A 476,137-nucleotide genomic window follows, 5' to 3' on the forward strand; every position below is an offset into this window, starting at 1 on the left:
TCTCTTTCGCATGAACCAATAAAAAGAATATTTGTTAAATTTTACTATCGTCATAAAAAACGTGATAAAAAGCAATTTTTTGTTTTCAAACGGAAACCATTTTGTAATAAAAGATTTATTCAGTTGTCCGAGGTTCATACCATAGTGGCAAGTTAAATGATTCAGAATCTGTTCGATGGCCATTGCTTTTTTTTGAAACCCCTCTCTCCACCTGCTTGTAACTTTTCTAATTTTTCTAATTTTTTTTCCGTATAGTTCTTGTTGTATTGTTGAAAGATAAAAAAAAACAAATAACAAAACAGATAATCGCTAAAACATTCTTCTAAAATTCATGCCTCTACACTAGAATATCCCTATCAATTCATAATTTTTGCTCGAAATTAGAGGCTTCATTTGGTTTAACTAAAATGATCCAAAAATCAAATATGCACCGTAAAGTAAGCAATTTTATCTAACTAATGCCACCCTTTATAATCGAAATAATTGAAGAATAATGTTTCTCTTCGTAATCTATAAGATTTCAGAATAATTTGTATGGCACTGCTTGTGGCCTGTAATATTGCAACGTACTTTTGTTATATCGTATTTTCATACAAGTTTAAATCATAGAATCTGATAAGATATCTATATTTATGCTTAGAAATATTCACACAAATATCTAAATTTCGAATCGAGTCAAAAGTTACGTCCAGCACTGTAATAATGGGTTCCGTTCCACGGAACTCGCATAAATGCGTCACTCAGTAGGCTGTAAACATTTCATATGACACCAACACTAAACTCGTCCGTTTGTAAACAAATCGAATCTCTACTGCAGCAGTTCATATCCCGGGTGTAAACGAAAACATTCAACACACGGTCCGTTCGCACGCACACTCGTACGGAATCTCACGGACTCAAGCTGTCAAAACGGCGAGCGATCATCTGATGTTTCTTCTTCGCTGTTTTCGCTGCTCTATTTTCGAGACGAACCCAAAATCCATTCTAATCTGTCAATTTTTTTCTGTTGTTTCAGAAAGAATCACGGCGAGCTGTTGGTGAGACATTCGGAAATCGAAGTTGTGCTATTCTGGTGTGCCTGTGTACCACCCGCCCGGCCAATGCCTAGCGGGAAGAGTTGCAACTCAGTGGAAAATCATAAAATCGGTGCATCGCTTTGTCGAGAGAATTGATTTTCCATCGACTCCCTCCCGTTGCCGCAGACGGCTGTTCGAAGATAAAGAATATGGATTTGCAGTTCCCTCATTTGAACTAGCAGAATTTTTATTGTTGCATTGTTATCACTTTCAGAATATTGGGTCATTGGTGACGAGAAGTGGGTAGTTAACGAGCTACTGTGTGAAGGGTGGATACGAAGGACTAAAATAGTTGCAAAAAATGGCATCCCTTAAGGATTGGGATATTATCAAGCTAACAACGCTGATCACGAACGTGGACACAAAGCTATCCGCGAGCACGAAAACGGATTGTGATTTTCAGATTCTGTGCCTGGTGCGGCAAAATGATCAGATCCTTTTTCGGTACATCGACGGTAGCGGAGAGGTGCATCTCATGCTCATATGCTGGTTCGCCGACAATCGGAAGTGCGTGCAGGATATTTGCTTCGACAGCAGCGGGAGTTGGTTGTTGGTATTTTGTAAGTATGAGCGCTGAAAACGGGCTAGATTCAATGTCGATTTTATTAGTTAGTCTGTTCATTTATTTAAACAAAAAAGTCACAGGAGGGTTGTGTCCGAGACACGACCGCATAGTTGACGTAGGATTCCGTTAGGCTATCTGTTAATTTTGGATATGTTTGAAGAATTACATCGTTAAATTCTTTGATAATGATTTGGTGGCCCTGAAAATGGCCGTTTTGTTTGGTTGTTGGGTATTGTTTGTTCGCTCCACCCGTGTTTACCGAGTGATGATAACAGAAAGATGGTAAACAGTCGTTGGATGGTGCGTATCAGATAAAAATTACCGAAGTGGAACGAGATATGATTGAAACCACCCTCTGTGATCCTAGACGAGATACCTCCTATGTTATGTATGGATGATATAAAGAAAAAAAACTCATCAATGTTGATAAAAAAAAGATAATAACCAATACCGGACACAACTATCAATTTTCTCGTCAGTTAAAAAACTAGCAATTTTTTTTTATCCCATTTATTTATTTAAGGCTCATTAGCATTTTAGCTGTAACAGAGCCGAATTTTAATAGTGTACATGTCACATGGTTATCATATCTATAATTAGCACATTACACAGTTGCCATTCGCCAGTATTCCTTCTATTCCATTACATATGGTACATTCACACAGTAGCCATTTAGGCGTAAGGGTATTCTTTCTGTTCTTCCATTATCCAGTTGGACCACCGGACAGCGGAGACAGTTGTTTGATCATTGTTGAGTTATTTATAGCACAGTAGCCCGATGTGTCTGGCAGAGCAGAGCAGTTGTATGAATCGATCTTATTTCGACCGTGGATCGATCTCCATCGCTGATGATTGTTGCGTGGACGTAGCTATTCTGTAACAACACAAAGATGGTCAATGAGGGTCCTGAGTTTTGAACTCACGATCGATCGCTTACTAAGCGAACGCGCAACCAATGTGGCTACGGAGACCCCTTAGCAATTTTTCTAGTCAGTCATTCAGTCAGTCAACTTTAATATTAAAAAAAACATATTTGAAATGGGAAAGGTAGTTTTCTTTTATAACTTTTACTTTCTGAGTGTTTATTCAACCCAATGCGAATTTTAGCTGGACTAGCAGCATTTAATACTATATGTAGAGCATATGGAAAATCACTTTTTCTAATATTTCTTCACTTTTCCAATTTTTCTCGCCGTATAAACTTTCCCTGGGTGAAAATAAACACAACAAAACAGACAGCTTAAACCAAACGACCCGTTCTCGAGCGGGAGCACTTCTTCTTACGGCGTTAACGTTCTCTGTGGAACTTTTGCCGTCTCAACGTATGCATTAACTAGCGTCATTTATTAATACTTAGTTGAGATTTCTTAAGCCAAACAACACGACTTGAATGTATTCCGATGGCAAGCTCTAGAATACGGGTGACCACAGTTCAAGTCGAAGAAAATTTCTTTGACGAAAAATCCTCCGGCCAGAACGGGAATCGAACCCGAACACCCGGCATGATAATGTGAGACGCTAATCAGTCGGCCACGGGTGCACCCTCGAGCGGGAACACACATTGAGTTTTATTTATGAAAATTGAAATAAATCGTTTCATATATCGAGTCATTTTTAACACAACTGCTAGCATATACAATTTTACACTTGTGCTAAATATTGCACTATACACGATCGGTCATTGATATGAAATTTTACGAAACAAACAACATTAAAGTTCCAAATTTAAGTTCTATTTGCTAGAATTAATCGTATCACTCACCTTACTTGCAATATAAAAATGCCCCCGACTTACATATATTTGCAATGCCGATTTCCCCTGGGCACCTTGTTTTTGATGTCTCTGTTAGGGAGCACATCTCGGTACGAACAAAAAATCCCCCTACTTTCATGTATTCGCAATGTCGGTTTCTCCCGTGCAGCTTGGTTTTGATGTCTCTCTAAGGGACCCGTCGCATGTGTCGTCAATTTCGACCAATCAGAAGTAGGTATTTCCGTTAGGATAGGGGTTGAGTTTTTTCAATTGTTCGATAGTTTGTTTCATGACATATATTATTTTCTTCAGTATAAAAAATTGTTATGGAGTGCCGGAATCGATTGACGCAAAAATTTCACCAATCCATCATGAAATGACTGAGCAATAAGCGTTTGAAATTGGACAATTTTCACGATGTGCTCGATTTACGATTTTCAATTTGTATTTGTACGGTAATATGTTCCCGAAAGACGTAATCCTACGTCAAAATAACAGCAGGGTAAGTGGGGGTGATTTTGAACCTTCTAAGCAAATGAAAAAGGTTACATAGTACACTGAACTAAACTCTGTTCTCTCAATCAATAATGTTTAATCATTATATCGAGGTTCAACCTCTCAAATATATGACAAAATAAAAGAGATGATTGATGGACATCAAAATTTTATGTGTGGTTAGTGTTCAACATTATCAAGGCTGAGATTCTGGCTCGATTCGATTCTGGCCTGAGAGTATTTAGAGCTTTTTAATTCATTTCATTCCTAATCAGACTATCATGGTATGCGCTTCCGAACCTTATGCTGAATGAGCTAACGGGACAAACTGCATTTTTCTTCTTATTAGAATTAACAATTGTTACAATGAGCCACTCCCGCGAAGGAGACCGACCGTCTTGTTCTTCCTTCCTTGTCCGGTAAGGAAACACCCACATCCACTGAGGGCGTTTCTTCTCGCAACGCCGATTAGTTCCGCAACTTTTACCTCCCTCTCGAGAAGACCCGCGACATCGTTGGTCCGCGATCCGAATGAAACCACAAGGTGAGAACCTCGGCTGGTTCCAAGAAAACCATTTACACCGAGAAGTTCATCCCAGGATCAAATTCAATATATTCAACTAGCTGACCCGGCAAACTTCGAAAAAAATATTTTTCGTTATCACATTCACGTTTTTTTTACTAAGCGCACGTTCATGGGTCCAATCGCAGAACTGTTCGTCGATTGATTTTCTATTCTGCCCTTTAAAATTAAAAAAATACCTTTTACTATAAAATTCCTAGTACTTCTACCAAAACTCGTCATTATAATATCAGATTATTTTCAGACACAATTCTCGTTCAAAATTTTCTCAACCACTTGCAAATAACATGTTTATCCGTTACATGGAAAAAATGTTTGATACAGAAAATATGATAGAATAAAGACAGTCCTAAATCGGACAATGCCTTTCTCGAGTTTTGCCTTTTATCAACACATTCGGTGATCCATTTTTATTTATATAGATAGAAGAAGATATAGGAGTGCGTTTTCTCACACTATCAGCGCCTCTCCGTTAGAGAGAGTGAAGGTGCGTCTATCTACCATAGGAACGTTTCGTGCCCCCTAGGACCTTCACATGCCGAATTCGGCTCCATTTGCCTGATTAGTTTTCGAGTTATGCAGAAATTTGCATTTCAGTTTTATGGCAGCTCCCCCTTAGAGAGGGGGGTGGAGTGTCTAACCACCGTAAAAACATTTATTGCACCCTAAAACCTCCTCATGCAAATTTGGTTTCATATTCTTGATTAATTCTCGAGTAATACAGTAATTTGTGTTTCATTTGTATGGCAGCCCTCCCTTAGAGAGGAGGGTGGGGTGTCTAACCACCATAGAAACATTTATCGCACCCTTAAACCTCCATATGCCTAATTTGGTTTTATTTCCTTGATTTATTTCCGAGTAATGCAGAAATTTGTGTTTCATTTGTATGGCAGCCACCCAAGAACGGTTGTTCTCCGTTGAAGATTAGAATATCTGGATGTAAAACATTACTGGTTTCTACAATCTGGCGACGAGGTGAAAGTGTAATTATTCAATGTTTTTTTTTGCTTCCAATTATTAAATGGATTCAGATTTTCCGTGTGATTAATCAACGGTTGAAATTGAATGGAGTTTCTACATTGAGTAGCGGTATGGAGATTATACCTTTCGGAAGCGGTCGAACTTCGTGTCCAATAAATGGAGTTCTTCTACCAGTGATGGAGTTTCTACCATTTGATAGCGATTTCGAATCCATACTATGGAGTTTCTACCTATATGGTAGCGATGGGATCTCGGATCCTGTAAAAGGAGATTCTACTTTGATGGTAGCGATGGTTTTCTGAATTCCTGATGTTTCTACTTGCTGGTAGCGAAATTTAATTTTTTATGATTAATTTAAAATTAGAAAATGTTGTTAGGTTAGGTATTCCCATGGCATATTGAAGAAGGATCAAACTCTTTCACAAATTGAGGCTTTAGGAGTTATGAATGAAAGTGGCGAGGAACAAGTTAAAAGTCTATCTAGCTCTCAACTTAATGATAAGAGAGAGTATTATGTTGAAGAGCGGATTGGAGGATTGCAGGCTCCAAAATTAGATGAGGCAGTTCACCGGACTGTGAAAAGTTCGATGATCCGCAGCCATCAAAATCGACATTATAGTGTAGCGTGTTTCATTTGCGGAAGACACGGTCATTTTTCGAATTATCCGCATTGTCCGGCGCGTAATCAAGAATGCAGAATCTGTAAAATGCGAGGTCATTTTGAGACTGTGTGTCGTATAGGAAAGAAACGTATTCTTCTTGTTCAGAAAGATTAAGCCATTGAAGAAAGTACGGCTTGTTGAATCCGCTGAAACGAAATCTGATAGGGAAGTTAAAAATGTTGAATCTGATAAGACGCATTATGCTTTTTTACTCCGGAAACAAGTCTAATTTGATTTCATGCTGCATTGGTGGCGTGAACCTGGACATATTAGTGGATTCCGAAGCCAATCCCAATTTGATTACACCGGAGGCTTGGAACCTGCTGAAGGCTGTTGGTATTCGCCAACGAAAGGTTATGATCGAAAATTAAAAGCTTGTGGAAGCGAAAATTTGTTGTTACACGGAAAAAATAGAGCAGACTGTATTTTGAAGTATATGAAAAAAGAGAGGAGAATATAAGCGTAATGTTGCACATTTGAAGAAAATTGGAGGCGGAGATGAAGATAAGGACGAAAAATTGGATGAAGTAGAGGATGAAGAAATAGATAATAATCCAAACAAAAGAATGTGTAGAGAACCTCATTACTTCAAAGATTATGAGCTACATTTAATTATTTTCAATAAAAACAAGGAGGGATTGTAGTGAAATGTATATAATAGCAGGCCATGCAATCTTAGAAACAGATAAATAAACGAAAACGGTATTCTTTCTTGGACTCTAACGGAGAACGGTTGTTCTCCGTTGAAGATTAGAATATCTGGATGCAAAACATTACTGGTTTCTACAGGTTGAAATGTTGCAACAGAAGAGGAGTCCCAACCCTGGACTTAAGACGTATTACTGAAAAAAATGTCGGTTCTTCGGCTACATGCCAGCCAGTTAATGCATCGAAGTTCCTTCCTAAACCTCTAACTTACTTAAAACCATTAAGTGGCTCTATAAACGTCTAACCAGAATATATGGGGAAAAAAACCTAAACACAGAACATGTTGGTAAAAATGAAAGATTTTGAATGCTTATAACTCGTACATTCCTTAATAGATCGAAGGAATGTTATTTTATAACTAATGTTATTTTTGATGAGATAAACAATTGAATAATTGTGAAATGTGGAGCGTTATCTAAAAACCCTGTCACGTTTCCCCGCTTCCCCCAACACAGACTCCTAAACCATGAAGCTTGGGGAAATCAGAATGAAAATACACGTATGTCGGTGGCTTTATAAAAACTGCGCGTAGAAATCGTCTTTGTCGTCACAGTCACAAAATGAAAAAATGAACTTATCCTGACAACAAATACCTACTTTGACTTTATACACTCTTATCGTAATTCGGTAGTATTTCGATATAACGCACATTTAAATTTCAATATTGCACATTGTATCGAATTGTACGTTATATCGAAGCTTGAAGAAGAACTCAGAAATATAGCTTTGATTATGTTGTTGATGTTATTGCTGTTTGAATATGGTTAGTAATGATGATGAAATTCAACTAGAAGTTGAAGTATACCTTCCTCATAATTCTTTTCTTCTTACAGTTGATTGACGGTAAATAGATGAATAATTTAAAAAATCATAAAAAAAACATATTGACACCAAAATCAGTTTCATTTATCAAATCCAAGAAAAGTAAAACAACTTTCTCAAAGAGTTTTTCACATCAAGCAAACCAATTCATAGAAATAATGAACGGAAACATAAGCACCTGATGATGTTATAAAACCACTTCTTAAGTGTTCTACATGCAATGTTTTCCAGGATGATATTTCGCAAAGCAAACTGCGCGTTTAAAGTCCAACATTGCTCTTCAACGTCCCTAACCAGAACATTCTCATAGAGGTTTTCATCTTGAGGATCTTCAGGATCTTCTTCATCTTCAGTTCCAAGTGACAGAGTGAATATCAGCTGATGGATTGTGCACTTTCTCAACGATTTCGTTCTCTTTTAAGATCTTAAACTCTACGTCTTCTACATCATTTATAACCAGTTAGTTAATTCCATTCCATTTGTCGAACCCAGGAACTTATTGATTCTAATATCAATACGCATTAGTATTCTATTCTAATATCAATACGCATACGATTACTCGCGGTTGGCTCGAGGTTAGTATTACAAGTGTTTTCGTAATTGTGATGTTGCTGTCTTCAATGATCTGTACCTGTGCCCGACACGGGATACTTCCTATTGGGATGCAGCTGACCATTAATCAGCAACGCCCCCCTAGTCTGTACTCCATATAGCGTGGGGTACAGACTAGGGGGACGTTGCTGATTAATGGTCAGCTGCATCCCAATAGGAAGTATCCCGTGTCGGGCACAGGTACAGATCATTGAAGACAGCAACATCACAATTACGAAAACACTTGTAATACTAACCTCGAGCCAACCGCGAGTAATCGGTTACATATTACTAACATAGTTATAAGGCAAACATTGTCGAAATATTGAACTCCCGGCCCCGTCAGGTTGACGCCATATGAGCCTTAATAAAAATATATATTTTGGATAAAAAAAAAAAATACGCATTAGTACATTCACTAAAGCAATCCATTTACCACGATGAGCCTCGCGTCAGTCCATGAGGACTGACAATGAATTTTTCGTTTGATTGGCGTTGGTATCATTGGTATCATTGAAAAATGATTTTAATAAATGTTCTCTATCGTTACATCGGACCTATCGATCGGACTTTTGTGAACCGTAAGTAATTCAAAGCAGGCCCCAAATCTTCGAAGACAAAAAAGGAAAATCGACTCTCATCTAAGTAGCTTCGGTTCAACTAGAATACAGTAAATTCAGAAAATCGATCCATTCTCTTTCGATTTTCGATTTTTTGGATCGATCTTTTGTACTCGAGAAAATGGTTTTTTTTTTGCTTTCGATTTCTTCGATCTCCGGAATTTTTTTTTTAGATTTGTTTTTCAGTATACATTGATTTCAATCTCACCAAAAATTAAAACATGAAGACATGTGGGTTTATACAAAACGTAGCGATAATGTTTTCCAAAGTAACTCCTAAACATATGGTTTTACCATAATGATGTATTTGGAAAAATTGTTGAAAATTATAAGCAAGTTCATAAAATTTCATGAACATGGCGGTATAACACGACAAACATATTTAAAGAGCCTATTTACTATAAAAAAGACAATAATTTAGAAATATTTTTTTTATCTCTAGAATGGCTGCATTTAGAAGGAGATTGATGAGCAGCTTTTTTGTTTTAAATCACATCAGAATTCATAATTTGTGGCTAAAAATGATTGTTGACATACAAAAATTCGATGTTCCACAAAGTTCGTCAAAAATAGTTTTACCATATTGTACTCATTTTTAAAATTTTCTACATGACTTATATTTTATATGAAAAAAATAAAAAAAAAGTACTTCCTAATTAAAGCTTTTTTTTGTGAATAAAAAAAATACGAATTTTGTCTGAGCGTATATTTTTTCCACGTTTCGACATCAATACTCTATAACGCTTTCTAAGACACTATTTCGGTAGGACTCATAGTTTTTGATATATAAATTATCAAAGATTTCTCTTACTAAAATCGATACGCCCTTTTCAAAAATTGCACTTGAGCGGGATTGCCAATATAAATTTTCACAAATCAGGAAGAATGAAAATAAAAATCAGGAAGAAATCAGGATAGCTCATATTGGGTTGTCCGGAAAGTTCGTGCTGATTTTTGAGAAAACAAAAGCATTGCTTTTATAGGATTTTTTATATTTTTTTTATTTAATTTTATATGCATAGTTTTGTGCCACCATATTTCGCAGCTTGAAAATCCTATCCTCCCGGAACACGTTTGCTTTGTATTTTCATACTATCCATAGAGTCAAAGATCTTGTCCTTGAGAGAATGTTGTACTTTAGCGTCTCGATTTGGTTATCCTCAGTACCGGAATAAACATTCTGAATAATTCAATTTTTTTTTCAATAAATAATACACTTTTAATGACAAATACATTTTAACTAGAAAAGATGCTTACATATTCTTATCTAATCTATAAATTCATCAATAAATTATATTTGGAATTATTTGCCGCGAACATAACTCAAAGTGGCTAATATTCCTTTAACTGTATCCGTTCCCAGAATATTTCCAGCATTTGTTCTATTACTTTTATTACTTGGCTTATATTTGAGAAAATATCCACCTGCAACTGATCCTTTTTAGGCATTTTCACAACTATGCGTTATTAGTACATACAAACCTGTTTTTGTGCCGTCCTTTTCTGTGTGATTCCTCGTTTGTGCGACTCTTTTTATGCGATTTTATTATGACATCGGGTCTTGAATCACACGAACTAATAGCACAAATAATAAAATCGCATCTAAACAGTCACTCAAATGTGAAATCGCACAAAAAGCAACCGCACAAAAACAGGTTTGCCTGTATTTTGATTTGTGACATAACTACATCAATAAGAACAACTCAGATGACGATTGGATCGCAATTCTTGAAATGGTAACGCAGCAGATAAGCTGCGAAAATCGATTCGACAAGATCGATCTTTTTATGAAGATCGCCCAATCCTACTTGTACTGGGTACAGAATCTTACTATAACGTCCATATAAAGTGAAACGAAAACTTGACTTATGATGCAAAAAAGTAGTTACACCATTAATGGACGGTTTATTGTTTAACCCGTTTAACCAACTCAATCCAACGAACTTTGACAGTTATCAGGTATGCTATAAAGATCCACGGATTAGTATTAGTAACAGTTCGGCTGAAAAGTTCATAAGGTTGACGTCTAGATGGCGCCTCTTGTAAAAACCCACTTGACTATCACAAAACACCATCTTTCAATGGATACGTGTCAAAATTTGACAGCAATCGGTCGATTGGTCCGTGAGTTACAGCACTGAGAGTAACTTTTGTTATTGTGAAAGGCTCGAAGGCAATTATGTTGAATAATAAAATTGAATTTTGCAAAAAAAATGTTTTACTGTGTTACCTTATAAACTTTTCAGGCGAACTGTTAAATAGCGTGCGGTTTGGGAGGAATTCTAAACAAAATTTTAGTTCACTTTGTCTCCGAGTAAAATTTTGTGAAAAAAACATACTGAAAAACGGGTTAGTATCAACAAATTCATAAATTTGCGTGTGTTTCTGAACACAACACTGCACGCTATTTTATATGCGTGAGTGATGTCAAACCACGTTGAACTCAACCATCGATACATACATACGTGTTACATGAACAAGATTTTTGGGGTGAGTCACTTCATTATGCATTGAAGTCCATTTGACGAGGAACAATCAAATGAGATATCCGAGACGTAGAGTGAGATAGCAACTAAAAGCCCGAATGACTGTTGAGTCATGTTGACGGAGAAACTGCTGGAAGAAGCTAAAACTCATTTCCAGTTGAATACGAAGGCGAATTTCTCCACAGTCCGCTGAGTACCCTCAGTTGAATATGACTTTTTCGAGCCCTGATTATAAGTGCTTCATAGAGAGTTTCTCCCACGAACCAATCCATCTCGTATTGATAAAATAATGTTTTTTTCTGTCACCGTTCCCAGGTTACGACAACACGCTCCACATCGTCCCCGCCCTCTCGATCTGCGACAAGACCAAACAGGTTGATGCTACCTTCAACCAGGATGAGATCACATCCTTCATCGTGCCCTTTATCGGCCCGCACGAGTGTCCTAATCCCCAAACTTGCCCAAACAACTCGCACAACCTTTCGTCGGTGGCTTCGCACCGTTCATCGATCGCATCAGAAATAAGCACCAAGTCTAGCCTCAGCTCTGAACTGGCCAGTCCTGGGTCAACCCAGCAATCATCGGGGATGAAGCGATCGGAGTCGGTGTACACGACCCACAAGATCGACGAAATATTTTCATTGAATAGCATCTACAGTCAGCTGTACGGAGGAGATGAGCAACAGGCACCGGCGGCGGTCGCTACTACGCCGATAGCGATGAAGACGATTGAGAACTTTTTCGCGGAAGGAGCTGGAGCCCTTGGGGCGAAGGATGAGAAGAGTGGGACGAAATGCTCAACCCCACAGGAATGCTGTAGCAGAACGATCAGCTCCAGCATCGAATCTACGATATCGGTTTCGTGTCCTTATCCAACGTGCTGCAGCTGGTGGAGGACCCTTACCGACGAACCACGGGCTATTTTAGGATACTCAGATGGATCGATTTGTGTTGTAGGTAAGAAATATCGTTTTAGTGAACTAGTCGAAATAAATCTATTATATCTATCCCATACATCAGCTTTGACGCCGAACTGTCCCTTTCTGGGGAACACCAACTGCGAACGAGGTTCCATCGACAAGCTGGTGATTTGCCAGGATAATAATAAGGAAACAATCAGTCTGATGATTAACACATCAACCAAAGAGCAGTGGAAGTTGCTGCTGGAGCAAAAATCCATCAAGTACACCTTTCCAGGGGATATCTCACCGACTTCTAGTCAAGATTTGAAAGCGGAAATGATGAAGACGCTGGGAGAGTTTAGCGAAAAACCTGACTCAGGAACTATGGATGACTGGCAGATAGTCCTCGCGCTGCCCAAAGATTTGGGCGGTGCCGAGGGTTCCAGTGATCAAGCCCAGGGTGATAAAACTTCTAGCCCAAGCGGATCAGATACTCAATCGAGTGATGAGTTTGAAAAAGTGGAAGGAGAAGGGTTCAATGACGAAGGAGAAAAAGAAGGAAAAGACCTACCAAGTGGGATACCCAAATTGTTTCCGGCTGCCAAAGCGAGGCTGCTCTCATTGAGGGATTTAGGAGCTAAGAAGATTGGTACTTTAAAGTTAAAGCTTTCCGATAGTAGAATTAAGGCCAAGGAGAAAGAGAGAATCAAAGAACAAGCGGGTAACCTGGCCGTGGTGGAGCTACCCGGTATGTATCCGGAGATTTTGACCACCCCTGCTGGTCCGTATTTCGTTGTGCAATACTTGGATGGACAATACTTGCTAAGTGCCCTCCACACGTACTCCGACACCCTATCTGTTCATAGCATGGATATCAGTTTGATCCCTCTACACATCTACAAAGTACCAGAACAATGCAAAACTACCATTCTCACGAAGAACGTCATTTATGTTGTGCATCAAGTGAATTTGGAATCGGAAAAAACAACGGATAGCACAAACTCATCGTCTAATGCCAACGAAGAGGCAACTGGCAGCAGTCAGGCAAGACGAAGCACTGAAAGTAGCATAGAGAATCTTCCGAGCAGCCAAAATCAGACACAAACGGACGATGGGGATGATTCGACGGAAACCACAAACACCAATTTGGTGAATGCTGTTTCCGTTGTGAGCTGTCAAATGGCTTCGATCAAGATGAGTGACGATTATGAATTCAACGAGCATGCAATGCTGGCACTGTTTCAGTTCCCGAACGAGAAAATACTCGACATTCATCGAGTTAGTTCTCTGGGTGAGAACAACGGTGACAAGGAACCAGAACCAGAATCAAAACCCAAGCAAGAGGATCCGAACGACACGCGCTCACCATTTATCAAGTCAACCGTGTCCAATTACCTGAAAATGCAAAGGAGCCTTCGCATGGACAAAAAGTTGGAAACCAACGAGGGTCAGGTTATGATAAATGAATTTCCTAAGGTTGAATTCGACAAAGCTGTGATTGTCACCGACAAAAATCTGTACGCTGTCGAACTGTGCGATACAGCGCGGAATTTATTTCTGAAGCTGGCGCAGAAATCGATTTGGGCTGCTTGCGAGGACTTTTGTACCACCTTTGGACTTCCGTTGGCAACATGTATCGAGTACGCCGGTGACCAACTGCTAAAGAAACGAAAAATCACAGAGGCTCTGATGACTTACAATGTGGCAAGGTTATCTCCAATGAAAACTGCACTCAAGTTCGCAATGGTCAACGAAAACGGGGCGCTAATGAAGCTGTGCTCGATGGCTTTACGCAATTCGCATATCATCAATAGTCAGTTTGTTATGCATGATGTTATGAAAATTCTGGTCGATGAGGCCCACTTAGGAAACGTTATTTACGATTCTCTGATGAATGTAAGTCGAGTAATTAATATTGATTATGAATAGATGATTATGTTTATGTTTTTTTCTCTTCGTTCTCAACCAGCTTAACGCTAAAATATCACTCAAACCTATCAACGCGGGAGCTCAATGCAGTGATTACTCTTACGATAACGATGACGTCTCGTGGGATGTTCAGATTTCGACAACGGCGCAATTCCATCTATCGAACCTAATGCTACTCACTTTGTGCGAACGCTGTGTTCAGGACAAAAACTATATCCCACTGTGGAACTTTATCGTAACTAATAGCAAATATCATACCAGTCTGGCGTGTATAGTCCTCGCCCAGGGCAAACTTTACTCCTCAGCCGTACTTCTAGCGATGACTCGAGGAACCTGTTTAGATGTATTCAGTTGTTTGGTCGGTATCTGGGAACAGTTGGCCGAAAGCAATCCGGAGATAAACGCCTACGCGTACAATCTATCCAACGAGTTGTTCATGGAAAGTTTGATTTATCTCCAGGGTTGTACCATGGATTATTTCGAGATGATTCGCAAATGTATCGCAAAGTTTGATATCAACGTTTTGGAACGTCTGATCCGACAGCTGAATCCGTTCCACCCGATCTATCGGCCGCTGATGCACAAGTTATCCAATCACGACAGTGCCTCCCGAGAGCTGGACAAGAACCTTCTGATGTTCTGCAAGGCATTGATAGAGACTTTCCTAGTCGTTTCAATCCGAGCGCAGATGCTGAAGATGCACAGTGGGAATTTCCTGAGTGCGCTCACGCTGGTTCGTGTCCATTATGACGAGAAACTGGTGGAAATTCGACTGAGGCAATACTCCCCAATCTCCGCCGGTTTCTCACATGCTGGGTGTGTACGGGACAAGGTTGCATATCTTTGGGGCTCTAATGGGGTCAATTGTGCACTGAGTAGAACCTCGCTACAAGGTGATCCGCTAAATCCGAACGGGAGTCCGCCGAATGCAGCGTTTATGACGCAACTGGACCTGGAGGTACTGGCCGTACAGTGTGGAAGACTGCATACACTGCTTTTAACAAATAACGGGGTGAGTATATTAATTTATTTGAGGCAGTATTCTAGTCTAGTAATTTGCAAAATATATTTTTTTTCCTTCATATTTCTATAGTTTAGACATTCAAGAATATACCCTAGAAAGGTCTCATCGAAAATCCTATTATTTACCGAGTTAGAGCCTTTTAGTGATGCGGTATCTAACCTGGTATGGCCATAACAATGAACTTCAAACGCGTTTTTCTTGAAACTAACTTTTTCAAACTGGCGTGCACGATATCTCAATTTCTACTGAACCGATTCATGATTCATATGGATACAATCTGCATGCATCTTACTATCGCATGGACCTCTAAAATATGATATTTTAGTTTAGTTTTACTATTTTAAAAAAATGGGAAATATTAGAAAAATCGTTTTAAACCACATTTTGTTTTTCAAACGGCCGCCATTTTGTCAAGAAAGATGTTTTTGACTTGTCCGAGGTTCATGCGATAGCGGCATCTTTACTAATTCAGAATCTGTTTGATTTTTTTGTTTCAGATATCCAGAAGGGCTGGTTTCGTGTACGCCATGGCACAACTTTTTTTTTGAACGCTCTCACTTCATCAGCTTGTAACAATTCTAGTTATGAATATTTTTTCTCCGTTCAATTTTTGTTCTATTGTTATTGTATTGTTTCATAGGGGCCACAAACACGTGCTAGTCATGGTATCGTGTTCAAGACACGACCACATTGTTAACGAAGAATAACCGACGAGAAACATACATTATAGACATCCATGAACAGAATTGCCAATGTTCCACTTTTCCCTGGCATGCCTGATATAGATGGGCAAATCAGCTCATCATGGTGAGCGGCTCAGAGCCGTTCAGCTCATACAAGTAAGCTGCTCATTTGAAACAGCTCTTCAGCTCAATTGATTTTTGCAGTTGTCCACACAATTGCATAACTACCATGGGACATTTTATAGTGTGCATTCTCTTAATAGACGGAAAGCAGAAAAATAAACGAGTTTAATTTGTAATTGTACACAAGTTAAAACTAATATGAATTCTAATAATATAATATACAACAAATATTGAATGCTGAAATCCAACATAGAAGATGCTTAGGATATGCTGAAATTAAAAAACAGAAGAGCCAGCAGTAGCCAAATAAAATGCCTTCAGAGTAATTGGCCGAGACATCGTTTTTTGATAAAACTACCGAGATATTATTTTTGCATCCAAGGATATAAAAATAAATCTACTAACAGGCGCAACGAGAAATAATTCTTCGGGATGACAAAGGTAACAATGTTTATTATCTTGTTTGGCCTTGTAAGAAAAATTTAATGAAGTAACGAACGATTGAATATATTCAAAATAAAAACCTTTTTCCTATCTGGCATCTCTGCTAAAGCTAAAGCACGAAGAGGGACACACGGAAACAAACTGACGTCATATCATAAAGCGCGGGAGACGAAAAATTCTTTCGCGTCTCACAATTCACACTCTCTGCGCTCCACAGCTATGCAGCTCTTCAACTCAACAGCTCAGCAGCTCATCAGCTCTGCTGCTCATCAGCTATGCTGCTCATCAGCTCAGCTGCTCATCAGCTAAGCTGCTCATCAGCTCAACAGTTCAGCAGCTCATCAGCTCAACAGCTCAGCAGCTCATCAGCTCTCCAGCTCGGTAATGAGCTGACGAGCTGCGTTGTTCTCATTGTGAGCCGATCCGAATCCGCTCACTATGATGAAGCGATTCGAATGAACATACCAAATTACCAAATTCAATTCGATTCTAGTTTGAATTTTCTCGAACCGACTTACTCGTTTCGAAATGCGGAATGCCACCCTGATTTGTCTGCTTTATTTTCTCTGTCTGATGAGTTATTTTTCTTCACTCAAGCGCATACGGCTGGTACGAAGACGCGCTATTGTTTTGACATGGGACTATGTCTTTGATTTTCTTATAGGGGGGTAACTCTACGAAAAATGTAATGATTTATTAAGAGTTTTCAAACGCATATTACTTAAAATCGTTATAGCGACATATGTTGTGTTGTATACCATTAGACAGGAAATTTATCCAGCAATTTTTTGCTTGAAACACGAACAGAAAATATAGTGAAAAAGTTAAACAATTTGACGATAAAAATGGATATGTTTATTCGATTGCACTAACCACTCGCTTTCCTCCCTGACTCAACGAGCAATATTTTTGCCTACATTCGGGCGTTAGTTCACGATGTTAATCGATGCGTATTATGAATTATTCTCTATTGTATGTTGTATTGTATGTTGTCCAATCAATTCGTGCTCAATTCACGTTTTATCGTGTAGGTCTTGCTACTAACAATTTATGTGATGTTGGTCCAGGATATCATGATATCGAACATGTTGTTTGGTAATGTAAAAAATCCAATCAAAGAATTTAACTGGCTGTAGAATTTAGAGGTTCGAAAGAGTATACTCACCAATATCAGATTATGAAAGCTTGGGCAGTCGCGACTTAATATTATATTCCCCATATATGACTTCTTTTGAAGAAAATGCTATTTTTATCCATAATACATTTCTGTAGTCATTCGTGATGACAGAGGAATAGTGTCGACGTGCGATGGCGACTTCCAATTAGGGGCCATAATTTGGGTCCCAAACTCGTTAGTGTAATCCCTATCAGATTAGAAGACACGAAACCAGTTTTCAAATGTTAAAATTTTAATGAAAATGTTTACATCATGTTATTTAATTACAGTAAAACCTGTTTTTGTGCGGTTTTTTTTGTGCGATTTTTTTTGTGCGGTTTTCTGTTTTTATGCGTTTTTTTTTGTGCGATTTTTTTGTGCGGTATATGAGAAGAAGCATATTTGATGAAGTTATCGCCCATTTAGTTTTTTCGATGGTTTATATGCATTTCAGTGCGAAGAAGGCATATTTGCATCTCAATTATCCACTTCTGAAATGATTCCCCTCCTCCCATCAAATGCTCTAAGTTTTTCTAAGTTTTTGCATGACATGATATTTAACAGCATCACGTTTCGGCATGCAACTAAAAGCACAAAACAGCCACGCGCAACCGAAGAGGCAAAGTGTCCCATCGCAAAGCAGGGAAACAAAAGGAAATTGAACGGTGAACGGCGTGGATTTGAGTAATTTTCTTGGGGGAAACTTTTTTTATGGGACCGCATCTACCGCACAAAAAAAGTTTTTTTCAAAATGAGTACCGAACACGGTTTTTTAAAGCTACTGGTGAAGTTTTGCACGATTATTTTTATGCGGTCCCTATCCCCCGCACAAAAAAAAAGGTTTGCCTGTACTTGAAACACTTATTTCACCATTTGTCTATACATTTCCAACATTGGTACTGAAGCTTTTCTTTATAATATTAAGCTGTCTTCAAAAACAATTTCTCTTTTTTTACGAAACGGTAGCGCAGCGGTAATATCACCGAAGAAGAAACCGATGGCCTAAAGCAGCGTTAGATAAGTTTTCTCTCTTTTCTTTTTATTTCTCACATTCTTATACGGTTTGCGGTAGCATTTTGGGGGGTTCTTAAGTATTGATGTGTGTGCATGGATTTGAAATTCTCTGTTATTCAGGGATGTCCGGGTGATATCGAGATGGCTTGGATTGATCGCAAGTGTGAAGTGTGTGTGCGCCCGAGTGTAAGTCCGGTGTCGTTATTGACTATTTAAAGCTCGATTCACCGAAACTTGCCCAATTATAATGATTTGCTACTCTTAAGCGTCATTCATCTCATCTAACCCGTATCTTATAAGGGAAGTTCATACAGGAAACGGTTTTTTGTGGCTTCCATTTGATGTATCAATTACAGATTTAGAACAATGAAAAAACTCAATTCAAATGCAATCACTACGCACAATCAAAGTCCTATGTCAAGTTCCTGTCCGTGCTCCTAGGCCCAGACCCATCAACTTTTTATGCGTAGCTTAGAACGAGCGAAGAGAAAAGGGGGCGCTAGAATTTAATGTGTGTGCATAAAATGAGGCGGGCATCACACAAGTAAGGAGTGTAGTGTTCATTTTGGGTTCACTTGTTACTGAGTTTGGTGTGTTTCGTACCAAGAGAGAATACGTGTTTGTTATGAGCGCGTTGATGGAAATTGAACTCGAACGCAGCGCAGCGTATGTTTTTTGAAGACTGGAACATATCTTTTACATGAAATGGCAAAGAGCAGCGCAATATATAATAAGCTCCTATGTCAAGATCCTGTCCGTGCTCCTAGGCCCAGACCCATCAACTTTTTATGCGTAGCTTAGAACGAGCGAAGAGAAAAGGGGGCGCTAGAACTTAATGTGTGTGCATAAAATGAGGCGGGCATCACACAAGAAGGAGTGTCGTGTTCATTTTGGGTTCACTTGTTACTGAGTTTGGTGTGTTTCGTACCAAGAGAGAATACGTGTTTGTTATGAGCGCGTTGATGGAAATTGAACTCGAACGCAGCGCAGCGTATGTTTTTTTGAAGACTGGAACATATCTTTTACATGAAATGGCAAAGAGCAGCGCAATAAATCCGTGAAAATGTTCATAAATAATACCAGTACGAATTGACATAAAGAACAGAGTCATAAATTTCAGCATGAAGGGTACAGGCTTGCTTTGTTGACTGCTTTTCTCATATGGTTGTCGTGATAATCAGTCAATGTGAGATTTCTTTCAATTTCTTTATAAAACAATTTGAATTCGGTTTTCACGGATATACTTAATAAGAGTATTTCTAACACAATTGTTGGAAAATAAGTGTTATTGGTTCAATAACAAGCCCAAACGAAGGGTGGCCCATTTCGATGCGCCTGGTCATATCTATCCTATCCGCGAAAAAAAGGTAGTGTGTCTGATCGAGTGATCGCTCCGTAGATCTAAAACAGCTATACGCACGACGGAGCTAAATGCTTTTAATTTCACAGCATTCAATGTATGATTACATTTGCCATATTGCCTAATGCATGTGTTATTTTCGGACCTTTATATAGAATTTGCAAATTTCTCTACAGGTTTACTCGATGGGGGCCAACAGTTTGGGACAGCTCGGCATTGGCAGCCACGTATTGAACGCCCTCCAGCCAATGCTGGTCCAGGCTTTGGATGGAAAAAATATCACGCATATTTGCGCCGGACAGTATCACAATGCCGTTGTGGCTAATGGATTTTTATATACCTGGGGGTAGGTCTTACGTCAAATCAAAATTCAAAAATTATTGTTTGTTTTTTCAGGTGGGGTATTTTCGGACAGTTGGGGCACGGTTCGGTAGCGGATTGCCCCAAGCCAAAAGTAGTGGAGTTTTTCAAGAAAAAGGTTTGTCGTCAGTACGATATTCAAGTAATTATGTAGTTCATTGCTTTTTGTGAATCCGACAGAATATACAGCAGATTGCCCTTGGCCATGCACATACTCTAGTACTCTGCAAGCAGGACAACAATACCAAAAATGTTCTGTACGTTTTCGGTTCTAATCACTACGGACAGCTCGGGTTGGGCCAAGAAGATCGGTTCAATGTGACGATCGATACCAGAAATGGAAAATCATTCGTACTTTCGCTGATACCACGCCGGTTAGACTTTTGCGAAGAAATCTCGCTGATCGACACAAAACTTTTCGTTAATGTAAGGAGGCTTCATTCTGATGCATAGCTTTGCTTGCAAATTATTTTATCTTCTCCCTTTAGTTGGTTCTTACCGCCAGCAACAAACTTTACACTTGGGGCGCATCACCGCAGTCCTTACGTCTGGCCACTCAAGCTCGTAAACGTGCAAAGTCTTCACATAAAAGTCGTTCCTCGCAACACACGGGACCAGCACCTGGTACCACATCCAATACCAAAACAAATGAACCACCGTCGTCAGCTGTTTTATCACCCACTAGTCAAGGTGACCAATCGGCTGCCGCAGAAAATGTTGAAACTGAGCAGAAACCAGAGCAACCAAGGAGCAGAACAGAAGAGGAGTTGAAGTCGCCAACTGTGCCGATTCCGGATATTAAGATTGAGGACACTAGTGAAGAATCGAGGACTTCGGAGCTGGAAGGAGATAGTCAAACGCAATCAACAATTGGTGAAGAAGTCGCGGAACATTTGGTTCCCAGCCTGGTCGATACAACGCTTGTGCGGGATGATATTGTGAAGGTAGTTTCAATTATATATTGGACAGATTTCGCGCCAACTCGATCAGATGTCGGCATGACTCTCTCAGAACTTTGTGAAACTTTCTGGGCGTGAAGACCTTACCTGAGTAAGCAACTTGACATACTTAGTTTTCCGAAAGTTTAACTAGACTAGCATTTTTTTTTCCTGTTGGGTACATTTTCCAGTACGACCAGTTATTTGATCTATTGTGGCGAGACTAGCATTTGGAAAGGGCTAAGGGGCTAAAGGGTTTTTCTAACAAAAACTTTCTCAATATTGAATTGAAATTAAGTTCATTTCTTTTTTCAGTACAGAAAGCCAACCCAAAACAAAAAAATTAAGAATAATAACAAGAATGTTGAATGAGTGCTTTAGAGGTCCTTATTTCAAATCAAATGTGATAAAACTTATGACATAATTTTACATTAAATTTATTTTTATTCACCTGATCTTAGAACATGTACATTAGGGTGTCAATGAAAATGGTCATCTCCAATTTCAAATAGTTACCCAATAAAAAATGTTCACCACATCGAAAAAACAAATATCAGCTCAATCGGACTTAAGGGAGAGTGGCGCAATGCGGTCAAAGCTTGAATTTTTTTTAAAATCGAAAAATCACCCAAGGGGAGAGTAAAAAAAAAATTTGGTATGCCCTATGTCTTAAAATTGCATGAAACGATCTAGTGTCATCTCGATTTTTTTTTTTGTCAAAAATCGACACTCTGGGACTTAGTTTTTTTCGGAATACGAGACGAAACGTATGGTATCTCTATTTTTCATTCTGAACTTGTTGCGAAATGTGATTTGCACAATAATATACCCTATGCATAATATTAGCACATTCGAACTTCATTTATTAGTGTCACAGACATTAAAATTTGAGTTTTTTTGAAAAACGAAATATCACCGAAAATCGGGGTTGGCACCAACTCATGAAGTTCGAATGAATGAATATTTTACATAGGGTATATTATTGTGAAAATCAACATTTCGCAACAAGAAAAATCGAGATAAATGTTTTTATTGGTACCCAAAACCATACGTTTCGCCTCGTATTCCGAAAAAAACCAAGTCCCAAAGTGTCGAATTTTGACCAAAAAAATCGAGATGCCACTAGATTTCGACGTTTCATGCAATTTTAAGACATTTGACATCAATTTTTTTTTGAAACTTTCTTTTTTTTATTTTCTTTACTCCCCCCTTGGGTGATTTTTCGATTTCCAATAAATTCAAACTTTGACCGCTTTGCGCCATCTAGAAAATCCAAGATAGCGACCGCTACAAAATGGCGTATTACATATTTTTTCAAAGCCCCATCAATATGGGTATCAAATGAAGGACTTGACTGGTAGAACACAATTATTCATGAGGAGTGCAAAACCCAAATATATCACTGTACCAGACGGTAAATTCCTATTACGACAACATTTGCACCGCACGACATTTGCACGACAAGTTTTGATTTTTTCGTATTTGAATCTAAACGTTTGAGTGTTTGCTGAGTACTGAGATTTTATTTTATCCTTTGATTTTTTTTCTGTAATTTTGTACATGAAAAGTTGATCATTCTGGGATCTGTGCTCCATGATATTCGAATAATGGACATCCTTGGTGTAGTCCTACGTCTCTTCGGTTATGTCCCCGACATTACCCAACCGCCTTTTTTCAGTGTAGCATTTCAAAAAATATTTTTTTTCTGAATAATCAATTATTTTCCTCATACTCTTCCATAGATCACTTTTTTATAGGACTTACCATTTTTGAGTAAAAAAATTATAAAAAAATTACCAAAAATATTCAGCCCTTTCCATATGCTCTTTTATCTCATCTATTTATTTATTAGGCTCATTAGCTTTTAAGTTGTAATAGAGCTGGGTTTTAATCGTGTACATGCACATATGTTTATGTTTCTATAAATTGTACAGTACACAGTAGTAGTACCCATTTAGGCGTAAGGATATTCTTTCTGTTCTTCCGTTGTTCAGCAGACCGGACAGCGGAGTCAGTTGATATTGATCATTGTTGGGTTATTAATAGAACAGCAGCCCGATGTTTCTTGCAAAGCAGAACAGTTGTATGGATGAATCGATCTTTGTTCCACCGTGGATCGACATCCATCGCTGATGATGGTTGCGTGGACGGAGGCTACGAAGAACCCCTTTTTCCATATGTCTAGATAAATTTTCGGAAACCTAAATATGCCAAGTTGCTTAATTAGGTAAGGTCTTCACTTCCAGAAAGTATCATTAGGTTCTGAGAGGGTCATGCCAATCCCATAGACGAGTTGGCGCGAAATCCGTCATATTGTTCTGTACACAGTTGCAATCTTTTTTTTTTTCGAAACCTAGATTTCAAGTGGTTTGTACCATTACGCCCTAGTCACCGACAAATCACACATCTACACCTGGGGTAAAAATATCGAACGACAACTCGGGCGCGAAGGTGGTCGCAATGAGGTACTTATTCCCACCAAGTTGGACACCGTAACAGGCGTAGAATATGTCGAGTGTGGAGCCGACTTCACGCTAATTATGACCGACGATGGAAGTGTAAAGTCATGGGGTAACAATAATATGGGCCAATGTGCAAAAGAAATCAACCAGGAACGAAGTGGAGTCCCTGGAAAGCTGGTGAGATTGCCGATCTCGAACAGATTGGTTCGGATTCCGGACAGCTCTCAGTTTATCGAGTTGCCGCACGAAATAAAACTACCATACAGCGATGGAAGCTATGCGGCGGGTTGGCAGTGTATGCGTCTGATAAAGTCGATGCCAAAGTTCAGGCGGAATTTTGTTGTCAAGAGCACACTGGAGAAGGTAATTAGTAACAATATCTCGACAATTAGTTCCAGCTTGAACGATGTCAGCAACACGACCGAGATGGACGACTTTGTCGGGGAGCTACGGTCCGCTTTTGACTGCAGAATACAACATCAGAACGCGAGCACCATGTCCTCGTTGCAATCCGTGTCGTACGCCACCTCTCCGACATCGCTGGCGGTTGATGAGGATGAGGATGATGTTGGGATGGATGAAATGGACGACACAAGTTCCGACTCTTCGCGTCTGTTTAACGACCGTCATCTGTTGAGCAACGAATTCATTCACTATTGCATGTATATCTTCCACGGTTTGTACAGCCAGGAAAATTTGCTTACACTGACGAAGCGGTGCAACGAGTACCACATCCGAATGATGATGCTCAACTACGATTACGTGGAGGCTTTCCATCTTATTCTTGAGCTTCTGTCCGGATCATTATCTTCGTCCGCTTCTTCAGCCACGGTTGCGAAGACAACAATGAATTTAGTTAAAATTTTCGAGTATTTCACCAAGGACTCCAACATTATCCCAATGGACACGGCCAACTTTAAATACTTCATCTACGAACTGTTCATGTTCTTCATCAAGCATAACATCAGTCTCGACGTGCTGGAGGACTATTTCCTGCGCAATCTCGAGTACTACCTAACCCAGCTGGCATTCGTGTTGTACTTCAGCAACACCAACAACATACTAGCCGGCCAGCGATCCAACGTGGATACCGAAACGCTGGATCTGGAACGTAAATTGCTGGATAAGTTCAACAATAATGGAACCAATCTTCTTGCCTCGGATTCGTTTGGCACCGCCAGTTCGCCACAATCGGCAGCGAGGGTGACCCGCAAGCTGGAGAACACCGAAGTCATCAGCAAGTCCCTATCGACCAAATTCTGTGTGGTTCTGTGCCAGAAACTGATCGAGTACTTCGATCGGTACAAATGACTACAGCTGTACGACGAGGAACGTTCACGTTAGTGGTGCCCACTTCTGTACACCTATACCAGGCAAAGGGGCGATTTTTTTATTTACACGAGTGAGTTGATGATTTTTAAGTTGTATAACAATTTTACTCGGTACTTACGGCAATCGGAATTGTGCATGAAACTCTACTCAAGATTTTGTTAAGAACGACTTAGAGATAAAAATAGCTTATTTATTTTGTTTTTTTTTTAATTTTATGTATCCTGTGTGTCGGTAGCAACAAACGTGGCGATAATTTTTAACGCTAAATTAAAATGATATACACTATTTATACCAGCCTCAGTAAAGTTTCTTGAATGAAATTTAAAGACTGAAAATTTATCAGTACCACTCGAGAAAATCAACAAAACACATCATTGGTTTACAAAACGTTATTGTGATGTCCATTATCGGAACTGACTGGCAACACTGTATAACATCAGATTTGAACATTTTTCCCTTCACTTTTTATATCCTTCCTCCTTCCGGTTGAATTGGTCTCAAACGATCGGGATTATATGCGAGCTGATATCTCGATTGAAAAGTTGACACTACTGTATCTGCGGAATCGCCACGAATTCAATTGCCTTGGAAATCAGATTGTTGGTAATTGCAATTAGACACTTGGTCCTGGTTAGTGAAAACTCTACCGATGAGAAAATTATCTTTGTGCACTGCCCATCGACTTTTTCACTGTTTCGCATTCTAAACAATGTAATACGTTAGCTCAACATGCAAACAAAAATTTTTTGTTCGAAAACATTTGAGCAATTTTGAAAAAACATTTCCGAAAAATCACATAACAGACGTAGTTCCATACAATTGTCAGTATTATGTGCTATAAGCTAAGTCTACATTTGAATCACATTCTTTGTAGAGTCCAAACATGTTTTTTGGATTGATAGTTTTTTTTTAATAAAATCGATCTTGTTCTCCCTTTGCCACTTAACGGTATTCCGGCTGTATTGGCAGCTTGCCAAGTCAGATCAGAACTTCACTGGACCTTTGTATGATCGAATGTATGACAAAATCCTGCTCTGAAGACACTCCTCCCTGTAAACTGTTCCATTCGTAGTTGCTCAGGTGACGAAAACCTTTGTCTCCTCTCCACAACTTCAGATCCCTGATACCTTCCCCTTCAGATCAGCGTAAGCAAACACCCCGAAACACTCCTTTTACGGTTGGCAAGATAAAATTTGTTACCGGCTATTCGCCAGGAATCCATTTTTACGTATGTTTCATCGTCCATCTAAATGCATCCTTTGTACTTGGTCAACACTTGCTCGTACAGCTTCCTTGCACGGGTTTTGGCAACCAAGTTTTGTTTCAGCGTCCTATTAGGGTGTTTACTGGCATGAAACGACGGCAAACCTTCTCGCACACCAATTCGCCGAACTGTACTGTGGCTCGCCGTGAACTTTTTCGCCAAATCCCGCAAGGAGAGCCCAGGATTGTTGTGGAATGCTCTATGCCTGATTGGTTTCGCATAATCCAACGGTTACGTTTGAGTACGGTATTTACAGTCGATTTTAGAAATTTCAGGAATATTTGCGATCTTTCCTCCTGACCATGGTGGGCTCTCAACGTTAGTGTGCAAAAATTTTTCCCGTCTTTCGCGTTCCATCGTCGATCACTCAATCTTCAATCCTGATGAAATTTTCACTACTGAATAAACAAACTATCCGGATCAAAATGGTGTCAATAGTTTCTCGATGTGGCAACTAGGGACACTGCAGTGAATAAAAATAAACGACCGAACCCTAACTGAAACACATTTTACGTGCAAATAAATTTAATACGAACCAACAGCTGTAATCCACCGCATATTTTTAGCGAATTTATCACCACGAATATAAAATTACTGAAGAGATCTCCTCGAGTGGTGGGGACAAAAACTCTCCCGAGAAGCTACTCAAAATCGATCTTCACGCACGTTCGTCGTCCATAAGTAAACCTTAGTTGGGGGTATTTGAAATGGGGTATTTTCAAATGCGTGTATGTTGTTAACAATTCTTCAAAACGAAACACGTATACAGTATTTGTTCGGTAATTGGGAGAGAAAGGAAGTTCAGCTATCAACATTCGCTTGCTTACTGAACCGACATGTAACATCAAATGAAGTGAAAAATTTCTGCATAACTCGAAAACTAATCAAGCAAATGGAACCAAATTTGGCATGTGAAGGTTTTAGGGGAGCACGAAACTTTTCTATGGTGAACAGACACTGCTCCCCACCATAACTCGAGAACTAAATCGAGTAATTGATCTTTGTTCGAAAATGAAGTGGATTTTAATGTGATAAAACGCACTTCTATATATTCTTCTATCTATATAAATAAAAATGGATAGCCGAATGTGCTGATAAGAGCAAAACTCGAGAAATAAATTATCCGATTTAGGGCTGTATTTATTCTATTAGAATTTCTGTATCAAATATTTATTCCATGTAACGGAGATGTTATATGCAAGTGGCTGAAAAATCTTGAACGAGAATTTGTCCGAAAATAATCTAATATTATAATGACGAGTTTTGGTAGAAGTACTAGAAATTTTATAGTAAAAGGTGATTTAAAAGGTAGGTTAGAAGATCATGAACGTGCGCTTAGTAAGAAAACGTGAATTTTATAACGAAAAATAAATTTTGGGCGGGACGAAGTTTGCCGGGTCAGCTTCAAATAAAATCGAGGGGAATTTCAGTGAATTGTTTGATTCGCGTTGATCGTGAAATTGTATGAACAAAAGGTTTCCACAGGAAGTTTTGCATTGAGTGCGACAACAGGTATGATATAAAATTTGGGGAAATTATTTTTCCGTAATTCAATCAATTTTTATGTCATGCGCAAATAGTGTCAGTTTTTCAACATCCCAAACTACATTCCAATAGCTTCAGCCCAGTTAACATGCGCCGAGTTAAAAAGCAGTATAGTTGAAGCAGGTCCAGTTATCGAACGATTAACGTACATTATATTTCACGAAGAAAACTGAATCAAATAGTTCACCATAATTCCGAAGAAATTCTTTCACTTTACTGTTGATACCGCACTTCAGTCGCAATCGTGGCCAGCCGGTTCCACCAATTCTTCATGTGACCGATGTCGCTGGCGATTTTCATGCCATATCGACTACCTATTGGTAGCACCATATCAGATTGCAGTAAATCTTTGTGGGTGTAAAAACATTGCCAACTTCTAGGCCCTTCTCAAAAAGTCGTCTAGATTTCTTTCAAGATTTCAAGTATGTAAAGTTGTTGCAATGATCAATGTTTTGACACCCACAAAGTGGCACTGCAATCTGAATTGATGATAGCGATGATGATGGACAAAATGTGATAGATTAGCATCACTTCAAAACTCTCTCCGTCGGTATCTTCCCGGTGGGTTTGTTTTACCTAATTGGTTCTAGATGCCACGGAATGAGAAAACAGTCACAGGATGGTTATGTCTATGCTTCATCAATAAAGAACATATTGAACTATCAAATCTGTAAGGTCGTGTACATCAGTGATCAGATAATGTGAAAGTCATAACCAAAACAAAAAAGCAAGACTCTACCACTCACTGACAAATTTCGGAAAGGTTTATAGAATTACTGGGGAACTCACTTGCGCGGATAATCCGCACCGCGGATCAACCGCTCGCGGATAATCGAGGTTCTACTGTATTGAAGCTTGATGTAATGATTAAACTGTGGAACGAAGTGGATCGGAATACAAAACCACGAAAGAAAAACACAAGCTTAATAGTTTAACTTTTATTAGCGACCGTTTCACTGGAGAATTAATCTTCGAATGATAATGAAAGAACACACGTTCTTACACATTTCTCGTTGCTCGTTCCGATTTTACGAATGAAATACAGCTCTGATTGTCTTCGTGGATTACTGTTGCCTTTTTCTGCTCTTCACCCATATCCTTTAACAAAGCCCTCAACCATATCAACTCCTGACAAGATGGCTACGTACTCTGTTTCCATAGAGGAGAGTGTTATAGAAGATTGCTTTCGGCTTATCCAGGAAATAGCTGCTCCTCCGAATAAGAACGTAAATCCTGAAGTTGGTTTCCTGCTCACCACATCTCCTACCCAATCAGCATCCGCAAAACCAACCAGTTCTCCTCAACTCTCCTGTCAACTTCCAAGATCTGGTACCAAGCAGGTAGCATAACACTCTTTTCGCAGCCGTCCAATCAGCTTGTGTAGGATTACTAACTCTTCTACCTAAAATCGATGTGCTCACTGATATATCAGGCCGTGCATGTACTGATATGTAGAGTAACGCTCCGACTAAACTTCGGTACATCGATTGATCTTCTAATTTGTTCTCACATTCTAACTTCAAATACCCTTCGTCCATCGGGGTTTTCGCATATTTTGCATCTGACATTCCGAATCGAGCCGCCAACTTCTCTACGTATCCACACAAGCTCAAGCTGTATTTGCCTTTTGCACGGTGTATTTCCATACCAAGAAAGTACTGCAGTTCTCCCAGATTCGTAATATCTAAATGCTTTTTCAATTACTTAAATATTCGCGTAGTAATTGTTTCATCAACACATCCTAGAACCATGTCATCGACATACACTAGTAAGTATGCCAACCTACCGCTGAATGACTTCGTATATAGACATGCGTCAGCCGAACTTTGATGAAAACCCATTCGTATCAGTATTTCGTGTAGTCGTCGATTCCAACATCTAGCACTCTGTTTTAGGCCATAAATACTGCGCTTCAAACGACAAACTAGATTTTCCTTCCCTGTCTCTACGTACCCAGGGGTTGTCGCATATACAGTTCCTCCTGAAGCTCGCCATGTAGATATGCCGTTTTCACGTCAAGATGTATCAGGGTTATGTTATTTCGGCTCGCAATAGCAAGTAGTGCTCGAAATGTGATCTGGCTTGTTACAGGCGCAAACACTTCCTCGTAGTCCACCCATATTACTGCGTAAAACCCTGCACAACTAGACGAGCTTTGTACTTGATTACCTCTCCCGACGCATCGTACTTCAACTTATAAACCCATTTGCTGCCGATAGCTTTTCTTCCAGCGGATAAATGTGTCAACTCCCATGTCCCATTCACATCATGGCTTGACATCTCCTCCTGCATAGCGATCTCCCAATCGGCTGCCTTGTTTGATTTTCTTGCCTCTTGTACGCTTCGTGATTACTCCGTCACCCAGCAAACTGTATTGACTTCATCATCAAAACGAATCAGCAGTTTACCCTTATTGTTCCTCGCCGATCTTCGCAATTCAGGAGAAAAACCATCTAGTAGCGATTCACTTGACTCAACCCCAAAAAACTCATTTTCTGAAACACTGTCATAGCTTGTTTCCGCCACCTGGCTGCATCGTTTCATCCAGCTCTTCCTCTTCTACTTGCTCAGTTACAGGATCTCCAACCGGATCCACTTCTGATTGTTTATTAGACCCTAGAGATTCTTCTATAACCGTTGTCTTTGGTTTATTTACCTCCCGCACCGACTCCTTTGAATCCATCTCCATTTCGAGAAATTTTGCATCTCGACTAATCAATATTTTATCGGTGGATGTATTCAAAAAACGATAAGCCTTCCTGTTCTCTGCGTAGCCCACGAACTTTAATTTTATAGCGTTACTATCCAGCTTACTACGTTTTTCATCCGGAACACGTACCCAGTCGTCCGTTCCAAATACTCGCATATGATTATATTTGGGTTGCTTACCAAACCACAACTCGTACGGTGTACGATCCAGCTTCCAAGCTTAATAGTTTAACTTTTATTAGCGACCGTTTCACTTGAGAATTAATCTTCGAACACGTTTTTACAAATTTTGTTCGTAACGGTTGGCAATACTTCAGCTCCGCTGTAAGATGTTGCTGCGCAGTCATGAATAACGAGGTGCGCACTGATAATTATAACATAAACATGATTGATTGAGAGATAGAGGCGAATGAACTGCAAAGTTTAAAGCCTCTTAAAAACAAAGAAAGAAAGAAAGAATGATTGAGAGAAAACAAGTGTAGCTCAGTGTACACCATGTGACTTTTTTCATTTAGGCCGTATTGGTTCGGAAATATTAGGCGATTTGCCCCCACTTACCTTGCGTCTGCACGTCTCAAAAGCAGAGCGGTGTATGCCCATTCACATTGAACACTAATTTGATACGGAGTTAATTTTTATTCATAATTTCTATTTGAAAGATGTTCATTCTGCCTGAATATGAACCGAAGTTCAATGACGTGTCGTTTATTTCGTTTTCACCGTGCAGTGTATACGGGAATAAGGCCCCTTGATACAATTTAGACGCCTCAAGACAAGAATTGAATCCAGTTATTGTCAGTGAGTTAATACACCCAGGTTTTTTTTTACGCGGGGGATACCTACCTCGTAAAAAAAACCGCGTTAATTGAAAAAGCCCCGTAGAAAAAACCGCGTTAATTCGAAAATCCCGCGTCACCTAATGATAGATATCAAATGGGACTATCTTTACGTAGAACGGAAGTAAAAAGTTGAGTGTTGCTCGCTTCCGAAAACCCGTAGTTTTTTCCTGCAATTTCGTTGGTTACGGGTAGCTATAGTTCGGCTTTCCTCACGAATAAGGTCATCTGCTGTTGCTAGAAGATCCCCTAGTAATATGTACACTTCTCCGCCGATGTACGTGCAATTGGACCGTCCAGAGCTAAGAAGACAGGGTAAGACATTCACGAATCGCTGCCCGTAAAAACCCGGTCCCGTAGTACCGCCCGGCGAGCTCTCCGTTACCCAACACCTAAAATCCACGTAAGAATCGTGATAAGGTGCAGCACTAAGCGCTAAACTCCGTTACTAGCACTAATTACCGTAATTTGCTCTGAGGGAACATGAGAGAAAAATGTGAGCTGAGGGGGAAAATCCGCGTAAAAAAAACCTCGTAAAAAACCGCGTAAATAAACCTGGGTGTACTCGATCGTTTGAGACCTTCTGGAAACCAAAAAAAACCGTTACCTAAACCGTTGGGAAAACAAATGACAACTAGCAGATTGGGAACAACATATTTTTTGCAGAACAACAAAAACTGATTGCAGGCACAATTTAATAATCTAAACACAAAAATAAAAATATTTTTGGGTCGAAAGTCCCATAACTTTGGTCGAATTATATGATCAATCGCTCGCATATGATAAACATAATCATAAAATACCCGAATAGGATCGTCGTTGCGTTATTTCGATATTGTAGATATATTTCATGTACACATATTACCCAAACTTATCAATATCCTGCTGGTAAAAAAAATCGGGAACTTTTTTCATGATAATCTGTCCTGCATAGAATAATTTTAACCTATAAAGTAAATTTGTTTGCTCTCGCGTGCCATTAACATCAACATCACACATTTTAACCGAGACGGTTATTCTCCAGTAGCTTCATTTCACTCACTTCGTAAACTCCTAAATTAAACTACATTTTTTCGTGCGAAAGCAATGTGGACAGGAGCAACAGATTCATAATCTGATTATTTAAAAAAAACACACACACACGTGTTTGAAGTGCAATGATGAAGTGATGGAAAAACATAAATGTGATTGCGATCAGCAATATAGGAAAAGCAAAGACAAGATCTGCGTTAATAAATTATTCTCGCTATCCAAAGTTAATACTATGAAAAAAAGGAAGAAAAACAATATTTTTGGAATGCATCGTTGTGTCGTTGGAATGTTAACATGAATATTTATAACGAAATAATAAGAATGAATCATTCGATTTCACATCCATTGCAGTTCAAATTTCAAAAATTGGTTTGATTCGTGTCAATATGACATGGCCTTTGATTTATTTCCTCCTACGTCTTTTTACAGTTCGCTACTTTTTAATAAATTTAATGTACTTTCGGGCATTGAAACTATCATCTACTTCATCCTCAATCTGTATCACTCGTTTAGGTTTTCTCTTCTCCAGCCGCGCCTTTCTCTCAGCTTCGCTTAGAAGACTCAAATCCAAAGGGAGCTAAAACCCAAAATTGTCATTTTCATAAACTAAACTATTTCACCTATTGAGTTGATCAAATTATACCTTAATAATTCGGCGCGGTTCGTGGTAGTTGATATTGATAGTTGACCCATTTGGTAAAACAACTAGCGTAGGATATCTTCTTGCGTACACACTGCGATGTATCTTTACAATGGATGCTGTATTCGATGAAATAAACCTCTGGCTCATGGGTGCGTTTCGACATACTAGTGATAACAATGCTATTCTATCGAACATTTTGATTAATGGTTTAATAATCTGTGATTTGGGCTAAGAAAAATAGATTCAAAACATTCGAATCGGTCGATTGAATAACAATATGTTGACAGTTATCTCCCTACCGGAAAGTAACAATGTTCGGGTATAACAGTTTGGCGTGCACAGGGTGTTCGAATTAGAATTTTAGGAATTAGAATAAGTTTTCAAACTACGAAAGAATATTCCAGGAAGGTCATACCGAAAGTTCACAATGAAAATTGGATGTATGTTGTGCACAATGCTTAGGGAAGGCAGTAAAAACGTGAACGTAAATTATCGGCCGATGGAAACTCTGCAGTCAGCAGAGACTCTTTGTGTATGAGCGCAATTAAAAGTCTGCAGTCTGCGGGGACTTCAAGGCCATTGTAAAAAAGGCAGTAAAAACGTGAACGTAAATTATCGGCCGATGGAAACTCTGCAGTCAGCAGAGACTCTTTGTGTATGAGCGCAATTAAAAGTCTGCAGTCTGCGGGGACTTCAAGGCCATTGTTCTACGAATATTATCTGCAACGACCACCTAGTTTTCATCAAATGGACAACTGTAACCCATCGATCTCGTGTAATGGATTCAGCACACAAATTGAAGCAAAATGAGGACAAAACTTTCGACATTGTGAGAACAAATTACATTCCAAAGTGATATCCTAATAATATTATATGTAAACTTTGTTTGCTTGGGGAGAGTCTGTGTTAATTAAGGGGTATTTTTAGCTTATTATAGATAATTCAGTTTTTACGAATTCGTGCATGGCTGTCGAATTGAAAGTAGCTTCAATGTACAACGTATTGCGAACCGAATACAAAGTAGAAATGATTCGTTCATTTAGTTTCCGTTGTGCGAAAGATGCTGAATAGTATAATTGTGAATCATTTGTTTGGGAACGATGTTTTTGGGAGCGTTGGAGTTATAAAACAATTCGAATATTCGATAAGTTATTTAAATTGACAGCCCATATTGTAGTCCTACGTCTCATCGGTTATATTCCCGACATTAGCTACCCGTCTTTCTACCAACCATGAAGTCTGCCACAAATTGCGAAATTGTGAAGTTCATTTGGCGGTGAAAAATTAAACCAACACGGACGGTCGTAGAGCAGATAATGACGGAAGGGCCCGACTTCGCATTGCCCCAGTCGATTTTATGTTTGAGCCCCGTAGAGTGAGCTGCCACACTGGATTCGTTAAGTTAGATTGTTCACGGCGTTCTTGTGTTCCCTCAAACGTACTTTAAACTTTCGACGGATTTAGTCAATTTACACCGCCGGGCAGAATTTACACGGAATATCGTAAATACCGGATAATTCATCCGGCGGGATCTTGTGCTTGAGAGAACACAGCACGTCTTTTAATGTGGACGCTTTTGTAGGCTGTTTGGAAACCGTGTTGTTTCAGGATCCCTTGAATCGCATTGGTAACTTTCGGATAAAACGGAAGGCTGATCCTCTGAATATGCTCTTTTTGTGTTTTTTTAAATATGTGTGCTTTTTGGTGGTATTTTTTCCGTTCAAGGAAGCTGCCTCGTGAATTTTCTTTCTTTCTCCTTCAAATTCTTGTGTTTCCATTGGAATATTCGAGAGACAATGTGCCATTGAGTGAAAAGCAGTTTGCTTTTGTGCTCCAAAATGGTTAGAGTCAGATGTTATGTACCGGTCCGTGGATGTCGGTTTTCGATATATGCCATATTTTGCTCCATGTGTTCATGAAGCGAATGAAGGATTACATTTTAGGGAGTAATAAGCGCATTTTTTCATAAAAATTATGAACTATGATTAAACTTTCGTATAGAATGAATATCCCTTAATAGTGTACAGGTTCATTGAAATAATTTCAATACTAATCGAGGAAAGGAAGAGTAAGTACTATGATTTCAAATAAGCAAAGAACATCAATCAATTAATTTAATTCAAAATAACAAAACTTGAAACTGTCGAAACGAAATTGAATTAAATCTTACACACGAAGCTCGCGACACCTTTTGGGAATGTTTCAATGAAGTGGCAAACGAAAATGGTAGTCGGCTGTAAAAAAAAAATGTATGGGGTTGTATCTAGGACACGACCGCATATTTTCGACGTAGAACGACGCGATTATATTATGTAATCCGCTTGTTTACAACTCCGATTACTATTTGAGAGTGCATCGAAATTTTTGTAATAGATTATGTTCTTCGTTACAAATAAATTTTATGAACGTCCTTTTACGTTTGATATGATGCCTAGGACCACCAAAATATTTGAACGGAAAAATTGTCTTTGTAATTGTATTTTACGTTTCCCTCTGAAATTATTACACATATCATGCTTACGCAGTTCTCGAACCACGAAAGTTCATTCACCTCTAGTATCTGAAATGGCGATTTCCCCAGGCTTCTCAGTTTAAAAGTACGTTTTAAGAAAACATATTTCGGTCTGCACAACAACAAGCGAGTACAAAAGTTCTCAACACCAAAAAGTACCCCCGACTTGCATGTATTTGCAAAGCGGATTCCCCCAGGCACATTGATTTTGAAGTCTGTGTTAGGGAAACACAGCTCGGCGGGTACAAAAATACCCTCGACTTGCATGTATATTTACAAAGCTAATTTCCACAGGTACATCGATTCTGAAGTCTGTGTTGGGGAAACCTTAATTCAGGTCAACCAAAACTTGGCAGTTAGGGCGTTTAGATAACGCTTGACATTTTACAGTTATTCAATTGTTCATCTAATGAAAAATAACATTTTATTAATTGTGATAGACGAGTAGAAATATTTCCTATCAATTGATGCAAACATCTTTCCGTTCTGTTAAGAAATGTTCAAGTTATAAGCATTCGAAATACGAGTAGGGTTAGCACACAAATCGGCAGAACAAATGTATGGGAAAAAAGGAAGTTCTTCCAGTTTTCATGAAATTAAACCGTGTAGAGATTAGCGAATTGTAATGTTTAGCATACCAAACAAATCTTAGAGAATTTCCGATTCGATTGGTATGCAAATCATGAGAATTCGTTCACAGTGAAAATAGTTATTAACGTTAACTTTATTTCATAAAAACGTGACCTATTTTCTGTTTTGGCACCCTTCCTGAAAGACGTAGCTCTACGTCAAAAATCCATTACTAACGAATTCGACTATTACGCGAAAACATTTCGAATCGATCGCAATCACGTTTCTCATGTTTGGTGATCATTAAACTCTGAGCAGTATCTTCTGTTGACAAGGTTTACTAGAGTTTATCATTCAACTCCTCGTAGTAGTGTTTACAGTGAAAGACTGTTCTCTAAAATTGGTCCGGTAAACGAAGCAAAGCGTAATTGGTCGGTCCGAGAGCTTTGTTTTGCGATTTGGGATTGGAATACTGCAGCAGGATCGCCCGAAGCAATTATTTTTAATTTTAGGTTATGATTTCTGTGCTTATGATTTTTATTGCTGACTACAAAAAGACGGTATATCATATATTCATCTAGATGAAATCGTACTGGCAACTCTGCATAGGATCCTCTTAACTGTTATAATTCATTTGGAGTAAACCAGCGATGCCAGGTTTGAAGACATGTCTTCATTTTGAAAACATTTGACTTACTGTGAAGACATATTGAAGACATTATGAAATCTTTGAAGACTTTTCAGTAGATAGCGTACGTGGGTTTTCGAGGGATATTATTTTCATGAAATTCAAACTATTGGCTGTAAATGTCGTCAAAAGAAGTAGGGCATTCGTTCGCTTTTTTATCAGTGTCACTTGTTTACTTTTGTTCTTAGTAATCAATGGAGACTTTTGTCTCGGGGTCATTCACTTGCCTTTTTTTCAAACTTTTCAAAGCATAAAATCCACAAGCACATAAAATGAATTCAACAACAAAGTGACTTTTACTGCAAATTTTAGAAAACTTCAAGAAATCAAGCGGTCTGATTACATGCTGTCTCTAGAAGACATTAGTTTATTTGCGCTTGAGAATTCATTGTATTTTTATTATTTTGGGCCTATACTATACAATAGATTAACATAGATCTTTCGAATGACCACTTCATAAATCGAAAGTTTTCCGGTTACATACCGCCTTAATAATTAGCGGGACACGATAGGACTCAACACTTATAGTTCTTACAAACGTAAAAGGATATTTAATTTACCTTTTTTTGTCGACCGGTTTCGGGCTCGATACTGCCCATCTATAGGACGATGTCAGGGACAAAAAAATAAATATCCTTTTACGTTTGTAAGAACTATACTACCGTTCTACGCATAGTTGTCCCATGTTACTTTTTGACGATTCTGTACGCCTTGTTAGCGAATGTCTAATAACAATGAGATTTATATTCTGCGAAGGTGTTGCAGATCACTCATTTCTTCATAGAACGATGTTTCTATGCATAATCTTTTGGAAAAACACCAAAAAAAATATTTTTTGTTCCCAGTATATCAAAAAACAACATCAAGTTCAATTGTCCCATGTTGATATTCTAGGCATAACAGTCCCACCATTAATTATAAAAAACCCGGTGCATTGTTTAATTGAAATGCTTAAAACTTTTGGTAGACAAATATGCGAGAAAACTTTGATTGCGTTTTACTCAGTTGCTGATTTTGGAACATGGGACAACTATGCGTTGAACGGCAGTATAAGTGTTGTGTCCTATCGCGTCCCGTGTGTAGTGTGTGTACAATTTTTTATTATGTTAGCTCAATATAAAAAAAAAGAGTTAATAATTAGTTTATGTTTAGTTTAAGTATTAGTATTATGATATGGTTTTAGTTACAACCAAAACTTCAAAGCAGAAAAAAACAAATGGAGTTATCACAGTTTCATTTTTGTGGAAGAACTGTGGCTATATTTGTTTAATCAACGGCTTATCAAGCCAATTATCATTTCTAGTCTCATAACATTTAGTTCGCAGTTGTGCAATATAGTCGTGATACACTTCAAAACCTTAAGGTAAGTTCAATGAAATGTGCTATAATACAATGCCAATTAAAATAAACCTTAAATATGCTATCAAACTGTTCAGAATTAAGTTATGAATTTCAGTTTCCTCCGATATGATTGTGAAGATATTGAAAAAAATTACCTGGCATCCCTGATCTTAACTGTTATAATTGATTCGGAGTAAACAGCTGTCAATGACGCTTTGATAACGAGAATTACACCACTACTACCGGCATTGGGATTAAACAAAGGAATTCATTATTTACGTCTGCAGCCAAACAAAAATACGCCTCAACTGTTTACCGTTCAGTAGGGGTTCAGTGGGTATCGGCACGAAATACTCGGCGCGGGTTTATGGGGAAAATCTGTACTATTTAAAATAATTGATTGATCAATTGTTTCGGCTCATCCGCGATTACTTTTGCGGGAACAAGAGTAAAGTGATTCAACGATACGCATTAAATGCAGCAATACGTGATAGTGCTTGTGGTGTGTTAAGTCGAATATGTGCAAAGTTTGGGAAGGTATGCGATAAGCGAAAATTAATATATGCCGAATCAAGCTAGTTGTTTTTTTTCTCTATGCGATTAAATGCAAATTGGATCGATAATGCTGCATTTCTTTTCGCTCTTGTGCTAATGTTCGCAGAAAGAAATATGGATCGATGAATTATGACTGTCGGGAGTGAGAGAAAATATGAATAAACTCTAGAGTTCCCCGACGTATTCTCGCGATAAAAATGCAAAAAATGTTGTAAGTGTTTATTGAACGAGACTAGTGCAAAATATTATGGTTTGAAATTGAGATAAAATAGTTTTGGTTCAATGTGCTCCCGTGGCCGAGTGGTTAGTGTTTCACATGTTCATTATCATGTTCATACTCCTTCTTTTTCTTTGTTTTTAAGAGGCTTTAAACTTTGTAGTTCATTCGCCTCTAACATGTTCATATTCATTCTGGGTTCGGTTTTAATTCCCGTTCTGGGCGGGGATTTAGAATACATTTGACATAGAGATATCAACTAAGCACAGGAATTCGCCTATAATTGTAATTCGATTTTATTCGAATACAAACAGCGAAGATTGTAGAACAAGTAAATAATTTAACGAATAAAGTAGGTATGTTTTCTGGATTTTATTCACTTCTTACGCTATGTTCCAAACGCAACAAACTGAAACAAAGGAGAGGAGATGGCTTGAAAGATGTTGAACCCATTAACGGGTACCGGCATCTATATTGCCACCAACGATTTTATTTTTTTCTCTAATAAATTTTCACTTCTAAACCTTATGTGATAACTTGTTCTAATGTCTAGCAACATGCCTAATTTTCCAAAGCGCGAAAAATCAAAAAACTATTCATTTTGGAGCCATTTTTGTGTTATCAATTCCCAATTTAGAGCAGCAAGACCAAATTTACCGTAAAGTTATTGAAAAACAGTCATTTTGTTGAAGTTTTCAATACATATGAACTGTCTAGGACCTGTTGAGTCTGATCTTCAATGTTATTAGTTGTTATTGTTGGTTAGTTTCAAAAATCAAAATCTCAAATACAAAAACAACATTTTTACCATCAAGTGTTTTCTGCTAGACGGACAGATGGCATCTACATTGCCGCCAACATTTTGCACTAACCGGGCAGTGGCAACTATATTGCCACCATTTTTTTCAATGTTTTTGATTGTTTTGTGTATTGAAAAAAAAAATATTTTGTGTATTTTTGTCGTTGTATTGGAGTTTGCGTTGATTACATGCCTAGTTCTCAAGGCCCGTTAAAGGGTTAAAGGATTATATTTTTTTTTGTACTAAATTTATTTTCAAATGGCTCAGCAACATTAAGTAACAATGAGCCGAGTTAATGAATAGGAAAAAGCCTATTTGAGTAGAACAATTCCAATGTTCTTTCTCAAAAAGGCATAAAAACCCTATTATCTTTTCGTAAATTGTTACAATATGGATAATGACAAAATTCACAATAACATAATAATATATGCTTCTTGTTTAAGCTTCTTGTTACAGAGATGTCCATCTCCTAGGAACTTGCTATCTCCTTGGGACTGAGGAAGGGATGAAAATCTGCTCACTTTTCGAATTCTGAAGAAGAAAGTTGCAATAGAGAAAAGGAAACGCTAATAATAAAAATCAAAACAATAAAGGAAAACTAAACATATATATTCATATTTGAAAGTGTATGGATTTGAGAAAATCATAAATTAAAGAAATAGCATCAATATTACGAGTAGCCAGAACGTCGCGAATCGGAAAATTAAGTGGCATTCCCTTATTGCGAAAATTTTCTATTAAAGATAACCTGTCATTTTGAAACTCAGAACAAAAGCACACAATATGATCAATATCCTGATATCCTATACCACACACGCATAGGTTACTATCACTGATGTTAATTCGAAAAAGATGTGCATTCGAAGAATAATGGTTAGACATGAGTCTGCACACTACCCGTATAAAATCACGAGAAAAATTATACCCTTTAAACCATGGTTTGAGAGAAACCCTAGGAATGATAGAATATAGCCATCGGCCTTTATCACTACTATTCCAACTTGACTGCCAAGATACAAGTGCCCGTTCACGAGGAAAATGAAGATATTCATCGAAAGTAATAGGCCTATAGAATAAGTCTCTTTCCATAGCGCCCTTCTTAGCAAGAAAGTCTGCTTTCTCATTTCCTGGTATCGAACAATGAGACGGAATCCATACAAAAGTGATATTAAATGAACTAGTTATCAGAGCACTTAAAAGTTGATGGATTTCAGATAAGAAATACGACGCATATCTAGTTCTCACTGAACGGAGTACCTCTAAAGAGCTGAGACTATCAGAAAAAATAAAAAAGTGATCTGGGGCCAAGGTCTGAATATGGAGTAAGGCCATGTATATTGCAGCCAATTCTGCAACAAACACCGAACAAGGTAAACTAAGCCTACGGAAAGTGAAGAAGTTGATATTGAATATACCAAAGCCTGTGGATCCATTAAGACAAGATCCATCAGTAAAAAAAGATTTGGTTGGGTCAATATGTTTATACCTTGACAGGAATATCGCAGGTATAACTAAATGGCGGAGATCATCTGAAATATTATGCACATAATCCTTCATTGACAGGTCAATAGTAATAGAGGAATTGAACAAAATTGAAGGAATGATCTGGAAACCAGATAAAGTAGATGGACTTTCCAAAGTCATAAATTCATGATATAGAGACATTCGCCTAGATCGAAAGCCTGAGTTCAACATTTTTTCAAAGTTTGCTATCACCTTCGGATTAAGTGTTTCACACCGTATTAAAAAACGGAATGATAACTCGAAAAAACGTACCGAAAGAGGAAGTATACCAGCTAGAAATTCTAGGCTCATTGTATGTGTTGACTGCATACAACCTAGAGCAATACGCAAACAGCGATATTGAATCCTTTCCAGATGCAAAATATGGGAACAGGCAGCGGACCTGAAGCAAAAACTACCATACTCCATAACAGATAAAATGGTTGTTTTATACAACCTAATCAAATCCTCAGGATGAGCTCCCCACCAAGTTCCTGTTATGGATCGAAGAAAATTTATTCTTTTCTGACATTTTTGTTTCAAGTAGCCTATGTGTTTACCCCATGTTCCTTTGGAGTCAAACACAACACCTAAATACTTGAATGACATCCAGCGACGAATAGGTCTATCCAAAAGTTTAAGCTGTATTTGTGCAGTATTATGTTTTCTTGAGAATACAACCATCTCTGTCTTCTCAGTAGAAAATTCAATACCCAATCTACAGGCCCAATCAACCAAATTGTTAAGAGAATCTTGCAAAGGATTATGAAGATCGGTGCTGTCTTTGCCCATTACCGATACTACACAATCATCTGCAAACTGTCTCAAAGTACAATTTCCCGATAAACAAACATCAATATCATTTACATAGAAGTTGTAAAGAATTGGACTAAGACATGAGCCTTGAGGAAGACCCATGTAGCTAATGCGTAAAACTGACGAAGAACCATGAGAAAAACTCATATGTTTTTCACGCATTAGGTTAAACAGAAAACTATTTAATTTCTGGGAAAACCCATTTCGACGAAGTTTTTGAAAAAGAACTTCAATGGAAACAGAATCAAACGCACCTTTGATATCTAGGAACACTGATGCCATTTGTTGCTTACTACACAAGGCAAAGTCAACCTCTGATGAAAGAAGCGCAAGACAATCATTGGTTCCTTTGCCTCTACGAAACCCGAACTGCGAAGGCGAGAGAAGAATATTAGATTCAACCCAGCTGTCTAAACGATGGAGAATCATTTTTTTGCGAATGCAAGATAGCATTGCAATTGGTCTATAAGAATTATAATCAGACGCAGGTTTACCAGGTTTCAGAATAGCTATAACTTTAATTTGTCGCCACTCATGCGGAACAATATTCTGCTCAAGGAAAGCATTGAACAGTTTCAACAAACGTCTCTTCGCATTATCAGGTAGATTTTTCAACAAATTAAATTTGATCCTATCTGACCCTGGAGCCGTGTTGTTGCAAGAAAGAAGAGCAAGAGAAAAATCAGTCATACTGAACGGAGGCTCAACATCATCAGATGTCTCTAAGAAGGGAGAAGGTGCGGGGGCTGAGTCTGGACATATCTTCTTGGCAAAGTCAAAAATCCACCTTTCTGAATATTCAACTTCTTCATTTGAATGAGATGAATTTCTCATTTGTCTGGCAACTCTCCAAAGAGTGCTCAAGGAAGTCTCTCGTGAAAGCCCATTTACAAAATGACGGCAATAGCCTATCTTTTTAGCTTTAACCCTTTCACGACCACGGGGACGCCGATGTCCCAAGCAAAAATCATGGATTAATTAAATATTCACGTAACCATTGTAAATTATTTTTTTATTTTAATATTTCGGAATGTACCTTTTTATTATTTTTACTGGCAATACATAATAGCGACCATAGGGACATATTTGTGCCATAAATTTAACAAAAAAAAAGGTAAAAGTTTTTTGAATTTTTAGTATAAATTATGTTTTTAGGGTGCCTATTGATTCATAACATATAGCTAAATTGATTTAATAAGGTACCGTAACCTTATGGTCCTGAAAGGGTTAATGAAGCTTTTGAATTTACGCTCCAGATAAATGTAGTTATCATAACGTTCACGGGTGCCCAATTTTCGCCAATCCTTGAACGCATTCGATTTATCTTTATAGAGATTTGTACATTCTTGGTCCCACCATAGATTAGGAGGACGTCTACGAAACGAATTACCAGGAAAGCGCTTCGCCTGAGCATCAATAGCACTGTCAAGAATTAAACCAGTTAGAAAATTATATTCTTCTAGCGGGGGTAACTCATGAACTAATGCCACCGATTCTGAAATAATTGAAGAAAATCTCTTCCAATCAATGTTTCTAGATAAATCATGCTGAATATGTGTTGTTTCAGACGATTTTGAATTATTTGAAATGGAAATAGTGATTGGCAAATGATCACTTCCATGTGGATCTTGGATGACATTCCAATAACAATCTAAAGAAAAAGAGGAAGAACACAGGGACAAATCTAAGCAACTAGTGCGGCCTGAAGATGGAGCAATTCTTGTTACATCACCTGTATTCAAAATTGCCATGTTGAAGTCCTCACAAAGATCATAAATCAAATTGGCCCTTCGATCATCAAAAGACTCACCCCATCCAATTCCATGAGAGTTGAAATCTCCCAAAATAAGATTAGGTTGCGGTAAAAGTTCAACAATATTCACAAGATTTCTATAATTAAGCATAGTTCTTGGAGGAATATAAATAGAAGCAATGCATAAATCTTTACCCTTGATACGTGCCTGACACGCAATAATTTCAATTCCTGTGACTAAAGGCAGGGGAATCCTGTAAAATGGGTAGCATTTTCTAATACCTATGAGAACTCCTCCATAGGAATCATTGCGGTCTAAACGGATAATATTGAAATCATGGATGTTTAACACATTGTCCGAACGAAGCCATGTCTCAGAAAGAGCAAACGCATCACAATTAAAAAAATGGAGCATTTGCTTGAAAGAATCAAGTTTAGGAATGATACTTCTACAATTCCACTGCAAAATAGAGGATTTTCCTGGCTCATCCAATAAATTAGATATTGAAATTAATGATCGAGAGGAGGGGCCATTTTGAAGTCATTTGTTTAGCTATCTGGCTAATAGAAGGAAGCCAAGCAAAAATTAAACCTTTCATTGAATCTGATATTCCGAAAAAAATCAAGAATCCATTGAATAATTGATGAAAAGGATATACCTCCTGAAAAAGATGAGGATTCAGGAACCGATTGAGAAGTAAATTGAGAATGGCTTGACAATTCAGGGAATTGAACATCATAATTTGAAGATCTCCAATCAGGAGGGTTATTCTTGGGTGGAGCAGAATAATTAGAAGATTCTGGATTATTAGAGATCAATCCTCTTTTTTTAGATGGCTTAGATGAAGAAGCAATTTTTCTCTTCCTGACTCTTCCTGTGATTACTGGATCAAATTGAGAATCCGAATCATCATCCTCTGATAAAACAGAGAAAGGATTTTCTGAAGCCTCGGGTACCTGAGGTGAAGCTGCCTTGAGCATATCAGCGAAGGATCGATTAGAACGATCCTTAAGTGATTGCTTGAGTTTCATCGAACGTAATTTGTATTTCGGACAATCCTTAATTGTATGAGGAACATCTCCACAAAAAATACATTTATCAACATCTTTGTTACAAGTGACTTCGTCATGGTCGTCTCCACATTTTGAGCATTTCGTTTTATTACAACAGTAGGTTTTAGTGTGACCTAACTGATTGCAATTTAAGCAAGTCATTATTTTAGGAATATATAACCGAACTGGAAGACGAAGTTTGTCAATAAGCACATAATTTGGAAGTGCTGTGCCTTCGAAGGAAATTCTAAAAGAGCCAGAAGGATAATACTTTTTTTCTGTACCCTCAGATTTCAAAGAGTTCAGAGATCTCACCTCCAAAACTTTAGCATGTGGAATATTTGCATTGTGGAAGATACCCTTAGCTTTTACAAAATCTTGAAGTTGAAGAGATTTTTCCGTAACTACACCATCGAATTCAACAATGTGAGCCGGAATATAAACTCTATATTCATTAGTGAACAAAGAATTTTTCACTATCGCGTTAGCGTCTTTGTAATTTGAGAGCACAACACGAAGTTTATCTTTATTGACTTTCGTCATTTCTAAGACACCTGAGTAGTTAGACGTCAGGTCTTTGCAAATTTGAGATACTCTTAGAGGTTTCCCTTTCGGACGGAAAAATACCACCCAACGGTTTTTCGATGATGCCGGGGCGTTCTGGTATTGTCTAATACGTGGAAGTTGAGCAGAATTAGGCAGAGATTGTGTCGAAGAGTGAGGAACAGAGTCACTATTTGGCACAGACGAAGAGTTTGACTGGGATTGTTTTTGTTTTTTTCCTGAAGAAACCGTAAAATCATCTGGAGGAGGGTCTAAGACCCTCATTTCAGCATCGGAGGGTTCATTACCCTCCATTTTCAAAAAAAAAGAGTCGAAAGAGTCGTAAAAATGAGAGAGAAGATTCTTTAGAACACGTAAATATTAAATGATAAAATTAAAAAAAAAATAATAATAATAAAATGAAATATGTGTATGTATATGTATATGTATATGTATACGTATGCGTGAAAGAAAAATAAAACGAAAACTTATCTTAAATGTATCTAGATGAATGATAGAGAACTTCTAAAATCCTTGAAGCGGGTCCAATGGCAACTTCACACTCAAAAAAAAACTTGAAAAAATATTCCGACTTCAAGAAAATTCCTTTCTTTCAGTATATCGTCCCGGCTTCTTTCGAAATACCGTCAAAAATAGTCTTGAATATAACTGAAAATCACAGAAAAAAAGGAACGGAAAATACGTTTTTATTCGTGATGATTTGAAATATACGTCACCTTATTCCCAAGGCTTGCTGCTATATCAAGGATTATATGTTGATAGAGATTCTGTTGGAATGTTTATTGCCGAACAAACGTACCGATTTTGATTGTTCCGTCTTTTTATCAATTTGTACCGTATTTTGAGTGTACAAAAAAATCTTATATTCTCTTATATTCCAATACCATTATCCTCAATAATTTTATTCGAATGAACATCTGATGAATGAATGGAATTTAAATTTTTGTATTCGCAGGAATCTCACACAATTGTCTTCAACATGCAATCGATATTGGAAGCTCCGTTATAAAACTTTATAAATATCATATTTACACCCAGGTTTTTTTTACGCGGAGGATACGTACCTCGTAAAAAATCCGCGTTAATTGGAAAATATGCGTAAAAAACCACGTTAATTGGGAAATCTACGTAAAAAAAAACCTGGGTGATTCATTTAGAAAAATTGAAGAGTTTTTATGATTTCGTTGAGCAAGATAAAACACGATTCCTTTCTCTTGGACCTTCTATCTAGAGGATTCTTAGTATTTTTGGAAGAGTGCACTCTTATTTTCGTTCACATGAAGAGACGATGTATTTGTCACTGATATTACTGTTATTTTTTATGACCTTATTAGAATTCTTATCAGCGTCAAATCATCTTCAACTCGATTATCCCCAAGGTTCCAAGCTTCAAACCATGGTTCAAAAGTCTTCAACATAAAAGGAAAAAAATATATCTGATTAGTGAGGAGCAAAATGGTCTTGGAAGTTCAGTTGATTCAGATGAACACAGTAAACGAAATCTGTGAATAATTTTACGATACTGCGTTGTAGTATAGTAAAAAATTAAAAGTTAGTCTAGTAAACACAAAACAGTATAAATGGATTTTATTAAAGTCCATTCCTAGCAGACCATTCAACGTGGAAACATGTTGTTTAATGAGTTCACAACAACTAAAATGGTGGAACTAATAATCCTTGCCAGTTGTAAATCGTTGGGTGCAAATATTATGAGAAGTGCAACATGGATTTCTGTAGTGTAACTTAGTTTACTTATTATATTTTATGTGTGCCTAGTAGTACCGCATCAGTTGGGATGATTTTTCCATTATAAATGTGCGCAACAGAAAAGTCACGACTCAATATTGAAATCATAAATAATTGTCAAATAGAACTTTTATTTGGATTGTGACAAAATTTATGAGAAAATTCATAATTATCATAATTATTCATAATTATCTAAATATTCTTTCCTGGTAGAGAACAAAGCAGGTACATATACAGCCATTCCAGGCCAAAGCGTTATAGCGCTTCTCAGATATTCTTCAAAATTGGTTGTTTTGTTCCTTATCGCATAATATTAGGCCCGTTTTTTTTTCATTAGGTTGGTCCGAAAAATCAATTTTCCCAATTTTATCCCAAAAACTTCAGGTCGGTTTGGCATAGAATGACTGTAAAAAAATGTTTAATTGTTTGGTTTTATTCTCGACTTCATTCACTCAATGAAATGAAAAAAATGGGGTTTGCTTTTTTTTTGCTTACGTGTCCCGTTTTTAGTCCGGAACTATTTGGTCACCCTAGTTATTGTCCAACTATTGCGTGCTCAATACACGTCTCTATCATGTAGAGACTGCTATTATTAAATTATGTGAACGAATATCATTATATTGATATTGAGTACCGTTTTGTTTCAAATTCCGAAAACTTAAGCTTTGTTGGTCATTAAACAGTGTCAAAATGGTACTATTTCGCGAAATTAATTTGAGTTTAGAGCCTTTGAAAATCCATTCCCACTCTCGAACAAAGATTAATTTTGTTAGCGCAAACATCAAATGGACTAAAAACGCTTATCACTTAACCCTCCTGTACTCGCGTGCAAAATAATAACACGTATACTCGCGCACGGTGTTACAGACCGAAAATTGAACTTCTCTGTAATGTTGCCATTGTGTATTTTTAAGGCTTTATTGGCATTTATTTGAAGAAGAGGGTATTATTTAATGAAAAAACTTCAAAAAACATGTTTTCTTCGTCTTTATTATGTTTTAATAGTCATCTAATTCAGCCTCCGCAAAACAGAGTAATTATTGATACTCTAACACAAATAACGAAATTCGAATTTTTCTCTGCTATTAATTAAAAGTAAGCAACTGAATATAATTCATGGAAGTATAAAGAGCTATAATATAACATAAAAACGTATTATAATCGATTAATACGGTTTCATTGCAGTTAGAATCAGAACATAGCATAACTGCATGCCCGAAACAAACATATTTTTTACATTTCATGCAGTTGTTGCGTGTTTTTCGGGTCCTCTATCGAAAGCCACCGATTAGTTTATAGTTTACTGTTTACAATTCTTCCACAAGTGAAATTATTTCACAAGTGTGTATATGTATGACCATCATATTTAGCGAATAACTATACGAAAGTCAAATATTTATATTTTGTTTTTGAACGTATGAATCCAACGACGAAAGGTAATATATGGATCCGTTTAATCCAGTTATAAAAGGGACTGAAATCAAATAAGAATAGTCCGGTGATGATCTTATGCATTATATTCAATAAAAATTCCACGCCACTAACATTTCATTGAACAATATTCTAGAATATGAGAAAGGCACTTGTCCAAAAAAGTTACTCCTATACTCGCGTCGGTGTGTCAGACCGAAAGTGTTAAAAATGTGGCACACGTTCCCATTGTACCAACACATGCGATACGCTAAACGATGACGAACAACGAATAACGAAGCTAGAGAGAATCGCAAAGTCGTAGGGTTGATATTTTCTGAGAAATGAACGAATTATTGATTTCTCGGTCTGACAGACCAATGCGCGAGTATAGGAGTGTTAATTGTAGAAAATGTGGGAATTCAATTTTCCGAATTTTCCTATTTTCTTTCAGAGTTTTCGGAAAGTTTTCAATTGTCATGATTGGTTGGAATATGTGTAATATTTTCATAAAACCCTCCTCCTTCCAAAGAAGAGAGGGGTGTCAAACAATCATAGAAACATTTTTTGTATTACAGCAATTCCAAATGAAATCGTCCAAAAATGCAGATTTTAAAAACTTGTATTTTTGATTCCAATGAAAGTGTGTATTCCATTTGGGTTGGAGGAAATATGAGTTTTTTACACCAATTGGGAATTTGTTGGCACAAGCGTAACTTTTGAAAAGGACGCATCGATTTGAGTAAAAGAAATCTTTGATAATTTATATCTCAAAAACTATGAGTCGTACCGAAATAGTGTCTTAGAAATAGTTATAGAGTATTGATGGTGGAATATGAAAAAATGTACACTGAGAAAAAAAATTAGTACTCTTTTTTTTATTTACAAAATAAAAATTCAATTTGCAATATCCAAAATACATATTTTTTATTTTTTTTTAAATTTTTTCATACAAAATAGAAGTCATGCAGAAAATTTAAAAAATGGGCCCAAGATGGTAAAACTATTTTTGACGAAATTTGTGGAACATCGAATTTTTAGGAATTTTCGAAACATCGAATTTTTGTATGTTAACAATCATTTTTAGCCACAAATTATGAATCCTGATGTGATTTAAAACAAAAAAGGTAAAAAAGGTCAATCTCCTTCTAAGTGTAGCCATTCTCGAAATATTTAAAAAATATTTCTAATTTATTGTCTTTTTTATAGTAAATAATCCCTTCTAATATGTTTGTCGTGTTATACCGTCATGTTCATGAAATTTTATGAATTTGCTTATAATTTCCAACAACTTTTCCAAATACCTCATCATGGTTCATTTTTTGACTCAAGCGTAACTTTTGAAAAGGGCGTATCGATTTGAGTAAGAGAAATCTTTGATAATTTGAATCTAAAAAAATATGAGTCGTACCGAAATAGTGTGTTAGAAAGAGTTATAGGGTATTGTTGGCTTAATCTGAAAAAATTATACACTGAGAAGAAAAATTAGTACTCTTTTTTTATTTACAAAATAAAAATCTTAATTTGCGATATAAAAAAAAAATGTATTTTTTTATATTTTTTTATATTTTTTCATATAAAATAGAAGTCATGTAGAAAATTTTGATGTTATTTAAAACAAAAAAGGTTATTATCAATCTCCTTCTAAATGCAGCATTCTCGAGATATTTAAAAAAGTATTTGTCATTTATTGTCTTTTTAATAGTAAAAAGGCCCTTTAAATATGTTTGTCGTGTTATACCAACATGTTCATGAGATTTTATGAATTCGCCTATAATTTCCAACAACTTTTCCAAACACATCGTTATGGTAAAGACATATGTTTAGGAGTTACGTTACGAAACATTCGAAGACATGTGGGTTAATACAAAACGTAGCGAAACTTAAATTTTTTTTATCTTAATACAAACTTCAATCAATCAAAAAAATTGTTGGAAATTATAAGAAAATTCATAAAATTTCATGAACATGACGGTATAACACGACAAACATATTAAAAGAGATTATTTACTATAAAAAAGATTATAAATTAAAAATATTTTTTTAAATATCTCGAGAATGGTTGCATTTAGAATGAGATTGATAATAACCTTTTTTGTTTCAAATCACATCAGAATTCATAATTTGTGGCTAAGAATGATTGCTAACATACAAAAATTCGAAGTTTCGAAAACTCCTAAAAATTCGATGTTCCACAAATTTTGTCAAAAATAGTTTTACCATCTTGGGCCCATTTTTAAAATTTTCTACATGACTTCTATTTTATATGAGAAAATCGAAAAAAATAAAAAAAAATACATATTTCTTGATATTGCAAATTAAAATTTTATTTTGTAAATAAAAAAAAGATATTTTTCTTCTCAGTGTATATTTTTTTTCAAATTAAGCAAACAATACCCTATAACTCTTTCTAACACACTATTTCGGTACGACTCATATTTTTTGAGATCTAAATTATCAAAGATTTCTCTTACTCAAATCGATACACCCTTTCAAAAGTTACGCATGAGTCAAAAAATCCCCAATTGCTGTGGAAATTTAAAACTTTATTATGAATTTAAAACAAATCATTTTTGGAAAATTGCAAAAAATTGATTTTCCGGACCATCGGTTAATTTTGAAAAATAATAACTTAAAATAGAAAAAGAACACATATCTGATTTTTGGATATGTTATGCCAAAAAAAACCTCAGCTTAAAAGGAAAACATTGAAAAATTTAGCGCCCTTGGACCCAAGACCATGCGAACTTTTAAAATGAAAATTAAATGCCATCAATAATTACGAAAACAAAATCCATTTTTTTTTGCTGGTATGGTATTTATTTCAAATAGAGCTAATTGGCTTGAATTTGATATGTCGATAATCTGGATCGTTTCAGTAGCTCAAAAGTGTTTAAAAAGTCATTCAAGAATTAAAATCAAAAATCACTCTGAAATGGAAAAAAGTCACTTTAACAAAAAATATATATATAAAAAATACGGGTCTAATAGTTTGAGATAAAGAACAAAACTACCACTTTTCACGAAAATCTGAGAACCACTATATCGGTTTGGCATGGAATGGCTGAGTTTATATATTTATGTATGTTTGCTAACGTAGACGTTTCACCCATTTTACTATAGTTGTCGTGTCCGATATATCGTATCTACTCAGCATCGTGAGTATCTTCTCATCTTTCCACACGAATAATCTTTTGTTTATACAGAGTACCATTGTCTCTCATCTATTTAGGCTCTATATCAACTCGTGAACTGATTCATTCGACATTAGGTTTCAATTAAAAAAAGAGTGTAAACTAATACATGGTTGAGTAAAGTATAAGATTGGTATGATTCATTGCTTTGGTGGCTGAGAGCAGACAAACAAAAAAAAATATCATGACAATATTTATATTTTTTCCAGCATCATTATTTTGAATCAAATGCTTGCATTTTTCGGGGAAGTTTTTTTCTTTAAAAACGGAGCATTCGTGGCAGCCAAAACAAACATATTTCCATAACAATATACTCAGCGCTCGGTTCGAGAAAGACTGACACAATATAAGGTTGTTTTTCCTTGTCCAAAATCCAAAACAACTGGTGGTTTGTCGAATACTTTCGCTATCGTCATGTAGCGGTGTATTACTCCGCCCCTAGTATAAATACATTCCTCACGCGTGCTCTGTAATTCACGTCGTTTAAAATTTTTATCTAATTCACATGAAATGGCCTTCCATGTCGTTTGTCAAGTTATGATTCATTTACTGCGAACAATTTGTAGCTCACGAGACCGCAAAGTGTAAACTATTATTTGCTCAGTCATGCTAACTTGCCAATCTGAATCTTTCTATCACTCGCAATTTGCATCATTCTCGTGCGATTATTCCGAGATCCGCTGATTGATGTACAAAAACTCGTGAGTGAATCGATGTCGCATAGTCGAGGAACTATTTTTAACCATCGTTTAACATAATGACCCAGCAGTATTCTACGCTGCGGCTGCGCGCCACACATCATTTACCAGCCCCCCAAAACTAATCAACGAGTTAAATGAACTGCGAACGCGGGACAATTAGTTTAATCGAGCCGCGCGTTGTGGCCATCTTCGCCGCCGGGAAACGCGCCGGCCGGCTTGCTTGCCGGCTGCCAATGGTTTGAATTGGTGGTTGTGTACGAAATTCTTGGAAGCCGCTGCCGCGCAACTGAAGAAACAGAAGAAACAAGTGAATGAAATGCTGTGTTTCGATAGTCGTCTTTTTTTTTGGTAGTAATTTTAGGGCCTTCATGGAGGATGGTAAGTACAACACTTGCTTTTTATTGTGAAAAATCTCAAAACGATACAATAACAAAAAAAAAACGTGTGTAGAACAAGTTGGACAGAGAGCGCGCGCAGCAGGAAACGATGAATACGCTAATCAGCACTCACAGGAGATAAAAGATACCACCACAATTGATGACATGAGTGCATGAAGAGCAATTGTTACATCAGATGATTTTTTGTCGTGGTTTCGCTGGGTGTGAAGACTACGGGGTCTATGATCTCTCGATGGGCGGTAGCCAATATTGGCCGTTTATCTACTAGGCGTATGTTGTTTTGCTCTTCACATCGCATCAGCGTTTCGTTGTCTCGTGACTATTTTGTACGAATCGGTTATTTAATCATGTGCAAAAAAGTAAAACAAGATAAATTTTGGGTGATGCAATAATGTGTGAATGCTCTGTCAGTTCCGAGGTCAGATACTGTAGGCGATCGTGAGGAGCGTTATACGGCGCTTGGTACTAGGTTTCTGGCGAATCAGACAGTCAATGACCGTAGTTCATTAGTAATGATAAACGTTGGTAATTGTTGTATGAAATATAATCGAACATGTATGCTTGTTTGAAGTTAAAGGGCGCATGAAACAAAAAAATATATAGGAGGTTGTGTCCAAGACACGACCGCATTGTTGACGTAGAACTACGCTGTAGTTTAATTTAAGTCGCTTGTTTATAACTGCGAATACTATTTTATAATGCTACGAAATTTCAAAAATAACTATTCTACCAGTTTGGTCGCCCTGAAATATTTTTTTCTTGTAGAATCATTTGACGATTATTGTTTGATAATTCATTCCTGTCCTCACAGAACAATACATGCTCGGGATAAACGCAGTTATCATCCTTAGTGGAAAAAGTTTTGCTACTGACAAGCGAAACCAAGTCACATACATAATTCCAGAACGACATTTACTTTCTTGGTGACTAAATAAACGAAATAAACTCTTTCTGTTAATCTCAACAACCTCGAAAAGAATAGCACCGCTTCATTATTATCAAGATTAGCGCAAATGCAATCCTAGTTGAAGGGAGTTTTGCAACTGGCACGCGAACCCAAATAAATCAATAACTTATTATAACTTATTGAATAACTTGATATTACCAAATAATTTTTTGGTGCACAACCTTAACACCTGCTTCACCATAGCGTCAGTTCATTGCATTGATGCAATGTCAAAGGCACCAACGAAGCATTTATGATGACGGAAAACAGACAATGTCAACTGCTTGGAAAAAGGCTGAGCGCAAATATTTCCCTCCCGCTATTTCCTTTCCTTGTCGCCACGTTCGGATCGACATGTTCACCCACAACAGCGCAATATGTTAAAACGCACGCACGTACACACACAAATATCCATACATCGATGGCTTGAAGCAATGAAATATGCACTCACTTATCTCCGTTTTGCGCTCTTCTCAACAGAAGTTCTTTTTTAATATTGCCGGTCTAGATCAGCTTAGCTGTCATCCTTTGCGGAGAGAGTTTTGCTACCGTCATGCGAAACCAAATCACAGATAAAATTCCAGAACAATTATTTTCGTGGTGAGCTGACGATAGCCTAGTTTGATTATTCCCCACACATTTGTGTAGCTCAGAACCTTAATGCAATGGCGTCAGTCTGATGCAATTATTGCAATGCTATAGACATCAGAGAGTCAGTAATTTGGTCGCGTCCACAGCTCAATCCGAAACTAAGACATGTGAGACTTTCAACTTCTTCAGTTCATTCCTCTCTAACTTCAAAAAGGCTCTTGGAAAACTTTACTTCTTCCTCGTATTACTCCTCCACTCCAGCTCGCTCGTCCAGCAACGATGTTGTTCAGTCGGTGTCCTCACCAAGAATGAAAGTTTGCCTCAGCGAGATCCACTGTTTATACTCTAGGACAATATTCCCCTTCGTTCTTCTTCTTTTCCTTTGTTCACGGAGACTTTGAGTCTTACGATTTCCCCTTCGTTGCTCGTTATTGACAGCTCTGTTCGGGAAAGCACACAAATGGTCAGAACAAATGTATGGGAAAATGGAAACGCTTATATTTTTCATGAATTTTAACCATTTACATACCATGCGATTGTAATGTATAGTATATCAAACAAATCTTAGGGAATTTCCGATTGGTATGGTATATAAATGCCAAAATCCGTACCCGGCAAAAATAGTTATTAACGTTAATTTTATTTCATAAAAACGTAACCTGTTTTCTGATTTGGCACCCTTAATGAAAGACGTAGTTTTACGTCAAAAAAAAGGTGCCAAAAGTCTTTAAATTGCATGAAACGTCGAGGTTTACTGTCATCTCGAAAAAATTTTTTTGTCAAGAATCGACTCACTGGAACTTAGTCTTTTTTCGGAATACGAGGTAAAACGTATGGTTTCGGACAGCTATACACAACCAGCGGCCCGGCGAGCTCTTCTGGTTGGCCCATCTGATGTTATTCTATTTTAAACAATTCTGTATGTGTAACAAAAACGAAGATCTAAGATATTAATGCCTTTTTTTAATGTTGACATAAGACTACGTCTTTTAGTAATGGTGACAAATCAGATAAGAGGGCACGTTTTTGAGCAATGGAAATATAAGATGCAGTGTTCCTTCTACGGACATTGTAGATAGAGGAAATATTGCAATTCGAGTTCCATCCGTTTTCAATTCATTGAGTATGAACTAGCTATTTGCGATTTCGCAGCATTTACGATCTCAAGATCTCAAAAAAAGCAATATGAAAGAGGAATCCCCGCTGTATGCACTCTCGAAGCATTACTTCTACTACTCAAGGTTTATCGTGAGTGCAAGCCACAAACGATTAATCCCCTCCCATAGAGCGGATGATGAGTTCTTGATCGGAAAGTGTACAAGAGACGATCAACTGAAATCTTACGACACTCGTCGAGGGATTTTTAATTCTCTATTGCACCGCAGTGAGTGGCGTGTCGATTTTATTTTGCTGTCGTCTCCCGCCCGAGAAACAGCGGACGGGTAATGGATGCAATTGATTTATTTTATTACATTTCTCTTCAAATATTTTTTCTAATAATAATTCAATCAGTGATTTCACGAAACACTTTTCGAATTCAATGGAATTTAAGATCCTCTTTTATTTTGTAGATAAAACGGATCACATATTTGATTAATTCAATTCTGTGTGGTTACGTTTTTCGTTGCAAATAAATGTGATGAATTAGTATAAACATATGTTATTCATATATCGTGGACTTCCGACATATGTGGCAGTAGATTTATTGAACGAACAATGTTTTTTTTTCATATCCCTTCAAACTTGTTGCATCTCTTGAGTGTACATACTACTTTGTCCGCAGATTTGTTTGGTTGAATCTTGTTAATTTCAGGTATTCAATCTCCATATTGTCGAAAAAATACTGTTGGAACAATCGGTATCGCAGTAAATGATTATCAACATCCTACCTAATCATCAAACGGTATGCGAAGAATTTAAGTGAACTGACGGCATTGGAAAATATGCTTTGTGAGGACCACACAATTATTACCAGAGCGGATAAAGGTCCGAATGGAAGTCATGGACATCAATTTAATGTTCCCAAGATAAATTTATCTTTTGAAGGTCGTTAACCTTTCTAAAGATGATCAGATGGAATATATTCCAAGGTCGTCTGGTATAACCGAACCAACACCTTATGATCGTGATGTTGTTTTTGCTATTGTTTTGATGTTTCATAACACGGCACTCCATTGATTATTCGCCGAAAATGGATAAAAAATATCCTTGAGGTTAGCCTACAGTTTTAGTAGCAGTGCAATTAGAGACGCCGGTTAATCGTTCGATTAATTCAAATAATCGAATATCTGAAGTTATAATCGATTAATTTTGTATCGAATAATTTGAAATCAAAATATGAATACATCGAATAATTGTCTCTGTAATCGCGATTAATAAAAGAAGGAATTTTTCTCAAGGTTAATGCATTTTTAGGCTGAGAAATAGACTACATAATTTTTGTTATCTAACATTTTTTATCCAACCATCTAACATCGACAACCCGATAGACCACGCGACCAGAATGACAACGTGATACGTGATTATTTTAAGAAATAAATATTCGTTCGATCAATCGAATATTGAAAGACAATTATTCGAATGACGATCTAGTTTCAGTCTAGCAATGCTTTGGTCAACTCAGAGTTATCAAGAGAAAATCATTTGGTTATGATGGGAGAGGATTAATAGTTAGTCGCAGTATGCACAGATTGCGATCTGTGCAGTTTGCGATTAATCGTAGATCGCATCATGCTTCCTTGTTTTCCATCCTTGTTTATGAGTGATGTTTTTTGCTATTGACCCAACAATTTTTTATCATGGCTCAAAGAATGCATTGAAAGCAAGCTATTAAAACCACAAAAATCTAAAAAATATGCTTGAAAGTTCATCGTAGTCAATATTGGTTATCGGTTGATGAATGAGGCCGGTTGGCCGTGAAGGCACCTGGTCAACCTCAGTTCTATTCTGCTAGCGTATTGAATGGAGGTGAAAAATATTTTGTTCTGTCTCAGAACGCATTCTGAATATATACGCGAAGTAAGCATAGTGCAGAGCTTGCACTGATGGGCAATAGTAAAACAGACGGAAAATATTAAATGGGACTTACCGCGTGGATTTTCATACCGATATGTGGAGATCGGATGTGTATGATTGAATCACACGTACGAGTCGTTTATTTTATGCGTTATTGAATACATAACGGTGGTGGGAGAACATGAGAAGAATTTTCGCCACATTCGAAATTTCGAAGGACACAAATATTGTGCATTGTTCTTGTGAGAACCAAAATGAATCATGAATCATCCATCTCCAACTGCGTTTACAAAATTACGCAAACGAGTCCTTTCGGGGCCACCAAAACATCCGGCTAAAGAATTATTTTTAAAATTTCGATTCATTCTAAAATAATATCCGTAGTATTAAAAAGCGAATATATTTTTAAATGCTGCAAGAAAAGCTTCTGTGAACTTGGGAGCGTTTTAGGTTTTTTTGGTGTAATGATGATGATGTTTTGAACTATAGAGGTTTTCTCAGATTCTCAGAGTTTCTCAGTTCTTTCTACTATGTTAAATACTCGGCCTTAAGAAAGACCATTTGGAAAACCTCGCTACCACTGGCAGCTGGTCGCTAACAGGATGACTGATGATTCGTGAATTACTTATTGGTGACATATTCCGATCGATCGTTTTAATTTTCGTGAATTCGAGCATTACTTTGTTTTTAATTTCTGTATTATAGTGACTTTCAACACATTTGGCTGGTTCGTCACTTTTGCCTTCCATTTCGGAAGAATGTCGGGAGTGAGAATTGAACTGGTGACCCTTAGCGTGAGAGGTATGGATGTTACCGCTACGCCAGATCGCCTCCAAGAACGAGCATTATATTCGGGTTAGACGTAGGAGGGCACGAGGCGCCAAATAGCAATGTATTTCAAGTTGATGTGAGGAAGGTATTTTTCGGCGGTGAGAGGTGTGTTCTTCGGTGAAAATTCGTTCCGCAACGCATGCCCACCACACATCCGGTTTGGTATGGTATTCGAATTTTCTGTTGTTCTGATTATTCTTGGAGTGTTGAAAATGAAATGTTACTAATAAATACTGAAAAACTATTTGGATATTTAGTAAGTTCAGTGTTCCAGTACCGCTGTAGACAGCGAGCAATCAACATATCATGTTAGTTCTGAGAGTCTTCCGGCCACAGCTGCAGATTCCTTATCAGATCTTCAGCATACCGGTAAACTTGAGTTTGAGTACACTGTACAATTTGTAATGGCTCTCCGTGATTGACCTGAACCAGCGAAATTGCACAAAGAACACACCGAATGACGCCTGGAAGTGTCAAATCATTCTCATTGCACAAGTTTCGGTGATTCGAACTTTAAACAGTCAATAACGAAACCGGCCACGTCCTTACAGTCACCAGGGGAAGGGAAGAAATGTTAGTATGATATTCGCCACCCGAAGGCCAGAAGGGTCGCCTCTATAGCGTGGCTCCCTAGCGATGGTCATGGAAGGAATAGTTGTTAGTGGGGAGAGGATTCACTGAGTTAAGTGATGTAATTATGTCGTAACGGCGGAGAGTCATCTTTGGGAATCCTGCGAAGGTAACGGAAAGAATTTCTCTAAAACCAATCTAATCAGCGATATATTCCTTTATTTGTCGCGTATACTCTAAATCGAACTCCAATCGTAATGGCGGATAGTTATCGTTAGGAAACTTGAGAAGGTAACCTTCAGAACACCTCTAAAATCAATCGTATAGGCGATATGTTCTGTTATTATGCGACGTACGCTTTATATAACTCCAACCATAATGCCGGAGAGTTATTTTTGAGGAATCCTGAGGAGGTAACCGAGATAACTTCTCTCAAATCAATCGGAAAGTTGATACAGTAGCGTCCTGTCCGTCTGCTCAAACTGTTCACAAGACAGGCAGACAATTGTAAAAAATATATTTTTCCTATTATTTTACATATGGAGAATTATCGAAGGTAATTTAACTGTAATTTCTATACTATCCCGAATATCCTTAATTCCTTCTCTGCTTGGATCAGACAACTTCACCGTGAACAACCACCCCACACAACCCGTACGCAAAACAACACAACACTACGAAATAAGCAGTAATGACTACCGGGTTCAAGCATTTCATCTGAACCCGCAGTTATTCAAACACTCCTCTACAGCTCCAATCGCGACAGGGCTGACGCAGTCAGCTATGTATGAAGCGATCACTACTACTAATGTGCTGCCTTGCGTGAAAATGACATTTGAGATGCAATGTTTTCTGCTGAACGAAGCCGATGAAAACGATAGAAAACACACACCATGATTGAACAGGTAGCTCGCTTGGTCACTCGTCGCCTCTGAGTTGATATATTCTATGAATCGGTACTGTAGAACTCCAATCGCGCCGACGGACGCATAAACCTTTGTACAATACTACAGAAAATGCCATAGAAATGAAACACAAATTTCTGCATAACTCGAGAACTAATCAAGCAAATGGAACCAAATTTGGCTTATGGAGGTTTTGGGAAGCAATAAATGTTTTTATGGTGGTTTGACACTCCTCCTTCCTCTCAGAAGGGGGGCTGCCATACAAATGAAACACAAACTTCTACATAACTCGAAACTAATCAAGCAAATGGAGCCAAATTTGTCCATTGTTTGCAGTAATGAAATTGATCTTCGCTCGAAAGTGGAAATGGATTTTAATGTGATTAAACGCACTTCTATATCGTCTTCTATCTATATAGATAAAAATGGATCGCCGAATGTGTTGATAGAGGGTAAAACTCGAGAAAGAAATTGTCCGATTTAGGGCTGTCTTCATTCTATCATATTTTCTGTATCAAACATTTATTCCAAGTAACGGAGAAATATGTTATTTGCAAGTGGATGGAAAATCTTGCACGAGTATGGTGTCTGAAAATAATCTGATATTATAATGTCGAGTTTGGGTAGAAGTACTGCAATTTTATAGTAAAAATTAATTTTAAAGGGTAGATTAGAAGATCAATCAATGAACAGTTCTGCGATTGTACCCATGAACGTGGCTTAGTAAGAAAACGTGAATGTGATAACGAAAAATAAATTTTGGGCGGGACGAAGTTTGTCGGGTCAGCTAGTAGATTTATTTAAATTACATTCTAACGGTAACTGGAAGCATGCACAAGTATATCAACGCAACAGACTCGATATGACAGATACTGCTCTCATGAAAAGCATCTAAGCTCAATAATTTCTGGCGAGTCCAGCTCGTTATTGTCTGTTTCAGGAAAGTTTATGACGAGCTGGACTTGTCATTTCCGTTCAAGGAGTTAGTGCTCTAATAGTTGTGTAGAGAGGTGCCCTCTAAAGGACGGTTTATCATTTATATCGGTAACTATACAACTGATTTGATTAAAAGACGTAAAAATGTATTGTATAAAAGGCAGCTCTATTATTATATTGTAGCAAAAATCGTCATATAAATGCTCATTCAAAATGAACAAAAAAACAAAATGTCATAGAAAAACCTTAAGCGATACAAAATATATTTTTATATGCCGAAAACCAATTTCAGCCAAATCGCTCGTATGGATACTGAAAAAATATGCCAGCAGGTCAAAAACAAGCTTTCGAGAACCCTCAACGCATCCGTTGAACTTGATCAGCACCTAACCATACAGCTTTCGGGCCCACGTTCCTGTTGAAATGCTTTGCTTCACGGTTCTGTTCGGTTTCGCAATAGCCCGATTCGTGAAGGACCCTCCCCGAATGCGTATATTCTTAACTGAACTGAACAGCACAGCATCACTGGTTTTGACAGATACTTTTTTGAAAACGCTTAGTACATATTATTAATTATAGGCTGTATTGATCTCTGTAAATGATATAAAAATGAAGCCTACGCTCCGAAGAATGCCAAGGTTTTCACTATCCAATTATTTAGAACATTAAAGTTTAGTAAATTTACATTTAAAAATAGAGAGTTAGGAATTTGAAACAAAACGGTAGCTGTCTTCGTTGATTAACAATTTTCCTTGATTTATTATTATTATTATTATTATCAGCACATCAGCACAAGCTCCCTGGCAATTGGATGTAATCATTTCGTAACAAAATGTCACCGGGCGTGACTCATGATCTGTTTATCGCACCTATTTACGAGCAGATGCAGTTCTGCCAATTCATCACAAGGTTGCATTTTCCCGTATGACGACACACATCCGTTCCAGTATACACCGATACAGCTGATTCTCATGCTCGAAATTAGCACTTCACGGTGTGTTGGTTCTGCCCACTTGGCCCAAGTGCCAGTAATGACGCGGCTACTTTCCGCAAATGCAAATGCATCAGGTTCATTCTTCACACGTCATATACCGTGTCGGCTGAAGAGAGCTTATGGGGGAAACCACAACAGAAGATAAAAGTATCCACACGCGATGCTCAACTACAGTTAGGAACTCATGTGAAAACTGGTGATAAGAAGCTTGATAAGTACTTTTTTTCAATTGAGAAGGTTTTATGTTGTTATCTGTGCACAACAATAATAGCACTTTATATCCGAATATTAAGTACAGGAGTTTCTCAAATTGGGGATTCAACGGACTTGTAGAGAAGTTTAAGGTAGGCAGATTAATAATTCACAACAAGTAAGTAGAACCGTTGAACTTGGCAAACACCATGTACATGTTTTTATTTATTGGTTGTCCGGATGGATACCTGGTTTACGTTTTCTTAAATAAAAAATACAGAAATTTATTTCGTTATATTAACATAGGACTATGATTAATGATAATGATAAACATCTGAAAATTGAACGTTTTAACCATAGAAAGTACTTTCACTCAGATTGACATGAGAATATCCGTAATCTTATTCGACCATCGGTATTTTAAAAATTTACGGTATTTGATGTGGCCCTCTCCGATGACCCAGAACAGCCCTCAAATCTGACATACATTCTGTCAAATATATACCGGGAATTTGTGTTTTTAGTTTAAATATCATCTAAATTTACATGATCGCCTTCAAAATAGGGCCCTTATTAGGCAATACACTTTTTCCAACAATCCACCCAGCAAACATTAAATCGTATAATTTTGCACGTGCCAAGTCTTACAAGAAATCCGAGTAAATCATAATCGCATATAATATCAATCAAAGTATGTATCGTGTATATTTGAAATCGCATTAAATGTAAAAACTCGATTTTAAATACCATTATCAAATTAAGTCGCAATTCGGTATAATAAACATCAATTTTATGATGCACATTGTCGTAAAATATATTTAATCCGCATCATATGCGTATATTACGCTGATGCAGTTTGTGTGTCGTATAAGCGTATAATTTAAATCGATTCAGTACTGTAGTGAATCGTTTTGCATGCTGAAGAAAATCATGAAACAGTGAATCATATTAGATCCTACTAAAGAACATATTACATCATATTGAAATGTCAATGAAATGCTGATGCACTCGAAAGTTTTAACCGCTGTTGAATTCAATTTCAGATAGCCGCGCGAGATAGCTGGTGGATGATAATCCAGACGACCGGAGTTCGAACCCACATCGGAGCAGTTTTCACCAAACATCAATCTGTGCCATTTCAAACATTCATATTCCACTCCCAACACAAGTCAATCAAACAATTTCTACAAACATAAATAATCATATATAAAAATGGCGATTCGTGAGGCTGTAATAAACATTTCACGAAAATATTTTGCGCCATTTGTTTTTTTTCTATGTCTGTAATAAATTGTATATGAGTATGGCAATAGTCGCTATTATAGCCGGTCAAAGTTGCATATTCATCCAAACAAATTCGGTAAGCATTTGCCATGTATGTATATGGCCTCCACTTTTGCATGCATATGCCAGTTAGGCGCATTATATGCCAACCAAATTTTAGGGCATATGTTGATATATATACGCTTGTTATGCGATTTAATGTTTGCTGGGCAGTCATCGCAACACTTTTTATAGCTGTATTCAGGAATCGTCTTCAGTTCATGCAGCGAGTTTATTGTTATGTCTCCAATGCTGTTAAAACGGATCCAACGAAACGGTAATTTGAATTTCGAAAATTAGAAAAAGTCACACTTATGTATCGTCACCAGTCATTATGCGTTGGATGAACGTAGGATCAGAATTTGATCGTTCAAGCATGTCTTTCGCCACTTGATTGCGATGATTTTTTCGAAGAAAATTGAGCTCTTTTGGCACTTCATACTAAAACATCAACCAAAATATGATGAACGAGCTCGTGAGACATATTGAATTCACGGGCTAGCTCTCTTAAACTCTAATGACCATTTCCGAGCACAATTTCTATTATTTTGTCCATTTTTTATCATTTGATGAGGTTTATGGTCGTCTTTTAATGCCTTATATCTTTCATACAGTCGTGTTTTCAACATAGGTGAGTCACCAAATGTGTTCTGCAAAATTTTCAACGTTTCGGCACAAAGATTGTTGTTTGCAACACAATGTTTTTGACAAATATCAAAAATCGCCGAGAAAAAAAAAGCTTACTCGTTCTTAATGACGCTGTAAACAAATGAACTGATAGCTACCGCTCAAAATTGACAATAAGACCTCTGGCAGTAGCATCAACATAAAGAAATGAAAAATGTTCAGCGGTAAGATTTAAAATTAAAATTATATATATTCCACAGAAAGTATCACGAACAAGTACTTGGGTATTGAAACAATGAAAATATGTTGGGGTAATACGGACAGTGGGGGTAAAATGGACAGGTGGTTGATTTATATACTTACATTTTGAATTTCAAATTTCTGTTAATGAGAACACCTTCTACATGTTATTATATAATATTTAAGCTACCCTATGGCAATAAATACTAATCAAAATTGGAACAGGGAAACAAAAACCTAAAATCATACATGATTCCGCGTGTGGATTTAATTTTAGCTGCTTCGATATTAAGCATTTTGAGTGGTTTAATATAAAAATTCAATTCGCTGATGGTTATATTCCGGTTTGTGAGTGAACAGAGAAGCGATATTAGGTATGTACGGAAAAGTAAATTCATTTTTGAGTGGAAAATTTAAATTATCGAAATAATTGTACTGATGGGGTAAAGCGGACAGTTGCCAGTGGGAGTGAGATGGAATGTTAAAAGTCTGTTTAATCTATTCCTAAGGAATGCCCTGCGTCTATAAATGGAAATCAAATCGCCAAATGTGGACTGTTTAGAAGCTGACTGGAACCAAAAGCAAAATAGTTGAGGGTCTGTCCGTTTATACTGCTGAAATGCGCGATATCACTTCTAGGTGGATTAATTCGATTTTTCCATCATTTAACGGACATTCGTGATGAGTTCAGACCTTGGTTGAATAAAATTATTCCTCTCGTGATCGATAAACCCCTACGCTTCATATATTACAAACCTGTCCATATTACCCCAGCTATGTGTACATATTACCCGCATAAAAAAAAGTTTTATTTCTGTTTTAATTTCAGGAAAAAGCATTTTACACACACTTTTTTATGAAATATTTGACCAATTAGGTAGAAAAACAGTATATTGAATTGCAAGAAACTGCATCAAAGTTTTGGGAAACATGAGTTTCCAGAGATATAATTGAAGTTCTTAACATGTCCGTTTTACCCCCACCTCCCCTACATATGTTATAATTTTCGAACAATTTTTGTTTCTTTTTTTATATTTCTAAAAACAAAACCAAACAAGCCATTGAAAAAATGTACGCAAAAACAAACGATGAAATTGATGCAAGAACCACTAACATCAGCTCGGAACAACAAGCAGGTCACTGTCCTTTGGTGCTGATTCTGTTGAAACTGATTTATACAATTATGATTATTGGGCCTTAGAACAGAACTCAAATGAAAAATAGAGGCAATCCCCACCAAATTAGAGCGCTGAATTAGCTTTGAGACGGCAAATTCATCGGGATCGTATTCCAAAATCGAACTCTGTGAAGCACTATTTGTGCAAAACATGGAATACCACGAGGCCAGAACTGTCACCACAACCAGCTGTGATGTAAGGTGGAGCACCCAATTCGTTCGCTGTGTTTTGCCTTTTGAATGCGGTCGTTTAACTAACTGAAGCAATGTGAGCAGTATCGTGTTACCGCTTCTTTCACGAGAATCGACGCCATCCAAAATGAGTACGGCTTCTGGTGGTTAATAACCGGAAACGCGGGTAGCAATATAACGCGGAAATGTAACAGTTCTGCGGTGTTCGGCATTTCCCAGAATTACACCCTAGTACTTTGTACATCGCCGAAATGTGTGCCAAATACCATTGTAAACTAACCATGGGTAGAGTATAAATAACTTCGTAAAATATTATTTTGATGCTTAACATTGACTCATTCGATCAGACACAAAATAAAGTCAGCGTAAAGTTAATACAGGCAAACCTGTTTTTGCGCGGTCCCTTTTCGCGAGATTCCTGGTTTATGGGACTCTTTTTGTGCGATTTTATTATGACATCGGGTCTTGAATCACACAAACTAATCGCACAAATAATAATATCGCACCTAAACAGTCACACAAATGAGAAATCGCACAAAAAGTAACCGCACAAAAACAGGTTTTCCTGTACTAAATTTCAAACATATCTCATGGCCGCATTTACAACCCAATCAGCGTCAACATCCATGTCGATTTGTCGAAGAGAAGATTTGCGGAACCAAATGTAGATTTCAAATACATTTTCATGGAATTAGCTATCATAATATCTGGTTCATGTTTAGATTATAGAATTCAGAATCCAAATTGTCATACTCAGTTATCAGATTTTAGATCCAGATCCAGATTTATGTTTACCGATTCTATTCTCAGAAACCAAAGGAAGATCTTAGTTTGAGATTCTGGACTTCGATTCCATAATCATTAATATATCAAGTACTTGGATATTGAAACAATGTAAATCATCATACATATATGATGTTATAAATTTCTATCAATAGGTTCTTTTCGCCTGTAGTTCTCATCAAATCGCTTAATCAATTGCATAAAAAAATATCTTTTTCTGAACTACATTTTGGTAAAGAAACATATTTTCAACACATCAAAACAATATCAATAGACGCCAAACAGGCGATTTCTTGCAAGTTGAAATGATAATCAGATAATTACAATTACTATTAAAACAAGTGAGAAAAATCAATTTTACGCACGCAATTGTAAGCACCAGAGAATTTTTTTTTCTTAACCAGACAACAGATGTTGCAGCTCAGTCTTCTCGGAAAGTGCTGAACCGAATTGGACGCGAAAACCCCATTTTTTCATTTGAGAACCCTCCGAAGTTTCATTGAAATCGGTCCACGGGTTCCGGAGATATGGTGGGGAAAAAATCAATGGCCATAAATTCCAGAACCCAAAACAATACAAAATTCGTTAGTTGGAGTATCAAACATTATGATTTTTCAAAACTAGCTTCTTTGTGATGAATTCTAGCATATATGACCTTATTGACGTAACTCGGGTATGTTGCGGATCAGATTTCCAAGGGAAGTGACCCTTTTTTATGACCAGAACCAAATCGCATCAAGCGACATATCGAACTTCATGTTTATCAACACTAGATCATTGGTGACCATTTCAAGGGTTTAAAGCCACATTAGGATAACTCGGACCATCTCTGAATGACTTGCAGCTAAAGTCAGTGAAGTCAGTGAATTTTTTTACATTTTTGTACATGTTACACTAGATAATAATAAAAAAAATAGATTGATAAACGCAAATTTTTCGTTAAAAATTTCCAAACTAACATTTAAGAAAAAAAATTTACAAAACATTTCACAACGTTTTCTGACCTTGGCACCAGTACTAGTTTTAAAAATAATGGGTTTAATTTAAACAAAAAAAACGTGAATTACCCCAGCTATGTGTACATATTACCCGCATAAAAAAAAGTTTTATTTCTGTTTTAATTTCAGGAAAAAGCATTGAAACACACTTTTTTATGAAATATTTGACCAATTAGGTAGAAAAACAGTATATTGAATTGCAAGAAACTGCATCAAAGTTTTGGGAAACATGAGTTTCCAGAGATATAATTGAAGTTCTTAACATGTCCGTTTTACCCCCACCTCCCCTACATATGTTATAATTTTCGAACAATTTTTGTTTCTTTTTTTATATTTCTAAAAACAAAACCAAACAAGCCATTGAAAAAATGTACGCAAAAACAAACGATGAAATTGATGCAAGAACCACTAACATCAGCTCGGAACAACAAGCAGGTCACTGTCCTTTGGTGCTGATTCTGTTGAAACTGATTTATACAATTATGATTATTGGGCCTTAGAACAGAACTCAAATGAAAAATAGAGGCAATCCCCACCAAATTAGAGCGCTGAATTAGCTTTGAGACGGCAAATTCATCGGGATCGTATTCCAAAATCGAACTCTGTGAAGCACTATTTGTGCAAAACATGGAATACCACGAGGCCAGAACTGTCACCACAACCAGCTGTGATGTAAGGTGGAGCACCCAATTCGTTCGCTGTGTTTTGCCTTTTGAATGCGGTCGTTTAACTAATCGGTCGTAATCAATGGCCATAAATTCCAGAACCCAAAACAATACAAAATTCGTTAGTTGGAATATCAAACATTATGATTTTTCAAAACTAGCTTCTTTGTGATGAATTCTAGCATATATGACCTTATTGACGTAACTCGGGTATGTTGCGGATCAGATTTCCAAGGGAAGTGACCCTTTTTTATGACCAGAACCAAATCGCATCAAGCGACATATCGAACTTCATGTTTATCAACACTAGATCATTGGTGACCATTTCAAGGGTTTAAAGCCACATTAGGATAACTCGGACCATCTCTGAATGACTTGCAGCTAAAGTCAGTGAAGTCAGTGAATTTTTATACATTTTCGTACATGTTACACTAGATAATATTAAAAAAAAATAGATTGATAAACGCAAATTTTTCGTTAAAAATTTCCAAACTAACATTTAAGAAAAAAAATTTACAAAACATTTCACAACGTTTTCTGACCTTGGCACCAGTAGTTTTAAAAATAATGGGTTTAGTTTAAACAAAAAAATCGTGAATAAAGGGTGTTTCACGTCAAATTGCATCACGGAAAAAACGCTGTAGAAATTTAATTTTTAGGAATTATATCTTCAGCTTTCGCTTATAATCAGATAAGAGTGTATAGATCACGTTGGCCATGCTTCACTGTCAATTTTTCGTAAATTTGGAAAAATGTCGTCGAACGAAAAAGAGCGTCGTGAATTAATCCTGTGCACTCATTTCGAGAATCCGGAGTTGTCACATCGGGACATCGGTAAGATGCTGGGAATCGTCCAATCCACGGTCAGCAGAGTACTAAAACGATACTTCGAGAACCTAACCATCGACGGGAAGTTGAAGAACGGCAAAAATGGATGCTCCGTCAGTGAAAAAGATCACAAGCGCGTAGTTAAGCAGTTTAGACGTGATCCGAGAAGTTCGGTCCGGGATGTCGCTAATAAGCTGAATTTGCCAAGTTCATTCGTCCAGCGGACCAAGCAGCGGGAGGGCCTGCGTACATACAAGGTTCAGAAGGCTCCTAACCGCGACGAAAGGCAAAACATGGTGGGGAAGACGCGAGCCCGGAAGCTGTACACCGAAATGCTGACGAAGCCGCATTGCCTGGTAATGGACGACGAAACCTACGTCAAAGCGGACTTTCGTCAGCTGCCTGACCTGTTGTTCTTCTCCGCAGAGGACAAATTCAGCGTTCCGGAGGAGATTCGCAAGCAGAAACTATCAAAGTTTGCCAAAAAGTACATGGTGTGGCAAGCGATCTGCTCTTGCGGAAATCGGAGCGCCCCCTTCGTGATGACCGGCACGGTAAACGGGCAGGTTTACCTTAAGGAGTGCCTACAGAAGCGCTTACTACCACTATTGAAGCAGCACGAGGGCCCGACCATCTTCTGGCCGGATCTCGCTTCGTGTCACTATTCAAAGGACGTGTTGGAGTGGTACGAAGCCAACGGGGTCACCTTCGTGCCAAAAGAAATGAATCCGCCCAACGCGCCGGAGCTTCGCCCAATAGAGAAATATTGGGCGATTATGAAGCAGGTCCTCCGGAAGAACCCAAAAGTTGTCAATTCGGAGGCGGATTTCAAGAGAAGATGGATTTCTGTTAAAAAACTACAACCTGACGTTGTACAGAACCTTATAGACGGGGTAAAGAGGAAGGTGCGAGCATACGGGTTTGGACTCGAAGTATGAATAAAAAGAAAATGCTAAAAGTTGTTTAATAGTTTTTATTTTACTGTCTAAAATTTTCAAAAGGATCGGTCTACTGGGCGAATTTCTACAGCGTTTTTTCCGTGATGCAATTTGATGTGACACACCCTTTATTTACATATATTTTTTCATCGTTTATCCATACAGAACGCAGGCGGTTCACAAAATATCTTATTTCACTTCGGTCATGTCTCTCGGATACTACCCTCCTTCAACTTTTTACCGAATCTTCGACATGAATGAATGTTTCAGACTTGTCTAAAGCTTGTTTCAGAAAGAGCGAATTTTTCAGGGGTGAATTGGTTTTTGCGAAATGTTTTCGCTAAAGCCATTCACATTGAATTACGGAATCATGAGAATCTGTCAAACTATTGTCATTACAACGAAAACAAGCTGTTCAAGCAAATTCTGAACTAAAAGGTTTGATTAAAGCAAAAAAGCGTGGATATTGGCGGAAGTTCGTCAATGGTTTGTCAAGGGAGACCGCTATGAGCACTCTTTGGAATACGGCTAGGAAAATGCGTGGCTGGAACCATACAAACGAAAGTGAGGAATACTCTGACCGTTGGATTTTTAATTTTGCAAGGAAGGTTTGCCCCGACACCGTTCCTGCACATAACGTCGCACGCGACATTCCACTTCAAAGCGATTATGAGAATTTTTCGATGGTGGAATTCTCAATTGCCCTTCTCTCATGTAACAATTCAGCTCCGGGGTCGGACAAGATTAAATTCAACTTGTTGAAGAATCTTCCCGACTTGGCAAAACAGCGTTTGCTGAACTTGTTCAACAAGTTTCTGGAGCTGAATATTGTCCCGCATGACTGGAGACAAGTGAGAGTGATAGCCATACGGAAACCCAACAAGCCGGCTAGCGATCACAACTCGTATAGGCCGATTGCAATGTTATCCTGTATTCGTAAATTGTTAGAGAAAATGATTCTACTTCGTTTGGACAAGTGGGTCGAAACGAACAATTTGCTGTCAAATACGCAGTTTGGCTTCCGCCGAGGTAAAGGGACAAATGATTGTCTCGCGCTGCTATCTTCTGAAATCCAAATCGCATTTGCTCGCAAAGAACAAATGGCTTCCGTTTTTCTCGATATCAAAGGGGCATTTGATTCGGTTTCCATGGAAATTCTCTCAGAGAAGCTTCATAATCGTGGACTTTCACCAATTCTCAACAATTTCCTGTACAATTTACTGTCAGAAAAGCACATGATTTTCTCTCATGGCAGCTCGAAATCTTCTCGTTACAGTTTTATGGGCCTACCACAAGGCTCCTGCCTAAGCCCCCTCTTGTACAGTTTTTACGTCAATGATATGGATGATTGTCTAACTAGAGACTGCACGCTGAGACAACTTGCAGACGATGGAGTTATTTCCATCACGGGTACTAATCCCGTCGTTCTGCAAAAGTCGTTGCAAGATACCCTGAACAATCTGTTCACGTGGGCCCTCAAGCTGGGTATCGAATTCTCTACGGAGAAAACTGAAATGGTCGTTTTTTCTAGGAAGCACGAACCCGCCCAATTCCAGCTTCACCTATCCGGCAAAACGATCCAAAACTCTATGTTTTTCAAATACCTGGGTGTATATTTTGATTCTAAGTGTACCTGGGGGAGACACATTGCGTATTTGAAACAGAAATGCCAGCAAAGAATCAATTTTCTCCAAACAATAACCGGAACATGGTGGGGTGCCCATCCAGGAGACCTCATTCAGTTGTACAAAACAACGATATTGTCAGTGTTAGAATAGGGCAGTTTTTGCTTCCGATCAGCTGCCAGGATTCATATTCTCAAGCTGGAGAGAATACAATATCGTTGCTTGCGTATAGCCATGGGGTGTTTGCATTCGACACATACGATGAGTCTCGAAGTTTTGGCAGGAGTACCCCCGCTTACTCTTCGGTTCACAGAATTATCCTACAGATTTCTCATCCGTTGCAAGATCATGAATCCATTGGTGATTGATAACTTCGAAAATCTACTCCAACTGACTCCTCAGTCAAGTTTTATGTCTTTATACCATGAGCATCTCCAACCAAGTTTGCTTCCCTTACTTCTGCAATTCCTCTGTCATTTTTGATCTGTCCATGCGACAAAAAATCCATGGAATCCCAGATCACCTACGCTCCGATTCTATTCCGCCGATATTTTCGGCAGAATATGGGAAAGTTGGATCTGATAAAATGTTCTTTACTGACGGTTCATACATAAACGGGTCCACTGGCTTCGGCATCTTCAATGAAAATTGCAGTGCCTCTTTCAAACTCAAAGATCCTTGTTCCGTGTATGTCGCTGAACTGGGTGCGATATATTACGCATTAGGGATCATTGAAACATTGCCCATCGACCACTATTTTATTTTTTCAGACAGTCTCAGCTCAATAGAGGCAATCCGCTCAATGAAGGTTGATAAACGCTCATCTTATTTCCTAACTAGAATAAGACAACTATTGAGTGTTTTGGTCGAAAAATTATTCAAGATTACCTTAGTATGGGTTCCCTCTCATTGCTCGATTCCGGGGAATGAGAAAGCGGACTCGCTAGCTAAGGTGGGCGCTTTAGAAGGCACACTTTTTGAAAGGCAAATTGCTTATAATGAATTTTTCCACATTCCTCGTCAGTATACGCTCGTAAGTTGGCAGCGCATGTGGAGTGGTGATGAGTTCGGTCGTTGGTTACACACGATTATCCCTAAGGTCTCGACGAGTGCATGGTTCAAGGGATTGAATGTAGGTCGTGATTTTATTCGCGTGATATCTCGGCTTATGTGCAATCACAACAACCTAAACGCGCATCTCTATCGCATTGGGCTCGCAGCAAACAATCTTTGTGATTGTGGCGATGGCTACCACGACATCGAGCATGTTGTCTGGTCGTGTATCCGGTTCCATGCTGCTCGCTCTCAGCTCTCTAGAGCACTGAGAGCACAAGGCAGACAATCGGATATCCCCGTCCGGGATATCTTAGGTAGCCGGGATCCTGATCTTCTGCTTCATCTATACCTGTTCCTCAGAAACGCCGATGTCAACGTTTAATGATGTTTCCTTCGTTGTGTCCCCGTTTCATATCCCTCCTATCCGATCGATAAACTTTTACTTAGTCGCGGCAATACATACACACACTCTTTACAGATGCACGGGCCGAAGGTTGTGCAGTCCACTGATCATTCAACAAGAGCCAAAGGTTGTACCGCTCATGACAACTCTACACGAGCTGATGATTGCGCCGGCTAGTGACCATTCTATCCTGGATTCCTCGAGTCGAGAAAGACGCACCACGCTAGATATGGGGTACAGACTAGGGGGGCGTTGCTGATTAATGGTCAGCTGCATCCCATTAGGAAGTATCCCGTGTCGGGCACACGTACAGAGCATCGAAGACTGCAACATACCAATTATGAGAACACTTGTAATACTAACCTCGAGCCAACCGCGAGTAATCGGTTACATATTACTAACATAGTTGTAAGACAAAAATTGTCAAAATATTGGACTCCCGGCCCCGTCAGGCTAACGCCACATGTGCCTTAATAAAATATATATTTTGGGAAAAAAAAGCAAATTCATATAACTCACAAATGTGAGTTCGAATATATCTCGAACTCGATGTAATTCAATATTAGAAAATTCAGTAGAGTATAAAAAAACTGAGTATTTTCTATCCTAGAACAAGCTTGAATATTGCTCACGTCGTTTCATCGATGTGAAGCTGAGCGAAATTTTTTGTATCTTGTTGCACCCATCTTGATTGTCTTGTTCCAACTTTCTGATGTGGGCAGATGCTACTGTCAAAGCAACGCGAATTCGTATTTTTTCGCAGCAAAAGCTTGGGAAGTTCTATCTTTTTTCACGCTTTCACAAGTAAAAGTAAAGAACATGACGCTCAACTTGTTTTTGCAGACGTTTAGGCGCCATGAGTTAAACGTCGAACTAAAACTTGTTCCATTCGTTGATTGTAGAGTCCATAAATAATCAAACAATATTCACCAAACTCAAATTTTTAATTTGCATTGCAAATGAACGTCTAAAACTATTATACAAAAAAAAGCAATCCACCCTATGAGCAACCCCTGCCGCTCTAACGCTTGTGTTTTGCAAAATTTAGCGGCCGGCAAGGTTCACACCATACCCGCCACCGACCCAAACCGCGCTGACCCACGCACCGTTTCTAATGCCAACACTGCAGACCGAGCAGACGAATATCGGTGTCTGCACTCTAGCTGAGTTCACTCTGGCAAACGAGAGACTGCGGCAACATACTCACAGTTTTCGCACGATTCATCAGTATCAATCTACCGCTCGATGATAGCTGACGGGAGTTCCGGGGGAAGTAGCGTGCGCCTGGGCGGAGGCGTTGCGCGTTGTCGCGTTCGATATAGCCGATATAACTCATGCCAGTGATCGGAATGGTTGTTCAGTTTCACTTTAACCACCGCATGGACAGGTTGTGTCCACCGAAGCGGTTCACAGTTTTCAGGATATTTTTTGAAGTTTACCTCGCGTTTCCAAAAATAAGGATCTAGAAGCACTTAGGTTATTTCAAAGCCTAAACACACAGAACCAGAACCACGGAGAGGCCCGCACAGAAGCGGCGCCACATTAGATCACTACTCTTGAGGTGAGCGGATCGGCGACCTTCGCCGGCGTGATGTGAATATCTTATGTATAATTAGTGGGGTTTTTGTGTACCTTCCGCTGGGTGCATTGGGGGGTTTTTCTGATCGACAATGGTTAAAACGAATGGCTAGTGGTGTCGAGACATGGTGCGTTTACAAATTTGGCAGCTTTGTGGGTTAAGTTCATGACGTTGCCGTTGATGGCCTTCTACGGAACAAAATCTAAGTGTTTGTGTGAGCGTGTTCAATGAACTGAGGAATTGGAGAGTGAGGGAAAACATACAGCCCGCAAAACAAAAAAAGTGCAAGGGTATCGCGCATACCTTATTAGCGAAAACCAGGAACATAAACAATCTCGTAGAGGCTGTGCAACTGAAGCTAGTGACAGACTGCAAAAAAGTGGTTCACGAGACGGGTTGTCACGGGTGGTGGTTTCACATGACAGAGCGTTAGCTGGTTGAGGAGCATATTGATAATTTGCCGATTTCCAGCCTTGCGCCACTTGTGTGATTCATACCGGGATTTCATGACCGATGAATTCTTCGTTTCATTCGTTTTTGCCGCGAAGTTTTTGCAATTATAATTGTTTGGACAAGTGCTTGAAAGATTGCGATGACGTTATCGCAAGTTTGGAAGTACAACCATATCATTGTTTTACTAGACGAGATGCTTCGTAAGTTTGTTATCAAAAGATAATCGAACGCGCAAAACATTGAGGACATTTACAAGTTTTATGGGAAAACTCGCGAGGCAAACTGCACCGTTAGGTTACATGGTTTTCCCTGGAAGAAACCAGTACAGTTCAAGGGAAACCCACAATCTGATGCTGTTGCTGTGAAACGCGTTGTTTGTTACGATCGCCGGAATTTTTGCGTCACAAGTGTTTTTCACAATATGTTCTCTACAGCTGTTTCGCAACACTTGACGTACCAGGAAGAGAAGTAATGTATCAAAGCAATGGTTACGATGGATTACATCTAGATTGCGCTAACTTAGAAATAATTTGAGGAATCATTGGTTGTGTTTTGGACATAGTGTAGGCCAGGTGGATTGATTCGATATTCGAATATGACATTCACACAGTGCTTTGTAAACCAGTGATTACCTCTACTTTAGTTCAGTGACACAATAGACCACATATTTTTTTGTGATTCACATCTGAACTACAGTAGAGCCCCAATGATCCTCAAATATGTGGCTAGCTCATCGCGAATAACGAAAATCGCGGATAACGCAATAAAAGACTGAAAATTAGTTCCAAACACGAAAAAAAGATATAGATTTACTATTGAACCCGCAGACGCGAATAATCCACACCACGGATCATCCGCTCGTGGATAATCGGGGTTCCACTGTATACTGTGTGATTCAAGGATTCATCATTGAAAAAAAGAAAATTTCGGTGTCAGGTTTAACGGGGTAGTACACTATGAACGCCATAAAAAGTATGTGATTTTCGCGATTTTTTTCAACGAGTAAATAAATTACTATGATTAATCTAATATCACAGTTTTATTAGGTATATACAGGGTTTTCCATTTCGGGCTTCCGAAAGTATACAGCCCTGCTCTGACAACCGTTTAACATAGCTGTCAACCAAAGCGTCATATCGTTAGTTGAATGTCTGCCATTTTACAATATGGATCGTTTTAGCATAGCACAACGTGTTAATTTTGTTAAATTATACTATAAAAATGATGAAAAACCGGCAAATGTTTTTCGAGCATTACGGACGGATTTTGTTCGTCATGGACGGCCTACAGAGCACACCATCGCTAATGTAGTGCGTAAATTCGGATAAACTGGATCCGTAGCGGATATTGTGAAACCTGTGCATCATCGTAATGTGCGTTCGGCCGAAAATATTGCTGCTGTTGCTGCCAGTGTGGAGGATGACCCGAATGTTTCGATTCCACGGCGTGCTCAGCAATTGGGCTTGTCAAACACATCATTGTGGCAAATTTTGTATTTGGACTTGCACCTACATCCATATAAAGTCCAACTGGTACAAAAATTAGAGCGTGGTGACCATGGAATGCGTCGGGCATACGTCGATTGGGTGAACGAACAACAGCAGCAAAATGCTGAATTTTCGCATCAAATTTTCTTCAGCGATGAGGCACATTTCGAGCTCGGTGGCTAAGTGAACGCCCAAAATTTCCGTATATGGGGCTCAGAAAATCCACACGTGATTGTTGAGAGGCCATTGCATCCGCCAAAAGTCACTGTTTGGTGCGCATTATGGTCTGGTGGAGTCATCGGGCCGTATTTCTTTGAAAATGAGGACGGCGAGACGGTAACTGTGAATGGTGAGCGCTATGGCCGCATGTTAACCGATTTTTTTTTGCCACAAATTGAAGATATGGATACGGATGACATGTGGTTTCAGCAGGACGGCGCCACGTGTCACAACTTGACCGAACATGGCCATATTGCGAACGATATTTGAGGGACGCATAATTTCGCGCTTTGGTGATGCCAATTGGCCTTCCAGATCATGCGATTTGAACCCGCTAGAATTTTTTTTTTGTGGGGTTATGCGAAAGACCATGTCTATGCCAACTCTCCACAAACTCTTGATCATTTGAAAGACAACATTCGTGAAGTTATGACCGAGATACCGCCTCATATGTGCCGAAAAGTCATCGAAAATTACCTGTTCCGGATCAAGGTGTGCGAGGAAGCCCTAGGTGGACATTTGAATGATGTTGTATTTCACACATAATGGCATAAACCAAACTTTAATTTGAAATAAAAGTTTCATCGAAATTCGAATTCTAAGTGTGTTTTATTTCAATTTACTTTCGGAATTTAAAGTTGGAAAACCCTGTATTACTTAAAAAACAAAAAATATATTGGTGTCAATTGTACTGTCCCCTGATTAGCCGCAACCGGTTCATTGAACCTTTGCAGCCAAAACCTTGTAAACTGGTGGGAGTTCTACAAGTTTTTCTAGTGGACCGATATCAACCAATGATTTTTTTTACATAATATAAAATACGAAATGTTGATTTTTGACGAAATGGTGTCATTTTTTGTAAAAAATATGCGTTTTTGGCTCAAAAATTGAGACAAAAACATTCACCAAAATTTAATTTTTCAAAATATCAAAAAAATCGTACGTACGATAATAGGAAGTTTACTGTAGAATCTGGGAAAAATTATTTCATCAAAATCGGATGCACCGTTCCGGCAATAGAACTCCCACCAGTTTGTAAAACTTAGTTTCGAGAAAAACGCACTTGAAATTTTGGGTGCACGCTCCTTACGCAATGACTTAGTTCCACTAATTGGCTTGTAACTTAGGAACGTAGCATCGGACAAACCTGGGACAAAAAGTCACAGGAGGGTTGTGCCCGAGACACGACCGCATAGTTGACGTAGGATTCCGTTGGGCTATCTGTTGATGTTGGATATGTTCTAAGAATTACATCGTTAAACTCTTTGATAATGATTTGGTGGCCCTAAAAAGGGCAATTTTGTACCCAACATTGTTTGTTCACTCGACCAGTGTTTACCGAGTGATGATGACAGAAGTATGGTAAACAGTCGTTGGGTGGTGCGTATCAAATAGAAGATGCCGAAGTGTAATGAGATATGATAGAAACGGTCCTCTGTGATCCTAGACGAGATACCTGATGTGTTATGTATGGATAAAATGAAGAAAAAAACTTACCAATGTAATATAAGATAATAACCAATACCGAACACAATTATCAACTTTTCTCATCAGTAAAAAAATGTTACTTTAATATAGAGAAAACATATTTGAAATGGAAAAGGCAACTTTGTTTTATAATTTTTAATTTCTGAGTGTTTATTCAACCCAATGCGAATTTTAATTGGAAATACAACACCTAATACTATATGTAGAACATATGGGAAATCACTTTTTCGAATATTTCTTCACTTTTTCAATTTTTTCTCGCCGCATGAACTTTCCTTGGGTGAAAATTAACACAACAAAACAGACAGCCTCAGAATGACCCATTCTCGAGCGGGAACACACTTTGGTTTTTATTTATGAACATTGAAATAAATCGTTTCATATATCAAGTAATTTTTAACACAACTGCTACCATATACAAATTTACAATTACACTTGTGCTAAATTCTTCACAATACACGATCGGTCATTGATATGAAATTTCACGAAACAGCCAATATTAAAGTTCCAAATTTAAATTTTATTTGCTAGAATTAATCGTATTAATCACCCTGCTTGCAATATAAAAATGCCCCCGACTTGCATATATTTGCAATAACTATTTCTCTCTGGCACCTTAGACATCTACTCTTTGTTAGGGAACACATTTCGGTAGGAACAAAAGCTTCCCCTACTTTCATGTATTTGCAATGCCGATTTCCCCCAGGCAGCTTGGTTTTGATGTCTCTGTTAGGGAACCGCCGCATGTGTTGTCAATTTTGACCAATCAAAAGTGGGTATTTCCAATAGGGGATAGGGGTTGAGATTTTTCATTTGTTCGATAATTAGTTTCATAACATATATTATTTTCTTCAATATAAAAAATTGTTATGGAGTGCCGAAATCGATTGACGCAAAAATTTCATCAAATCATCATGGAATGACTGAGCAATAAGCGTTTGAAATTGGACAATTTTCACGATGTGCTCGATTTTCAATTTGTACCCCAATATGTTCCCGAAAGACGTAATCCTACGTCAAAAAAACTACAGTAAAGTAGACATACCAGAGAACGTTTTAAGCCAGAAATATTTTTTTTATTTTTTCAAGTTTTCATAGCGTACTAGCCCCTTAATAATACCGGAGAGCTTTAAAAAAAACGGGTTTTCTGTAGTCAAAATAAAAAAAAACCCAGTAAAGACCGGTTGCATATAACGGATTTCATGCCAACTCGTCTTGAGACATGGTAGCACCACTTCAGATAGCAGTGAAACGTTGTGGGTGTAAAACATTGCTCAATTAAGCAACTTTGCATACTTGAAATCTTTGAAAATATACTTATACTATTTTTTGAAAACGGTCAACATTATTTTTTATTTTTTACAAAAATTTAGTTCTGAATTATATTTCGGACAGTTTCATATTTCGGACACTCTGTAATAATAACCAGAAATGCTTAATACCGTGATGATATAACTATGAAATCAATATCACAATTGATTTTTTCGAGTAACCCTTTAGTTATACCATCATTAAGCATTCCAAGTTATTATTACAAAATGTCCGAAATATGAAGCTGTCCGAAATGTAATTCGGAACGGTAATCAACGAAACTCTGGTCAAAAGAAAAAATGTAGGTGTTTTTAGATCTTCATTGAAAATATCAAAAAAAAATTAACGAAAAATTACACTGGAATGTTTTTTTTAATTCCGAAAAATTATGTGAATAGCCCTTATAATTTCCAACCCAAACATCGGAAGATTGGCACTTTTACAGGAAAATAGTTTTTTCAACAACTTCTTCATGTTTTTTTAAAAATTACTATTAATGTTTAACTCTTAACATTTTTATGTATAAACTAGCTGACCCGGCAAACGTTGTTCTGCCATATAAATTATGTCGAGTAAATTCCTTGTCTAATGTCTATTGTAAGTGTATTTAAAAGCTTTAGCGATCTTTAAAAAGTATCGGATGTGATCGACAAAATAGAACGAATGAACGATTTGAACGAAAGTATATTTCTTTTTACCGATTTGCGGAATTCTAAAATAATATGCGCATTGAATGTTTTGCGCTGCTGAGGCGAATATGACACCACCCAACGAACACGATAAAAGTTTTAGATTACTGCATGGACCATGATCCATGTTTGTGGTAACAATGTCGCTAAACCGATTGTTGAATCCTCAACTCGCCGCTGCTTTTGATCGACGGTTAGAAAACGCGGCATCCATCGCGCGGATAGCTTTTTCATGTCAATAATGTCGTGCAAAATGTGTCTCACTCGTTCTTTTGAAATGCCTACGGCCTCATCTAACTCGTGTAACTTTATTTTACGATTGTTCAAAACGAGTTGATGCACTTGTTCTACGATTTCTGGATTCGTATCCTCTTTGACCTTCTAGAGAATCACTAAACCACCGATAAACTGTTGTTCTCGAAGGAGCAGAAGTGGGATAACATTTCGTCAACCGCTGCGTTGGTAGTTCAAAAGTTTTTCTCATCAAAAAATAATGTTCGATCAAAAGACGATATTCTTCTTTTCCATTTTCCATGCGAATGCTCAGGTAGTGACACTTAAATAACTGTAGTTCGTGAACAAATAAACGAAATGTCATAAAACTCTACACATAATCTAGTGATAGATGAACCTCTCGAAATGAATCTTGTTCATTTTTAGTGGCGCCATCTGTTGAAAAATCTCGGGACCTTCAACCCAAGTAGTACTTTTCGGGCAGCCCAATAAACGAAAGCAAAAAAATGATAATAAAATGAGTTTTTATCATATATCTTGTGAACTGTTCGTTCAAACGTCTTGCTGTCAAAGCAAGAGTTGCAGAGCAAAACATTCAAAAACATTTCCTGGAATTTCTTCGCCCTGCAAATGTGTTCCAAATTTCACACAATCGAAACGAAGTATGAACAGCAAAATAACAGTTTTTAAATTATTCAAAATTTAGTATTATTTTTTTTATTTTTGACAAAAAGAAATTTTTCCCTACACTTTAAGGGAACTAGTAATTTTTTATCACACCTTTTTAGTTTCCTATATCTTGTTCGTAGACAGTTTGTTTACAAAACCAATAGTTCAAAAGTTTTTCTAGATAACAAAATCAAAAAGCATGCTAAATAGCATGCATCTTTTTGAAAAATGCCCTATTGAAGTTCCGGGTATTTCCAGGTCATTATGGCTGGAAGTACTCAGAGGCATAAATCAGCCCTATTTATTCTCTTCGAATTTCGTGGAGTTTTGGATTGGTAGACGTAGCTTTGAAGGTCTAAATGGTCGTGTCAACTGTTAATATTTGGTCTCGACTCGTCTCGTTTCGAAACTGGTTCCTGAGGCTTTTCTTTGAGATTTTGCTGGGCCCACTGTGCATTCCACAATACACTGGTAAACTCAGTTTTGTCTGTTTTTCCAGTACAGCTCATTCACTTCGCTGCCATCCTTGATATCTGGGGCCGTTCACAATCTGCAACCTGTGACCGGTATGATCCCTCGCAATGATGGTGTGATGTAATCACTTCCAGAGGCTATATGATGTTTAAAATGTTCCAAATGTTCCGAGCGAATGTTTTTGCACCATTCACGAGATCGACATCGGCAATCACACGATAATCACCATTATCGCTTATCATATCATTACTGGGCTCGAGCTGGAGACGGTCATGCTGACAGATGCCAATAATGAGAGCCCCGCCTGGTCGTGACGACAATTGCTGCGCATGACCACCTGAATTACTGATTACTCTTACTCGCTTATGATACCTTTCAAGGTATCCCTTTCGGACACAATAGCTAGCTTTCGCCAACTAGCGCTAAATTAAATATTACGTTATTGAACGACCCTTAATAGTAACCAACTGATGATAGGAAAAAAACGCAACACACAGAACATGGTTTCACTGCTCAAAAAAGAGTAACCAATGGCTTATCACGATTTCATTCAACTCGGTTAGTCCCGTTTCCGTTGTTCACATTGTATCGCAAATTGAAAATCAACACATTACGACGCAAATTGAACCGACCAACAGACAATTTCTCCCGGCCAATATCGACCTAATGAACGTATCGCGACAGGTTTCAGTCAGTGTTTTTTTCCTTTTTATCCACCCTGCAGACGCGATTGCATTGATTGCAGGAAGACCCGGTCCCCAGAGCCTCAAACACGCCACCGATGGCCTAATCGGCACGGTGCACACAGCCGGCTGACATTGAAAAGCACGCCAACATTAGCCAGCTGCGCGCCTTGTTGGTGAACACTTTAACACTTTGAGGAATGGCGAGACCGCCCAGTTCATCATGATCGCCATTGAACCTAGCGCTTTTCGCGCGAGGGGTCTCAAAACAATATTGTGTTAGAAATAGTTCATAATTTTGGGATCAACGACGGTAAAATGACGCGAGACGAACGATAACCAAAAATAATTGAGCGTTCATAAAACGGGAATCGCTTTGAAGTGCCGAAGAAGATGTCACGTTTTGCGGCAATCGATGGATCGCTGAGTAAATTTCTCAGAATCAGTGATAATATGTGGGAAGAATAACAATTATGACGTGATGTCACTGGTAGTTCCAAAAAGTCAACATTATTATTGGACAAAATGAAAACTTTGTGGTGCCAAATCGATTCGTTTCGACGTAGGACTACGCCTTTCATTTCAGTAAAATTGAGTTCAATAATTTAAGCGCTGCTAATCGTAATCGGAAGGAGCCAAGTGTGGTGAATAAGCCGCGTACAGTAGTAAATCCCAACTATAGCTCAACCTTTTCCCTGGCCGGTCTTTTTTTTTATTAATTCGTTTATTTTTATAAGCTCAGTTACTTAAGTTTAAAGGAGCCGAATTCTTAAATATAATTTTAAAACTATATATATATAAACAAATTGCTTACATCTATGGTTAGTAAGGTGGGAAACCGATTACTCGCGGTGTACTCGAGTTTAGAAGGGTGACATATTCTTAGCTAGGTAGTGCGGACTGAATCAAAACGGCTGTCAAAAAGATCCAATTGAAATGTCAAAAGAGATCCAACGATCAGGAGTGTTACTTTTCTTATGATAATCAACACTATAAAAAAGGTATTGTTATCAAAGGCAAAAATAATTAAACTTATAAAATGAACGAACTTCATTTTTCCGTCAATTGTTTAATTGGCCATTCTGCATCTCTGAAAGAGAATCTCATATTACAAGGTATCAGGACCTGACCGAATATCAACAAACTACGAATAACGCTTGGTTCACTCCAAGATTTTAATGTGGGAGCGAAATTCGACATTGGCGAATTTTGATACGTACATACATAGTAAAAGTGAAATGTTTTGGGGGTGTTTTTTTCTAACGTCGGTGAATACAGTTTTGCTAGTGAAGCTGGCCGAATGAAATCCGCGTAATTATGATCCGCTAGTACTGGTTATGAATATAACGGTAAAGCAATCTGCGCATCGTGTTGATGATGGACGTAATCTTCTGAGTCAACTACCGGCTTAATTGTGGAGAAGGCATCACGGTTTCTCACGAGGTTTCTTTTCCGGTTGAAATGTAACGATGTATCTCTATCAAAATTGTACAGTCGCAAGCGCACTGAAGAGAGAACAGATGCATGCGATGCAATCCCTCGACGCCAGACTCTAAAGTGCAATCCACAGCTCTCCTGCAAAAAGAATCGAACATGCTCCGCCAACGGATTGGATGATAGTTTTTGCTGTAGAAGGACAGCACACCAGTTCGATTTAAGACAGCAGAGTGTACGCAACAGCAGCAATTTTGCAGCAGAATTTAAGAAGAAATTTAAGTGCTTGTATAATTTATAACTCTGTATAGTTTCATGTATATTTCTATAGTATTAAGTAAAATACAATGTACATAGTTATAGTTTAAGCGTGTGTTTTGTCTCCGATGAAACGAGTCCCTCAATCTGCCACAGTGATGTGAAGTTCCATGCGAATGGAAAATCCCCGCTGCATCACTGCAATGAAGGCAGTCTGCATCGCGCCCACGGGGGGAATTTGGTTTCTCACATTGGGCAATCCGCATAAAGGCTGCTTTGGTATCGCGCAGCGGGATTAAGTAGCATTTTTTACAGTCCACTGCATTAAGACGCTATAAAAATAATCCTGAAAATGTGTATGAAAGGTTTGCTACACTCGTCTCTGCAAAAATCGACCCAGCGCATCTGTAAATACGTTTCCGAAGGAATACGATAAAAGCTAACGCGAACATTTTCACTCGTATTCGGGCAGCCTTTCACTGAGCAACGCATTTTTAATGTCCACTTTCCGTGATATAATATATCTCCGAACGAAATAAAAACAAACGAAGTCACAGTCACGTAAATGTTTAGTCCTGCGATTTGAAAACATTCGATGAAAAGTAGAACGAAGAGTTGCCAGATGATTTTTAAAAAAAGTCTGTAAAAATATGTGACAGTCTGTCAAAAATGTGGAAATCTCGCGTAACTTTTGAAAAGGTCCTATGTAACAAATGTAAACAAATCGAGTTAATGGATGCACGCTATTAGTTTTCAATCATTAAATGTATTACAAAAACAATCGTTCACGTATCTATCTTCTTCATCTTTTTGTAGCCAATACAAAAAATATCCAATGTACAGATTCGTATTTTAAGCACCCAGCTGTTACTTCGGACGTCACTTTCCTCTGACGGCCGAAACGTCCGAAGTAACAAAGCAGTCAAAACAACTCGCAGTCGTACTTCGGTCGTTTTGGAATTTGTTTCTTACAGGTGTTGTTATCGATTTCAGTGCAATTCAACGAGTGATAACAATAATAATCAGTCTTTAGAACGAAATGCTGATATTTGGATTGTTGTTTATTAGTTAGTTTCAAATTTTTATAGTGCAACGTAATATGTCCAATGTGCAAACGCGGGCAGTCAAAACGTCCAATGTAACATTTTTCGCTCCGAGGCTTCAACCTTAATCTCAAATCACGGAACAATAGTTACGATTGGTTTTACGAAGTTATTCTTGACAGCTAGTGGTGAAAACAGTGATAAATATTGATAGCTTTTAAGACAATTCGCGAAATAATGTTCGGGTCTTCAACTACGTTTTTCTCGAGTTGGTGAAAATGTTACATTGGACCTTTTCAAAAGCTACGCGAGAAATGTATGTCAACGTGTGTGGATCTGTAGAAATCTCTTTTAACGTTAGTTTTTCCAGATTCTTTGATACTTCGTACATCGCGATCGCGAATCTCGCGTGCAAGTTTGTCTTTTGTATATTATTGTATATTTTGTATATGTACATCTTTTATGTATACATCCATTCCATGCCAAACAAATAGTGGTTCTCGGATTTCGATGAAAAGTGGTAGTTTTGTTCTTTATCGCAGAACATTAGACCCTTTTTTATTTTTTCGTTAGGGTGACCATTTCCATTTTATGGTTGTCCAAAAAATCATTTTTCCCCAAAACTGACTTTTTTCAAAAACTTATAACTTTTGAATCACTGAACCGATTTAGATTATCGACATATCTAATTGAAGCCAATGAGCTAGCTTTTCATTAAAATATAATATATTGAAATTGCCAAGAAAAAATAAGGATTTTGTTTTCGTAATTATCGATTTTAGTTTGTTTTTTGTTATTTTCATGGTTTGGACTAGAGGGCGCTCTATATTTTTTATACTTTTCTTGAAAGCTGCGGATGTTATACCTAACATATCTCGATTTTAGAGATGCAATTTTTTAGTTTTTGGGATATGATTCTCTAAAGTTAACCGGTGGTCCGAAAAATCACCTTTCCCATTGAGAACCACTTTATTGGCATGAAACGACTGTATATACAGTAGTTTACATTTAATGCGACATTTAACAAATTGGACAGACCTGTAATGCGACACGTTTAATTGGACATTTTTACCTCTAATTGGACATTTTTGTGAACATCAAGTTCGGGGCCTAAATTATGGTCCCACATTGAAAGTCCCAACCAGGCGTCGACACTGTATCACTCTCATAGCCAATGTCTAATTACAAGTCAAAATCGCCTCCAATGCGACACAGAGTGGAGCCTCGGCATGTCGCATTAAATGTGACATGCCGAGGCTCCACTCTGTCCCGGGTCAGCTGACATGCCGAGGCGAACTTCGTCCCGGGTCAGCTAGTATATGTAGTATATGTCATATCATTATTGTTTTGATATGAATTCTATAGAACGAATTTCTAACCTTTTTCTCATCATAACATTGTTCTGTGGGCAGAATACCACAAATACAATAAAATGAAGACAGCTCAAAAGGGACCTTTCCTTCAGCGGATTTTGGGATAAGCAACACATTTAGCCTTCCATTCAATTTTAATATTACTCAAAGATGTTCAATTAACCCTTTCATTACGGCAGTGTGCTCCGCCGAAGTGCTACCCCTGTACGGAGTACTGCACCGAAAAGTATGCACATCGCGCTGGTGTGATCGAAGAGCAGTATGAATTTCATGTATGAATTTTGCTCGTACACACAGCTCGTCGCGCGGATGTCGTTCATAGACGACGCTCGTAACGAAAGGGTTGAGGCTTTGAGAATCAACTCATTCTCATTTGCTCAAAAGATACCCCTCTAGGAGAGTCATTTTTAAGGAAATTAGCGACGCACATGTTGCACCGTACGTTTGCTAAAAAATGATTCGCTTGGCGGCGGCAGCGCTAATTCGGTTTACTTGGTTTGTCATCGGCTGTTCTTGATATTCTCGGGAAATTACAAACTGTTAAGTTTTACCAATCTCATCGATAGTTCTCATAAGTTCTCGTCTCTGTTCCCTCACTGTCATGAAATTTTGAAATACGAGGGTCACTATTTATATTTCGGGAATAGGAACAAAAACAAATAGTTAAGCTGCGAATATATTTTTATTGTTTTCAAAGTACTCGCCACGATGATCGATACACTTTTGCATGCGCTTAAACCAATTTTCAAAGCATTTATTCCAATCGACACGAGCCTTTTTTTTTTGAGCGATTGTCAAATTATGTGGGATTCAACGTGAACATAATTTTCGCACAACTAAGTGTTCATGTAAAATCGCATATATGATGGTGGAACTAATGCTTAGGGATGCCTCAATCTCACAATAGGTTACATGACGATCTTGCTTAATCATTTCGTGCACAGCATCGATGTTTTCTGGCACTACAGTCGATTTTGGACGACCTTCACGAAACTCGTCGGACAGCGAACTACGACCACGATTGAATTCACTATACCAGCGATACACAGTGGTTTTTGATGGAGCTTCATCGCCAAAAGTCAAATTAAGTTGATTGATGCACTCTTGTTGTGATAATCCACGTCGAAAGTCGGAAAAAATCATCGCACGAAAATGTTCACGATTCAGTTCCATTTTTTTGCCGAAACCAAACTTTCAACTAAATATAAAATAAACAAATAGCGTCCGTATGACAAAATGTTCTGAGTACGTATATCGTCAAAAATGTCAAACTTTACGATGGAACCGTCAGATGGACTCACATGACATCAGTGTTGCCAATTCCCGAAATATAATGGTGACCCTCGTATAGTATAGATACATTTAATGCAATTTTGCATTCATCGTGAAGAATCGTATTGCCTGTTTCGTCTGCAATGATTTCAGGGCAAAAGTACTTATGAAATCACGAAAAACGCTGACGTATACAATTTATTGTTGCCAAACAAAACATCAACAGAATGCAAATGATACTGAAGTACTGTCGTCGGCCACTGAGCGATACTATGCTCACGACATCACTGCAATGCGACCTATTTTGCGCACATAACCACTGTGGTTACGCTGGACGACAAAGTGTTAATGAATTACTCAGTGAAATATTGTTGTATCCAAGAAGTCAACAAAAGCAGCAAAAATAAAAAGTGTTTTACAGATATGTCTGTAAATTTACATACATATCTGTTAATCTGGCATCTCTGGTGGTCTAAGAATTTATTGCAAGAAATCACTTGAAAAAATCTATAAATTTGCTTGAAAATGAAGTGGATTGAGTCCGCACCACTTAGATTCTTAGGAGAAGGATGGGATATATGTTGATGTTGATGAGCAATCAATTCTTATATCTATTCGTATATCTATAGTGTATTTACGTTTCAACTTATTCTACTGTTTCTAGCAAGGGGACGAATTACCCGCAAAGGAAGGAAAGGAGGGTATAAGGATATAGGGACAATCACACACGAAGATCGATAGTTTTAAGGAAAACATATATGGGACATGTAATCAAGGTCTAACCGAGCCAACACATCTCTCACCGGTACATTGGGCTGTCTTCCTTGGGCCCGATGAGAGTTTTCAAAATTGGATCTGGCGATCAAATACACCTCGCACAACCAAACAACGTGCTCGATGTCGTGATAACCTTGGCCACAAACGCAGAGATTGCTGCCGGCAAGTTTGAAACGGAAAAGTAGTGCATCTAACGAACAGTGATTGGACATGACTCGGGAGAAGGTGCGAATAAAGTCCCGACTCAATTCCAGACTTTTGAACCACGGTTTGAGGCTAACCTTAGGGATAATCGAATGAAACCACCGCTGGCCGGTCTTGTTCGGTGTGACGGAGCATAGTCATCAAGAAAAATCGCTTTGTGCTGCCTTTTCTGATATTCCGGTCGTTTCTGGAGCTTCCAAAAATTTCGGTTCAATTCGATCAATTGTTTTCGGCAACGTTCACTCTCAATGGTTCGACCGGTTTTTGGCGTCTTCAAACACTTTTGGTGGTTTTCTGCGTTGCTTGCTAATCACATCAAATTTACCACTTTTAAACTTTCTGGACCCCTCTAAACATTGCAATTTGTCGAGCAAGGTTGCCTTATGCTTCCACCAATATTCCACGCAAACCGGAAGCGGTTTTTTTTAGTTTACTACAAAATAAACAAGAATGCACCAGTTTGTACACCGAAAACACTATGTGGCTGCATGAAACTTCAGATATTTTAAATTGCAAATTGTTTACAGATTTTTTTCTCTATATTATAGTGACTTTCAACACTTTTGACTGGTTCGTCACTTTTTACTTCCATTTACGGAAAAAATGTCTGGAGTGAGATTTGAACTCGTGACCTTGAGCGTGAGAGGTACTGAAGTTAACTCTACGCCAGATCGCCTTATTTTTTTGTTGACAGATGTCAAAAACATAAAAAATAACGATCGACATGACTTTAAACCATTCACATTAATTAGTTACACATAATGTGTGAACTCCAGCTTCATACACATGGTAGATGAAAACAAATTGGAGGCTCGTCCGCTTTCCTTATTTGTGTCTTCACTCCGATATCGTTCGATAAAACACAACAACATTCCGTTCAGATCGCTCCATCAGCGTTATTTATCGCGAATTCGCAAAACAAATTTCGCCAAGGTCCCAGGAATGGTGGTGGATATCAAACAACGCCGATCGAATAAAATCGGTTGCTACTAGCCCCAATGCAATTGCCTGCATCTCTTATCTGTTCCGTTCCGACAACAATAGCGTTCCCGCCGAAAACACCGTCGAACATCGATCGAATGACATCTACCGCGTGTTTGACGTCGACGAAATTCGTCGAACGCCACCATGACGCTTGCTGTTATCGTGCAAGCGTGGTTACGTTATCCATATTTTTGCACTTCTTTACAATGTGCCAATTCAAACGAGCAGCGATGATAATAGAGTCATTTGAAAACCCAATTGTCTGTTTATCGTCGCTCTAAAATCTTTGATAGGCTAGGTAATATTCACGAACAGATAAGGTGAAGCGGTATTGTCAACGTGAGAACATTACACTTCTACCACAATCGGATATCCTAGCATATTGTGTACCCCCCTCCCATCATGTGTTGTTACTTCGTTGCCACCCGTTGAGTGAACAGTGCGCGTTTCAATAACTAATCATTAGCAAAAGCGAAAGCTGCTGCCGTGAACTGTCAAAAGTCGACGTTCGAGTTTTAACGGGGATCCCTTGTCTACACCGCGTCTTCAAGTGCAACGCAACGCAAGTTGTAAAACGACTAATTAGGCAGATCGTAGAGCTAATTTTCGAATTTGCATTGCTAATTGCTAAAACGGTTCGAACGCTTATAAGATCCACGCTGGCGGCGTAATGTAGGGTACAATGTAGCACTTCGACGATAAATTATAAGTAAGTCACGTGTTCGATTGTGAGCTGATAGTCGCGGGTCAACAAATGGGTTTATTGAAGCTGATTGTTAATCACTTTCAGTTTCGTTCAGTTGATTCGCGTTGCGTTTGTATATGCCGATTGGATTGCTGTGTAATACTTTTCGCCCCGCATTTTGCTTTGGGGGGCAGGGATCAAATGTTTTGTAGCTGTTGTTTTAAATATAATAGCATCTCGAATGTTTGTGTCTCGAATCAAATTTTGGAAAAATTTTGCTGACTCGGCGAATTTCGTCCCGCCTAAATTGACATTTTCTTACTAAGCGAACGTTCCTGTGTTTTCAAGGCTGAGACGAATAAACTATGTAGTTTACAGCTTCATAATAGAAAGTAAACAAATCAATAAATTCGCGATGGCTGTCAACAAAAACAGTGATGTGAAGCTGTTTTTTATGTGCATGCTTAACACTAGAAAGACTGAAACTTTGTATATACCTAGATTGTCCAAAAACATTTAAAATGGCTGCATTATGAAAGAAAAACTAATGTGTTAAGAAATTTGTCTAGAATTAATTTCTATTATTTAAAGTTATATTACACTAATAACTTGTAATATAAAAGATTAGCAATATAAAATTACTTGAAGAAATATATATATATGCTTCATTATTTGTACATTTTTTGCATATAAAAGTGGTAATCTTATAATGTGTACACTAGCTTTTATAGTAAATTTTCTGGCTATTTGATGCATTTGATGATTGATTCCGGTAACATTTTTTTATTACTTTTATCAATTTTCTCATTAGGTTAGAGACTACACCCCCCCCTCTCTAAGGGGGGGCTGCCATACAAATGAAACATAAATTTCTGCATTACTCGAGAATTAATCTAGCAAATGGAAAAAGATTTGGCATGTGCATGTTTTGGGGTACAATAAATGATTATATGGTGGTTAGAGACTCCTCCCCCTCTCTTAGGGGGGGTCAATTTTCAGAATTTTCCAACGATTTTTCTCTTCGTTATATTGATTTACGGAAAGAAACGAATACAACAAAATAAATACGGCTCAAATCGGACCACTCCTTTCTCGGGTTTTGCGCTTACCAACACATTTGGCCTTCTATTTTTATTTAAATAGATTGGGTGTGTGAATAGTACTACGTATTTTGGGTAACTTTTTGGACACGATTGCTCATTATTCATTCAATGGATCGTTCTTGTGCAGCGACAACTTTTATCTATTTCTGAGGCGACTGACGGATTTCTAGCTCGAAAAAGTCCTGATCGATTCATGAAGGCTTGCATCGTACGAAATATGAAGCTACTCCTAGCGAATATGACGAGTGCGGTAGTAGTTTCCAGCTCTGCCCATTAAAATATGTTCTGCATACTGCAAATGCAGTGTGGTGATGTCATGTTGGAAAATTAAGTTGCTATGTATATTTTTTCTATAGCTGTTTTCAAAATTAGTTTTCGTCTCTAAACATCGTAGCGGTACGGTTGCAGCCAGGGCTCGGCATAGTCATAGTCAACTGAGGATAGTCAGCTGACTATCTGACTGACTATATCCGTATTCAGTCGGAAATGACTTTTGGCTTCTATACGCAGTTTCTCCGCCAAAACGACTAAACAGTCAGTCGGGCATTTAGTCGCTATCTCCCTCTACCGACTTGACTATATCATTTTATTCTTCCCAGTCAAATTGTCTTCACTGCGTTTTGAAGTGACTTCCCTCAAAACGAATTCGTCCCTCGCTCTCCCATGTATCTTTATGCATGCATCGATGTTTGAGTTCAACGTGGATTGACATACGCTACAGGTGAGCTAGATTTTTTTGTATCGTACACGAAAATTACTCACACGTATAAAATAGAGTGCAGTGCGTGTGCGCTATTTTGCTCACTTTTTACTAATACTAACGCGAGGACCTTTATATCATACTTGATAAATGTCCAAGTTCGTTGCTTTGAGTTCACGAAGGGTAGACAATAAACCGTCCATTGATGGGGTAACTACTTTTATGCATCAGAAATCAAGTTTTCGTTCCTCTTTATATGGACGTAAAATAAGATTGCGTACGCGGGTATAAAATTAGTGTTAGGGGGAAATGGAAGTATGGATTGAAGTCAGTTGAATGAAGAGGCAGATTTGTATTCATTAGTCGCGTCAGTTCAAATAACCACTGACTGGACTAGTTCACCAGTCATTCTCGCTAGTCAACGCTAGTCAATTCATTTTCTATTCAAGTCACTTTTTGTTGACGGCGACTGCCGAAGCAGTTCTTGTCGAAGCGAAGCTACTGAGACTAGGGTCGGTCTTCATTTTTCACCTTCGAAGATTTCGGGCCCTGATTGCAGCACCTTTTTTTTAACAGCTTGACCCAACAACATTTTGGCGTTTTGGATTTTCTTAATCCCCCTTATTCTGTATTACGAGTGAAGTGAGATGGCTCGAGCCACAATACTCCTAAAGAAAGTCTCTAAAGTTTTCAGAAGATGAGTTCCTTTGTCTTATGATACATGCGGAACCCGGTTAGACGTCGTGTACAAATAACGTAACGTGTAAAGAAGGGATGGTCGAGTTTGCGCTACTTACTGTTTGTTAGATGTAGGAATTGCGTTACGTAATTCGTGCACCACGTCTTACTAGTTTTATGAATCGTTCCCTTCCCCCAAGATGAATATAAGATATCTGGATTGAGGAGACGGATAGGAAACCTATCGTTTTCGATGTTTTAGTAAATAACGTGAATTTCTAGTTTCATGTTTCATTTCAGTATGGATGTAAATACCATTTTGAATGATTTTTCTACTATTTTGTATTGACACACTAAATGTCAGCTGATATTTGACATTTGCATGTATTTAATCCACCGCCGATCTTAAATTGAAATGATTTTCAAACAACGTAGAGGCCATCTCGAGCAAATACGGTAGATGTAGCATACAAGCTTGTGTGCTTTTGTTTCGTTCATAGCTGTTCAGGCAGCTTCCACTATCATTACTTCGGTTCCGATGGTATATCAACAAACTCCTTTCTCGTAATCAGTTATAACCCGTTTGCGAAGATCTGAATGAATTGACTTCAAAAGGCAACTTCCGAAAAATTCCCATCCATCATTACTTTGGCCAAATTCAGCCATCTGTGACATGTTTCAGGCTTAGCACATTTGTTTCAATAATCTGCGCAACTTAACTCCCGCTGTTTATTTTTATGATAACGCAACTTTAACGCAACTTTAGCTTTAACTTTTACGATCTTTATGGCAGAGCTCGAATACCGATACGGCAAAAGTCTTTGTATTTTGAGGCTATTCACGAATCAAGCCTTTTTTGATGTCTGCATAAGAGCGGAATTGGTGATCAGCCAGATGAAGTGCCATCGCATCCCATTCGAGCAGGTTTCAACGGGTTTGGCAACGTGGGTCTGCTCATAAAGAGTCCGTTTTCTGCGTCGTATCGCATCAACTGAATTCGATACAGCTCCCCAGTGACGGTTTCGTTCGTTTTTAACAACTCGTATTGAATAACACCGACCTGGTTTCACCAAATACACAACATAACCTACCGGGTAGTCCTCACGACTTTCTTTTCTTTGAGTTGTTATGCTGAATCCACTTTACTTCACCAATCACGATGCAATGGAGAAGAACCTACCTTTTTTGTCGCTGGAGCAATTGTTTCACAGACAAATAACGACGCTCACAGCTTCTTGGCTTCGCATCATGAGGCCCAAGTTTGATACATTGCTAACGCATGCAATCGCTTGGAAATCTTTTGGCAGGTAACTCACAATGCCGAATCAAGCTATCCTTGCCTAATCTTGAAGCGGTTTACTTTCCATATGCCCAAGCTTGGTTGATGACGTTTTGGATATGTCGAAATGGACCATCTATTGACGAACAGTGGGAATGTTGTTACGCATCTACACCCAAACTAGCGTTGGGTGAAGACATTTCATCTTTGGCAGAAATGATGTCATTTCGTGTGCTGGAGGGTCAAATGCGCAAATAATGAGCTGTTTTAAAAGCTTAAAAATGGTTTATAAGTAAGCGAGCAGACATCTCTTTCTGTTTTCTTTTCTCATTTCATTTGGGATTGTGCAAAAAAAAGTCCATACGACGTCAATGGGGATCGAACCAAGGCCGGCTGGAATGCAAAGCTTTTTCACACGACCACGCTATCTATATAGCTGCCAGTGCTGTTATATAGAAGCGTGATAATATTACACCTCATCATAAAATGAAGTTGGAAAGTGTTCTCTAAGAGGATAAAGCAGAACATGAACGAGAATATATCTTTCTCTGTCTGGGCCGTGTATTTGGCAAACTGTACGAAAAGCTTTCATATGCTTTCATTTAAACGTGTCTCCTGTTTCGCTCGCTCGTATTGGCTCTAGCATATCTATAAGTGTTAATAAAAATACTTTTTATGCAGGACTACATCTTCCAGTAAGGGTGCCACACCAGAAAACAGGTCACGTTTTTGTGAAAGAAAGTAACTGTTTTTGCATCGAACGGATTTTGATGATTTGGATACCACTCTAATCGGAAATTACATATGATTGGTGAAATATGATATACATTACGATTCCCCAATCCGTGCATGGTGAAAATTAACGAAAATTGAAATGAGAAAATGAGAAATTTGTCTGACATGATTGACAGTCAATTGTCATCGATACAACAATGTTTCAATGAAATCAGGTTTACCGAGACATCTCAAGCGGGAGACAAACATGGTGAGGTGCTTACCGTAGGTCAAGGTTTACATTGTTTCCACTTATAGTTGTTATCTTTATTTCCACTCGTATGACCATCAGACGGTAATCGCATACGAGTCGAGAATAGTTTCAAATACCAAACGTGTACCATAACAATTTGTTTGAATATTGCGGTGTGATTATTCTAAATTTCAACCTCAACAGTTCTAGGATCGTAAGAGCAGCCTGGGGTATCCATCTCAGTCCGAACCTCAATTTCCAACGAGTCTCACGGACGGAGCAACAAGAGCCATAAAATGCAGCCACTCATTGGAAAATGCATTGCGATAACTCTCCTATCGGCAGTATTATTGACCGGTAATAAACCATTCACACGCTGCCAACGTGATAGAACCCGTCCGAGTGAATCATCTTTTCCCTTTTTCCAGCCGGTACTTGCGGTCAGACCACAATCGGTGCCAGCGTGGTGCTGGATCCCCAGGATGTCACCATCCTGGTGCATCAGACCAAAGAAATCCTGGTCCGCTTTCGGGGCCGGTTAACACAGGCTGCACAGTTCAATTTCACTAGGGATCACGACCGGTTCCTGAGCGTATCACCAGCAGACATTCCAATCGACGCGCCTCCGGACGGATTCATCGACAAAGCAATACCGGTGCGCTTGCAGGCACTCTCTCCGGGTCAGTTTGACCTGAACGGGAGAGTCTTTCCAGCGGGATTAATCGACGATGCGAAGGCCTTTATCCGGGTCACCATCGCGAACTCAGACACGATTATCTACGTGGCGATCGTGATTGGATGGATTTACTTTGTCGCGTGGACAGTTTCCTTCTGGCCCCAGATGATCATCAACTTTAGGCGTAAAAGTGTGGTCGGCTTGTCGTTCGATTTCCTGACGCTGAACATGCTGGGGCACACCTTGTACGCGATTTTCAACTGCGCATTGTACTGGAACGATCGCATCGAACAGGAGTACTTCAACCGAAATCCCCACGGATTGAACCCGGTTATAGCTAACGATGTGGCATTCTCACTGCACGCTTCGTTGGCCACATTCCTGACGGTGGTTCAGTGCTTCATTTACGAGGTGAGTTTAGGCCGGTTTTGTTTTGGTCAGCAACGGTGGATTCATGTGGTTGGTTTCTTGCAGAGAGGGGAGCAACGAGTATCGTATGTCGCCCAAGGAATTCTGGGAATCTTCGCAGTCGTTATCGTCGTTTCAGGGGTCCTAGTAGGTACGAACACCTGGCACTGGTTGGATTTCTTATATGTGCTGAGCTACATTAAGCTAGCAATTACCCTTATCAAGTATGTTCCGCAAGCAGTTTTGAACTTCAGGCGGAAGAGTACAGTTGGCTGGAGCATTGAGAACATCTTGCTCGACTTTACGGGCGGTATGCTTAGCATGCTTCAGATGTTGCTCAATGCGTACAACTACGGTAAGTGTTATCGTCAACTTGGAAGGGTGATCTGACCCGATAATATTCCTTCACTTTCCAGACGATTGGGCGTCCATATTTGGGGATCCAACCAAATTTGGTCTGGGGCTGTTCTCCGTCCTGTTCGACATTGTTTTCATCGTGCAACACTACGTATTGTATAAGTAAGTATTGTTCTGATTCTTCCATTGAATTGTACATTAATTTGTCTCACAGAGTCAACTTTTGCGAACATTGGCTACACATACTCTAATATTTACACTTAACCCATTCCAATTTTTACAGACTACCCAAGAAATCTATCAACAATATCGAATCTAATCTTGAAACACTACTAAAACCACATCACATAGCCAAAACTACTGACATGGATTAACACCCTCTTTTGGCGTGGGGAACAAACCATACACAAACCACTTCTGTCAACTCAATACAGCCACAAACAAACAAACAAACATGAACACGCCATTGTGCATGGAACTTGCTCTTTACAAATCTACTATATTATTTATATCGTCAGCCAATGTCAGACATTTACATTGCCAGGATAATGTGTTTATTTATTGGACAATAATTGATTTATTTTCTCCCTCACACAATCAAATTGTAACTTATTGACGACTGAAAAAAAAACAAAAATAAAACAAACGAATGAATATAGGGATCGCTTGGACGAGCCGAAAACCCTCGAAGAAGATTCCAGTAACAGCGCAGCGACAGCTGAAACCGGCATCGGTACTGGCAGTAAGATAAGCCTACCCTAAGGACTCGTTCCGGTCGTCCTCGGGTGCCGAGCTATCTCATCGATGATGTGCGGTGGTGTGCCATATGTTTTAGTCTGGCTTCGCCGATTACTCCTTCGTACCTGCCGAGGTTGGTACAAACTCCTACAGGAACTCTCCCGTTCGCGCCTCCTACCGTAACGTAGCTGCTGCAGGTGTATTGTAGAGCTGCCTCATCTAGAAAAAAAGTTTTTGTTTAGTTTGTAGGGCGTGTAAAAAAAATCTCGAGATCGGTTCAACGTTTTCTTTGTCCCTGGAATACGGGTAGATTGTCTTCTAGGAATGACCAAGAAGAATTTTCTAGACTTAGTTAGGCGAACGTTTATAGTATATAATGTTTTATTTCTTCTGTATTTTACAATAAATTACTTCTTTTTATGGCTCATTGTCTTTAATTCATGTCAAGAGAACAACATCTTCTGTGAATTATACATTCATGAAATTATTTCATATATCACATTGACACCATATACCTGGTTTTCAAAATACGCTTCATGGAATACTCCAAGATCACAAAGAACCGGGAATTTTTGAATAAAACGAAATAGAGTTAAATTTATGGCAAATTTATTTTCTCTCCTTCAAAATATGATCCATCTGAAGCAACACACATGAGTAAAGTGACCAGATGGTCAAAGGTCTAACGCGGGACACAAATAACAAAACGTTATGTGAAAATAAACCATAATTTAGCGAGTCTCATTTATTCGTGAAACACTGTTCATGTGTCCTCGCAATTAAATCTGATCTGTATTATTTCTTTCTAAGTATCGTTATTCAGTTGTAATTTTTCTGTTGTTTAGATTTTGTTTACGCCTGAAAATCACTGACTCAGTTATAGCATTTAAGCCTGGCAAGCACGATTCAAATTCATTAATTGTCTTCAAATTACCGAATGGAATGCTCGAAAATTTCAATCCATTTTTCATCCAATTTAGTGTTAACGTATGCATTAAAAAATGGAATATTTTCCGATTGGCATGACAAAAATATACGTTTATTAAGCCTACAACAAAAATTATTTAAGGCTGTTCATTTGCGATACTTTATTAAACAACCCTACCTCTTCCTGTCCAGCATACACTAGTTCTTCCGGCTTATTTAACACGTTAATCCCTGACCGAGCTAGAGGACCAAAGATGAACTTTTCGTTCGACTCAAGTTGGTCCCTGGTTTTATAAAAATCATTATAAATCTTTATAAAAATCTTAAAAATAAATGTTTATAAAAATCAAATCCTTACAAAAATCTATTTTCCGATTTTGTTGCTGTCGTTTCCTGTTAACACTCTCTAAACAAAAAGTCCACTGTCGGCACGATGAAAACAGCTCAACGTATTAATCGTTGAATGCATTGGAAGTGCTCTTGAACAGTCTGACAAATGAAAGTTTTATTTTGAGGTTCATCCATTTAAGAAAATCAACATGATCAAATTGTAATACTGAAATATATTGATATCGCGGGACATTTTCGTCCAAATGCGGGACGTTTCGCGGGACGTAATCCTACGCGGGACATTTTGTTGAAATGCGGGACTGTCCCGCGTAACGCGGGACGTCTGGTCAGTTTACACATGAGTCAACGCTTGACCCAATCCTCCATGCATCCCTGGTAGGCCGACGAAGGGATGGCCTTCAGATCCAACGTCGCATTCTCTTTGATCTCCTCGATCGAATGAAATCTCTTTCCACAAAGTGGCAACTTCATCTTGGGGACCGAATACAAGTCGCACGGGGACATATCAGGTGAATACGGTGCTTGATCGATGGTATTTAATTGATGTTTGGTCAAATAATTCGGTGCTATGATGCGTTATCATCATGCAAAATCCAAGAATTGTCGGCCCACATTTCCGGCCGTCTGCGAATTGCAGGCAGACACTAATGATCGGATGGCACTAAAACCTGACAGATGTGCGTCTTAAGGTCCTACCAACATAAGAAAAAATAAATAAACCGGTTCCCATATGCACGGTACGTTTGAATAAAAATCCCCTGTAATCTATAATCGTTCATCATACAACTTTCTGGAAAAAAAAGTTCACGATTCATTTTCTACATCGATTATACGCTTGTATACGCGATTTCACATTTTCATGGTGTTTTTGAAAGATATATAGAATATTTGGTTGACAATACTTGACAATAGAATGGAATACATACCATTCTGAGAGCTGTCTCTTGTTTTGTATTTAGTTCGTTTTACCATCCATCATTTTTACGAAAACCATGCTTCAGTTCGAGCAAGACTGCCGAATTTTACACGGAAAATTTTGTTCAGCGATGAACTTCTTTTGAAGTGCAAAAAATCCTTGTGCCATTGATAAAACGACCTTGCATCCTTCGTTTCGTTTTGATAAATATTGTTTTTTATGATTTGCGAGAAGTCGATATAAAAAACCTATCATTTTTATATAATGTTTGTAAGGATGAGACATGACATAAGAAAAAAATTAAAAACAACAAATGTATACTAAAATAGGAGCACTGGCAAATTTCATCAAATTTAACCATTTACAGAGTAAGGATGATACAACACAGCAAACAGATCTTAGAGAACTTCGATTGGCATGCCTAACCCTAACCTAACCTAAACATCAGTACTGTGAAGAACATTGTAAAGGATAACAAATATGAAATTCAGCTAATTTTTTGAATTCATATATGGTCCCCCATGAAAGGTATGGTGGAAAGCATACTTTTGCATTCGTTTACACGATAGACTCAATAGTTTAGAGACACAAATATGACCAAAATGCTCAAAGTGCATCTTGTTGTATGTTGTATCGCGACATAAAGGGTGTCCCACATCAAAATGTATCACGTAAAAAACGCTGTAAAAAATTACCCATTGGGTAATTTCTCTTAAAAATTTGGGTATAAATAGTTTAGAGTGTATTGTTTACATTATATTTTCATCGTTGTCAGTTTGTCGAAAATCGGAAAAAATTACGTCACCCGGAAGGCAACGTGGTACTCTCTGATCATAGTGTATCTTGCGAAGATGATTGATGATTCAGCACTGGGAATCGGAACAAGTATAATGATTCTAAAACTGTCATTTAATTCGGAATATTTTGATTAATCGCAAGCTAAATGCATGTAAATGGATGTAAAGCATGTAAAGTTCACGGGGGATGTCTTAAAAGTATCCGACCTGCCTCACGCCAAAAAGGTAATGCTGTGTTTATGGTAGAATTGAAAGATAGTCGTACATCTCATGGTGTAACGATTAATTCAGAGCCCTACAATGTGACAGATTACACGGAGCGATTAACGTAAAACGACCAGAATAAAGCGACAGAAAAGGTGTCGACTTCCAACATGACAATGCGGGGCCACACACAAATATAATAAAGCGGCAAAAATCACTTGAAAAAGTTATTCGTCGATGAACAAAGAAGCTCTAAACGTATCGTTATGAAATTACCTGAAAAATGTCGAAAGATTATAGATAATCATGGCCAATATATACTTGATGCAAATTAATTGTTAATTATGAAGGAATACTGTTGAATTAGTTGGCAAAAAATTGTGTTAATCCAAAAATGTCCAAAAAATAGAGATAAATCGATTTTTTTATTTCTACCCGATATTTTTGTCCACTAATATCTACACACCAAGATGAAAATTTGTTACTCAATTGTCCAAAACTTGAGAGTTTAATCTTTAAAATGATGTACATTCCATCTTTATGCGTTCACTCTATGTACAAAAGAGACGGGTGGGTAATGTCGGGGCATAACCGGAGTGACGTAGGACTACACAAATGGGACAGCCTTTGTTTAATATATTTTATTATTCGGATATCACTTTAGAATGCATCCTATTGCCATCACTTCAAATGACTCTCTTGTGAGAGGTTTGATGACCCTGAAAAGTGCCAATGGATTCATTCTTGTTCTCGTGATGTCGAAATTTGTGTCCTCATTTTTCCAACTGAATGCAGCCACATGCTATTTTGCACCACTATCGTCACTGTGTGCGGGATTGATTACGCGAAAGCGATGGGTTACGGTTGTCCGTTGGTCGTTGCTGATGGTATTCGTGGAACAGTGGCCCTGAAGCCCCCGCAGACTGCAGACTGCGAATTTTTTATCGTCCAATAATTTCTCGATCAGTACGGAGAGGTATGCATACGCGCACAATGCATCTCACTCAGTTGGGTCGGTGTTTGCATCAGACCAAACCTTACAACACTATCGGCCGATGAAATGTTTGCAATCTCCGGAGGCTCTTAGTGTATGAACGCAACAAAATTAGAACTGTCGTTGTCGTTTCTGCCGCTTCTGCCACTTCCGCCACTTTTGTCACTCTTTCCGGTTCTGCTGCTGCTAATGACACATGCTAGAACGATGGCCTTATCAGCTCTGCTTCGCGGTTAGAAAATGAACGATGTTTTCGGAAAGCAACTGCCAAATTTATTTGATTCGACTGGCGGTAGAATCACAAGGGAGTGGCTTACAATACAATTTTTTGCTTTTATTCAAATTATATTCCGCTTGTACTTTGGTTGCCCCTTTTGGTCGAAACCATTTGAGGAGAACAAATTGAACCAATCAAATCGAAACACATAGCGCGTTTGGATAGTGCTTGATATTTCACAGTTATTCAATTGATTATCTCAAGAAAAATAAAATGTTATTCATTGTGATAGATGCGTAGAAATATTTCCTATCAATCGACGCGAACATATTAGTGAACTATTAAGAATAGCTCGAGTTACAAGCATTCGAAATGGATGGCGGTATGTTCTTCAGTTTTTTCGTGGTCCTGGCGATCAGCTGCTTCCCCGTTTTGGTCACGAAGCTGTTGGAGTAGATACAATTCAATGAGGTTTGAGGTTCGCCCGAAAATTTTCTTTTGGGCGCAGCTGGAAGATGTTGAAAGGATGGCGGTCTTCGGCACAACGGGGTTATCTTCAGCTGGTCCATCAATGATCCCTCAGCATAATGGGTCGAGGCCAGGTCCGGCCGAAAGACCAGATCCTCCTTCGCGTGATACTTCGTGATGAAGGCGATCTCCCCATTCTCCGCATGCTCCGAACGGCTTGGTCGTTCCCTTCTCGCAGATTGTCAGCCACTGTAGGATCTTCCTCGGGAACTTGGTGTGGTGTGAACATCTCTTACCTACTTAGTGGGGGCGTAGAATACCCGGCCCCCTGCCACTTGTTACTGTCTAACGTGAAGTAGGCCTTGTCATCCATTATTACCACGTCGTCGCGCTTCACCGGAAAGATGTTTTTCATCAGCATTGTGAGCCGCTTCTTTTGAGTGAGTGCCTGCTGCTCAAATACGGCCGGCCTCAACTGACGCTTCCGCATAAAATGTCCATTCTGTACAGGTACATCTTCATCGTACCAGTCCGAATTCAAACTAACTAATAACGCTTTATGTGCACAACAGAGCTGCTACGATTGGCACTGCGTTGCTGTTTTCTCCACCAGGTGGCAGGCTGAAAGCATTGTTTTCGTAATAGTATTGATGTATTCAAATTATATTCTGCTGTTCGCATAGATCGCATAGATCGCAGAAGCAGTCCTACGTCAATTTCGATTTAGTCTATGTTCCCTTTTTACACTCATTAGCCACGCCGACTAGTGCTTATAATAAGTAATGTAAAAAGTGCAATCGTTATGTGTAGTAGTTATTCCTTGAGAGTTTAACTCATTAACAGCCAACATTCGCTTTTTAACTGGACCGGCATGTAAAACGTTAAAAAAATCGAGGGGGACTTCAATTATTTGTTTGATTCACGTTGATCGTGAAATTGGATAACCAAAAGGTTTCTACTGGAAATCTGCATTGAGTGCGACAACAGGTATGATATATAATTTGAGGAAATTATTGTTCTGTAAGTTAATCAATGTTTTTGTCATGCAAAAATAATGTGAATTTTTATAACATCTCATATCACATTCGAATGCCCCTCACAGCAAATCTTTAAATTGAAAATGGCGTCAATACGAAATTCTACTTTTTAACTGGGTCAAAGCCCAGTTCACGTTCGCCCAGTTAAAAAGCAGTCCAGTTAAACCAGCTTCAGTTATCGGATGATTACTGTAATGCCTTTGTACCAAATACGAGTTCAATTAATTAGCCACCACTTACCATCAATTTAATTTTATTTTGTATAACTTTATTTGGCAATGACTTCGATTTAGAGCAAATATGTGCCGAAAGTGCATAAACTAACAGATAACAAAACCGGGTAAAAACAAAAAATGTGTATACTTTTCTACAACATTACTTTGATAAAAGAACACACATTGTGATGAAGGAAAAAACCCATCGAATTGAACTTCCTACAGTAAATAAAATACAGGTTTTGGCCAACGTTTTTGTTTGACGATTTTTCCATATTTTTTGTTTTTTCCCGAAAAATGGAAGATTGGAAAAAATAAATCTTGAACATTGGGATTTCTTTAATGCCAATTATCAAATTTAGACTAAAGCTTACATCGAAAAAACATACAGCTGCTGGGTTAAAAGGATTCTGCATATTAACTATTCATCAAAAATCAAACAATTATCATGCAAGAAAAAGAAAACTAGTTTTTCCAATAGTTGAATACAGCACCCTCCCAGCTTCCGGTCTCTGGCGTTCCGTGTCGTTCTTTGTTTTAAGAGCCTTTGAACTTTACATTTCATTCGCCTCTAAGCCTCTGACGATTCTCTTCTCCAATCTTGAGAAATTGATTACGATAATATGCATGCCAAAGTTGACTCTAGATTGTTAATATATATATATATTGTACAACAGCGAACATTGATTTTTAAACTTTGATTTTTTTTTTCAATTTTCAGACAAACCAACTACGACGCACTCCCGGGGGACAACACTGCTGCTGGCGATCCTGGTACCAGCCATCTACCTATTTCTCCCGATCCGGTAACCGAGAACCCATCAATGTGAACAGTTAAATACTGCAAATAAATGTACACATAATCACAGCTGTATGAATGTAACATAACAGACATAGAAATATCTATCTAATCCAGAGGCTGATATATTTGTCTAAACTAAACAAATCACATTCCTAGTATATGCTCTTTCCAATTTTTAGAATAAACCAACTCTATTTTAGCGATAATAAATTGTATACTTTCACGTGCGTACGGTTCTCGGAAGTTCATCGTCCGAAAGCCTGTTGGGGTTTTGAGAGCAGCAATCAACTCTGACACTGCAGCCCTTCCAGATGACGCAGCCACTACTGGAACAATCAAGTTACTTTATTTTGTTTTCTATTTAAAATATAATACTGCGATTAAATACATTTTTTTTGTAATTTATGTTTGAGAATTAGTGACAAGCAATGTATTATTTATTATGTGTAGGGCAAACATAAGAAAGCGGAGAAATAAATTTTGCACCAATTTTACGTGATTGCTTCTTTTGCGGAATATTTTACCATATAACTCGTGGAGGTATTGAGGCTCAAAACCTTGTGCCTACAACGTGCAATTAATTCAGATTCAACTTCAAACAAATGATCACTAAAACAACGATAGTCCTACGTCAACCTTGCGGTTATAACATAGATGTTACCAGAGATGCCAACCTTCCTGATTTTTCAGGATTTCCCAGACTTTTTAGCGCGCTCCCTGATATCCTGACGAACACTCAATTTATCCTTATTTTTCCGAAATGATTCTGATTTTTCCTGATTTTTGTACTCTTTACATTATTCGTAATAAATATACTCGTTTCCATGACAAAGTTTTCTGTCATGATAGTTCTCCGGTTCGCACTTGTATATATCTTACATTGAGTAAGATACGGAAAGCTGTACTTCATTTTTTATCTCTATCCTCAATTGTGTTGTGGCTTTCCAACACAGTGCTACAAAATTTCATGAAACCAGATTGTTTGACGAATTTATGAAATTACAACGATATTAAGTTTGCGAACTACATTATTTTATTGAGGATAATGTGTATGTAGATGTATCCCCTAAGATTATGAATATAGGAATACGTTTCAGAGTGTAAAATTACTCAAGAGAGAATGTTTGAATCCGCAGTTAATATAAAAAGATTTTATATGTAATTTATTCGTCTGATTCAAAGTAGAATCAACTTTAATGTCCCACCCAGGGGTACCAAATGTACTGCATCACGACAGTAATCTCATGACTGTCGCCACCATTGTCCCGTGACAGTCACGCGATTGAATTTTTACTACAGTCACACAGTGGAAATGTTAAGCGACATTTATTGTTACTGTCGTGTACTGTACACGAATACATTCCCATGTGAGAGTATTTTGGTCTTTCGTCTGCGACAGACCCGTTTGCTCATTAGTGATGTTTTTGTAGATTCTGAATGCAATAGTTATACGTTGCTACCATCGTTGATGACTTTTTTCCCTCGTGCTGATGATGTCGGGTGTCTTAGTATGTATTTTTCCACTACAACGTCATTTTATTTCATTTCATTTTCGCAAACTAAAGAGATTAATCTGCTGTGCAGCGAAGAAATAATAACAATTAATAACTGGCGAATTCTGCAGCATATTCCGATATGGGAAAATTTAATTTGTCGATGACGCGGCTATTCTATGTAGAGAAGTTTTCGGGGGAAATAGTGTGAGCAACAGAAGAGAATCTGTTGAAAGAGGTGCGTGGTGAAGTGTCGTGGGTGGAAGTCGTGTGAATGAAAGTTACGCGGATGCAACTGTAGGGCCAGATTAGAATGCGGCTGGGGGAAGTGTTGCGCACTTAGCAATGTAGGTTTGGACATGAAGGAGATTTTATTCTATTTATGAATAAAATATGTTTAGCGCGTAATCTGAATATTATCAACAAAATTTTAGTATTATTATCATTATTACTAACTGACCCGGTAAACGTTATGCTGCCATTTAGATAATTTTTAGCGAATATATTCGTTGTTATATGAAAAACAACAAGTGTATTGCAAGTGTATTTCATATTCATATCGATATACTGAATTTGAAATACAGCCACCTTACTGCCCTCATTCACGGACTTGCAAATGTATTTAATGCTTTTCACGGAACTACAGAACTGCAGAACATTAATATATATGTTGTTCATGCAAGATTTTATTACTCTGTTACATAGAACACATGTTTGATACGGTAGAGTGTGGCTAGGATGCATAGCTCGATTGAACTTGAGTCGTCGAACGGATTACAGAATGCAAAATTGCAACCCGTTCGGGTAATTCTAACTCGATTGTATTTCAGAATACGACGTTATACTTTTACCTGGTGAATTAGGTTTGCCTGGTTGATTCTTGCTTTGAAATATATGATTCATTGACATTCAAAACTATAATTATATCATGATCTGAAGAATTTTCCACATATAGAGATATTTTGATTTGAACATTCAGCTATTTTTGAAAGTGTGAAGTTAATAAAAAAACATTGCCTTTTTTTATGTACAAATTTATTTCCATGAAATCTTCTACGTGCGAAAATTTTCGTTATACTTGTTTCATTTGCGATTTTTTCGGGAATCTGTTTAATGGGGGAATCAACTCTGGTAAATCGAAAAAAGGGTTTTATGCAATGTTGTACCGGAAGGATTCTTCGATATTTCATTTCGTTGAAAATCTGCAGTAAAAACTATGGGGTCATCTCAAGAGTAACATGGCTGTACGAATCTTTAAGCGCATTTTTTCAGCTGGTGGTACGTTTATCTCAGAATCTAGTGGACCAATTTAGCAGAAGTTTTTTTTCAGCATGCAAAAATGAATTCTGACTTACGAAAAGGACCTATCTGCTTTGATCGATTATCATCATTGATAACTTCTCTGATAACCACGGCCTTACGATTTTTGTTGAATTTTTTTTTATTATTCAAATGGCCGACATTTTGGCAATTTTCATAATGTTCAAAAACCGCTACGTAACAATTCAGATAATAAGATTTTTACATGCTAAAAAAATCAGCCATATCGGTCCACTGGATTATGAGAAAAACGTACAACTAGCAAGAAAATGTTTTAAAGATTTAAAAAAAAATATCTTTCAAATGAAAGCAACATAATTGGCTCACGTAGCGTACTTTTTAGTGTAGAGGCAGTTTAGTTCTATAACTCTGTCATTGTTAAAATTCGAACATATGCGTAGGAGGGTTTTTTTCCATGAAATATGATCATCTATCACCTCCTGAGAGATTCTGGGAAAATATATTAAATTCTTCTTTTACATTCAATAATCAAAAATTATATGCATGAAAAACAAATTAAAAAAAAACATTTTTTGACTCGATTATATACAGGATTCTATTATATACAGTGAAAAGAAATCGGAGACTGTATATAATCGAGTTCGCGCTGCATTAGTTTCCAACTTGGAGGATAAATCTAAACACTCCCAACACTGAGTATTTCCGACGTCACCAATATATTATCGAAGAAACTCTCGCCTAGAATTATTAAGCTGTGCGTGTTTTTCTCATATGAATTGTTGGTCATTTGTGTATCTGGATTCAGGCATCCCAACAGTAAAGCATTCTTATTACAGTCGATATGAAATTAACTCGGCTTCCTATGTGTGCACGCAACTAGTGATCACAGCCATATGTCCGATACACATCTCAAAGCGTACTGGTGAAGAAGCACAAACGCATAAGATACAGGCTAGCATTACGATCGCCAGAAAAATGTCATGACATTCTTCTGCTGACAGTCACGTGTGACAGTAACCCGGGTAAACCGATGAGATTCATTGCTTCGTCAGCGACTGTTACGGCGACAGAGCGAACCGAATAGCAGACACGAAAAAATCGGAAACGAACAGTCTCCCCGGCTCACTACGGTCGGGCACGACAAATTAGATGAATTCGACGAAACACCGACTGTTGCTGTATAGTATTACTTTATGCATTCATGCTCTGTCGCTTGTATACGAGTGTAGCGCGCTCACAGAGACTGTCGATTCAATTTCATACCGACCGTTATGAAAATGCAGTACTTTTGGGATGCCTGGTCCCACCATTAAATGGTAAATATATCTATAACCGTACTATATATCATAAAAATTAGAAAAAATTATAGGAGGTTGTGTCCAAGATACGACCGCATTGTTGATGTAGAACTACGCTGTTATATTATAAAAGTCACTTGTTTAAACCTTCGGATATTATTCTATAATCCTGTGAAATTTTAGAAAAAACTGCTTAGTAGAACAATCTCAGATATTTTTTTTCATTGTAGAATCAGTTGACGATAATTGACTGATGATTCATTCTTGCCATCGCAGAACAATACACTAGCTGATCGTATGTCGCAATTTATTTCTTGTCAATGCATTGAAAATTTACCTCGAGCGCTATTCCGGTGGCCTTTTTTGCAATTGACATAGACTCGGTTACAGTCGATTATATAAATATATCTTTGGAACCGCGAGGAAACAACAACAAACACAACACTTGCAAGTATCGAATATCATGCTACATGTTATTTAGTATTGCTTCAGTGGAATTGCACCTCCAGGCATCGTTCGTACAACGTAAACCAAGCGCCAAACAAGCGTTCACCATAGCATGCATACAGAACCATACATTGCTGGCTTGAAACTACTAGGAATATAAACACTTCTCATCATTTTGCGCTAATCTCAAAAGAAACACTTCTGTTTATATTACTGGCCTCGATGAAAGTTGCACTACTTTCTCATACTCGAGATAAGCGCAGCTGTCACCCTTAGTGGAGGAAGTTTTGCTACTGGCAAGCGAAACCTAAGCACATACAAAATTCCAGAACAACCTCGAAAACAGTAACATTGCTTCATTATGATCAAGACTAGTGCAAATGCAATCCTAGTTGAAGGCAGTTTTGCGACTGGCACGCGAACCCAAATAACTTATAACATTCCAGTACGACATTCAAGTTGCTTTGTATTCCCCAAATGATTTTTTGACGCGCACAACCTTAACGCCTGCTTCGCCATAACGTCAGTTTAATGCATTCATGCAATTTCAAAAGCACCAACGAAGCCCTTATGATGACGGGAAACAAACAATGTTAACTGCTTGGAAAAAGACTGAATTATGCCACACAGCTTGTACTCTGCTGCTACCCCATCGATGCGAATTCGCTGATGAGTTTGTCAAGAGCGACCGCCTTCACCAGCTTGATTTTGGTTGCTGCCTGGGTAACGGAGTTTACATTTTCGACCGACGCGCCGGAATCGCCTACTTCGCTGTTGCTCGATGCGGTGTCACACTCGTGAAGGCTCGGTTCAGTTGGGTATTAATTCATGACTTATGTAACAGAGGTCAAGTATCCGATTGTTTTCATTGAAAATGTCATTCATTTGACATAATCCAGCAGTACTATACTCATCTAGCAATCTCATTGATGTTGTGCTGATTGAGGAACATGAAGAGTCTGGGAAAAGGTAATTCTGTGTGCTTCTCGTCCAACTGACACCGGGCATGTTGAAATCACCGAGTATGAGGATGTTGTCTATAGGCTTCATGCGCGAGGTGATCCAGGAGAGTGATGCGATATGACGGTCGATAATACTGGGTTCGTTGACTAGATTAGGTGGAATGTAAATAGTGCAAACGAAAATAGCATGACCGGCAAATGAGATTTCCACCCATAATTGCTCTAAGGTTGACCAAGTTGGCAGTTGAAGTTCACGCGATTGTAAATTGGAACGAATGGCGATAAGAACACCACCGCCCATGCGTTTGTTGCTGTTAGGCAAGGCGCAAATTGAGAAGCATATAGCGCGAGTAACTTGGCGCAATATAGCGCCTGTTTTTGTGGCTAATGAAAACAGATAGAACGGCGCAAATTGGCCAGATGACGCGAGATGGTGGAGCGCTCGTGAGACACGACTCGCACGACGCTGTGGCTGAACCACAGTTTCTCGTGCTGGTCATGCCGGTTGTGGTAGTTGTGTTGGTGAACAATCATATAGCGCCGTGGTGGGGGACACTGTATGGCTGTACTGGTCGGGTGATTGTGTTAGTAAATAAATATATCGCGCAACTCTGTGTTAATCAGTCGTTGTATGCGAGTGGCATGTTATTTACACCAAACTGCGACTCAATATGCGCTCCACCACGCTACGTTTGTGGCACGTATGAGTCGTGTTGGTAGTCTCGCGTTCGCTTACGAGCGCTATACGCTTCTCAATTTGCGCCTAGCCTAAGTCAGTGATCTGTCATGTCTATATACACTGTAGGAAGGCCCGAAAATTTGCTGGGATAAAGTATTCTCGTTAAGCCACGTTTCGGTGAATATGTATGCGTCGTATGATGCATCCGAACAAGCAAGATAATAGTCGGTGATGCGAGTGTTCATCCCACCGACGTTCTGATAGAATAAAATCAGCTGTTCATTTACGGGAGGGAGGTTCTTACACTTCCCGGCTGGATGCGTTGCAACGGTGTAGGCGTTATTCGAGGGAGAGTACTTGCTGGTACAGATTCCTGTAGAGCTGGAGGTTGTATTTGGATGGGAGCGTTGTTCGGATATTTCTGGAAACCGATAATTTATTGTTGCAACTGAGGAGTCATGAAATTTCGACGAGTTTTCACTGGTGATCGATCTAAAAAAGGAAACATCGAAACACCTTTAGGCCAGAAATCTGCAGATTGTATCGAGTCCTCCAACGTTTCTGGAACGTTTGAGCTCCTCAATTAGAATAAACCAAGTGTATGGCACGATTATCGTTATCTTACTCCGAGATCTATTTTTCATCTCGATCTTACTCTAAAGGGTGTGTCACATCAAATTGCATCACGGAAAAAACGCTGTAGAAATTCGCCCAGTAGACCGATCCTTTTGAAAATTTTAGACAGTAAAATAAAAACTATTAAACAACATTTGGCATTTGGCATTGGCACAACAGGCCCGGCAGCTGACGAAAGTCCGCTTTGACGTAGGTTTCGTCGTCCATTACCAGGCAATGCGGCTTCGTCAGCATTTCGGTGTACAGTGTTCCCCACCATGTTTTGCCTTTCGTCGCGGTTAGGAGCCTTCTGAACCTTGTATGTACGCAGGCCCTCCCGCTGCTTGGTCCGCTGGACGAATGAACTTGACAAATTCAGCTTATTGGTGACATCCCGGACCGAACTTCTCGGATCACGTCTAAACTGCTTAACTACGCGCTTGTGATCTTTTTCACTGACGGAGCATCCATTTTTGCCGTTCTTCACCTTCCGGTCGATGGTTAGGTTCTCGAAGTATCGTTTTAGTACTCTGCTGACCGTGAATTGGACGATTCCCAGCATCATACCGATGTCCCGACAACTCCGGATTCTCGAAATGAGTGCGCAGGATTAATTCACGACACTCTTTTTCGTTCGACGACATTTTTCCAAATTTACGAAAAATTGACAGTGAAGCTTGGCCAACGTGATCTATACACTCTTATCTGATTATAAGCGAAAGCTGAAGATATAATTCCTAAAAATTAAATTTCTACAGCGTTTTTTCCTTGATGCAATTAGATGTGACACACCCTTTACCTACCGTCACCGCCTATCTCACTATCCTTCTGCTGTAAAAATTCATCATCGACATCATGATATGTCAGATGATGGTAAATTGGTAATTCGCGATGACAGTGGCGTGGTGTCGACGTCTGGTGGCGACTTCAAATTAGGGCCATAACTCAAACTAGTGTAATCTCTATCAGATTAGAAGACACGAAGCCGATTTTGAAATTTTAAAATTTGAATGAGAATTTTTACATCATGTTATTTAATTACTTGAAACACGTATTTCTGACTTTCATTCAACCACATGGCTATACAATTCCAACATTGTTACTGATTTTTTTCATTTTTATATAAAGTTGTCTTCACAAACAATTTTCGTATGAGACTTTTTCACCAACTGCAAACAAAAATGTTTTCAATTCGAAGAGAATTATAATTTGATATGCTAATTTGCATTTATAATTTTAGTTTTGAAAACGTTTATTCCGACTGAAAATCAGCTATTCTTTGACGCTCCCCTAAACTAGTAAATTAAGCTCAATGCCGGCAATGCAGATCGCTGTTTTGAAGAAAAAAAATACTTTTGAAGTTTGAGATGTTGGCACCAAGAGCATGGCGGGTGCAGCTGGAATAAACATTGAATGAGCTAGCAAACTTTGCTCAAAAGTAAGTTATGAATTTAAGTTTCCTCCGATATGCTAGAGAAGACATTTGAAGACAATTTTGTACCATCTTTGAACATTTGAACATTTAAAAAAAAAATCACCTGGCATCCCTAGAAATAACCGTCATTTGGAAAGATTTTCAACCCATCTGGTGTTCACTAGCCCAAGTAGGCAGCACATCATTAACGGCTCACATCCCGCTTGTTTTTCCCCGCAGTGACGTTTATCGCAGACGTCCGGCGACAATCGATCGATAGTCGCTATCACCCATACACCCCAGCAGCGGCAGTGCTCACATAATCGCACTTGCATTTGTTTATCTCTCACTGCTCTCCGATGGGTTCTCGGTGTCTCACGCCATCTCGGAAAGTGCGTACTGTCCGCGTTCGTCAGTGTGTGCGTGTGTTGGCTTAGCCGAGTTTCGCTGTCACGAATCGGTCCATCGGAACACGGCGTAAGCAACGAGCTTCAGTCTGTAGATGAGAGCTGTTCGTGACGTTGATTCTTTACGACCTGTGTTCCTCGGAGTTCCGTGTGCATTTTTCTACCCACAGTGCAAGTAGCAGAGTAAAATGTAACCCATTTTGTGCAACTATGTGTTTTGATATCAACATTTATTCGTCGTTAAGAAAACTGTTGTGTGTGTTTGAGAGTGATCGGTTTCGATTGAGAAAACAAAACTTGCAATTTATTTGCATACACTTCACTCATGATTGCTTTGCTGGCGGAAGGGAGGAATCCAAAATCTCCCCATTTGGATGACGATGTGGAGAGAGAGTGAGAATGTGAGGGAGGAATGTGGCTGAGAAGAATTTCACACCATTGCGCGAACCCCTCGCGACTAGGCATTGTTCAATCTGATATACAGTGTGCATGTGTGTGTGTGTTGTGATGGTGGCGATTCTCGCATTGATGATCGGTTCATCTGTCCAGCATCCATTCGTACGTCGGAGAGAGGAGGAGAAAAGCACAATCGTGAAAAGAAGGAAAATACTAATTTGGACATCTTAGAGAATCACAGCGAGTGGATTTTTTTTTAATGGTAGTAATTGTTCATTTGAATTATCTTTGAATACTGCCCTTCATTAATAACATGCGTCCCGGTGGATATTCGCATGGGTTATTGCAGATGGGATGTGAGTCGGACAGTTAACTGCACATCTCATTGAGCCAAAAATTCCTACCAACGTCGTTTTTACGCATATGTCATGTTCCAAATTATATTTCTGCAAAGAAAGTGACACATGATGCTCCTCAAATGCAATAGCATTATCTGGTGCCAAACAACATTATCTGTCTCGTCGGCTTCATGAATGACACAGAGGAAGATTGGAGCTTGAAGGTGATAAGATCGGTTAATGTATTGTAAACACAGAATGTTGTTATGGCTCCGGTTGAATCTGACCAAATATTCGTTATATTTAACAGTGGTTGATAATTCTATATTTGTCAGACCAGGAAATGTTTATCAAGACAGATCGTTCTTCAATCAGATCTTATTTCACTTTGATGCTGTGTCGTAACAAGGTTCAAAGACCCATTAATGGGACCGGTTTGTCCACGGTTAGGGGGGTGGGGGTATAGCCAATGTCCACATGGCTATGAAATAAATATTTGAGAAAAAAAACAATCACATCTATATTTAAAAATCAACGGAATCTGTTTTTCATTTTCAAGAATTTTCAAACTTTCCTATCATGCTTGTTCTGCGTATTTGACAGTAAAAAGTTTGAGCTGCCTGATTTTTTTTCAAATACTTGTTAGTGTGAACACAATGCTTGAAATGAAATTCCTACGGAAGTAAATAATCTAGCAATTTGGTGTCAGAGAACTAATCATAAAGCAGTTTGTGAAGATTTATCAGGATGATTAAGAGCTTCTCGTCAAGTTACCAAATATCCTATGTACAGTGTTGGAAAGAAAAAAGTAAACAACATTACGCAAAATACATTTTCATGATTTTTTTTTTGGAAAGGAACGTATTTCTTACAATGGAAAGGATGTAAACAAGCCATTGTTTGTATTCATTTTCAAATGAGAACATTGTCCTGTTGGGAGATAGAGCTTTTATATTTATTTTTCTGAGTGATGGCTTTAAGTTTTCCTCCAAGACATTGACGTAGGACTCAGCCGTCTTCTGCACATCGATCTTGACGAGATTTCCAAGAAAAACAACCCCTCACAAGAAACGGTTCTCCACCGTGCTTAACTGTTGCTTGAGTAGGCTGGATAGCTCAGACTTCAGGCTGTCATTCCTTTGTGTTTTTTAACCTCAAACTTACTCTAATCGGTCCAAACAATCTTCTTCCAAAAGTGAGTATGACTGGAGGTCCTGGTCGTGGACCGTCATCATTCTCCTTGAACCGTTTTGCTCAAGTTTTGGTGTCAGGAGATTTTCTTCATTTCAACATAAATCATGCAAAATGCATACTCTAGTTGCAAATCATGACTAAGTACCAAAATTGTATAAAAATGTCAAAATAATGATAATCTTTATATAAAGCGAATTCGTTTTTGTTCAGTTTCAACCCCAGTGCCACACTAACTGCTGTCAAAACGTTTTTTTATTCACTCAGTTTCAACCTAGTGTCGCACTAGGTTCGCCCCGAAAGCCGTTAGTTTCGCACTGAGATGTTTTACGGGTTGACACTCGGGTTCACCAATACAACTATACTGAACTGTCAAGTTCCGAGTATTATTTTGAAAAATCTAAAAATAAAGACTATGAAAATGGAAAACCTGGTGTTTTTGCTTTTGTATTATTGGAATCGTAATCCAATTCGGATTCTGATTTTGAAGAGTTTATTCGCGTAGACGGTATTAAGCTTCGTGTGCTTTCATTGGGAGGCGAAAATAATGATGGATATTCAGGTGGAATAAACATGCTTCCAAAATCAAAATTATGAATGAAAATTTACTTTAACGTATCGAATATTTATTCTATGTGATGAAATAAGAGGTTTTTTTAATTGATATCGCAGAAACATATTGAACGAAAACTGTGTCTAATGATGATTTTATATTATAATAGTAATTATTTGTGGAACAAACAGGAGATGCATCAATAAATGGTTAAGTGAGTGTCAGGACTACATGTGTTAGGTAATCAAACAATATGAAGGAAAATTTTTCATTCAAAATTTTATATTTTTACACTGCACCTGGCCCTTCTGATCTAATAGAGAATAATTTACCCCCCAAGCACTAATATCGCCACCAGACGTCGACACTGTACATTTGTTGTCGCAAATATAAACAAATCAGTCTATATAACGCACACCAACAAACCACCGCATTCGTGAAACTGAAAACGTTTTTTATTACAGAGTCAGTGTGGCACTAAATCAGTTTTAAAAAACGAATTCGCTAAAGGTGGCCGTACACTATTTGTCCGAAGGTGAAATATTTGACGCTTTTTGAGAGATAATGTTTGGTTTGAAACTTGTACAAACACTATTTTGTTTGCCACTCTTCAATTATCATCATTGGCAAACAATGTCGATCCTTGAACATGGAAACAATTGGACTGAAATATTTAAGGTAACCTATGCATGTACCGACAGGTTTGACGAACAGACCGAAAAAATATTTTAAGCATCCAATAACTGAATTTTTGCTTGTCGTGTTTTGTGTCGAATATATTTGATCAGTACGGGTTGACCAAAATTTTATCTGTCAAAAAAAGTCAAATATTTGGCTTCGGTCAAACAGTGTATGAGCACCCTAATAGATACACAGTTGCATGTTAACCCTTTGCGGTCGTATTCAATTTGGACATGGGTGTCATACTGGTTGGAATTATTTTTACTTGAATTTTGGAATTATGCATCACTGCTCTGATGCATAATTTGTATGATAATGAAAGATAAATAAGATTTTTACAATTCATTGTGAACTTTAGATATGTATCTACTGTATAATGTGTTTTAAAATGCTGTTTTTATATAAAAAAATATATATTCTAAAACTCGTTCGTGTGCCATCTTTCGACACAGTCCCGATAAAAAAGGTTTGATAGCTGAGAAAAGACATAGGAACGAGAGGAATTGATTTATCACTTGCATTACTTTTTCCAAAAATGTACACTTTCGCGGGGAATTGAAATTTGAGCAATTTAAAAAAAATTAATACATCACGTGTCACTGCTTTACAAAATCAACAACAAATTTCGCACGACTTATAACAAGTTTATAATTCGTAGTTTCCATCCAATCCAAACAACGTATTCGGCCAAGCTACGGCATGTGGAAATTTGAATCTCGCTCCACACAGAGGTAGCTGCTCGTTTAAGCTCAATAAAACTCGTATGCTGCCTATTCTTCGTGCGATCAATCTACATAAGTTATCGATTGCGATGAGAATTGGTAAAAAAGCAGGGTAGTCCAGAATCGAAGCCCCAGTCCTATAAACCATGTAAATGACTTCCGACTTTAATGAAATGATGCTTTATTCTGTTGGAATAATACGGTGGTTTCGATGCAATAACGGCAGCAAATGATTCAAGAATACTTCCTTGAACTCCTATTGACATTCTTTGTTTTAAAGAGGCTTTAAACTTTTCAGTTCATTCGCCTCTGAATTCTTGAACTCCTAATTTCTTATTCGCGTGAGTGGAAAAGTCATTTGAAACAGTACCTTCTGAGAAATAAAATCTAACATTTGACATTTGAAATGGAATAAGGGTGCAACCGAGGCGTTTACTTGGTAATTTTTAGTAAAAACATATTCAGGAATGTCTACGTGGACAACAGGTGGAGGGGGTCTGGTCAATGTCCACGCTTGTCCACGGAGGGGGAGGGAGGAGTCTAATACCGTGCTTTGTGTGTCCACGTGGTATGTGGACAGCCCCTAAGACGAACAGTGGGGGTATAATGGACAGGTGGTTGATTTGTATAGTTGCATTATGAATTTCAAATTCCTGTTGATGGGAACCCCTTGTACATGTTATTCTATAATATTTAAACCATCCTACGACAATGAATAATCAAAAATGATTTCGCGTGTGGATGTAATTTTTGCGATTTGGGCTTACTTGGGATGCTTCCATAGTGCCTGCTTCATAATAGCCTAGTATTTTTCGATGGGCATTAGTTCCGGGGCGTTGGGGTGTCATGAAAGTGACCCCGTTGGTTTCGTACCACTCCAGGACAACTTTTGAATAGTAGCACGAAGATAGATCCGGCCAGAAGATCTTAATGTCCTCATGTTGCTTCGACAGAGGAAGCACACGCTTCTGTAGACACTCGTTGAGGAAGACCTGCCCGTTCACAGTCTCGGTGATCACGAACGGCGCATTCCGTTTGCCACCTGAGCAGATCGCTTGTCATTGTCATGTATTTCTTGACAAACTTTGAAAATTTCTGCTTCCTTAATTGCTCCGGAACATCAAACTTGTACTGGTAGCCTCGGATACTGCCTTGACGTAAGTCTCATCATCCATGATGAGACAATGAGGCTTCGTCAGCATCTGGGTGTACAGTTTCCGGGCCTATGATTTTCCCACCATATTTTGCCGTTCGTCACGATTTGGAGCCTTCAGCACTTTGTATGTATGCAGTTCCTCCCGGTCCTTGGCTCTCTGAACGAGAGACTTGGACAGATTCGACTTTTCGGCCACATCCCTGACCGATTTCCGCTTGAACGCTTTCCCGACACGCTTGTGATCCTAATCACCAATAGAACATCCATTCTGACCGCATTTCTCCTTCCGTTCAATGCAGAGTTTGGTAGTGACGTTTAATCACACGACTCACCGACTCACTCACGACTTTGCCCAAAATAATTTGAGAGTCCTTGGTTTAAGCTATATTTGAAGATGTATATTGTATTTTTTCGAGTGCACAAATCATGATAATTACGCTGTTGACAGCGGGATGCATAGATGCTGTCTGAAAATCGGTATCTTGCTGGTAAGGGGGTGCGGGAAAAAGTCGGAAATTGCTTTACGAAGTCGAGATTTTTTTTGTGCTCTGTGTTTTTTTTCTTTGTGCTCTCAAATGTTACTGTATGTATTTTAGCGCGTTACAACTTTCTAAGCAGCTAGAATATGCGTTTTTTTTTCAAAAAATCCCGCTCTGTTAAAAAAAATAATGCAATGTTCCATGGATGATCCAGCAGTAAACTGGAAAATGTTGAGGAATTTTTCAAGTGAGTTTCAAAATCTCACATCAAGCCCGTCGTACGAAATTCTCAACATTGGTAGTGGCGAACTCTATACGGTTGATAATTTTAAATTCCAAGGAGGGGCAGTAAAAAAGGCTAATGAAATTTGGATGAGTTTTTAAGAGCATTGTACAGTCTGTTAAAAAGCATTCCTCTGAGAAGGGCTGATTACACAGCCGTAACGGATTCAACTGTATTTTGTGATGTTCGCTGCTTAGAGAACGAACGTGTTGCGGGACGTTCAGTTCAAATGCCGTCACACTTCAGACAATTTGTCGGTGAGAAGAGTAAGCTTAAGGAAAGCCATCCAAACTTAAATCGTTTGCATCAGTTTTCCGGTCAAAGATATGCGAGATTGTCGCCAATGATGTGGATGATAGGCTGCTGGGACCGAAGTTGACATTTTGCATTACGGCAGCATCGACAGTTAAATCGTTTTTGCATGAATATCAGACAGAGGTACCGATGGTTCCTTTCCTTTTTGATGATCTAACGGGACTCGTAAGAAAACGGCAATGGATTGCGCCGAAATTTCCGATAAAGATGTCTCCATATTTCGTATCAGCTGTCGTGAGGTCTACTGCGGTTTTTAAAGAAACTGATCACCTTTGACATATCCCATCACTCGTTACTTACTGCTACTGGTTTAACTGGTACCGACGTTGATGTCTATAGCATTGCAATCATTACATCAAACTGACGCCAATCCATTAAGGTTCTGAACTACATAATTGTGTGGGGAATCATCAAACTAGGCTAACATCGGCTCACAAAAAAAATCATTGTAATTTTGTGTGATTTGGTTTCGCATGACAGTAGAAAAACTATCTCCACCAAGGATGGCAGCAAAACTAATTATAGTTTATAAACTAGATGGAAAAACTCTCACTACTTTACAAAATTAAAGTCAATTTCACATGAATTACAATAAGTTTCTAATTCGTAGGTCATCTTTAGTTCTCAATCAGTTCAAATAAACCATTCGGGGTGGTTTCGACCAAGTTGCGTTGTAGTGTGGATCTAGTTCTACGTAGAGGATACTGCTCGTTTAAGCTCTTCAAATCACTCATACTGTTTGTAAGCTGCATCTACTATTCGTACGATCACTCCTCATAAGTTATTGACAGGGTTTTGATTTGGTAAACAAGCTGACCAGTCCAGAATCTTAAACCCCTATTCATTAAACCTTGCCATGACTTTCCGGATTCCATGAATTGATGCCAAATTACCCCTTATCAAGGTGTTTTGATGCAAAATCAGAAGTAAATGATTCTGAAGTGCTTCATTGCACTTCTGAATATTCATTCGTGTTGATGAAAAGCTATCTGAACCAGGCCTACTTGAAAATATTTTCCTTAAAAAATCAGTAAACTCAGTTTCTAAAATGAATTGTTCGGAATATGAGTCAAAACGGTACTTTCTAGTCGAATTTCTGACTATTTTCTTTTTGAACAATAAATATCTTTGGGACCGACACCGATAATGTACAAATGCTCTTGGTGCGGGCTGAATGGAAAACGTAGCAAAAACAATTCGGGGCTCGAAGTGTTAAAATGGTGGGATTTCTCCCACATCCAGGCTAACCCCGTGGTCCCGTGGCCGAGTGATTAGCGTCAAACCTAACATGTCGGGGGTTCGGGTTCGATTCCCGTTCTGGTCGGGGAAATTTTTCTTCAAAGAAATTTCCTCTGACTTGCACTGTGGTCACGCGTATTCTAGAGCTTGCCACTCAGAATGCATTCAAGGCGTGTTATTTGGCATAGAAATCTCAACTAAGTACTAATGAAAATGACGCAAGTAATACTACGTTGAGACGGCGGAGTTCCTCTAGGAACGTTAGTGCCATATAAGAAGAAGAAGAAGAAGAAGGCTAATCCCGACGAAACGAATTCCCCCACATTGATCCGATTGTTCCAGTTTTAATTATGAATACGGTGATAACGCGCTATTATTAGATCCTCCGTTCAAATTGAGTCCAATATATCACTTATTTTTATTTTATGGCCACGCGGAGCACTCGTGTGTTATCAGGTCAAATAAAATCATCGCACTCGCACTCGTATTCTGTTTAATTTTTTTTGCAACATACTTTATTTTGGTTGTTTATCAGTTTTTTTTATGACATCCCAAAATCGGATGCGGACGGTTCGTGCGTGATACAGGGGAGATACAGTGCGAGAATCCATCCACCGAGCTGAAAGTGAGAAGCGAGCGCGAGAGTGTGGCAAAATAATTTTAGATGAATTAATCCGAGTGTGTGTTTTTTTTTTTCATTCAAGCAGCAGAATCCGCAGCAACAAAAGTGAGCTCGCGAGTGAGAAACACAGAGAGTGAGAGGTTGGACTTTCGTACCGTACTCATCGCTCTCCAAGAAGAGCCGTCGTCACACAATCGTCGTTCGTTCACATCGTTTGCTCATCTATCGAACACAACGTACACACATTCGGGAGACGAAGAGTGCGTGTGCGTGTGTGCACAGAGAGAAGGTAAAGCATAGGAAAAAAGAGTTTGAAGCAAATATCATGCAAAGTTGAAGTGTGTAGTGTAGTAGTGTTGAAGATTAAGAAAAAATAACCAAGAAGGAAGCAGAAGAAATCGTAGTTTTTGCTGGCGAAGTCGTGAAGTGGAATCGACGAAAGTGAAAGAAGAAACACGGTGTTTGTGGGGCGGAAAATCTGGTCATTACTGCACCAGCAGAGCTGGGCGCTGATAAAGAGAGAAAAAAAAGTGAAAAGTGCTCAACCAGTGAAACAAGATTCGAAATTATTGTACCACACCCCAAAAAGGTCGTGTTCTTGGGGAGGATTTTTGTTGTTGTTTGGAAACGAGCTTAGTTCGGCGAAGCAAAACGATTTCGAAGGATTCAGTTGTGAAGCGCACAGAGCTAGCTGTGAAGAAAGAAGACCTGTCCGTTTTGGTGACCGTGGTGGCAGAAATTGAAGTGTGCGAGACGAAGAAGACAGTGGTGCGGTATTCGAACAGCGAAGACGGCACAAATACGACGACGAAGAAGACGACAGCAGAATTTCACTTCGGGGGCTATTCGCCTCTGCGTCGCTGTTTTGCTGAGACTTGGTTCGCCACGACGACGTGAACACTAGGTGAGATAGGTGCAGTTTTAGCCGCTATTTTCCTGCGCAGTGGGTGATTCCTAGGGGTCCCATGGTCCGCCAGTCGATCTCCTTTGTCAGTCTGGAGACCACAATGGGGCAAATTTACATTTCTTCAATATCCATCCGAGAAAAAATATTTTCCTTCATTGTTGACCAGCTGAAATAACTTCTGCGTGCGAGAGATTTTTTTTTGTGTTTGTGTGTATAGCGCAAACGGGCGACATGTGCGAAGGCGTGTGCGTGTATTCATTCACTTCTGACAGACGAAACGAACGCAAGGTGTGTAGTGGGGTGGAGGAAACAGGGCTAAGGAGTGATGCTGATGGCTGTATTTACCAATGCTTTGGGCAGATTATAACTGTGTTGTGATGTGCAAATTGGATTCGCATGAATTTTCGGTTGTCTCTTAAACAAGGGGCTCACAACAGGGGTTCGGATGGCGCTAATGTTGTGCACCTTGTGTGCAAATTGTTGTTTTGTACATGGATGGCCGTTTGTGTCCGTTGCCGATACACTGTCTGTACACAGAGATGCCAGATCTGTGAATTGGCATGATTTTTTATGTACAAAAAAGTTAGAAAAACTTACACATAAACATGTAATAGTTATAGTGAACGAAAAGGTAGCATAATAAGGTGACAATTCAAAAACTGAATAACTGTGAACGAATGAAAATGAGACATTACAGACATTAACACGTTCGACGCCCAACGCGACGTTTTTGAGTTTCTTGCAGAACCCAACTTGCGATTAAATTATTAAATGAAGATCAAACTTAGTTTATAGATAACTTTTACATGATCTAGCAATGTTTGTTTTCAATTGAAGACGAATTGATGACAATAACACATGCCAAAGTCATAGTATAGGGGTTTTGCAAAAAACTGCAGTACAAACCATCCGCACTATAAATTAATAAAAAGTATAGTATAAACAGTATAATATTATGGTTATGATTTTATTATTTTGTTTCATATACTATAGTTACATTTAGGTGTCTATTCCATCAAATACCTTCTAAAAATTATACTCAATTCGAGCGAGGAAAGTGTCACCCATATCTGGTGACGGGGCGTCGAAAGTGTTAAAATAAGATAATATATTGTAATCAAGCAAACCATTTGTCATGACAATTGTCATGCGAAAATGCGAAAACAGAATAGAAACTGAGAGAGGTTGGCGTCGACATCATGCCTCATACCGTATGTTTCTATTCTGTTTTCGCATTTACGCATGACAATTGTCATGACAAATGGTTTGTTTTCCCAACACAGACATCGAAATCAATGTGCCTGGGGGAATCCGCTTTGGAAATATACATGCAAGTAGGGGGTATTTTTGTTCCCCCCGAGCTGCGTTTCCCTAACACGGATTTCAAAATCAATGTGCCTTGGGGAATACGATTTGCAAATATATGCAAGCTGTGAGAACTTTTGTACTCGCTTGACTTTGTGTAGACCGGAATATGTTTCTCTAAAACGTACTTCTAAACTGAGAAGAGAAGAGGTGAATGAACTCTCGCGGTTTGAGAACTACCTAAACATGAAAGATGCAATAATTTCAGAGGGAAATGTAAAATACAATGATCGTTTGACAATTCTTCTGTTCACATATTTGGTATCCCTAGGCATCATATCAAACGTAAAAGGACGGTCATCAAATTTAGTTTTAACGAAGGACCTAATCTATTACAATTCATGAATTGATCTTACCTAGGACCTAATCTATTACAGTTCACCCTATTACAATTCATGAATTGATCTTACATGGCAACTGTTCAAACTTTTTACTTACAAACAGGGTTGCCAACTACAATTCGAAAAAATCAGGAAGAATGAAAATAAAAATCAGGATAAATCAGGATAGCTCATATTGGGTTACCCGAAAAGTTAATGTTGATTTTTTGGGAAAACAAAATCATCATTTTCAATTAAAGCATTATAATTGAATTTTATATCCATAGTTCTGTTTCACAATCTTTCACCATCTTTCACACAGCTCAAATATTCTATCCTCCCAGAACATGTTTGCTTCCTCGTCGAAAGCTGCTGCGAGCCATACATGATGACCAGATGTGTAAAAGAATTAATAAGCATGGTATAAATGCTCGCATAAGCGGAAATGCTAGTGTTTCGCCTGACTTTTTGATTGTTTATGTTTTTTCCGAAAAACCTACAGCATCACTACAGTGAATTGCAGAGAAATCAATATTCAAATTATTCAAAATTTTCCTACAATCATAACTCTCGGGATACATTGTAATTTCATAAATTCGTCAGCAAATCTGTTTTCATGAAATTTCCTAGCACTGTTCTGGGAAGCCACGAAACAATTGAGGGTAGATAGAAAAAATGTTAAGTACAAAGTTTAACTTAATGTAAGATATATACGAATGCGAACCGGAAAACTATCATGACAGAAAACTTTGGCATGCAAACCACTGTATTCATTACGAATAATGTAAAAAGTACAAAAAATCAGGAAAAATCAGGATCATTTCAGAAAAATCAGGATAAATTGAGTGTTCGTCAGGATATCAGAGAGCGTATTAAAATGTCGGGGAAATCCTGAAAAATCAGGAAGGTTGGCATCTCTGCTTACAAAGCAAATATATTGAATTCAATTGAATTCGAAAATTGTTTCATTCAATCGATAATTTAATCAATACAATACAACCAGGTTTTTTTACGCGGTTTTTCTTGCGCGGTTTTTACGAGGTTTTTTTACGCGGATTTTCCAGTTAACGCGGTTTTTTTACGCGGATTTTCCAATTAACGCGGTTTTTTTTACGCTGTACCCGACGGGGTTTTTACGGGTAGCGATTCGTGAATGTCTTTCCCTATCTACTTAGCTCTGGACGGTCTAACAGTGGTACTGTACGTGCATCGGCAGAAGAGTGTACAAATTACTAGGGAATCTTTTAGCAACAGCAGATGACCTCATTCGTGAGGTAAACCGAACTATAGCTGCCAGTAACCAACGAAATTGCAGGAAAAAGCTAAGGGTTTTCGGTTGGGTGTACAGATGCTTACTAAGACAACGGTAGTCCCACGTTGCGGTTGTATCATAGATATAACCCACTCATTTTTATTCTAAAAAGATTAATAGGATATGTTTTCATTTATATTTATTCATTTTTTTACTTCCGTTGTTCAACCGTTCGACGATTCATTGCAGCAGATGGTTCTAAAAGTTATTAGCTGCTCTCGCTCAGTTCATTAGCAGTTTATATAGCTTTAACTTCAGCAAAATCAGATCCTGCAACCTAAGATTTGATCTGTGACTATATTACTCAACATATATTACTCCAGTAATATATAAGTAAGATAAAGAGATGATGAGAGGTAATTCGAGTGTTTCAGTTTGGAATGTTTTGTCCAACTTAATGATTAATAGCAGAATGTAGTTTCATGATTCGAAATTCGTTTCGCTGTTAGGAACGTAACCTCACTAGGTTACGTTCAATGACGGATTTGCGGACGAATTCGAAACTTTCAATGGTGTGAGCACCGATATTTCCTGAATTGAGTTCAACTCATTTGGTCGGTAGGGACTGTGCGAAAGATCTAGAAAAATATATAAAACGCATTTTTCACTAAAAACTGTAACTAAAATAAAGGGTATTTCAATAGGGACGTTACAAAGTAGACCGATAAGGACAGCAAACGATGCCATATTTTTTTCCGCTCTCTTGACATTTCTCTTCAGTCGGATTTGCCTTTTCATAATGGAAAGATATACGATTCAACAACGAGTCGAGATTATTAAAATTTACGACCGAAATTCGGAGTCAATGGCCTCAACTTTAAGAGCGCTACGTCCAATTTATGGTCGTCATAATCGTCCTGCCTGATCAACAAATGAGCGTCTAGTGATATTGCTTGATTAATACTCGAGTAATTCAGAAATTTGTGTTTTATTTGTACGATAGCCCCCTCTTAGAGAGGAGGGAGGGGTCTCGAACTATCATTAGAACCTTCCCCGGCCCCAAAAACCACTACATACAGGGAAACTTCGATATAACGTACCCTCGTTATAACGTCACTCGATATAACGTACACGTTTCCAAAGTGTAAAAGAAATTTTTTTTCAATATTTTTTTTCTGATAAAACAATGAATTACCTGTATTGTGATGATAAAACAAGTTTTGTACCTTCAATAAATCCCGAAATACAGCTGGTTTTGTGATTCCGGATTCTAAATGAATCAAGCTTTAATCAACAGTACGAAGGAAAACATCATGAGAAAGGCTGGCTTCGTCTTCTGATTGAAGTTATTCATTAACTTTACTAAAACAGCAACACAATAATGTATTATAGACTACGTTTGTGAGTACTTTATTATGCTTCGATATAACGTACAAATCGTTACAACGTACAATTTTGAAAGTGAAATGTACGTTATATCGAAGTTTACCTGTACCAATTTTAATTTCCGAGCCCATTAGAATCAGACAGACAGAAATCCATTTTTATAGATATAGATTTTTTTCATATAAAATAAAAGTCATGTAGAAAATTTTAAAAATTAGTACAAGATGGTAAAACTGTTTTTGACGAACTTTGTGGAACATCGATTTTTGTATTAATTTTCGAAACTTCGAAGTTTTCTATGTTAACAATCAATTTTAGTCACAATTTATGAATTCTGATGTGATTTAAAACAAAAAAGCTCTTTATCAATCTCCTTCTAAATACAGTCATTCTCCAGATATTTAAAAAAAATTTTGCTAATTTATTGCCTTTTTTATAGTAAATATGCTCTTTTATTATATTTGTCGTATTATACCGCCATGTTCATGAAATTTTATGAATTGTCCTGCATCCATTTTTAAAATTTTCTAAACGATTTCTTTTTAATATGAAAAAATTAAAGAAAAGTAAAAATATATATTTCAGATATTACAAATCAATGTTTTTTTTTTGTAAATAAAAAAAAGTACATGTTTGGAAATCAATACTCTATAACTCTTTCTTCCTTTCGGTAGGGCTCATAGTTTCCGAGATATAAATTATCAAAGATTTCTCTTACTAAAATAGATACGCCCTTTTCAAAAGTTACACTTGGGTCAAAAAAATTCTAAATGCTGTGGAAAACTCATATTTCCTCCAACATTTTGCGGATGGCCATCCGCTGTGTTTCCGTGCAATTGTGCGCTCGACCCATTTTTCGTTGATTGTAACTAGAATTCGAGAATTAAAGCCTTCTAACTTCTTGTTTACATGATAAATACTTACCAGGATCGAAAAAACACAAAATACCACCAAGAAACAATTCATTTTATTCAAAAATCGGTCGAAACAATACTCGAAACAGGCAAAACGAGGAACTGCTCTTAAATTTTGTCGCATCATTTTAGTTGGTCAATATGCTTAGAACGCATCTTTTTTTTTATTGTTTTAACTACAGATGATAGAAATTTCTTGGAATTATGCAAATAAATTATTTTAAATGGATTGAAGCACTGGATTGTTTTTTTTTCTCACACTTTTGTCACTTTCTTTTTTTGCCTGAGCAGTAATCTTAATATTTTGTCCGACACTGTATTTCATATTAAAAACTATTTAAAACGTCAAATTTGTCGCATTTCAAAAATTATCAAGTTACCCAAGTAGTTCTTACCATAACTTCTCAGGCGGACTATGGTGCAACACTCTGTGGAATAACAATGGTGAATTATGTTCCATCTAGCGAGTTCTATACCCTCGAATCCATATCCTGTAAATCATACCAAAGAATAAAAAGCACACATTTTGCAGACGGAGAAGGATAATTAAAGGCTCTCAACGACATTAACAGCATGAATAAAATAGATCTCAATCAAAAACTCATTAGATGCGCGACACTTCACCACTCCCACCCGGGGGGAAGGGTAATGGTTTACGAATGGTAAATGGGTGTAATTGCGGGCAATTGCCTCGTACTAACCATGACCCGTACGAGCGGCAGAGATGCCAGATTTTCTTCATGGAGCACGATTTCACGTCAAATCTGCCGAAAAACAACAAATTTTGACACGACCCTTTTCGATGATGTTCAAACTTGGTACATATGATGGAACCTACTCAAAATCTCAATTTTACGACTCAATTTAAATTACGACTGAGTTTATTAAAGGGCCTTCTGGAAATAATTGATCTTTCTTGCAAAAAATTGTAACTCAAAATCCAGATGCCGGATTAAAATATGGTGTTTGACAAAGTTGTTGAAAAATTATTGAACTTTTTAGAAAAAATAACATTTTGAACACACTGTTAAAAAATCTTACTAAAAATTGAATTTAATAATGAAAACATTTATATTTTAAAACATCCTCTCTTCGATGATTCTTTATTGTATATTTTTATTGGAAAATCCTTTCAATTTAACAAAGTTTGACGTATAGTGAAGCCGTGGAAAACTCACCGGAATGGAGATATGAGTTTTTGAAAATTTATGAAACTTCAATACTTTGTGAATTCGTAACCATCTAAGAAAAGTGACATAAAAAACCGAATCTACATGCGATTCAACACGAAAAACTATATTTAACGTTTTATCCTCCGACTCCTAGTAGATTTCAACATTTTTTTCTTAATTTTTTGTCGAAGTTAAAATTCGATTCTCTCATTGTTTTTAATTTTGAAAAACGCGAATATCCCATGAAATAACCAACAAGTCATTTATGCATCGGAAGAAGGGCAAATCAACAGGAAGAGTTTTTTTTAACAACAACTTTTTCGTGATTCCTTTGAAAAAATACTGCACATGTTTCACTCGTAACATTTTTGTGTGAAATTTCTCGCGATTGTCTTGTTCTTACATCTCCTTTCAGTGAAACCGACAGAATGGTTCTCAGATTTTCGTGAAAATTGGTAGTTTTATTTCTCAGCGGGAAATATTACACTCGTGTTTTTTTTTTACTTTTTCATTGGGATCCCAATTTCAATCGTAGGGTGGTCCGAACAATAAATTTCTCCCAATTTTTTCCCCAAAATGACTATTTTTAAATGTTCATTACCTTTGAACTATTGGACCGATTCAGATGATCGACATAAATTGAAGCCAATGAGCTAAAATATTACACTTTCGAAAAAATGGATTTTGTTTTCATTATTATTGATTGTATTTGTTTTTTATAGTTTACTTGATTAAATATAGAGGGCGCCATATTTTTAATATTTTTTTCTAGAAAGCTTAGGTGTTTTTACATAACAAATCCATAAATCAGAGAGGTGATTTTATAGTTTTTGGATAATATATCAACATATAATTTTGAATACGCTCGGTCGTAATTTAAATTGGTCGTATGATGATTGAAATTGTGTATGGGTAGCTTCCATCATATGTAGGGGAAGTTATTGATATTTATTTATTTTATTTATTTTTGCATTTCCGTCAAACAAATGTAGACTACATACTTATGCCACTAGGGTAAATGCCTTCTGCAAGATCATATTTGAACAAACGAAGGCGAATTATTCAGAAAAACGTTCAATTGGCAAACATTGCCGGGAATAGGTTCCGCCCGATAGAGCGAAAAGCATTAAGCGCAGCCGCCAGATGGCTAGGAGCACGTTAAATGACTAATGTCGTTACGTCCACAACCAGGGTTGCCAACTATAATTTTAAAAAATCAGGGAGAATGAAAATAAAAAAAACTCCTATTGATTTGCCCTCGTAGTTCGTAAAGATTTTTGGGAAAACAAAAGCATAATTTTTGTAGGCTCACATACATTTATTTAATTTTATATTGTTTGTCCACAATCTTTCGCCATCTTCCACGCAGCCTAAAATTGCCATTCTCTCAGAATATGTTTACTTTCTCGTTGAAAACTGTTCCAGATATTTTCACGCTGGCCAGAGAGTTGAAGTTGAGAATTGAGAATTTTGCCTGGACCTGAGCCTGTGGTAACTTGAAGGTGCAATATCCGGTTTGTTTAGCTGGTGGAAAAGCACCTCCCGGCCAGTCTCCAATTTAATTTTTCGTGTTGTCAAAGATACATGAGGTTTGGCGTGGCCTTGACGGAGCACGACGTCTATCACATTGATCAATTTTGGAAGTTAGTCCTGGATCACTGGCTCTAATTTGCTCAATTACGAGCTTGGTTGGTTGTTTCAGAAGCTCATAATACAGAAGACGGATTTCATGCCAACTCGTCTTTGGAGTTGACAGCACCGTGAAACGTTGTGGGTGTAAAGAGATTGGTCATTGAAGCAGCTAAAGCAAATTAAGCATACCTGAAATCTTCCAAAAAGAATAAGACTACTTTTTGAAAATGCCCAAGTTTTAATTTTTTACAGAAAATTATAACTCAAAAAATATAATAATTACAAAAACCTAGTAAAAGGATGAAATGTAGAAAATTGTTTAAATTTTCATAAAAAATGCCAAACAATTTTTAAAGGAGATTTACACTAGAAAAAATATTTTGAAATTTAAAATTCATTTTTCTCAAAAACGTATTTTTTTTAATTTCTCAAAAAAAATCGTTTTCAAAAAATTGTTACTAATCGAATTTTGTTTAACGACAAGATAGCAATATACACCCAGGTTTTTTTGACTTCTTCTATTTTATTTTTATTTTTTTCTCAGTGTATATTTTTTTACGTTTGGCTCTAAAACTCTTTCTAAGACACTATTTCGGTAGGACTCATAGTTTTAGAGATATAAATTATCCAAGATTTCTCTTACTAAAATCGATACGCCCTTTAAAGATACTTTAAAGTTTGAAGATAATAATTCCATATTGAATAGCTAATATGGGTATCAAATGAAAGGGCTTAACTAGTAGAATGCAGTTAATTATGTAAAATGCAAATCCAAAATGACTACACTACGCGGATTTCATATTTTCTCAGAACCCCATCAATATGGGTATCAAATGAAAGGGCTTGACTAGTAGAATACAGTTATTGGCTTTGTAGTGTAGTCATTTTGGATTTGCATTTTACATAATTAACTGCATTCTACTAGTTAAGCCCTTTCATTTGATACTTATATTAGCTATTCAATATGGAATTATTATCTTTAAACTTTAAAGTAACTTTAAAGGGCGTATCGATTTTAGTAAGAGAAATCTTGGATAATTTATATCTCAAAAACTATGAGTCCTACCGAAATAGTGTCTGTGTTGAATACAGTTATTTATGAAAAATGCAAATCTAAGTTCCCAAATAAACAATTATTTTTTAATGGTTCCATTCAGCTTGCCCTGTTTGTATGTATGTTTGAGTGTTTGTGGGGCTGTCCCAAATTAATAGAAAATTAACCCCGTTCCTGTTGACTGATTGATCTGAAATTTGGAACATACCTTTAATTCTACTGTCATTATAAAACTACGTATTCCATGATCTTGAAAAATTCAATTTGGCCATCGCTAAAAAATGGCTGAATGGCTCAACTTGGAGAATACACTACACTATGAACAACATAAATTCGGAAAGGTCGTCGCCACAAAATGGTCGACTATGTACTTTTTGCAATCCCCTCAATATTGGTATCAAATGAAATGATTTGACTAATAGAATACATCATGAAAATATTCCGATAAAATTTAGGTAAGAAATAAAAATAACAAAAAATTATTTTTTGAATGGTTTTAAAGTAGAGAAGTATACTGATGATACAGATAATTTTCTAAAAACTAGAAAATAAAATAATTAAAAAAAACTTTTTAAGTTAAACGGTTTAATGTACTAAAAGATAGAAAATAATTAGACAAGTAGCAGTTAGTAGTTATCACATTCGTTCCTTCATTAATTTAGGGTAATGATGAGACTAAAATAAAATCGTGGGGTATATGATGATGACATATGATGAAAGTCCAACGTCGATTTCTTACCTAATTTTCTTCGGAATATTTTCAAGATGTACTGTATTCTATTAGTCAAATCATTTCATTTGAAACCGATATTGAGGGATTTCAAAAAATACATAGCCGACCATTCAGTGGCGGCGACCTTTTTGAATTTATGTTGTTCATCATGTTTTGTGTTCTCCAAGACGAGTCATTCAGCCATTTTTCAGCGACGGCCAAATTGAACTTTTCTAGATCATGAAATACGTAGTTTTTTAATGACAGTAGAATTAGAGGTGTCTTCCAAATTTCAGATCAATCAGTCAACAGGAACGGGTTCAATTTTCTATTAATGTGCAACAACTCTACAAACGTTCATACATACATACAAACAGGTCAAGCTGAATGAAACCATTTAAAAAGTAATTAGTTGTTTGGGGACTGCGGCCATATATATATATGGCGCTATTTTGTGGTGGCGACCATTTTGTATTTGCATTTTTCATAAATTACTCTGCCCAAGTTTGCATAGGAGACGTAATCAACAACACCATTAGTGTTGGGAAAGCGCATTTGTTGTTTTTTGGCCTACAAGCATAACCATGCCAATTTCCAATGAAATGATCTGTCCAGTTGAAGGATATTATCGACAAAAAGATAGCCTAGGAGATTTTGCGGATTAATATCTATTTTATCCTTTTGGAAAACGCTTGCGTCTATTTATGCGGACAATCAATCGTTCCGACGAACATTTGTTCGTATATCTAGACGTAATCACCAGGTTGCTTTGTCTGTAGCGTTAGCATTTACCTTTCCGATAATAGTCAAAACGTTTCCGTCGATAGTTTCAGATGTTTTCGGATAAAATAAAATAGGTTTGGAAGAAATTCCAACGGACTAGCCATCACATGAAGGAATTGAAGATATTGTCAAAAAACAACTGAAAGATGTTTCAAAGCCTTCATTTGATTTCATTGACCAGCTTCAGCCTCGAAAATCACAAAAGGATTTTATAATTTAAAAAGTATTGGCTGTAATACCGATAGATAAATATGACTATTGGATCAATTTGCCAGACACTCAAATAGATTAAAATTTTAAGATTAGCTGCATTAGATTAGCAAATAAAGAATTAAATATGAAGTATGTTTAAAAAATATATATCGATGTGTTTTATTAAACTTGGGTTAAGTAGTCAAAATAGATGTTCGCAAAATAAACCAAACAGCTGAATTTGCAGTAAAATTTCTATACAACAGCTGTATCTAAATCGTAAATCTTCGGTTGGATACCATTTAAACTGAAGAAGTATTGTTTAATATTGATAACACATGATAAAATGGGCTGTTCATTTATGTAACTGATTATTTAAAGTCTTATTTTGTTTACTTACACCAACGTTATGAGTAAATGTTGAGTACGTTAAATTATTCCGTGTCAAATTTGATGAGAAATTTAAGTAATTACAACATAAAAAACCAAATTGCTTCTCTTCGTTCATCGCAATGCAGTGAACAGAGAATAGTAACTATAAAAGCAGCGTTTCAATGGTTTCTTATATTCATCTTTAAATAAATGCTGAGTGATTAGATACTATCATGAAAGGCATGTTTGGCATCTTTTTTTTTTTTTTTTTTTTTTTCTTTATTATAGTGACTTTAAACACATTTTGGCTGGTTCGTCACTTTTACTCCCATTTTTGGAAGAATGTCGGGAGTGAGAATTGAACTCGTGATCTCTGCGTGAGAGGTATGGATGTTACCACTACGCCAGATCGCCTCCGCCTGTTTGGCCTCTTCGAAGAATGTGATTCAAATGTAGATTTAGCTTATAGCACATAATACTGGTAATTGTAGATTTTTGAACGATGTATGAAAGCTATATTGAACTACGTCTGTTTTGCGGATAAACAGTGATTTTTCGAAAATGTTTTTTTAATTGCTCAAATGTTTTCTAACAAAAAATGTTTGTTCGCATGTTGAGCATACGTATTACATTGTGTAGAATGCGAAACAGCGGAAAAGTCGATTTTGTTCATTTTGCCATTTACGTCTCCTATACAAACATGGGCAGTACTGTATTCTACTAGTCAATCCCTTCCATTTGGTATACATATTGATGGAATTTTAAGAAAATATATACATAATCCGCCATTTTGTAGCGGCCGTAATCTTGGATTTACAATCTTCACAAATAACTGTGCTCTTCTAGTTAAGCCCTTTCATTTGATACCCACATTGAAGCGGTTCTGAGAAAATATGTAATTCGCCATTTTGTAGCGGTCGCCATCTTGGATTTTCAAGATCATGGAATACGCAGTTTTATAATGACACCAGAGATAAAGATATGTTCAAAATTTCAGATCAATCGGTCAACAGGATGGGGGTTAAATTTCCAAAATGTGGTACAGCGCTACATACAAAATTACAAAGTTACAAAGCTACAAAGTTACAAACATACAAACGGGTCAACCTAGATAAAACTGTTTAATAAATAAGTGCAAATCATAATTATATTACGTTTACTGAGAGAAAATTCGTTTTTTATGACTCGATTAACCGGAGGACCTAGTAAAAGGATGAAATGTAGGAAATTGTTCAAATTTTCATAAAAAATGCCAAACAATTTTTAGAGGAGATTTACACTAGAAAAAATATTTGAAATTTAAAATTCATGTTTCTCGAAAACGTATTTTTTCAAGTTCTCAAAAAAATCTCTTTCAAAAAATTATTACTAATCCAATTTTGTTTAACGACAAGATAGCAATATACACCCAGGTTTTTTTTGACATTTTCCATTTTATATGGAAAAAATATATTTTAGATATTGCAAATTAAAGTTTTTTTTGTAAATAAAAAAGGACTATTTTTTTTCTCATTGTATATTTTTGTTTGACTATCAATACTCTAGAACTCTTTCTAAGACATTATTTCGGTATAATTTTTGAGATATAAATTATCAAAGATTTATCTTACTGAAATCGATACGCCCTTTTCAAAAGTTACACTTGAGTCAAAAAATTCCCAAATTCTGTGGAAAACTCATATTTCCTCCAACCCAAACAGAATACAAACTTTCATTCCAATCAAAAATACATGTTTTTAAAATCTGCATTTTTAGGACGATTTCATTTGGAATTGCTCGTACATAAATAATGGATCTTGTTTTCTCAAAAATCGTGGCACAGAAACAGCACTACTGATGAAAAGCATGCTGTTAGCATGATTACGGAAATTTCGGTCTTCAAAGTAAACTTAACTGTTACTCTGGGTCCATCTTCGCGCCATATTTGCAAAGCGATATGCAATCATACCGCCACCAGTAAACTCATAACCAGTGCAATCTCCTCTTTAGCGGCTGTCATGTGGGTACATCACCGCACCTCCCGAAGTAAAACCTTGCGTGGGCGTAATTCAGCCCATTATCCTGTTTTTGTCTGGCCCTCTCATCGCGCATTGTGATCCACTCTCACACACTATTTCATCATTTTTTTTCTTCCTCAACGCAAATGGACGAAGCGTGCCCTGCCGCAACAAACAGCTTAATTCATACGTTGCGCCACACGACTCAACAAATCGAGTTAATGGATACACACTATTAGTTCTAAATCATTGTATGCATTGCAAAAACAGTCGTTCAAGTATCTATCCTTTTTACCTTTTTATCACCGATACAAAAAATGTCCAATATACTGATTCGAATATTAAGCACTCGGCTGTTATTTCAGAAGCCACTTTCCTCTGACGCTCGATACGTCCAAAGTAACAAAGCAATCAAACAACACAAAGTCGCACTTCGGTCATTTTGAGTTTTTGTTATTTTCGAGTGTTGATATTGTTTTTAGTGCAATTCAACGAGTAATAACGACAATGATAATAAGTGCCATTCATTTTTTAGAATTGACCTTCCACCTATTGGAGGGATCGAAGCTGTTGCTTGTCATGCAAACATCAGAGGCAAAGACCTCTGTATTGTCAGCTTGTATTGGCCTCCGAGAGCTGCGGTTAGCCGCAAACAACTTGATGACATGTGCTCACTCCTTCCTGAGCCACGATTGATCTTGGGAGACTTCAACTCTCACGGAACTGCCTGGGGGGAACAGTACGACGACAATCGTTCATCGATGATATATGACCTTTGTAACAGCTTCAATATGACCGTTTTGAACACTGGGGAAACAACACGTGTACCTAAACCTCCTGCTAACCCAAGTGCTCTTGACCTCTCGCTTTGCTCAAATTCACTATCGTTAGATTGCAAGTGGAATGTAATCCAGAACCCCAACGGTAGTGATCACTTGCCAATCAAAATTTCCATCACCATTGGGTCGAATTCTTCTGAATCTATAAACATGGCATATGACCTCACAAGACACATTGACTGGAAAAAATATGCGGACGCGATTGCTCTAGCCATCAATTCCAGAGATGGTTTACCTCCATTGGAGGAGTATAACTTCCTTTCTCGTTTGATCTATGACAGCGCGGTTCGCGCTCAAACGAAACCCATCCCAGGTTCCACTATTCGTCGAAGGCCTCCCAATCTATGGTGGGATAGCCAGTGTTCCAAGCTTTATGTAGAAAAATCGAATGCATTTAAAGCTTTTCGGAAACGTGGAACCCCTGAAAATTTTCAAACGTATTTAGCCCTTGAAGATCAATTTAAAAACTTAATCAAAGGGAAAAAACGTGCTTATTGGCGAAATTTCGTGGGAGGTTTGTCACGAGAAACGTCAATGAAAAAATTATGGAAAGTGGCTCGAAACATGGGAAATCGCTCTTCAACGAATGAAAGCGAAGAATATTCACATCGATGGATTTTTAATTTTGCACGTAAGGTTTGTCCTGATTCCGCTCCTGTGCAAAAAATTGTTCGAGATATACCACAAGGTAGGTGCGATCTTGATTCTGAGTTTTCGATGGTAGAATTCTCTCTTGCTCTGCTTTCATGTAACAATTCTGCTCCGGGATCGGATAGAATTAAGTTCAACTTGCTGAAAAACCTCCCTGATGTGGCGAAACATCGCTTGTTGAATTTATTCAATCGGTTTCTGGAGAATAATATTGTTCCAGATGATTGGAGACAAGTACGAGTTATAGCTATTCAAAAACCCGGAAAACCCGCGTCCGACTTCAATTCGTACCGCCCAATAGCAATGCTGTCTTGTATACGGAAATTGTTGGAGAAAATGATCTTGTTTCGCCTTGATCGATGGGTTGAAACGAATGGCCTACTCTCAGATACACAATATGGGTTCCGCAGGGGCAAGGGGACGAATGATTGTCTTGCGTTGCTTTCTTCAGAAATCCAAATGGCTTCAGTATTCTTGGACATAAAGGGGGCCTTTGATTCTGTTTCAGTAGAGGTTTTGTCAGACAAATTACACTCTCGGGGTCTGCCGCCTCTATTGAATAATATGTTATATAATTTGCTTTGTGAGAAACATTTGAACTTTTCTCACGGAGATTCGGCAGTAAGTCGGGTCTCTTACATGGGACTCCCCCAGGGCTCATGTTTAAGCCCCCTTTTGTACAACTTCTATGTAAGCGACATCGACAATTGCCTTACACAAAATTGCAGCCTAAGACACCTTGCAGATGATGGAGTGGTGTCTGTCGTAGGATCAAACGAATCCGACCTGCAAGGACCCTTACAAGATACTTTGAACAATTTTTCAACCTGGGCCATTGGGCTAGGGATCGAATTCTCCACGGAGAAAACAGAGATGGTTGGTTTTTCTAGGAAGCATAGACCAGCAAAACCAAAGCTTCAACTTTTGGGTAAACCGATCACTCATGCTATGTCATTCAAGTATCTTGGGGTCTGGTTCGACTCCAAATGTACTTGGGGGGCCCATATTAGGTATCTGAGTAAAAAATGTCAACAAAGAATAAACTTTCTCCGTACAATTACCGGCACCTGGTGGGGAGCCCATCCCGAAGATCTTATTATGTTGTATCGAACAACTATTCTCTCAGTGATGGAGTATTGCAGTTTCTGTTTTCAATCAGCTGCCAAAACACACCTCATTAAACTCGAGCGAATTCAGTATCTTTGTCTCCGTATTGCGTTGGGATGTATGCCCTCAACGCATACCATGAGTCTCGAGGTTTTGGCAGGCGTACTCCCACTAAAAGATCGCTTCAATTTATTATCTCTTCGGTTCCTCATTCGGTGTAAGGTTATGAATCCATTGGTGATCGGAAATTTTGAGCAATTGATCGAGCTAAATTTTCATTCTGGATTCATGAGTTCATATCATGAATTCACCTCTATGCAGGTTGTTCCTTCTTCGTATATTCCCAACCGTGTTTATTTTTCTGACTACATCAATTCCTCTGTACATTTCGATCTGTTCATGAAGGAGAAAAACCATGAAAATCCAGATTATCTTAGATTGGGGTTCGTTCCTACGATCTTCAATGCAAAGTATGGGCGTATCAATTGTGATAATATGTACTTCACTGATGGGTCCTCTATGAATGAGTCCACAGGATTTGGAGTGTTCAACGTATTTTTTAGCACCTCACACAGTCTTCAGAATCCTTGCTCGGTATATATTGCTGAATTGGCAGCGATATACTGGGCGCTGGATAGCGTCGCCTCACGACCTGTTGAATACTATTACATTGTAACGGATAGTCTTAGCTCTGTCGAAGCTATCCGTTCAGTGAGGCCGGAAAAGCACTCGCCGTACTTCCTTGAGAGAATACGAGAAATTTTGAGTGCTTTATCCAGACGCTGTTATGTCATTACCTTTGTCTGGGTTCCTTCACATTGCTCAATTCCGGGTAATGAGAGGGCTGACTCATTGGCAAAGGTAGGTGCAATTGAAGGCGACATTTATCAGCGTCAAATCGCCTTCAATGAATTTTATTCTTTAGTCCGCAAAAATACCATCGCTAACTGGCAACGCAAGTGGAATGAAGATGAATTGGACCGGTGGTTTCACTCGATTATCCCTAAGGTTAGCCTCAAACCGTGGTTCAAAAGTCTGGACTTGAGTCGGGACTTTATTCGCACCTTCTCCCGACTCATGTCCAATCACTGTTCGTTAGATGCACTACTCTTCCGTTTCAATCTTGCCAGCAGCAATCTCTGCGTTTGTGGCCAAGGTTATCACGACATCGAGCACATTGTTTGGTCGTGCGAGATGTATCTGGTCGCCAGATCGAATTTAGAAAACTCCCTTCGGGCCCGAGGAAGACAGCCCAATGTGCCGGTGAGAGATGTGTTGGCTCGGTTAGACCTTGATTACATGTCCCATATATATGTTTTGCTTAAAGCTATAGATCTTCGTGTGTGATTGTCCCTACATCCTTATACCCTCCTTTCCTTCCTTCGCGGGTAATTCGTCTCCTTGCTATAAATAGTAGAATAAGTTGAAATGTAAATACACTATAGATATACGAATAGATTTAAGAAATGAGTGTTCATCAACATTGTTACAATTTCCTTATATCCCATCCTTCTCCTAAAAATATGTCACCCTCCTAAACTCGAGTACACCGCGAGTAATCGGTTTTCCACCTTACTAACCATAGATGTAAGAAAAATTGTTTATATATATATAGTTTTAAATTATATTTAAGAATTCGGCTCCTTTAAACTTAAGTAACTGAGCCTGTAAAAATAAACGAATTAATAAAAAAAAACGACAATGATATGCCTTCAGCACGAAGTGGAAGTATATGGATCGTTGTTCAGTAGTTATTTTCAAATTCTCATTGTGCAACGTAATTTGTCTAATGTACAAAGCGGTCAGTCAAAACGTCCAATGTAACATTTTTCACTCGGAGACTTCAATTTCAAACTAAAATCACATAACAACCGTCACGATTGGTTTTTCAGAGTTATTATTGACTACTAGTGGTGAAAGTAGCGATAAAGATCATTTCCTTTTGAAACAATTCGCGAAACAATATTCCGGTTTTCAACTTCGTTTTTCTCGAGTCGATGTAAATGTTACATAGGACCTTTTCAAAAGTTACGCGAGATTTGAATTACATTCACTTCTCATACCCCACTCTAGCCGGTCCCAAGTTGCTCTAGAAACGAACAAGTTTTTCTGGCAGCGTCAAACCAAATCTTTGCTCTCGGTTACCGTTGGTGTTGTGTTGATACTGGGTAACTGATTTGAAATGTTATCAACGCTACGTACACTGGTATTTTTGAACTGTTGAGTTAAAGTGAACTGCGCCGTGTACCAGAAACATACTTTCGTGGTTGCCTGGAAGCCTCCGAAATATGGAAAAAATACAAAAATACAGTCATTTGAGCTTGTATCACCTCAAATCACCTACCCTGTTATTACACCCCCAACCGGTGGTGGCGTTCGTGTCACGTATCGCGCAGCCAGAGGATCGCATCCCGGAAATCTAGATCTCTAGTCTCCCCTGCCGACGTCCCCAACCACGTCAACCACACATCTAGCGGGGAGGGGGGGGGGGTGTGTGGGTAACCATGCTCCGAGTGTGGTACCGGTACCTGCCACTGGGGCAGATTTCCGGTATTGCCATTTGTCACATGCGGTGCCAAGGTTTGCGCACTATTTGCGTTCGGCGTGACGAATTGAGAGCAGCAGTAGCGCGAGCCTTGGGAAGTGTTGCGGTTGAGTTACACAGCGGCAGCGGAGGTCCAGATGGAAAATCGATCCGGCTGCTTTTCATTAGCAAACGCGGAGCGACGATTAGACTATAAACGATTTCATTCACCTTTGCGCCTTCATTTGGCCGCTGCCCGTCGTGGGTACGGAGCGAGACGAGATGCAGTGGAGCATCCCTTTCGGAGAGTGATCGTGCAGGAGAGGAGACGGGGCGCGTGGCTCGGGAAAGGAAGGGGTAATAGCATAAAACAACGACTGTGTGGGAATTGTGCATAGAACGTTAATGGAACACGAACGAGTGAGCGTTCCGAGCGGCTGCGTTGGCACTGTCCCGGATTGGACGTAACGTGAGGTTGGTTGTTGAGTGAGCAGCAGCAGCACTACTGTGCAAATATAGAAGAGCGGTCAGGAGATGAAGCCAATGAAGCTTCACATTTACGGATTCCGTTGCTCAAAGGAGGTTACCGAGTGCTATTTAATGGATGGAACAAACTTTTCAAAAGATATGGGCAACATGGGGTTTCATCGGTCGGCTGAGAACGGGTGTTACACACTCAAGGATGCGATCTCCGTCAGTGCGTTTGCGTCATGCTGTCGAAACAACCGGGGGGTGGAAAGCAGACAAGCGGAAGTTGCTGTCAAGTGCGAGTTCTGTTGCAAGCGAGAGTTTTGTTTTCATTTAGAAGTGTGTACTTCTGGTGCATCCGGATGTGTATCGTTGCTTCGCCAACTGCTTCTTATAAACGTGTTGTGAATCGTTCACCTGATACTCGACCGCGTCTTGGTACACAACCAAGGGTAGAGGATGGTACGGTTAATTACTTTCATCGATTCGGAGCAGCAGTTGCACAGTATTCCAGGATGGGTGGTTTGTGCCGCAACAGCTGTTCACAAACAGGATTTGCTCGCTTGATTTATATATCTCAATTTGACTGCTTGAAATTTTGACCTAAGAAACATTCGGAAAAGGAGCAACAATTTTCCTCCAGTATGATTTATCGACATCGGTTATGATGCATATATTATACTAATACAGTGATAGACATTCGTTTAGCCGCACTTGAAAAAAAAACTTGAAACACTTACAAAACAACTAGGAATGTTCTTTTTATCGGGATACTTATTTGCTGTAGTGATAATATATTTAAGTCACTTTTATTGGAAGGACGTACGTCACAATCACACATACACACACACACACACACACACACACACACACACAGCCGTGGAGTTGCCGGCCTAGAATAGCACTTCGGGTCTTGGTCCCTGTCCCTGTCGTATGAGGCGACTAATCGGGTGACAACGCGAGTAAGGGCGCGGTAAAGCCTATTGGAGATTGCACGGGGGAAATACCGTGTACAGGAGCCACGAAAGGAGTGCCAAGCACATCAGGATTGACGCCAGTAAGATCCTGATTACGACATACTGGTTACGACATAGAAAACGGACACGATACGGAAACGATTTCAACACGACGCTAAAGGCTGACAGTCGTGCTATCCTGTTCCCTGAGTAAGGAAGGGTGACACCTTCCTGAAACGGCGTGTAGGCTAATAGTGCGATTGCCCCCGTCCCGGTAATAACTTGGCAAGTCTTCGGGTACGTTCAATGCTCGTCTAGGCTCAGGCACTAGGTACTAGGCGTCAGATGTCACATTCCTGACTTGCGCTGATCTGGCTCTGAACACGGTCCCTATGAAGGACCGTGTCAACCCCTGCATGGCCTCACTGCTTGCATAGACAACCATGGGATCACTGATAGCGACTATGTACAACGAGCGGAGATAGCGGCCCGAAGTTGGGACCCAACAGACATGAATATCATCGAACAATTCAACAGACGAAACGACGGTAATGAAGACACACCAACGGGAGAGGCGAGCGTGTTCGCAAGGAGCGGTAAGCTCCAGAGATCACCAATTCGCAACCAGACAACCATAGCGAATCCTATAGGACACCAACAGCATCCACAACTAGCCTGATACAAGTGCATAAAGCCAACACCACCACTTCTTTAGAAGGGCTGCAGGTCGGGAGGTCAAGCTTGATGGAGGTCAAGAAAAAAGTGAACGAGCTCTACGAGTTCATTAAGGACAAAAACAATGTCCATACTAAGATCAAACATTTAGTCACAAGCATCAAATCCGCCGTTACGGCTGCTGACCGCGAACAGAAGGAGATGATCACGCGAGCAGAGGTTGTTGAAAAAGCACTCGCTGAAGCAAGGGAGAAGATGTCCGTCGAGATACAGGAGACGCCGAAGACGCCACGAAATCCACGATCGGACAAAAGGAAGAGGGATACCCCAGGGGATGAAGAAGACCTGAAGAAGGTTAAAAATGACAACCTGGAAAACAAAAAGGAAGGTGAAGGCAGTGGATGGCGAACTGTCGAAAAACAGACGGAGAAACGGAAGAAGAAAGAAGAAAAGAAGAAAGGTGTGCAGGAGACAAAAAAAAAAAACCAGGCCCAGACGCGAGCGAAGTAAGGGAGATGCTCTGATCGTCGAGGTGAAGGAAGGAGTGACTTACGCATCACTCCTGCGGAAAGTGAGAGACGATCCGGAGTTGAAAGAACTGGGAGAGAATGTGGTGAAAACCAGGCGCACCCAGAAAGGAGAGATGCTCTTCGAGCTCAAGAGGGATCCGGCGGTCAAAAGTTCAGCCTTCAAGGAACTGGTTGCGAAGTCGCTCGGTGAGGAGGCGAAGGTGAGGGCTCTATCCCAGGAATCAGTGGTCGAATGCAGAAATCTCGACGAAATCACGACAGACGAGGAGTTAAGGCGCGAGTTAATAGAACAGTGTAAGCTGGACAATACACCAATGACGATCCGTATGAGGAAGGCGTATGGTGGCACGCAGACGGCGTCGATACGGCTCTCAACAGTCGCAGCCAATAAGATGGTAGAAACGACCAAAATAAAAGTTGGCTGGTCGGTTTGCTCGCTGAAGATGGTGCCCCGGGTGGCCAAGCGGATGGAGAGATGCTTCCAGTGCATGGGCTTTGGACATCAGGCAAGAAGCTGCACAGGCCCCGACAGGTCTGAACTGTGCAGGAGATGCGGTGAGAAAGGGCATGTTGCGAGAGACTGCACGAAGCAACCGAAATGCTTGCTCTGCAAACCAGAGAACGGCAGCGACCATGCGACAGGAAGCTTCAAGTGTCCCTCGTATAAGAAGGCGTTAGCAGAATCGCAGTAACGGAGATAATTCAGATCAATCTGAACCATTGCAACACAGCTCAGCAACTGTTGTGGCAGTCGACAACAGAGACAAAATGCGACGTTGCAATCATAGCGGAGCCGTACCGAGTACCCCGTGATAATGGCAGCTGGGCGACGGATAGCTTAGGGATTGCTGCAATACAGGTGATGGGCAGATATCCTATCCAGGAAGTGGTTGGAGGTTCACATGAAGGTTTCGTAATCGCCAAAATTAATGGAATCTTCATGTGTAGTTGCTACGCACCCCCGAGATGGACAACTGAGCAATTCCACCAGATGCTAGACGCAATGACCGAGGAACTAATCGGCAGAACACCGATCGTCATTGGAGGCGACTTCAACGCGTGGGCGGTGGAGTGGGGAAGTAGATGCACCAACATCAGAGGGTACAGTCTACTGGAAGCTCTAGCAAAGCTGGAAGTAACGTTACTAAACGAAGGTACCACTAGCACTTTCCGGAAAGATGGGCGCGAATCCATCATAGACGTTACTTTTTGCAGTCCGTCGCTGTTGGCGAGTACGGAGTGGAAAGTGTGCGAGTCGTATACGCACAGTGATCACCAGGCGATCCGGTACAGAATCGGTCAACGAAACCACGTGCTAGTTCGGAGGACAACAAGCGGTGAGCGGAAGTGGAAGACGAATGCTTTCGACAATGACCTTTTCGTCGAAGCACTTCGTCTAGCTGGCGGAGCTTCAGATTGGAACGCAGAAAAGTTGACAGATCTACTGGTGAGAGCATGCGACACTACCATGCCGAGGAAAGTTGTACCAAAAAATGGAAGACGCCCAGCTTACTGGTGGAACGACTCTCTTCGCAACCTTCGCGCTAGCTGTCTTCAAGCCAGAAGACGCGTTCAGAGAGCACGAAATAGCGCTGATAGAGAGGAACGAAATACGGTGTACCGAGCAGCTAGAGCCGCCTTGAAACGGGGAATTACACTGAGCAAAGCGAACTGTTTCAAGGAGCTGTGCCGAGATGCAGATGCCAACCCATGGGGCAACGCGTATCGAGTCGTGATGGCGAAGATCAGAGGACCTGTGACGCCCGTCGAATCGTGTCCCGAGAAGCTGAAGGTCATTGTGGAGGGTTTATTTCCGATGCATGATCCTACGATATGGCCACCGACACCGTACGCCGAAATAGCTACCGAACGTTCTCAAGTTTCCAGTGAAGAACTGGTAGCAGTGGCGAAGAGACTGCAGGTAAACAAAGCGCCCGGCCCCGACGGAATCCCCAACGCGGCCTTGAAAACGGCGATTCAGGCGTTCCCGGACATTTTCAGGATAGTGCTACAGAAATGCTTGGATGATGGTCACTTTCCTAAGAAATGGAAGATCCAAAAGTTAGTGTTGCTGCCAAAACCAGGAAAGCCCCCGGGGGTACCAACATCCTATAGGCCTATATGCCTGCTGGATACTCTTGGGAAACTCTTGGAAAGGATTATCCTCAACAGACTGACGAAATGTACGGAGAGTGACCATGGTCTGTCAAAGATGCAGTTTGGATTCCGGAAAGGTAGGTCCACCGTTGATGCTATCCGGACAGTGGTTGAAAAGGCAGAGAAGGCGTCACAGCAAAAGCGGAGGGGCGACCGACATTGTGCTATAGTAACGATCGACGTGAGGAATGCTTTCAACAGCGCTAGCTCGGAAGCCATTGCTGAGTCCCTACACCGTATGAAGGTTCCTGGGTACCTGTGCAGAATTCTAGGAAGCTACTTCCAGAACCGCGTCCTAGTCTACGAGACGAGCACGGGGCAGACAACGTTGAATATAACGGCCGGAGTACCACAAGGCTCTATCCTGGGCCCAACGCTCTGGAACGTAATGTATAACGGAGTACTGAATCTGAAGCTTCCCAAAGGCGTGGAGATCGTGGGCTTCGCGGATGATATCGCTCTCACAGTGGCAGGCGAGACACTCGAAGAGGTGAAGATGCTTGCAATCGAGTCCATCGTCTCAGTAGAGAACTGGATGCAAGCAGCGAAACTGCAGATTGCTCATAATAAAACGGAAGTATTGTTGGTGAGTAACTGCAAAGCCGTGCAGCGAGCGGAAATCACAGTCGGGGAACACGTGATAACTTCTAAGCGTAGGTTGAAATACTTGGGAGTTATGATCGACGACCGGCTGAATTTCAACAACCACGTCGACTACGTCTGCGAGAAAGCAGAGAAGTCCATTAGCGCGATAGCGAGAATAATGCCGAATAACGCAGGACCTTGCAGTAGCAAAAGGCGTCTCCTGGCTGCTGTATCCTCGTCCATACTGCGGTACGGAGCACCAGCCTGGTCGGCGGCTCTCGAAACCCACCGGAATCGTAGAAAACTGGACCGTACGTTTCGGCTCATGGCGATGAGAGTTGCGAGCGCGTATAGGACGATCTCGTTGGAGGCAGTCTGCGTTATCGCCGGCATGATCCCTATTGGCATCACTCTGGCGGAAGACAGAGAGTGCTACAGACGAAAGGAAATCAGGGGTATCCGGAAAACAGCGAGAGTAGAATCACTCTTGAAGTGGCAGCAGGAATGGGACACGGCGGAGAAAGGCAGGTGGACGTATGGGCTCATACCGGTACTATCGACCTGGCTGAACAGGAAGCACGGGGAGGTGAATTTTCATCTGACACAGTTCCTGTCTGGACATGGCTGCTTCAGGCAATATTTGCACCGGTTCGGGCACGCAACGTCGCCACTCTGTCCGGAGTGTGAAGATGTGGAGGAAACACCAGAACACGTGGTATTTGTGTGTCCCAGGTTCACCGCAAGACGCGAGGGGCTGCCTGCCCTTCATGCCGGGAACATAGTAGAGAAAATGTGTCGCGACGAGGGCACCTGGAACGCTGTGAACAGTGTAATCATACACATCATGTCCGAGCTACAGCGGAAGTGGAGGGCCGACCAGCGTAGTAATAACCCCTGACCATAGAAGAGGAACAAATGCGAGGGCTGTTGCAAAGTGTAGTACCCCACGAGAGTCGTTGTGACGGAGTGCGCGTTATGTTGGAGGGCACTGCCTAATCGGCGCTCCGTTGGGAAGAGAAATCCTGCGAGGGTGGCTGTGACGGGGCGCGCGTCAAGTTGGAGGGCGCTTCCTAATCGGTTCACGTCTCGACAGGTGAGAAACCCCGCGAGGGTGACTGTGACGGGTTGCGCGTCAAGCTGGAGGGCAATTCCTAATCGGTACACGTCTCGACGGATAAGCGGAATCTGGAGAGCAGGGTCAAGAAAATGCTGGCAATGCCTGTTGGTGGATTGAGAGAGGAACATTGCGAGGGTCGTTTCGGCGGAGCGAGAGCTTAGGAGAGCATCATCAAATCGGTGGGTACCCCCACGAGAGTTGCTGTGACGGAGTGCGCGTTATGTTGGAGGGCACTGCCTAATCGGCGCTCCGTTGGGAAGAGAAATCCTGCGAGGGTGGCTGTGACGGGGCGCGCGTCAAGATGGAGGGCGCTTCCTAATCGGTTCACGTCTCGACAGGTGAGAAACCCCGCGAGGGTGACTGTGACGGGTTGCGCGTCAAGTTGGAGGGCAATTCCTAATCGGTACACGTCTCGACGGGTAAAAGGAAGCCTGTGCTGCGGATGTGCGTGGCGGAGTACAACGGAAACGTAAATGAGATGTATAGAGAAAAAGGGAAGGATCAACGCTAGTTAGCGTTGAAAACTCGTGAAGTGCATGAGCACAGCCGCCCCCTGAAGTAGTCGCCTAGATGTGGTCCCGGGGGGAATGAGGCTACGAGTAGAGGGCTTGGTTTTTGTGGGTGCGATCCCCACTCGACGTCTGGGTTATCCCTTCCCAGATAAGGCTGGAAGAGCGTTCCTCACCTCTATAAAAAAAAAAAAAAAAAAAAAAAAAAAAACACACACACACACACACACACACACACACACACACACACACTTCAGACTAGCTGTCTCCGGGCCAGACGGAGAATGCAAAGGGCTAGAACTGATACCGACAGAGCAGTGTGCAGGGAAGTTTTCAGAGTGGCGAGAGCCGCACTCAAACAAGAAATAAAGCTTAGCAGAAGGAACTGCTTTAGAGAACTGTGCCGCGACGTTGATGTGATCCCTTGGGGCAATGCATATAGAGTGGTGATGGCAAAACTCAAAGGTCCCTCGACGCCCCAAGAAACGTGCCCGGACAAGTTGAACAGCATCGTTGAAGGGCTCTTCCCGCAGCATGATCCTACGAGCTGGCCACTTGCACCATACGACGATAATGAAGATCTTGTCGAGAGAGTGACCATAGGGGAGCTGATAGCGGCAGTCAAAAAGTTGAAAATGAAAAAAGCACCTGGTCCAGATGGAATCCCCAACGTGGCCATCAAAGCCGCTGTGCAAGCGTACCCGGACATATTCAAAGCAACGATGCAGAAATGCCTCGATGATGGATATTTTCCAGATATCTGGAAGAGACAGAGACTGGTATTGCTACCAAAACCAGGGAAACCATCAGGGAATGCATCTTCGTACCGGCCCATCTGCCTTCTCGACACACTCGGGAAACTGCTGGAGAAAATCATTCTCAACAGGCTGTTAAAGTGCACAGAAAATGAAAGTGAATACGGACTATCGAAGATGCAGTTCGGGTTCCGGAAAAAGAGATCCACAATTGATGCTATTCAGTCAGTCATCGAGACAGCCGGCAAAGCACTGAGGCAAAAAAGGCGCGGAAATCGATTTTGCGCGGTAATTACTATCGATGTGAAAAACGCATTCAACAGTGCCAGCTGGGAAGCTATCGCGGTAGCGTTACATAGAATGCTAGTCCCGGATTACGTGTGTAAAATTCTTAAAAGCTACTTCCAGAACCGAGTCCTGATTTATGATACAGCGACAGGACAGAAGTCGTATAACATAACAGCGGGGGTTCCACAGGGCTCCATTCTGGGCCCAACGCTATGGAACGCAATGTATGATGGTGTACTGTTATTGAAGCTTCCCAGGGGCGTGAAAATCACTGGTTTTGCAGATGATATTTCATTGACGGCGATCGGAGAATCTCGAGAGGAAGTCCAAATGTTGGCTACAGAGGCAATCAAAACTGTCGAAGACTGGATGAGCAACTCCAAACTACAGATAGCACACCAGAAAACTGAGATGGTGCTGATCAGTAACTGCAAAGTTTTGGAGCAATCGAAAATTACCGTTGGTGAACACAGTATCCTGTCCAAACGAGAACTGAAATATCTGGGTGTTATTATAGATGATCGACTAAACTTCAAGAGTCACGTGAAATATGCATGTGAGAAAGCAGCGAAGGTCGCGACTGGAATGGCTGGAATTATGCCAAATAACGCGGGACCATGTAGTAGCAAGAGGCGCCTTCTGGCTAGTGTATCCAATTCGATACTACGTTACGGTGGTCCGATCTGGGTCGCAGCGCTCGAAGTTAAACAAAATCGGACACTGCTAATCAGAACCTTTAGAATTATGGCGATGAGAGTAGCGAGTGCATACCGAACGATATCTGCAGAAGCAGTATTCGTCATAGCGGGAATGATCCCCATCGACATCATTCTCGCTGAAGACAACGTACGCTATATGCAAAAAACAACGAACGCGCAGAGCAACAGAGAATTGCAGAAAAGAGCAAGATTAGATTCAATACGAAAGTGGCAACAGGTATGGAACAACACGTCTAACGGTCGATGGACCCACCGGCTAATTCCAAATATCACAAATTGGATTGGGCGAGAGCATGGAGAAGTAAATTTCTATTTGACGCAATTTCTGTCAGGTCATGGATGTTTTAGGCGGTACTTGAACAGGTTCGGACATGCGAACTCACCGTTCTGTCCTGAGTGTGGTCAAGTAGACGAAACAGCGGAACACGTGGTCTTCGAATGTCCTCGATTTGTCCAGCAGAGAAGAGAATTGATCGTTGCGTGTGGGCCCAATTCGAATGCCGATAACATCGTACACGAAATGTGTAAAAGCGAGAACTCGTGGAATGCAGTGAATAGTGTCATAGTCGCAATAATGACGGAACTCCAACGAAGATGGAGAGTAGACCAAAGAATGAGCGCAAGAAACACAGAGCAGTGAGTGCATAAGCACAGCCACCTCCCGAAGTAATACCAAACGGTGGTTCCGGGAGGGAAATGGCATGAAGAAGGAGGTGGTTTTTGGTGAGTAGGAATCTCACACTATCCAGTCAACACGGCGACTGGGTGTCTATGCAAGATTTCCACCTTCTACAAAAAAAAAACACACACACACACACACACACACACAAGGCGGCATCGGTGGATATAAACATTCAAACGTCGTTTTTTCCCGAGACATACGTAGGGCATAAAATCGAGTTTTCGCATAATCACCAAGCCTTTATCTGTGTTTTTTGAAAAAATACTTGGGAATGTTCAATTTACAAGATGAATATTAGATGTGAAACGTAAGAAGTTGGTCAGATTAGTGATTTACGTGGGAGCTGATCTGGCGTGGAGGTAACATCCATACTTCTCACGCTCAAGATCACGAGTTCAATTCTCACTCCCGACATTCTTCCAAAATGGAAGGTAAAAGTGACGAACCAGCCAGAAGCGTTGAAAGTCACTATAATACAGAAAAAAAGTGATTTACGTAGAATTTAAAGGAATGGCGAAAGGTATTCTATTGACGGAAGAGGGGCCGAAAATAATAAAGATATTCAGTGAACAAAAGTTTTCTAATTGCTCGATCGTAACAAAAAATGGTCTATCTGAGAAAGTGGTACGGAATTTCTTAAAAAAGTGCCATAAATATGGGATATAATGACCAACAAATGGGAACACCAAAGTTACTTTGCGTTTTAAAGGTCGAATAGAAAACGAAGCAACCAGGAAACGATGTCCTGCTCATACATTAAGGCAGAATCGGTTGTTTCAGTAACGAAGAGGCATATTGCGCGCATCTTGAATGAGTCACTAAACATCATGTGGAAGAAACCTTAAGGGAAGCCGAAACTGACCGCCACCCATAAGCAGAACCATCTCATTTTCGCCCGGCAATACATGGAATGGAAACTAGAATGGAGAAATGTTGTATTCTCCGGCGAAAAAAGTTTAATTTGGATGGTCCGGACTGTTACAGTTGCTATTGGTACAACTTAAGTCAACGGCATGCCGTGAGATCGAAGCGAAACTTTGGGGGCGGAAGTTTGACAGTGTGGGGAGCCGTTTCCTATCACAGCAAGCTTCTCATTTGTTTCATTTTCACCCGAATGAACTCCGAAAAGTATCTTCAATTACTGGAGGACGTTTTGATTGGCCATATTGAGAATAACGCTACCGAGGATGTCGTATTTTCAGCAGGATTATGCATAGATCCACGTTTCCAAGCAATCGAAGGCATGGTTTGCCGAGAAGGACATTCCGCTTCTTGAATGACCTGCTGGCAGTCGATTGCAATCCCATAGAGAACCTATGGAGAATATTGGCCGAGATGGTCTATGCAAACGGATGACAATTTGACAACATTTCCAGTCTCAAGGCAGTAATTCAGGAATGTTGGACTATAATCAATATGGCAACACTCTATACTCTATACGGACTTGACTGCTGCATTCGACAAGATTCATCACGACATCACAATCGCAAAACTGGAAAAGCTCGGATTCACAGGAAGGATGTTAGATTGGTTCAAATCTCAAAGAACGGAAAATTCGCGTTACCATCGGTGATAGCAGCTCCAACATTTTTTCTGCAGCTTCCGGTATTCCTCAAAGAAGCCACCTCGGACCCCCGATCTTCCTAATCTACTTTAACGACGTTTGCTCGGCATTAGAAGGACCTCGCGTTTCGTTTGCGGATGATTAAAAAATCTATTGCCGTATTAGTTCTGTAGCCGACTGCTGGTTTCTTCAACGACAACTGGATATTGTAGCCGAATGGTGCGCCACGAACTGTATGGTTATAAAACCATTAAAATGTTCCACGATATCCTTCTCTAGGGAAAAAGAACCGATCACGTTCGAATACGTTCTCTCTGGTGTCCCCATTCCACAAGTTATGAAGCATCTAGAAACTTGGGATTCACTATGCGGGTTTCAAAAACTTTCACGGACGTACAGGGTTTTCCATTTCGGGCTTCCGAAAGTATGACAACCGTTTGACATAGCTGTCAACCAAAGCGTCATATCGTTAGTTGAATGTCTGCCATTTTACAATATGGATCGTTTTAGCATCGCACAACGTGTTAATTTTGTTAAATTATACTATAAAAATGATGAAAAACCGGCAAATGTTTTTCGAGCATTACGGACGGATTTTGGTCATGTCCGTCATGGACGGCCTACAGAGCACACAATCGCTAATGTAGTGCGTAATTTCGAACAAACTGGATCCGTAGCGGATATTGTGAAACCTGTGCATCATCGTAATGTGCGTTCGGCCGAAAATATTGCTGTTGCTGCCAGTGTGGAGGATGACCCGAATGTTTCGATTCCACGGCGTGCTCAGCAATGGGGCTTGTCAAACACATCATTGTGGCGAATTTTGTATTTGGACTTGCACCTACATCCATATAAAGTCCAACTGGTACAAAAATTAGAGCGTGGTGACCATGGAATGCGTCGGGCATACGTCGATTGGGTGAACGAACAACAGCAGCAAAATGCTGAATTTTCGCATCAAATTTTCTTCAGCGATGAGGCACATTTCGAGCTCGGTGGCTAAGTGAACGCCCAAAATTTTCGTATATGGGGCTCAGAAAATCCACACGTGATTGTTGAGAGGCCATTGCATCCGCCAAAAGTCACTGTTTGGTGTGCATTATGGTCTGGTGGAGTCATCGGGCCGTATTTCTTTGAAAATGAGGACGGCGAGACGGTAACTGTGAATGGTGAGCGCTATGGCCGCATGTTAACCGATTTTTTTTTGCCACAAATTGAAGATGTGGATACGGATGACATGTGGTTTCAGCAGGACGGCGCCACGTGTCACACAACTTGACCGAACATGGCCATATTGCGAACGAAATTTGAGGGACGCATAATTTCGCGTTTTGGTGATGCCAATTGGCCGTCCAGATCATGCGATTTGAACCCGCTAGATTTTTTTTTGTGGGGTTATGCGAAAGACCATGTCTATGCCAACTCTCCACAAACTCTTGATCATTTGAAAGACAACATTCGTGAAGTTATGACCGAGATACCGCCTCATATGTGCCGAAAAGTCATCGAAAATTACCTGTTCCGGATCAAGGTGTGCGAGGAAGCTCTAGGTGGACATTTGAATGATGTTGTATTTCACACATAATGGCATAAACCAAACTTTAATTTGAAAGAAAAGTTTCATCGAAATTCGAATTCTAAGTGTGTTTTATTTCAATTTACTTTCGGAATTTAAAGTTGGAAAACCCTGTATATTGTCTCAAGTCCCTGTATTGCGCTCTAGTTCGGCCTGTTCTGGAATACTGCAGTATCGTTTGGAATCCACACCATCAAACTGGCATTACGAGAATCGAGTCCGTTCAGAGCAGATTCATTCGGTACGCACTTCGACTGCTTCCGTGGCGCAATCCTCATCAGCTTCCTAGTTGCGAAACCCGATGCTTGTTGATCCATCTGGATTCACTGCAATGCAGAAGAACGCTAACTAAGGCTTTGTTTGTACTCACTCACTGGTCGCGTCGATTCTCCAGAAATTTTAAGCCGCCTAAATCTCAACGTACCACCTCGACGGTTGCGGAGAGTTCCATACTTCGGCGAACGAATTATGGCATGTACACAGCAATAGCAAGCCTTCAGCGTGCATTCAATACAGTTTCTTCGGCGTTTGATTTTAACGTTTTACGTGTTACATTGAAACAACGGTTTTTAGAATTAATTAGAGTTGGATTATTGTATCATTTGGACCACTGTAATCTGTTGATGCCAGAACAAATAAATAAATAAATGAATAAATAAATTTTAAAAGCTGTCTGACTCGATGCCAAATCGAGTTTTCAAAGTGATCCGAAATGGAGGTGGACATACTAAATATTAGCTATCGATTGGACTCGAAATTTGCCGTACAAATTTTCTTTTATTGAAATTTTAGGATGCGGCTAAACGAATGTCCACCCTGATTCCACATATTTGAATTACTTAGAAAACAAAAAGTGAATTTATACTTTTTTTTAGAATGAATTCGATGAAAATAAACAATAATCGTCTTTTATGAGCAAAACTGTACAAAGAATTGACTTACTTTTAAAAATATTGAGGAAAAATAGGGTGCGGCTAAATGAATGTCTACCACTGTAGGAACTTGAGAAGAAGAAAAGTTGTGATGTTCTGTTATATGACTCTGAATACTGGAAGCAATCAGTTTCATGAATTCATTCAAACCCTTTTAAATATTATAACCAGTCTCGCTGGCCTCCCTCGGAGAAATTAAACTGACATTGATTTCTCGATTTTCAAAAAAAAACTCAAACTTTGACCGCTTCACTCCACTCTCCTGCAAGTCCGATTGAGCTGATATTTTGCATAGGGCGTTTTTCGAGGTGATGAACAGTTTTTATGGGGTAGTCTTTTGAAATGTTAGGGTCAATTTTTGCCCATACATTCATTGGTACCCTAGAGACCCCCCCCCTATATAGAAATCAAAGACGTAGTCCTACGTTAATAACATTCATCAACTGCGACACACATTTTTTTTTCTTATTTATCTACTGAATTTTTGTTATTAAATGTTATATCCTGGATCCATTAAGTGTTGGGATTGTTCTGTTCAATACTGTATTCTAGAAGCGCAACCAAATCGTACAGCACGTGGTCCCAATGGGTACGGTTATCTGGAGCAAATCAACAGATTTGCTAGCTAGGCACCTCTCCCCGCCCTCCCACTGTTTGCACATTCAACAGTATCGCTTACATTTATCTTATATTTTCTCTCCGGTCGAAGCAACGCTGTTACGCGCATAAAATCAGACACGGGATCATAACTTCGGGCCCTGGTGGCACATCACTCCAACCGCTCGCCCGCCAGTGTCGGCCATAAAGTGTTTATTACAGCTGTTCTGTTCTGGTTGTGGCGGAGGTTGCCCATCGTTTTTCGCACCTCGAGCGTCTAGAAGCGTGTATTTGGTTTTTGCTCCCGCGTTCATTCAATTTCGATTCTTTACGCTTCCCGTCGGGTTTTAAATAAACAGTGCTGAGATCTGTCTTCCGTCTGCAATTTTATATCAGTTTAAAGTATGATGCTCGCGTCTGGGAGCCGATCCGCCATCGTCATCAGAGGTGTTACATTCCAATTACGCACACCTTCCTGTGCTATTCGATTTTCTCAACTTTCAACTTGCTCGATTTTCCAATCTGTAGCGGCGAAAAAGAGAACCGGTTCAATTGGTCGTATGTTTATGTTAAGATCGGTTTTCCTTCGTTCAAACCTTCGATCAACGGTCGTGTCCCTCACGACTCACACGAGTTCACGATTTCGGGATTTCAAGGGTCACCACCTGAAGCTCGGATTGAAAACTGATCGGTCGAATGTTGGACGGTACATTTCGGTCGAACTGATGATGATTGATTAGGGGTTTTTTTTTGTTCTGGGTTTCGGCTCCACACGTTGGACCTCTCATAAATCAATCACCGCGTGAGATTTGTTGAAAGACGACTGATTAATGAGCGTGTGCTGATAATTATGCTAAATTTGGCCACAAGCTTTCACGTGCCGCGTCTGGCGGCGCAACCTTGACCTAGAAGGATCCACGCGTTTTGTTTAATGAATTTATTTTCTAGATTAATGAAATAGGAACACGAGAAATAAAAGTAGAAAAGGCTCATGTTCACAAAGTTTATAAAAATGTTTACCTCAAAAACTATAAGGCCTGCAGTATTTCAGTTAAACAAATGAAACATAGGAAATTGTTCAAGTTTTCATTAAAAAAATTCAATCAAATTAAAAAAAAATACATCTCACCCCTTTGCGGTCGTATTAATTTTTATATTGGTGTCATACTGGTCGGAATTAATTTGCCTTGAAAGCGCACTCATCACTGCATGTAACATGTAAGACTATGAAAGCTAAATAAGGTCTGTTTATTTCTTGTGAATTTTAAATACGCATTTACTGAACAATGTATTTTTTTGCGATTTTATATAACATTTATATTTTATAATTCTCCTTCGTTTATATCACACAAGAATAAACTACAAGTCTGTCGAACCGCTGAAATTCTCTCGAATAAAGGCAACCTAAGTCGTTCCACCAACTTCGTACAAATATTTGTACGAATCCCGTAGTTTAATAAAAAATTTGGATTACTAACATTGACGGTGCCGCCTCGTTTCATCCTTTTTACTATAACTGTTTTGTCCAATGTATCGCAGCTATTCATCAATGTGACTATCCTTTTATGTTTCCACGATAATAATCATTTGTTTATACTGAGTACCGTTGTCCATTTTTCACAATATTAACTCGTGAGCTGGTTCACCAGACATTAAGATTCGTTAAGAAAATGTCCAAATTGATACATGGGTGAATAAAGTAGTAAGGAATCATACTAGATTCCTTGCGTTGGTGGCTGAGAGCAGACAAGCGACCGCAAAGAGTTAAATAAAATTGTTTTGAAAATCCGAATTATTCTTTCTCAAAAAAACCTGTTTTTTTGAACATTCAGAAAAAATATGAATAGTCTACACAATAACGAACAAATCATTCATGCATCGGAAGAATGGTATTTATACAGGGAAAGAGTTTCTCTCAGGGCTATGGAGTCGGAGGGAATTTCATTGTATTAGAAGTCGGAGTCGGAAAAATATTACCGACTCCGACTCTGACTCCTTTTATAAAGGACACAATAAAATCAAAATATTCAGCTCAAGAAACCTCAAGAAACAAAACTTTATTCCATGATGAGGAAATTTTGATGTTAATTTTGTGTATTACCATCATGTTTAGAGAAGTCTGATATCCTGACAAACACTAAATTTTGCCTGATTTTTTTAGAAATGACCCTGATTTTTGTACTTTTTTACTTTATCAGAATGAAAACTATCCGTGAAAAATATACTAGTATCCCTGTCAAAGTTTTCTAGTTCAAAAAAAGAACGGTAATAATAGCTCTACGGCCCGCACATATATGATGCTTACATAAGATTAAATTCTCCTGATATTAAGGGGGTATTCTAGTGTAGAGACACGAATGTCGGACGTTTTTTGGAGCTCCGTGAAAATAAAACAAAGAATATCTTTACTATCTATTATATCATTATTTGTTCATCTATCTTTTGACAATAAACCAAACATTAAATGGAGAAAAAACATTCATAAATAGAATAGTTAAGAGCTGATGAAGTGGGAGGGTTCAAAAAAAAGTTGTGTAAAAAACATCTTTTTTGACAAAATGGTGGCCGTTTGAAAAACGAAATGCGATTTAAAACGTTTTTTCTTACGTTTCCAGATTTTAAAGAAATAGTAAATTTTAAAAAATATTATTTTATAGAGGTTCATGCGATAGAGCAATGCCTGCAGATTGTACCCATATAAATTTGACATGAATCGGTTCAGTAGAACTTGAGATATCGTGTACGCCAGTTTGAAAAAAAAACTAGTTTCGAAAAAAAACGCATTTAAAGTTCATTGTTATGGCCGTACCAGGTTAGATACCGCATCACTAAAATGGCTCTAACTCGGTGAATAATAGGATTTTCGATAAGTCCTGTCTAGGGTATATTCTTGTATGCCTAAACTACAGTAATATGAAGGAAAAATGTTTTTTTTTTAAATTTCTATACTAGAATAATCCCTTAAGTTGTACTTAACTTTTCATCAATATGTATTGGACTCGTCGCGAATGGAGTCGGAGTCAGGATCGGAGTCGGGAAATTTATCTGCGACTCCATAGCCCTCATTTTTCTGACAACAAATTTTTCATGTTATGTTTGAAAATTTTTATTCTAGGTGTAATTTTTAAAAATTTGATTGATATTTTTTTAATGAAAATTTGAAGAAAATCCTACATTTCATTCGTTGACTGAAATATTGCAGGTCTTCTTGTTTTTGAGTTAGAAATTGTCAAACAATCAGAATCGTTTTACACCCGGCAGCGGAGGGTATCCATGAGCAGTCTGAGAAGATAACCGGGTTAACATCGCTACAATAGGTCGACGATATATTTCCGGACTTTCCATCGGATCATGTACTCTTAAATTATTTGGAAAAAATATTTTACGATTCATGATCTATGGTTTACGATTGACGATCTATGAGTTACGATGAAACCCTGTTAAAAACGGTCCACATTCACGCTGTTTAAGGTGTAAACTTTCAGATTTTAGAATTGTTGATTTTTACTTTTTTCATGAATTTATATTTTTGGATTCTAGAATTTGAAATTTTTGAATCTACGATTTTTGGGTTTAGATTATTTTTTAATTGTTTTTTAAATTTAATATTTCTGGTATTTAGAATTTAGGTTTTATATTTTTGATAGATGATATGAATGGAATCTCACTTGTTTTATGTTCAACACGTTTGGTTCAGGTTAACCTGGAGAGAGAGAGTTAAAAAACTGATGCGGTGTATTCCAAGAAAAGTTCACAATTTGATGGAACCTAAACCTGACTAATTTATTGTTTTGTTTTGTTCTAAAACGGTGAGACATTCTGGGGGGTTTTGTAAATTACACAAAGAATACATACTTTAGGCGACTTTTTATCACGCTTTGGAGACTAAAATATTCGGTTTTAAGGGCTTTGAGATGTCGGAACCAAAGCCACCGTAGATTTTTATTTTTGATTTTCTGGTAAAAGAACGAAGAGCGTTTCGATTTTTTTGGACATAGGACTATGTCTTTGATTTATATATAGGGGGGAAACTCTTCGAAAAATGTAACGATTCATTGGGCCTGATCACGAACGTCACTTCACGGTGAAAAGGAAGTAAATTGTATACAACGTTATTACGGCTGTCACCGTGTGTGTAGAATCCGGAAAAGTTCATCCGTCGTGACAACTTTGATGAACTCGGTGTTATTATGAATACCACGATACTGTGACGTCACGGAGAAAAACAAGTATATAGGCCTGATCACGAACATCACTGTCACTTACACTTCACTTAATCTTTTTGTGTCGATCATCATTGTCATGGACATTTGCTTGTAAAAATAAACTCCGTGAAGTGGAAGAGTTCATTCCTGTTTATAAGAGACATGTCAGTTGCATAATTTCGGGCGTTTGTACACTATGTCGGTTGCATAATTTCGGACGTTTGAACGTTATGTAGGTAAAATTAATAAGTGTATGAAATAATATTCCATTTGATTGAACGTATGTTTCAGAATGACAAGTTTGCGATTGTACCTCGATGACTCGGTTTTTCAATCCAACTATTCGGACTCATTCCATGAATCATTTGCTTGGTACGTTAGTTTGCTGAATCAAACGCTGGTTCAAAGATGAGGAGGAATACTTGGTTGCTCTTGAATAATGTAGTTGTTGAACATATGGGAATGTAATTTTATTTCTTCTTTCTATAAATTACTCTAGAGATAAAGCATGACTATCATGAGTTTAATAATCGATATCTCGCATACTCTTGTACTCAGCTCTGTCTTACTCGTTTGAATAGTGAGATGTATTTAGTATAGGTCAACGTTAGAATCATCTTTTAAGAACAGTTTCTACAATTTTGATGATTGATTGAGCCTCTAACGCCTCTAACGAATTTTGATGAATAATAATATCTTCTATATATCAGAATAAATCCAAATTTATCCATCATCATCAGTATAATCTGAGCTGATTCCATTTGGAATTCTGAAGTTTAATCCTCTTATCCTTCCCATTCTCGTGTAATTTGATATACGGGACATGAGGTTTGATATAATTATTTAAACAGAAACTGGTCTGTAGCGTCGGTCAGAAGCATAATTTTCATATGAAACATGTGATGAGTTCCAACGAATTTGCCAAAAGCAGAAAATAATTCAGATTTTCTTTAGACGGATATCAAAATTATGAAAATAGAACTAGAGAATAATTTATAAATTATTAATTTTTAAAGCTTTGCAATGATAGATTAATTTTTTCCTTATTTGAAACTTAAATATTCTTTCATTCAAAGTATGTCTTCAAAACAATATCATTGAAAATATCTATTACGTAAAACAAAAGATCAATGGCCTTATTCGATGTAGTTATCGTCCTGATTCGGGTCTTGTCCGCCAATTGCGAATGTTTGAATTACAAAAACCAGCTCTGCAATGATGGAAAAACATTAGTTATTATTTTATATTCAAAATATCAACAAATCAATATTATACATAATCAATCATAATGATCGTTTTGGGTCAGTGGCCTCCATTGCCATTTTATGGGGTTGCAACTCTCTGTTAGTCTAATCCTCAAAATAGAAACAAAAAATTCTATTCATTTAGGACAATCGAAATTAGACCTTTCATCATGTTTCAATCGGTCTATAGGAGCTACAGTTTTAGTATCAATTACATCCGATAGTGCATTTATCGAATCCAAATAAACAAATTTATGTCCTCTGGATACGTCAGGATTTCGTTCTGAAAATGCCACCAAGCGGGTAAATTGCTGTTTGTTTATCTTTCCTTTCTTAAAAAGCAAGACAAGATTCAAAATGTTAGCAAAAAAGCTAAATAAATCCGAAATTAAACTTACTCCATTCCGCGTGACTAGCGTGACTAGACTTTTCACCTAGCTTTTTTTTGAGATAGTTACCACTAAAATATTCCATGAGAGCCGCTAGATCTGATTCCATATCAGCTACAATGGATTCAACATTAGGACGAGGGTAAAATAAAGCTGAATCATCTGCAAAAAGTTTCGGTATACCATGTAGTTTTAAATTTCCTAAATCATTGATGAACATCAAAAAGAGTAAAGGACCTATGTTACTTCCTTGAGGAACTCCCATGCCAATTGGGCGTAAGTCACTGCGGACACCATTAAACATAACGAATTGTTTTCGATCAGATAGGTAGCTTTTCATCAAATCGTTAGCAACTCCTCTTATACCATATCTTTCAAGTTTTTAAGCAAAATTTCATGATCTAAAGTGTCAAAAGCTTTTTAAAGATCGATAAATAAGCCACCTACGATCTTTTTTTGATCAATTTCACAGATCAGTTCATCAACGAGCTCGATAATAGCGGTCATTGTTCCACAGCCTTCTCGAAAACCATATTGATATTCGTACATAGCATTGTTTATACGCAAAAAGTTTACAAGCCGTGAAGTTAACAGCTTTTCCAAAATTTTATTGAGGACAGGTAATGTTGAAAACGGTCGATAATTCGAAGGATCGCAGGAGTCGCCGGATTTAAACACTGGTGTAACTTTGGCGATTTTCAAAGCATTTGGATAAATTCCAGTTGCCGATAATAAGCATTTATCAGTTGGCAGAATGGAGGGATGATCTAGGTATGATCTTGAAGATGATATTGGATGGTTCCCCCTTTCAGAGATCATCTCCCCAAAGATTTGACAAGAGTTATTATATCATTATATCGAGCTTGTGGTTTGATTATGTAAAAAATGCAATTAATGAATTTAACTGGCTGCTGATTTAGAAGTTTGAAAGTGTATCACTCACGCACATTTTTAAGGGCTTCCATGTCATGTATCAAAAGAGCAATGAACAATGAAACAATGAAACAATGAGAAAACTCAATTCAAATGCAATTTCTACAAACAATCACAGTATGACAGTCCTATGTAAAAATCCCGTCCGTGCCCCCAGGCCCAGACCCATCATCTTTTACTGCGTAAATGCGTAGATTCGGTATACTCTGAATTGAAAATACCATTTTAATTCAGGGCAATGCATCCTAAGCACGAAATAAAAAAATACGTGTCTAAAATTTTCCGGAAAGGCTTTAACTGTCAAATGTATGAAAGGCAATTCTATCAAATATATACCGGGAATTTGAATTTTTAATGAAAAAGTTTCATTTATCTTCTAAATTTGTATCATCGCCATCAAATAAGGGCTCTTCTGAAGCAATACACTTTTTTCAACGAACAATCCGGTCATCGAAACACTTTTTATAGCTGTATTGAAGAATTGCAGTTCACGCAGCGAATTCGTTTTGATGTTTTTTTTCATTTGAGTTTCGAAAATATGAAAAAATCGCCAGTGATTATGCGTCGGATGAACGTGGGATCATGCATGTCTTTAGCCACTTAATTCGATGAGTATTGAGCTCTTTTGGCACTAGTCGTGCTGCAATTTTTCACATGCCCAAAGCATCAACCGAAATATGACGAACGGTCTCGTTAGATATATTTAATACACAGGCTAGCTTTCTTAAACTTGAATGACGATTTCCGAACACGATTCCTTTTATTTTTTCGATGTTTTTCTTCAGTTGAAAAGCTGGATGGTCCTCCTTGACGTGGCAAATCGTTCATCCCTTCTCGGCTGCCGTTTTTGAAATGTAATGTATTCTGCAACATTTTCAACATTTCGGCACAGTAAATCTTGTTTAAAATACAACATTTCACACAACATCTTCGGCCCATTAGGGTGGTCCGAGAAATCAACTTTTTCTCTTTTTTTACAGAACTAACTTTTTTTTTAAATTCGTAACTTTGGAACTACTGGACCGATTCAGATAATCGACATACCAAATGGCAGCCAATGAGCGAAGAAAATTGGATTCTAGTGGCATAGATCTATCCTAGTCACATATTGAACGAAGACTGTAAACAAATTAACTTTGATAAAACATAACTCAAAAACAAAAAAAAAAACAAAACCTCTCTGATTTTTGGATATGTTGAATAAAAAAGCTTTCTCAGCTTTCAAGAAAAAATATAAAAAATATGACGCCCTTGGTCCCTTGACATTCTTCAAAGAAGACTAGCTCATTGGTTTTAATTTGTTTAATGTGTTTTAATGTGTTGATCATCTGAATCCGTCCAGTGGTTCGAATGCCTTGAATTTAAAAAAAAAAGTCATTTTTGGAAATAAGGGGAAAAGTTGATTTTTCGAACCACCCAAAAATGGAAATATGTCGGTGAAGATACCAATACCAAGATACCAATAACTATTTTCTGTAGCCGATGGAATGTCAATGTTTCCATTTGAATTAGACGCACGCCATCCTACAAGAATATTCTGAGATGGTAGAGTGTTGGAACTGACCCAATCTGGTCAAAGGAACTATTTAAAATTTCATGAAATTTACGAAAATAGTCATATCCTTTGGCAACTATTTTTTGCAGCCGATGGAATGTCAATTTTTTCGTTTGAAATAGACGCACGCCATCCTATGCATCTTGTAGCCGATGGAATGATTTTTTTTTTCATTTGAACTAAACACATGAGTCTTACCATTAGTCATAAAATCGGTGGTAGTGGTGGTAGAATTTGCTTCGGCGGCTAATGAGTCGCAACTGAAATGTAAATCAGCTTACATTTCTGGTCCAAACTTCGTCAGCAACCAGCCGATCACATTTTGGAATCGGCGCCTAACCGGCTAGACTAAAGAAATCAAGAAAATAGTAAAGACAAGTAAGACAATTTTTTCATTTGAAAAATATCTGGTTATAGGAATCTATCGAAAATTCAAGAAATTTCAAATGACTCCTATGATCAGATGGGTCAGTTCCTAGACTCCACCAACTCAGAATATGCTCGTAGGACGGCGTGCTTCCAATTCCAATGAAAAATTGTCATTCCATCGGCTACAAAAAATAGTTATTGGTATCTTGGTATTGGTATCTTCACCGACATAAATGGAAATGGGCACACTAATAAAAAACAAAAAATACGGGCCTTATATGTTGCGATGAGGGACGAAACTACAAATTTTAACGAAAATCTGAGAACCACTATACCGGTTTGACATGGAATGGCTGTATTTGTAAATGCATTGAGCCTACCTTTTTTTTTTTGGTAAAATCGTATCGGAATCGGAATCTTTTCGTGTCGGCTTCCAAATTTCTCGTAAACACTTTCTACACGCTTGTAGTTGGTTTGGAATTATCACCAGCATCACGACACCGGGTTCAGCAAGCACTATTATATTAGTGCACCTCTGGCTAGTATCGTTATCGCCGGGCTTTGAGGGCTTGGTACGAATGACCCCACTAGCATTGGCAGCGCAGCCACATATTACAATCATTGTCATAAGCCCTGGTCACAGTGCGGTGGTTGGTGCAGTGACCAGCCCGTTCCGATCCACCCCCCATTTTATGTTACGTGTGTCGTGTTCACGCGGGGCGTGGTCGTTTCGCAACGAACCAACCGGTGCAACACCACCGATCCCTGAAACGTGTCCAAGGTGCTCCAAATAAATCACCCTGGCACGCGATTGCGGTGAGTGCAACCTGTTGAAGTTACCCCGGACCTCAAACCCCAAGCAGGAGTTTTGCGATGGTGACTGGCCGACCAACGTAATCTCCGGCTGTCCGAGATATGTTGGGGCACTGAGTGAGTTATGGTTCGTCCGCCCATGTGTTTGTGTGTGCCCTAAAGCCACTTACTCGGTGGCGCGGCTTCGTATTGCACTCCCCGGAGGTGCATTGACAGATTTATATTATTGATCACAAAATCTTGCAATAAATGTCCCGGTCTCTTGATTATTCTAGCCGTAACCCGTATTGCCACCTTAGTCATCGTCACACGTTATTTTTTCAGACTGATCCGACAACACTCATCAATTCTGACAAGTGATTTAATTTTTTTTATTTTTCTTTTTTTTCAGAATTGCGCCTCGGGTGGTATCTAAATTGGAGCTAGAGTCGCAGATTGTATATGCGCGCATTCCTCGTGGCACAGCTCAATATTTGCAGTTAGGGAAAAAAACTTCGCCGCTCCCCACCGTAATCGAATACTCAGTGAGCCGTTTCTGCCGGTTTTGTTTTGGTGGATTTCGCGTGAAAGCGAAAGTGACTGACAGAGAAACGCAGTCAGGCAGCAAATCGATTCGAAATGATATCGCGGGACTGCCGCCGGGAGGTTTCGTGTTTGGAATCGGTGCTACTGGCGAAGTGAAGCCGCCGCCACACGCCTGTCGGCCGGAATCTCGTGTTGTGTGTCCCCATCAAACTGTGAGGCTGTGATCAGGTTCGGTCGTTAAAGTGTACCGTTGAGCGGATTTAGGGTTCGAGAAGGAATTTAAAGTTCGTAATGTGACGCGAGTTGTAGCGCGGTTCAGTCCCTCCACGAAATCATGAAATCGCCGAATGGCGGCTGGTAGAAGACGTCCGGCGAAGAGTTGAAAGCGTTGTGCGAATCTCGTCATCCACGGAGAAGCAGCGAGAAGCGAGTTGGAATTCCGCTGATGAGTGCTTAATTATATACGCACGCGAGCCAGCCAAGTGTGTGGAATGAAGAACTGAGTTTGCGCGCTCGTGAAGTGTAGCATATGCCAGCGTTGCCCACGAGAAAATAATAGTAATAATTATATTAACAGCGAGACCAATGCTGTTCATCCAGATTATCGTACGGAGATTAACACAAATTGAACGCGGGATTAGGCGCATTCACTGAACCGTTGCTGCTGCCGAAGAAAAAAAAAAAGATAAAAAGAGAGGGAGAGGAAAAGAAACTGCTGGGAAGAATAATTTCCAGCTGATTATCGTCATAACGACGTTGTCCCTCCTCACGTTGTGTTTATTTTCCGCTTCGTAATTGAAAACAAAATTCACACCTTACGAACAGACCCTGTTAGAGTTAGAAGTCGAAACGCCGCGCAGCCGTCTGTGTGTGTGTGAGTGTGTGGGAGAGAGAGGAGGGAACAGAAAGAAAACAGGGACAGCCAGTAGCGCAGACCGACGCGCACACTAAGCAGGGGACGGAATTTTCGTGGGCGAGATTCTAGTAATAAAAGGCCGCCAACCTGGAACTAATGGAATTAGAGAATATCGTGGCCAACACGGTCTACCTGAAGGCGCGCGAAGGTGAGTCGAGATCGAATTTGTTTTTTTTCGACGTAGAAATGAAATAAAGTTAACGTTAATAACTATTTTCACTGTGAACGGATTTTCATGATTTGCATACCAATCGAATCGGAAATTCTCTAAGATTTGTTTGATATGCTACACATTACAATTCGCTAATCTCTAAACGGTTTAAATTCATGAAAACTGGAAGAATTTCCTTTTTTTTCCATACATTTGTTCTGTCGATTTGTTTGCTAACCATATCCGTATTTCGAATGCTTATAACTCGAACATTTCTTAACAGATCGGAAAGATGTTTGCATCAAGTGATAGGAAATATTTCTGCGCGTCTATCACAATTGATAAAATGTTATTTTTCATGAGATGAACAATTGAATAACTGTAAAATGTCAAACGTTATCTAAACGCCCTAACTGCCAAGTTTTGATTGGCCCGATTTACGGTTACTTGTGGAAATCCGCTTCGCAAATATACGTGCAAGTCGGGGGTATTTTTGTTCCCACCGAGCTGTGTTTCCCTAACATGGACTTCAAAATCAATGTGCCTGGAGGAATCCGCTCTGTCAAAACATGCAAGTTGGGAGTATTTTTTGGTGTTGAGTACTTTTGTACTCGCTTGTCGTCATGCAGACCGGAATATGTTTCCCTAAAACGTACTTTTAATATGAGAAGCCTGGGGAAATCGTCATTTAATATACTAGAGGTGAACGAACTTTAGCGGTTCGAGAACTACGTAAACATTAGAAGCGTAATAATTTCAGACGGAAATGTCAAATACAATGATCGTTTAACACACAAAGAGAAAGAGCGTTAGCAGTGAAGAGCTTGCTTTGTGTTGCATGTCAAGAGTTGAAGAAAATCAGCTGAAAATCTGCAAATGCATGAGTAGCCAATACGTAAATCGATCAAAGTGAACAGTGACAAAATTCAACTTATGTCACAAATCTAATCGACAAAAAATTTCTCCTTCGATTTCGGAGGTACTCAGAAGAGTAAATATGTGAACTTGCGTTTGTGAGTTCCCCGAGGCGGTCATATTCCGCCCATTGGCTATGTACGGTCAGGAAGACGCGACATGCCATTGTGGTCCAAGTGTGAGCGCACCGACAAACAGCAATACTGTTCGAATGTTGCCCGGACAACCGGACCTTTAAGGCTGTTGGTCTACGCCGGTACAAGTTGTCGGAACTGATCGATTGGTTCCACCAGGTGATGCGCAAGGATGAAAGCTGGTGGGGCTATTGGCGTTACGATTTACGGTACGATCCTAGTTTCATGATGAAGGTAAGATTTACAGAATTCGTTTGCACCCCGTTCCCGTTGGGAGTCTTGCACACCGAACCCGTCGAACGCGAACATGTGACCGATGATGTCAAAAATGGTGTCCCAGCGTTGAAAGATTTGGGCGTGAATTTGACACTGATCATTATACAATAATTGAGTTTCATTTGGTGACTTTTCGTGTCTTCTATCAAATGTGTGAAACTTTAATTCATTAACTAGGGCTCGCATAGAAGTCTATAAATAACACCTGGGACATGTGTGCTCCCTTCGGGTACGAGTATTTTTTGAAAGACATTAAATTATCACGGTGGAACCTTCGTCATTTGACAAAAATAAAAAGTTCTGACGGTAGGTCACACGGGTTCTGAATACTTGTTGCAGGTATTATAAAACGTTAGATCAATGAAAAAAAGTTGAAAATCGAGGTTACTAATTTTCTACTGTTTTGCTCGCCGGATTAGATTCATTCATGTGGGTAAGATTGTGTCAAAACGGAGGAATTTACTATTAGTAATTTATTGGCAAATATTGCGAATATTTTCGATTTTAATATTTTCAATAATTCATCAAATGTTGATGTTGTTGATATATGAATACATCACACTTTGATAAATTATTAAACAATAACTTTTTGTATTTCAGTAAAGTATTATGCACTGGAAGTAGTGAAAATATGTCTCCTACTAAACGGTTAACAGCTTTTAAAAATATTCGCAATACTTGTCTAGATATTAATAATAGCAACTCCCTTCGATTTGATCCAATCTCACCCCGGTACTTCAAAGAACACTACACAAATTAACAAATAATTAGATGGTTTCCAGGCATGGCAATATTATGTCTACTTCTGTGATCATTGGTTAACAAAATTTTACTTATATACTTCTACTGGGCGATATAAATTATAACTTTGTGAGGTATGCAGACCACGCAGATCATATCTGATATAATATTAGGCTGTCAAAAAAGTCCTGCGGTATTTTTTTGAATTTTCATTTGTTCATAAAATTAGTTACAATCATCTGTTTTAAGTCAAATATGCGCCGTTTTGTTCGATGACTTGTTCCCAACGAGATGCCAACTTCATAATACCCCTGTTATAGAAGCTCGCTTCCTTATTGGCAAAAAACTCGGATAGCCAATTTTCTCAGGCCTTTTTTGTGGCTAACTTCTGACTACCTAGCTCGTTCGCCATGGACAAAAACAGGTGGTAATCACTTGGTGCAAGTTCCGGACTATACGCCGAATGCAAAAGAACTTCCCATCCGAGCTCCCGGAGCTTCTGGCGCGTCACCAAAGAAGTGTGTCGCCTGGCGTTGTCCTGATGGAAGACAATGCGGCCTCTGTTTATCAAAGATGGCCTCTTATTCATGAGTGCTACCTTCAAGCGGTCCAGTTGTTGGCAGTACAGGTCCGAATTGAGCGTTTGGCCATAGGGAAGCAGCTCATAATAGATTATTCCTTGACAATCCCACCAAACACACAGCAGAACCTTCCTGGCAGTTAATGAGGGCTTGGCCACCGTCTGAGCCTCTTCAGCGGGCTTCGACCACGACCCTTTGCGCTTCACGTTGTCGTAAGTGATCCACTTTTCATCGCCAGTCACCAGATTCACATGCATCGATACGGTCAAAGATGTTTTTTTGCGTCAACGTGTGTGGGACCCATACATCGAGCTTCTTTGTGAATCCAAGCTTCTTCAAATGGTTAATAACGGTTTGATGACTTATCCCCAGTTCTTGGCCGATGCTACGGCTGCTACTATGCCGGTCTTTCTAGGCTACTTCAGCGATTTTGTCACAATTTTCGACGACAGGCCTTCCGGAGCGTGTCGCATCTTCGACGACCTCTACACCAGAACGAAAACGTTGAAACCATCGTTGTGCGGTGGAAATGGAAACTGTATCGGGTCCATAAACTGCACAAATTTTATTGGCAGCTAGAGATGCATTTTTGCCTTTGTCATAGTAGTACTGTAAAATAAAGGGTGTGTCACATCAAATTGCATCACGGAAAAAACGCTGTAGAAATTTAATTTTTAGGAATTATATCTTCAGCTTTCGCTTATAATTAGATAAGAGTGTATAGATCACGTTGGCCATGCTTCACTGTCAATTTTTCGTAAATTTGGAAAAATGTCGTCGAACGAAAAAGAGCGTCGTGAATTAATCCTGCGCACTCATTTCGAGAATCCGGAGTTGCCACATCGGGACATCGGTAAGATGCTGGGAATCGTCTAATCCACGGTCAGCAGAGTACTAAAACGATACTTCGAGAACCTAACCATCGACCGGAAGGTGAAGAACGGCAAAAATGGATGCTCCGTCAGTGAAAAAGATCACAAGCGCGTAGTTAAGCAGTTTAGATGTGGTCCGAGAAGTTCGGTCCGGGATGTCGCCAATAAGCTGAATTTGTCAAGTTCATTCGTCCAGCGGACCAAGCAGCGGGAGGGCCTGCGTACATACAAGGTTCAGAAGGCTCCTAACCGCGACGAAAGGCAAAACATGGTGGGGAAGACGCGAGCCCGGAAGCTGTACACCGAAATGCTGACGTCAAAGCGGACTTTCGTCAGCTGCCGGGCCTGTTGTTCTTCTCCGCAGAGGACAAATTCAGCGTTCCGGAGGAGATTCGCAAGCAGAAACTATCAAAGTTTGCCAAAAAGTACATGGTGTGGCAAGCGATCTGCTCTTGCGGAAAGCGGAGCGCCCCCTTCGTGATGACCGGCACGGTAAACGGGCAGGTTTACCTTAAGGAGTGCCTACAGAAGCGCTTACTACCACTATTGAAGCAGCACGAAGGCCCGACCATCTTCTGGCCGGATCTCGCTTCGTGCCACTATTCAAAGGACGTGTTGGAGTGGTCACCTTCGTGCCAAAGGAAATGAACCCGCCCAACGCGCCGGAGCTTCGCCCAATAGAGAAATATTGGGCGATTATGAAGCAGGCCCTCCGGAAGAACCAAAAAGTTGTCAAATCGGAGGCGGACTTCAAGAAAAAATGGATTTCTGTTCAAAAAAAACTACAACCTGACGTTGTACAGAACCTTATGGACGGGGTAAAGAGGAAGGTGCGAGCATACGGGCTTGAGCTCGAAGTATGAATAAAAAGAAAATGCCAAAAGTTGTTTAATAGTTTTCATTTTACTGTCTAAAATTTTCAAAAGGATCGGTCTACTGGGCGAATTTCTACAGCGTTTTTTCCGTGATGCAATTTGATGTGACACACCCTTTATGTCGGATTTTCTCTTTATTTTGCTCCATATTTGCGACATAACTCACGAACGACTTAACCAAACAAAACACTGTCAAGGACTATATTATAGCGCGCAAAAATACCTTTCCAACAAGCTATAGTATGACTCGATACAATGAATACAACTAGAACTACGTGCTTACAACGACACCTCGCGGAAATACCGCAGGACTTTTTTGACAGCCTAATATGTAATTAAAATACAACATTTGTGGGTTTATCATCAGCCCGGTAGTCATTTGTATCGGTTCTTTCTTGAAACAGAAAAACAGATATTTATTTCTGCCTAAAAAATAGGAGGTAAATTGTTAACAATTGTCGATAAAAACAATTGAAGTTGACATTGTGTTGAAGAAGCAACGATATCATGCTGTCCTCCGTGAGCTATTTGACAAACTCTGAAATCTCAAATTAATATCCACCTTCTGGCCATGTACAAGTATCGTTCGGTCAAAAACATTTTGGTAACAGTAACGATAATCTGGATTAAGGGGAGAAGGTCTTGGAAGGTCGGAAAATAATGATTTTTTTTCGAATGTTACAAATAAAGTAAAGTGTTCGGGTATTTTGGTTATTGTTTAAGGTTTATTTGAAGTATTTTCTATTTTTTGAGTGCTCGAATAACGATTATTACGCTGTTGACAACTGGATGCGTAGATGCTGTATGAAAATCGGTACCTTGCTGGTGATATCGGTTTGAAGCAACGGGGTATCGTAGAACAAATTCCAATAAATATTTTGAAACTTTAGGAAAACACCTAAAGCCAGGGTGTCGACTACCTTGAAAAACCTTGAAAATCAGGGAATATCAGGGAATTCAAACAATGTCAGGGAAAATCCGGGAATATCAGAGAATTTCGTCACCAATCTGGAAAAAATGAAATTCCACCAATTACAATTTTGATTATTGCAGAAGAAGAATAATGATACATAAAAATTGTATTTGACTAGTTGGACTCTTTCTAGGTTTTTCAGTATATGTTTGATTTCCCCTGTAGGTGAACTTAGTCATTCAAAAGAGTAACCAGCGCAAAAGTAGACGGCATTCACATTCACGCTGTTTTTGTTGCCATTTGGCATCAGTCCTGCAGCTCAGCTATAACCGATTCCCTTCCTTTTTTATTCTTCGAAAACTATCGATAAATTCATGCTTGAAAACCATACTATCAAAGCTGAGATCCTGTAGGGCCTGGAAACAGTTATGTGTCACAACTGCTGAAAAAGACGTGGTTGTATTGGAAAGAATGGTTCACGACAGCCAGAAAGCTGAGAAAATATAACTAGAGCGTTATAAAATGAGGTTTAGTGTTGTGGTTTGGTGTTGTCCTGTATTCTGAATCTGACCTCGATGAAACTTTGCAAGCGTTGGCTTCGACGAGTCGTTGACAAGACTATAAAGAGGCTGCAGATGGATCTCAGATGTCAGGTATCGGGATGAAGAAGGGAAGTAGGTGGTCTTCTGTCTCTCGTGTGGAAATTCCAACGTTGAGAGGGTTTTTCCATTAAAAGCGAATGGTTTTATGAAAACATGTCGAAGGGAACGGTTGTGCTATGCGACTAGTTTATGATGCTATATTTTACATTGGAAGGATGGCATCAATAAAAATGTTGCGCTAGTTAATTCAACTAGTTCGAAATTCTCATCTTCTTTATCTAGAAGACACGGAAAGTCGGAAGGAATATGCGTTGTATGAATTGTTATGAAACGGCCACGATAAGCAGAAGTGAAATCTCTGGAGGTTTTCAGAATTTTTTTGGAAAACGCACAGAAGGGAGCCAAAAGATTGTAAAATATAGCATTTCGTTAAAACTGTAACAGTTTCATGAAATTGATCCGAATTATAATGAACATGACTCATTCTGTACAAGTGTTTAAGACTTTTTCAAGATAACTTTGAACTGTATTAAGGGGGTATTCTAGTGTAGAGACATGATTTTCGGACGTTTGTTCGAGCTCCGTCAAAATAAGACGAAGTATATTTTTAATTTCCATTATATCATTATTTGTACATCTATCTTTTAGCAATAAAACAAAAATCGAACGGAGTAAAAATAATTAAAATTTAGAACAAGAACAATAATTAAAATTTAGTTACAAGCTGGTGAAGTGAGGGAGTTAAAAAAAGTTGTGTCATGGCGTACACGATTCTAGCCCTTCTGGTTATCTGAAACAAAAAAATCGAACAGATTCTGAATCAGTAAAGACGCCCCTATCGCATGAACCTCGGACAAGTCAAAAACATCTTTTTTGACAAAATGGCGACCGTTTGAAAAACAAAATGATTTTTCTTACGTTTATCGATTTTTTGAAAATAGTAAAATTTTAAAAATATTATTTATATACTAAATGTTTTAGAAACTACAGCTAAAGTACTAGTAGGGAATTTCATAAATAATCTACATCTGGAATTTTTCTGAAAAATTACTGGAAAATCAGGGAATTTTTTCCGGATTTTGAGTCGACACCCTGAAAGCGTTACATAGGAGTTTTTGAAAATTCGAAAAATTGACAAATGGTGGCCTTTTTTGAAATCAAGTTATTTTACATAAAAAATCGCTGTTCAAGCTCAAAAAAAAAGGTAAAAATGAGATATCAAAAAACGACTATGTAACGCTTTAGATAATCCATTTTTACAAGCTGATAAAAAATTTCAGCCGAATCGGTCGAGTAGATCCTGAGATATCGATACCATCAATCGAAAAACCATGGTTTCGGGAAAAACGGGTTTCAAAATTCGTACAACAATACTACATTCCTTGATGTGACTTCATACTTTTGGCTGTAACTTTTCAACGAAATCAAATATCGAAAAAAGCTTCTCAAAAAAGCAAAAAAAAACAAAAATTTGATTTTCTCGATTTTCCAGATCGGGGTCCTCCTTTAAGGGAGAAATGACTGATATGTTTCTCACAATGCTACCTAAATAGGTTATCCTACAAATAATAATAAAAATACAAAACTGTAGAATGAATGTGCCATGAATTAACTTTAAAAATTTCAAATTGTTCTTTCAAAGGTTACGAGAGAGTTAGTTTTGCTATCCTTATTGGATTTTTCAAGGTTAAAGGAAATGAATATTTCAAACCTCTATAATGGGAAGGAGAACATTTAAATTCTATTCTCACTCTAGCCAGTCAGTCGACAGACTTCCTTGAGGCTGAAAGGTAATTTTAAAATTTTCTGAGAGAGAAAAGAGAGACAGAGAGATTGGAGACATACATACACACAGCATAGGGAAATGAGGGGAACGACGGACATGTTAAGAAGAACTTCAATTGTATCTTTGGAAATTCAACAGAAATTTGGAATTCATAATGCAACTATACAAATCAACCACCTGTTCATTATACCCCCACTGTCCGCCTTACCCGCGGTTCCTCTACATACAACTTCCTCTTCCAGCGCGTTTTTAGTGGAAAGATTGAATGTTCAATTTGAACAAACCAAACAACACCAGGACTCATTTGTTCCATTGACGGGAAACTTATGAAAACATGGGACGGGGCCGCTAGTCTATTACAAAAATTTCAATGCATTCTAAAATAATATTCGAAGTGGTAAACAAGTGGATTGCATAATATAATTGCGTAGTTCTACGTCGAAAATATGCGGTCGTGTCCTAGATACAGCCCCTTACATTTTTTTTCTATTCCGTTGGTCGAAATACTGGTCAACGTTTTCCGCTGGTTCCGCTGGTCGAAGTACTCGTTTATTGCCATTACTTTTGAGGTCATTGTCGGTCGACGCTCCTCAGCAAACCATGTTCGTTTCGGCGAACATAAAACGACGTTCCTGAAATGGATTTCCGAGACGGCACCGGTTATACAGATTTGAGATTCCGTTAGCCTGTTTTGATACCTTGCGGTCGTATTAAATTTGGGTATTGGTGTCGTACTTGTCGGAATTATTTTTACTTGAAAAAGCAGTGATACATGCAAGATTATAAAAAATAAACATATTTTAATTGTTTTTGTTAACTATATATATGTATTAACTTAACAATGTATTTTAATGTGATGTTTTTATATGAAAAAGATTTTGTTGCTTGAGACACTTATGTGATTATTCAAATAACATGAGACATTAATGCAAACAGTGGTTCTGATCAGTGTTGCCACATTTTAATCTGTACCAGAGGGGAAAAAACATGTTCATCTGTACTTTTTTTTTCAAAAAATCTGTACCATTGGAATTGTTCATTGTAGAGAAAAATCATGAAGTATGAAAAATACTCATTTGTTTACTAGAAAATATTATATTTACTTGCTTACTCTATATCCGGAATTAATTACTACAAATACTAGTACTTACGTTAGGGTGATACGTACGATACATACATTGTTCAGAAATCTGTAATTTTCACTCTTTTGATACATTAAATGGAGGTACTGAAGGACAGTTTCCTATATATCGTTCTATTATATCGTTCAAACGGGTAGGATGAGATAGAATCCGGAACCACGTTCTATATTGGACACGAGTGACTCGACACTATTTGAGTTTTTACACATCGATGTTAAAAAAATGTGTGCACCCGTGGCCGAGTGGTTAGCGTCTCACATTATCATGCCGGGTGTTCGGGTTCGATTCCCGTTCTGGCCGGGGGATTTTTCGTCAAAGAAATTGCCTTCGACTTGCACTGTGGTCACGCGTATTTAAGAGCTTGCCCCTCGGAATACATTCAAGGCGTGTTATTTGGCTTAAGAAATCTCAACTTAGTATTAGCAAATGACGCTAGTTAGTAAATACGTTGAAACGACAAAAGTTCCACAGGGAATGTTAAGACCATTCAAGAAGAAGTGTTAAAAAAATGTGCACAAAATACATTAAAGTCATTACCATACTTTTCTTCTATTTATTTAATTATACAGAAGAGGACAAGGAGTCATCATTTATCAGTGCATTTTTGAACACAAGTCTAAAATCTAAATAACAAAGATATAAACCTAAGCCTAATGAATATATAGCCGGAACATTGTTTGTAGAGGGTTTCAATAACTTTAAAGCCAGGTGATGTATATTAAGTAGGAAGGCTCTCTTGGGAAGTTCTTGTAGCTGCTGTAGCAAATTGATCTCATCTGGTGCTATGTTCTGCTTATGTATAGGGAAGGGAATGGAGAACGGACAGTTCAGTGAATTCAGGAAAATGACATGTGTGAGTATACTCTTCAAACCACTAAATCAGAAGCCAGTTAATTCTTTAATTACATTTTTTTACATTACCAAACAACATGCTCGATATAATGATATCCTGGACCACAAATTGCATGAATTGATAGGCACGAAGCACGAATGGATTGGACAACAACCTGAACATCAATGTTATAAAATCTCTATCAACGCTTAACCTTCGAGCCAGGCTTTCGTCAAATCTTTGGGGAGAATAGAGTAAAATCATCCAACATCATCTCTAAAATAATTCCAAGATCATTCCTTCATTGATTCTGCCAACTGATAAATGTCTATTGTCGGCAAAGGGAGAATAATTCATGATACGCATTCACTCACACTTCACGTGTGTAGGCAGCAAAATTGCTCGTTGCGTTGTGGGGGAAAACGAGTGGCTAGTAAAATCGAAATAACATAACTTTTTTTTTAACTTTTTTACCATATTCACTGTTCATGTTTAAGGCAAAAAAATTGTTGGATAAATTTCCTGTCTAATGGTATACAACATAACATATATCGCAATAACGTTCTTGCGCAATATGCGTTTGAAATCTCTTAACGAATCGTTACATGCCTCATTTACAATGTCGTAAAGTGACCTCCTATATAGAAATTAAAGACGTAGTCCTTCGTCAAAAGTTACAGTATGAGGTCCCCTCAAGGGATATAGTATTGTTGTACGAATTTTTAAACGCGTTTTTCTCGAAACTTTGTTTTTTCAGCTGTCGGAATCGATATCTTTGGATGTACTCGACCGATTTTGCTGGAATTTTTTATCAGTATGTAAAAATGAATTATCTAAAGCGTTACATAACTGTTTTTTGATCTCTTATTTTTATGATTTTTTATGAGCTTCTTAATAGCAATTTTTCATGAAGAATAACTCATTTTCAACAAAAATGGCCCCGATTTTGGCAATTTTTCGAATTTTCAAAACCCCCTATGTAACGCTTTCGGTATAGTCCTAAAGTTCCAAAATATTCATTGGAATTTGTTCTACGACACCCCGCTGATTCAGAACCGATACCACCAGCAATGTACCGATTTTCTAACACCATCTACGCACTCAGCTGTCAACAGCGTATAAATCATTATTCGTGCACTCAAAAAATATATACCTCAAACAATAACCTAAATACCCGAAATCTTCCCTTCATTGCTAAAGTCCGAGAATAAAACATCATGAGAATTAATTATTTTTTTACCCTTCAGACAGAGGTCCCCCCTTAATGTCAATTTTGTGCGTGACTTGGCCTAGAACGTTTTTAATTAAATCGAAAAGGATAACGTCAGAATCGATCGTTCTTTACCGATTCATGGTGAAATTGTTTTACATTGAAATCAGTGCTTTTCCATTCTACCCTATGCACATGCTGCACGGCTTCTATAACATCGCTGTCGCTTCAAGTTGTGCGCTTATCGGTACTATTTTTGTCTCCACTCAAAAGCGAGCATCAAACGGTCGAGAACACCGAACCAACAGCAGCCCACAAAGGCGAACTTTAATCAAATCCGGACGTGGAAACCTAATTATCGCATCGCAATTATTGACCATTGAGATGTAAACGTGCGTGGGAAGTGCCACGTTAAAGCGTTGAGTGCTTCCTGTCGCACGTTTGCCGTCCGAACCGAACGAAGCTCCTTAAATCGCATAGGATCTCTTTTCGCGGTAGTATCGAGAATGCCGGGTGCACTTTCATAACTATCGTACCATCCATCGACCATCAGCGGTGAAAACGAAAACAATTCTTCGATCTGCAGTGCCATACGCCTTGCTTGGGATGGATGTGTCCCAGATTATGCACACAAGTCGAGAGTCAAAATTTTAAACAACATAGTCAACCGCGGGGCAAATTTTGCATTCGTTCCCGAAGCAAATAAACAAAGCTGGGGTTCAAAAATGTTATCTCGGGGTAAACATAACGGGGGCGCGTGTCTTGTTTTTTTTATTTTTCAGGCGAAAACTCCATCAGACCAAAAACTGGAAATGGGGGTAAGGGTAACCCATCGTATTTGCACAACACAAACATTGAACAATGAGTTACACTACGCTGCCCGGGAGATGGCTGTATACAACTTTACGCATTTAGTGCCATCAGATAAGATATTTCAGTGCGAACATAAGCAGCCAGGAAAAGTTTCAAAGAGATACCTAGTTGTCTTCTTTCAATTCTATAAGCTTGCAGCGATCTACTTAGCTAGGGAGGTTCTGAGGGTCATTTCAGGTTAGTCTACGTTAAGCGAAGCGTATAAATTTGCGTTGGACGGATTCAGTTCTCTGGATGCTGTTGTCGTTATATCGAGCCCAAACTATAGAGGAGAACTCCAAGATCGAGCGAATCACAAAACAGTAGGGGAAGCGTGGTAAAGACGGACACCCTCACTAAAAGTTGATTTTTTTCGTGAATTTCACAAAAAAATATATAGCTATCTCACCACAAATTAATAGTCTAGGTCTCTTCTCATAATAAAATTTGTTTTTGACGCAGAAATTTTGAAATATGAATTTGTCCGACATCTTAAAAAAAAGATTGAGTCGAGAAAGACGGACACTTGGTGGGAAAGATGGAACGCTAACTGAAAATTCAAGTTTATGTACTCGATAAGTTGCCAATATGCCATAAAACTGATCTTGTTAGAAAAGGCTAGACTAAAATCACCTAGAAGGGCTTGTAATTTTTCTCATTTTTCATGTCTAAAATAGCTTCCGACATTCGGAATGACAAATTCGGATTACGTTTTAAAAACGAAGCTTGTCCACGGAGAGGGGAGAAGAGGTGTAGATAATGTCCACGTGGACACTCTAAATACATAATTTAAAAAAAATCACATCTGTATTTAATAAAAAATGAAATTTATTCTGCATTTCCGAGAGATTTATCGGTATTTATCAAGAAAAAGGTTGAGCTGTCTGATTGTGCTTCCCGGACGAAAATCAATATTTTCCATATCGGTGAACTTCTTTGCTAAAATGTGTATCCTGATAGTAACGCACAAGATGACAATGCTGAATGAAAACACCGTCAAAGCATGTTCGATTGTTGTAATATTAGAAATACAAGACATTGTACCTCTAGATAGGGTTTTTGGTTCAACTTTCGCTCTTGATGTAGAAACCGTTTCGCCTTCATATTTTGAAAACTCCCAAGGCGAAAATGGAACAGAAACAACAAATACTTTTATGGATGCACGAACTGTATATCGCGAGAAATGTTCTTAGCAGCGATGCTCTTCTTCGTTCTGAAATATGCATCTATTGGGTTGCCCAGAAAGTTCATGCCGTCTTGTAATGATAATCGAATCGAGACGCTGGACCAAAATAATCCTCAGTACACGACATATGAATTAGCAGCTTAATTACAGATACAGTAGAACTCTGATTATCTTCGTAATATTCTGGCAAGTTCACCGCGAATAACGAAAATCGCGGATTACGAGTTAATGGACTAGAAATGAGGTGCAAACACGAAGTGAAACTATTTCAGCATGAAAACAATGTTTTAGGAATACAGAAATCATTAAATTATCCATCTGTAAGGTCGTGAACATCAGTGGTCAAATAATATGAAGGCGACCAAAACAAAAGAGCAAGTGCCATTCTCTCACTGACAAATCGGATCATCCGTTCGCGGATAACCGGGGTTCTACAGTTTCTATGCTCACCTGGTGAAGCCTGGTTACGTAAAATGCTACAATATATGGGTTTTACACTATTATATAAAAAAAAACATTTAATGGATCTTATTTCCATCAGCTCGTATTTCCAAACTCACAATTTTCAAGAAAATCGTGACTGGTGATGCAAAATCTAAGCATTCGCAGCAATGTTGAATGAAAAAAAATCTTTGGGCCAGTCAAATAAACCTCGTTAGTAATCCTCAAAGTCTGTCTCCACCAGGAGAAAGTCATTCTTTGTGTCTGAGTGATTGGAAAGAAATTCGGTATCATGAGTTCCTACCAAGCAACCAGTCGATAGATTCCAGTTCGCAACTAAAACTCATGATAGTCGTCCTGTTCCATCAGAATAATGCCAAACCTCATGTCTTTTTGACAGCCCGAAAGAATTCTAGGCGTTTTGGCTGCGATGGGATTCTTCACCCAGCGTATTTCCAAAATATTGCATCGTCAGATCATCATTTGTCCAGGCCGGTGGGAAAAATAATTAAACGACAAGAACTTCGACTTATTGGATATAATGAGAAGCACATTGCGCAGACTTTTGGCAAAAAAAAACAGAAGTTCTGCGATGATGGAATGTTCAAGTTGCGCAAAGGAGTACATAACACCACACATCATTTTATTATCTTGAATAGCGTGATGACATCCATATCATTTTTTTTATACCACTATACCACTCAGCTTCGCTTCGATGATTTCGACTAGCTGAATTCAGCTAACGATTGTTTGATTTTCTTCAAAATGTCCGAGAAAAGAATCATAAGTGATGCTTTGATATAACCTAAATATACAAAAAGTAAAAAAAAAAACCCTTCAAGTAAAACGGTTTACTGTACTAAAGCTAGTACATAAATAGGCAAATAGCAGTTAGAGTTATCACATCCCTTTTTCAATAATCTAGGGCAATGATGACTAAATTAAAAACGTGGGGTATATGATGAAACAACTAACTGTGGACAATGGAAATACGACGTGCCCAACGATTTTATTTTAGTGTCATCATTGCCCTAGATTAATGAGGAAGGGATATGATAACTACTAACTGCTATTTGCCTAATTATTTTCTAGCTTTTAGAACATTAAACCGTTTTACTTGAAAAGGTTTATTTTACTTTTTTTATATTCTAGTTTTTAGTACATTATCTGTATGATTAGTGTACTCTCCTCTACAATAAAACGATTCAACTTTTTAAAAACTTTTGTTTCTTACCAAATTTTCTCCGGAATATTTTGATTATGTACTGTATTCTAATAGTCAAATTATTTCATTTGATACCGATATTGAAGGGATTACTAAACAAAACATACACCTTTTTGAATTTATATTGTTCATAATGTAGTGTGTTCTTCAAGTCAAGACATTTTTACCGGCGGCCAAATTTCAAATTCAAATTTTTTCAAATTTCAGATCAATAAATCAAAAGGAACGGGATCAAACAACCCTACAGACATACAAACAGGTCAAGTTGAATGAAACCGTTTAAAAAAGTAATTGGCTATTTTGTTACAGCGGCCATCTTGGATTTAAATTTTCCATAAATAGCTGTGATCTACTGGTAAAGACCTTTCACATGATACCCATTTTGATGGGGTTTGTTTTGAAAAAATTTGTAATCCACCATTTTGTTGCCGCCAAATCCAAAATTTGCATTTTTTTATAAATAACTGTGTTCTACTACTCAATCCCTTTCATTTGATACCCATATTGATTGGATTTTTTGAAAAAAATATATATCGTCATTTTTTTGTGACGGCTATTTTGGATTTGCATTTCTCATGTATAACTGTGCTACTACTAGTCAAGCCCTTTCATTCGACACCCATATTGATGGGGTTTGGGAAAAACCCATATTGATGAAGTTTTGAGAATATGTGTAATCCTCCATTTTGTAGCGGCCGCCATCTTGTAGCGGCCGCCATTTTGGATTTAAAGTCATGAAATACGCATGACTGCAGAGATAAATGTGTGTTCCAAATTTCAGATCAATCGGTCAACAGGAAGGGGTTCAAATTTCTATTAATGTAATAAAGCGCTACAGACAAACATGTTACAAACATACAAACCGCTACTATTAATAAACTATTTTTATCAATGTTAAAACATAGCATATACGTAACTGAGCCTGTAAAAATAAACGAATTTTAAAAAAACAGCATAGAAAATAGAAACAAACTTAAAAGGGAATTTACCCACAGTTCAATTACTTTCCCGATTTGTATTCAAAAAAATGAACAAATGTCCACGTGGACAACGGGGCGAGGGGTATAGAATACTGATAAATGTCTATTATCGGTAAATGGAGAATAATTCATTATACGCATCAAATCATATTGTGAGCTAACGCCCGTGTTTAGGCAGAAAGATTGCTCGTTGCACGGGAGGAAAGCGAGTGGTTAGTGTAATCGAAAGAAAACATACCCATTTTAATCGCCGAATTGTTAACTTTTTTACTATATTCACTGTTCATGTTGTAAGCAAAAAAATTTCTGAATAAATTTCCTGTCTAATGGTATATAGCACAACATATGTCGCAATAAGGATTTTGAGTAATATGCGTTTGAAAACTCTTAATGAATCGTAGAGTGGCCCCCCCTAGAAATTAAAGACATAGTCCTATGTCAAAAAGCTGCGGAAAGTCATCGCATTTTGGTGGTAGTTTATGGTGCCCATGCTTCAACTGAGCGAACGTGTTAGACATGGTTTGCACGGTCTAAAAGTGGTAATTTTGACTTGGAAGACGAAGAACGTTCCCCGGATCGCCAAAAAAGTTTGAAGATGAAGAATTGGAGGCTTTACTCGATCAAGATCCGTCACAAACGCAACAAGAACTTGCAGATACACTTGAAGCAGCTCAGCAAACCATATCCGATCGTTTAATAGCAATGGGAATGATCCGAAAGATAGGACATTCGGTGCCGTATGAATTGAAGCCACGAGATGTCGAACACCGTTTTTTCACGTGTGAACAACTGCTCCAATGGCATAAAAGAAAGGTTTTTTCTTGCATCGGATCGATACTGGCGATGAAATGTGGTTCCATTACAACAATCCTAAACGTCGGGCAACGTATGGGTACCTCGGCCATGTATCAACATCGACAACCGCGCGGAATATTCACGGCCAGAAGGTTATGCTGACTATTTGGTGGGACCAGCTGCTGTGGTGTACTATGAGCTGCCAAAACCGAATGAAACCATTTCGGGGGATCTCTACCGACGACAATTGATGCGTTTGAACCGTGCACGATGTAACGTTACATGTAACGATGTATTTGGAAAAGTTGTTGGAAATTATAACAAAATTCATAAAATTTCATGGACATGACGGTATAACACGACAAACATATTAAAAGAGATTATTTACTAGAAAAAAGATTATAAATTAGAAATATTTTTTTAAATATCTCGAGAATGGTTGCATTTAGAAGGAGATTGATAATAACCTTTTTTTGTTTTAAATCACATCAGAATTCATAATTTGTGGTTAAGAATGATTGCTAACATACAAAAATTCGAAGTTTCGAAAATTCCTAAAAATTCGATGTTCCACAAATTTCGTCAAAAATAGTTTTACCATCGATTTCATTTGGAATTGCTCAAACATTAAAAAATTCTAAATACAAAAATATGACTAATCCTTTTTTATGAAGCCATTATAGGGATACAGGTAAACTTCGATATAACGTACATTTCACTTTCAAACATACGTTGTATCGAATTGTACGTTATATCGAAGCATAATAAAGTACTCACAAACGTAGTCTATAATACATTATTGTGTTGCTGTTTTAGTAAAGTTAATGAATAACTTTAATCAGAAGACGAAGCCAGCCTTTCTCATTATGTTTCCCTTCGTACTGTTGATTAACGATTGATTCATTTAGAATCCGGAATCACAAAACCAGCTGTATTTCATGATTGATTGAAGGTACAAAACTTGTTTTAGCATCACAATACAGATGATTCATTGTTCTATCAGAAAAAAAATATTGAAAAAAAATTTCCTTTACACTTTGGAAATGTGTACGTTATATCGAGGTAAAAAGTACGTTATATCGAGGGTACGTTATATCGAAGTTTCCCTGTATATTGTATTCGACAAAGTTTTGAATGACGTTAAAATATAAACCTTTGTCACGGACGTCAACTTTCTATCTTTCATAGCATTTGAAATATATGGATTTTTTTGCATGGAAACTCTTTTACACTCCTATACACGCGCGAAAAATCGTAATTTGTGTACTATGGGATGTGCGCGTCTCTGTGATATTGCTATTGTGTATTTTTAGGTGTTCTTGGTATTGATTCCAAGGAAAAGATATAATTGAAAGAAAAAAATCCAGAAAATCTCTTTTCTTTAACTTCATTCAGATTTAATAGTCATTTAACACGTTCGTCGTCCAACGCAACGTTTTTGAGTTTCTTGCAGAGCCCAACTTACGATAAATAATTAAATGACGATCAAACTTAGTTTGTAGATAACTTTTACACGATCTAGCAATGTTTGTTTTCAATTGAAGACGAATTGATAACAATAACACATGCCAAAGTCTTATTATAGGAGGTTTGCAAAAAACCGCAGTACAAACCATCCTTACTATAAATTAATAAAAAGTATAGTATAAACAATATAATATTATGGTTATAATTTTATTATTTTTCTTCATAACCTACAGTTACATTTAGGTCCATCGAATTCCTTCTAAAAATCCTACTCAATTTGAGCGAGAAAAGTGTCACCCATATCTGGGTGACGGGGCGTCGAAAGTGTTAATGAGGTCATTGATGCTCGGTCTGTAAGACCTATACGTGTGTATGGGAATGTTAAAACTAATGTTTTACTAGTAACATGTTTGTATGTGAATTCTCGGGATCGACATGTTCTTGACATGTTTCTAAATACAAAACATGTTTGTAGAACATATGAATCGCAAAAATTTACACAGAAAAATGCTACGAGTTTGACAACTTTCAACATACTATCTGGAAATCCCGGAACATCCTCGGCGCGCCCGCTAGTTCCACCCCAAAGTCAGAAACAGGTTAATAAAACTAGTAACGAGATATTGCCATTTGTTAGAGATTCACCATCACCATCACCAGCCCACGGCTAGGAATCGAGTTTCTGTTATTTTCATGCGAATGTTATTAACTTCAGGCGATTATTATAAATAAAGAGAAAATGAAACCGAACCCGGAGCGAGGAAAAAGAGAAGGGCAACAGTGGAAAAGGAGGTGACGAACGAGACGGAGAATCTACATTCTCAAAGTCAATCGGACACCGCAGCATGGAGACATGCCGCGCCACTCAAGTTCAACTTGTTTCGCACGCGTTGCCATTTGTTGCTCTGCGCCTCAGGGGTGCTTCCGACGACACGCGATGATGCCCCTGCCTTACTTGTTTTCCTATTCATTCTTTTTTGTGATAATGTGTGTGTCATTGTGGATGGCTCTTGAATGTTGATTTCCAACCGGGTGGCGCTATGGCCCAATCTTCGGATCTTTTTGTTTCGTTGTTTTCTGGGCGCCAGAGCGTGGCGTGACGTCATCGTGTGGAATAAACATTGGGCTCCGGCAGTCGTGACCACCATTTTTTTTTCGCATGACCTCGTGTGTCGTCCTCGAAGACAGCTTGGTTGTTCAAGATAATGTGTTGGCATGTATGCGATAGAAGGATGGAGACTTCGCACTTCCCTCGTCATCTGGGAAAGGGAGAGAACCTGGTATGTTTTAGCGGCAGTGTGCCGATTGACGCTAATTTGAAGCTGGAATGGAAGCTAATTGAATTATAGGAATTGATGAAAAGGGGAGCTGCTTTATTACGCAGAGTGCATACGTATCGTTAATTGATGCTGAGTGGGGCACGAATGGTAGCGAGCTCTTTGAAGTGATTATTTTTGTTCTGACATATCTTGCGACCATGCCTGGTCAACACCGTTCCTCGTAGCATGGATCATTCATCAGCAATAAAAGTATCGGAAAGCACGCGCCGCGCGGTACCACGGTACATTTTTTCCCATAATTAATGAGCTCTGGCTCGATAGGATGGAAAATGTATTTCCTTTGTGGATTATGGCGATAGGCTTCACTCTGGCATGTTATATTTCCAGCCGCAGCATCATTAATCTGGAAAACCATCGCTCCATCGCTCATCCCATTCAGCTGAATCCCGTAATAGATTCAAACAAGAGTGTGGGAGTCTTTTTGTCGGCTGAAAACATCACCACTGTCGGATTCCCAGAGTCATCGGTTAACCCTGGCCTTGCCCGGTTTCCGTATGATGATTTGTCTAGGACACCGCGATCCCTACTCCGCATCTATCTCTCGCACGCTCCGAGGAAATCTTTCTTGGACTGAGTATTCTTCAGCGTCTTTCCTAACTATTTTTATAATCGCTCCGCGCCGATCCGAGACGCCATGTCCGGGAGGTTTCGTAGTAAGAGTTTTATCGCTTGTCCGTTATTTGTTTTTTCGCACACTGAATGACATTTGTTTGGATGGTAAAATTGAATCATTCCGCAGCGGAGATGGAAGCGCTGAATTGATGACATAGTTATCGGGTGTCAGGTTGTCTTGTTTATGGTTGCGTGAAGCGACGGAAAGGTTGGCCGAAGCAAACTGCACGTGATCAACTGACAACGGACATTTGCCTTTTTTTTGGCTGGAACGACTAATGAGTTCAGGCCTTTGCAGTTCGGTTGCATAATTATGCACGATTTGTGTGACATCCTGACATTCGGTTTGACGGACAGAGACGCGCTGTCGGCAGTCATTCCGGAGGCTAACGAAGTTTTCCGATTTGTGTCGATAAACGAGATCTGCAAACATATACGTATTTATTTATTTATTTAATGTCAAACGTCTTCGACCTAATGGTTGTACAGACTGCTTATAGGGACTTAATTCTATTCTTATAGATTAACCTACTAATATTAAAATCGAACAGTTCAGATACCTCGTTAAAGACGCGGCAGCAAGCGTCTAATGGATTATTTTGCCCATATATTGTACGGTGATTAGGCATCGCCAGGACTCGATGGTGGCGTAGCTGTCGGGATGGTGCGTGTAGGCTAACGTTTCGAAGTAGATAGCTGCAGTCAATTTTGTCTGTCAATACATCGAAAATAAAAATTCTCTGTAGCATCAATCGTCGGCTTTCCAGGGTTTGCATTCCAATAAGTGCACAGCGCTGTTCATAGGGTGGTAGGTTGGTTGGATCATTCCAGGGCAGGCCACGTAGAGCATACCTTACGAAGCGTTTCTGAACACGTTCGATGCGCTGGATATGTACAGCGTGATATGGGACCCATACTTGTACTGCGTATTCCAAGACGCTGCGAACAAAAGCACAGTACAACGACTTCAGAGCGTAGACGTCATCGAAATGAGCTGTGTTGCGTCTCAAAAATCCAACCATCGCATTTGCTCTTGAAATTGTGACCGAGACGTGCTCATGGAAACGCAGCTTGCTGTCAAGAAGAACTCCCAGATCTTTGATTCTATTGACTCTCTGCAGTGGCGAGAGATTCAACATGTATCCGTGTACAATAGGGGAGCGAGAGCGCGTAAATGTGATGGCCTTGCCTTTTTCAGCGTTTACATGCATTCCATTTTCCTGGCACCAAACCGTTAATCGCTCAATGTCAGCTTGCAGTATGCAGCAGTCTAAATTTGAATGTATTACTCGGTAAATTTTCAAATCATCCGCATATAAAATTTTCTCCGAACATAACCTTTCGCACAGATCGTTAACGAATAATACAAAAATCAGAGGACCAAGAATGCTTCCTTGTGGCACACCAGATGGAATCGTAAATTCGTTGGATCTAGTACCGTGGACCTTGAAAAAAGCTTTGCGGGATGATAAGTATGAGGTTAGCAGGTTTATGATCCAGGATGGTAAACCAAGTCGATCCATTTTCAGAATAGCAAGGTCGTGGGGTACTTTGTCAAAAGCTTTGGAGAAATCGACGTAAACAGCATCAACTTGTTGCCGCTTCTCGATTTTGTTGATTAGCATGTGAGTGTATGCCATAAGGTTCGTGGTGGTTGCGCGTTTTTTAACGAAGCCGTGTTGGAACTCTGAAATCACAGGCTGTACAATCGGACATAGTGCACCATGAACTAGACTCTCGAGCACTTTTGCTAGGCAGTTTAAAATCGATATCGGGCGATAGTTTTCGACATCGTGAAAGCTGCCTTTCTTGTGGACTGGAGTTATCGATGCAAGCTTCCAAGTCTCGGGAAAAATACCCTCGCGCAGAGATTGGTTGTAAACCATAGAAACTGGTCTGGCGAGCATCGCTGCACAGTTCTTGATGAAGACCGGGGGAATAAGATCCGGACCGGGTCCTTTTGTTGCATCTACTGAACTGAGTGCTTTATGCACCACATCTTCATCAAACACAAGTACTGGAACCGGAGATTGTAAGATGGCAGACTGTCAATATACTGGCGGGTTGGTTGAGATGAATTGCTTTCATACATGTTTTGGAAAAATTCGGCAAAGAGATTGGCAGAAGAAAGTGGTGAGTCGGAGTTGCTGGATTGATAAACGATTTTGTCCGGTATCCGCGTCAAGTTCTTCCGCTTCCGTACGAAACTCCAGAAAGAAGTTGGATTTTGTTTGAATGTGCTTTGAAGAGCATTTATTCTATACGACTACTGAATTTCGCTTGAGGCAGGCTAGGTGCATTTCAGGAGATCATTGAAAATTTCACGAAAAGATCTATGCACTAAACATGTAGGAAATAATGAATTGTTTTTTTTAACGCGTGCTATAAGTACCTCGTAAAAACCCGCGTTGATTGGAAAATCCGCGTTAAAACGAGTTGATTAGTAAATATGTAGAAAAGCCGTAATTTGAAAAGCCGCGTCAATTAGAAAATCCGCTTAAAAAAACAAGTCACCTAAAATTCCACACCAGGATAGGGTGCGTCACTTATTTACGTCATAAGCACAATGTTCCATCACAAGTACTACTTACTTTCATGTACTGTTGTCTGTTATCCTTTTGTTTTCTGATGCCACTGGCACATACAACGGTTTTGCTGGATGCAATGGAAGCCTGAAGTGAAGCGGAACATAGCGTCGCAAGCCCTACCCCTGTGTGGTTCTCCAGCCAATTAATACAGATAAAATTTATTTTTATTCCGATGTGAACACTCATTTTCTACTTGGCAAGCAGTTCTCATCAGGTGGAAGGGGGGGCATAGCAGCGAAGTGAACAGACATGACTTCAGCAACCAGACGACGCATCAGCTGGGACGTCCAAAATGACCCTTTTCAAGACAATAAGTTGAGAATAAAATTTCTAAACGGGCCTTCTTGAGGCCAAGGACGAATAAAATGCAAAAGTTTAAATTATAAATTTGATTATTTGTTTACTAGCTGACCCGGAAAACTTCGTCTCGCCCAAAATTTATTTTTCGTTATCACATCCACGTTTTCTTACTAAGCGCACGTTCATGGATCCAATCGCAGAACTGTTCATTGATTGATCTTCTAATTTACCTTTTAAAATAGTTTTTTACTATAAAATTTCAGTACTTCCACCAAAACTCGACTTTATAATATCCGATTACTTTCAGACACAATTTTCGTGCAAGATTTTTTATCCACTTGCAAATAACATGTTTCTCCGTTACGTGGAATAAATGTTTGATACAGAAAATATGATAGAATGAAGACAGCCCTAAATCAGACAATTCCTTTCTCAAGTTTTGCTCTTATCAACACATTCGGCTATCCAATTTTATTTATATAGATAGAAGACGATTCGCCTTCGGATATATGATCGAACACTCCCCCCTAAACAATCATTCATTTTCTAACCGGGAAGTAGTTTACATCAGTAACAGGAGCGGCAGCAAAACAGCAACAACATACGTATCAGCGCTGAAATAGTTAGCAGCAATAGTAGCGCTCTCGTGCCATCGATCCAACATACACAGTGATGGTGGTTGTGGTGGTACAGATGTAGAATCGCCCGTGGCTGCATTCAGTGTGTCTAGAAGAGGAGGTGCTTTCTGTGGATTGGAAATAAGGACAAAAATTTCGACAAATGGCCAGAAATCGTGCATTGTTTCCGGGTCAAAAGTGGGGCCAAAGTGCAACACATTGTAAGCCGTTTGGGAAGAAGGCATTTTCTAGCATTGTTTTTCGATTGAAAATTGAAGGTGAAAATTCGCTCCACAACACAATCGATTTCGGCTTTTCTGTTCCCGTTCTGTGAAAGGTGTTGCATAGTGTAATTTGTCGTTTATTCCTTAGGGAATGAAATTTTGGAAATATTGGGTATGTAATTTCGCTTAAAGATACTACTTGGATATTCAATACGTTCAGTGTTGTTCAGATTGTCGTTCTAGACAGTGAGCAATCAACAGCACATATTAATGCTGAAGCTGACATGGTTAGTCCTAGGATAAAACGTTATGTATAGTTTTTCATGTAGAATCGTATGTAGATTTTTTTATATCACTTTCCTTGAATGGTCACGATTTCGCGTAGTATTCAATTTGATATTTAAAAAAAAAGTTTATCCTCATCTTGGTGGGTCCGACACGGCACCACTATACGTCAAACTTTGTTAATTCGAAAGAGGTTTCTAATAAAAATATTTTACAAAATAAAGAAGAGGAAATGTTTTGAGTCATGAACATGTTGAAAATTGAATTAAATTTTCGAGTAAATTTATTTAACAGAATATTGAAAAGTTATTTTTCCTAAACAGTTCATCATGTCCATCATATTTAAATTAGAATTATGGATTTCGAGTTGTTTTTTTTGCAAAAAAAAACTGAAAAAAAACTGAAATCGATGAATCTGGAGAAATGTTCCTATAAAAAATTGGTCATAATGGACCACCAATTGGAAGCCACTGTTGTGGAGCAATTCCACGCCGATTTCGATGAAAAATTGCCGATTCTGACCCGACCCATTCTCATTGTTGAATTTTTTTTTCATCACATTTGGTTGTTTATTCAAGCTCATTAGCATTTCAGCTGTAACAGAGTCGGATTTATAATCGAACGCGCAACCAATGTGGCTAAGAAGAGCCCCATTATTGGACTTTGTACATTCATATTGTGAATTGTAGATCCGGTAGTCAATCTACAGTAGAGCCTCGATTTTCCGAAAAAGATCTGTTCGATGCCCGGTGAAGATACCTGCAACATCTGTACGTTAGCTTTCTCCGCACAGCTAATACAAATCTATTGATCATCGAAGCGTTGAATATGTCAAATGACAAGTCTGACGGAGGCCATACTGAGCATCATGGAGACCATAACGCTTCCGTTGACTCATTATATAGAAGCCTTCGAGGCGACGCATCCTTCTTTACCTCTTCAGCCGTCAGAACGTCAGCCTTTGAATTAGTTAGAATAGAATTTTATAAAGTGAATTTGAAATTTGATATCACACATTGCGAAGGAAAAGATAAATTTTCTTAATTGAGCATGAGAGATAGCAACAATATTTCCAGCCTGCGTGAGTCAGCTGCGATTTGAAATGCGATAGGCTCATTTTGATCACGAACATCACTTCCACATATGCTTTCACTTCACGCACACTCACATAATATTTTTGTGTCTATCGTCATTGCCACGGACAGTTGCGTGTAAAAATAAGCTCCGTGGAATGAAAGTATTCATTCTCGTTTATACGAGAAATGCCGGTTGCATAGTTTCGGGTGTTTGAACGTTATGTAGACAAAATTCATACAGTGTAAGAGATAATATTCAATTCAATTAAGCATATGTTTTAGAACAACAGGTGTGCGATCATACCTCGATGATCCGGTATTTCGATGCCAACCATTTGGGCTCATCCCATGATTCATTTGTTTGGTGAGAAGGAATACTTGGTTGCTTGTCAATAATGTAGTTGTAGTTGTGAAGGCAATGTTTTTTCTTCTTCTTCTTCTTTCTGGCTTTAAGAGGGTTTAAACATTTCAGTTCATTCGCCTCTAACAATGTTTTTTCTCTTGCTTTAAATTACTCCAGAGATAAAGTTTAACTATTATGTATACCACTCGACATCTGGCATACTCTTGTTCTTAGCTTTGTCTTGAATAGTGAGAATTCTTTAGTATAGGCCAAGATTAGAACCATTCAGTAAAAGCCATTTCTATAATTTTGTTGAATAATAATACCATCTATAACTCAAAACTAACCCGAATGTATCCATCTCAAGATCTGTATAATCTGAGCTACTCCCATATGAGTTTCTGAATGTTAATCCGTAATAGCCACTGTAACAGCCACTTAAACTTCACCTTAACCTTGAAAGGTTACATTTCTTCTCGATTTCTTCTTTCTAGTTGTAGTTGGGAAGGCAATATTTTTTTCTCTTGCTTTAAATTACTCTAGAAAAAAAGCTTAACTATTATGTATACCAATCGACATCTGGCATACTCTTGTTCTTAGCTTTGTCTTCTTCGTTTGAATAGTTAAAAATTCTTTAGTATAGGTCAAGATTAGAACCATTTGGTAAAAACCATTTCTACAATTTTGTTGAATAATAATACCATCTATAACTCAAAACTAACCCGAATGTATCCATCTCATGATCTGTATAATCTGAGCTACTCCCATATGGGTTTCTGAATGTTAATCCGTAATAGCCACTGTAACAGCCACTTAAACTTCACCTTAACCTTGAAAGGTTACATTTCTTCTTGAAATAACCCATATTTGAAATATAAAAAAAAATTCCAAACTGTACATAATCGAGTCCAACCTGTATTACTAGACGATAGAACGAAGTTTTAACTCTCCTGTGCTCGCGCGCAAATCATAGCTCGTATACTCGTGGAAGTATCACGGACTATGTGTGTCTGTAATTATGCTCTTGTGTATTTTTAGTCATTATTGGTTTTTATTCAAAGTAAAAAAAATATTTTTTTCTTAAACTTCATTCAGTTGCAATAGTCATTTCATTTAGCCTCCTCAAAACATAACTATTGATCTTCGGTCTGTAAGACCGTATGCAAACATGAGCCATAATAAAACTAGTCAATGATAAATTATTCTATGAAATAAAAATAATAAATGGATACTAAATAATTGATAAGTTATACTTTATTTGCTGTAAAGTCTCATCAACCAATATCGTTGTTTTTTATGAGGAAATTGTCATTTATGAGCATTCAAAAAAATTGTTTTCCATAAAAATACACCCAACATGATTATTATATTTCTCAATTACCTAGAAGGTATAAAAACTACATATCGAAAATATTTAACGCTATTATGTGAACTAAATCCCTTGTGCTCCCTTGGCCGAGTGGTTAGCGTCATAACTAACATGCCGGGTGTTCGGGTTCGATTCCCGTTCTGGTCGGGGGAATTTTTCGTCAAAGAAATTTCCCCCGACTTGCACTGTGATCACGCGTATTCTAGAGCTTGCCACTCAGAATGCATTCAAGGCGTGTTATTTGGCATAGAAATCTCAACTAAGTACTAATAAAAATAACGCAAGTAATACTACGTTGAGACGGCGAAGTTCCTCTAGGAACGTTAGTGCCATTGAAGAAGAAGAAGAAGATGTGAACTAAATCGAACTGGTCAATTTGATCCCTATAACTATCACACCGAACAAATTGTCGTATTTTTGTAAATCGATAGAATCTGATCGAAACGAGTTTTTTCTCGAACTTCATGTGTTGCGAATTGCATATTTTGAACTTTGTCGAAATGTTTCCCAAAGCCAAATATCAGAAATGCAACAAGCAAACCAAACAGCTCGAAACCGACAGCTTTCACCCGACTGTATCTATTACGGCAAAATAGAGCTAACGAGCAAAATTCTGTTCAACAAGATTCCTATTATGCTATTAGGTTCAATATTTAATTTTGGAAATTTCTAATTTGTCATTCACCACTGTTGTTCGTTTCATGACAATATTTCTTGAAATAAATCTGCACAATTAATTCACATTACTTATCACAGTTTAAAAAAAATGAAATAATGATACCTCATTAAAACTCGCATTCGTAGTCTTCAAAGGCGACGTATTATCCAAAAAATTTGTTTTCATTGATGTCATCAACATAATTTTTTAACAATTTGTTTAACAAATAACATTGCTGAATTTGTTCCGTCTGATAATTTTTCGCTACATTAGGAGTTTTGGTCGAACAGCTGGATGTGTTAATATAAAATAACTAATAATCTGAGAGAGAATATATTCAAACGCAAACTTTAATGAAGAAATATTTGCTCTTACAATTATGTTTCATTGAGCTTAGCATAAACCCCTTATAAAATGATCACGGAAAAAGTTGGAGGGATATTCAATCCATTGCGTTTGGAGGTGACACTATCCTTTAGAACCTACTGCAATGTTTGCAAAATTACAGATATTTTTCTAAAAAATTACAAAGAGAAAACTGTTTTTGGCACTTTTCTGAAATCGATATGAAAAGTTTTGATTTTTTTTGCGTCAAAGCAAGAAATTAACTTTAATACAGGATTTATTGGAGTTTTCAGATCTGTCTTTCTGTTTGCGGTGCGTTCATTGCCTCTTGAATTATTATTCATCATCAAAGATGAAAGGGTAATTTCTCATTCAAATAAAAATATATCTGTATAGAATGGTCCTACAGAAGCGTTCTAGGAAACAGATAAAATCTAGATGATAGAGTTAATTGGGTTTGCTATTGAGTCAGTTAGCAGAAAATGGTGTTAGTCCACAAAGTCTTTGGAAAAACAGAAAAAAATCTTTTTTTTTCTTCCCGATATTGTTGCTCACCATACCTACATACAAGATAAAAATATGTACGTAAAATATTCTAATACCTGAAAGTTGTAGCTTTAAAATGATGTACATCCAATCTGTATGCGTTAATTGTTCTCGAAGTTACAGCATGTCAAAAATCACATAAAATTTTCGACTTCGCACTCTATTCCTCTATTTTTTGGCAAGTGTATGATGCATTGTAATAGTATTAGCTGAGCTAAGTTACACTTTCTAGCCTCCAATCGTACAATGTGAACGTCCCCGAATGAACTAGCTGGCATCGAGATGGAATGCTTTCCTAGATTCGCGAATTTAATGCATCCTAAAATTAATTTCGGAACATTCGTCTTCAAAATCAGATCATAAATCGTTTAATCAGCGATTACAGCGATCCGGTCGCTCCTTGGCCGTTCGGCAAAACAAAACTCGAAAACGATTAACTGCCGGCAGCAATGGGTACAACTGTCAAGAATGAGACAATTTATGGCTGCCCAATAAATTATTTCCGTTTGCCCATTATCTTTGCTTCTTTATATACTGATGACATAATCGGCCACTTTCCACACACCTTTCGCCTATACTTGTCAAAAGTGTGACTCTCATGGGGGACAATGGCGAGCGTGGGAGAGGTTTTCAAGAAACTCACCAAAAAAATACGATATTGCAATACTTTTTCCTCCGATGAAACCAGACAAACGTTAAGCGATGATTTCTTCCAATAACCAGAAAATTACGTTCCTTCCATTACCTCGTTTCTCCAAACACACCCATCCACAGAGATCCGTTGGTTTGTTCGCTATCCCCCTATGGTCCGCAAAACTTCATTTATAACCCATTTTCATAAAGATGCCGGATTATTGGCCAATAAAATATAACGAGCGTCCGTCCATTATCGGATGTGCACCTATCTTCGTGCCGTTTGCATTAGCGGTTAGCTCTTCTGTGGCTGCGTGTGTGTGTGCGTGCGTTCATCATCTCCGAGGCTTAGGATCTTATCTATCCTCCTCGCAGAAGACTCACTCCTATCCGGCGAAACGAAAAATGAAATCGAGTTTTCGTCCAAACGACGAAGCAACAGTGCGGGACACTTAACGAAAGTAAACAGATTAGTTGGGTATATCGGTATATTGCATAAAAAGGGAAGGGATCCTCACAGTTTCACTTCCTCCGCAACTCATTGATAGGACTTAATTTTAGGTTATGGCGAGTGGAAAGATTCTATGGCGATTAGAGCCGGAATGAACGCGAATGGTCACATACAGCTGAGACGTCGCACAGAAATCCCAAAAAATGAAGTTGCATAAACAAGAGAAAATCCTACACCCAAACTAGCGTTGGCAGAAAACATGTCATCTTTGGCAGAAAAGATGCCATTTTCTGTTCATGAGAGTCAAATGCGCAAATAATGAGCTATTTTGAAAGCTTAAAAATTGTTTGTATGTATGCGTGCAGACATCTCTTTCTGTTTTCTTTTCTCTTTTCATTTGGGATTGTGTAAAAAAAAGTCCATACGACGTCAATGGGGATCGAACCAAGGCTGGCTGGAATCCAAAGTTACTTTACACGACCACGCTATCCATATAGCTGCCAGCGCTATTATAAAGGAGCGTGATAATATTACACCTCATCATAAAATGAAGTTGGAAGGTGTTTTCTATGACAATAAAGAAGAACACGAACGAGAATATACGTTTCTCTGTCTGGGCCGTGTACTTGGCAAACTATACGAAAAGCTTTCATATGTTTTCATTCCTGTTTCGCTCCCTCATATTGGCTCTAGCATATATATCATACAAATGATATACATGTATTGGGAAGTAGAACCTTTTATGTTATGTTTCAGCTCATTTAATGTAATAAATCGGGATTCCAGAACATGTGCTAAAAATTAACTTTGGGTGTATAGTCTCTTATTCTAGTATGTTCAAGGCATCTAGGATCACATGTTCTACCCCATTCCGCGCGCGCATCATTGCCCTGGCAACGCGATAAGATACCAGTTTCGCATGCTCGCCGATGCCACAATTTCGCGGGTGTTTTCTAACATGTGTTTCGGTGAAGTTTTCGAACGACTTTTTTTTTGGCTCATTATGTTTCTTGAAGCATTTTTAACGGAGAATTTGCATAGTTGTCAGTTTAAAAAATCAGTTGGTTGTAGTATTTTGGAAGTTTTATTTTGCTTCGGATGGACTTATAAAAATTACCCCGCATTTCCCCGCAAAACTTTTTTAACGAAAGTGTTCCTCAGAGTGTCTTTTATCAATCAGCACTTGAATTTTTCACCCGAAATCCCCTCTTTTGGATTTTTTCTCAATGATAACCCGACATGTTAATTAGAAATAACTGTTATTTGAAGTTGTGTCTTTTTATTGATAATGTGAATATTTTTTCGTATATATGGCCTCCCAGTTATGTAATAATTAAAAATAATTTTAAAAATAAATAATTAAAAAATAATTTTTTGTTCGATCATTTAAGAACAACTGGGCAGAATATAACTGCCTCAACTCCCGTGAGAAATTCATTATACGACCTAGTTTTAGGTAAAACAAATTTAACCAACATTTCGTCAACTTCGCAAGCGCTTCTACGAAAAAAAGGTTGATTGATTTTCAAATGAAGAAGATGCATGGCTGAAGTTGGAATTTGTAATTTATTCAGAAACTGAAAATTGTAGTGTTTTCTTATTATAAACTAGCTGACTCGGCAAACTTCGTCTCGCCCAAAATTTATGTTTCGTTATCACTGCCACGGTTTCTTATTAAGCGCACATTCATGGGTTCAGCAGCGCTCATGTCCTTAGAGAGGGGGTAGGTGTGTTGAACCATCATAGAAACGTTTCGTGCCCCCTGAAACCTCCACATGCCAAATATGGCTCAATTTGCTTGATTAGTTCTCGAGTTATGCAGACATTTGTGTTTCATTTGTATGGGAGCCCCATACGCATGCGATCAATTTGAATAGCTTACTGTTGAATACCTATAGCGAATGAAATGAAAAATTCAAAGCCTCTTTAAGAAGAAGACGCTATATTTTTTTATTAATCCAAATGTCTTCAAACGTTTTTTAAAGCAACTCCCAAACATATACTTTTACCGAAATTATGTATTTGGAAAAGTTGACAAACAAATTAAAAGGGACTATTCATTATAAAAAAAAACAATGAATTAGAAATATTATTTTTAATATCTCGAGAATGCCTAGATTGACAATGAGCTTTTTTGTTTTAAATCACATCAGGATTCATGCTAACATACAAAAATTCGAAATATCAAAAATTCATAAAAATTCGATGTTTTACAAAGTTCGTCAAAAATAGTTTTACCATCTTGGACTCATTTTTAAAATTTTTCACATAAAATTTCCATTCTATTTTATATGAAAAAAAATATTAAAGAACTTGTAAAAATTTTTTAGATATTGCAAATCTTTTGTAAATAGAAAAAGAGTACTATTTTCTTTCTCAGTGTATATTTTTTCACGTTTAGACATCAATACTCTATAACTCGTTCTAAGGCGTCGTGCACAAATTACGTAACGCGATAAGGGGGGGAGAGGGGGGTCGAGGTTGCGTTATTTTCTGTGTATTAGAGATAGGAAATTGCGTTACGTAGGGGGGGGAGGTGGTCCAAAATCCGGATTTTTAGCGTTACGTAATTTGTGCAAGACGCCTAAGACACTATTTCGGTACGACTCACAGTTTTTTAGATATAAATTATCAAAGATTACTCTTACTAAAAATCGATACACCCTATTGAAAAGTTACACTCGAGTCAAAATATCCCCAATTGTATCCATAAATGTGGCTCACAACAAAGTTGATGGAAATTTAATCATCTAAAGGGTGGAATGACTAAAATTTGGTCAACTTAAACTTATAATACGTCGAGTGACTTTAAACACTTTTGGCTGATTCGTCACTTTTACTTCCATTTTTGGAAGAATGTCAGGAGTGACAATTGAACTCGTGACCATGAGCTTGGAAGGTATTTCTTTTGAGTATGCAATTAAACACCCCTAACAATCGTCATTTTGTAGGTGTAATCATTTAGTTTTCTACCTACCTTTATTTTAGTTTTAACATTTGCACTTCAGTTCAAAAAATGCCTTCAAAGCAGAAGTAGCAGGGCTTCAAATTTTGGCTCGCGCAACGCGAAAGTCCAAGCTTCCCGGACGCAACCAAGACACGATCCTACATTCCTTGCTTTTCCACCGTTTGTCTGATTTTCGATCTTTCACCTGCAAATTAAAGGTATTTAAAATAACATCCCTAATGAAAATACTGTACTACACTTAAACAAAATAATTAGAAAAATAGTTTTGACGTAGGATGACGTCTTTTGGGAACATATTGGGAGTTCGCGACCGACTGCGCGAACGAAAAGCAAATATCCAATAAAATAAATATTATGTTTATTACTTCGGATATTGTTTTAGAATGCAATTATTTTTTTAAAATAGCTCTTTGGAAGTTTCCTGAAAAAGGCCGATAGTATGCGTAGTATTGATGAAGCAGTTAAAGATGGTCGATTCAATCTTTTCCTCGCAAGTACAATACAAAAGCTGACCATATGTCACACTTTATTTCCTTATGTCATTGTAGATGCACTGAATATTCGCCGCGAACGCCATCGCAGCGGTTTTTTCTGCATTTCAAACACGCTTGATCACAATATATGTGAATATGTGATGCGAAAGTACAGAAGCATCCTTCATCAGACGGCCTTAAAAATTTATGCGATGCATTCACAGAACAAACTTGCACCGCTGTGTGTGATATGTTTCATTCACAACCAGCGTTCGATGTCTTCGTAGAAAAACATGAAAAACGACTCTCCTTTAAGTCGCTTCGTTGCACTCCAGCGTCACTCTCTCGTTTTCGAAACGTTAAACTCACACCCCGGTACAGAAATGAAAGTCATAGTCCTATGTCAAAAAAATCGGATCTAGTGTTTTGAAATAAAGAACAAAATTAGTACTTTTTACGAAAATCTGAAAACCACTATATCGGTTTGACATAGAATGGCTGTATTATTATATGATTTTAATTGTTTTAAATATTTCTCTGGCACATAAATGTAGACATTAATTGTGTTCTCTTTTCTTGTTTCAGGTAAGAACTACAATGATTTGGTCTAACAGTGAGTAATTTACTACACTACTTGATGTCGCGTTTATTCTGTTGGAAAGAATCCGAAAGTCGGCTAAAAATGGCTGTTTAAATTCTTTTTGTCGCAAATTTTGACACAACTGCTCTCTACACTGATGCGAAGTTTCAACGGGTTCTGTGGTCTACAGCGTGGCGCATAAGTCACGCAACGCTCTCTGAAGGAAAAAAATAACGATCGCGCTGCAACTACCGAGCGTGTTGGTTCCTAGGCGGTTCACTTGTTCGACTACCTTCGTAGAGGTAATATATTAGGCTGTCAAAAAAGTCCTGCTGTATTTTTTTTGAATTTTCATTTGTTCATAAAATTAGTTACAATCATCTGTTTTAAGTCAAACATGCGCCGTTTTGTTCGATGACTTGTTCCCAACGAGATGCCAACGTCATAATACCCCTGTTATAGAAGCTCGCTTCCTTATTGGCAAAAATCTCGGATAGCCAATTTTCACAGGCCTCTTTTGTGGCTAACTTCTGACTACCTAGCTCGTTCGCCATGGACAAAAACAGGTGGTAGTCACTTGGTGCAATGTCCGGACTATACGGCGGATGCAAAAGAACCTCCCATCCGAGCTCCCGGAGCTTCTGGCGTGTCACCAAAGAAGTGTGTGGCCTGGCGTTGCCCTGATGAAAGACAATGCGGCCTCTGTTTATCAAAGATGGCCTCTTCATCATGAGTGCTACCTTCAAGCGGTCCAGTTGTTGGCAGTACAGGTCCGAATTGAGCGTTTGGCCATAGGGAAGCAGCTCATAATAGATTATTCCTTGACAATCCCACCAAACACACAGCAGAACCTTCCTGGCCGTTAATGAGGGCTTGGCCACCGTCTGAGCCGCTTCAGCGGGCTTCAACCACGACCGTTTGCGCTTCACGTTGTCGTAAGTGACCCACTTTTCATCGCCAGTCACCATCCGCTTCAGAAACGGGTCGATTTTGTTGCGATTCAGCAGCGATTCACATGCGTCGATACGGTCAAAGATGTTTTTTTTTGCGTCAACGTGTGTGGCACCCATACATCGAGCTTCTTTGTGAATCCAAGCTTCTTCAAATGGTTAATAACGGTTTGATGACTTATCCCCAGCTCTTGGCCGATGCTACGGCTGCTACTATGCCGGTCTTTCTCGGCTAATTCAGCGATTTTGTCGCAATTTTCGACGACAGGCCTTCCGGAGCGTGGCGCATCTTCGACGACCTCTACACCAGAACGAAAACGTTGAAACCATCGTTGTGCGGTGGAAATGGAACATCGTTGTGCGGGTAATACAGACAGTGGGGGTAAAATGAACAGGTGGTTGATTTGTATAGTTACATTTTGAACTTCAAATTTCTGTTAATGAGAACACCCTCTACATGCTATTTTATAATATTTAAGCCACCCTATGGCAATGAATACTAATCAAAAGTGGAACAGGGAAACAAAAACCGAAAATCATACATAATTCCGCATGTGGATGTAATTTTAGCTGCTCCGATATTAAGCATTTTGAGTGGTTTAATATAAAAATTCAATTCGCTGATAATTATATGTCGGTTTGTGAGTTAACAGAGAAGCGATATTAGGTATGTACGGAAAAGTAAATTAATTTTTGAGTGGAAAATTTAAATGATTGAAATAATTGTGGGGGTAAAACGGACAGTTGCCGGTGGGAGTGAGATGGACTGTTAAAAGTATGTTTAATCTATTTCCAAGGAATGCCCTGTGTCTATAAATGGAAATCAAATCGCCAGATGTGGACTGTTTAGAAGCTGACTGGAACCAAAAGCAAAATAGTTGAGGGTCTGTCCGTTTATACTGCTGAAATGCGCGATATCACTTCTAGGTGGATGAATTCGATTTTTTCATCATTTAACGGACATTCGTGATGAGTTCAGACCTTGGTTGAATAAAATTATTCCTCTCGCGATCGATAAACCTCTACGCTTCATATATTACAAACCTGACCATATTATCCCCACTATGTGTCCATATTACCCGCATCCATAAAAAGTCGTATTTTTCGGTCTGTTTTAATTCAAGTAAAAACATTGAAAAACTCTTTTTTGTGAAATATTTGACCAATTAGGTAGAAAAAAGATATATTGAATCGAAAGATACTGCATCAAAGTTTTGGGAACCATGAGTTTCCAAAGATATAATTGAAGTTCTTCTTAACATGTCCGTTTTACCCCCACCTCCCCTACATGTTATAGCCATTTAAATTACACCCTCACATTGTAAGGTAACATTGCTTCTTGAAATAAGTCATATCTATATATACAAAAATGGATTTCTGTCTGTCTGTCTATCTGTCTGTCTGATTCTTATGGACTCGGACACTACTGAACCGATCGACATGAAAATTGGTATGTAGGGGTTTTTGAGGCCGGGGAAGGTTTTCGTGATAGTTTGAGACCCCTCCCCCTCTCTAAAGGGGGGTGGGGAGCTGCCATACAAATGAAACACAAATTTCGGCATTACTCGAGAATTAATCACGCAAATGGAACGAAACTTGGCATGTGGAAGTTTAAGGGTGCTATAAATGTTTCTATGGTGGTAAGACACTCCACTCCCCTCTCTTAGGGGGTGCTGCCATACCACAAATTTCTGCATTACTCGAGAATTAATCAAGCAAATGAAACCAAATTTGGCATTTGGAGGTTTTAGGGTGCAATAAATGTTTCTATGGTGGGAAGACACTCCACCCCCTCTCTAAGGAGGGGCTGCCATACAAATGAAACCCAAATTTCTGCATTAATTAATGAAGCAAACGAAACCAAATTAGGCATACAGAGGTTTTAGGGCGCAATAAATGTTTTCACGGTGGTTAGACACTCCACCCCCTTCTCTAAGGGGGGGCTGCCATACAAATGAAACACAAATTTCTGCATTACTCGAGAATTAATTAAGCAAACGAAACCAAATTTGGCATGTGGAGGTTTTAGGGTGCAATAAATAATTCTATGGTGGTTAGATACTTGTCCTGCCTCTCTCAGGGTGGGCTGTCATACAAATGAAAAACAAATTTCTGCATAACTCGAAAACTAATCAAGCAATTGGAGCCAAATTTGGCATGTGAATATTTTAGAGGGCACGAAACGTTTCTATGGTCAATAGACGCTCCTCCCTCCTCTCTAAAGGAGAGAAGAGAGAGGGGTCTGTGTCCGAAAATAATCTAATATTATAATGATGAGTTTTGGTAGAAGTACTAGGATTTTTTTAGTAAAAGATAAATTCAACGGGGTCGATTAGAAGATCAATCAATGAACAGTTCTGCGATTGGACTTATGAACTTGCGCTGAGTAAGAAAACGTGTAAGTTTGAAGGTATTGATAACAAAAAACAAATTTTGGGCGGGACGAAGTTGTGTGATGTTCAACAAATAACTTCCGATTTTGAACACGAAACTGAAAGTTTGAGCACGAAAACTTCAAGAGCACTAAATGTTTACATTCGAGAATGTTGCAGAATACACACAAAAAAAAGTAAATTGGTAGGGGGGTGGATAAACTTTCTTTTTGCATACTGTAAATTCGAAATTTTCAAGCTTTGATTGTAACTGGCAATGAGGAATGAGTTTACGAGTCTTACCTGGAAACCCGTCAAAAAGCTTCAGGATGACGTTTTCCAACTGAGCTGAAATCGAAGGAGTAAAATCCGTCACAATTGATCGAAGACAAGTTGAGATTGAAATATGTGAATCCACCATATGACGAAAAAAGACATGAGCAAATATAATGTTAAAAAGAAATGAACTTAATTTCCTTTCGTCAGCTGGCTTATTATTAATCATCTTCCTCTGGCCTTTTTAAGTCTTTTCCGTTTTTCTTCCATATTCGCGTCGTTCAATCGTCTGACGAAAGAATATTTTTCTTGTATCGTTGCACCTTTTGAAGAAGAAAAAAATCGCTATCCACTTAATATGCATTCATCAGCTTGGCTGACATATGAGTACTTCTTCTCACGTGGTCGACCTGCCGCCAGATGTTTAGTTATGCTTTGCCCATTCTCGCTCCATTGACTGTCGGGGACAAAGTGTTGCCCCTTGTCCGAACATATTACCCCTCTGAATGTATTTCTTGTTTGAAATGACGAAATTCTGACCGCCATCACCACCGCCTCTCCGATTTATTGGCATTTTTGCCACAGTTTCGTTTGGCTGTAAAATATGTGTACATAGGGATCAGATCGACCTCTTATTGAACAGAAAGGGGTTTTCCTTTTTTGGTGGGTATTTGCCTTTCCCACACTTGATGAATGGGGATTTACTTCAGAATCCTCGGTGCAGGGCAGGGACACACATTTCTCCAATTTTTCTTATTTACTTTTTTTATTTATACTTTTTTTTTGCTTTTCTGTGGTATTGTTCTTCTTCAAGGAAATCCCCAATTTGTACAAGTGCCTTCCACGAATGTCGTCGTCTTCGGGAAGAAGAATGTCCAATGCAAATAATGCTATTTATTGAGCTCATGCCGTACCCTGTGTGTGTGTTATTGACGACGAAGGTAGCTAACATATGACAGCTGTCGTTGTTGTTGTTGTTGTTGTTATTGAGTTGTGTGATTGTGTGCAGCACGTGAGAATACGGATGGGTATTTTTCATTGCTCTGCAGACGACGGTAGCGGCATCTGTTTATTGATGCCAGCACACCACCTTATGGAAATTGGTTCACTTATTCTTTGCGAATGCTGGGAATGAGAGTGGCATTCGATAGGGGCTGGCAGTTGTTTGGTTAACAGTGACGCAGGTCTACCTCGCATCGATGGGTTGCTTTCGAGGAAGTCTAACCAACCAATCATGTGTGGAGAATTGCGGAGTGTTCTTTGTGCGTGTTTCGCATATTCGCGCGATTGTAGCTATGCAGATTGCAATTGATTGCTTAAAGTCGCTCGTTTTTCTTCGCTCATCCAAATGGAATGAGGACGATGAGTTGTCTGACAGGCGATTGTTTTTCTTTCCGTGCAAAAAGTTCTAAGATATTACCGTATGCTTTGAATTACAGATTATTGTTTCTTTAATTATTCGATTTTCACCAACATACAAGTGATGAGCGTCTCCTCTAGACACTGGTTGTGGTTGTGGCACTTAATCCTGTAATTGGTAATGGTTCGGATTCGGATTCGGATTTAGGATTCAGGATATGAAGAAGGGGTTTTCACATACATATTCCGAATTTGATTCTGAAATTGAAATCCGAATCCCGAAATCCGTGGCCTTATAGTGGAATCGTAATTTGATATTTGATCCGAGCATTTCCATGCCAAATGATGGATTGGCAAAATCCGAGTTACTCTTTTCAGAATGTACTCGTAGGGGAACCCGGGGCAAGAGTGCCACTTTAAGCTAATACGCGTTTTTGAATGCTCTTTTTTTTATTTTTTTCCATTTTTTTAGCTGGTTTGTTCATTTATACTCCTATTTAGGTGTAGCTATGCATCAAATTGTTCAAAAGTTATGTTTACTATGAAAATGTTTCATTTACAAAAATGATGTTTTTGGCTTGTATTTTTCCAGTACGGGGCAAGAGTGCTAATCTGATAAAAACATAATTTTTGATAAAAAAAGCACTGTGAAATTCACGGTGGTTCCAAAGAACGTAAATTCAAGTTCTGGTGGTGTTCACGAAAACCGACAAGCCAATCTTCTCCGGCCAATTTGGATGTTTTGTCGAAGGAGTGATCTAAATTATATCACTCTGTGATTTTATACCCTAGGTTCGGGATGTCGTGTGTTGTCAGCCCATAAAATAACTTCTACATATTAAGGATGTGACTCACTAGTTACTCCTCCTGTTGTTTAGAAAACACAGTTTTAAAACGGCCTAACTTCTGCACACATTTGGCCAATGTTCTTCTGGGCAAACTATATTCCTCCGCATCTCGTCTCCATGATTTACAGAATGTACGGCAAAAACCATAGTTTCCATCTGCCACTGGTTTCGGAGCGAAATCCGTTCATATTTACAAACCGTGACCACAACGAACACAACCAAGATTACACTATTTGCGTTTGACAGATCGAATTCGAGTTTACGACTATGGCATTTTTACCCCGGTAATAATGGCCCCTTTTGCCCCGGAAGTTGAGAGATAACAATTTTATTTTTTATTGAAATAAATGCGCACGATTTAAATTAGTTCATACAGTAAGTTGAAGAAAAATGATTATTCTATTTGTATTTATGGGTGGAGTCTTGCAAACATATAGAAACTGAGGGCATTTCGTTAATTTGCGCCTGTGCGTTCTTATATAGATTGCAGTTGTAAGAAGCTCAGTTAGTATTTATCTGTTTTCCAATAAAAAATATTTAAGGTTCTGGCTGATAATATGTGAGATATATGCAGTATCTGTATAAAACAAAGTTCTGTAGTTAAATAATTGTAAAAGATGGAAATAGGCAAAATAATCAGATGGGCACTCTTGCCTCGGGTTCCCCTAGTTGCGTTAGGAAAATGGATATTTCCAATGGTTGGAAAGATTCTTTTTACTCAAGAGCTGGAATAATATGTGAGATATATGCAGTATCTGTATAAAACAAAGTTCTGTAGTTAAATAATTGTAAAAGATGGAAATAGGCAAAATAATCAGATGGGCACTCTTGCCCCGGGTTCCCCTAGTTGCGTTAGGAAAATGGATATTTCCAATGGTTGGAAAGATTCTTTTTACTCAAGAGCTGGAAACGTACAGGTTTTCTTGTTTTTTTGTACAGATTGTGTATAGTTACAAACTTTTATCACAAGGTGCAAATATGTACAGATTTTGTTCGAGTCTCAGAACTATTCCCAATTTCAATCAATCAAGCATCAATGGGACATTTGTTAATAAACTGCAGTTTAAGTTTAACTAGAGTATGTATAAGAATCATCAAACAAATGATTAATGGTTTTGTGTAACATTTTTCATGCCAATGAAACAGATTATTCCATGCAACAAATATTTTCGATGATAAAAATTTTGGCACAGATTTTTGGAAGGCGAAAAAGATTTTTTTCTCTTCCAGTACAGGTAGATATGTGGCAACAAGTAAGAGTAATTTTTTGAAAGAACGTATGTATGTATTTTCATCTGATTTATTAGAAAACTTATAGTTCGAGAACTATTAGTTGTATCGAAAAACTGTCTAAGAACAAGTTTGGGGCTACTAATGACAGCTTTGGGCAACTAAACTTTGATTTCGTATCCAAATCGCTCTCTGTAACGATAAGACAGACGGCGCCAGTGGTTGTATGGTTAGCGTAACAGCCTCACAATCCGATCGGCCTGGGTTCAATCCCAGCTGGCGTCGTTGGGATTTTCTGAGGCGAAAAATCTCTGGTTACGTCTTCCTTCGGAGCGGAAGTAAAAGAAGTTGGCCCGGCTCATGAGTTGTTGAGTCTGATAGGTAGGAACAGGTGGAGTCGCCTCCCTGATGTCGGTGATTGGCACTAAAGTGGCGGAAATAGGCCGACGAAAAAATAAGCGAAGATAAAAAAAAAAAAAAAAACGATAAGACACAATTCCCCAAACGAAGGATAAACAGGCGAATCTAATAACATGATTTAGTATTCCTACATTAACAATGCGGTCGCGTTTTGGACACCACCCTTTACTCTGAAATTCCACTATGCTGGAAATGCAATCAAAATTTCGGTTATTACTTTCAGTTAGTACGCTTAAAATATGAAAGAAAAAATAATGGTTTCAACTTTTTCTTCTATTTTTTTTCAGCACATGGGAATTAATAAGGATTTATTAATGAGAACATTACAAAATCCTTGTTAATTCCCAACAAATCGCCCTTTTGCAGTTTTTCTATATAATCAATAATTGCAATTCATAATAACAGTTCGGTTGAAAAGTTCATAAGATACCGCCTCTTGCAAAAATCTACTTCACTATCACAAAGCACCATGTTTCAATGGATACGTGACAAAATTTGACAGCAATCTGTCGATTGGTTCGTGAGTTACAGCATTGAGTGTGAACCAACTTTTGTTATTGTGAAAAAAATGGAAAAAATCCGACTTTCGTGTTTTGATTGTAAAATTGCATGAATTGGGCTTCGAATTGCTTCCGCATCCACAGCGACTATTTTCTGTTCGCAGACCTGAAGAGAATGCTCGCTGGCAAGAAATTTAAGACCGATGATGAAGTGATTACCGAAAATGAGGCATATTTTGAGGAAAAACCAAAAGAGTGCTACAAAAATGGTATCGAAAAGTTGTAAGATCACTATAATCGCGGTATCGCCCTCGAAGTTGAATGTTGAATAATAAAATTGAATTTTGAAGAAAAAAATTGTTTTACTGTGTTACCTTATAAATTTTTCAGCCGAACTGCCGAAGCCGTTCGCTTCGAAGCCGAAGAATAACTAAGCTGCATCGTTTCTTCATGGTTCATGCAGTTCATGATAAAATGCATACCTCCACTTAGAAAATACTTAGAAATTTTTTTTTTTCCACTCGTGTCATACACTCAGTCTCCAAAGCAAAATGCGTGTGCAAACTCTCATTCAAATAAAAATATTCGACTAAAATGCCACACATTTTCACGTCATTCTGGCTGGAAATGCTCGTAATAGAGTGGAATGATCAAACATTGTTTAAATTCAAAGTATGCGTTTAAAGAAACCATAGCATCACTCATTTTGTAGAAATGCGTGTGCAGAATGATTCCTTTATTTTGATTTTGACGTTTGCTCTTCAGTTTTCAGAAAGGCGCTCAAGCGAGAGGTGCAACGCTCGATAATTTTGTATAGCGGCCCCGTCGATTTTGTTCACTGCGAAACACCAATTTGCTGTTTTTCGCTTTCCCCCATTTTTTGTGTCTTCTTCAAGTTCGGCTTGACAATGGCCCAATGCCTCTCTACTTCAGCAAATCCTGACTAGGGCAGCCACTAATCCTTCAGAATCCGATGGCTTCGGAGTGATCCGTCCGAGTGAAGTAAGTGGTCTGCTTTTCGGTTTGGAATTTGCTCTGTTATTCTTACCAGTGTTCTCGAACTCCTTCCCTGTTAGAAGTTCTGGCGTTGCGGTTGTTGGACTCAGCTGGTTGGGTTCGTCTGGCTGGGCTCGGCTGACTTGATTCTGATAGTTAACATGATTTTGAGAAATAAATACGTCCTGGTTTCCTCCCGAAATTGAACTGTTTATTTCCCGCGTTCATTCCATGCGCGATAAAAGATGAAACCTAGAAAAAAACATTTTTTATCACTTTTCGAGTGGCCCTTACAGCGCTCTCGCTTTGGGTTTTATCAAAACAGACTTCCCACGAAAAAGGTTAAAGTGGGAAACATCTAGCTAATTGCCGGCAATAAATATTTACTATTCTATTCCTTTGTATATTGCGCTATCTCTGGCGCATTTATCTTGGGAGCTATTTAGAACAATTTAGGAAAAGGAAACGAAACATGTGGTTTCCTCCTACTGGCATTGTTTTGTTTTTCAAATGCGCGTTGCGCTACCAATTCGATGTTTGATTATTTTAATTTATTCTTACTCCTGCTATCTAAGCTGGGTCCGAAACACCTTCTTTCCATAATGGCAGGATGCCATAGGATTAGTCGTATTGGTTAAGAAAAAGTAGAAGTAGAATTTTCTTCCTTGACGTATATGCCCTAGATGAAGGTCCCGGTGGGGATGAAAATATCGCCTTTCTAGTCGCTGGCGTAGATGCCGAACCAGATACGTTTTGGGGAACTTGGATGGTTTCATGGTCTCGAAGACGTCGATGTCTGACTGTTTGTCAGCTTAAACATGATGCTGTTGGATGATGTCGCTGTTTTTCTGAATTTGAATTGGTGAAATATGGGATCTCGAATTTGGAATTGTTGTAAATAGAAAATAAAATTCAAGAATAGAAGAAATAATAAAAGAAGCAAAAAGACAAGAAGACTAGAAGAAAAGAAGACAATAAACAAGAAAACAAAAACACAAGGAGACAAGAAGACAAACATAAAGAACACTAGGAATCAAACAAATAAAAGACAAAAAAAAGAGAAAAAGAAGGAAGACAACGAAAAATAAAAAGACAAGAAGAAATAAATTTTTTCTCAAGAACACGAAAATAAGAAAACAACAAGAAAGCGACAGAAAACAACAGAAAACAACAAGAAAACAACAAGAAAACAACAAGAAAACAACAAGAAAACAACAAGAAAACAACAAGAAAACAACAAGAAAACAACAAGAAGACAAGAAGAAGACAAGAAGACAAGAAGACAAGAAGACAAGAAGACAAGAAGACAAGAAGACAAGAAGACAAGAAGACAAGAAGACAAGAAGACAAGAAGACAAGAAGACAAGAAGACAAGAAGACAAGAAGACAAGAAGACAAGAAGACAAGAAGACAAGAAGACAAGAAGACAAGAAGACAAGAAGACAAGAAGACAAGAATATAAGAAGACAAGACACAAGAAGACAAAAATATAAGAGGGCAAGAAGACAAGCGGGCAAGAAGACAAAAATACAAGAAGACAAGAGGACAAGAAGACAAGAAGACAAGAGAGCAAGAAGACAAGAGAGCAAGAAGACAAGAAGAGAAGAAGACAAGAAGACAAAAATATAAGAGGGCAAGAAGACAAGCGGGCAAGAAGACAAGAGGACAAGAAGACAAGAAGACAAGAGAGCAAGAAGACAAGAAGAGAAGAGAGCAAGAAGACAAGAGAGATAAGAAGCAATAAGACAAGAAAAAATAAGTCAAGTAAATAACAACAAAAAAGACAAGAAGACAATACTACAAGAAGAAAGGTATATATAGCACCTTCTTCCAGCACATCCTCCAATAACGTTACACCTAGAGATCATCTCAGCAAACGGAAACACAAATCGACCACGTTTTGATCGATGATCGGCACTTCTCAGACATCATCAAGTCAGCTCCGCAAAGATGATGTTCGCATCGTATCCGGTGGGGATAAAAAGAAGAAAAGCCCAGCGAGTGATATGGTTGGACCAGGCAGGACCAGCAGGATTCGGGAAGGTTTGGTGCAGCCCGGAGTTGGTGAACAGCAGTCATGGGCCGGATTCATTGGCAAAACATTGTGGAGAAGCTCTTATATCGTTGGGATGTAGAATAGGGTGCCAATGAAAATGATCATCTTGAATTTCAAAAAGTTACCCCATAAAAAATGTTCACCACCTCGAAAAAACACCTTATGTGAAATATCAGCCCAATCGGACTTATTAAAAAAATAATAAGAGAGTGGCGCAGAGCGGTCAAAGTTTGAGTTTTTTTGAAAATCGAAAAATCGATGAAAGATTTACTGTCAACTCGAAAATTGTCAAATTGTAATAAAACCGGAAGAGGGTTAAATCTGTGATATAACCGCAAGGTTGACGTAGGACTATCGTTGATTTAGTGATTATTTGTTTGAAGTTGAGTCTGAATCCATTCTGAATGAATGAATAAATGAATATTTGGGGGACTTCGAAAACGAGCGCGTTACGTTAGAGGCACAAGGTGTTATGCATCCAATATTGGATACGAAAATATTCTACTGATAGGGAAGAATAATCTTTAGAACTTTTCCTGTCATTGCACTTGATTGAAAAATCACAAAACAAAATGCATTTGATCGCAGTATTATATGAATAGAAAACATTAAAATAAACTCTTTCGCTTGAATGTAATTTTCAATTCCAAGGGAAACTGGGAGATTATTTTTCAGCAACGATGACATCTTTCCGGATTCTTCTCGATGCTTGATGCCCGCCAGTGGTTAATGCTAACTCGATAACCACCAAACGAAAAGAGTTGTGCTCGTGTATGGGTGTGTGTGGCGGCTGCTCCGATGCCTCAAGCGGAACCAATTTTCGATGCAGGTGCATTCCTGGTCGCCTTTTCAGTGGCATCACTCTCCTCCTGATGGATTCCCTTCTGGCCTAAGGTACACAAACAGGCTCATGGTGACACCGTTCATCCGCGCTTTCATGATGAACGAAGTTAGTTTCACCACAACAGCGACAACATGCTCCAATCGCTGCTCAATTATAACTGAGAGGATTTCCGAGCGGCGCTCGCTTATATAACGACAGGTGATTTCAATAGCCTGTTTTGAAAGCAATTTTAAGGCTATTGAAATAAGTTTTTGGATCAAAAAGTAACAAGTATATAACGCGTAGATATTCTATCTTTCGAATGAAGTGTTTATCATACCATTTCGTTCAGTATTAACGCTCAAAATCTTGGCGTAACGCTTTCGTTTTCGAAACTTTGATTTTACACCCGGTATAGAAATGAAAGACATAGTCCTACGTCAAAAAAATTTGTCAAAAAAAATTTAGTTTGGCACTCGGTCGTTTTTCCGTCTGAAAAGTCAATTTTGACAAACTTTTTTTTTAGATAACTGTAAATCTCGACGTATTATGCAATTAGAATAGATTTTTTGAAAACGTCGATTTCCGGTGATTGTTCTGTTTTCAAAATACTCAAATTTTAACGTCTGCGACACTAGTAAATGAAATCCGATTGAGCTAATATTTTGCATAGGGTATATTATCGTGCAAAAAATATTCTACCGCAAGTTCCGAAAGAAATGTTTTTATTGGCACCCAAAACCATGCGCTTTGCTTCGTATTCCAAGAAACGATCAAGTTCCAGAGTGTCGATTTTTGACAATATTTTTTCGAGATGGCAGTAGATCTCAACGTTTAATGCAAGACATTTAGCATAAAAAAAAAAAATTAGGACACCATTTTCATGTATCTTGGGGGACCTTGGGTGATTTTTCAATTTTCCAACAACTCAAATTTCGACCGCTTTGTGCCACTCTCTCTCAAGTCCGATTGAGCTGAAATTTTGCATAGAGTGTTTTTTCGAGGTGGCGTGTATTTTGTATGGGGTAACTTTTTGAAATTTTAGGCTCGATACCATTGGCACCCTAATGTACCATCATTGTTGATTAATTAGAAACAGGAAGAATGACAACGAGAAACAAGAAAATGAGAAGAAATAAGATAAAAAGAAAGAAGACAAAAAGGAAGAAGACAAGAAGCAAGAAGATAAAAAGAAAGAATACCAGAAGAAAGATAACAAGGAAGTAGTAGAAGAAGAAAGAAGAAAAAAACTACTGGAAGAAATTTTGTTTGTAATATTTTTAATGTATCTGCAAAACTAAAAACAAGACATAATTCTTCATTAATGATTTTGTGGTTCAAAACCGATGAAATGCTACAAAAGATAGCACTATGCAACGTGATTCATTTTCAAGGTTCAAATAAGGTACTGACTTGATACTTTTTCGAGAACACCACAACATATTCCACAATATAAAAAAAAACACTCCCGGTTTTACGGGTGCCAAAATGTGAGTCCATTTAGGCATCCCGCCGGGGACAGCAATGTGCCAATTAAGCGAATTATGCTCGGATTCAGCACTTCCTCTGGCTTCAATTCATCCATCTCATCGCTGTCACCGGCCATCACCACTGGGCGCCAGAGGAGTGTGTGCGGAACCCGATGACGCTGACCGTTTTACTAGTGGGTTGATTGAAGAGGAAAAGGAGGTAATGGAACAACGCGCTGGAAAGAAACCAAAGCAATCAATTATCTTTAATTAAATTTAAAATCAACCTTTTATACGCCGTTTTATGTGTCCAGCAGCAGATGCCTTGCTTGGTCACTTGTGGGCAAAGTGCAGATGGGGATGGTCTGATGTGGAGCTTTATTTTGCTTCTTGCATCTGTCAATTCAATGTCGTCTCGCGGGCATATTGGAATTGTCATGGAAGAAGGGGCACAACATTGTTTCTTGCCATCTGTATATGGAACTCTTCTGTTTTGTGTGAGCGGCCATCCCTAAGTGCAGAATCAAATGTTCGGTGAGTATTATGTTTTCTCTTCGAGTTGTGGATATTCCTCCGCTTCATAACGTTTGTTTTGGTATCCCCCCTCTCATTAGAAGGCATTTGGTCGTCTGCTGCATAGACTGCTGTTGTTGTTTCAAAATTAATCAAGCATAGACACTTTACGTTCTCTTATTTATACACTACGAGTTGGTCGTCGAATGAACAATTCAGCCAATGAATAGCAAGTCGCATGGTTTTTGCCCGTTGCTCCATCCTCCCAAGACGCCTTGTAAGTTGCGCAAACCCGGTTGGGAAATATGTTGAATCACGTCACGTTCCGCCATCTTGGCTTCAGTAGCGGAAAAAGTAGCGCTTGTTGGGTGGACTATTGATGAATAACTCGGCTTCGGGATAGACTCAATTCGATTGATCACCTTTGTGTATAATGTTGTCTTGTTATTGAGTGGAAAGTATTTTGTCCCTTTCAAGATGTCGAACATACATTCAATCAGACAGGCCATCGCCATCCTTTAATTAGCTACTCCTCATGGCCCATCGTAGAGAGAGATATTTTGATTCCCATCTTCAGAACCATTCCCTGGAGCCGAAAGCAGTCATGGATGGTAATGGACAGCCTAATTAGGGGCAGCTAGAAGTTAATTTTCCAAATGTGTTCCACAATACGCCTCCCTTGTTTGTTGTCTCCATAGTAGCTTAACAACCCTTTGCCACGATTCAACCTTCTTCTGGTGAAATTGGACCCGAAGGCAAGAATCTTTCCAGTATTTGAGATGAAATTCTCAGGCTTTTCATTCGAAACGAAGCATCTCTTTGTACATCTCAATTCAATTATGTTATGTTCCGGCGAAACATGCTCCCAGCATCATCTTCTACTCCGTGGAATCCGTTGGAGGGGAAATTTTCCGATGTTTTCGCTTCGCGTTTCCACGGAGAGTTGCCATCAAGGTTACCGGTTGGTCAGCGCAGTGTTTCGCATCGGTATACTGTCATTTATTGTTATATGATTGGCGAGATAATTTGTGGAAAGGAATGGATTTTTCGGTGCCGTGAGCGTGAGCGCTCGTGTTTGTCAGACCTTGGTCGTTCGGTGGAGTTCATTCAACCGGGTATTTCAGTATTGGGTACGTGAAAGCGATTCTTTCTTCGAAACCAGAACACATTGGCTTGCTCAGAAAATTGAATAATTGTTCGTGCAAAATATGTTCCATTCTTGTCTGAGGTTCTGATCCGATGAAACAATCCAAATTTCGATGATCTGATAAAAAGTAAACTGCTCTCCTGTAAAATAAGTTGAAATTTGAAGAGCCCAGTTTGGGCAAATATTGCGGGCGGGGTAGTAGTTCCCTGTTCTTTTCATTTGATTATGTTTTCACGAGATTTGCGGTATGCGTTCTGGCATTGTCACGTTGGAAAATTATTTTTCTGCGCTGATGCACCATTTCTAGTCGTGTAATTAACTAGTTGTCTATTATATTAGGCTGTCAAAAAAGTCCTGCGGTATTTCCGCGAGGTGTCGTTGTAAGCGCGTAGTTCTAGTTGTATTCATTGTATCGAGTCATACTATAGCTTGTTGGAAAGGTATTTTTGCGCGCTATAATATAGTCCTTGACAGTGTTTTGTTTGGTTAAGTCGTTCGTGAGTTATAGTGTCGCAAATATGGAGCAAAATAAAGAGAAAATCCGACATATTTTACAGTACTACTATGACAAAGGCAAAAATGCATCTCAAGCTGACAATAAAATTTGTGCAGTTTATGGACCCGATACAGTTTCCATTTCCACCGCACAACGATGGTTTCAACGTTTTCGTTCTGGTGTAGAGGTCGTCGAAGATGCGCCACGCTCCGGAAGGCCTGTCGTCGAAAATTGCGACAAAATCGCTGAATTAGCCGAGAAAGACCGGCATAGTAGCAGCCGTAGCATCGGCCAAGAGCTGGGGATAAGTCTTCAAACCGTTATTAACCATTTGAAGAAGCTTGGATTCACAAAGAAGCTCGATGTATGGGTGCCACACACGTTGACGCAAAAAAAACATCTTTGACCGTATCGACGCATGTGAATCGCTGCTGAATCGCAACAAAATCGACCCGTTTCTGAAGCGGATGGTGACTGCCGATGAAAAGTGGGTCACTTACGACAACGTGAAGCGCAAACGGTCGTGGTCGAAGCCCGCTGAAGCGGCTCAGACGGTGGCCCTCATTAACGGCCAGGAAGGTTCTGCTGTGTGTTTGGTGGGATTGTCAAGGAATAATCTATTATGAGCTGCTTCCCTATGGCCAAACGCTCAATTCGGACCTGTACTGCCAACAACTGGACCGCTTGAAGGTAGCACTCATGAAGAAGAGGCCATCTTTGATAAACAGAGGTCGCATTGTCTTCCATCAGGACAACGCCAGGCCACACACTTCTTTGGTGACGCGTCAGAAGCTCCGGGAGCTCGGATGGGAGGTTCTTTTGCATCCGCCGTATAGTCCGGACCTTGCACCAAGTGACTACCACCTGTTTTTGTCCATGGCGAATGAGCTAGGTAGTCAGAAGTTAGCCACAAAAGAGGCCTGTGAAAATTAGCTATCCGAGTTTTTTTTGCCAATAAGGAAGCGAGCTTCTATAATAGGGGTATTATGAAGTTGGCATCTCGTTGGGAACAAGTCATCGAACAAAATGGCGCATATTTGACTTAAAACAGATGATTGTAACTAATGTTATGAACAAATGAAAATACAAAAAAAAAATACCGCAGGACTTTTTTGACAGCCTAATACTAAATTATGTTTGTTTAAAATTTCTGAATACCCTGAAACACCCATAATTAATTGTTAGCACATGTTTTGGCACAAGTTAATCGATGGTTCGAAAAAAACAAATTTTCCTCATTTTTGCCACCACAAAAATTCATAACTTTTGAACTACTGGACGGATTCAGATGATCGACATATCAAATTGAAGCTTATGAGTTTCATCAGAAAATATTGCTTTTGCGAAAAATTTGGATTTTCGTTTTTGTGATTATTTATTGAGTTGGTTTTTCATAGTTGTCTCGGTTGAAGATAGAGGGCACTATATCTTTTTATATTTTTCATGGAAAGTTGAGGATTTTTTACATAACATATCTCGATATCAGAGGTGCTATTTTTTTAGTTTTTTAGTTAGCAGTTGGTTTTTGAGTTCGCAAATTTCACATGTTTTATGTCTTCGTTCAAAATTCCTATTTGTCTACACTAGATCTGTGCGACTAGAATACAATCTTCCCGCAAGCGTGATATTTTTTCAAATAAGGTTGGCTTATTGACTTCGGTTCAGTAGTTCAAATGTTATGATTTTTTGCAAAAAGTAATAAAGGATAAAGGGGGATAAAGGGGGGAAAATGATTTTTCGAACCATCGGTTAACTTTGAAAAATCATATCTCAAAAACGAAAAAATAACATCTCTGAAATCGAGATATGTTATGTAAAAAATCTTCAGCTTTCAAGAAAAAATATTCAAAAAAATATATCGCTGTCTAGCCATGAAAACAATAAAAAACGAATACAATCAATAATAGCGAAAATAAAATACATTTTTTTTCAAGTTCAATATTTTTTAATAGAAGGCTTTAATTTGATATGTCGATATGAGATCGATAAATCGGTTCAAAAGTTATGAATTTTAAAAAAAAGTCATTTTTGGGAAAAAGTGGAAATTATTTTTTTCGGTCCATCCTAAAATGAAAATGAGCACCCTAATAAAAAAATACAGGTCTAATGCGATAAAGAACATAATCACCACTTTTGACGAAAATCTGAGAACCTCTACAGGGAAGTTTCGATATAACGTACCCTCGATATAACGTCACATAACGTACACATTTCCAAAGTGTAAAGGAAACATTTTTTTGAATATTTTTTTTTCTGAAAGGACAATGAATTATCTGTATTGTGATGCTATAACATTTTTGTACCTTTAAGCATTTCCAAAATACAGCTGGTTTTGTGATTCCTAAATTCTAAATGAATCAAGTTTTAATCAACAGTACGAAGGGAAACATCATGAGAAAGGCTGGATTCGTCGTCTAATTAAATTTATTCATTAATTTTACTAAAACAGCAACACAATAGTGTATTATAGACTACGTTTGTAGGTTCTTTATTATGCTTCGATATAACATACAATTCGATACAACGTACAATTTTGAAAGCGAAATGTACGTTATATCGAAGTTACCCTGTATCGGTTTGGCATGGATTCTAGCCGGCCCCGTTGACATCGTTTGCACTTTTTTTTGTATACAATCCCAAGCTGACGTTTAGTCTGAGGGAAAGAGATGTCTGCTCCCTTACATGAAAACATTTTAAGGCTTTTGGAAAAGGTGCTTTTATTTGTTCTTTTCACCTTTCAGCACTCGAAAAAGTTTTTTTTTCTGCCGAAGACGAAATGTTTTGCCAACGCTAGTTGCGGTTGGGGTATGGAAAGAGAGGCTGTGAGACTCGAACAACACGATGCATCAATGGACTGACGAGAAAAGCAACAGATTTCGTGTTGAGATTAACACTACCCGAATAAAACATAAATCCGACAGAAGTCATCGTACGAAACAAAATCACCGTTTGCTGAAACATTTTACCGTTCGCACAGATGCGGTGCGGAAGTGGGTCGATCGTTATCGAAAAATCACACCTTCCGAGAAGCAGCAGGATATCACAGTATAGCCGTCGAGCACGCAAATCCGTGGAAATCCTCGTCGAAAATACATACAATAACGACGACTGGAAAAATAACACCAAGCGCTTGCTGTTTTTCGGTGAGAAACAAAAAATCTTATTTGTTGAAGGGATTACGCACCCCGGCAAATAAGCCGTCTACCGATATAAAAGTTTCAAGTTTCACGATCGAGCCAAAAATAAAGGTATTGCCGGGGAGACGTTTTGCTCGCGAATTATCCAGGTGAATCGTGACCCACACAAAGCTTCTGGAGCGTTTGTGCAATAATCTGTTATGGGACGTGCTGTTCTTATCTCGTAGAGAAACTTCTTTTCATAATCAACAACGTGGGATTGAACACATAAGTTTGTTTATAAACATGAACGACCACTTTTTGATGCCGATATGCAGGCTTAAAACTTTTAACAGTGTTTATTTGTGTAATCTGAAAATTTGGATTTTTAAATATTATTCGGAATTTCGATTCAAAGTGAAGTGAATTCTTAATTTTGATTTCAAACTTCCTCCAGAGAGTTACCACATCTACATGTTGCTTGGATCGTTAGGAGCCTCCATTAATTGATCTCCCAAGGTCTTTTTTAAAGCTAGAGACCATTCGTTTCGATTGATGCAGAACACTTGAAGGGAGGATTTTTGTCTGGAAAAATTGAAAATATCGAATTTTCCTTTTTGCATTTGTGGGAAGCTTATGCCCTCAGAAATATAGTTTCGAGAGGATTTTTCGATATTTCATCTCGTTGAAAAAGTTACAGCAATAACTACGGGGTCACCTCAAGGGAAGTAGCATTGCTGTACGAAACTTCAAACACGTTTTTCTCGAAACCATCTTTTTCCAGCTGGTGGTATCGATATCTCAGGATCCACTCGACTGATTTGGATGATTTTTTTTCAGCATGTAAAAATGAATTATCTGAAGCGTTACATAGTCGTTTTTCGATATCTTTTTTTTTCAATTTTTTATGAGCTTCTAAACAGCGATTTTTAATGAAAAATGACACCTTTTTAACAAAAGTGGCCGTCATTTTGGCAATTTTTCGAATTTTCAGAATCCCCTATGTAACGCTTTAGGTATCATCCTAAAGTTTCAAAATATGCATTGGAATTCGTTCTCCGACACCTCGTTGCTTCAGAACCGATACCACCAGCAAGATACCTATTTTCAGACAGCGTAGATGCTGTCAGCTGTCAACAGCGTAATAATAATTATTCGTGCACTCAAAAAATGGAAAAACAATCTTCAAATATACTTTAAACGATCCAAAATACTCGAATACCTAACTTTATTACTAACATCCGAAAAATAATCACGAAGATTCATTATTTTTCGAGCTTCCAGACAGGGGTCCCGCCTCAAGTGTTTTATCAAAAATTATCTGGATTCATTCTTGGCTGCAAAAGATGATATGCTATGCATCACAATTCCCTAATCCGAACATGATTCAAAAATTGGAAGCATACTCATGTTTCCCATACATTTGTTCTGTGCATATCAGTGCCTACCTATCCATGCTGTCAATGGCGAACAATTACTGTATCAGCAAGATATAATGTTTCATATGCCACTGAGAATCAGGCGCGTGTAAATCGCTCGCTCGAAATGCAAATACTGCGTTCGTTCAATGTCAATGACAGTGTGTAGAGAGGAAATATTACAATTTCAGCTCCGTTCGTTTTCAACTTATTGTGTATCATTTATACGCAATCAGAAATTCGCGATTTCAAATCACGGTCACGCTTTAGCTTGCGAGTAGACGACAGTTGGTGATACAGAGCGGACTTGATTATATACAGTCTTGATTTTTTTTTCACCACATATAATCGAATCGATTTTTTTTATTGTTTTAGATACATAAATGTTTTATTTTTTTGGAAATATAATAATGTATTTTTGTATTTATCCGCCACACTAAATACCAAATGAATTTTAATTTCTGAAAGTGAAATTTTGTAAGAATTTATTTGATATTTTTCTAATGATAACATTTTATTTTCTAACCAAACTTGTTGCCGTCTATTATTTTTGTGTAAGATTTTTTTTTTGTAAATTTGAGTTTTTTATAACTTTTTTTAGAACTATGAGATAAAAAAATTAGCCAAAAAATTAAATGTAGCAAATTATTAAAATATTCAGTTAAGAACACCAAAATAAATAAAAAAAACGCTGCAAAAACATTTTTAAAGTTAAGATTCAGTTTTCTCAAAATCGTTTTTTTTTATTTTGAAAAAATATATAAATCGCCCATACAATAACCAACAAGTATCACATGCCTCGGAAGAAGGGCACTTCTACAGGAAATGATTTTCTCGAACAACAACTTTATCACGTTTTGTTTTGAAAAACTGCTACTAATGTTTAACTCGTATCATTTTTGTGTGAATTCTCGTGATTGATATGCTCTGCAATTATTTTTCGATTTGGAAACATCCCAAGAACATGTCAATCCGAAAATTTACACACAAAAATGTTACGAGCAAAACATAAGTTTTTCAGAACTGTCCATGTAAAAATGCCATATTTTCTAAAGACTTTAAGAAGTAAAGAGTCTGCGTCTTTGACAAAAGTCCATATTTTATTATCATCTACAACTTTGTTGAATACACTTTATCGCTATCTAGACTTTTAATAAAATTAAGATTATTTGTTAGTTTTTCGAAGAAAATGTGGAAAACTTTAAAGGGAGTGTCACATCAAATTGCATCACGGAAAAAACGCTGTAGAAATTCGCCCAGTAGACCGATCCTTTTGAAAATTTTAGACAGTAAAATAAAAACTATTAAACAACTTTTGGCATTTTCTTTTTATTCATACTTCGAGCCCAAGCCCGTATGCTCGCACCTTCCTCTTTACCCCGTCCATAAGGTTCTGTACAACGTCAGGTTGTAGTTTTTTTTAACAGAAATCCATTTTCTCTTGAAGTCCGCCTCCGATTTGACAACTTTTGGGTTCTTTCGGAGGGCCTGCTTCATAATCGCCCAATATTTCTCTATTGGGCGAAGCTCCGGCGCCTTGGGCGGGTTCATTTCCTTTGGCACGAAGGTGACCCCGTTGGCTTCGTACCACTCCAACACGTCCTTTGAATAGTGGCACGAAGCGAGATCCGGCCAGAAGATGGTCGGGCCCTCGTGCTTCTTCAATAGTGGTAGTAAGCGCTTCTGTAGGCACTCCTTAAGGTAAACCTGCCCGTTTACCGTGCCGGTCATCACGAAGGGGGCGCTCCGCTTTCCGCAAGAGCAGATCGCTTGCCACACCATGTACTTTTTGGCAAACTTGGATAGTTTCTGCTTGCGAATCTCCTCCGGAACGCTGAATTTGTCCTCTGCGGAGAAGAACAACAGGCCCGGCAGCTGACGAAAGTCCGCTTTGACGTAGGTTTCGTCGTCCATTACCAGGCAATGCGGCTTCGTCAGCATTTCGGTGTACAGCTTCCGGGATCGCGTCTTCCACACCATGTTTTGCCATTCGTAGCGGTTAGGAGCCTTCTGGACCTTGTATGTACGCAGGCCCTCTCGCTGCTTGGTCCGCTGGACGAATGAACTTGACAAATTCAGCTTATTGGCGACATCCCGGACCGAACTTCTCGGATCACGTCTAAACTGCTTAACTACGCGCTTGTGATCTTTTTCACTGACGGAGCATCCATTTTTGCCGTTCTTCACCTTCCGGTCGATGGTTAGGTTCTCGAAGTACTCTGCTGACCGTGGATTGGACGATTCCCAGCATCTTACCGATGTCCCGATGTGACAACTCCGGATTCTCGAAATGAGTGCGCAGGATTAATTCACAATGCTCTTTTTCGTTCGACGACATTTTTCCAAATTTACGAAAAATTGACAGTGAAGCATGGCCAACGTGATCTATACACTCTTATCGGATTATAAGCGAAAACTGAAGATATAATTCCTAAAAATTTCTACAGCGTTTTTTCCGTCATGCAATTTGATGTGACACACCCTTTACCCTGTAGAAGAGCTCATCTTTCGATGTATGGATGTCTTTTTGGTTTTTAACTTTTCTCAAAAAAGTTATATGAATAATATAACTTTTTAGAGAAAAAACGAATTTTAATTTTCCAATGTATTTGATTTTTTTTATTCTACATTTCATATGTTAACCAAAATTTTGTAGATGTTATAGTTTTTCAATTAGAAGTTTTTATACAAAAAAATAAGAAAACAAAACTGGCACTTTTCAAATAGTACTCATATTTTTTTTGGAGAATTTAAGTATTCAACGATTGTTAAAAGACGTATATTCGTCAAGAACAACTTTATCAATTTTTAGTATAGTTAATGGGTTGTTGAGTTTTGATATAATCGTGGGTTACCATTTTTATCTCACTTTTCGCAAAAATATGATGAAAATTCATCTACTCGTTTCACGAGTGTCTCCGAATTACATCGATCGGTTGGAATCCATTGCTCGAAAGCTGTTTTCGAAAACTAAACTCTATGATGAATGTGTCTGTCTGAGTGTATGTCCTCTTTAGACTGAAGCTGGAGAAATGCGAATAACACATAAAAAGGGCGTATTTTAGTGGTTTTTTTTCAATTTATCTAGGGTTTGATTAAAAAAAAATCTCGAAAACCGATGCCGATATAGAACCGATATTATTCGATCGTTCTAGTGAATCGTTGTGATTTGAAAAATTCACTTTAAAAATTCAATTCCAAATTTTTTTTTCTGAAATTTGTTTTCCTATATATTTTTTCACAAAGCCTTATTTGTTCCCTACACCTTGCCAGAGTACATTTCATCTTCGGCAGAAACAATGCCATTTCGTGTCCTGAAGCGTCAAATGAGCAAATAAAATCATCTGTCATCTGGAAAAGCGGGAAATACGGGAATAGTATTTTTGGCACTCTAAAATGTTATTGTATGTGTTTTAGCGCGTTGAGGGGGTATTCTAGTGTAGAGACACGAAATTCTGACGTTTTTTGAGTTCCGTAAAAATAAAACAAAGAATATTTCTACTGTCCATTATATCATTATCTATCTTTTATCAATAAATCAAAAATTGAACGGAGAAAAAATATTCTTAACTAGAATAGTTAAGAGCTGATGAAGTGAGGGGGTTCAAAAGAAAGTTGTTCCATGGCGTACACGATTCCAGCCCTTCTGGTTATCAGAAACAAAAAAATCGAACAGATTCTGAAACAGTAAAGATGCCGCTATCGCATGAACCTCGGACAAGTCGAAAACTTCTTTTTTGACATAATGGCGGCCGTTTGAAAAACAAAATGCTGCTTAAAACGGATTTTCTCACGTTTAAAATAAGAAATTTTTTAAAAATATTATTTTTTAGAGGTTCATGCGGACGTCTGCAGATTGTATCCATATAAATTCGACATGAATCGGTTCAGTAGAACTTCAGATATCGCGTACGCCAGCTTTAAAAAACAAGTTTCGACAAAAACGTGTTTGAAGTTCTTTGTTTTGGCCGCACCAGGTTAGATGCCGCATCACTAAAATGGCTCTATCTCGGTAAATAATAGGATTTTCGATTGTCCTTTATGAAATATGAAGGGAAAAAATTTGGTTTTTTTTCAATTTCTAAACTAGAATTCTTCCTTAAAACGTCGCACGAGATACAACAACTTTCTCTTTTTGATGTTCTTGTTTCCATCGAAATTTGTCTCGAAATTTGAAGCGAAGGAACTTGAGACTAAAACATTGAAGATACTGGCTGACGCCCAGAGAGACGCAAAATTGATGGACGGAAAATTAAAATTCTTAAAAAGTGTTCAAAATTGAAGTGGATTTGTAATAACGCTACTCTAACAACTTTCTTCAGAAAACACGCTGCGCTGCGCTCGAGTTTAATTTTCATCAGCGCGCGTTCATAAGAAACACGTATTCTCTTTTGGTGCGAAATGCACCAAACTCAGAAAAAAGTGAGCGCAAAACGAACCCGCCGCAGAATTCATATACGAAACATCGCTTCTCACTTGTGTGATGCCCGCCTCATTTTATACACACACACAAACACTTCAAATTCTAAGTTCGATGAAGAGTACGGACGATGATCAACGGAACATATCGCCGATTCACTTTAGAGATCAATTTTCTTTTTCAGTAACTGCCTGTTTGATTTAAATCGCTTAAATCGTAGAGTCGAAAGCTATCAGCACTTCTCATTTATTTGATTCAATTCGCATCAGATTTTCTCCTTCCCACTCAGATATCGATCACAAGCTACGAACCCTTTTGCTTCTATATTCCGCTAGAGATGTGATCGAACCCCACAACATGCAACAGTGAGATTACCCTACTGGAATTTGAAAGCATACTTTCATGAATTAAACGTTTATCTGAATAAATGCAGTATGCAGTATCTATATTCCTAAATTTTGGATACTCTTCCATATCCGCACTAGCACAAAAAAATCTCGTATGCTGCTCTTCTTTGTCGTAGCACACCTCGATACAGAGGGCTTCCTCTACTTGTATCGAGCTGTGTGTGTATGTGTGTGAAATCAGCATTAGGCATGAATGATATCCGCTCGTTGCATTATGCTAGCTCACTCGCATCTGTTTTTTCTTTCTATTCTATTTTTGGTTTCCGCCTCTAGCCCTGAGAAGAGCCCTTGTGGAAAGAAACCTGATGACCACCAAACGAGAAGTGGTGTGGCTTCAGGTTCGGTCCGGTTTTTGATTATAGAGACTTTAAACTTTTTCAGTTCGTTAGTCTCTAGCCTTGAGAAAGGCCATTGGAACACTTTACTCTACACCTGCACTACACCCACACTACACCTCCACCCTCATTGCCTTGAGAAAGGCACTCGATCCCTCGCTGTTCAGCTCGTCCAGCAACGATGTTGTCAAGTCGGCGTCCACACAAAGAATGTGTGGCTTCAAATCGCGGATGGCTCATTTAAACCAACTATGTTGGAAGCGGGCAGAAACAAATGTATCAGTTGCTCGTTATTGACAGCTCTGTTCGGGAATGCACACAAATCGGCAGAACAAATATATGGGAATATGAGAATGCTTCCAGTTTTCATTAATCTAAACTGTTTAGGCATTAGTGGATTGTACTGTATATAATATCAAACGAATCTTAGAGAATTTTCGATTCCATTGGTGTGCAAAGTATCAGAATTTGTTCGCTGTGAAAAAAGTTATTAACGTTAACTTTATTTCACAAAAACGTGACCTGTTTTCTGATTTGGCACCCTTCCTGAAAGACGTAGTTTTGCGTCAAAAAGCTGAACATCAGCACCACGTTGCATTCCGAAGACCGCTAAAGCGGCACATAGACGTTCAATTTTATTGATCAATAATATTGAATATTTTTCTGCACAAACCAAAATATTGCACCATTATACTGAACGTATATGGCTGCTTAACAACTGAAACTTTTTGAATTCAGATTCAGATATATAATTCAGATAACTATGCGATAAATATGTTCAGTGTTACATGATGACCCGATGTGATTCATTTGCAAAGTGGTCAGTGGAGGATTACTACTGATAATGTTCTGTTTTCAAAAGCTGATATACCTGATCAACCTTCTGCTCCCAAAGAGGTCCCTTTTGTGCTTTTGACCCAGGAAAAATAAGCCACTCCAACCAAAACCAAGCCTCATTTTGGAAAACACTATGTGTTTCCTACTAGGTTTTTTTTTTCAATTTCAATTACGATTCTAGGTGAATAGGCCTAGCCCATTTCATACACGTGCTTACTATTTCAATAATGATTCAAACAAAGGGCCTGGTCGGATAAGGGAGTAAAAAGTGCCCCCAAAAAGTTATTTCACGCCATCCTCAAAAGCTTCGAGATGAAAATTTGAAAAAAAATGGATATGCATATCACTACAGTGTATCAAGAAAAATTATAAAAAAAAATTCATCAAAAATTTAAGTACTAAAAAAATATTGAAATTTTGAATTTTTTGGGGTTTAGAGATTTTGTACTACTCTAATTCATTTTTAAATGTGTTCCTACGGCTTTTCTAGATATGTGTGATTTTTTCAGATTTTTTTCAGTGTTGCGCGGCCCAAAAATTTTTTTTTGCTCTTTTTACTCCCTTACCCGGCTTTTTTTTTGGGGCACTTTCAACTCCCTTACCCGGCCAAGCTCTTTGGCCAAGAAAACACGCATAAGTCTATCTCTTCTAGCATGATATGTGCGAGTGACCAATTTGCTACGCCACCCCTCGCCCCCCCCACAGGTTACCATTTTACCTCCTCACTAAAGAAATGTTCGATTTTTCAATATTTTTTCTAATAATAAAAAATGAACTACTTTAAATTTTCATAATAAAAATCGCTTACTATTTTGAACTACAATAAGTTGAGCTACAATATTCTTCGAAGAACGGGAATTTTAATGGTATGAGGACACAGGAAATGGGCATGTTCCTTAGGGTGACCACATTCCCCCCAGTTCCCCTACCAGTATTTCAAGTATTGTACACTCATACTTTAATTTATTTCAACATCCTTCCATAGTTTCGTTTCGCAGCATCCCCAACAAGGAGTATGCAATAAGCTCTGTAGCACCCATTCAATTTTCGTTAGCATTTTTTCAAATTATCTCGGAACGAGATGGAGCGAAACGATAGATGCGTTAGTTATATGCAAATTTTCACATCAACTTCGAGCAGCTGCTACCTTCCTCGCTGGAGCACACCTATCAAGGCAACCCCTGGCTTGCATTCCAATAAGTAAAACGTGCGGACGAGATGAAAAAGGCACACCGCGCCGCCGATCGTCCCAGATCAAACTTCGTTAAAATGATTTGCACAGCTCCTATAGACAGCGCGATGCCAGCCGTCGTCGTCGTCATCGTCGTCGCCGGGCGATCAACAGCTGGAAGATAATGTTTCTCGCATCGCACCGACTACCGAAGCCAGGGTATGTGAGCGTATCCTTCATCGGTTAATCTTGTAAACAGTATCAATGACACTTGCGCTTTCCGCGCGCTTCTCCTTATCCCGGCGCGGCAGACCGAGCCGCTCCGGCTCGGTCTGCCGATGAAGGACAAGCAACGGAACGGGCTATAGATATTGTTAAGCTGAATCCGAAGGTACACCAACCGGCATCCGCGTATCCAGGGCAGATCTTTAATTCATGAGAGGCACTTAATTATCCGCTGTCAAAGCACTTTAATAACGTAACAGCGGCGGCGAGAAAAAAAACGGTTACACTCCGAGATTCATTGCATAGATCTGACCAGATAATTGAGTGTCCACTGTAAATTGAACAATGGTGTTAGTGCTGGGGAACACCGACCGCTTATTTGCCACCATGCGTAGGCTTGGTTTGTCAACCAAAGCGATTCCGAAGGCCACGATCACACGGGAGATATTTTTTGTTTTTTTTCCCACCTCCAAGACTAAGTGACCCATTCGTGACAGCTGCTCGTTTGTCGGTTCACTCTGGTACCAATGACCGAATCAATTTCCTCCCTGCGTCATGTGAAACCACCCAAACACCTATCATTTTCTGCCTCACAAAAGCCCCCATCCGATTAAATCTTTTTCCATCCAGGCAGCTCACGACAGCCGGGGCGCGTTAATTAGTGGCAAATATCATTACCATTGTCTCTCCAGATTGGCCGAATGACCAATCGTCCAACCAACCAACCACTCGGGTCCGTCTTGAACTATCTCCGTGTGCGATCGATCGAGAATCAGCTTTACGAGCTAATTGAATTTCACCCCTTCTGAACACGCGTCTACCGCTGACATGTTTTCACCCGAGATAGAGAGAGATGGTGTCTTTGCGCGCGACGACGACCCGAGGCGGAAATTACTCTCGTTTCGGTCAATAGAACCACTTATTCCGACAGTTGCCGTCAGATGACGATAAATCTTCTCCATCAAAAATCAGCCACGATGTCTGTACTCTCCTCACAACACACACACACACACAAACATATTGAGACGCTCGATTGGATGAGGCCAAATCTGGGCGTGTTGTATATTTATTTGCCTACATTTACCTTACCGATAAAAAGCAGATGAAACTGAAATGAATGAAACAAATGCTGGGAATGCTATTTTATAATACCCAGCTACTCAACGCCAAATTAGCCGGCCGCTGCCCCGACCTCATCCGTTTCTTTTTGAATTTTGTACATTTGGTGACAGCTACCTAAAACCACAATTTTCATTATCAGATGACCAATGAAAGGCTTTTCTAGAAACATTGACTTTTTTGCAAAAAATGATAGCTCGAAATCCAGATGCAGTGCCACAAATTATCAAAATGTATTCACGAATGAAAGAATTAGCTTTTTCTCAGTGTCGTATGAATTATCTTTTGCTGAAACTCATCACCATATCTGTCATAATGAGTATAACACATGAGTCGAGACGTGTGAACTTTGTCTGGCTTATTGAACGGAAACAGAATGAACGAATTTCGGAATGCCTGCATTCAGGCACTTTCATTACTGTCAATAATTTCATGTGATTATCACGGTTATTCGGTGTTGAGCGTATCATTAAACCGGAAATCAAAACGAGATTATGTTCGTTCTCCGCTCACCCATTACCCATTGTTATTGTCACCAGAGATGCCAACCTTCCTGATTTTTCAGGATTTCCCAGACTTTTTGGCACGCTCCCTGATATCCTGACAAACACTCAATTTTCTCTGATTTTTATAAAATGATCCTGATTTTTTCCTGATTTTTTACTTTTTGCTAAATCAGAAAAAGAAATCCATATAAATATACTGGGGGTTTTGCTGGTTGTGTATGAGAACTGTCATAATAGTCTACATTAAAAAGCTTTCCGGTCCGCGCTTATATAATGCTTACTCTTTCTTTCGATTATACTCTATCTGTTCGCATTTTCGATGGTACAGTGTCGACATTTTTTTAAATTTGGAAGTTAACGTGAAAGAACTATATTCTATGAGAATCATATGCCCGAAGGTTCTCGCAATTCAATCTCAATAAAACGAAATTTAGAAACAAAATAGGAACGGAAACGATGAAAGGAATATTAGCGACCAAAAATTATGTACAGTTAAATAAAAACGATACAGGTTTCATTACATTTTCGCAGCAAATAACATCCAAGTATAACAATCGATGTACAAAAATTTTAGAAGTAAGAACGTGTAAGCATCTTTTTTTATTAAACTGTTATTATTATTAAAAAGTGTTTTATTTCTTGCAGAATATATATTAAATTGTTTGTAAAGCAAGAAGTTGCAAGAGTGATCCGTGAGACACGACAAATGAATTAGCAGGTTCACTACATATGTTTAAAATCTCCGTTCATGTGCATCAGTTGAAACATGGTTACGTAAATCGTTACGAATTGTGCGTTTCATCTATGCATCGATTTTTTTAAGCAAGTCGTGGCGGGTGATACAAACGGGTCATTTGAAACAATCCGACTGGCCCGGTCTTCACCTGAAAAAAAAAAAAATTATGATCTGGTTCAGGTGGTATTAGAGAGGAATTCTGTATTGTGAGCTTTTACCAAGCAACCAGTCGATACATTTCCACAAATACTGCTCGCAACTGGGCAATTTAGCTTACATAATTAGTTAATGTATAGAATTGTAAGGCTACCTGAAAGGTTTCAGAACTTCCTGAAATGATTTCAAAACAACACTGTGCGTATAAAATTTAAAAAATAATACTTTTGTTAACTCAAAAGTGGGTATGAACTTTTCGGACAACCCAATATGAGCTATCCTGATTTTCCCTGATTTTTTTTTCATCCTCCATAATTTTTCCAAAAAATATTTGGCAACCCTGATTAGTGTTCCTAATATTCAGTCCGAAGACATCGGTCGCAAATTTGTTCGCGTCTATTATAAAGTGGAGATTATACCGTTATCAGTTCGTGACTGGTGAAGTTATTTCGCCCTAACGGGGTTCTCTTTATTGCGCGAGTGAAGAGAGCAGTAATCACTACCAGCGTGAGGAAGAAGTCCTCCACGGCGGACGCGGTGCGTGTGCCGTATCATCGCTGTGTGTGCTTTAGCATCGTCATCGATTCCATCATCGTGTTGTGGTGCGATATACCGTTGCATCTGTGCCAAGCAATTGCCACGCGGTTCGATTGAGACACCGCTTCATTTCATTCGCATTGGTGTGCGATTTAGGTATAATATATATTAGGTTTAGAAATACAAAAAAAATAAGAATTATATTATTTTATATCTGCCGTAATGGCAGAAGGTCATGTTGACATGGAGATTGAAACTATTGTTTCCTCCTCACTAGCTACAACGGGGGCTGGGAAGTCGCTTAAACGCGTTCCCCCCTCAGAAGATGTCTCTTCAGAGAAAGAGGTAATCTACCTTAACAAGCCCCCCTCAAGAAAATTGGCAAACTTTTCCTCTTCGCCCCCTCAATCTCCCGCTCCCGCTTCCGCTCTACTACCGAACTTGCCTCCCAGCCCTACTGATCCCGCTCCCGTTCAACAATCGACCTCGTCCTCCCCCTCAGTTGTTTCCTCTCCTCGTGTCAAGGTCTATCCAGACGATGCACTTGGAGCTGGTCCATGGGTTGTTTTTTTCCGGCCTAAACCAAAAGGAAAGGCAATTAATGTCATTCAGGTTTCGAAAGATCTGGCAAGATTATACTCCTCCGTGGTCGAAATCTCTAAGGTTAGACCGAACAAACTGCGTGTTGTCGTGAGTGATCGGAAACACGCGAATGCAATTGTGATCGACGAGAGATTCTCCCTAGAGTATCGCGTCTACGTGCCCTCCCATGACGTAGAAATCTCGGGGGTGGTAACTGAAACTGGTCTGACGTGCGAAATGATAAAAGAAGGAGTTGGTAAATTTAAAAGACTCCCGTTGGTGGGTGTTAAAATTTTGGACAGCCGCCAACTAGGAAAAGTATCCCAAGAAGAGGGAAAAACTAAATTCACGCCGTCAGACTCGTTTCGAGTAACTTTTGCTGGTTCCGCTCTACCTGACTACGTCATGGTGGGCAAATTGAGATTGCCTGTGCGACTCTTCGTGCCAAAGCCCATGACTTGCCAAAAATGCAAGTCAGTTGGTCACACTTCAGATTATTGTGCCAACAAGGAGCGCTGTGCCACTTGCGGAGAGCAACATGAGGGGAAATCCTGCAGTGCGACTGAGCATAAATGTCCATATTGCGGGGGATCCCCGCACGAGCTCTCAGTTTGTGAAACTTACAAGAGTCGCTGGGAGAAACAGAAGCGCTCTTTGAAGGAACGCTCGAAACGCACTTTTGCGGATATTTTAAAGGGCGCTTCTCCACTGGCCCAACAACAACAACCAATCAACACACAAAATGTCTTCGCCACGTTGCCCGTTGACGAAATAGAAGCGGACACAGCTAACGGGGGCACACCGTTCATTTTCCAAGGGAATCCCCGGCGCAAAAATGTGACCACTCCCAAAGTTCAAGGACAAGCCCCTCCGGTTATACCCCCTGTTAGCATGCCTAAAAAATCGAGTGCAGCGGACAAGCAAAATCAGGTTCCTCCTGGTTTCCGTGGGAATAATTCACCTTCGAATGGCCCAGCACTCGAGGGGACATCAAAAATCCCAACTGTCCCTATTTTTCCGTCCAGCTCAACTTCCCAATCGGGATTTATAAAGTTGTCTGACCTTTTGGACCAAATCTTCCAAATCTTGTTTTAATGTTTCCGACTCCATCAGAACCATTGTCATTTCAATGCTTCCAGTATTAAAGACAATTTTGCAACAATTGATGCAAACATGGCCCCTCCTTGCAATGATTATCTCTCTTGATGTCTAATTTAAATAGAGAGGTCGGAGATATCACTGTTTTACAGTGGAATTGTCGTAGTCTTATCCCTAAATTGGATACATTCAAATTTTTAATTCATAAGTTCAATTGTGATGTTTTTGCTCTGTCCGAAACTTGGCTTTCTTCGCGAGATGATCTCTCTTTCCACAATTTTAATATCATACGCTTGGACCGTGATGACAGATACGGAGGGGTGCTATTGGGTATCAATAAGTGCCACTCATTTTTTCGAATTGACCTTCCACCTATTGGAGGGATCGAAGCTGTTGCTTGTCATGCAAACATCAGAGGCAAAGACCTCTGTATAGTCAGCTTGTATTGGCCTCCGAGAGCTGCGGTTAGCCGCAATCAACTTGTTGACATGTGCTCACTCCTTCCTGAGCCACGATTGATCTTGGGAGACTTCAACTCTCACGGAACTGCCTGGGGGGAACAGTACGACGACAATCGTTCATTGTTGATATATGACCTTTGTAACAGCTTCAATATGACCGTTTTGAACACTGGGGAAACAACACGTGTACCTAAACCTCCTTCTAACCCAAGTGCTCTTGACCTCTCGCTTTGCTCGAATTCACTATCGTTAGATTGCAAGTGGAATGTAATCCAGGACCCCAACGGTAGTGACCACTTGCCAATCAAAATTTCCATCACCATTGGGTCGAATTCTTCTGAATCTATAAACATGGCATATGACCTCACAAGACACATTGACTGGAAAAAATATGCGGACGCAATTGCTCTAGCCATCAATTCCAGAGATGGTTTGCCTCCATTGGAGGAGTATAACTTCCTTTCTCGTTTGATATATGACAGCGCGGTTCGCGCTCAAACGAAACCCATCCCAGGCTCCACTTTTCGTCAAAGGCCTCCCAATCCATGGTGGGGTAGCCAATGTTCCAAGCTTTATCAGGATAAATCGAACGCATTTAAAGCTTTTCGGAAACGTGGAACCATTGAGAATTTTCAAACGTATTTGGACCTTGAAAATCAGTTCAAAAATTTGATCAAAGGGAAAAAACGTGCTTATTGGCGAAATTTCGTGGGAGGTTTGTCACGAGAAACGTCAATGAAAAAATTATGGAAAGTGGCTCGAAACATGAGAAATCGCTCTTCAACGAATGAAAGCGAAGAATATTCACATCGATGGATTTTTTATTTTGCACGGAAGGTTTGTCCCGATTCCGTTCCTGTGCAAAAAATTGTTCGAGATATACCACAAGATAGGTGCGATCTTGATTCCGAGTTTTCGATGGTAGAATTCTCTCTTGCTCTCCTTTCTTGTAACAATTCTGCCCCAGGATCGGATCGAATTAAGTTCAACTTGCTGAAAAACCTCCCTGATGTTGCGAAACATCGCTTGTTGAATTTATTCAATCGGTTTCTGGAGCATAATATTGTTCCAGATGATTGGAGACAAGTGCGAATTATAGCTATTCAAAAACCTGGAAAACCCGCGTCCGACTTCAATTCGTACCGCCCAATAGCAATGCTGTCTTGTATACGGAAATTGTTGGAGAAAATGATCTTGTTTCGCCTTGATCATTGGGTTGAAACGAATGGCTTACTCTCAGATACACAATATGGGTTCCGCAGGGGCAAGGGGACGAATGATTGTCTTGCGTTGCTTTCTTCAGAAATTCAAATGGCTTACGCCGAAAAAAAACAAATGGCTTCAGTATTCTTGGACATAAAGGGGGCCTTTGATTCTGTTTCAATAGAGGTTTTGTCAGACAAATTACACTCTCGGGGTCTGCCGCCTCTATTGAATAATATGTTATATAACTTGCTTTGTGAGAAACATTTGAACTTTTCTCACGGAGATTCGGCAGTAAGTCGGGTCTCTTACATGGGCCTCCCCCAGGGCTCTTGTTTAAGCCCCCTTTTGTACAACTTCTATGTAAGCGACATCGACAATTGTCTTACACAAAATTGCAGCTTAAGACAACTTGCAGATGACGGAGTGGTGTCTGTCGTAGGATCAAACGAATCCGACCTGCAAGGACCCTTACAAGATACTTTGAACAAATTTTCAACCTGGGCCATTGGGCTAGGGATCGAATTCTCCACGGAGAAAACAGAGATGGTGGTTTTTTCTAGGAAGCATAGACCAGCAAAACCAAAGCTTCAACTTTTGGGTAAACCGATCACTCATGCTATGTCATTCAAGTATCTTGGGGTCTGGTTCGACTCCAAATGTACTTGGGGGGCCCATATTAGGTATCTGAGTAAAAAATGCCAACAAAGAATAAACTTTCTCCGTACAATTACCGGCACATGGTGGGGAGCCCATCCCGAAGATCTTATAATGTTGTATCGAACAACTATTCTCTCAGTGATGGAGTATGGCAGTTTCTGTTTTCAATCAGCTGCCAAAACACATCTCATTAAACTCGAGCGAATTCAGTATCTTTGTCTCCGTATTGCGTTGGGATGTATGCCCTCAACGCATACCATGAGTCTCGAGGTTTTGGCAGGCGTACTCCCACTAAAAGATCGCTTCAATTTATTATCTCTTCGGTTCCTCATCCGGTGTAAGGTTATGAACCCATTGGTGATCGGAAATTTTGAGCAGCTTATCGAGCTAAATTTTCATTCAGGATTCATGAGCTCATATCATGAATTCATCTCCATGCAGGTTGATCCTTCTTCGTATACTCCCAACCGTGTTTGTTTTCCTGACTACATCAATTCCTCTGTACATTTTGATCTGTTCATGAAGGAGAAAATCCATGGAATTCCAGATTATCATCGATCGAGGATCGCTCCAACGATCTTCGATGAAAAATATAGGGGTATCAATTGTGATAATATGTACTTTACTGATGGGTCCACTATAAATGAGTCCACAGGATTTGGAGTGTTCAACGAATTTTTTAGCACCTCACACAGTCTTCAGAATCCTTGCTCAGTGTATATTGCTGAATTGGCAGCAATTCATTGGGCGCTGGACAGCGTCGCCTCACGACCTGTTGAACACTATTACATTGTAACGGATAGTCTTAGCTCTGTCGAAGCTATCCGTTCAGTGAGGCCGGAAAAGCACTCGCCGTACTTCCTTGAGAGAATACGAGAAATTTTGAGTGCTTTATCCAGACGCTGTTATGTCATTACCTTTGTCTGGGTCCCTTCACATTGCTCAATTCCGGGTAACGAGAGGGCTGACTCATTGGCAAAGGTAGGTGCAATTGAAGGCGATATTTATCAGCGTCAAATCGCTTTCAATGAATTTTATTCTTTAGTCCGCAAAAATACCATCGCTAACTGGCAACGTAAATGGAACGAAGATGAATTGGGCCGGTGGTTTCACTCGATTATCCCTAAGGTTAGCCTCAAACCATGGTTCAAAAGTCTGGACTTAAGTCGGGACTTTATTCGCACCTTCTCCCGACTCATGTCCAATCACTGTTCGTTAGACGCGCTACTCTTTCGTTTTAATCTTGCCGATGGCAATATCTGTGCTTGTGGCCAAGGTTACCACGACATCGAACACGTTGTTTGGTCGTGCGAGGAGTATCTTGTTGCCAGATCGAATTTAGAAAACTCTCTTCGGGCTAGAGGAAGGCAGCGCAATGTGCCGGTGAGAGATGTGTTAGCTGGTTTGGACCTTTATTACATGTCCCAAATATATGTCTTCCTAAAAGCTATCGATCTTCGTGTGTGATTGTCCTTATATCCTTATATTCTCCTTTTCCTTTTCCTTCGCGAGAAATCAAATCCCTTCTTACTAACAATAGAATAAGGTGAAATGTAAATACATGTTAGATATAAGATAGGCTTAAGAATTGAGTATGATGAATGTGAGTGCGAATGTGAGAGTGAACATTGTCAACATATCCTTATATCCCATCCTTTTCCTGAAACAAAATGTCACCCTTCTAAACTCGAGCAAGCCGCGAGTAATCGGTTCTCTACTTCATTAACATTAGAATTAATAAAAAATGTTTATATATACTTGTAACTATACAAATAGGAGTTTGGCTCCTTTAAACTTATGTAACTGAGCCTGTAAAAATAAACGATTTAATAAAAAAAAAAAAAAACCCTGATTGTCACCCATTGCCCATATAATAGGGGGTGTATGCCATTTCCGGGAGTAAATTCATAAAACATAGCAAGAGTTATCTATACATTCCATTGTCGAAGTCGCTAAGAATAAGAATTTTGTGTGATGAATGGCCATGCTTTACTATTAATCGATTTCACTTTCACTTGGTTGACGTAGAATTTTATGCTTTGTTTTTCACTAACACGCAATGGTCTTCAATTTCTACGTTACGAATATCATGACGAAAATGAAGATGCAAATGAAAAACGAACTTCATGGCAAGCTGATGTTGATGTTCATTCCACTGGTGTTTATTGATAGTGTTGTTTCATATTTATCGACTCTCGCTTGAGCAGTAGTTTATCAATGTAAGGCAGGCTGAAATTCGCGGTATTTGAGTGTCGTGAACGTGAATATTTTCGGCACTGACCAGATGTCTGATTAGAATTTGCTGTACGGCAAAATTGTTTGATAATCAATGGTCTATTTAAGAAAAATAATATTCCAAATACACAGTTAAAAAATCTCGCTCAAAAAATAAATTTAATATTGAAAACTCTTATATCTGAAATCAAATTATGTATCACTGCTCTTTCAAGTAATAATAATTCCGATCAATACGGCATCCATTTTCAAATTTAATACGACTGCAAATGGTTTCATGCAGTACCGTGACGGTCTTATCTGAATATGAATTTTAAAAAGTTTATATACATTTAATTCTACATATATTTTCAAATATCGAACGGAGGAAAGGGGGTCTCAAGATATAAAAAAATATATAGAGGCTGGTGACCAAGCCACGAAAGATTTTTTTACGCCGTTAAATCGCGTTGACGTCATTGAGCTTCGTGGGATTTTCTGGTGGAAAAAGAATATTTTCAAAAACACATTATGAATGTAAATCAACTTTTCCGTATCGAATATGGGTTCTATGCAATAGCTAACACATTTTCTACATATGGTGGAAAAAATTCATATGAAATGTGTATACGATAATGATTTTATATTATGACTAGCTGACCCGGCAAACTTCGTCCCGCCCAAAATTTGTTTTTTGTTTACAATGCCTTCAAACATCCACGTTTCCTTACTAAGCGCAAGTTCATGAGTCCAATCGCAGAACTGTTCATTGATTGATCTTATAATCGACCCCGTTGAATTTACCTTTTACTAAAAAAATCCTAGTACTTCTACCAAAACTCATCATTATAATATCAGTGTCGCCGCTAGCCGAAATCAGCTGTTAGCGTTAGTTCAATTTTCCTTCCACCAGCTGTAAAGCGACAATATGAGCGCGCTGCCGTGCCACTGACCGAGCGAGGGATCAGATTACAAAGAGCTGATTCATTACGCGCACGCGTTCGCGGGTATGGATATAGGTCAGTTGTGCTAGGATCAGCAATTAGATTTCGTCGCGGTTTAACCTAACCAGCGACTGGAAGAGAACATACTGTATAAAAAGTATAGCATGGACACATATTCCCGATTCGAAAGGGATACCGAATTTGAACGCCCTTTGCTTCCCGGGTGGCAAAATATTATTGAATGAAATTGTAACTCCTTTCACACTGGGAAGCAAGGGGCATCAAAATTGCTGACAATCCATTATCTTAGTATTTAAGAACCCACAAAGCATGTAAATAATCAGTATCAATAAAGTATCCAAAGAATAGTCAAGTAGTACGTTCGGGTCCTCTACATCTGAAAAAGGTTTTCCTCCGGCGTGAGGAAGTTTACTACGTTGCATCTTTCACTTCGCTACAAATCCTGAGTTACTCTGTTTCACTTGTGCTGCAAGTGGAACATAGAAACTTACAACAAACTTGGAATTAGAATTGGCCTGTACTGCAGGACGGTTCTAACCAAACCCCTCCCTTGCAAGGAAGTTATCATTGGAGTTCTCGTTACGCGGGATTTTCATTGTCTAACTTCTGGTTAAGTCTTGGACGGTCTGTTCAGCAGAACGTCGAATACTAACCGGCAACCCAACTCGCGTCGTAAGGTCGGCGTGTATCGATCGCCGACAATCAGATTATTTTCAGACTCAATTCTCGTTCAAGATTTTTCAACCACTTGCAAATAACATGTTTCTCCGTTACATGAAATAAATGTTTGATACAGAAAAAATTATAGAATAAAGACAGACTCCACCACTCTTCTTCCCTAAGAGAGGGGGAGGAGTTTCCATTCGCCATAGAAACGTTTCGTGCCCCCTAAAATCTTCACATGCCAAATTTGGCTCCATGTGCTTGATTAGTTTTCGAGTTATGCAGAAATTTGTTTTTCATTTGTATGTCAGCCCACCCTACGAGAGGGGGAGGAGTGTCGAACCACCATAGAAACATTTATTGCATCCTGAAACCTCAACAAGTCAAATTTGGTTTCTTTTGCCTGATTAGTTCTCGAGTTATGCAGAAAATTGTGTTTCATTTCTATGAGAAACCCCTTAGAGAAGGGGGGGGGGTGGAGTGTCGAACCACCTTAGAAATGTTTCTTCCCCATAAAATGCTTAATTTGTATGGCAGCCTCCCTCCCTCCTCAGAGACACGGGAGGAGTGTCTATTCGCCATAGAAACGTTTTGTGTCCCCTAAAACCTTCGCATGCCAAATTTGGTAACTTCTTGATTAGTTTTCGAGTCATGCAGAAATTTGTCTTCCATTTGTGTGCCAGCTCCCCCTTAGAGAGGGGGTGGAGTGTCTAACCACCGTGAAAACATTTATTGTGCCTTAAAACCTCCATATACCTAATTTGGTTTCGTTTGCTTGATTGATTCTCGAGTAATGCAGAAATCTGGGTTTCATTCTTAGGGGGGGGGGGGAGTTGGTATCTAACCACCACAAAAACATTCATTGCGTCCTAAATCCTCCACATGCCAAATGGAAGTCCCCCCTTAGAGAGGAGGGTGGAGTGTCTAACCACCATAGAAACATTTATTGCACACTAAAACCCCCATATGCCTAATTTGGTTTCATTTGCTTGATTAATTCTCGAGTAATGCAGAAATTAGTGTTTCATTTGAATGGCTCCCCCCCCTAATAGAGGGGGAAGGAGTATCTAGCCACCGTAAAAACATTTATTGCACCTTAAAACCTGCAATGCAAATGAAGCATAAATTTCTGCATAACTCAAGAACTAAGCAAGCAAATAGAGCCAAATTTGGCATGTGGAGGTTTTAGGAAACGAGAAACGTTTCTAAGGTGGTTTAAACCTCATCTTCCCCCTTCAGGTGGCGGGGGGGGAGGGGCTGAATAACTTGAGAACTAATCAACTAATCAAGCAAATTGAGCCAAATTTGGAGGTTTTGCCTTGTTACCTTGTGGAGGTTTCAGGGGGCACGAAACGTTTCTACGGTGGTTAGATACCTGTTCCCTTCTCTTAAAGTGGTGGGCTGGCATACAAATGAAACACTGCAATATCTGCATAACCCAAGAACTAATTAAGCAAAAGGAACCGAATTTGATATATGGAGGTTTTAGGAGGCAGTAAATGTTTCTTTGATGGTTCGACACACCTACCCCCTCTCTAAGGGCAAGGGGGCTCCATACAAATGAAACACAAACTTCTGCATAACTCGAAAACTAAGGCAAATGGAGCCAAATTTGGAATGTGAGGGTGTACCGTCGAGCGGTAACCGGACCCTACGTTGTGTTATCTTTCTTTTCCGGATCCACTCCAAGCGTTTTATTTTTACTTAAGTATCTCTTCGGTTAACCGATTCCATCCACCTGTAATTTGACTACGGGAGATGGAATGAAGAGAGCGAAGTAGGAAAGATGGCGATTTTATTTGCGCACAACCTTTAGCATAGACCACACTACATCGACTGACTTGTATATACTAAAAAAAAGTTAACTATGCTACCGACCGCCGTCGCTGCCAGTGCGCGCTTGTGTTGGTGCAAGCGTTAATCGCATTTGTCAGCGACGGGGTTCGGCTCCTAATGTCAACTAGGCATTACACCGCAAGCTCAAAAAAATAGCAGTGGGCGCAACATACCCGCCGCCTTGAATTGTTATGATTCAACACTAATACTAACATAATTTGTTTACAAACATCAATCATGCGAACAATTTTCTAAAGCTTACTCCTAAACACGTAACAATTAATTATTTTTCAGGATTGGTACATGAAATATTCGTTGCTGTTTGTTCACTGGTCGCTGGACTTCCCTCTGTGTCGGTGCTGGCATCGGAGAACGGCAACAAGCAGATTTTCGTGACGGGGCGAGTGATGATTCCTCTCGCTGTTCGAAGCGATACGACACGGACGATTTTGTCTTTTCCTGGGTGGACTCCAGTCCACGCAAGAGGCCACCTGAGAGGAGCCTGCATCTCATCCACTACGACGACCATCCGGCCCGGAATGATTTCGTTGTTTCGGCTGCGATGTTTCGAATCCCGCTGGAGTTCGTGCAAATATTCATCACGCCAACGGATCCAGAATTGTTGGACGTGCATCTGGAGCTGTTGGTAGTGCGTGAGCCGATTTGTTGGGACTGTGCTGATGTCTGGGTCGGGCAAAGCTGTCGCTGAAGTGCCGATGAGAAAGTGTGCAGGCGTTAAAACGCTGAGGTCGCACGGATCGTCAGAGATGGAAAGCAGCGGGCGTGAATTCATTATTGATTCAATTTGTGTCAACACCGTTGCCATATCCTCGAACGATAGTCTGGTGGACCCCAGCTGGCGAAACAAGTGCCTTTTGGCGATCTTCACGGCCGCCTCCCACAGCCCACCGAAGTGTGGGGCTTTCGGGGGCGTCAGATGCCATTGTATGCCAATTTCGGCGCAAGCGTTGCGAATTTTGTCTTGGTCGGAGTTACTGCGAAGCATCCGGTACAGTTCAACGAGCTCATTTTTGGCTCCCTCAAAGTTTTTCCCATTGTCTGAGTGCAGATGAGAGGGACTGCCACGACGTGAGATGAAACGTCGCAACGCCTTCAGAAAGGTGTGGGTGGATAGGTCGCTGGCAAGCTCAATATGGACACCCTTCGTTGTGAAGCATACGAATATGCAGATGTACGCCTTCATCGCAGGCGCCCGTGGGTGTGTTGGTTTGAGATAAACCGGGCCGGCGTAATCTACTCCGGTGACTTCGAACGGTCTTCCTGGCAGGTAGCTGGCCTATTTGTTGCTCTACGGGCTCTGGATTGAAACGAGTGCAACGGAAGCAATTGCGAACAATGCTTCTAACCAGCCGACGGCCATCCAAAGGCCAGAACTCTTGCCGTATGGTGGCCAGTAGATGGTAAGGCAACTGGGACAAGTTTAATCTCCCTCCAACCCTTAGAACTCTCTCAGAATCTAGAATAGGATTTAATAAGCGAATGGTTGACTTTTTTGAAATGGATTTTCCCTTCTCGAGTTCCCGAATTTCGTCGTTGAAAGCATCTTCTTGCGCTAAACGAGTGAGGCGTGTTTTTGCGATTCGTACTTGTTCCACGGTTAGAGATATGCTGTGGGAAGTATCGGGTGATGCTTGCAGGCTGTTCCTCGCCTGAATCTTCGCTCTGCTGTTGGAAATGAAGCGCAAACAGTAGCTGACGATGTGCAGTAGACGGGTGAAAGAACTGTAGCGAAGGAACAGCGGGTTGATTGTAGTTTGTGTTTGCAGAGCTGCTACGACTTGACGAATCTCCAGTTCTTCGTCGGGAACACCTGGTAGAGTGAGTATGGGCCATTCTCGGGACGGAAGTGCTAACCAGTGTGGTTCGTTGTACCAGTAGTCAGAGCTAAGAAGTCCTTCAACTGTCGTGCCTCGAGATACCAAATCAGCTGGATTTTCACTTCCCGGAACGTGGCGCCATTGGCAGCCGTGTGTGTGGTGTTGCACTTCAGCCACTCTGTTGGCCACGAAAGTCTTCCAGACGTTTGGTGGTGATTTTAGCCACTGAAGGGTAACCGTGGAATCTGTCCAAAAATGGGATGACTCGATCTGCAGATCTAGGGCTTGCTTGACGTGGTCGTAAAGGTGAGCACCGAGAACAGCAGCACATAGTTCCAGACGTGCGATACTCAAACACTTCAGAGGGGCTACTCTAGATTTCGCGGCTAGTAGTTGTACTCGGACATTTCCCTTGGGGTTTTCGCATCGTGCATAGACGCACGCTCCGTATGCATCCTCGGAGGCATCTGTGAATGTGTGCAGCTGCACCTTCGATCTGGGTAGAAAAGCGTAGCGTTGAACGCGAAAAGCAGACACTTTCGGTAGGTCTTGACAATAATGTTTCCATTTAGTTTGTAGGTTGTCCGGTACTGGATCGTCCCATCCGCACGGAAGCACCCAGAGTTGTTGCATGATGATTTTCGCCGTGACAACCACCGGAGCAATTAATCCCATCGGATCGAAAAGCCTCGCTATTGTAGACAAGATCGAGCGCTTGGTCCAAGGGTCACTGTTAGGCTCGATCAGAGAATCAAAGCGGAGGAAACCAGCCTCTGGTTCCCAACCAATTCCCAGCGTTTTCACAGTTTCGTTGGGACCAAACTGCAGAGAGGATTGTGTCCCGATCTGGTCGTCGTGCAAACCGTGAAGCACTTCGAGATGGTTCGAAGTCCACTTCCGCAATTCTAGACCTCCCTTCGCTAATAATTCGGATAATTCGGTCCTCAAACGAATAGCTTCCTCAACCGAGTGTGCTCCTCCAATGAAGTCGTCTACATAAAAACCTTTTTCGAGAGCCGGCCGTCCGAGAGGATAGGATGTACCTTCGTCAGCCGCTAGCTGTTTCAGTGTGCGAGTTGCGAGGAAGGAAGAGGGAGCTATCCCGTAAGTAACGGTGAGCAACTCGTAGGTCTGGACTGGAACCTGCCTCGAGAACCGCCAGAGAATTCTTTGCAGTGGTGTATCCTCAGGATGGACAAGAACTTGTCTGTACATTTTGGCAATGTCACCGACGAGCGCTACAGGAAAAGTACGGAAGCGAAGAATAAGCGTGAGCAGATCGTCCTGCACTACAGGTCCAACGCAAAGAGCTTCGTTGAGGGAGAAGCCGGACGAAGTCTTGGAAGAGCCGTCGAAAACGACTCTGACCTTGGTGGTCGTGCTTGTGTCCTTAGTCACGGGATGGTGAGGCAGGTAATATGACACGGGAGCTTGATCGTCTTCCGCGTTGACCAGTTTCATGTGGCCAAGGGAGAGATATTCCCGCATGAATTTGTCGTATTCTTCCTTCAGTTCTGGGTTCCTATCCAGTCGTCGTTCAAGTAGTTGATAGCGATTGAGAGCGCTTGCTTTCGAGTCATTCAGCATGATGTTGAAATTGGGTTTTCGGGGCAAACGTACTACGTAGCGTCCTTCATTGTCACGGGTTGTAGTGGACTTGTAGAACGTTTCGCAGAACTTTTCTTCTGCCGAGTAAGTGTCATTGGTAGATAGACTCTCAGTCATCCAGAACCTTTCGATGATCTGCTCGAGGGAAACCATTGAAACTACCGTCGATTGTAGCTCTTCATCACCATCTGAATCGCCATCAGACCTAATACAGGGAGCGGATCCAGCAACAATCCACCCGAATACACTCTCCACCAGCAACGGTAATCGGTCGTCGTTCTGTAGTCGAACAGCAGTGGGGAAGAAGGTGTGAAAGTGCTTGGCACCTAGCACCAAATCTATCGGTTGACTTCGATGGAACTCGGGATCGGCAAGCGTGATTTCCTTTGGAATCCTCCAACCTATTCTAGACACGTCTTGTGCGGGAAGATTAGCAGTAACCTTGTTCATCACGAGGAAACTGACGTCACAGCAGAAATCACTGGACCGAGACTTCACTTGGGTGAAAACCGATTCACGAACGGGCTTCGACAGTTGACCAGCGCCCATAATGGTAACGTTGACTCGATCGCGCTTCACGCGCAGCAGTTGTGCTAGACGTTCGGTAATTAAATTTGGCTGAGACGCGCTGTCTAGGAGGGCACGAGCTGGGTGCATTTGTCCGAAGGCATCCACAATATTAACGATGACCGTCATCAAGAAAACGTTCTCCTTTGTTTGGTTGACAGGTGTACTGCTTTCGACACGTGGGACGACTTCGGCAGTCGCCGCAGCTGTTTGCTTAGCTGACTTGGCTCGTGGAGCGGGTGTGGGTCGGATTACTACTGGCGTCGTGGAATTGTTGATAGAACTTACTCCGTTGGATCTTCGGTCTTCTTCGTGAGGGTTGGTGTGCAAAAGCGAATGATGACGGCGATTGCAATGCTTGCAATTGTAATTTGACGAGCAGTCACGTGCAATGTGATCTGCGCGTAAGCAATTATTACAGAGTCGCTTTGTGTTGACTACCTTTAGGCGTTCGATGACAGTCAGTCGATGAAATTTCTGGCATTTCAGCAACGGATGCTGCTGACCACACGCTGGACATTTCCCATTAGAACTTGCAGTGAATGGGTAGGATGAGACCCGCTGATGGTTGTTGAATCGTTTATGGTTTTGTTGCTGCGTGTTGGTGATAGAACTCGTCGGGTGGTGGTATACCGAAATTGATTCCAACACTCGGATTCTTCGCTGAAGGAAGTCGATGAGGCAGCTGTAGTTCGGGTCCTCGACGGTTGACGCGTAATCCTCCCACGCCTTGAGAGAATCATCGTGCAGTCGCGTGCACAACAGGTGCTCCACAATCGTGCTCCAGCTGTCAGTTGGCTCCCCCAGTTGGTGTAAGATTTTGGTATGTCGTTCGAAATCGTCGACCAGGCTGTGGAGCGTAGCGGCTGTTTCTTTCCTCACATGTGGTACGTCGAACAACGCCTGTAGATGTCTCTTCTTAAGCAGATACTCGTTAGCATACCGACCTGTCAGCGTGTCCCACGCTAAACTGTAGTTGGCCGACGAAATGGCAATCGACTCAACTAACTGAGCAGCTTCGCCTTTCAAAGCTGCTCGTAAGTAGTGGAATTTTTGTACTTTAGGAAGGTCGGGATTATTATGAATGAGAGCGACGAATGTGTCGTGAAATGGTAACCATTGAGCATAGTCACCATCGAATTCGGGTAGCGAAATCGTTGGTAGCTTTATTCCAGAGAGAGCGTTGGTAGAGAGAGAGGGTGGAGGTACTTGTGAATTGATGGGAGGAGAGGTAGGTAGTTTGGAAATCAAGCTTCCTTTTATTTGAAACAATCGTGGTTCAAAATACGCTCGCTTTTTGGCATTCTGTGCCCTACCTTCTTCTGTTGTTTCGATGTCCTCGAGTTGACCCTGTACCTGCTCTAGCGACGCCCACATCGAATCGAGGTACTCTAAACGCAGCTGTATTTGCGACTGGTCCCGTTGTTCGTCATATCCAACGAGGAATGCCTCTGCCCGACCCAGGGCAGCAATCATCGTATCCCTCCGTGAGAGCAGCTGGGCTCTCTGAAGCTCGTTGGCCATCCTTGAACCACCGGCGGGAAGAGAGGAGCGGAGTGGGAATCGATCGATGATTCTGTGGAAATACGGACCAAAGTAGCTCCGGGGAGAGAGAAATAAACCACTTGGACAGGTACTCACCTGGTCCAAGGCAATTTAGTGCCTTGTACAAAATAATGAAACAGGAACAATTAAAAGCAGCAGTGCTGTATGGCAAACAATTGCAGGCTGGTATCGTATATTAATTTCAACAACGATGAGTGTAGTGGCTCGGCACGGCTAGTAGGTGCGATAAATCGTAACAATTCGTAACTGTCAGTCTGGTACGCCTCACATAGAACGGTCGTCTAACGTGGTTTGATAGTATCCGGGAACCTATCACGTGGCCTGGTGGCCCAGGTGCAATGGCTGGATTGCAGGAAAAAATCTCGAACAGAGAAGAAAACGAAACCTTAAGCGTACCCGTGGGGTTAAGTGGTCATCTTGGACAGGAACTAACCTTCGACCAGAAGGTATCAGGCCTTGTATAAATTATTAATCATCTGTCCGGCAAGATGGCTGGCGCAAAACGTGGTCGATGCTCCAATGAATGGAGAACAATAGCGATCGCGATGGCGGCTCCAGAAGCGATCCTGGTCACGGCACCAATGTACCGTCGAGCGGTAACCGGACCCTACGTTGTGTTATCTTTCTTTTCCGGATCCACTCCAAGCGTTTTATTTTTACTTAAGTATCTCTTCGGTTAACCGATTCCATCCACCTGTAATTTGACTACGGGAGATGGAATGAAGAGAGCGAAGTAGGAAAGATGGCGATTTTATTTGCGCACAACCTTTAGCATAGACCACACTACATCGACTGACTTGTATATACTAAAAAAAAGTTAACTATGCTACCGACCGCCGTCGCTGCCAGTGCGCGCTTGTGTTGGTGCAAGCGTTAATCGCATTTGTCAGCGACGGGGTTCGGCTCCTAATGTCAACTAGGCATTACACCGCAAGCTCAAAAAAATAGCAGTGGGAGCAACAGAGGGTTTTTGGGTACGAGAAATGTTTCTATGGTGTTATGACACCTCTTCCTACTCTGGAATGAAGATGGGGTCCCTTAAAAATAATACACATATTTCAACCAAACATGATAATTGAAAACTTTCGGAAAACTCTGAAGGAAAATGGAAAAATTCGAGAAGTTCAACTCGCATATGTTAAACAATTACATAGTTCTCACTGTGTCTCGCTCCTCGTAACTGTCGGACAAATCTTGAATGAACGTTATTTTGAGATCAAAAGATTTTATGAATCAACGTGGCGGCAGTTCGAAAATTTCAATGATTGATAGTATGCAATCTATCTATATGGAACTTGTATGAATTTGGGTGTGTTTTGGGCTTATATTTGGTGATTTTCCGATCGATCATACAATTCTCGCTTAATCGTGCATTGTTTCCTGGTTAAAAGTAGTGTCAGAGTACAACACATTACAGGATAAGAAGGAAAGAAGGAAGAAGGAAAGAAAACTTTGAGTGCTTTGAGGAGCCTTTAAATCATGTCCGATTGAGCTGAAGTTTTGCACAGGTAATTTTTTTGGGCCAATAAACAAAATGTACATGGTCGGTTCTTCAGATTTGATGATTATTTTTTCCCATACCTTCATTGTCACTCAGGCTAAGTCCCAAAGTCGATTTTCGACCAAAAATTTTTTTTTGAGATAACACCAGATCTCGAACGTTTTATGCATTTATAAGTCAATTGGCATCGGAAAAATAATTTTGATTTTCTAAATTTAAAATTTCATTTTATCTTAAATCGCTTGTTTATCACTTCACTTCGCCTGTGATTTCGAAGTGTCCATGCTTTGCGTGGTTTCCGTTGACCTATTTTGCAAATAAAAAACAACATCCAACATCCAAAAAACAACTCGAAATCCATTCGTCTGATTGAATAATGGTGTACAGCAGGGTTGTTAGAAAATTAATGAACTAGTAAGTAGAAATAACATTCTAAATGCACCGCTAAAAATCTCTCTGAAATTTCATTAAATATAGATTTTTTTTTCAAACTCGAAACATGCTCCTGGTGATTTTATTTTTTATATTTTTTAGAAGCCTCTTTCAATTTGGAACAAAGTCATCTGATAAAGAAAATTGTGAATTTAGGTAGCTTTCTTCCACTTTATGTATAAGATTTAAATAAAAACGGAGAGGTTCGCTGATTTGGCATGGAATTGCTGCACAAGAACTCTCAACCAGACGGCATTTAAAACCGACTCGGTTATCGAGCCGCTACAGCAAAACTGCTGTGTGTGACACCAACATTAAGTGAACGTTATATGACACTATTGATGATTTTGAAAAAAAGGGTAAAATTCAACGAAAGATGATAAATCTGTCATTCAATTACAAAGCGGCCTTTGACTTCCGCCCTTTCAGCGCCACCGTATTCTCTTCACGCCTAGTTCCTAGTGGCTTCTAACTGCAGAACATTTGCTTCGTGGAAAGAGATTTGGTCCCAATAATGAATTGAGCAACCGAAATTGAGTCCATTGATGAGTGTTTCAATGAAACGCATTCCAATTTCTAGAGAAAAACTGAAACGAATGTTTGGAATGTTAGAAATTAGAATTTTTCTCAAAAAAAAATCTCTTGTTTCATTAGTTACGTTGTTTCGTCTTACGAACTTTATAAGTTTTTGGGGTTTAGTTTTAAAACCATCGAACATTTGGCGACAATATAATGACGAAGTGATACTGGCCCACTACGGTGGATTCCACATTGTACGGTGTCAGTCAGCAATGTATGAATGTGAATGAGGTTCAAAATATAAATTGCTCTATCGATCCAACGAAAAAATTCTATCTGCTCGAATGGTTAGTGTGAATGCACTTCCTGTCAAGTTTCAATATTGGTTGTTTGTCCATTTGAGCCGTACTCAAAAAAGCATGTTCGCTTACATAGATTGACCTTCGTGACCGTAGTTTACGGGTTATGGGAACTTAAAGCCAATACAATCAACGAACACAATTACGGAATTAAGCGGCAATTAATATATCCGATCCTCAATTAGCGCACTCACCTTGCATAAAACGGTTTTATTGTTCCCGTCCGTTATTGTAAATTATCAGCCCATTTTTTCGAGCAACCTTCTCAAAATCGGAAGCATGATTTGTCAGAAAAAAAAACCATTTTTGCTCAATCTACTTAATTGGTCCCTGCCGGCTTAGGTGAGATGCCTCAGGTGCGATGGTATACTCCGTCGGATAAATCACTGACGAAACAATCCAACCTTGTGGCATAAGTGACTTTGCACTATTGGAACCGGAAGTCCCGTTTGAGGCGAAAATGAAAACGGAATCAGAGCGATGCACCTCGGATTGGAATGATGTTTTTAAACTTTAGGAATGGCTCAGATCTCCCATCACCGCCAATCGAATCAACTCCATTTGAAATTGATTCCATAGATAAATTACGTTCCCGTGGAAGGACAGGTGTTGTTGTCCAGTTTGTAATGATTCTTGTAAAATTAACCAATTCGCTGATTTGCCCGGAGACATAAACAAAAGCTTTTATCAACAATAATAAAATTTATCGAAAAGCGCCCTCCTCCCTCTGCACATGATTGTTCCGGCGCGAACGTTATTTTAATTTTAATGATGCAAAATGAAACTCGATTTACTGGACAGCAGGGTCCCCCAGGCGGAGATGGAAGAGAGGAGGATATTACGCCGATATGGCCATGATCTCTATCTTCGCTTGGTCAGGTTGATCGTCGTGTCTGGTGTTGGTGATGGTCGATGGATCGGTGGTGGTTGGCACACGATGTTTATTTGCATTAATGAAGCGGTGTGGTTATGTATCATAACACCTCCCCGCAAGCATCATCGTCGCTTCCCGCTCGCTCGATGTTTGGTTATTTATTTATCAGAATCACACGAAACTTACATGCCTTCCCAGCGCGCGCGCGCTCTATTCCGTAGTAGTTAGACATCATTATTCTGTGGCTGTGGGATGTTGATGACATTTTGATGATGTCGTCAGACACATGATCAAACAAACTGATAGGAAAACACGGAGGAATATGTGAAGCTTCCACGAGGGCGGTGGAAAACGAAGTGTTGATTTTACAACTGTTAACTTTACGGTGCTTTCAATACGAACGTTGGTTCGGGATCCGTGAAGAAGGTAGTTTTTGTTTCACAATAAATACAATTATTTTCATAAAATAGAGCGCATTACATATCAGAGTGTCCATTCAACGGGATAACTGATGAACTCGCAGAATGACTCCTGAAAACATTCGAAATTTGACAAATCTTTGATTTGATATCACCTTTGCTCAGGCTTTCGGCGTTGAGTTCCGCCTGGGCAAGTGAGGCACTATCAAACTGTTTTAATGGAGCAAAAAAATATATTTCCTAGACTTAAAGAGTGTCCCACATCAGATTGCATCACGGAAAAAAACGCTGTGGAAAATTAACTAGTTGACCGATCCTTTCCAAACATCCATGATGAGACAATGAGGCTTCGTCAGCATCTGGGTGTACCTATTTTGCCGTTCGTCACGTTTTGGAGCCTTTTGCATTTTGTACGTATGGAATCCCTCCCGGTCCTTGGCTCTCTGAACAAAAGTCTTGGACAGATTCAACTTTTTGGTCACATCCCTGACCGAAGCATTGGGATTCCGCGACACGTTTGTGATCCTGATTACTAATAGAACATCCATTCTGATTTCTCCTTCCATTCGATGCTCAGAGTTTCGTAGTAACGTTTAATCACACGACTCGTCGTTGACTGCACGATTTCGAGTTGTTTTCCGAGGCCCCGATGAGAGAGTTCAGGATTTTCCACATTTTTATTTTCTGGGAATTTTTCTTTCAATCTGAGATGGTGCTGCCAACTCCTAAAACGAATGAAAGGGCCTGGTCGGGAATGAGAGTAAAAAGTGCCCCAAACCAAATCACCAGCTGTATGGCAAATATTGTATAACATATCAAATAATAAATTTTGGCGGATTTCTTGAACTTCTATGTGGTTTAGCATAGGGTCTATGGTGAAAAACGTACTCTTTCGTTTATTTCACGCCATCCTCAAAAGCTTCGAGATAAAAATTTGAAAAAAAATACTGAATGTGCATCTAATTACGGTGTATCATGAAAAAATATCAAAAAAAATTTTTTTATCGAAAATTGAAGTACAGGTCGGACTCGATTATCCGGAGTGTTGTATTTTTGATTTTTGGAAATTTTGAATAATTTGTATAATATTAGGCTGTCAAAAAAGTCCTGCGGTATTTTTTTTTTGAATTTTCATTTGTTCATAAAATTAGTTACAATCATCTGTTTTAAGTAAAATATGCGCCGTTTTGTTCGATGACTTGTTCCCAACGAGATGCCAACTTCATAATACCCCTGTTATAGAAGCTCGCTTCCTTATTGGCAAAAAACTCGGATAGCCAATTTTCACAGGCCTCTTTTGTGGCTAACTTCTGACTACCTAGCTCGTTCGCCATGGACAAAAACAGGTGGTAGTCACTTGGTGCAATGTCCGGACTATACGGCGGATGCAAAAGAACCTCCCATCCGAGCTCCCGGAGCTTCTGGCGCGTCACCAAAGAAGTGTGTGGCCTGGCGTTGTCCTGATGGAAGACAATGCGGATTCTGTTTATCAAAGATGGCCTCTTCTTCATGAGTGCTACCTTCAAGCGGTCCAGTTGTTGGCAGTACAGGTCCGAATTGAGCGTTTGGCCATAGGGAAGCAGCTCATAATAGATTATTCCTTGACAATCCCACCAAACACACAGCAGAACCTTCCTGGCCGTTAATGAGGGCTTGGCCACCGTCTGAGCCGCTTCAGCGGGCTTCAACCACGACCGTTTGCGCTTCACGTTGTCGTAAGTGACCCACTTTTCATCGCCAGTCACCATCCGCTCTAGAAACGGGTCGATTTTGTTGCGATTCAGCAGCGATTCACATACGTCGATACGGTCAAAGATGTTTTTTTGCGTCAACGTGTGTGGCACCCATACATCGAGCTTCTTTGTGAATCCAAGCTTCTCCAAATGGTTAATAACGGTTTGATGACTTATCCCCAGCTCTTGGCCGATGCTACGGCTGCTACTATGCCGGTCTTTCTCGGCTAATTCAGCGATTTTGTCGCAATTTTCGACGACAGGCCTTCCGGAGCGTGGCGCATCTTCGACGACCTCTACACTAGAACGAAAACGTTAAAACCATCGTTGTGAGGTGGAAATGGAAACTGTATCGGGTCCATAAACTGCACAAATTTTATTGGCAGCTTGAGATGCATTTTTGCCTTTGTCATAGTAGTACTGTAAAATATGTCGGATTTTCTCTTTATTTTGCTCCATATTTGCGACACTATAACTCACGAACGACTTAACCAAACAAAACACTGTCAAGGACTATATTATAGCGCGCATAAATACCTTTCCAACAAGCTATAGTATGACTCGATACAATGAATACAACTAGAACTACGCGCTTACAACGACACCTCGCGGAAATGCCGCAGGACTTTTTTGACAGCCTAATAATTCCCTATTGAATAGCTAATATGGGTATCAAATGAAAGGGCTTTTCTAGTAGAATGCAGTTAATTATGAAAAAAGCAAATCCAAAATGGCGGCCACTACAAAATGGCGGATTTCATATTTTCTACGAACTCCATCAATATGGGTATCAAATGAAAGGGCTTGACTAGTAGAATACAGTTATTTATAAAAAAATGCAAATCTAAGATAGCGGCCACTACAAAATGACGGATTACATATTTTCTCAGAGCCCCATCAATATGGGTCTCAAATGAAAGGGCTTGACTAGTAGAACACAATTATTTATGAAAAATGCAATTCCAAAGTGACCGCCACCACAAGATGGCGCCATATATATTTTTTTAATAATCCCATCAATATGGGTATCAAATGAAAGGGCTTGATTAATAGAATACAGTTATTTATGAAAAATGTAAATTCAAGATGGCGGCCACTACAAAATGGCGGATTGCATATTTTCTCAGAACCCCATCAATATGGGTATCAAATGAAAGTGCTCGGCTGGTCAGCAGATCATGAAAAATCCAAATCCAAGATGACCGCAGTTCCCAAATAAACAATTGCTTTTTAATAGTTCCATTCAGCTTGCCCTGTTTGTATGTATGTTTGAGTGTTTGTAGGGCTGTCCCACATTAATAGAAAATTGACCATGACCAAAATTAAACAATACGTAGTTTTATAATGACAGTATAATTAAAGGTGGGTTCCAAACTTCAGATCAACCAGTAAACAGGAACGGGTTCAATTTTCTATCAATGTGGTAAAACTCTACAAACATTGAAAGATACATACAAACAGTTCGAGCTGAATGAAACCATTTAAAAAGTAATTAGATGTTTGGGGACTTCGGCCATCTTGGATTTTTCATGATCTGCTATGTTCTATTAGTCGAGAACTTTCTTTTGATACCCATATTGATTAGGTTTTGAAAAAAAATATGTATGGTGTCATTTTGTGGTGGCGGCCATTTTGGATTTGCATTTTTCATGAATAACTGTATTCTACTAGTCAATTCCTTTCATTTGATATACATGTTGATGGGGTTCAGAGAAAATATGTAATCCGCCATTTTGTAGGGGCCGCCACTTTTTAGCGTTTAATAAATAAGTGCAAATCAGGATTATATTACGTTTACCGAGAGAAAATTGTTTTTTTTATGACTCGATTATCCGGAGTGAAAAAACACAATACTGTGGATAATCGAGTCCGACCTGTACTAAGAAATATTAAAATTTTGAATTTTTATTTTGGGATATAGCGAGTCAGTACTACTTTAATTCATATTTAAATATGTTCTTACGGCTTTTCTAGATATGTGTGATTTTTTTCAGTGTTGCGCGGTACGAAAAAAAATTCTATTTCCAAAGGGTCTGGCTGGGTAAAGGAGTAAAAAGTGCCCCCAAACCAAATCACCAGTTGTATGGAAAATATTGTATAGGGTACTAAATAAAATAGTTTGGCAGTAGTACCATATATTTAAGTCCTTATATGGTACACCATAGGATCTATGGTGAAGTATGCACCTTTTCGTTTTTTCCACGTCGTTCTCAATAGCTTTGAGACAAAAATTAGGAAAAAAATACTGAAAGTACATCTTGCTAAGGTGTATCGATAAATATCTAAATAATTTTTTCATCAAAAAATCTAATGAAAAAAAGAAAATTTAAATACGCGGTACAAAAATGTTTTATTGATTTTCGGGCATTTCGAATTTTTGAAAAAAAATATAACTTTGAGACCAACTTCTGCTCTAATTTTTATTTTTATTTATTTCGTATGTGTCTTTTTTTCTACATATGGCGTAAATTTTTCCTGAACTTTTTAAGGGCATTGCGAGACACAAAAATATTTTTCTTCATCGTCTGCATAATTATTTTTATTTTCTAGAAATCGATTATTTGATTGTCGTGGTTTTTAATTGTAAGATTAATATAAAAAAATAATAATAATTTGGATTTTTCAAGTGTTCTTCTCATTAATCCGAAAAATCTTTTATTTCTTCTCACAGAGTTCTATCGTACTGCTGACTCCTATGAATTTGGTAAACCAGCTAAATCCAATGTAAACATAATCTCATATATTTTAAGATACGACAAAAAAAATCTTTGTACAGCGCAATGCTCTAAATACACCGACAAAATTTAGACTTATAAAAAACAAAATTTAAATAAATATTAGAGCAGTACTGGGTCTCTAAATTCAAAATAAATTAAAAATGCCCAAAGACAAAAAAAAATGCAATCCTCTTAAAAATTCAAGAAAAAATTACGCTACATGTGGAAAAAACAACGCATACGAACGCATTTAAAAAAAAGTAAAAAAAAGGGGCTCAAAGTAATACTTTTTTTCTCAAAATTTCGAAAATATATATAATTTTTTTGTACAGCGAAAAACACTAAAAATTTTGAAAAAATCACATATACCTAAAGTAGACGTAGGAAGAAATTTGAATACAAACTTGAGTAGTACTGAATCTCAAAATAAAAAAATAAAAAATTTAATTTAAAATGAAAATAAATTTTTATTTTAGTTTTTGTTTTTTTTTTGATGAAAAAAATGTTTGAAAATCAATACACCTTAGCAAGATGTACTTTCAGTATTTTTTTTTCATATTTTTGTCTCAAAGCTATTGAGGATGGCGTGAAAAAAACGAAAAGGTGCATTTTTCACTATAGATCCAATGTTGTACCATATAAGAACTCAAACATATGGTACTACTGTCAAAATTTCATATTTAGTACCCTATACAATATTTTCCATACAACTGGTGATTTGGTTTGGGAGCACTTTTTACTCTCGTACCCAGCCACGCCCTTTGGCAATGTAAAAAAAATATTTTTTTGTGTCGCACATATCACACATATCTAGAAAAGCCGTAGGAACAAATTTAAACATGAATTAGAGTAGTACTGTAGTAATTTTAGATGGATTTTTTTAAATATTTTTCTTGATACACCGTAGTAAGATGCATATTCAGTATTTCTTTCTAATTTTTATCTCGAAGCTTTTAAGGATGGCGTGAAATAAACGAAAAAGTACGTTTTTCACTATAGATCCTGTGTTAAACCACATAGGGGTTCAGAAAAACGCAAAAATTTCTTATTTAGTATCCTATACAATATTTGCCATACAGCTAGTGATTTGGTTTGGGGGCACTTTTTACTCCCTTACCCGGCCAGGCCCTTTTCATAGATTTTTGAATTGCTCATTTGGGATGTTATTTTGTGTAAATAGTTAATTGATTTATTAACAACTTTGCTGTACATCACATTTCGACCAGAGATCTAGATTTCATGTTATTATTTTTCGACAAATGCCCTATAATATATTTATATATTTGCCCTAAAAATCAATCGTAATTAAAGGTGTTCATTTGATGATGAAAATTGCAGTTTTGAGTAACAACCAACCATATGTACAAAACTTGAGAAAAATCCGAGAAGATCGACGCAAAGACCGGCTGATTTGGCGCAGAATTGCTCTGTAGTTCTTAAGGTAGTGGTAGTATTCAGTAGTTATAGCAACAATGATAAAGCTATAATATATTTGTTTATTGTTTATCATGAGAAATCGGGAGCACTTGAAAGCTCGAGTCACATTGTCATATCAGTTCTTTAACATGATACAAATGCGGTTAGGTAATTATTTCAAAATTAACAAACTTTCGACAAACAAGCAAATATAGAAATCATTATAATATTTAACAATATTTATATCACAATATTTGGGCACAATATCATAATAGGAGAAATTCTGTAAGTCATAGCAAATACTAGACGAATTACAGCATTGATGTTTGAGTGGAGTTTTTTTTGCCACTTCTCACGACATGAGTAATTTTGAAACGAACAAAAATAAACGCAAGTGTAGCTTTAGGATATGGCCACCGAATAATAATTGGGAGAGAATTATATGAATGGACTTATCATATTCAGCAGAGATGTCGTTTTGTTATGTGACAAAAAATATCAAACACATCGGCAAACCTATCCGCGTATAACTTATGCAAAGGACGTATTTTAGTGAGTTACTGAACAGTGTACATTAGAGTTCGAAACATCTCGAAAACGGATCTCTAGTCAGAACGATGTTTCTGTCGGTGGAAAATTCTTAATCTCTTGCATTGAAAGCGTGTGCAAAGTTTCATCCCGATGTGGTTGAGCCTGATCGATCCGTCATCCGGAATTGGAATTGCTCCCATTTGATTCAACGTAATAAACAACCGGCTATTTCCCATCGCTCATTCGGGGGCTATGGAGAAAGGATTAATGTCGGAATCCGTGGCTATTCGTCACGAACCGTGAGAGCCACGCGATTTCCACCAGTTGATAGCTAGGAAACATGTGTGAGAAGACACGCACTTCCAATTAGTGGCAACACAAGTAAACTAATTGAGATCGGAAATAACAGCGAACGACGCAAAAGACCTTTTTGGCGTCTCAGTTCCGTCGTCTTGTTTTCACCCTCCGAGCGCTGTTGTTTCCGATATTTTCACGCCTTTGTGATAATTAAATCAATCCAGGTAATGTTCTTTGCCAACTTGCGTCACGTATCCCCCGCATGTCCAAACTTGACAAACCCTATCGATTTGCCCCAACCCCCCCGGAGTGGGGTTCTATCTAGGTCCCTTGTTTCTGATCCTGCCATTATCATGCTGTACGTGTTCATTGCGTTCGATTCTTCGAATCGAATCCCTCCGAAGGCAGAATATTAATCGGATGTTTCTTATCGAAATGGAATTTACTCTGCTAATTAACGTTCCCTTCTCGGTGGATGATATTTCCACCCTCTCTTTTTGCGTCGTCATCTTGTTCTCTAATGCATCTGCACGACGACCAATGGAAGCTGACTGAAACACCTTCCAGTCTGATATTCTGCTGGTTTGGACTGGTATTATTACGAACGACGGCAGACGACTCACATTCCGGATGAGGTGCGGTTTTGGCCGGAGTAAAATGCTCTGCTTATCGTTACCGGTGATGTGTCCCGAGTGGACTTCCATGAACCAATTTAGGTTAAGCTTCATCGTTTTACGATAGCGAAGGATTTGTCAGCTTCGCGCTGATCGGTTAGACCGATAAAAACACGTTTGGGTTAGAACTGTGTGTTCGACAAATTTATCTGGGTTAGAGGAATCCACAATTGTTCCTCTACTGTACGGAAAAATATCGAAACAGAATTCATAGTCATATCGTAGGAAGATCACCGAGCGATAAACTTCTTTATAAATTTAAATTTTCAGTGCGTCCTATATCGAAAATATATAACATTTTTCTGTTAATTCTAAAACTAAACAAAGCCCTTTTCTTTTTCTTCCAGGTTCGTATATCTGTAGCCTGAATCATCTGTCCAATTCGGAGCCTGCTCCTGAGGGTGCCACGAAGTTGTCAATTTTTCAAATCATAGTCAGGGTAAGAGAGCTTTGATCAAGTCACAGTGGTTCCAGTGTCGTTCCGCTTGTCATACTCGAGACGATGGAACAAAATAGAAAACTAATATTCTTATCCGTAGTAGCTTTTCGGAATGTAATGCTTTATATGTACATTATTAGAGTGGCAATGAAAATGGTCATCTAGAACTTTCGAGCGGGACTTAATAAACTCTTAATAAACGTTACATTTTTCGTAGAGTGACCCCCCTATATAGAAATCAAAGACGTAGTCCTACGTCAAAACTGTAAGAGCCAAACAAATTTTAATCATAAATGAAATGTAGGAAATTGTTTAAATTTTATTTTTTCTGCAATATTTGTATTGTAATTTTTTATTTTTGTTTGATATTTTTTAATTAAAGTTTGAACAATTTTCTACATTCCATTCTTTGATTAAAATTCCGTAAGTCGTATAGTCTTTCAGTTAGAAATTATCGTAAAAATTTAAAGAAAAAAAGCAAAGGCCGTTTTTGAAAGGTCGTCAGTTATTTTTTAAATTTCAAATATGCAAAGTTGCTTAAATGGCGGAACTTCTCCAGCCTTCAAAAACTGGATTCCAATAGAATTGATGATCCCAGTTTCCAAAAATTCGAAAAGGACATACAATATCAATAGATATACAATTCATTTAAATGGGCCCCGGATACTAGGCAGCGACGAATAAAATACCATGTTTCGTACAATCGGATAAATGTTTTCCATTGTTACAAATTGAGAACCAAATTGGCAAGATTTTGCTGCACAACAAAAAACAGTGGTTGAACACCGTCATCCGTTTTTCCCATTACAGTTAATACAAATCTGTCATCAGCACAATGTTGGAGAGATAATCATTTTATTCCACTGTGCAAATAGCGGAATAAAACGTGTTTCTCCTCATTTGAGACGCGGAACGGGACAAACAGGAGATCATCGTCGTAGCTTAAATTGCTTTTTATTAAGCGCGACAAAAGAAAACGATTTATTATCATTTCTCGTTTATTATTGCGCGCCGGAAGATTGCGTTTTCCCCGGAAGTAGCTTATCGTGTCAGGAAGAAACGAAAATTGATAGCTCGAAAAGGATAGATCTAATCCGGGTGGATTAAGAAAAAGAGTCTCACATATGTACATACGAATGCATCGTTTCAAATCACGATATAGGTTATGATTTCCATCGAGCTGGACAAACTGGACTGCCTCTAAAGTTTGTTGCATGAGTAGGGGGGTAAATGCGTTCAACGTTTGGAAGCATCCCAAAACCGCGGGAAATGGTTCATTACCTGCACTGACCTAGGAAACAGCCACAGCTATAATTTGGAACAAATTTCGAAATCTATTAGTCGAATCTGGACGCAAACATAACCGCCCCCACCATGCAGCGAGACTCTATCTACACAACGAAAAAACGAATGCAACGCCACCTCTGCTCATGGTCTCCCATGGTCGCTCCACCATCACCATTCACAACCGACGAAGCCACCGAAAGTGCGAACGAGAATTCCACAACGCAGATGCAGAAAACCGTGATTGATGCCAATTTATTGATTTAGAGAGGCTTTGCGGCTTGCCCTGCCCGGCGCCACCCTCGCCGGGACCGCGGGCAGCTGTCGCCAGAATAGACAACTCGGAGAAGAGTATCCACCGCGCTGATGGTAATGGAACTAAATTGATTTCTAGTGGTATATGCGGCTGTCCTGTTTTATTAATGACACCCCGTCAACCTGCGCGGCGTTTCGATTGACGTTTAGCCGCTGAGCAGAGGAGAGGGGTGATGGGGGTGCGGTGAGTATCAGCGGTTGAACAACGCGATCAAATTTTCATCACTGTCACGAACTCTGGAAGTTGGTGCGACAATTTTTTCGTATCGAGAGGAACAAAAACAGCGCGAGATGTGCTTTAATTTAATTGTTTGCCAAAAGTTTGCGTGATTGAAAAGAGACAATTAAAAAACTTTCCACAGTGTATAAGCGGATTTTTTGTTTGTTCGGAGTTGTTATTGAACTCCTCTGCTCCTCATTAGAAGACGCCGGTTCGCCTGAGTTACATTAAATGTACCCCAATACCTTTCTACCGGAACACGCTTACCGAGGAAGCTTCACCCGAGGGTAGCAAACAACCGAATGTAACAATATGCATGAATTAAAAAAAGTGTAAATTAAAAAAATGGACTATGATTTTTATCAAATGTTCTGAAAAAAAAAATGTACACTTCTCGCTCCTCTGAACTACTTCTCTCTCTTCATCCCATCCTCCAGTAGTCAAATACAAGCTATGGGATATGGTTAACCGAAGAGATACTTAAGTAAAAAAAAAATCAAAAAAAAAAATAGTTCAAAGCCGTGTTTTTTTAATTTTTTTAAATTTACTAAACTTCGATTTCAAATATCCCAACACGGATGAATGATCATTCTACTTCATTGTTCCTTCGAATAGTTGAGATATTAAAAAATCACTGAAAGTTGACCACAAAAAAAAGGATGCGGGATGGATGGAATACCTCGCATACTGCTCAAAAACTGCTCCACAGAGTTAGCGGCTCCGATCACACATTTATTCAACCAGTCACATCGCCAAATGACCTTTCCGGATGCCTGGAAAGCTGCTTACATCGTTCCCATCCACAAATCTGGTACCTGCAAGATGGTGGAACATTACCGTGGTGTTACAGTACTATGCTGCATTGGCAAAGTATTCGAAAGACTGGTGCACAATGTTTTGTATAGCGTGATGTCCCCCTTTATTTTTGAAGGCCAGCACGGATTCATGAGGCGTCGATCTACAACATCGAATCTCATGTGCTACGTTACTGCCTTGTCTCGCGAAGTAGAAGAGAGACGACAAGTTGACGCAGTATATGTTGATTTCGCGAAAGCATTCGACACGGTTCCGCATGTCCTTCTCATCGAGAAGTTGAAACACATGGGATTTCCGGATACGAATTGGATTTCCTCGTACTTGTGTGACATGTGTGACATCGATTCGTCTGCAGATTGCGATGCGCTCCAGGCAGATATCATCACAATGTTGGCATGGTGTAGCGACAATGGGATGCGTGTGAACAGTAATAAATGCAAAGTCATTTCCTTCGTCCGGTGTCAGAGCCCTGTCAGTCATCAATACTTGATGGAAACGGAAGTATTGGAACGTGTATCGTCCATTTACGACCTTGGAGTCACAACCGACTCCAAACTCAGATTCGGAAAGCACGTGGCCGCTACGACCGCGAATGCTTTCTCCGTACTAGCCTTCATACGACGCCACGCAGCGGAGTTTACATATATACACGCACTGAAAACACTTTATTGTTCGCTAGTTCGTAGCACGCTGGAGTATGCTGCGCCTGTTTGGTCCCCTTACCACACTGCTCCTGTTATATCTATCGAGCGGGTTCAGAAAAAATTTTTGCGCTTCGCTCTAAGGCTACTTCCTTGGAACGATGTTACCAACCTTCCTCCGTACCCGGACAGATGCCAGCTTATAGGTCTGGAAACACTATCAGCTAGACGAGTCACGATTCAGCGATTATTTATATTCGATATTCTCAGAGGATCTATGGACTGTGCTGAATTGCTCGCACAGATCCCGTTCTACATTCCTCCTAGACGGTTTCGGAACTCCCCACTATTAGCAGTGCCATACCATAGAACGAACTATGGCTATAACAACCGGTTCGATTCCTGCCTTCGCCAGTTCAATTTTATTTGTCACGAGTACGATTTTAATCTGACGAAAAACGAAAAAAATAGAATAAGAAGTTTACCATAGTTATACGATAATTACAGTGCGACTTGTGGAAGACGGTGTGAATAAAATAAAAAAAAAATGAAAAAAAAATTCATTTTTCATCCTGGAAAACCGCTCAAATTTCGGATGAATAAATTGATGATTTTGAAGTTATTCAAAATTTAGTGCTAATTTTCATTGCTTTTGTGCACATTTTCTCACAAAGCCTTATTAGTTTCATATTACTTGTTCTTCAGTTTCTCTGTACGAATGACAGTTTCCGGACTATAGATTTACGAGTTCAACACTCACCAAAGAAACGACTGCTTCTATAAGTTTCTCTACATTAAGTGTATATGTTGATGGATTTTCGGGAATCTATATATATTGTGTTGGGGATAAAGAAATGTCGTATATTGTGAATATATGGCAACACTTAAACATATCTTGTGAGGTACTTATCGCATCGGGTCATACTATACGGCTATTTAAAGACGACAATCTGTGCTACAAGTGTCGTTTTGACAATGCTGTGATTGCCCAAGCAAGAAATTCGCCATATTTTACATCTTTACTACCTGCGAGGTAAAACTGCAACGAAGGCGGCCAAAAAAAATCGCGTAGTTTATGGGCCCGATAACGATTCCCACAGCACAGCGTTGGTTTGATCGATTTCGTTCTGGTGTAGTGGCTGTCGAAGATACACCCCGTACTGGTAGGCCAATCGTCGTGGAAACCGATAAAATCGTTGAAATCATCCAAGTAGACCGGCATGTGAGCACTCGCTCGATTGGCCAGGAACTGGCTATATACCATAAAACCTTTTGGAACTATTTGCAGAAGATTGGATTCCAAAAAAAGCTGGATGTATGGGTGCCACACGAGTTGACGCAAAAAAATCTTTTAGACCGAATCAACGCCTGCGATGCACTGCTGAAACGGGACGAACTCGACCCATTTTTGAAGAAGATGGTGACTGGTGATTAAAAGTGGATCACGTACGACAACCTAAAGCGAAAAAAGTCGTGGTCGAAGCGCGGTGAGCCGGCACATACTTCTGCATAACTCGAAACTAATCAAGCAAATAGAGCCTAATTGGGGATGTGATGGTTTTTGGGTACGAGAAATATTTCTATGATGGTATGACACCCCTTCCTCCTCTGAAAAGGAGAGGGGGTCCCATAAAAATAGTGCACATATTTCAACCAAACATGACAATTGCAAATTTTCGGAAAACTCTGAAGAAAAATGGGGAAATTCGGAAAATTCAATTCGCATGTGTTCTACCATTACATATTGACAAGCGTTGTTAGTCCGTTTGATGTTTGCGGTAACGAAATTGATCTTCGTTCGAAAGTCGAAATGGATTTTAATATGATAAAACGCACTCCTATATCGTCTTCTATGTATATAAATAAAAATAGATCGCCGAATGTGTTGATAAGAGCAAAACTCGAGAAAGGAATTGTCCGATTTAGGGCTGTCTTTATGCTATCATATTTTCTGTATCAAACATTTATTCCATGTAACGGACAAATCTTGAACGAGAATTGTGTCTGAAAATAATCTGATATTATAATGACATGTTTTGGAAGAAGTACATAAATTTTATAGTAAAAATAATTTTAAAGGGTAGATTAGAAGATCAAGCAATGAACAGTTCTGCGATTGGACTCATGAACGTGGGTTTAGTAAGAAAACGTGAATGTGATAACGAAAAATAAATTTTGGGCGGGACGAAGTTTGCCGGATCAGCTAATAATATATAGATTTTCATTTTTTTTGACCTAGGACTACGTCTTTCATTGAGGGTGCCAAATTAGAAAACAGGTCACGTTTTTATGAAATAAAATACGTTAATTTTATAACTATTTTTGCTGCGAACGGATTTTGACGATTTGTTTACCAACTGAATCGGAAACTCCTTAGATTATGCTATACATTACAATCTCAGAGTCTGGAAAGGGTTGAAATTGGTGAATTGGTGAAGCATTTCCATTTTCTCATACATTTGGGTGCTTTCCTAACTGTGCTGTCAATAATGGGCAACTTATGCAGCCGCCAGAGTAGAAACAAAGAAGGGCATAACGAAAAGACAATATTTGCGACGTAAATTCAACCCTTTCACAGTAAGTACGCTGTCGTTAGCATATCAATATTACATCTCCTCTAAGTTGTGTCATCATCATTTCCCCTCGAGCTGTGGACGAAAGCAAATATTTCACTCGCTGTGCATCTGGCATTAGAATCAACACATCGTGCCGAGCCATGGCAAAGATGGCGAAATCATAATGTGTTTCGCCACTTAGGGAAAAATGAAGCTGGGCCATCATCGTCGGCTAACAAGGAAAATGTTTGTTCTGCTACGAGGTTTGTATCGCGACTTTTGGATTTACGCTGAAATATCAATTTTTGTAAAATTTTTAAAGAAAATACGAAAATGGGAGGGTCTTCGTAGTCTAACTGGTTGCGTGCAGTGTTGCCACATTTTTATCTGTACCAGAGGGGCTTAAAACCTTTCTCATCTGTACTTTTTCTTCCAAAAATCTGTACCGAAAAAGCTGCATTGTAGAGAAAAATCTATTTCATTAGCATGAAAAAAATACCCATTTATCTGCTACACATACTACATTCACATTTGCAAATCACTCGTGTGTTTGATGATGCTAATACATAGTTTTTGCTGTAAATCAGGTGAATCAATCAAAAATAACCAAAAATAACGAAAAAACCTTTCCAGATAAATCTGTACGTGTGGCAACACTGGTTGCGTGTCCGCTACGAAGCGAAATATCGTGAGCTTAAAACTCAATCGACCATCTTTGTGTCAACTAGCTACTACATCCACGCAACAATCATCGAGTGACGGTGATCCAATCTCCCTCCGTCCACACATGCTCTGCTGCTTGCAACAAGAAACATCGGACTGTTTGTATTATTGATAGCACGACAATGGAAGCCTCATATCAACTGGATCAACTCTCTCCGCTGTCCGGCAAAACTGAATAGTGGAACAGAAAAACGCACATTCTGTCAAATATATACCGGGAATTTGTGTTTTTTCAAGAAAATGCTTTATTTACCATCTAAATTTATATTATCGCCTCCAAAATAGGCCCCTTCTGAAGTAATACACTTTTTTTCCAACGAACAATCCAGTCGTCGAAACCCTTTTCATAACTGTATCCAGGAGTTGCATTCAGTTCACGCAGCGAATTCGTGTTTACGTATTCGATTCGTATAATTTGAGTTTCGGAAATAGGAAAAAGCCACATGGGACCATATCGTCAGTAATTATGCGTTGAATGAACGTGGGATCAGCATTTGATCGCTTGAGCATGACTTTAGTCAGTCAATTTTCGAAGAATATTGAGATCTTTCGGCACTAGTCGTGCTGCGATTTTTCTTATGTCCAAAACATCAATCAAAATATGACGAACAGTCGTGTGAGAGTTATTTACTGACCATTCATGCATTCTTCTTTTTTATCAATATGTGTTGGTTTGATGATCTGGTCGAACAAGAAAAAATACGAATGAAGCAAACGCCACTACCCGCGGTCAAAATCGAAAGTGAAAAAAGTTCCCTTTCTAATTCTTCTTTCAAGATTCCCGTCACGATATGGCACGCTTCACCTGACCAGGTTAGTTAGCTAGTCCAGAGGAAAGATGGAAGCATAATGATTAATGTTGCGTGACTAATGGCCGGTAACCACGCAATGTCGTGTTCCGACAGGAGGAACGTCGGGTTTCGGTCACCGTTGTCTTCGAATGGCTCCCGTTAATGAAGTGATTATTTCCATGTAAGCTCCATCCGCAACAAACAAGGTTCAGTCGACCGGAGAAGCAACAACAGGTTGGCCAATTTACGAGTTTCGAATCCGATCACGAGCGCGGATGATGGTGATGACAGCTAAATCCTACTTTGGTGACGACAAATATTTTATGCATTTCATTTTCAAGGTTACTGTCGTGTTGTTCTTTCTCAACAAAATGTGTTATCGCTAAAAAATGATAAATACAGAGTTGAAGAACTGGTTCACTAAAATTCTGGAAGCACTGTTTCTAGTCTTGTTTCAATACGACGCAATTTTGTGACCGCCTAAAGATCAACACGGAGAGTATAGCAGCATTCTAGTGCACTTCAACAAATAAGGAAAATGTAAGCCTTCATTCTCGCGCTAGAATTGTGCAAACATTCCAAAAGTAATCAAGCGCCGCCGCATTGATGTGATTACTCTAAAGGTTACGATTCTCGGATTCATGTTCAGACTGCAGTCTGCTCTCGGAATCGTTCGTCACTGAGCGATTATCGCTGCTAGCGACGTGAACAATGAAAATCGACGGAGGATTCACGAATCCATACGAAGCACGGCCCCGCCGCCGCCGCTGCACCTCTTTAGGCATTTACATATTGGCAGACACACTGATAATCACATCCCGGCTGCGCTGTCGTGTGTTGTATTGACAGGGATGCCAGGCGTACAGACGTTGTCAATTCAGCTAATGGTTCATCACGACAATCTGCATATCCACATGCATATTGCATAATTTCGTATGTACACAACACTATACACGGAACGCGACAGGACACAACACTTATTGATCTTACAAACGTAAAAAGAATGTTAAATTTACGGTTTCGGGCTGTTCGATGCTGCCCATCTACGGGACGATGTCCGACAGATTACAAAAAAAAAAGAATAAAAACGGCCATAAAACTGTTCCTACAGAAATAACAATACAATGACTTTCAATTCAATTTAGGTAAGTCATCAGCACAAACAAATCTAAAACGCCAACTCCGCCTGCGAATAACGGATTTCTGTAGTAGCATGTCAGAAAAAGAACCTGAAACTATTGAGAACCAGAGCAAAGAGTCCAAAGCCCCTAAGGATGATGGTTGTAATATCTCTTATCCATGGTTATTGTACAAAGAAAGAAATGGCCAAGAATTTCCCCTGTAAACTTCTGAGGCGTATGGAGGTTTTGGGGTGCAAAGAAAAGAAAATTTTATTTTCTGCCATATAAATGAAACAACAAATTTCTACATTACTCGTGTACTAATAAAGCAAATAAAACCAAATTAGGTATATGGAGGTTTAGGGTGCAATAAATGTTTCTATGGTGGTTAGATAGTGGTTAGACTGCCATACAAATGAAACACAAATTTCTACATTACTCGAGAATTAATCTAGCATATGAAACCAAATACCAAGGAGGTTTTAGGGCGCAATAAATGTTTTTACGGAGGTTAGACACTCCACCCCCCTCTCTAAGAGGGAGCTGCCATACATACGGAACACAAATTTCTGCATTACTCGAGAATTAATCAAGCAAATAAAACCAATTTAGGCAGATTTTAGGGGGCACGAATCGTTTCTATGGTGAATCGACACTTCTCGTCCCTCTCCAAGGGGGCTGTCATACAAATGACACACAAGTTTATGCATAACTCGAAAACCAATCAATCAAATGGAGCCAAATTTGGCATGTGAAAGTTTTTGAATATGAGAAAAGTTTCTATGATGGTATGACACCCCTCTCTCCTTTGAAATGGAGAGGGGGTCCCGTAAAAATAATACGCATATTTCAACCAAACATTATCTAATCAAACATGACAATTGAATTTTTCTTAATGTAATAAAACGCCTATACTCCGCCTAACTCCTATATCTTCTTCTATGTATATAAATAAAAATTGATCACCGAATATGTTGATAAGAGCAAAACTCTAGAAACGAATTGTCCGATTTAGAGCTGTCTTTATTCTATCATTCTATCTTATTTATATCAAACATTTATTCCATATAACGGTTATGTTATTTGCAAGTGGTTGAAAAATCTTGAACGAGAATTGTGTCTGAAAACCTTTTTCAGATGAACATTTCTTACCGTTTTTTTTCGGAAAACGTCCACAACACGAAATATTCTTTCCAATATCGCTAAGTTTTGTATTGTCTTCAAATGATTTTCAACGTTTTCGACACCTAAACATACTTTTTTACCATTATGATGTATTTCGAAATGTTTTTTGAAGTTAAAAGCAAATTCTTAAAATCTCATGAACATCACGGTGTAACACGACAAACATATTAATAGGGCCTATATACTATAAAAAAGACAATAAATAAGAAATATTCTTTTTAATATCTCGAGAATGGATACATTTAGAAGAAGATTGATAATAAGCTTTTTTGTTTTAAATCACATCAGGATTCATAATTTGTGGCTAAAATTGATTGTTAACATACAAAAATTTCATAAAAATTAGGCATATATAGACATGTTTTCAGACATCAAAACAATATTTATAGACTCTAAACGTATTAATTCACTCCTAGCCGATACTTTATGAGTTGAAATAGTAATAAAACAATTGCTATTGAAACAAGTGAGAAAAATAACTATTTTACAAAATAGCACCGCGAATGACCAGAGCCGAATTCTATCATGCGACATATCGAGCTTTGTGGTTTGTTAAAACAAGATCATAGGTGACCATTTCAAGGGTTTTTGGCCATATCCTATCGTTTAATCTTTATATTCAGATCAACAATACAGCTTTAATCAGTAGTCCAAAAAGCACAAAAGTCATAAGTTATCTGACTGCTATACAAGGTCCAATCATCAGCGAATGATTGAATCCCCAAAACAAAAAGGGGCAATAAATCAAAGGGACAAATGTCCGAATAGCTAAATTGCAAATTTCAATTTTTTTTTTATCACGAAAAGTACTTATCCATTGTCGCGCATTTAAACCGCTTCTCTCCGAACAGTGTCGTAAAAAAAAAAGTCATTTGTCGCGCGAAACAAGAACTACCTGAATGGTCTCCGGATCACCTACAGATCAGGTTATGGAAAGGCATAACCACACCTTTAAGTGGAATAAATAAGTTTTTTTTTGTATCCTTAAACCCTTGAATTATCTTTCAAATGATCGTAGGGAAAGAAATCAATGTTTTCTTATGCATTCTTGTGCATATCACACTAGAAAATCATTAAAAACATAGATTGTTCAATTTCACCCCGAAGCTACGCTTTGAAATTTTTCTCTTAAAATTTTCCAAATTAACCCTTAGGAATTTTTTTAAACAGAATTTTCCATGATGTTTTGTGGCCTTAGCACCAGTACTGGTTTTTAAACATAATTGGGTATAAATTTAACAAACAAATTCGGTAATATTCGCATTTTTCAGAAAATTAGCTCCTGACGTACGGTACCTTTCGTGAACGATTTGACCATTTCTACCATGGCAGCTAACGGCCAAATTGTATGCAAACATGATGTTTGTTGCTCTTTCTCCACAGCGCAGTCAGCGAGTAAAATCCAAAAGACATGCCACATTATTCGTTAAACTGTTTACTTGTTATACTATCTTCACTGTTTGCTTTATAACCTAAAAAAATTTCTATCAAATGGTGTGCAGTAAGACATCTGTCGCAATAACGATTGCGTAATATGCATTTGAAATCTCTTAATTTTTCGTTACTTTTCGTAGAAATCAAAGACGTAGTCCTACGTCAAAATTTTAAAAAAGTTAAAAAATACATATTTTGGATATTGAGAATTAAAGTGTTTTTTCGTAAATAAAAAAGAGTACTATTTTTTCACGTTTAAACATCAATACTCTATAGCTCTTTCTAAGACACGATTTCGATACGACTCATAGTTCTTGAGATATAAATTGTCAAAGATTTCTCTTACTACAATCGATACGACGCCCTATTGATAAGTTACTCCTATTGAGTCAAAATACAGTATTGCTGTGGAAAACTCATATTTCCTCCAACCCAAACGGAATACAAACATTCATTCGAACCACAAATATTCATGTTTTGTCATTTGTAGATTTCATCTGGAATTGCTATACTCTCAAGCGTCATTCAGTGTGTTCTTTGTGGAATTTCGCTGGTTCAGGTAAATCACGGAGAGCAACTACGAAGTGTACAGTCTACCCAAGCTCAAGCTCAGTACAAAAAAAAAATCAAAAATCCCTACGTCAATAATAATCGGAATAAGCATTGTATCAAATGATGGATGTTCAAAAACCGAGTGACGAGTTTTTTTCTCACATTTATAAAGACAGTTTTCGTGCCATGTGAAAACAAAAACACAACGCCGGCAACCCTGGCCGAGAAAAGAGCTGCAGATGATGAGAGACAAACAGAGCAAGCGGAGAGTCTCGGAACTCGGTCATTAAAGCGTGGTGAGGATGCGTCAGCGCGAACGAGACAAACGGAGAGATTGATTTGATAATCAATGTTTTTTAATCAACGCGCATTTGACTGGCGTATGCGATTGACGTAATTGACAGCGAGTAACGCTATTATTGCTTGTTTGTTTGTTTTTTTTTTTTTTGCTCTGCGAATCTCAACGCATTTGCGGGTATCGGGATTTGCACACTAAATATGCGCATACGGATGTACAACGATTTTTGTTACATGTTGAATTTGTAGAGATCGCAACATGAGATTTATGTGATTTGAATGTAAGAGGTCAGTAGTTATCGTTATGCTTGAAGAAAACTAGGACTTTATTTGAGATCTTATCCAAGATCTATCGTCTCCTGGACCACCTCCATTCTAATGGTACACTAATTTCTACCAAGATCGACTATAACACATCATTCAATAAATCTTCAGGATAATATATAGATGGCTTCACTATTGCATCTAATTGTTGTTAGGAAATATTAACGTGTAATTGGCACTCAACAATGAATGTATGAGAAAAAGGTGACTTTCGATTTTTCGAACGGAACTTCCTGCAAAATGTTGATTCCCGCGAAAAAATACACTAAACATAATTCCAGCTCAAACGGACTTTATTTACTAGCATCGCAAAGACGTCAAAGTTTGAGTTTTTTTGAAAATCGTAAAATCAACCAAGAAAGGGAGGAGTACGTAAAATCTGATGCTTTATAAACATGTTTGACGAGGGACTACGTATAACCGTAATATATGGGTGGTAAAATGAAAACCTAAACACAGAACATGCAGGAAAAAATGAAAGATTTCGAATGCTTATAACTCGAACATTTCCTAATAGATCGAAAAGATATTTGCATCAACTGATAGGAAATATTTCTACGCATCTGTCACAATTATTAAAATGTAATTTTTCATGAGATAAACAAGTGAATTCGGAATAGATAGATAATAAACGAAAAATATAGTAAGGCGTCGTGCACAAATTACGTACCGCTAAAAATACGATTTTTGGACACCATATCCTCCCCCCCCCTTTGTAACAAACATAAACATAACATAAAAACATAAAAAACATAAAACATAAAAAAATAGATATCTGCCCAGGTCGGAATCAAATGTTCTTACGGAAGTTTCTTATATGCAAGTAGTGACATCGGTAGAACTTTCGACAATTTCATAGAATTTGGAACAAACATAGACGAAACTATTAATGCTGGCATCAATTGGGATTGGTGCTTTCTACCCATCTGGCGTTGAGCTGAGAGGAACATGGACTGATATAAATTGCTGTTGATTTATACAAAGGAAACTATTCCATGGTTCAATGCAACAGTTCCTATTAAACTGCTTCAGCATGTTTAATGTTCCCTAGCATCCTGCGATAACAGACGGAATAAGCTTTTGTTTAGCTGCCATGACAAAATCAAGATCTGTGTTTTTGGTCTGAAAAAATCTTTTTATTTCAGCTTTTTCTAGAAAAAAAAAATACGTGTTGAAATTTGCATTAGGTTTATAAGTCAAATTTTTAAGCATAATTTAGGATTGGCACAGTCATTATTTATTAGACGGTGTTGATGGTATCCAGTATCCGGTGATGGTATGAGTGCACTTTTGGAATTTACATTCTATGTGCTTTAGTAAGAAAAAAGATGTTATTTATTTATTATAACGCTATACGAATAAAATAGTGCCCCCGTGGCCGAGTGGTTAGCGTCCCACATTATCATTCTTCGTCAAAGAAATTACTTCCGACTTGCACTGTGGTCACGTTCCACTGGGAACGTTAATGCCATCCAAGATATGAATAAAATAGGTCATATGGGAAAAAATATTGTTAACTTCAAGCCATTATTGCAACGTTATTTAAAAAAACCCATAAACTCTGTATGAAACCCAAAAAAAAATTAATCTATATCTACAGATTCTTGGTTTGAAAAAGTCTAAAACATCTGTAGAAATACAGATTATTATGTAGATATCATCTAGGCTGAGGAAGCACACCTCATTCGGTCCCAGAATCGAAACTAGCATATAGAGCATATGATTTTATTTAGGAATAATAATGGAATTTTGTTACGTAACGATGACGGCTAGCCCCCCTCCCCCATATGTCACATTAAGTAACGCAACCTCGACCCTCCTCCCCACCCCAACTTGCGTTACGTAATTTGTGCACGACGCCTAAGAATCATACAAGTGCGAATCACAGATAACTGTTTTATTTCCGAAAAGGAAAACTTTGATAGGGATCACTGTATATTTATTACAAATAATATTTATACGGATGAAGCTGGATAAAGTCTGGGAAACCTCTGGTGACAGCTACCCAAAATAATAGTTTTCATTGTCATGCACCAATTTAAAACACGATTGATTTTTTTAATGGCGTTTTCAAAATCATAGACCGTTTTTTCAAAAGATCGTAACTAAAAGTTCAGAAATATGACTCAAATATGATGTATGGCAAGTATGTTGAAAAATCAATTACTATTTGGGAAAAATATGATTTTGAATACAACGGTAAAATAATATTACTATAGGTTTAATCTGATATTCGAAATTTGTATGTCTCCAAAATATTTTTTTTCCTAAATAGTCCATTGATTTCTCAACGACTTTGTCGTACATCATATTTGACATATTTGAATCATATGTATAAATTTCGGTACGACTCATAGTTTTTGAGATATAAATTATCAAAGATTACACTTTCTAAAATCGATACGTCCTTTTCAAAAGTTACACTTAAGTCAAAAAATTCTGAAATGCAAGTGCTGCATATTTCCTCCAACTCAAACGGAATACAAATTTTCGTTCAAATCAAAAATACAAGTTTTTAAAATCTGCATTTTTAGTTCGATTTCATTTGAAATTACACACTTGCTAAAAAAATGTTTCGCTGTTTTTTGTTCGTTCCATCCAGTTGTGAGTTACAGGATTTTAAAAATAGAGGTCAACAAAGAGAAAATTTGGTACATTTTACACTTTTTATTTTATAAATACGAAAATGCAAGCGAGGCTGCTGAAATTGTGATTGATGTTTATGGTGCCGATACTGCAACAGTAAATTACGTGCAATTTAATTTAATTTCAATTTTTTTTTTAATTTTTCTAATTTTTTTTCAATTTTTTTTTCAGTGCAATACACTAAATTATGTCTACTGTCAACAAATGGGTTAGCGATTGATCAGAAACGCATCAGGACAACGCAAGGCCACACAATTCCGAGAGCTTGATAGGAATGTTTTAATGCATCCACCAAATAGTTTGGACCTGGCACCAAACGATTATCACCTTTTTCTCGCATTGGAAAATTTCCAGAGTGATAAGAAATTGTGATTAAGAGAAGATTTTAAAAATCTATTGCTATGATTTTTCTCTAATAATGACCAAGACCTCTGTGATATAGACATTATGAAGCTACCGTAAGAATGGCAACAAATTTTTCAACAAAACGTTGTATATTTGACCCAAATCGGGCAATCCGAAGTACATAAAAAATAGTTTTGAATTTCGCCCAAAAATAATGGATTACTTTTTCCCCAACCTAATATTATTTTTGAGTGAATAAACTTGCAAACAATTGTTCAATTACCAGTTTATCTAGATGTAAACAATGAATTATTTTTATTTTCAACCCTATAGTGGTGTAACCCTTCATGTTCAATAATTTCATAGCCAAAATGCATTGTTGTTTGTCATTTTAGAACATTCACCATTGTACGATGGTTCAGGGAACGAATTCAAGTGGAAATTTGCATCTAGAGTCCGACTGTTATTCTCTAGACAAAAACTTTTACATATTTTTACATATAATGGAGCTGTTGTTATGTTGTCCAAAATTGGGTGACCAAAATTCTAGGTGAAATAAAAAATCTAACGTTCTTATCGTAATCTGTAACGTAATCCATTATTTTCTCGGTAGCTGACTTCAGTGATAGCTCGCGTAATATCGATCGTACAATCTCAAGTTTATGCTCGTTGTAAAGGTGACATTGCACACTAAAAAAACAGGAATGGGGTTATATCTGTGGTATAACCGCAAGGTTGACGTAAGACTATCGTTGATTTAGTGATCATTTGTTTGAAGTTGAATCTGAATCCATTCTGAATGAATGAATAAATGAACATTTGGGGGAATTCGAAAACGAGAGCGTTACGTTGGAGGCACAAGGTTTTATGCATCCAATATTGGATACTAAAATATTCTACTGAAGGGGAAGAATAATCTTTAGAAGCTTTCCTGTTATTGCATTTGATTGAAAAATCACAAAGTGAAATGCATTTGGTCGCAGCATTATTTAGAAAGATGCGAAACATTTTCCGTTTTTCGTTTTATGCATCCAAATATTGGATACAAAAATATTCTACTGATGGGGAAGAATCATCTTCAGAAGCTTCCCTGTTTATTGCACTTGATTGAATAATCACAAAACAAAATGTATTTGGTCGCATTATTATATGAATAGAAAACATAGAAATGAACTCTTTCACTTGAATGTAATTTACAGTCCCATGGGACAACTGGCAGCAACGATGACATCTTTCCGGATTCTTTTCGATGCTCGATGCCCGCCAGTGGTTAATGCTAACTCGATAACCACCAAACGAAAAGAGTTGCGCGCGAGTATGTGTGTTTGTGGTGGCTGCTCCGATACATCAAACGGAACCATTTTTCGAAACAAATGGAAATCGACAAACAGAAAATTCGATACATTTTACACTTTTTCTTTGAAAATGGGGGAAATTAAAGCCAGATCGCTGAAATTGTGAATAGTGTTTATGGTGCCGATACTGTAACAGCTAAAACGTGCAATTTATGTTTTATTTTATTTTTTTAATAATTTTGTTTTAGTTTTTTTCAGTGCAATACGCTAAATTCAAATCTCTACTGTCTAAAAATGGACCGTTTGAAGCTAGCGATTGTAACAGACAGTAACGTTCAAAATTAGCCAACAGAAGAGGTGTTGTGTTCCATCAGGCCACACATGTCTTTAGTAACTCGCCAGAAACTTCTAGAACTCGATTGGGATGTTTTCATGCATCCACCATATAGTCCGGACCTGGCACCAAGCGATTACTTTTTCGTGCATTGAAAACTTCCTCAGTGATAATGAGTGACTTTTTTTTGTCCCATTTGTTTATTTTAGGCTCATTCGCATATTAGCTGGAACTGAGCCGAATTTTAATCGTGTACATGTCACATGTTTATCATATCTATAATTGTTGCACATCACACAGTTGCCATTTTTCGGCGTAAGAGTATTCCCTTCTATACCATTGCATATGGTACATTTACACAGTAGTCATTTAGGCGTAATTGTATTCCTTCTGTTCTTCCATTATTAGTTAGACCACCGGACAGTGGAGACAGTTGATTGATCATTGTTGAGTTTTTATAGAACAGCAGCCCGATGTGTCTTGCAGAGCAGAGCAGTTGTATGGATGAATTGATCTTATTTCGACCGTGGATCGATCTCCATCGCTGATGATGTTCCGTGGACGTAGTTTTTCTGTAACAACACAAAGACGGGCAATGAGGGCCCGGAGTTTTGAACTGCAAACATGTTTTTTGGTGGCATTTTAAAGGGCATAATTGACTTTACATGAGGTAAAAGTTAGAAAAATATGTTTTTTTTCAATTTGGGTAAAATATATTTCATGAGTTTTTGTAGAAAAAAACAACAATAACTTTGAGTAAGAGTGCATCTATAGAAAAAAAGTGTTAAATTGATTATATTAAAAGATGAAAAAACTTTGTTCTACAAAGTTGATTGACAAAACTGGTGCGTATTGTCGAACTATGTTTGCCTCCACATAAGAGAGTTAGATTTTTGATTTCACCTAAAATTTTGGTCACCCTATTTTGGACGACATGGCTCCATCATATGCTACAACTTTGTTGAAGACAGTTTATGTCCAGAGAATAAAGGGTGTGTCACATCAAATTGCATCACGGAAAAATCGCTGTAGAAATTCGCCCAGTAGACCGATCCTTTTGAAAATTTTAGACAATAAAATAAAAACTATTAAACAACTTTTGGCATTTTCTTTTTATTCATACTTCGAGCCCAAGCCCGTATGCTCGCACTTTCCTCTTTACCCCGTCCATAAGGTTCTGTACAACGTCAGGTTGTAGTTTTTTTTGAACAGAAATCCATTTTCTCTTGAAGTCCGCCTCCGATTTGACAACTTTTGGGTTCTTCCGGAGGGCCTGCTTCATAATATAGAGAAATATTGGGCGAAGCTCCGGCGCGTTGGGCGGGTTCATTTCCTTTGGAACGAAGGTGACCCCGTTGGCTTCGTAACACTCCAACACGTCCTTTGAATAGTGGCACGAAGCGAGATCCAGCCAGAAGATGGTCGGGCCCTCGTGCTGCTTCAATAGTGGTAGTAAGCGCTTCTGTAGGCACTCCTTAAGGTAAACCTGCCCGTTTACCGTGCCGGTCATCACGAAGGGGGCGCTCCGCTTTCCGCAAGAGCAGATCGCTTGCCACACCATGTACTTTTTGGCAAACTTGGATAGTTTCTGCTTCCGAATCTCCTCCGGAACGCTGAATTTGTCCTCTGCGGAGAAGAACAACAGGCCCGGCAGCTGACGAAAGTCCGCTTTGACGTAGGTTTCGTCGTCCATTACCAGGCAATGCGGCTTCGTCAGCATTTCGGTGTACAGCTTCCGGGCTCGCGTCTTCCCCACCATGTTTTGCCTTTCGTCGCGGTTAGGAGCCTTCTGAACCTTGTATGTACGCAGGCCCTCCCGCTGCTTGGTCCGCTGGACGAATGAACTTGACAAATTCAGCTTATTGGCGACATCCCGGACCGAACTTCTCGGATCACGTCTAAACTGCTTAACTACGTGCTTGTGATCTTTTTCACTGACGGAGCATCCATTTTTGCCGTTCTTCACCTTCCGGTCGATGGTTAGGTTCTCGAAGTATCGTTTTAGTACTCTGCTGTCCGTGGATTGGACGATTCCCAGCATCTTACCGATGTCCCGATGTGACAACTCCGGATTCTCGAAATGAGTGCACAGGATTAATTCACGACGCTCTTTTTCGTTCGACGACATTTTTCCAAATTTACGAAAAATTGACAGTAAAGCATGGCCAACGTGATCTATACACTCTTATCTGATTTTAAAGCGAAAGCTGAAGATATAATTCCTAAAAATTAAATTTCTACAGCGTTTTTTCCGTGATGCAATTTGATGTGACACACCCTTTAATGGTCGATCTCAAGATGAAAATTCGTTCCCTGCACCATTGTGCATTCGGCCACCAATGGCAATACAGGCAAACCTTTTTTTGTGCGGGGGATAGGGACCGCTAAAAAATCGCATAAAAAATCGTGCAAAACTTCACCAGTAGCTTCAAAAAATCGTGTTCGGTACACATTTTGAAAAATACTTTTTTTGTGCGATAGATAGGGACCGCATAAAAAAAGTTTCCCCCAAGATAATAACTTAAATCCATGCCGTTCACCGTTCAATTTCCTTTTGTTTCCCTGCTTTGCGATGGGACAGTTTGCCTCTTCGGTTGCGCGTGGCTGTTCTTATGGACTCGGAAACTACTGAACAGATCGCAATTAAAATTGGTATGTAGGGGTTTTAGGGGTGCGGGAAGGTTCTTATGATAGTTCGAGACCCCTCCCCCCTCTCTACATTTCTACATTATTCGAGAATTAATCAAGCCATTGAAACGAAATTTGACATGTGAAGGTTTTATGGTGCAATTAATGATTTTATGATGGTTAGATACTCCTCCCCTCTCTGCCATACAAATTAAACACAAATTTCTGCTTTACTCGAGAATTAATCAAGCATATGAATCCAAATTAGGCATATAGAGGTTTTAGGGTGCAATAAATATTAGGCTGTCAAATAAGTCCTGCGGTATTTTTTTCGAATTTTCATTTGTTCATAAAATTAGTTACAATCATCTGTTTTAAGTCAAATATGCGCCGTTTTGTTCGATGACTTGTTCCTAACGAGATACCAACTTCAAAATACCCCTGGTATAGAAGCTCGCTTCCTTATTGGCAAATAACTCGGATAGCCAATTTTCACAGGCCTCTTTTGTGGCTAACTTCTGACTACCTAGCTCGTTCGCCATGGACAAAAACAGGTGGTAGTCACTTGGTGCAAGGTCCGGACTATACGGCGGATGCAAAAAACCCTCCATCCCCGCTCCCGGAGCTTCTGGCGCGTCACCAAAGAAGTGTGTGGCCTGGCGTTGTCCTGATGGAAGACAATTCGGCCTCTGTTTATCAAAGATGGCCTCTTCTTCATGAGTGCTACCTTCAAGCGGTCCAGTTGTTTGCAGTACAGGTCCGAATTGAGCGTTTGGCCATAGGGAAGCAGCTCATAATAGATTATTCCTTGACAATCCCACCAAACACACAGCAGAACCTTCCTGGCCGTTAATGAGGGCTTGGCCACCGTCTGAGCCGCTTTAGCGGGCTTCGACCACGACCGTTTGCGCTTCACGTTGTCGTAAGTGACCCACTTTTCATCGCCAGTCACCATCCGCTTCAGAAACGGGTCGATTTTGTTGCGATTCAGCAGCGATTCACATGCGTCGATACGGTCAAAGATGTTTTTTTGCGTCAACGTGTGTGGCACCCATACATCGAGCTTCTTTGTGAATCCAAGCTTCTTCAAATGGTTAATAACGGTTTGATGACTTATTCCCAGCTCTTGGCCGATGCTACGGCTGCTACTATGCCGGTCTTTCTCGGCTAATTCAGCGATTTTGTCGCAATTTTCGACGACAGGCCTTCCAGAGCGTGGTGCATCTTCGACGACCTCTACACCAGAACGAAAACGTTGAAACCATCGTTGTGCGATGGAAATGGAAACTGTATCGGGTTCATAAACTGCACAAATTTTATTGGCAGCTTTAGATGCATTTTTGCTTTTGTCATAGTAGTACTGTAAAATATGTCGGATTTTCTCTTTATTTTGCTCCATATTTGCGACACTATAACTCACGAACGACTTAACCAAACAAAACACTGTCAAGGACTATATTATACATTTCCAACAAGCTATAGTATGACTCGATACAATGAATACAACTAGAACTACGCGCTTACAACGACACCTCGTGGAAATACCGCAAGACTTTTTTGACAGCCTAATATTAACATGGTGGCTAGACACTCCACCCCCTCTCTAAGCCGTACAAATGAAAGGCAAATTTCTGCATAACTCGAAAACTAATCAAGCAAATGGAGCCAAATTTCGCATGCGAAAATTTTAGGGGACACGAAACGTTTCTATGGTGAAAAAATACTCCTCCCCTCTCTCTGAGGGGGGGGGGGTGTACTGCCATGCAAATGAAGCACGCATTTCTGCATAGTTCAAGAACTAATCAAGCTAGCGAAACCAGATTTTGCACTTGGAGATTTTAGGTGGCAAGAAACATTTCTAAGGTGGTTCAACACGCCTCCCACCTTTCTAAGAGGGTGCTGCCATAGAAATGAAACACAAATTCCTGCATAACTCGAAACCAATCAAGCAAATGGAACCAAATTTGGCATATGGAGGTTTTAGGGATCGATAAACGTTTTTATGGTAGCTCGACACTCCTCCCTCGTCTCTAAAGGGGAGCTCCCATACAAATGAAACACAAACTTCTGTATAACGCGAGAACTAATCAAGCAAATGGAGCCAACTTTGGGATGTGAGAGGGGGAAATTCGAAAAATTCAATTTGCATGTGTTCTACAATTACATATTGACAAGCATTGTTAGTCCATTTGATGTTTGCGATAACGAAATTGATCTTCGTTCGAAAGTGGAAATGGATTTTAATGTGATAAAACGCACTCCTAAATCGTCTTCTATCTATATGAATAAAAATGGATCGCCGAATGTGTTGATAAGAGCATAACTCGAGAAAGGAATTGTCCGATTTAGGGCTGTCTTCATTCTATCATATTTTCTGTATCAAACGTTTATTCCATGTAACGGAGGAACATGTTATTTGCAAGTGGATGAAAAATCTTGCACAATAATTGTGTCTGAAAATAATCAGATATTATAATGTCGAGTTTTGGTAGAAAAACTGAAATTTTATAGTAAAAAATAGTTTTAAAGGGTAGATTAGGAGATTAATCAATGAACAGTTCTGCGATTGGAACCATGAACGTGCGCTTAGTAGGAAAACGTGAATGTGATGACGAAAAATAAAATTTGGGCGGGACGAAGTTAGGTCATCTAGTAATTTAATAAAAATCATCAGAACTAGATCAGAAACTTGAAGCGGATTGTTCCCGCAATAGGCGTCAGAGATATCGAAATGTGAAACTCAAATTATATCATGTTATTATTCTCTCACTAATTTTCAAGCGTCACGTATGCATGTGTGTTTATCATGTAATTCCTTCTTCAGAAATTCCCGTTGCTTCGCGTTCCCTGGGAAAACATATCTGATGTTTACATAATCTGTAATCTTTTCGCAACTCAACGACGACTCACCGTGAGTTCCTAAATTCAGTCGTTACGCAAGACAAACAGCAGCTCCCGAACAAATTGAACGGCAAACTTCGTCATCAAATTTCTTCATTAAAGTGAATTTGTTTTTCTTCTTCGTCTGCTCCGTTCGCCCGCTAGCCAGCTAATTTAACTCGAATTTTATTCGCTGCGGTTGTTTTTTTCTCCTTTTTTCCTTTTCATATACGAAGCTCAAAGTGTTTGTCCGAGTATGGCCCACAATGGAAATGCGAATGGCGAAAATTTTTAATTTTCCAGATTGTGAAAACCTACATTCGGTTGCCAAGTGGGTGCTTCCCCCCGACGGGTTGGGCAAACAGCTGCTTCCCCCATAATGGGGAATGCTGTCAATGAAACGGAAAAATAAACGCATCGACTGGTGAGGCCAGTGGAAAATCAGCGCTAATACAAAACGGTTAGGTGCTATAAGGAAGGAAATAGGGGAAAATTCCATTTCGGTAGCGACAAATAAAATTATTTTTGTGGTATTAGTCTATTCCCAGTGTGCGCGTACCGATGAGGTTTCTGGGGTTGGGTTTTATTGCAAGTGGGGGTCGTTTCTTTGTTTTGTGTTTCAGGTCAAAGGCAAACGGTCCTTTTCAAATAATCGTTCCGTTTTAATTGTCATTTCCCGATGCTTACAATTTTCCCTTTTTCTATCTTTCAGGCGGGTCCGATAACAACAAGGGCAAAAGCAAAAAATGGCGAAAAATCCTACAGTTCCCACACATATCGCAATGTATAGATCTCAAGAACAAAATAGGTAAGTGTATCGTCCATTTTTTTATCTGGAGATATGTTTTCCATCTTTCTCGTTCGTCGTTCCTTGGTAGGGTAACTACAGAAGAGCTTCTATTTGTTCCTGCCATCTTTTCTCGTTGTTGGTAAACATTTCATGCCATGAAGCATTAGTATTTTCGAATAAATTTAAATACCATTCAACGGGGACATTAAAGATTCACGATTAATTATGAAGACGGAAGAGCAACGGCGTCAGGGAAAGGCCAGTGGCATTTTACCACTCCCGCTGCAATAATGCAGTAATGAAAAGCTGTCGGAGCATCGTTTCATCTCCCTCGCCGCCCTTTTCGCTTCATCCAGAGCGGGAGAGTGGGAGTGTAAAAGTGTGAAAACGTACCTAATAATCCCGGCGCATTCGGCGAAAGGTCGTGGAGAAAATTCCCGGATGCGGCACAGGCGGGGGAATCTGGACCAATAAATCGTTGCTAATTTATGTCCATTTTAATTGCGTAAATAAATAACTTGCCGCGTTCCGACTTGACCCATTACCGGTGGTGAACATTGATGGTAATGATGATTATAATGGCTAGGAGATTCAACCCAAATATCCGGCGTGCGGTTGAAGAGTTGTAGATCCAAAAAAAAAACAGAATTCTCAGTGCACACATGGAATCGTGTAACTTTGAATGTGCTAAGTAGTGTTTAAATCAACTCACAATCATATTCAACAAGACAATCCGATTTCATATGCGACGGTCAAATTAAGTCGTTACATAATATGGCAAGCATCTGGTTTCTATTGTACAATTTCGTAAAATCAATATCATCGACATTATACACGCAACTCACGCAATTACGGTTCTATCGCCGTCGTATGATTAAAATCAATAATAATAAATCAATCTCATTACATGATGATGAAATTTATTCAACAGCGAATCATATATAAACGGAACCGCAGGGAAGAAGCTGAATGAATAGAAATGTGAATGAATGGCAAACCGGCAAACTTTGTTCCGCCCAAAATTTGTTTTTTGTTATCAATACAATCAAACATTCACGTTTTATTACTAAGCGCAAGTTCATGAGTCCAATCGCAGAACTGTTCATTAATTGATCTTCTAATCGACCCCGTTGAATTTATCTTTTACTAAAAAAATCCTAGTACTTCTACCAAAACTCATCATTATAATATCAGACTATTTTCAGACACAATTCTCGTTCAAGATTGTTCAACCACTTGCAAATAACATGTTCCTCCGTTACATGGAATAAATGTTTGATACAGAAAATGTGATAAATCAAAGGCAGACCCCTCCCCTCTTCTCCCCTTAGAGAGGGGGAAAGTGTCTAATCAGCATAGAAAAGTTTCGTGCCCCCTAAAATCTTCACATGCCAAATTTATATTTTATTTATCTTACAAACGTAAACCATGATGGAAATGTTTGAACGATTTGAAAAAATATTTAAGTGTGCTGTCGGAAGTCTTTACTGCAGGGAATCAGGGAGGAATTTACAGGAATATATAGAAATGGAAGTTTGGCAAACAAATATGAACATCGATATCATCGCACCTACGAAGGTAAATTTGGTCAACACTCTCAAGAAATAGTTTCATAACAAAAAGTCACAGGAGGGTTGTGTCCGAGACACGACCGCATAGCTGACGTAGGATTGCGTTAGGCTATCTGTTGATTTTGGATTTATTTGAAGAATTACATCATTCTCTTTGATAATGATTTGGTTTTAATATCTCTGTTAGGGAATACATTTCGGTAGGAACAAAAGTTCCCCCTACCTTCATGTATTTGCAATGCCGATTTCCCCCAGGCAGCTTGGTTTTGGTGTCTCTGTTAGGGAACACATTTCGGTAGGAACAAAAGTCCCTTCTACTTTCATGTATTGGCAATGCCGATTGCCCTCAGGCAGTTTAGTTTCGATGTCTCTGTTAGGGAATACATTTCGGTAGGAACAAAAGTCCCCCTACTTTCATGTATTTGCAATGCCGTTTTCCCCCAGGCAGCTTAGTTTTGATTTCTCTGTTAGGGAATACATTTCGGTGGGAACAAAAACTACCCGTTCTTTCATGTATTTGCAATGCCGATTTCCCCCAGGCGGCTTGGTTTTGATGTCTCTGTTAGGGACCCGGCCCATGTGTCGTCAATGTCGACCAATCAGGAGTGGGTATTTCCGTTAGGATAGCGGTTGAGATTTTTCAATTGTTCGATAGTTAGTTTCATGGCATATATTATTTTCTTGAATATAAAAAATTGTTATGGAGTACCGAAATCGATTGACGCAAAAATTTCATCAATCCATTAATAAATTGCTCAGTCATTAAGCGTTTGAAATTGGACGATTTTCTCGATGTGCTTGATTTTAGATTTTCAATTTGTACCCCAATATGTTTTCGACGTAATCCTACGTCAAAACATTCATAATAATACATTCACGACTATTGAGCTTGAGCTTGGGGGGACTAAAGTGTACAGTAGTTACTCGCCGTGATTGACCTGAACCAGTGAATTTGCACAACGAACACACCAGATGCCGCTTGGGAGTAGCAAACCATTCTCATTGTGCAAGTTTCGGTGGATCAAGCTTTCAATAGTCAATAACGACGCCGGCCACGTCCTTACAGTCCCCAGGGAGAAGGAAAGGAATGGTGGTATGATATTCGCCATCCGAAGGCCAGAAGGATCGCCTCTTTAGCGCGGTTCCCTAGCGATTATCATGGAGGGGATACTTGTCAGTGGGGTTAGTTGATGTGATTATATAAACGCGAGTTATCGACCATCCAACACAACACGCGGCAGATATTGTTTTTAGCAATCCTTAGAAGGAAAGCCTATAAAATTAATTGACCCGGTTATATATTCTACCGATTCCAACGTATTCATCGTACGTATTTTTTTTTATCGAAACCCACTTGCGGCGGTCGAGAGTTTACTGTGGGAAATCTGAGAAGGTAACCTCTAAAAACTATTGAAGCGGCGAAATATTCCGTTATCCCACGCGCGTAGTCTTCATTCAATCAATTATATTTGAGAAACCTGAGAAGATAACCGAGAGAACTCATCTAAAATTAATCGGCCCGCTGATATATTCCTTCATTTATCACACAAACGCTTTATAAAACTCCAATCGTGTAAGTTTTCTTTGGGAAACCTGAGAAGGGAACCAGGAGAACTCCTCGAAAATCAATCGACCCGGCAATATCTGCCGTTGTTCATCACGCGTACGCTCAAAAAACTCTAATAGCGATGGAGTAGAGTCATCATTAGGAAACCTAAGAAGTGAGAGAAATAAAAAATCTGTCGGACCTGCGATATATTCCGTAAACCATCGAGCATATTCTTTATCGAACTCCGATTGCGACTGCTGGAAGGACACTGTCGCTACGAAAATCTTAGTCCGAACAAACAATCCGCAATTATAAGACAGACATTTTCAAACAATTCTGCAATCCCAAGAACATTCGATGAATAGACAATTTTGAACGAAAAAAATCGTACGTCTTTACAATAAATGCAATCTGCATAATCTTTCAAATGTGATCCTTTTTTCAATCGTCCGCAAAAATAATAAATTGGTAAATTTAACAACATTCTGAAAACAATTTATTTAAAAAGTAGAAAGGTCTGAGCGTAGGGGCACGGACAAAAGTTTGACGTAGAACTGTGATTGTTCAGAACAGTTGTTTTTTCGAATGTAATCCTTTTCATTGTTCAAGAAATCTGTTAGTTTAACTCTTTTGAAACTCCAAATAGTAATCCAGAAAAGGGCCGTTTGTTATATGTATTCATAACCGTCAACCAACAAAAAAAGAAAATAAGCTTCTGGCAAAAAATTCAACTGTCTAACTGAAAATGATTAATGAATATCAGTTGCTTCATTTTTAATGGATAGCTATGGTATTGTGATTTCTTTCCATTGTCTTATTCGTATTATTGGTCTTATTCTAAGGCATCGGGAGCAGTAGCTGTATGAGTGACACTTTTCTCGTTGCTTTGATGAAATCTTGCCTGAAATTTGAGTGATGCATGAAATCTTGCATCTGATTACTTCAATATAGAACGAATTATTGCATACAATTTTATGTTTCATACAACATCATGGGAAGGAAGTTGAAAGAAAGAACGCATAATACATGATTTACCATCGCATCTGCTCGCAAAACATACCTCTTTTATTTGTTAAATTGCTCATTTGTTTTATTATGTCCACTGTTGATGTCTCAGGCGAAAAAAATGCTGGATAAATCTTTCGTCTAATGGTATATATTATAACATATATCGTAAGAATGATTCTGCGTAATATGCATTTGAAAACTCTTAATAAACGTTACATTTTTCGTAGAGAGACCCCCCTATATATAAATTAAAGATGTAGTTTTACGTCAAAAATAATATTATACACTTCGATGTTTATTGTGAAAATTAATTTAATGTAACTTTTAAAAATGTTGACATCTTCTTCTTGAATGGCATTAACGTTCCCTGTGAAACTTTTGCAGTCTCAACCAGAGCTGCAATTTGTCACAGTCACTGCATATATTTGGGCTACTATGACGACCATTGCAACATTACCACCAAACGACGTGCAACAAAATATAAACCGACAAAACAAATTCCTCACTCTTTGATCAGAGAAGAGAAGTGGAACATGAGAGAAAAAAGTGGCAACGATTTGTGGCAAGAAAATGTAAACAGTGAAAAAATTGACAGATGGTTTACGTTACGGTGGGAGACGTCATATATAAGGTGGGAGGTTCGTATAAAATGTTATTAATGTTAGCATCATCATGATAAACACGGCGAATGGAATAGAAATAATTACGAACTGAAAATTGAATAAAAAAATATATATAGACGCTGAAGTGCTGTAGATAAATATGTGAATGCATTTTTATCGGTTTATGTATAATGTTGTTAATATTTGCTTTATCAAAATATACCCATATGTATTGTAATCATAACTTGCTCTGCTATTCATAACAACATTCATGATCGTATTCCACCAATGATGACAAATGTCTAGGTAATGTATGTACGCTTAAAAAACAAATATGATGAATTTCATTTTTTTCAGTTTCGAACACACCTCGTAAAAGCCATATTTATTTTTTTTAAATACCCTCTGTTGGTATTGTATCTAGAATTTAAAAGGTAATGAAACGTTAACATCAATTAGTTTCTAGTATTCAGCTATTTAGTTGCCGGAGAAATGACCACAAACTATATTTTTTTAGTGTTATATATATTTTATGCCAAACCGATATAGTTGTTCTCAGATTTTCGTGTAAAATGGGAAGTTTTGTTCCTTTTCGCAAAATATTACAACCCATTCCATTTCAAATAACTTTTTGCACAAATTCATATCTTTTGAACTACTAAACTGATTCAGGTGATCGACATATCAAATTGGCCAGCTAGCTAGTCTTTTTTGATAAAATACTGCACTTGCAAAAAAAATAATTTTGTTTTCTTAATTATTGATCGTATTTGATCTTTATAGTTTTCATCGTCTAAGGGCGCCTTTTTTTTATATTTTTCTCGAAAGCTGAGAATTTTTGAGATAACATATCCAAAAATGTGTTCTTCGTTTTGAAGTTATTTAATTTTTGCAAATATATATATATATTATTTTATATTAGCAGACCTATCTCACTTCTTAACTAGGCGAACCTAGGCAGAATTTTCACCTGCCCCCGGGCTTCAGAATGCCAAAGGGGGACTAGGCTCTGCGGAATGCACGTATCTGCATGCTCGTACTGTTTCAGTCCTGACCGAGAAATTGTCGGACAATCGCGCAGGTGCTAAGGATGACCGACTTTTGGATGCCGGCCAATTCCTTCTCCATATTCAACACCTTTAGCGCTTCCAGAAGTGTCTTCGGGACAATTCCAGTTCCAGAGAGAACGACTGGAACAATTCTTGGTCGCTCTTGTCGTAAACCATTATATCTGGGCGGTTGTGGTGGATCGAGAGGTCGGTCAGAACAGTGCGATCCCAGTACAGCTTGAAACGGTCATTTTCCAGGATAGGTGCAGGCAGGTACCGGTAGTTTGGTACGTTGTCTTCCAGTAGAGCACAATGGAGCGCCAGTTGTCGATGAACAATACGGACCACGTTGTTGTGGCGCTCGGTGTAGGCTGCGTTGGCCAAAACGGGACAGCCTCCCATAATGTGCTCTATGTTTTCACCTGGTTGATGGCACATCCGGCAAATGTCATCAACGTCTTGATGCCAGACGTACCTGCCTTATTTTTATTTTTTTTTATTTTTTTTTAATGTGTTAAGTAAAAAAATTCTAGCTCATTGGCTTTTATTTGATATATCGATCATCTCGGTTAAAATTATAACTCCAAAAAGAAAAAAAGAACACATCTGATTTTTGAGTGAAAAATGTAAATGTGTAAAAAATCCTCAGTTTTCAAGGAAAAATATAGAAAATTATAGCACCTTTGGTGCCGAAACCATGTAAACAATAAAAAAAATGGAAACAATCAAAAATTACAAAAACAAAACTAAAATTTCTTGCAAGTTTGATATTTTTCCAAAAAAGACTAGCTAATTAACTTCAATTTGATGTGTCAATCATCTTAATCGGCTTAGTGGTTCAAAAGTTATGAGTTTTTGATTATAGTAATTTTTGGGAAAAGTTAAAAAAATTGAATCACCCAAAAAAAATAATACAGGTTCAATGTTTTACCACAACGAAACCAAGCTACCAATTTTCACGAAAATCTGAAACTCACTATATCGGTTTGGCATGGAATGGCTGAAGTAATACTGCAATAGTTCACAAATTTCAAAGTTCGAGTTTTTCTTGTTGTTTTTCATGTCTTTGATGTGATATAATTCATTTTATATTTGTATATATATTTATATATATATATTTAAACGATATCATTTGTCAAACAAACTGCAAAACTAAAAACTTTTATACTTTGCCTTAATTTTTTGGGTGTAACATTCAAGGACCCTTCAATAAAAATGGCATTGAAACAACAGAGTAAAACTGACATACAATTATGACGGATGGCTACTTTTTGATTGGCGCGTGCTCCAACTAGCAAACCGCCAATTAAAAAGCACTCCAACTAAAAAAGCGCCAATAAGCGAATGTGTACTGTAAAACTGTAAAAAAATATATAAAAAATATACAATCGAAGACTCTTTGTGTCGTTTATGAGTTTGTAATAATGAAGCAAAGGTAATAATGGATTTTTAATAACCATCTCAAAAAAATATTGAAAAAAAACATTCCATTTTTAATTTCTCTTTCAATTTTGATAAAATTGCACTGAATAGTTGAAGAAGAGCAATATTAATATTTGAATAAACTTATGTAACTATAAATATGTTTATATAAACCTTCCCATCTTATAATTCATCATTAAAGACCTTGCGTCAAGACAGCTAGAAATCCATACACTCTCAAATCAAGTGTGCCTGAAAAAATTATATTCTTCACGTAAACAAGCGATGAAAATGTGGACACTTTTTAGTCAGTGAATTGTATGGAGTTCCACTGCTGTGCTTTGATGCTAGATAGTTTGCCAGATTGTTTTGACCATCAAAGAATGTTGCAAGTCAGCGCACTTTGATCGTCAAGACAAGAAATACCATGTCACCTGATATAATGGAGGTTTACACGTTTACCAGGATGCATTTGTTCACGTTGCTACCTGAATACCATTCTTATATAAAATGCTAAAACTTCCAGGAGGACAATTGATATAACTGAGTCTAAACGGACTTTCAAATGCGTGACTTTCGATGTCAGGCAGAAATTTTAACGAAAAGAGAAATTTCTCCATTATTTCAGCATGTGGAGATTGTTCAAGTTTTGGTCAATTATATATTCCGTTGCCTAAATGGTTTGCAATCGCTCACACGTTATCGCGTGTTCACCATAGTATTTACTTCAGTAAATACAAGAAGCAACAACCGGAATGAAAACCGAAGCTTTGCTCGATGAAAATAAAATGCAATCTGCGACAATCATCAATTCATTATGGACAATTTTACCGCCTACTTGATCGGTCAAAGCGTATTGACAAAACTCAGGCAACAGACAACTTGTTGCATCGTACTCTGTCAGTCACCATTCGACCGAGAATTTTGTAAGTAGGAAGTGACTAACGTGCCTCGTCAGTTGTCAGTGACATTGATGAAAAAATGCAGCTCTGGTCTCAACATATGCATTAACTAGCGTCGTTTATTAATACTTAGTTGAGATTTCTTAAGCCAAATAACACGCCTTCAATGCATTCCGAGGGGCCAGCTCTAGAATACGCGTGACCTCAGTGCAAGTCGAATGAAATTTCTCTGAAGAAAAATCCCCCGGCCAGAACGGGAATCGAACCCGAACACCCGGCATGATAATGTGAGACCTGAAATTGGGCACACATCGCTTGTTTACATTCGTAGTTTCTACGCAGCAGAAGCGGATTCATTATCAATCTGCGTTCTTTTAGATGATTTAAATCTACAGTGACTCAAACTCGTAATCGTACTCCCCCATGCAGATCTCTTTTCCCTTCTTTTGAAAGTCGAAAATAAGCTTTCGGAACATTATATTCAGAAAAAGTCATAGTGTCATATGAGAGTTAGAAGGTTTGCTATCTGTTTTCAGAATAATGGTTTTGATTTCTCTAAAAAATGCAAATGTATGTGCTAATGTATGAAAATTGACTCAACCTCATATTCGTACACTGGGTGTAATCTCAACTCGATTTCGAATTCCAATTGAGCAATTTCCGAATTCCATCATTAGTATGGTATCCACTGTTCATTGCAACTATCTTTAGCTGTTTTTAGCTTGATCTACGAGTTTTCTGATGTATTCGGAAGGTGGATTTATAATTTTTTTTCATCAACTGGTTTTCAAAATAATAATTTTTTGGAAATTTAATGGTTTCTAAATTTCCTACACAGATAGCTTCCCTAATTTTTTACTGGGATTGACGTCGGAAGATTGTGGAGGTATAACAATAACTTTTGAACAATTTTAATGTAACCATGTGCGAACATTATATGTCTTGAGCTCTGGGTCATTGTCTTGGCAAAACGAGAATCCTCGATTCCATTCCATTTTGTTGACACTTTGCTTCATATTCATTACAGGATGTTCAAGTAAACATTCTGATCCATTACACCATCGATGAAAACCAAACATGATTATCAACATGTTCGAACCTAGATTAAAGTCACCAAGGTTCGAGCTCTCGTTTGAATGATTCCTTGTATTTTCCATGACTTAGCTAATTGATGGTTTTTCTCTGTTTCCGATCAGTTTTCTTATAAACATATTTCACTTCTCCGCAGACCATTCAGGTACCCGGAAATCATAATTGGGGTTAGTTGATCTTTCTGGCTGATTGTGTCAATTTCAACATTTCAACAATCAATCACTGTTTTGGCGGATCTAACCACCGATTAAGGCTATCTGCACATGAATGTTCATTATAGTCTATTTTTTCATTAGACCTAAATTACAGGGCAAAAATCACGAAGTCTACATGGGAACATATTCACCTAATCCGACTATACAATCGCAATGTGCAGTTTGCACTGTTCTTGCTATTTATTTATTTTTTTTCAAACAAAGCTCAATCTTGTCGATCCATATAAATCCTATGCAGTGATCGCTTTTGTCTGCCCAACAGATTACTGATACATATGCAAGGTGTAAGCGTAATATTGAACTGAGGATAGTCAGCGGACTATGAAGAAATTCCCCTTCGTTTCTCTCTCTCTCATGTATCCCGTAGGCATGTATCAATGTTTGAGTTCAACGTGGTTTGACATATACTACAGGTGAGTTAGATTTTTTTTTGTATCGTACAAGAAACTACTCACACGTATGATTGTCACATTGACAAATTTGTGAATTTTGTTGGTATAAACTCGTTTTTATGTATGTTTTTTTTTCACAAAATTGAACTCGGAGACAAAGTGAACTAAAATTTTGTTCAGAATTCCTCCCAAACTGCACACTATTTACTAATACTAACGCGAGAACCTTTTTAGCATACCTGATAATTGTCTAAGATCGTTGGTTTGAGCTCACGGTGGGTAGACAATAAACAGTCCATTAATGGTGTGGTTACTTTTTTGCATCAGAAATCAAGTTTTCATTTCACTTTATATGGACGTAAAAATAAGATTGCGTACGCTGATAAAGAAATTCGTGTCAGGGGAAGTAGACATGTGGATTGCAATAAGTTGAATGAAGAAGCAGATTTGTATTCGTTAGTCACGTCAATAAGAAAAATCATTGACTAGAATAGTCCATCAGTACTTCCTTGCTCTTACACGCTGGTCAATCCATTTCTAGTCAATTCAATGCATGTTGCCGGCGAATGCTGAAGTAGTGCTAGTCGAAGCGAAGCGACTGAGAGGAGACTCGATATCAATTTTTCATTTTCTAACTAGTACATTATTATGTTTAATCACAATGAAACCGTTTAACTTAAAAAGTTTTTTTCCTCTTTTTTATTACTGAAATGAATTCATTTTTCATCACCCGTTACGCCGCGATGAAGAAACCTCATCCTTTTTGCCACTGAAGCGGTACAAAAAAACAAAGCTCGACGTCCCTTGACTTCAAATCATGAATCATGAGGAACCCTAGCTCCTTGCTTTTGAATCATCCCCAACGCAGGTAATTGTTTGGAAATGGTTGGCGTGCAACCCTTGATATCGGAGCAAACTCTTCTTGCGACGAACCGAATCGAGAAATGCCTCACAATTGGCGTCTTCGAAGGTTTTTAATCTTCCTTCACTCGAACGGTCGTCAATCTCGAAATTACAATATTTTAAACGATGGAACGAATTACGGGCCGTTCTTCCATATATTCAAAAGTTTGCTGGAGCCCACAATACGTTTCAGACGCCGCGTTTTTCGAATGAAAGAAGAAAGATCAACAATTTCTGCAAATGAAGATAATTTGCCTCAAAATCAGAATTTCACTCAATAATACATTCAAGACCATTGACCTTTTCCATTCATTATCCTTCCCATTAGATTTATTCCAATAATTTTTCGACGTAGGACTACATCTTTGTATAGGGTGGTCACTCTACTCTTCTTGAAAATGAGGCATGTAACGATTCATTAAGGGATTTCAAATTGCTTGAAACATCGAGATGACAGAGATCAGATGACCCAGTAGATCTCGACGTTTCATGCAATTTTAAGACATTTGGCATCATAATTTTTTTTTTAGAAAACCCCGATTTTCGGTTTTCAAATCACTCAAATTTTCACGTCTGCGACACACGAGAGAATGAAGTCTGATTGAGCTAATATTTTGCATTGTGTATTTTATCGTGTATCGTTCCATATGAAAAATCGAGACGACCATTTTCATTAGCACCTTAAACCATATGTTTTGTCTCCTATTCCTAAAAAAAATTAAGTCACAGAGTGTCTATTTTTGACAAAAATGTTTTCTCGGGATGGCATTAGATCTGGACGTTTCATACAATTTGAGGACATTTGAGATGAAAATTTTTTTTTTGATTCTCAAAAAAAACTTTGACCGCTTTGACCGCCCCAGACCCATCTACTTTTCCGAAATCGTGGGGATGGAGTTCATAACTGGTCAGCAAAGCGAACTTGTCAACAAATCGATCGTGTAAACTTGTATTCTAGACGATCATTCATTCACTCGACGGAACGGAATCTCGAAAACCAAATAAATTTCAACACGTGGCGTCAGAGGTTGTCCCTGGGCAACTTGGAGAGGCAACCCCTATGACGAATCGGATTAGCGATTAGTTCCGTGATTCGTCGTGCGTTATACACTTCTTCGTAGCTTTGAAATCGAGGCGGCGGAAGTCAACCAAACAGACTAGCGATATATTTCGTAACTCATCGCGTATAACACTTTCAAATCTATGATATATGCAAGTACGCGACGGCGATACTCCTTCTCAATGAATTGGCCGACGATATACTTCATGATTTATCGCGTGTAATAATTTTCCCCGTCGCATAGTATCTCCAATACGCGGAGGCGGAGGATATCCCTGGTTTTATGGCAATAAAGACAGCTGTAATTTTTTATGTATAAATATATGAGGAGTAAAATGAAAATTTAAACACTGACTATGTAGGAAAAAGTGAATGATTCCAAATGCTTATAGCCCCGAGCATTTCGCCATAGATCGGAAAGATGTTTGTCTCATGTCTCTCACTTTTACTGACAAGTATGGCTATTTTGAATGTTCAGTTAATTTTTGACAACTGCACATGTTTTGGTTCATCTTCGATTTTTGTCTATTGCCTATCTCTACAGAAATTCCTTCGTAGTGCTGAAGCAAGTATATGGCTATGGAAATGCTCAATGGGATGGAATAGAGTGGACCACTCTATTTCCGAGAGCTGTTCTAAAAGTATCAAAAGATTTTTGTATACCCACGGATTAATTATATTCGATGTCCGGCACGCAATGGACGAATCATTCTGGATTCGTAAGTCATCGGGCTAGCGACCAGACGGGCAACGTTACCCGAGTTTTTTTTTCCAAATGGTCTTTCTCAAGGCCGAAAGCAGGTTTCAGTTTTCCTAATTGGCCTTTTCCAAGGCTAGTGGCGAATAGATTGAAAAAAAATAAAGCCTGTATGATCCAACGCTACCACTACTACTGCACTGACGAAACAAACAAGCGGCCGGGACTCTTTTACCCAATCAAGCAATATGATTAAGCTCGTTTATACGGTCGTATCATAATTGAACAAAATCCTTCAACTTTTGTGCTTCATACACGATTGATGAATGCGTGAATAACACGGTCATAAAATGTGACATAAATGGACCTTCTGTCACGACGGTGGAGTGGGTATCAAATTGACTCTGATATTATTGCCATGAATCGGTTTATAAACATGTAAAATTGGTTCTGGCAGTTGCCAGTAAGCATAGAGAATTGTCCATTAATGCAATCGGTCGGTGCGTCCGGTTATCTATTTGTCTTTTTATCTATGTGAGCTTCATTGTCCCGTGACATTAGTCACAATTCACAGATCACTTGAGGTATGCCTTGGATACAAATCTACCATCATATTCCTTAACATGGGTTCCTCTCCAATACATATCATCGAATCCAAAATAGCATAAGCATTTTCGGTAGCTGCGGAAAATCCCCCTCGAATCCCCGAATCATCCTTTCGTGTATGTCATATCGTCCGCTGAGCCACCCTCCTCGCCCTCTCGCTCATGAAACCCATGACAGTGAAATCAAATTAAAGCAATATGAAATATAAAGTTACGTCTGCAATCAACAAACTCGGGCGAGATGTAAAATTTTCCGTTCATCTGACATCCTTAATGGTTGTCAAATTCCTCGCTTCCACCCCATCTTCGCCGCCGGTGAAGGCATCACCGCTGAGGCCAATTCAGGGGAAAATCTCCGGGCTGAGACAGTTTCCAGAGCACCAGACCTGTCTCACCGAGCTCTGTGACTCAAGAAAAAAAAACCTTTTCGATGCTGTGCCGACTTTGATCTGTGCGAGCCCCGTTTCGTGTCTCATGAAAATTCGATGAAATGGGTGACACTGAACACACGCAACTTATTTAGACTAAACTGGATGGGTACGCAAGAGACAATAGGCGTGAATAAATTGTGTTTAGCGGCCAAATATGTTTCACGAATTTCGAATGAGTTCGTGAGGATGTGGAAAGTGGCTGGAGTGAGAAAATTACAGAACGTTTTTCTTTTTCTCGCGTATAATCTGTAGTTTATCTCTGGCATGGTTGAAGCTGAACGTATGTTTTGATACGCTCATGAAATATATTAGGGGCGGAGTAGTACCATTCATAAGATTGAATATTGATTTTCGTGAAAAAATAAATTTGTTCTTTACAATACTCGTAGTGTTAGCAAATAGATAATTGCAAAACTGAAGTATCTGTTCAGAGAATTTCACGTGGAAGCACTGCGCGAAGAACTCTCCTAAATGCTTTCCCTGGTCAATTCTACCTCAGAAATGATCGAACGCATGTGACGGGACGTAGGTATATGAGTATGACATGTGAATATGACATCAGTCAAGTAAATACCGAACCTTCAAGATCCTTACTTAAATCGATGGGGGGTGAAAAAATTACCTTCCTTATCAATATTTTACCGTATAAATAAATAGCTTACTTTATCAAGAATGCAGGGAATTTTGAGACACATTAGACTAAAAATTTTCCTGCTATTGACAGAGTTTCAAAATTCACTTAAAAATTGCGATGTCACACTTTACTCCTCCAATTTCTGGAATTTCAAATAAGCACTAAGAGGATTTAACTCAAGAATCGATGTGCAATGCATATGAAACATGGAATAGTGGCTCTGGCGGCGTGCCCTAGTGATAAGTGGTTAGCAGTTTCGGGTTCGATTCCCGTTATTCCAGGTTTCACCAAAGAAACTTCTTTCTTAACACGTTGGGCCCGCTTAGCCCGCATTTGTACAATATCAGTGTCGGTCTCCGCTCCCAAAAATATTTGTTGTATAAAGTGGTTACATACACATATAGTAAAAAACAAACCAAAAACAAACATTTTCTTTATATTTCACTTGCTGACTCGGCAAACTTTATTTCACCCAAAATGGTGTTTGTTTTATCAATACCTTCAAACATTCATGCGTACGTTCATGGGTCCAACCGCAGAACTGTTCATTGATTGATCTTTTAATTGACCCGTTACATTTATTTCCTTTTAGTTTAAATTTCCTATTACTTCTACCAAAACTCGTCAATATAATATCAAATTATTTTCAGACGCAATTCTCGTTCAAGGTTTTACAATCACTTGCATGTTTCTCCTTTATACAAGTGTCGACATGAGTGTCGAAACTCCATAGAAACATTGATTGCTCCCTAAAACCTCTAAATGCCAAAATTGGTTCCATTTGCTTGAATAGTTCCCGAGTTATGCAAAAATTTGTGTTTCATTTGTATGACAAAAAAATCTTGTAGAGTATTGTTGAAAATGTTGCAGAATACATTTGGTGACTCAAATATGTCGGAAACGCGGGTGTATGAATAGTATTAGGCATCCAAAGGCGGCTTCGGAAATCATCATTTAAGTGCGGGAGAGCTAGCCCGTGAAACTAATATCTCTCACGAGACCGTTCGACATATGTTGGTTGTTGTTTTGGGTATGAGAAAAGTCGCAACACGACTAGTACCAAAATAGCTCAATTTTCCTCAGAAATTTCATCGTAATCAATTGGCTTAAGGCATGCTTGAACGATCAAATATTGATCCCACGTTCATCGAACGTATAAATGTTGTCGAGGAATCAATTCATCTATCGGTGTAACTTTATCCTATTTCCGAAACTTAAATTACCGCCGGGTGGGACCTGTTTTGACAGCATTGATGATATAAAGACGAATTCTGCGAGAACTGAATACAATTTCTGAATACCGCTATAAAAAGTGTTTCGATGGCTGGATTGTTCGTTGAAAAAAGAATGCTTCAGAAAGGGAATATTCTGAAGGCGATAACATGAATTTAGATGATAAATAAAGTATTTCTTAAAAAAATACTAATTTCCTGTATATATTTGACAGAATTCCGTGTATCAGTTTACGTTTTTTTCTAAACGAATCGTTACATATAGTGAACTAGTTCTCGAATTAATACGGTGCTCCTATGAAAGATAACGGTACTCGGTACAAATAAAACATTATGAGCGTGGAAAAATTAAAGAATGGTCACGATGCACTATGTTCCTATATGCTATGCTATGAATTATAAAATATAATTTTTATGTAACACATAGTGCTCCCTTGGCCGAGTGGTTAGCGTCATAACTAACATGCCGGGTGTTCGGGTTCGATTCCCGTTCTGGTCGGGGGAATTTTTCGTCAAAGGAATTTCCTCCGACTTGCACTGTGATCACGCGTATTCTAGAGCTTGCCACTCAGAATGCATTCAAGGCGTGTTATTTGGCATATAAATCTCAACTAAGTACAAATAAAAATGACGCAAGTAATACTACGTTGAGACGGCGAAGTTCCTCTTGGAACGTTAGTGCCATTGAACAAGAAGAAGATGTAACACATAACATTAAAACACATTGTTCAGTAAATAAATATATAAGTGTGCAAAAAATAGTTTTCTTTCTTTAATAATCTTACATGTTATGCATCACAGCTATTTGAAAGAAAATTAATTCCGACCGGTACGACACCCATATCAAAATATAATATTATCGCAGTTAATTTTGGTTAACTTACAGTAAACTATCGACCATCGGAAATAATTTTGCTCTCTGGCCGCTGTGTGTGACATCAGCATTAAGAAATACTATCGACTGCTCGCTGTCTGGAGCGTGGCTGTGTAGGATAAATCACGACTGCCTTATCTTTTACCCAATAATTTGCAAGCGGGTGGAGTATAAGTTGCGATATATCCCCTCTCCACAGTGCCCGTAGAACAAACACTACATTTGCATTTCGAACGATCGATTTACACGCAATTGATTTGCTGCGGTACATAAGAATTGCACTTCGCCGATGCGTTAGTTGCTCGTTTTTCGTTCCGTTGATTGTTTTTTGTTGTACCCGATGATCTTCCTGCTGTGCTGTTGATGGCTGTTTTGAGAGTTGTTCAACAATTTCCGAATTGTTGAGGGTCGATATCGACCACCTGGGGTCGATTTCGGTTTCCCAGAAAACTTATTTTGGGGGTCGACGAGGTCTAAAAATCGACCCCTATTGATTAACACATGTTCTCGTTTGAAACATTCAAGATACTGTATAAGTTGTTTAACGTGAACCTTATTGTTATAAGAATGGCTAATATTTTGGTAGAAAATATTATTGTTGTGGTTTGTATTAATAATAATTAATAACACTTTTTTTTATCCCTTTTGTTTATTTTAGGCTCATTAGCATTTTAGCTGTAACAGAGCCGAATTTCAATCGTGTACATGTCACATGTTTATCATATCTATAATTAGCACATTTACACAATTGCCATATAGGCGTAAGAGTTTTCGTTCTGTTCTTCCATTATCCAGTTAGACCGGACAGCGGAGACAGTTGATTGATCATTGTTGAGTTATTTATAGAACAGCAGCCCGATGTGTCTTGCAGAGCAGAGCAGTTGTATGGATGAATCGATCTTATTTCGACCGTGGATCGATCTCCATCGCTGATGATTGTTGCGCGTGGACGTAGTTATTCTGTAACAACACAAAGATGGTCAATGAGGGCCCTGAGTTTTGAACTCACGATCGATCGCTTACTAAGCGAACGCGCAACCAATGTGGCTACGGAGACCCCCTAATAACACTTGATATTTACTGAAAATCCTGTCTATTTATTGTTGAGAAAATGATGTCAAATTTACTCACTTAACAACCATCCGACGAGCGACGACGAGCCTGTTGCTGACGCTCCCAATGCCGGATGTTCCGGTACATCGCAGGGTGCCATCAGGAAAAGAAAAATTACTCCTTTTCCATCACTCCCCAGAAAGCATACCGAAACTTCCCAAGTTGGAATGAAGCCTCGAACTGAACGTGCTGAGAATAGGCCGAAGCAAGTACCTCCCGGTTTACGTGGTCAAGCTACCAACCAGGGGTCCTCAGCACTTCCCGGAACAACAACGAACACGTCTGTTCCATTTTCGCGGTCGAAGCAACAGCCACTACCTGGCCTGCTTGCGCTTTCAGACCTTGTGGATAACATTTTAAATGCTTTAAATATAAATGATCCTCTTAAAAGCATAGTATTATGTTTGCTTCCGGTTGTGAGAACATTTTTGAAAGAAAAATGTGGCTTTTTAGCAGCGTTCATTTCCCTCGATGCCTAATTCAGCGCAAGAGGTCAAGGATTTGACCACTGTCATACAGTGGAATTGCAGAAGCATCATCCCTAAACTAGACCAATTTAAATTTTTAGTTCACAGTTCTAACTGTGATGTATTTTCTCTCTGTGAAACATGGCTTTGTTCAGCCGACGAGCTGAATTTTCACGATTTCAACATTATTCGCCTAGATCGTAACGACTCGTTTGGTGGCGTACTATTGGGGATCAAAAAACGTCACTCCTTCTATAGAGTCACTATCCCATCGATTACAGGCATTGAAGTTGTCGCTTGCCAGATACAAATCAATGGCAAAGAACTCTGCATTGCTTCGATATATATTCCTCCCAGGACTACGGTAGGCCGCCATCAGTTCTTTGATATTATCGAGGCATTGCCGGAGCCGCGGTTAATCTTAGGTGACTTCAACTCCCATGGAACAGCATGGGGGTCACTCTACGATGACAACCGTGCCACGTTGATTTATGATCTGTGCGACAACTTCAACATGACAGTTTTAAATACTGGGGAAGCAACTAGGATAGCCAACCCTCCTGCACGGGCAAGCATGCTAGACATATCTCTCTGCTCTTCTTCATTATCCCTGGATTGCACATGGAAGGTAATCCAAGATCCCCACGGTAGTGATCACCTACCAATAATTTTATCGATCGCCAATGAATCAAAATCTAGTGAGTCAGTTGATATTGCGTATGACCTCACGAAGAATATTGACTGGAGAAAATTTGCAGAATTAATATCTGAAGCAATCATTTCGATGCATGAACTTCCTCCCCTTGAAGAGTATAATTTTATATCAAGTTTGATTTACGATAGCGCACTTCAAGCTCAAAAGAAACGTGTACCGACTACCACTTTCCGACGTCGTCCTCCATCACTTTGGTGGGACAAGGAATGTTCAAAGGTCTACCTTGAAAAATCATCCGCTTTCAAAAAATTCAGGAAAACTGGATTAGTGGAATGGTTTCGAAAGTACCAAGCTCTAGAAGCCAAACTAAAAGGTCTGATTAAAGCAAAAAAGCGTGGATATTGGCGGAAGCTCGTCAATGGTTTGTCAAGGGAGACCGCTATGAGTACTCTTTGGAATACGGCTAGGAGAATGCGTGGCTGGAACCATACCAACGAAAGTGAGGAATACTCTGACCGTTGGATTTTCAAATTTGCAAGGAAGGTTTGTCCCGATTCTGCTCCTGCACAAAGCGTCGTACGCGATATTCCGCTCCATTGCGATTATGAGAATTTTTCGATGGTAGAATTCTCAATTGCCCTCCTCTCATGTAACAATTCAGCTCCGGGGTCGGACAAGATTAAATTCAACTTGTTGAAGAATCTTCCCGACTTGGCAAAACAGCGTTTGCTGAACTTGTTCAACAAGTTTCTGGAGCTGAATATTGTCCCGCATGACTGGAGACAAGTGAGAGTGATAGCCATACGGAAACCCAACAAGCCGGCTAGCGATCACAACTCGTATAGGCCGATTTCAATGTTATCCTGTATTCGTAAATTGTTAGAGAAAATGATTCTACTTCGTTTGGACAAGTGGGTCGAAACGAACAATTTGCTGTCAAATACGCAGTTTGGCTTCCGCCGAGGTAAAGGGACAAATGATTGTCTCGCGCTGCTATCTTCTGAAATCCAAATCGCATTTGCTCGCAAAGAACAAATGGCTTCCGTTTTTCTCGATATCAAAGGGGCATTTGATTCAGTTTCCATGGAAATTCTCTCAGAGAAGCTTCATAATCGTGGACTTTCACCAATTCTGAATAATTTCCTGTACAATTTACTGTCAGAAAAGCACATGAATTTCTCTCATGGCAACTCAAAATCTTCTCGTTACAGTTTTATGGGCCTACCGCAAGGCTCCTGCCTAAGCCCCCTCTTGTACAGTTTTTACGTCAATGATATGGATGATTGTCTAACTAGAGACTGCACGCTGAGACAACTTGCAGACGATGGAGTTATTTCCATCACGGGTACTAATCCCGTCGCTCTGCAAAAGTCGTTGCAAGATACCATGAACAATCTGTTCACGTGGGCCCTCAAGCTGGGTATCGAATTCTCTACGGAGAAAACTGAAATGGTCGTTTTTTCTAGGAAGCACGAACCCGCCCAATTCCAGCTTTACCTATCCGGCAAAACGATCCAACACTCTATGTTTTTCAAATACCTGGGTGTATATTTTGATTCTAAATGTACCTGGGGGAGACACATTGCGTATTTGAAACAGAAATGCCAGCAAAGAATCAATTTTCTCCAAACAATAACCGGAACATGGTGGGGTGCCCATCCAGGAGACCTCATTCAGTTGTACAAAACAACGATATTGTCAGTGTTAGAATATGGCAGTTTTTGCTTCCGATCAGCTGCCAGGATTCATATTCTCAAGCTGTAGAGGATACAATATCGTTGCTTGCGTATAGCCATGGGGTGTTTGCATTCGACACATACGATGAGTCTCGAAGTTTTGGCAGGAGTACCCCCGCTTACTCTTCGGTTCACAGAATTATCCTACAGATTTCTCATCCTTTGCAAGATCATGAATCCATTGGTGATTGATAACTTCGAAAATCTACTCCAGCTGACTCCTCAGTCAAGTTTTATGTCTTTATACCATGAGTACCTTACCCACGACGTGCACCCTTCACCAGGCATCTCCAACCAAGTTTGCTTCCCATACTTTTGCAATTCCTCTGTCATTTTTGATCTGTCCATGCGACAAAAAATCCATGGAATACCAGATCACCTACGCTCCAATGTTATTCCGTCGATATTTTCGGAAAATATGGGAAAGTTGGATCTGATAAAATGTTCTTTACTGACGGTTCATACATAAACGGGTCCACTGGCTTCGGCATCTTCAATGAAAATTCCAGTGCCTCTTTCAAACTCAAAGATCCTTGTTCCGTGTATGTCGCAGAAATGGGTGCGATATACTATGCTCTAGGGATCATTGAAACACTGCCCATCGACCATTATTTTATTTTTTCAGACAGTCTCAGCTCAATAGAGGCAATCCGCTCAATGAAAGTTGATAAACGCTCATCTTATTTCCTAACAAGAATAAGACATCTATTGAGTGTTTTGGTCGAAAAATTATTCAAGATTACCTTAGCATGGGTTCCCTTTCATTGCTCGATTCCGGGGAATGAGAAAGCGGACTCGCTAGCTAAGGTGGGCGCTTCAGAAGGCACACTTTTTGAAAGGCAAATTGCCTATAATGAATTTTTTCACATTCCTCGTCAGGACACACTCGTTAGTTGGCAGCGCATGTGGAGTGAAGATGAGTTCGGTCGTTGGTTACACACGATTATCCCTAAGGTCTCGACGAGTGCATGGTTCAAGGGATTGAATGTAGGTCGTGATTTCATTCGCGTGATATCTCGGCTTATGTCCAATCACTACAACCTAAACGCGCATCTCTATCGCATTGGGCTCGCAGCAAACAATCTCTGTGGTTGTGGCGATGGCTACCACGACATCGAGCATGTTGTCTGGTCGTGTATCCGGTTCCATGCTGCTCGCTCTCAGCTCTCTAGAGCACTGAGAGCAAAAGGCAGACAATCGGATATCCCCGTCCGGGATATCTTAGGTAGCCGGGATCCTGATCTTCTGCTTCATCTATACCTGTTCCTCAGAAACGCCGATGTCAACGTTTAATGATGTTTCCTTCGTTGTGTCCCCGTTTCATATCCCTCCTATCCAATCGATAAACTTTTACTTAGTCGCGGCAATACATACACACACTCTTTACAGATGCACGGGCCAAAGGTTGTGCAGTCCACTGATCATTCAACAAGAGCCAAAGGTTGTACCGCTCATGACAACTCTACACGAGCTGATGATTGCGCCGGCTAGTGACCATTCTATCCTGGATTCCTCGAGTCGAGAAAGACGCACCACGCTAGATATGGGGTACAGACTAGGGGGGCGTTGCTGATTAATGGTCAGCTGCATCCCAATAGGAAGTAGCCCGTGTCGGGCACACGCATAGAGCATCGAAGACTGCAACATACCAATTATGAGAACACTTGTAATACTAACCTCGAGCCAACCGCGAGTAATCGGTTACATATTACTAACATAGTTGTAAGACAAAAATTGTCAAAATATTGGACTCCCGGCCCCGTCAGGCTAACGCCACATGTGCCTTAATAAAAAATATATTTTGGGAAAAAAAAACAACCATCCGCAATGTTTTTGAATAGGTAGGTATTTTGTATGAATAAGATAAAGATAAAATTTTTCAAGTAATTTGGCTATTGGTAGGCTGACCAAATAGTTCAGGAATAAAAACGGAACACAGCAGGGGAAACATTTGAACTTTTCTCACGGAGATTCGGCAGTAAGTCGGGTCTCTTACATGGGCCTGCCCCAGGGCTCATGTTTAAGCCCCCTTTTGTACAACTTCTATGTAGGCGACATCGACAAATGCCTTACACAAAATTGCAGCCTAAGACAACTTGCAGATGATGGAGTAGTGTCTGTCGTAGGATCAAACGAATCCGACCTGCAAGGACCCTTACATGATACTTTGAACTATTTTTCAACCTGGACCATTGGGCTAGGGATCGAATTCTCCACGGAGAAAACAGAGATGGTGGTTTTTTCTAGGAAGCATAGACCAGCAAAACTAAAGCTTCAACTTTTGGGTAAACCGATCACTCATGCTATGTCATTCAAGTATCTTGGGGTCTGGTTCGACTCCAAATGTACTTGGGGGGCCCATATTAGGTATCTGAGTAAAAAATGTCAACAAAGAATAAACTTTCTCCGTACAATTACCGGCACCTGGTGGGGAGCCCACCCAGAAGATCTTATAATGTTGTATCGAACAACTATTCTCTCAGTGATGGAGTATGGCAGTTTCTGTTTTCAATCAGCTGCCAAAACACACCTCATTAAACTCGAGCGAATTCAGTATCTTTGTCTCCGTATTGCGTTGGGATCTATGTCCTCAACGCATACCATGAGTCTCGAGGTTTTGGCAGGCGTACTCCCACTAAAAGATCGCTACAATTTATTATCTCTTCGGTTCCTCATCCGGTGTAAGGTTATGAATCCATTGGTGATCGGAAATTTTGAGCAATTGATCGAGCTAAATTTTCATTCTGGATTCATTAGTTCATATCATGAATTCACCTCTATGCAGGTTGTTCCTTCTTCGTATATTCCCAACCGTGTTTGTTTTCCTGACTACATCAATTCCTCTGTACATTTCGATCTGTTCATGAAGTAGAAAATCCATGAAAATCCAGATTATCTCAGATTGGGACTCGTTCCTACGATCTTCGATGCAAAGTATGGGAGTATCAATTGTGATAACATGTACTTTACTGATGGGTCCTCTATGAATGAGTCCACAGGATTTGGAGTGTTCAACGTATTTTTTAGCACCTCACACAGTCTTCAGAATCCTTGCTCGGTATATATTGCTGAATTGGCAGCGATATACTGGGCGCTGGACAGCGTCGCCTCACGACCTGTTGAACACTATTACATTGTAACGGATAGTCTTAGCTCTGTCGGAGCTATCCGTTCAGTGAGGCCGGAAAAGCACTCGCCGTACTTCCTTGAGAGAATACAAGAAATTTTGAGTGCTTTAACCAGACGCTGTTATGTCATTACCTTTGTCTGGGTCCCTTCACATTGCTCAATTCCGGGTAATGAGAGGGCTGACTCATTGGCAAAGGTAGGTGCAATTGAAGGCGATTTATATCAGCGTCAAATCGCCTTCAATGAATTTTATTCTTTAGTTCGCAAAAATACCATCGCTAACTGGCAACACAAGTGGAATGAAGATGAATTGGGCCGGTGGTTTCACTCGATTATCCCTAAGGTTAGCCTCAAACCGTGGTTCGAAAGTCTGGACTTGAGTCGGGACTTTATTCGCACCTTCTCCCGACTCATGTCCAATCACTGTTCGTTAGATGCACTACTCTTCCGCTTCAATCTTGCCAGCAGCAATCTCTGCGTTTGTGGCCAAGGTTATCACGACATCGAGCACGTTGTTTGGTCGTGCGAGGTTTATCTGGTCGCCAGATCGAATTTAGAAAACTCCCTTCGGGCCCGAGGAAGACAGCCCAATGTGCCGGTGAGAGATGTGTTGGCTCGGTTAGACCTTGATTACATGTCCCATATATATATATATATATTTTCCTTAAAGCTATAGATCTTCGTGTGTGATTGTTCCTACATCCTTATACCCTCCTTTCCTTCCTTTGCGGGTAATTCGTCCCTTTGCTATAAATAGTAGAATAAGTTGAAATGTAAATAAACTATAGATATACGAATAGATTTAAGAATTGAGTGTTCATCAACATTGTTACAATTTCCTTATATCCCATCCTTCTCCTAAAAATATGTCACCCTTCTAAACTCGAGTACACCGCGACTAATCGGTTTTCCACCTTACTAACCATAGATGTAAGAAAATTGTTTATATATATATATAGTTTTAAAATTATATTTAAGAATTCGGCTCCTTTAAACTTAAGTAACTGAGGCCCAAAAAATCGAACACTCATATTTTTATGAAGAATTATTTAATTATGAATAAAACTGACAATAAAACCAATCAATCAAACATTCTTCGATACACCTGCTTTGTTCTCCATTTATATGCTGAATAAACTTTGAGAAGGAGGTTATGATTCACGAAAATTAACTCTTGTAATCTATATGAACAGGATTTTTTTACTAATGTTACTTTGAATCTCACACATTCAGTAATGGATTTTAACACTAACCTACAACATCGAACCCGACGCTCTTTCAGCATAGTGAAACGGCTAGATAAGTTCGTGTTTAGTCCGTGCTGTTTGCAATGAAATCTTAGGGCAAGTATCTAATATAATACTGTTATGTTTCTCCTATACTAGCCTTCCATTTGTCAATGTACTCCAACGCAGTATCGTATAAAATTTTCCATAATTTTAAGACATTTTGCCTCATGTATATCACCTAAATCAACTATTTTTTACGTAGGGCTACCTTCTTCTAAATCAGATAATCTTACCAAATCAGAAAACTTGTCACGATATTATGAATTAGTTTTAAAGTTGATAACTAATTTTGTTGCGAAATGAATTGGGAAGAGAAAATTCGGAGAATTTTTTTATAATTTATACATTACGATTCTCTAATCCGTAATGGTTTGAATTATTAAAAATTGGAATATTCTATTCCGAAGAATGGGTGTAGCCGTGAGGTATAATCATGCGTGCGTAAATCGCTCGCTAGAAATGTAAATGCTACTTTCTTTTGTACGGACACTGTGGAGAGAAGTGATATTGCAAATTAACTCCATCCTTTTATAACTTATTAGGTTTAAATAAACCGTTCGCGATTTCTAATACTTAGTCTGGCTTCAACTAGCGATCAGTCAGCAGTCTCACCTAGCGCTGATGTCATCCACAATGGTTTTGCTCGATACTAACTTCAAAAGCAAAATCGTTCCGCTGAATCGGTCTCAGATGCTCAAACAGCTCCAAATCTTTATACTGTAACCTTTGGAGAGTGTAAATATAATGCTTTGGGTTTCTTTGGATTGGCAGCCACCAAATACAGAAAGACTGTCAGACCGTCTCTATGACTGCTCAATTGAAACTCTTACTCGTTACACATTTTCAGGTGATCTCCAACTTCTATGCATTTCAATTGTGCCGCCAGAAATGCGCTTTTTATATCAATCACATAGTTTAAACCCGTTCTAATTGCTTTATGAAATTGGGGCCGGTTCTGAGCGGGAAATGTCACAATGTCTCTTTATTTCTCAATCACTGATAGTTTTGATAAAAAGGCGGATCTGACGAATCCCTAATGTTCAACCAACTAAACTATTGCAGTGATTAAAAATGAAATCACAAGACAGCATGGCACCGGTCTTTCTATCCCCTCTGCGGCTGAAATGGCAAACAAGCGTCATTCGTAGTCTTGCATCAATAACGTGATCTTTTCTTGGACTCAACTGCTTCTGTTTCTGTTTCTGTTTCTGTTTCTGTTTCTGTTTCTGTTTCTGTTTCTGTTTCTGTTTCTGTTTCTGTTTCTGTTTCTGTTTCTGTTTCTGTTTCTGTTTCTGTTTCTGTTTCTGTTTCTGTTTCTGTTTCTGTTTCTGTTTCTGTTTCTGTTTCTGTTTCTGTTTCTGTTTCTGTTTCTGTTTCTGTTTCTGTTTCTGTTTCTGTTTCTGTTTCTGTTTCTGTTACTGTTTCTGTTTCTGTTTCTGTTTCTGTTTCTGTTTCTGTTTCTGTTTCTGTTTCTGTTTCTGTTTCTGTTTCTGTTTCTGTTTCTGTTTCTGTTTCTGTTTCTGTTTCTGTTTCTGTTTCTGTTTCTGTTTCTGTTTCTGTTTCTGTTTCTGTTTCTGTTTCTGTTTCTGTTTCTGTTTCTGTTTCTGTTTCTGTTTCTGTTTCTGTTTCTGTTTCTGTTTCTGTTTCTGTTTCTGTTTCTGTTTCTGTTTCTGTTTCTGTTTCTGTTTCTGTTTCTGTTTCTGTTTCTGTTTCTGTTTCTGTTTCTGTTTCTGTTTCTGTTTCTGTTTCTGTTTCTGTTTCTGTTTCTGTTTCTGTTTCTGTTTCTGTTTCTGTTTCTGTTTCTGTTTCTGTTTCTGTTTCTGTTTCTGTTTCTGTTTCTGTTTCTGTTTCTGTTTCTGTTTCTGTTTCTGTTTCTGTTTCTGTTTCTGTTTCTGTTTCTGTTTCTGTTTCTGTTTCTGTTTCTGTTTCTGTTTCTGTTTCTGTTTCTGTTTCTGTTTCTGTTTATGTTTATGTTTCTGTTTCTGTTTCTGTTTCTGTTTCTGTTTCTGTTTCTGTTTCTGTTTCTGTTTCTGTTTCTGTTTCTGTTTCTGTTTCTGTTTCTGTTTCTGTTTCTGTTTCTGTTTCTGTTTCTGTTTCTGTTTCTGTTTCTGTTTCTGTTTCTGTTTCTGTTTCTGTTTCTGTTTCTGTTTCTGTTTCTGTTTCTGTTTCTGTTTCTGTTTCTGTTTCTGTTTCTGTTTCTGTTTCTGTTTCTGTTTCTGTTTCTGTTTCTGTTTCTGTTTCTGTTTCTGTTTCTGTTTCTGTTTCTGTTTCTGTTTCTGTTTCTGTTTCTGTTTCTGTTTCTGTTTCTGTTTCTGTTTCTGTTTCTGTTTCTGTTTCTGTTTCTGTTTCTGTTTCTGTTTCTGTTTCTGTTTCTGTTTCTGTTTCTGTTTCTGTTTCTGTTTCTGTTTCTGTTTCTGTTTCTGTTTCTGTTTCTGTTTCTGTTTCTGTTTCTGTTTCTGTTTCTGTTTCTGTTTCTGTTTCTGTTTCTGTTTCTGTTTCTGTTTCTGTTTCTATTTCTGTTTCTGTTTCTGTTTCTGTTTCTGTTTCTGTTTCTATTTCTGTTGCTGTTGTTGTTGCTTTTTTAGAGATTGGTCTGTGCTGACGTTAGAGTGTTCTTAAATCGACATCGATAAATCGATAATATCCGAGAAATGCTACCATCGATGAAAATGTCGATGTTTGTTTCCGTTTGTCGTGGGAGTTTGCAAGTGTGTAGTTGACACTGCAAGCTACGCAGGGTGGCTTATTTGAAATTTTATCATGAAGTCTAAAGTGAATGCCACGAATCGTACCAGCAACATGTTCTTGAAGATTCCCTGGAGTCATATGGGTATCTGACCATTTCGGAGGAAAAAGGTGGATATTCCAGCTGAACTAGTTACATTGTCATAACTCGCGTTGTAGCAAAGAATGACTAAAGAGAGTCGTCCCAGACCCAAAGGTTTCAGAGTGTCGACGTCCTGAAGCAAGTTACTGGGAATGGTACCTCTGGACCGTCTGTGATTCCTTTAAACTAAAATAATATAATCCAAATAGAATTTTTTTTTATGATTTGCCAAAAGCATTTGTAACACTATATTTCCACGACTATAACCATCTTTGAAAAACGCTTCGTCAAACTTTTCTAGTTTTGTTTTGTAGCGCTACGGAATATTTCGGGACTTGCGTGTAAACTAACAACTCTATTTCCCGATTTTCTAATATCTAGTTCGTGTTCTGTGCTCTGGTCTATTCAGAATGTGCTTAACCTGCATCGACTGTGATGTTCGAACGCAACTGTGCGCGAGGACTCTTCACGCTGAAACATCAAATCGAGTTAGGCAAATCGAATTACACTAGACGTAAACCGTAGGCGTAGACCGAGTCCAATCGAGAAGCTGCTGGAGGTTCTAAGCGCGACACGCTCCAGCAGTTCATCTATGAATGAGCGCCATCAGCATTTCATTAGTGGCCCCATCCCCCGAACTCTCCCGAGCTCGGAAGAGCGGTAGCAAGACTAGCTGTGGCTGAAGAGGACGAAGAAAGAAAAAAAAAATAAAACACATTAGAAGGTTAGAATCTCGTATTTTTTCTGTCTAATGGAATTACAAAACAGAATCGGAGAAGCAGGAGCGATGGAAATATGCTCATTATGCAAATTAGGTTCTGCTCAATTTTTTTCTGGATATCTTTTTTGCTTAAAAGTGACGTAAACAGAATCTGATGCTGAAGCAGTCTTCCCTGGCAAGAAGCGAATGTGTCACGTGTCAATTAATACAAGCAGCATGTGCAAGGACATTATGTTGTGAAATTTATCGCAAAGATGTTAGAATATGTTGATTCACATTCTAACGAACTTTCTAAGCGCATAAAAAAAAACTCAATCCATCTGAAATTGGATCAACTGAGATTCTATTATTTTTTCCCTATCAGTGACACCAGTGGGGTTACGTACGTACGTATTGATAGATCTCCGTCATCTATCTCTTTCGCTCGATTGAGCTGGTATGTGTTGGTACGCATACGCATATACGGGGCTAAAGTTGCAATGTATCAAACCGATGTGGGGCACAGTTTGATGGAAAAAGTTTTCCACTCGCACTCTGCATCACCAAGAGGCAGCCCATTAAAACGATTGCCGCACTCTGCTGCTTCTGTTTGCCGCATAATTTATTCAGGGATGGTTTTCCACGAGTGGAATGGAATTGAGGGATTCTTTGGATGGAGTTAGGCGGGCAGAATTTTGCATGAGAATTGATGGTTTTAATACATTCACAGAATCTGGCACATCTACGCTAATGGCGCTTGGTCGATAACTTTGTATAGAAACAATTAGAGGATTTTTTTTCTTTTTATCGTCCTATCCCATCTCCAGGAGCTGAAAAGTAAGGTGACTTTTGGGATCAAGACTTTGTGGTTTTATGTCACTTTCGGTTCAGAATATGGAAAAACGACATTAGAAGACAAAATCATCATCATAGCGGATAAAGGTTGGCCAATTGAGCATTTGGTAAAAAATGTCTAGACTCTGATTAGTGGCAGTAAAACAAAGAGCGCAAGGATTCTCGCTGTCGAGTCAACGGTGATAATTTGATTTTACCACCTGCACAACAAAACCCTGGTGTGAAACTTTGGCGTATTGCAATATTGGCATATCACTATCACTTCATTCGAAAGACAAAATGTCCAAGAGTTATATAATTGTTAATTATATGTTTGATATTGTGTAGTGGATATTTCACAATATCCAAGAAATAACATTGATGAAAGCAGCGGTATTTGTTTACGAATGCCGCAATCGATCGTGGTTTTCAATTATTGGGAAGAGATAATATTTTTGCTGCGTAATTCCGAGGATGAATCCATTCATTCTTCAAACGTTAATAATTCCGCTCCGGATCAACGAAATGGTATGATAATCATTTCATACAAAAGATAAAATGTCCAAGAGGTATATGATTGCCATTCATTGACTCGAAAAAATGGTTTCAATAGCTTAAAGAAGCTTTCAAAACAGGCTATTGAAATCCCACAAATTCGTATATAAGCTTGCGCCCGCTCGGAAATCCATTTAATTGTTATTACGATGTGAGACGAGGATGTTCACACTCACACGCCTATGCATAACGCTTTTCTCTCCCGATTCCAGTTCGTTTCTGCAGCCGAACTGAACGGAGCAGCATTGTTTGGTGAAACAGAAGTTTTATTATCGAATGCTCACGAATGCCGTCGGCCGATGATTCCAAATGTCAGGGCTTGGGCCCCCTCTCATTTACGCCAGGTATATCCGAGGAGGAATCGATTCGTGAATAATTCTTTTCTGGCTAAACAAAGTGGTATGATAATCACTTTATTTCGAGAGTTGAAATGTCCAAGAGGTTTATGCTTGTTACTTATTGATTGCTAAGCCAACGTCAATCCTACGCCGACCTTGCGGTTAAATCATAGATATAACCTATTTTTAGTTTTTCGGTGAAAACATGAAAAAGTTGATGTTAAAGAAACTCTTTCCCGTAAAAATACCCCTCTTTTGATGTATGGATTACTTGTTGATTTTTATATTTGAAGAATTTCATGGCAACTCGATTTGCAGTAACCTCACAGATTGCAGTGAGACTTTGCGGATGTAAAGACATTGGACATTTAAGCAACTCTGCATACTTGAAATCTTCGAAAAAAAAATTAGATTACTTTTTTTTCTTCATTTTTACGAAAAATCATAACTCAAAAGCTATAATATCTACAATTTTTGACGTAGAACTACGTTATTCAGGAAGGGTGCCAAATCAGAAAACAGGTCACGTTTTTATGAAATAAAGTTAACGTTAATAACTATTTTCACTGTGAACGAATTCTCATGATTCGCATATCTATCGAATCGGAAATTCTCTAAGATTTGTTTGATATGCTATACATTACAATTCGCTAATCTTTAACCGGTTCAAATTCATGAGAACTGGAAGAACTTCCTTTTTTTCCCATACATTTATTCTGCCGATTTGCGTGCTAACCCTACCCATATCTCGAATGCTTATAACTCGAACATTTCTTAGCAGATCGGAAAGATGTTTGCATCAATTGATAGGAAATATTTCTACGCGTCTATCACAATTAATAAAATGTTTGGTTTTCGTGAGATGAACAATTGAATAACTGTGAAATGTCAAGCGTTATTTAAACGCCCTAACTACCAAGTTTTGATTGGCCCGATTTACGGTTTCCCCAACACAGATTTCAAAATCGATGTACCTGTGGCAACCCGCTTTGCGAATATACATGCAAGTAGGGGGTATTTTTTCCCACTGAGCTGTACAGTACATTTGTATGTATACATTATCGCTATTTACATGTTCTGATTTTTTTAATTAATAAACATGTCAAGAACATGTCAAACGCGAAAATTTACACACAAAAAAGTTATGACTGAAAGATTATCTTTTCAGGAGTCTCCATACGAAAATGCCATGTATTCAGGAACTGTAAAGATAGAAAGTTGATGTCTTCGACAGAATTTCATATTTTAATGAAATCTAAAACTTTGTCGGATACGCTGTATCGCTATCGTGACTTAAAACAAAATTAGAATTAGTTGATTTTTTTTCAAAGAAAACATGAAAAAGTTGTTGTTAGAAAAAAAATTCATTGTAAAAGTGCCCATTTTCCGATGAATAGGTGACTTGTTGGAAATTGTAAGGGCTATTCACATATGAGGAATATAAAAAAATTTGTTTTGAGGAAAAATGGATTTTAATTTTTAAATAATTTTTTTTCTGGTGTAATATTTCTTTAAAAAAATGTTGTTTTTTTATGGAAATTTAAACAATTTCCTGTATTTAATCCTTTGCCCAGAATTTTGTAGATATTATAGTTTTTGAGTTACAATTTTTTATAAAAAATTAACAAAAAAATTTTGGCCCTTCTCGGAAAATAGTCTAATTTTTTTTCCAAGATTTCAAGTATGCAACGTTGCTTGAATGATCAATGTCTTTACACCCACAACGTTTGTCTGCTATCTGAGATGGTGCTGCCAACTCCTAAGACGAGTAGGCATGAAATCCGTCATTTACTGTCCATATACTTTTTCTCCAAATTAAAACAAAATGCGTCTTTCAAAAAAAAAAGTTAATTTTAATTTTCGGAATAATTTTATGCCAGTGTAATTTTTCCCACACTTATTTTCATGTTTTTGAATGAACTTTAATTAATTTTCTACATTGCATTCTTCGACTCAAAGTTGTTGGTCCTTATAGTTTTTGAGATTTTTTTCAATATCAGGAAGATTATTAGTATCACAAAAACATCCTGATAAAAATATATATTTATAAAAATGGAGTGATGTCTGTCTGTCTTTATGTTTTTCAAATTCTTATGGACTCGGAAACTACTGAACCGATCGACATGAAAATTAGTATGTAGGGGTTTTTGGGGCCGGGGAAGATTTTCGTGACAGTTTGAGACCCCTTGCAAGTGGTTGAAAAATCTTGAACGATAATTGTGTCTGAAAACAATCTGATATTATAATGTCGAGTTTCGGTAGAAGTACTAGGAATTATATGGTAAAAAGTAATTTTAAAGGGTAGATTAGAAGATCAATCAACGAATAATTATGCGATTGGACCCATGAACAGCACTTAGTAAGAAAACGTGGATGTGATAACGAAAAATAAATTTTGGGCGGGACGAAGTTTGCCGGGTCAGCTAGTAAACTATAAAACCTAAAAAATTTGGTCGGAGTACAAAATGTAGGAAATTGTTTGAATTATTTCAATTATTTAATTATTATTCATTTCAATTTTTATCATTAAAAAATATAAATCAAATAAAAAATATATATTTTCATATTTTAAAACTTAAGATTAATTTTTTCTAAAAAAGACTTTTTTTTAATTTAAAAAAGAAAAATTATATGGATAGTTTATGCAATAACCAACAAATAATCCATTCATCGGAAGAATGGCTCTTCTGCAGGAAAATAATATTTCTAATCACAGCTATTTGTGCAAATTTTTATTTTTTTGAGTTAGATTTTTTTTTGTAAAAAAAACGGAACCAATGAAATAAGATTTTAGTCCTTCTCAAAGTGTAATCAATTTTATTTGCAGGTTTCAAGTATGCAAAACTACTTCAATGATCTATGTCTTTACACCTACAACATTTCACTGCATTATGTGATGGTGCTGCCAATGGTCAGTCAAGTTGTCTTCTTTATATTTCTCTCCCAAAAACTACATCAACAAATCTTCAATTTGCGGGGTCAATGGTGAAAATTGGTGAATCTAAAGTATGAGAAGTTAGTATCACAGTCTTGAAAAATCAAGATTTTGGACCATTCTGATGATTAAATATAAAAAATACAGGTCTAATTATTTTCGATAAGGAACCATCCTAACAGATATTACGGAATTCTGAGAGATTGTAGAACTTTTTTGTTTCTAAACATGCATCAAATATTGTAATGTCTGATGTTGGTTGTTGTTGTTGTTGATCCAATGCAGAAGTGCCCTTCAAAATATCGTTTAGAGCGTTCCTTCAAAATGCGCTCCTGTTTATCCCAGCGACTCTTGTAAGTTTCACAACCTGAGAGCACGTGTGGGGTTCCTCCCAATATGGACACCTATGCTCAGTCACACTGCAGGACTCGCCCACATTGAGCTCTCTGCAAGTGGCCCAACGATCCTTGTTAGCGCAATAGACTGCTGTGTGACCAACTGACTTACATTTGTTGCAAGTCGTGGGCATTGGCACGAAGAGTCGCACCGGTAGTCTCAATTTGTTCATAATAACGGCACCATCAACAGTGATTCGAAACGAGTCGGACGGCGTAAATTTTAATTTTTCCCCTTCTTGGATGACTTTTCCAAGCTGGCGACATTCCAAGAAATCGACTTCCACCAAAGGTTTCCGCTTGAACTTGCGAACTCCCTTCCCTGTTAGGAGTTCTGAAGTTACGGATGTCGGACTCAGCTGGTTCAGTTCGGCTGATTTGATCCTGATGGTTAACTTGATGTTGAGAAATAAATACGTCCTGGTTTTCTTCCGAAATCGAACTGTTTATTTCTTTGCTATCACAAACTTTTTGGTTTGTCTAACTAAATTGAACTAACGCACTGGTCAAGAATCCTGACTATTCATACATAAATTCATACCCAGGCCTGAATCATGAAATAGGCAGGCAGGTAACATCGGTTATCTGCCTGCCTATTTGTTACATAAATTCATTCCATCTTCGTGGGATCCTAAATAAACATATTTGTTTCTTTGCCCTATTGCTCTTCTGCCCTTCGCACTCATTCCATGCGCGATAAAGGGCGAGAAAAAGGTTAATAGCCGGTAATTATTACTATTATTCCTTCTATTCCTTCGTCTAATGCGCTATCTCTGGTGCGCTTATTTTGGGAGCTATATAGAACAACTAGCTGACCCGGCAAACGTTGTTCTGCCATATTATTTATTTCTGGAGAACATTTTTGGTTAGCAAAAAATAACGAATAGATTTCAAGAGTGTTTGTATGTAATCATTCAGATCTGTAAAATTGATTCAAATGATGATTTTCACTGCGAAACATACATATGCGTACCTCTTATCCGAATTTTCCCTTTTTATTTTAAATATCTATATATTTTTTATATAAAGAAACGCATAGTCATTTTTTGCTAATCATCTTAAATACTTTTCAAAGTATTTATTGTTCTAATTTGGGTGAAGACAAACTCACAAAATATATAGATGACGCAGATCTGTTCAGCCGTTCTCCCGTGATGATATTTTACACGTACGTGGGAAAATCCTTCTTTTATATATAAAGATATGCATAGTCAATTTTTTGGAATTTTTCTACTCATCTCAATTTTTTTCCAAAGTAATCTATCATTGTAATTTGGGTGAAGATAAACTCGCGAAATATATGGATGGGGTAGATCTGATCATCCGTTCTCCCGTGATGATATTTTACACGTACGTGGGAAAATCCTTCTTTTATATATAAAAGATTGAGGAGTAGGAAACGAATCACATGTGGTTTCCTCCTGCTGGTATTATTTTGTTTTTCAAATGCGTGTTGCGCTACAAATTTGATATTTGAATATTTTATTGATCAACACGCTTTGAATACATTCTGAGTGGAAAGCTCTAGAATACGCGTGACCACTTATAGTTTTCGAGTCGTAGTCTTTTTCTAATTAATAGAAAATACGCTTTGTACGATTTTCCGGAGAAGCAGAAAAATACAAGTTCATCACGGTCACAAATTGTGATACACATGAAGACTGGGTGGAAACATGCAGCCTGCCTAATCACCAGAGGAATTCAACTCCTCTCATAGCGATGGTAAACACTGGAAAGCATTTCAATATCCAAGTAAAATTTACCCAACCATTCACTTTTCCCAGAACTTGCGTCGCACATAATTCTCTCTGTGGCATCGCCAACAAAAGCTTACATCGCCTTAACGGCGAAAAGCCGAATTAATTGTAAGCATCTCCTGAAAGGCCAAACCCCGGCTTCAGTTCGGGGAAAATGGAAAACGCAAAATGGAGTATTTGTTTCTCTATCCTTTGTTACCATTTTGTGCCACTCATGGTTCAGTTCTCATCAGTGGAAAATTTTGGCGACTGGCGGCGGCTCGATGAAGACAAGAGAGTCCTTCCATGGCTGTCGTAGTTGCTATTGTAATGAAAAGCACAATTGAGGAATGTATTGTGAAGTGTTGAATTGTGCAAGCTAGGATTCTCATCCGCAGTTTGTTTATGAATTAGTGCTGAAATGTATGAAGACGGTTCTAGAAGAGATGATTGTGTTCGGTCTAAATTTTTACCAACAAAATAGACAAGGATTTGAAATCAACGAACAAAGTTCGAATTAAAATATCAATTATCAGTTATTAGTTATTAATTATTGTTTATCAGTCACAGAGCGATTGAATTTGAAAGCAGCTATCCGTCGATATTGGTTTATCCTTCTTCCACTCCCGTATTTCCGAGAATGTTTTTAACACGTTAATTGCGACGGCACTTCCCATACACCAATTTAATTCAATCATATCGTATTATTAATTAAAAACGTATTATTAAAAACATTAATTATAGTAGATATTAATCATCGAAAAGCTCATAACATTTTTTTCCATATAAATTCAAGGATCACAACGGTAATTGTTGGGATAAAAATAATTTCCAGGTTCCAACGATGTGTCGAATTAAATTCGTTTCGTTTTTCCCCTTCACCAGAATTCGTTAACATCGAATAATTCGAATAAGCGCTTCTTGGATTCTATCGGGAACTGTCTGTTTTATGCAAAAGGACATTATTCTTGATAATAATCCGTCATTTGTGGTTACGTTTGCAGCACTCGGTATTCCATGTCGTCTTCTTGTTGCTGCCTTGTCTCCGTTGCAATATTAATATGAATATAGATTGAGTGTATGCTAGGATATAACCACCAGTGTTCTCATTTTTCTTACGGTGCGTTGTTAGGCGGATAATTTTCCGGTGTAAAATATTTCTGCGAAGTAACAGTGGCACACCGTGAGGGAATGATGTGTGCCTTGAGTCTGCGAGTGTGTGTGTGTGTGTTTTTAGTTAGACCATCGTATCTGGAATTATTCATGGCCCAGGAGCCAAGACAGGTGGTACCGCAAGCGTCGGGCTTCAAAGTTTAAAATTTATGGCGTTTAGTCGACTTCTGTCAGGAGTACAAAGGCAGCGAAATTTTGTGGTGAAATGGTGTGCTGTTTGTCAATGATGAATGGCTGCAAAACTCTTGGAAAATACAAACTAATGAGAAGGGGGTGCTTTTGTTTTCAGATTCACCTTTAAATGGGCGAACTTACGATCTCTTCAACCATTCATTCAGAGACCCATTTTATGGACTGTTTAAAGTTTGTCTGGGCCAACGGACCGACAATTTTGTCCGTGGATTAAAACACAAAGTAGCTGTCCATAAATGTTTCTCCCGCATTTCTCATCGGCTCAAAATGAGGATTGAATACAAAATAATTGCAGTTTTAATGATTCTGTTATAGAGCATCATTGTTTACAAAAACATCGTAATTATTTTTCGGGATGAAATAACATAGCTAGGATTAACAATCATAGCATAGCATCATAGCATAGTAAACATAGTAGAATTTTGCACTTTTTTTCAATCTATCATTTCCATTCCATCGTCTCCATTAGTACTTAAATTTTCGTTGCCCGTAAGACGTGGCTTCAACATTATTTCGATTTGAAAGTTCAAAAACACCCGTATATGACAATTGAAATATGAACATAAAAATTCGTGGACTGGTATCTCAATTATTTTATATTGTATAATTATACGACCTCAAAACCTAGCATCAAGTCGACTAAATATTTTTACTTCAATCTCCCATTTCTTCCAGATGTAAGTTATGGTTACGTAGTTGATCAGCAACCAATCGGACGAGAGCTGTTTCATCAGTTTTGCAGAATCAAACGGCCGCAGTATTTTCGGTATATTTCGTTCCTCGAAGAAACGGCAAGGTAAGCGCATTATTTTACTATGAATCGGGTTGAGTTTCGCGCGAACTTAGTTTTGAAGGACGTGATAACCAAATTAGTCTCAAATCTAAAATTAGATTTGAAACCTGAAAATCTAAAGATCTCGAAATCATCTCAAAAGCTCAAAATCTTAGATCTCCAATCTTAAAAACTGAAAATCTATAAATCTTGAAATCTTTAAAAATTCTAAAATCTCATCACTTAAACTTCCAAAATCTATCTCTAGAATCTCCAAAATCTTAGATGTTATCTAAAATTTTTATTATTTCTGAGATCTCTGAAATCTCTAAAATCTCTAAAATCTCTAAAAATTCTAGAAACTCGTTAAAATCGTTAAATTTCTAAAAATTTCTTAACTCTCTAAAATTTTGAAATTTCTAGAATCTCTGAGATCTAAAAAATCTCTGACATTTCTGAAATCACTAACATCTTTCAAATCTATAAAATCTTCAAATTATTCTAAAATTCTAAAATCGCTCAAAACATAACTCACATAACATAACTAATCTCTAAAATTTCTTAATTCACTAAAATCTCTTAATGTTCTAAAATCACTAGAATCTTAAGAACCTCTGAGAAATCTCCGAAATCTCTAAATTCTCTGAAATGTATAAAATCTCTAAAATCTCTGAAATCTTTAAATGCTCTAAAATATTTAAAATATCTAATATTTCTAAAATTTCTAAAATCCTCGAAATCACAAAAATATCAGTTCTCTAAAATCTCTTAGTTTTATAAAACCTCTTGAATCTTTAGATTATCTAAGAAATCTCTGAAATCTCTAGAATTTCTTAAATCTCTGATATCTCTTAAAATCTCTAGATTCTTTAAAACCCCTAGCATTTCTAAAATGTCTGAAATCTCTAATATTTTTCATATACCAGATATCACTAAAATCTATAAAATGTCTAAAAATTCAAATTTCTCTGAAAACTCTAAACCTCAAAAATCTTTAAAAGATTTCCAGAATCTCAAAATCTTTGAACTGAAGATTAAAAATTCTGAAAATTCAAAAATCTGAAATTAAAATCTCTGTTTAATTTACAAATTTAAATTATATATAAATTATATTAAATTATATATAAATTAAAATCTCAAAATCTAAAAATGTAAAATCTCTAAATCTCAATATCGGAAAATTTGAAAATCGAAAAATATTAAAATTTATAAATCTTAAAATCATATAACCTCAAAACTTCAAAATCTCAAAATCTCTTTTTTTTTCTTCTGTATTATATTGACTTTCAACACTTTGGCTGGGTCGTCACTTTGCTTCCATTTCGGAAGAATGTCGGGAGTAAGAATTGAACTCGTGATATTTAGCAAAAATTTGAAAATCTGAAAATCTGCCAATCTAAAATTCTAGAAATCTGAATATCTTGATCCTGAAAATCTCAAAATGAATTTGAAAATATGAGAACCTCGCCACAAATCTGAAAGTCAAAAAATCTGAAAATATGCGAATCTGAGAATTTTAAAATCTAAAAATACGTAACATCGTAGCATCTCAGGATCTCAAAATTTCAATGTCCAAAAATCGCAAAGTTTCGAAGTCTCAAAGTCTCGAAACCCCAGTCAATCTCTAAATCTAAATATCAGCATATATAGATATAAAAAATCCCGAAAATCTGAAAATCCGAATACAGGGAAACTTCGATATAACGTACCCTCGTTATAACGTACCCTCGATATAACGTCACTCGATATAACATTATACATTTTACTTCGATATAACGTACACATTTCCAAAGTGTAAAGGAAAAAAATCAATATATTTTAAATTAAATTAAAATTAAAAAATTGACAAGTCTAAAAATCTTGGAAAACTAATTTTAAAACTTGTAGGGGCTTATCTTTTGTCTTCTTTTATCTGTCCATTAATCTCTAACTTGTATTTCTTTGTGACTAAATATTTCTTTCTAATTTAGGAAAAAAAAAAATAACTCAAAAACTATAAGATAATTGATTCAGAGAATAAAATGTAGGAAATTGTCTTAGTTTTCATTTAAAAGTGTTAATTTTCTTTTAATTCTAATTTTTGTTTTATCATGAAATAATAACTTTTTCATGTGATATTCATCTATTTTTTAGAATTAAAAAAAACTTTTTTTGCAGACTTATCTTACTTCTTAATTAGGCGAACCTAGCCATAACACTCATTAAATTTTTTAAAAATTTAAATTTTTTTTCAGTGCTAAGTTGAAAAAATGGATATTTTTAAAATAAAAATTGAAACAATTTCCGACATTTCCGTTTTTGACCAAAATGGTGTAGGTCTTCTATTGAGTTGCCCGAAAAATAACTGCCGTTTTTTTCATAACAAATAAGTACATTTTTTGTACATAGACCGAACGCAAAAAGATGCGATGTACATCATTTTAAAGCTAAAACTCTCAAGTTTTGGAATATTTTATGAACGAATTATTATCTTGGTGTGTGTAGTTAGAGTGGACAAAAATATCGGGAAGAAATTAAAAAAAAAACGATTTATTTCTGTTTTTTCGAAGATTTTGTGGACTAACACGATTTTTTGACAAATAGCTAATATAATTAGCCTTATCAACCAGCTTTCATTCGATTCCTATAACGTTCTGTAAGACCTTACAATACAGAGATTTTGTTGTTTGAATGAAAAATTTCCCTTTCGTCTTTGATGATTAAATGTTCACTAAATAATGATCGCATCGCAAATCGAAAAGCAGTTTTGAAAACTCCGATAAATTCTGTGCAAATCAAATATTCAATTTTTTTACATCTACCTCAATTTATTTTTTAAATTTTATAATATTAGAGTGAAATGTATTGTTTGTTTTCATGAAAGACCTCAAAAATTAAATAAAATACATATCTTAAAAAAATATTTTTTTTTCAAAAACGTATAATTTTTTAAATTTTATAAAAAAAATTAAATGAATAGCTTATACAATGACCAACAAGTCAAGTAAACCGAAGATTTTCCAGTGTTAATTTAATAAAAAAATTATACGCTTTAATGTAAATTTAAGCAATTTTCAAAATTTCCTTCTTTGACCAAATTTTTGTTTTTGAGTTGAAAATTTTTGCATAAATTAGAGAAAAAAAAACTGGAAGAGCAAACAAGCAGATTCGATTTCTTTAAAGAGCGGTTCTATCCGCATAACAAATTCTAGCATAATCAAAGCCCCACATTCCAATCACCATTAAGCGGAGCTGAAATCTAAACCAAAATCATGGCCCGGAATGAATTATGCATAGAGGAAAAACAACTAGCTTCAACTTTTCCACACGAGAGGGAGGAGGAGGAGGTGGAAACATCTATATTCAGCTCGTTTTGTTACACCCACTGGCCGCGCCACCATCATGATGGAGAACACAATGCATTACTGTCGGGGAATGATCTTAGGTCAACAAACAAAGGATTTTTTTTCTCGCGTATTCGCCTCTTGCCGATGCCGGAAGCGGGGAGGCGTTCCTTCCACGTTTCCTGTTCTCTAGTTCTCTCTGGTGCCAAAAGTCATAAATGAAAATTTATGGTCCACCGCTTTTTTTTCTCTTTCTGCTTTTTACTTGTCTGATCGCCTTCCACAGATTTCCCCGCATGTTTAGTCCTGAGTATGCAAATAGTCAAATATGCTTGCCAACACACTTCAGATATAAGTGGGAGAGCGCGCTGTGTGCACATATCACTTCTGAAAACGGACCTTTGGCATTGGTTCAACAAACAGATTGAATTATATGCAACTTAGCGTTTTCATCATTTGATTTGGGAGTTTTTCGGATTTTCGCATGCGATTCTATCAAAGTAGAAGTACTCTTGTCTTGTTATTGTTTTCTCAAATTGCACAAAGATTGCTTTCCCCTCTGTTCACACCTCTAACGTTTCGATTTGAACCCAGCTGGGTATCTTAGGGCTATCCTCGATAACAATGTGGTGTTGGTGGAAGGAATGCCGAAGCATCGAAGCTATGGAAGGTTACAGAGGCGTTCAATCATTTGCTTTGACTTGGTTCTTGATTCAGCAGCTGCTTGAACTTAAATCTTAAACTCCCCGAATAGTGTTGGAATTCGCAGCCCAAACACGTAGACCAAGCGAACCCGCGCGCCCTTCCAAACCGCGTGCAGATTATAGCAATAAATCGTTTGGATACTGTGCCGAATCGCGTTACCATTGCCACCGTTGCAGCCTCTGCTGTAGCGATAAAAGATGAAGCGATATCGACGTAGCAACCAGACAGAATCCTTTGTGTTGAGTGGAGAATCCTTCCTAACTCTCCCAACGCGCGGAGAAGAAATCCATAATCTGATTTCTTGTAGGACTAGCGCAAATCTAGGTTAATAGCCGATAATGAACTGAGTAGACGACATTTTTGTGTCATCAAAATGTACACACACAAACTAGGAAGCATAAAAATGTCCTGTCCCCAATTGCAAGCACTGTTCCACGCCACGACATCTGGCCTTGTAATATGCGAAAAGAAGAATGTACCATATTCTTCTCGCGAAAATGTTTCCGGCCTGCAGGCCAAAAGAGCATAATGGCTGAATCTTGGCCATGTGGATGAGCAAAAAGGATGCTGCTCCGAGTAAAATACTCTCATGTTTTATGGAAAGCATTAGAGAAGCAAATACGGGATAATAACTGTTATTTGCTATAAATCGTATTAGGTGAAAATGAATGAATAAACCATAGAAAGGCATCTCAAAATTGTACCAATTACTTAACTCTGAATTGTTTGATTAGTTGTTTCCAATTTATGTGCGGACTGCAGCCACTTCTGAATATTAATAACTCATCGTCGCAAAAGCGCAGATGAGTGCAACACGGGTGGATCTAGATTGACTTCAAATTTTACTCATGGGATCTTGGATCTTGGTCCTCAAATCCGGAAGCCGAAACTGTATCTAGATTTCGATCGTATTTTGGATCCGGGAAGTAGGTCTGGAATCTGGTTCTCTCTATCTGAAAGTATATCCAAACACGAATTTATAAGTGGCATCTTTAAGCCGAAACATGAAGCAAGAATTGTTGTATGTAGTCTACAGAATTAATAATCGAAAATCTAATTTTGGAAATTTGAATGCTAATTTTTCAATGAAATGGGAACGAACTGAAATGGAAATAACATGCGTTTCCTTCATCATCATCATTTTCTTCTTCTGGTTCGTTCCTCTCCATTTTTCTTTGTTCTTTTTCCTTTTTTCTTCTTTGTTTTTCTTAATTTATCTATTTCCATTTTTTGTTTTCGGGCTCGTTCCTTCTTTTCTACTTTCATCTTAGTTCTTGTTTTATTCTTGTTTTGTTGTTCTTTCAAGTCGGATGATCCTAGAGTCAGAACAGGAATTGAATCAGAAGCTTATGATATGTGTGATGCTAGCCATTAGACCCTGAGATCCACCAAAAATTGAAAGTATCCGGTCAAGAAATACGATATATTATATCATGGATTGTGGATTTTGGAATCAGTATCTGTTTATTTATTTATAATGATACTACATCCCATTGAGAGATTAGATCTTCTTCACAATTTTTCGCCAATAATCCCGATCCATGGCTGCAGTTCTCCAACTCCCGGCTGCACTGATTCTTGCCAAGTCCTGCTCCACCTGGTCCAACCACCTCGCTCGCTGGGCTCCTCTCCTTCTTGTTCCTACCGGATTCGATGCGAACACCATCTTTGCAGGGCTGCTGTCAGGCAATCTTGCAACATGCCCTGCCCATCGCACTCGTCCAGCCTTGGCGACTTTCTGAATGCTGGGTTCGCCGTAGAGTTGCGCCAGTTCGTGGTTCATTCTCCTTCTCCTTACTCCGCTTTCCTGTACACCACCGTATATTGTTCTGGGCACTCGGTGTTCGAAAACTCCAAGTGCTTGTGAGTCCTCTTCAAGCATCGTCCATGCTTCGTACCCATAGAGAACAACCGGTCGAATTAGGGATTTGTACATGGTACACTTCGTACGGGGTCGGAGTTTGTTGGACCTCAAGGATTTGCGGAGCCCATAGTAGGCTCGACTTCCATTGACAATGCGTCTTCGAATTTCACGGCTGTTGTTGTTGTCAGTTGTTATCAACGAGCCAAGGTAGACAAATTCCTCTACCACCTCGAGCTCGTCGCCGTCGATCACAACACTACTACCAAGAAGAACACTGTTGCGATCAGTCCCTCCTGCTAGCATGTATTTTGTCTTAGACGCATTGATCCCAAGCCCAATCAGCCCTGCTTCGTGTTTCAGTCGGGTATACAAGTCGGCTACCGTCGCATGTGTTCTTCCGATTATGTACACGTCGTCGGCGAAGCAGATAAACTGACTAGACTTGTTGAAAATCGTGCCCCGCATGTTGAAGCCCGCTCTCCGCATAACACCTTCCAGCGCCACGTTGAAGAGCAGACAGGAGATTCCATCGCCTTGTCGAAGTCTCCTGTGAGTCTCAAATGATTCCGACAGCTCACCTGAGATCCGCACACTGCACCGCACACCGTTCATCGTTGCCTGAATCAGTCTTGTCAGCTTTCGGGGAAAGCCGTGTTCGTCCATGATCTTCCATAGCTGTCGTCGGTCGATTGTATCATATGCGGCCTTGAAGTCGACGAAGATGTGGTGTGTAGGGACCTGATACTCGCGGCACTTTTGGAGGATCTGCCGCAGTGTAAAAATCTGGTCCGTCGTCGAGCAACCGGGCATGAATCCGGCCTGATAACTTCCCACAAATCTACTTACTATTGGCGATAGGCGGCGGAAGAGGATCTGAGACAAAATTTTGTAGGCACCATTCAGGATTGTGATGGCACGATAGTTCCCACAATCCAACTTGTCGCCTTTTTTATAGATGGGGCAGATTACCCCGTCCTTCCACTCCACGGTAGCTGTTCTGTGTCCCAGATCCTGACTATCAACCGGTGCATACACTTTACAAGTTTTCTCGGCCCTCCCTTGAAGAGCTCCGCTACGAGGCCATCCTTACCAGCTGCTCTGTGGTTCTTGAGCTGATTAATGGCCTCCTTAACTTCATCCATCGTCGGGGGTGGTACGTCGTCGTTGTTCATTGCACCGGTGTAGTCCTCCTCAACGCCGTCTAGGTCTCCTGTCTGCGCGCTGTTCAGGTGTTCATCGTAGTGCTGCCTCCACCTTTCGATCACCTCGCGTTCGTTCGTCAAAATGCCTCCTTCCTTGTTTCTGCACATTTCGGCCCGCGGCACAAAGCCTTTGTGCGAGGCGTTTAGTTCCTTGAAGAACTTCCACGATTCTCGAGAACGATAAAGCAGCTCCATCTCCTCACACTCTTTCTCTTCCAGGCGGCGCTTTTTTCCCGAAAGAGATGTGTTTGCTGCCTTCGTTTCAGTCTGTATCGTTCCACGTTTTATCGAGTCGCTCGTTGCAGCATGGCTGCGCGTGCTGCATCCTTCTCGTTCAGGAGCGCTCGGCACTCGTCGTCAAACCATTCGTTCCGTTGTCCTCGTTGTTCATACCCGATGACGGTCTCTGCTGTGCTGCTAATTGCTGATTTAAGGAGTTCCAGCATTCATCGAGGGGAACAGCATCCAGTTCGTCTACCCCCGGTAACGCAGCTTCAAGACGCTGCGAATATGTTGCAGCAACGTTCGGCTCCTGTAGTCGTCGTAGGTGGTACCGTGGTGAGCGCTGGTGTCTTATGTTATTGACGACTGACAGTTTAGAACGCAGTTTGACCAGCACCAGGTAGTGGTCTGAATCGATGTTAGCGCCACGATAGGTTCTGACGTCGATGATATCCGAGAAGTGCCGACCGTCGATCAAAACGTGGTCAATTTGTGTTTCTGTTTGCTGTGGTGATCTCCAGGTGTAACGGTATTGGAGGCTGTGCTGGAAGAAGGTGCTACGTATGGCCATGTTCTTGGAGGCAGCGAAGTCGATAAGTCTTAGGCCGTTTTCGTTGGTTCGCTGATGGGCGCTGAACCTACCAATTACCGGCCTGAATTCCTCCTCCTGGCCGACCTGAGCGTTCAAATCACCGATGACGATTTTGATGTCGTGTTTTGAGCAGCGATCGTATTCACGCTCTAGCTGCGCGTAGAATTCTTCTTTATCGTCATCGGTGCTAGCTAGAAGGGGGCTGTGGACGTTGATAATGCTGATATTGAAGAAGTGGCCTCTCATCCTCAATCTGCACATTCTCTCATTGATCGGCCACCAACCAATCACCCGTTTTTGCATCTCCCCCATTACTATGAAAGCTGTACCATGAAACGATCGCACCATCGAACCTTTCCAGCACACCTCCTGCAGCGCTACGATGTTGAAATTGCGGGCTCTCAATATTTCCGAAAGAATTCGGGTACTCGCAAGAAAATTGAGAGACTTGCAGTTCCATGTTCCGAGTTTCCAATCTCTAGTCCGTGTTCTTTGCGTGGGTCTAGTCCGATTGTCCTGTCTCGAATTTCTTTGTGAATTTTCCTGTGCGTTTTATTTTTACGGATGGCTTGCAGGGCCTGCACCAACCCCCTGTCTCGCCGGAGGACCGTCGTGCACAGCTCTTTTTAGAGTCCCCGCTGGCACGAAGACAGTGATCAGCCGCCCCTAACATGGGGATCAGACGCTGTTTTGAGCCGCACTTCCATGGTGAACAGACGCTCGGATAGGCCCCCTTCCCTGTCAGCATACGACCAAGATCCCACCTGGGTTGGTTACCCGATCTTCACTATGGTTACTCGTACCCCAGCCGGCACCACGGGGAGGTAGGGATAGGAGTTACAGTATATGTTACTTAGATTATAAAATCTGTAGATTGAATAGAACTTGAACCAGGAACTGAAAACTGAAAGCGATACTTATTTTTAGGGCTTGGAATCCGAATCTTGAATTTCAGTACAGCATTTGTAATCTGTAACCAGCGAAAGAAATATCGAACCAAAAATCAACCTGTTCTATAGCCAGTAGCCTAGAGCTTAAATGCAGCATTCATAAAACAAAATTGATAAATTTTCTGTTCGAAATCAGCAATCTGAATATGTAATCCTAGAAATCGCAACCAAAAATCTGGAATCACAATTTGAAATCTGAATCTAGAATCAGTACATTGGGTTAATCAAGAAATCTGAGCATGGATGAGAAGAAGAAGTAACTTGTTAATGTTGTTGTGTTTGAGTGCGATTTTATATCTGAATCTGATTTCTTAATAAGATACCTCAAGCAGATGTATGAATCTGATATTTGGATCTTATATCTGACATTACATATAGAATCTGTATTTATTATCTGTAATCCCATTATATAAAAAAATGAATCGAGAGCGTGAATCTGGAGTTTGAATCTAATTGGACCATGTATTATAGAAGAATACGAATCTGAATCTCCGAATTTGAATATCTGAATCTGAATCTGTGCTCTGGATCTGAATCTCTAAATTTGAATCTAGATTTGAATTTGAATTCGAATCTGAATCTGGATCTAAATTTGAACCCATATCTGAATCTGAATCTAAAGTTGAATCTGAATCTGAAACTAAATCTGAATTTGAATTTTTGAATCTGCTTCTGAATTTGAATTCGAATCTGAATGTGAATCTGAATCTGAATGTAAATCTGAATTTGAATAAAAATCTGAATATGAGTATAAATTGGAATCAAAATCTTTGAAACTTTGAAACTCTGAATATGCTTGAATTTGAATCTCAATATCAATCTCAATCTTTGAATCCTATCAATGAATCTGAATTTCTGATTCTGCTTCTGAATTTGAATTTGAGTCTAAATTGGAGTTTGAATCTGAATCTCAAATTCAATCTTTGAATCTGCTTTTCGATTTCGATTTTTCGAATCTGAATCTGAATGTGAATTTGAATTTGAACTAAATCTGAATCTCAATCTTTGAATCTCAGAACCTCCGAAACTGAATCTAAAGCATAGTTCATCTTAAATCTGGACGCATTAAAACGGGTATATCTCGGAGCTATGTGAACGAAATAAAAATGTTATGTACTCAAAATGTAGGTCTTTTATTGCACTTTAAAGGAAATATAACAAAAAAATTATTCCGATGTGGTTTTGATGAAATCTCGAACTTTTCGGCGAATACCACTCATCATAGTTTGGATACCCTGTTCGCTGACCTCAGCGGTCATTTTGTTCCACCATCTTTTCATCTCTGTTGCATCCCGAGTCGTCCTACCATTCTTCTTCATCTTCTGCTTGACAATTGCCCAATATTTCTCGATAGGGCGGAATTGAGGGCAGTTGGGTGGGTTGATGTCCTTTTCGACAAAATCCACCCCGTTGGCTCGATACCACTGTAGTACCTCTTTGCTGTAGTGACAGCCTGCTAAATCTGGCCAAAACTTTACTGGTCCTTTGTGAGATCTAATGTACGGAAGAATACGTTTTCTCAGGCACTCCTCCGTGTACATTTTAGAGTCCATGGTCTTGTTTGTCACAAAAACCGGGGTTTTTTGTCCGCAGCTGCAAATACCTTGCCAGATCAAACACTTTCTTGCAAACTTATCGGCAAAAACGAATTTGAACTTGCCGGGGACATCACCCCGACCAGTGGCTTTATAAAATTTTTGGCCTGGAAGCTGCCCAAAATCCATCATCACGTACGTTTTGTCATCCATGAGGATGCATCCGTTGTACTTCGTTAGAACCTTGTTGTATAACTTCCGGGCACGTCCTTTGGCTACTACATTTTGCTTCAATGTCCGGTTTGGTTGCTTACTGGCCCGATAAGATCGTATTCCTTCGCGCAGACGAATCCTTCTGACGGTGCACCGGTCGGCATTGAATTTCTTGGCGATGTCATAGTCCTACTGCCCTGGGTTTGCCTTGATCGTTCTCAACACCTTCAAATGCAGTTTCCGATCCTTAGTTCCACTATGACGCTTGGTATGAACCTGCCGATCGATAGTATGCATCTCACGGAACCGTTTGAGAACGCTCAGTCGATTTGGCCATTTTCAACGATTTCTCGATTTTTGAACCTGACCACGTCGGGTTTTTGAAGTATATCCGAACAAATCGTAATGAAATTTTCAGCACTGATAGAGGAAACATTCCAAAACAAAGTGCTGTCAAAACATTCTAGATCCGACCACTAGGAGCGCTGTGGTATAATATACAGTGCGTCCAGATTTAAGATGAACTATGTTTTAAATCTAAATCAGAATCTCAATACTCGAATCTCTGAATCTCATCTGTATCTGTTTCATCTTAACCTGAATCTCTGAATCTGATTTTCTGAAACTAAATCTCTCAATCTGAAACTCTCAGTCTGAATCTCTGATCATAAATCTCTGAAGCAGAATCTTTGCTCTGAATCTGCAACTGAATCTGAATCTAAATCTAAATCTGAATCTCAATCTTTGTATCTCCGAACTTCCGAAAGTGAATCTAAATCTATATCAGTATCTCAATCTTCGAATCTCTTAATCTGCATCTGAATCTGATTCATCTTAACCTGAATCTCTGAATCTGATTTTCTCAATCTGAATCTCTCAACATCCCTCAGTCTGAATCTCTAATTATAAATCTCTGAAGCAGAATCTTTGCTCTGAATCTGCATTTCTTAATTTGAATATAGATTTGAATCTAAATTCGAATCAGAATCTGAATCTAAATTTGAACCTATATCTGAATCTTAATCACAATCTTTGAATCTCTGAATGTAAGGCTGAATCTGAATCTGAATCTGAGTTTGAATCTCTGAATCTGCTTTTGAATTTGAATTCGAATCTGGATGAATGTGAATCTGAATTTGAATATAAATCTGAATCACAATCTTAGAATCTTTGAAACCAATCTATGAATCTGAAGCTCTGAATCCGCATCTGAACTCGAAATTGAATCTAAATTAAAGTCTGAATCTGTATCTCAATCTCAATCTTTGAATCTGCTTTTGAATTTGAATTCGAATCTGAATCTAAATCTCAATCTGAATCTAAATCAACATCGAAATCTGAATTTAAATCTGGTTCAAAATCTAAATCTAAATCTAAACCTGAATCTCAATCATTGAATCTCCTTGTGAATTTCAATCTGGATCTGAATCTGAATCTGAATTTGAACCTGAATATGGATCACAATTTTTGAATCTCTAAATATCTGAATCTGCTTCAGAACTTAAATTGGAGTTTGAATCTGAATCTCAATCTTTGAATCTGCTTCTGGATTTGAATTCGAATCTGAATCTGTTTGATCGTATTAGTTTTAAGTGTAGATACTTTGCCGACAATTCCGACAATTCTAACAGTGGTACTTCTTAAGATAAAAACTATCGGTTAGCGTAGTATGAACTGCAGTATGGTAGCGCAGATATGAAATAGTAGATATTAGTAGTTTTTAACATCCTTGTCCATTTTTGCTGGAAGTGTCGTGCTGAACACTAATAAATGTAGTTACTTAGTACAATTAATTCAAGTTGTTTGTGAACCTAAATGTGTGTACAAGATTTATGTATGTGACGTATATCCAGTGTACTTATTCTGGTCTTGACTGCTACCATTTCTACACGCACGCAACGAAATCTTCAATCTAAAACACAACGTAGGATCTAATTTCGGGATCTATACTTTGAGAGTGAATCTCCAGAAACTGGGTCTGGAATATGGATCTGAATATAGATCTGAAGTCGGACCCTGTAATTTAAAATCTTAATTTGGATAATGAACAGTGGCATCTCGTCCACCTGTTTCAACTGGGACAGGTAGACAGATATCTCAGAAAAAAATAATAAAAAAAACATAAGAAAAACGTTTTTTCATTATTATTTCACATTTGTAACATGGATGAGAATATTATCCCGAATATCCTTATTTTATTTTCCGTTTGGGTGAAACTTCTTCACCGTGAAGAATGTAATTTGATCACTATATTTGACTACACCGCCCAACCCGCACGCAATACAACACTACGAAATAAGTAGTAATGGCTACCGGGTTCAAACCTTCCATCTTAACCCGCCGTCATTCGATTTCCAAATTTTTTTTTTTCAATGAATTTTTTTTCAAAAAAATTCTTTGATAATTTTTAAAACTGAATACTTTTTTTTAAACTGGATACTTTTCTAGCAGCCGAGCGAGAATTTCGATCTATGGTTAATGTCTAAGAACGGCAAGAACCTTGTATTCTTATCACTTATCGGAGCATTTTAGAGCTGTGCTCAAGTACCATGTTTTGCTTCGAAACTAACATAGATACATATACGAGAAGTCGCAATTATACTCTCGCTCGATGCAATGTGCAAACGCGTGCTAAAGTATTTTGTATGATGCTACATTAACATACTAAGTGCTTACACTAACCTGCGCGAACGATTCGCAGAGCTGAAGAGTGACAAAAATCCATTTTTATTTCTTCCAAATTAACTCTCAGTTTTAACATATGCCGTTGACGACTCGCTGTCTAAGATTATCGCTGGAATAGAAATCGCAATTTATATTTTTGAGCAATCTTACGAGTTGTCAAACTTGTAAACGGGTGGAGTTTGAGCTGCAATTTTTTCTTTTTGCTCAATGTCTCTAGAGCAAGCACTGCATTTGAGTTTCGGTGGTATATAAAAATTGTACCTCGCCGCCGTCATTAGTTGCTCATTATTGATAGCCCGGGTTGAACAGTACAGTTCAAATGTAGCGGAGCACGTGAATGCTCCCAATTTTTGTCTCAATAAACAGGGCTTAGACAAAATCGGAGCACTGAGTGGATTTTTCTTTCTTTCTTTATTAAAGAGATTTTCAGCCAAAGGCTGGTTCATCTTTAATAGATGAGTGGATATTTTTTCTCAGCAAATTATATTATGGAAACAAGTGCACGCTAGTAGGTTGATTGTCTCATAGTGCCTACCAAACACAATTTTCAAACAGCGATAAATGAAGATCCTTTCATTCTATCGTGTTTAGAACTTGCTTGGCTAAGCTTGCTTGCTTGCTAAGCATACGTTATGTATCATTATGCAAAGACCCAGTGTATAACAATTGAATTATTTGACAATTGAAAAATAACAATCGACGGAACATTGCTTGACAACTGAACATTGAATAATCGAACGAAAACGAAATTTCCTACCCAGTTTAACACAAAAAAATCAATCATCCCAAATGTAATGGATACAAAACAGAACATGTATCTAGCTACGGTAATTCTCTCACATGCTAATTATATTTTAAATTGAAATACATTATACACAGTGTTCGCGTTTCGCTTTCTTGTTTCCATTGGCAGGTATGAAATCGCTGCCGACGAGAATCGGCTGGAGCTGGCGTACGATTTGGCCAAGCGGTACCTGTGCGTGTGCACCGAGAGCCAGGCGACCGAGGACAGTGGCGGTGGGGGTGGCGATGGTGATGACGGGAAATGCGACGATGACAGCGGCATCGGTGGCGATACCAAAAAACTCAGCAATCACGACGAGCAGCAGGAGAAAAGGGCGAACTCGACATCCAACGTGACCTCGACCTCTGCACCCGGTTGCAAAACCAACAACAGCTCCTCCGTCCCGCCGAAAGCCAATTCCAACAACAGCTCCAGTGCCATCAGGAGCGGTGACGACGATGATTTCGTGCTGGATGTCCTGAACGACGACATCGTGGCGCAAGTTCGGAGTAAACTGTTGAGTAGGTTGAAGATCTGTTCTGGGCGCACGAAATTCGTCCGAACTTTTGGTTGTTTGCTTGCTCACGGCGTGATTTTTCTGTATCTTTCTACTTTCATGTTTGCTACTTTTGTGCGCAGCCAGCACCAAAGAACTGTTCGATGCCTCCGTCACGGCGGTGAAGACATTCCTAGAGGGAGAACCGTTCCGGGAATTCGAAGCGTCGATGTATTTTCACAGGTAAGCAGTTTGGCGCAGTTATTTTGACTTTTTGTTGTTGTTCAATCGCGAATATTGTTTTCCTTGCGGGTGATATAGCATAAAAATTGGAATGATGGGAAAAGTTTGGTGGGGTAGAAAATTCGAATACCAAGCCAGCGAAAATGCTAGGAGGTTGACCCATAAACTATGCTGTTGAAAATTTTCAACTTCACTAGAATTAACTGTTGTTACGAAGTTTCATGAAACCTGAATAACAGTTCTGTCATTTCCCACACAAGGTGATTGTAAATAAGCCCAAAGTTTGTTCTTTATTCGCCAACTTCTGATGCTATATCAAACTAAAATGGGAAAAATAGGGCTTTGGCTTTCTGCTCTCACTTCACACAATGGCCGAATGAAACGAATGAAACTTCATATCTACTCGGCCAAACTGCATTGTGTCCTAGAATAATTATATGGTTTTACGTTTTGAGAGGGAAGAATAAAATCGATAGTGCAGCAGGATAAGTACTAAAAAGTATTATTTATAGTATTAAATTTAGTAAATTACTTTGCGCAGTGGCGATATTGTAACCAACGAGGTACATCCGAGGTGCGATTATTGCTAGTTGAAAAAAATAGTAAATATCACGTGTAATTCATAATAATTAATACATACTACTCACAAACTATAAAAACATTCAAATTGCAAATCAATCTATCCGCAGCTTTCAATATATCAAAATAGGTTCAATTTTGGTTAACAAAAGCCTCAAATATCCGCGTTCGTTGATTTTCAAATGGTTCCTTTCGCTTTCGGGTTGTTTGTAAAATGGAAAAATGAGGAGATATTTTTCAGCAATTTCCACAAAGATACTGTGTTTCAATGCGTTGTAACCAGAACTTATGACAACCTTGGTTGTACTCCTGCTTAAGTTCTGTGTTGATGATAATCTAATTTTCTTGCATTATCACCTTGGCTCATTTCAAGGCTGTATATATTACGGATTTATTGTTCACTGAGGAATTTGAAAATATTGAAGATCCTAAAACATCTTAGTAAAATCATTATGTAATACGTCCAAGTTAGTAACATATGAGAATATAACATGATCTTGAAACATTTGTAATAATTTTGACAAATGCGGAAACTGTGAATATTCTTTTCTGCTTAAATTTTGCTTTTAAAGTTTTGTCAGAAAGACCGATATTCAATCTGACGATCTCAATCAAGTTGAGATCGTCACCCTGCAGCTGAAACACAAATTCAAAAAAGTCGAAAATCTTGCTAAGCAAGAGCCTCTTGGTGGTCAGTGAACCCCAGCGTGTAGAAGTAACCGAGTAAAGATTTCGTCGTTATTATCATATAGCTGAGCAAATAATCGAGAGATCAAAGAATTACTTCGAAGCTTATTAATAGACTTAAAATAATAGACTTGTTGATGCGATTTTGTGCTCAGACTTTTTGCTACTGAATGCTGTCTGTGAATCAAGCAGTGAGTGACCAATACCTCTCGTAGTTGTAACTTTGAGTGAGCTGTAAAACCACGATGACGACTAACATAGATGGTGCACCATCAGTCACAATTTTGTTCCATGGAATAGCTTTGTCGGTAAAAAAATCGTTCCATGGCCTGAAAGATCGATTCTCCTCTGGTATCAGTCTTCATATATGTAGCAAAAATCATTTCTTGGCAAATATTTTCATCTTAAATGTATCGAACATACTCTAACAACAGAGCTTCACTGCTGAATAATGTAGACTCGTCCAGTTGGAGAGAAAATCTGTTGGTCTATAAGGAACTAAATAATTTTTTTCGGAAACAAATCTGTACCAATCTGTACTTTTTAACGAAGATCTTTACTCTGTACCGTACAAAATCTGTACCAAAAATTACGAAAAAAAAATCTGTACCTTTCCAGATAAATCTGTACGTGTGGCAACACTGTTCACAATAACATAATAAGTGATACTGATTCAAAAAATATTCTAGTATTTCATTTTCCAATACTAGAACTAAGCAACTGAAATTTTGAAAATCTTTTCGCACTCTGACTTCATATTGATATTCGTTCTTTCTATTGTTGCTTCTCGGAAACCGTTTTTTATTGCTTGTTTCATTTAGGATAACGATATCGGATCGAAGTATTGTCGGTACATTCCTATTTATTATTGTTGTGATCAGTGTTGTCTCACGTACAGATTTTTCTGGACAGGTAAAGATTTTTTTCATTATTTTTGGTACATATTCTGTACGGTACAGAGTACAGATTTTCGTCAAAAAGTACAGATTGGTACAGATTTTTTTTCCGCGTGGGAAATTTCTTACTATTTTGAGATCAAAACATTTGATTAAACATCGTAACGGCAACTCGAAAGTTTAAATAAATGATTGTATGCAATTTAGATTCAGAAAGACTATGTATAAGCATCTACAAACACACCAATGACTTGAAAATTTAAGTCTAGTATTTGTAGTAAATAAATGAGTATTGTTTTCATGCTAATAAAATAGATTTTTCTCTACAACGAATATGTTCGATGGTACAGATTTTTAGAATAAAAAGTACGGATGAAAAAGATTTTTAATCTCTCTGATACAGATTTAAATGTGACAACACTGGTTGTGATGTTTGCATGTTTACGCAAAATTTTGTCTACATTACGATCGCTTCAAATTGACGCATATCCGTAGAGATAGGTATAACACATTGATAATTTCATTATTTCAACGCTTTTGAAGAAAATAGACACCTATATATATTCACCTCGATCAATGCAGTCATTATAAGAGATGGAATGAAAATGCAGACGATTTTTGTAATTTTCCTTATAAAATTCGAAATGCGCCAAAATGACGCGTCCCGTAAACCTAATGTTAATAGGGGTTGATTTTCAGACCTCGTCGACCCCGAAAATCAATTCTCGTTTATGTCGACCCCTTGGAAACTGAAATCGACCCCAGGGTGTCGATATCGACCACTTTGAGATACCCTGTTTTAGGATATATCATACAGAAAGTAATTATTAAATTGTTTCTTTGATTGATATAATTTTGAAAATCCCTAAGTTGAGTTCAATGCTATGCTTAAAAAGCTATTCAAAATAAATAGTAAATGAATATTTTCACTTTATTTGCATTTATTATTTTTAAATCCCAAGAATGGTATCAAAACTCCGGGTACTACTTTACTCACTAGTCACTGGTCTGGCGCAACACAACGACCGACATGCGCATAACGCGCCGTACCTGCTGATGGATTTCTCCGAGACTGGGCCGCAGTGAAAAGGTTAACGCTACTCGATACTACATACTTAAAACAAACGAAAGCTGGCTGGAGCAATTTAATAAGCTACATAATGAAAGAAAATTATTTATTTATTGAGTTCCTCAAACCAGCATAAACTACATATGGATGCTTCATGGAAAAATGAATAAATTCTCAGTCGCTTCAAGCCACCAAAAATAAATAAATAAATAAATTGCCAAATCGATTGACTCCATTTTTGACATAGGACTGTGTCTTTGTTATAGGGGGGTCACTCTACGAAAAATGTAACGATTTATTAAGAGTTTTCAAACACATATTACACAAAATCGTTATTGCGACATATGTTGTGTTATATATCATTAGACAGGAAATTTATCCAGATTTTTTTTTTGATTGAAACATGAACAGTGAATATAGTAAAAAAAAAATTAACAATTTGACGATTTAATTGGGTATGATTTCTTTCGATTGTACTATTCACTCGCTTCCTCCCCGCAACGCAACGAGCAATCTTCTTGCCAAAATTCGGGCGTTAGCTCATAATGTGAGTTGATGCGTAAAATGAATTATTCTCCATTTACCGAATTATATTACATTTACATTAATTTTATATTATATTGTATGTTGTCCAATCAATTTGTGCTCAATTACTGTTTTTATCGTGTAGGTCTCACTACTAACAAATTGTGTAATTGCGGTCCATATATCCATAATATCGAGTATGTTGTTTGGTTATGTGAAAATGCAATAAATGAATTTAAATGGCTGCTGATTTAGAAGATCGAAAGGGTACACGTAAATCAGATTATGATAGCTTGAGTAGTCGCGATCTTACAGGGCTATACAGTTATTACAAACAATGTTCCTGACAACGTGGTAACGAAGGAGATAATGCTATTTTTATCTATTATATATTTTTGTAGTCATAGATTGATTTGACTCAGGCTTATATTTATGTAGGTCTTAACTATTTAGACTTGTGTTTAAAAATGATACATGATGACTCTTTGTCTTCTTCTGCATGATTGAATAAACAGATGAAAAGGGTAGTAATGGCTTTAATGGTATTTTTGTGTACATTTTTGTACAGAATACGGTACCGAATTCTACCACGTTATGTCATCTAACCCGTTTAAAGAACACAAGTACATACAGGAAACGGTTTTTCCAGGGCATCCGTTTGATGAATCAAAAGAAAAAAAATACAGATTTTGTTCAATGAAAAACTCAATTGAAATGCAATTACTACACATAATCACAGTCCTATGTCAAGATCCCGTCCGTGCCCAACTTCAACTTTTTTTTGAATATTATTAAATTTTAATATCAAAGCACTTGATTAGCTTCTAACTGTACATATTCAAAAAAATTTCTTTAATAATAATTATTAACACCACTAAATTTTAGCGATTGAATGATAAATAATTTATGTCAGAAGTCAATCTTATTAACTCCATACTATAATGTATTTATATCATGATGAAAATCTAGTTAACCCGCTGCACTATTTTTCCTATCTTGAGGAGACATCTGTAAGCTATTCGTTTAATTTCGTTATTCGCGGTGACGGCATTGAGCTTCGTATCACGAATTGGGGGAGTGAGCAAGAAAATATGGGTTTGCAGAAGGAATGAACCCACTCTTAAAATAAAAATTATGAATGAAAATTATTTTTCCTAAATCAAATTAGTACTCTATGTAAATTCAAATCTATTTTGTCTGCAAGTGGTGAAAAATTGTGGTAAAAAATTTGTGTCTAAAGATAATTCGAAATTATAATGGTAAGTTTTGGTAGGAATATCTGAAAATTTATAAAAAACTAGCTGACCCGGCAAACTTTGTCCCGCCCAAAATTTATTTTTCGTTATCACATCCACGTTTTTTTTTATTAAGCGCACGTTCATAGGTCCAATCGGAGAACTGTTCATTGATAGATTTTCTAATCTAGCCTTCAAAATTACCTTTCACCATAAAATTCCTAGTGCTTCTACCAGAACTCGTCATTATAATATCAGATTATTTCCAGATACAATTCTCGTTCAAAAATTTTCAACCACTTGTAAATAACATGTTTCTCCGTCTCATGGAATAAATGTTTGATACAGAAAATATGATAGAATAAAGACAGCCCTAAATCGGACAATTTCTTTCTCGAGTTTTGCTCTTATCAACACATTTGGTGATACATTTTTATTTATATAGATAGATATAGAAGTGTGTTCTCATTAAAAAAAAATCAATTGTCATGTTTGGTTGAAATATGTGTATTATTTTCACGGAAACCCCTTTCCATTTCAGAGGAGAGGAAGAGGGAGAAAAGTGTCGATTCACCATAGAGACGTTTCGTGCCCCCTTAAACCTCCATATACCTAATTTGGTTTTATTTGCCTCATAGGAACTAATGTCCTATCCAGTTGTCGACACCGTACCGCTGTCATCGCGAATCGCTTACACGAACGAAGTTCGAGAAAAATAAAAGAAGACAAAAATAGTTGTAATCGAGTTGCTACAAATGCAGATGCTTATAAATCTCAAATTTAGTGTGAATTGTCCAAAAAAAAAATTACTCCGTTATAACATTAAAATGGATGATGCTAATAACAATTATTTGAGTAGGGAAAATAATGAATCGGATGATTCTTCAATATAAATTACTGGCAGAAAGCTCGACAAAACCGGAAACGGTTTTGTATTTATTCGGATTCGTCATTTGATCACAGCAATAAAAGAATCGCAGCAAAAAATTCGACTGGACGAAAAAGAAACCGTAATCCAGATCAATGGGACCGAAATATCCAAAAGCATAACACAATGAATGGTGCAAGATACAGAAAAAGAAGTGGACGTTTAATATCTGAAAAAACATTTTCAAATTCGTAATAAAAAAAATTGTTCAAAGACTGAATTTTAATAAATAATTGGCTTTCACTTGCCAAATCGATTAAAGGGTGTGTCACATCAAATTGCATCACGGAAAAAACGCTGTAGAAATTCGCCCAGTAGACCGATCCTTTTGAAAATTTTAGACAGTAAAATAAAAACTATTAAACAACTTTTGGCATTTTCTTTTTATTCATACTTCGAGCCCAAGCCCGTATGCTCGCACCTTCCTCTTTACCCCGTCCATAAGGTTCTGTAGAACTTCAGGTTGTAGTTTTTTTTGAACAGAAATCCTCCGATTTGACAACTTTTGGGTTCTTCCGGAGGGCCTGCTTCATAATCGCCCAATATTTCTCTATTGGGCGAAGCTCCGGCGCGTTGGGCGGGTTCATTTCCTTTGGCACGAAGGTGACCCCGTTGGCTTCGTACCACTCCAACACGTCCTTTGAATAGTGGCACGAAGCGAGATCCGGCCAGAAGATGGTCGGGCCCTCGTGCTGCTTCAATAGTGGTAGTAAGCGCTTCTGTATGCACTTCTTAAGGTAAACCTGCCCGTTTACCGTGCCGGTCATCACGAAGGGGGCGCTCCGCTTTCCGCAAGAGCAGATCGCTTGCCACACCATGTACTTTTTGGCAAACTTGGATAGTTTCTGCTTGCGAATCTCCTCCGGAACGCTGAATTTGTCCTCTGCGGAGAAGAACAACAGGCCCGGCAGCTGACGAAAGTCCGCTTTGACGTAGGTTTCGTCGTCCATTACCAGGCAATGCGGCTTCGTCAGCATTTCGGTGTACAGCTTCCGGGCTCGCGTCTTCCCCACCATGTTTTGCCTTTCGTCGCGGTTAGGAGCCTTCTGAATCTTGTATGTACGCAGGCCCTCCCGCTGCTTGGTCCGCTGGACGAATGAACTTGACAAATTCAGCTTATTGGCGACATCCCGGACCGAACTTCTCGGATCACGTCTAAACTGCTTAACTACGCGCTTGTGATCTTTTTCACTGACGGAGCATCCATTTTTGCCGTTCTTCGCCTTCCGGTCGATGGTTAGGTTCTCGAAGTATCGTTTTAGTACTCTGCTGACCGTGGATTGGACGATTCCAAGCATCTTACCGATGTCCCGATGTGACAACTCCGGATTCTCGAAAAGAGTGCGCAGGATTAATTCACGACGCTCTTTTTCGTTCGACGACATTTTTCCAAATTTACGAAAAATTGACAGTGAAGCATGGCCAACGTGATCTATACACTCTTATCTGATTATAAGCTGAAGCTGAAGATATAATTCCTAAAGATTAAATTTCTACAGCGTTTTTTCCGTGATGCAATTTGATGTGACACACCCTTTAATTCCCCTAATCATGAAAAAATTGTAGTAATAAAAACAAATACTCCAAGTTTATTCCATCTTACACTTTCTATATGTCGTCAGATCAAATATGCGTTTGCAGTAATACATTCTACATCGTATTTTCGAATTTGTAGTTTGAAAAGAATTTTCAAAAAACAGCATATAATATTTTATGATTTTTCTCGGCTTCTTATTTTATGGAGTTAATAGATTTGGCAATTGAAGCAACCATTTGTTGCTCAAATACAATAATGATGGTAACCTTAACCTTATCTCATGGTAACATAAATTATTTTGCTGTGTTCGTTTCAGAGGCTCATCATATGATTAATTGGACTATATTCGGTGTAATTTGTTCTTCAGTAATCTATGTAGAAAATGTTACAGTTTCTCAGAAGCCTAATGGGTGCGTAAAAATTTAGTTTTTCTAATATTTCTTCTGAGTTCACTCGCCGGGAAATGATGAATCATGGCTATTAAGCTATTCGTATTAATTATCATCCAGCGTACTTCATATGGAGGGAGATGATATGAAGACTAGCCTAGTTTACGAAGTTACGAATAATAAAAATTGTTTCTGTACAGATTCAATTCCGTCTTTGTGTGAAGTTTTGCAGGGGGACCATACAGTACTACACTAATTTCCGTCGTAAGCACTAAGTTTCGTCACAAGCACCAATTACTGGGCGGGCTCGAGTATATACAGTCCACCACCATAGAGACATTTATTGCCCCCTAAAGCCTCCATATGCCAAATTTGGTTCCATTTGCTTGATTAGTTCTCGATTTATGCAGAAATTAGTGTTTCATTCGTATGGCAGCCCCCCTTAAAGAGGGGAGAGGAGTGTCTATTCATCACCTTTCACCATACCTTTCCCGTATAAAAAAAAAATCCAAACTCTTTCATGCGGTGATAGAGGATCATATTCTATGAAAGAAATCCCTTTACGCATATGTTCGAATTCAAACGATTATGGTCCGCCAAACTTACCAGAATTTCGCCCAATAGAAAAATTCTGCACGATTATGAAGGGTATGTTCCGGAGAGCAGCGAATTCCTTCAAAAACTACCAGGATTTGGAGAAAGAGTGGATGAAAATGTGTAAGAAAGATGGTGCAAGTGTTGCACAGGATTTGATGGATAGTAGCGTTAAGTCCAAGGTGCGGGCATTTAGTGTAGGTGAGAGGAGGTTGAATAAACCAACTTTGAAAAACCAAAGTTACTATGTGTTCATTTTGTCCCTGAGAGGTTCAAAAATATTCGTTTTAAAATGAATTGTTGGTGGTCATTTTTGTCTGTCGTTTTTTTTCGAGTACGGTCTTTATGAAATGTATCCGAATGTATTCGGCTGTCAATCGATATGGAGATCATTGAAAGTTGTTATGGTTTTTGCAATGATATTTCAATGTGGGTTAATGAGGGGTGTCCTAAAACACCTCACGAATAGTTCAGTTTGTTAGCGGACGCCCGATCTTTCACATATCGAGACCCCATAAAAATATTCTTTATGTAAGTGCGATAATTGCTCAATCCTCTGCAGGGTTGACAAAAGAGACCTTTTTTCTTCATTATGTAAGTGAATAATTTGCTGTTGAAAGAACATTTTCATCGTTGCATATCATCAAACTGCATGTCGGATTGGATTTCCTTTCCACTCGAACCCCCCCAGCTTTAGGGAGGAAATTTTAACACCTCCTTTTTTTCTTTCGATTGACTGGAATTGATGGCCATGGTATTGCAATATGTCACACATTCCGCTGGTCTGCAGCTGGAGAATATGTGCATTCACGAGTGGTGTCGTTTCCCTGCCTGCTAGAAGGGACTATCCAGCGAGTAACGCATCGCATTACTTGCATTTCAAAGTCTTGTTCTCCTGTCTTGCTGCCATATGTCGATGCAGCGAAGTGTGACAGTTCCTTGCTATCCCTGTTTGGTGCGATCTGGTTTGTGGTTTCAGGATGTCCTGCCAAAGGAAATACGACAAATTGCTCCGCCATTAGGAGTGAGAGAACATGGAGTAAAATTACATTAGATTGTGTTAACAAAATGCTTCCCGCTGGACCGTTTTGTGGCTGGAATTAGGTGTGCAACAGTGATTTCGAATTCTAGTATTCCAGTTGCCAATAATCAAGCGCAAATTATCCTTTGTGGTTTGCTGTAAAAAAGTGGGTCTAATGATGATATGTCACAATAACGGGACAAATGAGCACATTGCACTGTCCCTTCTAGGTTCACATAAACTACATGTGATTGGCAATTTTTGGATCAATGTTAGGTTACTGACTCCAAAAACCCATCGATATGAAAATTATTCATGGATGTAGTACAGAACGAGGGGAAAAGAATGATTTTCAAAGCTGATATACTCCAGGTTCAGATGGATCTTCGGCAACAAAGTGTCCTACTTTCTTGTCAAAATCTTGAGAGACTCATTGGATTGACTCACAAGGCCTCTTTCAAAGAAAAGCTCGAGCTTAAGCAAATTGATCTCAGGGTCAACTCTTCGTTGAAAAGTTGTTCAATAATATACAGTCAACTCTCCCTAACTCGATGTTCTGTATCTCGATATTTTCTCTAACTCGATGGATTTCATGGCACCTTCGATGCCTCTCTTACTCGATGTGTTTTGATTCATTTTTCCATGGATTTTCACCTCCCTAACTCCATTGATTTTCACGTTATTACCTCAGATTTCAATTGCCCTTGAAAGTGAAGACGGAGTGTTCGTGTCATCAAACAATTTCTTTTCAAGTATGGAAAACCACGAGAAACCTTTCAAGCGAACAACCAAAACGCTAACCATTGCGCAAGGTTTGAGCATCATCGAGCAGGTCGAAAAATATGGACGGAAGGGGTCTGAAGCTGCAAATAATTTCAGTATTGCACAAAGTGCGGTATCAACACTACTCAAACTAAAGTAAAAATGGAATCGGAATGGAAAATTGTATCTAGACCAAAAGCATATAAGGTTGGTCAGAATCGAGAAGCTGGAGCGGTCAATGAATTTTTGTCTTGTCAAGCTAGACAAAATAATTTACCCCTCTTCTATTCTTCGGGATATGGCTTGAGAATTTGTCCAGAAACTGGGAAATCCTAACTTTAAAGCACAACCAACATGGACGGGAGTGATATTTCGCTGGCATAATTAATGTGTCGTGAGCGATGTCGACGGTACAATACCGTTCGATTGCTCAATGTCTTTTAATAATTAGTGCAAAAAGGACCAAAACGTGATTTGCTGTGATCTGATGCCAGATACCGATATACTAGAAAGTGTTGAAAAACCTGAGAAAAACGCTGAAGATAGTAGTTCTATTGAGATGTTAATTCGAACGTTAAATCAAACCTGAAGAATATGTCCGGAATATTGAAATCAACTGAAAATGTTCCTGTGAAACTATTCGAACATTTCTTTGTGATTGAACAGTTCCTGCGTGACCGTTACAATTCAGTTTGAGTAACATACTTAATCAATATTTTCTTTGTGACCCTAGTGCCTCGTGCAAGTCGGACTCGATTATATACAAACTCGATGATATACAAACTCGATTATATATGATTCGATTATGTAAAATTTAGGACTCGATTGTATACAGTTTGAAAAAAAAAGTTTTTTTTTATAATTCAAATATGAATAACTTCAAGAAAAAAAGTTAACCTTTCAGCAATAAGGTGAAATTTAAGTGGCTTTTATAAGTACAGTGGATTAATCAGAATTCAATTTCTTCATCAGGAATTGTTTATATCGATATTGCAGCTAAATCAAGAGAGATAGAAGTTTGTTAGTCAAAGAACAAATTGTAGAGAGGTTAGAAAGCTTTAATTTAATTGATAGAAACAATCAAGTTTAGTATGAATTTTTAGGATAAAATTAATAATTACAAATAAAAAAAAACTTTTAAATTTTCCACTTCAAAAATGTTATTTTAATCCACTAATTTAGATGTTCCACTACTATATCCTGTACTAAATTTTCTCATCTTTCAAATGAAAGCAACAAAATCGGATTACGTAGCATACTTTTCAATGTAGAGTCAGTTTGAGCCAACAGAATCCGAAACAAAGAAAAAGTTCTATAAGTCTGTCATCGTTGAAATTCTAACATATGCGTAGAAGGATTTTTTTCGTGAAATATAACCGTCTATCACCTCCTGAAAGATTCTGGAAAAAATATTTTTTTTATATGAGAAAGGTGTTTTTTTCACATTAAGGGAATGAATCAAAAATTCAAATTAATACCATAATTGGGACACTTACCCTAATATATGACAATTTAAGACATAAAAAAAATTAGGAAAAAATGTTCTGTATCTCGATACCTCCCTAACTCGATGGTCCCTTTGGATATCGAGTTAGGGAGAGTTGACTGTAATAATTTTGATAATATGCTTTGTTCTTAATTTTCACAAAAAATCCTTTGCCCGAAAATAAAATCAAAGTTTATAACGCGTTTCTGAGATATGGAATCTGAGAGTCTGTAATCTCAAATTTCAATCAGGATTTGGTAGGATTAGGATGCCAGAAATAAGAAATCGGTAATTTTAAGCTTATAAAGTCGTAATTCGGAAAATGGATCTGTCATCCTTGTGTTGTTTATCTGAAATATAAAACTTTAAATTTAAAATCTTTATCTGAAAATGCATCAGATTCTTTTGAATATATATTCCATGAAAATCTTAGTTTCAGAAATTGAATAATCAATAATCGGAGTCAAAATCTTGAATTTGGAAATTGAGATAGGAAATTGCCTATGGTATCTGAATTTTGTATCTAGTTAGATCTCTAAAACTAAAAATTCTAAATTTGAAATCTGAATCTAGAATCTTGATTTAGGCTTTGATTATTAAATCGTTAATGCATATGAAATCTTGGAATCCAAATATAAAAACAGTGAATTAAGAACTCGGGAATCTGAAAAAACGGAAATATGAAAAACATATACCTCAAAAAAAAAAAAATTTGAAATTTTACAATCGAAAATTGGAAAATGGAATACCTAAAATTCGAAAATCTAAAAACAGGAAATCTGAAAAACGAAAACCTAAAAATCGTAAATTATATATCGGAAATCAAAAAATCGTAAATCTGTAAATCATAATTCTGAGAATGTAAAAGGAAGAATTTATAAACTGAGAATCTAAGAATCGGAAACCTTATTGTGCAAGTTCCGGTGATTCAAACTTAGAATAGTCAATAACGACGCCGGACACATCATTACCGTCACCAGGGGAAGGGAAGGAATGTTAGTATGGTATTCGCCGTCCGAAGGCCAGAAGGGTCGCCTCTATAGCGTGGTTCCCTGGTCTATCATGGAGGTGATAGTTGATAGTGGGGAGAGGTAAGGATCACAGAGATTCACAGAGATAAGTGATGTGATTATGTAAACGCGAAATATCGGCCACTCGACAAAACGAAATTCCTAACATCTTATATGTAACAACACGCAAAGAATCGGAAATCTAGGAGAATAGACAAAATAAAAACTCTAAAATTCGGCAATATGAAAAACAAGAACCAAAAAGCCGACCATCTAAAAGACATAACCACAAAGTCGAAAATCGTTCCGAAGTTCCGAAAAAACTAAAAATCGGAACCTCAAAATCGGAAATCAGAAAATTTTAGTTTTTAAATCGGAAATCTCAAAGTGATATATGGAATTTGAGGATCGGAAATTTGTATTAGGGAAATAGGGAATCAAAACTAAAATAGAGAACGAATATTAACCTAAATTAAACCTAAAAATCGAAAATTTAGAACTCGGAATTCTGGAAGTTTAAAATGTGAAAATTGGAGTTCTGAAAAACAAAAAACATAAAAATCGAAAATTCGAAAAACAAAAAACGGAAATGTAAAAATAGGAAATCTTTCATCTTTTTTTTTTTAATTTTCGGTCCTTGGATTTCCATTTATCATGTTTACAGTTTTTAGATTGGCGATTAACAGATTCCCGACTTTCAAATTTTTAACAACAAAAATCTCAAAATCAGAAATTCAAAAAAACGGAAATCTAAAAATATAAAATTGGAGAATGGGGAATCTGACAATAAGAAATAAAAAATAAATTTTAAAAATAAATCAGAAGTTGAAAATCAGAAACCAGAAATCAGAAAATTGGAAATCTAAAAATCGAAAATCTGAAAATCGGAAATCTTAGAAACCAAAATGTAAAAATAGGAAATCTTTAACCATTTAACTTTTTATCAGATTTTTGATTATTAAATTTTCGTTTTTCAGATCACCAATTTTCAGATTCCACATTTCAGATTTTCAACAACAAAAATCACAAAATCGGAAATTATAAAATCGGAAATATAAAATCCGTAAATCTGGAACGAGAAAATTTGAAAAAAAAAGTTATTATATGTAAATGTATAAAATAAATGTAAAAATTATAAATCGGAAATATAATAAATCGGATTCTTGAAAATCGGAAATCTGATAAACAAAAATGTGAAAATAGGAAACATTAAAAAATATTGAAAACCTAAAAATCATAAATTCAATTCAATTCTAGAGAATTAACAAATCATTTACATTTATTTTTTTTTCACAGATTTCCGTTTTTTTCGACTTTTAAATTTTTAACAACAAAAATCAGAAATTCGAAAAAGGGAAATCTAAAAACATGAAATCAGAAAATAGAGAATCTGACATTAAGAAATAAAACCTGAAACTAAACAATTTTAAAAATAAATCAGAAGTTTAAAATCAGAAATCTGAAAATCAAAAACTCTAAAAATCGAAAATCGGGAAATCGGTAATCTGTAGAACGAAAATGTAAAAATAGGAAATCTCATTTTTTTTTCAGATTTTCGATTATTGAATTTTAATTTTTCAGATTAACAATTGTCAGATTTCACATATCAGATTTTCAACAACAAACATCACAAAGTCGGAAATCTTAAAATTGGAAATTTTTAAATCGGAAATCTAAAATACGTAAATCTGAAAATAGAAAAATTGTAAAAAAAAGGAATCCTAAAAAATTTAACGAGCAATTTAAAATTTTGAAATCTGAAAAATCTGAAAATTTTGAAATCAAATCTGAGAATCGTAAAAATCGCAAATCTGAAAAACAAAAACCGAAATTGAGAATCTAAAAATCGTTAATCTGTAAATCGTAAATATGGATAATGGAAATGTAAATATGAGGAATTTATAAAACAAAAATCTAAGAATAGGAAATCTAAAAAAAATTAAAATCTAAAAATCAAAAATCTGAAACACAAAAACCAAAAAGGCGGAAGTCTAAAAATCAGAAATTGAAAATCAGAAATATGAATTCGGAAATCTGAAAGCAAACTCAAAAATCAAAAATCTGAATACTGGAAATCTGAGAAACTAAAATGTAAAACAGGAAATCTTTAATAAAAAAATTTAAAATCTAAAAATCAAAAATTTAAACACTATAAATTAAAAATCGTTAATCTAAAAATTAGAAATATAAAAATTGGATTCTTGAAAATCGGAAATCTGGAAAACGAATTTGTAAAAATAGGAAATCTGACAATAAGAAATGGGAAATCAATTTTAAAAATAAATTAGAAGTTAAAAATCAAATCCTTCAAAATCGGAAATCTAAAAATCGAAAATCTGAAATTCGGAAATCTGAAAAACGAAAATATAAAAATAGGAAAACTTGAACAATTTTTTCAAATTTTCGATCATTAAATTTTAATTTTTCGGATTCTATGTTTCAGATTTTTTTAAATTTCCGATTTTGTGATTTGAGTTGTTGAAACTGAAATCACAAAATCGGAAATTAAAATCCGTAAATCTGAAACTAGAAAATTAAAAAAAAATAATAATGTAATAAGAGGAAATTTAAAAATCGGAAATCTGAAAAACAAAATCCTATGAATCGCAAATCTGAAAAACAAAAACGGAAATTTAAAATCTGAAATCTAAAAATCGTAAATCTGTTAATCGTAAATCTGTAGATTGTAAATCTGAAAAATGAGGAATTTATGAAACGAAAATCTAAGAGTCGGAAAAATAAAAGTTGGTGAATCTAAAAAAATTTAAAATCTAAAAACCCGAAATCTGAAACACATCAACCAAAAAGTCGAAAATCGAAAAATCTGAGAATTAAAAATCAGAAATTGAAAATCGGAAATATAAAATGAATATCTGAAAGTTTTAAATTCAAAAACAGGAAATTCTAAAAACGATAATCTGACAATCGGAAATCTGAAAAACGAAGATGTAAAAATAGGAAATCTTAAAAAAATAGAAAAACCAAAAATCAAAAATTTATTGATTTATTTAAATTTATTTAAAAATTATCAATTATGTATTATGTATTCTTGAAAATCGGAAGTCTGAAAAACGAAATGTAAAATTAGAAAATCTTAATTTTTTTTAAGATTTACGATTTTTGAACTTCCATTTTTCAGACTTTAATTTTCTGATTTCCAATTTTTAGATTCCTTTTATCGAATTTCCGTTTTTTTTGGATGTTTGACACTTAGATTTTCAATAAAAAGAACTAAAAATCGGAACTTCAAAATCGGAAATCGGAAAATTTTAGTTTTTAAATCGGAAATCTCAAAGTGATATTAGGAAAATAGGGAATCAAAACTAAAATAGAGAACGAATATTAACCTAAATTAACCTAAAAATCGAAAATTTAGAACTCGGAAATCTGATGGAAATGAATGTAAAAATCGGAAATTTAAAATTTAAAAATCGAAAATCTGAAAATAAAAATTGTAATTAGTCTCAAAGTCGGGAATTTGTAAAAAAAAAGGAAAAATACAAAAAAAATTCAAGTTCGGAAACCTTAAAAAGTCGGAAATCAAAAATTCAAGAAATTTAAAATCTATAGATCGAAAATCTGGGAAATGGAAATGTAGAATAAGGAAATTTTACTATCGAAAATTCAAAAATCCGGAATCTTAAGATCGAAAATCTAGACATCGGAATGATGAGACGTTTATGTTTTCGAACAAAATGATTTCTTATCGAACAGTCAAATCATAAACAACCACTGAAGAAAAATAACGTGAGTGGGGAAGAATATAATCATTATAATAGAGTGCGGAATGTTTAAACCCTCTTAAAGCCAAAAAGAAGAAGAAGATGGAGTGCGGGAAGCCGTTCCGGGGTAAAGCGTGTACTTGATTTCTCAACGTATTCAGTTAACAGCAGACTGCTAAATAAGTCCCCGAAAGGTCATAATTCCTTGGAGAAAAAGCCCAAACACGGCGCGTGGCGGACAAGTGTTCCGGGGAGCAACCCGGAACACTTCTAAACTCTTCCTGCTTCGATAGCAAGATGTTGTCTATGGTAATTTGGTGAATGTGCCTGCGGCCGCCTTTGGTTTGCCCTTCCGTTTTTTTTAATCGAGTGATTGATTTGGCTCCGTCGACCGGAGGCCGGAGAGAAAATCCCTACCGCCTTGTCACACTGTCGAGAGCTTTGGGGAATTGTGTTAGGAGGGGAAGTAATTTAAAAAAAGTAGATCCAGAATTGATTGATTTTTTTCTGGTCCCACTGGATGTTAAACGTCGATGTTGATAGATTATAAATTAATTGCGAGTCTTCAATCAGCGGCATAGTGCCCACAGCTCTTTGGGCTGAGTGGAAAAATCAAGAAGACATCCGTGGAGACGTTAAATCTACGGATGCTTTAGAGAAGATACATTTAGCAGGTGGTCGCCATTCGGCACTCCTGTAGTCAAGAAGAATTTTTTTAAAGATGAACGAAATTAATGATAAGTTCGCACTGCTTTCGAGACGACGTGGGCCTAATCTCATTAGCGCGGGGCTTTCGCTCATTTCTATTGAAAAGCAGAACTCTGCACTTGCTGGATTCCTTCTTTGTTCATTTTACATCCAAATGTGACAGATATCAAAGTATCCGTGGAAGAGAAATTGATAAATGGCAATTTAGAATTCGATTCTCCCAGATCAAAGGTATTTCGATTCCAATTGCCGTCAATCGTTTTCAGGCAGACGGTGGTGGGCCGGAGCCGCCCGAATCTACATTTCGGAGTCGTAACAGGACCAGTGGCACAGGTCCTGTTGGTGCTATTGACGCACCGCCGTTTGTTTGTTCAATATTCAACTTTCCGAACGTAAATCAATCATCTCTGAAAGCTTTCCATGAAATTTGATTTGGTCGTGGGTTCCTTGCTTCAGAAGCAGGATTGGATACAATTTGGAAGATTTCCGTTGGGAGGTGTGATTATTGGTAATCGATTGGAGTGTGCTAGAGAAAACGTGTAGAAGGCCCGGTACCGGAAAAGTCCTAGGTAAATCTTTGCAAATATACTGTTTAACATTCATTAGCAAATTGGAATTCTACATGTTCCATAGGTGCTTCGGAAACGGAATCTCAAATTTTGAATTTGATGAAGATTAGACGTCAAAGGCTTAATGGCTCTGCATCATCGGATGGATTTTGTGGTGAATAATTTGGAAGTTCAAAAGTATTGATTTTAGTGTTAAAGAAAAAATTATCGCAGGTTGTGTCCAAAATACGACCGCATTGTTGACGTAGAACTACGCTGTTATTTTACGTAAGTCGCTTGTTTATAACTTCGGACATTATTCTATAATGCTGTGAAATTTTAGAAACAACTGCTTAGTAGAATAGTCTCTGAAATGGTTTTTTCATTGTAGAATCTGTTGACGATAATTGATTGATGATTCATTCTTGCCCTCGCAGAACAATACACTAGCTGATCGTATGTCGCCATTTATTTCATGTCAATGCATTGAGAATTTACCTCGAACGCTATTCCGGTGGCTTTTTTCGCAATTGACATGGACTCGGCTACAGTCAATTTTATACATTTTGCACCAGCATCATTATTCGACATCGCATAACTACATCAATATATCTTTGGCATCGCAAGGAAACAACAACAATGGCAACACTTGCAAGAATCAAATATGATGCTATATGTTATTTAGTATTGCCTCAGTGGAATCGCACCTCTAGGCATCGTTCGCACAACGTAAACCAAGCGCCAAACAAGCGTTCACCATAGCATGCATAAAGGTGGCTTAAAACTACTAGGAATATAAACACTTGTCATCATTTTGCGCTATTTTCAAAGGAAACGAAACAGATGCCCTTTCTGTTAATATTTCCGGTTTCGATTAGCGAAACTGTCATCATTGGTGGAGATAGTTTTGCTCCCGTCATGCGAAACCAAATCACAGGCAAAATACCAGAACATTTATTTTCTTGGTGAGCCGACGATAGCCTTGTTTGATGACTCCCCACACAATTGTGTAGCTCAGAACCTTACGTCAGTTTGATGCAATGATTGCAATGCCAGAGACATCAGCGATTTGAATAATTCGTCCGCAGCTCAATCCGAAACGAAGACATGTGATGACGCAAAACAAAGAAGAACAAACGATGTTCCATGAATTTTAATCATTTACAAACCAGGGGATTCTAATGTAGCATATTAAACAAATCTTAGGGAATTTCCGATTCGTTTAGTATGTAGATCGCCAAAATCCGTTCGCGGGAAAAATAGTTATTAACGTTAACTTTATTTCATAGAAACGTAACCTGTTTTCTGATTTGGCACCCTTAATGAAAGACGTAGCATCAACCGTAGGGCCAACCGAAAAAAAATCATGATGAAGAATTAGAGACATTACTGGATCAAAATTCATGCCAGACGTAAACAAAGCTTGCAGAATTATTGGAAGTAACTCGACAAGCTATTTCTTAACGACTCAAAGCCGTATGATGCATCGAATAGCAAGTAAATTATGTTCCATACGGATTGAAGGCGAGAGATGTCGAACGGCGATTTTGCATGTCCGAAATGCTGCTTGAACGGGACAACAGGAAGTTTTTTTTGTATCCAATCGTTGCCGGGAAGAAAAATGATATCTCCACGACAATAAAAAACGTAAAAGATCGTATGTAAAGCCCGGCCAACCAGGAACATCAACACAGAAGCCGAAAATCCACGTTGCCAAAGTAATGTTCTGTATTTGGTGGGACCAAAAAGGTTTGATCCACTGTGAGTTGTTAAAAAATAGGACGATCAATGGAGACTTCTACAGAATAGAAAATAGAAAATAGAAAATAGAAAATAGAAAATAGAAAATAGAAAATAGAAAATAGAAAATAGAAAATAGAAAATAGAAAATAGAAAATAGAAAATAGAAAATAGAAAATAGAAAATAGAAAATAGAAAATAGAAAATAGAAAATAGAAAATAGAAAATAGAAAATAGAAAATAGAAAATAGAAAATAGAAAATAGAAAATAGAAAATAGAAAATAGAAAATAGAAAATAGAAAATAGAAAATAGAAAATAGAAAATAGAAAATAGAAAATAGAAAATAGAAAATAGAAAATAGAAAATAGAAAATAGAAAATAGAAAATAGAAAATAGAAAATAGAAAATAGAAAATAGAAAATAGAAAATAGAAAATAGAAAATAGAAAATAGAAAATAGAAAATAGAAAATAGAAAATAGAAAATAGAAAATAGAAAATAGAAAATAGAAAATAGAAAATAGAAAATAGAAAATAGAAAATAGAAAATAGAAAATAGAAAATAGAAAATAGAAAATAGAAAATAGAAAATAGAAAATAGAAAATAGAAAATAGAAAATAGAAAATAGAAAATAGAAAATAGAAAATAGAAAATAGAAAATAGAAAATAGAAAATAGAAAATAGAAAATAGAAAATAGAAAATAGAAAATAGAAAATAGAAAATAGAAAATAGAAAATAGAAAATAGAAAATAGAAAATAGAAAATAGAAAATAGAAAATAGAAAATAGAAAATAGAAAATAGAAAATAGAAAATAGAAAATCGAAAATCGAAAATAGAAAATAGAAAATAGAAAATAGAAAATAGAAAATAGAAAATAGAAAATAGAAAAAAGAAAACAAAAAAAAATAGAAAATAGAACCCGGGGGGAACCCGGGACAAGAGTGCCATACAGGGCAAGAATGTTTTCTAAACAACAGGAGGAGTAACAACACACGACATCCCGAACCTAGGGTATAACATCGCAGAGTGAAATAATTTAGATCACTCTTTCGACAAAACATCCAAATTGGCCGGAGAAGATGGGCTTGCCGGTTTTCGTGAACGCCACCAGAATTTGAGTTTGCGTATTTGAATTTCACTGTGCTTTTTCATCAAAAATTATATTTTTATAAGATTGGCACTCTTGCCCCGTACTGGAAAAATACAAGCCAAAAACATCATTTTTGTAAATGAAACATTTTCATAGTAAACATAACTTTTGAACAATTTGATGCATAGCTACACCTAAATAGGAGTATAAATGAACAAACCAGCAAAAAAATGGAAAAAAATATAACAAAAGAGCATTCAAAAACGCGTATTAGCTTAAGGTGGCACTCTTGCCCCGAGTTCCCCTAATTGAAACAGGACAAGGGCAAGCATCAGAACACGCCCCAATGGAGATACAGCGTTCAACCCTTTGCCATGTATAACAGTTCGGCTGAAAAGTTCATAAGGTTAGATTTTTAAAAAGGTATCGGAAAGTTGCAAGATCGCTATAATCGACCTCGAAGACAATTATGTTGAATAATAAAATTGAATTTTGCAAAAAAAAATAGTTTTACTGTGTTACCTTATGAACTTTTCAGCCGAACTGTTACTAAATGTTTTATAGCCCTCCAAATAATTCTGAAGCTCAGATTGTAGATCTTTGTAATTAACAGAGATCCAATTGTCCATGCTTTTAGCAATAATACATGCTTGCAACAGATTCATAGAATCAGGAAAAGATTCCATCCTGTTATGTTCACTTTCGCGTCCTTCCTTATCAGATTGAACTAACAAAGAGCAAAACATCGAATCAAACCGTCATATAAATCCGTAGAGTTTGTACTCACTTGCGTAGATTTTGCTAACGGATCCGAATTTCACCAGAAATCAAACATATCCGTGGATCAATGAGAATTTCCAAAGATCTGGCATCTCTGTCGAGGAAAACTGCCAATTCCGGAGTATTGACACCATGTGCGTTCATCCTTTTAGATGACCCACATTCGTTCTTCCACCGCATTTTTCTTCTCTAACGAAGAAAGTTTCTAAACTATCATCTCCTGGGGACAAAACCATCACGAAAAGCTGGAGTGCGTCATAAAACTGTGCAAGTCAGCGGAAGATATAAATTTCCCCGTGATTCTGCAGTTCTCCCCCTTCGGTGTGGGGGAAAGCACTATTGCGCGACCATTGGCATCCTGCTCCGAGAGAGTTCTGTGTGTCCTAGATGTGCCCCAGAATCGTACCGTTCCTTGATTTCACATGTATATGGTGCCTGCATTTCGAAAGTGTTACATGTCACAGGAAAGACATTCTGAACGTAGTTGAATTCCCGGGCTTCTCCAGCTTCGGCACCTGCTTCTGACGACCCAATTGTCCAGCAGAGAGGGCAAAACTTCCATTCCTCCACAATCAGTTCGATATTGCAGTTGCAGCTCATTTCAATTGTTTTCCTGCCATAAATTGAGCTTTTTATTGCCCCATTTTTTGGAGCTTGACTGAGCAAAGCTTGCGTTAGAATCAACATTGGGGTTAAATTTCAACTCTCATCCATTTACCCGAATTTAAGGATTGAGGTTTAGTCACCGACCTCGGTCGGTTCATTTCTGCTAGCAATGAAACTTAATCTCAGTTGTGGGATGATGCTCCGAGGGAAGAAAAATGATTGACCATTTAAATAACATGACTTTCCGAAATCATTCATTCCACCATCACGGACTACTCTCGTGAACAACATCGCCTACTATTTGTCTGTGCTCGGTCGGGAGCGGGGCTCTGAGGATTTGATTCATCGATTGCCCCAAGTTGAGCGGTGGCGGGCGGCGGGCGGCGGGCGGTCGTCAATGCAAATAACGAACAAATGATCAGCAAATTCACACGCACTCGGTTGGTCGGTCGGTCGGTCTATGAGGGAAATGGGCGGCAACAACATAATATGTGGTGTGGTTAGCTATGCTATTTGCTTCCGTTTTGCTTGGTATTCAGGACCATCATTTGCTCAAATGATGACAAAGTGGTAATCTTTTCTACCGCCGAGCTTACAGGGGGTGTTACACGATTGCGCCTTTTTGTTTGTGAACGTAAAACAGATCCGCTTGATTAGTAAGTGGAAAAATTATGCTACATCGCCAGTTATTACATATGCCATATGGAAATAGCATTTAACAATTTTTTTTCGGAGTTCGTAGGTTTCTTTATCTTTTGATTTAGAGCAGGGGTTCTCAAACTGTTTTGGGTAATAGACCCCTTTTCCAGAATGAAGCGATACCATAGACCCGTAGAGCCAATTTACTTTTAGAAATTTCTCTAGTTTTTTTTTTCTTATTCTTACATAATACTTACCAATTTGAAAACCTTTGCGGTTGACGAAATGAGAAGACTTGACATTATTTTCTCATTAAAATTCAACGAAATAATTATATCCACTTCGACAATTATCAAGTGTAATTATTAATTTTAATACAAATTACTTACAAATACTAAAGTAGGCAATTCATTTTTAAAACTAACTTTAAAATCGCAAAGTAAAAATAAAAATATTTTCCCGAAAGACGTAATCCTACGTTATAAACTATGGGTGGGTTATACCCAGTGTTGCCACATTTTTATCTGTACCAGAGGGGTAAAAATATTTCTTATTTGTACTTTTTCTCTCAAAAGTCTGTGCCAACGAAAACATTCATTGTAGAGAAAAATCTATTTTATCTACATGGAAAAATACTCAATTATTTACTACAGATACTAAATTTACATTTGCAAGTCATTCGTGTGTTTGGTGATGCCTACACATAGGGCCTGATCACGAACGTCACTTCACGGTGAAAACGGAATGGATTGTATGCAATTTGTATGCACTTAATTTCGTTTTCACCGTGATGTGACGTTCGTGATCAGGCCCATAGTTTTCCTGAATCTAGACTGCATACTATAATTTTTAAATAAATTTATTGAATGATTTATTATTTTTGTTCTGATTATATTCAGAAAAATTCACTCGACAGTTACCGAGGAGTGAGGCATAGTGAGAACGTTACAAACAAGGCATCGAAGCGCCGAAAATGCGAGCGAACAGTCAATTCTCTTTAGGCATCCAATTTTTGTCAATCAATTCTGTTTTTTGAAACTGTGATTTCTTTACGGAGTAATTTTACCTTCAGGGTACGGAATTCATTCTCCAGATCTTGTATATTCCCATTTTATAACCCTGGAAACGCTTCTAACACAACGTTAATGCTTGTCAAATTAGAAAAGTTTCTGGGATTTAACATTGCCGCAGCCTTGAGCGTCGGAACGTCAAAACCGAACCTTTTTCTCATTTGATTGATCAGCTTCACGAATAAAAACTGCGACAAATATCCGTTAAATATACGCCTTTCGCTGTCCATTGTTACTGATGGTTTCTTCTGCAGCCATTCCAACCTAAAAATTCTTGCCGCTTTTAAATGATCTTCAAATTTAATAGCATTGGACATTGCTAAACAAGATTCTTCGCAGATATTAGTGAGAATGAAAACATTCAGCCTTTCATCGTGAATTCAGATTTTGCAGCATGGAACAAACGATTCAATCTGTTGACCTGGGGCAAAACATACTCCAAGAAAACCAACAGAGGTTTTGTCATTAAATTCTCTGGAGGCAGTCAATATTCTGCAAGGAGTCTGATTTTTGTCACAATTTATACTGGTGTAAAACAAAATTAACTCTGAAAATCGTGAAATGTATCTGTTCACCATCGCCACTAACGAAAAACAACGGGTGGGCGAAGAGTTTAGAATATTGAGCTTCTTGCGTTCTAACAGGATGTATGGAAAAAAATTCATCGTCGAATTTCAAAAATCGACCAAGTACAATTTGTTTATTATTGGCCCAAAAATCGATCTGTGCAAAATTTTAGCTTAATCGGATATGATTTAGGGGTGCCTCAAAGCGCTCAATGTTTTGATTTTTTCATCCTCGAAAATCTTTTAAGGGGGAAGAAAATTTGGAAAATCGAATTTTTTTTGGATGCCAAATTAAATGCATGAAACGTCGAGATCTGGTGTCATCTCAAAAACAAATTTTTGGCCGAAAATCAACCTTCTGGGACTGAGAGGCAATGAAGGTATGGAAAAAAATAATTATCGAATTTAAAGAACCGACCATGTAAATTTTGTTTATTGGTCCAAAAAAATTACCTGTGCATAATTTCAGCTCAATCGGGCATGATTTAGGGGTGCCACAAAGCACTCAAAGTTTTGATTTTTTGGTCACTCAGGCTAAGTCCCAAAAAGTCGATTTTCGGTCAACTTTTTTTTTCGAGATGACACCAGATCTCGACGTTTCATGCATTTTTAAATCATTTGGCATCGAAAAAAAAATCGATTTTCCAAATTTCACTGCCACTCTAATGTTACTTTTACGCCAGATCGCCTCCGAACAAAAACCCTGATTCACTGCGAGATTCACTTGCAGACTTCAGTCTTGGATCTATAAGTAATATTTAATTTCAAGTTTCATTACAAGCTTCCAAATTTCTAAATATGCTCATGGTTTAAACTTACGAGGTCTTTTCAAAAAGTATCGCTGCTTTTGAATTGCCGCGGGTCATGTACATTCGATTTTCGATTCTTGTGCTGCTAATGTCTCTTAGAATTAACTGAATTTTGCATTCTTCCATTTCTGTGAAGCAAAAATTGTTTAGTGGATTTTTGGGTGGAATAAACATGCTTTTAAAACAAGAAGTATAAATGAAAATTAGCTCTACCGTATCAAATATGTGTTCTATACAAAAAAAAAGTAACACATTCTGTACAAGTGGAGAAAAATTGAACGAAAATTGACTCTTATGATGATTTTATATTGTGGATAGAATTCTGGTGGGAATGCAAGAAAATTTATAGAAAAAAGTTCAGTAAGGGGCAGGACTATGTCTTCTAAATATTCAACTGACATCGAATAATAAGTTTCATTCAAATTTTAACAATTTTAGCCAATCTAATAGAGAGTAAATTGCTCCACGAAAACGGATGAATTAAATGACATTTGTTTTGCGACAAGACAACGTTACCACAATTGTATAGAACGATTGAATTTGAGTCGAAGATAGCAGAAGTCGCCCGACATATCGTTGATTTCCCAACGGAACCTAGCAGATATAGACTTAGTCGTCCGTCTTGAAAACGACGAGCGCGTATATTGATTTTCTTTATTTCATTTATCTACTTTACAACAAAAATGTGTTACTTTTTTCTCTTTACAATTTACTTTTAGGATAATAAACATGTCTGTTACGTTAATGAAACACATTGAATCAAAAAACATCGTATGAAATTTCGTTCAAACAATTTTATTTGTTTTTTTTTATCGATTACATTCGATTAATTTTCTAGATCTTTAAAACATTCAAACGCACTTACAATACATTAGTTATGATTGATTTAACATCCATAATATTCACTAGCAATAATTTATTTTGCAGAACAACAAACGTTGTTCTGTATAATATAGTTATAGTTATAATACAAAATCATCATCAGATACAATTTTCGTTCAGGATTGTTTCACTACTTTCAGGAAAAACGTGTTACTCAATTACATAGAGTACACATTTAAAAATAAAAAAGTAAATTTCCATTCATCATTTTTATTTTAAAAACGTGTTTATTCCACCCGCAAATTATCATTTTCGCTAATAAATCGAACACACGAAGCTCAATACCGTCAACGCGAACATTAGCTGATATTCATTTCGTCGGAATGCAATTCAATTTTGGCGTCTTCAGTAATCATGATGAATATGACACTGGGTGAAAAATGAACTACCAATTTTATTTCCAATGATTTGAGCATGAGCAGGTCGTCGCGAAATAAGTATGAACATTACTCAATTTTGACCAAAAACAGCATCGCATAACCATCGCCAAGCAGCGGTCAAAAATTACCTGAACATTAGAAATGGCTGTCGGTATACCTGTGTACCAATATAACGCGCCAAAAAAATTGAAATCGAATATACGTAACCCGCGGAAAATCAAAAGTTGAGATACATATAGATATCATTTTGTATTGATTTTTGACATGATTGAAATATCTCATGATCAAATTCTTTGACAATAATTTGGTGGCCTTAAAAATGACTGTTTTTTCAATGTTGGGTATAAACACATATTGTACTCAAAATCGAACACAAAGGTTCAAAATTTGGAAAAACTTGAGTTTGATGCAATATTATCGTGGACACCCTTTATGATTGTTTGATGAATCTGCCTACTGACGGATTGCCGAAAGTGCGAACACAACTCGTTTATTTCATTCATTCCTGTATCAGTACAAACGATTCTAAGTGACGTCCTTCCGTGTTAAATAATGAAACAACGGCACGGGAATTTGATTGATTACTCTCGGATCGAATACGAAGCTTTCGATGGTACAGGATAGAGTAGAAAACAAAATCAATCAATCGTTCAATCGTCACAGGAATTTGAAAACAAGCCACCGCCGTCAACGCCTGCTCGCGCTCCAAAATAAGGTATTCTTTTGATTTTCCACCTCAACGAATTTCTCATGCCGTTTTCTACTCGATTGGGCCAGGACATTGTTTCGACAAGTGTGGGCGAAAAAGCCTCAAATTGGGCTCATCGACGAATATTTTCCGATTTTTTTTTCTTTGTCCTTCATATTTTGTGCAGAGTCTCCTAAGCCTTATACCGCTATATTGAGCGACATTTTGTTTGCTGTAAGTATTTTTGCCGGTGATTGATTGCAAAAAGCTTCAGAGTTGTGCGGCTGTTCATTGAATCTGTCCCACAATAAAGCACACCTAATGAGTTTACCTGCTGTTATAAACACACAAGCGCACACACGCACACACATGGCAAAGCGATTATTCCAAGCACGGTCCTCTCTAAATGATTTCATGGTAAACTCATCAAATTGCGTTTACGACATCCATATAGCCCTCACTGTATTCGGAAGCTGCGGGTGGAGGGTTTCTCCGAGATAATTGGGTTTACTCGCTGCAGCTAACTTGTGGGGGGTTGTGAGGGAGAGGATATTTACCTTAGCATACATCGTAAAATTATAGCGCATTGCGCTTCAGCCCGATGAGGAAGGAGGGTTTCATGAGCTTTCGACGGATAGGAGAGTCTCTCATCTTGTGGATGGTGCGTGTATGAAATTTCACGCCTTAAGCGCTTTAGGGAACGCATAAATTGGATAGTCCTTTGTTCGTTTAGGGAGTTTGTTATAAAAAACGCCCCCCCCCCCTTCGTTGTTGAACCCTGATGTTGATCTAAACCAGAGGAATCGCAGGAATGCTCAATTGGGAAGAGTATAAGTTTCGTACAACAACCAACACATTATCGTGTTATGATCAATTTGGGAAGAAACTATTGTTGGAGCTATTTCATACTGCACCACAATATTTTTCTGACAGCCAGAAATGCTGATTATTTTTTGTCGTGTACCGTAGGTACCGAATTTCGAGTACCGAGTGCCGAAATATCCCTTTTCACAATAAATCGGTTAAATGTTTCACAAAACACTGGGTTTTCCAGTGTTCAGAATGAACAGTAGAAACATTTTTTGATACGTTTCATGTTATTTAAATACAATCAATTTGAAGACATTTGGCATAAAAAAACTCCACCGAAAAATCCTTCAAGTTCTTCGAGAGAACAGAGAAGAGCTCGCCACGAGTAAGTTGGAGTCAACAGTCGAAAAGTTCGTTGCTTCATTTTGTCGACTACAGCGTATCGTGCACAACAATAAAGGGTGTGTCACATCAAATTGCATCACGGAAAAAACGCTGTAGAAATTCGCCCAGTAGACCGATCCTTTTGAAAATTTTAGACAGGTAAATAAAAACTATTAAACAACTTTTGGCATTTTCTTTTTATTCATACTTCGAGCCCAAGCCCGTATGCTCGCACCTTCCTCTTTACCCAGTCCATAAGGTTCTGTACAACGTCAGGTGGTAGTTTTTTTGAACAGAAATCCATTTTCTCTTGAAGTCCGCCTCCGATTTGACAACTTTTGGGTTCTTCCGGAGGGCCTGCTTCATAATCGCCCAATATTTCTCTATTGGGCGAAGCTCCGGCGCGTTGGGCGGGTTCATTTCCTTTGGCACGAAGGTGACCCCGTTGGCTTCGTACCACTCCAACACGTCCTTTGAATAGTGGCACGAAGCGAGATCCGGCCAGAAGATGGTCGGGCCCTCGTGCTGCTTCAATAGTGGTAGTAAGCGCTTCTGTAGGCACTCCTTAAGGTAAACCTGCCCGTTTACCGTGCCGGTCATCACGAAGGGGGCGCTCCGATTTCCGTAAGAGCAGATCGCTTGCCACACCATGTACTTTTTGGCAAACTTGGATAGTTTCTGTTTGCGAATCTCCTCCGGAACGCTGAATTTGTCCTCTGCGGAGAAGAACAACAGGCCCGGCAGCTGACGAAAGTCCGCTTTGACGTAGGTTTCGTCGTCCATTACCAGGCAATGCGGCTTCGTCAGCATTTCGGTGTACAGCTTCCGGGCTCGCGTCTTCCCCACCATGTTTTGCATTTCGTCGCGGTTAGGAGCCTTCTGAACCTTGTATGTACGCAGGCCCTCCCGCTGCTTGGTCCGCTGGACGAATGAACTTGACAAATTCAGCTTATTGGCGACATCCCGGACCGAACTTCTCGGATCACGTCTAAACTGCTTAACTACGCGCTTGTGATCTTTTTCACTGACGGAGCATCCATTTTTGCCGTTCTTCGCCTTCCGGTCGATGGTTAGGTTCTCGAAGTATCGTTTTAGTACTCTGCTGACCGTGGATTGGACGATTCCCAGCATCTTACCGATGTCCCGATGTGACAACTCCGGATTCTCGAAATGAGTGCGCAGGATTAATTCACGACGCTCTTTTTCGTTCGACGACATTTTTCCAAATTTACGAAAAATTGACAGTGAAGCATGGCCAACGTGATCTATACACTCTTATCTGATTATAAGCGAAAGCTGAAGATATAATTCCTAAAAATTAAATTTCTACAGCGTTTTTTCCGTGATACAATTTGATGTGACACACCCTTTATTCGAAATCAACATACAACATATATCGTAAAGTAATCCTACGTCATCTATGCTGACAGATCTCCGACACAACCCTTTATCTTTTATTCTTTACTAGCTCAACATAGAAACTTTTGAATTGGTTTTCAAATTGACTGAATTCTTTCCTTCCTTTATCCACTTTAACGGCCCATCCAATGGTTTGAAAATCGCCTTTTTGACGTAGGACTTCGTCTTTCATTTCTGCACTGGGGTGTATGTGAAAAATTACGAAAACGAGAGCGTTGTATTTGGAACGCAAGATTTTGAGCTTTACTACTCCTTCGTCGGCTGAAAGAAGTAATAGAATCATCACCTAATTCGAAAAATAAAAAGTGTGTGCGAATGATATTTGATGGGCTCAAAATGAAAGGGGTGTAAGTGACATCATCGATTTCTCTACATCGACTCTCTCTTTTGGTCATAACTTAGCTGCAAATACAGGGTTTTCCATTTCGGGCTTCCGAAAGTATACAGCCCTGCGCTGAAAACCGTTTGACATAGCTGTCAACCAAAGCGTCATGTCGTTAGTTGAATGTCTGCCATTTTACAATATGGATCGTTTTAGCATCGCACAACGTGTTAATTTTGTTAAATTATACTATAAAAATTATAAAAAAACCGGCAAATGTTTTTCGAGCATTACGGACGGATTTTGGTCGTCAGGGACGGCCTACAGAGCTCACAATCGCTAATGTAGTGCGTAAATTCGAACAAACTGGATCCGTAGCGGATATTGTGAAACCTGTGCATCATCGTAATGTGCGTTCGGCCGAAAATATTGCTGCTGTTGCTGCCAGTGTGGAGGATGACCCGAATGTTTCGATTCCACGGCGTGCTCAGCAATTGGGCTTGTCAAACACATCATTGTGGCGAATTTTGCATTTGGACTTGCACCTACATCCATATAAAGTCCAACAGGTACAAAAATTAGAGCGTGGTGACCATGGAATGCGTCGGGCATACGTTGATTGGGTGAACGAACAACAGCAGCAAAATGCTGAATTTTCGCATCAAATTTTCTTCAGCGATTAGGCACATTTCGAGCTCGGTGGCTATGTGAACACCTAAAATTTCCGTATATGGGGCTCAGAAAATCCACACGTGATTGTTGAGAGGCCATTGCATCCGCCAAAAGTCACTGTTTGGTGCGCATTATGGTCTGGTGGAGTCATCGGGCCGTATTTCTTTGAAAATGAGGACGACGAGACGGTAACTGTGAATGGTGAGCGCTATGGCCGCATGTTAACCGATTTTTTTTTGCCACAAATTGAAGATATGGATACGGATGACATGTGGTTTCAGCAGGACGGCGCCACGTGCCACACAACACGACCGAACATGGCCATATTGCGAACGAAATTTGAGGGACGCATAACTTCGCGTTTTGGTGATGCCAATTGGCCGTCCAGATCATGCGATTTGAACCCGCTAGACTTTTTTTTGTGGGATTATGAGAAAGACCGTGTCTATGCCAACTCTCCGCAAACTCTTGAACATTTGAAAGACAACATTCGTGAAGTTATGACCGAGATACCGCCCCATATGTGCCGAAAAGTCATCGAAAATTACTTGTTCCGGATCAAGGTGTGCGAGGAAGCCCTAGGTGGACATTTGAGTGATGTTGTATTTCACACATAATGGCATAAACCAAACTTTAATTTGAAATAAAAGTTTCTTCGAAATTCGAATTCTAAGTGTGTTTTATTTCAATTTACTTTCGGAATTTAATGTTGGAAAACCCTGTATATTCCCAGCTGTATTTGACAATGTGAAAGATAGGTCAGAACCTTATCTAACGGATTCTATAGCAAACTCGAATTGGAACGTTTTTGTAGTTGAGTTATTAACCAAAGAATAAGTTGATGAAGAGAAATCGATCAAATCACTTACACCCCTTTTCTTCTGAGCCCCTCATTTGTTACTTATTGACTCAAAAACTTGTTGTTAGCTATTGAAATTGCTTCGAAAGTAAACTATTGAAAGCGCAAAAATCAATAGATATGCGTACCTGCTTGAGAATCCCTCTCAATCACGATTATTCGCTTTAAATATTGTGCCTCTCGCCTATTTCAAAATGCCTCAGAATGCCTCAGAATGCATTCTCAAAGGATGCATGAAGCAAGCATAGTGCAGAGCTTGTATTGACGGCTACACACGAAACAGAAGACAAATTTTAACAAGACGTACCGCGTTGGTTTTTATACTGTTAGGTGGAGTGTGTTTGTTAGGGTGTCAATGAATGTATGGGAAAAAATCGACCCTAAAATTTCAAAAAGCAAAATGTTTGCCATCTCGAAAAAAACACCTTATGCCAAATATCAGCTCAATCGGACTTACGGTAGAGTGGCGCAAAGCGGTCAAAGTTTGAGTTTTTTTGAAAATCGAAAAATCACCCAAGGAAATCGGGGTTTTCGAAAAAAAAAAATTTGATGCCAAATGTCATAAAATTTAATGAAACGTCGAAAATCTCATCTTGTCATTTTGTCATCTCGAAACTTTTTTTTTTATAAAAAAACGACGCTCTGGGATTTTTTTTTGGAGTACGAGACGAAACATATGGTTTTAAGTGCCAGTATAAATAATTATCCCGATTTTCCATTCGGAACTTGTTGCGAAATGTTGATTTGCACGATATATATATATATATATATATATATATATATATATATATATATATATATATATATGTATATATATATATATATATATATATATATATATATATATATATATATATATATATATATATATATATATATATATATATATATATATATATGCAAAATATGAGCTCAATCGAACTTCATTTATTAGTGTTGCAGACGTTAAAATCTGAGTTTTTTGAAAACCGAAAAATCACCGGTTTAAAAAAAAATTGATGCCGAATGTATTAAAATTGCATGACACATCGAGATTTACAGTTATTTAAAAAAAATCTTTTTTTAAGATAACAGTAAATCTCGACGAGTAGTGTAATTTTAAGACATTTGGCATCAACAATTTTTTTTGGAAATCCCGATTTTCGGCGATATTTCGTTTTTCAAAAAAGCTCAAATTTTTACGTCTGTGGCATTAATAAATGAAGTTCGAATTAGCTAATATTTTGCAAAGGGTATATTATTGTGCAAATCAACATTTCGCAACAAGTTCCGAATGAAAAATCGAGATAACTATTTTTATTGGTACCCAAAACCATACGTTTCGTTTCGTATTCCAAAAAAGTCCCAGAGTCCCAGAGTGTCGATTTTTGACAAAAAAATTTTTTCAAGATGACACTAGATCTCGATCTCGATCTCATGAAATTTTAATACATTTGGCATACAAAAAAAATTCGAAACCCCCGATTTCCTTTACCCTCCCCCTTGGGTGATTTTTAGAGTTTCATAAAACTCAAACTTTGACCGCTTTGCGCCACTCTCCCTTATGTCCGATTGAGCTGTTTTTTCGAGATGGTGAACATTTTTAATGAGGTAACTTTTTGAAATTAGAGATAATTATTTTCATCGGCACCCTAGTGTTTTTTTTTATTGAATCGTTTATTTTTACAGGCTCAGTTACATAAGTTTAAAGGAGCCAAACTCCTATCTGTATAGTTACAAGTATATATAAACATTTTTCATTAATTTTAATGTTAATGAAGTAGAGAACCGATTACTCGTGGTTTGACCAAGTTTAGAAGGGTGTCATTTTTTTCAGGAAAATGATGGGATATAAGGATATGTTGACAATGTTCACACTCACATTCGCACTCACATTAATCATACTCAATTCTTAAACCTATCTTATATCTAATATGTATTTACATTTCACCTTATTCTATTGTTAGTTAGAAGGGATTTGATTTCTCGTGAAGGAAAACGAAAAGGGTAATATAAGGATATAAGGACAATCACACATGAGGATCGATAGCTTTTAGGAAGACATATATTTGTGACATGTAATCAAGGTCTATCCGAGCCAACACATCTCTCACCGGCACATTGGTCTGCCTCTCTCTAGCCCGAAGAGAGTTTTCTAAATTCGATCTGGCAACAAGATACTCCTCGCACGACCAAACAACGTGTTCGATGTCGTGGTAACCTTGGCCACAAGCACAGACATTGCCATCGGCAAGATTAAAACGAAAGAGTAGCGCGTCTAACCAACAGTGATTGGACATGAGTCGAGAGAAGGTGCGAATAAAGTCCCGACTCAAATCCAGACTTTGACTCAAGACCATGGTTTGAGGCTAACCTCAGGGATAATCGAGTGATGCCATCGACCCAATTCATCTTCGTTCCACTTACGTTGCCAGTTAGCGATGGTATTTTTACGGACTAAAGAATAAAATTCATTGAAGGCGATTTGACGCTGATAAATATCGCCTTCAATTGCACCTACCTTTGCCAATGACTTAGGATGGAGCAACGTGAGGGGCCCAGATAAAGGTAATGACATAACAGCGTCTGGATAAAGCACTCAAAATTTCTCGTATTCTCTCAAGGAAGTACGGCGAGTGCTTTTCCGGCCTCACTGAACGGATAGCTCCGACAGAGCTAAGACTATCTGTTACAATGTAATAGTGTTCAACAGGTCGTGAGGCGACGCTGTCCAGCGTCCAGTGTATTGCTGCCAATTCAGCAATATATACTGAGCAAGGATTCTGAAGACTGTGGAAGGTGTTAAAAATTTCGTTGAACACTCCAAATAGTGTGAACCCTAGTGTTTGTGTATGATTGAATCAGACTTTAGCATTGTTGATTGATAGCGTTGTAAAATGTGATAATGGCGGTGATAGAACAAATATAGCTCTAGCTGCAGTGGGTGTCTAGAAGAAGAGGTGCATACTGAGTGCGATACGTACATTGCCAATGAGGACACAACTATTTTGTTGACGTAGGACTACGTCTAACAGGAAGAAATAGGGAGTAAAACGAAAATCTAAACCCTGAAAATGTAAAACATAAAAAAAGAATTCGAACGCTCATAACTTGACCATTTCTTAATATATCGCAAAAATGTTTGCTTCGATTGATTGGAAATATTTCTACGCATCCATCACAATAAAGAAAATTAATAACAATAATTTTCTGAATAATCAATTGAACAATTGTAAAATGTCAAGCATTGTCCGAACGCGCTAAATCCCACGTTTAGATTGATTCAAGTATTGTTTTTCCATTCAAAAGGATCAACTAAAGTAGCGCCCAATTTGAATTACTATATATATCATCGAGTATGATTCTATATAAGAGAAGAATGGAAGGCGATCTGGCGTAGTGGTAATATCCATGCCTCTCACGCTGAAGGTCACGAGTTCAATTCTCACTCCCGTCATTCTTCCAAAAATGGAAGTAAAAGTGACGAACCAGCCAAATGAGTTGAAAGTCACTATAATACAGATATATAAAATAAAAAATATATAAGAGAAGAACAGATAAAGAAGCGGCTTAATAAATATTCTCCCTTCGCAGCATTTCTTCAGATTATGGTTTGCTATCGTGCTGAACGGACATGCAAAGTTGTTAGCTTCAGAATGTATTATTTTACAAAGAAACAGTACAGTACTTAGCTTGCATTGGAAAGTAAATTTGTAGTTAACTATTGATATAGACTTCGCTTTCGCATGGATTTATACTTCAGTGTCGGTCCAGTCAGCAAGCCGGCTCCTCGATGCTACTGTAGTTTTTAATTTTCTAATTTAAATGTGCGTGTATGTATTTGTAAGTTTGTTTGTCGATACCCATCTTCACGTTTGATAAGCGCTCACTTCAACGAACGATTTTGGGGTCCGATGTGCAATTATGGGCTAGCGATATGCATTTGGCTAATATTAATCCGAGAATAATTCATTGCGAAAAAAAAATCAACTGAAGAGTTAATTTGTATATATGTACTAGCTGACCCGGCAAACTTCGTCCCGCCCAAAATTTATTTGTCGTTGTCACAACCACGTTTTCGTTCTAAGCGCACGTTCATGGGTCCAATCGCAGAACTGTTCATTGATTGATCTTCTAATCTACCCGTTAAGATTATTTTTCACTATGAAATTTCAGTACTTCTACCTATTCTACCTATTCTATGGAATAAATGTTTGATACAGAAAAAATATGATAGAATGAAGACAGTACAATTCGGACAATTCCTTTCTCGAGTTTTGCTCTTATCAACACATTCGACAATCCATTTTTATGTATATAGATAGAAGACGATATAGGAGTGTGTTTCATCACATTAAAATCCATTTCCGCTTTCGAACGAAGATCAATTTCGTTACCGCAAAATCAAATGGACTAATAACGCTTGTCAATATGTAATTTTCCCATTTTCATTCAGAGTTTTCCGAAAATTTTCAATTGTCGTGTTTGGTTGAAATATGTGCATTATTTTTATGGGACCCCCTCTCCTTTCCAGAGAAGGAAGGAGTGTCATACCATCATAGAAACATTTCTCGTACCCAAAAACCCTCACATGCCAAATCTGGCTCAATTTGCTTGATTAGTTCTCGAGTTATGCAGAAATTTGCGTTTCATTTGTATAGGAGGCCCCCTTTAAAGATGGGGGAGTTATGTCGAACTACCATATAAACGTTTATCGATCTCTAAAACCTCTATATGCTAAGGGGCGAACACGAAATTATTGCGACACCGAAAATGTCATGCCAATTTTCTTATAATGTTTAGAATCAAACCAAAATTTTCGGGTAGTTTTATACATATATTTACTTCAAAAATCAAAAGAAAAGTTAATCGATGGAGCCTCGAGTGTAAAATTGAACGCATTTTCGCTTGATGCCCTCCATTAAAGCCTTTACAGTGAAATCCGGTACTAGTTTCTCAGTTTTTTTCCATTTTCTTAACATGTCCTTCTCGTCCTTGACTGTCTTCTTGCTCTTCCGAAGTTCCCGCTTCATTATTGCCCAGTACTGCTCCACCGGGCGCAGCTCCGGACAGTTTGGCGGGTTCATGTCCTTTGGAACAAAATGGACAGAATTGGCCTCATACCACTCCAGGACACTTTTAGAATAGTGGCATGATGCCAAATCTGGCCAAAATAGCGGAGCTTCGTCGTGCTGCTGCCGTGCTGCTGAACGGCAAAAGGCGCTTCTCGAGGCACTTGTAGGCATTTGTAGATCTAGCCATTTACTGTGCTCTTTGTCACGAAAGGTTCACTCCTCAGTCCGCAAGAGCAGATGGCCTGTCAAACGAGATATATGGAGGCGAACTTCGACATTTTCTTCTTCTTAAATTTGTCGTCCACATCGAACTTGCTCTTGCGGGTGAAAAACTCCAACCCCGGAATTTGCTTAAAATCGGCTTTTATATACGTTTCGTCGTCCATCACACAGCAGCCATATTTTGTCAGCATCTTCTCGTAGAGCTTCCGTGCCCGAGTTTTAGCCGTCGATTGTTGCCGCTCATCGCGGTTTGGGAAGTTCTGTACCTTGTATGTATGTAGTCCAGGTCTCTTCTTTGCATTCTGGACATAGCTCTGCGACATGCCGATCTTTTTAGCCAAATCACGGCTTGATACGTTGGGATTTGCTTTAATCATCCGCTTCACCTTTCCCTCCGTCTTTTTGTTCTCCGGTCCCGGTTGTCTTCCAGCTCCTTTGCCGTGGTTCAACGTCAACCGCTCCTGGAACCGCTTCAACACTCTGGAGACGGTTGAATGGTGAATGTTCAACATTTTTCCCAACTGCCGGTGCGACAGGTCAGGAAATTCCAGGTGTTTGGAGAATTTGTTCTCTCGACTCGCGTTGGTTCACCTCCATTTTCGTTGAATCGAAAAACACGACTTCGAGTTTGACAGCATGTAGACAATACACATCAATGAGAAAGTGTGCAAAATTTGGTTGATTTGTACCCAATGGTAAAAAAGTTATGCCCTGTTGAATGTGTCGCAATAATTTCGTGTTCGCCCTTTAAGTTCGATTCCATTTGTTTGATTCGTTCTAGAGTTGTTCGGCACCCTCCCCCCTCTTTAGAGAGGAGAATGGAGTGTCAAACCACCATAAAATCATTTATTGCTCCCTAGAACCTCCATATACCAAATTTGGTTCCATTTGCTTGATTAGTTCTCGAGTTATGCAAAAATTTGTGTTTCATTTCTATGGAAGCCCCCTCTTAGAAATGTGGGAGGAGTGTTGAACCATCTTAGAAATGTTTCTTGTCTCCTAAAACCTCCACATGCCAAATTTGGTTCCGTTTGCTTGATTATTTATTGAATTATGCAGAAATGTATGCCTCATTTGTATGGCAGATTTTTTCGATTTTTCATTTGAAACTAGTTGCGAAATGTTGATTTGCACGATAATATACCCTATGTAAAATATTAGCTCATTCGGACTTGATTTGAAGACAAACTAAATGACAGATTGCGCTCAAAATTGACATTAAGACCACTGACGGTAGTACCAACTTTGAAAAATGAAAAATTCCCGGTATACATTTGACAGATTGTAGTCTCCTTTTGAGCCTCTTCAATTCGTTCAACGCTGCTTTAGTTCGCTGATCCTTTCCAAATAGTAGAATTTTTACAAGTCTAAAAAATATCCATTCATTTCTACACTCATCGCCTCGTTTGAATAAACATTTTTTCCCGCCAGCCTTTTCTTTAAATCGGGAACAAATAGCTGTCCGAGAAAGCCAAGTCTGGAGAATAGGGGGGATAGGCCATATAGCCTATCTCATAGTTACGCTTTCTTCGAACTGAGAATATACTTTAATATTGTAAATACTGTACGCATTCAATTCTAGGAAAAGTAGTGGCGACTACAACACGTTAAGTGAGGTAATATCAAACCAGATTTTTCATGTAAAAATCTGATTTTGCTTCCGACGTGATTATTCGGTGTGGCAAATACACACAAAATGCGCACGTTCGATGAAAGGCTCCACAACCGCAGTATTGCTCGACGATTTTGGAAATTGTGCGCTGTATGTAAATTTGTTCATCATCGATCAATAGAGAGAGCATCATATAGAATTGATAAGCCGACGGTTTCGATAGCCGCCCACTATGGTTAGTGGCAAAACGAATGAATGTTGATGAGCAGCCGCAGCAGCATGGCGTATCGCATCTGCTGGAATGGGGGGAAGAGAGGAGCATATGAATATATGATGCTTTTAAAGAGACGATACATACTTGTGAAAACAAATACATCCATAGCGAAATTCATACACCAGCAGGAAAACAAAGATTAATGACCATTTATCCGTGTGTTTTTTTTTCTATTTTTGTGGAACGCTGGTATACTCAACAATACACACTGATATAAATACACTAAACACTAAACAATGATGGCAGCATCCGAGGGGACGAATGAACCAAGAAGACGTTCGAAAATATTGCAATGCTTCGAGAGAGGCACAAAGAAAAACACGTCCTATGAATATTTGATGTGTACTGCGCGTTTTGTTCCGAAGGACGATTCTTATCCCGAGCTTCGAGATGCAATATGGTGTGATAGAGATGGCAACGCGCGGTCTTTGAAACAGACTGAATGAAGTTTAATGTGCTGCCAAGTGAAGTAACATATTTCACCGGACGGCATTCCCCGTTCCTCTAAACGTGAATAAGAATGAATACTAAAGTCGCAACACAGAAAAAAAAGAGATTCGACCTAGCCATAATAAGAGTCAATAAATGATGAGAATTCACAGTATCGTGAAAGATTCAACTAGCGTCAAGTACAGCAACCCGTCACTCAAATTACAACTTATCAGCAGAATTAATTTTCTTGTCAAAGTTGATCCGATGAAACATGGTGAAGCTTTTCGCAAAGTACAATGGACAGCTTCATTCACTATCAGTGCACACCTTTGGGCTCCCCGTCAGTCCCCAATACCAACTGTTTCCTCCTTTGGGCCCCCACATCAATACGGATAACTTTGAATGAAGAATAAATATTTAACGATTGGACCGAAGTGCGTAAGTAACTTTCCCTGAAAAACACCAACAAAAGTGTGGTTCCAGTAGAAATCCAAGTCTTCAAAAATGAATCCGTGATGGGTACAACTGAGAATACAAACACTGTGAATTGAAGCATTATTTAAGGAGCAGGAGCAGAACCTTTGAAAACTCATTCCATGTCCTGAGGGGGGCAATTTAATTTTCTCTCTATCCCATTGCTGTAACGATGGCGATAGGAAAAGTGACTCGATTTTCTTCACACTCTTCACCTTTGAGTAATTTTCTCGGAATTAGATCTTCGAGCGAGGAAAATGACCTTTTCTCTCCAGCATTGAAATATCGATCTACATTGAGTCAATCTTGCAGCTGAGCACCGACATTTTCGAAATGAGGGGGTAGGAGAAAATAATTGAACTCTGCAGTTTTCTTTGCGTGGTTGAGATATATTTAATTTTGGTTGAAATAGCTCCCAACAAGTGGTTGTCATGGAAATTTGTAGTGCGTCCCATCGCTGGAGTTTGTTTTTTTTTATTTAAATCGTTTATTTTTACAGGCTCAGTTACATAGGTTTAAAGGAGCTGAACTCCTTACTGTATTGTTACTAGTATATATATACATTTTTCCTTAATTCTAATGTTAATAATATAGGAAACCGATTACTCGCGGTCGACTCGAGTTTAGAAGGGTGACATATTTTCTTCAGGAAAAGGAGGGGGTATGAGGATATATTGACAATGATCACACTCACACACTCAATCACACTCATCACACTCAATTCTTAAACCTATCTTATATCTAATATGTATTTACATTTCATCTTATTCTTAAGAAGGGATCCGGCTGGAGTTTGTCAATATTGTGAAAGATACAGCGATCACTTGTTGGAAATAAACAAATCGAATAAAGATTCAACTACAGGGAAACTTCGATGCGACGTACATTTCTCTCTCTCTCGAAATTGTACGTTGTATCGAAGCATAATAAATAACTCAGAAACATAGCTCAAATTACTTTAAAGTGATGCTGTTTGGATAGAGTTAGTAAATAATGATGAAAAAAAAATCCAATTAGAAGGTGAAGCCAACCTTTCTCATGATGTTTCCCTTCATACTGTTGATTGAGAAGAAATAGATAAAATAACCGCTTGCTTGTCAAAGAAAACTTTTTCTCTGTAGCAGTGCCCTTCTTTCGATGTTTGGGAGATTTGTTGGTAGTTGTATGGACAGTTCATATAATTTTCGTTCAGAATTTGAAAAAAATTTTTTTTTATAAAAATGAATTTCTATTTTAAAAATATTTTTATAGTGTAATTTTCATGTTGACGTAGGATTATGTCTTTCGGGAACTTATTGGGGTACAAATTAAAATCGAAAAACGAGCAAATCATGAAAATTGTCCAATTTCAAACGCTTATTGCTCAGTCATTTCATGATGGATTGATGAGATTTTTGCGTCAATCGATTTCTGTACTCCATAACAATTTTTATATTGAAGAAAATAATATATGACATGAAACTAACTATCGAACAGCTCAAAAATCTCAACCCTTATCCTAACGGAAATACCCACTTCTGATTGGTCGAAATTGATCACACATGCGGCGGTTCTCTAACAGAGACATCAAAACCTAGCTGCCTGGGGGAAATCGGCATTGCAAACACATGAAAGTAGGGAAAACTTTTGTTCCCACCGACATGTAAGATTCCTAACAAAGATTTCAAATTCAAGGTACCGGGGGAAAATCAGCATGTTGATACCCTCGTGGTCGATAGTTGAAAAAACGGCGTGCACAAATGGATAGTACTCATTATAACTAGCGTGGACATTGCTGATTGCATACGTGCTGGCAAATAAGTTGGGAGCGATGAACGAGTGTTTTTTTTTTTATTTTCGTTTCAATAAGAATATTGAAGAATAATAAGAACATTGAAGAATGATGTTTCAATGAACTGAATAGAACTTATGTTTGATAGAATATAAATAAAATTTTAATTTGAACATTTTATATTGGTTACTTCGTGAAATTTCATATAAATATATTTTCTCTATAATAAAGTAACACGTTTTTTCCCGGTGAGAAAAATTGATAATTGTGTTCTCTCGTGATACGCATCATCCAATGACTAATCACCATCCGTCTATCATCATAACTCGGTTGTGAACACTGATGGAGTGAACAAACAATACCTAACAACCAGAAAAAAACTGCTTATTTCAGGGCCACCAAATCATTATCGAGTTTAACAATGTTATTCTTCAAACATATCCAAAATCAGCATGCAACTAGCCTAACGAAATCCTACATCAATTATGTCTCGGACATAACCCTCCTGTGACTTTTTTTTATGAAATATATAATCATTTCCTATATTTCATTCTCTGACTAAAATTCTGTAGGCTTGAAAAAAGTTTTTAGGATATGTTTTTAAGAGTTAACAAAGCTAAATAAAGAATTCCAATAACTACAGACCTTTGGTCAGACAATGAAATATGGGAAATTGTTGAGGCTTTCATTGAAAAATAACAAACAAATTAAAAAAGTAGTCCAATTTTTTTTGGAGATCTCAAGTATGCAAAGTTGCTCAAATGACCAATGTCGTCTCTACACCCACGACGTTTAACTGCGATCGGAGGTGAAATTATAAGACGAGTTGGCATGAAAATGTATACCCGCTAATTCGAAGTAATCATGGAAAGTCAAGAAAACGAACTATATCCAGGTTTTTTTACGCTGTTTTTTTTTTGCGTGGTTTTTTTCACGCGGATTATCCGATTAACGCGTTTTTTTACGCGGATTTTCCAATTAACGCGGTTTTTTACACGGATTTTCCAATTAACGCGGTTTTTTACACGGATTCTCCAATCAACGGGGGTTTTTACGCGGTACCCGCGTAAAAAAAGCCAGTACAATATCACATCTCTCCCTCAGCTTACATTTCTCTTTTATGGAAATTAGTGCCGCACCTTATCGCGATTGTTACGTGGATTTTAGTGTTTGGGTAACGAGGAGCTCACCGGGCGGTACAACGGGACGGGGGTTGTACGGGCAGCGATTCGTGAATGTTGTTCCCTATCCACTTAGCTCTGGACGGTCCAACAGTGCTACTGCCCGTGCATCGGCAGTAGAGTGTACAAATCACAAGGGAATCTTCTAGCAACAGCAGATGACCTCATTCTTGAGGAAAACCGAACTTTAACTACCAGTAACCAAAGAAACTGCAGGAAAATACTACGGGCTTTCGGAAGCGAGTAACACTCAACTTTTCACTTCCGTTTAACGTAAGGATAGTCCCATTTGATATCTATCATCAAGTGACATGGTTTTTTACACGGATTTTCCAATTAAAACGATTTTTTACGCGAATTTTCCAATTAACGCGGTTTTTTACGAGGTTCGTATCCCCCGCGTAAAAAAAACCTGGGTGTACAATATTTGATCAGCAACTTCATTAAAAAGGATCTAAAAAAGTAGATAGGTCTGAGCCTAGGAGCACACAAGAGAGCATGACGTAGCGCTGTGATTGTTGGAAAAGTTGCATTGGAATTCTTTCAATTGTTCATGCAATTTTACTTTTTGATTACTCCCAATGATAACCCAAACTATTTGTAAGAGTTGAAGTGGTAGAAGAGTCCAGAAACATGAATAATTAATGCTCAACTCTAATTTCAAAAAGTTACCCCAAAAAAATGTACACCATCTCGAAAACACCCTATGCCAAATATTAGCTCAATCGGACTTAAGGGAGAGTGGCGCAAAGCGGTCAATGTTTGAGTTTTTTGAAAATCGAAAAATCACCCAAGGGGAAAGTAATCGAAATCGGGGTTTTCGAAAAAAATTTTTGATGCCAAATGTTTTAAAATTGCATGAAACGTCGAGATCTAGTGTCATTTTGAAAAAAAAAATTATCAAAAATCGACACTCTGTGACAATTTTTTTGAGATAACAGTAAATATCGACGAGTAATGCAATTTTAGGACATTTGGCATCACCTTTTTCTTTGGAAACCCCCAATTTTCGGTGATCTTTCGTTTTTCAAAAATTTCTCAAGAACTCAAGTTTGAACGTGTGTGGCATTAATAAATGAAGCTCGAATATTTTGCATAGGGTATATTATCGTGCAAATCTACATTTCGCAGCAAGATCCGAATGAAAAATCGAGATAACTATTTTTATTGGTACCCAAAACCATACGTTTCGTCTTATATTCCGAAAAAAAACTAAGTCCCAGTGTGTCGATTTTGACAAAAAAAGATGGGTGGGTTATATCTATGATATAACCGCAAGGTTGACGTGGAACTACCTTAGCTTAGCAATCATTCGTTTGTATTGACTAAATTCTTGATTGAATGAAACAGTTTCCAAATTCAATTGAGTTCAATATACAGGGTGGGCCATTTAAAGTGGAAGCATCTGGCAACCCCATAACTTTTGACAGAGATGTCAGATTAACAAATGTCATACCGCGTTGGAAGCGTCATTTCAGTACAATTTTAACCATGGAACAATACACACCTAAACAACGCGCTGAAATTGTTCAGCTGTACATTCAAAATAACTTCTCAATTGTGTTAACTAAACGTGCGTGGAAAAATAAAAATAAAGTTAAAACATCGCCTGGAGACAACACTATACGTCGATTATATGCCAAATTTATATCGTCTGGTAGTGTTGGTAATGCCAGTCATCTGTCCAGACAACGACCAAGACGTTTCGACGAGAATATTGATGCCGTTCGAGCCAGTGTTGCAGAGACTCCATCGACATCAGGTCGCCATCGTTCGCAAGAGTTAGGCATCGCTCGAACCACTCTCCGACGCATAATTCGTGTTGATTTGAAAATGTTTCCGATTATGACTGGCCACCGAGATTACCTCATTTGACGCCTCCTTACCTTTTTTTTTGGGGATATTTAAAATCCAAGGTATACACTGGTAAACCAAGGACCCTGGCTGCGCTGAAAGACAATATCCGACAAGAAATTGCTGCCATATCGGCCGAAACATTGGGCAAAGTGATGGAAAATGCCGAAAAAAGGGCACATTTTGCGGTCAAGGCCAGAGGCGGTCATTTACGAGATATCATAATCAAAAAGTAGTTAGAACAAATCTCCTTGGACCAAAATAAATGAATTTCAAAAAAAAAATTAAAATTCCACTTCTTTACTTTGCTATTGCAAAAACAAATCCTTCCACTTTAAATGGCCCACCCTGTATTTGCTCTGTGAGTGAAAAAAATGAACAAATGCCATGTAAAGTCAATTCATTTATTGTGATTGATTGTTCTTCGTTACAAGTAAATTTAATGACGGACCTTTTACGTTTGGTATGATGACTAGAACAAAATATATGTACGGAAGAATTATCAAACGTTTGATGAACCAGCCTAAGGCTGAAAATCTTTCCAATAAAGACAAAAAAAAATTTATCAAACGATTATTTTATTTTACATTTCCCTCTGAAGTTTACATCCCAAAAGTGTACATACTTATCGAATCTCGAATTTGCTTGAAACTGGGAAGTTCATTCGCTTCTAGTGTCGATGCACGATTTTCCCAGGTTCCTAAGTTTAGAAGATCATGTTAGGACAGACATATTCCACTCTGCACAAAGGCAAGCGAGGACAAAAGTACTCGCAGTTTGCATTTATTTGCAGAGCCGATTTCCCCAGAAACCTCGGTTTTGAAGTCTGTGTTAGGGAAACACATTTCAATCGGAACAAAAATACCCCCGATTTGTATGAATTCGCAATGCCGATTTCCCCACGCTCCATGGATTTGAAGTCTGTGTTAGGGAAACACATTCCAGTCGGAACAAAAATACTCCCGACTTGCATGAATTTGAAATACCGATTTCTCCAGGCACCTTGGTTTAGAAATCTCTATTAGGGAACACATTTCGGTGGGAACAAAAGCTCCCCCTACTTTCGTGTGTTTGCAATGCCGACTTCGCTGCTTGGTTTTAAAGTCTGTGTTAGGGACAAGCAAACCATTTGTTATGACAATTGTCATGCGTAAATGCGAAAACAGAATAGAAACATACGGTATGAGGCATGATGTCGAAGCAAACCTCTCTCAGTTTCTATTCTGTTTTCGCATTTTCGCATGACAATTGTCATGACAAATGGTTTGCTTAGTTAGGGAACATTTTTCGATGAGAACAAAAGTCCCCCTACTTTCATGTATTTGCAATGCCGATTTCCCCAAGGCTGCTTGGTTTTGATGGCTGTGTTAGGGAAACCGTAAATCGGGCCAATCAAAACGATGCAGTTAGGGCGTTTAGATAACGCCTAATATTTTACAGTTATTCAATTGTTTATCTAATGAAAAACAACATTTTGTTAGTTGCGATAGATGCGTAGAAATATTCCCTATCAATTGATGCAAACATCTCTCCTATCCAGTACGAAATGTTCGAGCTATAAGCATTCGAAATCTTTCATTTTTTCCTGCATGTTCTGTGTTTAGGTTTTCATTTTACCCTCCATATATTCCGGTTAGACGTAGTCCCACGTCAAAAATTTCGGGATGACTTTAGATCTCGACGTTTCATGCAATTTTAGAACATTAGGCATCAATTTTTTTTCCAAAACCCCGATCTCCTTTTACTTTACTTTTAATTTTTCGATTTTCAAAAAACTCAAACATTGACCGCTTTGCGCCACTCTCCCTTAAGTCCGATTGAGCTGATATTTGGCATAGGGTGTTTTTTCGAGGTGGTGAACATTTTGTATAGGGTAACTTTTTGAAATTTTAGGGTCAATTTTTCCCCATACATTCATTCACATTTTCATGAAATAAATTTTATATAGATATTCCAACATGAACGCGAGAAAACCAACTCTCTGACTATCTGATATCGATAAGCACAAATATGCTCAAAATACCATTAGTAAAACCATCTCAATACCTTTTCCTTCATTTATGTAATTTCGCTGGGAAGGAAAAGAGGTTATAATTTAACAGTTCATATTAAACATTAGCTTAATATTGAAGAATAGAACAGAATTTTTCTCCTTCGTTGCACGTAGATATTCTGCTTGTCCGGAATATAGTCTATAGTAATCGCCAGTTGATGTAGATTAAATATCCTATGGTTGTGAGTGATAAAATCGTTAATTGAGTGAATTTATTGGACAATTTAGGCTCTTGGGACATCTTCTATTGATAGTTCTGCCAAGTAATAAGTGCCTAGAACCATGCCATACAAGCTCGAATTGTATGTAAAAAATGTTGCATAATACCCACATTGTATGTAATACAGTTGTATGAGATTGCGAGCGGCGATAATATATTTGCGCTATATATATATATATATATATATATATATATATATATATATATATATATATATATATATATATATATATATATATATATATATATATATATAAAATTTTTCGTCTGATTTTTTTGGTTTGCTAAACAACAGCCACTACTCTCAGCATCTTGAACTCAATCCTCCATAAAAATGAAAGATTTCGAATGCTTATAATCGGAAAGATGTTTGCATCAATTGATAGGAAATATTGCTACGCATCTGAATAAACAATACATAAAATGTTATTTTTCATGAGATAAATAATTGAATTACTCTGAAATGTCAAGCGTTATCTAAATGCCCTAACTGCCTCTTTTTTATTGGCCCGATATACGGTTTCCCCAACACAGACATTTAAATCACAGTGTCTGGGGAAATCCACTTTGCAAATACATGCAAGTCGGGGATATGTGTGTTCCCACCAAAATGTGTTTCCCTAACACGGACTTCAAAATCGGAAACTGAGGGTTGAAATATCGAAGGCAATATTCATTGTACTGCTACTTTTTCCAATTTTCTCCTGGATAGAATGTTGTGCGATAGTTAGTTACGATTGTTTTCGCATAGATATGGATATACTCAATTTGTGCCACGCTGCCACGCTGGTTGCTAGTTTCGGTCGACACAGTTTAAGGAGTAGTATAAGACCAATCAGGACGTGGGACTTTCGTCCGAATAGTGTTTGACGTTTTCCCATTATTGAGTCTGTTTCAAAAAATATATAATGTTATTTGTTGTGATAGATGCTGGAAATATTTTCAATCCATTGATGCAAACATCTCTGCGATTTATCAAGAAATTGTTCAGTTATAAGCTCTCGATATCTTTGGTTATTTCGTTACACGTTAAATTTTTATGATTTTCATTCAACACTTCCTGGTAAACGTAGTCGTTAAATGTACGATAAAAAATGGTGTTCGATTTATATGTAGCTTGATTGTAATGTGCTGTTGGATTGCGCTAAAATGCGCTATTTAAATTGGATCGACCTTCGGTACACAAGACTGTGCGACTAATCTTTGCCTCTCCGGTAACAGCAATCGCAACATCTTAGTTTAAGGTTTGACAAATAAGTTTTATTGCGATGACAAAAAATCCACAGCGTTTGCTTTAAGCTTTTCCCAGCAAATCGATTACTGCTGGCTGACGTTTTTTTACAAACAAATTTTCTCTCCCTCCCGAACAAAAACCAATTACCAACAGAGTCAGCAAATCGAAAATATGACCGCCACCCCCCAGATTGTGCTGAAAATTGGCTACATACTGGCAACAGCACAAACCCAGAATCCCCAGCAGCATTACTTGCATTCCAGGATAGAAGTACAAACACACACCCGCATATCCCGCACGACGGACCGGAGGGAAATACTCCTTTTCTCTGCACCGATGCTTCCAGGACGACGATTACAGCAGCGATGCGATGAAAGGCAATCGAAATAACCATATCCCGCTCACGTCTGGTTTCGCCTGTAGCTTTTTCCAGTTTTTTTTTCGGGATCCATTGTGGGGGTGTGTGGAATAGCAACCGAAGGAACAATATCTGCCATTTTCAACAGCATGTTCTAAAATGGAGCTATCAGCAGCAGCAGCAACAATGGGAAGGATTTCTGTACACCTACTCGTGCCGCATTTTCCCTATGCACCACACGCACATCCTGCTGCCGTGTGTACGTGCCGTTCGATTCACCAATCTCGTGAATCGCCGAGTCCTCCCCGACGAATATACCTTCGATTATTGGAGCAGAACGGCAGCAGCAGCGGTAGCATGAACATGAATTCCAAGGATATCGAGCGTAACCGCCGCCGTATTGATCTTCGTTTGAAGTTCATACTGCTGGAAATTTCCGCGCTTGTACCCTATTTGGTTGTGATGGTTGGATTATTATGCAACATACTCTCTAACATGGATTATGCCAAAATTGCGAAATGATAAATGCGAGCGAAAGAAAAAAAAGCGTTTAGAGGAAGGAACCATTTTTCGTGCCCGTGTCGTGTCCCGGCCATGACGGTAAACAAATGGAATGTGGATCGTTTGCGTGCATGACAAGAGCCTTTTAGGCGAACAGTGACGAGTTGATGATGCACTCGCACGTACGGATAAATTCTGACTCGATGACTGGCTCAAAAATGTGCTAATATCAACAAAGTATTTGCCTTTGCCTTCGATCTCCTTACTGTCGTCGCTAACTGGAAAGTTAATTCTATTATTAAAATCAATGATACAGTCTATGGAATGGTCACATCTCAATATTACGCTGTCTATCACCTGCGTACGTGTTCATCTTCCCACAACATTCGTTCAGATTCAACACGGCTCAACATATAACAAACAAGGCAGGCTTTCGCTTCATCAATTTCGGATTACACGACTCAGCGGGCGTTTATCTTCGCTTGCCCCATCGTAAGCTAGAATTCCTTACGTTGGTCATGTCATAGACGTATTTCACGGAAGGATCGTGCCCCTAACAATTAACTTCATTCAGTATTAGAGTTTGTACTTGCGAAGATATGGACTTTGACGAAATGACATATTTTCTACTTGTATTTTTGATTTGAACGAAAGTTTGTATTCCGTTTGGGTTGGAGGAAATATGAGTTTTCCACAGCATCTGGGAATTTTTTGACTTAAGTGTAACTTTCGAAAAGGGCGTATCGATTTTAGTAAGAGAAATCTTTGATAATTTATATCTCAAAAACTAAAAAAAAAGTCCTACCGAAATAGTTTCTTAGAGAGAGTTATAGAGTATTGATGTTGAAACGTGAAAAAATATACACTGAGAAAAAAACTTAGTACCTTTTTTTTTATTTACAAAAAAAAAATAATTTGCAATATCTACAATATATAATTTTGAATTTATTTCAAATTTATTCATATAAAACAGAAGTCACGTAGAAAATTTAAAAAAATTAGTCCAAGATGGTAAAACTATTTTTGACAAACTTTGTGGAACATATAATTTTTATAAATTTTCGAAATTTCGAATTTTTATATGCTAACAATTATTTTTAGGCACATCCTGATGTGATTTAAAACAAAAAAGCTCATTACCAATCTCCTTCTAGAGGCAGCCATTCTAAAGATATTTGGAAAAACATTTCTAATTTATTGTCTTTTTTTATAGTAAACTAGCTGACCCGGCAAATTTCGTCCCGCCAAAAATTAGGCTCCATTTGCTTGATTCCTTCTCGAGTTATGCAGAAGTTTGTGTTTCGTTTGCATGGCAGCCCTTTCTTGTTCATATAAAAAATCCGAATTCTTCCAGGAGGTGATAGAGGATCATATTTGATGATAAAAATCCTTCTACTCATATCACACTCACATTTCAACAATGACAGAGTTATTGAACTTTTCTCTGTTTCGGGCTTTGTTTGCCTTAAACTGGCTCCAATTTAGAAACTACGCTTCCTATGACTTTTCTATTTGAAAGATGAGAAAATTTTATAGAGGGTACAGTTGTGAAACTTCCAAATTAGTAGATTTGAGTAACATTTTAGAAGTGAAAAACTTTGAAATTAGTGTTTTTAAGGTGTTATTCTTAATTTTATCCAAAGAGCCCATAATAAACTTGAATGTTGCTAACAATAAAATAAAAGCTCTCTAATCGCTCTACAATTCGTTCGTTGACACCCAACTACCAACTTTTTTCAATTTCGCTGCAGTATCATTTTAAACAATTCCTGGCGAATCTTCATATAGAATCTACCATAATCATCGATTTACACTCCACTAAACTCATAATAGCCAATTAATTTTTACTTTATGTTGATATATTTCATTTTCACTTAAAATAAGTCATATTTGAAAGATGAAAAAAATATTTTTTGACTGTATATAATCGAGTTTAAAATTGTATATAATCAAATCATATATAATCGGATCACATATAATCGAGTCCGACCTGTATATAGATAGGCTCTTTTAATATGTTTGTCGTGCTATACCGCCATTCTCATGAAATTTTATGAATTCAGTTATAATTTTCAACAGCTTTTCCAAATACATCATTATGGTAAAAATATATGTTTAAGAGTTAGGTTTTTTCTCCTTTCGGCAATAAATGTAAGAAATGAAACTCGTAGAAGTTGGTAGAAGTATCAAGAAATTTATAGTAAAAGGAAATTGTAATGGGTTAATTGAAGATCAATTGAACCCATGAACGTTCGTTTAGCAAGAAAACGTGAATGTTTGAAGGTATTGATAACAAAAAAAATCCATTTTGGGCTGGACGAAGTTTGCTGGGTCAGCTAGCTATAAAAAAACAATTAAAAAAAATAAATTAGAAATATTTTTTTAAATATCTCGAGAATGGCTTCATCTAGAAGTAGATTTTTTTTTTTTTTATCTTCGCTTATTTTTCGTCGGCCTATTTCCGCCACTTAAGTGCCAATCACCGACATCAGGGAGGCGACTCCACCTGTTCCTACCTATCAGACTCAACAACTCATGAGCCGGGCCAACTTCTTTTACTTCCGCTCCGAAGGAAGACGTAACCAGAGATTTTTCGCCTCAGAAAATCCCAACGACGCCAGCTGGGATTGAACCCAGGCCGATCGGATTGTGAGGCTGTTACGCTAACCATACAACCACTGGCGCCGTCTAGAAGTAGATTGATGAAGAGCTTTTTGTTTTAAATCACATCAGAATTCATAATTTGTGTCTAACAATGATTGTTAACATACAGAAATTCGAAGATTCGAAAATTCATTAAAATTGCAAGGGGTTGTATCTAGGACACGACCGCATATTTTCGACGTAGAACTACGCAGTTATATTATGCAATCCACTTGTTTACCACTTCGAATATCATTTTAGAATGCATGGATATTTTTGTAACAGATTAAGTTCTTCGTCACAAGTAAATTTGAAGAACGTATTTTTACGTTTGATATGTTGCATAGGAGTACCAAAATATGTGACCGGAAGAATTGTCAAACGATCACTGTATTTTACATTTCCCTCTCAAATTATTGCACATCTCATGTTTACGTAGTTCTCGAACCGCGGAAGCTTATTCACCTCTAGTATCTGAAATGACAGGCTTCTCAGTTTGAAAGTACGTTTTATGGAAACATATTCCGGCCTGCACAACGACAAGCGAGTATAAATGTACTCAACATCAAAAAATACCCCCTTGCATGTATTTGCAAAGCGGATTCCCCCAGACGCAGTAATTTTGAAGTCCGTGTTAGGGAAACACAGCTCAGTGGGAAAAATATCCCCGACTTACATGTTTTGACAAAGCGGATTCCCTCAGGCACAATGATTTTGAAGTCCGTTTTAGGGAAACCCACTCGGTGGGAACAAAAATACCCCCGACTTGCATGTACATTTGCAAAGCGGCTTTCCACAAGTACATCTATTTTGATGTCTGTGTTAGGGAAACCGTGAATCGGGCCAATGAAAACTTGGCAGTTAGGGCGTATAGATAACGCTTGACATTTTACAGTTATTCAATTGTTCATCTCATGAAAAATAACATTTTTATTAATTGTGATAGACGCGGAGAAATATTTCCTGTCAATTGATGCAAACATGTTTCTGACCTTTTAAGAAATGTTCGAGTTATAAGCATTCGAAATACGGGTAGGGTTAGCACACAAAACGGCAGAACAAATATACGAGAAAAAGGAAATTCTTCCAGTTTTCATGAATTTAAACCGTTTATAGATTAGCGAATTGTTATGTATAGCATATCAAACAAATCTTAGATAATTTTCGATTCGATTTGTATGCAAATCAAGAGAATTCGTTCACAGGAAATAGTTATCAACGTTAACATTATTTCATAAAAACGTGACCTGTTTTCTGATTTGGCACCCTTCCTGAAAGACGTAGTTCTACGTCAAAAATTCGATGTTTCACCAAGCTCGTCAAAAAAAGTTTTACCATCTTGGAATAATTTTTTAAATTTTCTACATTACTTCTATTTTATGTGAAAAAATAAAAAATACACATGTAAATTTAAAAAAAAAATTCAAATTCAAAAAGACAATTAATTAGAAATGTTTTTTCAAATATCTCGAGAATGGGTGCATTTAGAAGGAGATTAATCAAGAGCTTTTTTGTTTTAAATCATATCAGGATTCATAATCATAAATGATTTTTAACATACAAAAATTCGAAGTTCCACAAAGTTTGGCAAAAATAGTTTTACCATCTTGTACCCATTTTTTAATTTTCTATTTTCTATGAAAAAAATTTAAAAAAAAATAAAAATATATATTTTAGATATTGCAAATTAAAGTTATTAAATTGTTCTTGCCATGTTTTTTTGTCATTTTCAAACTCCTGTTTTTTTTTGCTCGAATAAGGTCAATATTTTCCGATTGGACGTGACAGTGGATTTTGAAATCATTTATTACTATTTGTTACTCAAATATTTTCTTCGAACTTTACTGTGTTTTGCAATACAGCAGCCTTCAATACGCAAATGCTAATACTTGTTTCATGTTTTTCCCTTATAGATACTTACAATGGAAATGGCTGGAGGCACAAACTATTACCTACAAGACGTTTCGCATGTATCGAGTGCTGGGAAAAGGAGGTTTCGGAGAAGTTTGCGCTTGTCAGGTGAGCTATTGGTGTTAATCGATTATTTCGTGGCTCGTGCTGTAATAAAAATTTGTGTCCACTCAATTCGATACTACACCCAAACTAGCGTTGGCAGAAAACATTTCATCCTCGACAGTAAAAAAATATTTTCGTGTGTGCTGAAGAATGGAATGAACAAACATGAAAACATTTTTTCAAAAGCTTCAAAATGTTTGTATATATGGGAGCAGACATCTCTTTCTCTCAGACTGAACGTCAACGTGCACCCGAAAAAAAAATCCAAACGATGTCAACGGGGATCGAACCAAGACCGGCTTGAATTGCAATGCTATTTAACACGACCACACTATCCACATAGCCATTGGTGATGTTGCATAAATGCGTGACAATATTACACCTCATTAGGGGGTCTTCGTAGCCACTTGGTTTCACGTTCGCTTAATAAGTGATCGATCGTGAGTTCAAACTCAGGGCCCTCAATTGACCATCTTTGTGTTGTTATAGAATAACTACGTCCACGCAACCATCATCAGCTATGGAGATCGATCCACGGTGGAACAAAGATCGATTCATCCATACAACTGCTCTGCTCTGCAAGAAACATCGGGCTGCTGTTCTATAAATAACCCAACAATGATCAATACCAACTGTCTCCGCTGTCCGGTCTGCTGAACAATGGAAGAACAGATAGAATACCCTTACGCCTAAATGGCTACTACTGTGTAATTTACCATAATGTAATGGAACAGAAAAATCTAACGCCTAAATGGCTACTCTACTACTGTGTAATTTACAATTTATAGAAACATAATTATATGCACATGTACACGATAAAAAACGCGGCTCTGTTACAGATAAAATGCTAATGAGCCTGATAAATAAATAAATGGGATAAAAAAAAATTACACCTCATTATAAAATGAAGTTGGAAAGTAATTTCTAAGAGTAAAAAAGAGAGTATAGTCGTGAGTCTATATACCCTTCAGTCTAGGACGTGTATGTTGCAAAGTATGCGAAAAGCTTTAATGTGTGCTTATTTGCAATGCATCTCTCGTTTCGTTTGCTCATTGCTATTATGCTTATATTGCTATAGCATATATATTATACAAATGCTATACCAGTATAGAAGAATAGCATATTTTCTGTTATTTCTTAACTCATTTAAAATAATAAAATCGGCGCTTCTATTTTTTTTAAACCATAATGAATTGTAACGAAACACTCGAAAGTCAATCATCAGAAGCGATACTGTAGAATGAACAGTGCGTCCTGCTTTCTTATGAATCGTGCATTATTCTAAAAAAAGACAAAACCTTCCAGTCGATGACCCCACATAAAATTTTTTAGAAAAAAACAGACAAAACATCAGAAATGCATTGCATTTTTGATTGTCGATTCGGCAATTTGCAGAATTTTGGCAGATGACGCGTTTACAAACAGCGAATCAAGTGAGCGGATAGAGTGAATCCTTTTCTCAGATATGCCATCTTCCAAGTGTGCAGTGGATTGCCGCAAAACTCCGCATCCTTTTCTTATCTTTGAATCGTCACTTGCAAACATAACTGCTATTGAATTTGAATTACGTACGATATCTCGGGATGGAAAACTCGGCTCGGCGATGTCTTGCTGTACACCCTGAGGAATCATTCTTGGCGTTCCGATCGAGAGTGGCGGCAGTCGTCGTGGTGGTGGACTAGGGGAACCAAACAACACGAATACCGGTCGCCGGCCGGAAAGATTTACTCGATTCGACATGGAACAGCAGGGACAGGTACAGGATGGGAATTGCCAGCAGCGGGAAACGAAACGAGAAACGAATAGAATCGCAATCGTTTGTTGGAATATTTTCCTTCGATGGAAGTTCCTTCAACTGGTTTTATCTCTGATTACGTGAGGATACTCCTGCCAGCACCGGCTCAGGCTCAGACATAGACTTGAGGAATAGAGCGTGGGCGTGTGTGTGAGTGTGTGTGTATATATCTAGTGATGCGATCGTCTGCATACAAATTGGCTGCAATTTGAATGATGATGCGATGTTTGTTGGGGTGGCTGAATTATTTGCCGGCCCCTTGTATCTCACTCCAGAATCGTTGTTTTCTAACGAAGCCAATTTTTAGAGCGTTTTTATCGCATGTATATTATAATCTTGCACGGGGAAGGGGCATGTTTGCAAGGGATGTTGATGCGACTTGGGAATTTGATAGAACGACGATTGAATGTCTTTCGCTATGCATACCTAAATGGAGACAGCGACAAGGAACTTAATTATTATGGCTTTCCAACTTTACCTTTTTCATTTTGTAACGTCTTGAGGAAGGCGAAGAAAGGGGGGGGGCATGTGATATAAGAAGATTTTGTACTTTTTCACCACGCTTGAACACAATTTTACCAGAAATCTGTAGTATCCATAACTGTGCTCTGCCAAGCTATTTGGCTTCTATTAACACATTTGAGACGAGTGCCGCTTCCAATTTAGAGCTTCAATTAACTAAAATCATGTTCCTTTTGATGGGGATTTCGTCTAAAAGAACATAAAGTTCTATGCTAAACATAGTGTGACGTTTGTGTGTACGTTTTACGCATGTGTGCACATTCGTTAGTTTCGTTTTTGAATAGTCGTACATCATATGGTTCATTAGCATTTTAGCTTGCTTTGCTTCTTTGTTTTATGAGGCTTTAAACTTTGCAGTTCATTCGCCTCTAGCATTTTAGTAATAACAGAGCCACGTTTTAATCGAATGCATGTTACATGTTTGTGGTTTCTATAAATTGTAAACTAAAAAGTACACTCTGTCCAACTTCTATAAGATCAGGGTATGATTCTGCTGCTTTGTGTCATTGTAAGCAAACAATGCTTCAATTTTTATTCTAGTGTATTGGTATTGGTGACTACCTTCCACTGCATGAATTTCATATGTGTGTGTGCAAGCGCTGAGCGTAAACAAATGTTTTTGTAATTTTCAAGTGTAAAGTTTGTATAGAACCAGTTACATTTTCCTTTGTTTTAGTTGCTTTGATCAATAAATCTGGAAAATTTCGAAGGGAAAAGTGCTCAAAGAAATACAAATCGATGCATTTCACCAAGAAAATGTTGGTATCAGAGAAATTCTCCGCCGGATTGGGCAATCCCATCAAATAGTGCTCAATTATTAGCGAATCCTCAAGTAGGAAGTAGAGAACTCGGAAAAATCGTAGTTTTCTGAAGGGGGTAAGCGGGAAGTAGTTTGAACAACTTCAAATACCTCAAAATCGCTTATGCAAATAAGCAATTTTTGAATTTGAATGATTCCCGCGCGATAATTCGTCAAGTTTTGGTAAAAGTCCTTACATGAAGAGGGTTTGAAAGTTACAATCATTGATTTTTTTTAAAGCTGTCTGATCTAAATACGACGTTCGACAAAGTTGTTGGAAAGATAAGAAACTTTGTAACCCGAGACGGTTGGGTCTGATGAAATGGGGGAGTCGCTAATGAGCGATTCAAGCGCCACTCCTGAAGAAGGCCGTTCACCTTTGTTTTTGTGCTTGAGACTCTGCCAAAGGGCAGGTTTTTCTCTTTGAACCTCTAAACATCGATAAGTTTCAAGTCCTAGGTACGTTGGGAAACGAACTGATTGCCGTGGTAATTGTTACTCGCAACAATAAACCTCAGATCGATGTAACAAATCCCACTTTTGCCTACATTGTCATTACAGCTAATAATTCATATTATCCTCGTTATCCCTCCACGCTTGGGAAACCAGGACCAATATAATCAACCAAATAAAAAAAGTAAAAAAAAAACTTTTTAAGTTAAACGGTTTCATTGTGATTGAACGTAATAATAATACAGATAATGTACTAAAAGCTAAACAATAATTAGGCATTCGGTAGTTATCACACCCCTTCCTTCATTAATCTAGGTCATTAATGAGACTGGACATGAATATCGTAACATTTTTGTGTGTATATTTTGGTGATGTTCTGCGAACTTTTTCTATTCCGAAACATGTCAAGAACATATCAATCCCTAGAATCTACACTCAAAAATGTGACGAATAAAACAATAGTTTTTCAGGAGTCTCCATGTGAAAATGCCACATATTTAAAAAAAATAAATAAATATATATATATATATATATATATATATATATATATATATATATATATATATATATATATATATATATATATATATATATATATATATATATATATATATAAGAGATGAAAAGTTGACGTCTTTGACAAAAGTTTTTTTTTATGTTATCTAAAATTTTGCCGAATACAACTATATCCATATCTTGACATTAAACAAAATTTATTTTTAGTAGTATTTTTTTCTAATAAAACATTAAAAATTTGTTATTAGGAAAACTTTTTCCCTGTACCCATCTTCTAATGTATGGATGACTTGTTGGTTGTTATATGGGCTTTTCATATTATTCCGCTGGGCTCTAAATTCAAAATTACTGTGTACCGAAACAGAGAGATAAAAATCAGTAGGTTATTGAAAAATTCAATTTATTAAAAAAAAAATTTTCAACCTGAAGTACAATCAAATCAATCAATACACTAGGAAAGGATTTAGGAAGATAAGAAAAGGACCTGGAAGGATGATTTTCGTTAGGAAGCAGAATACTATTTAATTCTTGAGCTGCTCTAAAAGCTTGCTGCAAAATAAATAGTTCGCCTAAACATTCTAAAAAATCAAATAACGAGATGTCGGTAACTTCAATCACGATGAGTAATGTATACTTGGATCTGACCTTTACGCCTTGTACAAAATGCGGGAAAACTTCAATATAAAACGAAGACCTGATTGCATGTGATAAGCGCGATTGCTGGTTTTATACACGCTGCGTTGGGATAACTGTGATGCCTAAAAAGGATAAGAATTGGTTCTGTCCCTTTTCAGGAATACCAGAACCGAAAGAAAACATTGCTTTCCATGAAAAAAATGGACCTGCAGACAATACCCCGATCCGTGGAAAGAAGATGAAAGCAATGGAAGCCGAACAGAAACGTTTGGAAGAGAAAATGGATGCAAGTGTTTGATACGAGCGAAGAGCGCTCCTTACGTATTCTCCCTTGCATCTCCCGAGAACTACGCGAAAAGGCGTTGAATTCAGTTAAAGAATTACGAGAGAAGCAAATGGACGAAAGAAGAAGTCAATATGAGATGGAGCTGCAGGAACAAAAAAAAAATTTAATGTTTAGAAAATCCAGGAGAGCATCTTTGTCGAATGAAGGGGATGGAAGCAGAAAACTGTATCCCAAGCAGAGTATCCTAGTGCAACGAAGAATTTGTTGAAAAATCACCCTTGGTACCACAAATCATTCGGTCAACTGATGGGAAGTAATCTGTCGGTGTGTCTTGCAGAGGGGGAAAATCTTATAACTGAAGAAGATTGTGAGGAAGATGATAGTGAAGATGAAATAAACAGTAGTGATGAGGATGAGAAAAAGAGCTTGAATGAATCTCGAAAAGGGTAGGAGCACCAGCGTGCTGGGCCGAGTGGAGCACAACTAAGCACAAGAAACGGAGTCACAAGAAAGCTTTCAATCTTTTCTGGAAAGCCGGAAGAGTCACCATTGTTCTTCGGTACATACCAAGCATCTAATGAGAGTTGAAGACCTCGGAAAGACTCCAAGACACCCTGAAAGGTGCAGTGCTCGAATCTGTTCGGGGGCAACTCCTATTTTCCAAGTCTGTTCCAAGGGTCATCGCAAAGCTCCGTCAACTCTATGGTCGCCCGGAACAGTTATTACAAAACCACCTAGAGAGGGTTCGAAAGCTTTAACCACCGAGAGATCAGCTAGTTACCTAGTTTCATTCCGTTTGGAAACGCAGTGGAACAGCCTCGGGAACATCTCTGGAAGCTGTAGATCTAGTAGTCACTTTACGTGCACTCACAGACTTTACTTCGAAAATCATTTTCGATGCTTGCGAGGCAAACGTAAACTAGGAGTTCAAACCATTCAACGGAGATGAAATATAATTCATCTTTGCAAAGTGAATCAGCGCTGTTACTTTTTTACGTAAACGCTTGTATTGAATGAAATTCAAAGGATCTCTGGTGGTAATCCATAAGCGATACATAATACTTCTTTCGACCATGGCATTTTGGATTACATTGTTGAACCATGGATTTTTCTTTGGCCTTAAGATTTTTATAGGTACAAATGAATCATAAAGTTCAATGAATCTTTGATTTAGAAAATCCAAGGCAATATGAGGGTCAGAAATGCTGTACAATAAAGACCAATGGATCAATTCTGTAGCACGACCTAGACCAATCAAATCAACATTAATATAATCTCTATAACATTGAATGATTTGTAGTGTCAGTACGATTTAAATCCAACGATGCAAAAATAATGTCATGTTTAGAAAATCCAGGAGCTGATACCTGATTGAAACTTAAGATGATTTCCGTTCTATTAGTTAACATTAGATCAATCAACGAGCATCCCCCGGGATAGTAAGGTGTAGACTCGGAATTGACAAATGCTGTACCTAAAGAATTCAGATTGCTATCTAATCTCGTCGCTAGAGGTGAAGAAAATATCAACTCAGTATTAAAATCTCCAACTACAACAATATTTGTATAATTTAGAGATGAAGTACCAAGTTGGTTGAATAATGTTTCAGAGCAGTCGTTTCTGGGAGGGTTGCAAATAGTACCGAGAAGAAATTTAGTGTTATTCATTTGAACATCGAGAAACAGAAAGCCAGTGTGGTTTACATTTTCTACACCATCAGAGAATCAGATCATATCATTCCTGATTGCACCCTAAAACCTCCAAATCTTATAAAAACATGCCAAATTTGGTTTCATTTTCTTGATTAATTTTCGAGTTATGCAGAAATTTGTATTTCATTTGTATGGCAGTCCCACCTAAGAGAAGGGGTGGAGTGTCTAACCACCATAGAAACATTTATTGCACCCCGAAACCTTCACATGCCAAATTTGGTTGCATTTGCTTTATTAATTCTTGAATAATGCAGATATTGGAGTTTTATTTGTATGGCAGCCCCCCCTTAGAGGGGGGGGGGGTTCCTTAATTTATTAAGCATGGTTATAACAAAGTACCAGGGTTGCTCATTTGTCGCCGACGACACTGATTTGTTTTTTCAAGAAGAACCTCTACCTACCAAAATGCTACCTTTTTGCACCTGACAAAAAAATATTGGGTCACTGCTGATCAAAAAAAAAAAACTAATGGCAAGTTAGCTCGGATGCTGTAGAGATGAGGAGAACGTGGAATGGAAGATCCGCACAGGTTGACCAAAAGAATGCCCAAAAACTGATCAAGAAAAGTTCAAAATTCATTGAAACCGAATGGGAATGTTGACTGGTATTGTCACTCGGAAACTTATTGTTACCAATCCCACCGAGTCCAACAGGAAATTCCGCAATGTTCTATGAGCGCGATGTACCCCATTACCATTCCGCTGCCCCCGCCCAGCGTGCACAAATCACAGCCAACGTCATCCTCACCGCTTTCGGGATCAATTTATGCTAATTTGTGCCGCTCTGGGACTGGGCACGTTATTTTGTGTTGATGGCCCGACAGCAGGTCCACCTGGCCGCATGTCTCGCGCATCAACACGGAAGAGAGAGGATGATGTTCACATTCCCGTGCAGCATGTAATTACATGTGACACTGTTGTTACTTTTCCATTAGCCTGGCGGGGACAACATGGTTGTTTTTCCTTAAATCAACTTTTGCCTTTACGATCATTGCGGGCGCTTGTGGTCCGTTTATGGCATCGTTCAGCGCATTTTGAAGCACACACACACATATACACATTATTAATGGAAAACCAACATTTTAACTCCCCACTCAACAGGTACGCGCCACCGGCAAAATGTACGCCTGTAAGAAGCTGGAAAAGAAGCGCATCAAGAAACGGAAAGGGGAATCGATGGTGCTGATCGAGAAGCAGATCCTGCAGAAGATTAACTCCCGCTTCGTGGTGAATTTGGCGTACGCGTACGAGACCAAAGATGCGCTCTGCTTGGTGCTAACGATAATGAATGGTGAGTGATTGTGTTTGTGTGTGTACAGACGGGGGCAGATCAGCTCAGGATGAGTATTTATTCTTCCCTTCAACAGGTGGAGATCTCAAGTTTCACATCTACAACATGGGTGGCGATCCAGGATTCGAGCTAGTGCGCGCACGATTCTATGCTGCTGAGGTGGTCTGCGGGTTGGAGCATCTTCATCAGATGGGCATCGTGTATCGGGACTGTAAACCGGAGAATATTTTACTCGATGATCATGGTCACGTACGGATATCGGACCTTGGACTGGCTGTAGAAATCCCCGAAGGAGAAATGGTGAGGGGGAGAGTTGGCACCGTCGGTAGGTTTCCGTTTGAACCGAGAAAGAATACAGCCAATCTATTGAAACAATTTTTTTTAATACTTCAGGTTACATGGCACCGGAAGTAATTGACAACGAGAAGTACTCCTTCTCGCCGGATTGGTTCAGCTTCGGATGTCTACTGTACGAAATGATCGAAGGGCAGGCTCCATTCAGAGCGCGGAAGGAAAAAGTGAAACGAGAAGAGGTCGACAGGCGGGTTAAGGAAGACGCCGAGAAATATTCACATAAATTCAGCGACGAAGGCAAATCTCTGTGCCAACAGTTACTTATGAAGGCCGCCAAGAATCGGCTGGGTTGCCGCAACGGACGGTATGGTGCTCGCGAGGTCAAACTGCACTCGTTCTTCAATAGTATTAACTGGAAACGGCTGGAAGCGGGTCTGGTGGAACCGCCCTTCGTTCCCGACGTAAGTCCTGGAAGGTTGTGTGATTTGATGGTGCGTAACAGTTTTTTTTGCTTTAAATTCTCCGCTCAACTCATTAGCCCCATGCGGTTTACGCCAAAGACGTGCTAGACATCGAACAATTCTCAACGGTAAAGGGCGTCAATCTGGATGCGACCGATGAAAACTTTTACTCGAAATTCAACACAGGCTCAGTGTCGATTCCTTGGCAAAACGAAATGATCGAAACGGACTGCTTCCGGGAGCTGAACGTGTTCGGTCAGGATGAATGCCCAACGCCAGATTTGCTCATCAACGCACCGCCAGTTGTGGAGAAGCCAGGATGTTTTCCCTTCAGGAGGAAGGTATGTATAGCGTAAATATATGTTTATATGGAGATGGATGGTGTTTTTTATATGATAAAACACTATTGCCATTATTTAATATAGACATGTGATTTTTCGATGGGACCTGCGATGAATTCTCACCATACTTGCTCGTTATGCAACGTTAGTCAAATCGAACCTTTTTTTTTCCTATTTGTCATCAAATATTATGTCAGGAGTTCGGCTCCTTCAAACCTATGTAACTGAGCCTGTAAAAATAAATGATTTAAATAAAAAAAATCAAATATTATACCGAACAGTGTTCACACACAAAAAAAAATCACGTCCTCTCTAGTGAAATTCTTGCTAAGAGGCAGCACGTATTGCAAACAGGGCCCGAAATCTTCGAAGGTGAAAAATGAAGACCGACACTACTTTCAGTAGCTTCGTTTCGTCTAGAACTGCTTCGGCAGTCGCCGTCAACAATAAATGAATTGACCAGAAAGTGATTTGACTAGTGTTGACTAGCGAGGATGACTGAGGAACTAGTCCAGTCAGTGGTTATCAGTGTTTGCCAATTGATCCATTCGCTGAATAAATCGCTTTCGTTTGTTCAAATATGATCTTACAGAAATCATTTCCCCCAGCGGCATTCTTTTGTTGTTACGTGCTACAAATCACGACACAAAAGAGAACGAGACAACTCAGCTTCGGTTCGCACTTTATTACATACGAGCATTCATAACACACATGACATACGAGGGAAGGGTAGTCAGATTATATTTTTCATTTTCAACGCTGCTATCCCTTGGAATATATGCGTTCATATAGACCGCATAGTTTTACTAGCAACACCGCTCCAGTGAGAAACAAAAACTCTCTCGTTTTAGCTCCTCTCCCATTTGCTGCTCTCCGAACATGGTGACTGAATGATGGCGTAATTCTTCTTGCTCTGCACTTGTCTGCGTAGTGGTTTTCGCTATAGTAGAACAGGACAATATATGCGGTTCAAAGTTGTATGTAGGCTTAGAAAATGGTGTGCGATGTTTGGTACAGTTCGAATATGCAATCAACAGTCTTCGTTCCTCTCTTTGTTAATTCATTTAGTGTAACACAAGTGATTACTGTCATTCATACAAGTATCTGAATGATCCACTAATGTTTGGTTATATGTTCGTGAGAGGTTACTTGCATGACATATTGTATATCATTCGGCATTGATCGGTGGTTATTTCAACTGACTCGACTAATGAATTAAAAAGTTTAGAAGTTTAAAAGTTAAAAGTTTAAGTTTAAAAATCTCTTCATAAATCGCTATAAAAACTTGTGCAATATTTTCTTCTGCTCGCGTGTCTCCTATGCGTCGAACCGTATAATAAATGACGTATACGAGGTATGGCTATTAAATAACAAGACTGGTCACGAAAAAGGGTTATATTTTAAAAATTACGGTACAACGATATGCTCCCCTTCAATATACTCCCCTTGACTCCTCACACACCTTTCCAACCGTTTTTTCATTGTTCGAAGCAGTGCTGAAACTCTTCTTCTGTGATGGCGTACAAAAACCGCGTCGCTTTTTCTTCGCCTCTTCTACAGACTGAAATCGGGTACCTTTCAACACGGATTTGATCTTGGAGAATAGAAAAAAATTGCATGGGGCTAGATCTGGCGAATACGGGGTATGTTCGAGCACTGGAATGCCCTTATCGGCTAAAAATTGCTTCACCGACAGCGCGTTACGGGCAGGTGCGTTGTTGTTCGTGTTTTTCGTCACACATTATTTCCGACGCGCACTACAAACCACGTTCCATTCAAACCACTGCTGCTCGCAAACTACTATAGTGACAAACACGTGTTTTCGTACGTTTATAGCAGACACTTCAAGCTACCGAACGCACTATTCGGTTTTCTCCCCACCCCTCTAGGGCGCCCACCAGGCGCGCAGTCTCGTTATTTAACTTTTTGGGGTCGCGTGTCTGCTCTCAGCCACCATACCTTTTTTACCGTTCTGGTCGTTTGTCTGCTCTCAGCCACCACAGCAAGGAACCATACTAATCTTATACTAAACGTGATAATTTATCAGTTCACACTTTTTATAAACTTTTTTCAATGTCTAGTGAACTTGTTCACGAATCAAAACGGTGCTTCTGTGAATAATAGATAGCAGTAATCAGTATAAACAAAGTTGTTACCCATGCTTGAGGAAAGGCTTAATGCAAAATTTCATTCATTGCGGAAATGTGTAAACGCAAAGAGTATTGTTGTATGACAGAAATATCATCGAAAGACATCAAACTAATTATTTTTGTGATGTATGCGAAAACCAGGGCTGCATTTCATGGACTGTTTTGAAAGATGTCACATGAAGAAAATTTTTGACACATATTCTTTATATGAAAGTAACACATTGAAACATTGAAACATTAGTAAATACTTATCTGAAGCTTACAAAAAATATAATCATGTCCATCTTTCATGATCTCACAATTTATGAATATACTTCATATAATCTCACAAAGTAATGCATCATTGCTTTTTCAAGTAAAAATAATTACGACCAGTATGATACCCATGTTCAAATTTAATACGACCGCAAAGGGTTAATAGCCATACCTCGTAACTACCTAGTATCGCGATTTTCAGTATTACAAACGCACATTCTATTCATTTTATATATTATTGTCTGGTCAAATCGCATATAAGTGTTAAGTATCGTGTTTCATTACATACGGCTTTATATGCTTTATATGCGTATAAAATATAGCTCAATCGGCTTCTAGGGAGAGTGGTGCAAAGCGGTCGAAGTTTAAATTTTTTGAAAATCGAGAAATCACGCAGGGGGGAAAAAGAAAATCGGGGTTTTCAAAAAAAATATGTTTGATTCCAAATGTTTTCAAATTACATGAAACGTCGAGATCTACTGTCATCTCAATTTTTTTTTGGTCAAAATTCGACACTCTGGGGCGTTTTTTCGGAATACGATGCAAAACGTATGGTTTAGGGTGCCAATGAAAATGGTTATGTTGATTTTTCATATGGAACTTCGTGCGAAATGTTGATTCACACGATAAAATACACAATGCAAAATATTAGCTCAGTCGGACTTCATTTACTAGAACCCCAAACGTTAAAATTTGAGTTTTTTGAAACCCAAAAAATCACCGGAAATCGGGGTTTTATAACAATTTTTTTTGTGCCGAATATCCTTAAATTGTATGGCACGTCGAGATTTACAGTTATCTAAAAAAAATGTTGTCCCAGAGAGTCCCAGAGTATCGAATTTTGACAAAAAAAAATAAAGTGTTGCCACATTTTAATCTGTACTAGAGGGGTTAATAATCTTTCTCATCTGTACTTGTTCTTCCAAAAATCTGTACCAAAAAAGTCACAGGAGGGTTGTGTCCGAGACACGACCGCATAGTTGACGTAAGATTCTGTTAGGCTATCTGTTGATTTTGGATATGTTTGAAGAATTACATCGTTAAACTCTTTGATAATGATTTGGTGGCCCTGAAAAAAGGCCGTTTTGTTGGTTGTTGTATATTGTTTGTTCACTCCACCAGTGTTTACCGAGTGATGATGACAGAATGATGGTAAACAGTCGTTGGATGGTGCGTATCAGATAAAAGATACCGAAGTGGAACGAGATATGATGAAAACCGCCCGCTGTGATCTTATACGAGATGCCTACTATGTTATGTATAGATGAAAAAAAGAAAAAAAAACTCACCAATGTAATATAAGATAGTTACCAATACCGAACACAATTATCAATTTTTCTCATCAGTAAAAAAATGTTACTTTAATATAGAGAAAACATATTTGAAATGGGAAAGGTAATTTTCTTTTATATCTTTTACTTTCTGAGTGTTTATTCAACCCAATGCGAATTTTAATTGGACTAACAGCACCTAATACTACAAGTAGAGCATATGGGAAATCACTTTTTCTAATATTTCATCATTTTTCCAATTTCTCTCGCCGTATAAACTTCCCTTGGGTGAAAATAAATACAACAAAACAGACAGCTTAAACCAAACGACCCGTTCTCGAGCGGGAACACACCTTGGTTTTTATTTATGAAAATTGAAATAAATCGTTTCATATATCAAGTCGTTTTTAACACAACTACTAGCATATATATAATTTACACTTGTGCCAAATTTTTCACAGCACAATATCGGACATTGATATGAAATTTTACGAAGCTACCAACATCAAAGTTCCAAATTTAAATTTTATTTGCTAGAATTAATTGTATCACTCACCTTACTAGCAATATAAAAATGCCCCCTACTTGCGTATATTTGCAATGCCGGTTTCCTCTGGGTACCTTGGTTTTGATGTCTCTGTTAGGGAACACTTTTCGGTGGGAACAAAAGCTCCCCCTACTTTCATGTATTTGCAATGTCGATTTCCCCTAGACAGCTTGGTTTTGATGTCTCTGTTAGGGAACCGCCGCATGTGTCGTCAATTTCGACCAATCAAAAGTGGATATTTCCGTTAGGATAGGGGTTGAGATTTTTCAATTGTTCGACGGTTAGTTTCATGACATATATTATTTTATTCAATATAAAAAAATGTTATGGAGTGCCGAAATCAATTTCATCAATCCATCATGAAATGACTGAACAATAAGCGTTTGAAATTGGACAATTTTCACAATGGGCTCGTTTAATTAAATTTTTGATCTCAAAATAGCGTTCCTCGTAGCGTTGTATCGTGGTGAATATTTTTATGGGGTTTTTGAAGTTCGAGATGGCCATTTTCATTCTCACCCCAATATACGTATATCGTCTCCACTTTTGCATGTATATGCCAGCTAAATGCAATAAATAAAATATTGGGTTGGGGAAAAAGAAATGTCGTATATTGTCAATATATGGCAACACTTAAATATATCTTGTGTTGTACTTATCGCATCGGGTCATACTATGCGGCTATTTAAAGACGACAATATGTGCTATAAGTGTCATTTTGACAGTGTTGTGATTGTCCTTTTCAGTCTCAAGTTGTAGCGCGTCAAAGATGGAGTCCACCAAGCAAGAAATTCGCCATATTTTACGTTCTTACTACCTGCGTGTAGTTTATGGATCCGATACTGTAACGATTCGCACAGCACAGCGTTGGTTTGATCGATTTCGTTCTGGTGTAGTGGCTGTCGAAGATACACCCCGTACTGGTAGACCAATCGTTGGGGAAACCGATAAAATCGTTGAAATCATCCAAGTAGACCAGCATGTGAGCACTCGCTCGATTGGCCAGGAACTGGGTATAGACCATAAAACCGTTTGGAACCATTTGCAGAAGATTGAATTCCAAAAAAGCTGTATGTATGGCTGCCACACGAGTTGACGCAAAAAATCTTTTAGACCGAATCAACGTCTGCGATGCACTGCTGAAACGGAACGAACTCGACCTATTTTTGAAGAAGATGGTGACTGGTGATGAAAAGTGGATCACGTACGACAACCTAAAGCGAAAAAAGTCGTGGTCGAAGCGCGATGAGCCGGCCCAAACCATCGCCAAGCCCGGATTGACGGCCAGGAAGGTTTTGCTGTCCATTATGAGCTGCTCAACTATGGCCAGACCCTCAACTTGGTTCTCTACTGTGAGCAGCTTGACCGTTTGAATCAGACAATTGACCAGAAGCGGCCAGAAGTGATCAATAGGAATGGTGTTGTTTTCCACCAGGACAACGCTCGGCCTCACACATCTTTGATGACCCGCCAGAAGCTACGGGAGCTCGAATGGGATGTCCTATTGCACCCACCATATAGTCCGGACCTGGCTCCAAGTGATTATCATCTCTTCCGGTCCATGCAAAACGCTCTTGGTGATACTAAGTTGGCCTCAAAAGATGGTTGCGAAAACTGGCTGTCTGAGTTTTTTTTGCAAGTAAGGAGGGGATTTTTTAAGGGGGGGGGGGATTTATGAAGTTGCCTTCTAAATGGCAACAAGTTTGCGAACAAAACGGCGCATATTTGACTTAAATTGGATAATTTTAAGTATGTTAAATAAAGAGTCAAATTTCGATCAGAAATACGACATTTCTTTTTCCCCAACCCTATATATCCTCCAAATGTGTCTTGGATGTATGTATATCGCCTCTAATTATGGCTATTCATACGATTTAATGTTTGCTGGGTAATATGCAGTGATAAATAAAATTAAGGTTTTCGCATTTTATACGATTTTAGATGTACACAATGCACCGTTCTGAATCATATTTCGGACAACATTATATTTCGGACACTTTGTTCTAAAATCTTGAACTGCTTAATGTACTGATGATATAACTATAAAATTAATATCACAATTGTTTCTTTAGAGTAATCCCTTGGTTTCACTATCACTTCATATGAGAACTACATTTGAATTATAACATAATCGGCACAAATCTGACAACACTATTCATTATCGTTTGTGTTTGTCGTTTGCTTAGCCTGAGCACGTAGAATTTACCCGTTCATACATATTTCTCCCGTGTTTCATCAGTTCTCATCATCGTTAACAGTTTACTGTGATCACTTGATAAGTGTTCCGCAGTTGACTATAAAATATAATCAAGTGTAATGTAATTTTCGTCCAAAAAATTACAAAATAAAGTGTCCGAAATTTGAATTCAATCTGTCCGAAATTTGATTCTTATTCATTTGAAAAGTATTTTATTCGATAATTTTTTATGTTTGCGATCAAATAGGTACCAAAGTAGAACGCTTAAAAGCAAACTGAACTAATTTATTGAAAATATCAACCATATTATTACCTGTGCATAAAGTTTAGATCTGTTTTCTGCATAATATACCTTAACCGTCCGAAATATGATTCAGAACGGTATCCTTTGATCGACATTATATAGGATTTTGATTCGATCTCATTTTATACATGACCTAGAATATGCTAAGTTATGCGATTTAATGTTTGCTGGGTAAATTGGGGGAGAAGAAATAATTTGTTGCGTTTTAGCGCCGATACTAACTGGAACAAAAATTTTATATGTTCATTGATGTCGGATTTGTTATTAATATTTTTATTCTGAACAACTCAAGTTTTTTCGGTGAATTATCGGGTGATAATAAAGACAAAAGAACAGTATTAATATGCATAATAAATAGTCGATTGATGTATTTAGTCTGAAAAAGACGAAAGTATGTAGAATTAGAAGGCGCGCAAAGATAGGTGGAGTTGCGGTAGGTGGTTTGATTGGGTTTGAACACGTTTTGAACCCTACTGACAGCTGCGTCAGCAGAGACGTATACACTCTTGTAGTTTTTGAATCCCACTGATAGCTTCGATGATGGCATCATCCGAGCACATAGGAAGAGCCCTCATTTAAACACCCCACGGAACAGGGGATCTTTGGGCGATTTGTCGAATGTTCGATTTGACACTAATACAAAAACTCTGGATTATCCAGGATCCAAGAATCGTGAAAGTTCAATTGGGTATAATCAGTTGCTCGAACTGTATTCAGTGTGTTTTCAAGAATTAAGAAAACATAAATCCCAAAATTGAGGTGTATTCTTTTGCCGTTTCGACTATTGAACAACTGAATCATGTGCAATGAAAATAGATTACTACTTCAAAGCCCTATTCTCCGGCACAATTACACTAGTTTGTACTAACTCAATCATCTTTTTATTTCCAGAAAAAACAATCTCCCCGGGAGAAACCGGTCCCGTTCAACGAGAAGCTGCTCTCATCTAGTCAAACCGCAGTTACAATCAGTCCATCTCACACCGAAAGCTGATAGTGTCATAGAATCGCAACGTAAGCCACACATTCATGCGCAAACAAACAAACAAACAAAAAAGAGAACATCAGCTGCTCAAAGTACTGCATCAAAAGCGTCAACAGTTTCCAAGTGAAACTGGGGATGTGGCACCCGGCATCACGACGTGTTAGACTGGCTGTAACACAAGAAAATAATAGCACAACCGCAAACACAGAAGCAGCAAACCGAGATGTGAGCTCGAAATCGCCCGAAGAAGTGTATATCCACTTTTGTTTTAGGGGTGAAGTGGGGTCGATTCAATCTTGTGGCCAAGAAAAAGGTTCAGGAGCTCTAGAAACCCATACACTCTACCTATGCGTGTATTATGTGAACCGCAATGCTAGAGAATTTTAGGCATGTTAATATTTTTTTAAGTCGCACACTCACACGCAGCGATGATTTGTTATTTATTTTAAAGTGAATTTAGAATGTTTTAATATGAGCTTTCTCTTTTCTGTACATACTTGTTTACTGAGTAGTTGAAATATTATTCTTACTTCCTTTTTTTGCTAGAGTTTTAGTAGCATTTTTTAAATCGACGTGATTTTTGTATTATCTTTATGTTCAATGATACAAAAAGTAGAATGTACATTGTTACAATGTAAACCACTAGATTTAATGCAATGATAAACTAACTCATATGTGTTTTCGTAAAGATAGAAAAAAAAACGATTATCCCCGCAGCAAAACTATCACCGCGGGCTGTGATAGCAGCCGAAGATGAAGCTTACCTTTTGGAGCGGAAAGTACATAAATCTGTTTGAAATAATGGTTTTGTATGGAAAAGATTTGCAAATGAAAACAAAAAAAAAACCAAACGTATGAGAACACGAGTTCGGTATACACTTGCACAAAAAAAAAACACGAACTCAAAAGTTTGCACAGGTGAAATTTCTTTTCCCAAACAAATAGAACGAAGCTTAGTCATATACTCACTCATTGAATAAGAAATCTTCTCCGCTATGCATGATGTAAGTTTATAAAAACTAAGCGCACTCAATAATCCTACTATGCAACATTATAATAAAAAAAACACACACACAAATGGTTCAGACACACAACGCACTCACGCGCGCAGACACTGTCGTCATGTTCGCCGATTGGGGGGAAAAAAGAAGCCAAAACGAATAGACTATTAATACTAGTGATCCCCATTGTTTTTAGATACCTGAAAAAAACTATTTGAAGAGAAGATATTTCGAATTACGTGAACCAATTGCACCATGGAGCAACTACAGATTGAATTAGCTGCGAAACAGTTGATTTTAGGCCGAACCTCTCCTCGACTTTGCTAGAAATTTGTACACGCGGTGGCAGTTAGCCAAAAAAATCATCATTTTTTATTCTTCAAAAAATCTGCATTCTGCAAAATCGTGAGACCCCCCCCCCTTCCAGAGGGTGGAGTAGTCTAGAATCAACATAAGAACCTTCCACGGCCCCAAAAACCCCTACATATTAATTTAATTAATATGGAGCCCTTTGTCGCGCCCCAGGATCCCGAAGTTGCAGCATTCCCACAGACTAACAAGTGCAGTACAGCTCATGAACGAGCACGTTCTTCCGTTGCACCTGGTTGATCCTGAGAACAGCGGGAACTGCATGGGTGCAAAGACCAGCCATCATCGACGCAGCCCCAGTGAGGACAATCGGTATACAATCAGCGGAACCTAAGTATGACCTATATTGACTATGGGAAGGCTTATGACTCCATATCACTCGTTTCTCGTCCGGGTATTGGAGATCTATAAAATAGAATCCACCGTCGTTAGGTTCCTTCAGCATGCGATGAGGCAATGGAGCACGTATGTTGCAGTCAAAAACGCTGCACAGGATATTTCAAGGCGACTTTTTCAGCCAGCTTTGGTTTAGTCTGGCACTGAACTCCCTCAGTAGTACGCTCAAACGAAAAGGGTCATGGCTATGAAATAAGGTATGGCGACGGCGCCCACGAAGAAGTGACCCATCCCTTTTACATGGACGATCTCAAGGTCTACACTGATTCACGTCAGCGTCTAGGTGTAGCTAGCCGGGTTGTCGAAGACATGAGCAGGGACATCTGCATGGAGTTCAGCCTCGACATGTGCCGTTGTGTCCATCTGCTGAAAGAGCAGCTTATCGAATCCGAAGGTTACGAGATCTATGACGGCGAGTTGATAAGAGACATGGTTCGTGGCGAATCCCTTAAATATCTTGTATTCCGACAGCTCACCGGGATTCGTCATTCCGACATCAAGACGGAGCTGCGAGACAAGTTCTTGAGTCGAGTGAACTGTGTCCTAACGTCTTTCCTCAATGCGGGGCACAAGGTAGGCGCGATCAACGCATGCGCGGTCCCTCTACTGACCTTCAGTTTTGGAGTAGTCAAGTGGAGCAAAACTAACCTAGAAGACTAACCTAGAGGAAAGCATTCATAGAGGCCGAAATGCACCATCTTCAATCGGCACTAGAGAGAGTATCACTATCACTGCACTGTGTGTTGCCCAGGTGAGACAACTGTGCGAGTAGTTCACAGAACGCGTCAACCTAAACGCGCTATAGCGGGCGCCGCTGATACGGAATACAGTGATCTGCACTTGGCGCAAGCGGAGTATTAACTCAACTGTAATCTGCTGACAGTGGAGGAGAAGATTGCAACCTGGAAGCAAAAGATAGTGCATGGTGCCCACCCCCATCAATTGGACCGACCACTCGTCGACAAGGCCGCATCTAATCTGAGGCTAACGCGTGGTGAACTCTTTCCAGTAGTAGAAGCCGACATAATAGCCATCAAGGACAGGATAATGCCGACGAGAAATTGCAGGTAGTACGTATGGTATCAAGACGTTGGTGACATTTACTGAATGTGCCATCAGTCAGGAGAAAACAGAGCACATTACGCAGCCTACACAGAGCGCCAAAACAATGTGGCCCGCATCGTTTTTCGACAACTGGCGCTCCAATGGGGTCTATTGGAAGACAACGTACCCAACTACCGGTACCTGCCTGCACTTGTCCAGGAAAATTACCCTTTCAAACTGTACTGGATCACACTGTTCTGACCGATCTCTCGATCCACCACAACCGATGCACCAATAATGGTTTACGAAAAGAGCGACCGCAAAGTCACCATCATCGATGTCGCTATTCCACTGAACCAAACTCTGAAGGAGACCCACGATCGCAGAATTTGCAAGTACCGACCATTGGCCGTGGAGCTCAAGGAACTGTGGGGGCTAAGGGAGATCCCAAGAATTGTTCCAGTTGTTCTCTCTGGAACTGGAATTGTCCCAAAGACACTTCTGGAAGCGCTGAAGGTGTTGAACATGGAGAAGGAATTGGCCGGCATCCAAAAGTCAGTCATCTTTAGCACCTGCGCGATTTTCCGGAAATTCCTCGGGCAAGACTAAAAAGCACAAGCATGCAGATACGTCCATCCCACATAGCCTAGTCCCCCTTTTGGCACTAAGAAGCCCGGAGGCTGGTGAATATTCTATCTAGGTTCGCCTGGTCAAAAAGTAAGATAAGTCTGCAAAAAAAAAAAATAAAAAAAAATTGCACGTATTTTCTGTAAAAGTATCGACACCATTCACAATTCCAGCCAGCACGGCTTGCATTTTTGCAATATTTTCTGTTTAGAGAATAAATATCTTTGGGAGCTGGGAGCAAGGATGCAAAATTTCGAAAGAACATGTTGAAATCGAAAAGCAATTTTTATCAGTGCAAAATATCTCCATCGATACTCTTCTCTTCTTTCTATCGCGGTGCCGCGGTGCTTATGACTGCTGGCTCACCATTACGTTTGTTTTGATATAGTTTTCGTGCCATTGACAGAAATATCAGTTCATTCTCGATGTCAGTGAATGCTCAAGCCGAAAATATCACCTTTCATTGCGACCTGATGAAATTTTCGTTGGTCATACACCCATAAACTCAGCACTCGAATGTGCCGTTGCCCATCGATGTGTGTGCAATAAGCGGCACAAAAATGGAACCGGGGCTGGGAAAAGTATCAGGAAAACATACACACGAACACACGTTTAAACGTCTGACGCGGTGTCAGTGAGATGATGGGCCCTATTCCAGAAAACGAGACGAGCAGACGAGCGCTCGTCTCGTTTGTTTTCATATTCCAGAAGCCGAGCTCGACTAAAAACAGACGAGTAGCTCGTCTGGCTCGACGACCGTTCGGCCGCGCTCGTCGATGAATCAGTTGAATCGTCTAGTTTGTTTGATGTGTTTGTTCACCTTGTTGATTGAAAGCACCGGTATTCTTCTGCTCCGCCTTTATCTTCAAAAATTGTTTCACAACTAAACTAGTATTGCATAAGCAATGTAAGTTTTCAACTGCAACCATCAAATTCAATTCAGTAATTGCTAGATTTTACAGATTTTCAAGTGGGCCTCTTCCAAACAACACAACCAAATGTGAACATTGAACTTATATCCTGGGATGCTAGATGACTGTTTTGAATATATTAACACGGCACGAAAAAAGTCTTCACATATTAAACGAAAATGAGTAATTCAAAACAACTACTTTATTGGAAATACGTTTATATAGATTTAAAACTTTTCTTGATAAATCGTTGATTAGGTGAACAAACATTGCCCCCAATAAATCCATAATAACAAAACGTCTGAGTGATAAAACCATATGCTCGAGAAAATGAAATCAAAAGATATATGAAACTTATTTCTTTTTGTTATGCTGTTTGTTGTTTTTCTCAAAACAAAAACATGTCTTCTCATCTGATATCACTGATCATACCGAGAAAAACTGACTGAAGTCTCTCCAGTCTACCAAATAAAACATTTCAATGAAACTCGTGTACTGGAATGGGATATTTTGCTCGTCTCGACAGTGACTGAAGCCGAGACGAGACGAGATGAATTGCTCGTCTCGTTTTCTGGAATAGGGCCCGATATTTCCCTTGATGGAAATTTGTTCACCTTCCATGAAAAATTCGGGTGTTCATTCTCAGTGAGACAGTGAACCTAAGGAGTGTGCCAAACCAAATGTCCCACGTGACGGAGTGTCGGTTGCATGTAATTAAGTTCGGTTCATTTGTCATGAACTGCAGGGGCATTGGTGATTGAATTTAATGTTGCCTCAATATCATGCGCTGTCAGCATTCTTCTTGTGGACACCGACTGGACAACATCGTTACTGGACGAGCTGGACGGCGAGGGATCGAGTGCCTTTCTCAAGGCAAGAGGGTGGAGGTGGTAGCACTGGAGTAGAGTAGAGTTTTCAAAGGGTCTTTCTCAAGGCTAGAGACGAATGAACTGCAAAAGTTTAAAGTCTCTATAATACAATACCTTACCTTACCTTGCGCTGTCAGTAAAATGAGTGTGAGATTTTGCTACTCTGGCTGGGAGCAAATGAGAAGCGCAGCACAGTGTGGGACTCAACTTGTTGACTTTCAAACAACTCTGTCGAACATCGTGTTCTAATAGCCTAGATGGCTTTTTGTTGATTTCTCATAAAACTAATTTTAATGATTGCAGATGAATAAAAGGTCGCCATTAAAATTGGGCAAATTAGGATTTTGTGCAGCTGCCACCGTATGTACAAAGTTTAAAAAGGTCGGAGAAAATCAGGGCAGCAACCAGGTAATTTGGCATGGAATTGCTTCTGTTAATTATTTTGGCAACTGAAAAAAAGAAATTGAACTAACGAGGAAGCAGTGCATTCAAACATGTACTAGACACCATACTTGCCCAATGTCATATTGAATTCCGCCAGCACTTAATGCGCTTGAAGACCCATTGTTATCCAGAAGGATGTCAAACGCTCACGAAATTACGATTTAACAATCGACGTGTCGTCATTATGATCGGTTAGCTCACGTATCGTTTAACGAGAATGAGGCATCACTCATTGAAGTAGTGCATTAATTTAACTACATTTTATTATCAAGTAAATGCAAAAAAGCAAAGTTTCCGTAAAGTGTATCTCTCAATTAAGAGAGCAAAAACAACAGTAAATCTACTGATAATAATCATAAAAATGATACGAAAATAGAGCAGGAAGCATAAATAGCAAACTTTTGATGAACATTTTTACATAGATCTAAACTGGAAGGAATGGAAAACGACAGAACAGAAAACAAATGAATAACTCATAACCCAACAGATAGGATGGTCAACCCATTTCGTGATCAACGCACGGTGAATACACTGAATAATAAGACAAACCCACGATCACCAATATTGGTGAAAGGAAAAAAATATGAAAACTCAAGCAGTATTAGTTTTGAAATCACGAATAATGTATCGGAACAACCATTTGAAACCATAAAACCTGTGTCGAGAGAGGCGAAGACGCTCAATTAACTTGGAACTAGGTTTTCAAACGACCGGACAATTCTTTTTTGCTCGACATAAGTAAAACACACATAATTAACGTAAATTGCGATGCTATCGCAAATGGAAAAAAATGTAAAAGATCAACGTGTAGTACTAGAGTTGGGACATATTACTGCTTTCCTCGAACATAAACCCTAGTCTGAACTCTGCACTGTGTAGAAGAAAACCATAGCTCGGGAGCAAACCTTTGCATAAATGAACGATTTTCGAAAGTACCGATAGGAGGCGCGCTGTTCCGCAGGATATTCCACACGAAGGAGTAAATTAGCCAATTTTCAAAAAACATAATTCGTTCTTTGAGGCCAAAAACTTTGTTTACATCCGATTACTATAGCCAAGTTTTTGCTGACACTAAATATTTGCCAAAAGCGCTCCGAATCGATTTGAGTTCATTATTCCGGCGTGCCGATTTATTCGAAGTCGAACTCTAGGCTGTAGGCAATAGCGAGAACTAAAATAATACGAACGGGGAAATACTAAACATAATTGGAGAACTAACTTATTGACTAATATACACAAAAACCTAACTCTATCAGTACGGAGTGAACCGAATATTCGCAAGCGGAAATTAGAAATGATATGTAAATTTAAGAAGACTAGTAAAATGTAACTCAAGTAATACAATAGAAAGTTGATGACGGAGTTGTTCAACATAGAACTAAAAAGAAAACACGTCACATTAAAAGATATGCTACTAAATCCGGTTTGCGGTATTACGACGAGTTCCTTCTAACTGCCCTCCATCCTGAAGGTTGCTTACAACACCTTTCTAAGAGAAACGATTGGTCGTATAAAACAAGCATAAGTTGTCAAACAAACGTTTCCATAACACTTATGTTTAGTGGTGTATACTGTGTCCAGGTATGGGCAAAATCGCATCGAAATTCGTTCAACAACACTCATCCACAGATAAAACTCACCCTTCTATTCTCCGTTTATGCCTCACTTTATTTGAGACAGAAAACATTCACCTATTATCTTCGCAAAGTTCATTCTCGATTTGTTTAGAGACGAATGAACTCTCAGAGTTTAAAGTCTCTCTAATTCAATACCTTCCTTCCCATTCTCGATTTGAACGGAAAACATACTCGGCCTGATTTTACGCGGCGTGTGATGTGAGATGACAATTGTCACATCACCATCACGCAACTCTCCTCACTCTATTTCTACAGACGTATCGGATGCCGTGAGAAGTTCATTTTATGTATGTGAGAGGATGAACAGCAAGTGACAAGGCGTTCATTCTGCTGGTTGCCAAATCTGATCAGAGATGCCACATTCGCACATATGTTCAAGAATTTGCAGACATTGAACTTTTGTCACAACCTTTTATTCCTGCTGCAGGCTATTTAAAATAGTGAAAAAACATTATTGATTCCATATGATAAACGAAGCTGGTCAGTATGTCAGACATTAGCACATATTTACAAATATTTCAGATTTTTATCGCATATATTTGAGAAAAAACATCTGGCATCCCAGAATTTTATTTGTTTCGCTGCAGTCAGTACCGTATCTATAGATCTGATTTAACTTCCATTTTTCATTTGTTTTTATGCACTGTCGACACCTCAAGACATGTCGACGATTGTCACCTAGAAATCCCAGTTCATGTGACAATCGTCACGTATATTTGAGAGCGGGAACAAGGTGAGAGTTCATTCAAGTGAGATTTCTCATGGCATACGCCTGGTGGAATCGCGTGACATAAGTGACAATTGTCATCTCACCTCACACGCCACGCAGAATCAGGCCGACTGTCTCGATTACGCTCATCTATTCTCAGAAACTTTTGCATTCCCTCATTTGCCTCTCGGAATGACGTTTTGCTTGAGCCAGCGAGTGTCTCTGTAAAATTATTCGTGTTTTCACTCAAATAGCCAGTATTCAGAAAACATACGCTGTGCTGCGGTCGAGTTTAATTTTCATCAGCGCGGGCTCAGAACAAACATGTATCCGCGTTGACGGCATTGAGCTTCGTATTACAAAATGAGGGAATAGGCATGACAATAAAGGTTTGCAGAAGAAATAAACGTGCTTTTGAAATAAAAATTATGAATGAAAATTATTTTTACCAAACCAATTTAGTACTCTATGTAAATGAAAATCACTTTTGCTTGCAAGTAGTGAAAAAGGGTTCCCGGAATAAATCGCCACAGAAAACGACTGCAACAGAAACCACCGCTTATAAAATGTGTAGTAGGCTATAAATATTGTGGCGCGGTATTGTATTTCAAAACAAGAATTAACCGGGCAAACGTATCGCCCCAGGCAAACGTAACGCCCCGGGCAGACGTATACCGTCCGACGCTCGCTAGAGCTCGGTCGGACATTGCTAAAGGATCGTATCCTATGTTTCAAACTAACCGGGCAATCAGTGGATCCCAGGTTTGCGTGCGAGACACCGCCGCTTCCGACGGCGGGTCGGCGGTGGACTCGGATTGCGTCATCTTGGCGGCATGGGCCGCCTCGATTCCTTATCCTCGCCAAATGGGGACTTCGTCCCCATTACATTGTCCTCAGAATAAATTTCGAAAAACGAGAACAAGAGAATAAATTTATAATAGAAATGTGAGGCACATGATGTTTTTCCCGCGCCAAATATTTCTAGCCTACTACACTTTTTCTAAGCGGTTGTTTCTGTTGCAGTTGTTTACTGTGGCGATTTATTCCGGTCACCGTGAAAAAGTATCATACACAAATTGTTTCTAAAGACAATTTTGTATTATAATGTTAAGTTTTGGTGAGAATATTTGAAAATTCATAGAAAATTGTTGAAATTAGGGTCAGAACAACGTACTTCTAGTAGGTAAATAACGTCAAGAAAAAAAATTCATACAAATTTGAGCAATTTAAAACTGCTTTAGGGTCGACTAATCTGATAGAGAATAGTTGGCCTCATACAAACTAATATCGTATCCGACATGTCGACACCATTCCGCCATCAACGCGAATTCTTTCTTGGCACGAAGTGCACCGAACTCAGAAACAAGTGAGCCCAAAATCAGCACGGCGCAGAATTCACATACTAAACTCCCTCCCACACATCAAATTCTAGCGCCCGTTTTGTCTTCGCTCGTTCTAAGCTAAGCAACAGCGCACCTCCATACAAACCGCATCAACAGAGAAAGCAAAGCAGAAAGACTAGATTCGAGCTCGGTTTAAAATTGGGTATATAAGCCGGTGTAAGGATACGGTGCAGTGAGGATGTTCGAACTTAAAAGCGAACGGTGTTGACGACAGAACATTTCAACTTTGTTTCGGTGCGCGTTGATTCGTCCGACATTTTTTTGTTTCTAGTATGAAACGATTTGAGCCAGTGCAAAATACCATATTAACGCAAGTTATTGGTGTGCGGGAAGGTGGATTCATGTGCACTTAAATGTTGACAAGGAAAAGAGTACAAGGGAAAATAAAATCATACATACAAGCAGATTCAGTCTATTTTGACTCACTCGTTATTTTGTTTCGTGCGATCCTTCCGAAGGAGTGTTCATTCATTGAATGTTGTTTTCCACTCCTTGTTTTGTTATGTTCACTCTCAGTCCCGATTGAAGATGGTCGGGGAGTGAAAAATGATTAATCGTGCAATCTCGCGATTGCTTGCTGCATTCTTTTCACCATGATTATTCCAAGCAGATACAAGAGTGATTTATAATTAGGTGTGGAGAAATGAGCGAATGAACTTTTCCATACTTGACTGTGTCGACCGATTTTAGCTTGGTGGTTCGTACACGCTACAACCGATCAAGAGTCCGCGGGTAATGTTCTTCCATTCTTCGAAGCACATTTTCGCATTTTTTTTTGAAGTGGACGAGGCGGAGTATAAAAAATCGGAACAAGAGACATCATCAGTGGGCGGCTGTGAATACTGCGTTCTTTGCGCTAGAAGGTGATGACAACGCCAGTTGAACCAGATAAGTGTAGGATTCGTCCCATTCGTCTTTATGTGCACAAAAAGCGCTGATTTCACAAGAAGATAATAAAATGCCTACAATAGTTCGATCGCCTCGTTACAATGAAGAACCCGATTCCGTAGTAGTTGTTGGTTGGTTGGTTGGTTGGTTGGTTGTTAGTTTTTGAGAGGCTTCAATTTTTTCAGTTTATTCGCCTCTAAATAGTTGTCGATTTGGATGTAGATCTTTTGTCTCGGGGGGTCTTGTACTGTGGCCTCCACTGGTGCCAACTATTCGTGTTCACAACTCGCAAATGGAAACGAGCTTAGTTTCGCCACACCGCTGTTGAGCTGATTTCTCTTTGCGCTTACTGCTTTACCAAAACAATTTGCTCTGGAAACACTGCCGTTCTACGTTCTAGTTGGGCCTTAAGGCGGGATTCCACCTATTCGATTTGATGCATGCTACAAATCAATGCTTCTTGCTTATTGGAGTGTATCATTTTACGACATAATTGGTCTTGTTGAGCAATGTTGGCCTTATAAAATGGCTTGTGGATCGGTGCGGCGTTTGTAGCACGACATGTTCGACAATATTGGGGCAACTATGTCATTTATTGACGACTAGCTGACCCGGCAAACTTCGTCCTGCCCAAAATTTGTTTTTTGTTATCAATACCTTGAAACATCCAATCGCAGAACTGTTCATTGATTGATCTTCTAATCGACCCTGTATAATTTACCTTTTACTATTAAATTACTAGCACTTCTACCAAATCTTATCATTATAACATCAGATTATTTTCAGACACAATTCTCGTTCAAGATTTTTCAACCATTTGCAAATAATATGTTTCTCCGTTACAGGGAATAAATGTTTTATACAGAAAATATGATAGAATAAAGACAGATCCCCCTTCCATTCTTAGAGAGGGGGATGAGTGTCTATTCACCATAGAAACGTTTCGTGCCCCCTAAAATCTTCACATATCAAATTTGGCTTCATTTGCTTGATTAGTTCTCGAGTTATGCAGAAATGTGTGTCTCATTTGTATGGCAGCCCCATTAGAGAGCGAAGAGAAATGTCGATTCACCATAGAAACGTTACGTGCTCCCTAAAACCTCCACATTCCAAATATGGTTCAGTTTTCTTAATTAGTTCTCGAGTTATGTAGAAATTTGTCTTTCATTTGTATGGGAGCCCCCCTTTAGAGAGGGGGGAGGAGTGTCGAACTACCATAGAAACGTTTATCGATCCCTAAAACCTTTGTATGCTAAGTTTGATTCCATTTGTTTGATTAGCTCTCGAGTTGTTCAGCAAACCACTATTAAAACATCTATTGCTCCTTAAAACCTTCATATGCCAAATTTGGCTTCATTTGCTTGATTAGTTCTCGAGTTATTCAGAAATTTGTGTTTCATTTCCATGGCAGCCCCCCTTAGAGAGGTGGGAGGAGTGTTGAACCACCTTAGAAATGCTTTTGGCCCCCTAAAACCTCCACATGCCAAATTTGGTTCCGTTTGCTTGATTAGTTCTTGAATTATGCAGAAATGTATGCTTCATTTGCATAGCAGCATCTCCCCCCTCAGAGAGACGGGTGGAGTGTTTCGTATCCCCTAAGACCTTCGGATACAAAATTTGGCTCCATTTGCTTGATTAGTTTTCGAGTTATGCACAATTTGGTTTCATTTGCTTGATTAATTCTCGAATAACGCAGAAATTTGTGTTTTATTTGTATGGCAGCCCCCCCAAAGAGAGGGGGCGGAGTATCTTACCACCACAGAATCATTTATTGCACCCTAAAATTTCCAGATGCCTAATTTGGATGCATTTGCGTGATTAATTCGTCAGTAACGTAGAAATTTGTGTTTCATTTGTATGGCCCCAAAAATACCTACATACCAATTTTCATATCGATCGGTTCAGTAGTTTCCGAGTCCATAAGAATCAGACAGACAGACAGACAGACAGACAGAAATCCATTTATACATATATAGATTACCATAATTCACCAGAATAATGGAACAACAAAATTATTGATTACTAGCTGACCCGGCAAACTTCGTCCCGCCAAAATTTTTGTTTTGTTTTCAATACCTTCAAACATTCACGTTTTCTTACTATGAGCAAGTTCATGAGTCCAATTGCAGAACTGTTCATTGATTGATCTTCTATTCGACCCCTTTGAAATTACCTTTTACAATAAAATTCTAGTATTTCTAACAAAACTCATCATTATAATATCAGATTATTTTCAGACACAATTCTCGTTCAATATTTTTCAACCACATGTAAATAACATGTTTCTCCGTTACATGGAATAAATTTTTTATACGGAAAATGTGGTGGAATAAAGACAACCCTAAATTGGACAATTCCTTCCTCGAGTTCTGCTCTTATCAACACATCCGGCGATCCTTTTTTTTTGGTAAAAATAGAAGAAGGTATAGGAGTGCGTTTCATCATATTAAAATCCATTTCCAGTTTCGAACAAAGATCAATTTTGCTAGCGCAAACATCAAATGGACTAACAGCACTTGTCACTATGTAATTGTAGAACATATGGGAATTTAATTTTCCGAATTTTCCCTTTTTCCTTCAGAGTTTTCCGAAAATTTTCAATTGTCATGTTGGGTTAGAATATTTTTAGTTGAAATATGTGTAATATTTTTATGGGACCCCCTCTCCATTCCAGAGGGGGGAGGGGTGTTATACCATTATAGAAACATTTATCATACCCGAAAACCCTCCCATGCCCCGTAAAACCTTCACATGCCAAATGTGGCTCCATTTGCTTGATTATTTCTCAAGTTATGCAGAAATTTATGTTCCATTTGTATGACAGCCCACCTTTAGAGAGCGGGAGGAGTGTCTAACCACCATAGAAATATTCATTGCATCCTAAATAAATCCACACCTCCACATACCAAATTTGGTTTTATTTAGGGTGCAATTAATATTTCTATGGTGGTTAGACACTCCACCCCCCTCTCTAAGGGGAGGCTGCCATGCAAATGGAACACACATTTTTGTATTACTCGAGAACTAATCAAGTAAATGAAACCAAATTAGGTATATTGAGATTATTCCATGTAACGGAGAAATATGCTATTTGCAAGTGGTTGAAAAATCTTGAACGAGAATTGTGTTTGAAAATAATCTGATATTATAATGATAAATTTTGGTAAAAGATAAATTCAACGGGGTCGATTAGAAGATCAATCAATGAACAGTTTTGCGATTGGACTCATTAACTTGCGCTAACTTAACTAAGAAAACGTGAATGTTTGAAGGTATTGATAACAAAAATAAATTTTGGGCGGGACGAAGTTTGCCGGGTCAACTAGTATATATATAAAAGGATTTCTGTCTGTCTGTCTGTCTGTCTGTCTGTCTGATTCTTATGGACTCAGAAACTACTGAACCGATCAACATGAAAATTGCTATGTAGGGGTTTTTGGGGCCGGGGAAGGTTTTCGTGATAGTTTGAGACCCCTCCTTTCCTCTCTAAGGGGGGGCTGCCATACAAATGAAACTCAAATTTCTGCAATACTCGAGAATTAATCAAGCAAATGAAACCAAATTTAGCATGCGGAGGTTTTGGGGTGCAATAAATGTTTTTACGGTGGTTAGACTCTCCACCCCCCTCTCTAAGGGGGAGCTCTTCTCTTGAATGGCGTTAACGTTCCCTGTGGAACTTTTGCCGTCTCAACGTATTTACTAACTAGCGTCATTTGCTAATACTAGGTTGAGATTTCTTAAACCAAAAAATGAGTGGGTTATATATATATGATAGAACCGCAAGGTTTACGTGGGACTACCTTAGCGTAACAATCATTCGTTTGAATTGATTAAATTTTCGATTGAATGAAACAATTCCCGAATTTGATTGAATTCAATATATTTGCTTCGTGAGTAAAAATATTGTATAATTCCATATAAGGTCAATTCATGCACTGTGATAGATTATGTCATTAAATTTACTTTGATGGTAAATTTAATGACAGTCCTTTTACGTTTAGTATGATGCCTAGGACAAATTATGGGAACGGATGAATTATCAAACGATTATTTTATTTTACGTTTCCTTTTGAAGTTTGCATCTCTCAAGTGTACGTATTTCTTGAACCGCGAATTTACTTGATTTGATGAACTTCAGACACTCAGTTTCGATTTTGACATGTACATTGAACGCATATTGTTTAATCAGTAGGCGTTATCGTAGCAAACGCATATCCTGCAATGTAATCTTGAATAACCGAGCCAAAGCGTTGTGTTCGTACCTGCTTTTGTAATCTGTGTTAGGAAAACACTTTTCGGAGTGCAAAAAAAAAACATGCGAGTGCAGAAGTACCCCCGGAAGACCGTTTTAAGGAAACATATTCTAGTTTGCACAAAGGGAAGCGAGTACAAAAGTACTCGCAGTTTGCATTTATTTGCTGAGCCCATTTCCCCAGATATCTTGGTTTGAAGTCTGTGTTAAGGAAACACATTTCAGTCGGAACAAAAATGCCCCCGACTTACATGTATTTGGAATGCCAATTAGCCCACGCTCCATGGATTTGAAGTCTGTGTTAGGGAAACACATTTCAGTCGGTACAAAAACACCCTCGACTTGCATGTATATGCAATGCCAATTTCCCTAAGCTCCATGTATTTGAAGTCTGTGTTAGGGAAACACATTTCAGTCGGAACAAAAATACCCCCGACTTTCATGTATTTGCAATGCCGATCTCTCCAACGCTGCTTGGGTTTGAAGTCTGTGTTAGGGAACTCATTTCGGTGAGAAAAAAAATCCCCATACTTTCATGTATTTGCAATGCCGATTTCCCCAAGGCTGCTTGGTATTGATGGCTGTGTTAGGGAAACCGTAGGTCGGGCCAATCAAAATGAGGCAGTTAGGGCGTTTAGATAACGCTTAACATTTTACAATTATTCATTTGTTTGGCTAATGAAAAATAACATTTTATCAATAGCGATAGAAGCGTAGAAATATTCCCTATCAATTGATGCAAATATCTTTCCGATCCAGTAAGAAATGTTCGAGTTATAAGCATTCGAAATCTTTCATTTTTTCCTGCATGTTCTGTGTTTAGTTTTGCATTTTACCCCCCATATACTCCGGTTAGACGTAGTCCCACGTCAATAACACGTCTTGAATGTATTCCGAGGGGCAAGCTCTTGAATACGCGTGACCACTGTGCAAGTCGAAGGAAATTTCTTTGTCGAAAAATCCCCCGGCCAGAACGGGAATCGAACCCGAACACCCGGCATGATAATGTGAGACGCTAACCACTCGGCCACGGGTGCACTATAAGGGGGAGCTGCGATACAAAATTAAACGGGGTCGATTGGAAGATCAATCAATGAACAGTTCTGCGATTGGACCCATGAACTTGTTCATAGTAAGAAAACGTGAATGTATGAAGGTATTAATAACAAAAAACAAATTTTGGGCTGGATGAAGTTTGCCGGGTCAGCTAGTAAATTAATAAACAATCAGTTATCTAGGTTTATTAGTATTTTTTTTATATAGCTAAACTCATCCGCATTTTTAGTTGCTTTACCGTTTGCATATGTTTGCCAAATTAACCGTACCGTACTCAAACAGTTAAGCAACTTATTCCGGTCATAACAAGTAGTGTTTGAAAAAAACAATGAAAACATTTTTGTTCGCTTACTTGTATGGAAATCTACCATAGTGGCGTCAACAATGCGGACTTGTCTTGGACAAAAGCCTCAATTCGCACCAAAATATTTTCTATTTTTGTTGATGAATGCTAATAAAATCAATAAAAATAGAAAATACATTATTTCTTTAACAAGGATAGTAAATGTTTGAAAGATCATCAATCGTTATAGAACAGGATAGTATTACAAATATTTTTATCTTTATACTCAAAATACGGTACAAATTGTTGAAAAGACGGGACAGTAAAAAATGGTCGAAAAAACGGTACTGTCCCGTTCAAAACGGTACATTTGGTCAGCCTAGAAAACCATCAATCATAATGCTCATCAATTTTGGCTTCCATTATAATACCAGAACGATCTGTTCGGCCCATAAAATCATGCATCATTTATCGGTCAAGACCGGATGTGGAGTTTTTATCGAGGAAAATATTTTGATTCTGTTTGTGCTATATTGCAGTGTTTTTCCATCTAAGTGATTCACACAACCGAAACCGTTGATAGTGCAGCGCAAATGTCCTCACTCATCCCATATAATTCACCAACCAGCTGTTGCGGATGGGAACGCAAGGTCAGTTGTATCAACAACCAATGGCTACGCGACTCCACCGAATGAACAGCCCCGAGTAAACACCTTTCGCAACCAATCGGGCGATTATAACCCATGAGGAGACCTTTCGGGAATGTTAATTGATACAACAGACGCATTCCCCCGGAGCGGAGTGCGCGAAAACGGATCGTCTGTGCGCGAAATGATTAGCGCACAGTCTGTGATTTGGTGCTTGCTGTGTGTATGTGCCTTAGTTGGCTATGAATGGCATTTGTGCTTCGTTTTTTGGCGTCGATTGATGATTGCGTACGGATGACACAATTATGAGCATCGGCCTCGGGCGGCGTTGCGATACAACAGTTAGAACAGTACTTTGTAAACATCTTTGCGTGTTTTTTTTGCTGTTGCTGACTCAATTTGCTCCTGAGAGGAGTTCGATCGTCCCATTCATACGGCTCAGTTGCTTCGCGACAATCGATCGACTCAGATCTCGATGTAGACTGTGATACTAACGCGCAACGTGTAAGATATGCTAAATCTGTGAAAATAGCAAGTGAGTGTTTTGTAAAATAATAATACGTCTCGTGGTAGCACTCGAGCGCACTGCCACATTTTAATTGCGTGGGAGTGGAGTGATTAATTGTGCCGAAAATAACGATTTCCGAAGGTGTGTTGCAGAGATATTATAAGAATATTAATTCAAGAGAAGCGAATCATTCATGCTGATACAGTTCTCAATTGTGCCGAACGAAGCGTAAGTGATATTCACCAGGTTCGCTTTCAGCAGGAACATACAACGAACCGAGATGGGTACCCTCGACAATCGACGACTGCTTCAAACCCTCGTCATCATTAGCGCGGTGACGCTGGCTCTCGCACTGCAGGAATCCACCCTGGAGAAAGCGCGACACCATCGCGAAAATCTAGTCCGGAAATATTTGAAAAAGCTAAAGAAAGAGGAAGGCGCCATCAAGTTGGTTGGAGGCGATGGCGATTACGAGGGTAAGTTGATCTTTTTTTTTCTTCAACGGAAAATTGGAATGTTTGCGTGTTCTCTTCGCTCACCCATGACGCATGAACTTATATTGGCGCTAGAATAACAAAAACAATTCCGGGAAAAGCTCCCATCCATAGGGGGAAAATTGGCCTACCTTTTGGGAGTCGGTCTGCCTTTGGTAAGTTTTTTTTCTTGCCGCCAAACATTTCAGTTTGACTCACGACCGATTTTTGGTCCTTTCCTTTGCTGAAGCACAAAAGAGCTTGGAATTATACCTGAAGCATAAATCTTTTTATCCCTCGTCTCGGAACTGTCTGATAGGTTGAACATAAAATCGTTAGTGGATTTGGTAGCGTCGGTAAACAGGCAAACGCTGTCATGAATTTTATGTTTGGCAGCAATGCATAAATCTTTCACTGTTTAAGAATGTTCTGGAACCGTCGAATATACGAGACACTGATGCAAACTGGAAAATATTGTATGCGATGCGATACAGCCTTTTTCCGGAGAATGTATAACATGTGTAGCGGGATAACCTATTACCATTATCCTTTCCCACTTGTCATAAAATCCCAACGATCCTATTCCCACAAATTCATTCCCACGCCATAAATTATCGTCATACATGTTTGTAGGCCAAATGCATTTTTATGTCACAAGCTCACAGCTGCATACGATAATATTAAATAACAACCACTCACCCTTGCAGCGTAACATTATGCAGAACTAACCCACTTCAACCAAGTGTGAAATGACAACACACAGAAACAACCACTACCCTTTTGTTCTCCGTATTGACCCGTTCGAACCAATCGAACGCGCTCACATATTTCCTTGCTGGCTCCTCCTCCTCTAGAATAGAAGCTATCTTGTGTAGAGTTTTAGTTTAAGCATTATAAAAAGTACATGTCGAATGCAAGCACAGGTCTTTTACATTTCCAACCAATCAAGTTAACAAGTGTCGAATGCACGCGAGGACGGAACTAAGAATATAGTGATATTTATATTAGTGGAATGTGCCTGAGTTCTTTCATTCCGAAATATATCACAAGTGCCCCAAAGTGATAGAAATTGTATACTACATCGGGTTGAACCTTCCACATGGCGACCGAGACTTTAGCCTGAATCTTCGGCTATGAGTGAAACCAAACAATTTTTTTTGTTTTGACGAAACAGTGAACGTTCAAAAATGGGCTTTTTCTCGGCAGACGAGATAGTGTCGAGCGCCCCAGTGTCGAGTTCACCGCAAACGATTGCTTTATGCATCCTTGCTGGTGCTGCGTTAGGTTACGGTGTTGTGCGGTTAATGCACACGTTTTATAAGAATCACTCGGAGAGAGTAGCCTCCCGAGCAGTGAGAGCGGCACAGCTCAACCAGGTATAAAGGGCAGAAGTGAACTATTTTTTTTCAAAATTTGAACAAAGTGAACTAATCAACGAAGACGTGCCAACTAGACCAAAGTGAACCAATAAACGGAACTGTGCTAACCACCCATGTGAACGAACCAATAGAAACTCATTACACGAACTAGTGACCATTGGAAAAACTAAACATGTGGAACGAGAACATCAAGGACATCTTGGCCCAGGCGGAGGCCCAAGCGGAACACATCGCATTAGTGGAAAAAATCGGATGGCGGCAATATAGGAAGCAACACCCGAAGCAGCCGAAAAGAGGTTTCAATATCAAAATTGAAGACATCCATGGAGCAACCATCTATGTGACACCTTTCACAAAGCTCAGCCTTACTGATACTGTAGTAGGATACCGCCGACAGAGATGGTAAGTCAATTATAAGATGTAAAATATGAAAAAAAAAAATTTTTGAAGTAAAAATTGTTAATGAAAAAAAAAAAAAAAACAAAAAATGTTCATGTAAAATATGTGCTAAGCTGTAAGACTACTTGTTGTAGACATCAACAAAAACAGAAATAAAAAAAAATTTCGCCTTTAATTTAATGGCAAGTTTAATAGAAAACAAAATACAGAAATTACAAGTAATTGCAAAATCACTGCGATCCGAGCAAACTAAAAAGTTAAGAAAAGCTACATTGAGAACCAAGCTCGCAGAAGCTGAAAAATTAGCTGAAGATATTAAAACAATAGTAGACCCTCTCGTACACAATAAAGAGGCTGAAGAATTGTTATTGCTTGCCGAAAATGCTAATCTAATATATCAAGATATTAGAAATAAAATAAACATTATCATTAAACAAAAATCTTTCAAAGAAGTAGCTCTTGCGATATTGTTCGTTGTTGGAATACAAAAACCGAAAATGTCCAAATTCGATTACAAAGAGGCAGCCGCAATGGTGCCAATCTACGACGGCTCACCTGATGGACTCGATATGTTCATCAGTGCAGCCACACTACTAAATGAGATCTCCCCCAGCGCAAACAAAGCGTTGGTATATCAATTCCTACTGACCAGACTCGACAAAAAGGCCCGAAGAGCAATTAATAATAGCGTGGATATACCTTCACTGCTAACAAATTTAAAAACTACATGTATATCAAAGACTAGCGCCGACAGCATATTAGCGAAGTTGAAGTCTATAAAAAAAACAGTCAGCAGACGAATTATGTAAGGAAGTTGAAGAGCTGACCGAACAACTCATCGACTTACACATCAAGGAAGAGACACCACCGCAACGAGCAGCAAAACTCGCTTGCCAAGCAGGAATCGATGCCCTCATCGAAGGCATTGATAACCCAGAATTAAAAACTATATTACGTGCGGGAGCCTTCACCAGCATAGCTGACGCAGTGGAGAAGGTCAATAAATATAAATCGCTGACAACCAAATCAGCAAATGTGCTTATTTACAATCGCGGGCAGCGACAACCGCCCTACCCGCATCCTAACCGTTTCAACCAGAACAATCGTGGTAGAAATTTTAATAACTATAGAGGAAGAGGTGGTAGATTCAATAATCAACCTCAACAAAACCAAAATTTTAACCAAAATCGCCAATATCATCAACAGAATTTCCCTAACCAAAACAGAAACTTTAGGGGCAATGGCAGCCAAAACTATTACAACAGACCGCAACATTTCATTAGAATTGCGGAAAACTCCGAAAACCCGGCTGCGAACCTCCGCGCGTTGTCGGACGAAGAACAGGAGGAAAACCGAAATCAACATCAAATATTTTCAACCTAAATATTACTTGTTCAATGTTTATTATAGTTAAATTAAGCATGTGCGAACAACCATGCGTTCTTATTCTTGATACAGGGGCAGATATATCAATCCTAAAGGAAAATTTGATCAAACGTACCCAGAAAATTAACAAAAATAATACATGCATAATAAACGGCGTGACCGAAGGCAAACTTGAAACAATAGGTAGTACCAACACTAGTCTACTTATAGAAAATAATAAAATTCCACACCAATTCCATTTGGTGAATAAACAATTCCCAATTACAGCTGACGGCATTCTAGGAAAAGACTTTTTAACAAAATATGAATGTAATCTGTGTTTGAAGACATGGTTACTATCCTTTTTCTTCAATGAGACTAATCTAGAAGTACCGATCCATGACACATGGGACGATCATCTAGTCATCCCCCCCAGATGCCAGATTATCAAAGAAATAAAAATTCCACATATAAAAGAAGACACTGTCATAATTTCTCAAGAAATCAAACCTGGAGTATTTTGCGCAAATTCCATAGTTAACTCTAAAACACAATTCGTTAAAATCATTAATACCAATACGTCTGAAATACTTCTACCCAAAAATTTCAAGCCACTAACCCAACCGTTAACACATTTTACAATCAACCACAACACAACTAACAACCCTAATCGTATACCAAAATTAACTGAAGAATTAAATCTAACTAACACTCCCCGTGAAGCCCAACACAAACTGATAAATCTCTGCAGAAACTATAACGAAATATTCGCTTTAAAAGATGACTTCTTAACTACCAACAACTTTTATAAACAAAACATTCAACTCAACGACAAAAACCCCGTCTACATAAAAAATTATCGAACTCCAGAGGCCCAAATAACAGAAATAAATAAACAAATATCAAATATGTTAGAAAATAGAATCATCCAACCATCAACCTCTCCATATAATTCCCCTATACTTTTAGTGCCAAAAAAATCTAATACACAAGATAAAAAGTGGCGATTAGTGGTAGACTTTCGCCAGCTCAACAAAAAAATTACACCAGATAAATTTCCCCTTCCAAGAATAGATGAAATACTCGATCATTTAGGAAGAGCCAAATACTTTACTACTCTAGACCTAATGTCAGGTTTCCACCAAATAGAACTTGACGAAAATTCCAAAAAACTAACAGCATTCTCTACTTCAAACGGTCATTTCGAATTCAATAGACTACCTTTCGGATTAAATATTTCCCCAAACAGCTTCCAAAGAATGATGACAATTGCACTCAGCGGTTTACCACCAGAGTGTGCTTTCCTTTACATTGACGACATTATAGTAGTCGGATGTTCCATAAATCATCATTTAAGTAATTTGGAAAAAGTTTTTAAACAACTCCAAAAATATAATTTGAAACTTAACCCCGCAAAATGCTCATTCTTTAGACCAGATGTCACATACCTAGGTCATAATATATCCGCATCTGGCATCCAACCAGATAAATCAAAATTTTCAGTCATATTAAATTACCCTACACCAAACACATCGGATGAAGTCCGTCGATTCGTTGCTTTTTGCAACTATTATAGAAGATTTATTAAAAATTTTGCCCAAATTGCGCATCCCTTAAACAAACTCCTTCGAAAAAAATGCAGTCTTCGATTGGAGCTCTGAATGTCAGCAAGCATTCAATTCTTTAAAATCAGCACTGATTTCTCCCACAATTTTACAATTTCCCGATTTTAAAAAAGAATTCACACTAATAACCGATGCATCAAAGACTGCCTGTGGCGCAGTATTGGCCCAAGATTGCGATGGAATCGAATTACCGATCGCTTACGCAAGTAAAGCCTTCACCAAAGGTGAAGCAAATAAATCAACAATTGAACAGGAACTTACTGCCATTCATTGGGCAATAACATTCTTTAGACCATACTTATACGGAAGAAAATTCACGGTAAAAACAGACCACAGACCGCTTGTTTACCTTTTTTCAATGAAGAATCCATCTTCCAAATTAACACGAATGAGACTAGATTTAGAGGAATTTAATTTTGACGTACAATATGTACAAGGAAAACTAAACGTAACTGCCGACGCATTATCACGAATAGCAATTGATTCTGAAACTTTGAAAACAATAAACGTCCTAGCCGTTCAAACGAGAGCAATGACAAGAAAAGAACAAAATATGAATCAGACGGAATACGAACATTTGAATAATAACACTGTACTCGATGTCAATGAGCCTGATCAACTCAAAGTATACGAGGCAGTTGAACTAACCGAATGGGAAAAACTACCCAAACTTCAATGCGGACGCGCACTCGAAGATAATGAAAACGCTAGCGAGAATGAATTTAATAATATGAAATGCGCAATTAAAAATAAAACAGGATTCAAAGAATTAATGTCGACAAATACAAAAATTGCAAGCAACTCGAAAGAGACCTTAGGGAATCTATTACAGAAAGTTGAAAATATGGCCAAAAAATTAAGAATAAGCGCGATAGCTCTAGCGTTATCAAGCGTGATATTCCAATTATGCAGCGTTCAATTCTTCAAGAAGACTTGTAACGACTCGCTAAAAGACTTGCAAATAGTGCTCTACACACCCAAGCGTGTGATAGAAAGCCAAGAAGAAAAATTAAAAATCCTGAAAAATTATCATGATGCACCAATTGGAGGACATATAGGTGCCAATCGATTATATAAAAAGCTCAGTAGACTCTATTCCTGGAGCAAAATGAAATCAGAAATTTATGAATATGTTAGAAATTGTATACAATGCAAACAAAATAAACACAAAACCCCGACCAAGGAAAACTTTTTAAAAATACCCACCCCAGAAAAACCTTTTGATTGTGTATCTATTGACACTATCGGACCTTTTAACAAATCTAATTCAGGAAATAGATATGCATTAACTATCCAATGTAACCTCTCCAAATACGTAATAATAAAACCAACCCCAGACAAACAAGCATCCACAATAGCGAGAGCATTTATAGAAAATTGCATTCTCGTATACGGTACTCCGTCAATTGTTCAAACTGATCAAGGAACCGAATACAAGAATGAATTATTTGACAATATTTCAAAATTACTCCAAATTCAACAAAAATTTTCTACCCCCTATCACCCGCAATCAATCGGAAGTTTAGAAAGAAACCATCGTTGTCTTAATGAATACGTGAGACAATTCATCAACCCATCGCAGAGCGACTGGGATGATTGGTTGCCTTACTACGCATTCTGTTACAACACCACTCCGCATACAGATTTTTCATACACACCTTTTGAATTAGTTTTCGGCAGAAACGCAACACTGCCATACAACCTAAAATCACACATTGAACCCGTATACAATATCGAGCAATATCATAAAGAATTACAATTCAAACTCAAAACGGCAACAAAATCAGCAAAAGAAATAATTGACAGAATCAAACAAAAGCGTCGTGAAGATCAGCAGAAAGATACAAACCCAATACAAATACATGAGAATGATTTAGTTATGATGACTAACGAAAACAGAAGAAAACTAGACAAGGTATATCAAGGACCATACAAGGTCATATCAATAAATCACCCAAACGCGACATTATTAGATGAGAAAACCCAAAACACTCATACTGTACATAAAAATAGATTAATTACTTATAATTCCCTCCTCCGTTAGGGGGAAGGGGGTATTAGAAATTTGGTACGTATCAGAGATTAAGTTCATTTTTACTCAATTATTTCCCAATTATAATTATTATTAAAATCATCACTGTTATTATCATCATAATTATCGACAATCATTAAATACAAATATTATACAATAAGCATCACAGAACAAATTAAAACTATTATAAATTAAATACACTATATAATTAAATTTACGAATTTATCACAACCTGTAAATATAGTTAGATAACCATATGTAAGAGGAGAAGCTATAACACCCAATAATAATGAATATAATAATAATAAATGATTCCACCCGGTTACATCATTCTCCCAAAGAGGGATGGTGTAGCGGGATAACCTATTACCATTATCCTTTCCCACTTGTCATAAAATCCCAACGATCCTATTCCCACAAATTCATTCCCACGCCATAAATTATCGTCATACATGTTTGTAGGCCAAATGCATTTTTATGTCACAAGCTCACAGCTGCATACGATAATATTAAATAACAACCACTCACCCTTGCAGCGTAACATTATGCAGAACTAACCCACTTCAACCAAGTGTGAAATGACAACACACAGAAACAACCACTACCCTTTTGTTCTCCGTATTGACCCGTTCGAACCAATCGAACGCGCTCACATATTTCCTTGCTGGCTCCTCCTCCTCTAGAATAGAAGCTATCTTGTGTAGAGTTTTAGTTTAAGCATTATAAAAAGTACATGTCGAATGCAAGCACAGGTCTTTTACATTTCCAACCAATCAAGTTAACAAGTGTCGAATGCACGCGAGGACGGAACTAAGAATATAGTGATATTTATATTAGTGGAATGTGCCTGAGTTCTTTCATTCCGAAATATATCACAAGTGCCCCAAAGTGATAGAAATTGTATACTACATCGGGTTGAACCTTCCACACATGACTAGCTGACCCGGCAAACGTTGTTCTGCCATATAAATGTTTTCTAGTGCATATTTTGGTTGTTAAATAAAAAAAAAACTAATGTATCGTAAGCGTGTTTGAAAACATTCAAACGATAAAACTAAACTTAATCGAAAGTGATTGTGATAGAACGAATGAAAAGATTTGAACGAAAGTGTGTTTGATGTTTGAGCGCCGGAAATGACGGTGCGCATTGTCATTCGATAAACAAACGTGAAACGTTCATGACTCTTGTGTTTTATTAAGAAGAAAACTATTGCAGCGCTATATCGTTGCGGAGCAATTCAGAAATGTTCAGTGTAATCAAGCATTTCATGTCGTATTTTTCCGAACCCGAGTATGATTACGGTTCTTTGATGAAGATCGAACGGATGTTTGGGGAAGGGATATATGACATACAGAATAATGAAGTGCTGTAGAAAATGATCGCCGACAAAAATAAAAAAAAATACCTTTTATTTTCTTAATTCAATGTGTGTAAAAATGTCGAATGTGAACTGGAAAAAAGTAATATGTAAAAAATTAAAACAAAATTATTACCCGAACGGATCACAATTTTGCACTCTGTTGTCCGTTCGACTCAAATTCAATCGAGTTGTGAGAATATTATTCAATGTATTAAAATACTTAGAAGACATAGTCATGACCCTAACATAACAATTTTTCTAAAAATTTTCTAGAATTTTCATCAAATCTAAATCAGATAACATTTTCGTTAAGATTTTTCCCCGCTTGCAAAGAATGTGTTATTCTTAAACACAGAACACATATTTGCTACGGAAGTGCTAATTTTGATTTATGATTCTTGTTTTAGAAGCGTGGAAACTCGACTGGACTTGAGTCCAACGGATTACAGAATCCAAAATTATTATCCATTTGGGTAATTCTGATTCGATCGGATTTCAGAATACGTGTGAGTATTTGATCAGTTGATTGATTACCTAAGGGCGTACTCTTTCCACTAATTAAACTTAAAATGTGTCTATCGGGTAATTCTCGTTTTCGCCATTCCACCAAATTCACCCAGCAACGTCTGAGACCGAATACGCAAAATGCTGTAATTAGCTTATTAAAGATTTTATTTTTTGTTTGAACACACGTGCTGTAATGTCATGACAATGTATTGCGTTTTGACCTGACAATAGCAAAGGCTGTGTCGGCATTGCACATGATAGCGTCTCGCAAGTGAATGTGTTCTTACTCACGCTGCTCCTATTTATAATGCAGTGGAATCGCAGTCGTTCGTTCTCTACCTTCGCGTACATTGCGACCTCGAATTGTTGGTCGCAATGTACGCGAAGCTCACGACATCGTAGAATGACGTTATCCTGGCTGCAAAAATACATCGAGTTATCTCTTTACCCTTTGTTTGTTTCGTCTCCTCTAACCGCATGTTCATAAATATTAATTCAAATTGAGTGATGAAGGAAATTATGAATGAAGTACCTGTGGCGGATTCTAGTTGTTTAATGTGTATGTAATATCCGTCTTGTCTCTCCAGAATATTTGGGAGTTTTTTGTCAAAGAATTTTCTTCTGACTTGCACTGTGGTCACAAATATTCTGAAGCTTGTCACTCAGAATACATTCAATGCGTGTAGCTTGGCATAGAAATCTAAAATAAGTACTAATAAAAATGGCGCAAGTAATACTACCTTGAGAATGCGAACGTTAGGAACGTTAGGGCTATTGAAGAAGAAGATAGAGAGTGTTGATTATTGTTTCTTCTTAGAATCACAATTTCCCGCGTCGCTATGTGGTCGATTACCATAATTCCTGCAACGTCTACAGAAACATGGGCATTGGATTTACACACGTGCTCTCCAGTCGGTGTTCTAACAGGATTGATGACAATAGTGTGACTGTAACCTTGCAATCCAAGCTTGTGGGATTTGAAGAATTTCAATAATTTATTATGCTCATTCTGAAAAACTTCCAAATAACTGGCGATGCGCCTTGCGAATTGAGGCTTTTGGCACATGTGTGGATAAACGTTCGATGTAGCGGACGTGAAAAAATGCACCTTATCGTTTTTTTTCACGCCATTCTCAATAGCTTTGAGACAAAAATATGAAAAAAAAAAACTGAAAGTACACCTTATCAAGGTGTATCGATCAATATTTTCAAACAATTTATTCATCAAAAAATCAAACACTAAAAAAAATTTAAAAATTTTAAATTTTAAATATTTTAATTTTAAACTAAATTTTAATTTTTTTGATTCTGAGATTCAGCACTTCTCTAGTTTATATTTAAATTTCTTCTTACGTCTATTTTAGGTATATGTGTTTTTTTTCAGAATTTTTATAGTGTTTTTCGCGGTACAAAAAGAATATTTTTTCTTGAATTTTTAAGAGGATTGCGCGAAAAAAAAATGTTTTTTTGGTCTTTGGGCATTTTTAATTTATTTTGAATTTAGAGACCCATTACTGCTCTGAGATTTTGATAAATATTGTTTTTCATATATCTAAATTTTGTCGGTACAATTGTGCGCTGTACATTTTTTTTCTCGTATCTTAAAATATGGGATAATCTTTACATTGGATTTATATGGTTTACCAAATTCATAGGAGTCAGCAGTACGATAGAGCTCTGTGAGAAAAAAATAAACTCCTTATGGAAAGATCATTCGGATTATTAAGAATACTTAAAAACATTCGAATTATTTTTATTTTTTTTATTTTAATCTTACAATTGAAAACCACGAATTCAATAAAATAATCGATTTCAAGAAAATAAAAAAAATAGTAATGCAGACGATGAAGAAAATTATTTTTGTGTCTCGCAATGCTCGCAAAATTCAGGAAAAATTACACCACATGCAAAAAAGACACATACGAACGCATTTAAATAAAAATTAGAGCAGAAGTGGGTCTCAAATTTCTATTTTTTTTTTCAAAATTTCGAAATGCCAGAAAATATATAAAAAAATGTTGTACTGCATACCGTTCTGAATTATATTTCGGACAACATAATATTTCGGACACTTTGTTTTGATATCTTGAAATGCTCAATGCACTGATGATATAACTATAAAACTAACATCACAATTGCTTCTTTAGAGTAATCCCTTGGTTTCACTATCGTTTCATATGAGAACTACATTTGATTTATAACATAATCGGCAAAAATCTGAAAACACTATTCATTATCGTTTGTGTTTGATGTTTGCTTAGCGTGAGCACGTAGAATTTACCCGTTCATAGATATTTAAATTTCTCCTGTGTTTCATCAGTTCTCATCATCGTTAACAGTTTACTATGATTGCTTGGTAAGTGTTTCGCAGTTGACTATAAATTATAATCAAGTGTAATGTAATTTTCGTCCAACAAATTACAGAATTAAGCGTCCGATATATGAATTCAATCTGTCCGGAATTTGATTTAGTGTCCGAAGTTTGATTCTTATTCGCTTCATTTGAAAAGTATTTTATTCGATGATTTGTTTATGTTTTCAATCGAATAGGTACCAAAGTAGAAAGCTTAAAAGCATATTGAACTAATTTATTAAAAATAACAACCAAATAATACCTGTGCATAAAGTTGAGATCTGTTTTCTGCATCATATACCTTAAGCGAACCGTATTAGAAACTGATAAGTTACCATTTTCATAGCATTTTTGGAGTCTTTTTGTGTAATTTGTGTCAATTCTTCAAGCTTTTAGAATGCCACAAATATCGACATAAATAAAAAGTAAAAGAAAGTTATATCTTCATCTTTCGACTAAAAATCGATCATATTCACTACACCGTGTCATACCATATCAAATCCATAGTGAATCCGAGTACAATAGTACCTGCTGCTTGCATCTAATTTGCTATGCCAATTTTCCCTGGCTCCATGATTTTGAAGTCTGTGTTAGGGAAACATTCCGATTTGCAGAAACGCATGCGAGTACAAAAGTACCCGCTGCTTGCATCTAATTTGCTATGCCGATTTCCCCTGGCTCCATGGTTTTTAAGTCTGTGTTAGGGAAACATCCATTCATTCAAGCGATCGTGCCTCAATCGTTGCGCAATTATAACTGAGTGGATTTCCGAGCGGCACTCGCTTATATACCGATTGGTGTGATTTCAATAGCCTGTTTTGAAAGCAATTTTAGGGCTATTGAAACAAATTTTTGGATCAAAAAGTAACAAGCATATAACGCGTTTTAGCTTTCGAATGAAGTGTTTATCATACTATTTCGTTCAGTTGTTTAGGAGCTATTAACGCTCAAAATCTCGTTCTCCGGCGTAACGCTTTCGTTTACGAAAGTTTGAACTTACATCCCCGTATAGAAATGAAAGACGTAGTCCTACGTCAAATTTTTTTTGTACCGCGCAACACTGAAAAAATCTGAAAAAAATCACACATATCTAGAAAAGCCGTAGGAATACATTCAAATATGAATATGAATCTCTAAATCACAAAGAATTTTTTTTTCAAAATTTCAATGTTGTATTTCAATTTTTGATGAAATTTTTTTTGATAATTTTTCTTGATACACCGTAGTAAGATGCACATTCAGTATTCTTTTCAAATTTTTATCTCGAAGCTTTAGAGGATGGCGTGAAATAAACGAAAAAGTATGTTTTTCACTATAGATCCTATGTTGAACCACATAGGGGTTCAAATATACTGCCAAAATTTCTTATTTAATATTCTATACAATTGGTTTGGGGGCATTTTTTATTCCCCTACCCGGCCAGGCCCTTTAAGGATAAAATACAAAAAAAAATTTCGCAAAGGGCCACCCTAATCGGTATGAAATATATGGTAATCGGTTGTCTAGCGGTTTCATATATAGTTTACGACTTATTCTCATGCATACCAAGTTTTTTGTGTTTCATTTCATAAGAATCCGTCGAGCCATTTCGGAGGAGTTTGACCACGAGCATCGTGACACGATATTTTTATATAATATATGCATATAGATTTTTCCGCTTTCTATATTCCGAAAAAAAATAAACAACAAAGTCAAAAGTTTACCATCCAGCGCGTAAACATGTCGGCTAAACTGTGTCACATCTGAACGCAAAACGGGTTGGACCATCCGGCTATCATCATTATTGGAAAGCTGAAACGAAACAATCGCCCCCTGCCTGGGCAATACTCGTTGGCCTTGAAGATAACGCGCTTATCAGTGAGACTCTCGCTCTCGGCGGGAGATCTCTGCCTTCACCTCGGATTAGTCAAAGTGGTGCACATGTTTAGGGGTTTGTGAGTAGAGGTCGAACGGAAGCACAACGCGAAATGATCCTCCCTTTTGTTCGCCCAAACAATGCTAGGAGGATTTCTTTTCTGCCTCGTAACCAGAAAAAATACGGATAACAGGATAATGGTATTGATTTTTGTGCTTCCCGAATAAACTCCCTTTTCAATCGTATTCGACAGTGGAACGGTTTATCCGCAAGTGCTTTGCCCAAAGATACCGGTGCAAAGACGGGTATTGGCTTACGCTTCCGCTCACGATTGAGTTTGATTGATAATGGCTGCTACCTTATCCCGGTAGCGGATATGTTCTTATTGGGACGAGAGCTCGCGGGAAAATAGAGACGCAATCGATTTTGCTTTGGTGAAAAACGAAAATCAATGCTGTCGTTTACCTTCGTTGGAACGTTTTCCTCCACTCGCGTTCTGTTCCTTTCAACTATTGGTTTCCGCACACAGAATCTGGGGGAGTAACAAACGAGAAAAGTTTGAGATGTAAGAGTTTTCCGAGTTTGACCATGAATTCATTTGCGAGTGGGGCATGCTGTTGATCATTGTTATTTTTTTTAATAAATAGAGAATCTTATTCATTGCCAAATGTGAACTTATATTATTTAACATTGGACATCGTACAATCGTGAACGATAACGGATGACACCATTCAAAATTCTATTGACTTTTGGAATTCAAATGAATTCAGTAGCAAACAAATGATGATGATGACTCACCTTAGACCCCTTCAAAGATTTGAAGAGCGTGGTTTATATCAAAGATAATATTTTATGTTCAATTGAAAATCAGGAGACCAGTATGATAAAAACGAATTTCATGCCAACTCGTCTTAGGAATTGGCAGCACCATCTCAGATAGCATTTACATCCACAAAGGGTGTAAAGACATTGGTCATTTAAACAAGTAAGCATACTTGAGCTATTTAAAAAATACTACAATTTGTTTTTCTGTATTATAGCGACTTTCAACACTTTTGGCTGGTTCGTCACTTGACTTCCATTTTGGAAGAATGTCCGGAGTGAGAATTGAACTTGTGACCTTCAGAGCTCTAGATATACGGATTTTACCACTACATCAGATCGCCTCCACCAAAAGACTACAATTTACGAATTACACGTTTTGAAAATGTCCTAATTTTTTTCCTTAATTTTTTACAAAAATTTTTGATTCAAAAACTATAAATCCTACAAAATTTTGATCAGAACCTAAAATGTAGCAAGGTATTTAGATGTTGATAAGAAAATATCACAAACAATTTTTTACCTTACACTGGACAAAAAATATTAAAAATAATTCCAATTCATTTTTAATAAAAACGTATTTTTCATAAAGTTTTTATATGAATAGTTTTTACAATTTCCAACAAGTCACCCATACATCGAAAGAAGAACACTATAACAGGGAAAAATTATTTCTAGTAACAACTTTCAGGTTTTTTTTTGTAAACAACTATCCTAATTTCGTTCATAGTCAAGATAACGACAAAGAGTGTATTCTGTGTATTCTACAAAGGGCCTGGCCGGGTAAGGGAGCAAATATTGTAAAGGATATTAAATAAGAAATTTTGGCGGTTTATTTGAACCCCTATTTGGTTTTTTTTTTTTTTTTTTATCTTCGCTTATTTTTCGTCGGCCTATTTCCGCCACTTCAGTGGCAATCACCGACATCAGGGAGGCGACTCCACCTGTTCCTACCTATCAGACTCAACAACTCATGAGCCGGGCCAACTTCTTTTACTTCCCCTCCGAAGGAAGACGTAACCAGAGATTTTTCGCCTCAGAAAATCCCAACGACGCCAGCTGGGATTGAACCCGGGCCGATCGGATTGTGAGGCTGTTACGCTAACCACACAACCACTGGCGCCGTCTTGCCCCTATTTGGTTTGACGTAGGATCTATAGTGAAAAACGTACTTTTTCGTTTATTTCACGCCATCCTCAAAAGATTCGAGATAAAAATTTGAAAAAAATACTGAATGTGCATCTTACTGTATCAAGAAAAATTATCAAAAAAAAAATTTCATCAAAAATTTTAGTACCAAAAAAAATATTGAAATTTTGAATTTTTTTTTTTTTTTTTTTTTTGAGATTTAGAGATTCAGTACTACTCTAATTCATATTTAAATGTGTTTCTACGGCTTTTCTAGATATGTGTGATTTTTTTGAGATTTCACTAGCTGTATGGCAAATATTGTAAAGGATTTTTTTTTTTTTTTTATCTGTATTATAGTGACTTTCAACACTTTTGGCTGGTTCGTCACTTTTTACTTCCATTTTTGGAAGAATGTTGGGAGTGAGAATTGGACTCGTGATCTTCAGCGTGAGAGTTATGGATGTTACCACTACGCCAGATCGCCTCCTTGTAAAGGATATTAAATAAGAAATTTTGGTGGTTTATTTGAACCCCTATGTGGTTTGACGTAGGATCTATAGTGAAAAACGTACTTAAAAGATCCGAGATAAAAATTTTAAAAAAATACTGAATATACATCTTACCACGGTGTATCAAGAAAAATTATCAAAAAAAAATTCATCAAAAATTTTAGTACTAAAAAAAATATTTAAATTCTGAAATTTTTTTTTTTGGGATTTAGAGATTCAGTACTACTCTAATTCATATTTAAATGTGCTCTTACGGCTTTTCTAGATTGATAAATATTCTTGTCCGATATTTTTTAATGAAATCATAAAATACCTTCTACATTTCATTGTTCTACAACATTTTGTAGGTATAATGGTTTTTGAGTGAGAAAGTTTCCGAAGTTTTGCGCTTTTTTTTCGAAGTTTGAAGTGGAGGGAAAAGTTGGCTTAACAATAACTTTTTTATGTTTTCTTTGAAAAATTACCTTGAATGTTTAACTCGAACCTTTTTGGTGCATAAATAATATTCTGTAAACTTTTTGTATTTTTTGTTTGTTTCACAAACACTTCAAGAACATGTCAAACGCGAGAATTTACAAACAAAAAATTTTCGAGTGAAACATTATTTTTCAGACAGCGCCAGTGGTTGTATGGTTAGCGTAACAGCCTCACAATCCGATCGGCCTGGGTTCAATCCCAGCTGGCGTCGTTGGGATTTTCTGAGGCGAAAAATCTCTGGTTACGTCTTCCTTCGGAGGGGAAGTAAAAGAAGTTGGCCCGGCTCATGAGTTGTTGAGTCTGATAGGTAGGAACAGGTGGAGTCGCCTCCCTGATGTCGGTGATTGGCACTAAAGTGGCGGAAATAGGCCGACGAAAAATAAGCGAATATAAAAAAAAAATTTTTTTTAGGAGTCTTCATAAAAAAAATGCCACATATTCCAGAAATTGTGAAAGATAGATAGATGACGTCTTCAATAAAAGTCCTTATTTTAACCTTCCTTATTTTACAATGCTTTAGATTGTCGAATACACTATGTTGATATCTCGACTATAAATAAAATTAGGATAAGATGAATTTTTTTCAAAGAAAACATGAAAAAATAGTTGTTAGAAAAATTTTTTTCCTGTAGAAATGCCCATCTTCCGTTGTATGGATAACTTTTGGAAGGACTACTCATAAATTGCATAATAATCAATTATTTTATTATTGAGAATTTAAATAAATAGATTTTTGAGAAAAATGAATTTCTAATTTTAAAATAAAGGGTGTGTCACATCAAATTGCATCACGGAAAAAACGCTGTAGAAATTTAATTTTTAGGAATTATATCTTCAGCCTTCGCTTATAACCAGATAAGAGTGTATAGATCACGTTGGCCATGCTTCACTGCTTCACAATTTTTCGTAAATTTGGAAAAATGTCGTCGAACGAAAAAGAGCGTCGTGAATTAATCCTGCGCACTCATTTCGAGAATCCGGAGTTGTCACATCGGGACATCGGTAAGATGCTGGGAATCGTCCAATCCACGGTCAGCAGAGTACTCAAACGATACTTCGAGAACCTAACCATCGACCAGAAGGTGAAGAACGGCAAAAATGGATGCTCCGTCAGTGAAAAAGATCACAAGCGCGTAGTTAAGCAGTTTAGACGTGATCCGAGAAGGTCCGGGATGTCGCCAATAAGCTGAATTTGTCAAGTTCATTCGTCCAGTGGACCAAGCAGCGGGAGGGCCTGCGTACATACAAGGTTCAGAAGGCTCCTAACCGCGACGAAAGGCAAAACATGGTGGGGAAGACGCGAGCCCGGAAGCTGTACACCGAAATGCTGACGAAGCCACATTGCCTGGTAATGGACGACGAAACCTATGTCAAAGCGGACTTTCGTCAGCTGCCGGGTCTGTTGTTCTTCTCCGCAGAGGACAAATTCAGCGTTCCGGAGGAGATTCGCAAGCAGAAACTATCCAAGTTTGCCAAAAAGTACATGGTGTGGCAAGCGATCTGCTCTTGCGGAAAGCGGAGCGCCCCCCTTCGTGATGACCGGCACGGTAAACGGGCAGGTTTACCTTAAGGAGTGCCTACAGAAGCGCTTACTACCACTATTGAAGCAGCACGAGGGCCGACCATCTTCTGGCCGGATCTCGCTTCGTGCCACTATTCAAAGGACGTGTTGGAGTGGTACGAAGCCAACGGGGTCACCTTCGTGCCAAAGGAAATGAACCCGCCCAACGCGCCGGAGCTTCGCCCAATAGAGAAATATTGGGCGATAATGAAACAGGCCCTCCGGAAGAACCCAAAAGTTGTCAAATCGGAGGCGGACTTCAAGAGAAAATGGATTTCTGTTCAAAAAAAAAAAACTACAACCTGACGTTGTACAGAACCTTATGGACGGGGTAAAGAGGAAGGTACGAGTATACGGGCTTGGGCTCGAAATATGAATAAAAAGAAAATGCCAAAAGTTGTTTTTTTTTTTATTAAATCGTTTATTTTTACAGGCTCAGTTACATAAGTTTAAAGGAGCCAAACTCCTGACTGTATTGTTACAAGTATATATAAACATTTTTCCTTAATTCTAATGTTAATGAAGTAGAGAACCGATTACTCGCGGCTTGCTCGAGTTTAGAAGGGTGACATTTTGTTTCAGGAAAAGGATGGGATATAAGGATATGTTGACAATGTTCACACTCACATTCGCACTCACATTCATCATACTCAATTCTTAAGCCTATCTTATATCTAATATGTTTTTACATTTCACCTTATTCTATTGTTAATAAGAAGGGATTTGATTTCTCGCGAAGGGATAGGAAAAGGAGAATATAAGGATATAAGGACAATCAGACACGAAGATCGATATCTTTTGGGAAGATATATATTTGGGACATGTAATCACGGTCTAAACCAGCCAACACATCTCTCACCGGCACATTGGGCTGCCTTCCTCTAGCCCGAAGAGAGTTTTCTAAATTCGATCTGGCAACAAGATACTCCTCGCACGACCAAACAACGTGTTCGACGTCGTGGTAACCTTGGCCGCAGGCGCAGATATTGCTGTCGGCAAGATCAAAACGAAAGAGTAGCGCGTTTAACGAACAGTGATTGGACATGAGTCGGGAGAAGGTGCGAATAAAGTCCCGACTCAAGTCCAGACTTTTGAACCATGGTTTGAGGCTAACCTTAGGGATAATTGAGTGGAGCCACCGGCCTAATTCATCTTCGTTCCATTTGCGTTGCCAATTAGCGATGGTATTTTTACGAACTAAAGAATGAAATTCATTGAAGGCGATTTGACGCTGATAAATTTCGCCTTCAATTGCACCTACCTTTGCTAATGAGTCAGCCCTCTCATTACCCGGAATTGAGCAATGTGAAGGGACCCAGACAAAGGTAATGACATAACAGCGTCTGGTTAAAGCACTCAAAATTTCTCGTATTCTCTCAAGGAAGTACTGCGAGTGCTTTTCCGGCCTCACTGAACGGATAGCTTCGACGGTTCCCGGAATAAATCGCCACAGAAAACGACTGCAACAGAAACCACCGCTTATAAAATGTGTAGTAGGCTATAAATATTGTGGCGCGGTATTGTATTTCAAAACAAGAATTAACCGGGCAAACGTATCGCCCCAGGCAAACGTAACGCCCCGGGCAGACGTATACCGTCCGACGCTCGCTAGAGCTCGGTCGGACATTGCTAAAGGATCGTATCCTATGTTTCAAACTAACCGGGCAATCAGTGGATCCCAGGTTTGCGTGCGAGACACCGCCGCTTCCGACGGCGGGTCGGCGGTGGACTCGGATTGCGTCATCTTGGCGGCATGGGCCGCCTCGATTCCTTATCCTCGCCAAATGGGGACTTCGTCCCCATTACATTGTCCTCAGAATAAATTTCGAAAAACGAGAACAAGAGAATAAATTTATAATAGAAATGTGAGGCACATGATGTTTTTCCCGCGCCAAATATTTCTAGCCTACTACACTTTTTCTAAGCGGTTGTTTCTGTTGCAGTTGTTTACTGTGGCGATTTATTCCGGTCACCAGCTTCGACAAGCTAAGACTATCCGTTACAATGTAATAGTGTTCAACAGGTCGTGAGGCGACGCTGTCCAGCGCCCAATGTATTGCTGCCAATTCAGCAATATACACAGAGCAAGGATTCTGAAGACTGTGTGAGGTGCTAAAAAATTCGTTGAACACTCCAAATCCTGTGGACTCATTCATAGAGGACCCATCAGTGAAGTACATATTATCACAATTGATACGCCCATACTTTGCATTGAAGATCGTAGGAACGATCCCCGATCGATGATAATCTGGAATTCCATGGATTTTCTCCTTCATGAACAGATAAAAAAATACAGAGGAATTGATGTAGTCAGGAAAACAAACACGGTTGGGAATATACAAAGAAGGATCAACCTGCATGGAGATGAATTCATGATATGAAGTCATGAATCCAGAATGAAAATTTAGCTCGATCAGCTGCTCAAAATTTCCGATCACCAATGGGTTCATAACCTTACACCGGATGAGGAACCGAAGAGATAATAAATTGAAGCGATCTTTTAGTGGGAGTACGCCTGCCAAAACCTCGAGACTCATGGTATGCGTTGAGGGCATACATCCCAACGCAATACGGAGACAAAGATACTGAATTCACTCGAGTTTAATGAGGTGTGTTTTGGCAGCTGATTGAAAACAGAAACTGCAATACTCCATCACTGAGAGAATAGTTGTTCGATACAACATAATAAGATCTTCGGGATGGGCTCCCCACCAGGTGCCGGTAATTGTACGGAGAAAGTTTATTCTTTGTTGACATTTTTTACTCAGATACCTAATATAGGACCCCAAGTACATTTGGAGTCGGGCTTTCCGGGTTTTTGAATAGCTATAACTCGTACTTGTCTCCAATCATCTGGAACAATATTATGCTCCATAAACCGATTGAATAAATTCAACATGCGATATTTCGCCACATCAGGGAGGTTTTTCAGCAAGTTGAACTTAATTCTATCCGATCTCGGAGCAGAATTGTTACATGAAAGGAGAGCAAGAGAACTCGGAATCAAGATCGCACCTATCTTGTGATATATCTCGAACAATTTTTTTACAGGAACGGAATCGGGACATACCTTCCGTGCCAAATTAAAAATCCATCGATGTGAATATTCCTCGCTTTCATTCGTTGAAGAGCGATTTCTCATGTTTCGGGCCACTTTCCATAATTTTTTCATTGACGTTTCTCGTGACAGACCTCCCACGAAATTTCGCCAATAAGCACGTTTTTTCCCTTTGATCAAGTTTTTAAATTGATTTTCAAGGGATAAATACGTTTGAAAATTCTCAATGGTTCCACTTTTCCGAAAAGCTTTAAATGCATTCGATTTATCCTGATAAAGCTTGGAACATTGGCTATCCCACCATGGATTGGGAGGCCTTCGGCGAATTGTGGAACCTGGGATGGGTTTCATTTGAGCGCGAACCGCGCTGTCATAGATCAAACGAGAAAGGAAGTTATACTCCTCCAATGGAGGTAAACCATCTTTGGAATTGATGGCTAGAGCAATCGCGTCCGCATATTTTTTCCAGTCAATGTGTCTTGTGAGGTCATATGCCATATTTATAGATTCAGAAGAATTCGACCCAATGGTGATGGAAATTTCGATTGGCAAGTGATCACTACCGTTGGGATCCTGGATTACATTCCACTTGCAATCTAACGATAGTGAATTCGAGCAAAGCGAGAGGTCAAGAGCACTTGGGTTAGCAGGAGGTTTAGGTACATGTGTTGTTTCCCCAGTGTTCAAAACGGTCATATTGAAGCTGTTACAAAGGTCATATATCAACGATGAACGATTGTCGTCGTACTGTTCCCCCCAGGCAGTTCCGTGAGAGTTGAAGTCTCCCAAGATCAATCGTGGCTCAGGAAGGAGTGAACACATGTCAACAAGTTGCTTGCGGCTAACCGCAGCTCTCGGAGGCCAATACAAGCTGACTATACAAAGGTCTTTGCCTCTGATGTTTGTATGACAGGCAACAGCTTCGATCCCTCCAATAGGTGGAAGGTCAATTCTAAAAAAAGAGTGACACTTATTGATCCCCAATAGTACCCCTCCGTATCTGTCATCGCGGTCCAAGCGTATTATATTAAAATCGTGGAAAGAGAGATCATTTTGAGAAGAGAGCCAGGTTTCGGACAGTGCAAAAACATCACAATTGACTTTATGAATTAGAAATTTGAATGTATCCAATTTAGGGATAAGACTACGACAATTCCACTGTAAAACAGTGATATCTCCGACCTCTCTATTTAAATTAGACATCAAGAGAGATAATCATTGCAAGGAGGGGCCATGTTTGCATCAATTGTTGCAAAATTGTCTTCAATACTGGAAGCATTGAGATGACAATGGTTCTGATGGAGTCGGAAACATTAAAACACTTGAAGATTTGATCCAAAAGGTCAGACAACTTTATAAATCCCGATTGGGAAGTTGAGCTGGACGGAAAAATAGGGACAGTTGGGGTTTTTGATGTCCCCTCGAGTGCTGGGTCGTTCGAAGATGAACTATTCCCACGGAAGCCAGGAGGAACCTGATTGTGCTTGTCCGCTGCACTCGATTTTTTAGGCAAGCTAACAGGGGGTATCACCGGAGGGACTTGTCCTTGAACTTTGGGAGTGGTCACATTTTTGCGCCGGGGATTCCCTTTGGAAATAACCGTTGTGCCCCCGCTAGCTGTGTCCGCTTCTATTTCGTCAACTGGCAACGTAGCGAAAACATTATGTGTGTTGATTGGTTGTTGCTCTTGAGCCAGTGGAGAAGCGCCCTTCAAAATTTCCGCAAAAGAGCGCTTCGAGCGTTCCTTCAAAGAGCGCTTCTGTTTATCCCAGCGACTCTTGTAAGTTTCACAAGCTGAGAGCTCATGTGGGGATCCCCCGCAATATGGACATTTATGCTCAGTCGCACTGCAGGATTTCCCCTCATGTTGCTCTCCGCAAGTGGCACAGCGCTCCTTGTTGGCGCAATAATCTGCTGTATGACCAACTGACTTGCATTTGTTGCAAGTCATGGGCTTTGGCACGAAGAGTCGCACTGGAAGCCTTAATTTATCCACCATAACGTAGTCAGGGAGGGCGGAACCAGCAAAAGTTACTCGAAACGAGTCGGACGGCGTGAATTTTTTTTTCTTCCCCATTCTGGGAAACTTTTCCTAGTTGCTGGCAGTCCAAAATTTTAATTTGCTTCAAAGGGAGCTTTTTAAATCTGCCATCTCCCTCTTTTATTATTTCGCTCGTCAGACCCGTTTCTGTAATCACCCCCGCAATTTCTACGTTATGGCAGGGCACATATACGCGATATTCTATTACAAAACGATTGTCGACAACAATATCGTTAGCGTGCTTCCGATTAGCCACGACAACACGCAGTTTGTTCGGTCTAACCTTTCTAATTTCGACCACGGAGGAATAATATCTTGCCAGATCTTTAGAAATTTGAATGACATTTAGAGATTTTCCTTTTGATTTGGGCCGGAAGAAAACAACCCATGGGCCAGATCCAGGTGAATCTTCTGGATAGACCTTGACACGAGGAGAGGAAACAACTGAGGGGGAGGACGAGGTCGGTTGTTGAGCGGGATCAGGAACAGTAGGGCTGGGAGGCAAGTTCGGGAGTTGATCGGAAGCGTGAGCAGGAGATTGAGGGGGTGAAGAGGAAAGGTTTGCAAATTTTCTTGAGGGGGGCTTGTTTAGGTGACTTAGCTCTCCCTCTAAAGAGACATCCGAGGGGGGAACGCGTTTAAGCGACTTTCCAGCTCCCGTAGATATGGAGAGGTAGACAGTCGATTCAATCTCCATGTCAACGGTTCCTTCTTCATCTGCCATTTAAAGTGGCAGATGTACACTTTTTAGTTAATTTTTCAATTTTTTGTTTGTTTTTTCTTTCTTAACCTAATAAACTTAACCTAATAAAATTATTTATACTTATAATGCACACCACACCAGTGCGGATAATCTCCAACGCGTATCAATCCTTCGGTGCAGCTGAACCGGTGTATCGCAACACAGCACGATAATGGTGTCGATGACGAGAGGCGATAAATTCACCAGCACATAGCACACAGCGCCCGCGCTGCAGGCCTTCTTCCTCCTGCTTGTTGTGTCCGCTTCAATGTAATCCAGTTCTAGGGAATCCCGTTATTGCGCACAATCACTTGACCAGCCACGAGAATAACGGTATCACTTCAACGATACACGATCACGAAATATATGCGTCCGGCGGCTTCGAACTTAGGAAGACGAATGAAAAAAGTTGTTTAATAGTTTTTATTTTACTGTCTAAAATTTTCAAAGAGATCGGTCTACTGGGCGAATTTCTACAGCGTTTTTCCCGTGATGCAATTTGATGTGACACACCCTTTATTGTTTTATTATAATTTAATTTAAAAATTTACTACACCTCATCCTTTGGCGAGAATTTTGTAGGCATTATAGTTTTTGAGTTATAAATTTATGTGAAAAACAAGAAGTCTGTGATAGAACCGCAAGGTGGACTAACGTTGGAATGGTAACCATTTGTTTGAAGTTGCATCTGATTCAATTCTCAATGATGGTATCTTCTTGTTTTTAAGGGCCTTTATTTATTTATTTATTTATTTATTTCGTCAATCAAATAGCATACATATGATATTACAATGTTTTCTTATACACTAATTGTAATTTCCACGGCACATGTTTTTCATTTGCTCTCTATTCATTGTGATATCAATTTTGTCGCAATGAATAATATAATGGAATAAGCTCCTTGTTCTAAATTGATGTCCTGGTACACAAAAGTATAAGCCAGATAATAATTTCGCTCACTATACGCGTTGTGAAGTAAGATCGTTTACAAAGAAAAGCATAATAAGTTTTCTACGTTCTTTAACTCTCCTGTACTCGCGTACAAAGTCATAACACGTATACTCGCGCACGGTGTCACAGACCGAAAATTGAACTTCTCTGTAATGTTGCCATTGTGTATTTTTCAGACTTTATTGGCATTTATTTGATGAAGAGGGTATGATTGAATGGAAAACTCCAAAAAATATGTTTTCTTCGTCTTTGTTATATTTTAAAAAAATTACTCTGTTTTGAGGAGGCTGAATTAGATGACTATTAACATCTAATTCAGCCTCCTCAAAACAGAGTAATTTTTTGTACTTCAACACAAATAACGAAATACGAATTTTTCACTGTTATTAATCAAACGTAAGCAACTGAATATAATTCATGGAAGTATAAAGAGCTATAAAATAACATAAAAACGTATTAATTGGTTGTGGTTTCATTGGAGTAAGAATCAGAACATAGAATAACTGCATGCTCGAAACAAACATATTGTTTACATTTCATACAGTTGTTGCGTGTTTTTCAGGTCTTTTATCGAAGAGAAGTATGTATATCGACCTTCTAGATAATTACCAGATGATAAAGGTTCTGGAATATAAAGTTTGCATATTTCTAATATTCTTTGTCTCTGTTTTGTTCGTAAACTAATAATTAATGCCTTTTTTAGATGGGACATAAAAAGATGATATAAAAGAATTTCTAGGAACTTCTCTTTCTTTTTCTTGTGTTCTTGTCGATATTGTCCAATATAAAACAATATCCCTGAAACTGTAACTGTTAAAAATTACCCTAAGCTACCGATTTGTTTATAGTTTACTGTTTACAATTCTTGCGCAAGTGAAATTCTTTCACAAGTGTGTATATGTATGACGATTATATTTAACGAAAACCTATACGAAAGTCAAACATTTTTTTTTTGCTTTTGAACGTATGAATCTAACGACGAATATATCGACGAATAGTTCATATATGGATCCGTTCAATCCAGTTACAAAAGGGACTGAAATCAAATAAGAATAGTCCGGTAATAATCTTATGCGTTATATTCAATAAATATTTCATGCCACTAACATTATTTTATACATTTCATTCAACAATATTCTAGAATATGAAAAAAGGCACTAGTTCAAAAAAGTTTCTCCTATACTCGCGTCGGTGAGTCAGACCGAAAGTGTTAAAAAAGTGGCACATGTCCCTTTGGCACGGCTTACAGAGACAAGGCTAGCTACTCCGGTTCAGTCATTTTTTATTGACGTCATCTGAGTCGTTGATGTAAACAATGTGTTCTTATTTTTTATTTTTCGTACTTTGTAAGTTTGTGCGTTGATAATATAGTTGATTATATTTAACACCATGAATAATTTGATAAAACATTTATCCACAAAGAACATAATTCTCGGTTTTTCGGAAAGCGAAAGAATCTTTTTTGGACCGATAATGTCATTTTCATAATTTATACACCCGCTCACAGCGCATTGAACCATTTTCGATTTTTCATTTCAGAAACATTTACGCGTAAGTCGGAAAACAAAATACAACTGGCGACTGTTTACACTGACAATTCGGATGACGTCATCAAAAAAAAAATGTTTACTCGCTAAAGAACTAGCCTTGTCTCTGTAAGCCGTGTCCCTTTGGTACCAACCTAAGTGGTGCGGACTCAATCCACTTCATTCTCAAGCAAATTCTTGTATGTTTTCAAGCGATTTCTTGCAATAAATTCTCAGACCACCAGAGATGCCAGATTTACAAATATGTTTGTAAATTTACAGACATATCTGTAAAACATTCATCACATCTATTCATCACATCAAAAATATTTGACTCACCATATGATATTTTTCCATAGTTTTAATACAGAAAAGTTATTATATTTAGTATATATCAATACACATGACGTTAGACCAGCGATACTCAACCTGCGGCCCGGCAGTCCTTCTTGTTGGCCCATCTGGTGTGTATGATGTTTGGAACTCATACACATAAGTACTTTTGCCTTGACATCATTGCAGACGAAAAAGAGGATACGGTTATTCACAATTAATGAACAATTGCATTCTCTGCAGGTAAGGAAAAATCTTGAACGAAAATTGTCTCTGATAATTATTTTCTGTTCTAGACAAGATTGTTTTGCTGAAATGCAAGGAGATTTATTGAAAAATAGTGAAGTTAGGGTCAGGACTATGCAACCTATGTATTTAAACAACATCGAATAAAAATTTTCATTCTATTTTCAACAACTTACATTTGCTTTCGGGTCTGCTTATGACGAAATATGGGTTACTGTTCGATATTGTTACGACAGACATGGTTCATGGCCGTGTGGTGGTCTAAAACTTGTATAGCCTTGCATGGCGGATGGAAAATATACACTGCATTTTTTTTAAAATAAAAACGACAAGACCGCAAGCCTTGGTGGATGTCCAATATATCAACGGAGAAATACTGTGTTTTATAAAAATTAACAACGCGTATGTTTGTGTATGTATGTGTATGTATGTATGTGTAGATCGTTGAAACATTTAAACACACTTACAGCACATAAGTTATTAAGTGGTCCGAAAAATAATTTTTTTCCACTTTTTCCCAAAAATGACAAATGAAAATTAATAACATTTGAATCACTGAATCGATTTAGATGATCGACATATAAAATTGACCTAGCCTTTTATAAAAAAATATTTAACTTGCGAAAAACATAATTATATTTTAGTAATTATTGATTGTAGTCGTTTTTTATTTTTTTTATGACTTTGGACTAGAGGGCGCTATATATTTTTATATTTTTTCTTGAAAGCTGAGGATTTTTTACACAACATATCTCGATATCAGGGTTGCTATTTTTTCGTTTTTTAGATATGATTTTAAAAAAAAATCATTTTTCCTCATTTGTCCAAAAATAACTTTCTGCAAAAAATCATAACATTTGAACTACTGAACCGATTTAGATGATCGATATATTAAATTGAAGCCAATAAGCAAAACTCACACTTGCGGGAAGATTGGATTCTAGTAGCATAGGTCTAGTTTAGTCACATATGAATATTGATCGAAGACTTAAAACATGTTAAATTTACAAAATTCTAACTTAAAAACAATAATTATAGCATCTCTGATATCGAGATATGTTAAGTAAATACTCCTCAGCTTTCCATAAAAAAATATAAAAAAATATAGCGCTCCTATCTTTAACCGAGAAAACTATGAAAAACTAACTCAATCCATAATTACAAAAACAAAATTCAATTTTTTCGCAAAAGTAATATTTTTTAAAAAAATATATCTCGTAAGCTTCAGTTTGATATGTCGATGATATGAATCGGTCCAATAGTTCGAAAGTTATGACTTTTTGTAGTGGGAAAAATGGGGAAAAATTGTTTTTCGAACCATCGATTAGTTTTGCAAAATCATATTTCAAAAACGAAAAAAATAGCATCTCTGATATCGAGATATTTTATGCAAAAGTTCTCAGCTTTCAATCCATATTAAAAATAGGATCCATATTATATGCAAGTTAAATATTTCTCAATTAAAGCTCATTGGCTTAAATTTGATATGTCGATCATCTAAATCGGTTGAGTGGTTCGAAAGTTATAAATTTTTGAAAAAAGTCATTTTGGGAAAAAGTGGAAAAAATGATTTTTGGGATCACCCTAAAATGGAAATGGGCACCCTAATGACAAATTAAAAAAATACGAGTTTAATGTTTTGCGATAAAGAACAAAATTACCACTTTTGACGAAGAGCTGAGAACCACTATATTAGTTTGGCATGGAATGGCTGTATATATATATATACAGAATACAATCTTACGTGCATCGTGATGTACAAAGTATTAATGAATAAGTGAAAATTAACGTTAAAAGACATTTCTATAGATCTGCACACTTTTACAGACTTTTCCACATTTTTAACAGACATTCACATGTTTTTACAGACTTTTTTTAAAAATCATCTGGCAGCTCTTCCTTCCACTTTTTATCGAATATTTCCAAATCGCAGGAGTAAACATTTACGTGACTCTGACTTTGTTTGTTTTTATTACGTTCGGAAAAACGTTATGACAAAGAGAGGGGACATTAAAAATGCGTTGCTCAGTGAAAGGCTGAGATGGTCTTTTAGAGATGCAATGGTTAATTAAACAATTGACGGAAAAATGTAGTTCGTTCATTTTATAATTTTACTTATTTTTGCCCTTGACAACAATACCTCTTTTATAGTGTTGATTATCATAAGAAAAATAACTCTCCTGATCGTTGGATCTCTTTTGACATTTCAATTGGATCTTTTTTGACAGCCGTTTTGATTCAGTCCGCACTACCTAGGTACCAACACATGCGATACGCTAAACAATGACGAACGACGAATAACGAAGCTAGAGAAAATCGCAAAATCGTCGTGTTGATATTTTCTGAGAAATGAACGAATTATTGATTTCTCGGTCTGACAGACCAATGCGCGAGTATAGGAGTGTTAAGTGTCTTTGTGTTGATGAGCCTGCAATGTGTTTCGTATGCGGGAAGAGGGAATGATGTCCAGTTCAATTTACGAAGTGCATACAAAAGAAATTTGTTTTTGGCCAGACTCTATGCGTTCCTCGTGTGCGACAATATAAGGTTTCCATACAATGGTGTATAATGTTTTTATTGTATACGGGTCACGGAAGTTATGTGCAAAGCGTTTTATGAAGTTTAGCACTCTATTTGCTTTGTTTATTACTGAGTCGTAGTGCCCAATAAATGTGAGTCTAGAGTCAAGAATGATGCCTAGATCTCTGACTATTCTACTTTTTTTTACAGTTTCGTTTCCTAGAGAAATTACAATATTTGGTGTTTATTGTTTTCTGCTGAATGTTATTGAATTACATTTGTTTGCATGAAGTTGTAAGAGGCTTTTTTTACACCACATGTAGAATACATTTATTTCATTCTTGAATGCTTCAAAGTCGCTGTCATTTTCAATTTCCGCAAAAAGCTTCATGTCGTCAGCATATATGAGTACATTTATACGCTTAAGAATAAAGGAAATTTACAAAATGAAAAGAAGAGGACCAAGATGGGATCCTTGCCGCACTCTCGTTGTGACTTTAATGGGGTTTGAATGGTTGTTTTGGAAACGAACTATTTGTTCGCGTTCTATTAAATATAAGTTAAGCCATTTCAAGAGACTGTATGCTATTCCTATTTTTCCCAGTTTGAAGATTAATAATGGAATGTCGATTCGGACAAATGCTCACTAAAGCTCACTGAGAGCTTTGAAATCTGTAAGCTATTTGTGATTTGTTCCCAGTGTCGCACAGATGTTTTCAGAAATTTCTTTCATAGGTTTTACCAGTGACTTCATTTCAAGCGACAAAGTACATTCTTCTTGGCAGTCATGGCATAGGGGCAGGATAAATGTTCGCAAAATTTCTTCGTGGATCCGTTGCACTCCTACGCATACCGCATGGAAATGACGATTGCAGGTTCCAAAATCTATATATATAAAAATCTCGTGTCACGGTGTTTGTTACCGAACTCCTCCGAAACGGCTCGACCGATTTTGATGAAATTATGCACAAAAAACTTGGTAAGCATGAGAATAGGTTGTAAACTATATACGATACCGCTAGGATGCCGATTACTAAATATATAATACCGATTAGAGAGCCTCTATGCAGAAAATTTTTTTAAATTTTTTTTCTTAAATTTTGCTTCAAACAATACATATAACCAGAAATTTAAACCTCATACCCTATTTTCAATCGCGATTTTAGTAGTTTTGTATAAACAATATTCAAAAAATTTAACCGTTGGTCATTTTTCAAACAGAACGAATTTATTTAACAGATGGCGCTAGATCGAACTTTCATCCACACATTCGCAAGTAACTTCACTTCGTCTAAAGCCAGGCATATCGCCCGCGAGCTGGAAGTATTTTTGAATGAGTACAACGAATTATTGAAATACTTCAAATCACACTTGCTCGGTTTACAAAATGGCAATCACGTTATTTTCACCAATTCTGATAAAACATCTGCTGGAGAGCACATGTCTAAATTCAGTGCGCAAGCGTTACTAAAATCATAGAAGGTGTCTGCACAATGACGCGAGAAATTGTGATTCGAAGAAAAAACAATAATCTTGAATCCATCGTTAACGCACATCTTTCATACGACTTTCTCCATGTTCTTCTTCAATAGCACTAACGTTCTCAACGTTCGCCTTCTCATCGTAGTATTACTTGCATCATTTTTAGTAGTACTTAGTTGTGATTCCTCTACCAAACAACAAGCCTTGAATTTATTCTGAGTGGCAAGCTCTAGAATGTATGTGACCCCAATGCAAGCCAGAAGAAATATCTTTGACGAAAAATGCTCGACCGTCTTGAATGAACAAGATGAACAAGAAACACTAGACAACATGTTACTGCTACAGGAACTCCATTCATTATGAACATCATCACTCATTTTGAAATAATATTTATGAATAGCTATATCAGACGAAAAAAATCAAGGAGTTTGCTAGATGGATTTTAAGTATAGCGTATGATGTCGTGAACTGTACCAACAAATCATGATCGACATGTAAGCGAAGGTAGAGAGTGAACGACTGCGATTCCTACGATCTAATCAACATAAGTGGCTTGATGAAGAATACATTCACTTGAAAAACGCTATCGCGAGCAACGCCGTAACAGCGTCAGAGTCAATTGCTATCCGTACGGATTGCAATTTTGCGTTCTGAAATCCGTTCGACTCAAGTTCAATCAAGTTGTGCAAATGTGTCAACCTTGCGATGCAATTAGACATAGACAACATTGAGCTCTGTGTTCCATTTCTGTGGAGCAAATATGCAAAATGGATATTAGGGTGGAAAAAACGCTTTTAAAACAAAAATTTCAAACTAAAATTAGCTCTGTATCAGCTCCATTGAAGTTGCCTGGCGTGTCTTTGGTTTCCCAATTCATGAACATGACCCAGCAGCTATAAATTTAGCCGTTCATCTTGAAAATGACAAGGGCGTATTTTCCATCAACGAGACAGAATTTGAACCCCAATGTTCAAGAATTATTTTTTTCGCAACTTCCATTTTGCGGGAAATCGAGTATTGGCCGAAGCCTGCACTTTTTCTTGCAATTACAAACATACTGTGAACTGAAGGTCACTTCAGTAAGCTAATATACGGCATTAATAAATGCATTAATTTTACATTTCGGGACTAACAAGCACAGAAGAATGAAGGCTTCCAAGTATAAACCTGAATTGATCCACCTATGGTGAGATGTGACCTTTCTTCTTTCATGTAGTTTTAATTTATTACCGGCCGACTTTTTTTTCAAACGAATGCTATTGCTTTCATTTAGATTGTTGTCCGTGGAAAAATGTTAATGCTCAACAAGTATTTGTTTCCGATTATCCATTTCCCGAAAAATCGAACATTTTTCAAAATCTGCAAAGTACAAATACGCTGCGAAAAATTAATGGCTAGAGGGTTGGGAGGTTATTATCCTGTTGAATAGAATCATCATTTAGGTTTTCTTCATCGATGAGATCACCCACCCAATCCGGCGGGAGAATATTCACCCAGCAATCTCATTAGAACCATTCTTCCACGCACTGATTTCCTCCAACTCCTCCACACACGAAATTCTACGGACTGCCATCACCTAAGGTTATCACGGAGAGAAATGCAATTTTTCGATGATATTTGCTGAGTTAATTGATACTAACAAATATTCACAATTGAAATTTCTGAAAAAAATGAAAAAAACCTTCCGTCTTCCAAAGTAAACAAACTATAATGCGCTGCGGAGGTCAGATGTATTGGTATTGATTCAGCAGAACAGAAATGTCCGTTATGGTTAACGTTCGATTTTTTGAACACTCAATTTCCCCGGCTGTTATGTATGTTCTTCTATCGCAGTTATACTGTAGAAAAGTTCACGTATTTTTGTATTTTATCGGTGTTTTTTTTATTGAAATTGAAAACACCTTCCAAACATACTTGCTTTAAATCAAATTTACTGCCCAATAAAGTTATGCAAAATTGAACGAAATTGATGGTAAGTGGTAGCTAATAAATTAAACTTCCTTTTGGTGCAAGAACATTATCATTTGGTTGCTTTCCAAAGGCATTAAAAATTATCAAAGTTCGATTCTTCGAACGCTTGGCACAAGATGGGTTAATGAAATACATTAAACATATAAACATCCGTTCTAATCGTTTCATTCGTTCTTCTTTATCGATCACATTCGATTAATTTCATAGATCGTTAAAACATTCAAACACACTTACTTAATACATCAGCTATGTTTTATTCAACACCCAACATATTCGTTAGGGACAATTTATATGGCAGAAAAACGTTTGCCGGGTCAGCTAGTACCTCCATAAAAAGCAATCGTCACTTTGAGTACAATGCACGATTCCGCAGTTCATTTCGCTCGCGTCGAAAGAGGAAAAAAATATACGTTTGCAGATGGATAAAAATTACTTTCGCGTGATTCGCGACGGTCTTGTTTAACTAAATCGTATGTAGATAGTTATGAAATAATTAAAATACTGGAGCGACGGTGAAACGCGTCAGTGCTCGACGGCGATAGGCAACGAAATGACCCGGAGGTCATTCGTCACCTAATCCTTAATGAATGAATTCAAATATTTTGTATATTTTGTATAATTGTATATTTGTATGTATTTGTATGTTTGTAAAATATTTGAAAGATTTTCTTGTTAGTGTGAGAGCGGATGAATATAAATATGGAATTATTTATAAAGGGATACACATGAAATTGAACTCTTTTGAACTTGTTGGTGGTCCTTCCTTCCTTGCTTGTTCGGTTTAAAGAGCCTTTAAATTTCTGCAGTTTATTCGTCTCTAGCCCTGAGAAGGGCCCTTGTGGAAAGAAAACTACTCCATTACTCCTCCTTCACCTGTCTTAAGAAAGATAATCCACTCCCGCTTGAATATCGAATCCTGAATAGAACGGAGGCGCCTGGATTTTGCGTCCGTGTTCGGGAATATGTATTCCGTTCACCGTTCACGTTCCGTTCAAGACACGCGTAGGGGAACTACTAAATGCCACCGAAGTAGAAAGGACTTTGAATGAACTAAATAGAATATTTTCATTCAGTTTGCTTGTTAGTACGCCCAATGTGCTCCTACGTCGCTGGTCGTTGGGAAGGGGAGGAAATGGTAACGTACCCCTTGTTCTGTTGGTATCCCAGGCAATTGTATGGCCGGATACGTCCAGGGCGGCTGTGGCAGCTCTTCACGTGGTCCAAATGTTCGGTGAATCCCTTAGCAAACGTGTGGATGATACTGTCTTGTCTTGACGAGGTAACGTGTAACGTGTGGTCTGCTCACTGTCTGGACCGTTAGCGATAGACACAGAGCTAGTACGGTTAGATATCCTATTTCCGGGGACCCGTCTGGGAGTAACGGAGCGTGTATCGGAGCGTTCCTAGATATCACTAGGGTTTCCTCAGCTTTCTCCTCTAGTTTCTCCTTTTCACACCACTTTTTACTGTTATTGTTAGTTAGCTATTGTTAGTAGTTACAATTTTTTTGTATACAGCCATTCCATGCCAAACCGATATAGTGGTTCTCAGATTTCCATGGAAAGTGGTAGTTTTGTTCTTAATCGCAAAATAACAGACACGTATGTTTGAATTTTTTTGTTAGGGTTTCTTTTTATTAATTCGTTTATTTTTACAGGCTCAGTTACATAAGTAAACGAAAAAATAGCATCTCTGATATCGAGATATGTTATGTAAAAAAATCTTAGTTTTCAAGAAAAAATATGAAACAACTACAATCAATCATTACAAAAATAAAATTAATTTTTTCGCAAGTTCAATAGTTTTTAATAAAATCTCATTGGCTTCGATTTGATATGTCGATGATCTAAATCAGTTTAGTTTTTCAAAAGTTATGAGTTAAGGGGCCGAATTCTTAACTATTTGTAAGGGTGACCATTTCCATTTTGGGGTGAAGTGATAGTTTTTCCATCTAGTTCTATATTTATAAAGATAGTTATTATATTCGATAATTATGGCCACAGAGACAAGTTGGGATGATAGTGTTAGAAGCGGGGAAGTATTCGGAAATCGTTTTAATGTCTTCAGAGACCGTAATCTTCACAAATCCCATAAAAAATCGGGAGGCGGCGTCCTTATTGCTATTAGTTCATTAATAAATTCAGAACATATTCCAACAACAGATTTCGACGAGTTTGAGCAAGCGTGGGTCAAAGCACTTATTGCGGGAGAGATACATATATTTGCATCTGTTTACTTCCCCCCTGATTGTGCTCAACTAGTTGTTATGAGAAATTCTTTGAAGTTGCTGAAAATATTTTATCTTCCTTTGCACCAGAATCAAAAATCCATATATACGGAGATTTCAATCAACTTTTTACTGTTATTGTTAGTTAGCTATTGTTAGTAGTTACAATTTTTTTGTATACAGCCATTCCATGCCAAACCGATATAGTGGTTCTCAGATTTCCATGGAAAGTGGTAGTTTTGTTCTTAATCGCAAAATAACAGACACGTATGTTTGAATTTTTTGTTAGGGTTTCTTTTTATTAATTCGTTTATTTTTACAGGCTCAGTTACATAAGTAAACGAAAAAATAGCATCTCTGATATCGAGATATGTTATGTAAAAAAATCTTAGTTTTCAAGAAAAAATATGAAACAACTACAATCAATCATTACAAAAATAAAATTAATTTTTTCGCAAGTTCAATAGTTTTTAATAAAATCTCATTGGCTTCGATTTGATATGTCGATGATCTAAATCAGTTTAGTTTTTCAAAAGTTATGAGTTAAGGGGCCGAATTCTTAACTATTTGTAAGGGTGACCATTTCCATTTTGGGGTGTCCGAAAAATCTTTTTTTTTCCCACTTTTCCCAAAAATCACTTTTTTCAAACATTCATAACATTTGAACTGCTGAACCGATTTAGATGATCGACGAATTAAATTGAAGACAATAAGCTGACCTTCTTTGAAAATATATTACGGGGTGATTGGATTCTAGTCGCATAGGTCTGGTCTAGTCACATAGGAATATTGAACGAAGACTTCAAACATGTTAAATTTGCAAAATAATAACTCAAAAACGAAAAATAATATCTCTTTAATTTTTGGATATATTTTGTAAAAAAACCTCAGCTTTCCAGAAAAAAAATGTAGTGCCTTCTATCTTGAACCGAGAAAACTATAAAAAAACTAACTCAATTATTTACAACTCAATTATGAAATTACTAACAAAAACGAAGATTCGAATTTAAAAAAAAAATTCCCACAAAATAAACATGGCAAAAAATTTTACAGCGGCAGCTTTTAATTGTTCCGTTTTTCGACGGAAACAATTCCGGTCACCCCAAAGCAAGCATGAGTTAGATTGTCATGATTTCAATAGCTTGCTTTCAGTGCAATTTTTGAGCAAATGAAGTGGTTATCATACCATTTAGTTTAGTTGGTTAGGAGGTATTAACGCTTAAAATCTTGTTGCTCCGGCGTAACGCTCTTGTTTTCGAAACTTTGAACTTACATCCCAGTATAGAAATGAGAGACGTAGTCCTACGTCAAAACGTGCTTAAGATGCCATGAAAAATCATTTGCCTAGGATCAAATTTCCAACAAGTTTTTTTTCCAGTGTGTTTTCAGTTGTTTCTTAACTATAGAAACAGATGGAAAAACTCTCACTCCTTTACAAAATTAACGTCAAATTCACATGAATTACAATAGGGTTCTAATTCGTAGGTCATCTTTAGTTCCCAATCAGTTCAAATAACCCATTTGGGGTGGTTTCGACCAAGCTGCACCATGTTGCAGTGTGTATCCTTTCCTACGCAGAGGATACTGCTCGTTTGAACTCTTTAAATCACTCGATCTGCTTGTAAACTGCATCCACTATTCGTACGATCACTCCTCATAAGTTCTTGACGGTGATTTGATTTGGTAAACAAGCTGACCAGTCCATAATCTGAAGCCCCTATTTATGAAGCCATGTCATGACTTTCCGGATTTCATGAATTAATGCTTCCACATTAGTTTTTGGACCTGCAGCTTTGGAAATGGGATTTTTATGGATTGGGGACAATTTTCTCAAAAAAGCCTGGTTTAAATAGCCTACACGAATGAACAGTCAGAAGTGCAACGAAGTACTTCAGAATCATTTACTACTGTTTTCGCATTATAAACAATGTGATAATTGGGCAATTTGCCATCAATTCATACAATCCGGAAGGTCATGGCATGGTTTCATGAAATGAAATGTGAAAGAAGTGATAGTTTTTCCATCTAGTTCTATATTTATAAAGATAGTTATTATATTCGATAATTATGGCCACAGAGACAAGTTGGGATGATAGTGTTAGAAGCGGGGAAGTATTCGGAAATCGTTTTAATGTCTTCAGAGACCGTAATCTTCACAAATCCCATAAAAAATCGGGAGGCGGCGTCCTTATTGCTATTAGTTCATTAATAAATTCAGAACATATTCCAACAACAGATTTCGACGAGTTTGAGCAAGCGTGGGTCAAAGCACTTATTGCGGGAGAGATACATATATTTGCATCTGTTTACTTCCCCCCTGATTGTGCTCAACTAGTTGTTATGAGAAATTCTTTGAAGTTGCTGAAAATATTTTATCTTCCTTTGCACCAGAATCAAAAATCCATATATACGGAGATTTCAATCAACGAAATGCGGACTTTATCACTGATTTTGAAAATGAATTTATCTTGCTTCCAGTTGTTGGTGATAATAAGACTCTGCAATTTATTTTTGATAAAATAGCCGGTCTTGGGTTGAATCAAATAAATAATGTTCAGAATCGACAGAAATGCTTCTTGAATTTCTTGTTGACAAATATGACCGAAGATTTTTGTGTGACCGAATCATTAACTCCACTTTGGAAAAATGAAGCTTTCCACACAGCTATCGAATATTCTATATTTATAGATAACACTCAAAAACCATTTGATTATGAATTTGAGGAAGTCTCTGATTACACTAAAGCAAATTACCAATCAATTAGGTGTAAGTTTAACTATATCAACTGGCAGGATTTATTTAGAAGTGTGGAAAACATTCAAGTAGCAGTGACGACTTTTTACTCGATGATCAATGAAATTATAGAGCAGGAGATACTAAGAAGACGAAAAAGGAGAAATATGAACACAAAATATCCGATTTGGTTTAATCAAAGCATAATGAATCTAAAAAATAAAAAACAGAAGGCACATACATTTTATAAGAAATACAAATCTGACGCTAATCTCCAAAAATATCTGAACATTTGCGAACAGCTCAACTCAACTGTTAAAAGCGCTTTTGAAGATTACAGCTTAAAAACAGAGTCGGACATAAAATCTAACCCGTAAAAAGTTTCTTTAATTACATAAAAACAAAATTAAAAAGCAATGGTTTTCCATCACGCATGCACCTTGACGATACCGTGGGGAATGACCCAGAAAAAATTTGCAACCTCTTTGCAACATTTTTCAAGAAGTTTATATTGTAACAGCTGAGGAGGACCGAGATCGTGACTTCTTTGCATTTCTTCCAGAATTTCCATGTGATGTTGGAGTCAGAAAACTAACTTACATTGAAATTTTTGACGCATTAAATAAACTCGATGTCTCGAAAGGGCCAGATCCTGATGGAATTCCACCGGTTTTTATAAAAAATTTGGCATCTGAATTAACTCATCCACTTTTATGGCTTTTCAATACGTCATTGGAATCAGAAAGGTTCCCAAAAATATGGAAAAACTCTTTTCTTGTACCAATATTCAAATCCGGTAATAGATCCGATGTAAGAAATTATCGTGAAGTAGCAATTATTTCTTGCATTCCAAAACTCTTTGAAGCCATTATAAACCAAAAACTTTTTCAACAACTAAAGACACGAATTACGAATAAGCAACACTTTTTTTCAAAGGACGACCAACAACAACAAATTTGCTGGAATTTGTCACATTCACTTTGAATGCAATGGATAATGGTAATCAAGTTGAAGCTCTATACACTGACTTTAGAAAGGCTTTCGATCGTGTTGATATACCCTTACTCCTTCTTAAACTTCAAAAAATAGGGATAGAAGTCAAGCTATTGAAATGGCTAGAATCATATTTGACTGACCGCACCCAAATGGTAAGATTCAATGGGGAAATTTCAAAACCAATATTTGTTACATCCGGAATTCTTCAAGGCTCTCATTTGGGGCCACTTTTGTTCATTTTATTTGTTAATGACGTTTGCGTTTTTCTTAACAGTGTTAAGGCACTTATCTACGCAGATGATATGAAACTGTATATGGAAATAAAGAATGAAGAAGACTCTCAAACATTCAAAAATGAAGTTGACATAGTTTATAATTGGTGCACTAAGAGTTTATTACAGCTCAATGTTAGGAAATGCACTTTGATTACTTTTACAAGAAGAAGAACACCATTGAACAATGGTGTTATACTGGGTAATCAACCGATCAGTAGATGTCAACGAGTAAGAGATTTAGGTGTGATCTTAGATTCGAAACTAACCTTCGTGGATCATTATAATACAATCATCCATAGAGCAAATAATATGTCGAGCTTCATTAAACGCGTTACCATTTTGGTTACCATTTCCACGATAAGTACACAATAAAAACATTGTATATTACATACGTCAGATCAATTCTCGAATACTGTAGTATTGTATGGTCCCCCTACATAACTTCACACGAAGACAGAATTGAATCTGTACAAAAACAATGTTTGTTATTTGCACTTCGTAAACTAGGCTGGTCTTCATATCATCTACCTCCATATGAAGCACGCTGTATGCTAATCAATATTAAAAGCCTAAAAGAACGTCGGAACTCTACCATGATTCTATTTATTATTGATATCATATCACAACGAGTGGACTCAGAAGAAATATTAGGAAACCTGAATTTTTACGCACCGATTAGGAACCTGAGAAACCCTAACATTTTTTACATAGATTATCGAAGAATGAATTATGCCAAATATAGTCCTATTAACCGTATGATGAGCCTCTGTAACGAACACAGTGAAACAATTGATGTAACCATGTCAAGATCAATGCTCAAAGACTATCTGAATAGCATAAGATATCGTTAAATTTCACTGTAATATTTGGGCAGCAGTCTACGCTGGTTTTAAGAAATAAATAAATAAAAAAATTGATTCTGTAACTTGTTAAAACCGTCTTTTAAATTAAACGAATAAATTATCCAGCCAGCTCTCTTTAGATTTTTAGTTTTAAGTGAGTAGTTTTAAGTAGTATTAAGAATGTATCGGTCTACAATTTAGATTGACGACAATAAAATAAAAAAAAATTCTTCACTATATACTAACCGACATTAAAAAAATTGACAAAAATTGCCAATTTTTCATGGGTTTACCTTCACACGCACTGACGAAACTTCCCATGCAGCATCAATCATAGTAACCCATGCATCAGCAGAAAAAAATGACAGCTCTATCAGTCGAAATCTAACCGTGATGGCGAAAACAGTGAGGCTACTCCGTTCAGAAGTGATACCCCGCCGCGTCGAAAACGAACATCGTGTGGCACTTTGTGGGCGCCGGATACGCCCGTTCCGGCGTCTATGACATCTTGGCACTGTTGGACAACAATCAGAGCATCAAAAGAAAGTCCGGTTCCGGACGGCCGACGACCCTGAGCGACAAGAAGCTCCAAAGTATGCTGAAGTGGAAGATCGAGTAAAAATTGACTACATCGCTGCGTGCGCTTGGCCGGGAGGTCGGTGCAACCAACCAAACAGTGAAAAAGTACCTGGCGAACATGGACATGCATGTCAGGAAGTGGAAGTCCCGTCCACTGGTCTCGGAGCTGCAGGCAATGGCGCAGCGGCAGCGGCTGAATAAGATGGTCAAGTCGATTTTCCCGGCGAATCGCGACGTGGCGGAGGTGATGGACGACGAGACCTATATCACCCTGGATGGCAACGACTGGCAGGGAATTTCGTATTTTACATCCCCCACGAAGGAAGTGAGTTTCGAAGTGAAGTTTATTTCCCATCCCAAGTTCCCCAAGAAGGTGCTGCTGTGGCTGACAATCAGCGAGACGGGGATGTCAAAGCCGCTCTTAGCTTCGGAATGGGCGTGAGCGGGGAAATTTATAGTAAGGTAAATGAGTTTGGTTTGTCCAGTCGAAAATATGATCATGGTTTGCCCACTTTTTTAAATGCTCAATAAAGAAAAGTAAAGGTAATATTCTGAAGAAAGCCTAAATTATGAATGGATCAATATGATGACAGTAAACTCAAGCAATGATAAATGCAACATCTATTTGTGAATTCGAATGTTTTCATTCAAAAATGGTGATTTCTAAAACCGGACAAACCATGATCATTTTTTGGGCAAACCATGATCATAATTCCTCTTTAAGCAAAACCGTCAAAAAACATAAAAATTTGAATATTTTCAACGCCTTATGGCAGTTTTAGCAACTAGAGACTTGGGGCTTTTCAACAAACCCAAACTCGTATCGATTATGTGTGATTTTCATGAAGAAAAATTGATTTTCATTTACTAGTAGCGTAAAAACACCCCAAATCGGACAAACCAAGACCATTTACCCTACGAAGTGCCTGCCGGAGGTTGCGTCGTTCATCACGAAATACCATAAGGATGAAGACGCGGTGTTCTGAGCGGATCTGGCGTCGGCCCACTACTCTAAGCGATCGTTAGGAGAGATGGAGCGGCTATCGATGTGGTATCCAAGTCGGCGAACTCGCCCAATGTCCTACAGCTGCGTCCCATCGAGAATTTCTGGGCAAACCTGGAGCGTAAGATCTACTCTAACAATTTTGTCGCGAAAACTAAGAAGGAGTTGATAAATAAAACGAAGAAAGAACCCAAAAACATGCCAAAACATGTCCCGGTTAACTGCCGGAAGGCTACTCGCAAGGGCGTAGATTTTTTTTTGCAAATAAGCTTATTTAATTACCTTCCATGAGAAATTTATCAAACTCAATTATCTGTCTTTGTTTTTTCTATCACCATCCGAAAAAGTCCTTTTTTTAATGCAAACGTTACTTCACGACTTGTCCTCGCGCCTTTAATTTTTTCTGTATATATATATATATATATATATATATATATATATATATATATATATATATATATATATATATATATATATATATATATATATATATATATATATATATATATATATATATATATATATATATATATATATATATATATATATATATATATATATATATATATATATATATATATATATATATATATATATATATATATATATATATATATATATATATATATATATACTAGCTGACCAGGCAAACGTTGTTCTGACAAATAAATTATTTCTAGTGAATATTTTGGGTGTTGAATAAAACACACTAATGTATTGTAAGTGTGTTTGAATATTTTAACGATCTTTAAAATAAATCGAATGTGACCGATAAAAAACGAATTAAATGAGTTGAACGAAAGGTTATATGATGTTTCTTGGTGTATTTCATTAACGTAACTGACATGTTTGACCTCTTAAAAGTTAAACGTCAACTGAAAAAAGTAATATAAGTTTGTCGTAAAGTAGAAAAAATGAAATATAGAAAATCAATATTTATTGCTGTCTCCTTGTTAGAAAATACGTGCATGTGATTTTCAACATGGCTTAGATTATAACAGCTTGGTCTCGTTAATAAATTGGAAAATAGCGATACGCCAGCTAACTTCAATGGAGCTGATTAATCGGCCTGTTTGGAATCGCGTTGTTTTATCGTTGTCATTCAATCGAGGAGTATTCACATCGGTAATCTAAGTTTGAAACACAGCCATATTGCTTCCTTTATTCATGGATGTTTTTATTACTCTTCACCGATTTGTAGAACTCAATATTCATATATGCATATGAGTGATCGGATTTTACAATTCAATCGAAATCGACTTTTACACTCTTAAATTCGTTCGCCTTGTCGCGGAACAATGGTCAAAATAAGTCATCCGTATTTGTGGTTCAATTTACTCTCTATCTGATCGGCATAATTCCGGAAATAATTCTAAATTGTTGAAATTTGAATGAAAATTACTATTCGATTTCGTTTGGATGCTAACTTTGTTTTGAATGTGTTTGGATGCTAAATTTTGCGTGTTTATTCCACCCGAAAAACCATTACTATTTTTGCTTCATAGAAATGGAACGTGGAGACCAATGTTGTTTACGTCGAATTGCGTGGCAAGGTTGTCACATTTGTTCAACTCGATTGGACTTGAGCTTGAACAGAATGCAAAATTGCGCTTTTTCCATTCAACAGAATACAACCAACAATATGTGGGGACGAATACGATCGAACTTCATTTTGTGTTTGAACACACGTGCAATGTCATGCATTGCGCTTTGGCCTGGCTATAACTAAAGCTGTGTCGGCGTTGCTCATGATAGTGTCTCGCAAGTGAATGTATTATTCCTCGCACCGCTTTTGTTGATTGTGTAGTAAGAATTGCAGTCGTTCAATCTCTACCTTCGCGTATATGTCGACCATAAATTGTTGGCACAGCTTACGATATCTTGAATTGGCGTTTCTTAACCATGTCAAATCACCATATGATAACCATAAAAATCCTTCGAGCGCGCCCTCTGTTTGTTTCGTCGCATGTTCTCAAATATTAAATCGAAATGAAAAATGATGTTCATAATGAATTAAGTATCTGTGACGGGGTCTCGTTGGTCTAATGTTTATGCAAGAGATTTTTCGTTAAAGAAACCCTTCTGACTTGCACTGTAGTCACGCGTATTCTTGAGCTTGCCACTCCAGAATACATTCAAGGCGTATTGTTCGTCATAGAAATCTCAACTATTTACTAATAAAAATGACGCAAGCAGTACTACGTTGAGAAGGCAAACCTTGGGAACGTTAGTGCCATTGAAGAAGAACATAGCGAGGGTCGTATAAACGGTCGTATGAACGCAATTCCAGATTATTGTTTTTTCTTCACATTAAATTTCTCGTGTCACCGTGCTATCATGATTCCAGCAGCGCTTGTGCTTTGGATCTACACACGTGCTCTCCAGCTGATGTTTTATCAGGGTTGATGGCAATAGCGTGATTTTCATTTTGTAATCCGAGCAAATGTGATTTGAAGAATTTCGATAACTCATTGTGCTCATTCAAAAAGGCTTCCAGCTCGTCGGAGATGCTCCCTGCTTTAGATGAATTGATGTTACTTGTGTATTTGTAGATGGATGTTCAATGAAGCGGGCGTTACGCCATCAGTCATTGAACAACTTAAATAAATTCGTTCTGTTGAAAAAACGAACAACGGTTAAATTATTAGAATATTTTTGACACAAAATAATAAAATCGCAATTAAAAATAGGGAATTGGGGTCAAAATTTAAGGTTATATGTATGGTATGAAGTCAAATTTTTGAAAAAAAATATCCATCCATCCAAAACATCCAAATATATCTTTTTTTCTGCATAGAGCCACCCTATTCGGTATTAAATGTATGGTTATCGGTATCCTACCGGTATCATATATAGTTTACAACCTATTCTCATACCTATTCATCAAAATCGGTCGAGCCGTTTCGGAGGAGTTCGGTAACAAACACCGTGACACGAGATTCTTATATATATATATATATATATATATATATATATATATATATATATATATATATATATATATATATATATATATATATATATATATATATATATATATATATATATATATATATATAGAAGAAGATAGAAGAAGATTAATTTTCTTTTCAAACCTTCCCAGGGAACATCGAAATATTTCACGACGGCAAGTGGGGCGCCGTGTGTGACGACGAGTGGGACTCGAGCGAGGCGGAAGTGGTCTGTCGGCAGCTGGGTTATCCCGGATTTGTGAAGGCCACCCACAGTGGCCACTTCGGCAAGGCAAAGCGTAAGTGGTGTTTTGGTTACTAAAAGTAGATGTCTATCGATATTGCAATCAGTTAAATGATCAGTAGCGATCAAACATATCCTGATAAATATAAAGTGCGAGACAGCAGCTGGTAAGGTGTCCATACACTGTTTGACCGAAGCCAAATATTTGATGCTTTTTGACAGATAAAATTTGATCAGCATGTACTGATGGGCAAATAAAGGGTGTGTCACATCAAATTGCATCACGGAAAAAACGCTGTAGAAATTTAATTTTTAGGAATTATATCTTCAGCTTTCGCTTATAATCAGATAAGAGTGTATAGATCACGTTGGCCATGCTTCACTGTCAATTTTTCGTAAATTTGGAAAAATGTCGTTGAACGAAAAAGAGCGTCGTGAATTAATCCTGTGCACTCATTTCGAGAATCCGGAGTTGTCACATCGGGACATCGGTAAGATGCTGGGAATCGTCCAATCCACGGTCAGCAGAGTACTAAAACGATACTTCGAGAACCTAACCATCGACCGGAAGGTGAAGAACGACAAAAATGGATGCTCCGTCAGTGAAAAAGATCACAAGCGCGTAGTTAAGCAGTTTAGACGTGATCCGAGAAATTCGGTCCGGGATGTCGCCAATAAGCTGAATTTGTCAAGTTCATCCGTCCAGCGGACCAAGCAGCGGGAGGGCCTGCGTACATACAAGGTTCAGAAGGCTCCTAACCGCGACGAAAGGCAAAACATAGTGGGGAAGACGCGAGCCCGGAAGCTGTACACCGAAATGCTGACGAAGCCGCATTGCCTGGTAATGGACGATGAAACCTACGTCAAAGCGGACTTTCGTCAGCTGCCGGGCCTGTTGTTCTTCTCCGCAGAGGACAAATTCAGCGTTCCGGAGATTCGCAAGCAGAAACTATCCAAGTTTGCCAAAAAGTACATGGTGTGGCAAGCGATCTGCTCTTGCGGAAAGCGGAGCGCCCCCTTCGTGATGACCGGCACGGTAAACGGGCGGGTTTACCTTAAGGAGTGCCTACAGAAGCGCTTACTACCACTATTGAAGCAGCACGAGGGCCCAACCATCTTCTGGCTGGATCTCGCTTCGTGCCACTATTCAAAGAACGTGTTGGAGTGGTACGAAGCCAACGGGGTCACCTTCGTGCCAAAGGAAATGAACCCGCCCAACGCGCCGGAGCTTCGCCCAATAGAGAAATATTGGGCGATTATGAAGCAGGCCCTCCGGAAGAACCCAAAAGTTGTCAAATCGGAGGCGGACTTCAAGAGAAAATGGATTTCTGTTCAAAAAAAAACTACAACCTGACGTTGTACAGAACCTTATGGACGGGGTAAAGAGGAAGGTGCGAGCATACGGGCTTGGGCTCGAAGTATGAATAAAAAGAAAATGCCAAAAGTTGTTTAATAGTTTTTATTTTACTGTCTAAAATTTTCAAAAGGATCGGTCTACTGGGCGAATTTCTACAGCGTTTTTTCCGTGATGCAATTTGATGTGACACACCCTTTATACTTGATACAAAAAAAGAAAAGGTTTAAAGTGCCTGTTTGCTTCATTTTCTTGAAACATCCATTATCTACGAACCATGTACATGTATATAGTGGAGGCGATCTGGCGTAGTGGTAACATCCATGCCTCTCACGCTAAAGGTCACGAGCTCAATTCTCACTCCCGACATTCTTCCAAAAATGGAAGTCAAAAGTGACGAACCAGCCAAATGAGTTGAAAATCACTATAATACAGATATAAAAAAAAATGTACATGTATAAATCATTAAACTATCCATCTGTAATGTCGTGTCAGATAGTGTGATGGCCATGACCAATTAGACATGCCCATTCGTCAGATCACCTTCTGAGCCAGCGCTACTCGCGTGAATAGAAGTGTTGTCAAGCATGACTGATAGTAATCGTTCGTTCGATTTAAAATGAAAGATTTTATAATCTTCAGCACTACTCTGTTCCTCTATTGTTTTCGTCTAGTGTGTAACATTATTAATAATAAATGACGTTGTGGGATGGTTCGTTCCTCAGATTATGCTAGTATCATGCGTTTTTTTTCTTATCTAAAAAGGGAAATTCTGGATGGATAATATGTTCTGCGGCGGGAAGGAACGGGAGCTTGCCCATTGCCCCTTCGATGGTTGGGGTCACAATGACTGTGAGGCCAGCGAAGCAGCGGGGGTAATTTGCAAGGACGACACGGAACCGACCACCACCGCCAAACCCCTGCCGGAGATGTTCAAGCCGAAGAAGGTCCGCCTGGCGAAGCAGCTGGAGGTGCGACTGGCCGGTGGCAGAATTCCGAGTGAGGGACGAGTCGAGGTAAATGTTTCGGGTGACAAAGGACGACCTGCTGGATGGATAGTTTTTTTTGTTTAGGTTTTCTAATCGATCCAACGCAACACCGTAACCGAAATCAAGCAGACGGATGATTTATTCATTTGTGTCCTAATTTGCATTCGGGGGAAATATTACTGTGTGCGATAAAGAGTAGAAAATTACACACAGCCCCGTTTATAATTAACCATAATTTCGTGTTTACAATAATGTTTGAATTCTTCCGTCCCATTGAGTAAACGGTCGGCCGTCTGAATATTTTCCACGTGAATGTCACATCAATCTTGCGTATTTTTGTGTTTGTGCTTCCGGTACAGGTTCGCCCTGCTGGCGGTGGAAATCCATGGGGAACGATTTGCGGTGATGGATGGTCATTGCTGGAGGGAAATGTCGTTTGTCGGCAGCTCGGAATGGGTTATGCAAATGATGCCGTTCAGACGGATTTCTTCGGTGGGTCCGCCAACACCAGCGCGCTTTTGCTGAGCGGAACGGAATGCTATGGCAACGAGACCAATCTGGCGGATTGTTCGCATCATGAAATTGGCCGCAAGGCTAGCTGTAGCGAACGGGGGAATCACGTGGCGGCGGTTACCTGCGTTGACAAGCTGGCGGATTTGGCGTTTGACCACGTCGAGATGGAGCAGTCGCTGCACTTGGAGGATCGGTTGATGTATTTGTTGCAGTGCGCGATGGAGGAGAACTGTGTCGCTTCGCAGGCGTACGATATTCAGAGGGAGAACCCTAATTGGCATCTGGAAACGAGAAGGCTGCTGAAGTTCACCGCGAGGGTGCTCAATACGGGGACGGCCGATTTCAGACCGCACATTCCCAAGCATTTGTGGGAATGGCATCTTTGTCATATGTGGGTGTGAATATATAGTGGGAATACCAAGGACCGTAGTGACTATGTTTATGTTTTCAGGCATTACCACAGTATGGAGGTGTTTGCCACATTTGATATTTACAACGCAGAAGGCAAGAAGGTGGCCGAGGGCCACAAAGCCTCGTTCTGTTTGGAAGATAATCAGTGCCTTCCCGGTACGGAACCCAAGTATGCCTGCGCCAATTATGGAGACCAGGGTAGGTGTATCAAAATGGCTAAATTGGCTCATTAATTTCCTCCCGAGAAAGTAAATATCATTTATTGTGCGTGTGCCTTCCCTGCCAGGAATTTCTATCAACTGTGCCGACATCTATCGGCATAACATTGATTGCCAGTGGGTGGACATCAGCGAGCTGGACTTTGGCCTGTACACACTGCGTGTGGCTATCAATCCCGAGTTCAAAGTGCCCGAGATGAGCTTCGACAACAACGCGGCCGTTTGTAAGCTGCTTTACACGGAAACCTACGCCCGTGCCTACGACTGCAAAATGACGCGACCCTAGTGGCGGAGAGAGTCGCGTAACAAGTGCGCGGCGGCCACAAAATAATGGACAAATAAAGCGAATAAAGATAATAAACATTAATAGTGCCATCGAGTTTAATTGAGTTTGAAATTAGTTTCAGCGAAATCTCCCCCGTTGATGCGTCCGCTCGTCCTGTTGAAGTGAAGACAAGCAGAGAAGAGGACCCTAATTAGAGGGCACCCTGAAAGGTCATGTTTCTGATGGCGGCGACATTAGGTAAATGACGAGAAAGCACTACAAAATGGTTGAGAAAAGACGACCTCCGGGAACGGCAACGCGAGAAAGTCAGTGGTAATGAAATAATTAGCTCGACACATCGAACGAAAGGAGCCACCTGTAATGGGGTCCACGCAAACGGGTCACCTTTCGTGTCTGATAGTTTGCCCCCCCCACCCCGGAATGTTAATTAATTTAACATTCCGACGTCTGATGAAGTGTTAGTTCGAGTCTCATAACATTATCGATTAAGTAAATGCTTTCTTTTATTAGCATTGCGTTTCCGAATTTGGATAGCCCCTTCCATCTCGGGAATTGAATGTTGCTACTGAAATGAGAGCTAGAATATGATTAGATCATCATCGCTAGGAATGGCCGGCAAACGAACTAAACCATTGATATCATTATCTGAAGCCATTAGGTGACCACGGGTTAGCTTCACTTTAAAGGGCACGTCCCTTTATCACTCCCAATTTATCACAACATTAGAAACTCATATTTCGTACATTAACTGTTGATGGCTCACGCTATTTGCTATTCGACAGCAATCAGTTGATTGTTAGTATTTGACTTTTGTTGGATTCTTTCTAATCTTCCAACCAATTAGTCCTTTGGTATCGTTGAAAGGGAGTGCATTGTGTACTTCCTAGGATTGATTACACATTCCCATTATCCTCGACCCTATTAATATTTTATATCAGAATTCAATCAATCCTCCGAAGATATCAATGGTCGGCCGATTACATCTCAAATCAAATAGACTCGCGTAATCCCTGTTCGCTAAATGGGACAGGAAATGTAAAAATATCCTCTTCCCTCATCCTGTTTCGCGGAATTATCCTGCATTGAAATGAGTAACAATTATTGGCGGCGAACAAAAAGCAACACGAGTGCGCCAATCCGGGAATTCGGAGCAGTTGGAAATCCGCTTTGCATGAATAATTAATCGATGCTCTCGAAGGCTGGTAATTACTGTTGGAAGTGTTAGTTAAATTAACGCTACGATAGAAGCGATGTTGCGTAGGCGGGAATGAGTGTGATTCGGCGAAAGCGAAAACTAATGTCTACGAGGGATGGACTGATGCTATATGCACAGTATTAATTCTTTGTAATTTCAATATGAATGTGGAAACTTTAGGTACTCTACTTTCATTTGATGGAACAAAATAGTTATGCTCAATTATAATAACTGAAGGGGATCTATTCAACATTCTAACATTCAACAATTAACGCAGTTACACCCAAAATAAATTTTTGCCACATGTTTTAGCATTGTAAAGGGATAATTCATTATTCTTTAGCACGTTTTTCCTTTCCCACACATTGTTGTCCTGCATCATAAATTTCCATTCCAAAATAATGAAAAACACGGTCACCCAACCATTATAAACAACATTAAGTACGATTCACATACAACATCCACGTCACGTCACGTTACGTCAATTATTCTTCCATGCAATTCTTATGGAAGCATTCACATACACCGGTCACGGAACGATCCGTCAGTGACCGTTCAACGAAAACGACCGGCAGGATTTGTAGAAAAGAATAATTGACGAAGACGGGCTGTTCGTTGGGTTTTTGTTTGGACTGTGTCTCGGCTTTTGTTTTGATTTTGGTTTCATTTTTTATGTAGGGGACGACAGGGGAAGTTCGCCCGGCGGGGTATAAGAAATCGTCAGTATTTTGGCAAATATGATACGCAAGAAACATCAATAGCTTATTTTTGTCATTTCAAAACACTTTGCAACACTTGAGCGCACGAAATATCAAAATTGTGAACAAAACAAAGTTTTCGTCCATTGCGCTTGCAAGGGATCTAATTTTCAAGGTAACCAAAATAAGGATTTCTCCAGCAAAAACTGTATATTCCGTTAATTGCTAGTATCCCAGTCCTTCAGTAGATTGTTCCGGTTCTGCCTTCGTGAAAAGGTATGTAAAATCTATATTAGGGTGGCAGCGAAAATGGTCATGTTAAATTTCAAAAACCGACCATGTACATTTTGTTTATTGGCCCAAAAAATGACCTGTGCAAAGTTTCAGCTCAATCGGACATGATTTAGGGGTACTTCAAAGCGCACAAAGTTTTGATTTTTTTATTCTCAAAAATCTTCCAAGGAAGGATATAAAGGAAATTTAGAAAATCGATTTTTTTCGATGCCAAATGACTTCTTCTTCTTCTTCTTATATGGCACTAACGTTCCTAGAGAAACTCCGCCGTCTCAACGTAGTATTACTTGCGTCATTTTCATTAGTACTTAGTTGAGATTTCTATGCCAAATAACACGCCTTGAATGCATTCTGAGTGGCAAGCTCTAGAATACGCGTGACCACAGTGCAAGTCAGAGGAAATTTCTTTGAAGAAAAATTTCCCCGACCAGAACGGGAATCGAACACGAACCCCCGGCATGTTAGGTTTGACGCTAACCACTCGGCCACGGGAGCACAAATGACTTAAAAATGCATAAAACGTCGAGATTTGGTGTCATCTCGAAAAAAAAAAGTCACAGGAGGGTTGTGTCTGAGACACTACCGCATAGTTGACGTAGATATTCCGTTGGGCTATCTGTTGATTTTGGATATGTTTGAAGAATTACATCGTTAAACTCTTTGATAATGATATTTGGTTGATATTGGTTGATAATGATATTGGTTGTTGGGTATTGTTTGTTCACTCGACCAGTGTTTACCGAGTGATGATGACAGAAGTATGGTAAACAATCGTTGGGTGGCGCGTATCAGATAGAAGATGCCGAAGTGGAATGAGATATAATAGAAACGGTAATCCTAGACGAGATACTTCCTGTGTTATGTATGGATAAAATAAAGATAAAAACTCACCAATTCAATATACGATTATCAATTTTTCTCATCAGTAAAAACATGTTACTTAACACAACTGCTACCATATACAAATTTACAATTTCAATTGTGCTAAATTTTTCACAATACACGATCGGTCATTGATATAAAATTTCACGAAGCAACCAAGATTAAAGTTCCAAATTTAAATTTTATTTTATTACTCACCCTACTTGCAATATAAAAATGCCCCCGACTTGCATATATTTTTCAATAACTATTTCTCTCGGGCACCTTGGTTTAGATGTCTCTGTTAGGGAACACATTTCGGTAGGAACAAAAGCTCCCCCTACTTTCATGTATTTGCACAACTTGGTTTTGATGTCTCTGTTAGTGAACCGCCACATGTATCGTCAATTTTGACCAATCAAAAGTGGTTATGATAGGGGTTGAGATTTTTCAATTGTTCGATAGTTAGTTTGATAACATATATTATTGTCTTCAATATAAAAAAATGTTATGGAGTGCCGAAATCGATTGACGCAATCCATCATGGAATGACTGAGCAATAAGCGATTGAAATTGTACAATGTTCACGATGTGCTCGATTTTCGATTTTCAATTTGTACCCCAATATGTAAAAAGTTCAATTTGGATGGTCCTGATGGTTTTAACGAATACTGGCATGATTTACAGGAGAAGCAACAGTATTTTACAGCCAGGAATTTTGGTGGAAGCTCATGCATGGTTTGGGCGAGATTCTGTGCAAACGAAAAGCTCAAGATAGCTTTCACATCATTCAAAGATTACATACATGCTCTGGAATCCTCCCTGCTACCGTTTTTGCGTGGATATCGTCACAAAAAATTCGCACTCCAGCAAAACAATGCTACTATTCATACCAGCAAGGAAACTAAGCAATGGATTAAGGACCAAAAACTGTTTCTTTTTGGACTGACCGGCTCGCTCTTCAGACTAGAATACTGTTGAAAATCTTGGGGGAAACCTTGTACGCAGAATCTACACTGAGGGAAAGCGGTACACCACAATTGAAGAGCTCAAGGTCGCAATTTCGGAAATATGAAAAAAATATCGAGAAATCTGTTCAGCAGAATTTGGTAAATAGTATTCCAACACGAATTTTCAAGGTTATTAGTCGAAATGGCAAGGTTGCCAATTATTGACATGTAAATCAGCCGATCGTTTTGAATTTTTCATTGATAATACTTATGAATTTTGAAGTGGTGAAGTGGAGACTGGACAGCTGAAATTATCATATTTAGGCACAATAAATAAACAAATAACTCTTTTGAACGAAATTGACGTTAAATATACTTTATTCTAAGCATGCAACAATGTATGAATGTATCTTGTTGAAATTCTAACTGTTTGTGTTGCAACGAAATAGAATCAGGGTGGTCTTATAGAAGTTGAACAGAGTGTATGTTCTGAAAAATTCTTGATTTGCATGTTATTATTGCATGTATTTATCCAGATGGCGTAATAATTTACCATATACAGGTCGGAATCGATTATCTGGAGACTCGATTTTCCGGAGACTCGATTATCCGGAATTTTAGACTCGATTATCCGGAGTATTTTATTTTTGATTTTCGGAAATTTTTAATATTTTTTATAATAATTCCATATTGAATAGCTAATATGTATATCAAATGAAAGGGCTTGACTAGTAGAACACAGTTATTTATGAAAAATGCAAATCAAAAATGGCCACCACCACAAGATGGCATCATATACATTTTTTTCACAACCCCATTAATATGGGTATCAAATGAAATGATTTGACTAATAGAATACAGTATATCACCAAAATATTCCGAAAAAAGATAGGTAAGAAATAAAAATTAAAAAAAATGGGTGGGTTATATCTATGATATAACCGCAAAGTTGACGTGGGACTCACTTAGCTTAGCAGTCATTCGTTTGTATTAAATTCTTGATTGAATGAAATAGTTCCCAAATTCAATTGAATTCAATATTATTGTGAGTAAAAAGATTGTATAATGCCATGTAAGGTCAATTCATGCATTGTGATAGATTATGTTCTTCGTTACAAGTAAATTTAATGACAGACCTTTCACGTTTGGTATGATGCCTAGGACAAAATATATGTACGAAAGATTTATCAAACGATTAATTTATGTTACATTTCTTTCTGAATTTTACATCTCTCAAGTGTACGTACTTCTCGAACCGCGAATTTGCCTGAAACTGGAAAGTTCATTCGCTTCTAGTGTCTGCACGATTTTCCCAGGTTCCTAAGTTTAGAAGACCGTGTTAGGACAGACATATTTCAGTCTGCACAAAGGCAAGCGAGGACAAAAGCACTCGCTGTTTGCATTTATTTGGAGAGCCGATTTCCCCAAAAACCTTGGTTACGAAGCATGTTTTAGGGAAACACATTTCAATCGGAACAAAAATACTTCTGACTTGTATGAATTCGCAATGCCGATTTCCGCACGCTCCAGGGATTTGAAGTCTGTGTTAGGGAAACACATTTCAGTCGGAAAAAATACCCCCGACTTGCATGAATTTGAAATGCCGATTTCCTCCAGACACCTTGGTTTAGAAATCTCTGTTAGGGAACACATTTCGGTGGGAACAAAAGCTCCCCTTACATTCATGTATTTGCAATGCCGATTTCCCCAAGGCTGCTTGGTTTTGATGGCTGTGTTAGGGAAACCGTAAATCAGGCCAATCAAAACGGGGCAGTAATGGCGTTTAGATAACTCCTAATATTATACAATTATTCAATTGTTTATCTAATGAAAAATAAAATTTTGTTAGTTGCGGTAGATGCGTAGAAATATTCCCTATCAATTGATGCAAACATCTTTCCGATCCAGTAAGAGTTATAAGCATTCGAAATATTTCATTTTTTTCCTGCATGTTCTGTGTTTAGGTTTTCATTTCACCCTCCATATATTCCGGTTAGACGTAGTCCCACGTCAAAAAATATTTTTTTGAATGGTTTTAATGTATAGGAGTATACTAATGATACACATAATTTACTAAAAACTAGAAAATAAAATAAGTGAAAAAAACTTTTTAAGTTAAACGGTTTAATGTACTAAAAGCTAGAAAATAATTAGACAAGTAGCAATTAGTAGTTATCACATCCGTTCCTTCATTAATCTAGGGCAATGATGAGACTAAAATAAAATTGTGGGAATTGAAACAACTAACTGTGGATAATGGAAATCCAACGTTTATTTCTTACCTAATTTTCTTCGGAATATTTTCGTGATGTACTGTATTCTTTTAGTTTTTTTTTCCAAAATATATATTTTTATTAAGGCTCATATGGCGTCAGCCTAACGGGGCCGGGAGTTCAATATTTCGACAATGTTTGCTTACAACTATGTTAGTAATATGTAACCGATTACTCGCGGTTGGCTCGAGGTTAGTATTACAAGTGTTCTCATAATTGGTATGTTGCAGTCTTCGATGCTCTGTACGTGTGCCCGACACGGGATACCTCCTATTGGGATGCAGCTGACCATTAATCAGCAACGCCCCCCTAGTCTGTACCCCATATCTAGCGTGGTGCGTCTTTCTCGACTCGAGGAATCCAGGATAGAATGGTCACTAGCCGGCGCAATCATCAGCTCGTGTAGAGTTGTCATGAGCGGTACAACCTTTGGCTCTTGTTGAATGAGCAGTGGACTGCACAACCTTTGGCCCGTGTATCTGTAAAGAGTGTGTGTATGTATTGCCGCGACTAAGTAAAAGTTTATCGTTTGGATAGGAGGGATATGAAACGGGGACACAACGAAGGAAACATCATTAAACGTTGACATCGGCGTTTCTGAGGAACAGGCATAGATGAAGCAGAAGATCAGGATCACGGCTACCCAAGATATCCCGGACGGGGATATCCGATTGTCTGCCTTGTGCTCTCAGTGCTCTAGAGAGCTGAGAGCGAGCAGCATGGAACCGGATACATGACCAGACAACATGCTCGATGTCGTGGTAGCCATCGCCACAATCACAAAGATTGTTTGCTGCGAGCCCAATGCGATAGAGATGCGCGTTTAGGTTGTAGTGATTGGACATAAGCCGAGATATCAAGCGAATGAAATCACGACCTACATTCAATCCCTTGAACCATGCACTCGTCGAGACCTTAGGGATAATCGTGTGTAACCAACGACCGAACTCATCTTCACTCCAAATGCGCTGCCAACTTACGTGCGTATACTGACGAGGAATGTGGAAAAATTCATTATAAGCAATTTGCCTTTCAAAAAGTGTGCCTTCTAAAGCGCCCACCTTAGCTAGCGAGTCCGCTTTCTCATTCCCCGGAATCGAGCAATGAGAGGGAAATAAGATGAGCATTTATCAACTTTCATTGAGCGGATTGCCTCTATTGAGCTGAGACTGTCTGAAAAAATAAAATAATGGTCGATGGGCAATGTTTCAATGATCCCTAATGAGTAATATATATCGCACCCAGTTCAGCGACATACACGGAACAAGGAACTTTGAGTTTGAAAGAGGCACTGGAATTTTCATTGAAGATGCCGAAGCCAGTGGACCCGTTTATGAATGAACCGTCAGTAAAGAACATTTTATCAGATCCAACTTTCCCATATTCTGCCGAAAATATCGGCGGAATAGAATCGGAGCGTAGGTGATCTGGGATTCCATGGATTTTTTGTCGCATGGACAGATCAAAAATGACAGAGGAATTGCAGAAGTATGGGAAGCAAACTTGGTTGGAGATGCCTGGTGAAGGGTGCACGTCGTGGGTAAGGTACTCCTGGTATAAAGACATAAAACTTGACTGAGGAGTCAGTTGGAGTAGATTTTCGAAGTTATCAATCACCAATGGATTCATGATCTTGCAACGGATGAGAAATCTGTAGGATAATTCTGTGAACCGAAGAGTAAGCGGGGGTACTCCTGCCAAAACTTCGAGACTCATCGTATGTGTCGAATGCAAACACCCCATGGCTATACGCAAGCAACGATATTGTATTCTCTCCAGCTTGAGAATATGAATCCTGGCAGCTGTTCGGAAGCAAAAACTGCCATATTCTAACACTGATAATATCGTTGTTTTGTACAACTGAATGAGGTCTCCTGGATGGGCACCCCACCATGTTCCGGTAATTGTTTGGAGAAAATTGATTCTTTGCAGGTACACTTAGAATCAAAATATACACCCAGGTATTTGAAAAACATAGAGTGTTGGATCGTTTTGCCGGATAGGTGAAGCTGGAATTGGGCGGGTTCGTGCTTCCATTTCAGTTTTCTCCGTAGAGAATTCAATACCCAGCCCACGTAATACTATTCTTTTAGTTAAATCATTTCATTTTATACCGATATTGAGGGGATTGTAAAAAATACATAGTCGACCATTTAGTGGCAGCGACATTTTTGAATTTATGTTGTTTAATATAATTCACGTTCTCCAAGTCAAATCATTCAGCCATTTTTTAAACGACGGCCAAATTGAATTTTTCAAGATCATGGAATACGCAGTTTTATAATGACAGTAGAAATAAATGTATGTTCCAAATTTCAGATCAATCAGTCCACAGGAACGGGGTCAATTTTCTATTAATGTGGGACAACCCTACAAGACACTCAAACATACATAGAAACAGGTCAAGCTGCATGAAATCATTTAAAAAGTCATTAGTTGTTTGGGGACTGCGGCCATTTTCGAATTGGATTTTTCATTATCTGGTATGTTCTACTAGTCGAGAACTTTCTTTTGATACTCATATTGATGAGCTTTTGAAAAAAAATATATATGGCACCATTTTGTGGTGGCGGCCGTTTTGAATTTGCATTTTTCATAAATAACTGTGTTCTACTAGTCAATCCCTTTCATTTTTATATCCCTTTTGTTTATTTTAGGCTCATTAGCATTTTAGCCGTAACAGAGCCGAATTTTAATCGTGTACATGTCACATATTTATCATATCTATAATTAGCACATTACACAGTTGCCATTTTTCGGCGTTAGAGTATTCCCTTCTATACCATTGCAAATGGTACAAATTTTACACAGTAGCCATTTAGGCGTAAGAGTTTTCTATCTGTTCTTTCATTATCCAGTTAAGACTGGACAGCGGAGACAGTCGTTGATCCATTGTTGAGTTATTTATAGAACAGCAGCCCGATGTGTCTTGCAGAGCAGAGCAGTTGTATGGATGAATCGATCTTATTTCGACCGTGGATCGATCTCCATCGCTGATGATTGTTGCGTGGACGTAGTTATTCTGTAACAACACAAAGATGGTCAATGGGGGCCCTGAGTTTTGAACTCACGATCGATCGCTTACTAAGCGAACGCACAACCAATGTGGCTACGGAGACCCCCCTGTCCCTTTCATTTGATATACATATCGATGGGGTTCTAAGAAAATGTGTAATCCGCCATTTTGTAGCGGACGCCATCTTGGATTTTCATTTTCCATAGATAACTGTATTCTACTGGTCAAGCCCTTTCATTCGATACCCATAAGGATGGTTTTGGGAAAACCCATATTGATGGGATTTTGAGAAAATATTTTGTAGTGGCCGCCATCTTGGATTTTTAAGACCATGGGATACGCAGTTTTATGATGATAACAGTGATAAAGATGTGTTCCAAATTTCAGATCAATCGGTCAACAAGAAGAGGATTAAATTTCTATGAATGTGTTACGAAAACGATTAATATGTAAGTGCAAATCATAATTATATTACGTTTACCGAAAGAAAATTGGTTTTTTTATGACTCGATTATCCGGAGTGTAAAAAAATCAATACTCCGGATAATCGAGTCCGAC

General features: G+C 38.4%; 5 protein-coding genes and 1 non-coding gene across 17 annotated transcripts; 5 read left to right on the forward strand and 1 right to left on the reverse strand.

Moving 5' to 3' along the window:
- The first annotated feature begins 892 nt into the window (after window positions 1-892).
- LOC129762120 (uncharacterized) lies at window positions 893-32,052 on the forward strand. The gene is made up of 10 exons (XM_055760110.1): window positions 893-1,037; window positions 1,291-1,636; window positions 11,658-12,299; window positions 12,363-14,140; window positions 14,214-15,185; window positions 20,154-20,323; window positions 20,374-20,455; window positions 20,518-20,763; window positions 20,826-21,281; window positions 23,633-32,052. The coding sequence occupies exons 2-10, from the start codon at window positions 1,378-1,380 to the stop codon at window positions 25,046-25,048; spliced, it is 6,021 nt and encodes a 2,006-aa protein (XP_055616085.1). The 5' UTR covers window positions 893-1,037; window positions 1,291-1,377; the 3' UTR covers window positions 25,049-32,052.
- Window positions 32,053-32,821: 769 nt separating this feature from the next.
- LOC129762128 (39S ribosomal protein L55, mitochondrial) lies at window positions 32,822-33,384 on the reverse strand. The gene is made up of 2 exons (XM_055760121.1): window positions 33,099-33,384; window positions 32,822-33,032 (listed from the first exon to the last, which is right to left on the reverse strand). The coding sequence occupies exons 1-2, from the start codon at window positions 33,291-33,293 to the stop codon at window positions 32,889-32,891; spliced, it is 339 nt and encodes a 112-aa protein (XP_055616096.1). The 5' UTR covers window positions 33,294-33,384; the 3' UTR covers window positions 32,822-32,888.
- A 5,093-nt stretch (window positions 33,385-38,477) lies between these two features.
- On the forward strand, window positions 38,478-104,127 carry LOC129779636 (cystinosin homolog). 7 transcript variants are annotated; one of them, XM_055787246.1, is made up of 7 exons: window positions 38,479-38,746; window positions 38,871-39,067; window positions 95,002-95,154; window positions 95,226-95,884; window positions 95,948-96,236; window positions 96,298-96,400; window positions 103,824-104,127. In XM_055787246.1, the coding sequence occupies exons 3-7, from the start codon at window positions 95,094-95,096 to the stop codon at window positions 103,930-103,932; spliced, it is 1,221 nt and encodes a 406-aa protein (XP_055643221.1). In that variant the 5' UTR covers window positions 38,479-38,746; window positions 38,871-39,067; window positions 95,002-95,093; the 3' UTR covers window positions 103,933-104,127. The 7 variants fall into 7 exon arrangements, with proteins under 7 accessions (XP_055643236.1, XP_055643246.1, XP_055643221.1 ...); XM_055787232.1 differs by having other exon boundaries at window positions 38,871-38,975; XM_055787261.1 differs by lacking the exons at window positions 38,871-39,067; window positions 103,824-104,127 and adding an exon at window positions 96,898-97,398 and having other exon boundaries at window positions 38,478-38,746.
- Window positions 104,128-112,548: 8,421 nt separating this feature from the next.
- Window positions 112,549-407,924, forward strand: LOC129763793 (G protein-coupled receptor kinase 2). Of its 3 annotated transcripts, none has more exons than XM_055762915.1 (13): window positions 112,549-112,690; window positions 120,561-121,379; window positions 163,664-164,861; window positions 278,806-278,901; window positions 315,871-315,991; window positions 330,172-330,563; window positions 330,682-330,781; window positions 383,993-384,098; window positions 391,915-392,104; window positions 392,181-392,429; window positions 392,498-392,859; window positions 392,937-393,200; window positions 400,816-407,924. In XM_055762915.1, the coding sequence occupies exons 3-13, from the start codon at window positions 164,810-164,812 to the stop codon at window positions 400,915-400,917; spliced, it is 2,034 nt and encodes a 677-aa protein (XP_055618890.1). In that variant the 5' UTR covers window positions 112,549-112,690; window positions 120,561-121,379; window positions 163,664-164,809; the 3' UTR covers window positions 400,918-407,924. The 3 variants fall into 3 exon arrangements, with proteins under 3 accessions (XP_055618890.1, XP_055618889.1, XP_055618892.1); XM_055762914.1 differs by having other exon boundaries at window positions 112,577-112,690; window positions 120,558-121,379; XM_055762917.1 differs by lacking the exon at window positions 112,549-112,690 and adding an exon at window positions 112,761-112,901.
- On the forward strand, window positions 331,311-331,451 carry LOC129763687 (U4 spliceosomal RNA). The gene has a single exon (XR_008741013.1). It is a non-coding gene; the product is annotated as a U4 spliceosomal RNA (small nuclear RNA).
- Window positions 407,925-417,802: 9,878 nt separating the features above from the next.
- On the forward strand, window positions 417,803-466,362 carry LOC129779845 (lysyl oxidase homolog 3A-like). 4 transcript variants are annotated; one of them, XM_055787594.1, is made up of 7 exons: window positions 417,803-418,093; window positions 418,211-418,428; window positions 462,430-462,576; window positions 464,641-464,891; window positions 465,224-465,768; window positions 465,829-465,986; window positions 466,075-466,362. In XM_055787594.1, exons 2-7 carry the CDS (start codon window positions 418,233-418,235, stop codon window positions 466,290-466,292), a joined length of 1,515 nt encoding a protein of 504 aa, XP_055643569.1. In that variant the 5' UTR covers window positions 417,803-418,093; window positions 418,211-418,232; the 3' UTR covers window positions 466,293-466,362. The 4 variants fall into 4 exon arrangements, with proteins under 4 accessions (XP_055643569.1, XP_055643564.1, XP_055643576.1 ...); XM_055787589.1 differs by having other exon boundaries at window positions 418,214-418,428; XM_055787601.1 differs by having other exon boundaries at window positions 417,803-417,979.
- The last annotated feature ends 9,775 nt before the right edge of the window (window positions 466,363-476,137 follow it).

The sequence above is a fragment of the Toxorhynchites rutilus genome, chromosome 1 (assembly GCF_029784135.1).
Source record: "Toxorhynchites rutilus septentrionalis strain SRP chromosome 1, ASM2978413v1, whole genome shotgun sequence".
NCBI classification, from domain to species: Eukaryota; Metazoa; Arthropoda; class Insecta; order Diptera; family Culicidae; genus Toxorhynchites; species Toxorhynchites rutilus.

What these genes read in the sequence shown, in the direction of transcription:
- LOC129762120 (XM_055760110.1), top strand. Translation starts at nt 1,378, where the DNA reads ATGGCATCCCTTAAGGATTGGGATATTATCAAGCTAACAACGCTGATC. An exon ending in GGATTTTTATATACCTGGGG is followed by an intron (nt 20,324 to 20,373) that starts GTAGGTCTTACG and finishes TTGTTTTTTCAG; the next exon opens with GTGGGGTATTTTCGGACAGT. An exon ending in TGGAGTTTTTCAAGAAAAAG is followed by an intron (nt 20,456 to 20,517) that starts GTTTGTCGTCAG and finishes TGAATCCGACAG; the next exon opens with AATATACAGCAGATTGCCCT.
- LOC129762128 (XM_055760121.1), bottom strand. Translation starts at nt 33,293, where the DNA reads ATGTTCGATAGAATAGCATTGTTATCACTAGTATGTCGAAACGCACCC. An exon ending in AACCGCGCCGAATTATTAAG is followed by an intron (nt 33,033 to 33,098) that starts GTATAATTTGAT and finishes TTTGGGTTTTAG; the next exon opens with CTCCCTTTGGATTTGAGTCT.
- LOC129779636 (XM_055787246.1), top strand. Translation starts at nt 95,094, where the DNA reads ATGCAGCCACTCATTGGAAAATGCATTGCGATAACTCTCCTATCGGCA. An exon ending in GCTCAATGCGTACAACTACG is followed by an intron (nt 96,237 to 96,297) that starts GTAAGTGTTATC and finishes TTCACTTTCCAG; the next exon opens with ACGATTGGGCGTCCATATTT. An exon ending in CAACACTACGTATTGTATAA is followed by an intron (nt 96,401 to 103,823) that starts GTAAGTATTGTT and finishes TTCAATTTTCAG; the next exon opens with ACAAACCAACTACGACGCAC.
- LOC129763793 (XM_055762915.1), top strand. Translation starts at nt 164,810, where the DNA reads ATGGAATTAGAGAATATCGTGGCCAACACGGTCTACCTGAAGGCGCGC. An exon ending in TTCCTCGAAGAAACGGCAAG is followed by an intron (nt 315,992 to 330,171) that starts GTAAGCGCATTA and finishes TTCCATTGGCAG; the next exon opens with GTATGAAATCGCTGCCGACG. An exon ending in GCGTCGATGTATTTTCACAG is followed by an intron (nt 330,782 to 383,992) that starts GTAAGCAGTTTG and finishes TTTCCCTTATAG; the next exon opens with ATACTTACAATGGAAATGGC.
- LOC129779845 (XM_055787594.1), top strand. Translation starts at nt 418,233, where the DNA reads ATGGGTACCCTCGACAATCGACGACTGCTTCAAACCCTCGTCATCATT. An exon ending in CCACTTCGGCAAGGCAAAGC is followed by an intron (nt 462,577 to 464,640) that starts GTAAGTGGTGTT and finishes TTATCTAAAAAG; the next exon opens with GGAAATTCTGGATGGATAAT. An exon ending in GAATGGCATCTTTGTCATAT is followed by an intron (nt 465,769 to 465,828) that starts GTGGGTGTGAAT and finishes TTATGTTTTCAG; the next exon opens with GCATTACCACAGTATGGAGG.